We start from the raw sequence: 543,561 nt of genomic DNA on the forward strand, positions 1-543,561 counted from the left end.
CAATCAGGATCAGCTTTGTCACCAACGTGAACTCTAATTGATTTGAAGAGTACTATAATATTTATTTGATGTTCTGCTCTTTGGCTTTGGGGACCTATAGATATACATTTGACTACTTTGAAACTATGCACTAGTAGTGATTATAGAAATGGTCCACTGAGGGAAGAGGAACTAACCCTTCAGACTGAGCTGAAGAACAGTCTGACAAATGACCAGTGAAAACTATCTGAAGGACCACATATTCTTCTTCCCAGAGAGCTTTATTTCTTTTTGTAGAAGTATTTGTAGGATCAATCATCAGTCTTCCAAGTTAGACCTGGCCTAAGTGAAAATGAAGCTGAACCAATACTCAAAAATATTAGTCAAAAGAATACAATTTAATATTACTGAGACCAAAGATAATTTAAACGTTTCCTGAAGTTACAGAACACAAACAAAAGTAAAACAAAATTATCTGTGGATGTCCTTCTGTGTGGAAGTTTAAAGGACTTTGAGAACAATGTTAACAGACAAATACTCAGGTTGCGCAGAATAGTGACAACATATCAACTCAGCTGTCAATTAAAAAATAATTATCTTTTATAAAACTAATCCCTGTGTTCCATAAAGATGGATGAAAGTCAAATACTTGGAGCAAAATGTGAGTCAATGCTCAATGTTACTCAGGTATTATAAGAAAACATTACACCCATTTGAGTTATTTATACAGCCTATGGGAACAGAGATGGGAGAAGTTTGAGATAGGGTTCCAATAATCTTAAAATGAAACTAATATTGTCAAGGAATATCATCTGCTATAAAGGACTTAAGTTTCTCTGTTTCAACATTTGACTATTAATTATCATTTACTGTTGTTTAAATGGGCAGATTGCTTATGTGAATACCATGTTATTCTCTAAGTTTGTTGAAGGCTTTTGTGGCTGCAATATTATAACAATATGATTATTTCAAAACGATTTACTCAATGATGCAGTATATTATACTAGAGAACAAACAGTCTGATTTATGCACACAATTTGATCGTTCAATTGTGCTTTCTACTGCTGCATAGAAATGAATTAAGTCACAGTGTGATTTTAAACAGACTGTTTGATGCTGAATTCCACACTGGTTCTATTTGAAGTTTCTGTGAAATTGCTGATGAGACCCAAGCAATAAAAATTATATTATTTATAAATATTGAAGTTCTACTTAATTTTTCTTTTATTTCTGTGAGCTGCTGTGATGTAATTGGAGAAAAGAAGGGCAAGTGTGATGATCCATCTCCAAGCAGAACTTTCATGCAAACTTATTTTTTCCCAGCTATATCAAGACATTGATGACTATTTTGGACATTATGCATTTTGTGAAATGTCAAGAATACCTGCAATATCGTCAAATTCTTACATTGCTCCTGTAGAGAAAACAATTGACTTTTTGAGCTTACCACATTTATTAAACACAGAGGCATTGAAGCAATTCTTTGAACTAAGCATGCTACTATCTGTAAATCCTGAATCACTCATCCAGAGAGAGTAAGTGACCCCTGGTTGTGTCAAAGTTGCAAGCAGCACAGCAAGGTTAGGAATATCCTATGAAGAACGTACATGATTCTATCTCTAATAAAAAAAAATGGAAATAGTTATACTGACGCTTGGTATTCTGTGATAATAGGAAGGTCAGCATAAGTGTCACTTAGAGGGCAGCACAGAGAAAGAGACACGAGTGGACAGCGAGAAGTTCTGTGCAGTTCAAACAGTGCATTCTGTCAGTAGAGCTTCTACTCTTATTGTACAGTGGGAATGGCAGACAATAGAAGCTCTGTATATATAAGCAGTAGAGCAGTAGTACAGTTTTACTGAGAAGGAAACTGTAAGCTGTTCTTTCTGGTTCTTGCTGGAGAGTTTTATCCAGACGTCTTGATGTAGAGCTGATTTTGCAGGATGTAATCAATAACAGGCTGATTCAAATATTCCACCACGTGGCCATCACCATGCTGTAAAGCCAATCTGTCAAGATGCAAAGAGAAATATCGGATTTTGATACACCAGTGCAGCAAAACTGTTTTGTTGTTTAATCTGTTCACCTACTTGAAGTTGTTTTGCTGTCTTTCATGAATCTGAAAGTTGGAATAAGGGAGATTAAATCCCCCTCAGCCATTTATTTGCTTTCTGTTCCACTGTAAGGATGTTACCTCCAGATAGTAAACAGTGATTGAGCTATAAATCCATATTATCTTAAGGTTTACATCTAATACTTATCGTGATGTACTGAAGGATATTGTCTCTGCCTCCCCAAGCTGCTTTCCAATCCGAGGCAAAGGCTTTATGATCTCTCCCACATTTGGATACTAGAGCTGACAGATCAAACCTGAAGAGTGCTTTGTGTGACCCATTGTACTTTCAGGCTCTGTCACATTAGCAAGGATCTACTTCATCTATAAAACAGGTGGAATGGGGGAACCTACCCACTACTGTAGGCCCAGTAAGTATAGCCAAGACAATAGCCAATATCTGGGGAGAGGGACAGGGTGGGAGGGAGTTGAGGCTGTAGTGCAAAGCAGAATGTTGTTAGAAAAGCACTTAACTCTTTGTGGTCTATATTTTGTTTTGCCCCTTTTAGAGTGTCAAATTCAAAACAAGCTGCAACCAGAACCTGAGGCAGTGAACTTGCCTATGACACTCAGTCCCACTGATAAATAAATAAAGGCCAGATTATGCAACTTGGCCTCTTCTACACAGACATTAACTGATAATCAGACTTCAGTTCAGCGGTTATATTACAGTCTCAATAGAATATAACGTATCAAGCTCTCCTTAGAGTGTAGCATGAGCTGGTTCTGTGATTTTTTGCAACTGTAAAATAAGTGACAATGATTTGGTAATCCCTTTCATACCTTTCCATTAAGGCAAATAGAAAAGTCAAAATATGTCCTCATCACCTAAAAGATTCTATAAATGTTGGAATTAAATTTAAAACCCTTCAGTATAATGTCTTCACAGTAGTGCAATACTGTGAATCTCCTTTTTTTGAAATTCACTAAGAAACATATAACTAAACCAAGCTTGCTGTGCACTATGAAAATGATTATCCAGTTAAGTAGGGAGTTATTTATTACCCTACTTTACGAAACATACATTTTTGGATACTGGACTGCATCATTTGGCAGCAGTGAATAGTGTGTTGGAACGCTGATATAATGTGAATGAAGGGGTGCAATGCCAGCTAGTACCCACTGCCCTCCCACTCCAGCGTGCAGATTTCAGTTCTGTGTTCAGTGGCTGGTTGTTTCTTCACTGCCTAGTGGTTTGCATGGAGTACTGCACTTTATCTTCATCCATCGCTGTCGCAGGACTCATACATGCACAGCAGCAGTCATTGCATAACAATAAAGATTAGAAAGTATGGATTATTATCCCTTCCCTAACCCAGTTAGCGTTTCTGGAATAAACACAAGGTAACACTGTGAGTGGCACGGTGGCAAAGGGGTTAGCACTGCTGCCTCAGTGCCAGAGACCTGGGTTCAATTCCCGCCTCAGGCAACTGTCTGTGTGGAGTTTGCACATTCTCCGCGTGTCTGCGTGGGTTTCCTCCGGGTGCTCCAGTTTCCTCCCACAGTCCAAAGATGTGCAGGTCAGGTGAATTGGCCATGCTAAATTGCCCGTAGTGTTAGGTGAAGGGGTAAATGTGTGGGTGATGGGTCGGTGTGGACTTGTTGGGCCTGTTTCCACACTAAGTAATCTAATCAAACACTGAGAATTATTAGTTTGTACAGATCAGCAAGCCTTGTGTATTCTTTTCAAATAAAAATTAGTGGTCACTCTCTAGATGCAAGAAGGTTACATACCTACTCTTGGTAGAACTCACAACAGACATGGGATGATTAGTGTCATCCTTTACAGCTAGGATGTTATCCTGTTTAAGGAAAAAATATGAATTATGATAAATAGCTATATACTCAAATCAAGTACAAATCAAATTCTAACCTAAAGAACTGCCCAAGAATTTATGAGTCTGTTATTATTGCTACAGTTGTGACTGCAATAAGAGTTTGTTTCTTATGATGGCGTTAAAGCACCTACACTTGCAATTCTAGGCCCTCGATTTGAATCCATCCTGCAATCCCTATTCACGTCCCTAAAAATTTAAAATGAAGTTTAATTCTCAAGTCAATTCCAATAACAGACAACTCAACAGAACAAAGTTTTATATAAGTTGGCTGAAGACGCTACATATGTAGAAAGTGTGGAATAATGGCTGATCTGAGAGAGGAAATGTTCATGCTCTTCTGATGTTTTGGGCTATAGCACATGATTCAGACAAAGTAGAGTGAGTCCGACATATTGAATAATTTTAACCCTTAGATACAGGATCAACAGGAAGTGGAGCAAACCAAATCAGAACATCAAAGCCTTCCACACTATCTGCATCCTACTGTTAAAGGGTCTGCATTATTTTACAAAATTTATCTTGTATAATTAAATGCCAGATCCAAATTTAATATGATCTTTTCTTTTGGTATATGTCTTGAATAAAAATGTTCAAACTTCATATGGCTGGACCAACTTAGGTTTGCTTTCCTGTTGTAGCTACAAAGTGGTTTCAAACATTTTTCAAGTAACATTAATAATAAAGAAGCTGTTACATTTAGTGCTGTGGAGCAGAGTAGAGAAGGAAGGAGCCTCAAATATTCTGTTCTGAAAGGCCTATAATTTGCCCTCATACATTGTCAGCTGACAGCAGTTCCTGCATACGATTGGATTTTTTAAAATTCTATTAAACAATTACTTATTGTCTTTGGGTACGAAGGTGCAAATGTTGACCTTTTTCCAAAAGTACAAATTATTCATAAAATTTGTAAAATAAATACATCCCAAATACAGAATTTAACTTGTCTCCATACAGAATGTCTCACTCAAAACAATTGCTACAGTCTTAATATTTACAATACACACTCCAAACAACCCAAGGCCAAAACATTTCAATTTGGAAATTAATGAAAGTGAAATAGAAATAAACTTATTCTTATATTCCATGTTCCACACTTAGGTACCTCAGTACAATGTTGACAAGTCTGATTTGCACATGGTACATTCTTTGTAGGTACACTATCCAAAAGGTTTTACAGTTACCAGCCCCTTCGTGTAGTGTGCCTGAAAGACCTCAGACAGTAACATATCCCACTGTGTATCTGTGGCAGCTGCCCCAAGCTTTGATGTGTCCCTCTGAGCCACGTCCCCAGCATTTACTTGCAAGAGACAAATAATCCATTGTCCCAGCTCCCAAAGAAAATGGCCTTGCTCTTGCCTCAGTTTACTGGAAATCCCAAGGACTGCTCGAGTTGATTATAGATGTTTATCAGGCTCAGCAGATCCGAGCATAATGGCATCCATATGGAGGAAAGTTTTCAACTGAGTAGTTCCACACCTGGGATTGTTGCAATCTATTACCTGTATCCATCCTGACAGATTTGGCAAAGGATTTTATTTAACATATGTATAGGATAGGGGAGAAAAGACAGCCCTGCCTAACTCTGGATTTGATTGAAAAGCTTTCAGGTCCCAATCCTTCAAATGAAACTGTACTAATGATGTTTGCGTTGGACAATAGTTGGATAAAATTGTGATTCCCTGTCCAAGTCCCATTTTGGAGAGGGCATCGTGTCAAGTGTGGGATATTTTGCCAAATGCCTTCCACTGGTCCAAGCTGAGGAGGGCGGTGTCCACCCACTGTAGCACACAGGCAATCATATCCCTGCCAGAGACCTTCCTGCTGAGTACAGCATAGGTCTGCTCAGGGTGAATGAGCAAACTTGACCCAAATGGCAATGATCAGGGACACAATTTTGTAGTTCTCTTTCAGCCAATTTCTAATTTCCTTCTCTTTACCCCTTCTGTTTGTAGATAAGGGTTTTGACGGCTTTCCTCATGGATTCGAACATACTGCAGCCGGAAGTATACACCTCGGACATCTTTAGCAATCCTGGCCAATCAAATCCCATGGGGATGAAGACATCTCATCTCTCAGGTATAATGATCAAATTGCTGTGAAACTGACCCTGCACATTTCCAATATAACAAATGCTATGTTTCTCAAAAAAAAATTAGGACCTGCTCCACTTTGTTTCACTTATTGAGGGAGTTGGCCTTATTTATTGTCATTTCATTCAGTCAGATTAAAAACCAGTTTTTTCTGATCTCTGTTCATTCAGCATCTTTAAGGAAATGACATGTCACACTACACACTAGATAATTCATAATGAAATATTTTTATAAACCATTCAGAAAATCAAGCTAACAATAATTGGTGAAAATCTTCTCACAATGTAACATGGCAAGCACTGACCTTGTACTTGCGAAGCAATGACGACTGGTTCATGATCCTGTCTGTATCTACATTGTCACGAGGGACAACCACTATTCCGAAATCACCCACAATCATTTCCATCTAGAAAAATACATCACAATTACAGTAATAATGATCCACATCACTCCAGGGAGCATGAAAACTGCTTCTTGTGTAGCTATGGAGTAATTAGTTAACACTATCGGTTACATGACTAGATATTACCTTCGGGATTACCTTACACTGAAAGACTGGAGCGACTGGGCTGGTATACCCTAGAGTTGAGAAGACTGGGAGGGGATTTGATTGAGACATAAGATTATTAAAGGATTGGACACTCTGGCAGCAGGAAACATGTTTCCGCTGATGGGTGAGTGCCGAACCAGAGGACGCAGCTTAAAAATACGGAGTAGACCATTTAGGACAGAGATGAGGAGAAACTTCTTCATTCAGAGAGTGGCGGCTGTGTGGAATGCTCTGCCCCAGAGGGCAGTGGAGGCCCAATCTCTGGATTCATTTAAGAAGGAGTTGGATAGAGCTCTCCAGGATAGTGGAATCAAAGGTTATGGAGATAAGGCAGGAACAGGATACTGATTAAGGATGATCAGCCATGATCATATTGAATGGTGGTGCAGGCTCGAAGGGCAGAATGGCCTACTCCTGCACCTATTGTCTAGAGTTTGTCACTTGAGATATGAAGTAAACAGATCTGATTTCAAAATGATTTTAAGAAACTCACTCTCATTTTTCAGGATTAAACACCTACTTATACAATTGAATAAAATCAAGTTTAAAGAACTGCAAGACATCGAGCAGTTTTCAATAAACGCAGTGATTTTGGGAGAACGTTACCCAAGGAGAAACAATATACATCTGAATGGTACGATGAGGGCTCACACCCAAGGATTCCCATAGGGAAAGTTTCTGACACTAACCCAGATGGACTGACAGCAAAGTGCAGGACAGAGTTTCCTTCAGAAAGACAGAAGTTTTACTTGTTTCTTTTACATCAAGTGGAATTTTCCCACTTCCAATTCAAGTGTTTTGTCATGTGAGATTCACAATGCCCTGGCCTGCCATGGCTTACAGCAACTTTTTTCAGATGAACATTTGCTCTTTGCTTCAGTAATTGATACCACCATTCTTATCCAGCTACCCCACGTCCTCCAGTACTCTGTCAATGCACATTAATAAATAAATCGTTGGGTTTTGGGTCACTCCTCAATGGGGAGTTTTTGAAGTTGTCATTTAAGGCTTAAAGGGAAAGTAGGGAAAACTTTCCTTGACATCAAAAAAGTTCATTTTATTTTTCAGTTTTACTGTGTTTCCCACCTTTCTCATCACTACTCAAGCAACAACTAGGGAACAGAAAATTCCATCATTTGAGTATAATCATTCTAGCTTTATTTCTGTAACAGATTTTTCCAGCAAAAAAAATGCAAAAACTTATCTTGCATGTTGGCAACAATGTAACCATTTCCCCTTTATAAACAGACAAAGTGAAACTGACGTAACTGGTGAAGATACTTACATCCTCCTCATTCCACAGACCTGGGATACAGAAAGATTCCAGCAAGTCACTGCCACACAGTAATAAGATGCGGAGCTCTGCATGATTGGGAGATAAATATCAAGTTAATTGTTACTTGATGGAAAGGACTTGTCCAAATAGTGAGATGTGACAAATAAATAATAACAATCAGATAAAACAGTGATGACAACAATAGTGTATCTACAAAATCCTCCTGCCCAATGTACTACTCTGTCTTTACAGCATCATGACTGGTAAACGGTGCATTGGAGTGAGAGCTCGAATGCAAAGATAGGATTGCACTTATTTTAATTACTTTATGACTACCTTTGGTTTTTGTTTTGCCTACTTTATTTCCAAGAACTAGGTCCAACATTGCATCTTTTCTTCTTAGATAGCAGACATACTGGTATGGGAAATACTGCAAAACCCAATTTAGGAACCCTTGCTGCCCCTTACACTACCAGCATCCCAGTCTATATTTGGATAATTAAAGTCCTCCATTATTACTATAATGGTTTGTCCTGAGAGTCACTCTGTTCATGGCCAAAAGGGAAGGACCAGTTCCACTTACATAATCAAAACTGCTTATGCGCATGCTCATATTGAAATCTTGCCTGTTCTCAATATAGCAGCCAAAACCTCCATCATAGCATTACACACCATTTCAAATGGTAATGATGCTGCCTTATGTAATTGATAACTTACTGTCTATGGACGTACAATGCAAAGTGGTTTCAGGACAATGCAATATCGAGCTACTGTCTCCCTAAATATCATTCTCATGATGGTTAAAATCAAACCTATACAACATTTCACGGGCTAAATCTCAACAAACTCAAGTCTACAATAGACATGTCACAAGAAATTATTCCACTCACCAATCTCTTCATATCTCATAGCAGTACCCAAATTTGCATTCTCATCTGTAATAAAGACAAAATTAACAGCTGTTAAAAGTTTCTCTACAGTCTGCTGTTTGTGCAGAGCAATATCTGATTGAATAAAAATTGGGTTTATGCTTTGCTTTGCAGCAATGAACTCGTTCCACAGTAACTGGAAGAACAATCTCCATTCAGTTAAATGATCTCTTGCAAGTCTCCTGGGCTTACCTACCTACAGCTGGCTGCGAAACTAAGACTGTGCAGTTGTGTTGTACTATTCACAGATCTCAGAAAGATAATACACTTTGAAGACTGATAGATGGTAACACGGCATGTGATGGCCTAGCATGAAAGGTCAATAGAGTCAGACAGTTAGTAGCCAGCCAGTTGGATAGACAACCAAATAGCTAGTCGATTAGTCAGCCAGTCAACTAGATACATCATGTAACATTAATATGAATAAGCTTGTAACCAGAATATGAATATGTCTGAAATGTTATTTTAATGACACAGTTGTTACTAAGCATCCCAGATTATCTGTCTCAATAAGAACCTGCGCCTCTGTTTTCATGTAGTAACATATCGAAAATTACATTACATCATCGTGGCAGCAAGTGGACACTAAAAGCTAGTTACAGCAAGTTGATACCGAATGCTAAAAAGGAGATGACAACAGTAGGAATAGTGAGAAATTATTTTCTTAGCTGTCATCCTCATGTGTCTGAGTTCAGAGCTGAAGTTCACACCTAACAATCAGGATTGAAGCTGAGCTGAAGCACAGCAACCACAATGGGTGAACAGTTAGGAGCACATGCACTCTCTCTTAAGAAAGAAAGCTGCGTCCAATTTAGAAAATGGCAGTTTACAAGAGTCCCAGAACAGCATCAATGGGATTCTAGAATGAAGTACAGGCCAAAATGCTAGAAAACACAGTTCTATATTTACGTTCAGTGTAAGTGGCACTGGATGTCCCGGTACAAAACAACACATTTACAAAGTTGAGCATCATACAGATTGGTGCTTGTGTTCTAAAGAAAGTCAGCACTCTGTGTCTCTTTAGATGTAAAGTAACTAAATATTTCACTAAAGAAATGCCCACACAGGAGTCCTACTCTGGAAGAACTTAACAGCAAGTTCTCAATTGCCAAGCACTATTCCACATGCAAACAAACCAAGTTTGTCCAATTTCTCTTCACAGCTATTACCCTCCAAACCAGGCAACTTTGCTTTTCCAGCACCACTCTGATCTAAACTCTGGTTTCCAGCATCTGCAGTCCTCACTTTTGCCTATTCCAAGTACAATGCCAAAAATGGATATTGGTCCATAAATCTTTCACTGGTGTCATATGGACTGACCACTTTTAGAACTTAATAGAAACTTACAAAATAATACATGGCTTGGAAAGGGTAGACGCTAGGAAATTGTTTCCGTTAGGCGAGGAGACTAGGACCCATGGACACAGCCTTAGAATTAGAGGGGGTCAATTCAGAACAGAAATGCGGAGACATTTCTTCAGCCAGAGAGTGGTGGGCCTGTGGAATTCATTGCCGCAGAGTGCAGTGGAGGCTAAATGTCTTCAAGGCAGAGATTGATAAATTCTTGATGTCACGAGGAATTAAGGGCTACGGGGAGAATGCTGGTAAGTGGAGTTGAAATGCCCATCAGCCATGATTGAATGGCGGAGTGGACTTGCTGGGCCGAATGTCTTATGGTCTTATGACCACTTTAGAACTCGTTAATGTAGATACTGTTTTCTCAGATTACCATTGGCATTGTTTGTAAAATGAAATAGAAGTTTTGATGAAAGATCACTGGACCCAAAACACTAATTCTACTTTCTCTCCATGGATGCTGCCCAACATGCTGAGTTTCTCCAGAAAGTTGCGTTTTACTTTAGATTCTACAATATATTGATCGTATATAACATATCAGGTTGCCTCTGTATTGCAGTTGACAATGTAGTTCTAGGGAAAAGTAAACATTAGCACAACATAAACCTTCAATTAGCAGTGTGAACCACACATAAGATGCATAGTATCAACCCAGCAAACCTCTTTTGACAGCATCTTCCAAACCAACAATATCTAACGCAAATTGGCAGCAAATGCAAGGGATACTGCAAATTACCCCGAAGTCACATATCATCCTGCCTTGGAAATATATTGCCGTTCCTACACTGTTACTAGGTCAAAATCCTGGAATTGCCTTCTTAACAGCATTGCAGGTGTCCCTGTGCCAAAGCTGATCATGATAATTCAAAGCACAGCCTTATCTGTGATGGCCAAATCCTTTGAAAAGATGAAAAGAAATGGTGGTGCTGGTGAACTCACATAACCCACGCCATGCCCCCTTTAATGGCAGAATGTGCACCATCCCACCCATCTTTCCAAATTGGTCAGAGAACCCTGAGATGGAATGATAACTCCAGTGAACAGCCTTGGCAAATCAGACTCCTCGATCAAATGGATTCTCAATCTACTAACATGACCACACAGTCTTAGATCAGAGATTCTGTCCAAAAACTCCTTCTCTCTTCAGATGCAACCAGATTCAACGTTATAAAATAAGGCAATTGAGAGTATGGCAGATGCGAGTCAAAGGACTGGCATTGAATGCAGAGATATGCTGTTGGCCTTTCGACTGAGATTTCTATTAAAATGCAAGCTGAGTATTTCCAGCATTTTGCTTTGATTTCAGATCTCTAGCATTCATAGTGTTTTGAGTTTCAGTGTTTCGTATGACTGCCTGCAGCTCTCTGAACTTATGTATTCTTAGGACTACAAATTGGGAAAAAAAGAACTGGATAAGTTATAACCTTAATGATAAGACTACTAGAATTTGACCTTTAATGGTTTCACGTTCTATTTTACTCTATTTGTGAAAGTATAAGATTGGAATGTATCTCGACATTTTAGAGTCATTATTAATGATATCAAGATGTAATTTTATAATCCCCAGATGAAGGTGAGCTCCATAAATCCAGTAGCCAAAAGGTAATATGGATTAATTCCAATAACATGTAGTAATATTATATCCCACAGTGAGAACAGGATTGCCTTTGTTTTTGAAGGAACAGTATTGATATTCTTTCTGGGAATGCCAAACTGCAGCAAACAAATTTGGTGACCTGAGCACAACGAATCACTGCATCAATTGTAAATTGTCCAGCTGCTTGCATTTTAATAGAAATCTCAGTCGAAAGGCCAACAGCATATCTCTGCATTCAATGCCAGTCCTTTAACTCGCATCTGCCATACTCTCAATTGCCTTATTTTATAATGTTGAATCATCTCCATGGCAATCGTTCAGTGAATGAGCAGAATTCAACCTTTACTGATATGTGTAGCGTTGTCCATAGAGAAGTTCAAGATATTGCCAGGCTGTGTGTGGGACTTTCCACAGTGAGACATAGAATGTGCTTCTTCGTAGTTATGGAGGTGCAACATGTACAATCATGGCCACAATTTTTATATTTGCCTTTCATTTTCATGTTTCATTTACCTGGAATTCTGATTAGTTGCTACTTGCTTTGAGGTAATCACTCACACAGTGTAATCACTCAGATGGGATGGAGTTACGGGAAGTGATTGATTTTTATGGGAAACGTGCTGCATATACAACATTACCATCCAGAACAGGTTGGCAGAGCTGAAGGAGTAACATATCAGAAGTTATCAAACTTAAGGTGCGTTATCCGTGCCAGGATCTGAAGGCACGGAGTGTGGACAAACATCTGTGGCCTGCCAGGAATGAACTTATGTTGCGTTTAGCAAAATGTACTCCAAGCTCAGAATTTTACCACCTATGGAAACATTCTCCTACTAGTAAATCCTGATCCCTGTGGACTGAGAATCCTGTCTGTGTGCACAATCTTTTTGGAGGCCCAGTGGTAATATTGCTGGGCTGCTAATTCAGGTAATGTTCTGGGGACACGGGTTCGAAACCTGCCATGGTAAATGGTGGAATTTGAACTCAACTAAGTATTAAGAGTCTAATTATGCCTATGAGATTGTTGTTGATTCTTGGAAAAATCCCAACTGGTTCACTTGAGGAAAGGGACCTGCCATCCTCACCTGGCTATGTTTGACTTCATAAGAGAAAAAAACACTGCAGCTGTTGGAATCTAAGGTAGACAAGCAGGAGGCTGGAAGAATATAGCAAGCCAGGCAGCATCAAGAGGTGGAGAAGTCAATGTTTCAGGTCTAACCCTTCTTCAACCCTGAATGGTGCTGTCAAGCTCAGTGGAAAGCTGCTCAAGTTTCAGGAAGCAGATAACCCTAATCCCAACCCTAACCCAAATGGCTGAGAAATGGCCAACCATCACCACTGGGTAGTTAGGCACTGCAATAATGACCTGCCTCCAACAAAATCAATTAGGGTCAGGAGCACATCGGCCTCACAACCTGATTCTCTCGGTTCCACATTCCTCTGGTCCCAGCTGCAAACCCACCTCTGCGGAATCAGGAGGATTCCAGCCCACGACCACATTCTGTTTTCCCATTGGAAATAATAAACCCTGGACCACAACTCGCAGAAATCCCCATCGAAAATGTTAAGAAAATGTGAAAAAGAGGTGACATTCACAGTATCATAGGCACCTAGATCCACATCATGATACTGTTGCATACTACAGTTGGTAGTCTGTGCTCTGCCCCATCCGTACAGACTGGTAATATGGTCATTACATTTCTGACACTTATATACGTTCCTTGACAAAGCTCTGTGGCCACAAACATGAACCAATAAATTGTGGCCTTGCTTTTTAGTGTTGTAACTGCTCAATTTTTAGCATGTTGAGTGCTCCTGGTTTTCTAATGGTGCTGCAATAATGTTGATTCTTTAAGAGGGATTTTTAATAGTGTACACAAAATCATTTCATATTGTGGAAGTACAGCTTTTGGAAAGAGTAAATTCCACCACAACGAGGAAATGGTCTTACCCACAAAGGTGAAACGTTCAACGTGTGGACGAACACAGCAGATTTTTCCCAGACTTTCGCTGACCTTCCCCAAGATTCGAACTGCAAAATAAACCCAAATGGAAACAGGTGAGAAACTAACAAGTTCAAGGCAGGTCAGTCGCTGTAGATTAATAAAAGAGAGACCACACCCAGAAGAGAATAAGTATCTATTTATTAAACTCCTTGTGTATACTGAAGACTGCTAAAGTATTTTTAAGGCTCTTACATCCACCACATGAAATGTAGGGAGTTCTGTTGGATAGGTAACCAACAGATCCAAAGGCTGTCCCCAAAACAGGAAATAAACAAACAACGCAAGTTTCCAACAGGTTTACAGAGCTTGGTTTGACACATTAGTACCAAACTCTTCCTGTTTAATGGAGACCACTTCAAATAAATTCTTTCTACAAATATTAACCTAATTTGTTTTCAATAAAGAATACATTTTCTCACTAGAGTCATTTTTGTTTCTGTTATTCAGAAATAGCAGGTGTGGTCAACTTGGGAAGGATTTCTGTCCTGTCGAGCACCTAGATTGTAATCATTTCTGGAAGCATGTATCACCTCTAAACATACTGGAAATTATTTTCCCTTTACCATGATGGGAAATGTAGGTGTTTCTGCTATAATGAATGTTTCTTCAATGCAAACTGGCTTTAAAACGATTGAAGAATTTCGATCGTTTTTTGTAGAATACAAACTTTCCTAACCTGCATTGGCTATAACACGATTTTCTATAACACGAGATTGCACAAGAATGAAACTATCACGTTATGTCAGAATCGACTTTTATTTATAAAGGTAAAGCATAGAACATAGAATATTACAGTGCAGTCCAGGCCCTTTAGCCCTCAATGTTGCACCGATCTTTGGAACCAATCTGAAGCCCATCTAACCTACACTATTCCATTCTTGTCCATATGCCTATCCAATGACTATTTAAATGCCCTTAAAGTTGGCGAGTCTACTATTGTTGCAGGCAGTGCATTCCATGCCCTGACTACTCTGAGTAAAGAAACTACCTCTGACATCTATCCTATACCTATCACCCTTCAATTTAAAGCTATGTCCCCTCGTGCTAGCCATCACCATCCAAGGAAAAAGGCTCTCACTGTCCACCCTATCTAACCCTCTGATTATTTGATATATCTCAACTTTCTCCTCTCTTATGAAAACAGCCTCAAGTCCCTCAGCCTTTCCTTGTAAGGCCTTCCTTCCACACCAGCAACATCCTAGTCAAGCTCCTCTGAACCCTTTGCAAAGCTTCCTTTCTGTAATGCAGTGACCAGAATTGCATGCAATACTCCAAATGCAGCCGCACCAGAGTTTTGTACAACTGCAGCATGACCTCATGGTTCCGAAACCCAAACCCTCTACCAATAATAGCTAACACACTGAATGCCTTCTTAACAACCCTATCAACCTGGTGACAACTTTCAAGGATCTATGTACATGGACACAGAGATCTCTCTGCTCATCTACACTACCAAGAATCTTACCATTAGCCCAGTACTCTGCATTCCTATTACACCTTCCGAAGTGAATCATCTCTCACTCTTCTGCATTAAACTCCATTTGCAATCTCTCAGTCCAGCTCTGTAGCTAATCTATGTCCCTCGGTAACCTACAACATCCCTTATCACTACCCATAACTCTACCGATCTTAGCGTCATCTGCAAATTTACTAACCCATCTCCTATCTCCTCATCCAGATCATTTATAAAAATGAAAACAGCAGTGGACCGAAACAGATCCTTGTAGTACATCACTAGTAACTGAAATTCAGGATGAACATTTCCCATCAACCACCGCCCTCTGTCTTCTTTCAGCTAGCCAAATTCTGATCTAAACTGTTAAATCACCCTCAATCCCATGTCTCCATATTTTTTGCAATAGCCTACCGCAGGAAACCTTACCAAATGCCTTACTGAAATCCATATATACCACATCTTTACTCTCATCCAGCTGTTTGGTCATCTTCTCAAAGAACTCAATAAGGTTTGTGAGGCACAACCCACCCTTCACAAAATCGTGTTGATTATCCCTAATCAACTTATTCCTTTCTAGATGATTATAAGTCCTACCTCTTATAACCCTCTCCAACACTTTACCCAGAATCAAAGTAAGGGTCACTAGTCTATAATTACCAGGGTTGTCTCTACTCCCCTTCTTGAACAAGGAAACAATATTTGCTACCCTCCAGCCTTCTGGCACTATTTCTGTAGACAATGATGACATAAAGCCAAAGGCTTGGCTTTGGCTTCCCAGAAAATCCTAGGATAAATCCCATCCAGCCCAGGGGACTTCTATTTTCACACTTTCCAGAATTGCTAACATGCACCTCAATCCCATCTAGCCTAGTAGCCTATAACTCAGTATTCTCCTCAACACCATTGTCTTTTTCTAGAGTGAATACTGATGAAAAGCATTCATTTAGCGCTTCCCCTATCTCTTCTGACTCCACACACAACTTCCCACTACTTGGCTTGATTGGACCTAATCTTACTCTAGTCATTTTTTTATTCCTGATATACCTATAGAAAGCTTTAGCGTTTTCCTTGATCCTATATGCCAACAACTTCTCATGTCCCCTCCTGGTTCTTCTTAGCTCTCTCTATCAGTCTTTCCTGGCTAACTTGTAACTCTCAAGTGCCCTAACTGAGCCTTCACGTTTCATCCTCACATAAGCCTTCCTCTTCCACTTGACAAGAGCTTCAACTTCCTTCGTAATCCAGGGGTCCCACGCTCAACAACTTCCTCCCTGCCAGTCCAGTGCATACTTATTCAAGAAACAGCTACTGCTTGTCTTTGATAAGCTCCACATTTCAATTATGCCCCATCCCCTGCAGTTTTCTTTCCAAATGTATACATCCTAACTCTTGCCTAATCGCATCGTAATTGCCTTTCCCCCAGCTATAGCTCTTGCTCTGTGGGAAATGCCTATCCCTTTCCATCACTAAAGCAACCATAACCAGATTATGGTCACTATCACCAAAGTGCTCACCTACCTGCAAATCTAACACCTGGCTGGGTTCATTATCCAGTACCAAGTCTAAAGTGGCCTCGCCCCTTGTTGGCCTGTCTACATACTGTGTCAGGAAACTCTCCTGCACACCTTGAACAAAAACTGATCCATCTAAAGTACTTGAACTAAAGTATTCCCAGTCAATATTTGGAAAGTAAAGTCCCCCATAACAACTACCCTATCACTCTCACTCCTATCGAGGATCATCTTTGCTATCCTATCCGCTACATCTCTGGAACTATTCGGAGACCTACAGAAAACTCCCAACCGGGGTAACCTCTCCTTTGCTGTTTCTTAACTCAGCCCATACCAGCTCAGTAGATGAGTCCACAAATGTTTTCTCTGCCACCGTAATACTGTCCTTGACTAACAATACCAGACCTTCCCCAATCTCTGCCCTAACCCCCCCTCTCTCTCCCCTGCAACCCCCTCCCCCTTTTTCTTAACCATCTTCTCTGTTCTTCCTAAAACATCTAAATCCTGAAACCTGCAACAACCATTCCTGACCCGACTCTACCCACGACTACTACATGGCCACAATATCGAAATTCCAGGTACCAAATCACGTTGCAAGTTCACCCACCTTCTTCCGGATGCTCCTGGTGTTAAAGTAGACACACTTCAAACTAACTTCTTGCTTGCCGGTGCCTTCTTGCAATCGTGAAACCTTATTTCTGACCTCATTACTCTCAACCTCCTGTATATTCGAACTACAATTAAGGTTCCCATCCCTCTGCTGAATTAGTTTAAACCCACCCAAAGAGCATAAGCAAATCTCCCCCCTCCAGGATATTGGTACCCCTCTGGTTCAAGTGGAGACCATCCTGTTTGTAGAGGTCCCATCTACCCCAGAAACAGCCCCAATTATCGAGGAATCCAAAACCTTCCTTCCTGCATCATCCTTGTAGCCACGTGTTCAACTCCTCTCTCTCCTTATCCCTTGCCTCACTAGTACCTGGCACAGGCAACAAACCAGACATGTCAACTCTGTTTGTTCTAGTTCTAAGCTTCCTCCCTAGCTCCCTGAATTTCTGCCTTAATTCCCCATCTCATTTCCTACCTATGTCGTTGTTGCCTATGTGAATCACAACTTGGGTTACTGGAGGAAGCAGTCTTCTCCTTTGGTAGTATTGAAGTTGATGTGTGCTCAATATTGGGTCTCAGAACTTTGGACAAGGAACCAATTTTCATACACAAGCCTGCACATTGTTGGCAGGCTATTCAAACTATGCTAGGCCCAAACCCAGCAGCACAGAGGATGATTGTATACTTGTCTTTCCTTCCCTTGCCCTCAGATCAAACACACTTCAAATCTCAGGAATTCCTGGTATGCGTGATACAGAACAGTGTGGGGCATGTATAAAACTTGTGATAATAATATAACAAGCAATTGTGAATTGTATTCTGTACTCAGTGGAAAACAAGATTGAGTGGACGCATGTAAAATGGACTGATTCATTACTGCCTGCTTTAGATTACAGTTCAGACTAAATTTATGCCAACGTATTTCTGAACTGAACCATCTGAGCAGCTGTCATGATTGAGAAAAAAATAACCTAAGCCTAACAACATTAAAGTAGACAGGAAAATATGGGGCATGGAAAAAGAGTGGGCCATATACACAAGGTGATGATGATGTAGAATCTCAACCCATTGTACTTGTCACACATATTCCATCGTTTACTGGTTCGTTGTTTTCTCCTGTGGGAGGTGGACGAGGTTGGTTGAGACACGAGTTTTGTAGTTTAGATACTCTGCACCCTGATACAGGCAAAGGTATCATGTGCAGGCCAGTCTGCTGGAACATGACAGCTGTGTTCCGCTGCAACCTAATGCTATAGAAAATTGCACTACAGAAAACTGCTGTAGAAAATCGCTACTACAAAATCAGTATACCCAGTCAAAAGTTTGCTTTATCCAAACAATGTCCCCAATTCATTAATCGCATTATAGTCAATTCACACTGATGAAATGCGTGTTATAGCAGGACAACCTGGATATGGATAAATGGATAAGTGGATATTGTAGTGGTTGCAATGAGGTTGGCCAGGTGGACCTCATAGGATATGAATTCCCAGATTGGACCAGATTAACAGCCTCAATCAGGGAGCCCTGGCTGACAGACATAAACAGGAGTGTCAGACGTCCTGCTCACACAGAGAGCTGGATCAGTGTCAAGGACTCTCCACCTGTAAACATAGGTGACTTGGTGAAGGGATAACAGCCTCTGTGGAGTTATTTCAGATTCCTTCAGAGTTCAAAACACACTAAAACAGGTTATTTCCTACTCAAAGATAGCAATTAAAAGTATTACCTCTGGAAATACAGATATTTACTATTTTAGACCAGGGCAAGCTGTGTAACTCCATCCATCTGTTTAGACTAGTGAAAAGTTTCTTCTTTCCCCCCTCACTGACCCATCCCCACCAGTGACCTGTACTCCCTCACCACCTTCTTAGTCTTTATAGAAATTCCCATTTGGCTAACATCTAGAGTCCAGAAAATAAAGTTAGAAATGTATAGTGCTGTATACACCAAAATACGAACAAGGAGAATTCCACTTCACCCATACCCCTGCATTCTAAAACTGTGCCTGCTATATAAATGCAGCTTTGGATGACTGCTGTCCAGGACTCCACATAGAGGAAAGAAATTACAATCACTTCCATGCGCTGAATCTGACACGAATGGGTGGAAGTTCCAATCAGAGTTCACATGCAGGCTACATTCTTGCATATAATATTTTGACAGTGCTGTTAAACCTTTTAAAATTAATGCATTAACCTTGCACTAAAATAGCATGAATATAAATATAATGAGAGCACATTAAACCTCTATGTGAAGGTAGTGATTCCCATAGTTGAATTAACGTATACTTCGCCAGATCGATGATGCAGAAACCTGCACTTGCAAAGGTTTACTGCAAAAAAAATGCAGAAATAAAATTTGTAGGTGGAAAACAAGTAATAAAAAAAAGGCATTGACGTGATTTGTTTCTTTGCTCAACATGACAACATTGCCTCAAATATCGGGCCTAATTTGGGAAACAGAGATTTCTAAGGACTGGATAGACATGGTTAGAGTGCCACCTAGAGCACACATTGGCAACTTGCTCTTTTCCAGTAGATTACATTTCCTCACGAAGATGGTGCAAGCACCACAGTCACTGAGAAGGTATGTCCTTTTATGATGGCAATCAAAGCTCAGAATGGACTGCAGTAGCTGAGACCAGAATCCTGGATCAAGAAGTCAGGTGGTTGCTTTTCACAGGAGCATGGAATATTCCAGCTCAGATGTGGCCATTTGGTCCATCAGGTGTGTTTCCTCCTCAGCCCCAATCCAATCTCACTCTCCTGTTTCTTCCGTTCTCTTTTAATATTCTTCATTTCCAACCAATCTCTTTAAAGATTTTTATGGGCTATGCTTCAAAAGTGCTTTGTGGTTAATAATCTTCTAACCACCTCCTTTCTGAAGAGAAAGCTCACCCCTGATTCTTTTGGTGACCACCTAATATTTGTGCATCCATCAGCCATAGAAGCAAACTATCAGGTTCATGATCAATTTTAAAACTAGATCAGTTCTTCAAATAAAACCATTATTATAATCCCAGCTGATGTTAATACTGGACATATCAGATCCAATAGTGAAACTGTCTCAATTGGTCATGTTTTTTTAAAAAATGACACTTTCATTGAAACATGAGCACACCAGGCTGTAGACATTTGAGTACAGGAGTTGGGAAGTCATATTGAGGTTGGACAGGATGTTGGTAAGATCTCTTCTGGAGAACTGTGTCCAGTTCTTGTCACCCAGTTATAGCAATGATGTTATTAAACTGGAGAGGGTTCAGAAGAGATTTACTAGAATGTTGCCAAGTATGGAAGGTTTGAGTTATAAAGAAACACTGCATAGGCTGGGACTTATTCCACTGGAGCGCAGGAGGTTGAGAGGTGATTTTATAGAGGTTTATAAAATCATGAGGGCTATAAATAGGATTAATGGTATGGTCTCTTCCCTAGGAAGGAGGATTGCAAGACACGAGGTTCATAATTTTAAGGTGAGAGGAGAGAGATTTTAAAAAGGTACGAGGGGCAAATCTTTTGCACAGAGGGTGGTTCATGTGTGGAATGAGGTTCCTGAGGAAGTAGTGAATGGGGGCACAGTTACAACATTTAAAAGACTCTTAGAGAAGTACATAAATAGGAAAGATTGGGAAGGATATGGACCAGGAGCAGGCAAGTGGGATTACTTTAGTTTGGGATAATGGTCGACATGGACGAGTTGAACCCAAGGGTGTGTTTTGGTGCTGTATGCCTCTATGACTCTATAGAACAGAAGTTTATTACACAAAAGAAATGGAAATAAAATAGAATGAAGCAACTGATATATAACAGAATTTCAAAGATTTCAAAATGTAATCAAAAACTCCTATCGACTCCCCAACACCATCATTTCACAGTTACTCAAAAACCGGAGAAATTATTTTCTTATCAACTCTGTAGGTTTTGACTTTACGATTTCCTCTCAGTTTCGATTCTTTGAGCTGTGAGGTCTTTTCCCCTGGAATATTTACATAGCCATAATCTTAGATTTTCTCAGCAATACAGACTTTCCTGGTGTGGAAAGTTCACAAATGATACCCTTTCACAGAGGTAACTTAATTCTTTAATTGTTCTGAACAAACTATTTTTCTGAGAGAAGCTGAAGTTGCAGCAAACATTAGTCAGTTCTCTTTTAAATTGGATTCAAATCGCACTCCTCATCTCCTTCTCAGTCTCTATAGAAATTCCCATTCAGCTGATACCCCGAGTCCAGAGAGTTAAGTTAGGAATGTACAATAAAACTGCAAAAACTGCAGATGCTGTAAATCAGAAACAAAAACAGAAGTTGCTGGAAAAGCTTAGCAGGTCAGGCAGCATCTGGGAAGAGAAATCAAAGTTAACATTTCAGGTTGAGTGACACTTGCTCACATCTGATGGCAGCTAGGAAAATGTTGGTTTGTATAAGATCATAAAACATAGAAGTGGATGTAAGGCCATTCGTCCCATCAAGTCTACTCTGTCACTTAATTATGGCTGATGGGCATTTCAAGTCCAGAAGATGCAGAAGATAGAGTCTGGGAGTGGGGGTAAAGAGTAAACAATAGTTGGGGAGAGAGCCCAAACAGAGAAAAACAGTTGGACAGTCAAAAGCGTCGATAACGATCTGGCTGGGAGGGTGAATAATGGAAACTGTTAGTGACTAACAAAAGGTAGTGTGTAATGGCAGGCTGTATGATAACAGGGCCTGGTGCGTGGGGATTAGAAATGTAGAGATTTAGAGCTGTATCCATTCTAAGAGATAAACAAGGAGAATTCCACAGCACCAGTACCCTCGGGTTCTAAAAACCGTGTCTAAAAGGTGACACATTGGCTCAGTGGTTAGACAGGGACTTGGGTTTAATTCCAGCCTCGGGGGCTGTTGTGGAGTTTGTACATTCTTCCTATGTCTGTGCGGATTTCTGCCACGTGCTCCAGTTTCCTCCCACAATCCAAAAGTGTCGAAGCTAAATTGCCCATTGTGTCTAGGAATGTGCAGGCAGTGGGCACAGGCAACATACCAGCCTTGCCACATGGTCATGGCCAATCTCAAATTTACAATGCAGTTCAGCCCCTCAATACTGCACCAACAGCTTGTATTGCAATGCTTCTGCAAGGGTGTGTAAAGACAGCTATTCATCAGACAGGGCACATCTTAGGGCTCTTTACTTGCTATTTTAGCCCTCACTCACTTTATGCTGAAGTGGACATTCACAGCACCTCTGCCTTGCACAGACAATCCGGCAGCTTGTGTTGCTTGCCACAGAAGTTGAGGGGGCAGGCATGCTGGTGTACTGCACTGTATCATATCAGTGTCACACCTAAAGTGTTTACCCACAGCAGAGATGATGCTGCATGCAGTACTGCGAGTGGTAGACCATGAGCTTTGGTGGAAGTTGGGTACAAAGGTAGCAGAGGAAATCCTGCTTACCTTGCCAAGTGTAGAAGATGAATAACCATTTGTAATATCTGTGTTCCTCTTTACCATGGAAACCACAGAGGCCTGATTGGCTACCTCAGACCAGGTTGGTAGTGACTAGTAACACAGCCTCCTCTGGAGGTCTTGGGGAACGTGGAGAGCCCTCCTCTCCACCTCTCCATTCATGAAGACCGCCACATCTGTCTATGTGAAATGGGACGACCACTTGCTTCTCTTAGTGATGTTGTTTGGAATTGCAAATCTGCAAACTCAGGGCTGTTCCTGGCTTGCAGCATTTCAAGGAATGTGCAGTCAGCCATTAAGCGCATAAATGGTCAGCATTTAAGCCGTTGCTGAGCATAAGATTGTGAGAGAACAGTGCTGTGGAGTTGCGATGCATACTTAACGTTATAAGCAGCAGAGAATTGTGTGAGAAAGGTCAACAGGACTCTCAGTCAGAAACCTTGATGAAAATCTGCAAAATTGACTCTGAGCCAAAACATGGGAAAATAAAGTCCTATCAATTTGGTCAGGCAGTATTTGCTTTTTGGAAATCCATACCAACTGAACTTGATACAATCATATTTCTCCAAATACATACTAACTTTATCCCATACTAGACAGCTTAGGCATCAAAAATTTATTCTCTGGAAATAATTTTGCCCCAGTTTGGTGGAAGGACTAAGTACAGTACCAGGCTCTGGTGTCTGCTGGGGATTGTTCAAGGTATTACTTGGAACAAGGCAGGCAAAATAGAAAATGCCCAGTCCCTGACCTGAGTTAGGCAAGGTGACTATCGCACTAGGCTCAATGAGGTGTGAAGGAGAAAGTGAGGTCTGCAGATGCTGGAGATCAGAGTTGAGAGTGTGGTGTTGGAAAAGCACAGCAGGTCAGGCAGCATAAGCCCTAAGGAATGAAGGGCTTATGCCTGAAACGTCGATTCTCTTGCTCCTCGAATGCTGCCTGACCTACTCAGCTTTTCCAGCACCACACTCTCAACTCAATGAGGCATGGTAACTCTTGGCCAGGCCTGCCCATGTGGGCGGCACGATAGCTCAGTGGTTAGCACTGCTGCCTCACAACGCCAGAGACCAGGGTTCAATATCCCCCTCAGGCGACTGTCTGTGTGGAGTTTGCACATTCTCCCACTGTCTGTGTGGGTTCCCACTGGGTGCTCCGGTTTCCTCTCAGTCCAAAGATGTGCAGGTTAGGTGAATTGGCCATGCTAAATTGTTCGTAGTGTTAGATGAAGGGGTAAATGTAGGGGAATGGGTCTGGGTGGGTTGCTCTTCGGAGGGTCGGTGTGGACTTGTTGGGCCGAAGGGCCTGTTTCCACACTAAGTAATCTAATCTAAGATTTGCTGGTACCATGGTAGCCAGCGGATAGTCCTGGCCTGCATCCCTAATAGAAATCTTCCATTCAATATATCCTTAGGTTCAAAACAGTTTGTGGAAGAAGAAATAATTGTTGCCTGTGAAACATTACTTGACACCGCTCACTCTGGCCCCACTTCCATTCCTTGGACAATGAAGATGTACCAATAGTGTCATTCCAAAACATCTTTGGAATGTTTTGATTCTGAAATTGAGCACTGCAACAGAGATAGCTTGAAAAGAAAGGGACCAATTTTCTGCTTTTTTTGGGAGGGGTGGGGAGGGGGAAGATTTAAGTAACCAAAGCTTACTAAAGATTCTGCATGCAGTTTTTATCAGTGAATTAATGGGCTGCGTACATTTCACATCATGCATGTTACCTAAACTAGTACTTACACAAAATAAAGTTATAATTTCATCACAATAGTAATTAGCACTCATTTTAATTACACTGTGTCAAATAATAGCAATTACGGAAAGAGTCAGGAGTGAAGTAACATCCCAGGGATTGGAAATGCACAGCATTGATATTATCACTGTAGGTATCAAAAATGAATGCTCCGAACTCTGTACTATACAGGTATTCAGTTTAAATATTCATGCTAACTATTTTCTGAAATTCTCCGCAAAGTAATTCTGGGTTTTATGCAAATTATAGAATCAATTCTGTCGTATTTGCCCTAAAAGAACAGGAGGGATGTTGGAATAACTCCACAGATGCCATATCCCATCACCAAGTCACCCTTTGTTTGCACATGGAGAGTGACCTAGCTCCCTCAGAGTCAGCTCTCAGAGTGAATGCGATGTCTGACATTCCTCTCCTTATCTGTCATCCAGGGCTCCCTGAGTGGACCAGGTTAAACAGCCCCAATCAGGGAACTCATATCCTATGAGGTCCACCTGGCTTTACAATCAACACTGAAGTTGAATCATTTACTGTCACTTGTATTTTACAGTGAATAATTCAGTAAAATACAATGAGAAGCTTCAACTGCTCCCGTAATCCGGTTCTATTTTGAATAGTTTAAGAATGAAAAGAGTAAAAATATATAAATGAAAGAGTCTAACTTCATTCTGCTGCCTTCACCATGAGGTCTGAGCCCTGAGTCAGCTGACCAGCAGCATATGTGCCTCCTCCAACTGCCACTCCACACATGGCCTCCTTTTCCTGCTGCGCCTATACTGCTGACTGACCCGCCAAAGAAAAGAAAAATGAAATTTAAAAAGAAGAAAAAAAGCAGAAGAAAATAGAAGAATAAAAGAAGTAAAGCAGATGGGGACGGATGAGCCACGGGCAAGAGCCTGCATGTGACCCTGCTACTCTGCCGCCATCTTGGAATAGAAGTGTACAGTCATATAGTAAAGAAAAGCTCAGGCTGAACTGTACAATGGATAGGTGCACATTGTACTGGTGAGCCCTGCCCAGAAGTAAAGCCAGGTATAAACTGACCTACTTTAGAAAGCCAGCCCTGCTGCTGCCTTTATTAAAAGAGCAGCCATTCTGGTGTATGATCCAAGTGATATGAAGATGTATATGAGAACATCACGTAAAAATGGGACAGAGTTAGCTGTGCTGCTCTGACAAAACATATGTTCTTGGCGATGCACTGGAGGAGACTAATGTACTGGCACTCCCACTCTTCCAAAAACAATCTCCTCTGGGAGAAAAATTCTCAAATGAAGTAACATGTAGTGAATTAAACACCATACAGTACTCAAGCCTTGTTATTATGCTTGGTTAAGACCCAGGTATCCATCATTCTGTTGAAGTTTCACAACAGTTTCTACCCTACTGTTGATAGAATACTGAATGGGTTCACAAACTCTTAACATTCACCTATACTTGTCTTTTTGTTTTTGCTGCTATTTACCTATTATTTATTATTTATGCTACTTAGCTCTGATCTGCCTGTATTGCTCACAAGATAAAACTTTCCACTGTGCCTCGGTACACATGACAATAAATTCAATTCAATTCAAGCTCCTGAACTCCTGCTTGATTGAGGTTAGCTCAATTTACAACAAACTGGAGAACAAAGGTCAATCTGTCTTTGTGGCTCAATACATGCCAGGTGGAGAATATGTCCATCGAGCCATGAGTGAAGATGTAAGGGGTCTCCATCCAATATAATGGAATGATACTACAGAGGAACCTCAAATATCCGAATACCAATTATCTAACATGTCGCAGTAAAATGTTGTGTGTGTGCGGGCGTGCGTGAGCGCTCTTTGGAGACTTAACCCACAAAGGCAGCAGCAGCAATCTTGTTGTTGGTGTCCAGTCTGGCTGCACCGGAGAGGGGGCGGAGGCAGATGGGGTGGGGGAAGACGGGGTGGCAGTGTTGAGCAGGGTTGGGGGGCAGGGACAGGCAGGTGCTAGTATTGGACGGGTTTGGGGGGTCTCACCCACTGTGATGTTGCCTTCCCTCCTGAACAGGGAGCAGACTTTAAAAACTCTGAGCCCCAGAGGAAAGGCATTTAATCGATTAAGCAAATAATCAATTATCTGAACGAAATAGTGCCCGCCCATCTCGTTTGGATAATCGAGGTACCCCTGTATTCTGCTGCATTTACACAGCTTTTGCCGCACATTTCATTTGTGTATATAAACACCAAAAACAAGAATGAACATTGATAATTAACTCAATGCTAAATAAACTATTCTCAGTACCCACTACCCTGCCCAATTCTGCTACCCACTATATCATGGCTCAGACCTACCTGCAGTGGGTTTTTCATTTGTGATTGTGGAATTCTGGTAGATAGAGCGTCTTCCATTCTGCGGCTGTCCAATCACGGGTGTGGCTGGAGAGTTTACATTGGATAGAATACAACCCGTAACCCTCTAGGAGAAAGTTCAAAAAGAAATGATAAACGATTCAGGTTATTAGCATCTCCCACTATTTCAGAGTTTGTTCACAATGATACTAATTAGCTTCTACAGTTGCGAGCAGATGATAACAGCTTCCTTGAGTAAACAGAGTTTTTGATCTTATTATTTCCAATTAGCACATCAGTTAAATGTTAAAGTACTTTATTTCACAACCTCTTAACTGGTGGTGTATTTGAACTAATTTTGACTTTAAAAGCCCCAGAATTTCAATTATTATGCTTGCAATAAGCTGCAAAGTTTCAGCTCAATTGTCTCAATGCAGTATTTATATCAAGCATCATGGGTCTGGTCTCTCAGCTGAAGTGTAGGCCAGGCACCTGTACAGTCCCAGGAAAGGCCTCACAAACCATGGGCCAATCAAGCCTTGGCAAACCCACCCAGTTGGAGCTGCCAGCCAAGCTGAGGCTGCTAACTCTTTCTCCTCAAGAAGAGGATTCCTTCTCATTGTTGCTAAATGTCAGGAGTTAAAAATTCTGGTTAGACAAAGCTGAATTTATATGCTTTTCTCATTAGAGTTTTACTTCTAGTTCACCCACCACAAACTCAACTGCACTGCTTACTTGCTCCTTTTATTAATGCACCCAGTTCTCACTCAATTAACTCTTAATTAACATTTGAAGTCGTGTTCTCTAACTCCATTCAATCTCAGGCATCTTTGTCAGACCCTATTAGATGATAACAGCTGTGTTTTGTCAAATAATTGAAATTGGTTTCACATAAAGCACTAAGTAGTGACTCTGCAATAGCAACATTGCACAAATAGCAACTAATTATTGAAGAAATAAAGTGGTTCTGGACACTGGAAAGCACATTGCCAGAAAGGCAATTTCTGACTCAATTTCTGTCTCTTCCTTGCTCCTCCTGTAATCTTTCTTTTTATCTTGAGTTAAATCAATATTACTACAGTTACAGCTCCTCTGAACTTTCTTCTCCTGTTTCCTGGATCATCATAACCACTGTCCCATGTGCTTCTAGCTTGCCAACGTATCTTCACTTGAATGGAATCAAAATTGACTGCACTATCTTCCAGGCTTATGACATGTTTTATATTACTGTTTTCACCTTGTTGATACATTAATCTGTCTTAGGCCTTCATTGAGGTTTTGCAGTTTATTAAAAAGAAAACGCACTAAAAAAAATGAAGGCCTTCTTCATAGAATGGGAGAATTTGAAAACAAAAAGAATATATCGTTTTCTTGAACTTTAAAGATTAAATATTGGTAGCATGGTGGTAGATGACACTGTCCACTGAAGCAATCTCATGTTAAACTCTTTCCCTTTGATATTCATAACCAAGTGTAGAAGCAGTTAACGGTGCAGGTAGTTTCAGGTCAGTCCTCTACTTAGTCAATGGGGTATGAGTATGGTGCTTTCTGAATTATTTAAACTTCATCTGAAATGAGAGCTGAAGTTCAACTTAATAAACAGACACCCTTCACAGGCACCTCCTCAGACATAGAGTCATAGTCATACAGATGTACAGCATGGAAATAAACCCTTCGGTCCAACCCGTCCATGCTGACCAGATATCCCAACCCAATCTAGCCCCACCTGCCAGTCCCCGGCCCATATCCCTCCAAACCCCGCCTATTCATATACCCATCCAAATGCCTCTTAAATGTTGCAATTGTACCAGCCTCCACCGCTTCCTCTGGCAACTCATTCCATACATGTACCACCCTCTGCGTGAAAAAGTTGTCCCTTAGGTCTCTTTTATATCTTTCCCCTCTCACCCTAAACCTATGCCCTCTAGTTCTGGACTCCCCAACCCCAGGGAAAAGACTTTGTCTATTTATCCTATCCATGCCCCTCATAATTTTATAAACCTTATAAGGTCACCCCCTCAGCCTCCAACGCTCCAGGGAAAACAGCCTCAGTCTGTTCAGCCTCTCCCTATGCCTCAAATCCTCCAACCCTGGCAACATCCTTGTAAATCTTTTCTGAACCCTTTCAAGTCTCACAACATCTTTCTGATAGGAAGGAGACCAGACTTGCACACAATATTCCAACAGTGGGCTAACCAATGTCCTGTACATCTGCAACATGACCTCCCAACTCCTGTACTCAATACTCTGACCAATAGGAAAGCATACCAAATGCCTTCTTCACTCTCCTATCTACCTGCGACTCCACTTTCAAGGAGCTTTGAACCTGTACTCCAAGGTCTCTTTGTTCAGCAACACTCCCTAGGACCTTACCATTAAGTCCTGCTAAAACTTGCTTTCCCCAAATGCAGCACCTCGCATTTATCTGAATTAAACTCCATCTGCCACTTCTCAGCCCATTGGCCCGTCTGGTCCAGATCCCATTGTAACCTGAGGTAACCCTCTTCGCTGTCCACTACACCTTCAATTTTGGTGTCATCTGCACATACAGCTCTCGGTCCATACAAATAACAGTACAAAATGCAGCCAAGATAGCAGGTTAAATCCTATTGCTTTTATGTGGCACAAAAACAGTATCAAAATTATGTCTGTCCAAAACACAACAGAATTCGTAAAGACTATTGTCCTGCAGGTTTTGATTTGCTTCTATATCTGAGAAGTAAAACATAGATAGCAAACTCCTCGTCTTTGCTGAATGAAAGTTTCAATCACGATTACTTTCAGCTAAACCATCTTTCTCTGTGATGTTCTGACGATGTGTTAGCTGAAGTATTAATTTATAATATCATCAGCTATGCTGACAGACATATTGAACTTGTTGGAAATAACTTTTCAAAAATGCTGCATTTGCAAAGAGCTTAAGTTGGTTGGCAGGATTCACTGAGTGGTCAACATTTTGAGGGAGACGTCAAAAGGCCCAGTTTGTTAGTGTAATATACATTGGCCTGAAAGAGGGACAATCAGAGAAAATGTGACATGGTGCAGCACCCTTTGCCCTTTCTTTCACTGAAACCTCTGTCATCAACATTTGTGAGTTAAAACTGGAAGGCCTCACCACCGGACGTGAAGTGTTCGTAAAGGAGAAACCTGAGTCTACACCATTGTCTTAAAAAAGAGAATTAAATCAGCCATTAGGATTCAGGAAGAGACCCTATTGCTTACAACTAACATGGAATGTGATTATAACTGCGGATCAGTATTTGGAATAAGACTTTTTTTCAAACATTAGCTGTTACTTTAAAAGTACTTTTAAAATAACACTCTGCTAAAACTGTTTTCCAGGCTTGAAGGTTGCCTGTACAGGTATATATGTAATTCTTTTCATATGTGCAATTGGATATATTTGTACATTTAAAATTTGCCAATCTTCTCTGCATCTTTGTTTGAACAAGTTATATTCACAATAAATAAGTTTTTTGTTAGTTTGAAGAATCTGGCTGACTAGATTCTGATACTTAATTCTTTACAGTCAGTATGTATAATTGGAAATATCACCTCCCTGTTTAAATATAAACTTTCTCGAGGCTGCTGGAGGAGTGGGACAAGGATAGGAATCCGTATGTCTTCCTAATTAGGTCATGACAATGAAAAATCGCTAAGGGTAACCAGGTGATGGTAAATTTGTTGGAGCAGAGCTCACATTTTGATAATATTAGGAAGTATAGTAATTTTACTGTCCTATATGTTTATTGAGCTCCCACTGAGTGCAGTATTTTACAGGGGTAGGGTGTGCACACTGCTCAGCTCCCCCACTATGAAAGTCTGCTGGCAGCTCCAGCAGCCTTGGCACAGCCAAGAAATTAGTATCGGACAATGTCAGTTCTGCAGGAAGGAACAGGCGGGAGAAAGTGAGGATCATAGACGCTGGAGAGTCAGAGTTGAAAAGTGTGGCAGGTCAGGCAGCATCTAAGGAGCAGGAGAATCGACGTTTCGAACATAGGCCCTTCATCAGGAATGTGGGAGGAGAAGGGGGATGAGAAATAACTAGGGAGGTGGAGATAGGCTTGAAGGAGAGGGAGCTGGGAAGGCAACAGGTGGGGGGTGATCATCATAGGTCAGCGGGAAGGGTGGAGTGGAGAGGTGGGAAGTAAGATGGACAGGTAGGACAGGTCAAGAAGGCAGTCCTGAACTTGGATCTAGGATCTAGGATGACGTGAGGAGAGGGGATATTTGGAAACGGGTGAAGTCGATGTTGATGCCGTGTGGTTGAAAGGTCCTAAGGTGGAAGATGCGGTGTTCATCCTCCAGTTGTTGGGTGGCTTTGATTTCATGATGGAAGAGGCCCAGGACTTGCATGTCCTTGGCAGAGTGGGAGGGGGAGTTGAAGTGGTCAGCCACACAGCGATAGGGTTGTTTGGTGCATGTTTCCCACTGAAGTTCTCTCAACCACTTGGCAGGAGGGTCACCGGACCCGAAACATTTACTCTAATTTCTCTTCACAGATGCTGCCAGATCTGCTGAGCTTTTCTAGCAACTGTTGTTTTCATTTCTGATTTACAGCATTTGCAGTTCTTTTGGTTAATATTTCAGGTTGATTGCTTTCATTCTACTCTGGATATTCTGGGCTAGTTCCCTCGTTAAAGTGATAAGAATCCCTCCCTAAAGAACAGCAATGTAACTAAGATGTGACACCAGGCTGCGTAGTCTATGTTAAATTGTAGGTGAAATGTCTTGTTGTGTCTAATGGGAGAATCCCATGTACTGCATCTGCATTCGTACAATCTATCTTAAAGTGCTCCAAAGGAACAAGGAACTGGGTGAGCATTTTTAAAGTTTAGATTCACATTGTCCCCCATATGGTGTTAACACTAAGCTTTTTGAGATGGTTTCCCTTTGTGTACTACATAGATTTAATCCAGTGTTGTATCAGAGCCTGGCAATGGAGTTATTCTGCTTCTTTCACATTGCTATGCTACGTTCTATTGAAGTAAAGACAGCAATCTGATAGTATCATTGATTATCTATCAACTACCGTCTAATCCCATTTTCCTCAATGGTGTTTTTGTTAACCAAACTAAAAGCAACACAAATTCAACAACACGAGATACCTTTTGCTTGGTTTCAACGTCAATTAACAGGTTATTTGAATTAGACACTTCAAATTAGTGGGCGGCACGGTGGGCACAGTGGTTAGCACTGCTGCCTCACAGCGCCTGTAGACCCGGGTTCAATTCCCGACTCAGGCGACAGACTGTGTGGAGTTTGCACATTCTCCCCGTGTCTGCGTGGGTTTCCTCCGGGTGCTCCGGTTTCCTCCCACAGTCCAAAGATGTGCGGGTCAGGTGAATTGGACAAGCTAAATTGCCCGTAGTGTTAGGTAAGGGGTAAATGTATGGGTGGGTTGCGCTTCGGCGGGTCGGTGTGGACTTGTTGGGCCGAAGGGCCTGTTTCCACACTGTAAGTCTAATCTAATCTAATCATTAGGAGCAGACTATATACTTCTTGATGGTCACCCAGATCAGAAGTCCTCATGCTTGCTGTAAACTCAACTCCAGATATTTCATCTGACCGTACACCTATGAATATCACTTTCCAACAACTGCTGTGTTCATACCCTGAAGATTTGGTCCCTGCTGGTTTCATTATTCCAAAGATAATTCTTGAAATTGAATTGGGTCGTGAATTCCATGAGGTTAATACAAAACTAAAATAAATCCTAACTTGTACATTATACTAATTTTAAGGACAAGTTGCAAAAGACCACTTCACAGACCTGGATCTGAATTGAGTGAGGATTTAAACAACAAAGGTGCTCTCTCTCACCCTGTCATGAGGGTCCTAATTTTCTTTTTAAGTTTATAGAAAGAAGTTCAGTTAGTTTGCACAAATCTGTATACCTTTTCTGTTTTAACAGATCTGGTTTGTGTTTTGGTTTTTTAGATTAGATTACTTACAGTGTGGAAACAGGCCCTTCGGCCGAACAATTCCACACCGACCCGCCGAAGCGCAACCCATCCATATCCCTATATTTACCCCTTACCTAACACTACGGGCAATTTAGCATGGCCAATTCACCTGACCCGCACATCTTTGGACTGTGGGAGGAAACCGGAGCACCCGGAGGAAACCCACGCAGACACGGGGAGAATGTGCAAACTCCACACAGTCTGTCGCCTGAGTCGGGAATTGAACCCGGGTCTCAGGCGCTGTGAGGCAGCAGTGCTAACCACTGTGCCACCGTGCCGCCCACATTCCTAGATTGGGTGGATTTTCTCTTTGAAGTATTTGCTTTCAGTCCATGGTAAATATTGAATATATTTTTATTCACTGATGTATATCGGGTTATAAACATAGTAAAGAATTTGGAAATGAGCCTGTTTCTCACTGACTTCCAATGATCTTGCCAGTCCCTTTAAGAGGAAGGTAAGAAAATAAAACACATTTTCTTAATGTGAATGTTAATCCCAAGATTTAAAAGACAAAAAATAGTATTGCTGCAGACAAGATTATCTAGCTCTGCTTTGAATTTCCGGTTAATCTCCAGGGTTTTTAGAACCTTATTTTATTGAATTGGTAGGAAAGGGGTAAAGATGAAATCAGAAAATTTTAGATTAAATTCCCTACAGTATGGAAACAGGCCCTTTGGCCCAACAAATCCACAATGACCCTCTGAAGAGCAACCCACCCAGACCCATTCCCCTACACCTAACATGGACAATTCAGCATGGCCAGTTCACCTGAACTGCACATCTTTGGACTGTGGGAGGAAACTGGAGCACCCAGAGGAAACCCATGCAGAATGTGCAAACTCCACACAGACAGTTGCCCAAGGTGGGAGTTGAACCCGGGTCCCTGGAGCTGTGAGGCAGCAGTGCTAGCCACTGAGCCACCGTGCCGCCCTGAACACTGAAGAATATTAAGGTAAAACATTGAATAGGGAAAAAAGTATTAAACTTGGTAGAGAAAATAGAAAAAAAGGAATGGTTAATACTAGAGAGAAAAAAATGAGAGTATTCATGTAAAAGAAAGAAGTGTTAGGACAAAAAGAATGAAATAATGTGGAAAATATTTCGGCTTGTTCTTTTGGCTTGTGTACAGACATTGCACAGACAGTCAGACAAACTTGCAGATAGTATCTTTCAGCTGCTCATCAGAAAAGTGATTTCTAGATCAGGAATCCTTTGTTGCCAAATGGGAGATGTATGCTGACAAGCCAAAACTTAATTGGGCATGAATTGGATTCAAACAGCACTTATTTGTTTCTGAATTGTTTTCAATGTATCAAATAATCTTGTGGATAAAAAATGATCTAATTCTGAGGCAAGTCAATAAACATTCTCACAACCAGAAATATTCACTGAGAACTGCTACCTTACTTTCATGTAATTTCTTGTTACTGAGTAATTGAAACCAAATGAAGCCAGTGGCACGTCACTTTAGGGCAAAGAAGGACAACGTCAACCCTCCACCACTGAATGGCCTGAAGAACTAAAGGCAAGGTCTGGACCAGAGTAGAACATGGAAGAAAATAATGACTTAAATTTCATGGATCAAAAGGCAAAGGGGTAGTTATAGTTAGAGTAAAGAAACAAAACAATTTTCAAGAGTGAGTGTAAATGGCAGAATAATGAACTGAAAGCAAAACACATGGAAAATTAACATAAAACACAAAGAATTAAACAGGCATGTGGCAAAAAAAAGAATCAAAATGTGCCTGGGCTCAAGAGCTAAACTATTGAACTGAATGAGAAGTTCAGAACATTATAAATTACCTAATTGGAAGATGAGATATTGTTCCTTCAACAGAATAATGCAGCAACAAGTTTTGTGTTTTTTAACGACAATATGAATCCCTGTACCTGTTCTGTTTCTCTTTCTTAAATATAGGAACTACATTAGCTAGCTGCTAACATTCTCTGGTACTGCACCTCTCTATTAAATGTTTAATATGTGTTGTAGTGCTTTTGTCACCCTCCTAGATTATCTGAAAATAGAATACAATTCACCTGGACCAGGAGTTTTATCTTTTTTGAGTTTCACTGGTTTATTCAAACAAATTCAACTTTTTAAAAATTTTAAATGCAATTATCTCATTATTCATCACAACATTCACTGCCATGACGCCCTGTTCTATCTTGCTGGTAAATACTAGAGACAAATAAATTGTTAATATTTCTACTGTCCTTTAATCATTATCAGTGGGTTCCAATGCTAGTAAAATTACAAGCAGAATAAAATACTGAAGAAATAAACCCATTTGATAAATTTAATCTTTATACATCAAAGATTAGATACAATCTAGAGTCAAGAATCTTTTCCAATTTATTTCTGAGGGAGATTAATAACCAAAAGGAAAACTTTAAAGAAGAGGATGATGAAAGTTCTTGCCTGACCATTGACGAAATTAGGTAACCACTACAAAATATTGTCCAGAATCGGAAAGAGGTCCGAGTGACCATGGGCTATGTGGGATTTGTGGCACAATTGGTCCAGAGGTCCAGCAAGGCCTATCCTGATGTTGACAGCCTCTCGTTCCATCTATTATATATTTACTGAACGGTGAGGTGGGTTGCCAATTAAAGGGAATTATAGCATGTCCAACACCTTATTAATGGCACAATTTGCCTCTTTGATATTCAGCTATATATTTTATCCAACCAACCAAACAAGTTAGACATTAGGAATATCTTGACATGGCAAGTACCTGGTAGCTTCAATTCACTCCAAAGGACCTCCCTGTGGACACCAGGCACCAACATCTCGGGGCATGCTCATAGGCACTTCACATCTTGTCCATGGAACTACCAGCATCTAAGAACCCTCATGGCAAATATCCAATCCACTTAGAGTATAACACTCCTACACTTCATTACTGCACCAGCAGCCAGCACTGTAATGTTGCTGCAAGGATACTGTGTGCTCAGGAACACACATCAAGCTCGGACTTGACCAGGCTGCATCTCCAGCTCTTCACTCACTAACGTAGTCCACACTCAATCTGAGCATATGTAGGTGCTCACAGCATCTCACATTATTCCTGTCTTGTCTTGCCATTTACAGAAAGGAAGCTCATTGTGGTTGGCAGCAGGCCCCAATCAAGTCAAGGGGGATGGCCTTTACCCAGAGAATCCTGAGTAAGTCAAGTGCAGCCTTTGATACTAGTCTAGGGTTTGGAAACAGTCAGTCAGCCACCTGGGCTGGTCAGAGTCACTCTTCACATAATGGGGTGAGGAGCTGAATGTTGGGCAGCCTACTGCCCATCTGGAGTCTTGTTGACCCACTGCAGGCTGTTTCCTTTCTGGAGGCAGAGACAGTGGCAGGTTTTAAAGGATTGAAAGTGAGTAGCACAGCTCTTACTTTTGGAGTACGTGGGGGAGTATTACGAGTGAGTGAGTAGGCAGGGCGGAGGGCATGTTGGGGTGTGTGACAGTGAGGGATGAAAGATATTACAGGCATTAGTGAGAGTGGTAGAGCGGGAGCATTGGTGGGAGGTGAGTACAGTAGCAGAGATAGAGTGTGAGGAGAGAGAATGGTAGCACCGACACCGGTGAAGTGGAGAAGGACATTAATCTTCTTCCTACCCTGCTGGGTATTTCTGTAGATGGCTGAGACTGCTTTATGAGGGTGGTAGCCTGGGACTAGGCTGGCATGGCCTGGTGTCACAGCCTTCACTGCTAATCCTGGTGGAACAGGAAGTCCCCACATCTATATCATCCAGTACAGGAGGACCTCCAGATCCCTACCTGAAAAATGGGGTGAGCAGAATCCTGTAAGGCAGCTCCAGACTGACAGTGCTTGACTGAGTGCACCAGTCTTTTAAAGATGGCGCAGGTGCAAAGGATGCAGGTCTTTCAATGGCTCTCTGGTGAATAGAGAGTTCTTCCAGGAATTTCAGGAATGGGGATAGGATTAGACAGGAGAGACACCGTAGGGATGAGTTATACAGTTAAAACGTGTGTATTCTATAACATGTGGCATAATATGGTGAGAAATCTCACTGGGCCACACAGCATATATCCCTCAAAAAACTCAGTGCAACTTGCATTTAGCCAAATAAGGTAAGATTTAGCCTATCAAATATAACTATAGAATTCCCACATTGTAGAAGCAGGCCATTCAGTCCATCCAAGGCACACTGACCCTCAAAAGAGCATCCCCTGCAACCCTGCATTTCCCATGGCTAACCCCTCCTAGCCTGTACATCCTTGGATGCAACGGACAATTTAGAATGGCCGATGCACCTAAACTACACACCTTTGGACTGTGTGATGAAACTAGAGAAACCTACATTGATATAGGGAGAAAGTGCAAACTCCACACAGTTGCCTGAGGGTGGAATTGAACCCATGTCCCTGGCAATGTGAGGCAGCAGTGTTAACCAGGGAAAACTACCCCAGCCTATTCAGCCTCTCCCTATCACTCAAACTCTCCAAGCCTGGCAACATCCTTGTAAATCTTTTCTGAACCCTTTCAAGTTTCAGGAGAACCCTTCTTATAGCAGGGAGACCAGAATTGCACACAATATTTAAAAAATGGCCTAACCAATGTCCTGTACAACCACAAAATGACCTCCCAACTCAATGCTCTGACCAATAAAGGAAAGCATACCAAATACCTTCTTCACTTAGGAGCATTGGAGGCTGAGAGGCGACCTTATAGAAAATCATGAGGGGCCAGTACGAGGGGCAGACAGGTCTGCCAATCGAAAATTGGCGTGGAGGCAGAGCTGAGGAGTCAGACATCATGCAGAGCCGTGGTAATAGGGGTTTCTGTGGCAACAGGCGGGATTTGAGGATGCCATGAAGTCACTGATAGAATGCAGGGAATCTTCAAGGGTGAAGGTGAAGAGCCAGAGGTGGTGGTACATGTCGGCACAAATGACGTTGGGAATAAGAGGAGGGACATTCTACAGCGGGACTTCAGAGAACTCGGAGAAAGGCTGAAAAGTAGGACGTCCAGGGTGGTTATCTCCGGTTTGCTTCCAGTTGCTCGGGCTGGAGAGGGCAGGAACAGGGAGATAATGGACTTGAATGGGTGGCTGGGGAACTGGTGCAGGAAGCAAGGATTTGAATTCTTGGATCACTGGGGTATGTTTTGCGGTAAGGATAAATTATGTAAGATTCAGGAGATGTAGAGTCAGTATGTTAGAGCTGATAAGCCTCTGGGACCTGATGGTCTGCGTCCCAGAGTACTTAAGGAGGTGGCTTTAGAAATCATGGTAATCATTTTTCAATGTTCTATTGATTCAGGATCAGTTCCTGCAGATTGGAGGGTGGCTAATGATGTCCCACTTTTCAAGAAGGGACGAGAGAGAAAACAGTTGTGGGAAAGATGCTGAAGTCAATTACGACACATTTGGATAGTAGTAACAGGATAGGTCAGAGTCAGCATGGATTTATAAAGGGGAAATCATGCTGACTAATCCTCTGGAATTTTTTGAGGATGTAACTATGGAGATAGACAAGGGAGAACCAGGGGATGTAGTGTACCTGGACTTTCAGAAAGCCTTTGATAGAGTCCCACAAAGGAGATTAGTGAGCAAAATTACAGCACATGGTATTGGGGGAAAATATTGACTTGGATTGAAAATTGGCTGGCTGACAGGGAACAAAGAGTAGTGATAAACTAGCGATGACTAGTGGGGTACCACATGGTTCGGTACTGGGATTGTAGCTGTTTACAATATACATTAATGGTATAGATGAAGGCATTAAAAGTAATATTAGAAAATTTGCTGATGACACAAAGCTGGGTGACAGGGTGAAATGTGAGGAGGCTGTTATAGAATATAGGGTGAGTTTGACAGGCTAGGTGAGTGGACGGACACATGGCAGATGCAGTTTAATGTGGATAAATGTGTGGTTATCCACTTTGATGGCAAGAACAGAAGGCAGATTACTATCTAAATGGAGTCAAGTTAAGACAAGGGGAAGTACAACGAGCTCTAGGTGTTCTTGTGCATCAGTCAATGTAAGCAAGCATGCAGGTACATCAGGTAGTGAAGAAAGCTAATAGCATGCTGGCCTTCATAACAAGAGGAATTGAGTATAGAAGCAAAGAGATCCTTCTGCAGCTGTACAGGGCCCTGGTGAGACCACATCTGGAGTATTGTGTGCAGTTTTGGTCTCCAAATTTGAGGAATGACATTCTGGTTATTGAGGGAGTGTAACGTAGGTTCACGAAGTCAATTCCCGGAATGGTGGGACTATCATATGTTGAAAGATTGGAGTCACTTGGCTTGTGTACGCTTGAGTTTAGAAGGATGAGAGGGGATCTGATTGAGACATATAAGATTATTAAAGGATTGGACACTCTGGAGGCAGGAAGCATGTTTCTGCTGATGGGTAAGTCCAGAATCAGAGGACACAGTTTAAAAATAAGGAGTAGGCCATTTAGAACAGAGAAATGTCTTCACCCAGAGAGTAGTGAATATATGGAATGTTCTGCCCCAGAAGGCATGGGAGGCGAAGTCTCTGGATACTTTCAAGAAAGAGATGGATAGAGCTCTTAAAGATAGTGGAATCAAGGGTTATGGGGATAAGGCAGGAACAGGATATTGATTGTGGATGATCAGCTATGATCATAATGAATGATGGTGCTGGCTTGCTGGGCCGAATGGCCTACTCCTGCACCTATTGTCTATTGACTGGGACAACACACACATCCTAGAACAGGCGAAACAAAGAGACGCATGAGAACTTTTAGAGGCATGGCAATCTAACCAGAATTCCATCAATAAATGCATTGACTTAGATTCTATCTACCTTCCCTTGAAAAAAAGAACCGAAAATGACATCACCCACCTTAAGAAACCAAGACCTATAATAGAGAGGCGGGACATACCACCAGCGCTTCACTGGAGACTCTTACTGATGAGTAAGGGTATGGTGATGAAACCTCTGAAAACACACCTTCAAGCTCAGCAAGCTTATGTAAATGTTTCCACTTAAAAAAATCACTGTGGAAAGTATTGGTTGATCTTCATTTTTATGCAGCTAATTTGATACGAAATTCAGTAATTTTCTCATTCTAACATCTTGTGGGAGGGTCCAGTTCCTGTCAAAAATTACAACTCTCACTGTGGAAGAAAATTGTCTCAGTTGGAGTTAATCAAATCTATGTCCATGCCCTCAGACCCTAAAACCATCTGTCAATATTTTTAATACCTGAATCTAGTTCACTCTCAATCTTCCCCAGTAACAACACATCTAATTCTGTCAGCAGATCTTTGACACGTTAGTCATGGTTTGGCATCAGGCCAATATTCCCCCTCAAGTGCTTTATTTTGTGTCTCATTTCTTATAGCTTTCAGGGTAAGCAAATAACAACACAAGATTAATCTTTGTTAAGAATGCTGCTTCTCTCCCAGCCAGGATGAAACAAATTTCCGTGGGGAAAGTGCTGTGAGCCAACTTTGAGTTTTGAATCTTAGGATATTCCATCATTAAGGGCTCAGATGAAAACCAACAATTAATTCTTTATGAGTGGCTTGAAATGTCAGATGGCTAATTCTGGAGCTCAACACTGTCAGAATTAATAAAATCAATGTCTTATTCTATCTTACTGCCATTTTCACTTTTTAAGGCATTGTATTGAGGATACAAGATTGCTCCATCTCATGCTTGCTGCAGTGTTCCAGCGAAGCTCAGCACAAGCTGGAAGAACAACACCTCATTTTCCCTCAGGGATCCTCCGGACTCAGTATCGAGTTCAATAATTTAAGGACTCAATATTTTGAACTCTCCCATATCTTAGCCCCTACCCACATACCAGGCCTTGTATCACACAGTCTGCCATGATAAACTACCTATTGTTTGCCATTATCAGGTATTCATGCTCCTAGCCATTCCTTTGTCTGTCCAGCTGTTCTTCTCTCTCTTTGGGCTCTATCCCCAACTATCATCTACACCTTACCCCCTCCCTGACTCCACCTTCAGCATATAAATCGACATTTTCCTAGCTACCATCAGTTCTGAGGAATATTAAGTCAACCTGAAGCGTTAACTCTGATTTCTTTTTGCAGGGATTTGCTAGCGCTGTTCAGGAGGATTTAAACTAGCAAGGGTGCTGTGGGGGGAGAGTTGGGTGGGACCCAGGAAGATATTGAGGAAAGAGATCAGTCTGAGACTGGTACCATTGAGAAAAGAAGTGAGTCAAACAGTCACGCCAGGCAGGAACAAAGCAGAGAACAAGGTAGGACTGATAAATTAAACTGCATTTATTTCAATGAAAGAGGCCTAACAGGGAAGGCAGATGAACTCAGGGCATGCTTAGAACATGGGACTGGGATATCATAGCAATTACAGAAACATGGCTCAGGGATGGACAGGACTGGCAGCTTAATGTTTCAGGATACAAATGCTACAGGAAGGACAGAAAGGGAGTTTTTGATAAGGGTTAGCATTACTGCTGTACTGAGGGAAAATATTCCCGGAAATACATCCAGGAAAGTTATTTGGGTGGAACTGAGAAATAAGAAAGGGATGATCACCTTATTGGGATTGTATTATAGACCCCACAATAGTCAGCCGGAAATTGAAAAACAAATTTGTAAGGAGATCTCAGCTATCTGTAAAAATAATAGGGTAGTTATGGTAAGGGATTTTAACTTTCCAGACATAGACTGGGATTGCCATAGTGTTAAGGATTTAGACGGAGAGGAATTTATTAAGAGTGTACAAGAAAATTTTTTGATTCAGTATGTGGATGTACCTATTAGAGAAGGTGCAAAACTTGACCTACTCTTGGGAAATAAGGCAGGGCAGGTGACTGAGGTGTCAGTGGGGGAGCACTTTGGGGCCAGCGACCATAATTCTATTAGTTTTAAAATAGTGATGCAAAAGGATAGACCAGATCTAAAAGTTAAAGTTCTAAATTGGAGAAAGGCCAATTTTGACGGTAGAGGGGAATGCTGGATGACTGAAGAAATTGAGGGTTGGTTAAGAATAAGAAGGAAGCATATGGAAGGTATAGACAGGATAGATCGAGTGAATCCTTAGACGTGTATAAAGGAGTAGGAGTATACTTAAGAGGGAAATCAGGATGGCAAAAGGGAGACATGAGATAGCTTTGGCAAATAGGGTTAAGGAGAATCCATAGGATTTTACAAATACGTTCAGGACAAAAGGGTAACTAGGGAGCGAATAGGACCCCTCAAAGATCAGTAAGGCGGCCATTGTGGGGAGCTGCAGGAGATGGGGAAAATACTAAATGAGTATTTTGCATCAGCGTTTACTGTGGAAAAGGACATGGAAGACATAGAATGTAGGGAAAGAAATGGTGATATCTTGAAAAATGCCCATATTACAGAGGAGGAAGTGCTGGATGTCTTGAAATGCATGAAGGTGGATAAATCTTCAGGACCTGATCACATGGAGCCTAGAACGCTGTGGGAAGCTAGCGAAGTGACTGCTGGGCCCTTGCTGAGATATTTGTATCATCGATAGTCACAGATGAGGTGCCAGAAGACTGGAGGTTGGCAAACGTGGTGCCACTGTTTAAGAAGGGCGGTAAAGACAAGTCAGGAAACTATAGACCGGTGAGCCTGATATCGGTGGTGGGCAAGTTTTTGGAGGAAATCCTGAGGACAGGATTTCCACGTATTTGGAAGGTAAGGACTGATTAGGGATAGTCAATGTGGCTTTGTGCATGAGAAATCATGTCTCATAAGTTGATTGAGTTTTTTGAAAAAGTAACAAACAGGATTGACAAGGGCAGAGTGGTTGATATGATCTATATGGACTTCAGTAAGGCATTCGACAAGATTTCCCATGGACACTGGTTAGCAAGGTTAGATCACATGGAATACAGGGAAAACCTGCCATTTGGATACAGAACTGGCTCAAAGGCAGAAGACAGAGGGTGGTGGTGGAGGGTTGTTTTTCAGACTGGAGGCCTGTGACCAGTGGAGTGCCACTACTCTTCATCATTTATATAAATGAATTGGTTGTGAACATAGGAGATATAGTTAGTAAGTTTGCAGATGACACCAAATTTGGAGGTGTAGTGGACAGTGAAGAGGGTTACCTCAGATTACAACAGGATCTAGACCAGATGGGCCAATGGGCTGAGAAATGACAGATGGAGTTTAATTCAGATATATGCGAGGTTCTGCATTTTGGGAAAGCAAATCTTAGCAGGACTTATACACTTAATGGTAATGTCCTAGGGAGTGTTGCTGAACAAAGAGACCTTGGAGTGCAGGCTCATAGCTCCTTGAAAGTGGAGTCGCAGGTAGTTGGGATAGTGAAGAAGGCGTTTGGTATTCTTTCCTTTATTAGTCAAAGCATTGAGTATAAGTCATGTTGCGGCTGTACAGGACATTGGTTAGGCTACCCTTGGAATATTGTGTGCAATTCTGGTCTCCTTTCTGTTGGAAGGATGTTTGACACTTGTAAACGTTCAGAAAAGATTTACAAGGATGTTGCCATGGTTGGAGGATTTGAGCTATAGAGAGAGGCTGAATAGGCTGGGGTCTGGAGCGTCGAAGGCTGAGGGGCAACCTCATAGAGATTTATAAAATCATGAGGGGCATGGATAGGATAAATGGACAAAATCTTTTCTCTGAGGTGGGGGAGTCCAGAACTAGTGGGCATAGGTTTAGGGTGAAAGGGGAAAGATATAAAAGGAAGCTAAGGGGCAACTTTTTCACGCAGAGGTGGTGCATGCATGGAATGAGCTGCCAGAGGAAGTGGTGGAGGCTGGTACAATTGCATTATTTAAAAGGCATCTGGATGGGTATATGAATAGGAAGGGTTTAAAGTGAGATGGGACAAGTGCTGCCAAATGGGACTAGATTAGGTTGGGATATCTGGTCAGCATGGACAAGTTGGACAGTGTGGTTTGTTTTCATGCTGTACATCTCTATGACTCTATGAGATGCTGCTAGATCTGCTGAGCTTTTCCAGCAATTTCTGTTTTTGTTACAAGATTGCTTTTTTAAATTGTTCATGTAATATGGACTTTAAGTATCCTTATTTGCCCTGGGAATGTGAAAATCGGTCTTCTCTGGACTCTTATCAGCTCAGTTTTACTGGGGCTTCTTGTCCTATGAAAGTATGGTACTACAAATTGAGAAGAATATGTAATGATGTTTTTATTGCTGTAATAGATCAATGTTATGACACAGCAACTTCACAAAAACAATCCTCAGCATTGATCACCATGTTGTATGAAGTGTTGCTCACCATTGGCTAGATTTCCTGTCACCATCATCTTTTAAGGGGTGGATCTACAGACCCACTTGATCTGGTGTGGGAGATGAAAATCATTGGCTAGTTTTATGATCGTTTCTTGCATGATATTAATTAACTTCTGATATAATAGACACTGTTTCAGAGAATTCGAAGACTTGGACGGTACCTCTTATTTATTCAAGATTTGAAGCTCTTTCCCATCAGGTCCAACATAGTGGGGCATTTCAAATTCATCATAGTGGAGTGTGGGTGAAGACATGTCTCACTACTAACCTTTTTAGACCCTTGCAAACTTATACAGTATCTCACTTGTTTTTTTGTTCTTGTTATCTGATATTTATGTAGATAACTTGTTCACCAATTATCCTATCCTCCTCCAAATCTCTAATTTCAGAAGCACAGGCAATCTGACGGCTCCACTATTCTTACAAATTGCATTCTCATCTGAAAAGCTTGGAGAAATGTTGAGTTTGATTCCATTGCAGACAGTGTGCAAGCCCCTTTAAAATGGTGGACTTTTAATATCTTGGGCTTCCACTATAGAAGATACTCTCCCTGCTGCCACATGGAGATTAATACGATAGAACAGTCGATAACAAAAAAGAGATATTCCTCAGGAAATAGATACTGTTGCATAGCCTGTGGCTATTGAATATTTATATCAATGGTCATCTCACTAATTCCAGACCTGATAAAGGGGTGAATACATCAGCCAAATACATACCCAAAGTACATCACTACTTTCACCACACAATACTTGGACGACTTTAAATCTCACATATTTCCCATGCTAAAGGTGGATGTCCAACTGGAACAGGCAGTTTGTTTTTTCAGCGTCTTGATCACTGAACCAGGCAATTCCTTCCTGATCAGATCCTGGATCCCTACAAATTGTTCTTTCCAGCCCAGTGATGGCTTTTATGGGATTTCATGCATCAGATCTTCAATCTTTGTCAACAGATGTTTATTCTCAATCTGACACTAAATCTGTGTTGAAGCATTGTCGAATCTTAACTTTAACTTGTTGATTAGCTTCGACACTTTCATTCAGTTCAGTGATTATAGTATTTGTGAAACCATCACCTTCACTTCTGCAATTGTATTATTTAAGAGTTACTTCTTGTTTGGTATGATCTCTGTCACTGTACTGAGGATTCTTTTTCTTAGGAAGATAAAGAAATGAAATTCTCAGTATGAACTTGCATCTTCCACAGATGCCCTAATGAATTCAAGTGCAGATTACTGCTCATTTGATACATGGTTGTTAGTGTTAGCTCACTAACTTTGCTGTTCTCTGCAATCTGAACCCTCTTCAATGTTGATAACTATGGAAAAGAAATTCCTGTCCCCAATATAATTGTATGTTTCCATTTTGCCTACAGTATGAAATACATTTCCTGCACAAACATAGCTACTTACAATGCAATAAGTATTTTGTTTGGGTTACATCTGGAATCTACGGAGACCTATAACATCTTCTCCTGGTGGCCCTTTGTTCCAAATCTGGCCGTTCCTTCATTAAACATTCTGGATCTGCTTTTACATGACTACTTGTTCCTGGACAATTTTCTTTGCACTTTAACTAGTTTGACTTCACCGCTATTTGAAAAATGTTGAGGTCAAGATAAGTTGGGCCAAAGGGTCTATTTCCGTGCTGTACATCTCTATGACTGTATGTGCATTCAACCTTTGGAGTGAGAATTCTTAATTGTGTTGGAGGGTTGTTTGTCAGATACTTTTAATACTAAGTGCTATATCTCCTAGATGTTGTATTTGTACTATTGTTGGCTGATGTATTCACCCCTTTATCAAGTCTGGAATTAGTGAGATGACCATTGATATAAATATTCAATAGCCAAAGGCTATGCAACAGTATCTATTTCCTGAGGAATACCTCTTTTTTGTTATAGACTGTTCTATCGTATTAACCTCAATGTCTAGGTAGCTTTTTCATTTCATGTCACAGAAAAGCACTGTCACTTTCAGAGAATGTGCTGAAGCAAGACATTTTCTGAAAGTGACAGAATGTATTAATAAATGAACACTGCCTTTGTCTACAAGGTTTTGTTACTCTAGATCATTGGCAAAGACCTATAATCCCCTCTTTCTGATATGCTGCTACATCTTCCTGATGAGATTGTTTATCTTTGCTAACAGCACTTTTAAATTTGCAGCAATAGCATCCCAGAGGGAAAAGCCAGTAACAAGTTAAACTTGAGAAATATTTGGAACTGAATGTTTGGGTCATACTAGACCTCCACTTTATATATACAAGATGAGTTGGACATTATTTCTCATATGCTTGTATGATGTGTTTTCTCCTTTTACAAATGCTGCTCTCTGTGCTCTAACTGAAGGGTTTTTCTGCATTTTTTTTTCAAAATGGAGGATTCCTGTCTTTTTATGAGTACTCTCCATGAGTCTGACTATTTGCATCTTAAATAAATGATTGCTGTTACTTTAAGGCTTTACTGAATGAGTCCCACTGTCTGTAGCTTCAATAATGATGCTTGCTTTAATCCCAGTATCTTTTTCTGACTGCTTCCAAAGGTGATTGCTGTTCTAATTGAACCAACATACAATGCAGATACAATATAAATGCCACCTAAAAACTCCACACATACTTACAAGACCTTAAATGTTAGAATGTTGTGTCCAGTAGTCTTATAAAACCCCACCAAAATACATTAAAGATCTTAGTCTAAATTACTCCAACCTGTGTCAAATTCACATAATTTAAAAAACTGGTGGGATTCTTGGGAAGAAATGTAATTATTGAGTTTGTAACTAATAACATGATAACTTGTGACACTCAAGTAAATTGAAGTCAGTATCTGTCTGATTATTTGAAATGTATCAGCCTGGCTATAGTCATGCGACGTCTGCTCCTTAAATTATCTGTTTTTGAAGAGGGAGAAAAATGAAAAGAAACAAGCATTTTACAGCAAGCTTCTACTTACAGTAACCAATTTCCAGTGAGCTATACAAAGGGAAGAATGTTGGTGCATTTGCCAGAGCCTATCAGCAATATCACTCTTCATGGAGCATGTTGCCAACAGCTAGAACATCAGATACGCTGCAAGCCAACAAAAGCATTAATTCATAGAAAATTGTTTGTTCATCACAATGGGAACAACCCAAGGCAATGAGCAAGTGGGGAAAGTTAGCTGAGAGGATTTGTTAAAAGCACTATCCTCAACCCCTGTGGTCTTCCTGTGAACACAGTATATCCAGAGGGTTCATTCATATTGAAATAGCTAACGAGGCTCTGTCAGCAAGAACAGAAAAAATTCATCAAGATAATCTGATCAAGGTGACTCAATGCTATTTACTCAATAAATGTGTTATTGATGAAATATTTGTTATGATGAAAGAATATTAAACAAAGACTTAGTGGATGAAAATAGTGATAAATATAAAGGCGATTTTCTCAGTATGAGATCCAATGGCAGACTTATGCCAGCAATGACGGGTCACTATATCAGAAAATATTGCTTTTCCTTGTCTATTAATTATAACAAAGGTAATGGGTGGAATCTTATAGGTGCCTGAACAATGGCGGTGAAAGTGCGAAATTAAACAATATTACAGGAGAGGTTGAGCAAAGCACAAAATGATATCTGGAATAACTAGCTGCAGTTTTCAATCACATTCTGGACGTTGAGATGAGATTCTCATGAGACAGTGGTGAGATGGCGATGAACGGGGATTATTATTTGTTGTCAGCCTAATTAACTGCAGACCTCACCTCATTAACATGCAGTCTCCTATCCTACCATCTGCTGCAAACAAACTAGATGCTGAAAAATCTCGACATGGAATTCTTAGCTGCTTCCTGGCTCACTGCTCCTAATGGCCTCCATCTTGGGCACCAAGGAATGCAGGTTCATAGTTCCTTGAATGTGGAGTCTCAGGTAGATAGGATAGTGTAGATGACATTTGGTATGTTAAGGGCTCAAGCCCGAAACGTCTATTCTCCTGCTCCTTGGATGCTGCCTGACCTGCTGCGCTTTTCCAGCAACACATTTTCAGATTTGGTATGTTTGCCTTTATTGGTCATTGCACTGAATATAGGGATTGGGAGGTCATATTGCAGCTGTACAGGATGTTGGTTAGGCTGCTATTTAAATACTGCATGCAATTCTAGTCTCCCTGCCATAGAAAGGATGGTGTGAAACTTGAAAGGGTTCAGAAAAGATTTACAAGGATGTTGCCAGGGTTGAAGGCTTTGAGCTATCGGGAGAGGCTGAACAGGCTGGGGCAGTTTTTCCTGGAGTGTCGGAGGCTGAGAGGTGACCTTATATAGGTTCATAAAATCAGGAGGGGTATGGATAGGATAAATAGACAAGGTCTTCTTCCTGGTTTGGAGGAGTCCAGAACTAGAGGGCATAGGTTTAGGGTGAGAAGGGCAAGATATAAAAGAGACCTAAGGGGCAACTTTTACACACAGAGGGTGGTGCATGTATAGAATGAGCTGCTAGAGGAAGTGGTGGAGGCTGGTACAATTGCATTAATTAAAATGCATATGGATGGGAATTGGAATAGGAAGGGTTTAAGGGGATATGGGCCAAATACTGGCAAATGGGACAATATTTATTGAGGATATCTGGTCTGTTTCCATGCTGTATATCTCTATGACTCTATTCCAGGGTACACTCCACTGGTAGTAACTGCATGCAGCCCATGTCCATGGATCTTGGCATTGAACACTTGCCAGTCCTCCATAAAATTGTGGCACATCTCTGATCCAATTATAATACGTTTCTGCACTTTGAGGCTGCATCTCAGGCTGCCCCAGCAATTATCATTGTAAGGTTGCTGGAAGGTACTAACATGTAGGGGCAGACACTCAGTCCTCTGATTGGAATAGGCTGCATCTCAGGGTTTTGCTCTCTGAGCACTCACTCTCTTTGAGTACATAGAGATGCCCACAGCATCCAGGCCTACCTTACCTTGCCTTTTTATGCTTTGCCAATATCGTGATTGTCACAGGGTCAGCCAGCTGGACCTCATAGAATATGAGTTCCCTGATTGAGGCTGTTAATCTGGTCCAATCAAGGAATTCTGGCTGACAGATATAAGCAGGAGTGTCAGAAATCGCGTTCACTCGGGTGCTGTCTTTGAAGAGGCTCTGCCAGAGTCAAGGACTTCTCACGTATAAATCAAAGATGACTTGGTGACGGGATACCGGCCTCTGTGGAGTTATTTCAGGCAGGCTCATATTATTTATGTCTCACCCTTTTGCTTAGCACAGGGAGCTTATTATTATTGTCAGCATGCCCTGCTCAATTCATGGATGACAGTGTTCAGTCAGGGTATCCCAGCACTGTATATAAAGGACAGTCTGCCATACCAGTCTAGGGGCTTTGACACTGTCAATCAGCCACATGGGGCAGCAGTCAAGATCCTCTCCATGGAAGAGGTGAGCAGCTGAATGTCAGGCAGTGTCCCATCTGTCTTGGTTCTTTCTGCCCTTTGGGACAGTATTCTTCTGTAATGAAAGAAAAGTGAGATGCTAGAAGATGGCACAGCTGCTAATGGTGATGTAGTTCAGGAAAAAGTGGTGAGTTGTCCTGAGAACACGATTCGGGAGCACAGAGGGCATGGAGGTTTGGTGCTGTGTGGGCTTGGTGTGTGAGAGTGAATGAGAAAAGATATTGCGTGTAACAGTGGGTGTGGTAGAGCATGGGGCATGGTAGGAGGTGGGTGCAGAGATAGCTGACACGAGGCAGCAAAGGGGAGGTGGTGGCATTTAACCTGGCAAGTTGAGAAGGCCATTTATCTTCTTCCTACACTGCCTGGTATTCCTCCAGATGGTTAAGATCACACTGACCTGGGTGACAGCCTCAGGCTAGGCAGGCAGGGTGGCATGGTCTCCTCTGGTAGCTCTCTTCCACATCACCTCATGTACAAGGACCTCCAGGACAACTACCTGCAAAGCAGTCTGCCAAACTCCTCTTCTCTGCCAAGTCCAGAGCAACTGTCATGAACTGTACGGGGCAGCTCCAGACTGACAGTGCTTGTTCAGGTGTGCAACAGCCTTTTAAAGATGGTGCAGGCACCAGGGATGCTGGTCCATTCCAGAATATCTGACAGTGACGAGTTCTTCTGGTTTTGGCAAGTGAGAGAATCCAGCTGGCATCAGATGAGAGGAGCTCTATAGAGATGGGTAGATAGTTAGTGGGGCAAGATTAGGATGATAGAGCAAGAAAAATCACTAGGCCTCATGGAGAGACCATGGTGATGGCGACGTATTAACATGATGAAGGATTGGCTAACAAACAGGAAACAGGAGGTTGGGAAAGAAATACAATTTTCTGGTTGGCAAACTAACCAGTGGAGTGTCATAGGGATCAATGTTGGTGTTGATACTATTTATGAACTATATTAATGATATTGTTATAGGGGCCTGCATTGTAGCCAAATTTGCTGATGATAGATGAAAAATAGGAAAGCAAGTTGTGAGGATGATGCAAAGGGATACAAAGAGGTTAAGTGCAAAAATGGTGATGGAGTTCAATGTGTGAAAATGTGAGGTGAGTCACTTTAGCAGCATAATAGAAAAGGAAAAAGTTATTTTAATGAAGTGAAAGTGCAGAATACTGTAATACAAAAGGATCTAGGTGTCCTTTTGCATGAATCACAAAATGTTAGCATGCAACTACAGCAAGTAATTAGGAAGGCAAATGGAATGCTGGCTTTTATTGCAAAGGGATGGAGCAAAAATATAAACAAGTCTTGCTACAACTGTACAGATGAGACTGCACCTGGAGTACTGTGTAAAGGTTTTGTCTTGAGGAATATACTAGCTTTGGAAACAGTTGAGAAACTAACAGACCTGAGGATCTGTCAGATCCACCATGATCCTGTTGAATGGTGCAGCAGGCTAGAGTGGCTGAATGGCCTACTCCAGATCATAGTTTTTCTGATCTTCATGATGGATCTCATTTTGTTTTAGAAGAATGACAGGTGATCTTTTTGAAACATCTGATTCTGAGGGGGGATTAATGGAGTAGATGCTGGGAGGATGTTTCATCACATGGGACACAGTTAAAAAATAACCAGTGTCCCAGTTAAGGCATTTCTTCCATCTGATTGGTAATTATTGATTGGAATTTTCTTCTCCACAGAACTGCAGAGTCACTGAATATATTTAAGACTGAACTAGACAGATTTTTGATTGACAACAGAGTGATGTCCATATTACAGAGGAGGAAATACTGGATGTCTTGAAATGCATGAAGATGGATAAATCCCCAGGAACTGATGAGTTGTACCCTCAAACTCTGTGAGAAGTTAGGGAAGTGATTGCTGGGCCTCTTGCTGAGATATTTGTAGCATTGATAGTCACAGATGAGGTACTGGAAGGCTGGAGGTTGGCTAACGTTGTGCCACTGCTAAAGAAGGATGGTAAGGATAAGCCAGCGAACTGTAGACCAGTGAGCCTGACGTCGGTGGTGGGCAAGTTGTTGGAGGGAATCCTGAAGGACAGGATGTACCTGTATTTGGAAAGGCAAGGACTGATTAGGGATAGTCAACATGGCTTTGTATGTGGGAAATCATGTCTCACAAACTTGATTGAGCTTTTTGAAGAAGTAACAAAGAGGATTGATGAGGGCAGAGATGTGATCTATATGGACTTCAGTAAGGTGTTCAACAAGGTTCCTCATGGGAGACTGATTAGCAAGGTTAGATCTCATGGAATTAAGGGAGAACTAGCCATTTGGATTCAGAACTGGCTCAAAGGTAGAAGTCAGAGGGTGGTGCTGAAGGGTTGGTTTTCAGACTGGAGACCTGTGATCAATGGAGTGCCACAAAAATCGGTGCTGGGTCTTCCACTTTTTGTCATTTACATAAATGATTTGGATGCGAGCATAAGAGGTACAGTTAGTAAGTTTGCAGACGATACCAAAATTGGAAGTGTAGTGGACAGCGAAGAGGGTTACCTCAGATTACAACCGGATCTGGACCAGATGGGCCAATGGGCTGAGAAGTGGCAGATGGAGTTTAATTCAGATAAATTACGTCAGCTATTATGAGGGGGCCTAGCTTTAAATTAAGGGGTGGTAGGTATAGGACTGATGTTAGGGTTAACATCAGCGAGTCGTGAGTTCATGGAATGCCCTGCCAGTAACAGTGGTGGACTCTCCCTCTTTATGGGCATTTAAACGGGCATTGGATAGGCATATGGAGGAAAGTGGGCTAGTGTAGGTTAGGTGGGCTTGGATCGGCGCAACATCGAGGGCCGAAGGGACTGTACTGCACTGTATTTTTCTATGTTCTATGTTCTATGTTCTAAATGCGAGGTGCTGCATTTTGGGAAAGCAAATCTTAGCAAGACTTATACACTTAATGGTAAGGTCCTAGGGAGTGTTGCTGACCAAAGAAACCTTGGAGTGCAGGTCTATAGCTCCTTGAAAGTGGAATCGAAGGTCGATAGGATAGTGAAGAAGGTGTTTGGTATGCTTTCTTTTATTGGTCAGAGTACTGAGTGCAGGAGTTGGGAGGTCATGTTGCGGCTGTACAGGACATTGGTAAGGCCACTATTGGAATATTGCTTGCAATTCTGATCTCCTTCCTATCAGAAAAATGTTGTAAAATATGAAAGGTTTCAGAAAATATTTACAAGGATGTTTCCAGGGTCAGAGATTTGAGCTATAGGGAGAGGCTGAACAGGCTGGGGCTGTTTTCCCTGGAGCGTCAGAGGCTGAGGGGTGACCTTATAGAGGTTTACAAAATTATGAGGGGCATGGATAGAGTAAATAGATACAGTCTTTTCCCTGGGGTCGGGAAGTCCAGAACTAGCGATCATAGGTTTAGGGTGAGAGGGGAAAGATATAAAAGAGACCTAAGGGGCAACTTTTTCACACAGAGGGTGGTACGTGTTTGGAATGAGCTGCCAGAGGAAGTGGGGGAGGCTGGTACAATTGCAACATTTAAGAGGCATTTGGATGGGTATATGAATAGGCAGTTTTTGGAGGGATATGGGCCAGGTGTTGGCAGGTGGGACTAGAATGGGTTAGGATATCTGGTTGGCATGGACGGGTTGGACCGAATGATCTGTTTCCATGCTGTACATCTCTATGACTCTATGAAGGGTTATGGGAGATTGCCAAGAAAATGGACCAAAGGCCACAATCTGGTCAGCCATGAGCAGAGCTGATGTAATAAGTCAAAAATATCAAACACCGAGAGAGCTCCAACAGCATATTATTTGGCAGTTCTATCTATTTAGTCATGAAGCAAGGCACCAGAAGATTCCAAAAACTGAGAAAATATATAACAAGTTAAAACAACAAACATAGAACTGCAAAATTCTTTTTTATACTGTTGCAGTGCTTTGTCAATGAAGTCTAATTTTAACTTAAGAAACACCAGAAATTCTATTGCACTAGTATACAATATGGGAGAGTTACAACATTGGGTCAGACTGGATTCTGGGTATTCCAAGATGGAGGATGGAAAAAATTTCTGGCTATAACAGCTGCTCCTTTTTGAGGTATTTTAGGTGTTGGAGGTGATTTCCTTGAATTCGATGGAGCAGCAATTACTGTTTTATATACTGTTGCATTGTTTTGGAACTTCGGAGAAAAAAAAGTCAAAACGACAGCACTTTTAAAAGGAAGAAGAACAGCCAAAGGAAGCATATGGTAAGGTCAGTGCAGGAGAGAAAGAGAGAGAGAAAAAGAAATTCACATTGCTAACTGAGAGAGTTGGCCTTTGCTGTTGAATTCACATATCGCTGGACATTGGAGTGCGTCTGGGAAAATTTAAAACAACAGTGAAATTCACAACTGATCTTGGAGGAATCTGTCAGGGAGACGTCACAGCACGGAAGCAGATAAGTGGATTTTAAGCATGGCCTTTAAGTAAGTCCACAGTAGCGAGTAGAGTGGGTTCTTTCTTGATTATATGTTTTATTGAGTTATGTCTTTTGATTAAACATAAAATATAAGCCATAAGGATTAATTTAACCTGGAGCAGTGTTTTGTAGAGGATTAAGATAGTGCTATTTTAGATTAGATTACTTAGAGTGTAGAAACAGGCCCTTCGGCCCAACAAGTCCACACCGACCCACCGAAGCGCAACCCACCCATACCCCTACATTTACCCCTTACCTAACACTATGGGTAATTTAGCATGGCCAATTCACCTGACCCGCACAGCTTTGGACTGTGGGAGGAAACCGGAGCACCCGGAAGAAACCCACGCAGACACGGGAGAATGTGCAAACTCCACACAGTCAGTCGCCTGAGGCAGGAATTGAACCCTGGTCTCTGGCGCTGTGAGGCAACAGTGCTAACCACTGTGCCACCATGGGTATGTAAACTGAAAGAAGCAAAAATGACACTAAGTAGAGTGATATGCTCTTGTTGTTGAATGTGGGATTTTAGTGGGTGTTTCTGGGTTACTGAGGATAATACCTGCAATAAATGCTGCTGGTTGCGAATCCTATCAGATCAAATGGAGAGGCAGTTAGAGGCAATGAGGAATTTACAAGGAGATGTGATGGACGTCAGTTATAGGAAGGGGGAAAGTCTCAAATACAGTCACATAGATGGGTTAATTCCAGGAAAGGTAAGAGAGATAGGCAGGTAGTGCAGGAGTCTTCTGTGGCTATCCCCTTCTCAAACAAGTATGCTGTTTTGGAAAATGTAGGAGGTGATGGATTCTAGGCAGAACGTAGCAATGACAGCCAAGTTTCTGGTATTGAGACTGGTTCTAATGTACTGAGAGGTATGTCAGGTTCAAGCAATCGATTGTGTTAGGGGACTCTCTAGTCCAAGTTACAGACAGACATTTCTGTGGCCAGCAGCGAAAAATCAGAATGGTGTGTAGCTTCCCAGGTGCCAGGATAAAGGATGTCTCAGACAGGGTGCAGAATGTTCTCAAGGGAGAGAGGGGCCAGTAGGAATCATTGTCCACATTGGAACCAACGACAAAGGAAGGGAAAAGGTTGAGATTCTTAAGGGAGATTACAGAGAGTTAGGCAGAAATTTAAAAAGGAGGAACTCAAGAGTAGTGACATCTGGATTACTCCTGGTGTGACAAGCTGGTGAGGGCAGGAAGAAGAGAATAGAGCAGATGAATGCATGGCTGAGGAGCCAATATACGGGAGAAGGATTCACATTTTTAGATCTTTGGAAGCTGTGAATGACTTGTACAAGGGGGACAGATTACACCTAAATTGGAAGGGGACAAATATACTGGCAGGGAGATTTGCTAGAGCTGCTCGGGAGGATTGAAACTAGTAAGGTTGGTGGTGGGGGTGGGGGTGGGGGTTAGAGAAAGCCCAGAGAAATAGTGAGGAAAGATTTCAATCTGAGCTGGTACAGTTGAGAACAAAGACGAGTCAAACAGTCAGGGTAGGCTGGGGCAAAGAAGAGAACAAGGTAGGACTGATAAATTAATCTGCATTTATTTCAATGCAAGATGCCTAACAAGGAAGGCAGATGAACTGAAGGCATGCTTAGAAACATGGGACTGGGATATCATAAGAATTACAGAAACATGGCTCAGGGATGGGCAGGACTGGCAGCTTAATTGTCCAGGATACAAATGTTACAGTAAAGACAGAAAGGGAGGCAAGATAGGAGGGGGGAGTGGTGTTTTTGATAAGGGATAGCATTACTGCTGTACTGAGGGAGGATATTCCTGGAAATACATCCAGGGAAGTTATTTGGGTAGAACTGAGAAATAAGAAAGGGATGGTCACTTTATTGAGTTGTATCATAGACCCCCTAATAGTCAGAGAGAAATTGAGAAACAAATTTGTAAGGAGATCTGTTATCTGTAAGAATAATAAGGTGGTGATAGTAGGGGATTTTAACTTTCCAAACATAGACTGGGACCGCCATAGTGTTGACAGTTTAGATGGAGAGGAATTTGTTCAGTGTGTACAAGAAAATTTTCTGATTCAGTATGTGGATGTACCTACTAGAGAAGGTGCAAAATCTGACCTACTCTTGGGAAATAAGGCAGGGCAGGTGACTGAGGTGTCAGTGGGGGAGCATTTTGGGGCCAGCGACCATAATTCTATTAGTTTTAAAATAGTGATGCAAAAGGATAGACCAGATCTAAAAGTTGAAGTTCTAACTTGGAGAAAAGCCAATTTTGACAGTATTAGGCAAGAACTTTCAAAAGCTGATTGGGGACAGATGTTTGCAGGTAAAGGGGCGGCTGGAAAATGGGAAGCCTTCAGAAATGAGATAACGAGAGTCCAGAGAAAGTATATTTCTGTTAGGGCGAAAGGAAAGGTTGGTAGGCATAGGGAATGCTGGATGACTGAAGAAATTGAGGGTTTGGTTTAAAAAAAGAAAGAAGCATATCTCAGGTATAGACAGGATAGATCAAGTGAATCCTCAGAAGATTATAAAGACAGTAGGAGCATACTTAAGAGGGAAATCAGGAGGGCAAAATGGGGACATGAGATAGTTTTGGCAAATAGAATTATGGAGAATCCAAAGGATTTTTACAAATACATTAAGGACAAAAGGGTAACTAGGGAGAGAATAGGGCCCCTCAAAGATCAGCAAGGTGGCCTTTGTGTGGAGCTGCAGGAGATGGGGCAGATACTAAACAAGTATTTTAGCATTAGTATTTATTGTGGAAAAGGTCATGGAAGATATAGACTGTAGGGAAATAGATGGTGACATCTTGAAAAAATGTCCATTTAAAGAGGAGAAAGTGGAAGACTTGATGTACATGTATTTGGAAAGGCAAGGACTGATTAGGGATAGTCAACATGGCTTTATGCGTGGGAAATGAGTCATGAACTTGATTGAGTTTTTTGAAGAAGTAACAAAGAGGATTGATGAGGGCAGAGCGGTTCATGTGAGCTATATGGACTTCAGTAAGGCGTTCGACTAGGTTCCAAATGGGAGACTGTTTAACTTGGTTGGATACAGAACTGACTCAAAATATGAAGACAGAGGATGGTCATGGAGGGTTGTTTTTCAGACTGGAGGCCTGTGACCAGTGGAGTTCCATAAGGATTGGTACTGGTATTGGTACTTTTTATCATTTATATAAATGATTTGGTTGTGAGCATAAGAGGTACAGTTAGTAAGTTTACTGATGACACCAAAATTGGAGGTGTAGTGGACAGCAAAGAAGGTTATCTCAGATTACAGTGGGATCTTGACCAGATGGGTCAATGGGCTGAGAAGTGGCAGATGGAGTTTAATTCAGATAAATGCGAGGTGCTGCATTTTGGGAAAGCAAGTCTTCGCAGGATTTACATACTTAATGGTAAGGAGTGTTGTTGAACAAACAGACCTTGGAGTGCAGTTTCATAGTTCCTTGAAAGTGGAGTCGAAGGTTGATAGGATAGTGAAGAAGGCGTTTGGTATACGTTCCTTTATTGGTCAGAGTACTGAGTACAGGAGTTGGGAGGTCATGTTGCGGCTGTACAGGACATTGATTAGGCCACTTTTGGAATATTGCTAGCAATTCTAGTCTCCTTCCTATCGGAAAGATGTGAAACTTGAAAGTGTTCAAAAAAGATTTAAAAGGATGTTGCCAGGGTTAGAGAATATGAGCTATACGGAGAGAATCTGAACAGGCTGGGGCTGTTTACCTGGGAGCGTCAGAGACTGAGGGGTGACCTTATAGAGGTTAATAAAATCAAGAGGGGGCATGGATAGGATAAATAGACAAAGTCTTTTCCATGAGATGAGGGAGTCCAGAAACAGAGGGCATAGGTTTAGGGTGAGAGGGAAAAGATATAAAAGGGACCTAAGGGGCAAATTTTTCAGTGAGAGGGTGGTACATGTATGGAATGAGCTACCAGAGGATGTGATGGAAGCTGGTACAATTGCAACATTTAAAAGGCATCTGGATAGATATATGAATAGGAAGGGTTTGGAGGGATATGGGCCGGGTGCTGGCAGATGGGACTGGATTGAGTTGGGATATCTGGTCGGCATGGACGGGTTGGACCTAATGGTCTGTTTCCGTGCTGTACATTTCTATGACTCTATGACTGACATATACCAATTGAAGAGAACAGCTCTATCTTTTCAATGATGCCTGTCATACCAAGCTGAGCTGGATGAAAGATCAAATAGCTCTATTGTGGTCAGTAATGCCTGTGGTCACTGAGCCTTCAGATTCAGTGTAATGAGCACACTGCATCCTGTATACTCGTAAGTACAGGCAGTGAATACACAAAAGCCAGTCAATATGAAGGATACGTGACTGATATTTAGCTGAAAGATTGTCCGCATTTTTTTCTGATTTGTCACTTAAATCAGTCACAACAATCACTCTGTAAGCAATTTAAGTTTTCTGATGCCTGAAGGCAGAAGGTTTTTGATTTCTCATAAAGTTGAAAGTGAAAAGCATTTGAAGAGATGATTAATCTGTGCTCCAGATTACAACTTCCTGAAGAGTTTAAGAGATACACCTGGAATATTCAGAGGACAAACAGAGTTTATTTTCTGACTTGTGCAACAGTTGTCCACATTCAGAAGTTTTATTGTAAAATGTTATTACTGTTCAAGTTTACAAGATAGATAGTTGTGATCAACTGGAAGGTCTTTTGGTTTTTTTTGTTTGTGGCTTTCACTACAATTGTTACCTCCTCAGGGTAAGGCAAAGGATGGAGAAAATGCAGGAGCAAGACAAACAAAGACAAAAAATAGTCATTTCTTAGATCATTGGTTTCTGAGATCACCAGAGACCGAGTGTATGCCCCAAGAGATGTGTCTATGGAGCACTCACTCCTCGAAAGCTGTCTTTAAGGACTGACCTTCTGACAGGCACTTCCCCTGCTTGCTGAGACCTTCCACAGAAGTCTCCAACTCTGAGCTAGACTGGGAGGGTTTGAACAGTTCTGAGGTAGTTATGGATATCCAGGCAGTGATAAACAAATGAAATTTCTGTTATCTACAGAAATGACCCTCTCCCAAACCACATTCATCAATCCCTTGACTCCTCCCTCAAACTCCAAACTATTCTCTGATTCCTCAGTTACCCCTCGCCTAGCCCAACAATTATGTTGAGCCGCCCAAACTTCCTCCTCCACCCCTGAGAAATCTCCTGACCTGCCTACTAATCCTCTGCTACTACCTTGCCGATGAATACCCTTGTGCTAACCACTCTGACATTTTCCTTCCTGATGCTCAGTACCCTGACTTCCCAGACAACCTGTAATAGCCCAATTAGCCCCGAACCAAATCTCACAACCATCCTTGACTACTCCCTGACCACTTCCCCAATTACCCCCTGCCCTGACCTGACAATCACCCTGAATTTTTGCAAGGTTTGTGAAGGTTTATAGCTCAGGTTGAGGTTTAGGGTGTAGGTTCGCTCGCTGAGCTGTAGGTTTGATATCCAGACGTTTCATTACCTGGCTAGGCAACATCATCAGTGGTGACCTCCAAGTGAAGTGAAGCTGTTGTGTCCTGCTTTCTATTTACATGTTTGTCCTGGATGGAGTTCCTGGGGATTGGGGTGATGTCATTTCCTGTTCGTTTTCTGAGGGGTTGATAGATGGTATCTAGATCTGTGTGCTTGTTTATGGCGTTGTGGTTGGAGTGCCAGGCCTCTAGGAATTCTCTGGCATGTCTTTGCTTAACCTGTCCCAAGATAGATGTGTTGTCCCAGTCGAAATGGTGTTTTTTTCATCCGTGTGTAGGGCTACGAGGGAGAGGGGGTCGTGTCTTTGTGTGGCTAGCTGGTGTTCATGTATCCTGGTGGCTAACTTTCTTCCTGTTTCTCCTACGTAGTGTTTGTGGCAGTCCTTGCATAGAACTTTGTAAATGACATTGGTTTTGTCCATGGGTTGTACTGGGTCTTTTAGTTTGTTAGTTTTTGTTTGAGAGTGTTGGTGGGTTTCAAGGGGTCTTAGTAGTCTGGCTGTCATTTCTGAAACTTCTTTGATATATGGTAAGGTGGTTATGGTTTCTGGCTGTGTTTGGTCTGCTTGTCGTGGCTTGTTCTTGAGGAATCTGCGGACTGTATTTTTTGAGTATCCGTTCTTCTTGAATACGTTGTTTAGGTGGTTCTCCTCTGTTTTCCGAAGTTCATCTGTGCTGCAGTGTGTGGTGGCTCATTGGAATAGTGTTCTGATACAGCTTGGTTTGTGTGTGTTGGGATGGTTGCTGGTGTAGTTAAGTATTTGGTCAGTGTTTGTCAGTTTTCTGTATATGCAGGTTTGTAGTTCTCCATTGTCCTTTCTTTCGACAGTGACGTCCAGGAATGCAAGTTTGTTGTTGGTTTCTTCCTCCTTCCTGAACTTTATGCCAGTGGGGGTGTTGTTGATGATGTTAAATGCCTCTTCTATCTTTGTTTCGTTTTGTGATGATAAAGGTGTTGTCTACATAGCGGACCCAGATTTTTGGTTTGATGGTTGGTAGGGCTGTTTGTTCTAATCTTTGCATTACCACTTCTGATATGAATCTTGATAGCGGAGATCCCATGGGTGTGCCGTTGGTTTGTTTGTAGATTATGTTGTTGAAGGTAAAGTGGGTGGTGAGGCACAGGTCCACTAGCTTCATGATGTTTTCGTTAGTAATGTGATTGATGGTGGTTGGTGTGTGTGTAATGGTCTCTTCTAAAAGTGTGGTGTTTCCTTTGCCAGGTCAATGTTGATGGAGGTGAATAGTGCTGTTACGTCGAATGAGATCATTGTTTCGTCTTCCTCTGTTTTGGTGTTTTTGATGATTTTTAGGAATTCCTGGGTGGAGTGGATGGAGTGCTGTGACTCTTCTACTAGGTATGTCAGTCTTGCATGTAGTTCTTTGGCCAGTCTGTAAGTTGGTGTTCCGAGTCATGAGACTATGGGTCTGAGGGGGACTCCTGGTTTATGGATTTTTGGTCATCCGTAGAATCGTGGGGTGTTGGTCCCGTCTGGTGCATTTTCTGGAATTCCATCTTGTTTAATTGTCTGGAATTGTGTAATTTTCCACAACTAGGAAACAAAATTACATATCTCCTAAGAAAATTACACAATTCCGGAGTCTTCAACTGTTTGGCAAACCCTTCATCCTTGGCATTATTATTGTAAATCTCCTCAAGACCCCCTCCAATCTCTAACACATCTTCCCTACGATATAGGGCCCAAAATTGGTCACAATATTGCAAATGCAGTCTGACCACAGTCTTTTACACCCTCAGCTGTACATCCCTGCTCTTGAATTCTAGCCCTCTTGAAATGAATGGCAACATTACACTTACCTTCCTAACTGCTAACTGAATCTGCATGTTAGCCTGTAGAGAACTCTGAACTAGAACTGTTAAGTCCCTTTGTTCTTCAGATTTCTGAAGCCTTTCCCTCTTTGCCTTTATTGTTCCTACTGAAGTGCATACCTTCACACTTTCCCACACTGTGTTCCATCTGCCACTTCTTTACCCACTCTCATAGCCTGTCCAAGTTCTTCTGTTTCGTTTCCCTGTTTCCTCAACACTACCTGCCCCTCAATATATCTTTGTCTGCAAATGGACCTAGTTTAGCCTTTTGTGAACAGATTGGTTTGTATCTATTGCTGATGTACCACAATTTCAAACAAACCCAGAAATTGCTGGTGTAACAGATTACTGCTAGCAGATCTGGCAACCAACGTTTTAGGTCCAGTGACACATCATTTTGCATTTCAGTTTCCAGCATCCACAGTTCTTTGTTTCTGTTTACCACAATTTCAAACGACCTAATGCAAGTCACTGGTGATACAGATAGAGAGATGGCATTTTTAGCAAAACCAGAGGCAGGGCAGTATGACTCAAACAGTAACTTATGGATTTCTACTTATAACTGTGCATCTAACTGTCATTTAAATACTGAAGCTTCAATAGCAGGTCAGAGATAAGGAATACACGAGCATCTCTCAAAGCCTGTTCACCATCAATAAGGCACTAGTCAGGAGTATGATGGAATGCTCCCCACTTGTGTGGGGGGTGCAGCTCCAACAACACTCAAGAAGCTTGACAACATCCAGGACAAAGCGATCCCACTTGACTAGCATTAGATTCATAAACTCCACTCCCTCCATCATTGACGCTCAATACCAGCAGCAATGTGATTATCTACAAGATGCACTGCAGAAATTCGCCTAAGCTCCTTAGACAACACCTTCCAAGCACATGGACCCCACCTTCCATAAATATGAGGGCTCCAGATACGTGGGAAGACCATCACTTGCAAGTACCCCTCCAAGTCACTCACCATCAAGACTTGGAAATATATCACCATTCCGTCAGTGTCATTGGATCTACCTGCACCAAATGGACTCCAGTGGTTAAAGAAGACAGCATACCACCATTTCTTCAGGGCAAGTGGGGATGACTATTGACGCTTACATCCCATGGACAAATAAAATAAAAATCTGTCCCTTGTCTGAAATTGCCATAACACTTGCAACATAAATACATCGAGTAGTCTTTGCCTCCCCATAATTTCAATAGCAAACAATCTGATAATGAATTTGAAATAATGGTTTTTGCTATTATCATATCAATGTTTCCTTTACTCATGAGCTTAATATAATGATCAACCCACGTTACAATATAGGATTCAGGATATGAACACAGTATTATTCATTTAAATAAGTTAGTACAGTTTAGTTTCCACAATCCATCAGTATACTTTCTTTTATATGGCTGGGTGTTTAATTACCTCTTGGTGAGGGTTGATGATATTTTTTTCTGCATTTAATGTGAATTATATTTTCACATTTATGATAAAAATACGTCAGGAGAGAAGACAATCCATTATTGTCACTTTTATGGTACAAAGCTAAAGTCTTCAAATTAAGCCTTCCATTCCGAGAATTGTGTAAGCTTGTTTTTTTTTATTAGTAGGTACAAGCCATTATGGGCCTCCAGCAATCAGGCAGTTACAACTGCAAATTTAGATAATTAAAAAATAAACACTTTGAAGTGAAAATTAAAGCTGTTGAATGAGCCACAACAGCTGAATAAGGAGACTCTGTGTCTCCCAATACTGCACAAGTAAGGAACTGTCAGCAGGAGCAGCAGCCCACACTCCTACCAGCCACATCCACCAGCTAAATGCGGCAAGTCTATACCTGTAGGGAAATGGAATGGAGCACAGAAAGTGCATCATTCAGTTCATCAAACACCTTAAAGTACCCACAATAAATGAGCTGCAGCCTTAACGTTGCTGACAGTGCTTCACAGCACAGCATTTTGGAGAGCAATATTGAGTTTGGCAAAGAGAAAACTACTAGCATGCCTCAAAGATTAGTGGGTTAGGGTTTAAAATGAAAACACAACATTCTGGAAATACTCAGCAGGGGTGGCAATCTCTGTGAAGGGGGAAACAGAATTCATGGGCTAAATTTTACACTACTCCATCATAAAACCCAGCTTGTCTCCTTCCTGCTGCCTATGTGCTCGTTGCCGACCTGTGTGAGATAGTATGAGAGGGGCTGAAGGCATCAGGCTGCCCACCCTTGGGTCTTATGTCCTCAAGCTCTTGCTGCTACTACTTTAAAGCAGGGAAAGCCCACAGCGTATGGTAGCTTGAAAATCTTTGCAGGGCGGGCTGATGTTGAGCCCCCTGTGACTGTCAGAGGCAAGACTTCCCAAAGTGGCAGCTCCCACTTTACCAGTGCCCTGGCCTCTCAATACCAGCCCTTACCCACCCCTAGTGGAGCCTGTCAGCCTAATGCTGGAGAAACCCATCACAATGTTTGTATCCTTTGATCAGAACTGGAAGATTTTCTACTTCTGATGAAGGGTCATCAACCTGAAACATTGAGTTAGATTTTTTGTGGAGTTGGAAGACCTTTTAAAATGGTGGCCAGTGCCAGATTCCGGGATTCCCAGAACCATCAAATGTTGTCATCTAGGTTAAGGGGTCATGTTACAAGCATACACTCCTGGCCTCGCCAGCTCCATTAGCGACCTTCTAGCCCATCTGAGATTATTATCCAATCGAGCCAGCTTTTCAATCAGTCGTGGTTCATGGCCTCTGAGAGGTATCATCAACCATTGTCTGACTGAGGAGAATTTTTGAATGTTAAGCTCAAAATGTTTTATCCATGTCCTCGAGCTATATTTCTCCACCCATGCCCAATGGATTGTCATACCCCTTTGCCAATCTATGCACCTCCAACCATTCCATGACCTCTCATTGGCTCCATTATGCATTCTTGGCTGAGAGCCCAGATGCCCATTAGTCTGCTGAAACAGCTTCAGCAATGGAAAAATAATAGAAAACCACTGTATCATTTACAACTTAGATCTATTTCTGAATTGCACTCAGTGGCCCCTGTGGTTGTCTTTGGCAATGGGCCCTAATCCGAGCTTGTAATCACATCTCTGGAATGAAAATCCTGCCTTTTCTTCTGAGGGAGGTATGCCGGGGGGGGGAAATTTCCTGGTTCCTGATATCCACCTCTAGCATGGGCCTAACCAACATTTCCTGCTTTTGCTTCAGATTTTTAATGCCATTCCTTATTCCCAATTCCTCTGTCTCCGCCGCATCTGTTCCCATGATGACTAATTCCACCTTAGAAAGTCCCAGATGACCTCCTTCTTCCAAGATTGCAATTTCCCTTCCCACGTGGTTGACAATGACCTTCAGTGCTCCTCTACTTCACGGAAGACGCCCTTAAACCCCACCCTTCCCAACGCAACAAGGACAGAACCCCCAGGTCCTTACCTTCCACCCCATCAACCTCCGCATATACTGCCACTTCTGCCACCCCCAAACGGACCCCACCATCAGAGATATATTTCCCTCCCCACACCTATCAGTGTTCCGGAAAGATCATTCCCTCCACGGGTCCCTCATCAGGTCCATGCTCCCTATAGCCCAATCCTGGCACTTTTCCCTGCCACCGTAGGAAGTGCAAAACCTACTTCCATACCACCCCCCTCCCCTCTGTCCAAGGTCCCAAAGGATCCTTCACATCCAACAGAAATTTACCTGCACCTCTACCAATGTCATCTACTGTATCCGTTGCACCCGATGTGATCTCCTCAACATCGGAGAGACAGGACACCTTCTTGCAGATCATTTCAGAGAACATCTCTAGGACACCCACACCCACCAACCCCACCACCCCATGGCTTAACACTTCAACTCCCTCTCCCACTCCATCAAGGATATGCAGGTGCTGGGCCTCCTCCACCACCAAACCATTACCACCCAACGCCTGGAGGAAGAACGCCTCATATTCCACCTTGGGACACTGCAACCACATGGGATCAATTGAATTTCAACAGTTTCCTCATTTCTCCTCCCCCCACATTATTCCAGTCCCAAGCCTCCAACTCGGCACCACCCTCCTGACCTGTCCATCACCTTTCCCATTTATCCGCTCCAATCCCCCCCCCCCCACCTATCACCTTCTCCCTCACCTGCATCCACCTATCCCTTTCTCAGCTACCTTCCCCCCAACCCCACCCCCTTCCCATTATCTCTCAGCCCTGATCCACAAGCCTCATACCTGATGAAGGGCATTTATCCGAAACATCGATTCTCCGGATGCTGCCTAACCTATTGTACTTTTCCAGCAACATACTCTCGACTCTGGTCTCCAGCATCTGCAGTCCTCACTTTCTCCTACCAGATTTTTAGTGTCTGCCTTATTTTTCATTTGCATCACATTTTAAAAGCCTGCATTACAGGAGGAAGGGAAGGGAAGGAATTAAAGTTAAGGAACTTTTCAGTTGAGAGATTAGAAGGAAATGGGTGAGAGATATGCAGTGACAGTTTTGGCTAATTTAGCCAGCTTCAATTTGAACAAGAGTGGAGCCAATTCAATTAACAGGGAAAGGACAGAGATTCAGGCAGATTTCCTCCCCCGATCACTATGCATTTTGGCTTGGAACTTCTATACAGTAAAGTCCTGCCAGTGTTTACCATTCACAAATTTACTTATCCTTACAAAATATTCATAGTTTATACATGGTTTTCATTAAAAATCAGAGAAAATGTTAAAAAAAAATGAAAAAGAAATGTCTCAGTTAATGTAAAAGAGCTATGAAATTGCATAGTATTTCCTGGTCTAGAAAATGTGTACTATGTTGCTATGTTTCTTACAGCAGAGTTTACACATGTGCATTCATTGCTGTAGTGGTCATCACATTCTATTGAAGAGCCTTATAATCAGGATTAGTGTAACAAATTTATACACTGATTCTATTAAACAATCTTTTTAGTAGGAAGCATTGATCTTACTTTGTTTCATCTTCAACTATAAACTGTCCATTTCAAATTTTTAAATACTCAGTACCTATCCAATTGACTCCTGTTATAGAATATGTTCATCATTTGTAAATTTGCCCTTTGTAAGGTTGTTCCTGAATGGCTGGACATGACAATGTATATATTAGTGTCAAGAGGAGTGAACTTGGTTACAGCAAAACTTTTTGCAGACTAACCTGTTGATGTTACATAATCTCACATGGAAAGAATATTTAGGTGGGAAAATAGGCTTGTATAGTTGCCTCTTCAAATGACATCTACATTGTTTCTCAATCAGCAGGCAGTGGCTCACTGGTAACGTTAACGATCCACTGACTACCTGACCTCTAGGCCTCTTACATCATTTAAAAGTTTTTCTAATACATGGGACAAATGAGAGGATTTTGTGAGGACTGATGGCTCAATGAGTAAAATATATGGAATAATTTTCTCTTGAATGGTTCATTTCATAATCTCAGTATGTCCCACTGCAGTTCACAGTCAAATAAGTAGCTTTGATGTGGGGCAACTGCAGAATAGGAGAACATGCACAGCAAGATTGCACAAAGTGCATTGAGAAAAATGACCAGTCGGCCTGTTTTTGAAGATGTTGATTGTGGGAAAATATCAGGCAGGACAGCACGAAAGCTGGTACCATGGAATCTTTCAACACCCACCTGGAAAAATAGATGGGACCTGGACTCAAAGGAAAGCCATCTCCAATGATACAACACACAGTCAGAACTATCCTGAAGTATCTGTACTCAAGTCTCCAGGCTGCAGCTTCAACACACAAGGATTTGACTCAGTGGTGTGAGTGTGGGCATTAAGCAGGGAATGATACTATTGCATCTTATGGTGCAAAGGCAAAAATCTAGACAGGGAATTCTTTTAGGTGGGAATTTTATTCCACCATATTGACTGATTCTAGCTCAGTAGGAAATCTTATATGCTACATGATCTCAATAGTTGCATCTTTAATACTGTTATGGAAACACTGGGTGTCATTATCAAATATCAGCCGTAAATGTAACATAGATAAGAGAAAAGCAAATCTTTGATTTAGTGTATCATCAGCGGATGTTGAATCATAGAGCCATAGAGATGTACAGCACAGGAACAGACCCTTTGGTTCAACTTGTCCATTCCGACCAGATATCCTAAAATAATCTAGTCTCTTTTGCCAGCTTTGGCCCATATCCCTCTAAACCCTCTCTTCTCATATACCCACCCAGGTGCCTCTTTATTGTTGTAATTGTACCAACCTCCACCACTTCCACTGGCAGTTCATTCCAAATACACATCACACTCTATGTGAAAAAGCAGCCCCTCAGGTCATTTTTATATCTTCTCCCTTTTACCATAAACCTATTTTCTCTAGTTTTGGACTCCCCTATCCTAGGAAAAAGACCTTGGTTACCCACTTATTCCTAACCCTCATGATTTTATAAATTTGTTAAGGTCACCCCTCACCTCTGACTCTCCAAGAAAAATAGCCCTAGCCTATGCAGCCTCTCACTGTAGCTCAAACTTTCCAAAATCAGCAATATCTTTGTAAATCTTTTCTGTACCCTTTGAAGTTTAACAACATCTTTGCTATAGCAGGGAGACCAGAACTGAATACAGTATTCCAAAAGTGGCCTAACCAATACCCTGGAGAAAGTGAGGACTGCAGATACTGGAGATCAGAGCTGAAAAATGTGTTGCCGGAAAAGTGCAGTAGGTCAGGCAGCATCAAAGGAGCAGGAGAATCGACGTTTCAGGCATAAACCATTCCTGAAGAAGGGCTTATGCCCGAAATGTCGATTCTGCTGCTCCTTGGATGATGCCTGACCTGCTGTGCTTTTCCAGCAACACATCTAACCAATACCCTGTACAACTGCAACAGGACCTCCCAACTCTTATACTCAATGTATTGACCAATAAACTCAAGTGTACCAAAATGAACTGTGTTGGTTAATTTTATGAAAGTAAATAGTCAGCTTTCAGGTGGACAGCTTATTTATAGCCACCAGAAAAATCTGTGCTTAAATTCATAACAGCCAGTACAGAAGGTAGGGCAGATTCAAATCTGTGGGATAATTAACAGCATAGGAAATGAGCTTCTATTTTAAAGTCTGTATCCAGTGACAAAGTGAGACAAATTATGTTTTGTACAGCGGAGAATAATGAGCTTTATGAATCACTGTTTTTTATTATGTGTGTACATTTACTTGTTTTTAAGTAAGTGATCTGTTCATTGAAAGGCAGAATCTTGCTCTGATCAAATATTCAGTCAAAAAAGAGAATCCTGAATGCACTTAAAATTTTCTTGTACCTGACGACCGGAATAAGGGTTTCTTGTTGTGGTCCCTGGGTTCCCTTACCATTTACCCAAGAACCAGGCTGTAAGCAGAAAACTCCAGTTTATTGAAGATATGAGATCTGCTTTCAGAAGTGGTTGTCAATATTGCACCAAAGAATTTATCTGGCATAACAAAAATCTAAAAATATGATATCAAGCAAGATCTTTGAAGAAATGGTTTATTTTCCTAATCAACCTGTTCAGAGGTGTTATTACATACTTCTGAAACGGGTGAGTCTTGAATCTGGACCTCCTGGCTCTGAAGTAGGGACATTACCACTGCAGCACAAGAGGCCTTATTTTAAAAATGTGATAATCACTACACTAGAAGAAAACTGGGCTGAAGAAACAGTTTTCTTTTTATTAACCCATTTTTTGTAATCAACTTGTTCAGAGATGTTAATGCACATCTTTAGAGCAGGTTGGGACTTGAACCTGGGTCTCCTAATTAAGGGGTACGGACATTACCACTGCTCCACAAGAGGGCCAGCTCTGAAGAAACAGATATTTTCTAATCAACCTGTTCAGAGATATTATTACATAGTTGTGGAGCAGATGGGGCTTGAACCTGTGTCTCCTGGCTCAGAGGTATGAGCACTATCACTTCATCACAAGAAGGTCTCCCTGAAAAAAAAACTAAGTAACAAATCTTCAAACAAATCAGCTGCATCCAATATGAACTACCACTTCCTCTCTTTCAACAGACTGACTCATTCTGGACTGCTTTCACATAGACAACCTGTACACATTGCCAAAGGGATCAATCAAGTCAATTTAGTTCTGACAAGGCTGCTGTCAGTACTTTAAAAAAAATAAATCAAAGCAGGTCTTTGAGGGTAGCATGTATGGTTCAGCCTCGGTCTGTGCAATTGCCTCAGGCCTTACCCACCAAAAAACAACACAGGTTTCTCCCAGAAAGATGGCTGCATAAATCAGTGTAACTCATTCATTAACTCATATTTTATACCTCCAGACTAAAGTGTGCATTTACTTCTGTCTATTGTCTTTTGAAGTAAAACGACAGGATAAAAGTTAACAAAAAACATTAGTTTTGGCTTCAATCTTCAAACTCCAAGAGCGCTGGCCTCTTTACGGCTGAGAGGAAGGCCCATGAGGAAGAAATTATATGATGAGAAACAGTATGAATTCCCATTTTCATTTCGTTGTTGTTCCCTCTGCCAGAAACCCTTGCAATCTGGCATCTAGTGGAAAGCCCCCCACCAATGGAAACTCACAGCTGTCACCATGCTCTCTGAGGATCAGTGTGTACTGTTATCGCACTGTTGACACAACTGCGCTGATTTGAACTGCAAAGGCAAGAGAATGAATTGAGACCAGCAATGCCCTGCTATATTGTGTAACCACTTCCAGATGAAGGGTTGTGAGATTCAATTCGCTCCAGTCTGAGACATTTCAGCTATTTCCAATCTCTGAAATTACTATCGATTTACTTTGTCTGCCTTTAACTTAATCAGACCATCAATGGTTAAATTAGAAATTTATTCATTTCCCTAGTGTTTCTCCTTTTCTTTGAGTTCCTTTCCAGCCGTGGTAGCAGTAATCGAGACCACAGAGAGCTTTGTGAATCCAGCAGAGGGAGCACAATCACAACCCCTCTGCTTGTAATGAACAGTAGCTCGCTGAGTCATGTCATCCCCTTACCTTCATAAGGTCCCGATGGTGTTCCAGTACACTGCAGGTTGTTTGCCAAGTATCTTGGTAACACTCCCATGGATCCACCCTGTGGATACATTATATGTTACTTCAGTGGTTACATTAATCACTAGTTATAACAAATTCTAGCAACAGAAACTTAAATGGAAGGAGAAACAAGGAATGGTTATAAACCCTGAGGGGAAGACACCTTGTGAGGTGCAGGGTGGGGGAGCTAAACAGAAAAATGTAGAGGTTTCCATGCACATTTACCTGAAAATGAGAATACAGGTAGATAAAGGCCAATAATATTTTACAAATAGCGACAGAATACAAGAGGATAGTAATGATGACTTTATGTAAATCATTGGTGAGAGCACATATACCCTATTGGCTGACATTTTTCAAAGTGATGGCCCAACTCATCAGTTTGGATAAGCCCACCACGATCAGCCCAGGAAGCCATGCCCAGATTGGCATTCCCTGGGTATCCATCCCAATTTGCCAAAATGTCCTGGGGAGAAGGGGTGGTGCACGATTGGGAGGCCAGGGATGTGGGGAGAAGGCCGACAATTTCAATTGGTGGGGAGAGCCTTTGTTGGGTAGATCATGTCTTAATACATGGGTTACTCCATGGTCTCAACTTAACATGCTATAGGACAATGACACAAACACAGAGAATGTGAGAGAAACTCAACAAGTTTGGCAGCATCTAAGGAGACAAAAACACAAGTTTTGTTTCAAGTCTAGTATGACTGCTCTTCATAACTGAGTTCTGAGGAAGCGTCATTCCAAACTCAAAACGTTAACACTGTTTCATTCTCCACAGATGCTGCCAGATCTATTGAGTTTCTCCAGCATTCGCTGTGTTTGTTTTAGATTTCCAGCTTTTGCAGTACTTTGCCTTTCATTCATTCAATAAATGTTAGAACAGTCTTTAATTCTTAGTGCTGGGAAAGGGCAACTGATCTAACTGGAAGATTGTACTAACTTTGTGCCTTTCATATCCTCAGGACATTCCTGAACTTCACAACAATAGGCCTGTTTTTTTGAAAAATGTAGCCCTCATTGTTTTGAAGTCAAATTCTTCAGCTAATTTTAGCGTTCCCAAAGGCCCACAAACACAAATCTATTTTGGTATTGTTGGTTGGGGGATACATAAATTGTCCAGGACACCAACGGATTTCCTTGTTCTTGTGTGAAACATGCCATTGGATTATACATGGACCCTCCATTTAACATTCCAGCTAAAAGGTGACACCCCTTCCAGTGTTGTACTCCCTCAGTATTGCAGGAAAGAGTCAATCTAGGCCATAATCTGTATGGGCCTTGAAGCCATAACTTTAAATGACAGCCCAACTAAGGGACCAGCCACACCCTTAGAAACACTGTGATTATGTTGCTAAATTAGAAAACCTGATACTTACATTAATGATTAGGAGATATTAGTTCAAGTCCAACCACAGAAGCAGAGAACTTAATTTCAGTTGATTAACTAAAATAAATCTGGAATTTTAAAGTTGCTCAAGGTGATAGTTTCACAGTCATATTGTTGTAAAAACCTTTCATACAGGGAAGGTCATCTACCATCCCTAGACGGCAGTGGGTACTGCAGATGCTGGAGATTAGAGTCAAGATTAAAGTGGTGCTGGAAAGGCACAGCAGGTCAAGCAGCATCCGAGGAGCAGGAAAATCGACGTTTCAGGCAAAAGCCCTTCATCAGGAATCAAAATTCCTGATGAAGGGTTTCTACCTGAAACATCGATTATCCTGCTCCTCGGATGCTGCCTGACCTGTTGTGCTTTTCCAGCACCACTTTAATCTTGACATTTACCATCCCTACTCGGTCTAGCCTACACGTGAAACCAGACCCACAAAAATGGAGCTGACTCTTAACCATCCTTTGAAATTGTCTAGCCAGCCACTCAACAATATTGATGAAAGACTCTTGCCTCAACTTCAAAACGGGAAATTAAGAAAGAGGAATAAAGATTGACCTTGCTCAAGCCACATTGTTGTAAATGAATTTTTAAAAAATGTAAGTCATGGTATTTTCTTCAGATTTATTTGTGTTTCTGCCCTTAATTCTCAGTTTATGTTTATTCTGACACTGAATTCCCTGAACAACCATCTCTTGCTCTGTCTTATAGGATATGGCCTTCACCTGAAAGTCTTTACCGTGCCTGCCCAACTTTTATCACCACAACTGAAAACAGCAGATAAATATGAGTAATGTCAAAACAAGGTGAGATGTCTCATTTAGATTACTTACAGCGTGAAAACAGGCTCTTCGGCCCGACATGTCCACACCGATCCTCCGAAGAGCAACCCACCCAGACCCATTCCTCTACATTTACCCCTTCACCTAACACTATGGGCTATTTAGCACAGCCCATTCATCTAACCTGCACATCTTTGGGCTGTGGGAGCAAACTGGAGCACCCAGAGGAAACCCACGCAGACATGGGGAGAATGTGCAAACTCCACACAGACAGGTGCCCAAGGCAGGGATTGAACCCGGGTCTGACCACTGTGCCACCGTGCCACCATTTGAACAGCCAATGGTTCTACGAACATGAATACACAAAACACTGGAAGCAGAAGGAGTTTAAATCGCGAACATTTTTAGTTCCTCTCCATCCTTTGGTGTATATTGCATTAAAATGTAGACGGATGTGATAATTCTGCTCTGTATTCTGAAGCAAAGTGTAATTGGGACCAACCTGAAAATTGCAAAGCTATATTCTGTAATTATACAAATTCAGAACAGGAAAGAAGTTGTTTTCTTGGTCAGTTTGCTCTTCAAGTCTTTTCCTTCCATTCCTCTCATAAAGGTATTCTTTGGGGTGCTTTCCAGTAACTTCACATCATAACCACTGTGCAGGAAATCCATGTTTTATGTTGTTTTCCTTTAATGTCAGTAAATCACTGGAGCCTGAGACCTTGTTTAGCATCACGAGATTCATTATAATGTTGTTGATGACAGTGCATTACCTGACCTGAATGGTGTCATTTCGAAGTGACCTCCTATCTCTCATACCTGAGGCCTTTTGGCTTTTGTCCCCTCCCTATGCTGACTCATTGCCTGAGGTCTTTACCTGGAATGCCCACCTACCAGACCCTGGAGTGCCTTCTGGGAATGCTAATCTATCCCCAGCCAGACGTCCAACAGCATACTCACCCGAAAGGCCAGCATCACCCCCAGCATCACCCAGACACAATGGATTAACCTCTCCTGGCTGGCCACGAGGCTTGGCCCCAACCCTCAACATCTGGGAAGACCAGACCCTCTCAGTGACCCTCAGAGCACCAGCCACCACCACGCTTGGCATATCTGTGTGGCCTGGCAACAGACTGGGGTCAACAGCTGGTAGAAAAATGTATGGGGGTCACCAGGCTCCATTGGACCAGGGTGACTTTTATTCTACAACCACCCTCCAATGCACCATATTCCACCACCAGACTTGGATAAATGCCCCTACATTGCACATTTGGAGCAGCACGGTGGCTCAGTGGTTAGCACTGCTGCATCACAGCACCAGGGACCCGGGTTCAATTCCCCCCTCGGGCAACTGTCTGTGTGGAGTTTGCACAATCTCTTAGTGTCTGCGTGGGTTTCCTCCGGGTGCTCTGGTTTCCTCCCACAGTCCAAAGATGTGCAGATGAGGTGAATTGGCCATGCTAACTTGCCCATAGTGTTAGGTGGATTAGTCAGGGGTAAACATAAGGGGCAGGGTTTCTCTTTGGAGGACTTGTTGGGTCAAAGGGCCTGTTTCTACACTGGAAGCAAGCTAATCTAAAACTAGCCAGGAGTGACAATCCACCCGGGGGATACCCCAGAGAAAGAGGAAGTGAGAGTGAGGTGTGGATGGGGGGAGAGCTCAGACACAGTCTGGGGAGAGGCGAGGAAGGCTAAGGCCCCCTAGCTAGCTAAAAGGTGCAGCCTGAGGAGAAACTGGAGGTGGCAGTGACCAGCTAGAAGTGGCAGCGTGGACATCCAAAATATGGCAGTAACCACAGTGTGACCAGGAATATGCAATAACCTCAGCTGGCACCCCAGAGCCCAATGAGTGAAAGTGCCCTGGCACAGACTTTGGGCAGGGAAACCCCAGGTTCCCCTCTTAGAGGAACCACTGAAGAGGTCAGTCTGGATGTAGGATGTTATCATTCTTCTAACTTGATTGATCCATTGAAGGAATTTAACCATTTAAAGTATTGTGTTTCAACTTACAGGGCAGAGCACCTAACCACAGTTTTAATATTGATTCCTATGGGAATCAATGACTCACTTAAAGTTCTTTCACTTAAAGTTGTGATTTTTCAGGAATGTAACCACAGCTTTTAGTGAGGCTTTCCTGCAGTAAATGTCATCATTGACTGTGTGGGATAGCACAATGTAATCTGGTCTTTATTCACACCCTGCACTGGCACACAAGATTAGGAGCAGGAGCGCTGACTGACTTCATGCTTCTCTACCTTGGAGCCTTACAGACACTATAAATGAGATTGACTCATTCCTGAAAAATTAGCTAACTGAACCATGGACTTTCCTGACTTGAGTTTTTTTCTTAATAGCTACATGTCAGAGGTTATGCAGTCCCTGGGAAAAGTAACAAGAGTAGACCGTAGTTTAGTTTAGCTTCCACACAGAAAGCGATGCAACATCAAACAACTTGCACACAAACAGGCAATCTCCAAAGGCCAGATAATTCCCATTATCTGTCTCCATTCTATTATTTGTCTTATTTCCTTAAAGGTTGTTTTGGCTCTCTTCAGATGCATTACAAAACAAGCAAATAAACTATTACAGAACAGGTCAGCTTAAAAATCATTCAAAAGTGGCTGCATTTTTACCTAATAGAACTGATGGAGCAAGATAAATGATAAACATCAAATTGCCCTTAGGAGCTAGCTACACAGACAGCTCACTTTAATGTAAAAATCAGCATGCATTCATGAAGCAGAATGACTTATTTTCAAATAAAGGAAAGAGCAGGGTCTGTAGCTCATCATCTCTTTGAAAAGAATAAACCCCAGCAGAACTCTTCAGTAATATTAATATGACATTTCAGCTACAGGCATACCAGGCTCAGAATGTTGTTTTAAATTGAAAGGAAGCAGCCTCTAGTAATATTTAATGGATTGGTCTCCAGTCTGTACCAGCTGACTTGGCAGGATTTCACTGGATTTTATATGGTATTGTCCATAGGAAGGACATGCTGTATTGCATGATGCTCATGTGGGATTATGCTAACACACAAAATATTATTATCTAACAGGTAAGGAGTGCTCACGTCTTGGTTGTCTTTCCCAGATGAAGCCTGCCACATTGAGGTTAGCTTGTTTTTATTTGGCTTATCTGTTGAGGTCACAAAGTCTAAGTGGACCTTAGATAAATATGAGCAACTGCTCCTGAGGGAAAGCTTTGCAAATAAGCACATCCTAAAACTAATTAGAGCCAAATTGTGATCGCCCGGCTTTGTCCGGAAACTTCCTAATGCTGCTGCCAATCGGTTGACTGTTTATTTATTTCACTTTTTAAAAAAAATATCTTTGAGAGATACAAGCTTTAAAAAAACCTCTGCCATTTCCTTTCTCCCCTCTAGGTTCCTTGGCTCTCCCATATGGGCATTCAACCTTCACCTTGCTCCGGTTTCTATTCTACTCCTTCCAATTGTCCTTTCCAAGCTCAATGAGAACCACTTATTGCCCCTATTACCCTACTGCATCTAAAATACTGACCTCAAATTGGTATTTGGGCTTCCTGGTGCCTGTACAAGCCAATATTGCAAATTCTTTTCAGGTGTTGTCCCCTTCTGCATTACATCTACCATCACCACAGCTCTGCTGAAAACAAACAATTAAATACACCACTTTTACAAACTACTACCCTGTTCCTAGCTAGAATTCTTCAGCACGTTGTTGCCTTGCAAATTTGTGACCACCTTTCCCAGAACTCTATGTTTGAATCCTCCCTCACTATCCCTCTTCCCAGTCACTACCTCCCTCCTGACCCCCTCACCATCTCTCACTCAGTGCTTCTTCTGACTGTTGACATCTCCCACTTGGTGCCTCTCCTGGTGAGTGCAGCATTTGCAAGGTGGCAAGGGTGACAGTGATATGGCAAGGGAATGGGAGGAAAGAGATGAGTAAGGAGGCAAGAGTTTGGGAGAGGGATGGTGAGTGACAGGTGAAGGGTTGGCCAAGTGGGACTATCATTGAGGAGAATGGTGAATGGGTGGGAGCAGGAACAGTGTCATGTGCTCTTTTCTGCCTTTGTCGGATCTGCAGCAAATTTGATCCAGGCAGCTGATTGAGGTATCACTGTCAGTGACTGCACCCTCTTGAAAGCTAATCAATGAACTTTCAGGGAAGTGTTTGTTATAGCTCTTGGGGCTAAAAGGATCAAACGGTTTGGGGAAAACAAGGTACTGAGTTGGATGATCAGACATGATCATATTGAATGGTAGACCAGGCTTGAAGGGCTGAATGGCCTACTCCTGCTCCTATTTTCTATGGTTCTATATAAAGTGCATTTGGTTTCAGGTCAGCCTGTGTTCTGAGCCAAGTATTTTCTAGTTTCCCTTTCACAGGCAAAAGGCCATCTGGAGAATTCATCTCTGCACCTGGAAGAAGGAACCCACCTTGGGAAAAGATTAATTGTTTGTTTTCTGAATTTATATTTTGAGCATGATGAATAGCATATTTCCTGCATTTTTACACTGCACCAATAGCAAACATTCTCAGGCAGTAGATGTACAAATTATCTGGAGGGTAAGGCTATCTCTTGTTTCTATCATTTTCTCTGTCTTTCTATGTCTTAATTTCAACATTGGGCATCTTTGAAAATACATCTACTTTCAATAACTGGCACTGGTAGCCTCACTAACTTGGATTGCCAAACTAATGACTCATTAGTTAGTGAGCAAAATTAGGGTGCATGGTATTGGGGGCAAAGTACTAACTTGGATTGAAAGTTGGTTGGCTGATAGGAAACAAAGAGTAGTGATAAATGGCTCCATTTCAGAATGGCAGGCAGTGACCAGTGGGGTATCTCAGGGATCAGTGCTGGGATCGCAGCTTTTTACAATATATGTTAATGATATAGAAGATTGTATTAGTAGTAATACAATAATAATACAATATTATTAGTAATAATACAATAATAATTAGGAAATTTGCTGATGATACTAAGCTGGGTGGCAGGGTGAAATGTGAGGAGGATGTTAGGAGATTATAGGGTGACCTGGACAGGCTGGGTGAGTGGGCAGATGCATGGCAAATGCAGTTTAATGTAGACAAATGTATGGTTATCCACTTTGGTGGCAAGAACAGGAAGGCAGATTACTACCTAAATGGAATCAATTTAGGTAAAGGGCAGTACAAAGAGATGTGGGTGTTCTTGTACACCAGTCAATGAAGGTAAGCATGCAGGTACAGCAGGTAGTGAAGAAAGCTAATAGCATGCTGGCCTTCATAACAAAAGGGATTGAGTATAGAAGCAAAGAGGTTCTTCTGCAGCTGTACAGGGCCCTGATGAGGCCACACCTGGAGTACTGTGTGCAGTTCTGGTCTCCAAATTTGAGGAAAGACATTCTGGCTATTGAGGGAGTGCAGCGTAGGTTCAAGAGGTCAATTCCTGGAATGGCGGGATTACCTACTGGAGCCACTGGGCTTGTATACCCTTGAGTTTAGAAGACTGAGAGGGGATCTGATTGAGACATATAAGATTATTAAAGGATTGGACACTCTGGAGGCAGGAAATATGTTTCCGCTGATGGGTACGTGCCGAAACAGAGGACACAGCTTAAAAATATGGGGTATACCATTTAGGACAGAGATGAGGAGAAACTTCTTCACCCAGAGAGTGGTGGCTGTGTGGAATGCTCTGTCCCAGAGGGCAGTGGAGGTCCAGTCTCTGGATTCAGTTAAATAAGAGTTGGATAGAGCTCTCAAGGATAGTGGAATCAAGGGTTATGGAGATAAGGCAGGAACAGGATACTGATTAAGGATGATCAGCCATGATCATATTGAATGGTGGTGCAGGCTCGAAGGGCAGAATGGCCTACTTCTGCACCTATTGTCTATTGTCTGTGCTGTATATTTTTTACATATCTAGAAAGATCATAAATGGCCTAAAATTCTATGTGTGATCATTCTAATAAACAACTAGAAGAGTGAAAAGATTTCATGAGTTAATTTCAAACAAGTGAAAACGCTCTATAATTGTATCTATTTACCATCTATACCATAGTGAAAATTCTTATAACAGAGATTATGAAATAAAATTTGCTACCAAGTGACATAAGGAGATAGGAGGCCAATTCAGATTTTTAAGAGTGTCTTAAATGGGTTGAGAGTGATTAGAGAGGTTTAAGGAGGGAAGTCCAGAGTTTAGGGTGGTGATAGCTCAAGGCGCAGCTACCAATGGTGGAGTCACTCAAATTAGGGTTCACAACAGAGCAAAACTGGAGGAATGGAGTGGTCTCACAAGGTAAAGGGCCCAATCACTGAGAGGGGGACGATCATGGAAGATAGGTTTGAAAACAAGAATGATATTTTAAAAATTGAAACATTGTGGGACCAAGAGCAAACAGGACTGTTGCATAAACAGGGCAATATGAGTCAGAGAGCAGGCAGCACAGTTTTGGATGGACTCGTAGTTACAGTGAGTACAAGGAGAGTATTGAAGTAACAAATCCAGGGATAATAAAGCATGGATGAGAATTGCAGCAGTAGTAAAGGTGGGCCATGTAACCAAGATGGAAATAGACTGTCCCAGTGTTTGGGAGAATATGTGATCAGAAGCTCATTTTGGAGTCAAATATGACACTAACATTCCAGGTGGTCTGGTTCAGCATCAGACACCAACTATGGGGGAAAAACCAGTGGCTGGGGAATAGAGAGAAAAAAAAACAAAGAACTGTGGATGCTTCTGGTCTGGAGAAGGATCACTAAAGCCAAAATGTTAGCTTTGCTTACTCTCCACAGATGCTGCCAGACCTGCTGATTTTCTTTGTGTTGGGGAATAGAACTTGGGGAGGGAATTTAAATGAATGGGTTTGGTCATCTAAATATGAATTTGGAAGAAACTTCTCATCAACCAGCTAGATTAAAGGCAGTGGAGGGGTTGAGAGATGCAGTGGTGAGGTGGAGCTCCATGTTTTCAACAGAGGGGTTGAGAGAGGCTGTGGTGAGATGGAGCTTCATGTTATCAGTGGAGGGGTTGAGAGATGCAGTGGTGAGGTGGAGCTCCATGTTTTCAACAGAGGGGTTAAGAGAGGCAGTGGTGAGGTGGATAAAAGCAAATTATTGCAGATGCTGGAATCTGAAACCAAAAGAGAAAATGCTGGAAAATCTCAGCAGGTCTGGCAGCATCTGAAAGGAGAGAACAGAGCTGGTGTTTCGAGTCTAACTGACCCTTTGTCAAAGCTAAAAAAAAGGGGAGAAATAGGGAGGTATTTATATTAGGCTGAGAGAAGGTGAGTCATAGCTCCAGAAGCAAAGGTCGCAACAAAGAGGTGATAATGACAGTGCATAGAGAGATTATAGGGAGATTAGGAGCTGTGCATGACCAAGTGCTATGTGACAAAATATGTGGAGGATGGAAGGGAGGGATGAAGCAGAGGCAAAATGGAAAACAGGGGAAGGGAAGCAAAGGGGGAAGTGGAGAGGAAAAAGGTGATGAGAGAGTGGGGAGCGAGAGAGAGAGAGACAACCAAGAAATAAGAGGTACAGAACAGTGAAATATATATATATACAAAAATAAAATCAATGAAATAAAATTATCTAAGTTGCTGAGTTCAATGTTGAGACTGGCAGGCTGCAACATGCCTAGTCGGAAGATGAGATACTGTTCCTCCAGTTTGCGTTGAGCTTCACTGGAACATTGCAGCAGGCCAAGGACAGACATGTGGGCATGGGAGCAGGGTTGTGTGTTGAAGGTGTGGTGAGGTGGAGCTCCATGTTATCAGTGGAGGGATTGAGAGAGACAGTGGTGAGGTGGAGCTCCATGTTATCAGTGGAGGGGTTGAGAGAGACAGTGGTGAGGTGGAGCTCCATGTTATCAGTGGAGGGATTGAGAGAGACAGTGGTGAGGTGGAGCTCCATGTTATCAGTGGAGGGGTTGAGAGAGACGGTGGTGAGGTGGAGATCCATGTTATCAGTGGAGGGGTTGAGAGAGACAGTGGTGAGGTGGAGCTCCTTGTTGTCAGTGGAGGGGTTGAGAGAGACAGTGGTGAGGGGGAGCTCCATGTTATCAGTGGAGGGATTGAGAGAGACAGTGGTGAGGTGGAGCTCTATGTTATCAGTGGAGGGGTTGAGAGAGACGGTGGTGAGGTGGAGATCCATGTTATCAGTGGAGGGGTTGAGAGAGACAGTGGTGAGGTGGAGCTCCATGTTATCAGTGGAGGGGTTGAGAGAGACAGTGGTGAGGTGGAGCTCCTTGTTGTCAGTGGAGGGGTTGAGAGAGACAGTGGTGAGGGGGAGCTCCATGTTATCAGTGGAAGGATTGAGAGAGACAGTGGTGAGGTGGAGATCCATGTTGTCAGTGGAAGGATTGAGAGAGATGGTGGTGAGATGGAGCTCCATGTTATCAGTGGAGGGGTTGAGAGAGACAGTGGTGAAGTGGAGCTCCTTGTTGATAGTGGTGGGGTTGAGAGAGACAGTGGTGAGGTGGAGCTCCTTGTTATCAGTGGAGGGGTTGAGAGATATCAGTAAGGTGGAGATCCATGTTTTCAATGGAGGAGTTGAGAGAGGCAGTGGTGAGGTGGAGCTCTTTGTTATCAGTGTAACTGTGCATGAAGCTTTTGGATGATGCACTCAATGGGCAGCAGCATGTAGATGAGTCACAGGAGGAAGCCTGAGCTAATGATGTGGGAGTGGGAACAGAAGAAATTGCAGACGATTCCCTGGCTAAAGCTTGACAGTTGGAAATGAAACCAAACAAAGGCCAGTCCCACCCAGTTACATAACAGTAGAGAGATGCTAGGAGGAAGGTGGCATGGCTCATGGTATCAAAGGGTCTAGGAAGCTTGAGAAGGAGAGGTTAGAATAATCACTGTCACTCACATAAGATTTATTTATGACTTTAAACCAATGCACTAGTCAGTCCCTTCCAAGTCACAGGCTTTTCATATTTCCACCCAATATGTATTCTGTGCTACATGTACAGGACAGACAGTTCAGCTAGCCCAATGAAGACAAAACTATGTGAAATTATTCTGGTTCCAGTACCTAGTTTGAGTTAGATCTAAGTGAAAGTAAGGAATCTGTAATCAACTGCTTCTGTATGTTTTACCAGCGGAAGAGGGTGGGTGAATGACATTTCCAGATTCCCAGGATTCCAGCTTCATTACTTGTAATGTCGTCCAAAATGAAGGAGTACAAGCTGGATTCCTACTTCCATCTCAATCAAAAGAAGGTCAAAGTTTAATAGACTAGAATCCCGCAATCTCAAAGCTATCTTCAGCCAGGATACATTTTACATAGGAATGTGGAAATGACATTGCTTCTTGTATCAATCGTTGAATTGTTCTCTCAAGGGTTGTCATTATAGTGCACAGTGGAGAAATGGCTTTCTTTAATGCACAGCTAACAATCTGCAATTGAGAGACTGCAGCCAAGACAGAGAATGATTAATTCTATAACATCTCTACTGGCTGGAAATTACGCGCCAGCCTATTTTCAATTCCAAGTCATCAGTATTCAGCAGTCAGTGAGTTTAAGGTCAATCCACATCATCAGCAGCAGCATTTACAGCACAATGAATCACAGGGAGGAGCAAATTAACCTCAACTCAAGAAAACAACCTACCACCTCATTAGTTTTGCCGATATTTATTCCTCAGGCATTTTTGGAAAGATTTTATTTCAAATAAAAGTGAGAATGAAATGCCACCTCAGAGATAAGAAGAGTAATGCAAGAATAAATGACACTTACACAATTTCATTGTGACAGGCTGAGCAGTGGGAATGCATAGAGAAAGAATAGTGCAGCTGTTCCTTTATACCGCAGAGAAGGAGATTAACCTCCACCAAATCAATTGGGACGGGAGCAATTGCAAACTTAAACCATGAGGGGAACCGGGAGAAAATGTAGCAAGTGAGCGGTACTTGCTGGATGAAGGATTACAGGAAGTGATTGAACTCTGACAGTGCAGTGATAATGTCTTCTACCTCTGAGCCAGGCGGCCTGGATTCAGGTCTCACCTGCTGCAGAGGTGTACAATAATATCCCTTAACAGGTTGATTCAAAAGTTGCTACACGCAGCGATTTTTGGATGAGCCAAAGTTTAGAGAGATGGGTGGCTGGGACAATATCAAAACCATAGAGTCTAAAGGTGAAAGGCATGGAAGAGGTTTTCAGCAGCATACACATTAAGTTTGGGATCTTGGTGGACAATGTTAGAGGTGGAAGTAGATGGCTTTGTGATGGCAAAGGGTTGAAAGTCCAAATTGAGATAGGGCACAACAAAAAGCTTGTAGCAACTAGAATTGGGGAGAAAGTGAGGTCTGCAGATGCTGGAGATCAGAGCTGAAAATGTGTGCCTGGAAAAGCGCAGCAGGTCAGGCAGCATCCAAGGAACAGGAAATTCGACGTTTCGGGCATACTGAAGAAGGGCTTATGCGCTTTTCCAGCAACACACTTTCAGCAACTGGAATTGTCCAATTATTCTGTTCAATCTTTGTGGTCATGTTCTTTATTTCCAGATTTGTCAGCTCTTAAAGTATTTTTTCTCTTGCAGTACAGGGTTCTGTGCCTAAAGTCTGCTGTAAACTGGCTCGGTATTTCCTGGCCCTGTACGTTGGTTTTATATCTTGGAACTAGCTTGCCAATTTCATTAAATACCTGTAGGTCTCTGCACCACCTTGTCATGTAAGTTTCATGTCTCTGCATAACGAGCTCATTCCAGTTTAATTCTGACTTTTAACCAGTTTCTTCCAAGAAAGGCTTGCATTTCATCATTCGCTACAACGACGGCCAATTTTACTCATTGTTCCTTATAGGTAACAGAGACTGATACCCTTTGCATTTCCTAATTCTGATTTCTCCTTTGGTTGATTTAGTTTATACAGAATACAGTGATTCAGGAAATCACACTGACTGATGCCGTGAGCCAACCTTCATTTGCACTGGGGTACCATCAAACCCAGTGAATGTCCATCGGGTAGGTCTGTGCTTTTCATGGTATGGATCTCAACTGACCCTCCATTAACCTACCGCTGTTTAGATTGCCGGTTTAACTAGGGGAGCTTGGTGATCACACAGTCAACTGTATGCAGTGTTGACCATTTTCCTCTCCAGTGTTTCTCCATGTACCTGCATGACTTCTTCATTTGCCTTCTTCCAACATGCCTTCGTGAGATAACTTTTCTCCCTGTAACTGTAGCATTCTACATTCACAATTTATTTTATCCAGTCGTAGGATGTGGGCAACACTATTGGGTCAACTAATGGGGCAACATTTATTGGCCATCCTAGCTGCCCATGAGAAGGGGTGGTGAACTGCTACAGTCTGTGTGCTATAGGTAAACCCGCAATGTTGTTAGGAAGCGCATTTTGAGCCAGTCACAATAAAGGAACAGAAATATTCAAAGTTAGGATGGTGAATGGCTGGAGGGGAACCTGCAGGTGCTGGTGTTCCCATGTACCTTTTGTCCTTGTCCTTCTAGATGGAAGTGATCATAGGTTTATAAGGTGCTGTCAAAGGAGCCTGAGTGAGGTACAACCGGGCATCTTCTTGATGGTGAACACCAGTGCCACTGTGCGTCAGGGATGGAGACAGTGAATGTTTTTGTTCTGGTATCCACAAAGTGAGCTGCTTTGTCCTGGATAGTGATCAGCTTTTTCAGTGTTTCTGGAGCTGCAGTTATCCAGGTAAGCAGAGAGTATTCCTTCATACTTCTCAATCGTGCTTCATAGATGCTGGACAGGCTTTGGAGAGTCAGGAGGTGAGTTACTCACTGAACTATTCCTTTGACCTGCGCTGTCCCCTCTGTATTTATATGGCTAGCACAATTCTGTTTCTGGTCAATTGTAACCCCCAGGATAGTGGTGATAATGTAATTGAATGACAAGGGGTGAGGGTTTTCTTCTGGGAAATGATCATGGCCTGTCAGTTGTGTGGCAAGATTGTTACTTTCCTCTTAGAAAGTGAGAGTTGGATGCTTTCCAGGCCTTGTCGCATATGCACACAGAACTGCTTCCACCCCAAAAGGTGCTGAACATTGTGCAATTATCGGAGAACATCCCCATTTCTGATCTTATGATGGAGGGAAGGCCATTGATAAAGCAGCTGGAGATGGTTGGGGCTAGGACACTTCTGCGCCAAATCTTGACCAATAAAGCACTGGAAACAGAACTTGGAACTTGCAACTTTCGACTACTCTGGTGTGGGTTATGTGATTCTGTGGATGACTGATAGTTATTGATTCTGGCTTCTCCTGAGCTCACAGTACGATGCTGTTTGGCAGGCTAGGTTGTAAGTTAATTTGGCAATATTAGCAACTTCCTGTGAATGTATTCATTTGTAAACTGCACACTAATTTGTCCCTACGTGCTCTGTTTTTAAAATTTCCAAAACTGCAGCACGTGGAAGCTTTATAAAGCCTTGACAAACATTTCACAGGGAAACTCATTCCAAACCAATAGCTTTCTACCACCTCCATTTATTTATGGTGATGCTCCAGTGCACATAAAATGGCTGACAGTGACATGTCATTTGGTTCACAGGGCTGGGCAAATTCAAGTCTTCCATATTGGTCTGGACCCAGTTCAATTCAAAATATCACCCTTTTCCTTTCCAACACTGTCTGATTAACAATCTGATTATCAGGAACGTAAAGGATATCGTTTGCATTGAAAAACATCCTGAGTCAGTGCATACTGTACTGACAGATTCCCTTGGTCAGTTCAGGACTCACCCAGTTTCTGATTAATAGCTCATGATGTAGCCATCCCTGATGGTCAGTCCACCTACATCTACAAACTGCCCTTCCACAAAGATCAGATTTTAAAAACTATTTCTCAGCAAAACAACGTGCTTGCCACTGATTTTTCAACCCAAATTTATTTGGCTAAAGACATCCACAATCCCACTTCATTGCCAAATGTGATATCTTTGCAGGACTGATGAAAGACAGTGTGGAAACTCAAACACCAAGCCAACTGGTTTCTTCCAAATTGACTCCTTTAAACCCTCCTGCTTTATGTGGTCATGTACCACACAGGGCAGACTCCAGAAGGATTCCAGCTTATTGTCACATGGATACCATCTGCATGACCAGATGGACCTGGCCTGGAGGAGTGAATGATCAAAAGTACCCAAAAAGAAAGGATAGCAGCTGATGATGAACTCAATCATGCTGTGCAGCAACATAGTTTAAAAGTTTAGAATTTGAGATGTTTTTGTGTGAAACATCACCACCATCTAGTGACAAAAAAATGAAATTGCAGTAGATGTCCATGAGTGAAGGGTCAGAGTGACGTGGACTATGCAAGATTTATGGCATAATCAGACAAACAGATAATTCTCAATGTCAGGAGCAACTCTATCCCTCTCTTATACCTTTGCTGAGCGGTGAGGTGGGTTTCTCAAAAGCTAGTGGTGGGTGACCATTTCAGGGGGTTTATAGCTTGTTAAATGCCTTGATAATGTCAGAGTTCTCCTCACTAATATTCAGCTTTTTATCTTACTGAACAAACCAAACAAGCTGCACCAAGAGTGGTGATCCAGTGGAAATCACTGTGACAGAAAGCAATCAAGGCCAAAACATTGTATGATTTCAAGAGGAAGTTGAATATAGCTCTCAGGGTTCAAGAATATGGGGGAGAAGCAGGAACAGGCTATTGAGTTGGATGATCAGCCATGATCAAAATGAAAGGCAGAGCAGGCTCAATAGTCTGAATACCTACTTCAGGTCTTATTTTCTATATATCTATGTTGAGAAATCTCAGCATGCAAGTCTTCAGCTCATCGCTGGCTGCTAGGTACCTCCATAATTACTCAACATTAAACACCATCGCAGTGCACAGTCCATGGGCACCAGCAGCAAACTCTTGTCCACGGAGACTGGTATCTGATACTTACCAGCCCTTCACAATCCTCATGTGTCTCAACAGCCCCCAGACTTGGATTACAGACAGCATCAGCCATTAGTATTGAAATACTGCTGCAAGGACACTTTTCACACAGGGGTTGGCACCAGCCCTCAGGCTCGACCAGGCTGCCCCTCATACACTTGCTGTCTTAGCATTCACTCACTAAATGCCTAGCTCCATGCTCACAGCATCCAGGCCATGCCTTCCTGATGTATCATGCTGGTTTTGTAAGTCAGTACCTCAGCCAGAACCTAAAGCTGTCAGTGATGTCAAACTGACAAGCTATTTAACATGGAGCCAGAGTCAGGTTGCCTGTCATGTCCGTCTGAGGCACTTTGCTCTACAGTACACTATGTTGTTGATCTAACACCTCCAGCAAACATACTGCACATTCATTCAACAGATTGGCTGAGTGTGGGCTAGTATGTTGTCCAGTCTGTGGGCAGGGGGGATGACAGAGGGGGAGGCTGCTGTCTGCTGAATGTCCTGGTTCAATCTGTCACAGTCTGCACTCAGTCCAGATCTGTCATCCACTCGGGCTAGTCATCGTCAAGGAATCTGTCCACCTGCAGTCTGGTGCGTGCGCAATGTTTCAATCTTGTCGGGCCAGTTAGGGGAATGGCCTATCATCAGTCAGGGAGCTGCAAACCAAATGGGTCAGGGTTCAGACGATCAGGGCTTTGCTCAGTAATGTGGAGGAGCTGCCTGCTGAAGTCAATCACAGGCCTGCAATTGAATACAGTCCTCGGAGTCAGTCCACTGATTGTTTAGGAGGTGCAAAGGGGAAATATATGGGCAACAAGGGGTGAGATCACTGCAAAAAGGGAGGGAATTGAGGCTTTAGGGGAGAACAGAGGCATTTGTGGAGGTGGGGACAAGCATAGTGATGGGCTGATGTCAGGTTGTGCAGGGGTAGACTGTACCGCACTGGAGGGCATGGTGATGGGGTTGATATTGACTATCACCTTGGAGGACCCAGACTGGGCATCAGGAATGTATAATTCCGGCTCGGGGGTGGGGCAGGGAGGACAGTTAGAGGCAAGGTTCATTTGGTGAGTCTCTACATTGGAGTATGGGTGGAAATGGGCTGTTCGGGGCAGTATAAGGTAAAAGGAGACACAGAGGCTCTAGGAGGTACCTGTTAACCAGGGAGACGCTGGTGTTGGGCGATGTCCATTCTACGCTGATCTTCATGCCATCACTTGCCATTTTCTAGAAGGAGGGTATGACTATTCTGTGGGTTAAGAACCTGTTTCGCCCCTGAGGTTCCCAATGGAGGTCATTTCCACAGACCATCCTGTGCCCTGTTGCTTGTGGGATGTTGGTTGCTGCGGTAACTTTCTGAAGGAGGTAAAGGCAGATAGAGGAAAACAGGGCCAATGGCAAGCCTGAGAGCAGCAGCAGGTCACCTTTGAGGAAAAGGAACACCCAGCTCAGGGGCAGGTCGTAGCGGTACGGCACCTCGGGGGATGAGAGACCCAGAGTGTTTTGGCTCTGAATCCTGGAATAAGCAAGGTGCAGGCTCCATGTGTCCGAGGACACTGTGACGGAACTATGCTGGCCACTCGTGTAGGAGCCGAGGGCTGGGGGAGTAGGGAACTGTCCTCTCCTGGGAGCTGTGAAGGTGACAGTCACTCTGAACTTCTACAAGACTGGCTCCTCCCTGGGAGTACTGGGTGACTTGTGTGGAATCACTCAGTTGTGCACTCACAAACGTGTCAGGACAGAGGCTGATACCACGTCTGCCTGACAGAATGTGAAAATAAAACAACTGAAAAAAAAACTCATGGGGAGATAGGAATTTTTTTCAGGTCATCAATAATGCATCATTTGAAATGAGGAAGCACCAACAGTGGCAACTTTTTAAAGGAACTGAGTTATTAACTTAATAAGTGCAGGAAAACATGGGTGGAACAGGGGAGTGAGACTAACTGAAACAACAAAGGCATAATGCAGTATATAACCTTCTGATGTACTGAATGACAAAATTATTCAATGGGCAGCTCCTGAATGATATGGGCATTGGTGAAGATTCTCACTATAAAGAAAAGAATGTCTGAATCTGCAACTAGGCCTTAAACAGTGAGACAAGAATCTCTCTCATGTTCAATGATGTGAGGCCTATTTGTACGCATTTCACTGATATTTTTGTGACCTCCCCCTAGCTCACTAGAAACTAAATGATGACAGTTCCCAACATGAAACTTAGAGCAATTACATGGCCCAATCCAGCTTGCTGCTTGTTGCCTGGCCCTCCATATTGGATTGTAGCCCCCAACATTTCAGGCATGGTCCCTGGGCAGTGATCGCCCCCATCTCCATCCATTAGATATCCCCCAGGCTTACCACATCATCATAGGATAGCTCTGATTCACTAGCAGTACGGTTCTCCATTCAATGTTGTGTTCTGGAGTGCATTGTAATGCTGCTGTCAATTCTATCTCACAGACTGGGCCAAGGTGCATCCCAGGCGTCCTTGTGTGATTGTTTAGTGCTCACTTGTTTGCACTTGGATGCTCACAGCATTGCTGCGTCACCCTGCCTTTTTGCGCTTTGACATCTCAGTCAGGAGTTAAAAGCTTAAGTTAAAAGGTATTTTTGTCATTTGTTGCTGTTTAGCACAGATACTGAGCCGGGCAACTTGTCATGGTTGGCAGCAGTGATCAGTCAAGGGAGTGGACATGTTGTTGTATAGCACTGAACTCTGTCAATCTTACACCTACAGCATGTACCTGCTGCATATGTGGCACACTCACTGTATGTATTTCTGTCAAATGGCCATATCTTAGGGGAGTAATCCTCAGCAGATCAAGGAAGACAGCCTTCAGATAAGGGCAGTGTCTGATACCAGTCCAGGAGCTTGGACATGGTCAGTGGACCACTAGCAGTGGTCAGGGTCAGGAGTACCATATCATGACAACCCAATCCTGCTGAGACAGTGTAATCAGTTATTGACAACCCTTGAGGAAGAAAAGCAGGAAGAACAGGCTCAGCAACATTCATTAATGGTTAAAGACACCAGTAAAGATAATACTGAGAGCTTTAATATTTACCTCCATCGCACATCTTTTGAGACCTTAAGTCCAAATAATTTTGCTTTACCTTCCTTCATTTTCAAATGACATAGGAATAAAGCATGCACCCTATAACCTGCAGGCTACCTACACAAGGCACTTGGAAGGATCTGCAAGTTGGTCATAACAAGAAACATTTTGAAAGTAGATCAATTTCAAGATTTAGAATTAGGTTTATAGATATTTTAATAAAAATGAAAAAAATCTGTGCAGAAATTTAAAAGAAACCTCTTTATCCAGAAAGTGGCTGCAATGTGGTACCACATAGAATAATCAATGTGGGTAGCATAAGAACATTTCACAGGAAGCTAGATTAGTATATTACGGAGACAGGAATCAAGGAATATGTTTATCGATGAAGTGAACTGGGGTAGTGATCATGTGGAGCATGAAGTCCATTACACAAATCAGCCTTCCATCCATTGACTTCATCTATACTTCCCGCTGCCTCAGGGATGCAATTATCATAATGAAAGACCGCTCCCACCCCAGTTATACTCTCTTTCACCCTCTGCCATTGGCCAGAAGACACAAGAGTTTGAGTGCATGTAGAAACAGATTCAAGAACAGCTTCTTCCCTGTTCTTATTGGACTTATGAATGGACATCTTTAATATTAATGCTGATCTCTCTCTCTCTGCACCTTCTCAGCTGCTGTAGCACTGCATCCTACATTCTGTTCTGTTCCCATGATGTACTAGTGTAGTACAGTCTGCCTGTAAAGCAAGTAAAACAACACTTTTCACTGTACTTTACTACATGTGACAAAAATCAAATTTGAGCAGTGGTGTGACTAAATTCATGGGGACATAGTCACAGAGGGCACATATGGCAAATAAATGCACAACCCCATGCTAGTTAGTCTGTTTATATTACATGTGAAATAAAGTAATATAAACTAATTAAAATCAGCTGAATGTTAAATGTTCACATATTTGAACATAGGATCATTTGTTTAAAAATCGTTACAAGTATCTAACTTAGTCGCAATATTTTCTCTCACCCATTGCTTTCATTAGTTAATAGCATTGCTGTCAGAAACCACTGTGAGTTTGCACAAGGACTCTATTCTAGAATGAATGATGAGTGTTCTGGGCTGAGCTTTGTGAATGTTCACCAAGAACTGAATTAATTGAAATAGATATTGGTTTGCAGGCTTGCTGAAAGGTGGTTTCTAGTTATTTTTACAGCTCCTTATTAAAATCTCTGCACAGTCCAATTTCTCAGAGATTGATCTTCTCAAATAGCATTTAAAGCAAGTGAATTGACAAAGATGGACGAATGGGTGCTGCAAATCATTATGGTGAAATTCAATTTCTAATGTGCTAACGTTTCACTGGAAGATGAAAACATTTATTTTTCTTCCAAAGCTCTGTATTAAGTTATATCAGAAGCTTTGTAGACAAGAGTGGGCACAATACAAATTGATGACAGTGAGTACTTTGGACAGGACACGTTAGAGACTGATTTTAATGACCAACTCAGCAGAAATGGAGTGGCAGTGGGTTTAAAATTGGCCGTGGTGAACTAAAAGCTCAGATCTCAGTTTGCTGCAAAATGTACTGGAGGTTTCCATTAGCAGTTCATAAGCTTTCTGAATCAGAGCTGCCTTATTACTGTGAGGTATGGAGGACTACACTGTATTCTGTTAACTGGAACATGTACCATGCGTGCTGCATGCATGCAGCTGTACTGAGCGACAAAGAGAAATGGGCTCCAAGACTGGCAAGTGAAGAATTAGATTTGTGTAGCCGAGAGTAAGACGAATTAAACTTTATGAAAATAACAGAGGCTGCTCACATGTTGGTCTGTCCTGCGTCTCAGAGTGACCTTTGCCCCTCCCCTGCCTTCTTCCAGCTGGGTCACATCTAGACTTCCCAATATGACTCATGTTTTGGGCACGTGAGCTGCAATAGGATATCCGTTAGGGCATGAAGATTGTCTGTGGCCTAGGAAGGAAGGCTTGTCCAGAAAGTATACCAATTCTTGTACCAGTGCCATCAGGTGCCCAGAATTGTTTGCACAGCTAAATCAAGTTGCCGTCTCACTATGTAGTAGATTGCTGTTAACATCTCTAAGTGTAGGGATCTACAGGATCTGGTGTGCTAAAGGAACAATGCTCCAATTTGTATTTAACATGAAGCATGTTAGCAACTAGTTACATGTTTCATTGATATGGTAGGCATTGTTATAGAGACTATGAGGAGGACCTGGATGTTAGGTCTTACACTCCGAGATCTTAAGTTGATCTGCCCAAAGTCCATGTGACATCTTCCAGTTGGGTGGTACTTATGGGTATCCTCCCTCCCAGATCTTTTCTAACTCAAATACAATATTCAGCTACTGCCCAGGAGTTAGTAAATACCCTGAAGATCATGCAGAAATGCAGATACTTGTACTTCAGAAGCAACGTAACTTGATAAACTTGCAGTGTTCACTGTCTGCTCTGCTTAGTCCATAAGAAAAGGCTAGAAATTTATGGCCTGTCTGAACAGGATATCAATCAAGTTACTGCAGTATTTGATTGCTGATTGTATTTGGTGACATTTATTACCCAAGGTTGCCCAGAAACATCCACTTATAGCCTTGTATATCAATTTATAACCATAAGCGCCTTTCTAATAAAGCTGTGGCCCAGGTGATGCTTCTGCTCTGGTTCGATTAATTCTTGGATAAAGAGCAACACTTATTGCCTCAGTCCTTCACTACTTCTGGAGAAAATGGAAACCCTTTTATACAAGGCCTTTGGGACAAGTCCATAGATAATGGCCCTTGGTTTGTCAACGCCACTAAATTCTCAGCATTTTTCTCATTACTGAGTTCCATTCTATCACCATATACTCCTCCAAATCATTGAAGGAATGGGATTCCAGAAAGGAAATCCACAACATGCTTACAAGATTATTGTTTGTTTTTTTTAAAGCAAATTCAGCAATGTGCACTAAATCCCAATGGCTCATTATTGTGCTGTCATTAAATTTCCTTGAAATCTTCACAGTCAGTAAGAACATAAGAACCATTCAATACAATCCTGGCTGATCTCAGCTTGGCCTCAACTTGAATTTCCTACCCCCTTCCCAAAATCCTTGAGTCCATTACTAATTAACAATCTGTCGATCTCCTCCTTAAATTTACTCAAATTTGAGTACTCACTCACCTCTGAGTTTCACGATGTTTTCCCACCCATAGATCTTTTCTGTACAGGCAATGGATGACTTATCACAAAGCTTTCAGAAACAGCCATGTCTCAATACTTTCATTCCTTGCCAGCAGATTTAGGTTAGAACAGGACAAGGAGCTATTTTAGCGGGCTGGGTTGAGGAGAAGCTGGGAGGGTGTGTCGGCTTCCCACACCTTCCCTCATCCACTCACCGGACTCCCTCTTTATTTTGAAGTTGTCCAGGAAAAGCTAACCTCTCGGGATGGGGACAGGGAATCCAGCACTGCTGAGGTGTCATGGCAACCACCTTCTGTCTGTAACACATTGCTCAGTACATTGTCTGAGGACAGTTCTGTTTCAACACATCAAATTAAAAGACTCTTAGGTTGAGGTACTAATGTATGTAATTCAGCAAAAGGGAATTCATTCTTGTATCCCTAAAGTGAACAGGTCTGTGCTAAGTATGGACCAGGCTAAAAGATGTACATGACCTTGGATTAGGGAATCACTTATCTACATTAAAGAATATCATTCAAGGTCTGTGTTGCCATCCATACATGCTGACTACTTTCAATTTCTACTTCTTGAAATAAGCAATGGCTCACTGCCAATTAGAAAATATCCTCTCAATGGGTAAAGTTCCTGCTGCAAATCAATTAGGCACCACAGTATGTCTGGGCACTGTGAAAGGAAATTGAACTAAAAGGGAACATAGGGTTCAGAATCTAGGGCATGCACAGTGGTTTCAAACAGTAAATAAATTGGTTGCAAAAACATAAATTACTACAAAAGCTCAGCAGGTCTGGCAGCATCTGTGGAGAGAAATCAGAGTTAAAGTTTTGAGTTGAGTGGCCCTTCCTCAGAACGGCGTCCTGTCGACACAGAAACGTTAACTGTAATTTCTCTCCACGGATGCTGCCATACCTGCTGAACATTTCCTGCCATTTCTGCTTTTGCTTCTGATTTACAGCATCTGCATTTTTTTCCATTTTTTAAAAATAATTTGGTAGATTTGTTTACAGTGAGACATTCTTATGACTCACGTTAAGATGTGCAGAATGATTTAGGATGATACAACAGGGTGCAAGGATGAACAGAATTAAATCCAAACGAATCCTTGACAACTATGGAGGAAAGCTAGATGCCAGTAAATGATTTGAGTTTGCTCCCAGTTGGAGATTGTGATGACAGGAGTTAATAGTCAGCAAGGAACAGAAAGTGAGGACTGCAGGTGCTGGAGATCAGAGTCAAAAAGTGTGGTGCTGGAAACGCACAGGCAGCATCCGAGAAGCAGGAGAGTCACATTTCAAGCATAAGCAGTCTTGATGAAGAGCTTATGCTCAAAACATCAACTCTCCTGCTCCTCGGATGCTGCCTTAATAGTCAGCAAACTTAGCTCGCAGTCAGCTATGGGTCTCTCTAAGGAGCCTTGTCAACAGGATTTTAGTACAACTTGTGAGAGAAGCGCAACTTTCTAAAGTATTGCCGAGAGGCCATGATGAAATAACCGCAGCTGGATCTGCAGACAGAGAGTCAGGACTGCCTGTAATAAAGGCCAGGCACAGCCAGTGGTGCTTGTTCTGTCAGTCACAGAAACATATCATTCATCCTTTCTACTTCAAGGTGGAGAAACAGTGGGAGGCCTTGATGATACTCTACTAGCTGCCCAGGCTCAGCCCCCAAGTTAAATTCTGAAAACATACTTAGAAACTTACAAAAAACAAACATCTATAGATTTTTAAAAATTTTAACACACGCTGCTTAAAGCTTAAATTCAGCAGTAAAAATAAACAACCATGCTTATCAGCTGGACAAAAAGAGAGCCTAACAGCAAACTCTGTCCAAGCAGTGAGCAAAACCAGAGGCCATGGTGGTAAAGAAGGGAAATAAGATCCTGAACAAATCCTCAGTGATCCATTACCATTTCCTTATGACTTGGGAGGGAAGATGTAGTTGTTCGGGCAAATGTACGATTGTGTAGATGCAGTCTTTCATTACCCGAAAATCTGCTCCCCTTCCCCAGCCCCTTCCTACTCAAGCCAACTTGGCTTCAATTTAATGTACCCTGTGGGCCATTCATGATGCAGCTTCCACTCCATTGGAGAGACCAAATACAGACTCAGTGATCACTTTGCAGAAGTCTACATTCAGTCCAACAGTTTGACCATGAGAACCAGGTCACATCTTTTTAATTCTCCACTCAAATCCACTCACACCCCTTATTTTACATCTCCCACACTATTCCAAAGAAACTCAACTGAAAATTCAGAAATAGTGCCTGATTTTTATATTAGACACCTTACATTCTTCTGCACTCAACACTGAATTGAACACATTTTAAGCATAACCACTGTGACCATTTTTCTCCAACCACAGCTAGTAGGCATAAAGGGAAACTGCACCAGAGTCACTTTGAGTATAAGTGTGGTTACTGCTAAGGTAGGAATCCAAGTGTATCCAGTTGTAAGTTTGGTTGGGACCCTTCCTCTCAGTGCCATATTTCCTGTGCTTCCTTCCTCCTTTGTTATGCTGCTGTAAATATCAACATTCACTCAGAGGAAAGTTCTCATCCCTCAGAGGCCTGTAAGGTCATCCAGACACAACTGATCATTGACTTCAGAAAGAAAACAGAACACACTGCTACCTACAGAAACAGAGTGGAGGTTGAGAGGGTTGAATGTGTCAAGTTCCTAGGAGTGACGATAACCAACAACCTGTCCTGGACTTCCCACTTAGATGTGACGGTCAAGAAAGCACAACAACACCTCTTCTTCCTCAGGCAACTCAGGAAATTCTGCATGTCCATCAAGACCCTCACCAACATTTATAGATACACCACAGAAAGCATACTATCCTGGTGCATAATGGCCTGATACAGCAACTACTCTGCCCAGGACCATAACCAACTGGTGAAGGTGGTGTGCACAGCCCAGACTATCACGGAAGCCAACCTACCATCCATGGACTCCATTTACACTTCTCGTTGCCATGGAAAGGCTACCAACATCATCAAAGACCCTTCCCACCCTAGTAATGCTCTCCTACAACCTCTTCTGTCAGGCAGAAGATACAGAAGTTTGAACACACACACACACACACACACACACACACACACACACACACACACACACACACACACACACACACCCCCCAACAGGTTCAAGAACGTCTTCAATGCTGTTACTAGACTGATGAATGATCTCTAACTTAAATAATGTTGTCTTGTTAATGTTGATCTTGCTTCGCCCACCTCCTGTGCAGTGTAATCTGTATGCCTCACTCTGTCTAAGCACCCTATGAATGTCCTTATTTACTATGATCTGCCTGTACTGCTCACAAGCAAAACTCTTCACTGTACTTAGGTACAAACGACCATGATAAATCAAAGCAAATCAAATCACTAAAAAGGCCGGAGGCATGGCCAGCTCTCGTCATCAACACAAGGTCATCCAGTTTCGAAAATCTGGGTACAGTGTCATGAAAAGTTCAATGACCTCCAGTTTGTTATTCCCACGGAGCATGATTTACTTCAATGGTTTGTTAATTCAATAGCTGAGCTACATGAACAGACCATGTGCTTGGTCAGATAATTCTCAGAATGCAGAGTGAAGACACATTGACTCCTGATCACACTGCATACAGCTGCATATCAGACAAGGTCATGTTCACCTCACACATGCCCACCAACAAATAGCTAGCTGACATTCATTGCCAAGGCATGCACATAAATAGTGCCAGCTTAGATAAAAGAAAAAAAGGAAATCAGCAAATAACATCATTTGAAAGAACTGAGATTTAGACAGCCTCTGGACTGTAGTGTCTCCAGCAGTTAGCATGACTCAATTTTACAGCTAGGGATTCAAATAAAGGACTGGATGAAACTAATTAACTTGGATATATATGAAAATGTCATCAACATATATAACGTCAAAAAATATTCCTCTTTAATTAAGCTAATTCTCCTCTTGATTACACAGCCTTGAACAGCTGCCTCATTTCCATAAGACATAGGAGTGGAAGTAAGGCCATTCAGCCCATCGAGCCCACTCCGCCATTCAATCATGGCTGATGGGCATTTCAACTCCACTTACCCGCATTCTCCCCGTAGCCCTTAATTCCTTGTGACATCAAGATGATATGACATAAGGCTGATAATCAGGAAAGGTGGGATACATACCCAACCCAGCAGCTCAAAAAATGCATTTGAATTTCTTTTAAGTGAGTCGTGTCGGGTGGTAGGATACCTGTCCCAAAGTACATTGCCTACAATTAGGCAGTGAAAGCTGAGTGGAACTGAGTCCTGACTAATAATCCCATCTTTTCTGTTACATTTGTGGTAGAATTATGGTGGGAGTGCACAGCTGTGGGTGACAGCTTCTCAGTTCACACTTATCATTGATGCTTAAAGCAAGGCTGGCAGATTGCCACAGAACTCAAATTATTGTTTGAAGTGTGCACAATTTTCATGAAGAAGCTGATTGACAGACTTTTAATTGTGCTAACAACTAATCTGTTGGTTATGATCAATTTGATGTATTTCTGCATTGAGTCCATATGAGTGACAGGGACGTTTGGCCAGTGCTGCTGTGTGAGATGAGTTCATCTGGAGGACTTGCAGGCCTGACCATCTTCTTGTACAACATACCACAAACTGACAGTATTCTAGAGCTGCTAATTGAGCTGGTTCTTACTGAGCTCCCTGCACCAGTCGTCATGGTTATTGCTAGAAATATGTTTGCACTAGGTAAAAAAGGCTGTAGTTTGAAAGATATTAGGATATTGAGGCAGCAGTGCTAACCACTGAGTCACCATGACGCCTCCTAAGGTGCAGATTTTCTCCACTAGAAAAGTTGGCAGCTTTACCAGGCCAAATGATGGACACCAAGAAACACGCAATGGATCCTAATCATAAATGTCAAAACGTACTGTGAATTCAAACATACTTCAATTTTGGCTCCAAGTTTAACTGTTCACAAAGGAAATCAATAAAATCTCATAAAATAATCTGAAGTGCTACATAGATTGGAAGAGACACGGAGTTAATGCTTAGTGTTAGTGATTTTTCATCAATAGCTAGAGATGGAACAGTTTTTTTAAGTAAATGCAGAAGCAGGAAAGGGAGGTACTGGGGGAAATGGGGTGTGAGTGGGAGGTTTAGCTGTAAAAAGGGCTTTGGGGGAAGCAGAAAGGGATAGATCTGTGATAGGGTGGAAGGCAGGAATGATTAAAGGAATAAGGCAATCATGGTCCAAGGCAAAAATGTGAACTATAACAAAGCTAACAAAAAAAAAGCACTTTTCACAACACTGGGAATTACAAAGTGCTGTGCAGTAAATGAAATATTTTTAAAATGTTGTCACTAACGTAATGTAGGAAACACAGTAATTCCTCCACATACAACAATGTTATAATTACCCGATATTCTGCTTTTGCAATGTTGATTGAGAGATAACTATTCATCAGCAACTGGGAATAACTGGAATCTCTTTCAGATAATATCTCATCTGAAAGCCAGCACCTCCAAAGGTGCAACATTCCCTAAGTAAGGCACTGGAGTGTCAGCCTAGAATTTTGTGCTGAAAAACAAGGTAGGATTTGTAGCCATCCATTGTGAGTCACAAGCGAAAGTGCTACTAACTGAGTCACAGCTGGCACTCAATAGAAAAAGTAAAAGCAAATGTTGGATTTAGAGAAGGAAGCAATAGCAATATACAGTCATTGAACCATTCAGCACAGAAACAGACCCTTCAATCCAACTTGTCCATGCCAACCAAATTTCCCAATCTAAACTAGCCCCACCTACACATTTGCTCAATACCTGTTATTAAAAAAAAGAGAGAGTTTAGTAGTTTGTGGTTTGATTCCATTTGAATTACTCTTCAGGCAATTTGCGGATTACTGTGGATTGGCAACGTTTCCCTCCACTACTTAGTGACTTTGGCTAACTTTAGTAGTTCAAAGTTTGTGAGAAGATTTGTAGCTCGGGTGCTCGTTGTTGTTGTTCTGTTCGCCGAGCTGGGAATTTGTGTTGCAGACGTTTCGTCTCCTGTCTAGGTGACATCCTCAGTGCTTGGGAGCCTCCTGTGATGTTACCTCCGGCATTTCCTCCAGCACTATAAATGCCAGAGGAAACATCACAGAAGCGCTTCACAGGAGGCTCCCAAACACTGAGGATGTCACCTAGACAGGGGACGAAATGTCTGCAACACAAATTCCTAGCTCAGCGAATAGAACCACAATAACTTTAGTAGTTTTCTTCAAAACCCCCTCCCCCCCACCCAAACCTCTATATACACCATGGTACATTCTACACTCTGAGTCAAGTAGATGTCTCTCTTGGACAGAATACTTCTCTCTGTTCAGATGCTTACACATAGCTGTTGATGTCTGTGTTATATCATCATACACAACACAACCACATTATTTTACAGTTCGGATTTGAAATTATTGATCTCAATGTTGAGTCTGGGAAGTTGGACAGGGCCTAAGTGAAAGAGGAGATGCTGTTTCTTTCAAGATTCACTGGAGCAGTGTGCCAGAGACTAAGGGCAGAGAGGTCAGAATAGGAGATGGGTAAAATTTTAAAATGTCAAGACACCAGAAGATTGGACATACTTGCAAACTGAATATTGGAATTCATCAATTACCCGTGGCTGAGCACCATCATTCCTATTTTATTCCATTATTCCAGGCATCCATCTTTTTATTGTTTCTTTTTCTCCTTTTGCATCGTGACCTACCTACGTATTTGCTAAAAACTGTTACAGCCCTAACCTTAAACATCATCACCCTGAAGTACAAACTCTGGCTATGATTCACAGGCTAAGTACAGGAGTAGACATGTTCAATAGCAATGGGCTCTCTGTCCTTACCCCTAAGAAACCCTGCTGGAACGTGAGCTAATCACTTTGCTAAGAACTGATTAGTGAGCCTCTCAGCCTATTGCAATCTTCAGCGGTGAAGTCCTGTCTTAACAGAAGCTGCCAGCCAATCAGAAGCTGGCAGAACCAAGTTTCAAAGACCTTTAGTCTTCAGTGGATCCAACAGTGAGAAGGTGAGTGTTTTTTCTTTACTTCTCACAGAGAATATGAAGTCAGTGGGAGGTAAGACAACAGAATGGGCAATGGAATGAGTGTCCACATCCTTGTACTTGACAGGAGTAAATAAAGCAATTTCCCCAACCCTGCATGCAGTCGCCCTAGTTTCCAGCCTGTATTCCTGTCTGCTGGGAAAGCAGATAATAAGAGTTTCAGTGAGCTGAGGCCCATAATTGTCATTAATTGACTACTTAAGAGACTTAATTGGTGGAAGATCAAGAAAATCATCAATGGACCTTCCTGGCCGACCTTTAATTGGTGGGATGATGGTAAGTAGGGAGTGAGAATATCTACAGTGTCAACTCACACAATTACCTCCCCTTCTCACCACTTCGTTCATACCCCAAGAGAAGGGAAAATATTGCCGTGCCCTGTGCTTATTTATTCATGGATGCTGCTTAACCTGCTGAATATTTCCAGCGTTTTCTGTTTTTAATCTCAGATTTCCAGCACCAATCTTACATTGTTTTGTGTGGTTTGGTTTTAAATGCTTATACATTCCTAGTGATTTTAGAATTAAGAAAAAGCTAGTCATTCAATATTAGGCAGAAAAATAATGACACTGACTTGCAAAGATTCTATATTTGTTAAATTTTCTGTCAACCTAACAGTGTATTTTACAACTGGCTCCTTTTCACAGAGTGTTCTGATCTGGCAATTCTCCATAAAATGCTTCAGTAGTCTTTTATCATTTCTAAACACTAACATTGAACATTTTTTTCTTTTAATTAAAAGGAAGCCTTCTGCATGATCAAAGTGTCAATCTTCCATCTTTGCATCAGAGAGTTTGTTGGTTCAACTTCATTTCAACACTTGGGATAGAATTTTATAGGCCTCTGAGCAATATGGGCTCTGGCAAGATTGGTGACAGAATGCAATGAGAAGTCAAGCATGGCTCACCTCAACGTCAGGAACATCCCACTCCATCTTCCATGTTTTTTTTACAAGTGGCAAGGCAAGGTTTATGCTAGGCAACAGTGAGTTGCCAATTAAGGGAGTTGGTGTGTGTTAAAGGCCTTGCTGATCACAAAATCCACCTCATTAATATTCAACCTACCTAAACAAACTTATCAAACAAGTCAAGGAAGCCTGACATTCGAAACCAGAGCAAGTATCTGGTGGATTCAACTTTCCACTTGCTCCAAATGACCTCTACGTTGGACATAAGGCACTCCACACTAGCATCTGATATGTGGCTACCTCTAAAACCCCTCATGGTATATACTGTAAATCCATTTACGGGGTGTTTTTGCACTTCCATGTTGTAAGTTCGAACTGCACTGGCATTGTTCACTGTAACACTGCAGCAAGGACACTGGCTGCTCAGGGACACGCACACAGCTCATGATCGGAAAAAGGCCAGATCCCCAGCCTCTTCCACCACTGTCACAGAGCTCACTCACTGGGAGCTGACCTGGTTACTCACAGCGTTTCTACGTTGTCTTCCCTTTTTGCTCATTTCCCCTTTGAGACAGGCTCGTATTACTGTTGATGGAGTTCTCCATCAATAAACACATCGATTTAGATCCTGTCTACCTTCCCTTTCAAAAAAAAGAACCAGAAATGATATTACCCACATTAAGAAACCAAGTCCTACAAGTAGAGAGGTGAGACAGACCACCAGCACTTTACCAGATACTTTCACTGATGATGTTACCTAGTATGATGATGAAACATCTAAAAACAAACCTTCAAGCTCAGCAAGCTAACTTACGTACTTAGTAATTAATTATCATTAGATAAAAGCAGATATATTTTATTAATTATTACTGATAAGATTTAACAATTGCCTTTACTAAGAGAGAAATAAACAGATTGAGATTGGAGGAGACAGGTCTCCTCCAGCTAAGTCTTATCAGCCAGTACTGTCCTTGTACAGAAAACACAGACATAATAAGGAATGGAATACTGCTCATATTGAGATAAGGTGAACATTATGAGGCATTCCATTGTGTTAGAAAGGCACATTGTGTACACAACAAAGCTCCAGTTGATTTAACCATTACCATATTACTGGTTTATTAGATTTTAACAATGGATTCATCCCAAATGAACTAATAAAGGCTTTGAGCTGCCTGTTTTGTGTATGTGTAGAGATTTTCCTGATGCAGCATTAAAAAAATCTTTCATTCATGGCTGGAAGCATAGTAAAATTAACATTTGCTGCCCATTGCTAATTGTTCTTCTAAAGGTGGTGATGAGCTGCCTTCTCAAACCCTTGTAGTCTCAAACATAGGGTAAAACCATAGTGCTGTTATGTAGAGAGTTGCATGGCTTTGACCAAGCATGATGGAAAAACAAAGGTATTGGTTCAAGACAGAACGATGTGTGACTTGGAGGCAGATTGCAAGTGATAGTATTTCTGTGCACTTTTAGTTCTTATTCTTCGAGATGATAGAAGTTTGTTGGTTTGAAACATAAAAAAAGCCTTTGTGATCAAGATAATGGACAAGCTTTGTGGAGTCAGTAAGTCCATTACCTACTGCAGAAGATCCAGTTTCTGATTTCACAGAGAGTCATTGAGCTGTACAGCACAGAAACAGATCCTTTGGTCCAAATAATCCATGCCAACCAGGTATCCAGTATAAATCTAGTCCTATTTGCCAACATTTTGAAGAAGTAACAAAGAAGATTGATGAGGGCAGAGCAGTAGATGTGATCTATATGGACTTCAGTAAGGCGTTCAAGAAGGTTCCCATGGGAGACTGATTAGCAAGGTTAGATCTCATGGTATACAGGGAGAACTAGCCATTTGGATACTGAACTGGCTCAAAGGTAGAAGACAGAGGGTGGTGGTGGAGGGTTGTTTTTCAGACTGGAGGTCTGTGACCGGTGGAGTGCCACAAGGATCAGTGCTGGGTTCTCTACTTTTTGTCATTTACATAAATAATTTGGATGCAAGCAAAAGAGGTACAGTTAGTAAGTTTGTAGATGACACCAAAATTGGAGGTGTAGTGGACAGGGAAGAGGGTTACCTCAGATTACAACAGGATTTGGACCAGATAGGCAAGTGGGCTGAGAAGTGGCAGATGGAGATTAATTGAGATAAATGTGAGGTTCTGCATTTTGGGAAACCAAATCTTAGCAGGACTTATACACTTAATGGTAAGGTCCCAGGGAGTGTTACTGAACAAAGAAATCTTGGAGTGCAGGTTCATAGGTCCTTGAAAGTGGAGTCGCAGGTAGATAGGACAGTGAAGCATGCGTTTGGTATGCTTTCCTTTATTGGTCAGAGTATTGAGTACAGGAGTTGGGAGGTCATGTTGCGGCTGTACAGGACATTGGTTAGGCCATTGTTGGGATATTGCATGCAATTCTGGTCTCCTTCCTATCTGAAAGATGTTGTGAAACTTGAAAGGGTTCAGAAAAGCTTTACGAAGATGTTGCCAGGGTTGAGGATCTGAGCTACAGGGAGACGCTAAACAGGCTGGGGCTGTTTTCCCTGGAGCGTCGGAGGCTGAGGGGTGACCTTATAGAGGTTTACAAAATTATGAGGGGCATGGATAGGATAAATAAACAAAGTCTTTTCTCTGGGGTCGGGGAGTCCAGAACTAGAGGGCATAGGTTTAGGGTGAGAGGGGACAAATATAAAAGAGACCTAAGGGGCAACATTTTCACGCAGAGGGTGGTACATGTATGGAATGAGTTGCCAGAGGATGTGGTGGAGGCTGGTACAATTGCAACACTTAAGAGGCATTTGGATGGGTATATGAACAGGAAGGGTTTAGAGGGATATGGACCAAATAGAGTCATAGAGATGTACAGCATGGAAACAGACCCTTCAGTCCAACCTGTTCATGCCGATCAGATATCCAAACCCAAACTAGTCCCAGGTGTCTTTTAAACATTCTAATCATACCAGCTTCCATCACGTCCTTTGGTAACTCATTCCATACATGCACCACCCTCTGTGTGAAAAAGTTGCCTCTTAGGTCCCTTTGATATCTTTCCCCTCTCACTTTAAACCTATGTTCTCTACTTCTGGACTCCCCTGCCCCAGGAAAAAGACCTTGCCTACTTATCCTACCCTGGCATCTCATGATTTTATAAACCTCAGCCTCCGACGCTCCAGGGAAAACAGCCCCAGCCTATTAGCTCAAACCCTCCAACCCTGGCAACATCCTTTTAAATCTTTTCAGAGCCCTTTCAAGTTTCACAACATCCTTTCTATAGAAGGGAGACCAGAATTGCACACAGTATTCCAAAAGTGGCCGAACCAATGTCCTGTACAGCCACAACATGACCTCTCAACTCTTATACTCAATACACTGACCAATAAAGGCAAGCACACCAAAATGCTTTCTTCACTATCCTAATACAATAGTCTAAGTGGTTATCTGGTTGGTCCAGTTAAATTTCTGTTTAATGATGATCCAAGTATGTTGATTTAATGGTGGAGGATTCAGTAATGGTAACATTATTGAATGTCATGGTGAGCTGGTTCGTGTCACTCTTGTTGGAGATGGCCATTGCTTGGCAATCACATGGCATGAATGTAGCTTGCTGCTACATCAGTCCAAACCTGAACATTGTCCATGTCTTGCTTCATATGGCCACCTGAAGAGTTATGAATCATACCAACTGAACATTGTGCAATTGTCAGCAAGCATGCTCACTTTAACTTTATAAAGGAGGGAAATGTTTTGATGAAACAGCTGAATGTGAGTGAGCCTAGACCCTGAGGAACTTCTGCAGTGATATCTGGGGCTAAAATAATTGACTTAAAACAGCCATCTTCTTTCCTCCACTTTGCAAGGAGTCCAGTCAGTGGAGCATTTTCCATCAATTCCCATTGACTTCATTATTACTAGGGTTCCTTTCTACCACATTTGGTCAAATTCTGCCTTAATATCAAACTCAGTCACTCTGAAACTCACCTCACCTCTGGATTGCAGCTCTTTTCCCCAACTTTAGACCAAGGCTAGAAATTAGGTTTGGAGTTGAGTGGGTCTGATGGAACCCAAAGTGAGCATCACACTTCAATAAGAAATACCATAATATAAATCACTTATCACTTCAGAGTTAACTTAATTGTCTCCCAATTCTCCGCTGATATTCCTCAAATGAATAGGCTTAACAGTTTTAAATGAGCTTTTGCTACCATGTCACAGCTGAAATGAAAATTTCTAAGGAACCTTAATTTAACTAAACAAGTTCCTTAGAATCCTGAATAATCGCATCCATTTTGTCCACTTGATGTTACTTTTGATAAAAATAAAGATTACTGTAGCAAATGTGTATTCATGTATGCTTCTAAAACGGCTATCCTTAGCATTTTAGCAAACTATCAACAATATTGGGTTATTACAATTCTTTTAACTAACTACAGAAGTTAACAAAATAATTAAAAATAAACTTTTCATTCAGGCATACAGAGAGTTGGAATATTAAAAGTGATTTTATTGATTCTTAAAAATAATTTAAATTAGCTAAACAAAGTTTGCAGGCAGTAATGAATTTATCATTGCTAGCAAGGCCACTTCCAAACTTACAATATTTGCATTTAACATTAATTTCCAGTCTTCTTTAAATTAATTGGAAACATAATTTTTCTTTTATGTAAAAACCAGGCATTTGCAGCTTAAGCTCCATTCATGAAGAGTACAATTTTACCTGATAAAAATTTGCTTCTTACTGTTGAGAAAGTGCTGCAGGTAGCAATCATAATCTCCGCCGACGACCGAAAAAGGCTTACTCTGATCTGAAAACGCTTTCCTGTTGTCATAGTTACCTGCTATTAAGCTACGCAAAAGCCAATTTTGTGTTATGAATGGAGGATTACTGCCAGAGCTAGATTTAAAGAAACCTAATCCTCTTGTATTTTGTCATTAAGAATCTTGTCCAGCAAGAATCAATTGCCAATGATTATGAGAAGGAAATCTTGCAAATTGTTCTTTCCTGTCCCCAAGTGGAACACTGAGAATAGAGGGAAAGAACTCCACTTTTTTTTTCTCATTTCCCCTTTGTCTCCTCAGGCCAGACACTGCCTCCCCCCGTCCTACATAAATGTATGAGATATAATACCCCCAGGATCAGGTAATAAATCAGACTCCAATTCCTTCCCTCATGGCTACGCAATTGTGAACAGCAGTTCAATTAGCAAAGCTGAAATAGAATTACATCTAACTGCTATGGCACAACATGCTTGATGCTCCAGTGTGCTCCATAATTATATCCTATCCTTTATAATGACATTGATATATCAGTTAAATATCTGCACAGGCCACATAAATACCATTCACAAACTTTGCTTCCAATTGTTTGGTGACACTTCTACTTGCGCAAACTGCAATCTAAGTCTTTCCTTTTTCAATTTTGCTTCATCAGCTAGCATTGCAGACTGCAAACTCCAGCTTGTGTATACAGGTCGTTCTGCTGTAATGCGCGTTTTGTTAACGCAAATTCGCTGTATTGCAATTGACAAATTGGGAACAATGTTTCCAAAAGTGAACTTTTACAAGATGTGTTGGCAGTGACATAATCACCAATACTTCAAGCTGTTCTAAAGCATAATTCTTCTATAACATGGGTTAGCACAAGAACACAACCATCGCATTATAGAAGAGCTACCTATAAAAGATTATTAACAGATTAGTATATAATATAGTTCCTCTAGCATTGCTTACGAAAATAATACTTTCTTGTTAAGAAGAATAGAAAATTAGCACAGCATATGTCTTTTACTTGTTCTTCAAGGCTTCTGAGTACTCTTCACACACTCCAAGAACAGTAGGAAGCTGAACTGCTCTTTAAGCTGTGCCATTTAGTTAGATCGTGATTGATTTGTCCACAGCTCCAAATCCTGCCTTGCATCATATCTCATACCAAACTAAACAATCAAACTCAGTCTTGACAATTTCAGTAGAGCCTGGGTCCACAATTTTTGAATGTTGGGGAAAATAATGCTTTATGGTGCTTTAAGGCAATACTGCTTTCTGAACATTGAGATATTGATCTGAAGTATCTCAGGTTTTGGGTATCTGCACATACACTGTCCCTGAAGCTGTTTGCTCCTTATCTCCAAATATGGTTCTTCAATACCAAACATAGTGTAATATTCTCTTATTTACATCTAGACAGAATCAGTCATCAGATACAGCTGCCTGGTGGCCTCTAAAACCTCTCTATTCTCGTATTCATTCAAGGCTAGTGTTTTCTTTATTTCTGATGTGAAAGTCATGTGATACATTACATGCATGCATCTTATTATACCACTGAACATTCCAGATTTCCAGCCCATGTGAAAGAAAAGTTACTCTATTTCACTCTTAAATGCCTATGTTTTAATTTTAACACGCCAATGTATTCTATCTAGTTTATTCTAGACTCCTGTACCCGAGGAAATGGTTTCTCTGAATCTATTCTATTGGATTGTTTTTATCATGATAAAGACTTCAATGTTGCAAGTGTTTCCAAACATAAGGCTGTGCAACTTTCTAATTTATGAATGTAATGTTTGCACATTTCACACATATTCAATAAGTACCTGAATCCAGACAAGTTTGGTAGAGCTTGGGGAAGATATCTCTGGTGGTGGGGTCCATTATTTTTCTCCTGTTATATATTCCCCTCCCAACCCTTATCAGCATTTCAGAGAAACCATTCCATCCGCGACTCCCTCATCAGATCCACACTACCCCATCAGCACACACCACACTCCTGGCATCTTCCATTGCCACTGCAGGAAATGCAAAACCTGTGCCCACACCTTCTTCCTCAACTCTGTCCGAGGCCCCAAAGGATCCTTCCAGATCTGCCAGAAATTTACCTGTACCTCCACCAATGTTATCTACTGTATCCATTGCACCCGATGTGGTCTCTTCTATATCAGGGAGACAGGACACCAACTTAGGATTGTTTCAGAGAACATCTCTGGGACACCCTCACCAACCAACCCCACCTTTCCATCACTGAACACTTCAACTGCCTCTCCCACTCCGTCAAGGACATGCACATCCTGGGCATCCTCTGTCACCAAATCCTGGCCACCCAATACCTGAAGGAAGAACGTCTCCTATTCTGCCTTGGTACCCTGCAGCTACACGGGATCAGTGCGGTTTTCACCAGTTTCCTTTTTCCCCTCCCCCACATCCCAGTCCCAAGCCTTCAACTGGGCACCACTCTCTCTACCTGTCGATCATCCTTCCCATCTCTCCGCTCCAACCTCCTCTCCAACCTATCACCTTCTCCCTCATCTTCATCTACCTTCCCCCTTACCCCACCCCCTCCCATTTCTCTCTCAGCCCCGCGGCCCACAAGCATCATTCCTGATGAAGGACTTATGCCCGAAATGTCGATTCTCCTGCTTCTTGGATGTTGCCTGATCTGCTGTGATTTTCCAGCACCACACTCTTGACTCTGATATCCAGCATCTGCAGTCCTCATTTTCTCCCAGAGCTTGAGCAAGGCAGCAGTACTACTTTGTACAAAAACAACACAAGTTACAAAAATTATTGATTGATAGTTGGCTGCGTTTTGTACTTCCCTCCTAACCTCCCCCTCCATTGCTCAGTGTTAGATCTCTTATTCATCTATATATGTAATCTGAGGTTGGAGAGTTCATTTTCTATGAAAAGTACTACATAAACATTTGTATTGGACTCACTGGCTAATGTGTATCTTGCCCAAAAGTGAATGTACAATGTCTAGAAAGCAGAGTTTTGGTTTGTTGTTTATGATCACAAATATTGGTAATTATAATACATCCTTTCTGATTAAATGTTTATACATTTTATGCACATTTCTTATTCATTATATGTATCCTTGTTTTTTATTAGTTTTGTGTGTTTTAAGTATTTTAATGTGAAATATGTTGAATATCCTCCTACCTTCATGTTTCCAGTATGCTGTTGGTTAAAACTTAGAAGTAATTTACCTGTGATCTTGTTGTTCATTTGCATTATGAGGTACAGGAGAGGTCTGTATAAATTATGCATCAATATTTTTTATGTTATTCCACACAAAGCCATTTTTCAATTTAGACTGGTCATTTATTTAACATTGGAGTTTGTAGGGGGAACATAGCACTTCAATAAAAATAAATTGCCTCAATATAAAACCAAGAACTATGGATTCTGGAAATCTGAACAATTGTGATGAAGATTTGCTGAACCCAAAAGGTTAACTCTGCTTTTCCTCAACAGATTCTGCTAGATCTGTAGAGTATTTTCCAGCAACTTCTGTTTTTGCCTCAAAATAGATTCATTCTACAATTCCTTTATGTAATACCAATTCATATAGATTTTGTTGAGATTTCAATTAGAATAAGTTACAAACTGAAAATTGATCTATTAACCATTTTTAAAAAAATGCTGAGTTCCAGATTTCAACAGATAGAGAAACGGCTGATGCAGATTGTAAAAGCTTGCTATCCTGCAAAAGCATAAATTGTCCACTCTGAAGAAAGTACAAAAAGTCCTAGTCCACAGACATTGCAAGAACATTCTAATTAAACCAATATACTACAAGAAGGACAAGCACAGTTTTTCGACATGAAACCAATTGGGAATGTAATCACAACAAAAAATAATCTTTGAATTATCATGACATGAGTTTTCTTTATTGTTTCAACTTTACAATGTTCACTATCCTGAAATATTTTTGTTGCATGAAATCTTGATGAATTGATATCTGAATAAAGTTGTTTGTTTAAAATGTCGTCTTGGATTTTCAGCATCAGAGGTGTATTGACTTTATTAGTAACATGTTAGTGGGTTCACCTGCCTTGGCACTTATTTTCTGAAATGCCTTTTTTAAACTTTCCACCTCCCTCCACCTGAAAAATCCTCTCTAACCTACTCCGCTGGCCATACTATCTACTACCCCTTCTAATAGCTCCCTCTATGGCTCAGTATTAGCTCCCTTATTCATTGTTACCCATAATGTGAATTTGGAAAGTTTTCTTTGCTAAGGGTGTTACATGAATGCAAGTCATTGGTGTACCTTATATCTTATAATGTACAGTATATATTGTGTTTCGACTTATTAGAAGAAAATACTTCAATTCAAAAAATGGATTTCACATTTCAAATGCTCCCAAAATAATCCAGAGCCAATTAATTCGAACATAGAACATTACAATGCAGTACAGGCCCTTCAGCCCTCGATGTTGCGCTGACCTGTAATACCAATCTGAAGCCCACCTAACTTACACTGCTCTATTTTCATCCATACGTCTATCCAATGACTATTTAAATATCCTTAATGTTGGCGAGGCTATTACTGTTGCAGGCAGGCTGTTCCACGACCCTACTAATCTCTGAGTAAAGAAACTACCGCTGACATCTGTCCTATACTGATTACTCCTCAATTTAAAGCTATGTCCCCTTGTATTAGCCATCACCATCCGAGGAAGAAGGCTCTCACAGTCTACCCTATCTAACCCTCTGATTATCTTACATGTCTCAATTAAGTCACCTCTCAACCTTCTTCTCTCTAACAAAAACTGACTCAGGTCCCTCAACCTTTCCTCATAAGACCTTATGAGGCATACCAGGCAACATCCTAGTCAATCTCCTCTGAACCCTTTCCAAAACTTTCATATCCTTCTTATTATGCGGCGACCAGAACTATATGTATTACTCCAAATGCTCCCAGTATTCTGCATTCTTGTTACTCCTTCTAAAGTGAATCACCTCGCAATTTTCCACATTAAACTCCATTTTCCACCTCTCAGCCCAGCTCTGCAGCCTATCTATGTCCCTATGTAACATATAACATTCTTCGGCACTATCCATTTACCTTAGTGTCATCTGCAAAGTTCTGGCCCATCCTTCTTGGCCCTCATCCAGGTCATTTATAAAAATGATAAACAGATCGTTCAGGTACCCCACTAGCAACTGAACTCCAGGATGACTATTTCCCATCAATCACCACCCTCTAACTTCTTTCAGCTAGCCAATTTCTGATCCAAACCGCTAAATCACCCACAATCCCATGCCTCCATATTTTGTGCAATAGCCTACTGTGGGGAACCTAATCAACCACTTACTGAAACCCACATACACCACATCAACTACTTTACCCTCATCCATCTGTTTGGTCACCTTCTCAAAAAACTCAATATGGTTTATGAACCTACCCTTCACAAAACTGTGTTGACTATCTGTCATCAATTTATTCTTTTCTGGATGACTATAAATCCTATCTCTTATAACTTTTCCAGCACTTTACCCACAACCAAAGTAAGGCTCATTGGTCTATAATTATCAGGGTTGTCTCTACTCCCCTTCTTGAACAAGTGAACAACATTTGCTATCCTCCAGTCTTCTGGCACTACTCCTGTTGACAATGAAGACATAAAGATCAAAGCCAAAGGCTCAGCAATCTCTTTCCTGGCTTCCCAGAGCATCCTAGGATAAATACTATCCGGCCCGGGGGACTTACCTATTTTCACACTTTCCAAAATTGCTAATATCTCCTCCTTATGAACCTCAATCCCATCTCGTCTAGTAGGCTATAACTCAGTACTCTCCTCCACAATATTGTCTTTTTCCAGTGTGAATACTGACAAAACATATTCATTTTGCGCTTCCCCTATCTCCTCTGACTCCAACATTCCACTACTATCCTTGATTGGCCCTAATCTTATTTTAGTCATTCTTTTTTCCCTGAAAGCTTTAGGATTTTCTTTGATCTTATCTGCCAACGACTTCTCATATCCCCTCCTGGCTCTTCTTAGCTCTCTCTTTAGGTCTTTCCTGACTAATTTGTAATTCTCAAGTGCCCTAACTGAACTTTCCTGGCTCATCCTAACATAAGCTTTCTTCTTCCTCTTGAAAAGAGATTCAACTTCTTTAGTATACCATGACTCCCTTGCTCAACAGCTTCCTCCCTGCCTGATATACTTATCAAAGACAAACAGTAGCTGTTCCATGAAAAAGCTCCACATTTCAATTGTGCCCAACCCCTACAGTTTCCTTCCCCATCCTATGGACCCTAAATCTTGCCTAATAACATCATAATTGCCTTTCCCTCAGCTATAACTCTTGCCGTGTTGTTTATACCTATCCCTTTCCATCACGAAATTAAACATAACTGATTTGTGGTTCTATCACCAAAGTGCTCACCTATCTCCAAATCTAACACCTGGTCGGGTTCGTTACCCAGTACCAAATCCAATATGGCCTTGCTCTTGTTGGCCAGTCTACATACTGTGTCAGGAAACCTTGAACAAAAACTGACCTATCTAAAGTATTTGTCTCCAGTATTCCCAGTCAATATTTGGAAAGCTAAAGTCCCCATAACAATTACCCTCGCTTCTATCAAGAATCATCTTTGCTATCCTTTCCTCTACATTTTTGGAAGTATTTGGAGGCCAATAGAAAACTCCCATTAGGGTGACCTCTCCTTTCCTGTTTCTAACCTCAGCCCATACTACCTTAGTAGATGAGTCCTCAAATGTCTTTTCTGCCACCGTATACTGTCCTTGATTAACAATCCCACACTCCCCCCCCACACCCCCTCTCTTTCACCATCTTTTCTGTTCTTACTTAAACATCTAAATACTGGGACAGGCAACAACCATTCCTGTCCCTGCTCTACTCATGTCTACCAATGGCCACAACATTGAAATTCCAGCTACCAACCCACGCTGCAAGTTCACCCACCTTAATCCGAATGCTCCTGGCATTGAAGTAAACACACTTCAAACCAACTTCATGCTTGCCGGTACCTTCTTGCGACCTTGAAACCTTACTCTGACCTCACTACTGTCAATCTCCTGTATACTAGAAGTACAATTCAGGTTCCCATGCCCCTACTGAATTTGTTTAAACTCTCCCAAAGAGCATTAGCAGATTTCGCGCCCACCCCACCCCCACCCCAGGATATTGGTACCCCTCTGATTCAAGTATAGACCATTCTATTTGTAGAGGTCCCACCTACCCAAGAAGGAGTCTCAATTACCCTCCCTCCTGCACCATCCCTGTAGCCATATGTTCAACTCCCCTCTCTCCCTATTCCTCTCCTCACTAGCAGGTGACATGGGCAACAAATCAGCGATAACAACTCTGTTGGTTCTTGCTCTAAGCTTTCACCCTATATCCCTGAATTTCTGTCTTAGATTCCCATCCCTTTTCTGACTTATGTTGTTAGTGCCTATGTGGACCATGACTTGGGGCTGCTCCCCCTCCGCCTTAAGGATCCTAAAAACACAATTCGAAACATCATAGACCCTGGTACCTGTGAGGCAATACACCAACCGTGAGTCTCTCTTGTTCCCACAGAACCTCCTATCTGTTCCCCTAACTATGGAGTTCCCAATGAATAATGCTCTGCTCCTCTTCCCCTTTCCCTTCTGAGCAACAGGGACCGACTCTGTGCCTGAGATCTGTGCCCCATAGCTTACTCTGGTACATCGCTCACCACCCACCAACAGTATCCAAAATGGTATACTTGTTGTTGAGGGGAACAGCCACAGGGGATCCCTGCACTACCTACCAGTTCCTTTTCCATCCCCTGATGGTAACCCATCTATGTTCTTCTTGTACCTGAGGTGAGACTACCTCCCTGTCACGCCTCTCAATAACCACCTCTGCCTCCCGAATGATCTGAAGTCCATCCAGCTCCAGTTCCAGTTCCCTGATGCGGTTTTTGAGAAGCTGGAGTTAGGTGCACTTCCCACAGATGCAGTCAGCAGGGTCACTGTTGGTGACCCAAAGAGACTAATGAAAACTAATAAACACTAGTCACTTTACCAATCCAGCACAGAGAACCTTTTTTTTGGTTAGAGGAGGAAGATGGCTGGGGGACACTACCCAGGCAGTGTTTTGGGTAATGCAACAGCCCAATTATTCTTGAACTCTATTGACTATTATATAAACAATTACAGTGGCATGATTCACACAGAAGAGCCAACAAAGTAAGGGCATGGAATGCTTTGCCTGCAACAGTAGTAGATTTGCCAACTTTAAGTACATTTAAGTCATCATTGGACAAGCATATGGACGTACATGGAATAGTGTAGGTGGGATGGGCTTCAGATTGGTGTGACAGGTTGGCGCAACATTGAGGGCCAAAGGACCTGTACTGCGATGTAATGTTCTATGTTCAAACCATGAGAATCGTTAATCTGCTCCATTAGCTATAGATTGAGGGATAATGTTAGCCATGGACTTCACAAAACATGACTTGAGATCTTTACATTCACTTGGACAAAAAGCGTGATCCTGGATTTTGCTCTCCTTCAAAACTCACCATATATAAAGGTGCAGTACACTTGCAGTGCTACATGGAGATGTCGCCTAAATTCCTACAGTATTACAACTGTTACAACTGTTCTTAAATAATAGATGCAATGACCATTATTTCATCATGTTTCATTTTACTGGAATAATCGCCTATTTTGTAATTAGTTGCAAGGTAATTCATTCCATAATGAGGTTGGCATTCTGGTAGTAAAAGCCAATTTTACAATTTGGCACTCATGATCCAAAGTTAGAGGCAGAAGGACATCAAATTTGGAATGTGAACATAAAAATCAGCAAACCTAATGGGCGCCACGCATCATTTTAAATTTCTTTTAAATTGCTCACACTACAAAGCACGTTGTATGATTTATTTTTAATTTTCAGGAAATAAAGAAAATCTTTCAATTCATCAAATTTATCCAAGGCAAATAGTTCTTGTAACTCAATTTGGTCTTAGTTGCAAATAAATAGAAACACCCTTCCCAAAGAAACAAATCACTACATCAGCAAAGCAATGAGATTAGGCAGACAGGGAAAGAAGCAACAATTGGGGACGCAGATGGTATGGAGACTGTACATTTATTACAGGCTGGAACACTAATACATTATCCCGGTCACTGCCATCACTCTGGCATTGATGGGCTGCCCAGTTGTCACTCACTCCGTGCTTTACGAGTGTATTTAGTAACAAAGACAACGTCCTGAAGCTGACAGATTACAACAGCCAAGTCAGGTGGGGTTATTCTGGCTAAGAATGGTCTCATATCAGACCGCAATGTTTTTGGTTGGATTATGACCAACTTACCATACATCACAAAAGCAAATACCTGCAACTATACCTTTGCTTCAAAGAAATAGTACACAGTGCATTTTTACAAATTAGCGTAATGAGAATGTGTCATAGAATTCAGTGTCCCCATGTGGTTTAAGAAATGTCACAGCTGCACAGACTATGTTTATTATGTTGGCAGTAATGCAATATGAGCTCTGTTCCCCACTGTGTGTCATATCACTGTTCTTCTAAGAGAGTAAACCTACCAGAGGAAAGTATAATGCAGACTGAGACCCTTTGGCACAGCAAGTTTATGTTGGCTCTCTTCCCTGTCCTTACTCCATAATACCTTCAAGTTTCTCTCCTTCAAGTAATTATCTCAATTCCTTTATAAAGTTACGCTAAATTATCTACCACCTAATCAGGTCATGCTTTCCAGATCCTAATCGTCTATGCAAAAGTATATTTTGCTTTCAGATTTTGCTCATCACCTTAAATCTATATCCTTTGGCTATTAACCTGAAAGTAATTAGAAATAATATTTTTATGTACCCTATCTAAACCTTTAATGAATTTAAGTATCTCACAGAATCTCACTTTTACTCTAGTGAGGACAATGACTTTGTAGTCTATCCACATGGCCTGTAAACCCTCATTCCTGAAACCATTGCAGCAAATCTGTTCTGTATCTTACCTCAAAACCCTAATAACTTTTCTAAAGTGTCATGCTCAGAATTGGACCCAATACCCCAGCTGGGCCCAGAATTTTATCTATTTTTCTAATCAACCTGTTCAGAGATGTTATTACACCCCTCTGGAACCCAGGCCTCCCAGTGCAGGGGTAGGGACACTAATACCGTGCCCCAAGAGGACCCCATTGCCATGTCATTGCTTATCCAAAATAATGTGGCTTGGATATATAGCTTCTGTGAAACTTCTTTTTGTGCTCTATGTTTTTTAGAAACCTTAGGGATCCAGTATACTTTAATTAGATTCCCTACAGTGTGGAAACAGGCCGTTCGGCCCAACACGTCCACACCGACCCTCTGAGCAGCAACCCACCCAGATCCATTCCCCTACATTTAAGCCTGACTAATGCACCTAACACTATGGGCAATTTAGCATGGCCAATTCAGCTAACCTGCATCTTTGGATGGTGGGAGGAAACCGGAGAACCCAGAGGAGACCCGCGCAGACACGGGGAGAATGTGCAAACTTCAGACAGTCTGCCCGAGGCAGGAATTGAACCCAGGTCCCTGGCGCTGTGATGCAGCAGTGCTAACCACTGTGCCACTGTTACTAACTACTTTGGTGGCCTATTCTGCTACATTCAAAACATTTATGGACAAACAAAGCAAGGCTCCCTCATCTTACATGTCTCTTAACATTGTACCACTGAAATATACTGTGTGTCCTTGTGCTCTGTACCAAAACATAAAAAGGCAAAGTACACCTTAGAATGGCTGAGACTAATATGGAGGAAGAATGTTATATTAGATTCACTCATTAAATTGTCATTGATTACAAGGCATCAAAAGTTTCTGTTTCTTTCAATGCAAATTCACAATTCTCTAGGTCACTCAGATTGCAACTTCTCATTATCTTCTTCTGATCTTTCTTTCATGTAGTTTTGTCTGTAACAGCTGTGGGACCTGCGGCATCGAATGTCTTTCTCTGTTTCTATGTGATAATCCCAGTGATAGTTAGAAGCGCATTTACAACAGATTGTTGCCACAAGGCAGCTCACTGGTGTCACATGGCACAAGAAAAGAAATGGATCTAGCACTAATCAAGGCAATCCATCTGCAGGCTTAGCAAATTCTGCTTTTCACTGGTGTCTCAGTTTTCTGTGATTTCTGAGGATGTTTGCTAACTGCAAACTGGGTAGCATTGCATTTTATAGTTCCCTAGTATGACCCTAATGCTCCCGGGGCTGTGAAATTGTTCTCATTTATCCTTCAGGCTAGCACAAAAACAAGCATGTGGATCTTTTCAAAGTAGAAACTCATGACTTTTTTTTTCCTGGCTGTCAGATTGATATCAACAATTCATACAAAGCAGAGGGGAAAGGCATTCAACCTGTGCAGGCTCCCTGAAAGAAGCTATTCAAATAACCCCACTCCCTACACTTTCTCCACAGCCCTGCTAATTTTGATTTTTTTAAAAAATGTGTTTAATTCTCTTTTGAAAGGTACTGAAAGAACCTGCTTCCATCACCTCCATAAGGTAGTGTGTTCCTGATCATACCCAACACCATTGGAATACTACAGTTAGATCCAGTGGATCAAGGGTGAAGGAGAAAAGTGAAGGGGAGAAGGTGGAGGAGATTCAATGGGCTGAATGGCTTTATTCTGCTCCTATATATTATGGTCTTTCCTCTGGTAAATGACTAATTTGCATGGATTCAGTGGTAACCCTCAGTTTAAACTGAGGCCTTAAATTAGGGTGGCATGGTGGCTCAGTGGTTAGCACTACTCCCTCACACCGACAGGAGCCTGGGTTCAATTCCAGCCTCAGGTGACTGTGTGGAGTTTGCATGTTCTCCCCATGTCTCTGTGGGTTTCCTCCAGGTGCTCTGCTTTCCTCCCACAGTCCAAAGATGTGCAGGTTAGGTGAATTGGCCCTGCTAAATTATGCATGGTATTCAGTGATATGTAGGTTAGGTGCATTAGTCATGGCAAGTGCAGAATAATAGGGTTGGGGAATGGGTCTGGGTGGGCTACTGTTTGAAGGGTTGGTGTGGACTTCTTGGGCTGAATGGCCTGTTTCCACACTCTAGGGATTCTATGATTTAAACTCAGCACAAGTCATCTCCCTCTAATAAGTGAGTAGCTTGATGGTCCTCTGGAACTATGGCCTCCTGACATTTTTATGAAACATTCAGGGGTACAGTCTATTATTCAATATGTTGGTTACAGCCTCAAAAGCTCAGGTTCTTTTTTCATAAACCACACTGACTTTGTCTAATTCTAAAATGTTTTCCTAAGTACCCAGCCTCCGAGTTCATCCAGGCTGTATCTCAGATTGTTTGAGAGTCACTGAATCACAGCTGATGCTGCAAGTTTATTATAGGAAGGTGAGGAGGCAAACCCTAAAGTCTCCCTCAGCCCCCAAGAGGATTGAACCCTGCAATGTTGGCATGGTCATGAGCCGCACACTAGCTGCGTCACCAACTGAGCTGACCGGTTCCCCCAAAACTGGCACAGGCCCTGCTGAGGCAGGCAGAAGACCACACATATCATAAAACTGAGGTGCTCTCTGCAGCTTTGGGAAACAATACACACCCTCAGGTCATGGTGTTGACCATCACTTTGCACTGAATAGCCCTCGGGCCTGCCTCTAGCTGGTCACCTCCAATTGGTTTCTGAGCTCCAGACACCGCTGGGAAGATTCCAGTGGTCTCCTTATCATTTCTTCATGAACAAGTCCAACTGACTTCCTGCCATTGCTGAGTGGGGAGCTGCTGCCTTATTGATTCAGTCTTGGCCAAGAGCAGAAACAGAACTATGTTGCACTGAGACAGAACCATGTTGCACTGACATGAGAAATGTAAAAACAGATAGCAAGAGTCTCTCTGCAGCTGCTTACAAAGGAAAAGTGAGTGATGGTGCTCTAGACAGTGAGAAGCGGGACACGTAGCAGGTAAAAAGGAAATGGCAAATGGAGTGAACAAGTACTTTGTTTCTGATTTCATTTGAGGACATAAAAACTATAGTTTTTAAGCTGTAAATCAGGAGGTGGACGGGAAGGAGGAACTCAATTAAATTACAATCACTGCAGAAGTGGTCCTGAGCAAAATGATGGAGCTGCAGGCTAATAAATCCCTGGGTCCCAATGGATTTCTTAAATGTGGTTGCTAATGAGATACTAGATGTGTTGGTGTTAATTTTCCAAATTTCCAAGATTCTGCAACGCTTCCCTCAGATTTGAAATTAGCAACTACAACCTCTGGCAGATGGAGTTTCATTGGGATAAATGCAAGGTATTGCACTTTGATAAAATATACAAGGGGTAGGATTTATACCATTAATGGTAGGGCCTTGGGTAGTGTTGTAGAACAGAGAGACCTAAGGGTTCAGGTACATGGTTCTTTGAAAGTTGCATCACAGGCAGACGGGAAGGCTAAGAAAGTGTTAAACATGCTTGCTTTCATTTCTCAGACCAGTGAATATAGGAATTGGGACATCATGCTGTTGTTGTACAGGACACTAGTTAGGCCACTTTTGGAGTACTATGTACAGCTCTGGTCACCCTGCTATAAGAAGGATATTATTAAATTGGAGAGAATTCAGAGAAAATTTACCAATATGTTGCTGAGATTTGAGGGTTGGAGTTATAAGGAAAGGCTGGATAAGCTAGGAAGTTTTTCACTGGAGTGTAGAAGGTTGAAGGGTGACCTTATAGAGGTTTATAAAATCATGAGGAGCTTAGATATGGTGAATACCAAAGAGCTTTTCCTTAGAGTAGGGGTGTTCTAAACTAGGGGGCAAAATTTTAAGGTGAGAGGAGAAAAATTTAAAAGAGACATTTTCACACAGAGGATGGTTCATATGTGGAATGAACTGCCAGAGGAAGTGGTAGATGCAGGTACAGTTACAACATTTAAAAAACATTTTGATAGGTACATGGATAGGAAAGGTTTGGAGGGATATGGAGCAAATGCAGGCAAGTGGGACTTGTTTAGTTCAAGAAACTTAGTTGGCATGGTTGAGTTGGACTGAAGGGTCTGTTTCCGTGCCATATGACTCAATGACTCTCTTCAAGAATGGAGGGAGACGGAAACATGAAACTTAATGCCATCCAGCTGAAATTCTGTCGGGGTGGGGGGAGTTGGGAGTTGGTGGAAGGTGGTGGTATTGATCATTAAAGAGGTTATAACTGGGTACTTTGAAAAACTCAAGCTGATTGGGAAGAGTCAGCATGATTAGGATTCAGGATCAGTGATGCTGGAAGAGCACAGCAGTTCAGGCAGCATCCAAAGTACAGCAAAATCGATGTAGGATTCAGTCATACATGTCACTGGTGAGACCACTGCATATTGTTTTCTCCAGAGTTTAAAAGGATGAGGGGTGACCTGATTGAATATATAAGGTGTTGAATGGTCTTGACAAGGTCAATGTAGAAAGGATGTTTCCTCCTGTGGGCGAATGCTGAACTATTTTAATTGTTTTACACTGTTTTAATAATTAGGGGGTTGTCCTTTCAGGACAGACATGAAGAGTTTTTGTAATCTCAGTGGGTTATGTGACTTGGAAACTCTTGGCTTCAAAAGGTAGTGGAGGAGGGAGTCATTGAGTACTGTTGAGACAGTGGTGGACAGATTCTTGTTGCACAAGAGAATCAAAGGTTATCAGGAAATAGATGGGAATGTGAAATTTGGAACACAAACTGACCAGCCATGATCATATCAAATGGTAAAGCATGCTTGAGGGACTGAATGGCCTACTTTGTTCCTAAATCGAATGCTGGCATGTATGGACTTGGATGACACAATGGCACATTTTCCAACTCTTAGCTCTGCAGTACCAGGGTCATTCAATCTGACTCAGGCCCAACCAAAAGCCCTCAAAATTCCCCAAATTTGCTTCTGAGGTGTTTGAGAGCTTTATAAAATGAGAGTTAGTTTAGGCTTCCCAACAGTAATCCATTCCTTTTATCATTAGAATGATATATCCATTTGGTCCCAGCATAAGAATCCTGCTGAAAAGCCACAACTGGAAGGGAAAGCAGTGTATCCACTCTCTCTGGTCAGAAGAGACAAAAAGAAGATAAAAACGTTAACAGCTTTAATTCTACCTGTTGTTCTATGCATTCATTTACTGTTTGTAAAATGAAACCTATTTAATGATTCAGGCCTGGGTACCCACTAGAAGACTGGAAAGGCTCCAATTTCCAGTTCCAGAAAATGGAATACTATCAGTATCTACTGAATTACAAGATTATATAGTTAAACAATGGGCTGGACAGGCAGTTCCTGTGTGCAAGCCTTGGGGATTGCTTACAGGAGTCCCCAGCACTGCTGAAACTGAAAGAATATGTAAGGCAACCTGGAGGTGCCATTTCTGGCATGCAGGCATACTCTCTCCTGAAGAAGCAGTGAAGCAGGGCTGTCAGATGGTAGTGCCAAATATAAATTCAAGCTGCACTCCCCAGAGGACACTAAAGCAAATAAGAATTAAGTTTCCAAGTTAGAAAACAGTTGATTCTGCCTCTAGCTACATTGCAACGGGATGGAACCAGGAAATGGTTAGGCTACCCAACACTTACTTTTCCTAAGTGGATAAACAAGATAATGATTAGATTAGGTTACTTACAGTGTGGAAGCAGGCCCTTCGGCCCAACAAGTCCACACCAACCTACCGAAGCGCAATCCACCCAGACCCATTCCCCTACATTTATCCCTTCATCTAAACACTACAGGCAATTTTAGCATGGCCAACTCACCTAACCTGCACATTTTTGGACTGTGGGAGGAAACCAGAGCACCCGGAGGAAACCCATGCAGACACGGGAAGAATGTGCAAACTCCACACAGAGCCGCCCATGTAAGAAATAAATCTCCTAACATTAAAAGAAAGGGTGCAAATGTGGGGAGCAGTTTGCAGCCAGGAATTCTGGGAGAACAAGGTTCCTTCAGGTCCTGTGGATGTTTCATATCTATCCTGATATGAAACCAGCCTGAGGATCATATTTGGACAGCCAGCTAGTCCGAGGGGCAAACAGGCCTCTGAGCGCCAGCTACAGCTGGAGCCCAGAGAGAAGGGAAGGATAGATCAGACTCCAGGGAGTGGGTAGGGTTGGTGACAGGGGACGTTTGATGCTCAAAGATGGGTAAGGTCGAGGTGGATGGGTTCAATTTTTGGAATATTTTTGTTTTTCCAAATGCCCGACAAAATCCCCTCAAAATTCCCCAAATTCGTTTGTGCTCAACCAATTACATATTGGCTGCATGTAGACATTTCAGACAATGTTATAACTCCAACTACGAAGTCTTTAGCAGAACCACATTGAACAGCCCCTGAAGGTCACCCACTGCTTAGTAAATGTGAAAGGATGTCTAATGTAGTCCTGCTCGAGATGCTCAAGAGCAGGATTGGCTGCCTGTTGAATGCAGAAGATTCTCTTACAAGCACCAATGAAAAGGTTTAGTGTCAAAAGAGAGGGGCTAACTCGCCACAGAAAGAGACTCTTAAAAATTGAGAAGTGTTTACATTCTAGCTCATCTAGGGTTTCAGTTGCTCTTGCTGCTGTGATAAAAATATTTTATCACCATGTCTGTGGCGTAGTGGCTCAGTGGTTTTGTTGGCATCGTGGCTCAGTGGTTAGCACTGCTGCCTCACATCGCCAGGTACCCGGGTTCAATTTCAGTCTTAAGTGTCTGTGTGGAGTTTGCACATTCTCCCCATGTCTGCATGAGTTTCCCCTGGGTGCTCCGGTTTCCTCCTACAGTCCAAAGATGTGCAGGTTAGGTGAATTGGTCATGCTAAATTGCACATATTGTCCTTAGGGATGTGTAGGTTAGGTGCATTAGTCAGGGTTAAATGTAGGGGAATGGGTCTGGGTGGGTTACTCTTCGGAGGGTTGGTGTGGACTTGTTGGGCTGAAGGGCCTGTTTCCAGACTGTAGGGATTCTATTCTATGAAAAATGGATTAATATCCACACACAGAACCCAAAATGTCCTTCGTTAATCAGTGTGGGAATTGGCATTAGGTTGCATTGATGGGAGAGTTTCATCAAATCTTTTTCAAACTGTAACTGGTGATCTGGATCAGCTGATAATAATTTAACAAAACAGCTTAAACAGAGAGCCCAAATTGACCATAAATTTAAGAGCTATGTTTTCAAAGGAGGCTTTAGTAATGTAACCAAAGAATAAGAATCCTGATGTGGGAGTGTGCTCCATCTGGCGTTCATGTTGGAGTGGGGAATTTGTTTTAAATGAAGTTTTCAATCTGTTCCCACTCCAGATGTACAATGTGCAATTCTCCATCTGACCTTTCACGCCAATTTATAGTATTTTTGGACAGAGGACTTACTGCATGTAATTCCTTTCTACTCATTCAGGCCATACAAAGTAGTTGTGAAAACTGCTTTGAATTCAGTCTACTAAATTAATAGATCGAGTAGTGAGGGTAATGATTACGATTTAGAATTTGATAAGATCCATGAATAGGCAGGGAAGAGAAGGATACGGACCACAAAGGCCTATGCTTGATGGGATGAAGGACCTGTTCCTATACTGTACTGTTCTTTGCTTTTGAGACAGATTAAAGAATCTTGGTATGCCATTAACTCATGCGTATTGCTTCAGTTAAATGGTCAGTATTAAGAGCCTGCTCACTTTCTGTGGTTGCCATCTAAGTAGCAGGGCAACACACACACCACCAAAGAGAGGAACTAAATAGTCCAAATTGTGATCCAAATTTCACATCCTATATAACAAGATGAAAGTTTCTAGTGCAGTGGCAAAGTATATAACAAATCAATTTTGCCACCAGTCTTTTTGGATAAATGCTATCTTCATCTTGGATGTGAAGAACTAGGGGTAGGATTCTGGAAAACTAAAGGAAATAGTAATACCCAAGGGCCCAACTATCATCGTAGGAGAAAGTGAGGACTGCAGATGCTGGAGATCAGAGCTGAAAATGTGTTGCTGGAAAAGCGCAGCAGGTCAGGCAGCATCCAAGTAGAAGGGCTCATGCCTGAAATGTCGACTCTCCTGCTCCATGGATGCTGCCTGACCTACTGCGCTTTTCCAGCAACACATTTTCAGTCCCCAACTTACATCGTGGCTTGTATGTTAAAATATGTGATTCTGCTGTGTTGAAAGATGTTTTTTCATGGAGAGCATCTTTTAAGATATCGAAGAAACAGGAGTGTCAATTATAAAGATGTAGCAAAAAGATGTGCCCTCTTGCAGTATGGCCCGACATAATGTGCAGTTGGAGTTATAACATTGTCTGAACTGTATGCATGAAGCAGCAGCCAATATGTAATTGGTTGAACACAACAAATTAGGGGAATTTTGAGGGGATTTTGTCGGGCATTTGGAAAAACAAAAGTATTCCAAAGTTGAACCTAATCCACCTCGACCTCACCCATCTTTGAGCATCAAACGTCCCCTGTTACCAACCCAATCCACTCACTGGAGTCTGATCTATCCTTCTCTTCTTTCTGGGCTCCAGCTATAGCTGGCACTCAGAGGCCTGTTTGACCCTCTGACTAGCTGGCTGTCCAAATATGATCCTCAGGCTGGTTTCATAACAGGATAAATATGAAACTTCCACAGGACCTGAGGGAACCTTGTTCTTCCAGAATTCCTGGCTGCAAACTGCTCCCCACATTTGCATCCTTTCTGTTATTGAAAGGAGATTTGTTTTTTACATTATCTAATTTGTCCACTTAGGAAAACTAAGTGTTGGGTAGCCTAACCATTTCCTGGTTCCATCCCGTTGCAATGTAGCTAGAGGCAGAATCAACTGTTTTCTAACATGGAAACTTAATTCTTATTTGCTTTATTGTCCTCTGGGGAGTGCAGCTTGAATTTATATTTGGCACTACCATCTGACAGCCCTGCTTCACTGCTTCTTCAGGAGAGAGTATGCCTGCATGCCAGAAATGGCACCTTCAGGTTGCCTTAGATATTCTTTCAGGTACAGCAGTGCTGGTGATTCCTGTAAGCAATCCCTAATGCTTGCACACAGGAATTGCCTGTCCATCCCATTGTTTAATTATATGATCTTGTAATCCAGGGTAATACCAATTGTAATCCATTTACCTGAACTGGAAATTGATGCATATGATGCATCCACATGATGGCGTGCCTTCTGCCTGTCATATTGGTGCTGTTTCTTGGCCCTCCACGAGCACGTTTCTGGGTCTTTGGAGCAGCTACTGACTCCTGTAGTGTTCTGTTCAATGCTTTCCTCCTCCCTTTGCTGCTGGGATAACATGTCTCATGAGGCCTATCACATTTATTTCTCTTTGCTGCTTTTCAGTTAGATTTGTTTCAACAATACAAACGTGATGGAGTGAAGTAGTTCTGAGAAACATTAAGAGCTGGAAGTGCCATATTGGGTCTGGATGTTCGTAGTGGGGAGTGGATTGGAACGGAAGTGGGTGAACAAACATGGCGTACGATAGTCTACCATCTCTGCCCTGATGATGTTTGTGAGCATAGACAGCTTTCCTCTATCAAATTACCAAACAGTTTCTACTTCACATCATGGGCAGCTTCACAGAATGAAAAAAACTGACTCTTGATTGCCATCACATCCACAATAACTCAGACCTGAGTGCTCACAGCTGAACTAGGCTTTTACACTTTGCAAATTCAAATTAGAAACTAGAAGTCTGTTTGATGACCCTCCTTCAATATCATGTCAATGTGAGTAAAGCTGATATGTCAGGAACACAAAGACTACATCATGTAGCTGAACAGACAGGCCCTAAAGAAACCACTGCAGGCTCCAACCAACCTGGGTACTATGGAGTGCTCCTCCAGACACAGTGTTACATCTAAATTGTGCTACATCTGGGTTACATTCGCCCATCCCCCTCTAAATTGTTACTCAATTGTCTTTTGATTACAAACATCTACTCACACTCATCCTACACTTTGATGCCAAACCACAAACATCCTCCTCACAGTCATCATTATCCTCCCTGCTGAATTTCTCGTTCTAGTCCCCTTTAGTGACTCACTTGAGAGTTGGTGCTGGTATCACAGTTCCCAGTCTTAAACCGCATTCTTCCTCAGTGACCTGTCATGAGCCTATTCATTCAGGTATGGGAATTGGTATTTTGGACCAATGTAATGATTGTCAATGACAGCATGCAAAGCCTTGTCTGTGTGATTGCACATTCTTGTCCTGAAAAGTTCTACACTCCAAGTGTCCAACAGCAACAAAGTTTTCTTATACCTCGTAATTCTTGGCAGAATTTTTAAACTGATTTTATTACTGATTGTATTTTCCAGAAGCACTGTGTGATGTGTATTGGCCATTTTTGCTCTGGTGCTCACAATGCATTTTGGGCAAAGATTTTAGCTTTTGGAGTAAACTTGGGAAAGACCTGCTGCTTTGCAAATATTAACTGTAACTTTTAGGAAGATACGCTAGCTCTTTATTAACCTAAATTAATATTCCAATGCAAACTGAGGCAATCTTGTATACCTGAGGTATCATTCTTCAGATGTCACACTGTGGGCCTGACTACCAGCTCAGGTGGTTCCTGTGCACTCTGAAAATCAACAGGATGTTCACTCTGTGTCTTAATCAGCAGCAATCAAGTTACGTGACCCCTGAGCCTCTGCCAAGGGTGTGTTCATGGTCATGTTCATGCCCGGATGTCCTTGGACAGGGAGAATGCATCCTTCAATGTTCTCAGGGTCTTTAGAGAGATGTGAACACCACAGGGGATACAGTGTTTTATCTCCCTCTCCAAATCCAATTTTTACTTAGTCCCTTCCCACTCTCCCTTTAACCCCCCTACTCATCACCACCATGACTATGAGACCCATCTTTGATGGTTTGTGTTGCCCATAATGGGCTTTGCTTGTAAATATTCAATTGGCTACACAGGTGTTTTTACTAGTGGCAGCTATTAGTTTAAAAAAAACAAAGGAAAAAATCATGATGATTTTGCTGGTGGGAAAGCCATTCAGGGTCGTGTGTGATAACATTTATGAGCAGAGAGAAAGGGAGAAAAACAGCATCAATCTCTCAAATCACGCTATCAGAAAATGGTTTAAATGTTCATTCACCTCAATGCACGTATAATATATCTTTTGTATTTACATCCAAAACAACAGATACCACACCCCAAAGTTATACACTTACAAAGTATAAATTATACAATATGGTAAAGTACTATATAACGCATTTATTTATTATAGCTTATTTGCAGACATTGAGACAAAATAGACCACAATAATCTCTCTTGCTAAATTAAAACTGAACAATATGTTTTAGAAGGAAAAGCTGAATAGTTAATCTGCATCCCGCTGTAATCCCATGAACGCACCTTTAGAACTCACAGTGAGTCATTAATCTACTGTGTGTAAACTCTTGTCTCATGGTTCACTGTAATTTCCAGTGAATTATCACTTAATTTCTAAACAAAGTCACCTCATGTGACAGATTTTCAGGTTGTCAAAACAATGAGTCAATTATGCAGCCATTGACACTGTACAAGTAATTCAAATGTTCTGGCACTTGACTGGATTAGATGTGAATTAAATACAACAGACAAGAGGAGAAACAAGGTCCTTCCCATTGTCATATGGGCAGAGGGCCTGGTGAAATTGCTGGACAAATATTGGCAGGGCAAAGGCTGAAGGCAGTTTTGTGGTGAACACCACTCACAACATCAAAGAAAGGTGGGCTTCACCTCATGTTAATCCATTCAAACGTGAATTCAGTCTGACAACAGATCTAAACTCAAACCCTTGTTACTAAGGGGAAAAGGACAGCCGACTCAATAAATCACCCAACCTTAGCCAGTTGACAGGCTTCCTGGTTTACACTAACATAAATCATTCAGTTATTTAGGCAATTTTAAATCAATTATGTCCTCAGTAAAAGAAGAATTATGTTTGCTGCAAACACAAGAGTATGATCATTCAATAATTTAATACACATAAAAATATATTTTGGGATAATTGAGTTGTTCCATTTATAATGAAAAATGTTCAACAGTAATTTTATCCAATAAAACTTTAATGTTATGTTCAATACTATTTCTATCGGAATGTGTCTTGCTTGAAAATCAAGTGAAATAAAATGCCTGATTTCAGTTCAATTACTCAAAGGAACCTTGTCACCTTCTGGAGGAGATTTCAATCAGAGGCCACCATGTCATACAAACTGTTGTAAAACATTGTGAGAAAATGTATTTTCACAAGTTATGCAAGTACATTGACTCACAGGATGCATTGACAGCATTGTAATTCATCAACTCCCTTGTAGATGTGTTTATACCATTCAGTTAACAACACCAAGAGAGCCTTCCACTTGTATCAATGTTCATCAAACACAACCAACAATGTAAAGGTTACCCTCTGAAATCCTTCCTTATGGGTTGATAGGATGTGGGGCTTCTTTGTATAGGGACCTCATGTCTTTTTTTTGCAAAGTTATACTTTATTCTAAAATATTTCACATTTTACATTATGGAAAACGCATTATGGAAAGGCTTTCTCCATTGAACATGTTTCCTCTAAAGGTGTCTCATTCCAACTGCAATACAAATGACATTCACTACACACTTTCAGCTCAAGCTTCAATACAGTACAGCCTTTCACCACCGCTCCTTTATGGCAGCTACCCCAAGCTTTAGCGCACTCTTGAATACAATGTATCAGTCAACAACACTCAGTCACGGACAGCCCTCCGCTCTAGAACCAGCAGGTTTTGGGCTTTCACTGAGTTGCAGCTTCTCCAGGCATTAGCAGAATATGCCTTGGCACACATCTTTGTGAACAGCTCTTCGAGTGCAGAGTCCTGCATCACAGAGCTTCTTGTGATGAAGCTCAACAAAAACACTGCATCTCTCTCTCTGGGCCATCGATGAAACCGGTTGCTTCCTCAGAAAATGAAATGATCCAGTGCTCGGTTTCCATCACCTTTTCATTTCCCGTACTGAAGATAGCAGCATTCTCTCGCATTGATGTAGTGGGAGATTAGCATAGAAGACAGGCCAGAAACCCAGTGCCAAAGTTGTCAAGAGGAAACATTTATTATGCAGCAAGCATTAGGACTCAGAACACATTGGCTGGGAAGGCAGAGTTAATCACTGCTGTTGGAGGGCCTTGATAATCATCTGAAGATAACATACTTGTAGGGTTAAGAATAATGAAATGGGAGAAAACCAGCCCAAACATGACTGGCTGAATGATATCCTTCTACAAAATATCCCTTATTTTGTTTGCTATGACTTCCTAAATTGGTATATCCAACAGAATCAATAGATGGAAGTACAGTGGCACTTGCAGTAACAAATCTACGAGGACCATAGAAAATCACTGGGTTATCAACTACAACAGCACAGAAGGGACCTAATCAGTCCATCAGGTTTGCATCATACGCATAGCAAACAGTGCAGGAGTGGACCATTCAGTCCTTACAGCCCACTCTGCAATTCAATATGATCGCTGTTGATCATCTAATTCAGTACCCTGTCCCACCTTGTCTCCATTTGATCCCTTTAGCCCTCAGAACTATATCTAACTCTGTTTTAAAAACAGTGTTTAGGCCTTAGCTGATTTTTGTGGCAGAGACTTCTACAGGAACATCACTATCAAAGTAATGTCTCCTCTTAGTCCTAAATAGCCTACCTGTATCTTTAGAGGGTGAACAATGGTTCTGGGCTTTCCATTCTCAGGAACATCAGTCCTCAAGCATTTCTGCTTCCTCCTCACAGTTCATCCTCTCAACCAGCTTTGTGTCATCTGCAAACTTGACATTGCATTTAGTTCCCTCATCTAAATCATTAATATCTTTTGTGAATAGCTGGGGTCCTTGTACTAATCCTTGTGGTACTCCACTAGTTACTGCCTGCCACTTAGAAAAACACTTGTACATCTCTATGACTATGACTCTATTTCTTGTCTGTGACCAGTTCTCTGTCCATGTCAGTTCACTATCCCCAATTCCATACATTAGTTTTACATGCTAATCTCTTTTCTGGGATCTTATCAAAAGCATTCTAAAAGGCAGAGTAATCCACATCCATTAGCTCTCCCTTATTGCCCCCACTAGTTACATTCTCAACGGATTCCAGTAGATTTGTCAAGCATAATTTCCCTTTCATACATCCAAGCTGACTCAGTCTAGTTATATCAGTTTTCCAAATTCTCTGTTATTAAATCTTTTATAACGGACATTTGCATTTCCTCCACTACCAATGTCAGGCTGATTAATAATTCCTTGTTTTCTGTCTACCTCCTTGCTAAATAGCAGGGTTACATTAGCTACCCTCCAATCCATAGGAACTGTTCCAGAGTAAAGAATCTTGAAATCCTTTTGAATGTCACAGAACATTACAGCTTAGTACAGGTTCTTTGGCCCTTGATGTTGCGCCGACCTGTGGAACCAGTCTGAAGCCATCTAACCTACACTAGTCCATTTTCATCCATATGTCTATCCAATGACCATTTAAATGCCCTTAACGTTGGTGAGTCTACTACTGTTGCAGACAGGACATTCCATGCCCCTACTCCTCTCTGAGTAACAAAACGACCTCTGACATCTGTCCTTTATCTATCACCCCTCAATTTAAAGCTATGTTCCCTCATGCTAGCCATCGCCACTTGAGGAAAAAGGCTCTCACTATCCACCCTATCTAACCCACTGATTATTTTATATGTCTCAATTAAGTCACCTCTCAACCTTCTTCTCTCTAATGAAAACAGCCTCAAGTCCCTCATCCTTTCCTAGTAAGACGTTTCCTCCATACCAGGCAACATCCTAGTAAATCTCCTTTGAACTCTTTTCAAAGCTTCCACATCCTTCCTATAATGCGGTGACCAGAACTGTACGCAATATTCCAAGTGCAGCAGCACCAGAGTTTTGCATAGCTGCAGCATAACCTTGTGACTCCAAAACCCAATCCCTCAACTAATAAAAGCTAACATACCATATGCCTTCTTAATAACCCTATCAGCCTGGGTGGCAACTTTCAGGGATCTATGTACATGGACACTAAATCTCTGTACTCATCTACACTCCAAGAATCTTACCATTAGCCCAGTATTCTTTATTCCTATTGCTCCTTCCAAAGTGAACCACCTCACACTTTTCTGCATTAAACTCCACTTGCCACCTCTCAGCCAACTCTGCAGTTTACCTGTATCCCTCTGTAACCTGCAACATCCTTCAGGACTATCCACAACTCCACCGACCTTAGTGTCATTGCAAATTTACTAACCCATCCTTCTACTCTCTCATCTAAGTCATTCATAAAAATGACAAACAGCAGTGTCCCCAAAACAGATCCTTGCAGTACATCACTGGAAACTGAACTCTAGGATGAACATTTTCCATCAACCACCACCCTCTGCCTTCTTTCAGCTAGCCAATTTCTGATCCAAGCCACTAAATCACCCTCAATCCCATGCCTCTGTATTTTGTACAATAGCCTACTGTGGGAAACCTTACCAAACGCTATACTGAAATCTACATACACCACATCAACTGCTTTACCCTCATCCACCTGTTTGGTCACCTTCTCACCACGTCAACTGAGTTTTGCCTTTCACTGACTATTTCCTGTGATTCTGCAATCACATGTTCTTTAGGAATTATCCAATTTACCTCTGAATCTGTAACCATCACCCGAAGAGGGAGTTTATCCCAAATTGTTACCTCACTAATGTGTCAAAAACCTTTTTTCTCATGTTGACGCTGGTTCTTGAGTCTGTGCCCTTTAGTTATCAATCTTTCAAACAAGGAAAGTGTTTTTCTTTCATTTATTCCAACGTTTTTTGTGATTTTGAACAATGCTTTCAAATTCCCCTCTTAGACTTCTCTGGTGTAAGATTTGTTAGTCTATCCCTGTTTCTACTTGCTAATCTCCAGTGAATCACTTCTGTAGCCTCTCCAAAATTTTTATGTCCTTCCTAATATGTGGTGTCCAGAATTGAACACAATACTGAAATAAACAATTTAAAAAGCCTTTCTAATCAATCAGCCATATAAAAAGTACCATTGATGTGTTTTCTTGAACCAAATAAAGAAAGGTATTCATCAACCCTGCACATTTGTGTTTTAATAACATTCACCATTTGGTCCCTATTGCATTATGTAGATAATTTTCCACCTAGCTAAACAATCCATTTAAAGTAGTGTTAAGATTATTTTCTCCTGATAGAACTCAGCATGAAATTTAGCAATCTAGAAATATGAACCCAGCTACAGGATGGCTAATCTGCCATCTTGAACTGTCTTTGAAGATATAACAAAGAAAATCCAATCACACTGGGTTTACACATGCAGGAGCAATCACTATAAAGCCAACACACTTTCACATTTCAGAACCAACTGCAAAGGACTGCTTCAGGCAACTGGTATTTTGCCTGTCTCAAGCAACCCTCTCAGTTCAATGACTACATACGTAAATAGAACTGAATGAGCAGTCTCTCCATTACAGCATTACACATAGATTCTTCGCTTAACATTGAGTAGTCTTTGAAAAAATTTGTTTGGCAAGTTGACTATTTCTAGATTCACTTTTATTTTGTTTGCCTCCACATTTTATATTTACAGTTGGTTTATTTTTCGGCTTCTTCTTGTACCATGTATTGTTTTCTTAAACAAAAGGATGGGCAGCATGTATTTAATTTCTAGAGGATGCTCCGTATTTATTCCCCTTAGTTATTTCCTCATGGATCAGAAGGAGAAAATTCTTCACTGGTCAGAGTCATATCTGACACAAAGGAAGATGATTGTGGTTATTGGACATTAGTCATCTCAGATGCTGGAATCTTGACAGGAGTTCCTCAGGGTAAATATTTCTTAATCAACCTTTTCATAAACTGTATTATGAAGCTCTAAAGCAGGTGGGACTTGAATTTGGAACTTCTGACTCAGAGGCAGGCACATTACCACTGTGCATCAAGAGCCCTGAGTTCCTCAGGGTAGTGTTCTAGACCCAACCATATTCAGCTACTTCATCAACAACGTTCCCTTCATCATAAGGTCACATCTGGGGATGTACATCGATGATCACACAATGTTTAGCACTATTCATGATCTCACGGATAGTGAAGCAATCCATGTCCAAACACAGCAAGACCCGGACAATTTCCTGACTTGGACTGAAAAGTGACAATTAATATTTGTGCCACACAAACACCAGGCAATGACCATCACTCCCTGATATTCAATGGCATTCCCATCACTGAGTCCTCCATTATCAATATTCTGGGGGTTACAGTTGACCAGAAACTATACTGGACTCACGATATTAATACAGTGGTTATAACAGTAGGTCAGAGGCTAGGAATACTGCAACACGAGACTCACCACTTGACTTCCCAAAGCATGTCAAATATCTTCAGGAGTGTGATGGAATACAGTTGAATCCTCGTATCCGCGGATTCGGTTTACACAGTTTCAGCCATCCGCAGTTTACCGCGGCCTGAAAATATTACATAGAATATTCCAGAAATAATTCCAGGGACTGACGGGAAGGTAAATTTCCCACTTAAATGATAGGGTTCACTACTATCCATGATTTTGGGCATCTGTGGTAGGTCTTGAAACGTATCACCTGCAGATACGGGGGGACACTTGTATTTCCTACTTGCCTGGATGGGTGCAACACTCCAACAATACTGAAGAGGCTTGACACAAACCAGGACAAAGCAATGTGCTTGACTGGCACCTCATCCACAAACATCCACTCCCATTACCACCGATGCTCAGTAGCAACAGTGTGTACTATTCATGAGGTGCACTTCTGAAATTAATCAAAGATCCTTAGGGAGCACCTTCCAAACCCATGATCACTTCCATCTAGAAGGACAAGAGCAGCAGATAAGTGGGAACACCACCACCTTCAAGTTCCCCTCCAAGCCACTCACCATCCTCGCTGGGTCAAAACCCTGGAATTCCCTCAAGGGTATTGCGATTTAACCTACAACACAAGGACTATTGTGTTTAAAGAAGGCAACTCACCACCACCCTCTCAATGGCAACTAGGGATGGGAATAAATGCTGGCCTGCCAATGACGTCCACTTCCCACAAAGGAATAGAAAAGGTTGCTCTCATCATGAATAATTTGAGTGATCAGGAAATTATGTGTATGGAAGTCACTGTTTAACTTTCTTAATTGCTAGGGACACTAAACTCAACACAGACAAATAATAGCAATTCAGATAATTGATCATGTGTCATAGTTACTTTGCTGGTCTTGTAAAATAATTAACTACTCAGGCCTTTACACACATTTCTCTAGTCTAGACTGCTGAGAGCCAGACAATGTGTGACTAATCCAAATCTATATACCTGTTCCTCAAAAACAATGATTGTGCAAGTTATATACAAAACATGAACTGGAGTGTTTCTTGCATGTTTCTAGCTTAATCCCCATTACTGCTGGCAGCTATAAAGTTGAACTGATAAATTAGATTTTAAAAACATCTGTCCAGCAATAAATTATCTCATTTAAATTAAGCAAAATGCAGGTTTTTTTTAACACAATTTATCGCGGTGTTAATTTTCAACTTATTTGCTGCCAAACAACCCTTGGTTTCATTTGGAAATATGAAAATAATCAGACATTTCTGAATCCATTTTGGTGGTCAGTGTAAGATATTACTCGGAGAAAGAACAAAAAGGATGTCACGCAGCAGAGTGTCAGTGCTTCATATTGTGAGAACATTGATCTTTGTAAATGGGTTTGCAAAACCCGAACAGGATGCCACCTGCAATGATGTTGACCTTTCCACTGCTTTGTAACAGTAATTCCATTGTATTGATTTGAAAGGAGCACTAACTGCACTGCTTGGCACACTTTGTGTCTGGCTACTGTTGCTGCAGATGGTGCAAAGGCGATACCCGAAACAGGAGGATCATCATTTTTGTTTGAATTTGTGGAAACGTTGTGCAAAGGTTTGTTTTGTGCATTAGTTCTTGTGAAATCATAAATAGCAAGTTTATGCCTTTGTTGCATCTGGCAAACAGAGTAATCTTTCCTAATGGCCTTGTACACACATTTTCATGTGCAGAAGTATTAACAACAGGTTTCAACACATGCCAGAAATATAAGAAAGGATTCACTCATGTGGTGTCTGATCACATCCACAAGATGTGCCAAAGTTCTGTTCAATCAATGAATGTCTATAGTCACTTGTCAAACAGGCAAACATGGCAGTCAATTATTCAACATCATACAAAATGAATGGCAGAATGTTTGTTTGGTGGTGATGGCTGAAGGATGGATATGAATCAGGACACTGGAAAAATTCTATAATTGTCATAGCAGTGTCACAATAGCTTTCCCATCAACTAGAATAGGCATTCAGGGCATTTCTGATTATTTCAGACTCCAATCAAGGCTCCATCCTCAGGCTTCTATCAATTAACTTTTGTTTAAAGTTTTAAAACTTTAATCAGTAATCAACAATTTACCTTTACAGGAACACTGACTTGGAGAAGCTAGAAAACGTTAAGTGTGAAAGCTGAAATGACATTAGTCGATAGCTTTGCCCCACAGTTAAATCAGTCATACATCAAAAACATATCCACACTAAACATGTCCTTCCCCTTTAAGCTTTGTAACGACTGTAACCACTCTGATTCGATAACAAAAAGCAATATTAATTGAAGTAGACACTGCATGGAAAACCTGTGAAAACTGGTTATAAATTACACTATTTAAATGATGTTGTATACACAGTCTGGCAGTGTGAACACTATAAAGAGGTGAGACATAAATTCCTAGATTAATTGGAATAATCCTTAAATGTCTCCAGTAACTCTGTCTCTCAGTGTGATTAGCATCAGTTATTTCCTGAGTAACTGGATGATGCAATGGATGAGTGGCCTTTCTTTTTGTCTCTGAAGCCTGAATCTAAATCCTTAATGTTGGATTTAAAGTCATCTCATTCTCCTGGCTAAAGTGAATCTGGCATTATCCCAGATGGGATTAAGGAGTTCTAAGTACTTTCAAGAGTGTATGGACTGCAGTAAGGAACACAATCACTGGATTTAAAGATTCTGTTGCACTTTAAGAGGAGTTCTCACAATTTCCAGGCCATCATTTATTCCAACGTCAACATCCGTAAAACACTCTTTGATCATTTACAACTTTCTGAAGAAGTGTCACTGTACGTGAAACATTAACTTTGATTTCTCTCCAAAGGTGCTGCCAGATCTGCTGAGTTTTTCCAGTAAATTTTTATTTTTGTTTTGATTTCCAACTTGCACAGTTTTTTTTAAAAAAATGATCATTTATCTCAGCTTTGATTCTGAAACCTGGCTATCTGATAATTGGCTGCTGAGCTTTCCTACATTTCAAAAGGTATTTTAACAGACCCCAACTGGTTTTTGGATGGAAGGTGAGTGTAAAATGTGTTATATAAATATAACCTCTTCCCTTCATTAGGAATTTTTAAAATTTAATTTAGTGATTAGTAGACAGATTAAAAAAAGGTCTCATCTGCTCCTAAACATGTACTTTATTTAGAGGAATGGAAACCCATCATTCATAACGTGCTGCATCTGCTGTTACAGTGTAACGTCTCCTCTACTATATTCACCTGAACATGTGTTCAACAGCAGGAAGTATCTCCTATCAGCTATTATTTACAAGAACCATGAACTACTTACAGGTTAGGTACTGGCCGTGGCTTTGATTCTACTAGCATCACAGAAGGAAGAAGCAGTAAATCTTTTCATATACTGAAATTTCATTTATACCTCAAACTAGACCCCCAGTAGAAGCAGTGTGTTCATTTTCTGTTATTGCTGTATTACCTCTGGGATACAGAAGTTACAGAACTGTGTAAAGAGTGGTTTGGAAGACACTGAAGAAATTGTTGCTGACTTCAAAGCTTCTGCATAAATTTGCTGACACATGAAAAACCACAAGGCATTGCTGATGGAACACAGCATGATGTGGAGAATAAACAGAGGCAATGCAGAACTTGACCAGTGATGCCAGAGAGACCTCATTTTTGCATTAACTGTAGTCCCCAGTATGCAATTCACCAGCAGTACCACACCTTTTCTTGCTTCTGTCCCTGACCATCTTAATAAAAAAAAAGTAAAAGCTGCCATAGTTCTGCAGGACCATAGACTGTTCTCTCATTACAATGAGAGACAGATGACCAGTGCTGAGTTTAACCTGAGGGTCACCACTTCCAATTGTCTACAATAGAAGGATAAAATAAACATTTCAAACTAAATTTATAAATAATTCCATATTGCATACAAACATCAACTAATTACTTATGTCTTCCTTGTGCCTTTGCTTGCCCTGGTCTATCTAGATACCGTGACCACAATGGCTGCAACTTGGCTAGTTAAAGGCTGCTGACTTGCAATGGAAGAGACTGTAGATAGCCATGAACAATGACCTTGAGTGGCTCCGGGCCTAAATCACCAAGATGCAAAACCCATGCCTGGTTATGGGAGATGGCAGTATGGGCTGCTGATGGACAAGCACTGATGGGATGGCACGGGTGGGAGAACAAACGCTGTAATCCTGGGAAAGAATAGAAGGTTCTTGCTTCAACAAGTCACTGTCAATCCGAAATGCTAATTAACTTTGGAAGGACAGATTGTTGGGATAGCAGTGATATCCTGTTTTTCCACACCATGCTCCACTGCCATTGTGTAAGCACTCAGAGCCACCACTATAACACAGAGATGTTGGATGGTTGCTGCTTGCATTGCTGCATGAAAGCTGCAACATTTGACCATTGGAAGCTGGCCTACAAATATGTGAACAGTTGGTCACCATTACCATATTGGAAATGACACACTCCAAGCTATCTCTCAGAGTCCTGTGGTAAATTGGTGCTGAACTCCTTTGTTGTATTCCACATTGACTGCAGGCTTCCTGACAGGTTCCCAATGCACTAAGTATTTTCTTGGGCATCTCATCAACTTTTTCTGTAGGCTGTGCATCAAAATACTCCTCTGAGTCTTCGAAGGCAGAATGCTTGTGTGATCGGGCTGTGCAGTGAGCTGGCACTTGCACTATCCTTGTTCCTGCCCTGGCTGCTGGCCCTTCACACTCAGTGCAGATCGCATCTCAGACAGGAGAGTTCCTAGAGGGTTTCAACATCATGAACAGGCTGGATAGCTAGGGAGGAACAGTTCAAGGGTGATGTGAGAAAATAACCTGTTCGTACTGCGAGGCGGTAGAGTTTGGAATGCACTGTCTGCAAGTGTGGTGGGGGCAGGTTTAATTGAAGCATTCAAGAGGGCATAGATGATTATTTGTACAAAAACAGTGTACAAGGGAATGGGGATGAAGCATGAGACTGGCACTGGGGAATGATGCTCATGGGATGAGCTAGTATAGCCACAATGACATGAATGACCTCCTTCTGCTCCGGAACAATTCTGTGACTCTATGAGAAGGAGAATTAGCTCCTGTCATCTGCAGTGATTTCAGATCCATAGCTGGCTACAGCCTCAGCCATCGCTTTCCAAAAATAGAAAGCAATATCTCTGTAGGAGTTAGAACATTCAGGCCCTCCCTGTTTCCCAGCATTTAGCTCCTGCTACCTTAGATTGTGCACCACCTCCTTCTGAATCAGAGTGGATCAGTGGAACTTATACAATGTGTGTGGCCACTTTGGTTGCCACTGTTGAATAATTGATTGTGAGTATAAACTGGGAGATGCAATTATTAGGTTCAAGTGCTGGGTGTGTGAGGTAAAGTGAGAACATATGAAACATATGAGTCCAGATTTTTAGAGATTTTTACTTAGTGTGTGTCATGGGTCTGATGCATTAAGCTGTGTCTGAGAATGGCTATGCAGTTGACAACATATGGCATTTCAAGATGCAACTCATGTGAGCTCAACAAAACACATGCAACTCGGCATTCTCAAAGTTTGCTGGGATCTACAAGGCATCTACTCCCATTGTCTTCTGCCTTTGTATCGGAAGCGTCTCCGACTCCCCCCTTCAGATATAGGCCACATCACCTCCTTTCCAACTCCTCCCCCAAGGCCTCCAGTACAGCATTAGGAAAGCTTGTAGCCTCATGTCTTCCATGTTGTTCCATTCTTCAATACTCCACAGATCATATTTTCTTCCTATATGACTTCCACCAATTGGTCCAACCATAATGTACCTCAATTTAAGAGTGCAAGCTAAACATCAGTGTAACTTTACAATGTTGACTCCCAACACTTGGTTTCAGTGGTTGTTCAGGCTAGACATACAAAGTTGCAATACTAAAGATTCACTCGCAAAGAGAAAGTGACCACTGATGGGCTTCCATTGGCACTGGGTCTAGAAGGCTGACCATGTCCTATCCACCCACAACTTCATTTCTGAAATGACAGGAAGGTAGCCCCCTGATGCCAACCCACCCAATGATTTGCCCTCACCAACACCATCCCTGTTACTTCATGGAAGGGGGGATCATGAACTGTGTTATATTCTCATATTGCTGTCAGTGTAAAGTAAATTAAAATGGTAGTCGTATAAAATAGCATTGAATATGTGGGACTGAGGCAGATCATTCTATCCAACCATTTCAGTCGGTGTGTTCCTACCATCCTCCTTAATCCAAGTTCGATCAGCATAATCCCTCATTTTCATGCTAGGGAATGTTATCACATTCTTCCCACACTCTGTGGAGAAATGTTTCTTCTGAATGCGCTCTATGAATCACCACAATCACTACTGTTCTCTATTGCTACATTTTCATCAGAATTCCATAGATTATTATGGACTACATACCAATCAATTTAGTCCCAACTATTACACTTTGGAAACAAAATATCATCATTCTACAAGCAACTCTTAATATTTCAAGCTACATAGAAGCATAAGCTCTATTTGCATGAAGTAATCTATGGGAGTGAGGGTGAGGAGAATGGAGAGAAAGAAACAGTCAGGCAGAGGTTAATCCGATCATTTACCTGATCCAGTCAGATGACTGAACAGCCAGCTGGCACATTGTGAGGCGGTGTCGACTGGAGACAAGACCCTGAAAAGAATGACAGGAGAGAATGAATTATTAATAAAGATACATAAACTGAGGAATTACTTTTGAAAGAAAAAAAATCCTTAAGACTTCATTGCAAATAGCTGTTATGTGAAATGCATAACATATTCAAACAGCAACCATTCTTAATATTAATTTTATTTCAGCTCAGCCATATTGTTATTAAATTCAGATTTTCTTTTAGTTTGGCATAGATAATGATGTGTGATTATATTACTGTACAGATTACAGTGGTTATAGTACACAGCATAACAAGATTATCATATGCCATTAGTTATCCTACAGTGCAGATTGTTATGAAGGTATTTCCAGTATTAGTAATTATAGAGAACATACATCTAAAGGATTATGATACCTTGTTCATTAGAAGTACTGATAAGATACTTTGACTTTTCTTTAACAAGGCATCTGAAGGGATACTACGGTACACTTATTAAAACAAACTCTTACTGGAAGTCATGTGACTTAAGCTAATTATAGGAATTTGTTCCCTGGAAGTCTCATGTCTGGACTAACTGTTTGGACTGATTGGAATTCACATGTCTGAGTTTATGGCTAGTTGTGGTTATTTTGATTTTGTATGGACTTCAGTTGAACTGTAGCCTGGGAAAGAGGTCAGAATGCTCAGCTCAAGCCTTTGCCATTTTTCCAAGAAACCTTTTAGAGATCTCATGAGAGAGCCGTAAAGCCAAAGCAGTTATTCCTTCTGGAAGGCTTCTAGAAGATTTTGTCTCAATAATGAACTGAAGAGATTCCAGGGTCAAACTGCATTGTCAAGATCAACCTAACTGTGTTCAGTGACAACTATTTAATGTGCAGGAGTGCCAGACTGAAAGCTATCTGGAATATTTCAGATCTAATCACTTTATTCTGTGAGAATTAACAACAATTTGGCCTGTGTTTGTTCTTTCCAAACATGAGGTCATTAGGGCTGTCTGTGTGGAGTTTGCACATTCTCCCGTATCTGCACGGGCTTCCTCTGGGTGCTCTGGTTTCCTCCCACAGTCCAAAGATGTGCAGGTTAGATGGATTGGCAGCACATTGTGTCCCAGGGATGTGTAGGTTAGGTGGATTAGCCATGGGAAATGCAGAGTTGCAGGGTTAGTGTAGGGGGATGGATCAGGGTGGGATGCTGTTCGGAGGGTTGGTGTGGACTCAAGGGGCCAAATTGCTGCTTTCAGGGATTGTATGATTCTATGATTATCACAAATTGGATGTCGAGTATATCACTGTTTCTTCACTGCCACTGGATCAAAATCCTGAAACTCTCCAACAGCACTGTGCCTACACCAGCAATGGCTGCTGTAATTCAAGAAAGGCAGCTTCCCATCAGCTTCCCCAAGGCAGTGAAGGGAATGGGCAATAAATGCTGACCTAGTCAGTAATTCCCACATACCATGAACAAGTTTTCTTTGAAGTTCAGAATTTAGTGTCAGCGTTTTCACAGTCAAGGACTGTAGAATACAAACTCTGCACCTGCTGACTAAGAGGTGCTTTTCACAGTAATTGTAATAGAGAATGGGCCACGTGAAGTCTTGGAAAAACGAAGTGAATGAAGTAAATAATTGACAGTAGCTATAAAACCAATAACTTTCCACCCACACTGACAGGGAAATTATTCGCCCACTTTCAATCGACACAGCACCTTAATCCCACCTCTTCATAACGTTCAACATCTCTGGTGAGTAATTTCTTAATGTTCTTCATCTAAATGAAAACAACCCCTTTTTTTTTGCACAATTCATTTCACTTTTCTATTCCCACAACAGGTGGTATCTGAGTGAATTTGCTTTGTGCTCTCTCTATTTTCTCACCATCCTTGCTATAGCATGGAGTCAAAAATGCAGACAATATCCAGCTGTACTGTTACAAAGGTTTGATATCGATTCATCAATATGTGGAAACTTTACATGCACATCAGAAATAAGAGCAAAAGGAGGTCATACAGCCACTTTATTCTGAGCTACTTCAACTCCACCTTCCCACACTATCCCTATATCCCACAATTCACTCAGTGTCTAAAAATCTGGTGATACCAGACTTGAATGGACTCAAGGCGTCAGCAGCCACAGCCCTCTCAGGGAGAGAATTCCAAAGATTCATAGCACTGAAGTCCTTCACTGCTTAGAAAAACAAGGAAGCATGTGAAAACTCCAAGTATAAATTCCCTTCTAACACTAAACATTCTGACTTGAAGTGTATCATCGTAGTAGGAGCAAATTCCTGGAACTCCATGCCTAAAAGCTTTGGAGGAGTTTCATCAATTTGTCTACAGCAATCCAGGAAGGCAGCTCATTATCATTTTCGCCATAGCTAAGGGGGGTAAGGAATCAACAAATGGCTAATTAACTACACCTGTACCTCACGAACAAATAAAACCACGAACAGTGTAACGTAGTACAATGTAGAATGTAATGATTATAGTGAAGTTCAAGCCAGAATTTAGGTGCAGTCCAAAGTGTTATACTGTATGCAGCAGTCATTATTAGCAATTTTTATCTGCTTTCTTTTCACAGTTTCAGTAAATGAATGAAATTGCCAGTACCCTATCTGCTTGGCACCAGTTCATTGCAGCTTGCAAAAGGTCTATTAGACAAACAGCACAAGCTGTGACAATGTTCACACCTCTGGTGTTTATTTGTTTGCATTACAGGAATGATTCGTATGGAAAAGATCTTAACAATAATTAAGGCTCACAGCTCGAAAACTTCTTTCACATCAACCAGTACAGTCGATGTGAACAGTTTGTTTCCACTCATTAATTTGACTCATGAGTAGAGAATGTCCACTTGATTCAGAGGATGGAGAGTGTGCAGAGGTCACAGTGCATTTTTATACCTCAAAAGATCAGCCGTTTAACCAAAGCAAATCAATATGAATATGGAAAAGAACATACCATGCAGTGAGTCAAGGTTAGAGTGGTGCTAGAAAAGCACAGCAGGTCAGGCAGCATCCGAGGAGCAGGAAAATCAACATTTCGGGCAAAAGCTCTTCATCAGGAATGAGGTTGTAAGCCTCGGGGGTGGAGAGATAAATGGGAGGGACTGGGGCTGGGGAGAAGGTAGCTGAGAGTGCAATAGGTGGATGGAGGTGGGGGTAAAGGTGATAGGTCAGAGAGGAGGGTGGAGCGCATTGGTGGGAAGGAAGATTGACAGGTGGAACAGGTCATGAGGATGATGCTAAGCTGGAAGTTTGGAATTGGGGTAAGGTGGGGGAAGGGGAAATAAGGAAACTGGTGAAATCCCTGGGGTTGAAGGGTCCCAAGGTGGAAGGTAAGGCGTTCTTCCTCCAGGCGTCGGGTGGTGAGGGAGTGGCGATGGAGGAGGCCCAGGACCTGCATGTCATCAGCAGAGTGGGAGGGGGAGTTGAATTGTTTGGCCACAGGGCGCTGGGGTTGATTGGTGCGGGTGTCCCAGAGATGTACCCTGAAGTGCTCTGTGAGAAGACGTCCAGTGTCCCCAATGTAGAGGAGACTGTATCGGGAGCAACAGATACAATAAATGACATTGGTGGATGTGCAGGTGAAACTTTGATGGATGTGGAAGGATCTGTTGGGGCCTTGGATGGAGGTGAGGGAGGACGTGTGGGAGAAGGTTTTGCAATTCCTGTGGTGGCAAGGAAAGGTGCCAGGATGGGAGGGTGGGTTGTTGGGAGGGGGCATGGACCTGACCAGGTAGTCACGGAGGAACAGTCTTTGCGGGAAGCGGATAGGGATGGGGTGGGAAATATATCCCTGGTGGTGGGGTCCATTTGGAGGTGGCAGAAATGTTGACAGATGATGTGGTTTATGCGGAGGTTGGTAGGGTGGAAGGTGAGGACTGGAGGGTCTGCCCTTGTTGCAGTTGGAGGAGTGCCTTTTGATGGCAGAGGTGCGGGATGTGAATGAGATGTGTTGGAGGGCATCTTCAACCATGAGGGAGGGGAAATTACGGTCTTTAAAGAAGGAACATTAATTTTCCTGCTCCTTGGATGCTTCCTGACCTGCTGTGCTTTTCCAGTACCACTCTAATCTTGACTCTAATCTCCAGCTTCTGCAGTCCTCACTTTTGCCTATATCATGCAGTGAGTCCCATTTCTTTTGCAGGTGATCTCAAAGTTTATGGATGGTTTTATAGTGCACAGCTTGGATAATTGGAATGGATTTTTGAAAAGAGTTCCAGTCCTTTGCAGATACATTTAAAAATTAAGGCTCTTTCAGGGATGGAGAAACATAGGTAGCTAGTTTATGGATGTGAAGTAATGAAATTGAAACTGTTAACTCTATACCCCACAGAATAGTGAATCATTAAAGTTAGCATCCTCTGCCTTCCTCCAATCAGATGGGAATCCAGTTGCACCAGAACCTGCTTGGTCACCTACCCAAATTATCTGTCCAACCAAACGCTCAAATTGAGTTAGAGTCATGGCCAAGGAGCTGGAGGAGAATCCATTCTGATACATTGCCCGGTATCCCTGTGTCCCTGCAGGACATTCTGATCCTGTCAACCTGTTAAAAATAAATCATTTCTACCCAGCAGGCTTTCTGTGCAGGTTGCCCGTTAGCACTCTCCCACATTTCTCACCAATAAGACGCAGTGAGCTTTGAGTAGCATGTAGCCCAAGTGTCAAATGCAACCCTGCTCTTACAAGCAACAAAGCACTATTCAATAGAAAAACTACCTGCCAGCCAAACATCCACCAGGACGTGGATGGAATTAAAAACTGGTAGTGATACACAGCAGATTCCTAACCTGATATTGAGTATTTATGCTATGGTCAGTTATGTCGACTTATCCTTTATAGGTCAGTTCACACAGGAAACTTGACAGCTACCCAGGATAATCTTATTTTTGTGGACATTTAGTTAATGATGTACCCAAAAGTTAAAATCTTTTCTGATGTTCTTGCCATGCACATAGACCAAGATACAGGCAAGTCATCCTCATTCGGGACTGTCTGAATAGTTTGTACTAATTTATATATATTTACGTTGCAATATATATGTATTCATTAAAAAGCCAAAATCACTTATTTCAGATTAGTGTTCATCACCGAAATGACTTTAATTTTCTATCTCAGTCAGTACTTCAGAAAAAGACCCATGACCCCTTCATTTTCGCTAAATGTCAAGGTACAGTCTAAATATATAATAATGTTATAAGTAAACACTTGGTAGTGCAGAACTTGCTAAAAGTAGACTAGAAATTGAAGCTTTTCATCTGCACTCATGAAAACTAGGATGTGAGAAACAGATTTTAGAAAAGAGACACTATTTTATACAGAATGAGAAGAAGGTGCTGATTGGTTGGGCCCTCATCTTTTTCTCATGCTGACATAAACGTAGAAAACCTAAGTAATGTAGACGAGGTGTCAGTAACTGAACCTTCGAAGAATACATGCTAACACTTTCTTACATTTGGTATCAACACACAATTTGTTCTTTAAATGCATCTGCTAGTTATCTGGCGTTGCTCTATTTTGTTTTGTTATTTTAGCCTGTAAAATGTGAGTTCAGTCTTCAAGTATGTCTTCCAAATATCCATTCAGAGACATGTCCTCTATCACTTCCAAAAGAGGCAAGTAATACTTTGGAACAGAAATTAGAAGTGCTACAAAATGCTGTCACAGGTGGGACGACAGCAGACATATCTAGTTCACTAAGGCTTCCACTCATGACTGTGTGCTCCACAATGGTAAGGTGAAGACTAGTGACCAACGTGCCCGACTGCAAGCCTGAATGATTTGAATGTTACAGATCAAAAAAAAATTGTGAATTGAAAAGAAGATGCAAGATACTTATGCTTGGAGACGGTGATAGCAGTCTGTGAGTCTGCAATGAGTAGACTCTGAGTCTCCCAAAGTCACAGACAGGTATTGTGGTTATCATTTTGTCAATTGTTGTTCTGTAACCTATACATTTAATTCTAAATGAAAGCAAATTGAGGTCAAGAACAGTTAATTAGCAGTTCTGACTGGTTACAAGACTGATGCATTTGATTGGAAGCTTAAAAAGTAATCTGTCCCTATGGAGATCGTAGCATTGAAACAGAATATTAGCACATAGTGTACCTGCTGCTCATTTTTGAACCGATCCACACCTAGGGTCATAACAAAAAGATATTTATGACGGCAGATTCTATGTTTAAACTTGGCTTCAGCACCACAGGCACGTTCACAGGCAAGGAACGTGTTAGCCCTGACACACAATGCCTGAGAAGAAGAATGAGGATTTTGCTGGCAGGTTGGGTATATCCATGCCATTCTATTGAAGATGGGCTTGATTGATCAGGTTTCCATTTACTATGGTAAATCATATTCCCAGATTAATATTCAATGCTCAGCAAATGGCTACATTCTCCAATGGCCACAGTGACAGGCTAACTCATTTAGGAAAACTCTTTTGTTAGCACTACCCTTTTTGTGGAACAGCACAATAATTTTTATCTTAAGTGTGCATTGTGCTAGTTTTTCACAGTGACCTCCAACAATAACATTGTTAGAATGTCCTCAGATAGAACGTCTCTAAGGGAGACCCCCAGCTGAAAGTTGCTCACAAGAAAATTCCCATGGTAACCATGCTTAGCAGATTTCTGATTATCTGTTGTTGCTATGGCTGAGAGTTAGTACTCAGCACATTAAATATGGGGCAGGTAACTTCAGAGGCAACTAACTCCCTGAAATAACTCCACAGGGGCCAGTACCCCATTTCCAAGTCACCCTATAGTAACACATCGAGAGTCCTTGACACTGATCCAACTCCTATTCTTAACTGTCAGCCCAGGCTCCCTGATTGGACCAGATTAACAGCCTCAATCAGGGAACTCATATTCTATGAGGTCCATCTGGCTGATTGCCTTACATTTACTACACTCCCTATCTCTACTATCGAGAAAGCATAACTGGTTAAGCTCCAATGGAGCATTTATTGTGCTAACCTGCAAGCCTTTCATACCCAATTAGGAGCTTTAAGCCTGAGGTCCTGCCCTGCTGGAGGGAGCTGGTCAGTTTCTTGAGCCTAGCAATTTTTGCTGCAGGCCCAGGCTGTAAAGCTGAGACATGCTGAAATGGCAAGAGCTAACTGGCTTTCTTGGTGGTCACAGGGAGATGTTGCGGGGTTGGTTCGGTGCGGGAGATAGTTAATGTGGTTCTGAGGCAGGGACAGTGGGTGGCTTTCACTGGCCATTCCCTTGCCCCCACATCTCTGCCCCAGTTTGGGGTAAAGGGAGACACACCTGCCAACCAGCCGGCAGCTCATCATGTCAAAAATACCAGAGACTTCTCCTGCCCGCCATCAAGGCATGAAATTGGACTAATGGTGAATTGAGGCCCTGGTGGCCATTAATTGACTGCTTAAAGACCTTAATTAGTGGTGACCCAGGAAGGATGTGCATGGACCTTCTTGCCTGGCATTTAGTTGCTAATGTGGCAAGAAGGAGGCAGGTATCTCTTTGGGGCGAACCTATTCAATTCTTTGCCCTTTTTGCTACCATTCTCACCTCCTCCAAGGAGGGGAAAATCATATCCTATTTTTATTTCTATCTGTTGACTTACTGGCTTATCAGTTATATTATATTCAAAGGACTATCTTGCTGCACATCAAGGAGCCTGATGAACTACCTCTGCAACAAAGAATTCATAAAACACTTTCACTGGGAACATAAATGCTAGTAAATTGATTTAAGAAAGCAGTTCATGAACATCTTCTATTAAATAAAGGTACTTTGACATCTTCATAGAATCCCTACAGTATGGAAACAGGCCAACAAGTCCACACCAAACCTCCAAAGAGTAATCCCATTCCCCTACTCTACATTTACCCCTGACTAATGCACCTAACCTACACATCCCTGAACACTATGGGCAATTTAGCGTGGCCAATTCATCCATGAGGCAGCAGTGCTAACCACTGAGCCACCGTGTCAGCCATTTTACTAGAAAGAAATTTCAGTGCTTTATTTTAATTTGCTTCTTTCTATATCCATTTTACAAAGCAATAAATCAATAATGTTTTCAATAAACTTGGTAATGCACTTTTTATCATAATTCCATACAATTAATTTAGAGATTTACTATTCCCTTTCTTTGCTTCATTAACATGTGGTGGATTTACCCAAACTATTCAGCCACTAAGCTCCAAAGGCTCATTTCCACCTAGCTTAAATTCTGCAATTACTGATTCTTCCTTCCAGTTTAAAGAGGTTCTCTCAGCACTGAACCCTCATGAGTGGATTGCAAGATCATAATATTCTTAGTCTCATGCACTTAATGCAGAATATTCACAAAATGAGAAACCTTATAGGGGTCTGCTGGTGGGTTTTACAATGGCTGTGCTGAGGTTAGTTGCTGAAGAGGATAAGAGGTCTAGCAGGACCTATCTCAAGGAAGCCATTCACTGCATTTTTACTTTAGCAGACCAGAAAGGCAAGTTTCTCATGACACAATGCTCACGTAATATTGACAGAAGATTTTAAAAATTAATTCGTAGAATGTGGTATGTGGGTGACCCTGGCCAGTATTGTTGCCTGTTTCCAGTTGACCTTGAGATGGTGGTGGAGAGCTGCCTTCTTGAACCGCTGCAGTCTATGTGCTGTAGGTAGACCCACGGTGTCCTAGGGAGGAAATTCTACGATTTTGACCCAGCGACAGTGAAGGAACAGTGATGTCTTTTCAAGTCAGATTGGTGAGTGGCCTGGTAAGGAAATTTGCAGATATGATCTGCTGTCCTTCTAGATGAAGGTAGTGGTGGGTGTGGAAGGTGCTGTCTAACACTCTTCGGTGAATTTCTGCAGTGCATGGGTGCTTGTAGTGGTACTAATCATGTGGCTGCTTTGTCCTGGATGGTATCAAGGTCCCTGAGTGTTGTTGGATCTGCATTCATCCAGGCAAGTGCGGAGTATTCCATCACATTCCCGACGTGTGCCTTGTAGATGGTGGTCAGCTTTGGAGAGTCAGGAGATGAGTTACTCCCCACAGTATTCCTAGCCTCTAAACTGCTCTTGAACCAATGTTTTTATGTGGCAGTCCAGTTAAGTTTCTGGTCAATGGGAACCCCAAGGACGTTGACTGTGGAGGATTTAGTGACGATAACACCATTAAATGTCAAAGGGCAATGACTAGATTATCTCTTATCAGAGATAGTCAATGCTTGGCATTTGTGTGGCTTGTATGTAGCTTACCAATTGGCAACCCAAGCCTGGATATTGTCCAGATCTTGTTGCATTTGAACATGGACTGCTTCAGTATCTGAGGAGTTTTGAATGGTACTGATCATTGTTCAATCATTGGTAAACATTCCCACTTTTGACCTTATGATGAAGGGAAGGTCATTGATGAAGCAACAGAAGATGTTTGGGCCTAGGATATTACCTTGAGGAACTCCTGCAGAGATGTCCTGGGCTGAGATGACCTCCAACAATCATTTTCATCTTCCTATATGACAGGTATGACTCCAACCAGTGGAGAGCTCACCTCCTGATACCCATTGAATCTAATTTTTCTAGAGTTCCTTGATGCAACACGGTCAAATACAGCCTGATGTCAAGGGCTATCATTCTCAGCTCTTTTGGCCATGTTTGAACCAAGGCTGTAATGAGGTCAGGAGTTGAATGGCCCTGACACAACCTAAACTGGGCGTCACTGAGCAGGTTATTGCTGAGCAGGAACTGCTTGATCGCACTGTTGGTGACACCTTCCATCACTTTACTGATGAAGGTGAACAAACATATAGGGTGTTAATGGATTGAATTTGTCCTGTTTTTTATGTGCAAGACATACCTGGTCAATTTTCCATAATGTTGTGTTGGTGCCATTGTTATAGCTATACTGGAAAACAGCTTGGATATGGGAACAGGCATGTTCTGGAGCACAAGGCTTCAATACTATTGCTGGAATGTTGTCAGGGCTCATAGGCTTTGCATTATCCAGTGCCTCCCACAGTTTCTTGATATCATGTGGAATGAATCGAATTGGTTGAAGACTGGCATCTGTGATAGTGGGGACCACTGGAGGAGTCTAAGATGAACCACCCACTTGGCATTTCTGGCTCAATATTATTGCAAATGCTTCAGCCTTATCTTTTGCATTGATTTGTTCAGCTCTTCCATCATTGAGAAGGATGTTTCCATGCCTATGTTTAACTAAAGCCATGGGATCTAGAGTCAATGCTGAGGACATCCAGGGCAAGTCCGTCCCAACTGTAAACCACAGTGCCACCACCTCTGCTGGGTTTGTCTTGCCAGTGGGAGAGGACATATCCAAGGATGGTGATGGTGGTATCTGGCACATTGTCTGTTAGGTATGATTCCTTAAGAATGACTATATCAGTCTGTGAGACAGCTTTCCCAATTCAGGCACTAGCCACCTGATGTTAGTAAGGAGCACCTTGCAGGGTTGGCAGAGCTGTTTCTGCCATTGTCATTTCCAGTGCCTGAGTCGATGCCTGGTGATCTGTCTGGTTTCATTTCTTTGAGACTTTGTAGCGATTAGAACAACTGAGTGGCTTGCTAGGCCTTTTCAGAGGGCAACTGAGAGTCAACCACAGTGCTAATGATCTGGAGTCACACAGGTAGGCCAGACCACATTAGTGAACCAGATAGATTTTTCCAACAATTGACAGCGGTTTCATTGTCATCAGGAGAATCTTAATTCTAGATATTGTTTATTGAAATCAAACTGCACCATCTGCTGTGATGGGTTTCGGGTCATGGTCCTCAGAACATGAGCTGAGTTTATGGATTAATATCTAATGATAATACCACTCGGCCATATTATTGTCATCTCCCCATAAACTTTTTAAGTGCCCTACTAACCCTGGAAGTTGTCTCATTAATTTTCAGCTTCTTAACAAATTCGTGGAACAAATTAGATGGCGGGAAATCTTGATGTGGAAGTCAGAGCGAGTACCTGGCACCTACAGTCTGCCAGTAGCTGCGGGAAGCCTCCATGTTATTCAGTATCAAACAGTACCTCAGGGCAGAGTCCACACACAGTCCGACACACACACACACACACACACACACACACACACACACACACACACACACACACACACACACACACACACACACTGCTGCAAAGATTGTTTATATACAGGGACAGGTACCCAGCTCATGGATTGAACCAGGCTGTATCTCAGGACTGTTCACTTGCTCTTTTAGTGTGTGTACACTTAGTGATGACCTACTATCTTGCAGCATCCAAGCCTTACTTTGCCATGTCAGTGAGTACAGACAAATACCAGGCAAATTGTTTTTCTAGGCAGCAGTGCTCGGTCTGGATAGCAATGTGTGACATCAACCTCACCCTGAAGCATGTACCTGCAGCTCCCTCAGCAAGCAGGGAGACAGGGCTCAGCAGATGGGGGGTGTAGTGCTCACCAATATGCACACATTAGTCAGAAGGGCCCAGCATAGGATGGTGAGGGCAGCCTGCCACAGCAGCCCAGGAGCTTGTTAAAACAACCAATCACCCACTTGGGGTGGGGTTCTCAGTTAGGTCTGAGTGCCCCTGCAGTCCTGGGGGCCAGTCACAGTCAGTCTGGTGGCTCCATAGCAGACATTGCAGGGCAGAGCTAAAACAGTCAGAGGGATATGCAGCCAATACTCAGGGAGATATATGGCCATTAGTCATGGAGATATGCAGCCATTAATGCGGTCAATAGACAGTGAGATAGGTAGCCAAAAGTCAAGTAGATATGTAGCCATCAGTCAGGGGGCTATGCAGCCATTAGTCAGGAGGATATGCAGCCTATAGTCAGTGAGATATACAGCCATCAGTCAGGGATATATGCAGTCAATAATCAGGGAGATATACAGCCAATAGTCAGAGAGATATGCAGCTAACATTCGGGGAGATATGCAGCCAATAGTCAGAGAGATATGCAGCCAATAGTCAGAGAGATATGCAGCCAACAGTCAGAGAGATACACAGCCAACAGTCAGAGAGATACACAGCCAACAGTCAGGGAGATATGCAGCCAATAGTCAGAGAGATATGCAGCCAACATTCGGGGAGATATGCAGCCAATAGTCAGAGAGATATGCAGCCAATAGTCAGAGAGATATGCAGCCAACAGTCAGAGAGATACACAGCCAACAGTCAGGGAGATATGCAGCCAACAGTCAGGGAGATATGCAGCCATTAGCCAGGGGGATATGCAGCCAATTATTAGGGAGATATATGGCCATTAGTCAGGGAGATATGCAGCCATCAGTCAGGGAGATATACTGCCATTTGTCGGGGGGATATGCAGCCATGACTCAGGGATAGGTGCACTCATCAGTCAATGAGATATGCAGCTAATACTCAGGGAGATAAGCAGACAATACTCAGAGAGATATACAGTCAATACTCAGGGGGATATGCAGACAATAGTCAGGGGGATATGCAGCCAACTGTCAGGGGGGTATGCAGCCAATTGTCGGGGGATATGCAGCCGTCTGTCAGGGAGATATACGGCCATTAGTTGGGGAGATATATGGGTATTAGTCAGGGGGATATGTAGCCAAGGGTCAGGAGAATATGCAGTCTATAGTCAGGGAGCTATGCAGCCATCAGTCAGGGAGCTATGCAGCCAAAAGTCAGAGAGATATGCAGCCATCACTCAGGAATAGGTGCAGTCAACAGTCAGTGAGATATACAGCTAATATTCAGGGAGATATGCAGACAATACTCAGGGAGATGTATGTGTACAGCCACTACTCAGAGAGATATACAGCCAATACTCAGGGGAAATGCAGCCAATACTTAGAGAGACATACAGCCAATACTCAGGGGAAATGCAGCCAATACTCAGAGAGGTATACAGCCAATACTCAGGGGAAATGCAGCTAATACTCAGAGAGATATACAGCCAATACTCAGGGGAAATGCAGCCAATACTCAGAGAGATATACAGCCAATACTCAGGGGAAATGCAGCCAATACTCAGAGAGATATACAGCCAATACTCAGGGTGATGTGAGCCAATACTCAGAGAGATATGCAGCCAATACTCAGAGAAATATGCAGCCATTAGTCGGGGGATATACAGCCAAAAGTCAGGGGGATATACAGTCATTCATCAGGTAGATATGCAGCTATCAGTTAGGGAGATATGCAGCCAATTATCAGGGGTATATGCAGCTAATTGTTAATGAAACATGCAACCATTTTTTGGGGGATATGCAGCCAATATTCAGGGAGTTATGCATCCATCTATCAAGGAGATATACAGCCAATAGGCCGCGAGAAATGCAGCCATTAGGCAGGGAGATATGCAGCCATCAATCATGGAGAGATGCAGCCAACAGTCAAAGAAATATGCAGCTATAATTCAGGGAGATATGCAGCCACAGTGGGCGGCACGGTGGCTCAATGGTTAGCACTCACAGCACCAGGGACCTGGGTTCAATCCCAACCTCGGGTGACTCTCTGTGTGGATTTGTACATTCTCCCTCGTGTCTGCATGGGTTTCCTCCAGGTGCTCCGGTTTTCTCCCAGAATCCAAATGTGCGCAGCTAAATTGCCCATAGTGTTCTGGGATGTGTAGGTTGAGAGCATTAGTCAGGGGTAAATATAGGATAATAGGGTAGGGGAAATGGGTCTGGGTGGGTTACTCTTCGGAGGGTCGGTGTGGAGTCATTGATCCGAATGGCCTGTAGGGATTCTAATTCTAAACTTCTAATTCAGTCAGAGAGATATGCGGCCATCAATCAGGGAGATATGCAGCCAATTGTCAGGGTGATTTGCAGTGAATGGTCAATGTGATATACTGCCATTAGTCAGGACTCTGCAGCTGTCCAGCTAGGTAACCCAAGGATATAGGCCACGCTCAGTCTCTCCACAGAAACTAGTGGGAAAGGTGGCTGTGAAAGAAAAGAGGAACCACCACACGGGAACTGGTTCTTCAGGATTAGCGATGAGGGAGGTCAGGGGACAGGGTTGACAACTGTGAATGGGGCAACAGTATCTGCAAGTGGGGGTCGATATGAGAAAGAGTTAATGAGAATGGGGTCACGCTAAAAGGTTAGGAGCTCTCTGGTGTCAAGGGACAGATAATGTATAACCATCTCTGGCATGGTCACCTGTATGCCAAGGGCTGGGGTAGAAAGCTAGGCATGTGATGGTCCGTTTTGACAGGTGAGAAGTGGATATGCAAAGTCGACAGGGTTCATGGGAAGGGCAACCAGAAAAGGGGACAGGTTGTTCAGGATCTCACCGACATGTCAAGGCAGAGACTGGAAGCCATTGGACAAGAAATGCTCACTGTTACCCTGCATCATGCCGGAAATTAAAAGTACACAATGAGAAGGAAAATGGCTGCCACCACAGTTGAACTGGGTGTAGTATGGTATCTTGGGTTGTAAGGAAGCAGGATGTAGGACCCACTGTTAGCAGTTCTGAAGAAGGGTCACCGGACCTGAAATGTTAATCTGGTTTCATTCCACAAATATTGCCGACCTGCTATGCTTTTCCAGCAAATTCTGTTTTTTTCCCCCTGATTTCCAACATCCACGGTTCTTTTGGATTTTCCACAGATATGAGTTCCTTACACATGGAACAACATTACACACAGGACACAGCCAGGCAGGATCCCTGAGGCTTGACCATAGTAATACATGGCTCCCTGTTTGCTGTGCACCTCCCTACCCACCTCATTCATACCAGCAAGCTTTGTCACAGAGGCCAGGGAAAGAACAGGGAAATTTTGACAAGGGACTCATGATTCATTATGCTTATCAGCAAAAATATTTGAAACATAAATTAGTTTTATTTGAAAAATATGGAAGTCAAATCAAAATGTAATTTCCATCACCATCTTATTTTTATAATTAATGTCTGTGACTCCTTTTAGAGCCCTCAGTCTAATGCAAAACATAGACAATGCCTTTTTTTTTGTTGTTTTGCAACTTTCTTCTTTGGCCAAAGTTATGTGAATAGTGGTCCAAGCTTTTCTCTTTGCAACTTCCCTTCTCATCCATTGGCCAAAGCTTTGAACTGGAAATGGTGATTTGGTATTATGCCTTGCCCTATTTGATATATCCTGCATCAGAACTCAAGAAAATCCTGAAAATGAATCTGCACCTGAAGCTTTAAATGGTCTCTTTTTCTCTTTTCTTATGTTTACAGATTTATTGTGAATTTTGTGTTGTTGGTTATGAATCCTAGTTGACCAATAATGGTGGTCCATTCTTCTCTCTGTGTTGATCGAGGGATATTTGGGTACTCATTTGGCTAAGCTGAAAATGTGTTGCTGGAAAAGCGCAGCAGGTCAGGCAGCATCCAAGGAGCAGGAGATTCGATGGTTTGGGCGTAAGCCCTTCTTCAGGAATGCTCATTGGGCTACACCACCTACATTTTGGCCAAATGTAAAAGTATCTGGAGCTAGACTTTGAAACAGAGAAGTAGAGATTCATTGAGGGCTGTGGTCTAAAGGACATAATTTGCTTGTCACTTTGAAGTCTGTCCATTGGATTGGATATGAAAGCATATGTATATGTATAACATATGTACACCTGCGTATATATACTTGAAATGGTATTTAAAGCTGCTCCTTGGTTGACAGTCAAAGAGCTCCCTGCCAGTTAAACATTGGCATCAGAAGCCACTGAGGAACCCAAGCCTCACAGTTTGTGTGACATTTTCAATTCTGCTGCTTTTACTGAAATCTCAACAGCACTTAAATGTAAATAAATGCAGTGTTCAGAGGAAAACAACTGATTTGGCAAAAGGGGGATTCTTGTTTTTAGATGAGAACAAAGCCATTTCTAGTGTGTGTTGTTGATTCCAGCATTAGTATTTTGGGATTTCATTCCACAGAAGGAACTTGCTGAGCAGTGGGATAAATATTGACATTTGCTGAAAGAATGCTGCTCTGGGATATTCTTGGACTACAACCTTTAATAATCTGTAAATTAGTTTAAAAGGACGCGAGATCAGGACTTTGGGCCTGTGGTTTCTGATGTGTTCTTCACCTTGTGCCAAAACCACGGAAACATGATAATGGCACAGAAGTTATGGCCAAGAAACAGGCCAGTTGGCTCAATTAATATTCTTAATCCTCCTGAAACTCCTCAGATTCTCATGATTAATGTCCTCACGCTTCTCTATCCCCTACATCCTTATGTCTCCATCAAACACCTCCTTAAAGGCATCATGCTATCTTCTTCCATCACTCCGTATCACTACAAGTTTCACATACTCATCCCCCTCCACCTCCCCCCACCATGTAAAGAAACTCCATTTAAATGTTTTATTTTATCTATTTATCTTTCTTTTTTTCAAATGATGTGTATGTCACTGGCACGATTAACATTTGTTGCCCATCACTAACATTGCCCCTGAATGGCTTGCTCGGTTACTTCAGAGGCTAGTTAAGTGTCAATCACATTACTACGTGCTGCGAGTCAAATGTACGTTGTACTGGATAAGGTACATTTATGGAAATGCAATGAGCTTTATTTTCCAGATTCATGAATTGAATTCAAATGTTACCAGCTGCGGTGGTGTATTTCAGACCCATGGCCCCAGTGCATTACTTTGAGCCCCTGTATTGCCAACCCAGCGACATCATTACTGTGTCACTGCTCCTAAGCTTTTCATTTACAAAAGCTAGAGAAAACTGGAAAATCTGAGGAACTAAGCAACAGAAAGGAAAATTACATTAATCAAAATGCTATCGTTCTTTTTTATGTGCAGAAAGTGAAGTACCCTCACTACATTCGTTCTGAATATGAAGTGAGATGAAGAACAATGAGAGATCAGGGTCATCTAAATATTTTCATTATAAGAATTCAAAAGCCTGCTGAGCTGCCAGTTACTAATGAATACTGGAAGAAGCCTAGAGAGCCATGTTCTACTGCAGGGGTCAGAAATACTTTGTTTCTTCATACATTCTTCTTGAAATATTCCTGAGGACTAGTTTCTTTTTTGGCAACTATTCTTTAGTTTTCAGGGGTTTCTCTTTATCATTCTCACCAGCTCATCTATTTGGAGACGCAGTCACACAGTAACATTATTGTCTCTGTTTTGTTGACAGCTGGGCTAATTGGACTCACAGGGCAGCACGATTAGAGGATAATGGATGAAGAAATCATTAATTTTCTCAATAAAGTCACCCTCTCCATTCAACTTTGAGCCACAAAGCACAAGCAAATCAATAATTTTCTTTCTACCATAAGGTCTAAATTGTCACAAGAATACAATGAGCATGAGCTAGAAACAAAAGATTTTATTTTCCAAATAAATTGACACATGTTTCTGGACATAAATGAGCATCACTTGAAACATGCCCTTCCAAAGACTGAAGGCACAGCTAACACTGTTGTACTGCATATACACAAATCGACAAAATTTGAACCAAGTAATAATTGCCTTTCTAGCTGTACCACTGATCTCAATCTCAGATTTAAATTTAACAATTGATGAAACATTGATATGGATCGAGCATCAAATGCTGTTCGTGAGTGTTCCTGTTCCCCAGCAACTCTCAGTCTCCCCCATGTCCTCACCTGATGAGGGTGCTGTCACATCTTCCTCTTCATGGTTTAGGAATTGACCACCTCCACACCCGCTGCAGGGCAGGATTGTATGACATGCAGCATCTTGCAGTGAGGTGTGAGACCTTCTCAGCATTGTATTAAACAGCACCCTCTGATCTATCCAGGCAATTCAAACAAATTTGCGATAGCCCTACAATCTGCTGAGTTAAGGACATTGGGACTGGCATTAACTCACTACTTTGCATCCATTTGAGAATTCCTTGTCTCTGCAATGGTCACGGACTCTCTGGACATTGAAGGAGTAGAGTCCATACATTTGCTGAGTACAATGGGCTGGGGAGAGGATACCTCAATAGTTCTGTCTGTGCAATCTAATGCACTTGGGAGCTCTGCCATAGCAATGAAGCCCTTGGCATCCCTCGCATGTCCTACATTTTATAGAGTTTGAGAGGAGTATTGGTGACCTCTTTGATACAACAGTGAGAGATTGCCATACAAGTCCCAGAAGGAACATCTGGCATAAACACTTAGTGTGGGTGCAACTTCCAGCACCACTGGTACATTCACCTCTTGGTTAAAGAGTGACTTGTATTACAGCACACAGATCAATGGCAGTCTCAGAGGAGAGGCAGAGTTGTCTCTGGCCAGCTGCCCACTATACAGACATTTATACATTGTTTTGTGTTTTGCAGAAGACTCTGGGTTGGCAGCATTGTCTTGCTTTCTCTGATGGTCTGTTCAGTTGATGGGATGTAGCCACCTCCATCTGCTGCTGGGGATCCTGTCTCCATATCCTTGCTCATTGCCCTCAGCCTTATCGTGGTCAAAAGCCAGTGGCTATAGCATTACATAGGCCATCCTGATTTCCTTTGACCCCTTACCAAAATTGTGCCTGTTAATTTAAGAGTTGACCTTTTTCTATCTGAAAAGCATGGTCTCTTTAAGAAAGTGGACCTCTGGCCAATCTGAGGACAGCTCCCTTTGAAGGCTTTTCTCCCAGGATATAGCATGCCTTTCCATGAATACACTTTTATCCGCCACAAGTTCACCTGTACCTCCACACACATCATCTATTGCATCCACTGCACCCGATGTGGCCTCCTCTATATTGGGGAGACAGGCCGCTTACTTGCGGAACGCTTCAGAGAACACCTCTGGGCCGCCCGGACCAACCAACCCAACCACCCCGTGGCTCAACACTTTAACTCTCCCTCCCACTCCACCGAGGACATGCAGGTCCTTGGACTCCTCCACCGGCAGAACATAACAACACGACGGCTGGAGGAGGAGCGCCTCATCTTCCGCCTGGGAACCCTCCAACCACAAGGTATGAATTCAGATTTCTCCAGTTTCCTCATTTCCCCTCCCCCCACCTTGTCTCAGTTGGTTCCCTCAACTCAGCACCGCCCTCCTAACCTGCAATCTCCTTCCTGACCTCTCCACCCCCACCCCACTCTGGCCTATCACCCTCACCTTGACCTCCTTCCACCTATCCCACCTCCATCGCCCCTCCCCCAAGTCCCTCCTCCCTACCTTTTATCTTAGCCTGCTTGGCTACTCTCTCTCATTCCTGATGAAGGGCTTATGCTCGAAACGTCGAATTCCCTATTCCTGAGATGCTGCCTAACCTGCTGTGCTTTGACCAGCAACACATTTTCAGCCATGAATACACTTTCCTCACAGATCTGCATTCCAATGGATGCCACCTGCAGAATTCAGCACAGGTAAGGAGAGCCACTTTTAAACCACTGGGTTTTACTGGTTTTGTACTCACAGAAGACTTGTGCAATTTGATTAAATTAAACTAGATTAGATTAAATTAATTAAAGACTTAATTGCTGTCAGAAAGGTCTACAATTAATTTAACAAGTTTCTTCCTGAGCCTTATGACCTTTCTGATGTCAGTGGACAGGACACTTTGGAATTTCTGCCACCAACTGCATCGCAAGATAATTTCCCACTGACAGCAAACTCCTGCACGCCCTTCTATGTGAGCAGTGTCCCTGTTCACCAACTTCACCAACAAAATGGTTACCCAGAATTCAGTCCAACAAAGAGAATATTCCAGTGGAACTTCACTTCTTTGTAAATCAAATTAGGTTACAGTGAGCTGAACAGATAACAACTCTCAAATGCAGCTAATCGTTGTCAATTTGGAATGAGTTAGGAATGTGTTTTTACTGGTGTGCTGCCAGGAATGAAACAAAAACGCTGCAGCCCTGAATTCAGACTCTGGTTATCTACAGAAACATTGATTTGCTTATTTAACTTTCATCTTCACTGGGGTTTCGAAGAATGAGAGGGGCTCTCACAGAACAATTAGGATGAATAGACAAGGTCTTTTCCCCAGGGTAGGAGAGTCCAAAGCTAGAAGGCATAGGTTTAAGGTGAGAAGGGAAAGATTTAAAAGGGACCTGGGGGCAAATTTTTCATGCAGAGAATGGTGTGTATATGGAATGAGCTGCCAGAGGAGGTTTTAACATTTAAAAGGCATCTGGATGGTATATGAATAGGAAGAGTTTAGAAGGATACGGGCCAAATACTGGCAAATGGGATTAGATTAATTTAAAATAGCTGTTTGGCATAGACGAGTTGGACTGAAGGGTCTGTTTCCGTGCTGTACATTTCTATGACTATGACTAGATAGGTTAGATGCAGGAAGGATGTTCCCAATGGTGGGGTGGTCCAGAATCAGAGACCATCATTTAATGCTAAGGGTTAAACATTTTAGACTGTGATGGGAGTTTCTTCACCCAGAAAGTGGTGAGCCTGTGGAATTCACTTTCATAGAAAGTGGTTGAGGCCAAAACATTTTGTGTTTTGAAGAAGGAGGTAGATATAGCTCTTGTGGCGAAAGGGATCAAGGGATATAGGAGGTGTGTGGGATCAGGCTATTGAGCTAGGTGGTCAGCCCTGATGACGTTGAATAGCGGAGCAGGCTCAATGGGTCGAATGGCCTATTCCTGCTCCTAATTCTATGTTACTATATTTAAAGTGGTAGTTTTCAATGACCACAGAAAAATGGCAGCTCAATATCTCACGGGTTTTTCAGCATAAATTACCTGTAAAATAAATACGTGTTTGAGCACACAGCACAAACATTTTAACCAAGTGCTTTTTCCAGTGTACCTTATGCTACTGCATATTCAAACAACAGACTGCAAGCCCTAGTGAAAAGCCACTAATTATTAATTGCCATAGCTTAGTAATCAGTGTATAAAATATCAAACATCTTTCCTGACCCCAATTTGTGTTTTTACCTCAGTTTATAAGCATTGGCATTTACCAGTCACTGCATCTTCAGTGGCTCTATCATCTTGGAATTAGCACATGGTGGAGGTGTCTACATTATATCAATAATGTTGTCAAGTAGAAAGAGGATGTAGTCTTTCTCAAATCAGACAGGCATGTAGAGCTATGATAAGAAAGTACAGGACATTCTGGACATTCGAGTGTTATCCACCAAATGGGCATTCTAGCACAGTTGTTGGTTTCAGACAGTCACCTTTTACACCAAGATGGCTGACATACAGGGTTTCTTGGTGGCAATCTTCCCACTAAAAAACAGGCTGGCATCGAGACTCTGTGTGGCTGTATCAAAATCCTTTGATTGAAAAATAAAATCCAATATCTTTTCCATCTAAGCTGCCTCCAGGAACCTATTTTAAAAATGGCTCTGAGCATTGACACTGTAGAACAATCATTGACAGTGCAGGCCTTATGCACTCAATGTCAATGACCTGCATTAAAGGTGTCACTGAGCAAACAATCACAGAGGAGAGGACAGCTCTCCCCCACTTCCTCTGCTCCCCTTGCTACTGATCAGCCATGATCACATTGAAAGGCAACAGACTTGAAGGACTGAATGGCCTACTTAGAGTCATAGAGATGTGCAGCACAGAAACAGGCCCTTTGGTCCAACTCGTCCACGTCCAACAGATATCCTAAATAAATCAAATCCCATACTTCTGCTCTTACCTCTAAAAGTCTGATAACAAGCTACATAATGATGTCTCTGCAAAGCATGTATACTTCCAAACAAACAAGCAGCTACATTCCAATCTCCTGGAATAGCTTGTTTGGCTACCTGGAGATGAATACTGATGCCGAGCCTGCTCACTGCCTCAGTGGCAGGAGGAGAAGTCCATCCTGCCTGGGGCCTGAATGGGAAGGGATGGGGTTTCTTCGTTTATGGTCCTCTTTTAACATCAGTCACAATCCTCAATGTTTGCCCCTCTGAGGGCACTGCTTTCCCTCCAGCCTCTTCATCATGACCTCCACCCCTCTACCACCACCACTCCCTACCCCATCTCCCCTCCCCACTGACAGGCACGCACTGATCTGGTCCTGGACTTTGAATTTGAGGACTGATTATGGTCCCAATCCTGGACACTGACGCTACTAGAGTGACAGATGATTCTGCTCCTGCATTAGCTAAACACAAACTCGTCAGTCTCTGGGACTGATGAACTAATTGTAGGTTCTGTTCACTTGAAGATATATTACAGGACTTCTCAGGAGCTGGGAAAAGTGGTAATATCACTGGAATCATAATCCAAGGACCACTGTAGAAAAGTGGTTATATCATTGGAATCATAATCCAAGGGCCACTGTGGAAAAGTGGTTATATCACTGGAATCATAATCCAAGAGCCAAGGTTTTCCAGGAAAGAAAAGGAATAATAACTTTTAACGTTACAGCTAAGCCATCCAGGAATAACGTTAGGAAGCAATTTCTCCACAGTAAATAGAGAGGGAAAATTAAACACAGTGAATATACAGAATCAACAGAATCTGTTCGCTGAGGGTGCTAAGGGAGAAGCAGTGAAAACAAGCTGTGGCTCAGATCAACCATGAACCGAGAGAATGATGGGACGGGCTCAAAAGGGCTAAATAGCTCATTCTTATTTCACCAAGCAGGGCAGAATAATCATATTTAATAATTTGTGCAGACAGCAAAGCAGTAAGTAGAATGCACTGATTAATTTTCACTGCTTAATCGGTTTGCAGAGAGCAACATAAAGGCCTGGATATAAGTGGCTTAAGGTAGAAATTGTATTATCATAAAGCTACTACAGACAAAAAGTAAAACGTCTATGGACTTTCAAAAATCAAAAATCAAAATGAAGAAATTTTGCATTCCACATGCATATTCCTCATCACGTAGTTACAAACTTGGCACACTGTTTGAAAAGCCAGTAATACCGCAGACAACAAGGCTTCATGTTTTTACTGTGCAATTGAGGAAATTTACATCTATCCAAGTGATTTTAAGGTATTTATCTTCAGCATCCTCAACAGCACACACTGCGGCGAAACACAGAACTAGTGGCTGCAACATCTGGCTTTACACAGTTCACTGTGCTTATCGGAAATTACAATCTGTTTCATGACTGCAATGACGGCAAACATGACAATTTCACCAGTAACGCAACTGCAAAGCCTGTGCCAGTGTTATGAATCACCAAGCATCTGAATTAACAGATATGTCAGCCTGGAGATGGGTCACCTGGCTATCTGATAGAATGGCATCGTGAAACTTAAATAAATGTTATTTCAGGGCAAGGAGAAATACTGATTCATAACCCACATTGATTTCTACTTCATTTAACACAGAAAGAAATCTTTCACTTCTTTTGTGAGACACATAGCAGTTTGTAGGTAATGGAAATGTTAGTGGCTTTATAGTTTGAACCAATTTTGCAATTCTTTATACAGGATATACAGAACAAAAATAGATTATTCAGCCAAACATGTACATTCTGGTATTTTTCCTTCACACGAGCATTTTCTCATCTCCTGCAATTTAAATCTACCATCATAGCCAACTATTCCATTCCCACTTAAACAATTATCTAGCTGTCCCTTAAATGCATTTTTAGTATTCACTTCGACTGTTCCCATGACAGTGAGTTCTATATTCTTACCATTCTTTGAGTAAAGGTGTCTCTTCTGAATTCCCTAGTGTTTAGTTTGCTTCTCTATGGCCTTACTAAGCTGTGCCACAATGTTTAGTGACTGATGTATTTATATTCCAAGATGCCTTTATGCATCTATTCCCCTAAACCTACACTATCCAAGTATTCATTCTAGCAAAATGTACCATAGCATCCCACATTTATTTGTGATATTCATTGCTTCATCTACTTTGAAAGGGAAAACTGATCTTTGATGTTTCAAAGATTCAAAATACAACAATTATTAAGTTCAATTTTACCGGTTTCCCATAGGAGTCATGAACTGGTGAGATAATTCCGCCAATCACGATGTACCGTCCTGTCTTGTGCAGATAATCACGGGCTCTTTCTGAAAGCAGAAACAGGGAAAGTTGAATTTACAAGATACAGAGCTATATGTCTGACCCAATCTTCACATTTCAATTCATTAGTCAACTGCATCTAGATACAATGACAAGCTTTAAAGGTTTCATCTAAACATATTTGGGCAAATCTTAGGAGTTTGGAAAGAAATTCAGATTTTTTAGAGCCCATTATAGAAAGCCCAAAGAAACTTTTTAAAACTGGCTTCTGCTGCATGGAGATTTTGCATTTTAACAAATATTTCCTTCAATAACTCCAGGCACTTATGTATTTTCTTCAACATCTCAAAATGCTTCGCAGGAGTGTTATCAACTAAAGTTTTTCATTGGGCTGCTAAAGGTCTGGGCAAACAGGTAAGCTTGAAGGAACCTCGCTCTGAAGTGTAGTGTGGTTCTAGCAGATTGTAGATTTCAGCAAAGACCTCCTCAGTGTAATGCAGATGTCTTACACACTGTTCTTCACTCAGCTTCAGGTATAAGATTGGCTCCCTTAACTGTCTGGGTGAATATGGCCTCCACTTATTGAGACCCATTCATCTCTTCCTCCTTCTTGCTGCAGCAGGTTGCACTGTGTGTCACCTCTGTTCACTCTCTGTATCATAGAATAGTCCAAGGGGAAGTACATGCCACTGCACCCACTTCCAAGCAAGTGGTATTTGCAGAAGTCCTAATGACAGCAGATTCACCATCATCACCTGCTGCACCACTCCTTGTAAACATGTGCGACTGTGCAGGAGGGTGTGGCCATGCAAGCTGCTCTCAGGTTGGACTACATCAGCTTGTGGTTCAGGAGGGCTTTGCTCTTTCAACACTGAATGGGACAGCATCAAATAGGGTCCTTCCATGATGGTGCAGGCAGTAGCTGTGATATCTACAACTTGCCCTTTACTGTTGCATAACTTGGGTCACTGAGGATCTGTATTCCAAGAGAACTGAAAACATTTCATTTTCTCTTGTTAGAGAGCAATCTGCAGAGTAAGAACATGACTTCACGAGGAGTACAGGTGCCTCCATGGACCAAGGGCCCAATAATTGCACGTTCACACTTTGTGGATAGGAAAAGGCTTTGTGGATGACCGTTGCCAGGTTACAGGCTCAGACAGTGCAACCAGTGGGTAGGGCTTGTAATGTGGATGCAGCTGAGCAACATTGGCAGGACTGGCAGTGGTGCCATATTGGCATTGTCAGTAGGAGGGCACTGCCTGTCATTACAACAAGAATTAGACATCAGGGACAACAGCTTCCACAAAGGAACTGCACTGCAAACCTTCTGCTTGCAGAGACCCAACCACTGCGGCTTAATGTTGCCAACTTCATAAAACTGCTCACACAGTTTGTGTGTCAGACTTCCTATTGTGCAGTAAATTTCCTTCCAATCCTCAGCTCTTAACACAGCAAGGGCCCGTACACCTCTGAAAAACTTCTACTGGCGTGAGGTCATTGAATTCATTGTCGTACTGCATTCAGTTCCTCAGGGTAAGACTGATGGTATCCACCTCCTCAGCTATCTGCTCCCATTGGCTTTGACAAATTTGATTGCAGGGCCTTCTGCAACCCCCTCCCCCCATATGGATAGATCACATCTGTTATCCTCTCCACTTCTTTGTCGCGGTGTCCAGTACAGCCTCAACAAACATTGGAGCATGCTCTCCTCCCTGATGCACCATAATTCACTCTGCTCCCTGCGCAATGTTACAAAAACTATTCTCGGCAGAGTGCTTCTCCCATTGTGTGGAATGGGCTTGAAACAGGCTTACTTGCAGAAACTGGTGTCCCCAGCTGAGGGGTGCAACCACTGACAAGTGCATAGTGCTGGCTGGCATATAGCAACCACACAGTTGAACAGGGAACACAATGCTGACACCTTGTCTGCATCAAATGCAAAGGCAGTAGATTAATCACACTTCAGTATCCCTATGCCTGTTTTGGGATCTATAAAATCTCTCTTCCAGACCCAGAATGAAAATTGAGCATCTGGTTCATTGCATCGTACAAATACCAAAGCTTTTTAATTACTAAACTTACTTAACTTGATTACTTTCCTCCTGATATCTTGAGGCAAAGTCTTTGTATTCACTAACAACTACCCTCATAATTCAAAAATCTTAGTTATGTTTCTTTTTCAATCTTTTCTCTTTCAACAAACAATTCATTAACACGCTTCAGAGTTCACCCAAAATCCAAAATCATCCATTAACACTATCCTTTCGCTCCTTGCAAATTGATCTTTTTTTAAAATATAATGGGCAAACATCAATTTACAGAGCAATTCTCTGACAATGGTATGTTGTGAATTTCTGATCCAAATGAAATATAAAGTAATTTTGACTATCAATACATTCAACATTTTTAAAAATGACAAAATTTAGCTCGCTCTTTAAAGTCATATGTTCAAATAGTTATTTACAAATAAATATCCTAATTGTGGGCAGCATGGTGGCACAGTGGTTAGCACTGCTGCCTCACAGCACCAGAGACTCGGGTTCAATTCCCGACTCAGGCGACTGACTGTGTGGAGTTTGCACATTGTCTGCATGGGTACCCTCCGGGTGCTCCGATTTCCTCCCACAGTCCAAAAATGTGCAGGTTAGGTGAATTGGCCATGCTAAATTGCCCGTAGTGTTAAATGTAGGGGGGTGGGTCGGTGTGGACTTGTTGGGCCAAAGGACCTGTTTCCACATTGTAAGTAATCTAACTTGGTTTTGATGAAGTACTTGTATTACATGGATGATTTATGGTTCTGCAGTCCCACAGTGGGCTTTGTTCTCGAGGAGTGCAGGTGGTCTTTTTAACAATTAGTGAATAAGGATATAAAATGGACTTTTTTTTCTGAGGAACCGAGACGGCTTCCTATAAAAAAAACATATAAAGCTATAAATCTCCCTTTAAATCCCTGTCCTTTATGAATATACAGCCATAAAGAAGCAAGAATATTTTTATATTTCCTGCTGTGTCTTCATACTTCATAAAAACAGAACTGAATGGAAAAAAAAAATCTGTTTTTATTTTGAACCAAAGTTACATAGTTTGTGGTTAACATTAAATCAAAGAGAGTTGGTTTAGCTCAGTGGTTTGACAGTTGGCTTACAAAGCAAGGTGATGGCAACAGTTTGGGTTCAATTCCCATCATTAGCTGAGGTTACCATGAAGAACTCTCCTTCACAACCTCTCCCTTCCCTGAGACATGGTGACTCCAGGTTAAACCACCACCACTCATCTCCCTCTAAAGAGAGAGCAGCCCATTGGTCTATGGCAACTGGACTTGATCAGACTAAAATCTGCAGCTTTTTTTTTGAAGGAAATGGAATATAAAAATAGGCAAGTTTGCTAAATTGTATACATCTGAAAAGTTCAGAAATGTTCCGAAGTTCAGTTCAGTTCAGTTCTGAAGAAAGGTCACTGGCTTGAAACATTAACTCTGCTTTCTCTCCACAGTTGCAGTCAAACCTGCTGACTTTCATCAGCAATTTCTGAATTTGTTTGCTTCTGATCTCCTGCATCTACAATTCTTGGTTTTATTTTTGGCATGGAGAGAGGATTGGCTGATTAACAGGAGCAAGGACTCGGCATAAATTGGTCTTGACCAGTAAAACGTAATGAGTAGCGTGTCACAGGGATTAGTGCAAGGACTTCAACTGTTTACAACTTATGTAAATGGATTAGAAGATTGTAAGATTTGCTGATGACACTAAGGTACGTAGGAAAATAAGTTGTCAAGAGGACATAAGGAGGCACCATAAAGATATAGATACACTAAGAGACCGGGCGAAGATGTAGCAAATGGAGAAAATATGGAATTGTCCACTTTGGTGGAAGAATAGAAGTAAGCATATTTTCTAATCAATGAGAGATTGCCACGCTCTGAGGTGTAGAGTGATCTGGGTGTCCGCAGGAATGAATTACAAATGTTGTGAATGCAGGTACAGCAAGTAATTAGGAAAGCTAATACAATGTCACCATTTATTGTGAGAGGAATTCCATATAAAAATAAGGAGTTTGTGCTTCAGTTATAGAAAGCACAACTGATCATTTTATTTAAGCAAGGATGTAAATATATTGAAAGCAGTTCAGAGAAGGTGACCAGAATAATACTTGGATTGAGAGGGTTATCTAACGAATAAAAATTAGACAGTCTAGACATGAATCTACTGAAGATTAGAAGATTAAGAAATAATTTTGCTTGAAACATATAAGAAAATGGGTGGCATGGTGGCTCAGTGGTTAGCACTGCTGCCTCACAGCACCAGGGATCTCGGTTCAATTTCAACCTCGGGCGACTGTCTGTGTGGAGTTTGCACATTCTCCCCATGTCGGTGTGGATTTCCTCCCACAATTCAAAAGATGTGCAGGTCAAGTGGATTGGCCATGCTAAATTGCCCATAGTGTTAGGTGCATCAGTCAGAGGGAAATGGGTCTGGATGGGTTACTCTTTGGATGGTTGGTATGCATTTGTTGGGCCGAAGGGCCTGTTTCCATGCTGTAGGGAATCTAATCTAATCCTGATGGAGTTTGACAGTGCAGACATGGAGAGGATGTTTCCTCCTTTGGGAAAATCCAGAACTAAGAAACACTATTAAATGGTCGTCCAATCAAAACAGAGATGAAACAAGTTTTTTTTCTCTTACAGGGTCATGAATTCTTGGAAGTCTGTTGGTAATAGGTGGTGGAAGCAGAGTATTGAATATTTTTAAGGGAGAAGTGGATAGATTCTTAAGCAAGTTGACAGAAGAGTATCAAGTATAGGTGAGCATGCAGATTTGAGATTCCTATAGGATCAGCCATAATCTTCCTGAATGATGGACAGGCTTGAGCAACAAATGGTCTACTGTTCCGAATTCATCTGCTGGAGATTTTATTAAAACAAATTAGGAGAGCTTCCTATACTTATGTCTCACTTATTTCTACTCTAAGTCTCAAGCTAATCATAGATGTACATGTAACTTACAATGAACCACAGAACGCACTATATGCAATAGACTTTACTTGCAAGTACACGGGTTAAATATGTAAAGATTGTTTACATGCATTGACAAGTCAAAGTCTGTCTGTGTCATTCTATAATTTGACCATTGACAAAGAAAGCGATTTGTAATTTGTTTAGCTGAGTTAGCTTTGGAGATTGTATTTGCGACCAGACCCAATCAGATTTTTATATTTTGAATGGAGAATCGCTGCACTATGATAATCAACTGGCATAGGGTCAAACCAATAATCGGGTCATACAACGGAAGTATGCAGCATCCTTCAAATGAATATCAGGAAATACCTTGAACTGACTCCAATGTAAACATTAAAACCAATTACATAAGAATGTACTAGAGTCCTGCAACCATAAACAAAAATGTTAAACTGCAACTAAATGAGTTGAATCTTTTGGAAGGAGGTAGCAGAAATAAGTTATAAATACTATTGATCTAGTAAATGTACAAAGTTTTGCAATACGTCCAGGATAAACATCTATCAGGAAGGTATCTAAATTTGGCTATTCTAATACACTCCTGTCTAGCCTCCACTGCATAAAATTGAGTACTTCAGAAGTATTCGATGTCCAAACTCACAATAAGTCCTGTTCACCATCTCTAATCTAAGCTGGTGTTTATCAGGCAACACTTTGAATTTGAAATTCCCATCCTTGTTTCCAAATCCCATCATGGCCTCACCCATTACTATCTTTGTACTCTTCTCCTACTCCACACCCCATTGAGAAATCTGCGAGTACTGGTTTCTTTAGCAGCCATACAGTAATCATTTCACTATTAGAACTGAGCCTTCAGTTTTAAAGGCCCTAAACTCCGGAATACCCTCCATCAACCCATCCAGCTCTCCGCTTGACTATCACTCTTTATATGTAGCCTCCACAAATACCATTTACAAATATACCGACAGCACACTGTATATACCTCCTGTGACTATCCATTCCATGCTCATCTGTACACGTCCCCAGTGATATTCTCATCTGAGCTCCCTGCAGCTCTACTCAGATACCATCTCATTGTGTGGTGACGCTGGTACACAATCTGTCCTGACTGCAGTCCATTCGTGGCTGCTGGATAACCACAGCTGATCCAAGCTCTCATCTAGCCTTGAAAGTATGCACAGGGACAGTAAGGCAAGTAGGCATCAGATCAAATGACGCTGCTCCTGTATCAGCACTTGCTGGAGCTCTCACTCCTCTTTCTCAGTGGATTGTGACTGTAGCAAAAGGGGGAGAGTGGGGTGAAGGGCAGGATGGGTTTATACAAGAGGTCTATGGTGACATCATCAGCAGCTTGCTCATCGTACCAGATGTCAAGATGATGGTGAGCTGGGAAGAAGGGGCATAACAGAAGAACATATCATCACCCTCCTTGTGCTCAGTGGTAACAGATGTGGCAGGGTCCTGCAACTGGCCTCACAATGTGGAGACACAGCTTCTCTGCACCCTGGAGATGTTGGTGCCCTTGCCACCCACCAGCTCTGCTTTGCTCCTTCCTATTGAGTTCTACATTCTCTGCCAAGGAAACAGATCACTTACGGTGTAGCACTGAATTGGGGGTGGGGGGGGGGGGGGGATACACACATTGTAGCTGAATTGATAGAGGTTTATAAAGGAAGCCAGTAGTGGGTTTGGGCTGGCAGAGTTGGTAGATGCATGAGGTTGATATCTGGAATTATGGGGTTGGGAAAGGAGGTGGGAATGTATGTGTTGGGGATGGAGGAGGCATTGACCTGGGTGAGAGACTGGTGGAGATATACATAAATGCATTTGCTGGCCTTCATCACTCAGATGTCTTGTGCCATTGCTGCCAGAGCCTTGGGTACAGCCTCCTTGCACTGACATCTCTGATTGGATGATCCCAGTCTCTTTTGGGATCTTCCCCTAGGGTCACCAAGGCCTCTATAGAATCATGCCATCTCTCTGCCTGCCCTTCTAACTCTGCTAAAAGAGACTGTCCAACCAGTCATCAGAAAACAACCCATCAATTCAACTCTCTGAAAGAATCATTCTCATTAGGAGTGCACATTACCTGTATTCTTTAAAGATTTAAAATGTTATCAAACAAGTGTGATACAGCTTTGCACTCAGCTAAAGATATAACACAGCTAGACAACATTAAAGGGACTAACTTTGCATCAGTATAAGGTTATCAGTAAAGTATATTGTCATGAAGTTGAAGGCATGTACTGTACCTTTAAGAGAGAGAATGATGTTCTGAACTGAGTGATTACAATCACCTATGCATATGACTAGATGGTACACCCAGGATGTGCTGGAAAATTGAGAATATGTAACATTTGGCTGTGAAATGGATACCTGAGTTTGGTTGCTGTCTTGACAACAATTCAAATTTAACCAGTCAGTTTAAATTATGCCCCAGGATACTAAAACCTAATTGAGTTTGAATTTATTGTTTTGCCAACATCAAACTAACAAGACAATTCAATTTTGGGGTATATAAGAATGTGGACATTTAGAAAACTGGTCAGAGAGCAACTGCCATGGAGCAAGTTCTGGAGAGCTAATTGTCCATCTAACATCTTGCACTCAAAGAAACTAGAAAACATTTTCTACCAAAGGTACATTTTTTGTGAAACATACTCACAGTAAAGAGAAAGATGACCCAGGATGAGTGAAGACATAGAAGAAGACAGAGACTGTGGAGTTTTGAAATTAAGTTGATGTAATTTTAATAAGTGTCTTATTAGAACAACATATTGTTATAGAGTGAGTATTGTATCTGTTGCTCCCAATGCGGTCTCCTCTACACTGGGGACACTGGATGCCTCCTAGCAGAGCGCTTTAGGGAATATCTCCGGGACACCCGCACCAATCAACCACACGGCCCTGTGGCCCAACCTTTCAACTCCCCCTCCCACTCAGATGAGGACATGCAGGTCCTGGGCCTCCTTCACCGCCGCTCCCTCACCACCTGACGCCTGGAGGAAGAATGCCTCATCTTCCGCCTCAGAACACTTCAATCCAAGGGCATCAATGTGGACTTCAGCAGTTTCCTCATTTCCCCTTCCCCCACCTCACCCCAGTTCCTAACTTCCAGCTCAGCACTGTCCCCATGACTTGTCCTACCTGCCTGTCTTCTTTTCCACCTATCCACTCTACCCTGCTCCCTGACCTATCACCTTCATCCCCTCCCCCACTCACCTACTGTGCTGTCGTGGTTCTGTTCGCCGAGCTGGGAATTTGTGTTGCAGACGTTTCGTCCCCTGTCTAGGTGGCATCCTCAGTGCTTGGGAGCTTCCTGTGAAGCGCTTCTGTGATCTTTCCTCTGGCATTTGTAGTGGTTTGAATCTGCCGCTTCCGGTTGTCAGTTCCAGCTGTCCGTTGCAGTGGTCCGTATATTGGGTCCAGATCGATGTGCTTATTGACTGAATCTGTGGATGAGTGCCATGGCTCTACAGAGAACAGCCAGGCAATTCCTGGAGGCATGGCACTCATCCACAGATTCAATCAATAAGCACATCGACCTGGACCCAATATACCGACCACTGCGACGGACAGCTGGAACTGACAACCGGAAGTGGCAGATTCAAACCACTACAAATGCCGAAGGAAAGATCACAGAAGTGCTTCACAGGAGGCTCCCAAGCACTGAGGATGTCACCTAGACAGAGGACGAAACGTTTGCAACACAAATTCCCAGCTCGGCGAACAGAACCACAACAACGAGCACCCGAGCTACAAATCCTCTCACAAACTTTGAACACCTACTGTACTTTCTCTCCACCCCCACCCTCCTCTCATTTCTGTCTCTACCCTTCAGACACTCTGCTGTATTCCTGATTAAGGGCTTTTGCCTGAAACATCGATTTTACTGCTCCTCGGATGCTGCCTGAACTGCTGTGCTCTTCCAGCACCACTAATCCAGAATCTGGTTTCCAGCATCTGCAGAGGTAGATAGTAAGCAGTTAAGAGACGGGGGCTTAGATTTGTGAATAGTTTTTGTTTAATGTTCATTTTTAGACTTAGAAAATAAGTTGATGTTATTTTCTTTAAATGGTGGAATTTGGGAGTTCCCTGTCACTCACATTTTAACACATTATGAGGCGAGGCGAGCTGTTCTGAGTGTTTGGTTTAATTAGCAGAAAATGTTCACTTCTGCATTGTGATAGTATTCTGAGAATTTTAATCAAAATCTACTTTAATTGTTTCCCTACGTTGTCAGGTTTTTGAACTTGATACATCAGACTTTACACACAGTTCCCTTTCTATGTCCTTCTATATTAAGTCAATAGTTAGCATATATCAAAGATAAATTTTATTTTCCATTTGTCTGTTCCATAATCAATTAACATTTTTTCATCTGTAACCCCTACCTTTTAAGCCATGTTTAAATGATAGAAAAGTAGGGAAAGTGATGAATGTGGGACAATAATGTGGATTTGAGACAGAAACGCAAGACTGACCCCTTGCAGAATTCCAATCAACAAGTCCCATGGTCCGGCAAATATGGAGAGTTTTGCATAGAAGGAAAAAATCTTGGAGGAGAAAGTGAGGACTGCAGATGCTGGAGATCAGAGCTGAAAATGTATTGCTGGAAAAGCGCAGCAGGTAAGCAGCATCCAAGGAACAGGAGATTCGACGTTTAGGGTATAAGCCCTTCTTCAGAAATCAATCCTGAAGAAGGGCTTATGCCCGAAACGTCGAATCTCCTGTTCCTTGGATGCTGCCTGACCTGCTGCGCTTTTCCAACAACACATTTTCAGCACAGAAGGAAAAAACACTGCTTAAACCGCATCCAAAATAATTAGGAGTAAATACATTCATTTATTAAGTGGAGCCCAAGACAGGGAATCAGAAAAAAACCAAATGACCGAACAAGAAAATAAAAAGGTGTCATTTACACAAAGGACAGAACTTGTACAAGGAAAGGGAGGTGGATTTGCATGCATGCAGAGAATTAAAAGGGTTAGGATCTTATCATCACCCTGTTCTCCTCTAAATTTCACCTGGATGGATATGTAGGCAGCTGATGGGTTAGGCTTCTAAATATTATCATAGGTAATTCAATTGCATTTTAATCATGGATTCTCAACATAATTGAGAGTGAACCAAAGTCCTCAGCTCACTGAAATGATTGCACAGCGTGAAGTGTTTCTTTATTAAACTGACAGGCAAGAAAGGTTTTGAAGAGCTTCAGTCATGGGCAGGGTAGAGGTGGCTTGCTCATAACATTCCTTCTCACCACTTGATAAATCATTGTATACTTCCTGACAGTATCTTCAATCCCCCTGTCCTAAACTTTCCTTAGCTTCAACTGTATTTCCCTGTTGGCATCCTTTCTCATGGAAAAAGAACAGCTTATACAGCATTCTCTTCTATTTCTGCTGGGATCAGGCCAAGTATCAACATTAGCACCAGCACTAGCTCCTTTCAGTTCTGATTACATGCCAAATCACAGGCCAGAGGAAACAAACATTCAGATCCAGATCTCCCTAACACCCATCCTGCCTGATCACCCTCTGAGTTACTCACAGGATGCCTAGGCTAATGTTCTGTGGACAGAGGTTCAAATCCCACCACGGTAGCTGGTGCAAGTTAAATTCAATTGATCAATAATTCTGGAAAGGAAAGCTAGTCTCAGTAATAGTGACCATGACACTTTTATCAATCCTCAGAAAAATCATAATTGGTTCATCAATGTCCTTTAGGAAAGGAAATCTGCTATCCCTACCTAACCTGGCATTATTGTGACTCCAGCCCAACAACAATGTGGTTAATGGAAGTTGACCTAGTCAGTGACACCCACATCCCACAGTGTTTGTATTACTGGTAGGTGTCACCGCTCTAAGTTGTGCCGAGAGGCAATGTAGAATCTGTGGTCTCTGATAATCTGGCAATTCTTGGGGATTGATTTCTACCTCTGGGGTCTAAGGTCAGATAGGAAATGAAATCCACTTTCACAAACACAGTGCTCCTGCCTGTTTTCTCATGAGACCCTAATTGCCAGTGTTAAATTTCACTCCCAACTGACCACTGAATTGAACACAGCTTATTTTTTTGTTACCAATCCAAGTCGTTAAAAACTATATTAATTAACACAACGATCTTCTCCAAGTGCTAATTATTATTGCAACACATCAAAAACTGTAACACTAATAATTAAATTATCCATTAACATACAATAATTACCGTTCTGTACACCTTCAAATACATCCTTGGGTATGTAATGTCTCAGTGACAAGACAAGCCTGCTGGAGGTGGTGGCACAATGTCATGCAGTGAGGAAGGCATTAAGAAACAGCACTCCAAATACACTGAGGTTGAAGGCAAATCTTTCCCTGAAAGTCACCCAAATCAGCGACGTCTTACTGCAGATGTACCAGCCCTGTCTGATCAGAAATGGGTACCAACTATGTTCCCTCAATTTATTAACTAGTCATTCCTCTGTATTGAATGACACTTTAAAGTAGCACTGAGGGTGGCCAGGCACAGGAGTCAAACTTGATGGGGGATTTCAATGTCCATGACAAAGAGAGGCTCAAGCACATCACTAATAACTGAGCTGGCCAAGTCATGAAGAACATTAATGTCAACCTGAGCCTGCAGCATGTGATGAAAGAAACAACAGGAGAGGGGTACCCGTTTTATCTTTACTAACCTATGCACTGAAGATGCATGTGCCTTGAATAATATTTGTAGAAGTGACCACCACACATTCTTTGGAGAGACAAAGTCCCGTCTTCATACATTCCATTGTGTCATGTGGCACTATTATTGTGCTAAATAAGGTAGATTCAGAACTCATCTAGCAACTCAAAACTGGATATACAAGCATGCCAGAGACAACATTGTGAAATCAAACAAGGAGGTACTAACATGGCAAAGTTACAATATACGACTACATTCATGCTAAAGAGCATGCTACATTCAGAGATAGGTGATCCTATAATAAATACATCAGGCTATGAAGTTCTATCACATCTAGTTGTGAATGGCTGTGTGCATTTAAAATATTTCCATCTTCAGTGATGATAAAGCCCAGCAAGACTGCGCAAATGACAAGGCCAGCTTTGGCCAAACATGCCAAGTGTATGATCCTACTTGAAGGAGAGCACAGCTGTCAGCTTGAATTGGCAGCAATTCAATTAATTCCATTTGAAATCATGACCCAGCTGACTGCACTGGATATAGCAAAAGCTCTGGACTCATACAATATTCTACCTGCAATGCTGAAGACTTATTCTGCAGAACTAGCTGCATCTCTAACCAAGCCATTGCAATGTAATTACAATACTGGCATCTACTTGACATGGTGACAAATTCGCCAGATCCACAAAAGGCAAAACAAATTCAATCCAGTCAAATATTAGATATCAATTAACATCTGCCTGCTCTCAATCATCAGCAAAGTGACAGGAGTCCTTGACAGAGATAGCCTGTTCATCAATGTTCGGTTTGGGTTTAGTCAGGATCGTTTGGCTTCAGATCGCAATATTGCCTTGGTCCAGATATGAGCAAAAGTGTTCAATTCCAGGGATGGGATGAGAGTGATTGCCCTGATAGTGAGGCAATATTTGACCATGTGATACCCAGGAGTGCTAGTACAAGTGAACTTAATGGGAATGGGGGAAGTCTTCACTGGCTGAAATCATACCCAATACAAAGAAAGATGGTTGTTCTGGCCAACATTTATACCCTTAAATAAATAGTCATGAACTCACTGATGTTGCAATATCTCATGTACAAATTGGCTACTGTGTTTCTTACATTACAACAGAGACTATGGTTCAGATTACTTAACGGGTTGTGATGTGCTTTGAAATGTTCTGAAGTCATTGAAAGATGCTTTATATAAATGTCAGTTCATTCCACTTTTATAAATCACACTCTTTCTTTACCTTTTGCTCCCAAGTCTCAGCATAACATAATTTTCAGCTTTTGTCAGCACAATTTCACTCTCACCTCTCTGTCAAAGTCTTGGATTTCAGCACATCCTAAGATCATCACAGTTCCAGCGAAATAAAGACAGGAAATCTGGAGTAACTCCATGGAATAACTTAGAAATTATTTACAGAGCAATTAAGAACTCCAGCAATTTTTCTGCGAAGGTAAATGCAAACACTATTTCTTTACAAGTAAATTCTTCAGTGTCATTTGGGCAAGTGGGCAAATGTGTGGCAGATGCAGCATAAAGTGGATAAATGTGAGGCAAAAACAGGAAGGCAGATTATTATCAGAATGGTTATAAATTGAGAGAGGGGAATGTGCAACAAGACTTGGGTGTCTGTACACATCAGTCACTGACAATAATATGCAGGTGCAGCAAGTGTTAAAGAAGGGAAACAATATGTTGGCCTTCACAGTGAGAGGATTTGAGTTCAGGAACAAGAATGTCTAGCTGAAATTAGACATAGCCTTGGTGACACATGGAATATTGTGACCAGTCTTGATCTCCTGATCTGAGGAAGGATGTTCTTACCCCTGGTTCTGGACTTCTCAGCTATTAGGACCATATTCTCATATCCACCCTGTCAGGTCCTTTTAGATTTTTGTGGGTTTCTATGAGATGCACCTCTTTCTTCTGAATTCCTGCTGGGAGTGCAGCGAAGGTTTCAAACAATGATTCCTGAGATGGCAATACTGCTAAATGAGGAGAGGTTGAATCAATTAGGATTATATTTACAGGAATTCAGAAGAATGAGGTGCATCTCGTAGAAACCCACAAAAATCTAAAAGGACCTGACAGGGTGGATATGAGAATATGGGTCCTAATAGCTGAGAAGTCCAGAACCAGGGGTCACAGTCTAAGGATAAGGAGTAGGCCAATTAGGAGTGAGATGGTGGTGAGCCTGTGAAATTTTCTGCCACAGAAAGCAGTTGAGGCCAAAATATTGTATGATTTCAAGAAGGAGTTGGATATAGCACTTGGGGCTAAAGAGACTAAAGGATATGTGAGAAAAGCCAAGAACAGGTTATTGAGTTAGATGATCAGTCATGGCTACACTGAATGATGCAACAAGCTCAAAGGGCTTAATGGCCTTCTCCTACTCCTGTCTGCTATGCTTCTATGTTTCTGTGTTTTTATCTAATTTCCCAATTTACACCTTAATTATCTTTAAAATACATTTATGTGTAGCCTTGTCAAAAATCTCTGTCAACAAAAGTAAATTAAATTTCCTGCATTGGGTTCCTCTAGTCATTTATTTACCTTCCTGAATAACTCTACTGAGTGCATGGATCAATAGCTTCTTGCAACAGACTATTGCTTACATATGGTCTTTAGATGAGTAGGCAACATCTTATACAATGTTCTCAAGCATTTTTCCTCTGTCGCTGTTACAATGGGAAAAATGGTTACTCAAAAGATAAATGACAGAATCTTGTGAAGGCACTCTGGACTTGCCCATCAGCTACAGAGTCAATGAATTCCACCACCACCATCACCACCCCCCCCACCCCCCCCACCGCCCAAGCGCCCAAGAACCTTCTTTCAGGAAGACCTTCACACGCAATGTCATTGAGACATTTGGCAGTATAGTGATAAGCCTAGCTCCGGGAACAAGAATCTCAGGTCTGGCCTTTACTAACACAAAGCCAAGCCCTAACTTCCAATGGAGAGGTGATAACCAGGAGAAAGTGAGGACTGCAGATGCTGGAAATCAGAGTCAAAGAGTGTACTGCTGGAAAAGCACAGCTGGGCAGGCAGCATCTGAGGAGCAGGAGAATGGATGTTTCAGGCTTCAGTTCTTCATCAGCCCTTCACCAGGCAGAGGTTGGCAGCTTCTTTGTACTCAACAGCACTATTCTGGAGATCGTGGCTGCTATCAGTACTACACCCCGCTGAGGGAGTCCAGATTGAGGAGAAATCCATCCCACAGGTGATTATTGTGGGATAGCGTCGCAGGCTGAAGTTTGCAGGGGATGGAGGTAGGGAGGCATTTGGCGGATGGGTTTTCAATGGGCATAAACAGCCCAATTTAGGAGCCCACCACTATTTGAGTGGAAGGCTATCTAAGGAACCCGCCATCCTGGATTTAATCACATATGGCCAGTAGGGTATCCTTCATCATCCAGTACTTCCCAAGGTGGAGAGACAATGCCATGTTCTTTGCAGCCAACTACACATTATCATTGACCATCAACACCTCACTACACCTACACCTTCACCTTCAAACAACCACCAAACCTTAAACTGACCATTATTTGCAGCAAACTGCCTAACCTTCAAAACAACATCGACCACAACAACATATAACCCTGTCATGGCAACCTCTGTAAGACATGTCAGAGTGTCGACACGGATACAACCATTGCATGTGGGGACATGTACACGGCAGATATTCATGCGACTCAGCCAGCTCATGTGCTGCAGGCAAGGGTGCCCTGAGGCATGGTATACTGGCGAGACCAAGCAGATGCTACAACAATGGATGAATGGATATCGCACAACAATTGCCAGACACAGATATTTCCTTCCAGTTGGGGAGCACTTCAGTTGTCAAGGGCATTCAGCCTTGGATCTTCGGGCAACCGTCCTCCAAGGCAGACTTCCGAATACACAACAACGCAGAGTCGCCAAGCAGATGCTGATAGCCAATTTCGGTACCCATGAGGATGGCCTCAACTGGGAGTTTGGGTTCATGTCACACTATAGGTGACCCCACCACACTATACACTCTCACACACACACACTCACCCACTCTCCACCATAAACATACTCACAGAGACCCTCTCTCATACACACACTCACACACACATATACACACTCTCTGACACACACACACTCTCTCATACACACACACCCTCTCTCACGCACACTCTCTCTCTCCCTCTCTTCACATTTACTCTCTCTCACTCACACACACACACTCTCCCCCCCCCACAGACACACACACACACACACACACACACACACTCCCCCCCACCCCCACCCATGCACACACACACACACACACACACACACTCTCTCCCCCCCAAACACACACATACACATATAAATCTACGGGGTGAATTTGCATTTGCAGATTTGTATTTGCAGATACGTTCTATTTTGGTCAAAAAGCACACTATTTGTAGACAGTCAGTCAATGTGGCATTTTATAAATTCCTACTTTTGAAATAGCACTAGATGAATTCCTACTTTTGAAATAGAACTTGTCTGACTTCAGATTAAGACACAGACAGGTGCTAAACAAGGCCTCACTGCTAAACTGCATTGTCTGATCTGAGATGTCACCTCTTTTATACTGATAAAACCTTAAGTCATCTCAGGGCAGTGACTTGAAAGAAATTATTGCATTTGCATATTAATCAATCAAAATCTGCATCCCCATTCTAACTGATTAAACATTCACCTTAGGTTTGTTCAATACATTCAAATCAGTTGTATGACCCTTTCATCTTTTACTAATTAATTCTGTGTTGGATGTCTGCTCTCTCACTAGCCCCTGAAGAAGTAGCAAGGCTCTGAAAGCTTCTGTTTTCAAATAAACCTGTTGGACTATAACTGGTGTCATGTAATTTTTCACCTTGTCCAACTAGTCCAACACCAGTACCTCTACATCACACTTGATCAGAGTGGAGTGAGGAATGTGATCAGGTCTTCTCCTGCCTGTTTATATATCTCCTGCCTTATATGAGAGAGGGCACAGGATTTCGCCCTAGAAGTACAGCAGACAAACAGAACATTACAAATTAAAGTTGTGCTTCAGCTTACTGAAAACCTCAATATAGAAATCCATACAGGTAATAAGGTATTATGACATATTTGTATTCTTTACATTCCTCAAGTTGGTACTGGGTTCTTTCAAATGTATAACAAAATTATATGCTTGCAGAACTCCAAATCAAATTGTTCCATAAGCTTTCCAGCATTTAACAAAGACAACTTTTATAAAATGTGGACTCGTAGCGTTCAAGAAGACTGAATTCATTACATTATTTATTTGGAATTTATTTCTTACAGACCTTTTGCAGTAATTCTGACAGTTTTGTAATAATGGCTGTCCTTCAATGCAGCATTTTTGAAACAACTTTGGCAAGAACCTTGCCAATGCAAAGCTGCATAATAAGCTGTGAAACATGCTATATTAAATTAATGCCACTGTTAACTGCTGCCGAGCTAATAATATCATCATGGCCTGTCTTTTAGATTCCATGACTGTTACATCTGTCACTACAGACATTAAAGAAACCAAAAATTAAACATTTAGTTACATCATATAGTATAAATTAGCATTTCAGCAAACTACATTCCAAATACTGCTTCTTTTAATTTCTAAGCAGAAGAAATGCTGACTATTTGCCAACCAGAATTGTCTGAAATCCGAGCTGATTTTCTGTTTCTGGGGGTTACTCTGACTGTTTCCATTATGTACCAAGTCCCCCCTGGCAGATCAAAAATCAGAGCTGACCACGACCCTCCTCCTCCCCTCCTCCCCCCCCATCACCTTCCCACCCCCAGTGGACAGTGAAACACAGATCGCATTTTACCAGCTGCCCTCTATTGTGGGCAAAATACTGGTGGCAGTTGGTTCTGGCCCAGAACTGGACAATTACTCACCTCAATGTCGCTCCCAGGAAGCAACCACAACAATGAGGTTCTGATCATTGACAATAAGCCATTGTAGTTGGATAATGTCAGGGTCCCCTCCCATACCTTTCTCCCCCATAGTGCCTCCCAGCTCATCTCCAAAGGCCTGGGAATATTCAGTTCTTCACTTCATACACCACAAGCCTTCCATCTGTGAGAAGGACAGATGCAGTATTTTGTCAGCAAGACCCACAGATCTCACTCAGAGTTGGAGCTGCTGACTGAAACGTCTTTCACAAACTGTTCTTCCCTGTAAGGTCTTCACCTCAATATTTCTGCACCATCCTAACCAGCTAAACATCGATTTTTAAAAACTAATTGTATCGCCATACAGGGAATTATATTACATTAACTGCATTAATCTGAATCTCTTTGAAATGTAGACTTCCATGCTGCAGTTTCACTTCACTCTGAACTGTTTTTAATGTGGCTGTGTTCATCTAAAGGTCAGGTCTCTGACTTGTACAATTTTTCCAACCATGCATCAAGAACCGAAAGAAGATCTAAATGGCAAGCTTCCACTGATTTCCCATAATCACTATTTACCAAAATTGTCTTGGTACTGCATTCTTCGCTTTTACTGTTCAATTAAGTGACCTAATTGCCAGGTTTGGCAGGGTCTAATCGGGATTGGATTGTTTAGTAGCAAGTAATTATATGACCTACCTCCCTCCCACTTGTTTTATTAAACCAGCTCCCTTAACCTGATCACACATTTTGTAAGTTTCTATCTTCCAAGCTACTTTGATTCCTCACAGATGATTCTTCACTATGAAATGTCTTACAGATAAAGGAGATCCTGCAATCATTAGATACTGAACTATAATGTAACTGTCCTGAATGTCAAATGTCCCACAGCTGCGTTCAGTGCTTTATTATGTTATTGATAACATTGTCACAACGATTGGACACTTTAAGCCAATAGTCAATAATGGCATTGCATCTTTTAGTATCCTTCTAAAATACAATAGTTACTTTTAACTGAGCTAAAGACTATCATAACAATCCACCTTATAGTATTATGGATCTTTATGCAAACAAGAGAGTCTAAATTATTTATGTAGTTCAAAATGCCAAGGGATGGTTATAATGAGAAATACCATCAGCCGATGAGAAAATATAGGATTACGATATAATTATGATACCAAAGTTAAGTATTTTATTCAGTATAAAGCTGTCCATTAATCATAATTCAAAACCTCTAACTAATCAGTCACAGAGATGTACAACATGGAAACAGACCCTTCAGTCCAACTCATCCATGTGAATGAGACTTCCTAACCTAGTCCAATTTGCCAGCATTTGATCCATATTCCTCCAAACCCTTCCTATTCATATACCCATCCAGATGCCTTTTAAATGTAATTGTACCAGCCTCCACCACTTCCTCTGGCAGCTCATTCCATAAATGCATCACCCCCTGCGTGAAAAGTTGCCCATTAGGTTCTTTTTAAATCTTTCCCCTCTCACCTTAAACCTATGTCCTCTAGTTTTGGACTTTCCTACCCTGGGAGAAGACCTTGGCTGTTCACCCTACCCATGCTCCTCATGATTTTATAAACCTCTATAAGGTCACCCCTCAGCCTCCGACACTCCAGGGAAAACAACCCCAGCCTGTTCAGCCTCTCCCTGTAGCTCAAACCCTCCAATCCTGACAACATCCTTGTAAACCTTTCCGAACCCTTTGAAGTTTAACAACATCTTTTCTATAGCAGGGAGACCAGAAGTGAATGCAGTATTCTAAAAGTGGTCTTTACCAATGTCCTGTACAACCACAACATGGCATCCCAACTCCTTTACTCAATGCACTGACCAATAAAGGCAAGCACAATCATTCACCATTAACTTATGTACATTAAGATGAATTGTCCCGACCCAGTAGTTAAAATTCCCTTAATATTTTTTAACTTAATATCTTGAAAATATTCATTGCTTTTAACATTAAACTTGAGCAATGAGCAAAAGAACCAGCATCAGAGAGGTTGAGCCTGGAGATGATTGAAACAAAGATGTAGATCTAAATGGAAGATTAGGGTTGGGTAAATGTGGACGTAGGTCATACTGTGCAAAAGCAAATGGGTAGCTTTGCAAAACGCAGTGTCATGTTCAGCATCAGAACAAGTTTATTCATCATTTGGGTCAGCTTCTATGAACAGCTGAGATGGGATGGTGTTTAGTCAGGGTACCGCAGGTTTGGCATGAGTTGAACACAATAAGTTTGATGTTGTAATTATTAAGTTGGAGAAAGCTTGTTTTTATCTAGGTCAAGGATAAGTCTAGAACTAGAGGGCATAGTTTTAGGATGAGAGGGGAAAGATATGAAAGAGACCCAAGGGGCAACCTTTTCACGCAGAGGGTGGTATGTGTTTGGAATGAGCTGCCAGAGGAAGTGGTGCAAGCTGGTACAATTGCAACATTTAAAAGGCATCTGGATGGGTATATGAATAAGAAGGGTTTGAAGGGATATGGGTCGGATGCTGGTCGGTGAGACTAGATTGGGTTGGGATATCTGGTCAGAATGGATGTATTGGTAAGAAGGATCTGTTTCCATACTGTACATCTCTATTACTCCATGACAATTTGGAAATAGCAAGTTTGCATTTCTTTTTCATTTAGTGTTTTACTACTAATTTTATTTAAGTACAGCTACTTTGGTCCACCACACTATCTTAAAGGAAACAACCTGTTGCCTTCTGGGCAGTCTACAGGAACGATGATTGGTCAAGATTGTGGGATGTAATCTTTCTTAATCTCAACCTCTTGAAATGTTCAAAAGTCATATTCTATGGTCAAGGGTCAGCCTTCCCAATATAACTTGGACATCTGCAAGTCCTTCTTCTCCCACTCTTTGCAGTCACCTGGAGAGTGCTTCAAATTTCCAGCTTCAGTCCACTCCTCCTCCTCAAATACACACAGAATTCTGCAATGTCTGCTCACTTGCTAATATACAGGCTTTATGAAATCAGGCTTTACCTTTCCACTCTTACCCTTAACTCCATGTTAACTTTCAAGTACCAAGACCTCCAGCTCTCCCTGCCCAGTCTCTCACCATTTCAAAAATAACCAGCTTTCCTTCTTTTCCCTCCAAAGTGGATATCTTCGCATTTCCCTGCTATGGATTATGGGCTACATTTTAATAGGAGACAAACAGTGACAGCATGTCAGAAAGAAGTCTGCCCTGTAACCATAATACACCAGGGGTGAGCAAGATTAGCCCAAACTGGGATTTCTATTCTTTTGTCTAACGGTCTCGATAGTGCCAGAGCTCAGTAGTGGGCACTGCCGGGACTGCAAGCCGAAGCATGAAGGAGAGAAAAGGCTATTATTGACCGGAAAATCCCAGGGTTTTAGAGCAGAGTGGGTCTGAGAGACCAGAGAGGGGGAGAAAAGGTAAGAGGACCATATCTGGAGGGTAGGTAGTAATGGAACGAAGAGGTTATCCCAAATATACACTGGGAACTTTCTGAATGAGATGTCACAAACTTTCCTTCCCAATGTTTCGCATCTAGGTCACAAAGAGCAGCCTGCCCACTTTTGCCTAGCTCCTCACATCAGTCATATTATGTCTGTGCAACATAGTATCTTGATCAATGGGCTTCCTTAGAACCCTAATAGACCTTCGTGCTCAGGGAGGGTGGGAAGAGGGTTGCTTTCTTGAAATGTTGACTCTCTGCTCCTTGGATGCTACCTGACTGACTGTGCTTTTCCAGCATCACACTCTTCGATTCTGATCTCAAGCATTTGCAGTGTTGATTTCATCCTGTTTGCTAATGATGCCAAGGAGATGGGACCCTGAGCAGGAGGGAGAGACAAGGGTAGAGACAAAAGGCAGAAAGCTAAGAAGCAAAAATGTAAGGCAGAAAATAAAGGGTAATAAACATATGAGGCCAGAGTTCAAAATAAAACTGAGATGACTGAAAAGGTTTAAATGATAAATCTAAAGGTTTGTGTCTTAATGGGTGAAGCATTCGCAATAAGTGTTGATGACTTAGTAGCACAGATGGTCACAATATAGTTACAATTACAGAGACATGGCTGCAGGGTTACCAAGGTTGGGAAGTAAACAACCCAGGGGTATTAATTATTTAGGAAGGACAGATAGAAAGAGAAGGGACATGAGTAGCAGCATTAGTAAAGGAGTAAATTAAATGCAATAGCAAAAAAGGATATTGGCTCGGAAAACTATAACTCAGAGTCTATGAACTCTGATAAGAAACACCAAGACAGCAAACATTGTCCAGGATTGTCTATGTACTTCCACACAGTGGTGCAGCTATAAGGGAGGGCATTGAAGAACAGATCAGAGATACATGCAATAAGGGTTTGACTGTGATCATGGGTAACTTTAATTTACATATAGACTAGACATCCCAAACTAGTGTTCTAGACTAGATACTGTGCAAAGAGAAAGCATTAATTAATAATTTAGTCATATGAGGTCGCTGAGTAAGAGTGAAAATAATTTGCTCCTTATATATCAATAAAAGGCTTTGGGATTTTCCTTAACCTTGCTTGCTAAAGATAGCTGTTGACCACTTCTAGCCCTCTTAATTCCTATTTTCAGATTGGTCCTACATTCCCAATAATCTTCCAAAGCTTTATCTGTCTTCAGTCACCCAGACCTTATGTATGCTTCCTTTTTCCTCTTAGCTAGTTTCACAATTTCACCTATCAGTCATGGCTACCTAATCTTGCCATTTCTATCCCTCATTTTCACAGGAACATGTCTCTTCCGCACTCTAATCAACCACTCTTTAAAAGCCTCCCCCATATCAAATGTGGATATACCTTCAAACAGCAGATTCCAATCTGCATTCCCCAGCTCCTGCTGAATTTTGGTATAGTTGGTCTTCCCCCAATTTAGCACTCTTCCTTTAGGACCACTCTCATCTTTGTCCATGAGTATTCTAAGACTTATGTAATTGAGACTACTATTCCCAAAGTAAATCCCTGTTGAAACTTCTATCACCTGGCCGGGCTCATTCCCCAACACCAGGTCCAATATGGCCCCTTCCCGAGTTGTACAGTTTACATACTGCTCTAGAAAACCCTCCTGGATGCTTCTTACAAATTCTGCTTCATCTAGACCTCTAACAATAAATGAATCCCAGTCAATGTTGGAAAAATTAAAATCTCCCATCACCATCACCCTGTTGCTCCTACATCTATCTATAACCTGTTTATATATTTGTAGCTCTATCTCACATTCGCTGGTGGGAGGCCTGGAGTACAGCCCCAACATTGTTACCACAACCTTCCTATTTCTGAGCTCTGCCCATATTACCTCACTGCTCGAGTCCTCCATAGTGCCCTCCTTTAGCACAGCTGTGATATCCTCCCTGACCAGTAATGCAACTCCTCCATCTGTTTTACCTCCCTCTCTATCCCGTCTGAAGCATCGATCTCCTGGGATATTTAGTTGCCAGTATGCCCTTTCCTCAACCAAGTCTCAGTCATAGTAATAACACCATACTCCCAAATACTAATCCAAGCCCTAAGCTCATCTGCTTCTATAAAGCTTCTTGAAATAAGTGATGATGTAGAGGTGCCAGTGTTGAATGAGGTGCACAAGGTCAGAAGTCACACTACAACAGATTTATTTGAAATCACAAGGACTCCATCTGATGGAGGAGTAGTGCTTCGAAAGCTTGTCATTTCAAATAAACCTGGTTAAATTAGGGAGTGCAGATGCTGGAAGTCAGAATCGATAAAATGTAGAGCTGGAAAGGCACAGCAGGTCAGGCAGCATCAGAGGTGCCGCAATTTCAACGTTTCAGATCAGGACACTTCAGCAGGACCATAACCTGATGTTGTATGACTTCTGACCATAAATAAGTGAAGAGGACAAAATTAATAAAATACAAATGTAGGTTCCTTCAAGGATGTGGCAGAAGAGTTGAACACATGCTTTAGTTCTGCCTTCACAAAAAAGGAAACAAATAATCTCCCACAATTCTGGTCTCCTTCCTATCGGAAAGAATTTGTGAAACTTGAAAGGTTTCAGAAAAGATTTACAAGGATGTTGCCAGGGTTGGAGGATCTGAGCTACAGGGAGAGGCTGAACAGGCTGGGGCTGTTTTCCCTGGAGCGTCGAAGGGTGAGGGGTGACCTTATATAGTTTTACAAAATTATGAGGGGCATGGATAGGATAAATAGGCAAAGTCTTTTCCCTGAGGTCAGGGAGTCCAGAACTAGAGGGCATAGGTTTAGGGTGAGAGAGGAAAGATATAAAAGAGATCTAAGGGACAACTTTTTCACACAGAGGGTGGTACGTGTATGGGATGAGCTGCTAGAGGATGTGGTGGAGGCTGGTACAATTGCAACATTTAAGAGGCATTTGGATGGGTATATGAATAGGAAGGGTTTGAAGGGATATGGGCTGGATGCTGGCAGGTGGGACTAGATTGGGTTGGGATATCTGGTCAGCATGGACGAGTTGGACCGAAGGGTTTGTTTCCATGCTGTACATCTCTATGACTCTATGACTCTATAAATGTAAGGGAACTAAAGGGCCTGCTAAAGGGAGCAACTGAAGGAAATCAGTATTAGTAAGAAAATAGTGCCGAGGAAAATAATGGAGTTAAAGGCTGAGAAATCTACATAATAATCTACATCCAGAGACCTAATAATCTACAGGCCTAAAGTAAGTGGCCTAGGAAACATTGGATGTATTGGTAAACTCTATCAAAATTATATCGACCCTGCAGATGTTCCCACTTGTTGATTGGTGAAAAATGCAGCCCTTAAAAAGGAAAGGAGAGAAAAACACAGACAGGTACAGACCACCTGGCCTATCAGTAGTGGGGAAAATGCTAGAGTCAATTATAAATGATGTAATAACAGAACATTTGGAAAGAAATCATCTGATTTAACAGCAAGGTTTTATGAAAGGTAAATCTTGTTTAAGAAATCTGCTAGAGTTTTTTGATGATGTAACTGGTAGAATAAGTAATGGAGTAGCAGTGAATATGGTGTATTTGAATTTTAAGGTCTTTAATAATTCCCACATAAGAGATGAGTAGGGAAAGTTAAATGACAGGGGAAGGATGTTGACATGGATTGAGAATTTGTTGACAGACAGAAAACAGATAGTGGGAATAAGGAGGTCGTTTGTTAAGTGGCAGGCAATTACAAGTGATCAGCGCTTGGGCTCCAGCTATTCACAACATGAAGAAATGGCCTGGGTAAAGGAGTCAAGAGTGACTTCTAAGTTTGTTGATGATGCTACTATGAGGAGGATGCAAGGAGGCTTCAAGATGATCTAGGCAAGATGAGTGAGTGGGCAAACACCTGGCAGATGTAGAATAATGTAGCTAAATGTGAGGTTATATACCTTGGTGTGACAGACATTAAGGAAGAGTATTGTTTAAATGGTGCTATATTGGGAAGTGTAAATGTACAAAGGTTTCTGGATGCCCTTGTACACCAGTCAATGAAAGTAGGCATGCAGGTGCAGCAAGCAATTAGGAAGGCAAATGATGCATTAGTCTTCATTGCTACAGGGTTTCATTCAGAAGGAGGGATGTCTTACTTCATTATACAAGGCCTTGTTGAGACTGCATCTGGAGTATCGAGTGTAATTTTGTTAATCCTGTCTAGGAAAGGATACACTTGCCCTCGAGGGAGTGCAGCAGAGATTGGCTAGATTGATTCTGGGGATGGCAGGGCTACCATGTGAGGAGGGAATGGTTGGAGTGGAAATGTATTCGGATGAGTTTGGAAGGATAAGAGAGGATCTGATTGAAAGATATAAAATTCTAACAGGACTGGACAAACCAGATATAGGGGACATGTTTTCTCTGGTTAAGGAAACTGGAACCAAGGAACACAATCTCAGGACATGAAGTAGACTGAACCATAAAGTAGATTATTTAGGACTGAGATGAGGAATTTTTCCTTCCCTCAAAGGATAGTTAACCCGGAATTATCTACTGCAGAAGGCTGTGGAGGCTAAGTCACTGAATATACACAAGGAAGAGACAGATTTTACAGGCATAAAGTGGAATGGGGAGAAAGTGAGAATATGAAGCTGAGATACAGGATTGGTTATGATCATACAGAATGGAGCGCAGGCTCAAAGGACCTTCTCCAGTTTCTAGTTTCTCTGTGTCAATGTTGAATTGGTTGTTTCAATAGGATGAGCAGATTGCCAATTTTGACGCCCAGCATCCGTGTCTTATGGGGGGGTCACTTCAGAAAGGATAGCATAGTTGTGAGTCAGCCACCTGACTTTTCTAATGTTCTCTCCAACTGAAAACATGTCTCCATATCAGGGGGAAGTGCATGAAATCCAGCCCCATAATTCCATCTGCCATGTTCTTGCCCACTAACTTAACCTATCTACATACTTTTGGAATCTTTTGGTAATCTCCCCATAGCTTACATTTTCAACTAAATTTGTATGTCCGCGAACAGTGGATGAGGATGAAATACATTTGGACATGTCATCAACGTCATTGATATAGATTGTGAATAGGTGAGGGTTACGCATTGGCCAATGTTGCACCTCATTGGTTACAGTCTGCCAAATCAAAACTGGAACATTTATTCTTACTATTTTCTGTCCATTAGCCAACCCTCAGTACAGACCAATATATTACCTTCAGTTCTTGATAGGTCAAAAATAATTTCCTTCCATAAATATGTATTAATTCAGTTTACTAATTTTCTAAGTTCCTGTTACCATGTTCCTAATAGTAGAATCCATCATTTCCCATATAACTGCCATCAGGCTAACTTGTTCTCTGTGTTCCTCCTTGCTCCTTTCTTGAATAGTGGAGTTAGATTCAGTATCTTCTGACATATGAAGACTGTTCCAGCATTTACAGAAATTCAGCAAGATTGAAAACTATTGTGTCCACTATCACTGTAGCCACCTTTTAAAATCCTGGGATGAAAGCCATCAGGCCCAGGGAATTAATCAACTTTGAACAGGGTAAGCTTAATAGTTTTTTTATGCTGTAACTTCTGTTTTGCCATGTTTTAACAAGGAACATTCTGTACAGTATATCCCATAGGGCTGTTGCAAAACACCTTTGGGAAATCATGGCATCAAACTGGTAGAACACTTAGAAAAATGTGCCAAACAAGGACAACAAGCAAGGATTAATTCAGGAAAGACATCACTCGATTATTTTATTCCCTTTTGGGTAAATCAGAAGTGATTCTTCTGTGTATGGGAAGAAGCAAGAGACCTTGATTGGTATCCCATCCACCACCTCAAAGATTCACTCCCTCCATCACTTGTTCACAGTGGGAGCAGCATGTATCATCTACAAGAGGCACTGCAGAAATTCACCAAGTATCCATCAACAGTACTTTCTAGAGGCAAGACCTCCATCGCCAAAGGTGTCACCAAACTAAGGATGGTAGGAATATTGGGCAGAATCTTTTCACCTAGCCTAAACGTAGGAGGTACTACTGCTTGAGTGGATAGACACATGCATTCACAAGATCAAATCAAGTGAACAGGAGGCTCAGTCCCCTGCTGGGATCTTCCTCGCTCCACTTCCCGGCACTATAGTGCAAAGGCACCTAGACAGCAAGTCACCTTTTGTGGCCAGGAGCGTCACTCAACCTCTGTTCATCACAGCTTTCCACCCAGCCCTGGAGATGTGGACACCAGACAGAAAGTGGTTCCACACTTCACTAACACTCTCCATACATTCTCCTGCAGGAAAGAAGGAAGGTTCTGTATCCACAGTATGGCCATCCTGACTGACAAAGGCAGTCTGGACTGAGGCTTCCACATGGTCAGTGCCTGCAGGCAGCTCAGGAGAACCTGGCTCCAATACTAAAAGAGGATAAATTATCTGCTGTGCACTTCCAGGCTAAGTGCCACTGTGCTTCTAGCCTCTATAAGTATGAGCTAGCATTGCACATTTGCCGCTGCAAAGATTGGGTGCCAGGCATTTCAATCAGTTTCCTCATTGGGTTGGGATATCTGGTCGGCATGGACGGGTTGGACCGAAGGGTCTGTTTCCATGCTGTACATCTCTATGATTCTATGTGTACAATTAACAAGAATGGTTCTCTATAAGTACCATAGCAGTACTGCTTCTCACATATCTGCCAAGATTCACAGTTTTAATGCAAACGGAGCTGCAATATTCAACAGCTCAGGCACTGTCAGGTCACTGACCTTTCATTTTAACTAGGAGAATTAACATATCTAGTACTTTTCACCAATGGGGTGCATGGCACAAGGACATAATGACAGAAGACGGCTTCAGCCAGAATAACTCAGAGGTACCTCAGTCACAAACATTAGATAATGCTTAATTACCTTTCACTAACTCTATCTCTTTGTCCCAACAGAAACACCGTTCATTTAAAACCATTAACTCCTCTGATGTCTTAAAACACATTCTTCTTATGTTCAACACTAAAACAGTCATCCTTGATCTAGGGACTGAAGTCTCGGTCGATATTGATGAATGCAGAGGAAGTGCTGATGTCCCCTTGTTAATGTCTCTTCACATTTCTCATCTTCTACAGGAAAGGAATATGCACAATAATTGCAACAGGAGAGGGTGGCACAGGATTATAAGGCTGACATGAGACTCACCCCTCAAGAAACAGGCAGCAGCAGGAGAGACAGGGACCTATGTTTGTGCAGATGGAGAGATTGGATATAAACCTCTATCCAGTGGGAAAGCCTGCATTCAGTTACTCCCAGCTGCACAGGAAGCTGCAACATCCTTTGATGTTCCTGAGCTTCCCCATGAGTCATTGCCTATCCAGGTCCCATGGCCAGCTTGAGTTTTACATATTCCCTTACTCAATTCAACTGTCCCTTCACACTGACCAGCACACCTCATGATACCTGTATGTTCCCCATTCTCAAAACACAGCTCCTACACCTCCTCGCCCCCTTTCCTTATCACTGGGACTGGGCCCACTGCTTCCCAGTTCCTACTTCCATTTCCCACGATCTTTCTGGCATCTCAGCAGCCATGCCTTCCTATTTCAATTACAACTTTTCCTTGTCTGGGTTTGTTTTCAATATACACACATTTTATAAAAATTAAATTCCAATAAGGAGAGAAACTACGAAGATTTCCTTCTTTGCCCCCAGCATTTTTTCTCAAGAGTCTGTTGCTGGGAAAGTACAGCAGGTCAGGCAGCATCTGAGCAGCAGGAGTATAGATGTTTCAGGCATAAGCCCTTCATCAGGAATGAGGCTTGTGGGCCAGGACTGAGAGATAAATGGGAGGTGATTTGGATTGGAGGGAAAGGTAGCTGAGAAAGGGATAGGTGGATGAAAGGTGAAGGTAATAGGTCAGAAGGGGGAGTGGTGGACAGGTCCAGAGAGCGGTGCCGAGTTGGAGGCTTTGGACTGAGATAAGATGGGGGGAGGGGAAATGAGGAAGCCATTGAAATCCATATTTATCCCATGTGTTTGCAGGGTCCCAGGGTGGAATATGAGACATTCTTCCTCCAGGCGTTGGGTGGTGATAGTTTGGTGGTGGAGGAGGCCCAGCACCTGCTTGTCCTTGACAGAGTGGTAGGGGGAGTTGAAGTGTTCAGCGATGGGGCAGAGGAGTTGGTGGGTGCGGGTGTCCCAGAAATATTCTCTGAAACTACCCACAAGAAGGCATCCTGTCTCCCCGACGTAGAGGAGACCACACTGGGTGCAACGACTGCAGTAGGTGACATTGGTAGAGGTAGAGGTAGAGGTAAATTTCTGACGGATGTGGAAGGATACCTTGGGGCCTTGGACAGAGGTGAGGGGAGTGGTATGGGTGCAGGTTTTGCACTTCCTGCGGTGGCAGGCAAAGGTATTGGGAGTGGGGTGTGGGCTGGTGGGATCATGGACCTAACGCGGGAGTCGCAGAGGGAATGGTCTTTCCGGAACTCTGATAGGGATGGGGAGGGAAATATATCTTCAGTGGTGGGATCCATTTGGAGGTGGTAGAAGTGGAGGAGGATAATGCGATGTATGCGGAGGTTGGTGGGGTGGAAGGTGAGGACCGGGAGTTTCTGTCCTTATTGCATTAGGCGGGGTGGTGTTCAGGGGCAGTGGGGCATGAAGTGGAGGAGATGAGCTGGAGGACATCGTCAACCACATGGCAATGGAAGTTGCAATCGTGGAAGAAGGAGGCCATCTGGGAATTAGTCATTCAGGGAACAGATGTGGTGGAGGCGGAGGGATGGCGTTTTTACAGGAGATAGGGTGGGAGGGAGTGTAGTCTCGGTAGCTGTGGGAGTTGATGGGCTTGTAGTAGATGTCTGTGGTTAGACAGTCGCCAGAGAGAGAGTGATGGAGAGGTGCAGGAATGGGAAGGAGGTGGCCGAGATGGTCCAGGTGAATTTGAGGTCAGAGTGGAAGGTGTTGGTAAAGTTGTTGAACTGTTCAACCTCCTCAATGGGAGCATGAGATGGCACTGATACAGTTATCAATGTAGCAGAGGAACAGGTGGTGGGGTGGTGCTACTTTTACTGCGCCTGGCTGAACTGGTCCTCACCCTCAAAAACTTCTCTTCCAATCCTCCCACTTCCTCCAAAACAAAGGGGTAGCCATGGGCACCCGCATGGGCCTCAGCTATGTCTGTCTGTTTGTCGGATATGTGGAACAGTCTATCTTCCGCAGTTACACTGGCACCTGCCCCCACCTGTTTTGGATTTTGGTATTAACAGAAAGTCTATAATTATCTCACTTATATTGGGTTGATGGTGAACAATCTGTCCAATTCTGTTTGTGAGATAGAGGCAAGTGTGAGAGTGAGGCAGAGTGAGAAAGAGTAAGCACATAAGAGAGAGAAACAGAGTGACTATTTCCATTCTAATTTGATTTTTGTAATGAAACAAAGCATCCCATGAATGATCATCTGGATCAGAAAATCATATTTGTTATGGACAGTAACAAAAAGAAGAGTTATTATTGAATATTGGATTCTTCAGAACTATAGCCATGACTTTACAGGTAGATTTCCTACAAATTTCACTTGGAGATCGTGAGAACTGATGAAACATCATCTGCCCTCTTCCTCTGATGCTGCTTGACCTGCTGTGCTTTCTTCAGCTCCACTTTTAATCCACTATAAATTTCATTTTCCAGTCAAAAGCTAAATTCTGACATGACATTAGTTTCACTTATCAATTAAAGGGCGTTTTCCCAAACAGTTAGTTTTCCTTTAGACACAGAAAAAACATATATTAGTTAACAATAGAATAAATGTGGGAAAATATACACTTTTTTAAATTCACTCAAATGATAGGGGCATGGCCGGCTAGGTCAACATTTATTGCCCCTAACCAGATGTGTTTGTCCTGACAATAGATTCATGGTCATCATTAGGCTCTTAATTCTAAATGGCTTTGTACATTGAAGTGAAATTCCACCATCTGCCATGGCAGGATTCAAACCCATCTTCCCAGGACTTTCTCTGGGTGTCTGGAATAACAGTCCAGTCATTATACCACTAGGCTATTGCCTTGCCCCACTGTGGCAGAAGGAATGAAAAATCAATGTATTACTTACATGGAGAATTATTGCAGAATTCCAAATTGCAGAGGGATCTTGGTGTATGAGTTACAAAAAAAGTACACAGGCACAGCAAATAATTAAGAAGTTTAATAAAATGCTATCCTGTATTATGATAGGAATTGAACGCAAAGTAAAGATGTTATGTTTCAGTTCTACAGGCATTGTTGTAATCACATCTCAAATATTGTGTGCTGTTTTGGTCTCCTTCTTTAAGGAAAGGTGTAAGTGCCTCAGAGGTGGTTCAGAGAAGGTTTATTTGATTGATACCTGGAATGGTTGGGTTGTCTTATGAGGGTAGTGTGAACAGGCTGGGCTTGTTTGCAGTGAAGCTTAGAAAAGTGAGGAGTGACTTGATTGAAATGTAGAAGATCTTGAATGGTTTTGACAAGGTGGTTGTGGAAAAATATTTCCTCTAGCGGCTAAGTTCAGAACTAAGAGGCACTGTTTAAAATTAGGGGTTGCCATTTTGGGACAAAGACAATGAGATTTATTTTTCTAAAGGCTTGAATGGCAGATGGCAGTCAAGACAGTATCATTAAATACTTTTAAGACAGATGTAGATAGATAGGCAAGGGAATCAAAGGTTATCAGAAACAGATCAGCCATGGTCTTGGTAAATGAAGGCACAGACTTGAGGAGCCAAATAGTCTACTTCTGTTCCTATTTTGTACGTTTCTAGATTATACATGCACATGGTAATATCATTCCTGTAATTATGAAACAGAAGATAATCTGCGAGATTATAACTAAGGTGAGAGGGAAAAGATTTAAAAGGGAACTTAGAGGCAATTTTTTCACGCAGAGGGTGGTATGTGTATGGAACGATCTGCCAGAGGAAGTGGTGGAGACTGTTACAATTACAACATTTTAAAGGTATCTGTTTGGGTGTATGAGTAGGAAGGGTTTAGAGGGTTATGGGCTAAGCTCTGACTAATGGGACTAGATTAATTTAGGATATCTGGTCAGCATGGATGAGTTGGACTGAAGCATTTATTTTCTTTGCTGTACAATTCTATGACTTGAATAAAAGACAGGGATTAACAGATATCTCTCAACTGTAGTATTCAGAAAATTAAGTTTACTTACACCAATACTGCACAGCTAGGGACTTAAAATAAGAGTAAAAACTGTGCAAATAATTAGTCCCCAAAAAAAATCACATAAAATGTTCTCACAGAACAGGTCTAATCGTTAGAAGGAATAGATTGTCAATAGATTGAATCCCAACCTTGATGGAAATTCCTAATTATTTATCAGATGGATGGAGATGGGGATTGTGGTAATGAAGTGCTCGAGGTGCATAATGACTCAATCAATATTGTCATGGTGATGTCTCATTAACAGCTGCTGCACCCACCAGGAAACATTTTAAATATATTCAAACCTTTAAAATAATTTCCAGACTTATTGTTACACACCTACACTGAGCTCAATTTGCAACCCATTTCATAATTTAGTGTGCATGTTTATTTGGCAGTTTTGCAACCAAATAACATTTTTATGTCGATTTTTTTCAAACCTTGCCTGACAGAAATCAATCTTCAGCTTCATGCCATGATGTGTCATTTCGGCAGATGTAGCAAGGAACACAATAAAAGATTAAACAGCAGCCAATAAGAACAGAAAATGCTGGAAAAGGCAATGGTTAAGTCTGAAAAGACCTTGACAAAGAATATGAAGTCAGGACAAGCTCAGGAAACCAAAAAGGTGGAGATAACACGATGTTATGGAAGACATGTTCATGTATGCCTAGTGGTAGGTGATGGGTTAAACAGAATATTGGCGGGTAGGAGAGGAAGACGTAAATTGGTGAACATTACATATACATTATCCCTTTCTGAGCTGATCTATGCAAACATCAGAAAGACTAAGTATTGAGAAGATGAAAGGGCCACTTTGATTAGAATGTACGATGGAAAAGAAAACAGCAAGAGAAAGAGAAGGTACTTGCAGAATATATCAGAGAAGTTAAGATGTTGTCTTAATCAGTTTCAGACTAGTCTAGGAGGAAAATCAAGGAATGAGGAAGGCATCTCTGAAGATTTGTCCAAAGCTCCAGCACAATATTGTTCTAGCTAATAGATCAGAATTGGTTCTAAAGGAAATTCACTTGGATGGCTGTCATTATCTGCTGAAAGTTAGTTAAGTAGGAAAAGCTATTTGTAGAATAGCAGATACCAGCACCCCCAGAGGAGTGTAAGATGTCTGACTCATGTATAGATCATCTTATGATTTCTCTGTCCAACAGTGTTTCAGCTGCTTTGAATAACTCTAAGAGCTTGAGGTAGAATATTGATTAGAAGGTATCCAGAAATAGATTGATTGCTGGAAAGCAATAACCAACCTTTTAGAAACAAGAATGAAATTAAAATCTCTGGAACAGATGCTACGGATCCATGTTTAGTTCCAGCGGTTGTTTAGACGTGTAATTTTGAAATTCAGAGAGTAGATCCGCTGTTAGATATGGATGTTAGTCATGGCAGACATGCAAACATCATCTCTTTGTCACTCTCAGGATGTGGGCATTGCTGACAATGTCAGTAATTACTGTCCATTTCTAGTTGCCTTGAGAACGTGGAGTGGTCCGACATAGTCTGTATGATTTATTTTGTGGTTTGATACAACTGAGTGACTTCTTGGGCTAGAGTACTTAATATCAACTACATTAATGTGGGATGGGATTCCCAAAGAGGCCAGACCTGGGTGGGTGGCAGGTTCCCGAACTTAAAGGACACTGGGGAACCAGTCGGGTCTTTATCATCTCCTTCATCTTCTTCTGAAGATTGCATGGGCAAATTCTCACAGTCCCCTGCCAATTGGTTTGTAGATGGTGGGAACGGCCAGTAAAATTGCCCAGGTGGCACTTCTGTTGGCCCCCATCCCTGACCTGACGGCCAGCTCATCTTTGCCCCAAACTGCCTTAAATGGCGAATTAATGAGCACTTGCTTCCCAGCATCAAATGAAAGACCTCCCTCGAAGACCTCCTTTCCACATCAGACACACTCTTTCCCCATTGGGTGCTCCCTCTCCATCCTGAAGCCCCACCCCACCCCAATTTCAATTATTAATCCTGTACAGTAAAGCCTACAATATCATAGACATATATTAATCCTTGAGGGACACCTTCTTTCCCTTTTCTATTGCAGAAATACTTCCTGCGTGAATGAGCACATCACCAGTGTTGCCACCATGCTCGTGTGCACCTCGATACTATCAGCAGCACAATTCAACCAGAGGCAAGGTTATAACTGAGAATGATTTGTCCTCAACTGATACCTGCAGACAGATCTATACTTTGTGGTTTACATGACTGGTCAGTGATAAAGGACAAGGACTCTTCTAGATTTCTCCAAACTACAATTCAGATACTATGCCTCATTTTAGTAATTCTATAGGTAAAATCAATGAACCACACACACGTTCTGGATCGAACTTGGAATCCTCCTCATTTGTATATTTATCAATTTGCCACTAAGGTGAGGCCTGAGGAAATTGTACTGCCGCCCCCAGGAAAGAAACTGGTCAATCCTTTTGCAATCTATATTTCAATGCAGTCTAAAGTGCCTTTAGGCACTGCAGCACAAAATGCTATTTCTCATCCAGTCAGAGTGAAATGCACTTAATGTGTTAAACATAAGATCATAATTCTCTCCAAAACATCCAGTTTTCCCAAATGATGTTTGCATTAGATCTTTGAATAATTCTTCTAGACTTTAGGAATAAATGCCATCAGATTTTGCAAGATAACATCCAACTGTATTTTGCAGGTCTCAGAAAAAGATGATTGAAATAAATACTTATGTTGTTAGGACAGAGTTAATTCATTTTCACCAATCGAGATACAGAACATGTGTACTATCACTGAATGCCAAAAGTGCACAGTGATTAATTTAATTAAACAAATGATAAGCTTCTTCTTGTTGTTTGAATATGTTAATAGACCCCATGAATCTAAACATATCGGCTGTCAAAAAGATCCCCACTGTGTTATGATCCATTACACTAAGTGCATTTCTCAGTCTTTTCACTTCTGTAAAACAAATGGGATATGCTGATCAATGATATTATTATTTCCCCTCAACCCTTCATTAACATTCATCTTTGGCAATATTTTTAGGTTTTTTTAAAAGGCTGGAACAATATTCCCTCCTACGCATCCATTTTTAAGTCAGCACATCCTCTTTTGTTTATGATTACTGGCAATTTACATCAATCTGAGTTGGCAGAGTTTTTAGAAGTCTCGTCTGGAACACACAACCTTTATAAGCACAACACTCCCAAAAAAAATTACACTTAACAATTAGTCCAAGTTATGCTTTTAGCCTTAAAATAGGATGGCTCTCTACTCACTTGTGAACATTAGAGTTAGTAAACCGAACAAAACAAATATTCATGTAAGTAAATAGAACATAAAACATTACAGTGCAGTACATGCCCTTCGGCCCTCGATGTTGCACCTACCTTTGGAACCAATCTGAAGCCCATCTAACCTGCACTATTCCATTCTCGTCCATATGCCTATCCAATGACCATTTAAATGCCTTTAAAGTTGGCAAGTCTACTATTGTTGCAGGCAGTGCATTCCATGCCCCTACTAACCTCTGAGTAGAGAAACCACCTCTGCCCTATATCTCTCACCCCTCAATTTAAAACTCTGTCCCCTCATGATAGCCATCACCATCCGAGGAAAAGGGCTCTCACTGTCCAACCTATCTAATCCTCTGATTATCTTGTAAGTCTCAATTAAGTCACCTCTCAACCTTCTTCTCTCTAATCAAAATAGCCTCAAGTCCCTCTTCCTAAGACCTTCCCTCCACACCAACAACATCCTGGTAAATCTCCTCTGATTCCTTTCAAAAGCTTCCACATCCTTCCTATAATGGGGTTACCAGTACTGCATGCAATACGCCAAATGCGGCCGCACCAGAGTTTTCTACAGCTGCAGTATGATCTCACGGTTCCGAAACTCAATCCCTCTACCAATAAAAGCTAATACACTGTATGCCTTCTTAACAACCCTATCAATCTGCGTGGCAACTTTCAAGGATCTATGTACATGCACCAAGATTCTCTGCTCAATAACACTACTAAGAATCTTACCATTAGCCCAGGACTCTTTATTTCTGTTACTCCTTCCAAAGTGAATCACCTCGCACTCTTCCGCATTAAACTCCATTTGCCACCTCTCAGCTCAGCTCTGTAGTTTATCTATGTATTCTGTAACCTACAACATCTTTCAGCACTATCCACCATTCTACTGACCTGAGAGTCATCCGCAAATTTACTAACCGATCCTTCTAGATCCATTTATATAAATGGCAAACAGCAGTCAACCTAAAACAGATCCTTGCGGTACCCCACTAGTTACTGAATTCCAGGATGAATATTTCCCATCAACCACCACCCTCTGGCTTCTTTCAGCTAGCCAATTTCTGATCCAAACACCTAAATCACCCTCAATCCCATGCCTCCATATTTTGTGCAATAGCCTACCATGGGGAACCTTATCAAATGCCTTCCTGAAATCCATATACATTACATCAACCGCTTTATTCTCATCCACGTGTTCGGTCACCTTCTCAAAGAACTCAATAAGGTTTGTGAGCCATGACCTACCCTTCACAAACTGTGACTATCCCTCATCAACTTATTCCTCTCTAGATGATTATAAATCCTATCTCTTTTAATCCTTTCCAACACTTTATCTACAACCGAAGTAAGGCTCACAGGTCTATAATTTCCAGCACTGTCTCTACTCCCCTTCTTGAACAAGGGAACAGTTGCATCTGAATGCATCTGAATGCTTTGCTCCTAAAAGGTAGAGCAGTGTACTTTCAGCATGGGGCTACTGTGCTGTTTTCTGAGTAAATTTTAATTGTCACACTGAGAACATAGTAGGACTCATTGGAAACCTGCAGGGAAATCGAAAAATATTCCAACATTTTTGGAAGCTAATGGAGAAGCATTAAGGGAAAGCCTCTTCCCAACATGCATGTGTAAATATATTCTTCTTTTCCTCCTCTCAATACAATAGCTCTCCTGCCCTATACACTTTACCAAACATTGTAGGATTGAAACACAACCAACGCCAATTCAGTCACCTCTCAGATGCCAGTTTCACTGTGCCTTGGTACACGTGACAATACATTCAATTCAATTCAATTCAATTCAATTGTTGGATCCATTTTGACATGCAGCAAACCTTTGTCATCTTCCCTCCATTTGTCAGTGCTTACCACCTCCTTCTAACTTCTGTCCTTTATTAGACATGGCCACTCAGCAATTGTGGTGTATGTCTCACTGTCATTTTGCAACATATTTTTAAGGGACAATCTCATGATATCATCAGGATTTCACAGCATGTGACCTCACGGTATAAAGGTCTCAGGTTCCATCTTACTAAGTCCTTCCTGGAGCGTACCTGGACTTTCAATGTAGTGTACCTGGACTTTCAGAAAGCCTTTGATAAAATCCCACATATGAGGTTAGTGAGCAAAATTAGGACGCATGGTATTGGGGGCAAAGTACTGACTCGGATTTAAAATTGGTTGGCTGACAGGAAACAAAGTGTAGTGATAAACGGCTCCCTTTCGGAATGGCAGGCGGTGACCAGTGGGGTACCACAGGGATCAGTGCTGGGACCACAGCTTTTTACAATATATATTAATGATATAGAAGATGATATTAATAGTAACATTAGCAAATTTGCTGATGATACTAAGCTGGGTGGCAGGGTGAAATGTGAGGAGGATGTTAGGAGATTACAGGGTGACCTGGACAGGTTAGGTGAGTGGTCAGATGCATGGCTGATACAGTTTAATGTGGATAAACGTATGGTTATCCACTTTGGTGGCAAGAACAGGAAGGCAGATTACTACCTAAATGGTGTCAAGTTAGATAAAGGGGCAGTACAAAGAGATCTGGGTGTTCTTATATATCAGTCAATGAAGGCAAGCATGCAGGTACAGCAGGTAGTGAAGAAAGCTAATAGCATACTGGCCTTCATAACAAGAGGGATTGAGTATAGAAGCAAAGAGGTTCTTCTGCAGCTGTACAGGGTCCTGGTGAGACCGCATCTGGAATATTGTGTGCAGTTCTGGTCTCCAAATTTGAGGAAAGACATTCTGGCTATTGAGAGAGTGCAGCATAGGTTCATGAGGTCAATTCCTGGAATGACGGGACAATCTTATGTTGAAAGATTGGAGCGACTGGGTTTGTATACCCTGGAGTTTAGAAGACTGAGAGGGGATCTGATTGAGATGTATAAGATTATTAAGGGATTGGACACTCTGGAGGTAGGAAACATGTTTCCGCTGATGGGTGAGTGCCGAACCAGAGGACACAGCTTAAAAATACGGGGTAGGACATTTAGGACAGAGATGAGGAGAAACTTCTTCACCCAGAGAGTGGTGGGTGTGTGGAATGCTCTGCCCCAGAGGGCAGTGGAGGCCCAGTCTCTGGATTCGTTTAAGAAAAAGTTGGATAGAGCTCTCAAGGATAGTGGAATCAAGGGTTATGGAGATAAGGCAGGAACATGATACTAATTAAGGATGATCAGCCATGATCATATTGAATGGTGGTGCAGGCTCGAAGGGTAGAGTGGCCTACTCCTGCACCTATTGTCTATTGTCCTCTTGAAACATCTCACACAGAAGGAAGCATGTTACAGTTTCCATCCAAACTGCTTTGTTTGAACTGAGTGTTTGTGATGCTAAAGTATGTAAGCAGGTACCAGAAACTGTAATAAAAGCTAATTCAATGTTTCAATACCACATAACTCACAGCTAATTCTTATGCTACAAGAGGTAACAAAAGCATCACCTCATCAGATACAAATACTTGTTGAAGGTAAAAGCCCATCACTGAATTGCTGATAGAATATAGCTACAAAGTAGACTATTTGTATAGAACTGTTCCTCAGATTCCAGATATCGCATCATATACACCTTGCCATTTTGTAGCTGTGTGGATGAACCAGCTTGGTAGAGTTTTGGTAGAGAATGGCAATAAACTATTTTATTTTTTAAAATGAAATATCTCTTCCAAAGCCAATGCATTCACAATACTCAAGTACAATTTAAAATGTGCAAAACGTCCTCTCTCCAGGTCAGCATTTCTGATTTACACAGGGAATTGGGGAAAAATAAAACCAGCATTTTGTAAAAGGAAAATCTATGTCCACCTCAGAATACAGAAACTTTTCACGTCCGTTTTGTCATCCGGGTCCCAACCTGGTTCGTGTTAATGATCAGGTATTGAAAGCTGACATCTCCAACCGCAGCAAGCTGCATGCCTGGCAATCAGCCAGGGAGCGTGAATGTTTCCTCATGGAACATATCTACTTCAAGGACACCGAAAATGCCACATGCACACCTCTCACTGGTGTTTCTTCATTTCCTAACAATCCTCACTCAGGCATCATCTAATGTGCAATAGAGCACATTTTGCTCAAGAAAGACAAGCTGTTAATCTCAGGTCAGGAATACATCGCCCAGACAAAAGCAAGTCAAAGACATTGTTCCGTGGAAGCATTTACTTCTGCTCTGGAGGAGACAGTTCATTTTTAAAAATACCACCCATACCTAGAACTTAAAACATGCAACCAACTGCAGGATTATGAATTTTAGTCAATGTGACCTTTTGATGCCACATTTTTACTTCGTCTCCTGCAGTGAATATCCACGGTCAGATTTTTATTATGTTATGTCGAAAACAGATGCCACAGTCTGGCTGTTGGCCAAACTTTTCAATGGATCTGAATTTATAGAGGCCTTGATCCGAACCTCTCTCCATGGCAACTGCAATTGTTTTACGTGTCATGGTGTTTCAAGAATAATACTACCCAAAGACACAGTTCATTTTCTGTGCATCAGAGGTCAGCACTGCAGAGTGGTCACACTGCCTCCCATTCCAATTCTCTCCACATCCTCATTGACAACGCTATGTCATGAGCAATGCCTTTGAATATTTTTCTGTTTTCTTACAAGGATCACAGTTAAATTTTATAAGGAGTGAACATCAGTTGCAGTAATAGCTGAAAACAGTCAGTGCCTGACAAGAATAAAAATATGGTCTATATTACAAGAGCTATGCCTTTTGAAAAGTGCTATTAAAGCTGGAACTGTGTTTGAGAGAACCACATCCTAATGTCTAATTAATGTAAGCAAACACAGCCTAAGGTCACTTAGACTGCAATTACTGCTTGGTGAGACAACTTTGTAAATTGTTTTGATTTCTGGCAGAGAACTCAGCATGTTAAGTTTGTCTTGTATTTAGTTCACTAATGCCCTTTAGGAAAGGATATCTGCTGTCCTTACCTGGCCTGGCCTACTTGTGAAGCAGAGTCCACAGCAATGTTAACTGTTCTTTGGGTAGTTAGGAATGAGCAATAAATGCTGGCCTAGCCGGCAACACCCACATCCCATAAAAGAATAAAGGAAACAAAAAAAATGAAGGGGCAGAGATTAAGCCAACAGGTTCCAAGACAAGAAGTCAAAAGCAGCTTCTGATACTAGTGTAGGGCTTGGAAATAGTCAGTCAGCTACTTGGGCTGGTCAGACCCAGGATACACATCACGTAAAGGAATGAGGAGCTGAATGTTGGAGAGTCCACCACCCGTCTGAAATCTTGCCAACCCACTGCAAGCTGTTTCCTTCCTGGGATGAGTGACAGAGGCAGGTATTAAAGGAGATGGAAATGGGTTGCACAGCTGTTAGTTTTGGAGTAGGTGTGGCAGTGAGTAGGCAGGACCGAAGGCATGTAGGGTTAGTGGTGGCAAGGGTCGGGGTCGTGACAGCAAGGGAGGGAAGATAATGCAGGGATTAATGACAGTGGTAGAGCATGAGCCATGGTGACAGTAACAGAGATAGAAAGAATGTGAGGTATCAGAGAGAAGTGGTGACTGTTGCACTGGCGGAGTGGAGAAGGTTGTTAACCTTCTTCCTGCCATGCTGGACCTTCCTCCAGATGGCTGAGACCGCACCGACCTGTACAGCAACCTTGGACCATGAATGCATGCTCTGGTGTAGGGAACTCCTTGTTCGTCCTCAGGATGAGGATGTCCCACCTCTGTGCTACCCCATCATCCAGCACTTCCATCTCCTGGCAAGGTGCCAATTGTCCAGTACCTGTCATGCCCAGGGCAATTCCCATCAGACACTGCTTGTCTTTTTAAAGATGGTAGTGGTCATAGGGATGCTGGTCTATTCCTGGATAGCTCAGTAGAGCGAGTTTTTCCAGATACAGTGAGTGGTAAAATAGAGCTAAAATCAGATGAGACCACAAATAGTTAACAAGGCATGGTTGGTACATGAAACCCTCTACAAAACTCAATTAAAAAAGTCAGATTCAGCTCCCAATGGGCACAGCAAGCTCTCAAAATGGCAATGACATAAAGGATAAAATAATCAATTATAGTGGTTTTAGCTGAGGGACAAGTACTGGTTAGGCTTTCAGAGAATCTCCCACGTTTTTCTTTAACAAGTGCCATGGAAAATTTAACGCCCAAGTCTTGACTTATCCTGAAATGTTTTATATTTCCTTTTGAAAACAATCACAAGAAATCATTTATCTCAGCAAAGAGATCTACAAATATTTTTACCATTTGGTGATCGATTAAATCAGTTTTTAAAAATTCTGAGCTGACAATAGAATGAGTTGTTGAGTTGTTGAGTAGTATAAGATGACAAGGGGATAATCTTGTTAGGCGTTGGTCAGTGTTACAAGATGAATCTTTACCACTGATCAGCAGGTTGTATCAGCTATCTGACAGACTTGCTACTACGGTACCATCCTGTTCCCTCAGAGTGATCTGTAGGGTCTGCTTGGTCAGTCTGAGATAGAGAAAAGCCATTTGGTAGTCTAACAAGAAGAAGCTCGTGCCTTAAACATCGTGTAGTTTATTGCATGATGACAACTAGGTATGAGTTCCTTTAATATGATAAAGATTGTGAATGAGACAACGAGGAAAACCCAGATGGTAGGTCTTATGCCTTTGAGATTCTAAACTGTTCTTCCATCAAGTGCATATGGCATCATCATAATGGCTAGTGCTAAAGGCAGTGCTCAGCATTAACCCTTTCAGACTCTTACACCCTTATGGAACAGATTAAAGTGGTGCTGGAAAAGCACAGCAGGTCAGGCAGCATCCGAGGAGCAGGAAAATTGAATTTTCGGGCAAAAGCCCTTCATCAGGAATAGAGGCAGGGTGTCTGCAGAGTGGAGGCTCTCTCATTTATCTCTCCACTCTGCAGGCACCCTGCCTCTATCCCTGATGAAGGGCCTTTGCCCGAAACGTCGATTTTCCTGCTCCTTGGATTCTGCCAGACCTGCTGTGCTTTTCTAGCACTGCACTAATCTAGACTCTGGTTTCCAGCATCTGCAGTCCTTGTTTTTACACTTACAGTCAGCAGGAGAGAGCCCTGCACCATTTCTTCCTAGGTTTGGGGGGGGGGTTCTGTCACATTTACAGGCCATTGTTGAACTTTCCTGGAATGCAAACCTTGTCCAGCAGAAGCTGTCAGCCTAAGCTATACCACAGAGAAGGCCAGGGCAGCTGGTAGAGGAGCGCCTCCAAAGCCCCAGCACTGAGGAAGATCCAAGATAAAGGTAAGTGATTGCTCAATGCAGGAGGTGGGAGATCATGTGAGATAGAGAGTCAGAACCGAGGGCAGACAGCTGCCTCCCAGCAAGCAAAATCCTAGCTAATGTCCAGCCCTTACAGTTTAGCTTTAATCCTGGGAGGACTCCTCCTAAGGTGACAAGCTGCCTGTGAAGTGGCAACCATTGGAAAGCCAACATGTGACCAAGGCCAACCAAAAGCTGGTGGTGGGGTCAGGCGCTTACATGATCATGAATTCCCACTTGTGGATATCAGGAAAGGTAACCCAGAAATGAATTCTGATGGAGGCGGAAAGGTGGGGAAGTTCACATACCCCACTGACAGATCTAGTTAAATACCCTTCCTGCTTCTATGTTACAGGTCTTTGCTGAGCTCTCACTCCTGCTTGTCAAGAAGAAAATCATCTTAAAAAAGGAATGAGAAAAGGTGAAGCAACCTTTCCTGTCAGTATCCATATTAATAGTTCCCAAATATAAAATAAATGTGATATGGGGAAAAGAAGCTTAAGCTGGTCAAGTGGGGAACCTCATTGCATTTGCAGTGCTTGTTGTTATTAAACAGCATAGTTAAGATAAACTTCAGCGTTAATAAAGCAAAACAGGTTTACTCAACATAAATGAAACTCACTTCTCCCAAAGAGCATTTGAGTGAGGAAATGGAAAGAAGCTCATTATTTAAGTACATATCAACATGGTGAATCTGTCAACCGTAAGGGCTGTAAATTTGACAATTTGAAGGCGTACGAGATAGCTGTGAATTGTAAGTCATGTCAAAATCACACCATGAGCAGCCCAACTGAGATATATGGAGTGGATCCCAACGAGATTGCCTGTCCAATGTCAATTTGTTCAACCTGTCTACTCCAGATAAATGCAATTTAAACATCACTGATTGGGAAATGTGTGGGTGAAGTCTGCATACTTACAAATCATTTGCAATCAGCACAACTGAATTTGTGATGGCATTGAAATACAGGTCTAAGTGACAAACAACTCGAATAAAGACATCACAAAATGTTCATTCTTGCAGGATAAATCCCCAGTCAGTGAAAAATCTCCATGTTGATGCTCAAAAGGCAGTTTGTTTCTGCTCTGAGAGGAGAATGCAACTTCTGTTTGTTTGCTTTTGCTGTTGCTGAACAAAAGTGAATAGTTTGAAGTGTTTGAAGGATGTCCTGCACATGATGGTCCCATGTTGAACAATTATAAGATGCTGGACTGCATTGGCAATGGGGGACAGGTATCACTGACTTTAGACAGGGTTGTAAGATTGGATGTGGTTAAAAATAGGTAAGCTCTGTGGCTTGGTGGTTTTAAAAAGTAAAAGATATATGAATATGTCTTTGCACGTACATTGAAGTACCACCTATGTGCACTGAGCAACACTGGTTTTTGGTTGCTGTCCCACTGCATGCATAGTGAAAGGCTACTCCAGACTGCCACTGCTTGACTGGAAACATAGCTGGGAATCAAAGATAGCACCAGCACCGGAGATTCCTAGGAATCTTGTCAATGGTGAGTACTTCCGCTGATGCCAAGAATGAGAATATTGGTGGGATGCATTGTCATTGAGGAGAGTTTGAGACAATTCTGCAAAAAAAAAACTCACTAGGCCTCACGGGGATAAGCTTTCTGAGAAACTCACCAAAATGGTATTTAACTGATTTCCAGGTAGGTTAAGCCCATTACTACTGCAGAGAGAAAGAGAACACAAACTGTAATCTGTCAGCAGCCCAAAATATATTCAGTACAGGTCTTTTCAAATTAAACTTCAATTGTACAAATTACATGAGGTGAAATTATAATTCAAGTTTGGTCAACAATTCGGTCATTTTTGCAAATTTGGGTGTGTCAAAATAGAGAGAGTTTCTGAACTCAGTTCCTGAGAGAGCGGCACTGATGAATTCACCAGTTTTAAATTAAAATAGATTTCTTTAAATTGTGTCAGAAAGGCTATGGTCATATCTATTAATCTGACAGGGCACAGTGCAAATGAAAATCAGAATTGTCTGTTGAATCACAAAAAATTGTAGACTGATTCGATCATTTTTAAATTGCCATGTCTCAAATTGTCAGTTTTAAGAGATGCATACTCATTTCCACTGAATTGAGATATTTAATTTTGGACTTACAATGTTTCAGATGCAACAAAAAAAAACATGCAATTAAAGGAAAAAGACAAAATATGGCAGGCATAGCTCAGAACATCATAAAAATCGCAGGAATAGGTCATGAGACCTGAAAAAATATTGACTTTTCCACCTCCTGATGCTGCCTGGTTTGCTGTGTTCTTCCAGCCTCCTGCCTGTCCACCTTGGATTGCAGCACCTGCAGATCTTTTTTGTCTCTAATTCAGCCCTTCAAGCCTGCTTGGCCATGTAACAATGACTGATCTGATTATGGTCTCAGCTCTACTTTCTGGCCTACCCCTGACTCTCAGGTAGATAAAAAAAACTCTATAACTCAGCCCTGAGTGTATTCAATGGTTGAGTCTGTACTGCTTGGCAAATAAAAAATAACTGTTTGTTTCTATTTGGAACTTAAACTGAACGAACTCAATTTGTAAGGAATTGTATCTGCATTAAATGAGCTTGAAGGCTAATGCAGGGGAAAGGGGTCAATGGAAAATGCCCTGCTAGCCCACTGCTAGCCAAGGGAGCCATGTTCTCACCTCTCATTCATCAGAACAGGAGCGCATTAGAATTTCAAGGGTTTAAAGCTTTGGCTTTCACGACCAATGGTTTTAATTAAATATGTGTATAGGTCTTAAATTTTTCTCAAAACTATATTCATAGATCACAAGATACTTACAAATGAGAAAGCTAATTTGATTCCTCTCAATCCACATATCCAGGGAGATTACCTCAGCCTCCCAATAATGCCACATATAATTGCTTCTTAAATTATTTCAGCTTTATTGCTGCCACAACTTTATCAGAAAATGTTGGTCAGTCAGCGTATAGGTCTGGCAGTCTTAGAACTATCTATTACCAGTATTAAACTGTGTTCTCATCCGCAGTTTAACTTAAAACAATATCTGAGATTAATTTTTTCAGTACCATTTTATTATTTCAGTTGAATTTTCACATTTTTTGACATTGAGTGAGATTCCTGTGAACTGGACTCCACGTCTCATGTCAACTTTTCTCATTGAGTCATCCATTCTTAATTTCGCTAAATATGCAACTGACCTCTTCAGTACCTGGACCTGTGGATTTGTATGACAATGCTCACTGCCGCTGGGTTTGGCAGATTTAAACACCAGCCAAGCACCATATCATATACTATCATCAGGGAGCTGCCCTTCTCGCAGTGTTCCTATACTATTCTCCTGTAGGAACGTGCCCAGAGAGGTGAGTTTGCTCCTCACAGACCACACATGGACCTAAGTCTGCTGGGGGACAGCATGTTGGAAAGTAGGGTAGGCCTTCCTTCTGTTAGCCTGCAAAACAGGCATAGCATCAGACTCAGCCAAACTGGACTTGTATCAAGGCAGTGAGCAGGATGAAAAGTAATGCACAGCAGTGAAAGGCCAATGATCTTCTACACTTTGTTCTACACTATCATCTTTATCACTTTTTCACTCGTTGCTCAGACCTTTGACACTAGAGAACTTCCTCATTCCTTTCTTACTCACCATCTCCAATAGTGGAATATTCCCCCGTATTCTCCACCAGTAAACTCTGCTCTCCATCATCTCCAACACTACAACATTCCCCTGTCTTCTCCACCAGCACGCACTGCACCTCATCATCTCCAATACGGGAATATTCCCCCGTCTTCTCCACCAGCGAGCTCTGCTTCCCATCATCTAAAACACTGGAATATTTCCCTGTCATATACACCAGCACGCTCTGCTCCCCATCATCTCCAATACTGGAATATTCCCCTGTCTTCTCCACCAGCACGCTCTCCTCCCCATCATCTCCAATACTGGAATATTCCTCTGGCACCTCAACCAGCAAGCACAGCTCCCCAGGATCACGAATACTGGAATATTCCCGTCTTCGCCACTTGCAAGCTCTGCTCCCCATCATCTTCAATTCGGAATATTCCCCGGCACCTCCACCAGCACGCTCTGCTTCCCATCATCTCCAATCCTGGAATATTCCCCTGTCCTCTACACCAGCACATTTACTCCTCATCATTTCCAATACTGAAATATTCCCCTGGTTTCTCCACCAACATGCTCCGCTTCCCATCATCTCCAATACTGGAATATTCCTCTGGCTCCTCAACCAGCAAGCACAGCTCCCCATGATCACGAATACTGGAATATTCCCGTCTTCACCACCAGCAAGCTCTGTCCCTATCATCTTCAATTCGGAATATTCCCCGGCTCCTCCACCAGAACGCTCTGCTCCCCATCATCTCCAATCCTGGAATATTCCTCTGTCCTCTACACCAGCACGTTCTGCTCCTCATCATCTCTAATACTGGAATATTCCCCAGTCTTCGCCACCAGCAAGCTCCGCTCCCCATCATTTCCAATACTGGAATATTCCCCTGTATTTTCCACCATCAAGCTCTGCTCCCAATCATCTCCAATACTGGAATATTCCCCTGTCTTCTCCACCAGCATGCTCTGCTCCGCATTATCTCCAATACTGGAATATTCCCCTGTCTTCTCCACCAATGAGCTCCGCTCCCCATCATCTCCAACACTGGAATATTCCCCTGTCTTCTCCACCAGCACGCTCTGCTCCCTATAATCTCCAATTCTGGAATATTCCTCTGGCTCCTGCACCAGCAGGCTCTGCTTCCCATCATCTCCAATACTGGAATATCCCCCTGTCTTCTCCACCAGCACACTCTGCTCCCCATAATCTCCAATACTGGAATATTCCTCTGGCTCCTGCACCAGCAGGCTCTGCTTCCCATCATCTCCAATACTGGAATACTCCCCTGTCTTCTCCACCAGCACGCTCTGCTCCCCATCATCTCCAATCTTGGAATACTCCCCTGGCTTCTCCACCAGCAGGCTCTGCTCCAGATCATCTCCAATACTGGAATATTCTCCTGTCTTCTCCGCCAGCACGCTCTGCTCCAGATCATCTCCAATATTGGAATATTCCCCTGGCTTCTCCACCAGCACGCTCTGATCCCCATCATCTCCAATACTGGAATATTCCCCTGTCTTCTCCACTAGCACACTCTACTCCCTATCATCTCCAATACTGGAATATTCCCCTGTCTTCTCCACCAGCATTTTCATTTCACACTGAAGCATGTTAGTGTTGGTTTTAATACTTATTCTGAGTCAATGCCCACAGCCATAAGCAAAGAACTTATCTCAAATGTATCTCTATCTGCCCAGTGCATATATCTATTCAGTAAATACCTTTTCAGATCCTTCCTTGTGTATTTTAATATACTGAAATAAAAAATGTACAACAATCTTAACTCCTCGGCAGATAGATAATGAACCATCAAACCAAAGCTTAGGGTATAAACCAATAAATTATCTATCATTAAAAGCAGTAAGTTAACAGCACTCAGTATAAAAATCATTACAACAAATTTTAAAATGTTGCTGTCCACTTCAAAATGTCAAACAACAAAGTCTCGTCTCCTGTAATACCTCTCATTTTATAACTGATCCTTAAAATACAATCATTTGTTTTTTTTGCATGCTAAAACATTGCCAGACCTACACTGATGTGACTCACTGTCTGCTGGATGACTTAACCACTCATGTCAAGATCATCATTGCAACATTGTTCAAAACCCAGTAACGATACACTGAAATTAGCAAATGTTGAAAAACTCAGTGATACATAATGAAACCTGTGCATCAATGTCTACTGCACCAAAGGCTAGACTGTGAGTAAACAGTTAAAATAGATCATTTCTATTCACTTGATTGTCACTCCGGAGAATTTCAAAGTAGCTGGCAATATCACCGTAAATGCAGCAGAGACAGACAGTTTCCATCAGTCTTTTGATGAATACCAAATTATTTTTGGTATCTCCAGACCTCTAGTTCCAATTCTCAATTAAATTTTATTTCAGTGAACGTTTACTTCAATTGAATTATGTGTTTGGTACAGCAGTTCAGAATACAAATGTCCTTTTTCTGAATAATAACTAACCCTTTTGAGGTACTGAACATGCATAGTAAATGTCATACAATTTCCTTTTCTGGAATACCAGGGTTGTATTTACTGAACAACTTTCAGTCATTTTGTCTCTTTAAGAATTGAGAAGAAGGGAAAGAGTCAACAATCAATACACCGGCCACCAACAAGTTAATGAGTTAGTGAGGGGACAAAACAAACGAGATAGTGAAGGTCAGACAGCATCAACCTTACATTTTTGAAACTTCAAGAATATATGAGAAAGGAATAGCAGAGGAGGACGTGGAGTTTAACAGGTTTAAAATGCCAGAGGAAGAAGTCCCATATAATGAATAAGCCAGAGAAGTAGACCAATTAAAAACTGAAGATTTCTACAATGGAAAATGCTCAGAATTCAACATTTTTGTTTTTGGGACATTAATTTTAAATGTATTGCTGATAGCTCCATCCAATGCCTCAAAGGCTTGATTTTTCAAAGATGATAGACCCTTCTCTGCACTCCTACCTATGACTGTACAGTGCCTTCATGTACAGATATACTCTTTTTCATTACAGCTGCCTACAGTTATATCAGTAGCTTCACTGAGCAGCTCCTTTGCTTGTACAGTATCCTTTGCTTGTAATTTATTTTATACTACACTTCTCCCATCAGCCTCTCACCAACCTCTAACACTGAAACAAAAAGATTTAATGACAGTCAGATCCCAATTTGTGTGTCACCCAGATTAACGTAGGATGGAATTTTCCCATTTGAAGTTGAAGTGTTCGATGAGTGAGTTTTACGGTGCCGAGTCCATCATGGCTCAGAGCGACTTTTCACTCACAATCTTACACTCTCCTCCTCATTAATTATACAATGGACTCCTTGGCACCTTTCCCAGGAGATTGCATGACTCTGGAGAGTCAAAAATGCTGGCCCCTGGTACCATATCTAAAACCCAGCTGCACACCACTTCATATGCTGCAAGCAAGGAACAACTCATCACGCTACCAGGTTCAACCATTAGCACACAACACATGTCCCAGAAGAAAGGCAAGCCTTCTCCCCACTTCATGGACAGGGAGCTGGGTGTGTTAGTAGTTGGAGTAGCAGATAGGAGGGCAGCGTCCTTTTCTCTGTAGACTGGCAAAGGAAGCCACCAGACATAGCCAGGCTAGAAACATACTGCAGCCAGGTCACTGCTGTGTCCTGGGTGAAAGATGGTTTGAGATCCTCTGTGCTCTACAAGAGTATGTGCTACCATCTGCTGATTTAATTTGATTTATTATTATTGTCATATGTACCAAGCTACAGTGAAAAGTATTATATTGCATGCTAACCAGACAAATCATACCTTACATAAGTACATTTTAGAGTTGAGGCGAGGTGAGGTGAGAGTGACAGCCCTTGACAGCAAAGCTGCATTCAACCAAGTATGGCATCAAGAAGCCCAATCAATAGGTATCAGATATCTTCCTGACAAACTCTTCCCTTGTTGGAGTTATCCCTGGCGCATAGGAAGGTGGTTGTGGTTGTTGGAGATCAGTCATCTCATGTAAACACAGTGGCTATAAGAGCAGGTCAGAGACTCAGAATACGGTGATGAATAACTCACCTCCTGACTCTCCAAAGCTTGTCCATCATCTTCAAGACACAAGTTACAAGACTCCCCACTTACCTGGAGGAGTGCAGCCTCAACAACACTCAAGAAGCTTGATACCATCCAGGAGAAAGCAGCCGCTTAATTAGTACTGCATTCACAAACATCCACTCCCTCCACCACCAACATTCAGTAGCAGCAGTGTGCACTATCTTCAAGATGCACTGCAGAAATTTACCAAAGATCTTCAGACAGCACCTTCGAAACCACAACCACTTCCATCTAGAAGGACAAGGGCAGCAGATGCGTAGGAACAGCACCGCCTTCAAGTTCCCCTCCAAGCCACTCATCATCCTGACTTGGAAATGTGTTCTGACAGTGTTGCTGAGTCAAAATTCTGGTATTCCCTTCCTAATGGCATTGTGGGTCAATCACTTCAAGTGGACTGCAGTGGATTGAGAAGGCAGTTTACCACTACCTTCTCAACGGCAATAAGGACAGGCAATAAATGCTGGCCAGCTAGTGACACCCACATCCCACAAATGAGTGTAAAAGACACATCAAGATAATAGAATAGAATGCAGAATATAGTATTACAGCTACAGAGAAGGTAAAGAGGAAGATCAACTCTAATATATGAGAGGTCTATTCATAGGTATGATAACAATGGGGAAGAAGCTGTTCATAAATGTGTTGGTACATCTTGTCAAATTTTTGCATCTTCTGCCTGATGGAAGAGGATGGAAGACAGTATAACCGGGGTGGGAGGGCTCTTTGATTATGCTGGCAGCAGGAAGTACAAATGCAGTCAATGGATGGAAGGCTGGTTTTTGTGACAGATTCGGCTGCGTTCACAATGCTCTGTAATTTCTTGTTGGTCTTGGGCAGAGCAGTTGCCATTTCAAGCTGTGATGGATCGGGATAGGATGCTTACTCTGGTGAATCTATAAGAATTGGTGTGAGTCATTGTTGACATACCGACTTTCTTTAGCTTCCTAAAAAAGTAAAGACATTGGTGTACTCCCTTGTCTGTAGCATTAATGTGGATGAACCAGGATAGATCGTTAGTGATACTTCCTCCTAGGAACTTGAAGCTCTTGACAACCTTGAAAAACCACTCCACTTCCTGAAGTTAATGACCAGCTCCTTTGTTTTGCTGGCATTTGAGGAAGAGAATGTTGTCTTTACACCATGTCACTAACAGTCTATCTCCTTCCTGTACTCTGTCGCATCATTTTTAGATTGAACCTACTGATGTCATCAGCAAATCTCTAGATAAAGTTAGAGCTGAATTTGGTCACACCGTTGTGAGTGTATGGGGAGCATAATAAGGGGCTGGGTACACAGTCGTGTGGGGCACCAGTGTTGAGGATTATGGTGGAGGAGATGTTACTGATTGTGGTCTATGGGCCAGGAAGTCGAGGATCCAGTTACAGAGGGTGGGGAGGAGAGTCCTAGGTCTCGTACTTTAGAGATGGGTTTGTTGGAATTATGGTGTTGAAGGTGGAACTAAAGTCAATTAATAGGAGTCTGACGTTGGTGCGCTTGTTATCCAGATGTTCCAGGGATGAGTGTAGAGCCAGGCAGAAAGAATCTGCCATGGACCTACTGTGACAGTAGGTGAATTGGAGTGAATCAAGGCAAACTGGTAGGCTCCCATTACTAACCTCTTGAAGCACTTCATAATGAGGAATGTCAGAGTCCCAGGCAGCAGTCATTGAGGTATGTTGCCTGCTTTCCCTTTGGCACTGGGATGATAGAGATATTCTTGAAGCAGATGGGAATATCACATTGTAGTAAGTAGAGGTTAAAGCTATCTGCAAATATTCCTGCCAACTGGTCCGCACAAGATCTGAGTACATGGCCAGGGTCTCTAGCTGGGCCCAGTCGTTTTCCGTGGATTCACCCTAAAGAAGGCCAATCTGATGTCTGTAGTGGTGATTGTGGCTACAGGCGCTAGGTGTACCTGAGGCTATCAGGGAAGATGACATCATTTCACTGACCTTCTGTTCAAAACAAGCTTAGAATGCATTGAGCTCATCATGGAGAGATACATTGCTGCCAGTGATTCTACTCAACTTTGCTTTTTAGCCTGTTATATTGTGTAAGCCTTGCCCTAATCAACATCTTTCATGAGGTTAGTCTGGGATTCTAGTTAGTCTGGTGTTGTCTCTTGGTATCTCTGGTGGTCGTATGAGGATCTCCATTCTGCTATCTCACTCTCACAGTGCCAGCATTTATTCATTCAAACTCCGCCACTGCACATACATCTCACCAAGATTCACGCACTGCAACTCTCACTATTGCATGCATCATATCCACTTGATGCCTCTCAATCACCTCATCCTCCCAAATTTTAAATCTTTCCTGATCTCTGTGTTTCCTACTCACTCACCTCACCACCTCTCCCACCTAGGTATCACCACTGCTGGTTCCTCCGTCCACTTCCTTCAGACCCAATCTTTTCTTCTCTCATTGCAGGAAGAATTGGTCCAAAGACCCAAGTTCACCGGAATGGGGGAGATCTGATGCATCAGGCTCCTCACTCCTTGTGAGGAGAGAATAGTGAAATTGCTCAATGTGGCTCAGTGGTTAGCACTGCTACCTCACAGCACCAGGGTCCCAGGTTCAATTCCAGCCTCGGGTGACTGTCTGTGTAGAGTTTGCACATTCTCCCCGTGTCTGCGTGGGTTTCCTCCCACAATCCAAAGATGTGCAGGTAGGTGAATTGGTCATGCCAAATTGCCTACAGTGTTAGGTGCATTAGTCAGAGGGAAATTGGTCTGGGTGGGTTACTGTTTAAAAGGTGGGCGGCACGGTGGCGCAGTGGTTAGCACTGCTGCCTCACAGCGCCAGAGACCCGGGTTTAATTCCCACCTCAGGCGACAGTTTGTGTGGAGTTTGTACATTCTCCCCGTGTCTGCGTGAGTTTCCTCCGGGTGCTCTGGTTTCCTCCCACAGTCCAAAAATGTGCAGGTTAGGTGAATTGGCCATGCTAAATTGCCCGTAGTGTTAGGTGAAGGGGAAATGTAGGGGAATGGGTAAGGGTGGGTGGCTCTTCGGAGGGTCAGTGTGGACTTGTTGGGCCAAAGGGCCTGTTTCCACACTGTAAGTAATCTAATCTAAAAGCATGAATACTTACATGGGACTGAAAGACCTCAATGGACAACACCATAAGCTTCAATGCGGTATGCAGTGCTCTACTCCCATTCCCACTAACAATAGATCATTCCTAACCTGCACAAGCTTTCATACATCTTCAGCAACTAATTTCCTCAGTTCTCTTACGCAAACAGCAGTGGTACCCAGTAAATCCTCATGACAAAGGGGTCACCGTTCCACAGCCACTTCTGAGGAAGACCCCACTGAATCCTCAGAGGATACACCAGAAGACATTCCCCTGAAACCATTCATAGACATTAACCACAATGGGAACTTCAGCTAGATTAGACTTAGGAGCAGAGTCTGGTGAACACTTCACTGACAGGTCTCTGCAGCTGGGTAAGGAGAAGCAGTCCAAGGCCTCCAACAAAGAAAACGGCCATTGACCAGGCCCCTCCTCAGCCTTAGGAAGGAGGCTATTTCCTGTTCTCAGCCCTTCATGATTTTGTCAGAGTGCAGAGACAAGCACAGGAGCAGCAAACAGGTTTGCCGGAGGGAATCGGTAAACTGGATCGAAGGATGAAGGAGTCCAACAACAGTATCAGTACTAGGCTGGCTACAGGATGTGTGCATCTGGCTGTCTCCTTGGAAAGGCTAGAGACCGCTGTGGGGATCTAGATTCAGAACACTCAGTGTCTGCTAGATATACACAAAAGCTGCACTCCATCACTCTACACACGGATACTCTGCATCATTAGTGGGCACTGAGGGACTTTGACTTCACTCCAGCTGCCACCTCAGGTTTGAGTTCCCCGATTACGTCTGGACTCCATGGACTGTCCACTGGGTATGCCCCCTGACCATTAAAGACTAAATCCCCATGGGGATTAACTATGGCCCACCCACCCAGACTGATTTGGCAGGACTGCCCCAAATGAGCACAGGCCACTGCCCCAGCTGAAATCATCTTGAGGTCAGATTGAAGAACTTGGGACTGTTCTCCTCAGAGAGCTGAATGTTGAGAGGAAATGTGATAGAGGTTTCCAAAGCATGAGCAGATTGGACAAAGTAGGTGTAGAGGAAATGTTCCTGGTCGTAAAAGAAAAAAACAAGTCAGCATAGACTTAAAATGAAGCAACAGTAATGTGAGAAAAACCGTTTCCACACAGTGAATAGTCAGGGTATAGAGTGCATTGCCTGGAAATGTGACTGAGGAATTCAAGAGGGTATTGCATGGTTATTTGGGTAGAAATGGGTTGCAGGGATTTCAGGGAAAGGCAGGACAATGGCACTTGGTCATAAAACTAGAACAAGCACTATGGGCCAAACAACCTCCTTCTGATTTATAACAGTTTGTGATATCTCCACTGCACCCTTGCTGACCTATCTATAATTCAAACTTCCTGAAACTTGACCTACAGAATTGCCCATGGCCATCCTAAACTGCATGGGAATGGATCCCTTATCTGGTAGGACCAAGTATCCAACAGATAATGGCCAATTCCCTTAACTGTAATAGCTGAGTCTCTTTGATTAACTGGAGTGGTAGGCCCGACTGACTGGAGTCCCATTCACTCCATCAAGGACTGCTTCCTTTTGACTTTTGCACACAGCTTGAAGCACGCACAGCGCTTCTTTTGAAATGTATTCTTCAGGTGTGGGTGTCACAGGCTGGGCCAGTATTTATTGCCCAACCCTAGTTGCCCTTGATATGGTGGCAATAAGCTGCAAAAGTTCAAATGAGCACAAAAGCATCGCTATAGATGTATAACATGCATGTCTTTCCCATGATGACCTGGCAAATACTTGTAAGTGAGATCTCCTAAGGTCTATAGCACAAAAACATGTGAAATGGAATAGAATAGAATCCCTACAGTGTGGGAGCAGGCCCTTTGTCCAACAAGTCCACACCAACCCTCCGAAGAGCAACCCACCCAGACCCATTCCCCCACCCTGTATTTACCCCTGACTAATGCACCTAGCCTACACATCCCTGAATACTACGGACAATTTAGCCATGTCCATTTCACCTAACCTGCATGTCTTTGGATTATGGGAGGAAACCCATGCAGACACGGGGAGAGTGTGCAAACTCCACACACAAAGTCGCCCGAGGCTGGAATTGAACCCTGGTCCTTGGCACTGTGAGGCAGCAGTACTAACTACTGAGTCACCGCGCCATCCCAGGTATATATTTTGGGATTTGAGATGTAATGTTGAACATTGTAGAAAAGCAACAGAACCATCATTTCACATCACCCCTGGATATTTTCCAACATGCTTATGCCAAAACAAGCTGATGCCTTTAAGATCATGCACTGCTGTTGTGGAAGATGATTAAAGTTCTTTAAAGCACAGGAATCTGACAGGGGAATTCAGCGAGCAGGCGGTAGCTACCATAACACCGAGGTCAGATAAAATACACACTTTGTCTCATGCCTTGAAAAGTTGTACTTGAACAAATGGCAGCAACACAGCAATCACCAACCATAGTAAATATGAAGGTCACACCAATCATCTACTGCAGCGGGCCACACGCTATATACACATCATTTGTCTTAGCACTTACTCCTTGTAATGCTAATGTTCAATTAAAGTCTCAATGTGTGAACAGCCAGAAGAACGTGGCTAAATTTACTGCATAGCAACCCCCATCAATTCTGCTCATTTCTCATTTCATTTCATATTAAAAGCGCCAGTAATTTATTGCAGGCTTGGATCACAAAAGATTAGCTGAAACAATGCATGGAAAGGTTTTAATTTTCAACACAGGTACCAACTAGTTTCCAGGAAGAAATGTGCACGCTCTTTTAATAGACCTAAGGACAGAATATCTGTAGCATGAAGTGGGACCAGGAAAGTTAGCTATAACTCATGAAGTGACACCCCTTCCCACTTGGGACTGTTGACTTTGTTAGTAAGGCAGATTTTGTCTGTCTTAAAATTTCAAAAAAGGTATCATCAAAGTGTAATGAAATAGAATCATAGCTTGAGTTTTATGAATCAGACAAAATAATATTCATAAATTTACTGGTAATAAAAATTGCCACAAGTTGACTGGCTTCATACTTATTGCTTTTTGAGCTATATAGTATTAGTAGATTTCTCTAGTGTTGCTTATTGACATTCCTGTTCCAAGGACATGGTAAAGATATTTGTCTGCTAACTTGGTCCACCCTTGAAGTGCTAGCTCTTAGGAACAGACTACCTTTAGTACAAAGCACCCAGCCCAGATTATTCAGACCCTCTCATTAACATAGGTTTCTTCCTTGAAGCTGTCAGGAAGAGCAAAATCCTGAAAGAGTGTAGCCAGCATGGCAACACACAGCAAACCTACTGATGTGTAGAATCTTTTTTATATGTATTCACACACTATCTAGATGTTAAGAATGAGGAAGCCCTGTCTGTTGAAGAACTTGTCTGCTGGAACTTGCAAAGCAACATGGGTGCCATCTATGGCATCCCAGGCTTCAAGATAGTCAGCAACTCCATAACACCCCAGAGATCTGAACGGCTGTGATATTTTTCAGACCTCCTGGATAATGCCTCAGTTACACGTGGATAGATGGCATGCAGACTCATACTACAAAGAGCCTTTGTGGCTGTCTAAAGATAAACAGTGCCGCAGAGGTTTACTGGGGTAGTAGCGATCCTCCATTGCCACGAAGTAGATCATCATGCAGTAACAAGTGCAACTCCCTTTTGCTATCTATTAGATAAACCATTTTTACTAATAGAGAGCACAGTAAAGTTTTGTTGAACCTATGTTCCATGTACATCTCTTTAGGAAGTAATATCCTTGAAGGATCATCTTCTTAAAACATTGAATCAAGTCTTTCCTAAATATTTTTCCTCTGGTTAATCCTTCTTCTCCGTCATGAGAATGCATGAGGAATAGCAAATCTGCTGTCAGTGATCATTACTCCTTTTAACTATAGAAATCTTAAGTATCATGGAAGCTCAACTCTTCACCAAGGTTTCTAAATAAAGTCAAAGCTTAAAATCAAACAATCATTAGTTTAGTAATGTATTAATTTTAAGCTGTGGAACCTTCTATTACACTGAGCTAATTTTGTTATAATACAATGTGGATGCCCAAAGTTGAACTCAAAATCGTGCTAAGGTGTGTATCTGCAAGATGAATTAGACATCAGAAATAGATGAACTGCAAATGGCAGCTGGCTTTAAAAATCTTTCTTTATTCAAAAAGGTTTTCTCAGAAACAGTGTTTTGTTTTGATATTTGAATGCTTTCCTTTGTTTTAAATGTTCCTTTAAGAACTCAGTTAATAATTTGATCTTTCAGCTTCATAAAGAAGCATAGCCTTGGACACATCTGAGAGATCAACAATGATGAGGAATATTTGGCGGAGGCGTTTAAAAGTGTTTAATGTTATTCACAAATTAAAATCAGATTTGAAACATTTATACTGCTCAAGTTCCTTCTTATATATCTCATCTCTAGCTATGGAGGTTATAACTTCTATAAAAGTTTGAGGAGTATCAATCATTTTTTATTTTTCCTTCTATTGTATGGATTTTATTTTGCAGTAAATTGTTTAATTTTATATCCAGGAAAAATCTGAACATTTTTAAAATACCTGACATTTTAAACTTGTAGCTGTGTTACAAACCAGTCACTATTGCCCCCTGCTATCAAGGGTCACTTTGCAATATAGTGCTTTCTAGTTTTTTCCATTAGGTTGGATTATATACACAGGATGAAATATGACAGGACATTGAATGGTATTCTCAACTCTTCAAGTCATCAGCAGGAATGAAAAATGTGGAGAATTTTATAGCTGAGAAAACATGGAACAAAACTTTCAAATTTACATTTTACTCATTCCATAGATCATATCGTTATGGACTAGGCCTGACCCCCTCAAACTTTTCAAGAAGATAGGCCAGACACTACCTTTTCTAGTTGTTTTAAGCAGGTGTAAGTGGATATTCCAGGAGTGATGCTGCTCGTCAAACCACTCTGTTTTAAACAAAACAATTTATTTACATATGAACAAAAGAAACCGAATTTAGAATAACATAATTATTTGAAAACCCAGCTGACGTGAAAACGTAACTTAACAAAGAGCTGTTGCGATTTCCTGCAACATCCCATAAACATACCCCTTGGCAAAAAGATAAATTCAAACATAGCTTCTTACAAGACTGAGATGTCACAGAGAGAGGATCAGGATGGAGCTGTTTCCGAGGGTACCCAGCTAAAACCTGACCAACAGCTTCAAATAGACTGTTTGCTAAAACTAAACCAGAAGAAACCCTGAACTGGGAGAACTGGCTGCTCCCCTTTCATCGTTCAAGTGTTTTTTTAAAAAAACTTAAAATCCTTTTCAAGTAGATATTTCCAGACATATCGGAACCTCTCCCTTTATGACCCCTCTTGAAAAAAAAGGGCAAAATAACCTCGTTAAAAAAGCAGCATTGTCACAAAATCCAAATTGCTTATTCTAAGCTATTTGATCCCATGAATGATGTTAATAGAGATAGAAGACTTGAAAATGTTTATGAAAATATTGGAAGGTTGAATTACATAACTTACTAACATTCCAGCTGATAGAGCTCCGTTCTGATGATGTGCATTCAAGACAGAATTGCAATGGTGACCAAACAGGAATGTAGTATCCCATTGTATTAATACACCAATACTTATCATTTGTAATTTTATTTTCCATCATACGCTCATCCAGTTAATTTTATTTATAATGTAAAGAGGAAGTAAATATATAATCCTGGAATCTTGCTCCCGGTATGTGTCACAGAAATCAGGAAATTGCTCTATTTCCTACACTCACCTTGGAAAATACTCAGCTGAACAGTGGGATCATGGCTGTAGGTTGAGAGTGAGTGAGGTGAAGAGGGTGGGGTGGGTATGGGTGGGTGGATGAGGATGGGGCCAGGGACAGTGAGTTGGGAGAGGGTGGGGTTCGAAAGGGTGAGAGGGTGGGGTTGGAGAGGCTGAAGTAGCAATGAGTGAGGTGGGAGAGAGATGATAAAGTGGAAGAGGGCGGAGTTGGAGACTGTGGGGAGGGTGAGGGAAGGTCTGTAGATGAAGGAAGTAGTCAGGCACATCACCCCTAGAGACAGATTGAGAACAGTTATATGTGGTTCCAAAGAGTGACAACCTTGGTTCTCTGGGATATTGTCCCAATTGTTTTGTGTGCTATTAAGAGTTTATCCTCCACACCCTCACCTCCTCACTTCCCATGCTCCATCTTGCAAATTCATCCCATTCCTCCCCATCCAGCCCCTATAGCTCCTATGTCTCCATATCAAGCCATGCTTTACTTCCTAAAATGGCCCCTCATTCCCTCTAAGCCAGTGTGTCTTCCAACCTCACTCAATGATGCATCCTACTCCCCACACTGGCCTATGCTGTGCAGGTATCATAAGAACACTATCTCAACTTGGTGCCATGAGACCATAAGACATTGGAGTGGAAGTACGGCCATTCAGCCCATCAAGTCCACTCCGCTGTTCAATCATGGCACCCTCCCTGTAACCCTTAATCCCCTGTGAGATCAAGAATTGATCAATCTCTGCTTTGAAAACATTTAACGTCCTGGCCTCCACTGCACTCCATGGCTGAAGAAATGTCTCCTCATTTCTATTTTAAATTGACCCCCTCTAATTCTAAGGCTGTGCCCATGGATCTTAGTCTCCCACCTAATGGAAACAACTACCCAGCATCCAACCTTTCTAGGCCATGCATTAAGTTTCTATTCGATCTCCCCATAACCTTCTAAATTCTAATGAATACAAGCCCAGGATCCTCAGTTGTTCATCATATGTTCGGCCTATTATTCCAGGGATCATCCGTCTGAAATTCTGCTGGACACACTCTAGTGCAAGTATATCCTTCCTGAAGTGTCGGGCCCAAAAATTGGACACAGTACTCTAAATGGGGCCTAATTAGAGCTTTCATAAGTCTCAATAGAACATCGCTGCTTTTATATTCCAACTCTCTTGACATAAATGACAACATTACATTTGCTTTCTTAACCACGGACTCAATCTGCAAGTCAACCTTTAGAAAATCCTGGACTAGTGCTCCCAGATCCCTTTGTACTTTGGCTTTATGAATTTTCTCACCATAGTCCATACCTGTACTCTTTTTTCCAAAGTGCAAGACCTTGCATTTGCTCACATTGAATTTCATCAGTCATTTCCTGACCACTCTCCTAAACTGTCTAAATCTTTCTGTAGCCTCCCCACTTTCTCAGAACTACCTGCCTGTCCACCTAACTTGTATCATTGGCAAACTTCATCAGAATGCCCCCAGCCCCTTCATCCAGATTATTAATAGGTAAAGTGAACAGCTGTGGCCCCAACACTGAACCCTGTGGGACACCACTTGTCACTAGCTGCCATTCTGAAAAAGAACCTTTTATCCCAACTCTCTGCTTTCTGTCAGACAGCCAATCCTCAATTCATGCCAATAGCTCACATCGAATACCATGGACTCTCACCTTACTCAGCAGCCTCCTGTGAGGCACCTTATCAAAGGCCTAGTGGAAGTCTGGATAGATAACATCCACTGGGTTTCCCTGGTCTAACCTACTTGCTACATCTTCAGAGAATTCTAACAGGTGTGTCAGCATGGCCTCCCCTTAATAAAACCATACTGATTTATTCTAATCTGACCTGCACTTCCAAGAATTTAGAAATCTCATCCTTAACGATGGATTCTAGAATTTTACCTACAACCAAGGTTAGACTAATCGACCTATAATTTTCCATCTTTTGTCTTGATCCTTTCTTGAACACGGGGGTTACAATAGTGATTTTCCAATCATCTGGGACTTTTCCTGACTCCAGTGATTTTTGAAAGATCACAACCAACGCCTCCACTATTTCCTCAGCTACCTCTCTCAGAACTCTAGGATGTAGCCCATCGGGGTCAGGAGATTTATCAATTTTTAGACCTTTTAGCTTTTCTAGCACTTTCTCTTTTGTAATGGCTACCATACTCAACTCTACCCCCGACTCTCCTTAATTGTTGGGATATTACTCATATCTGCCACTGTGAAGACTGACACAAAGTAATTATTTAGTTGTTCAGCTATTTCCTTATCTCCTATCACTAGCCTTCCTACATCAATTTGGAGCGGCCCAAATTCTACTTATGCCTCTTGTTTGTTTCTTATGTATTGAAAGAAACTTTGACTATAATTTCTAATATTACTAGCTAGCCTACCTTCATATTTGATCCTCTCCTCCCTTATTTCTCTCTTTGTTATCGTCTGTTTGTTTTTGTAGTTTTCCCACACTTCTGCTTTCTGAGTGTTCTTGGCCACTTTATAGGCTCTGTCTTTTTATTTCATACATTTCCTGACTTCCTTTGTCAGCCGTGGCAGCTGTCTAATTCCATTTTTCTTTTCTTTAGGTTGAAACTCTGTACTGTGTCCTCAATTACACCCAGAAACTCCTGCCATTGTTGCTCCACTGTCTTCCCCACTAGGCTCTGCTTCCAGTCAATTTTAATCAGTTCCTCTCTCATGCCCCTGTAATTACCTTTATTTAACCATAACACCATTATATCCAATTTTGCCTTCTCTCTTTCAGACTGCAGACTGAACTCTGCCATATTATGATCGCTGCCTCCTAAGTGTTCCCTTACTTTAAGATTTTTTATAAAATCTGGCTCATTACATTGTATTAAGTCCAGAGTAGCCTGCTCCATTGTGGGCTCCATCACAAGTTGTTCCAAAAAGCCATCCTGTAAGCATTCCATGAATTCCCTTTATTTGGATCCACCGGCAACATTATTCACCCAGTTCATTTGCATATTGCAGTCCCCCATGATCGCCATGACCTTACCTTTCTGATATGCCCTATCTATGTCCTGGTACATCTTGCGTCCCTGGTCCTGACCACTGCTGGGGAGGTCTGTACATTACTCCCATTATGGTTTTTTTTTGACTTTGTGGTTCCTCAACTTCACCCACACAGACTCCACATCATCTGACCCTATGTCATTCAGTGCCATAGATTTAATTTAATTCTTAACGAACAAGACAACCCCGCCCCCTCTCTGCCCACTTCCTTGTCATTTTTGATAAGTTGGAAATCCTTGAATGTTTAACTGCCAGTCCTGAACCTCCTGCAACTACATCTCTGTGATGCCGACCACATCATAATCATTCACGATGATTTGTGCCATACTTTGTTACGAATACTACGAGCATTCAGGTAAAGCGCCTCATGATTTCCAACATCTCTAGTAACATGTCCTAAGTTATCTTTCCTTTTTGCTTCATTTCTAGTCTGCCTTGAACTTAAACCATGCATGGATGCTAACCAGCTGCTTATCTTTCTACTTGACTCATTTCAACATACCTTTTGTCCTTACACTCTCCAATGTTAACTTACCCAGTATCATCATGGGCATAACTCAAGAGCCTTGAACTTCTAAATATCTGTTATAGTCTTCACTTTATAACAAAACTCCCATCCAAGTCCTCAGCCTCCCACAAGGTAAATCGCTTTGGCCTGCCAATCTCACTGAATTTAGGATTACCAAATGAGATAATAATAGATCGGTAGGTGAGCATTAATAATATATAATGACAGCCCTTGAGATAATATTAACAAACAGCTGTTGTAACCTATCAACCAGATTTATTTTTTACGTTTCCTCTCAGAGTCCATGCCTCTGAGTCAGGAGGTCTGGGTTCAGATCCTACCTACTCCAGCAGTGTGTAATAAAGTCTCCAAGCAGGTTGATTAGAAAACACCCTTTACTTCTCCTCTCACAGACAGAGGCAAATAAAAATCTCTGCTTTTTTAAAGTGCTGGGGATTTCAAAAAATTCATAGCTTAATGTTAATTTATCAGTCACTGACACAGTAGGCTTTTCTAATATTTAAAGGGCTTGCGATTTAAATAATTTAACACTTGACAGTTCTCACTCCTTTGCCTAGATGCGAGTGCATTTACAACAATTCTAAAATTGGGCCCTTCTACAGTGGGCCTTTCTACAGTGAAAACGCTGTCAGTCTGGACTCAGCAGTTTGGAAGCAGCTCTAGGTCTGATCCGTCATTTCTAAATGTCTGTGAAGTCTCTACGACTTTACCCATCAGGCCTTGGAAGGCTTTCACAAGACATTTCAACTTTGTCTGCATTTAGATTTGAGCAAATGGCCTATTAACTAAGTTGAACAGTGTTGCTATAGACCTGAATGGAAATAGGGAAATGTAATTTCTGGCCAGGGTGCCACATTAGTGAGCCATTGGGTAAGGAAGGAGAGGATAAAATACAATGGTGTGATCTATGTCACTAGAAGCCTAAAGGAAGTGTGCATATATGAACATTGCATACATAGGCAAAAAATATACCATCTACATTGGACTCAATGCATTACTTTTCTCTCAATAACTTCTTAAAATAGTCATGAAAACTATTCAATTTAAAAGTTGTTATGATTTGACTTCTCAAATCAAATTATTCAAGAATTTGGAATTTTGCAATGTATCATCATGTTGCAATGCAATGGAAGTTTTATTTTGTATGAGTTGCTGTTAAAATTTTAAGATTCCAAACAGCCCTGCCATATAAAGTCAAAGATTTACACATTGATGTCATTCTCAAGGACAATTGGGGATGGGCAATGAATGCTGACATGGCCAGCCATACCCATATCCCATGATTGAATAAAGATAAATCCTCAATGGAGGTTTATTTGTGGTGCTATAAAACCAATTGCTTGAAGTCACTGACTTGAATTCAGTCAGTACAGAGAAATGTTTTGTTTCCATTACACCTCTTCAAATATGCACCTTGTAGATTATTAGCAATGTTAAATGTGGAGAAAGTGGAAGTGAAGGTTCCTAATTGCATCTGAAAAATGCCCCAGAGTGAGGATGATTCTGGAGGATGATATGTTTCTCTTCTATGTTCCTCTACTTCAAAGAACATTGGATTGTTATTTACTTGGTATCTTGCTGGGTAATTTTCACTAACAATCTATTACGATGTCAGAAATTAAATTTTCTGTGCATATAAACTACTACACAATCCAAGCTCTGACCTGACACAAGGTAAGATGGTGAGATGCAGATATTGCCATTTGAGTGCCTTACGTTTTCTAGCTCACAGTTTTCCTTTTACCCATACCTGACTGTTCAGCTGAATGATCCCACAGCAAGAAATCCTTCCAGTGTTCTGGTCAACATTTCTCCCTCTACCACTAGGACCAATATACCCAAACAATTTTTAACTGATCACTCGGTTCAGACTGACTGTGGGATCTTGTGTACTGCTGCATTTGTCAATAATATCTGCACTTCAAAATAATAAATGTTGTGTAAAGTACTTTGCAATACTCTGAGGCATGTAACGAGGAGACACCATGGGTAGAGATTTCAATGGAGCCACCAGCACTCCTAACCAGCTGCAAGATTGATGCAAAGTCACCTCTGCTCGATCAGGAAGCCAAGACCTGATGTGGCACGGGGAGGATTTTCCTAAGTGAGAGGAATTGCACACTCATAGCCTCAATTAACTGAATGGCATGCAGCCACTTAACACATATCGTGTTCCAGTAAGATGTCAGCAGAGATACCCACTGCCAGAGCACCCAATTTAATGTGTCTCCTATCTGCCTGTCCACTAGCATGGATCGAGTAAAATTCTAGCCAGTTACTTCAGTCATAGTTAAAAAAAACTTGGATATGCACTTGAGATGATACAAAAACTACAGGACTATGGACCAGAGATGGGATTAGACTAGATAGTAGGTACAAACTTGATGGGTCAAATGGCCTTCCTTACTGCCATATTTCTCTGTTCCTGATAATAGAAAGCTTTCTTCCTCTAGTGAGACAGTGGATTCATTCTACAATCCACTGATAAAAATTCACAAATGTGAAACGTTAATCTTATTTGTCACTCCACAGATGCTGTTTGACCCAGTGACTTTTTCCAGCATTTCCTGGTTTTATGTGTAGATTACTCACTTGACTGCATTTATTACAAACCAGCATCAAGTTTAACAGTGTCAAGCACTTTGCATTCTTTGTAATGTTTTATTAATGTTTTGCAAACTATTAGAGAAGAACAAATTATTGCATTTCAGTGGAAATCACTGAGAGTGAAAAATGAAAAACAGTTAATTCATCAAAAAATGTTTCAATGACAAAACATGGTCAAATATTTAAAAATGGGTTTTGGTGCTCCATGTTGCACACAGTTCCTCCAAGATAGTTTAACCCCCACTGATCTTCCATGGCTTCTGATGTTTTTAATTTCTGCAAAATCTGTGACACTCTGAACACCTATATAAAATAGCTCCTACACTACCTTTCCTGGTCAATAAGATTTAAATTAATAAACCACACTTTTCTCAATTTTCATGTAGAGAATGGAAGTGCTGAACTGAAACCCATCGTTTTACTGAAGCCCAATGAGAAATAGATGAAATAGATGAGGTATGCTGAAATATCACATTTTTTTTTTCATTTTTCACTCAAATGAGGAGTAAAACCAAAATTGCATTGAGCAAGCAAAATCTGGACTGCACCATGCTGACTCCATCAGTTCCCACAGATGTTGCAGCATATTCTCATTTACAAGGTTAATGTAAGCTCTTTAATAAAGTGACCTACATTACTACCTGTTAAAGCAATGTCTCAACTTTAACATTTCCACCCTTACTTATAAATTTCTCCATGGCCTTACCCCTCCCCATTTCTGTAATCACCTTAAGTTTCCAGTCCTTCAATGCTAGCCTACGAGTATCCCCGATTTTAATCATTCCACTCTGTCGTTGTGTTTCCAACTGCCTGCACTCAAACCTTTGGAATTTTCTTCCCAGACATTGCAGCTCCTTCATCGTACTTTGCTCCTTCAAAACACAGTTTAAAACAAACTTCTTCAACCAAGTTTCAGATCATCCATCCTAATATCTCCTTGTGTGACACAATATCGCATTATGTTTTATAATACTCCTGTAAAGTGTCTTAGGACATATTATTATGTTAACGGTGCTGTGGAAACAGAAGATGATGCAGCTAGTAACAATTCAGTTAAATTTCCTTTGACTCTACTCGAAGAAGCAACATATCCTGTATATTTATTTTGATCAGGACGAATAGATTTAGCTGAAAGCGTTCACAGGCTTTTCCCCAGTGAAGGAGGATTTCATTTGAATGCACTAATAATTTGTTATCATATCTGATCAAAATTAAAATGTCATTGCGTTATATTTTTCTCCAAGGAAAGAAAATTTCTTTTTAAATTAAACTCAAGTTACAAACATATTTTGCTGAACAGATTTTCCATTTAAGTTTATTATACATTCTGGAGCAATTAAATAAATGGGTTCCAGAGATTTGCCTTTCAAATCGCACATGTCCATCAAGAATGAACACATTATCATGCCAGGATGTGTGTTGAAAACTATAAACTGGCCTTTTACTAAAAGTTCTGGTAATATATAAAACACAACAAACAAAAAAGGAGGGCCACTAAACATCATCTTTGTTGACAACAGACTTCAGTGATTATATAATAAAGCAGAATATAATCGTTCCTGGAAACAGACATGGGGCTGGCAATGCCATTGACTGCAATATAGGCATACCACTGGACACCCGAGTAGTGGGACAGCCCAATGTGAAGCCAGCCCTGGTCCCTGTTTAAAGGAAAAATGCACTGCAGCTGGAGCAGTTTTTGCCAACTAGGCAGTTAGTCTCTGCTGGGAAACCATGCAGAAATATAGTTAAAAAGTAGACCTCAGTGCTGCACTGGAGGCCTTGATGGAAGGAGGTGAAACGTAAAAGAGATGTCCACATAGGACGTGGAAAACTGCCAGCTTCACAAGGCACTAGCTGCAGATAGACATTGATGTCAGCACCAGGAGAATAGCTTCAAGAAGCCAGCTACACAAAATGTTCAGTGACCTCAGAAGAATGCCAAGGTCAGCAAGTGGATATTAAAATGCCATGTGAAACCAAGTGCACCACTAGCTTCAGAGGCTGCTCTATTCATCCCTCTGTCCCCTAACGATGCTCTCCGTCAATCACATTCACATACTCCATCTCATACACTTCATTCTGCTACAAGCCTCACAACTCACAGCTTACACACTGCCAGCTATTGGACTATGATAGCCACATCACCCCAACAAATTTCTCAGAATAAGAACACAATACCTTATATTTCTTGGTCACATTTAACATTTTGAGACATCCCAAGGTTATTCACAGGAGCATTACAAAACAAAGTATGACACTAAGCCACATTTTTAAAAAATAATTCACAGGATGAGGGCATTGCTGGACTCAGCCAACATTTATTGTCCATCTCTAATTGCCCAGAGGACAGATAAGAGTCAACCACATTGCTGTGGGTCTGGAGTCACAGGGAGGTCAGACCAGGTAAGGATGGCCATTTCCTTCCCTAAAGGACATTAGTGAATCAGATGGATTATTCCAATAATCAGCATTGAATTCATGATTACCATTAAACTCTTTATTCCACATTTTTAAAATTTCCACCATCTGGCTGTGATGAGATTTGAACCCAAATCTCCAGAATATTATTTGGGTTAATACTACTAAGCCATTGCCACCCCCAGGAGACATTAAGTCAAATGACAAAAAGTTTGGTTAAAGGAAATGGCTTTCAGAAGTGTCTTAAAGGAGAGAGGTGACGTGGGAAGCAGGGTGTGAGGATGTATTGTCAAGGTAACTGTGGGAGTCAGTGGGATTGTAGTGGATATTGGGAACCAGCCTATCCCAGAAATGGAAACAGAGAAGTCGAGGAAGGGACAGGAGAAATCAGAAATGAACCAGGTGAAGGTGAGAGAGGGGTGGAAATTGGAAGCAAAACTGATTCTGGGCTAGAGAGGGAAGCAGCACCAATAATGTTAGAAGTGGGCTGTTCAGTGTTGGAGGACTATGAGTTGGGAGGCAGTGGCGGTGAAATCAGGAGATGAAATTAGATTAATGACGGTTGTGGACATAATGGCCTGATGTTTAATGGGAGTCATGGACCAGGGGGAGATAGGAGGTGATGTCCAAGAGCTGACACTCAGCCTATGCAATGTAGAGGTCAGTCCACCAGATAACAACAGCACCAGCCTTGTCAGCAGGCTTAATTACAAAGTCAAGGTTGGATCTGAGAGCATGGAGTGTAGTCAGTTCACAGGGAGATACTTTGGAATGGTATCAGTAAAATTGAGACAACCAATGTCACATTGACAGTTCTCAATGAACAAGGGGCAGGTCAAGTGCAGGTAAAAGGCCAGAGGGAGAGTGTTGGAGGTGGATGAAGGAGTCTGCAGGATGGAGAGAGGACTCTTCTTCAAAGAAATGGCTGTGGAGGTGAAGGTGACAGAAGAAGAGTTCAACATCATGCTGTGCCCGAATTTCATCGAGTTGGGGACTCATAGGGATAAAACTGAGACCTTTGGTGAGTATAGAACATTCAGCATCAGAAAGCAGAAGGGATGGGCTGCCACCACAACCTGCTGTCAGGCACTCACGGTCCCTGTTAGCAGTTACTCATTCGCCCAGGCTGACCTTTCCCCATTCCTTTGTCTGCCCAATTGTTATTCTCTCTCTCTCTCTCTCTCTCTCTCTCTCTGGGCTCCATCTCCATTTATTGCTTACTCCTCCCAAACCATCTTTAGCATATATACCAACATTTTCTGAGTTACAATCAGTTCTGAGGCAAGGTCACTGGACCCAAAATGTTAAGTCTGCTTTCTCTCGACAGATGCTGCCAGATGTGCTGAGTTTCTCTAGCAATCTCTATTTTTGATCCTCTCAGCCTTCTCTATTGTCAGGAGAATAACTCCACTACCTCCAAACTATCCACAACAATGTATAAACCCACTCCTCCACAATTCTCCAACTGAGCAGAGGGACGTTGTTTGGTATGAGACAACATAACCAGGAAGCCACGATGGTTACAAATACTCAACCAGTTCACTGAGGTCTTTAAAGAAGGGAACCTTCCTAGTCTGACTTACACCAGACTCCACTCCCATGTAAGATCATTGATTCAAAGTGTTCTCAGGGCTTCCTGAGGTGGATAATAAGTCTAGACTTTTCTAAGCATTTCCCACATTCCAAGAACATATACATAAGAACGAGAGAAACCAAATGCTTCTGTTCTCCACTTATTCCTAGAGCAGTTTGCCTGTAAATGCAAAGTTTGGATGCCAATAGTTTAACTCCAGGTGCTCCAGTTTTCTCCCACAAGATGTGCAGGTTACCTGGATTGTGGATTCACCATGTTAAATTGCCCACAGCGTCCAGGAATGTGCATGGAGGTGGATTAGCCATGGGATATGCAGGGTTACAGGGATGGGGTAGAGGGTTAAGTCTGAGTGGGATGCTATTCCGGGGAGCATTGTGCACTCAATGGGCCAAATGGTCTGCTTCTACGCTATGGGGATTCTGTGATCCTGTGAACTACTTTTTCACTGCCTTTATTGAAATTGTTCACCTATATTAAACACTTGTATTCATTTAGTGCCATAAAAATATTACCTTCAAATTGCTTAGCTCAACTACATTAATCTTGGAGATCACTGACTACCATATAGGCCAATTTACATATAAAACACAACATACTGCAAAGTCATGAATATTACAAGAACAATGGAAATGATTTATAATCTGCAGAAAAATTCTAAAAACAACATACTAAAAAAAATTCTTACTCTATACCCTCCCTGTTTAAAGGACTGTGTGAGGTCTTGTTTCATGTAATAGTACACTTCTTGCAAACATTGTTCAAACTTTCAATAGCCAAGAGCTGCAGATTAAAATGAGATGAGGTTGTAACAGTGCAGCTGTTGTATTTAATTAATACATAGAACATATAGAACATTATAGTAGAGTGCAGGCCCTTCAGCCCTCGATGTTGCGCCGACCTGTGAAATTAATCTGATGCCCATCTAACTTACACCGTTCCATTATTATCCATATGTATGTCTAATGTCCATTTAAATGCCCTTAATGTCAGCTTTGCAGGCAGGCCAATTCCAATCCCCTACTATTCTCTGAGTAAAGAAACTACCCCGATATCTCTCCTAAATCTATCCCTCAGTTTAAAGCTACGTCCCCTCATGTTAGCTTTCACCATCTCTCACTCTCCACCCTATCTAACCCTCTGATTATCTTATACCTCTCGATTAAGTCAATTCTCAACCTTTTTCTCCCTAATGAAAACAGCCTCAGTCTCCTCAGCCTTTCCTCATAAGACCTTCCTTCCATATCATCCTAGTAAATCCCCTCTGAGCCCTTTCTAAAGCTTTCACATCCTTCCTATAATGTAGTGACTAGGGGTTCACGCAATACTCCAGGTGCAGCCTTACCAGTGTCTTGTACAGCTGAAATATGAGTTTATGGCTCCAAAACTCAATCTCTCTGTTAATACACGCCAACATACCATATGCCTTCTTAACAACCCTATCAACCTGGGTGGCAACTTTCAGGGATTCATGCATCTGTCCATCCAGATCTCTCTGTTCATCTACACTGCCAAGAATTTTACCATTAGCCCAGTACTCTGCATTCCTGATACTTCTTCTGAAGTGAACTACCTCACACTTTTCTGAATTAAACTCCATTTGCCACTTCTCAGCCCAGCTCTGCATCTTATCCATGTCCCTCTGTAACCCACAACATCCTTTGGCACTATCCACAACTCTGCCTAACTCGTGTCATCGGCAAATTTACTAACCCACCCTTTTATGCCCACCTAAAGATCATTTATAAAAATGACAAGCAGCACTGGCCCCAAAACAGATCCTTGCGCCGCACTCATGGTAACCCCAGATAAACATTTCCCACCCTCTGTCTTCTTTCAGCAAGCCAATTTCTAAACCAAACTGCTAAATCACCTTCAATCCTGAAACTACTTATTTTCTGCAATAGCCTACTGTGTGGAACCTTATCAAACGCTTTACTGAAGTCCATATATACCATATCAACTGCCTTACCTTCATCTACCTGTTTGGCACCTTCTTGAAGAACCCAATAAGATTTGTGAGGCATGACCTACCCTTCACAAAACTGTGTTGACTATCCCTGATCAAATTAATCCTTTTCAGATGATTAGAAATCCTATCACTTATAACATTTTCCAACACCTTACCCACAACCGAAGTAAGACTTACTAGCCTATAATAACCAGGGTTGTCCCAACTCCCCTTCTTAAACAAAGGAACAACATTTGCTATCCTCCAGTCTTCTGGCACTTCTCCTGTTGATAATGATGATGACAGTGACAAAGTAATGACAAAGCAACCGCTCATTCTACCATTCATTCCATGAGCTCTCTTTCAATCATTCATTCACTCGTCATTTATTCCTTAGCATTAAGATGAATGGAAAGTGCGTGGTCTGTTTATTTTCAGTACCAACACATGAGGGAATTATTTAGCTGATCCTGCCTGTAATAGTTCCATATTGGAATATCAACTCGAATTCTGTTTATTTGTGCCTTCCCTACAGCTTTTATTTTGTTTTTTTCAAGCCTTGTGTTATAACTAAAATAATTTCATTTGTAATAAATTCAATGAGGAATGTATTTGTTTTTGATTTGGACATTCCTTGAGAGAAACTGATAATAGATTTTTTAGAGCCATATAATCCCAGTGCCCTTGTTTAAATGGATGCCTGATTTATTAAAGAAGGAAAATGTCTATTTTATTCAGCAACAGTAGTTTTCAAATACTTTATCAGATTTGATGTCAGGAATTTATTCATGTAAACAAATGCCTGGAACCTAATTTGGTTTTAATAATAGGACTGGTTAATGCTCAGTCTTCTGTTCCTCGAATAGGCAGTAGGATTTCAAAAAAATGAAGCACATTCTGTTTTTTAAAATCAAACACTTGCAGACTTACTGGCGATTCTTCTTTTGTGAATCCAGTTGCTGAATGTGAGCAAGCTATTTAATTGTGAGATATAACACAATCAAATCCTGTCCTTTCCTCATCCCACATCTCTCTATGCTGACTTTCCAACAGGGTCACTGCATTAGAGTAAACAGCCACAAACATTGGCTAATGTTTTCTTCCCTTCCTCTGTCTTCAGGGATTTGAGGTGAGCTGTACATCCACCCACTGCAACCATGAGGCACTACTTAGCCAGAACACACCTGACTGAGCACAGCACAGAAATTACACCTGGGTACTTCCAGTTGAAGCACATTTTAATTCCTCCCCAATATCCTCTCCTCCCAAGCAGTGAGCTGTGCTTCTGGCCTGGAGATCACAAGCTAAAAAGTGATTCAATTTATGGGGTGTGAGCCCAATTCTATCCTCATTTAATGTGCACATAAAGTAGAGAGATACTGCAGCAGGGGTCAGTAAGAATCTGTGCTGAGTTTTGTCATTTGTCATTTCCATCGCCTAAGTCTATCATTGGTGGTCCAATCAATTTTTGATTCAACTGAGTTGCTAGCTAGGCGATTGCAGAGGGTTCTTAAGAGTCAACCAGTTGCTGTAGGTCTGGAGTCACGTGAAGTCAGATCAGGGAAGAACGGCAGATTTTATTCCTTTACAGACGTTTGCAGACATTAGTGAGCCAAATGGGTTTTTAACACCAACTGAAAGCAGTTTCATGGATACTATTACTAATATCAGCTTTTAATTCCATATTTATTAATTGAATTCAAATTCCAACTGCTTTCATAGTCAGATTTTCAGCTGAATTTAATACCTGTTAAATGAGTGACAGGTTGATCATAGAGAAAGGTGTTAAGCAGTGTCCTAAAGGAAAAAGGAGTATTCAAGAGATGGAAAATTTATCCAAAGGAATTCTGCAATTTAGACCTTGGCACTAAGGCATGTTTAATTAGTGTAACAATCTTTCTGGCATTAAAAAAATAGCAACAAGAAAATTTAGTTCCTTCCAAAATGCAAATATTTGCTGTTAAATAAGTAGAGGCTTAACAAAATTGCTTAGCTCATTTCCATGGTTTTGATGGCATTTCCTTGCCAGGGAGGTTAGTTTGCGTTTGAGAGGGGAGAAGGGAAAATCAACGGTGCTTGAAGGACTGAAATTGAGTTTCAGTTTATCTTTTCCTATAAGCGCCTTGAATTGAACTTTCTGTTCTGCAGAATAAACAATCATTGGCTCTTCATTTCAGTTTGATTGCAATTTTCTGCACAGCTTTCTAAATTTGAATATCCCTACAAATAATGTATTCAAACTGTCAGTACTCCAGGTATGTTCACATCAGTGTCATGTAGACTTGTGATACCTCCTGATATTTGTGCTCCTCTCCTCCAGCTATGTATCCCAAGATTTGATTCTTAGTCACCCTCTGAGGGAACCTAACTTTGTGCCATGATATTTTGGCTGAATGCCTAGATTGCTTAGTTGTGTCCCTAGAAAAGAACCATTGATTTATATTCTTCCGACTTTTCTCCCTGCCCACATCTCAGCCATATCTCTTCTTTTGCACATGGTTTAGTCAGTTGCTAGTATTTGTGATTTCAACTTGGTGTCAAATAGCAAATTCAGATATTATTGCTTCTGTCTCAAGAAAACTGATTATGTGCACACTAAAGAACAATAGAGTTAGCATATTTCAAATGGCACCAACCAATCGCCTCCTGCAATATCAATTCAGTTCCATCTGTAACCACATTTTGCTTTTTCTGGTTCAGCCAATTTTCAGTCTCTCTTAGAACCTTGCCTCTTCAAGCACGACTTTCAATCTGTATATTTATGGGTGACATGGTAACAAAAGTCCTTGTAATAAGAGCGAATGCAACTCAACAGCATTTCTGCTGTTAACAAGCTACACCATTTCCCTAGGTATTCCAGAAAAATGTATTCACAAAAATCTCTATCCTATGTATCCATGTCAACTTCCCCTCAGCATAACAGATTTTTCCAGTTATGTTCCTGATGACATTAACCTTGCTAGTAAGTTGTTCTTTAGGTGATTACTAGTTTTTGTCAAAAATACTGCTGTCAAGTTGCCTACTTTCCAGACACCAAGCCTAATCCCAGTATTTCTATTATGCCAAAGTTAGTGGGAAAGACGTGAATAATTCGTGAGTCTCAGGGTTGGGGAAAATGAGGATCACAAAAAGTACAGGAGGAATAGAACTGGTTACAAAGTCTTCGCATGAATTAATATTCAGGCATACCTTTTGCAGACTATTTTTCAAAATAGATGTCTATACTGATCAAACCATGTAATGCTGCAGTCAAGGGGAGGCAATGGCCATAGTGCTTTTACAGCTGGACTATTAATCCAGAAACTCAGCTCATATTCTGGGACCCAGGTTCAAATCCAGCCATGGCAATAAAAACATCTGGAGTTAAAAATCTATTGAAGACCATGACTTCCTAATGTCCTCAGGGAAGGAAGTCTGCCATCCTCGCCTAGTCTGGCCTCCATGTGACTCTAGACTCCAGACCCACAGTAATGTGGTTGACTCTATGGATGAGCAATGAAAGCTGCCCTAGCCAGTGACACCCACATTCTGTGAATGAATTTTTTTTTACAAAATCCCAGAAGTAAAAAGACCAAAAGAGTGAAATCTGAATTGTTGCATCTGTGAGCTGGAGTGCACAGTACAGTATGATCCCATGCTGAACAAGTCAGATCCTGTCAGGAGCCTGGATGGAAAGACCATATTTTGATTTATTTTGGCTCTAACAAAACTGAAACTTCAGCATGCAATGCTGTAGATATTGCTTTAACAATAAACCAGAGGTTTGTTACAAATGAAAAGATAAAATAGAATGATCCAAATAATCTACTTATAATACAAGATCAAAGTTTTTAAACACAGAGTAAAAGTATAATCCCATTAAACTCAAACATTCCTTTACAAATTGAAAAGAAGCAAAATAGCTTTTGTATAACATCTAAAACAAACTCTGGCACAGTATTTATAAAACCACATAAAAGTTGCTCACACCAGCAGCCCTGTTATCTAACACAACAGTAAGTTTAAGTCACTTGTGATTTCAACAATTAGACTGGAACGGCAGATAACTGCTTCCTGGAGCTATTGTTTACAACTGCTTACTCAGCTTCAAGATTTAATCACAGAACCTCTGGCCTATGACTAATACTGACTTTTCACTCTATGATATGGAGGTGCCGCTGTTGGCCTGCGATGGACAAAGTTAAATATTACACAACACTAGGTTATAGTCCAACGCGTTCATTGGGAAGTACAAGCTTTCGGAATGCTGCTCCTTCATCAGGTAGCTAGTGGAGCAGGATCATGGGGCACAGAATTTATAGCAAAAGGTCATAGGGTCATACACTGATGTGATATATTGAACAAACCTAGATTGCTGTTAAGTCTTTCATCTTTTAGAATGAGTTGTAGTTTTCAATTGATTAATATACAAATCCCAGAATTTCTTCCATGTCAGATTCCCAAGATAACCTAAGGTTTTATAAAAAGGTGACATAAATTCTGTATCCCGTGATCCTACCCCACTAGCTACCTAACGAAGGAGTTGGCAGGGCATGATGGGCTGAACGACCACCTATGGTCCCACAGAATTCTGTAAATTGCCAGCTGAGATTCACAAATTAGGCCTCATAGCCTGTGGAACTATGGCAAGGGGAAGGTGATCACTCTCATATGAAAGGATGGGTGGAAACTGACTTATTAATTCTGTACAGCAAGGTCAAAGAGTCAGTGAAATGAGGAAAGAAAAGCTGGGTTGTTTTTCCTGACAAGTTTCTTGCGCTGCTATTTTGAATGATGTGGAGGTGCTGGTATTGGGCTGGGGTGAACAAGGTTGGAAGTCACACTACACCAGGTTATGGTCCAATAGGTTTGTCTGGAGTTGTGAGTTTTTGTAGGTAGCTAGTATTAATGAGTCGAAACCAGCAACCCATTCTAAAAGATGAAAGACATAACAGCAATCTAGGTTTATCCATCAGTGTATGTCCCTATGAACTTTTGCCATAAATTCTGTGCCCTATGATCCTGTCCCACTGGCTACCTGATGAAGGAGCAGCGCTCCGAAAGCTTGTACTTCCAAATAAACCTGTTCGACTATAACCTGGTGTTGTGCGATTTTTAACTTTCTTCGCTCTAAGATAGTTTAGTTAAGTATATGTATCTTTATTACATCACAATATATCCCTTGCTCCTCAGCAGCGTGTTTCTACTCTGCCTTCCTATTCCAAAGACTTCACAGAACTGCCCCATTCAAAGTCAAAAGTGAGACTAAAGCTCGCTCTCAGTTACAGGCATTTGCTTTAATCTTAAAGAACGTCCAAATCTCTCTAATTTACCTTGAGGTCCCATTATTTACCATGCTAGGTTGTAAAACAACCTGTAACAAATAAAAGTCCATTACTGGTGCACATTGCTTAGTAATTCTAAAGCTAGCTCTCCGCAAATGTTTTTAAACAAAATCATATTGACGACAGAAATATTTACAAGTTAAATATTAACTTCAGACACATGGAAAATCCCTCAGCTAATAACTCAAAAATGGAAAGCCATAATTAAAATTGAAAATTAGAAATAACTCCCTTAGTTTACATCATTGGTAAAATTCACAGCTTGGGAGAAAATGTTTATTAGATTCTGACCCCTTGTCACTGGAAACAGTGTACTGGTAGCCACAGCAGCTAGCAGTGGGCTGTGGGTAGGGCTGGGTCTGCATCTTCCAGGACTTTGTTGTAGTTATCAAAATGCTATCATGCAAAGAATATTCCTACAGTTCTGATCCCCTTCAATCCCTAACACGTTCCCCATGGCCTATCCATGCTACATCATGCTGCTTCATGCTCCCCACTCACCCCAAAGCATTTCACACACTCAAAGCTAACTTTCCTCCCTATCCACCCCATGCCTTTCATACTCTACATGCAAACTTATGCCCCCGCCCCCCCAACCCCAACCCCAACCAACCTTCATTGCCTTTTAAAGCCTCTACTTCAACTTAGCACTGACTTGCCCATGCTCCTCCACCCTGTACACTTAAACCCTCCATGATAATTCACCCAGTATCCACCATGGACAGGCCTTAGTACCAATGCTGAGGTGAAATGAAATAAAGTATCTTATGAACTCAGCATTTTAAAACATTCTCATTGATTTAAAAAAAAACATTATTTTTAACTCCCTTCAATTACTTAAACCCACGTAAAACCAAACATTTATATTTGTAGCTTCATATCAGAGACTTTATAAGTTATTCAAGCTGTTAACTTGTGATGTGACAGGTATCCCACAGTGATAATGCGAGAATGTGAACTCAGTCCTGTAGCATAAGTTCTGTAGGGATAGCACAAAGTGTTCTATCATTGGAGTGAAATAGCAAGGATTGACTTTTTAAAATGCTTTGATAGCTTGACTGTTCCGTCCCCAATTTATAGACTTGTAATGCACATTCATTACTACTTTTTAAAAATCTCCAAGGGCACTGAACTGATTCAAAAAGGTATCCTACTTCTCCAAATACATTTGGTAGTTTTGGATCTTCTCCTGATAAGTTTAAAGTGCACAAGTTATATTTCCCATTCCTTGCTTTCAAAAATGAGATCTGCCTTGAAGGCAGCTGGAAAACAAAAACAGAAATTGCTGGAGAAAGTCAGCATGTCTGGCAGTATCTGTGGGGAGAAAACAGAATTAACAGTTCGAATCTGGTGACCCTTCATCACAACTGGTTCTGCTACAACCTGCTGAGTTTTGCCAGCTATTTCTGTTTTTGTTTCAGACTTTAGTGTCCACAGTTCTTTGTTTTCTTGCAGTTTTATGTATGCAGTTGTCCCTCGAGACTGTGCCTATCCAAAGTGCAACTCATCCCCATTCCCACATCATGAAACTGTAGGAGCCCTGGTTGGAGATGGTATATCTGGATTTCGACTCCAGTCCCATTTTGTTTAAGTTAGAGACTGCATTTGACCTGGTTAAAGTTCAGACCTAAGTTTTAAGTGTTAACAACAAATGCTATTTTAAGGACAACGTAGTAAAGTTGTGTTATTTTACCAAGTCATTTTAACACAGCTGAGGAATGAGATACTGTCCCCAGATCACATTATGGATCCACAGCAGCTTGATCTAAGTTTGGGAAATGAACAGATGAATGAACAGTTGTTTTAACATACTTTATGTTAGTAATGGGTGACACATTCTAAGATTTTCTATCTTATTACTGTTAATCTCCAATAATTACCATGACTTTGAAAGGTAACTGAAGAAGGTGTAACATGATAAACAGAATATTTCAAAATTTAATTTCTGATCAGAAATTGGAGAATTCTTGGCTTTCAGTATGCTTACTGAAAATATGTACAGAATTCTACCTGACCTCCATTGCAGATTATTTTCATTAATAAATCAGATGTGGTATATATTGTAATGAAAAGGTTTGTAATCTAATTTAGTGCTAATATAGCACTTAGCAGTTTGATTTCTTGGTGGCCTGTCTCAAAGTAGGCTTCTCCTCTAGGCTTTAACTCTAATAATGTGAGCAAGTTTCCAAAGCGCCCTTTCTTGTGTCATAGCTATCTAATAAGTAGCAAGTAATTGAGTGTTTGTTCCTGTATTGAGCAGTGGAAATGAGATGCAAATAAGGCTAAGCAGCAATCACAGAGAGAAGGCCTTGGTGCGTTAGAATGGACCTGATTTCAGATATAAAAAGCAACATTCTAATTTCATTTTCTACCCAATATCATCTCCTCAAAATGTTATCATTGACTAACCACTTTGAAAACAACTTCTTACAAACCTTCAGGGCTAACATAAACAAGTAGCACAACACGTAAATATAAACAGAAATTGCTGCAGTTCTTCCATGATGTTGGTTCAATGAAAAACACCAAAGTTACATCCAAGAATGAAATTTAACTTAGATATATGATGGTAAAAGGCATGACATGCGACTGCAAGGCCAAAAGCATTAATATGAAGCTGAAAAAACCGCCAAGTACAATCACAACAGTGGAGTATTCCACTCTAATAATGTGAACGTCAGACTCAAAAAGGAGGAGGATGTGAAGAGGATAACAATTTTATAAATAGGAGTAATGTGGAGGATGCTCACAATGAATGAATGAATGGAAAGACAAATAAGTGGATGAAATCAAGGTTCAGGAATAAGACTGCTGAGGTATAGTTAGAGAAAAAAACAGGTAGTCATGTATGAATTCTGGAAACAGAAACTTAACAGACTTATCCTGGTGACAACTGGAGGAGAAATTGAAGGTAAAAGTAGAAGAGGAGAAAGAAATATGAGGATGGTGAATAATGTTGAGATGTGTACTGAGGAAGACTTAAAAAATTGAATAATCCAACAGCTCCATGCAGGCTAAAGTAAAGAATTACAATTGTAGCTAATAGCAATAATAAATTTCATTATATGTACATTGAAGGAATACCTTGCATTTTTATATCATTTTATAATATGCTTGGGATGTCACAAAGCACTTAACCGTTAAATCAAATGTCTTTTAATTAGTCATCATTACTATATTAGCAAACACAGCTGACCATTTGTGCACATCAAAGTCTCACAAGCAGAACATGAAATTATAATTTGGTCATCTTGCTTTTTTTTTGAGAGAAATTTGGCCAAGACCCTGGGAGAATTCTCAACACAATGGTCCCACAGAGTCTTTTACGTTCATCAGCCAGTGAATCAACCATAAATTAATGCCTCATCAAAAACAATGCAACTCCAACAACATAGCACTATCTCAGTATTGCAATGAGGTCTCATAAAAGATTGAAAGTCTGGAAAATAAACAGAGAAAGCATGTCACTTTAGCTGTTCTCAGGATACATGATGAAAACTTTGCACTGGATTTCAAATGCACTCAAGATCACATATCTTTTTTTTTAAAGATATTTTTATTGAAAAAAGAAGATTTTTGAAATTTTTTACAAAATTACAAAAATAGTACAAACTAGTGTATTCTGCTTTACAATATAATAATAACACCAATATAGAATAAAAGAAAACTACTAATCTATTCTACAAACTACCTAAACATAAAATAGGATAGCCTGCATTACTAACAATAACCATAAGGAGAAAAGAAAATAAATAAGTAAATAAATAATTAGATACATATTTAAAATAAATTTATATCAAGTCATAACAAAACCCATATTTATACGGGATTCCTCCTCCCGGGGGCCCCCGAACCAGCCAGAACTATTACCACGGCTAAGCAAAGGCCCTGAATAATATGGCCAATGTATCTACATCAATGTAGTCCAAAAAGGGCTGCCATGTTCTATCAAATAATTCCATTTTTTGGTGCACCATATTCATAAGGACGTCAAGGGGGATATATCCCATGACTATTCTATGCCAATTTGAAAGTCCTGGGGGACCTTCAGACGCTCAATTCACTAAAATGTTTTTCCTCGCACAAAAGGAAAGGATGGTGATAATTTCCTCCCGTATACATCCAAAGAGAGGAAATTTGGAGAGGCCAAAAGTAGAGGCACTGGGTCCAACCCAATGTCCGTACCCAAAATCTTTGCCGGAACATTTGCTACTCTGTCCCAGTACTTGCGGACCTTATGGCATGTCCACAGACAATGCATGAGGGTACCAACTTCTATTTTGCATTTAGGACAAGTTGGAGATGCTCCTGCCTTGAACTTTGCAAGTTGCTCAGGTACCATGTGAACCCTATGAAATATCTTCAATTGGATAGCCTGAGTTCTCATACAGATAGAGATCTTCCTCGCATTTTCCCAGATGTTCTCCCAAATCCCTAAGGAGATTTCCATCTCCAATTCTTGACTCCAGGTTTCATATATCCGTTCCATGTCCTTCGTAGTGTGTGGTAGAGGGTACTAACAGAGGGCGGACCCATCGACCGAAGCACTCTCCTTTCCTTATCCAATTTATAAGGATTAATTATCAATGTGGTCTTCTTTTGTATGAAGTCTCATATTTGAAAATATCAAAAAAGGTTCTTGCTAGGCAGCCCAAACTTCTGATGCAGCTGTTCAAAGGACATCATGACCTCCCCATCGAACAGATCTCCCAAACAAGAGATACCTCTGGACTCCCAGATTTTGAATCCAGCATCAGTCAGCCCTGGCTGGAATCCCAATGTTCCCACTATAGGGGTGTAAGGAGAGGTCTTTTTGTAGGTTGCCCTCATCCTGTCACATTATCCTTCAGACTTTGATTGTATTTAATACAATAGGATTTTTACAGTGATCTGTAATAATTCTCATCTTGTCTATAAATAGCAGATTGATAAGGGGACATTTTGTGTGGGAGGTCTATGTATCTAACTAGATTGATTGTGGGTCACAAGAGACCCAATCAGCCACGTAAGATAACAGAGAGCTCAATTGGTACCTCCTGAAATCCAGAAAATCCAGCCTTCTCCTTACTTGTGGAAGCTGCAGCTTTACTAAGGGGCTGTCTATGATTCCAAATAAAGCAGCCAAGCCAACCATCAAGCTTACACAACACCTGCTTCGGCAGCATCAAGGGGAGCATTCTCATGGGGTATAAAAGACGAGGTAGGATATTCATCTTGACCAAAGCTTCTACTTAGCCAGGATATCAGGAGATCTTCCCAACGTCAAAGGTCCTGTCTTATTTTCTTTAATACGTGTGTATAATTGGCTTTATATAGCTGACCAAATACCAGAGTAATAAAGATACCTAAGTAAAGAAAACCTCCCAATGACCATTGAAAGGGAAAACAGGATCCATTCGTAAAATTGGATATACTGGCAAGACCTCCCAGCAGCATGGCCTCCAATCTCATAGAATTGATTATGTAACCTGAGAACATACCAAATAAGTTAACCACATGAATTAAGCAGGGCACAGATGTCAATGGATCGTTTAAGAAAAGGAGGACATCATCCGTATAGAGAGTAGTTTTGTGCTTACCGATCCAACCTCCGGAGCCATTACATTAGGGTCAGCTCATATAGCTTCCACCAGTGGTTCAATCACTAGCATAAATAATAATGGTGAGAGAGGACATCCCCGATGACAACCTCTACCAACGCTAAAGCTATCTGAACTTAAACCGTTGGTGATCACTGCTGCTTTGGGATCATTATATAATACTGAAACCCATTTAGTAAAGACCTCTCCAACACCAAACCGTTCCAGCGTATAAAAGAGATATGGCCATTCTACCCGATCGAATGCCTTCTCTGCATCTAGGGAGACAACTAGACCCGGTATCACTCCCTACTGGCTCTTCTCATGTTATTAGTTGATCCGTGACCCTTTGTAAACTCCATCTGGTCCTCTTTTATAATAAATGTTAAATCCTCTCTAGTCTTAATGCCAACTTCTTTGAGAGAATGTTAAAATCCACATTCAACAAGGATATAGGTCTATACGAAGAGCAGTCATTTGGGGCCTTTCCCGTCTTAAGAATGAGAGAAATATTTGCTTCTCTCAGAAGAGGCGGGAGGCAGCCCTGACTTATGTGAATAATTATACATTTTTATAATTGGTCCGACCAATTCCCCTATAAATTCTTTATAGAACTCAGCCTAGAATCCGTCTGGTCCAGGCGCTTTGCCACTCTGGAGCTGCCTCACCGCCTCCTGTATTTCCTGGGTTGTCAGGGGGGCATTCAAGAGCGACATCTGCTCTGAAGTTAGGCCTGGGAGGGCCAGGTTTTTAAAAAAAGACTCTATTTTCCTCATTCTATCCTCACAGTCCTGCGACTTATACAATTCAAAATAAAACTTTCTAAAGGCTGCATTGATCTTTTTACGATCACAAGTCAGATTACCAGTACTCTCTCTTACAGACGTAATGGCTTGGGGAGCCTTTTTCTTTCTGGCAAGTTTTGCTAGATACCTGCCAGGTTTGTTGCTGTACTCAAATCACCTCTGCTTCGCAAATAATATTGCCCTCTTTGCTGTTTGAGTAAGTGCGGTATTCAAAGTTGCCCTAAGGGCTGCGATTCGCTGTAGTTTAGTAATGGAGGGCCTATCAACATAAGCTGTCTCAGCTGCCTTCAGGCAAGCCTTGAGCAGATGCTGTCGCTCTCCCTTTTGTCTTTTCTGGGTCGCGGAATATGAGATAACTAAGCCTTGTGCGTACGCCTTAGCAGTCGCCCACATCACCGAAGGGTGACTGGCCGTGCCTGAGTTGATATCCCAGAAGGTTTTAAATTCCTGCGAGATATATTTTATGAACTTACTATCCTTCAACAGGAAAGGGTCCATACGCGAATGTCAGGAACCTAACTCATCATTACTGGTCTTAACTTCCATATATACTGTGGCATGGTCAGAAATAGTTATATTACCTATTTTACAAGACAATAATGAGTCCAAAAGAGTTGAGGGGACAAAAAACATATCGATTCTGGTATTACACTTGTGTGGGGTAGAATAAAAAGTAAAGTCTGTACACTCAGGGTGAAGACACCTCCATACATCTACAAACCCCAATTCCCTACTCAGATCCGTCAACTGCTGAGATCTCATAGATATGCCCGCAGAGCACTTAGGTATCCTGTCCATCTCTGGGTCAATGATACAATTAAAATCTCCCCCTATAATTGTGTGGCGCACCACGAGAGCCATTAACTTGGAGAACACTTCCGTCACAAATTTAAAAGGGTGTGCCGGCGGGGCAATAGAGATTCAAAATCTCATATTCCTCTCCATATATTAGGGCTTTAATTAATATATACCATCCAGACTCATCTTTTATCTGGCTTAGCATTTGGAAGGGAAAATTCTTTTGAATAAGAATTGCTACTCCCCTTTGTTTTGAGAGGAAAGATGAAAAGAACACCTGGCCAAATCCACCCTGTTGCAGCTTCGAATGCTCCTTATCAAGTAGATGTGTCTCCTGTAGAAGGGCTGCATCAACCCTCTCTTTTTTAAGACTGGATACTTTTTTCCTTTTGATTGGTGAGTGGCTCCCCTTGACATTCCAGGTGCACCACCTAAAAGAATGACTAGCCATGATCGTTCAAGCAAACCTGAGACCCCCCAGAAGGAAGAACAAAGACATTGAATAAAAACCAAAAATGATTTACACATAAAAACACTCTTTAAAATAGCTAAATCAAAACAACTAAGACCTACTCCTAAAAATAAATAACATAAAACATACTTAAAAGGAGACTTTCCCCCTTGTTCACAGTAGGCGCTACTACCTTCCAATAATCCCACCATAACACCTCCCAGCTAGAGCCCTTGGCCCACGTATGATAAAGTAGAGTAAATAAATTCCAATATCTTATAAGACAGAAGTTAAAAGTGGGCAACCCCCTCCCCCCATCCCCCCCCACCCCCCCACCATCACCTAGACACACTTAGCAAAACAACACAAGATGAAATTATATAAAATTACAAAATTACAATCCCAGCAAGTATTAGGCAATCAAATAAAAAAAACCCACTCAGAAACATCCTCCAATAATCAATTAAAATGAGCGAGCTATAAATAAGAGTCCAAAGAAAGGATAACGAACGAGCCCCTCACCCCCAAGGAAAGATGGAGAAGATAAAGAGGAAGAATGGAGGAGGAAAAATCAAAAGTAAAGTCATTATCCACACAGTTCAAGTCCTGCTGTCTATTTGAGGGCATCCAGGAATTCTTTTACTTTTTCCAGTGATCTGAAGTTATATACAGATCCTCCATGACTAAAGTGCAGTATTGCTGGATATTGCATAGAATATTGAATATTGAATATTTAAATCCCTCAGATGCTTCTTTGCTTCATCAAATGCCTTCCTCTTATGGACCACAACCGCAGAGAAGTCCTGGATCAACATTATCCTGGAGCCCTTGTACATCATGGCATGGGGATCCATCCTCAAGATTCTGGAGGCCTCCAGCAGAATTTGTTTTTCCCTGTAATGTTAAAGTCGAACTTGGACCGGCGGGGGCGCTTGTCCAACTGGGGCCTGTGCACAGCAAACCAGTGGGCACCGTTTAACCCGCATCCGGCCCAGCTCTGACTCCAATTTCAGCAGCTGTGGGAGCCATTGCTCCAGGAAATCCACAAGCTGGCCTTCCTCCTCCTTTTGGGGAAGGCGCAGAAACTGAATATTTTTCTGATGACCTCAATTTTCGAGGTCATTGATATGTTCCTCTAAGTTCCGGACACGACGTTCCAGAGCCCGGACCTGTCTCATGGATGACTCAGCAGTGGTCTCCGAGGCTGCGGCCCGTTTCTCTACCCTTCCGACACACTGCCCAAGTTTCTCGATCTCTTAGTCATGCTTCTGCAGCATGACCGAGATCGACTCCCACCTGGACCGGGTCTCTTCAATGGACGCATCAATCTTCTCTCGGAGTTTAATGAACTCTGAAATTAGGCTCGCCTTTGCAGATAAGTCCCCTGGGGCAGCCGTGGTCGTCTCTATTGCTTTAGGGGTAGGTGGGGGAATGTGTGGGGAGGTCCCTGCCTGCTGCAAACTGCGAAAGCCTTTGCCTTTTAAAAATGCATTAAACTGCCAAAGTTTGATGCAGAATGGCCAAGGCTGCTGGGCAAAAACTATTTTAAACAATTTAGCAGGTGAGGTTAGGGTGGGTACCCCACTTTGCCTGAGTCTTGGGCAGAGCTCTGCAGACTCAGACTTACTGGGTCACTGCTATCTTAAAGTTCTGATGCTGCTCATGCTCTTAGTGGTGTATATCAACATTTGGGCAATCATTGCTGGATTGCCATAGATTGACATTGTCAAGGCTGAAAACACAAAGAGTAAAGAAACATTTCGATATATTGAAATTTTTACTAATTCAGGGGATTCCAATACATTTAGACAGCACTCTCTATGAGCCCAGATATACAAACTACAAATACAGAGGATTTAAGCACAGAAATGACTTGCATTTATATCACACATTTCACTACCTCAGGGCACTGCACACTATAGTATACTTTCTGTATAATCAATGTTATATAATAGGGAATCTGGCAGTCAATTTGCACATAATTGTAAGCAGCAATGAGAAATTTCTAGGTATGATTATTAACTTCAGGAATAAATATTGGCCAGGACAGGAAGGTTAATTCCTTGCTATCTGACCAAAAGAGCAGACGAATATCAGCCTCAAACACATGCTGATGTTTCAGGAGTGGGATATGTTCTTTCAATTCTCTGAAATAGAAACTACAGTTACCATTGAATAATCTATTGTAAGCTATATGTAGACTTAGTGATAACCCAAGTAAGCAATCTGAGTGCAGGTTGTGCACAATAAACTCTTCAACAACATTGAAAATAAACAACAGGTCATATATCTCATGCTAAAATTGTGGACCAGATTTACCACTAGAATTTCACATGGAAGCAAAGTTAGTGTGGTTAATTTGCACAATACTGTTTAGATGATAATTGTTCACTAATTATTGCCAAATATAAAGTAACAAATATGTTCCACAGATCTTACGGAATGGTAAGCTGAGCACTATAAATACACTTGAACATGGACCTCTGCATGGTTACATGGACCTCTGCATCATCTTAAGGATGTAGAAATACAATTACAATGAGTGAACCAGCCATCCTAATGCCCAGCCATACTCCTTAATTCTCTTAAATCTGGACTTGCTTCTTTGTAGAAATGGAGTCATTTTTCAAGGGGCCAATAATTGTAGCATTCGCTGTAGTCAATGGAGCATGTGCAGTTTCCTGAACTATAATTTTCCTTGTTTAAGCCAGAAACAAAGTCTAATAGTCTATGGAAAAGGCTTAAATTTCTTCATAGCAAACATCCCCATTATCGTTTCACTGACCAAATATGGTAGGGGAACTTGAATAGGTCTTGATTACAGGCAATAATTAGACAGAGGCATTGTCACTTTAGCTGGTAGTTATTTCTCAGGCAGCGTTTTGTATTGCATAAAATTTGGACCCCTAACTAACAACAGATAAAAGCAATGACAATACTTTATTTCAAAATCACTGCATATTGGCCTGGGTATAATTTCACATAAACAAAGTATCATGCAAAAATATTTTTGGAACAAGATACAAGGCAAGATTCTTTGTTTAATGCTTTAGTGCCAGTTAAATATGGATGTGCTAAAAGTCAGATTCTCAAACAATATGCACCAGTCATAGCCCATAGGATAACCAGACAGCAGAGTCTTAAACTATTTGATCACAACTACTGACTCCAAATGAAGAAGCGAAACTCCAGATGTCCTCTAATGCAACGCATTGGAAATGGAGAAAGAGGGCAGAATAGTAGGAAGGTCAACATCAAAAATGAGAAATTATTAAAGCGTAGTACTTAAAGTCCCAGCTTTCTTGGCGTCCAAGTTCTCTGCATTTTCACTTAATCCAGAAAATAAATTCCACAGAAGTTCAGGGATTTTGATTTTTAATGGATTGGTTCGTGTTAACTGGACTATTTGCATGATGGACAACCACATCAAAACAATTAAGTTGATAAATGCACTAAAAACAATAAAAAGTAACAAAGCCTGTGACATATCAATTATTCCTCCTCCCTTTCCTGAAATTCATAAGTTGACATTATTTTTAATTGTTACTCCAAAGCTATTTCGCCTGTTTTGTATATGCATTGTGCAAGTTCATCAAATGCACAGTTGTAAAGTTAACCATTTTCTAGAATAAAATGCTCCGACTCTGATGGGAGGAATGTATGGACAGTCAAGGCTCACTACACCATGAGTTGCACCATTTGTATAAATGATTTGATTCAATCAAAACTGACCATCTGCTTCCCTTTTGTATTGCTATCCAACATATAAAAAAAGAATTTCATCTGGCTTCCTTCATGAAATCAAAATAATCTGTTTCTTATAAAGTAAATCACACTCTTAAAAACAGAAGTGATAACTGAAATTAGAACTACATCAACTTTTAATCCAAAACCAGACACATACATATAACACAAAGGACAACAAAGATTCTGAAGAGATGATATTTTGAAAGAAAAATACCTTTATTGGCCAATGATCTGAAAAACAGAGGATAGCAAAAACACACAATGGATTGTAAAGGTTTCTATAGTACACTAAGCCAAATATGGGTCCATTAAAAACAAAAGCTTGACACTATCTAGGACAAAGCAGCACACTTGATTGACATCACATCCACAAGCATCCACTTCTTCCATGACTGATGCCCTGTCACAGCAGTGTGTAATATCTACAAGGTGAATTGCAGTACCTCACTAAGGCTCCTTTGAGAATATATTCTGCAATCTTTACCACCTGGAAACACAAGGGCAGCCAATATATGGGAACACCACTACCTGAAAGTTGCCTTGCAAGCCACTCATCACCCTGACTTGGAAATATATCACCGTTCCTTCACTGGATCAAAATACTGGATTTCCCTCCCCTCCCTAATACGGTTTATCTATACCACATGGACTGCAGCAGTTCAAGGAGGAAGCTCATCACCATCTTGTCAACAGCGACTAGGGTAAGCAATAAATGCAACACATCAACATCCCATATGTGAATAAAAAACTTCAGGAATATTTGCAATAGGAAATAGCGAACTGGCAGGAGAACTAAATGATTACTTTGTGTCTATTTTCACTAAGGAAGGTACAAGGAATCTCCAAGAAGTGGAGATCCAAGTAAGGTAGGATAAGCAGGAGCTAAAGGAAAATACTATCAGTAAGAATGCTGTACTAGAGAAATTAATGATGCTGAAAGTTGATAAGTCCTTGGAATTTGATCGTCTACATTCCAGAGTATTGGGAGAGGTTGCTGCAGCGATAGTTGATGTATTGGTAGTCATCTTCTAATATTCCATCGATTCTGGAATGATTCCTGCAGTTTTGAAGCCTCTAAATGTCACCCATATTTAAGAAAGGAGTAAGGGAAAAAACATAGGAAAGGTCAGACCTGTCAGCCTTACATCAGTGGCAGGGAAAATGCTTTCATCTATCAGCAAGAACTTGATAAATTGGATAAAAATTATTTGACTAATCTTGTTGTGGTTCTGTTCGCCAAGCTGGGAGTTTTTGTTGCAAACGTTTCGTCCCCTTTCTAGGTGACATATTCAGTGCTTGGGAGCCTCCTGTGAAGCGCTTCTGTGCTGATTCCTCCGGCATTTATACTGGTTTGAATCTGCCGCTTCTGGTTGTCAGTTGCTGTCCGCTGCAGTGGTCGGTATATAGGGTCTAGTTCGATGTGTCTGTTGATAGAATTTGTGGATGAGTGCCATGTCTCTAGGAATTCCCTGGCTGTTCTCTGTTTGGCCTGCCGTATAATAGTGATGTTGTCCCAATCGAATTCGTGTTGTTTGTCATCTGAGTGTATGGCTACTAGGGATAGCTGGTCGTGTCGTTTCGTGGCTAGTTGTTGTTCACGGATGTGGGTTGTTAGCTGTCTTCCTGTTTGTCCTATGTAGTGTTTTGTGCAGTCCTTGCATGGGATTTTGTACACTACGTTGGTTTTGCTCCTGCTGGGTTTTGGGTCCTTTGTCCTGGTGAGTCTCACCAAGACAAAGGACCCGATACCCAGCAGGAGCAAAACCAACGTAGTGTACAAAATCCCATGCAAGGACTGCACAAAACACTACATAGGACAAACAGGAAGACAGCTAACAACCCGCATCCATGAACAACAACTAGCCACGAAACGACACGACCAGCTATCCCTAGTAGCCATACACTCAGATGACAAACAACACGAATTCGATTGGGACAACATCACTTTTATAGGGCAGGCTAAACAGAGAACAGCCAGGGAATTCCTAGAGGCATGGCACTCACCCACAAATTCTATCAACAGACACATCGAACTAGACCCTATATACCGACCACTGCAGCGGACAGCAACTGACAACCAGAAGCGGCAGATTCAAACCAGTATAAATGCCGGAGGAATCAGCACAGAAGCGCTTCACAGGAGGCTCCCAAGCACTGAATATGTCACCTAGAAAGGGGACGAAACGTTTGCAACAAAAACTCCCAGCTCGGCGAACAGAACCACAACAATGAGCACCCGAGCTACAAATCTTCTCACAAACTTTGACTAACCTTTGCCAGCAGGGATTTTTGAATGGAAATTCGTGTTTGGTAAACTTGTTGGGTGTTTTTGAGGAAATTCTGAACATAATTGTTACATGAGTGTGGATAAGTATATCTGGATTTTCAGAAGGCTTTTGATGAGATCCACCACAGAAAGTTAGTTACCAAACCAAAAGCGCATAGGAAAGGAGGTAATGTGGTAACGGAGTAATAAACATGGATTAAGGACTGGCTAAAAGACAGAAAGCAAAAAGTATGAATAAATCAGTCAATCTCACATTGGCAGACTTTATCTAGCGGGATTCTGCAAGGATCAGTACTTGGGGCACCAACTGTTCACAATGTAACTCAATGATTTGGGGCGGCACGGTGGCACAGTGGTTAGCACTGCTGCCTCACAGCGCCTGAGACCCGGGTTCAATTCCCGACTCAGGCGACTGACTGTGTGGAGTTTGCACGTTCTCCCCGTGTCTGCGTGGGTTTCCTCCGGGTGCTCCGGTTTCCTCCCACAGTCCAAAGATGTGCGGGTCAGGTGAATTAGCCATGCTAAATTGCCCGTAGTGTTAGGTAAGGGGTAAATGTAGGGGTATGGGTGGGTTGTGCTTCGGTGTGGACTTGTTGGGCTGAAGGGCCTGTTTCCACACTGTAAGTCTAATCTAATCTAAATGTAATATTTCCAAATTGGCAGATTACACAAAGCTAAACAGGAATGTGTGTTGTGAAGAAGATGTAAAATGTTTTCAAGAGAATTTGGACAGGCTTAGTGTTTTGAACAAAAAGATGGAAATGGAATATAATGTGTAAAAATGTGATGTTATCCCTTTTAGGGAGAACAGATGTGTAGAGTATTCCAAGTGATAGCTTGGATAGTGTGGATGTGCAAAGAGATTTGTCAATAAGTCACTGATGGCTAACATGCACGTGTAATAAGCAATTAAGAAGGCAAATGGAATGCTAGCCTTTATTGCAAGAGGAGTTGAGTACAGGAGCAATGAAACCTTGCTTCAATTGTGTAGAAGCTTAGTTAGATCACATCTGAACTGCTGCATGCAGTTTTGGTCTTCTTACCTCATCAAAGATATTATTGCAACAGGAGGAATGCAATGAAGTCTCACCAGACAATGGCAGGACTGTCCTAGTAAGAGAAATTGGGCAACTTGGGCCTGTAGTCTCTAGAGTTTCAAAGAGTGAGAGGGGATTGCAATGAAACTTACAAAATACTGAATGGGGTAATTAGGTAAAATGTTTCTTCTGGCTGGTGGTCCAGAACCAAAGGGAACAATTTAAAAGTAAGGGGGATGTTACTTCGGACTGAAATAAGGACAACAAATTTTTTAGTTAGAGGGTGTTGAATCTTTGGATTCTGTAACCCAGAGGGTTGTGGAAGCTTGGCCCTTGAGTTTACTTAAAGTAGAGGTTGATTTTTTTTAAAATTATCAACGTGTAAAAGGCTATGGGGATAGTGTGGATAAAAGACATTGAAATGTTCAGCTAGCCATGATCATATTAAATAGTGAAGCAGGCATGATGGACTGAATGGCTTATTCCTATTTCTGTGTTTCTCTGTGCCTATGGATTCTCACAGACCACTGGGTTTCTGCTTGGTGAAAATGAATTGCTGACAGCTGTGTATCAATGATACAGCTCCCATATAAAGATTCAGTTTGGATGGAACTCAAGCTGGATCCAGGTGGCTACAGGTCAGCTTTTCAGGTTTTACAAAACAATCATCACATGAAATGTGGAAATGTTACCAGGTTCCCATGGACTTCAACTAACGTGAAGGAACGAGATTAGATGTGCAACCAGAGTGTTGCTTTGAAGGACATTTCCTTCTTCTTAGACCTTCTAGATTTGTGAAATAACAAATCAAGCTCATTACGAATTGCTCGGAAAAAATTAGCACAGGGCCCCAGAGTCTCTTCCAAAGGCAGGTATTCCAGCAAATCCAGCAATCCCATGTCTTATCTTCCTATCTTCCTTATGGGCGGCACGGTGGCACAGTGGCTAGCACTGCTGTCTCACAGCACCAGAGACCCAGGTTCAATTCCTGTCTCAGGCGACTGACTGTGTGGAGTTTGCACATTCTCCCCGTGTCTGCATGAGTTTCCTCCGGGTGCTCTGGTTTCCTCCCACAGTCCAAAGATGTGCAGGTCACGTGAATTGGCCATGCTAAATTAGCCGTAGTGTTAGGTAAAGGGGTAAATGTAGGGGAATGGGTGGGTTGTGCTTTGGCGGGTCGGTATGGACTTGTTGGGCTGAAGGGCCTGTTTCCATACTGTAAGTAATCTAAGCTATTTGCTTAGCTGTTTTCCAAAGTCATTTGGCTATCTGTAATCATGACCCACATTGAACTAGTGATCTCATTTACTATCCAGGAACATTCAAACCCTTGGTAAAAAACCTTTCTACTGATACAATTCTGACACAAGGAGACAGTCAAACTTATGGATGCTGCACCAATATTCAACTTGCATTGATTTTTAGTCAATGTATTGAACTCTGAATCACAATTTTGTGATTGTGTTCAGTTCAGTTTTCACAATTCAGTTTGATTACCACAATTTATTAATTCTGAGCAACTTTCTGTTCAAAGTAAATGCTGTTAAATAACCTGTTTTTGTAATTTAATTTCTTTCCTAATCATTGACGGAAGGTGCCCAGTGTACAGTACCCAAGGATACTGCAGTTTCAACCTAATTCTTCTCAATTGTTCATTATCTGAAATTCTAACTATCTCCCCTTAATCATATTTAGTAAATTGAAACTATCCATCTGCACCATCTCCTTCACTGTCAATTTCACATACTCTCTACAGTGAATTAAAGTTGAATTGTATTTATCATCCTTCTTTTGAGCTCTGTGAATTCAATGAAATTACCAAGCTAGTAAACATTCATTGGACCTCTGTCAAATTGTTACTTCCTTTATGTGGTGAAATTTGCCTTGTTTGTTGGACTTTGCCAAAACTGTTTCATACTTTGATCTCAAACTGCTGATCAGTGTGATTTACAGCAAGATCACAGAAAAAGGAATAAGGGTGCTGTTGAGTTCATTAAAAAGACTGCTCTTTTAACTTTCAAATGAATATGAAAGACATTCTATCATGCCAAACTAAAGAAAAAACATTTGGCACATGTCTGCTGAGACAATAATTGTTTTTCACTGTACTCTAATCTGATTATTTGATCAAGACCTCACATAAGGCAATATTGAAATTACCACTAGCATTATAGACAGCTGGAATTCAACATTTTAAGGTCACTGATGCAGAAATTAAGGCATTTTTAAAATAGGTATCTGTGTTTAAAGACATGGCTAACAAATGGAATTCACACATTTAGCAGTAAATCATCAATCAGAATGCCTTTAAAATTAGAAAACTGTAGCTACTGGTGGCTGCTTAATTACTTTTTCCAGTGTCACATTTATTTCCTGTCTTAGAGAGTATTGTTAACAATTCGGGGTCTTTTGCTGGCTTCCACAAAGCTCAATATCATCATCACCATCATCTATCACTCTAATGTTACAAAAGCCAGAGCACACAGAACTGATTTAATCTATGTCAATAATTAGAATGACTGAAACTAAGCTTACTACATCACTAAAGACAAGGAGATCAATCTACTGCTAGTAACAGTGGACAAGTGGACAGCCAAGTATTAATATTTTATTACCATTTTCATGTAGATCCTATATCAGACATGAAAGTGTAGAGGAAAAAAAAATCAGGGAGCTTTGATCAACAATGCATTTTGACTATGATCTTTATCTGAACCAAGTCTACCGTGGCTATATATTCCAGGTTACAGAACATATCCATTATGTTCACTGGAGACCTTCGTATAAATCTGGCAACACATAACCACCTTGTGGATAATCTGTATTAATTAGTGAGAAATCTGTTTCAAATTCTAAATTACCATCACAGTCATAAAACATTCAGTCAAGAAAGATCAGAACAGTAAAAACAATCAATCATCAAAATAATATTTCTTAAATTAAGATTGGCAATGTTGATATCTGTTATTCTCCCACTCTCATTTTGTTTCATCCTTTTCCATATTATTTTGAAAATGAGCTGTTATTTTCATCCCCAAATTTGTAGACATCTGCATCTCTTACCAACCAAAAGCAATCATTTGGCAGTTAATTTCAATGAACAAATTGTACTTCATTTTAACTGTCAAATGTAGATTTTAGAATAAATCCTGGATTATAAACTGTTGCATAATATCAACCTTGAAAATTCCTTGGGAACAATGATAATAAAACACAAATATATTCAGGGGCTGCTGACTAAGAATGATAAGAAACATGGCTAGCTACCAAAATGCCTTGCTGGGTACAATCCAGAAGCTGCATCCTAAACTGCACCTAAACTGAATTGTGAAGCTGTATCCTTTGCTGATGGCAAATTGTATTAATCATCCACCCAACCCATTGAAATACAGCCAAGCATAAAATCCATGCACAGGCAAAAATCTGTGGGGTTTTATGGAAGCAGTTGGGAGTGAAGAAAATGCCACATTCAGGTAAGTATAACTCTTCTTTGAAATCAAATTGAAGTTTGAACTCATTTAGCCATCAATGAAGCACATCATGTTAAAGATCTAGTAATCAAAGAAGATTTTCAATTTTCACGTGACACTCTTATCCTATAAAAGTCCATTCAAAACATAAAATGAAAGAGCTGTTCTTAATGAGGAAAGATTTTAAAATGTCAACCTAACAGAGCTGAGAAACTATTTTGCTGGGCCTGGCTGTTTGAGCACATTTTCAAGACCCCAAGACACATCTGGCTGATTCTCAAATTTGGGAGTCAGGTCATAGTCAGTTTTGTGGATAGAGACTTACTCAAATGAAGGATTTGATGGACAAAACATAAAAGATCAAAGAGAATTGAGCATTTTCAGTTGCATGAATAATTCAGAATGCCAAGAACCCTATGCCCAGTGGTATGTAACTAACCTCATTGCTTTTTTCTTTTGATTCACACAAAAAATATTTTACATCTGACTTTCTTCTCTTCCTTCACTATATTTGATTCAAAAAGTGGAAAAAATGTTTTCATGTCCATTTTGCAGTGTCGAAAATGTCACTGCAGCAATTATTTCAGTTGCAAAATAATTGAGAATTATTTTTAAGCACAAGCCAGCTCAGATCACTACTTTATCTATTATAATTTAAATTACTTTACCTTCACACTGTTCTCTTTCAGTGTCCAAAGAATGAAGTGTTGGTTTTCTTCTAAACTCAACTGCTTTAAATTTGCTCGAAACTCTCAAATTTTCATCATAAACATTTGTGTCATTTTAATTAATTTATTGACTCTTATATTTCCATATGAAATAAATTAGATAAAATGAGCAGTTGTATTCTCATTTCAAAGGTGTTTTATTTTTGTCTTTTTCAATTTAAATTCTACAATACAAGTGATTAATTGCATTGTATCCAGACAAAAGCCTGTGAACCAAGGCTCTACCACCAAATGTACTTCTAATATATGGAATTGCAATAAAGGCATTTTATCCTGTTACTAAACTGTGTGTATCAGTCACAACATTCTTTTCAACTATAATACAAGAATTCTTCAAACCTATTCGCTCCAGTTTTGAAAAACATTACAATCATCTAAACATACCAATTAGTAACAAAGACGTTTTCATCCTGGAAGGTTTGCATCAGCACATTTTTATTGAAAAGGCTATGACTTTAAGCTACAGGGAAATGTTAATATACAGCAAAACAGATGAGCCAGCTAAAATTTATGGATAAAAATAATCTAAATCATACTGTTCCAATATTAGGCCCTTTTATCCAGACCTTCTTTAATAATGCTCTATCATCTGTATCCTCATCACAGATCATTGCAAAACTTAAACCAAATGCTTAAACTGGGTCTGAACAATTTCACACAAGCCTGTCTGGTCTGTAAACAACCTGCCTGGAATGTAATAACAAATCCATTCCGCCTCAGTGCATGCACACAAAATGCATCAGTACGTATGTACACACAAACATTAAGTGTGCACCTCTCTGCACTCCAGGTGTTCTTCCATGTTTCCATGCTATACATCTCTATGACTCTATGTCTCTTCCTTTCCTTAATCTTTTTGCTTACATTTTTTTCAGCACTCTTGCACAGTGGTAGGATTATCTATCTGGGGTATTACAGTTTCAAACATGCTCTCAAAATTCAAATAAAGCTTTCACAGAGCAAAGAAAAACTTTTACTCTAAATCTACTAAATTTGCACACAGATCATCTTCGCCGATAGGAGTGCCAGCTACTTAATTATCTTGTTGATGCGTTATTAATTACTGTCCATTGCTTTTGCTCTGACTCTTTAGATAATATCAAGCAGCCATTTTATCATGGGCTCTCCTGAAGGCTGTCTTTTTATGCATTTCCTGTTAAACATTAAAGGTCATCCTGGACAGAGCCACTCTGCTTCTGATCATTGATGCTGCGTTGAAAGTGTATTAATAGGCATGGAATGACACAGACAACTGTGGCCTCCAGATGATTCATTGTGGAAGCCAATTATTTCATTCCCCTCGGCATTGGGGACATGTCTTGCTCAAAGAAGGAGGCAGATGCAAATGGATAGAATTCTTGCAGCGGCGATTGATGCCTGCGTATGTCTAAGGTTTCCATATTCAATACTTGAACAAAAAGGAAGCAGCCAGTATTGCAGCCCAGCACTATCAGGGCGATTGAGTTCCCCTGTGCGTACAATCAAACCACCGTGAGGTTGCAGCCTGCCAATTAGGCAGTTCACTGGAAATTTCCACTTCTCCCAAAGTGCCTCCGTGCCACTGCGATTGTCTGTGCTATCCTCGGCTCCCCCACCCCGACTTCATCCATCAATATTTCCGAGAATCTGCCATCAGCAGCTTCCCTGTTCCTGCCCATCCACTGACTATCCATCACTCAGCGCCTTCTTCATGTTGAGTAACAGCTAACACAGCTCGTCACCCAACTGCAACAATCTAGCACCTTTAAAAACAAATGGCCACAAGCTTCCATCATGACTTAAACCCAACAAAACTCGCACCGGCTCCTGGTTATTACAAACTGAGAACGCTGCAAGACCTTCTTGGTTCCATTTGTGCTGAAACGTTCACTGTCTATTTCTAATAAATGATCACATCAAAATCAAATCACAGATCGGCCTGTATTTGGGCAAAAAAAACCCCCACAAGTTTCTAGGTCGCACACCTCCTCCAAGTCCCAGGCACCAACAGTTTCTAAAGGACTCCTCTCAACAACTTCCCCATCTAATGGTGCTTTTCCCCCTCCCCCTTAAATCCATTTCACAACACTTGGGCCATCAGCCCCTCCGATTCCTCACCAAATCATCCAATTAAACTCAAAGTGCATTTGGACATAGGAGGATTGAACTTTTTGTACAATCAATCGACACAAAAAGTGGGGCACAGAAATCCAGCCTTCCTCTGCTTCTAGACAATCCGGTACATCTACACAAATAAATTGTTGTAGGTGGCAAGTGTGGTGGTAAGCGTTACAAAAAAACACAGCTATCCTGCAGAAAGCTGACATGTGCATGGTACTGCTGTTTACCGCCTAAACCGAGACTGTTCTCCACCAGGGCGTGAGCAGTCTCAGAGTCACTGGGAAACAAGATATACCAGGGGTGTTTCAGGGTCCTTTGGAAATGTTGTGATGTTGCAGTTAGCTCGCTGGACTGGGCTCTGAGTGCAGCCAGGGATTCCCGGCCGTGTCTTTCAGCACCACAAGCCTTGGACAGCGAACAAAGGGCAAGCAGCCGGGGCTCCAGCAGGCAAACTCTTCATACATTCACTAAGCCTTGTCCTCCTCAGTTTAAAGAGGATTTTGGTCAGACACGGGCATTTATTTTCAATGAATGAATTAAGTGATTCATTGGGAGCGACGTGCAAAGACAGTCTCCTGTCTTTAAAACTAAACAGCAGCACCGGTTAGCTTTAGATGGGGAGGGGGAATCCTTACCAAACATCTGAATGTGTCCTTTAGTGATGGGATTGAAGCTCCCACAGGCCAGCAGGATAACGTGGGTTTTAGTAGGCTCGGCCATGCTCGCTGGCTGTCTGGTTGTCGGCTGCTGTCTGCAGTGTCTGGAGGCGCCGCTCCCACTGTTTGCCAGCTCTAGCTGCCTCGCTGCTCACACTCACTGCGTCACCCATTGATTTGGAGGCAGCTCTTCCCTCTTTTATTTCTTTGTTTGCTGTCACCATTCGCCTGCTGAGTTTCACCACCCTCTATTTGTCTCGGGAGGGTCGTATACCAGCTTCAGTTTACACCAGCGCAGCCGCTCATTGTAGTCATTATTTTCTTGCTGGTGGGATCTGAGGGATTATTTTCGCTATTTAAATAACGTTATATATTCCCCCCCAAACCCATCGCCATCACCAGAAGCCCGCACCTCCTCCTCCTCCTCGGGTTTAGAATTCCGCATGTTTTATGACATATATTTTGTCTGAATCCGATTTTCTTTCGATCTGGTTTGCAGCGTTACAAATCCCAGATTTCACACTGCTGCTGTTCCGGCTCTAACTGAAAATGAGCAAGATGCAATTTCAGGGTCAACTTTGTCACAACTCTGTTCCATTCATGATCATATCGACGTCTTGATCATGGCAACCTGCAAACGTAAAGACATAGGGTCATTGAGATGTTTTCAGCCTAGAAACAGGCTCTTCGGTCTATGCAGACCAGATATCCTAACCTAGTCTAGTCCTTGATGTAGGTTTGCCAGCTGAGTTGGAAGATTCATCACAACTCAGCGAGCAAACCTACATCCAGAACCTCAAGCTGAGCTACAAATCTTCTCAAAGTTCACTAATCTAGTCCCATTTGCCAGCACTTGGCCCATATCCCTCTAAACCCTCCCTATTTATATACCCATCAAGATGCCTTTTAAATGTCGCAATTGTCCCAGCCTCCACCACTTCCTCTGGCAGGTCATTCCATACATGCACCACCCTCTGTGTGGAAAAAGTTGCCTCTTAGGTCTCTTTCATATCTTTCCCCTCTCACCCTAAACCTATGCCCTCTAGTTCTGGGCTCCCTCACCCCAGAGCAAAAAAAACCTTGACTATTTACCTTAATCACGACCCTAACAATTTTATAAACCTCAAAATGGTAACTCCTCTGCCTCCAACTCTTCAGAGAAAACAGCCTCAGCCTATTCAGCCTCTCTCTACAGTTCAAATCCTCCAATCCTGGCAACATTCTTGTAAATCCGATGACAGTTGGATTTGTTACACCAAGAGGGTGGAGATGTCTGTAACTCACTGCCCCAAACGGGTGGTAAGGTCAGAGTATGTCTTCACACTTAAACAAATTGGATGCTCAGCAGTGATGCCTTAACCAGGAGAAAATGAGGCCTACAGATGGTTGAGGTTAGAGTAAAGAGTGTGGTCCTGGAAAAGCACAGCAGGTCGGGCAGCATCCGAGGAGCAGGAAAATTTACATTTCAGGCAAAAGCCCTTCATCAGGAAGTGCTTAAACTTGCCTTAACCCACAGGGCCATGGACCAAGAACTGAAAAGTGGAATAAGGTCAGAAAACTCTTCCGTGACTTCCACAGAGACAACGGGCCAAATTGCCTCATTCAGTGCCATAAATGTTCTATTTTGCATGCATGACTAGACTCAATAATGTTTTCATGTCCCAAAATTTATTAGGATAGTACCAAGTATCAAAGACTTCTGAGAAACTAGACAAGCTGGTATTTGGGTAATTTTGAATCACTTGAGAAAATAAAGGACCTTTCTGACTATCTACTGTAATAGTGCTCTTAGCAAAACAATCTAGTCAGTTTTACTCCTGGACTTGATCCCCTGTACAGAACCTCCCATGCAACATAAGGTTAAATCCTGGAATGCACTTTTTGAAAATATAGTGCAAGTAGATTCAATCAAAAAGTTAGAGGAAATTGGATTACAATATGAACAAATGTGTCAGGTTATATGTGGAGATAACAAGGGAATGGCATTACAGTAGCAACTCTCATTCAGAGAGTCAGTACAGATATGACAACGAATGGCCTCGCTTCAAAGAGTCATACTCACAGAGATGTACAGCACGGAAACAGACCTTTCAGTCCAACTCGTCCATGCCCACCAGTTACCCTAAACCAATCTCATCTCACTTGCCAGCACTTGGCCCATATCCCTCGAAACCTTTCCTATTCGTATATCCATCTAGATGCCTCCTCAATGTTGCAATTGTACCAGCTTCCTCTGGCAGCTCATTCCATGCACGCACCATCCTCTGCATGAAAACGTTGCCTCTTAGGTCCTTTTAAAATTTTTCTCCACTCACCCTAAACCTATGCCCTCTAGTTCTGGACTCTTCCACCCATGTCTCTTATGATATTATGAACCCTCTATCAGGTCACCCCTCAGTCTCCGAAGCTCCAGGGAAAACAGCCCTAGCCAATTCAGCCTCTCCCTATAACTCAAATCCTCTAATCCTGGCAACATTCTTGGAAATCATGCAGTATCAATTCTGTGATTCTATAATTTCATCTCTTAATTTATTTTCAGATCTAAATGGAGGAAATTGTATACGTGAGTCTAAATTGTGGAGACTCATTTGGGTCTCACCTACGCTTTAACAGCCACTAAAATACTAGTCAGTCTCAGGGAGTTTACTGCAATCGTTTCGGGAACGTCTGCATGTTTTTATTATATAAAATACTGCAACATATTATTGGCAGCAACCAGTTATTTATCTTGCAACTAACCAACTGCTTCAAAATTTCGCAGGCAAAAAAACCTGAAGACTACGGTCAACTGCGCAAGTGCGGAATGTAATTTCAACAATACCCCACAAGGCAATGCAGCCACGGTCTGTTTCATATTAATCATATGTTTGACGTTCAGGAATTATTCTAAATTTCTAACAAAGAGAGCACTTAAAATAATTTACAATTCATAGTAAACAACTGCTTTGCAATAGTGTTGTTTCTACTATTATAATGCCAATAATCTGCCCAGAAACAATTTACGCTTTTAACAGTAAGCATACTAAACATGAATAAATATAGCTGCAAATGTGTTGCTGGTCAAAGCACAGCAGGCCAGGCAGCATAACAATACCTCTAAAATGCATTTCATTTTAAAGGTGTTTATGGGGCTAATCTCTAGTCATCTTTAAATAAATCAATCTTTTCAACCTGGACAGGAGTCGTGTTGGAGACACTGCAGATTCCAATATGACAGAATACTACTTGCTTTCAATCCTTTGCATCATTCTTCAATATTTAAATTTAAACATGCAATGAGACATTTTAGAGGATGAGAATTCAGTGTACATGAAGAAGGAAATGTTAATAGCTTAACCCAAAGTTAACACTACTACTTCACAGCGTTCAGGCCTAGTTCAATCCTAGCCTTGCAGCTGTCTGTGTGCAGTTTGCACATTTGCCATGTCTCTGGGTTTCCCCCCACAGTCCAAATATGTGCAGGTTAGATAGTGAGTTGTTTACAGGATGGGTCTGTGTGGGATACCCTTTTTGAGGGGTGGGATGGTCTGAACTTGATGGACTGAATGGCCTGCTTCCACACTGATCCTAAAATGATTTATCAAAGTAAAATGATGGGATAACTAAATTCCATTGCCTACTGTTCCATTTGGACACTCCAGGAAGTGATGGGTCCTGGATAATCATATATGAAGGAAATGCCTCGACTTATTTGAATTTGGCTTCAGGATTTCCAAGCTTGAGGTGCAGCTGGAGTGTACTTGCTCCAATCAAAGACTCTCCCATCCTCACTGCTTCTCCAATCAGATCTCCTCTCTCCTGTTCTTACTTTGCCTCCAATCATAGATGCTCCTGCAGTCGTAGGTGTCTTGCACCTCAGGCTTGCCTATCCTCCAGTTATAGCTGATGTTTCTTCCATTCTTTCTCCAGATGGCTTGCATTTTTGCCATTAAAAAGCCCCATTCTTGCTCCAGCTTCCTTTTGTGAACAGTCTGTTTTTACAATGTGTGGTACATTCCAAATTGTTGTGTGCCCATGTATATGCACAGGTTGATGAAGCTTTGCTTGGGATTCTGATATTTAAAAAAACCTAATAACCAGGCTGCATGAACTTCAGCAAAGATGGGACAGGGAGAAAAGGAGAGTGGTAGCAATGTTGAAGAAATGAATGATTAAAGCACTGGAGGGGGATGTTGTCATTGAAGCCAAAGACAGAGACTTTTGGTTAGGCTGAAGAACAATATAAAAACAATTGCACTTTCTGACGTATACTATAAGCCATCAAATGATGAGAAAAAAGTTAGGGAAGTAAGTTTATTGGCAAGTTACAAAGAGATGCAAATTATAAAGTAGATATGTGGATTTCAATTCTCCTAATTTACACTTCAATAGTAACAGTGAAAACAGTCAAACCCAACGAGGAAGGAAGAATCCACATGGATCTAGGGCAAATATAAAATGGAGCAAGTGGAGTGTGTTTTAGTGGGAGAATATTTTGGGAATTGTGACTGTAATAACAAGTTTTGAATAGGGATGGAAATGCATCATGGTTGCAGCAATATCAGTTTATGTAAAGTTGAGAAATAATGAAGGCAAGAAGTTTACGTGGGAGTGATTTATAGGCTCTCTGACAATAAGTACACTGGAGGCTGAGGGGCTCAGGAATAAATAATGGAAGCTTGTGAGAAATGTGTGGCAATATTAGGGGTGATTTTAATCTAAACATAAATTGGATGAATCAGATTGGCAAAGGCAGCCTATAAAATGAGTTCATGGAGTGTTTTCAGGACAATTTCTTAGAGCAGCATGTTCTAGTGCTACATCAAGGTAGAAAGAACTGAATCAGCTCCCTTCTTTTATATTCTCCTTGTTTGCATACAAAGCAAGCTTTTAATTCTTTTTAGCGGCAGCGATGTCACACATCAATTAATTGTAATAAGAGTTCACAATTAATGAGCTAATTACAAGGTTTTCTTGAGCGAAAGAAAAAGGAATTTCATTTCTTAATATTCCTGAGAAAATAAAAAAAAGGCAAAAACATACATAGAAACAGACATATGAAGTTATAAATGGGGATACCATTCAGAACAAAAATGAAGAATCAAGGAAGACAGTTTGAAAATTCATTAGCATCCTTGGTTGTTGGGTGACTTGTAATCTAAGCTGTAGTGACCTTTTTTGGTATTATGGAGTTCTCAAAAAACACTTCCCTGATTTGTTTTTCTCCAAACACTGTTTTTGAGAGGTTGGGGGAAACAACGAGAGAAGGTGTCTTCCAGTTTTATTAAAATCTATTTTCCTTTTCTCTGTTCTACTCCAAAAGTTGTTGCATGAAATATGATTCCTTTGTGTATCTCCATGTTGATTTTCATTGATTGGCTAAAGCTAAATAATATGCAAGTGATTATCATTTCAATACTTCCAGACAGGTGTAATCAAACAAGGAGAGACAAATCTAAGCCCTGGTTCCAGTCATTTGATTACATATTAGTTTCATTTCAGACTAGGTCTTGTTTATGAAGAGCTGAAAATGTGTTGCTGGTTAAAGCACAGCAGGTCAGGCAGCATCCAAGGAACAGGAAATTCAACGTTTCAGGCCAGAGCCCTTCATCAGGATGAAGGGCTCTGGCCTGAAACGTCGAATTTCCTGTTCCTTGGATGCTGCCTGACCTGCTGTGCTTTAACCAGCAACACATTTTCAGCTCTGATCTCCAGCATCTGCAGACCTCACTTTTTACTTGTTTATGAAGAATTTTGTGAGCTTCGTTGAACTCAGTTAGATGACCCTTGCAGCCATCTGTGATTTTCCTTTTTAAAACCTTTAGTTCATGAAAGATCCCATTAAAAATTTGATGATGCTAAGCACCTAGCCTCCACATCCCTGAACACTATGGGTAATTTAGCATGATCAATCCACCTAACCTGCATATCTTTGGATTATGGGAGCAAACATGCAGACACAGGGAGAACATACAAACTCCACATAGGCAGTCATCCAAAGGTAGTACTGAACTCAAATACCTGGTGTTGTGAGGCAGCAGTACTGACCACGGAGCCACCGTGCCATCCTAATACATGAGTCAACCAGTGAACAGACTATACTAAATCTGGTAATATGCAATGAGATAGCATGAATTAATGATCTCATAGTGAGCATATTCCTGTTAGCAGTAATGATACTATGATTGGATTTCACATTCAGTTTAAGAGTGAAAATATGGGATCTAAGACTAGTGTTTCAAACATAAATAAGGTAAATTGCAAGGTCAAAAACAGTTGGATTAAGCAAACTGGGAGCTTAGGGTAAGGAATAAGTCATTAAATATATTGTGGTAAATATTTAAGGAGATATTTTAGAACATTCAATAAAAAACATTCCAGTGAGAAAAAGAGAATCCAGGGGAAAGGTCCAGTATTCCTGTACAACAAAGGAAAACAAAGATAGTATCAAATTGAAAGAACAAGCATATAATTCTGTAAAACTGACAAGCAAATCTCAAGATTGGACAGAATGTATAGAACACCAAAGAATCGCTAAAAGATTGGTAACGAGAGAGAAAGAGTATAAGTGAAAACTAGCCAGAAATACAAAAATACATAGAGAAAAGAAGAAGTGAAGTGAGCATTGACATATCAGAGTGTTAGGCGAAAGTGAGGACTGCAGATGCTGGAGATTAGAGTCGAGAGTGTCGTGCTATGAAGGTTAGAGTCGAGAGTGTGGTGCTGTGGAGATAAGTTGAGAATGTGGTGCAGAGTGTTAATCAGGGGAATTAATAATGGCAAATAAGGAAATAGTAAATGAATTGATGGATTGCATATGCTTTTGCTACAGAGGAAGTAGAAAGTATTCCAGAAATCATTGTGAACTAAGAAGGGAGGAAGAAAGTTACAACTATTACAGTCACATGGGAAAGGATGATGACAAAATAATTGGAACTGAAATCTAGCAAGTTCTCAAGTTCTGATAGACTTCATTCTGGGGTCTGAAAGGAAATAAAAGCATTCCTAACTTCCCAAAACTCCCTAGATTCTGGAATGGTTTAATCAGATTGGAAAACAGTGTGAGTACCTCCTGTATGCAAGAAGGGAAGGAGATAAAAAGCAGGAAACTGCAGGCAGTTAGCTTAACAACTATCACAGTGAAAATATTTTAATCCACAACTAAGGAGGTAATTGTGGGGCACTCAATACAATCAAGCAGAGTCAACATATTTTTGGGAAAGGGAAAGAGGTTTAATTAATTGAAGTGTTTGAGGAAGTAACAAACAACCTGGTTAAAGGGGAACCTGTGAATGTGTGGCACTTAGACTTCTGGAAGGCATTTTGACAATGTGCAATATCAAAGATTGTGATGAAAAATAAGAACCCTTAGCATTGTGAGTAACACAGTAGAATGGAGAGAGAATTTTGGTTTGCGAACAGGAAACAGAGAGTAGGCATAAATGGATAAATTTTAGTTGAGAAGATGAGCTGTTTGGAGTGCCATAGAGATCACTATTGGGGTTTCTGTTATTTACAAGTTACCAAGACTTGATGAGATTCTGAGTATATTGAGGTCAAACTTGTAGATGACATAAAGTTAGGCATGAAAATAAGATGTGAGAAATCTACAAAAGGATAGAGAAAGATTACATGAGTGGGCAAAAAAATGACAGATGGTGTATTGTTATGTAACATATTTGTTTTATATATTTTTAATATCATTTATTTTAGCTTTTGATATTGAACTACTGCCATATTGGCTTCTGTCAATATGTATGAAGGGGCTAAACATTCACTTGTGAGGTTGTCTGGGACTTTTTAGAAAATAAAACAATGGTATGAGTCAGACAGTTCCTGGAGTGCGAATGGAAATTTATTTTCATTGGAAAATCTTTTACTAGCTGATAAAAGAAACAGCAAAGTGCATTAAGCTATCAGTTAAAAGGATCTTTATTGTTTATGCTTCGGGAAAACATCCAGAGCTTGGAAAGTCTTTTGGTTTCAGTTTGTGGGGGAGGTTAAATGTATAAAATACTTTTTCCTAAAGAAAATAAGTATTTTAGAAAGGTTAAGAAATAGATTACTTCAGCAAAAGCAGTTTAGTTTGAAAGTTCCAGATCAGTTTGAAAGTGCTAGAACCTGAAGGAGTTATTTGAAGCTGAGAAAGTCTAAGCTCTGTTGATTGAATATTCAAGGAACTGATTTAAAAACTCTCAAGACTGGGAATTGAAAGTAACAATTGATCAAACCTATAGATATGATAGCAAAGGGATTTTCTCTGATATGTGAGTATGGTCAAAGGGTACTTTTGGGCTAGATAAAATGTAATTTAAGGTGTGTTAAGAAATGTTTAAAAGTACATTATATGTAAATAGCTTGTTTTATTTTATCTTTATTTATTTTGCAGTAAATTTCTTTTTATTGTCAAAACCAAATCTTCAGCGTTTTGTGCTTGCATTTCATGAAATACCACCTCATTTTTAAAAAAAATCAATGAATCCAGATTTCAAGCTGGGATCTGAATTGCCAACAAATAATGAACTTATCTACTTTGATAGGAGGAATAGAAACACAATAAATTATTTAAATGGGCAGAGTTTTGGAACTCTGAGGTATGGAGAGAGAAATCTGATATCTTGGTAGATGAATGAGAAAATGTATAGCATGCAGCTACCACAAGTGATTAAGGCAGCAAATAAAATGTAATTATTTTCTCTAAGTGGTATGGAATAGAAGAGGAGGGATATTTTGCTGCAACTGTGCTGGGCCTTGGATCCATCTGATCTACTGTGTACAGTTTTGGTCTCCTTATGAAAGGATGTGATCGCATTAGAATCAGTTCAGAGAAGGTTTTCTGGACATATTCTCATTGTCTTCCTGCAAGAGTACAACAACAACACCAGCACCACTTGCATCGATAGCCACTTTGAATGGTTTTGTATAATTAGATGTGGCTAACACAAGGGCAGTGGTTAATACAGCTTTCAGGCTGTGGAATGCTTTCTGAAATTTTCTGCACTTCTTCAACAAGTTAGCCAGTGGAGCAACCGCACTGCTAAAATTCAGTATGAACTTGCAACAAAAACTGCTCAGTCCCAGGAATCAAAGTACTTCTGCTTTATCGACGGTATGGTGAATTCCCCAATAACCTTTGTTTTCACATCCCATTTGTCCATGCCCAAAAGCAGAGTATTTCTCCTGACAGCTTGTGGATTCACAGCTTTTTTGGTTATTAAAAGATTAACTTTCCCTGAGGCACCAGATAGTAAAACCTTTCAAGAGTTGATGGATTTGGTTGAGAAATATTGTGAATCCAACCTCCTCTAATTCTGAGGTGCTATCGGTTATACTCAGCAATTCGAGAACCGAGGAATCAATATCGGGATTTTTGAGGAGTTTAAGAGGACAGTCAGAGGCATGTGACTTTGGTTTAACACTTAATGAGATGCTGAGAGACCATTTGATATGTGGGATTAATTATGTAACCGTGCAAAGGTTCCTACAAGCTGAAGCCCAACTGGATTTCAAACAGGCACAACAATTGGCTTTATCATTGGAAAATATGGCAAGTGGAGTCTATGAGTTGCAGAGTATTCTGACCGAAGTGGACACTTTCACCAATCCAACTGAGCTTGGGGAACATAATGAGGGTGAAAACAATTGCAATACTCACTCAGGTCATATCCTGAACAGAGGAACTTGAGGTCAGCCCATAGCAAAATCCCAAAACTAAGCCATGCCTTGGTCAAACGGTTAAAATTTTCTTTGGGATCTGGGCTGGCAAGCCATTGTAGTTGCTACTGGTATGTGGACTCAAGACAGCAAAAGAGTCGTATTAGACCTATATGGAGTGAAAGAACTCATAGGCCAGTATCCAGGAGAATGCACACCCTGGAAAGTCCGCCTACATCTAGTTTGAAACGGTTAAATTGCTTAACAATATCCAAATCAGAACTAGTCAAAATAAACGGCTGGTTAAAAGGCCATTGGTTCTAATTGAGATCGATATGATACCAGCATTGATATTTCAGTGATCACAGAACCAGTCTTTAAAAAAATCTGCTCTTGACTCCAACCCTTAAGTTTACTGAGGACCTCAGCAACTTTGGTTCCAGTCTCTCATGAGAAGCAACTGTTTCAGTTCCCACTGATTGTAGTAAAAGGCTCGGGCCCAAGCTTTATGGAGAGAAATTGGTTGAGAAAGATTCACCTTGATTGGCTCAATATTTTTCAATTAGAAAATGTCTGCCTGAGTGAAGTCCTAATTAAACACCCAGATGTTTTTCAGGAAAGTCTAGGGACAATTAAAGAAGCCAAGGCCACCTTGCACGTTGACCAGGAAGCAATTCCACAATTCTGCAAGGCCCATCCGGTGCCATTTGCCTGATTGGCAAACGTAGCGTCAGAAATCAGAAGGCTGGATAGTGAAGGAATCATCAAACCAGCCCAATTTGCAGATTAAGAAGCACCAGTTGTACCGGCCGTGAAGCCTTTGTGAGGATTTTAAATAAATGATAAACTGCTTCTCACAGATGTATAAATACCTGAAGCCTCTCATAGAGGATTTATTATAAAAGCTGTTGGGAGGGGGGTGCTATCCTTCACAAAGCTGGACATAAGCCACGCGTCCTTGCAATTATGGTTAGATGAGGATTCCCAGACATATGTTACAATTAATACCTGTAAGAGTTCGTACCAATATTCGAGACTGCCATTTTGGGTTTTCATCAGCCTGTGCAATTTTTCTGCGGATGATGAAGAACATTTTACAAGGTCTTCCCCATTTATCTAAATGATGTGCTAATAATAGGAAAAACCAATAAGGAGCACTTAGTGGCCTTGGATATAGTCCTTACATGGTACTTCCAGGCGGGCGTATGCCTTAGAAGGCAAAAACATACGTTCCAGGCACACAAGTGTCCTACTTAGGTTAGAAAGTCAACAACATTGAGTTACACCTGTGCGAAGATAATGTAAGGGTGGTCAAGTGTGCCCCTGCTCTCATGTCAGTACTGGAGCTTAGGTCTTTCCTTGAACTAGTAACTATTACAGTAAGTTAAGAAAAAACCTGGCCTCCATCCTGGCTCCTTTACATCAACTCTTAAAAAGTGGTCAGCATTGGAAATTGTCATATTGCCGGGCAGTAGCTTACAGGGAAGTGGATTTGTAGCTATCACCTTTTAAGGTACTTGCACACTATGATCCCACACAAGATCTGGCATTGACATGCGATGCCTCCCCGTATAGCATCATGGTAGGGTTAGCTCATAGGTAGCCCAATGGAGAGGAATGTGCAATAGTGCATACATTCAGGACTTTGGCTAATGCAAAGCATAAATACGCCCAGATAGAGAAGGAAGGTTTGGTGGTCATATTTGGAGTCAGGAACTTTACAGATGTAAACTTGTAATAATTACAGACCACAAACCCTTGCTATGACAACTAAGAAAGAGGAGAAGGCTTGTCACCCATAGCTTCAGGCCGAATTCAGCAGTGGGCTGAAATCAAAAGTTAGAACACCAACCAGGAGGCGGAGTAGCAAATGCAGATGCAGTGAGCCACCTCTCACTGACAGATACACCACCAGAAGTACTGCCACTGGAAGAGTCTGTTCTGGTTTAAAATTTCCTGGACAGACTTCCAGTCACAGCTGACAATATCAGATTCTGGACACAGAAAGATCCAATCCTGGCAAAACTGAAATAGCTGCTGGTGATGGGAGAAACCAAAGGGCCATCACAACTAGAAATAAAACATTTTTGGACCCGATTGACCAGATCACAGAAGAGGACAGCATATTAATATGGGGAGCAAGAGTGATTGTCTGGGGTAAAGGTCACCACCAGATGCTGGCTGAACTGCACCAGGTCATCCAGGAATTTCCAAACTGACAAAGTGACCAAACAGGTCGATGAGAGGAAACTGGTTGGTGTTGTTTATATGGATTTCAGCAAGGTGTTCGATAAAGTTCCCCACAATAGGCTATTATACAAAATGCAGAGGAATGGGATTGTGGGAGACAGCATTTTGGATCAGTAATTGGCTTGCTGAAAGAAAATAAAGGGTTGTAGTTGATGGAACATGTTCACCTTGGTGTCCCGTTACTAGTGACGTACCGCAAGGGTCGGTGTTGGGTCCACTGCTGTTCGTCATTTTTATAAATGACCTGGATGAGGGCTTAGAAGGGCGGGTTAGTAAAGTTGCGGACGACGCTAAGGTCGGTGGACTTGTGGATAGTGATGAAGGATGAAGTAGGTTGCAGAGAGACATAGATAAGATGCAGAGCTGGGCTGAGAGGTGGGAGTTTAATCTGAACAAGTGTGAGGTGATACACTTTGGCCAGAGTAACTGGAATGCAAAGTACTGGGCTAATGGTAGGATTCTTGGGAGTGCAGATGAGCAGAGAGATCTCGGTGTCCATGTACACAGATCCCTGAAAGTTGCCTTCCAGATTGACAGGGTTGTTAAGAAGGCATACAGTGTTTTGGCTTTTATTAATAGAGGGATTGAGTTCTGGAACCAGGAGGTTATGCTGCAGCTGTATAAAGCTCTAGTATGGCCACACTAGGAGTATTGTGTACAGTTCTGGTCACCGCATTATAAGATAGATGTGGAAGCTTTGGAAAGGGTGCAGAGGAGATTTACTAGCATGTTGCCTGGTATGGAGGGAAGGTCTTACGAGGAAAGGCTGAGGGCCTTGAGGCTGTTTTCGTTGGAGAGAAGAAGGTTGAGAGGTGACTTAATAGAGACATACAAGATAATCAGAGGGTTAGAGAGGGTGGACAGGGAGAGCCTTTTTCCAAGTATGGGGATGGCAAACACGAGGGGACACAACTTTAAAGTGAGGGAAGATAGGTATAAGACAGATGTCAGAGGAAGTTTCTTTATTCAGAGAGTAGTAAGGGTATGGAATGCTTTGCCTGCATTGGTAGTAGATTTGCCAAGATTAAGTGCATTTAAGTCGTCATTGGACAGGCAAATGGATGTATATGGAATAGCGTAGGTAGGATGGGCTTCAGATTAGTATGACAGGGCGGCACAACAATTGGGGCCGAAGGGCCTGTACTGCGCTGTAATGTTCTATGTTCTATGTTGGTGAGAAGTTATGTCTGGTGGCTAGGATTGGATGCAGACAAAGCTGTGTTGGTGGGGCAGTGCCCAGAGCGCCAACAAGGACAGTCATAACCGCCAGCAGCTCGTGGGAATGGTCAGGTGAATCCTGGACTCAGTTACATATCAACTATGCAGGTTCTCTCAATGGGCCTCAATGTTCTTAGTCATTTTGGACACCCACTCCAAGTAGCTGGATGTGCAGAGAGTATATTCATCAAACATGGGGACAATGATAGAAAAACTGCATCTTTTTTTTGCAAAACACAGATGCCCAGAGGTGTTGGTCATAGATAATGGGCCAGTGTTTGTCAGCTGAGAATTTGATTATTTTCGAAAGTCGAATGGTATTCAGCGTATAAGGACAGCTCCATGCCATCCATCATCTATTGGTCTGGCAGAAAGAGCAGTCCAAATTTTGAAGGCAGGCTTAAAGAAACAACCTACATTTTCACCAGATACCAAACTGTCCCCATTCCCATTTGCTTATAGGTCCACCCCTCATGCAATTGCAGGAGGTAGCTCCAGCAGCATTGCTTGTGGGGAGAAGACTCGACACCCAGGTTATATCTGATCGTCCCAGACTTGGCAGTGGGCAACAGGCCTCTGTGGAGTTATTTCAGAAACTATGTAACCATCTTGTTATTTCTGAGATTGCTCAAAGCACTCAGTGTCTGACTGAGGGACTGGACATCAGAAAGGGCAGCAGTCCCTGAGAACCTTTATTACTGATGCCACTGCTAATTGCTCCCTCAATTATGTGAAACCTTTACAGAACACTAGCCAGGTCTCAGTTGGATTATTTTGTTCAATTTGACATTCCTTACCTGTGACCTGGGTAACTCCATAAACCTGGCACTCTGTGACGTGATCTTTCTGAAGCAGCCGTGGCCTCTTCTGTGGCAATCCTGAGTTCAACAGCAGCACTGCCTCTGCCTGCTTTTGGGAGATAAGACCCCTACCTCTGAGGTCTTGATTCTAGGAGAAGGCCTACTGGTGTCCTTGTCACTGCCTGATGGATCAGTAGTTTGGTAGAGTCAAGAGAGTGGTGCTGGAAAAGCACAGCAGGTCAGCTAACATCCGAGGAGTAGGAGAATCGATGATTTGGGCATAAGCCCTTCATTAAGAATGCTCGAAACGTCGATTCTTGATCTCCAGCATCTGTAGTCCTCACTTCTCCCAGTAGTTTGGTAGGCCTTGCTGAAAAAAGAAAGCACAGGTCTCTCACCCGTTCTCCAATTGTAGGCAAAACCTCTGATGTTTCAACAAGATCCTGCCCTGAGTTACTGAGGGATACAAGACAGGAAATTACAGAAGTGATGGACACCATTTTCCAATTCTCCTTGGATATAGGAATGGTGCCAAAGGACTGAAAGATTGTAAATTAAATATTACACCTTGTGTCAAGAAGGGGAGAGTGGCAAACACGGCATCAAGAAGTTAGTCAGCCTAATTCTTGATAATGGGGAAAAGTGCAGAGACATTCAATTTCCACTGAGGAAGGTATGAGCTAATGAGTAAGTTCAGCAGGGATTATTAATGACAATTCACTTTGGACTTGATCATAGTTTTTGATGAGTTAACAGGAAGGGTTAATGAGGGGATTGATGTTGACATTGTGACATGAACGACATGAGTTTTGAAAAATTGTTTTACAAAAAGAACCACATACTAAACCTGTTAGTACTGATAACCAGAAGATTAATGGAGCAATAGGAGCATGCTAGTAACATTGGCTAAGGGACAGAAAGCAGAGACTGGTGGTGAACAGTTGTTTTTCAGACTGGCAGGATATAAACAATGCCGCTGCTCAGAACTTGATATCAAAACCACTGCTGTTTCTCATATGTATGAATGACCTGCATTGAGCATTGAGAGAATAGTTTCCTATTGCATTTTGCAAAAGAATTGAAAAAAGAAATACATAGTAAACAATGAGATGAATAGTAACAGACTTCAGGAGGGTATGAACAAACTGGTGAAAGATGAATTTTACCAAAATGTGACCTGATCTATTTTAATAAAAATAAATGAGGACAGGCAACATAAACTAAACGGCACACATGTGAATGAAGTGCAGGTGCAGGAAAACCTGGAGGATCTTAAACACACAAATCTGTGCCAGGGCAAGACCAGCTGAGGGGCTGTTAAAACAGCAAATGAGTTCTTCAGCTTTATCAATAAGAGATTCGAGTAAAACGGCAAGTAAGTTATGTGAAACCTTTACAGAACGCTAGCCAGGCCTCGGTTGGATTATTTTGTTCAATTCAAGTAAAGTTAAAAAGAGATTTAATAGAGATGTTGAAAACCATGAACATTTTGATAAAGTAATTAACAGAAAACTGCTGCCTATTGCAGAAGATTCAGTATTTAAAGAACATCTATTCAAGGTGAAAGGCAAAAGAACAAGAGACAAAATGAGGAATATTATGATTTAGAGGGCACGGCCAGAAAGGGTGCTTCAAGTAGATTCAGTTATTGTATTCAAAAGAACTTAGATAAATGCTTGAAACAAAAGTAGCTACAGAATGACATGGTGGCACAGTGGTTAGCACTGCTGCCTTGCAGCATGGACCTGGGTTCAATTCCCACCTTGGGCAACTGTCTGTGTGGAGTTTGTACATTCTCCCTGTGTCTGCGTGGGCTTGCTTCAGGTGCTCTGGTTTCCTCCCACAGTCCAAAGATGTGTAGGTTAATTGGCCTTGCTATAGTGTTAGGTGCTGGGGGGAGGGTCGGTGTGGACTTGTTGGGCTGAAGGGCCTGTTTCCACACTGTATTTTATTTAATTCAGCTAGGAGGAAGGAGGAGGGAAGTGAGACAAGCAAAAGGGCAGCTCCCCTCGATGGGCTGTGTGACCTGCTTCTACATTCTGTTTTTTTTACAATTTTATAACTCTACTCATCAAGTATGAAACTACTTATTAACCATGTCTATTTTTCACTGATTGAATTTTAGTGATTAAAACAAAACTTCTGGCTGTAGGAGGCTGAGCTGATGTAGATAATATCTCTTCATCAGTGGTGGCCTTTTGAGAGAGGTGTTTGCCAACATACTCCACAGCCTCTCTAACTTATATTGGATGTAAAATGTTTGACTGACCAGATCATGGGTTTTGTTGGTGGCCACATCTCCCATCTGGCCCACGTAGGGCACTGAGAATTAGTCACCCACATACAGCAGAGTCAGTTTAGTTTTGGCACAAGAGCACTGAAGTGAAAGATCTTGACATCTGGGCAGTATTGAATCCTTACACAGACAGAAGGTGAATAACCACTTTCACATAAATTGTAAATCGTGTGGGGACTGTACTGCAGCCTTTTTTGACTCTGGTTTGCATATTAAAGTTGCCTGATTCTGATTCCCCACTGAAGATGTCCATCACAATCATGTTGGGTATTTCCAGGATTGTCATGAAATTTTTTGGATTGCTAAATCCCTGGAGAACCATCTACAGAGCCTTACAACTTACTGAAGTTTGGATCAATGGATTCAATGGAAGGTTCCTGGTGTTGTTTCCACCATTCCTCTTGTATTTGTCTGGAAACTAAAGACCATGTTAATGGTTACTTTGGAAAATATAAAGCCATGCTGTGATTGTGATAGGATTCAGGAGAGTGCATGTCCTATGATGAACAACAGCAAAATACTTGACAGTTTCCCACTTGATTGACCCCTTTCTTAAAGTAAGTCATAACAATCAGAGAATCGGCAGAGAAAGTGACATCACTGAGGACAGAGGCCGGAGCAGGACACTTGGCAAGGTGGCACTTAGCCTGGCAGCATAGCCAGGGACTCCCGGTTGTGGTGCTCTTGGAACCAGGGTCTCCTGGTTATCAGTGAGGCAGCGGTGGAAATGGAGCTGGGGTCTCCTGGTTATCAGTGAGGGGGCGGTGGGAAGGGAGCTGGGGTCTCCTGGTTATCAGTGAGGCAACAGTGGGAATGGAACCAGTGGCTCCTGGGTATCAGTGAGGCATTTGTGGGAATGAAGCTGGGGTCTCCTGGTTATCGTCAAGGTTAGAGTGGTGCTGGAAAAACACAGCAGCTCAGACAGCATCTGATGAGCAGGAAAATCAAAGTTTCAGCCTAAAGGCCTTCATCAGGATACTCTAATCTTGACACTAATCTCCAGCATCTGCAGTACCCACTTTCACCTACTCTCCTGGTTATCGATGAGGGGGCGATGGGAGTAGAGCTGGGGTCTCGTGGTTATTAGTGAGGGGGTGGTGGGAATGGAGCTGGGGTCTCTTTGTTATCAGTGAGGGGGTGGTGGGAATGGAGCTGGGGTCTCGTGGTTATCAGTGAGGGGGCGATGGGAATGGAGCTGGGGGTCTCCTTGTTATCAGTGAGGGAACAGTGAAAATGGAGCCAGTGTCTCCTGGTTATCAGTGAGGGGGCGGTGGGAATGGAGCTGGGATCTCCTGGTTATCAGTGAGGGGGTGGTAGGAATGGATCCGGGGTCTCCTGGTTATCAATGAAGGGGCGGTTGGAATGGAGCTGGTATGTCCTGGTTATCAGTGAGGGAGCAGTGGGAATGGTGCCAGGGACTACTGGTTATCAGTGAGCGAGCGGTCGGAATGGTGCCAGGGTCTCCTGGTAATCGATGAAGGGGCGGTGGCATTGGAGCCGGGGTCTCCTGGTTATCGGTGAGAGGGCTATGGGAATGGAGCTGCGGTCTCCTGGTTATCGTGAAGGTTAGAGTGGTGCTGGGAAACATAGCAGCTCAGACAGCATCTGAGGAGCAGGAAAATCAAAGTTTAAGCCTAAATCCCTTCATCAGGATACTCTAATCTTGACACTAATCTCCAGCAGCTTCAGTACCCAGTTACCGGTGAGGGGGCAGTGGGAATGGAGTTGGAGTCTCCTGTTTATCAGTGAGGGGGTGGTGGGAATGGAGCTGGGGTCTCCTGGTTATCAGTGAGGGGGCGGTGGGAATGGAGCTGGGGTCTCCTGGTTATCAGTGAGGGGGCGGTGGGAATGGAGCCGGGGTCTCCTGGTCATCATTGAGGGGGCGGTGGGAATGGAGCCGGAGTCTCCTGGATATCAGTGAGGGGGTGGTGGGAATGGAGCTGGGGTCTCCTGGTTATCAGTGAGGGGGCGGTGGGAATGGAGCCGGAGTCTCCTGGATATCAGTGAGGGGGCGGTGGGAATGGAGCCGGGGTCTCCTGGTTATCATTGAGGGGGCGGTGGGAATGGAGCCGGAGTCTCCTGGATATCAGTGAGGGGGCGGTGGGAATGGAGCCGGAGTCTCCTGGATATCAGTGAGGGGGTGGTGGGAATGGAGCTGGGGTCTCCTGGTTATCAGTGAGGGGGCGGTGGGAATGGAGCCGGAGTCTCCTGGATATCAGTGAGGGGGCGGTGGGAATGGAGCCGAGGTCTCCTGGTCATCATTGAGGGGGCGGTGGGAATGGAGCCGGAGTCTCCTGGATATCAGTGAGGGGGCGGTGGGAATGGAGCCGGAGTCTCCTGGATATCAGTGAGGGGGCGGTAGAAATGGAACCGGGGTCTCCTGGTTATTGATGAGGATGCGATGGGAATAGAGCAGGGGTCTCCTGGTTATCAGTGAGGGGGCGGTGGGAATGGAGCCGGGGTCTCCGGGTTATTGTTGAGGGGACAGTGAGAATGGAGCCGGGGTCTCCTGGTTATCAGTGAGGGGGTGGTGGGAATGGAGCTGTAGTCTCCAGGTTATCGGTGAGGATGGAGTGAGAATAGAGCAGGGGTCCCCTGGCTATCATTGAGGGGACAGTGGGAATGGAGCCGGTATCTCCTGATTATCAGTGAGGGGGTGGTGCAAATGGAGCCGGGGTCTCCTGGTTATCAGTGAGGGGGCAGTGGGAATGGAGCTGGGATCTCTTGGTTGTCAGTGAGGGGACAGTGGCAATGGAGCCGGGGTCTCCTGGTTATCAGTGAGGAGGCAGTGGGAATGGAGCTGGGGTGTCATGGTTGTGGGGTTAGTCTGGGTCCAGCACAGGACCTGGTGAAGTCAACCCATCAGCAAGGTTTGCCCAGCGATGAAGAGTTGGCATCTGTGAGGTGGTGACCCAACATTGGTGGGTCCAGTGCAGGCGGTGCCAGAGATATCATAGGTCACTGGTTCAGGACTCCAGAATCATGTGGAACGAAGATGGATTCTTTCAGCTTTTTCTTTTTATTCTTAAAATATTCAAATGGCACTGGATTATGGTGACATTGAATCTTGTCTCTGCATTTTACTGTGTCACTCAGTGTAGAGTATAAATGACAATCAATTATCACTCATATCCATAAATTGTCATACTCCTGGTGGGGAGGGTGAGAGGGAGAAGGGGGTGGTTGGGCAGAGGACTCCTTCCTCCCAAACCCACAGGATAGGTGCAGATCCTCTTGTGACTGCAAACCCACCAGCTTTGGCTACCTCGGCTTTAATAACATCAGGGTTGAAACATTTGCAGTTTTACACCTGTCTGACTGTCTATTGCTGGCTTCTGATCTGTCATCATCTACCTATGGAATCTACACAACATAGAACTCAGTAAATCAACAAAGGTCCCAGTGTACACTGTGGCTGTCCTCACCACAGTAAGGTACTGCAGTGAGATCTGAAGTGTGTATCAGAGCAGTAGAACAACTCCAACAACAAGGTGATAGAGGTGTTGCCATGGAGAATGCACACATTACTACTGTTTGGCAGTTAAACACCATGCTTTGTTTAAGTTTTCAACTAAGCAGATTGACTTTGATTTGTCAAGGCATTGCCACCTGAAATGAACTAGTGAATGGCTATCACCTGTTCTGTTGAGTAGTAAGAGATGCAGTGCATATACATGTTATTTCTGTCTGTCAGAATCCTAGTTGTCTGTCTAATACCTTACACGTTCAGGTTTACCCAGCAAGTGCTGTCCAGTTACAAAAATGTTGGACACTGTGTTATTTGATTTTCAAATATGAACTGGTAAGTTACAGTCAGTATCTCGCTTGGTTCCAAACAACTGAAGGAGGTGCTGTTTGATACAAACTGCTAGTATTTGGGTCCTATGGCCTGCAATTTGCAATTGTCCTGATGAATACAAGATGTATGACAAAATGTGTCAATTTTCAGCAAATCTCAAGTTTACTGCTAAATAACTATTTACAAGAAAGAGAGGTAAATACTGCATTTTAGTATCCATTATCCCAAAGGATATCCTGCCCATGTGCCCAAAAACCTACAGGTCTGTTTAATGACATAAAGACCCCACAGCAGAAACCTGTGACCCGGAATAGACTTCACCCTCAAATCGAGGGACTACCGACAACAATGACAATAATGAATTAAAGAAAGTTTTACATGTAAATCTATATTTGATTTAATAAAGAAGCTTGATAAAATTGAATTGAAAAACAGTTTTGAAATTATGTATATTTTATAAAGTATGGGATGATAAAGTTAGATAAGTCATCACTGGGAACATACAATTAAAAGTATGTGATATTTCATTTAGCACTCTTGTCTCTGATACAACTATTGCCAGGGTCATACTTTGTTATTTAATAGCTTTCAATGGTTTGTGCCAAACACCAAAGTACTAGGCCCAGAAATTATTAGAGTTACATGTTATCTTTTTAATTTAGCACATCATTTTGTTTATGACCATTAAAAGTTGAAGAAAAACCTTCAGGTTCAGGTTCAATCTTTATTCATTCAGTCCAAGGATATTTGTACTTTGGTTTTAGAGCAAAGCTAATTACTGTTCCTTTCAGAAAAAAACATATTCAATTGTATCCTCAGTATTCCCACTGTTAGGGGTGGTCCTCCACTATCATCTTGATTTTTTTATGGTTAAACTTTGCTTAGAATAGAATAATTCTCTTCAGAAAAGCATTGGGATTCCTCAACTCCCATTCATTTATGAATGGACAAGTTAACAGTTTATCCCAATGAGTTTCCTCTGATGGTGTAATGGGTAAATGCAGTACAAAATCTCTGACTGAATGACATGGAGGAAAAAGATCCAAATTTGTTTTAATCTTGACTGAGGAAATTAACAGGACATTATAGTTGGCTTTTAGAGTAAAGAAAATTGAGAACATTAACTGTGATCCCCCCTTCCTTAGTTCACTTCACTGACTGCTGCTGGAAAGTGTATGTTTGAGGGAAGAAATAAATGCAGCAATTTTTCTCTAATCAAACAATATTCAATATTCAGGCTCAAACATGAACTGCAATCACTTGGGAGGACTGTGGAGTTATATCTCAGTACAGGATAGTTTATGTAATCAAAATTCTCCCACTACTGACAAAAGGCTACCATCCTGAAATTCTGCTTATCTTTTCATACAGGCTGTTGACCACCTGAGTATTCTTCCTGTTTACAATGCATGTGTTAACATTCAATGTCCTTCCCAATGAATCTTTGTGATCGATAGCATCCCTGGATCCCATTTGGTAATTGAAGAACACCCTAATTTAAGGTGTTGTTATCTTGGTTTTTTTTTAATCCTGAGTCTTAATATATTGCTGAGGAAACAAAAACAAGCTTTGTCCAAAATACAAGACAAAATTAGTTTTGTGAAAAGAGCCAAGTTTATTGAAACAATTAAGCTTTTGCATCGCAATAAAATTTTACAAGTAGAGGATCAATAAATTATATTTGAAACCAATGACACTGTAGGTATTACAGAAACTCTGCTTTAGTAATTGGGTGTATCTTTGAACAGGATTTATTACATTGCATGAAGAGCAGGAACATATAGTGACAAGGTTGGTGCTGAGGGTGGAGAGGAATATTAGCACCAGGCAGTGTACAACTTCTCTGAGCCAGTTCCCAACATTGGCTATTTTTGCCTGCCTGAGGGATGGAGTTGAAAATCTTAGTTGTGTAAAATTAGGATTGAGCATTTGTAATACCACTCTTAGAATACTGAGTACAATGATGAATACCCATATTATAAAAAGTATGCAGAGTCTTTGATGATCAAATAAATTAAGATTCACAAAATATAGTCCAAGATGGAGATGATATACTTATCAACAAAGGCAGAACAGACTGAGCTCCTTTCTCTAACAAAGAGAAGGCTGAGGTGTGATCTGATAAACACCCACAAGAAGATAAAGGGTTTGATAGGGAAAAACAGGAAAACCTTTTACTCTTTCATGTGAGTCCAAAACTCAATATCATAAATATAAAATACTCACAATAAATTTAAATCGAGATTTCAAGACAAACCTCTTTGCCTTAGAAGTTATAAGAATGAGAAATTTAGTTTGTCAATGAGTTGTTGAGGAAAATAGTGCATATACCCTTAAGTACAGGGAGAGAAGAGAATAGATGGATATTCTATTTTTCAAGAAGGGTTGTAGAGATGGACCAAGGAATTACAAACTGGTGAGCTTCATATCAGAGGTATGGAAATGTTGGAGAAAATTCTGAAGGAGAGAATTACTCTTCACTTGGAGATGCAAGGTTTGATGAGAGAGAGTCAGCATGGCTTTGTCAGAGGGAGGTGGTAGATTGAATTTTTCCAGGAGGTGACCAGGTGCATAGTTGAGTGTAGTGTAGTTGATGTAATTTATATGGATTTCAGCAAGGACTCTGGCAAGATCCCACATGGGAACCAGATAAAGAAGGTAAAAATTGGAAAAAGCTTTTCCTTAAACACAGTAAATTTTTAAACTTGGAAAGCTTTGCTGCAAGTAGCCAGGTATACATGATAGAATTACTTAAAGAGGAACCGAATAAATATTTCAAAATATCACAAAATCTTTATGGCTGAGTAAGACCTTTCAGTCTATCTCAACTCATTAACCAAGGACAAGCTGTCGTTCGTTTCTTTGCTGCATTTACTTCATTCATTAACAGCTCCTGAATTTCCAGCCTCATTTCTTTGCTACATCTATTTCATTCATTAACAGCTCCTGAATTTCCATCTTCATTACTCTGCCTGGAAATCCATTCCAAGTATTGATCAGTCTGTGCTGAAGAAGTATCTCCTGATATTCTTTAAGTTATCATTCACAATGACGCTGTCTCCTATATTCCCAATTTAGTTTAAAGTGCATTGCATTTAATATTTTATGTACTACTGATCATCTTATTTTTATCTATAAAATTACCTCTGGACACAGCTTTATAGGCTAAAATGTGTAACAGTCTTCAGCTATTTCCTTATAACTTAGGTCGCTGATACTATGGGTTAGTCTCATAGCTACTACCTGCACTAAATGTGCTTAAATGTTTTTCATGTTTCTGAGCAAGTACAATTGGACACAACACTCAGTGTACAATTTAGCCTTTGCACTGCACAAATTGATCCCAGCCCCCTCCGCTGATTTGTAACTTGCCTTTTACTTTCTGAAGGTTACACATTCCATTTTCTTTATTGATTGTTACTGTGCATTGGTTGGACACATAGAGTCTGTGTTGATTCACTGCTCAAAGATAATTTTCATCCCCATTGTTAATTATTTATACCATTCGCAAAATACACATGATGCTCACTGTTCCTTCTGTTGAAGAGTTGTCAGGGATCAGGAAAATCATTTATTTTCATAAATATACAAGAAGGGCTCATCTTATAACTGCGAAGTGTAAAATCAGTTCGGGTGGGTTATAGACAATTCCCAGCTTTTTGCTAAATATTACAACTTAGGTTGTGAAATGCTCATAAATCAGCAGCATTTGCTGTATTTTACACCCAAGGAACATGCTTTCTTGCTGACACTGTGCTGCTACACTTCTAGCCTATATTTGTACGTCCGTGGTTCCCATTTGTTTTTACAATGTCACTGGAAGTTTAAAACCTTAACTAACCCTGATGCCAGCCCTTCATTTCCTATGTGCAATATTTCCCACAGAACACATTAGAGACTTATCTGCTTCAACTCACACATATTTTTGTTATTCCATTTGTATGACACCAAATAAAATCAGGTTTGATAGATCATAATTTCTTTTGAGGATTGGTTACCATGGTGGTCAGTGATTGACCATATTCTCACGAGGCTGCCAATATTCTTTTTAACAAAGATGTGGAGGTTCCGGGATTGGACTGGGGTGGACAAAGTTAGAAGTCACACAACACCAGGTTATAAATTCTGTGTTTTATGATCCTGCCCCACTCATTACCTGATGAAGGAGCAGCACTCTGAAAGCTAGTACTTCCAAATAAACCTGTTGGACTATAACCTGGTGTTGTGTGATTTTTAACTTTTTAACAAAGAACACAAGTTTAGTGCATAAAAGAGAAAAAAAACAAATCTATGTATAAATGACAATTCAGAGAAAAAAGAAAAATGAACCCTTTCCCTAGCAATGCCCCTTATAGACATTCAACCCCATTGATGTATCACTCATATCTTAACTTTTTAATTACTTACCTAACTGATGGATTGCAAGCTTTTATTTCAATGACTTTCAATACATTCACCAGAAGTGATTCTCTTTCTCCCTTGCTGTCTGTCACCAAGATATACAGCCATCGGCTGCTTCTCTGATTTTTTTCTAACTGAACTTTAAGAAAAACCACTCCACTTAAATTGCCAAAATAGTTTTAAGACTTCTTTCTGGCTGTGAAAACCTGGATTGCTACAAACTAAACTTCCATAGGAATGAAATAGTTTTGCTCACGTGAAACCTGAAAACTGAAAAATGGCAGTCCCTGGCTTGTCTTTCTGTATGCCATAAAAGTTCAACTTGGTAGACATTTCATCAATTGACCTGGCATATAGTTAATCTAGTCATTTAAAAAAAGTCATATGCTTTCTTGGAAATGATGTTGGAAGTCACTGTTAAAAAATAAATTTCTGACTCTCACAAACAATTACTTTAACAAAACTAAAGCCAAATACCCATTTATCTCTACTTTAAAATCTAAGTTACCAAATTATAATAATACATCATAAACCTTCATCATACATTTTATGATCTCCTTCAATTCCATTACCCTGCAGGGTTTGGTAAAACCTGCAAGTTTGACAAATCTGCATTTAAGTTTGCTATCCAAGTTACTGACGGAGAGTTGAAATAGCAATAGTGTCAATTCAATGTTCCTTCTGGAATCCATTTAGTATTTCCCCCATTGATATTAATACACTAAACATTACTTGTTTGTTTTCTACTTACCTGCCAATTTCTTATCCGTACCTAAGTTTTGCAATGTACTTGCACAGCTCTACATTTAACTAGTAACATTTAATGTAGATTTTTATCTCAAACCATTGGGAATATAAATACACATAACATCTGCTTTTGCCACTTTGGGCCACCCCATCCTCAAAAACGTCAGAGGTTGAAGGTAGGATTTTCTCCTTTCCAAACCATATTCACAGATATTAATTAGATGACTATTATACAGATGATCTTCAAGTCTGGTCCTGAACATTCATTATGTCATTTTATATGGAACTGAAGTAAGACTACAGGTCATTGTGACTCTGTGTCTTTTTGGCATTCCTTTTGAATAGATGATCAGCCTGTTTCCAATTCACTGATCCCTTTTGGGATTCCAGTGACTTACTCATAATGATTTTAAGTGCCTAATCAAACCCAGACTCATCTCTCTCGACACTGTGTCGTACATACAGTATAGTTCTGGAGGTTTTTTTGTTTTAAGATTTTTTAGCTTGTCTAGGATTTATAGTCTAAAAGTAGACATAAGATAGATGTATATTGAAGTCGTAGTTTTTATCAGTGGTATTTTTAAGCAGTAATCATTAGGACTATCCATTATTGTGTTTATCACAGTTTCAAGCCTACTTGCAACTTTCAATTATATCTTTTAATATTCTCACTTCTCCTCTGAAAATGTGAAATATATGTCAACATTTGAAAAAGAAAGAAAAAGGTTCACATTTCAGGGTATTCAGTATCATAATAAAGATGTTGTTGTAGTCTATACTGTTAATTAGCACTGCTGTCTCACAGCGCAAGGGACGCAGGTTCGATTCCAGCCATGGGCAACTGTCTGTGTGGAGTTTGCACATTGTCCCCGTGTCTGCATGTATGCTCTGGTTTCCTCCCACAGTCTAAAGATGTGCAGGTTGGGGGGTATTGGCAATGTAAATTACCCCCACCCCCCCATAGTATCTAGGGATGTGCAGGCTAGGTGGATTAGCCATTGGGAGTGCAGAGTTGCAGGGATAGAGTAGGGAGGGTGGGATGCTCTTTAGAGGGTCAGTGTGAATTTGATGGGCTTGCTTCCATACTGTAGAGATTCTATGATTCTATAATTTCAGGCCATTCAGACCAAACTCACCCAAGCTGTTTTTTCTGTTTCATACTTTATAGGAGAGGTGGTGGATTCTGGTAATGAGTTTGCACTTGTAATCCAGGCCTGAGCTAATGTTCTGGGAATATGGGAATGTGTGTTCAAATCCTACAATTGTTAAATTTGAATTCACTAAAAATCTGGATTTTTTTTAAAGAAGCTAATGGTGACTGTATTACCACTATTAATTGTTGCAGATATTTATCTGGTTCACTCTTGTTCTTTGGAGAATGAAATGTGTCACCTTTACCGGGTGCAGATTCCATGCACTCTCAACCCACAGCAATGCGGTTGACTTTTAACACTTTATTAGTGATAGGACAATAAATACCAGTGAGGCCCCCATCCCAAGAATAGAAAAAAACTATTTGGCTGCAAATCTACTGTCTTTTTCCCTTTGTTAAGTGTTATTATGCAGATGTAGAAATTGTTGGAATAGCTTGTAATTTAATGCGTAATTTGAACATGCTCAGTTATGTCAGTAATCCAACATTTTTCCCTGGCATTTTTTGGAATTTTATTTGTGGTCATTTTAGATTTTATGTTGTTGTCCTGGTAGCACATAGCAATTCGGGGAGATCATTGGACCACAGACTGTTTGTACATCAGAATAAAGTGGAGGTACATGTTAAAAAGAGAGCAAGAAATTTGCAAATGTATTCTCAATAACTGCTTATTACTCTCACATGCTACAAAGCTGCTGGCTTTTATTCTGTGTAGAACTCTCATTCTTAAATACTCTTTTGTAGTTTGTACTGAGCCAGAGCTGAAATATTTATTATATTTAAAGCACTCCAGTTAGTCAACAGAAAGTAATATTTCTGTCATAATGTGTTTCAGGCTGTTAAACCCAACTTTGAAATAAATTGTTAATAACAATAGGATGTTGATATATAAATTTATAACTGTGCCAATCTGTGCATTTCAAATTTAATCATGAGCTGAATTAATTAAACTAATCATGCATAAGGCTCCACAGTTGCATATTACAAAATCTGAATGTTTTGTTATTTCTGTCCTGTCTGCTGCCCTCTATGTTGGGGAGGTGTAAACAAAGTTAATTGAATAATGGCTGCTATAATTGAGCATGTGATTATGTTGTATCTTGCACAAAGACGATGAAGAGGCTCTGACCAAGGAGGCCTGGGTTCAAGACCTGCCTGCTTCAGAGCTGTGTCATAATATCTCTGAACAGATTGATCAGGAACAGTGCAGGAAGTTGATGGCTGGGATGGAAGTCCTTTTTATATTTGATTTGATTTGCTTAATTGAGGATTGAAGAAAACTGCGACACATGTTTGAAGGTTCTAAAGCTAATTTTAAGAAAGTTTAAGTAATTTAAAAGAGTGTTGTGTGCACATTGTATTCAGGCACACTGTGACTCAGCATGGTGCATAATTAACAAAAGACGCTGACGATACAGTTGAAGAAAATGGGAAATTCAACACAGAGACAGAACTGGTGCAAATTATGAATGAAGGTTACGCATTTGGTTATAAATGAATAAAATAGGAAATGAGGATTTTGTTTTCCTCACCATGATAGGATCAAGGCTTCAGTGGGCTCAAAGGTCTACAGTGTGGAAACAGGCCATTTGGTCCAACTTGCTCATGCCTCCCAGTTTTCACAATTTAAACTAGTCCCATTTGCCCGTATTTAGTCCATATCCCTCAATACCTATCCCATCCATGTACCTGTACAACTGTTTCTTAAATGACAAAATTGTTCTCACTTCCAGTGCCCATTCCAAACACTTACCACCCTCTATGTGAAAAAACTGCTCCTCTGGACCCTTTTGTATCTCTCTGCTGTCAGCTTAAACATATGCAGTTAGTTTTAAATTCCCCTACCATTGGGAAAAGCTATTGGCTATCTACCTTATCTATGCCTCCTATGATTTTATAGACCTCCTTCAGCTCCCCCCCTCAGTCTTCTATGGCCCCGGGAAGAAAAGTCCCAGCCTATCCAACCTCTCCTTATAACTCAAACCTTCCAGTCCAGGTAGCATCCACGCAGTACTGCAAATGTTGCCTCACCAACATCTTGTACAGCTGCAACAAGACATCCCAACTCCTATACTCAGTGCTCTGACCAATGAAAGGAAGAATGCCAAGAGCCTTCATCACCTTTTACCTGTGACTCCATTTTCAAGGAACTATGAACCTGTAACCCTAGATCTCTGTTCTATAACACTCCCCAGGCCCTACCATTGACTGTGTAAGTCCTGCCTTGGATTGCCTTAACCAAATTCAACACCTTGCATTTAACTAACTTTAACTCTGTCTGCCATTCCTCAGCTCAGTTGCTCAAGATCTTGCTGCATTCCCAGAAAACCTTCTTAATTATCCACTATGCCACAAATCTCGGTGTCACCTCCAAACTTACTAATTGCATATCCTAGATTCTGGACTCACTGTGGCATGGCTATAATGAGTTGCACTGAGACATTTGAGCAAAGAAAACAGTTGTCAAATGATTCTGTTGTAGATTACATTTTAAAATTAAAGAGATACTCTTGCCACTATAGAAGTATGATAGAAATCAGCCTTTGAGACCCTTTTGAGAGCTGGCCATTGGAACAAAAATATTCAGGCGAAGCCACTGAGCAAAGGCAATAACTAATGTGGAAGGAGGTCTGTGATGAGGATGCAACCAGAGATATGGCAGAAAGAGATGGTTGAAAATTGCAAAGAAGTTTTTTTTTCAGCTGGTAAGAGAAGTCCATTGGATTTCAGTCAGATCTAAGTCCCAGTAGCTAAGCTCCCAATCTCAGACTCGGAAATTGAGATGTTACCATTGCCATGGTGGCCATCAACCATCTAAGACTGACTCATTTCCAGTCAAAGTGCTATGTCTCTGGGTAACTCAGTCATATCCAGATGCATGCAGGAGACAGTGATGTTCCAGGTTACAGTGAAGCACCAAGCAGCAGCCATGCACCAGTTTAAATCATAGTAAATCTAAAGCTAGTTCAGAAATCATTGAATATGCAAAGCACTGATATGGAAACAGAAGATGATGTTCACAAGCAGGAAAATGGAGTTTGTACTCAGTCAGAGGGTGAAGTAAACAGTTCAGGAAAGATCAAAGTAATCAGGCTGAAGGTAAGATTCCAGTACCCACAGGTTAAATAAAAGTTTGAGGTTCACAAATTACTTTCATCATGGCTAAAGCTGCAACAATATATTCTAGGAGTCCTTGAGTCACATTCCCTTCTACAAAACTGATGTGAAAGAGATTTGTTATTCCAAACAGACTATATTCCAGTATTGCATGAAGCTATTACTGTGGAATACAATAGTACTTTCCATTGTTTACCATTGTTATTAGTAGTTGGGAATAAAATTTTGTTGATGAGAATGAATGGAAGAAGATATAAATAAACTGGGGTGATTTATTGACTGTAGGGGTCAATATGAGTACATCTGACATTGAGGAAGAGCTAAGACAGGACAAAATGGTCTTTGAGCAAGGAGGATCAAATGATAAGATTAGCCCTTTGAACAATATTAAATGTTGTTTAATCAGCAGATCATGCAAATATGGACTTTAAAGATTTCAGGGAAAGGTTGATTAACTTTAAGCCACTGAGTTACCTGCTAATTTACAAGCACAAGTGTCATGCATGTGAAACTAGTGAATAAGCCTGCAAGGATGTAGTTTTTAATAAAGTGCTCAGTTAGGTAGTGAATGACTGTCCTAAAGAGAGTGATGATGAGAAATTGTGAGACAAATGAACACAAACAAATGAACTGAGTGCTTCTAATGCTGTTTAGAAATCATCACTCTGCCAGGGTTTGGAGAGAAATCATTAAAGGGGCTTCACCAAGGGCACAGAGAGATGGTCTGAATGAAAGCAGTTGCAACTGTTTGTTAGGCAAGGGCATGGTTTGTGAAAATCTGTGAAGTGTACCTCAAATGATCCAACTGATGTTCTTTCATTCCATGGTCAAACAAAAGAAAATCATGGGAACAAGTACATATCGATTTCTTTGAGATGGAAGGGAAAGAGTATTTTGTTTCGGTCAACAGATATAGAAAGTGGATAAGTGTCGCATTCACACTCAATCTACAAGTGCCAAAACAACGGAGTTTTGAGAAGTTATTTTGCAACTTATGAATTTCCAGTAGCGTTGGTGTCAGGTAATGATTTACAGTTTTGTCAGTAGATTTTGAAATATTCTGAATAAGAATTGAATCTAACATATTCTTAACCCATCGTAACACCCAGCATCAAATAGTGCTGAAAACTGAAGTGTAGAGATTGTGTAATGTTCTATGCAGGTAACAAAATGTGTAATGATTTCCACGCTTCTCTTCATTGCAGGGGAGATCATTTACTGTTCTCCGACAGAGTGACCCACAGTGGCCAACAGTTTGCTAAATTTATGTGTTAGTGTTTAAACATGCTGCAAGGACATGGTTTAATTTGCATAAGTCTGACATCAAGATGAATCAACAAACATGAGACATGAAACTTCAAAAGTTCTATGTTGATGAAAAGGTCATGGTACAAAATCACAATGGTGATAAGGAAACATTTGTGAAAGGAGTTATTGTAAAGAGACATACCTTATGAAGATTGGAGAGAGAGAGAGCAAGAGAGAGCGAGAGCGAGAAAGAGAGTGAGCGAGAGACTCTATCAGTGTCATGTGGATCATTTGCTTGTAAGAAAAAGCCTGACAAATGGAGAATAGGACAAACCTTCTGTAATCCAAGTTCCCCCTTCATGCTAAAGGGAAATTCAAAAAGGAAGTGAAAATTTCAGATAAACTGAAAGTTTGCTGATTCAGACTCTGACAAAGACAAACCAATCAATGTCACAGTCCCAATCATTAAGTGGAATTGGTAGTCAAAGGAAAGTTTAGGTTTAACGGAGTCAGAGGTATTGACAGAGTAAAGTCAAACTAATGGAAATAGAAGGAAATACCCAGACAGAAAAAGAAAGAAGTCAAAGAGACTAATTGAAAGCATGTAGGAAGTAAAAAAATGTTTTTTTTATTACTTCTTATCAACTGACACTGTTGTTTAACACATACTTGTATTAATTATGTGTTTAATTAATGATGTCAATTATCTGGTGATTATATTTTGATTGTGACTCTAATAGCAATGAATAGGTAATCTAACCTGTAAAATTTCAGCATTGTTCCTTTTGGTTTAGATACACTTTATCCTGTGAAATTAGGTACTGGAATGTTTTTACATTCTAATGAACAATTTTGTTTTTGTTTAAATGGGGAGGAACTGCGGCAAATTGAAGATCTGAACATTGAGTTATTGCCATCTCTCTTGTCCTCTGTTTGGGGGCATAAATAAAGTTAGTTCAATAATGGCTACATACAGTTCAGCAAGTGTTCATCTTACTCAGCACAATGTACAATGATAGTTAAATATAAACTTCTAGGTTTAAGGTACAGGTTAGACACAAAGTTAACGTATCTTTGTGTTAATGATTTGCCAGAATCAATTATTTTTTACACCTTATAAATAAACTGCTGTGACAGTGGTATTTGGAGTGATGAATGTAATTATATTCTCTCACGCGTTGTGCTATTTCACATTAAGCAGAAATAGTTCCTTTTATCACATAAAATTATTTAATCACCAGAGTCCTAGAGGAGAGCTGCCTTTCAGCAGAGGGGACAGTGAAAAACACAATGCTCAATGTGTTTAGTTGCTTTCCGAGGTAACTCATAAGCACTGCTCAGGGATTGCCTTAGAATTTGTAGTCAGTGGCAAAGGAATGGGCTTGCTACTAACATCAGAAAAAAAGCCATGCACAGGGCACCTGAGGTGTCCAGTATCAGTGCAGCCATCAGAGGAACAGTAATATTGTGATATTCTCACAGAGGATTATGGAATCCCCAGTTTGGAAGCAGGCCACAGGTCACACCGACCCTCTGAACAGAATCCCACCCAGGTCCACCCCTACCCTATCCCTGTAAACCTGCATTTCCCATCACTGATCCACCGAGCCAGCACACCCCTGGACACAATGGGGCAATTTAGCATGGCCACTCCACCGAGCCTGCCCATCTTTGGACTGTGGGAGAAAACCAGAGCACCTGAAGGAGACCCACACAGATACAGATACAGATACAAATTCCTCACAATCACCTGAGGACAGAATCAAACCCAGATACCTGGAGCTGTGGGGCAGCAGTGCTAACCACTGAACTGCCTGCCACCCTAAATGACTAATAATCTGAAAGTTTGGTCTAATGTCTAGAGACGGGAGTTCAAATTCCACCATGATAATCAATAGCTCATATTTCTTTACCTGTGACTAGAAATTCTTTATCTGTAATAAATAGGAGTTCTTGGTAAGTATAGAAACCCGGCCCGTGTTTCCTGTCAACCTGGGTCTATCTGGCAGGTATATTAGGAACTATGAGTACTTTCATAAAATCTGGGATTAGCAGAACTTGATTTCCAACATGCTACATTGGTGAAACGTGACAATTCCATTTTTTACTGAGATGGCTAAGATCCTGATTCCTTTTACACTCTTTACAGAAACCACTTTTAATTTCAAATGTGAAATTATAATTGGAAGTCAAAAAACTTTCTAAATCTATTTTTTTTTAAAAGTCATCATTGTGAACAAATGAAGTCTTCAAGTTATGTCATTTGTTTGTGTTGCAAGTTAGTCGTGCCCCCTAAAACATTGTTGGTTGAAAATGTGCAATTTTGGGAAATTTTGGTCAGAAATTGATCTATTTCTAATGTGGAAATATTGTATTTTCAGTATTTCATATTTCCTTGCAAAATGCAGCAAGCAATTAATCATTATCGAGATTAATTGTTAAGCACTGAGAATGTGAAGGCAATCTGGCAAATTGTTGACAGTGCAGCTTTACATAAGTGGCTAGTCTGTTCATAAAAAAGTCTCATTGGGTCATTTATGATACTTGTGAAAAAAAAATCAATGGAAACATCCAAGATAGAAAAGAATTCAATACAGAGTTTGAAGATATGCATCTATTTGGCCTCATGCGGATGATTTGTTTCTTGGTGGAAGTCCCACCAGTGGGGCTGAACATGGAAGAGAGCCCCATTTTGACAGTTGATGAGATCAGGAAAGGTGTTCTCTTGGCACTGGCCAATTAAGTGCTGTCTACTGTCCAATTAAGGATGACCAAGAAGCACTGGCCCAATCAGAGTGTCTGCACCTCAGTCACCAACACTGGACAGACAGACAGACAGACAACAGACCCTGTGGTCTGGGCATTAAGTACAGGTGGCACCATTGCTATGGGTGTGGCTATTGGTCACCTGTAGGCCCCAATGTGGATCCTGGAGCACCCAAAATGGAGGGACAATCCATCTGCTAAGAGTGGCAACATATGCTTAAATTTGATTCTGGACTGAGCCCAAATATATAAACGATTTTCTTATAGGCCAAAGTGGAGGATGGGGAAAGCATAGTACTTCAGTGGAATTGGGGACCCTAAGTATTCCGTTGACTGGATTAGAATTTTAGCTTCATGAAAATCTGAAGTTGCTGGCTGAAAACAAGAAAGCCTGTAAGAAATGCAGAACCCATTTCCTCCAATGTTGCCTTTAAACAGCAGTTATGTATGGGGACTGGCAGCTGCAGAATTGGTGCAGAGCTGGTTGGAACTGCTATTCTGCTGTCAGGGCAGAGTTCTACAAAGGATTTTTTGAATCCCTGTGAGGGCACTTCTCCCAGTTGTTAAAATATCAAAAGACTGCAATGTCATTGTCAACTGTCAATATTTACATGAAATGCAGATTTAAAGAATGTCTTGAAGGTCAAAATGACCCCTTTAGAATGTTGCAAAACAAAAATAATACTGTGCTGGAGTGATACTAAAATCTATGTAGTGTAAGTCTGCCCCCTCCAGGAAATCCATCACTCCTTATCCCAAAGTATACAAAACAGTAAGTTCAAATTTCTACATTAATTGCCCCATGTCTACTGTACAGCTGGGCACTCTGATTCTACTGGAGAATGCCCAGGTATTGGCCCTTGTTCTTTAAATTGCCTATTCTGGGATTTCTGACAGGGTCATGGTTGTCAACAATGGCTCAATGGAAGTTCTGGACCAACCCAGATCTGGTTTGGCCTTGATTGTACGCGAATTTTAGCTTCCAAAACTGACAGCAAATTTTCATTTTTGTTTAGTTACATAACAAAGAAGGATCAGTATATCTTGTCTCATTTGTGCACATGTATATTTACTTTTTGCTAGTTTGCCACTGCGAGTAAAGTCCACACAATACCTTATGTGTTGCAGCTAGTGAAATGGCCTGTATTATTTAATGGATTTTCTTACTACAAGTGAAAAAATTATATACGTGAGATATGACAAACTGAACTGAAGTTAAGAATACTGGATAAATTTAAGTTTAGTTTTTTGCAATGAGTTCCCAATCTTGGCCAGACTGTCCAGAGACACTACAACAATTAGAAGCCTTCTCCTTTCCTCTTTTGCCCCATCCTCAAACAGAGATTAAATGAAACCAATAAACTCAACCCGCTCTCATATTTTCTGCACTGATCAAATATGACATGCATTTCAGAAATAAAGAAGAAACACCATACTCAATTTTAAAGATAACATCTTTTGGTGAATAAGAAAATCTAAAGCTTTTTTTTCAACATAATTTAACCTAATACAGCTTGTTGTTACACTTAACCTGAAATCTACAGTTTAAATTCTACAAATGCCAGCTTTTAAGGAGGATGTTTTAATAAGGGTTTTAGTGAAAGAGCCATTAATTAAGAACTAGCTGAACGGAATTCTCCATAAGTGACTCAGCTAGGACATTTGTGCCGGAATCCTATATAAGTAGCCAACTTAGTGCAAGTTACAACAAACTACTGAATTTGAGCTGAAAGAAAAGAGCTTTTGCATAAGCACATAGGTTGATTGGTCAGTATTTCTGATCGTTAAAGTAAAAGTAATGTCTTTCATTTGTGTTTAGATCTCTAATTTTTTTTCTCCCTTTACTGAAAATAGCTTGTTAAGTATAAGATTGATTCTGGTGTAAAACAAATTTACAATTAAATGTGCAGAGTGGGCAAATTAATAAATTAAAGAAAATGCATCATAAGCTTAGATAAACATAAAGGATTCTGTTTTAGGGCAGTTCACAAATGTGAACATTGATTTAAAAAGGTGCCCAGACAGAAACCTCTACATGGTAAAAACAATGACTGCAGATGCTGGAAATCAGATTCTGGATCAGTGGTGCTGGAAGAGCACAGCAGTTCAGGCAGCATCCAAAGTGCAGCGAAATCAACATTTCAGGCAAAAGCCCTTCATCCTGATGAAGGGCTTTTGCCCGAAACGTCGATTTTGCTGCATTTTGGATGCTAACTGAACTGCTGTTCTCTTCCAGCACCACTGATCCAGAAACCTCTACATGGCCATTTTTCATAACCTGTACCTGCTGCTCCCAGTGCCAGTATTCAGTTGTAAAATTGATTGCTAAGCAAGGAGTTGAGAAGATGGATTTGAATTCTCTACAATATTAGAGAATTTGAAAAGCAGTGCAATTTCCATTCTCTTTCATATACTATGGCAGGTATTGTAATGCAATAGGCAAAAGTGAGGACTGCAGATGCTGGAAAACAGAGTTTAGATCAGAGTGGCGCAGGAAAATCCGAAGAACAGGAAAATCGACATTTCGGGCAAAAGCCCACAAACTTCCTGATGAAGGGCTTTTGCCCAAAACGTCGACTTTCCTGCTCCTTGGATACTGCCTAACCTGCTGTGCTTTTCTAGCACCACTTTGATCTAAACACTGTAATAAAAAAAGTCAAGCGCTGGTGCAGATAGTCTGTTTCATTACATGTTGTTAATGCTCCCACTTAGTTCCAGCAGTTACAGCCACTACAGAAATATGCCTAAGCAATGGCAGTCTCAATGACAAAGGCAAGGTTATAGAGTAGCAATCTGCCCAGCAATTCTAACAAGTGCAAAACAAAGACATTGAACAGTAGTTGAGATGTCAACAGCATTCTTTTCTCTCTATAGGAGGGCAATTATTTTAACTTTGCTTCGAACAGATGGAAATGGACAGAATCTTCAGTTGGTCTGAGCAACATGGAGTGTAGCGAGATTTGTGCAGATTTTGATGAGAAGTCGCCAACCATCCACCCTGCCTGATGGCACCTGTCAGATCCAATGCAAGTCCCTATTTACTACATGCCACCCTCAGAACATTTCACCACTCAGCAGATATCCTGGAACTCACAGACATCGCTTGCACCCACATCATCTTTAAAAGCAAACTGGGTAACTGGATAAACACTATCAGTTTGGGGTTTCTCTGCACAGTTCCTGACAATTGCCCCAGTCATGGCAGGCAGGGCAAATCAGTGGCCTGCTTTGTGGGAAGAGACCTAGCAGTCCTGTTGGATATGCTGGGGCTGAGAAACAAATTTCTCTTTCCTCAGACCCAGCAATAGAGACATCACCAGGCCATGTCAACTTAGTCCAAGATTGCTACTTGGGTTAAAGCAGCCTCACCCATTTGGAATAATGCCTAGCACAACAGAAAGAAGGTCATTGACCTTCTTCACTGTCAGCATAAGTGCCAACATATTCTCTCCATTACATCACACTCTTTCTATCTGTGCTGCTGCACCCACCTCTCACCAAGGCTCATACTCTATCACTAATGCCTGTAATATCTTCCCGTCCTCACTGTCAGCATGCCAACCCCTGACACCACTAACCTTACATGCCCTCTGTTCTGTCTACTCACTCACTTGGGATACTGCCCCACTTATGCCAAAAGGAACAGCTGTGCTCCCCACTTTCATGTCTTTTAATACCTGCCTCTGACTCTCATTCCAGGAGGAAAGCAACTCCCAATTGGGCACAAAGACTCCAGGTGGGTGAAGTCATGTCTATAATTCAGCTCCTCACCACATACATATGAAGAAAATGGTGACTCTGACAGCTCCAAGCAAGGCTTGGTCAGGTATTGAAGATTGCCTTTGGTTTACTGTGCCAAGAACCCTTCAATGAAGGCTGTCCCCTTTGGTTTGACTGATGACTGCTGTCACCCATGACAAGCTTCCTGTTTCTTTGTCTGTGCTATACAGTAGGGTAAGACAGAATAAATAAATCTGGCTGGGTGACAAAGATTGAAAAGGAAAGGCATGACAGAGCAAGGCATGGATGCGTGAGTGATTATGCTCCATGGCAAGGAAAGAAGATACTGGAGGTGCAGCCTGCTCCAGTATGTGAGCTGAGTGTGTTGTGTCCAATATGCAGGTCCTTCAGAGCAAGTGGTGAGCTGAATCCATTAGGTAGCCTTGGAAAGACAGAAAGCTGTATATCAATGGGGCAAACTTGGCCATCAATGAGGCACTTAACATGCATTATTCTCCCTAAATTGGCAACTTGCCATTGCCTAGTGAGAAACTCACAACACTTATGAAAAGCATAAATGTTGGAGCAGCAACTCCTGATGTTGAGTTCAGTCTCACCAGACTTCTCGTCTGATTCTGCCACAAATCTTGCCATAGCTCACGTAATTCAAAGTCCTACAAGATTCTACCCCCTTCTTAAAGTACATTGTAGACCATCAGCATTTTCAGATTTGGTTGCTGGCAGAACTGTGATTAGTGTATTGGGTGAAAGGATCAGAATTTATTGAGACGTTGGAGCCCATCCTCACATTTCACAATAGCTACAGCATCACTTTGTATTGAAACTTTTTGTCTTCTGGAGCTTGTCAAGTTTGGATCAAGTAGGATGTGTTGGCTTTAGCTCTGATAATTACAAGTGTTTGTAAGTGGGGAACAAACACAGAATTGGCAAAACTCAGCAGATCTGGCACATCTATGGAGAGAAATAGAATTAACATTTCACATTTGGTTTGGCTCTTCTTCAGATCTGCGTTTCTCCAGCATTGTCTGTGTTTGTTTTAGATTTTCAGCTTCCTTGTAATTTGCATTTATAAGTAGGATTTGCTTGGACAGAATCATGGTGAAGGGTTCACAAGGCTCTTCCATTTTTCACATTTGCTAAGTGCAAGGACTGCAGTATCACTGTGGGGGGTGGTCTGGTTTTTGTTCAGCAATTATTCCTGGTAGAAAGCCTTGCTTTCCTCTGTCCAGTGAAGAATAAGTGGCTTTCTAAACTCCAAGGTGCATTGTGTTTTGTGCCAGCTTTAATAGTTCCTATAAATCTGTTGAAGGCATAGGCAGTTGGCACAATTCACCTGATGTTGGTGGCAATTAACTTTTGGAAGGTTTCCCGGTCTACTTTTCTGAAATCCATTATGGTACTAGTGTTGTAATTTTAATGCCTGGGACTATTAGAAAAATCATCAAGAACATTTCTGAAGGTGATGACCTTTTTTGCTATTCTTGAAAAAGAAACAGAGATCTGGGTTACAGTCCTTCTGTCACCTTGAGGAATTGAATAGACTTCAATATTTGGCAGCAATAAAGAAGTTATTCTCTAGAGAAGCCCTTAATACAATTGCTTCTCTATTATAATTGATGTCTTCAGGACAAAACATTGTTTGATGGTTATTAAAGTCTACAAGATGGATGGGTGTTGACTTAGAGAAAGCAGTGGGTCAGGCCATTGTAACAGAGGTCCTTTAGATTATAGATCATTAATATACAAGAAATAAGCACCAATAATTGCAATTTTGTCTCAAACTTGCACGAGATTAAAAGATCGGGTATACGCACAGCCTATGCTCTAGTGGACTTTCATTCTTGATGCTGAATCTGTGACTTTCAGTTTCTCTTCTGTTGGCCAACATTTGCAGACAATAGGCATAGGAATGGAATTGGCTTGCTCAATAAATTTATATTTTATTATCTTAAACAAAATTTTACAATTAAAGTAATGTAATTCCTTAAGTGCAAATCACTTGCTACAGCACACAGTCACATCAATGGCTGCAACAACTTTACTATTTGGAATCTTCCCACAATTAGTTTGAGTCTGAAAGGACAAGCCACGTGAGTTAAACGGTAATGCGTTCAGTTCAATAAACTGTGCTCTTCACTGATATGAAGATGTTCAGAATTTGCTTGTGATCAAAAGCAATGTGAAAGCTCATGTTACGAGCATAATAAGAGATTAGTCTGCACAGAGGAAAGAATGTCAGGTGAAACAAAAAAAGCATCATTGCTGCTGAAACAATTCCTCCCATTCCTTTGGCTTACTTTTTCACTTCACTTTACTTGATTCGCTCACATATATTATGGTTCAGGAAATGTGTGAGGTAAATGAGGAATTGCACCCTGGAATCCCATTAGCAAATTAAAGCAAGTGAAATGTTGCAGGGAGTATGAAAAGCAAACAGGCTATGTACTTCCTCTCAGAACTATAAATAGACACATTCAAACTAGCACCCATTGGAACCATTGTAGAAGTGACACTTGTGAGTTAATAATCTGATTTCACTCCAGTGCATCTGTTTCCCTTTACTATTTTGCAAATTTGAACTCATTAAATTGCCTCTACTCCACTATAGGTTTTTATCCTCTTCTGACATAATGAAAATACACAGATAAATAGGTGTTGTTCTCAAGGCCAGTGAAACAGAGTTCTGGAAATGTTATTTTAGACTAGCAGAATTTAGTGCCCTCTGTCATGGCGAGTTTGGAAATGGGTGAATTATTTAATCAGGCAAGAGGGAGGTGGGTGCAAACTGTGTGGTTTTCCTGGCACTATCCTATTAAGTCTGTCGCAGGAAGGCCCATAGATGGTCTCCCCACCTTCCTGCATATCCACCTACCCACCTCATCTACTGAGGCCACTGCTCTCGATGTGGTCTCTTCTACAATTCGCGGAGTATTGCAGGGAACATCTCTGGGACACATGCACCAAACAACCCCATCACCCTGTGGCCGACTACTTCAACTCCCCCTTCAACTCGCCCAAGGATATGCAAGACCTGGGCCTCCTCCACCGCCAAATCCAAGCTACCAGATAACTGGAGGAAGATGCTTTATCTTTCACCTTGGGGCCCTACAACCACATGGCATCAATATCGACTTCACTAGTTTCCAAACCTCCCCTCCCCCCACCTCAACCCAGATCCAACCCTTCAACTTGGCATTCCCCTCTTGACTTGTCCTACCTATCCATCTTCATTCCTATCTGTTTCCCCCGCCCCGCTGACCTATCACAATTACCCCCACCTGCATCCACCTATTCCTTTCCCAGCTACCTTCCCCACAGCCCCACTCCCACTGTCCTATTTATCTCTCAGTCCCTTCCCCCTCCACATAACTGAAGAAGTACTTATGCCCGAAACGTCAACTCTCCTGCTGCTCGGGTACTGTCTGATCTACTATGCTTTTCCAGTGCCACACTTTCTGGCTCTTCCCACCTTGCTATCAATTGAGGTCTTTGAGCGGGTAATTAATGCCAACCAAAGGCCTCAACCCACAGCCAGTCATATTAACAGAGGGTCATCATTCGGGAACATGAGAAGCAAACCTGTTGCTTGTAAGCTCCTGGGTTTTGGAGATTAGCGGGGTTGGGAGATGAAGTGGGGAGATGATCGACACTCAGCGCCCAATTGAAGGATCCAGCATCATAAAGTTGGGGTTGGGGAGGGGAGAGTTCACTGAAATGCAGGCCCTAATTTTGCTGCTGACTCCCCTCCTTTTTGAACCGCAATCCCCTGAAGGCTCTCGTGATCTCTTACCTGTTTCCTGGGTTCCAGCTATGATAGTAGACATCAGGTACACCTTCCTAGTGGCACTGCCAGCTCTGGTTGGTTGGCAGCTCTCCCTCATCCATGCCTCTGTCACCCTCGCAAATGTGCTCCTTCCCTCCTCTCCACACAAGCAATTCTGACTGTGCATAATCCTTGAAGTGGAACTGTTGCTGGTGATGTAATCTCTGCTCAGAAGAAGTGATAAATGGAAGTCTGTAAACTGCTCCCAAACCGTGATGAAGACTCACAGTAGGACAGTGTAGCTGAAGGTGAATGAAGTTCTAGACAATGGAAGTGCCTTCCAAGCAGTTTGATAATTAAAAAAACAGTGAAAGCACCCTCTGAGAGAAAAGCTGCAGTTTCTCAATGACTGTAGCTGGAACTCTTCAGTGTAAATGATCACAAACTTTCCAGATTGTTGGCTTTACTGGAGAACTTCTTCCCTCTGCGCAGTTGCCTTGTGACTCCATCAAGTTTCTGCCTGGTTGGGAACCATGTTCCCTGGTTAGGAAATCCAGGAGATTAAAGCCCCTCTTAATTAGCTTCTCAACAACTTGACTTACTTAATTGCTTAACTGATAGATCCAAGGAAGTTCTCATTCAGCTTCAATGCCACCACGGGGAATGCTCGAGAACAGCAGAATCAAGTTGGACTCCTGACTCTGCATTCATTTTTGGGGCTCACCCAACTCATTTACCTCCTTAACTTTTCTCCTGTGAGGAAAATTCTGCCTATATTTAGCTGCAATGAGACCGTATAGTGATCATTGGTGTTTGTTTAAACCTCTTAGGGATTAGAGGGTATAATTTCAGTACATCAAGTTTATGTAGATAGTTGACATCAAAATGTGGACACAATAATTGTTAATGGAAGAACTCGATGGGAACTACTTGTTGATAGAAATTATTTAATCTGCATGGATTTGTAGGTTTACAAAAAAATACACTATACTAAACTAAGCTTTATTCTTTAAAACTAACTTATTTGCCCAAAGAAAATAAATTGTTGATTTCATAATTTAGTGATTTTTCTGCTGTGCGTTTTTTTTAAGAAGAGAGAGCAGATCTTTAGTAATCATGTTCAAATTTGTAAAATGAATAATTCTGATTTTTTAAAAAACACTTCTTTCTTAAATTAAAGGTATATTGTTTCACCATTATAACCTGAAATTTGCAAGTGAAATAAAGCTAATCTCTTATTATATCAGCACACTGTTTACAGGGTCAGTGTGTCAGGGTCAACTGTGTCACTGGGCTATATTACGTGACATATATCACAGAATTTCCTGGTTCTGTCTTTGCATGATATTAAACATGTGCATTTTCAGTTCAGGATCATTGGATAACCAACAAGAGCAGGGCCCGTAATGCATTTATATGCAACGAGATCCGTTACAGCACCCCACTCCCACCCCAGATCAGTAACTTAGTAGGACATTCTTGGGTTGTAAAGTTCAGCATCTCATTAAACAAATTCACTGAGCCATGGTGAGAGCTGCAGTTTAGTAAACTAGTTAAATAAATTACCAGAAACACCAGAATATAGTTGGCTGTACAAATATATTTAAGAGACAATAATGTGGCTTTCTAGCATGCACAGCTGTGGCTCTCTGAGGCAAAATGTTCTGAATTCAAAACTACAGATTGAGCACATAATACAAGTTCCCACTCCAGTGCAGTATTGAGGGAATGCTATGCTGTTGGAGGCAATCTAGCTTTTTTTTGTTGTACTGAGCCAATTCAGCTAAATGCACTGGACTTGGTTATACTTGATCATGCATGCAAAATAACTTAAAGAATCTAACTTCTGCACTGCCTGTGGGAACTTTGGGGTGGTTATTCAGTCACCTAAATTAGACAGCACATTGGCTGGAGGCTATCTCTATCAAAATAAGACATTAAACTGAGTTTCTATCTACCTTCTCAAGGAGATGTAAAAGATCTCTTGGCATTATTTTGCAAGTGTTCTTGTCAATACTTATCTCTTACCCGACATCACCAGACAGATTATTTGATTATCCCATTGCTGTTTGTGAGATCTTGCTCTGTAAAAATTGCCTGCTATGTTTCCAGTATAACATTGTGTACATTTCAAATGTATTTAGCAGGTCGTAAAGTGCTTTGGAAAACCTCGAGGTCAAGTCAGGCACAATGGAAATGCCAGTTTTTATTATCAGAAACTTAAGCCTCCAAAGCACTTGCATTTTCAGTTCTAGACATGCCATTTTGGGTCCAAAATATACACACTTCCAGTGTAGTATGTGTCTTACACTATTTTAAGCAGATTGTTAGTAAGGGGGTAAAGGCTTTTGGGGAGAAGGCAGGAGAATGAAGTTGATTGAATGGTGGAACAGGCGCAAGGGGTCAATGGCCTCAATCTGCTCTCATATTTACGAAGTTATGGCCTATGGTTAGCCTGGAAATTAGACCGTTGGCCAGAAGTAAGCAGGGACATAATTCAGCAAAACCATCTGACTGCATCAATCCATTCTTAATCTCAATCCAATAGCTAAAGTCCTCTCAAGCTTATCATGGGCTCAGCAGCAGAAAGGCAATCAGGACTATTTAATTGATAAATCCATCACATTTATATTCATCGCTGATTGGTTCCTGCTGACTACTGCTTAATTGTTGTGTGTTTTTTGTTCAGCTGTGTAAAATTGATGAAGTTGTCAGTGGGTGATGTGGCATGCAGTGGAGGCCTTGATTCTCAGTTCAATAATTCTGCTCAAACCACTTGCTCCATTATCGTTGCTGAAGTCGCCTGCAGTCTAACAGGGAGAAGAGACAATGCAAAGGAGTAATTTTCATACTTTAACCTTAGCGAAGAACAAGTGTGTGTGAGACATATCTCTAAGGAGTTGTTCTTTGAAATCTACAAGACAAAAATGGCATTTTGATTGGCTGTAAAGATAACTTCAACCTTGAACGCTTTCACATCCAGCTGTTTTCAGGGTTGAGCAGGCGACATATCCAACATCTCACACCTCCAATGTTTTTTAAGGGATGTCACAGATGCTTTGTGTGTAAAGAGAGAGGAATGCATTATATTCTCTCAAAAGGGAATCAGGCAGTGAGAACTTGCAGCTTCACCACATCATAGGTTTCTCCGTGATGAGGATACCATTGAAGATGTCATCTTGCATATATGTAATGCTTTGTGTGTCCAAAATACTTTTTAGTCAATTATGTGCTTTTTGAAGAATATACATTGTTGTAATATAGACAAAATGTCAGTCAATTTCCATGTAGTTAGTTCCAAAACATAATAATATGATATCACCAGATAATCTGCTTGGTATTTAGTAATGCTGACTGAGGGAAAAGTTTGGACAGACACTGCATAGAATTCCACTGTTGTTCGAAAAGTGTCACTGGACTTGAAACATTGGCTCTGGGTTCTCCCCACAGATACTGACAAACCTGCTATGTTTCACCACAAATTTCTGTTTTTTTAAGGAACAAGGGAGCACTATGGAAGCATGCCAAAATTTTTAATACATTGTACCATGCACAGCCCTAACTAGATCATAAGAGGAGTATTGTCGAATGTACATCGTTTCAATAATGATGGAAATAAAGTTACTTTTATTTTGCAAGGATTCGCTTATTCTTCTCTCTACCTCAAATGATGGTTGTATTGTACACAAGTATCATCAAGATCTCACTGGAGTTAGTGAAACTGCAGCCAGTAGTCCATCTGCCTGTGACCAAAAGATTATGATGATTAAATGCATGGTTGTCTTCCTAATGAAACAAGCTCAAGTTTAGTGCATTTCCAGTATATGTTCTGTTATTCATTCATCAGGTCCCTCAGCCAAAGCTATGCCAAAACAGTAAATCCTTCACTCTGATGGTGCCCTGAGGGGAGCCTGCTCTGAGCTAACAAGGGTTATCAGGTTAGATGGGAACGTAGAATTGAGACCACAATCATATACAGTAATTCATGATTGTACTGAATGTTGGGACAGACGTGAGGGGCTAAAAGGTCTATTCTTGTTTATAGTTTGTATCAATCCTTGTATTGGCCACCCTTTTTATGCCCCTCTGAGACCCCTAGTCCTTCGTTTCCCTTGTCATGCTCTTCTTCATCATCAGGTGATATGAGGTCCGCATTGAGAGAACTTTGCCACAACTTTGCCTTATACTGCTGCAGCTACGTCAATGGATTGTTCTTCTGCCATAGACTGAGGCCTGCTTGATTGATTATTCATGGATTCTATACATTTTGTGTTCTCTTGTGCATTGTGTGTCTGAATTGTATTCTTAAGATGCTGCACTGTTTGGCTAAACTGCTACTGCTCTCAGTTCCCTGCACCCTTAGCTTGTCCTAAGGAATAATTTTGTAAACTCTCAATAATTCTGCAAATTCTTTACTTACACTATGATATTCATTATAAAAATACAGCTTTCTAGTTCAATGTTTTCTTCTGTTCTCTTTTGAGTATTGGTCACATGTTGCTCACTGTTCTGCTCTGCTGATGTCAGAGTTGCATCATCATCTCCAAGCATCATTACTCATATACTGTACTATATTTAGTAGCACCTCACCTACCATATAGGTCATGCAGCATGGTGAGTATTGTATTGTTCCATCAGAGCAGTCCGGTTAGTAAAAGTACATGTCTCATGCGTGTAAAGAGGTACATGCTTCTAGTTCTCAATGTAATGCTGTGAAAGCTCCATTTGAGACAATTGTAGTGGTGTGAGAAACCATCTTCTCAGAGGGTAGGTCTGTTGCCCAGACCCCAGCAACATACTTGGGGGTTTGGATAGAACAGCAGTGAAAGGTGCAGCACCAAGGGGTTACAGTATCTGCCAGGAGAAGGTGCATATATACCGAAGATTTTTTTTAGTTGTCACATACAAACTAGATATGGAGTATGCCTTCCTGTTTACAACACTCTCAGGTCTAGCAGAGGCTGTCCTAATGAGTTCATAAATACAATTGATAACGCCCTACAATTGGGGTAATCTGCAGGTGGCATTTAAATCTATTATTCTCTGCATTTGGAAGGCCATATCAATGTTAAACTTGATGTAGTTGCCCATCCTTGCAAAGATGGCATCAGTAACCCTGTAATCATTATAGAGTGCCCTGAGATTATTTAATTATTCAATGTGGAGGAGGAAAAAACGTAGACAACGGATGACCCCTTTCTGAGTTTCTTGGTGGAGACAACACGTCTACATTAATAAGGGGTTTAAATTATTTGTGTAAGGGATGGGTTATTTTGAAGGGATGTTTTGAAGTTAATTAGTTGAAATCTATATCTGGACCCACCAGGAATGACTTGCTTCTGTGAAGAATTCATTTATTTTAGGATTAACTGTGTTAACCCTGGGAGGAAACAAGTGGTTTACATTTGAACCTGAAACAGCTTAAAACAGTCGAAAAGAGAAAACTGCCAGCAGTTGTTTGGAGACTAGGAGTGATTTTGAAAAGGAAAGAAAAAACTTGTTAGAAGCTGCAAACCAGTAATGGAGGACCAACAGAGATTAAAATGTTTTTCCATTTTAGAGTTTCTGAAAAAGAATGAAACCTAGCCTTCCACCATGTTGTCCACAATTGTGAGGTGCTTAAAGAGAGTTGGAGAGTTGGTCTAACCAGTTGTTAGTAGAAATACTGCATGAAATCTCATGTCTCAGAGAATAACAAGAACACTGAGGAGCATCAGAGTGAATTCCTGAAAGCTATGGCAATATCTTATTGGTCCCAGGAGAAAATGAAGCACCGTCAATATTCTGTAAAGTATAGGGCGACTCTGAGATGGAAATAAATATCATCTTTTGAGACTTCAGAGCTTAATGAGTAAATATTTACAAAATATAGTTTAGGTTAGTAGTATATGGTTTATTTCTTCTTTAGTAGAAGTTTTTTGGTTGCAACATGAAACTCTTGCGGTATATTTCCTTCAGTTAATAACGAGAGGTGTAAATTTTGTTTTAAAAGTTACTGGTCTCCGAATGTAGGTTTGCTCGCTGAGCTGAAAGTTCATTTTCAGACATTTCATCACCATACTAGGTAACAAAATCAGTGAGTCTCCGGAGAGAGCTTCCTCCGGAGGCCCAATGAAGATGTTACCTAGAATGGTGATGAAATGTCTGAAAATGAACCTTACTGGTCTCCATTGAGATCATAACAGTGATTACCAGATACTAAAGGCTGTCCTTAGATACCCCAGTTCATGACTTCAGGGTGCAATCCATTGTATAAAGCATCTGTATATCAAGTGCTATGAGGCCATATTACGTACCATCTAGAAAAATATTGGGATGATTAATGCTTCCACAGCCTGGATTGCTCTGCAAGTGTGCTACATTACTCATCATAACAAGTTTCATGATTCATCATGGTCAGCTATATCCTGCACACCTGCCGTTATGTGAGCACAGTTCTTGCCACCAGATATATGATAGGCAATGAAGAAGGAGGATGAGGAAGGGAAGGAGGGTCGTAACTAACATAAGTCAGTTTGTCCAAGATTGACTCATCTGACTGTGAAAGACAAGAGATGAATGCTTTGACCACTTGTAGCTTGTACATTCAGAAGAGACTGTAGTATAAGAGGGAGGTGGGACATAAGAAAAGGGGTTAGGTTAAGGATTACCATCATCTTCGATGCTTTGGGATTCAGTTCTGGTCATGCCAGAGTTTGTGATCAGAGGGTAATGTGACTTAAGCAGAATGTACATTGATGTCAGCATCATACAATTAGGGAGAGTGAACTGGCATGGAGTAGAGACACCATCTGATTTGGAAGAATGCATCACGTAATAAAGAACTCTTACAGAAACTCAAGAATCCATACTTCAAACTATTTAGAGCTAGGTCCCCATTATGTAATAAAGCAATTGATTTTCCCCTATAGCCTTGTGTCATGTTTGATTTCACTTTCAGATAATAATCCTCTTCCCTTTTCAATATCATTATTAAATCTACATCTACTTCAATATCAGACATTATGTTCCAGATCCAAACCATTCAAATGGTGAAAGAAATTTGTGTTCTTATCATTTGCTTCTTTGTTAGTTACCTTAAATCTGAGCCTCTAGTTCTCGACCTTTCCACCAATGGGAACATTTTCTCTTTATCCACTCAGTCCAATCCCCTGACGATCTTGAATCCCCAAATCTCTCATTCTTTTTTTCTTCAATAAGAACAGTCCCAGCTGTTCCAACAAGCGTTTGTCACTGAATTGCCTTGAAACGTTTTCATGAATTTTATTTGCACCCCACTATTGCCTTTATGTCCTTTGTAAAGTGAGGCATCCAGAATTGGACATAGTATTTTCAACATGTTTCCAGTACTCTCTACTTGAGGCCAAACTAATACTTTACAAAGGTGTTACATAACTTCATTCCTTTTGTACTCCATGCCTTGACTTATAAGGCTCCGGGTATCTTGACTTTATTAATTGTTCCCACAACCTTTTCTACTAACTCTAATGATTTTATGTGCATATGTCATGACCCATCGACATGTTTTAGAATTGTACTCTTTATTTTGATTTCTTGTTACAAATTGAACTGTTACACATTTTTTCTGCATTTGATTTAATCTGTCACTTGTCCATCCATTCTATTATCTATCTATATCCTTTTGAAGTTTAACACTATCTTCTTCATGGTTCACATTATGTTTCAAGTCTTCTACAAATGTTATGATTTGGAGGTACCAGTGTTGGACTGGGGTGGACAAAGTTAAAAATCACACAACACCAGGTTATAGTCCAACAGGCTTATTTGGAGGCACTAGCCATTGAAGCACTGCTTCTTTATCAGATGGTTGTGCAGCAGAATCATAAAACACAGGGTGACAAAGGATGAGAAACAGAGTGCCTGAAATAGAGGGTGAGAAACACTGGGTGAGATACAGGGGGGTGGGTGAGAAGCAGAGGTTGAGAAACAAAGGATGATAAACAGAGTGTCTGAAATAGAGATGGAGAAACTCAGGGAGTGAGAAACAGAGTGCTGGAAACAGAGGGTGAGAAACAGAGTGTCACAACCAGGGAGTGAGAAACGGAGGCTGAGAAAGAGACGGTGAGAAAGAGACGGTGAGAAAGAGACGGTGAGAAAGAGTCATTAAGAAACAGAGGTCGAGAAACAGAGGTCGAGAAACAGAATGAGAAGCAGAGCATTTGAAACAGAGGGTGAGAAATAGAGGATGAGAAACAGACAGTGGGTAACAGAGGGTGAGAAACAGAGGGTGAGAAACAGAGGGTGAGAAACAGAGGGTGAGAAACAGAGGGTGAGAATTGGTCACTTGAAACAGAGGGTGAGAAACAGAGACTGAGAAGCAGAGGGTGAGAAGCAGAGTGCCTGAAACTGAGGGGGAGAAACATGGGGTGCGAAACAGAGGGCAAGAAACAGAGGGTTCGAAGCAGAGCTCCTGTAAAACAGCATGAGAAACAGAGGATGGGAAACAGAGGGTGAGAAACATACTGTGAGTTTCTCACCCTCTGTTTCTCATTCTCCATTTCAGGCACTCTGATTCTCATACTCCACTTCACACCCCCTGTATCTCACCCTGTCTTTTTTCCCCGTCAGTTTTAGGCACTCTGTTTCTCAACCTCTGTTTCCCACCCTCTGTTACGCAAACTCTATTTCTCAGACTTTGTTTCTCACTCTCTGTTTCAGGCACTCTATTTCTCAGCCTCTGTTACTCCCAATGTGTTTCTCACACTTTTTCTCACCACTCTGTTTCAGGCACTCCGACTCTTACCCTCTGCTTCTCACCCTCTGTTTCAGGCACTCTATTTCTCACTCTCTTCTCAACCTTGGTTTTAGGCACTCTGTTTCTCATCCGCTGTTTCTCTCCCCCCCCCCCCCCCCCCCCCCCAGTTTCTCGCTCTCTGTATCTCACCCTCTGTTTCTCACACTCTTTTATCACTTTCTGTTTCCGGCACACTGATTCAGGCCCTCTACTTCTCACCCCATGTTCCTCACCTCTATATCTCACACTCTGTTTTAGCCACTCAGTTTTTCATCCTCTGTTTCAGGCACACTGTTTCCGGCATTCTAATTCTCACCCTCTTCTTCTCACCCTCTGTACCTCACCCTCTGACTCTCATCCTCTGTTTCAGGCACTCTGTTCCTCAGTTGTGGTTTTACAGCCTCTGTCTCTCATCACTGTTTTTCACCCTCTGGTTCAGGCACTCTGTTTCTCACCCCCTATTTCTCAGCCTCTGTTACTCCCAATCTGTTTCTCACACTCTTTTTCTCACCCCCTGTTTCCACCACTCTGTTTCAGATGTTCTGATTCAGGCACACTGTTTCAGGCACTCTGACTCTTACCCTCTGTTATTCTCCCACTGTTCCAGGCGTTCTGTTTCTCACCTTTTATTTCTCAAACTCAGTTTTAGACACTCTGTTTCTCACCATCTGTTTCCGGTACTCTGTTTCTCACCCTTTGTTTCTCCCAATTTGTTTCTCACATTCTTTTTCTCACCCTCTGTTTCTCACTTCGGTTTCTCACACTTTGTTTCCGGTACTCTGTTTCTAACCCCATATTTCTCACCCTTTGTTTCAGGCACTCTGTTACTCTCCCTCTGTTTTAGGCATCCTATTGCTCACCCCCTGTTTTTCACTCTCTGTCTCTCAGCCTCCGTTTCTCATACTCTTTTTCTCACCCCATGTTTCTCACCCACTGTTTCAGGAACTCTGTTTCTCACCTTCTGTAACTGACCCTCTGTTTCTCATTTCGGTTTCTCACCCTCTGTTTCCGGTATCTGTTTCTAACCCCATATTTCTCACCCTTTGTTTCTCAACCTTTGTTTCAGGCACTCTGTTACTCTCTGTTTCAGGCACTCTGTTTCTCACCCTCTGTATCTCAGCCTCTGTTTCTCAGCCTCTGTTTCTCAGCCTCTGTTTCTCAGCCTCTGTATCTCGCCCCCTGTTTCTCAGCCTCTGTATCTCGCCCCCTGTTTCTCAGCCTCTGTTTCTCATGCTCTTTTTCTCCTCACCTGTTTCTTGCCCTCTGTTTCAGACACTCTGTATCTCACACTCTGTTTCTCCCAATCTGTTTCTCACATTCTTTTATCACCCCCTGTTTCAGGCACTCTGATTCTCACCCTCTGCTTCTCACCCTGTACTCCTTACCCTCTGTTTCAGGCACTCTGATACTCACCTTCTATTTCTCACACTCAGTTTTAGACACTCTGTTTCTCACCCTCCGTAACTGACCTCTGTTTCCGAAACCTTCTGTTTCTCACCAACTGTTTGAGGCAATCTGTTTTTAACTCTCTGTTTCTCACCCTTTGTTTCTCAACCCAAGTTCAGGCAATCTGTTTCTCACCCTCTTTTTCTCTCAATTTGTTTCTCACCCCCTGTTCCTCACCCACTGTAATTGAACCTCCATTTCTCACTTTGATTTCTCACACTTTGTTTCCGGTACTCTGTTTCTAACCCCCTGTTACTCATCGTTTTTTTTCTCAACCTTTGTTTCAGGCACTCTGTTACTCTCCCTCTATATCTCACCCCCCTGTTTCTCACTCTCTGTTTTTCAGCCTCTGTTTCCCACGCTCTTTTTCTCACTACCTGTTTCTTGCCCTCTGTTCTAGGCACTCTGTATCTCACCCTCTGTTTCCCAGTCTCTGTTTCTCCCAATCGGTTTCTCACACTCTTTTTCTCACCCACTCTTTCAGGAACTCTGTTTCTCACCCTCTGTAACTGACCCTCTGTTTCTCACTTCAGTTTCTCACACTCTGTTTCCGGTACCTGTTTCTAACCCCTATTTCTCTCACCCTTTGTTTCTCAACCTTTGTTTCAGGCGCTCTGTTTCTCACACTTTGATTCTCACCCTCTGCTTCCCATCCTTTGTATCTCATCCTCTGTCTCTTACCATTTATTTCAGGCACTCTGTTTCTCACCCTCCGTTCCTCTTCCTCTGTTTCTCACACTCTCTTTTTCACCCTCTGTTTCAGGCACTCTGTTTCTCACACTTGGTTTTACCCTTTTGGCTCTCACTATCTGTTTTTCACCCTCTGGTTCAGACACTGTGTTTCTCACTCCTGGTTTTACGCCCTCTGTTTCTCACCATCTGGTTCAGGCACTCTGTTCCTCACTCTTGGTTTTAAACCCTCTGTTTCTCCCCATCTGTTTATCAACCTCTGTTTCAAGCACACTGTTTCTCACTCTCTTTTTCTCCGCCTCTGTTTTTCCCAATCTGTTTCTCACACTCTTCTCACCATCTGTTTTTCCCCCTCAGTCTCTTTTCCAGGCACTCTGCATCTCACCCTGTTTCACATTCTCTGTAACTATCCTGTGCTTCTCACACACTGTTTCAGGTACTCTGTTTCTAACCCTTGTTTCAGGCACTCTGTTACTCTCCCACTGTTTTAGACACTCTGTCTCTCACACTCTATTTCTCACCTATTGTTTCTCAGCCTCTGTTTCAGGCACTCTGTTTCTTATCCTTTGTTTCTCACCCTCTGTTTCCAACAATGAGAAACAGACACTCTGTTTCTCACCGCTGTTTCAGGAGCCTGTTTCACATTGTTTCAGGCACTTTGTTTCTCACCTGCTTTTTCAGGCACTCTGTTGCTCCCCCTCTGTATCTCAGACTCTGTTTCTGTCCTTCTGATTCTCACCCATTGTTTCACACCCACTCTTACACACCCTCTGTTTCTCAACCCCTGTTTCAGGCACTTTGATTCTCACTCATTGTTACTCATCCTCTGTTTGTCACCCTCTGTTCCAGACACTGATTCTCAGTCTTTGTTTCTCAACCTATTTCTCACCCTCTATAATAAATCCTGTGTCTTATGATTTTGCTCCATAACCACTTGATGAGATGCAGCACATTGAAAGCTATTACTTCCAAATAAACCTGTCGGACTTTAGCCTGGTGTTGTGTGACTTTTAACTTTGTCTACAAATATTGAGATTGTTCCTGTATATTAAAGTCTAGATCTTTAATATTTATCAGAAAGAGCAGGAGTCATAATAGCAACCGGCAGGGAACTCCGCTATAAACCTTACTCCAGATGAGTGACAGCTGCATCACCCAAACACGTTGCATCACATTCATTGGGAAACTTCCTTCCCTCTTGCAGGACAAAGTGGCTTAGACAGTAGCAGTAATCGAAGTTTGTTCAGCAAAGATGCATGACTTTGTGAAACGGAAGAGATGGCAACAACACAAATCTTTTTCACCATGTGAATGGTTTGGATCTGGAACGTGGTGTTTGATAGTAAAGTGGAGACAGATTTAATCATGGTATTGAAAAAGGTGTTGGATTATTACTTGAAAATGAAAATCAAACATGATGCAAGGCTATCGGGAAAATCAATTGAGGCATTAGGTGAATTGCACTTGTGGATTACCAGCATGGACGCGACGGGCCGAATGGCCTGGCACTGCGTTGTAACCAGTATTTGATTCTCATTCAACACCACTGATGTGCAACAGCCAAGTTTTGCAACCATTTACGTTCCAGTTTTTAGAGTGAAACGTGAACCCCAGAACTTTTGAATTCAGAAATGAGACAATCTCTAAGCCTGAATATCTTTCTCATTTTAGGATTGGAAGTGGAGCAAGACCAGTACTATACTAACACAGAACTGTTTCAAAAAGAAAATGTACATGATTCTGCTGGCCGAACGTTCTGCCTTGCTCACTTTTAAGGGCTGATGGTAGCACATTTTGCTTTTAATTCCCAATACAGTAAGCCAGTCCTCAGAAGAATCCCTTCCACACAGTACGTAATGCCTTAGCGAGATGGGAATATTGAGTTGATGGCGTATTTCCGCCGGAGGGCGAAACTGGTTGCACTGGCCGTCAAGCCGGAAGTGTGTGTTTGTGTGTCGGGAGTGAAGGAGAAGAAGGCCGGGGGGGAGGAGGAGGACGGTTTTGGCGGTGACACAGATGAGGCCGCCGTCGCCGAGCAGTGAGCGGAGCGCGAGCGGCAGACGGTGGCCTGGGAAGCAGCGCGCGATCAGGCGCGCTCTCTGAGGGAGGCAGCGACGGCCCAACAGAAACAAGTCAGGCCCGTGGCCCCGGCCTCACGCCCTCACTCCCCTTTAAGGTTTTCCCTCCTCGTCCTCTATCCAAGCGCCGAGCTATGAGTTTAACCTCGTCCTCGCCGACGCCATCCGGATCGTTCAGCACTCGGGAGATTACATGGCGGCTGTTGCTGGGCTTTAGCGAGGAAGAATGAACCCGCTCTGCGCGCAGTATTTACGGTGAGAGCCTGAGCACTGGGCCTGCTGTTTAATGGCGGCCTGGAGCGTTGCGAGGTGTATGTATGGGGCACGGTTGTTAGTTACCTTCCCGAGGTCAGCAACAGGCCCTGGGCCTGGGTCTCGGTTTCCGCAGTAGACGTAGCGTCTCGGAGCCGCTTGGTTGCTTAGTGTCCCTGTCTCCTCTTCTTCCCCCATTGCTGCCAAATAATGAGCACTGCTATATCCGGTAGTAGGGCAGGACATGCGCGCAGCACCTTGCCAGATATTGTACCTTCTGTGACCCCCATCCGTAGTTTGGCGTTGTTTTTGGGGACACACGTTTCGTTACTTCAAGCTTTCTGCACACGGACACGCATCAAATAGCACCAACCTCATGTACACACCTTGCAAACACGCAGGTTTCAATACCAAGTACCTTCCGTAAGTATTACTACATGCTGTACTACAGGAAACTCGAATCTAATATTTAAAGTGTTCTAATGTTCTTCACAGGGGTGACTTAAAAATGCCATTTTTTCACTGGTCGGTCTGACAGTTCCGAATTAGCATCATGTACATTTCGTTATAATAGATTTTTAAGTTTCACTTTCAGAAGGAATTTTTGCAGGAAATCAGTCAATGCTTTGATAAATAGGGGGTGGAGCAGTGTGGACTATTTCACGAGCTGCTATGATGGCGGCGACATTATCAAATTTCCCTAAATTTTGTGCTGTTAGGAATAGACAAGGGCTAAAGAGTCATTGGAGGCTTCAGATAAGATTGCTGAGATTGAAAATGCGTTGTATGGAACTGGAAAATGCGTATAAATGTAAACCTTCGTTACAATTAACAGCGTAACTATGCTTCAGTAATAATTTATGTATGTTCTATGCACCTCACTTTCAGAATTAGTTTTCTGCCTGCAAGACTTGTTTTACTGACTAAAACAGTGTACTGGATCCAATTACATTTGCCTGAGTGTATAGTTATCAATTTAAAAAGTGCAGTGCAATTTCCAATGGGTAAAAATATTTTCTTTCAATAGGAGGGTAGCAACATTTCATTTTTAGGATTTAAGTAATGCTCACTAGAAAGAGTGCATATGTTGTAACTGAAATGAAGAAACTGTACATACTGTAGTGAGTTGGATTTTGGAGCAAATTACTGAAGCTTCAAACACTGAAAACATCTTGCTTGTACACATTCAGCGGCTGCAGCATAAATGTAATGTGGATATAGATTACAATTTCTATGTAAATATGAAGCACTAGGCAGAATGAAACCAAGTGTTATACAGCTTAGACAGATTGTCATACTACTTGACTCACTGACAAACATCTTGTAGAAGAAAGTGAGGTCTGCAGGTGTTGGAGATCAGAGTCAAGAGTGTGTTGCTGGAAAACACAGCAGGTCAGGCAGCATCAGAGGAGCAGGATGAAGGGCTCTGGCCCCATCGATTCTCCTGCTTCTCGGATGCTGCCTGACCTGTGTTTTTCTAGCAACAAACATCTTGTAGAAGCCCAGATACACTTTGTGCAAAGTACAATAAATAAAGCTTTTAATTCCTTGCTTAAAAATTGTTGCTGCTGAAGCTCTTGCTTCGCGGTTCTGTGACCTTGATCCTGAAGGCACCTAGTATCTATGTATATATTTTAAATGACTGCAGTTGGTGAATACTTGGGCTTCGTCATTTTACTTTGATTGGAATTCATTTGCATTATATTGTATTTATTTATCTGATTCAGGTTAGGGATGTAACAATAGAGAAAAATTACATCCCCTTGCAATGTGGATCTAATATCATTTGCATGTACAACATATTTTTTCAACTCCAGAATGGTTAACACTCAGGTAAAATAAGGTTTAAGTTGTCAATGTTTTGTTCTACTATAAGATGAAATATAAGGAACAATGGGTAGGATTAGAATCCATTGATTCAATTGATGTAACATCTGTGCTTTGTGACAAAATAAAGATGTGATGTTACCACACGTACGTTGATCTTCTGACTTAAACACAACAAATCTGTCCAGCAGCATGTGGCAAGCAACTGTCATTAAAGCCCTATCTCTTGTGTTTCTCTGCCTGCTAGACTAGTATCTTGTTGAAAAGCCTGATTCACTACTTTGTGTATGTTTTGTATTTAACATCTGCTTTGAGAAAAAGCTTGACCCTCTCATCAATAGCAGTCAAAGTTTTCTGACAATAAGGAGAAGTGTATTTCCAACTATCCAGGCAAACTAACAAATTCCTCATTGTGTAGCTTTACAATGAAACAATTTCTGATTAACATATTGACCACATTTCTTTTGACAATTTAAGCAAAAACAACCTTGAATGGGATCGCCTTTTAAAATCCAGTTTGAGGGGTAACCTTCCTTCCAGCACCACTTTCTAGGGGAAATGCAGGCCCCATCTAGGGAATCATGCTTAAAATTCCAAGATTTCAAAAACATGTATAGAATGACTACACTTGAATCTTAGTGAAATCTTTGTTACTGTCTTAATTTATTAACTTCTGAAATGCAATTAAATTAAGCAAGTTGATTTATAATTAGTTTTAATCTGTTGATTATTGGATAATTCTAGGCTTAGTTCCTAAATTGAGAGTTATATGAGGGAAGATTAGTTGAACTTATTTGCCTTGTCTTGATTAAAGGGTTAATCCGGTGTGGTTCAATTTTGAGAATAAATGTGATTGATGTAGATTTGATGGAAATTTAACCTGGCTATGATCAAGTACATAGAGCTAAATTAACTATTTTTGAACAAGACCAAAGATTAGAGTAATTTTGTGTGGTGAGACAGGTGCAATTTGGTCCTAACAGAAAATATTAATCCTGCACTAATTCCATGTTAAAATGAACTGAATAAACATCTGAGTGGAATTGTAGGTCTTTGTGTGAATTTTCCAGATTAAGGATAAATGATACACCTTATTGAATATAATATTTTTGCCACAGAAGAGGAGGAAATAACATCAGTGGGAACCATACCATCAGATTTAAATAGCAGGGAAGAAAATATCTAGGAGTCTTTCTTGACTGCAGTTAGAATTAGTGTATTTTTCTAGAGTTTCTCTTGAACAGGGGTATGTCCATAAGATGTCATAGAGTAAAAAGTGAGGTGTGCAGATGCTGGAGATCAGAGCTGAAAATGTGTTGCTGGTTAAAGCACAGCAGGTCAGGCAGCATCCAAGGAATAGGAAATTCGACGTTTCGGGCCAGAGCCCTTCATCAGGAATGAGGAGAGGGTGCCAGGCAGGCTAAGATAAAAGGTAGGGAGGAGGGACTTGGGGGAGGGGCGATGGAGATGTGACAGGTGGAAGGAGGTCAAGGTGAGGGTGATAGGCCGGAGTGGGGTGGGGGCGGAGAGGTCAGGAAGAGGATTGCAGGTTAGGAGGGCGGTGCTGAGTTCAAGGGAATCGACTGAGACAAGGTGGGGGGAGGGGAAATGAGGAAACTGGAGAAATCCGAGTTCATCCCTTGTGGCTGGAGGGTTCCCAGGCGGAAGATGTGGCGCTCTTCCTCCAACCGTCGTGTTGTTATGTTCTGGCGATGGAGGAGTCCAAGGACCTGCATGTCTTCGGTGGAGTGGGAGGGAGAGTTAAAGTGTTGAGCCACGGGGTGTTGGGTTGGTTGGTTCGGGCGTCCCAGAGGTGTTCCCTGAAGCGTTCTGCAAGTAGGCGGCCTGTCTCCCCAATATAGAGGAGGCCACATCGGGTGCAGCGGATGCAATAGATGATGTGTGTGGAGGTGCAGGTGAATTTGTGGCGGATATAGAAGGATCCCTTGGGGCCTTGGAGAGAAGCAAGGGAGGAGGTGTGGGCGCAAGTTTTGCATTTCCTGCGGTTGCAGGGGAAGGTGCCGGGAGTGGAGGTTGGGTTGGGGGGGGGGGGGGGGTGTGGACCTGACGAGGGAGTCACGAAGGGATCGGTCTTTGCGGAACGCTGATAGGGGAGGGGAGGGAAATATATCCCTGGTGGTGGGGTCCGTTTGGAGTTGGTGGAAATGACGGCGGATGATACGCTGTATACGGAGGTTGGTGGGGTGGTAGGTGAGAACCAGTGGGGTTCTGTCTTGGTGGCGGTTGGAGAGGCGGGGCTCAAGGGCGGAGGAGCGGGAAGTGGAGGAGATGCGGTGGAGGGCATCGTCGATCACGTCTGTGGGGAATCTGCGGTCCTCAAAGAAGGAGGCCATCTGCGCTGTACGGTATTGGAACTGGTCCTCCTGGGAGCAGATGCGGCGGAGACAAAGGAATTGGCAATATGGGATGGAGTTTTTACAGGGGACAGGGTGGGAGGAGGTGGAGTCCAGGTAGCTGTGGGAGTCAGTCGGTTTATAGTAGATGTCTGTGTTGAGTCGGTCGCCCGAGATAGAAATGGAAAGGTCTAGGAAGGGGAGGGAGGAGTCTGAGACAGTCCAGGTGAATTTGAGGTCGGGATGGAAGGTGTTGGTAAAGTTGATGAACTGTTCAACCTCCTCGTGGGAGCACGAGGCAGCGCCGATACAGTTATCGATGTAGCGGAGGAAAAGGTGGGGCGTGGTGCCAGTGTAGTTGCGGAAGATGGACTGTTCCACATATCCTACAAAGAGACAGGCATAGCTGGGGCCCATGCGGGTGCCCATGGCAACTCCTTTAGTTTGGAGGAAGTGGGAGGATTGGAAAGAGAACTCCTTTAGTTTGGAGGAAGTGGGAGGATTGGAAAGAGCTACCTGGACTCCACCTCCTCCCACCCTGCCCCCTGTAAAAACTCCATCCCATATTCCCAATTCCTTTGTCTACGCCGCATCTGCTCCCAGGAGGACCAGTTCCAATACCATACAGCCCAGATGGCCTCCTTCTTCAAGGACCGCAGATTCCCCACAGACGTGATCGACAATGCCCTCCACCGCATCTCCTCCACTTCCCGCTCCTCTGCCCTTGAGCCCCGCCCCTCCAACCGCCACCAAGACAGAACCCCACTGGTTCTCACCTACCACCCCACCAACCTCCGTATACAGCGTATCATCCGCCGTCATTTCCGCCAACTCCAAACGGACCCCACCACCAGGGATATATTTCCCTCCCCTCCCCTATCAGCGTTCTGCAAAGACCACTCCCTTCGTGACTCCCTCGTCAGGTCCACACCCCCCACCAACCCAACCTCCACTCCCGGCACCTTCCCCTGCAACCGCAGGAAATGCAAAACTTGCGCCCACACCTCCTCCCTTACTTCTCTCCAAGGCCCCAAGGGATCCTTCCATATCCGCCACAAATTCACCTGCACCTCCACACACATCATCTATTGCATCCGCTGCACCCGATGTGGCCTCCTCTATATTGGGGAGACAGGCCGCCTACTTGCAGAACGCTTCAGGGAACACCTCTGGGACGCCCGAACCAACCAACCCAACCACGCCCGAACCAACCAACACTTTAACTCTCCCTCCCACTCTACCGAAAACATGCAGGTCCTTGGACTCCTCCATCGCCAGAACATAACAAGACGACAGTTGGAGGAAGAGCGCCTTATCTTCCGCCTGGGAACCCTCCAGCCACAAGGGATGAACTCGGATTTCTCCAGTTTCCTCATTTCCCCTCCCCCCACCTTGTCTCAGTCAATTCCCTTGAACTCAGCACCGCCCTCCTAACCTGCAATCCTCTTCCTGACCTCTCCGCCCCCACCCCACTCCGGCCTATCACCCTCACCTTGACCTCCTTCCACCTGTCACATCTCCATCGCCCCTCCCCCAAGTCCCTCCTCCCTACCTTTTATCTTAGCCTGCCTGGCACCCTCTCCTCATTCCTGATGAAGGGCTCTGGCCCGAAACGTCGAATTTCCAATTCCTTGGATGCTGCCTGACCTGCTGTGCTTTAACCAGCAACACATTTTCAGCATAAGATGTCATAGACTTAAGTAAGGGTTTAGCTTGATGGGTTCAGTAGCTGCTTTCATCCTGTGCTTTGTCATGTTTGTATGATTGCATTGATGAGAGCCAAAAAAGTATCAGATTGTGATCAGTGTTTTATAATGCTTATACTAATGATAGTTATAACAGAGAAAAAAAATCTTTGGTAGGATCCAGAAAATATCCCCAGGAAATTACCAGTATGTTTCAAAACCAATGTGAAATTTTGGGATCCCCCCAGGAACTTAGAAAAACACTAACTTAATAAGAGAGATATAAAAGACACTTGTTTTTCAAACAAAACGTTTTATCAAAGATTAGTCATAGTAATTGTGATGGTATGTTTGTTAACTTTTCAATATTGTGAAGAATTAAGGTTTTCTCCGACTGTTCCATTTTACTACGTTGTTCTTCAATAAATTGCTGTTAAAAATCTAACTTGGTTACTTCACCCAGCACCCATCTTTTGATTGATATTCATTTTCCTCAAGCTCTGAAAGATTTTCCTATGTTGAGGGGTGACCTTATAGAAGTTTATAAAATGGATAGAGTGAATAGCCAAGATTTTTTTTCCTAGGTTAGGGGAGTACAAACTTAGAGGTTTGGGTTTAAGGTGAGGGGGGAAAGATTTAAAAAGAACCTGAGGGTTAACTTTTTCATGCAGAATGTGGTACACGCGTGTAACGAGCTGCCAGAAGAAATGGTGGAGATGGGTATAATTACAGCATTTAAAAGGCATTTGGATTGGTGTATAAATAGAAGGGGTTTAGAGGGCTATAGGTCAAATGCTGGCAAATGGGATTGGATCAAATTGGGATGTCTGGTCAGCATGGACAAGTTGGACTGAAGCGTTCCGTGCTGTATGACTGTTAAAGTTTTATTGAAAAAAAAACTTCTCATACTAGTCAGTTTCTTTAGAGTGAGAATTACTTATAGTAGACAATAGGGAAAAAACAATTTTGTCCACCTGACCATCCTAGCATTTGTGCTCCATTGAGCCTTCATCCCATCCTTCCTCATTTATCCCCTTCCATGTCTCATCTTGCTTCCCCTACTATTCACCTCAGTTGCTTCCTTTGGTAGTGAATGTCACATTCTTACCACAGTAAAGGAGTTTGGTTTGAATTCCCTAATGACTTTCTTGGCAACTATCTTACATTGGTGGTCTTTAATATTGCTGCTCCACACAAAATGAAACACACGATGTCCACTCATCAAAACCTTTCACAAATTTAAACACTAAGCTGTCAAACTTTGCATTTTTTAAGTGTAATGAACCAGTCTGTTTATCCTTTGCTAATACGTATAAACTTTCCGTCCTGATGTGTTTTTTTTAATAATGTGAAGAGCCACTGGAATTTTGCGCACTTTGCCACTTTGCCAATCAATGCTTGGTACAAATTTAGTCTAACATTTCTACCCCTCGTATACAAGTTTAGTTTATGGTAGCTGCCTTACTAAATTAGCATAATCATTTCTGAGCTTAGTAATGATTTCGTCCAATTTTGTTGTGAAAGGCATCATATGTAAACCTAATTATGTTTTATGCTTTCCATCTTAGTCCCAAGATATTGTGAGAATTGTAATCTGAGATGCTCTAAGAATAGGATTGAAAGACAAAGTATGTCAATGTATGAAAATTTATTTTTTCATGGAATCATATAGCATTGAATGAGGCTACTCAGACCATTCTGTGTATGCCTATTCTTTGAAGAAATATCTAAATAGACCACTTTCCCATTCCTGTGTGTTTTCCCTTCAAGTTTTTATCCTGTTTCCTTATGGAAGTTACTGGTGAATCTGCTTTCACCATTTTCAGATGGTGCATTCTAGGTTTCCAAAAAACGATTTGTCTTTTGACAGTTCAGCTTAAATCTGATTATTGGTCTTTCTGCAATTGGAAGCAGTTTTTTCTTGTTTGCTCCATTAGAAACTGTAAGGAGAACAACCTTAATTTCTCACATAATTGAAGTTCCTCATCTCTGATACCATTTCAGCAATTTTGCTCTCCATCATGTCAAAGGGTCTGATATACTTACTAAAACATGCATTACAATGATCAATCTGATGCCTACTCTTTATAAAGGCTAAGCCTAATGTCCACACTTATAGATTATAAACTTCTTGATAAAGTGGTGATCTTGCCCATTTATAAATGGTTTTCGCAACTCGTTCCACTACCTCACTTCATTTGCCCCATTCACTCTACCAAATGTTACCACTTACGCTTCTATATTAAATTTTTATCTATATGTCTGCTTCTTTGACCAAGTGCAAGCATCATTTTGAAGTCTGAATTTCACTGCCAGTGCAATGCCAGGTGTGTTGTTCATACCTCTCAACAGCTGACAGACTATATAAAACAGCAAGTCCTTTTGACAATTTTAATAGAGTACTAAAAGTATTCAACCAGTCCATGCTTACAGAACAATGTCTCTGATTCCGTGATTAGTCATCAATTGCTGAACCATCCGAAGTGTGCTAAGAGTTACTTTAACAATTAAGATTATTATTTGTCCTTGCAATGTAGTTTACTTCCATGTCCTGAAAGCTTAAATATATTCACAGACAGGGACTTGACCTTGGCAGGAGAAGGAAACTGGTCCGGGCTTTGCGTGTTTTTTGAATTAACTAAAAACACAGAACGGCATTAGTTCCATGGTATACTCTTGATAGCTATTTCTCAACTCATCTGTGTACCCTCCCTGCCAAAAGTGTGATGCCAAGAAGTGCTGTCAGTACTGTAGTTAATGTCTAAGCAGGCCATTTTATGACTGAAGCATTACCGTTTAAATTAATTTCTGTAGCAGTTCATGGTATTTTCATGGTCAATATACCTGGACCATCAAATTTCTTTGGACCTCCACTTTTTCTAGCCTTTTGCCGTTTGAAAACTACTGTTCTGTATTTAAGTTCATAGTGGATGACTTCACAAATGCCTGCATTGTTGATTCGTACTGCTTATGATACTACCATCAGCAAAACTGGATGTGTAGGTTTATATTTCAATATCTAAATTGTTCACAAATTTGAATATTTGAGATCCCATCTTTGTGGCACACCAGCAGTAACATCCTTTTAATTGGAGTACCCGCCTATTATTCTTGGTCTGTTTCTTATTGCTCAGCCAATACCATCACTAGATCAATAATTTGCCTTTAGTATCATGAACTTTATTTGTAGCTAACCGTGTCTCATGATGGAATTTCAGGATCAAATGCCTTTTAGAAGTTCATATAAGTAACTTGAATCAACGTTGTTCTGTCCAATATGTTAAGCCACCTTTTCAAAAATTTCAAACCGATCCTTCAGGTGTGACCTACCCATTATAGATCCATTCCAGAGCATACTTAGCAGCTGAACATTTTCAAGGTGCTCAGTAATCCTATCCTTAATTATTGACCTTAGCAATTTCCCAACAACAGATGTTAGGCTGGCTGTCTATAATTCCTTGTTCATTCCTCCCCACACTCCTTTCTAAGTAATGGAGCAACTTGCAAAGTTTTCCAATTGAAAGAAATGGTTCCCAAATATAGCAAACATTGGGACATGGGGTTCTCACTCACTACTTTGTAAAACTACAATAGAAATTATTTCTGGGGAATTACCATACTTTCACATGAATATTTCATCCATTGCTGTTATTTTGAATATATTTTGGTGCGTTTTTACCTCTGAATGAATACTGGTTGCAGGGCATATTACACTTAATGGTAAGGTCCTAGGGAGTGTTGCTGAACAAAGAGATCTTGGAGTGCAGGTTCATAGCTCCTTGAAAGTGGAGTCGCAAGTAGATAGGATAGTGAAGAAGGCATTTGGAATGCTTTCTTTTATTGGTCGGAGTATTGAGTACAGGAGTTGGGATGTCATGTTGCAGCTGTACAGGACATTGGTTAGGCCACTGTTGGAATATTGCGTGCCACTCTGGTCTCCTTCCTATCGAAGGATGTTGTGAAACTTGAAAGGGTTCAGAAAAGGTTTACAAGAATGTTGCCAGGATTGGAAGATCTGAGCTACAGGGAGAGGCTGAACAGGCTGGGACTATTTTCCCTGGAGCGTCGGAGGCTGAGGGGTGAACTTATAATGATTTACAGAATTATGAGGGACATGGATAGCGTAAATAGGCAAAGTCTTTTCCCTGGGGTCAGGGAGTCCAGAACTAGAGGGCATAAGTTTAGGGTGAGAGGGGGAATATATGGAAGAGAGCTAAGTGGCGACCTTTTCACAGAGGATGGTGCGTGTATGGAATGAGCTGCCAGGGAAAGTGGTGAAGGCTGGTACAATTGCAATATTTGAATGGGTATATGAATAGGAAGGATATGGCCAGGTACTGATAGGTAGGACTAGATTGGGTTGGGATATCTGGTCGGTATGGATGGGTTGGGCCGAAGGGTCTGTTTCCATGCTGTACATCTCTATGACTCTATGGTTCCCTTGGTATGATTTGCATTTCTCCTCATTTCTACTGCTAATATTGATGTAAAATAATTATTCAGCATGCCTGCTCTTTCCTAATTTTCATTGGAGCTATTACTGTTATCAGTTCAAGTAACCCATATTACTCCTGGCCACACTTTGAAATTTTCTCTGCGTATCTCCAAATTGCCTATTTTGTAATCCTTCATTGCTTTTTGTGATCTTTTCCCTTATGTGCCAAGATGTACACTTTGTATTTTTATTTAATTGTAGTTTTAGCTGCTTTTCCTTTTAGTTTCATGTTGTCTCTTGCATCTTTAATCTTTTATGGTTGTCTTTACTGGCATGTAGTCCTCTTGTTCCTTGAAGGTATAAAATGGTTCTCTATGACAGTAAGCTCTTTTCTCAGCATCTTTCATTGATCTTGTATCCTTTTGCCATAAACAGATTTGCTTATTTTTCTGTGAATAGTTTGTTTCCCGTATTTAGCTTTGCTTAAATGTAGAGTCTTATCACTTTTATATCTAGCTTTTGAATACCAAATTAGAATCTATGATAGTTCTGGTTGTTATTGCAGTCAAGAGTTTGTTTAATCTCTCCTCTTTGCTTCATCCTTGGACTCCTGGAATCATTTTGGTCAATATATGCTACACTCCTTCCAAGGCCAGTATATCTGTCTCAAGATGTGGAATTACTTGCACTACTCTAGATATGGTCCAGTCAGAGATTTGTATCACTAAGTCATGACTCCTGCCTCCTAGACTTCTAATCTTATTAATTTCAAGGGCAGTATTTTACTAAACCTTTTAATTATTTTCTATACTTGTTGGCAATTTAACGATCTGTGTATGTGGACCTGCAAGACTTATACGCTTAATGGTAAGGTCATGGGGAGTGTTGCTGAACAAAGAGACCTTGGAGTGCAGGTTCATAGTTCCTTCAAAGTGCAGTCTAAGATGGATAGAATAGGAAAGAAGGCATTTCGTATGCTTTCTTTTACTGGTCAGAGCATTGAGTATAGGAGTTGGGAGGTCATATTGTGGCTGTACAGGGTGTTAGTTGGGCCACTTTTGGAATACTGCATGCAATTCTCGTCTCCTTCCTATCAGAAAGATGTTGTGAAACTTGAAAGGATTCAAAAAAGATCTACAAGGATGTTGCCAGGGTTGGAGGATTTGAACTATAGAAAGAGGCTGAATAGGCTGGGACTGTTTTCCATGGAGCATTGGAGGCTTATGGAGTGACCTTATAGACATTTATAAAATCGTGAGGGGCATGGATTGGGGAAATAAGGTCTTTTTCTGGGGTGGGGGAATGCAGAACTAGCGAACATAGGTTTAGGGTGAGGGGAAAGATTTAAAAGGGACCTAAGGAGCAAAATTTTCATGGAGGGTGGTGCATGTATGGAATGGGCTGCCAGAGGAAGTGTTGGAAGTTGATATAATTACAACATTTAAAGGGCATCTGAATGGGTATATGAATAGGAAGGGTTTAGAGGGATTTGGGCCAAGTGCTGGAAAATGGGACTAGATTAATTTAGGATATCTGTATGGTGTGAATGATTTTGAACGGAGACATGAGTTACCCTTATGTGGAAAAATACCTGTTTCACTGCAATAATTGGACAATGCAGTAGTTTGTTTGAGATGTTTCCTTCTCAAACTAAACAACCTCCATCCTTCAGCTTCAGACTAAAGTAAATATATTTAGTATGTGAAGTATTTGTTTATTGTTGAGTATATTAATAGATTTAGATTGTAGAATCCCTGCCGTGGGGAAGTAGGCTATTGAGTCCGCACTGACATCTGAAAAGCATCCCACCTGGTCCCAACCCAGTCCCTATATCCTGCATTTCCCATGCCTAATCCATCCAGCCTGATCATCCCTGGACACTATATGGGCAATTTAGCATGGTCAATCCACCTAACATGCATATCTTTAGAAAGAAAACTGGAGAACCTGGAGGAAACCCATGCAAACACGGTAGGATGAATATGTGGGGTTTGCACAGTCACCTGGGGTTGGAATCAAACCCAGGTCCCCCGTGCTGTGAGGCAGCAGTACTAACCACTGAGCTACCATGAAATAGTTGTTACCATATTGTGACTCTAATGTGGTTCAGTATATTGTGAAATCTCAATATTTAAGCAAATGCAGAGTGTTTGTGTGTATTCATCCTCGAGCAGAGCTAGGAAGAAGTAAAGAAGATTGAAATTTCTTGGTTGCATTCAGTGTTATTCTGCTTGCAAATTTGATTTAAAACTTTGATCAAAGATTAAAATAATTTATTGATAACTACCTTGGTGCTTGATGACTCTAACATTAATCAGGTGAACGCTGGTGCTTTTTGGAGAGAAAAGCTTTCTGTATGGTTTGTACCAGAAGATTGTCACACCCCTTACGATAGGGTATTTGAGGTCAGTAGTCATGGACAGGGGAATGTGGCTTTAATAAAGGCTGGTAAGGGGACCCAGAGGGCAAAAGTGTAGGAGCCTGAACCTTTGTAACTGTCTGACATGTTTGAAGTTCTTTCAGTTGTTTGTGCAAGGGTGTAGGCTGTAGACTAGATGAGTTAACTGACGATGACACAGTGATATGGGAAGTGATTCAAGTGAGGGGAGCAAGAAGTAATGTCGTAGTGGTAGACGATAGTATAATGGGAGGTACTGACACTTCGGTACATTAAAGAGCGAGAGTTCAGAAGGCTGAATTGTCTGTCTGATGCTGGAGTACAAAGTGCATTTTCAGGGCTGAAGAGGAAATTGCATTGGGAGAGGGAGATCCAGTTGTCCATGGAAGTACAAGGAAGGAGATCTGCGTATTTAGTGTGAGGAGCAGCTCAATAAGCAAGGTGTTGAAAGGATTAGGGGTAGGAGTGGAGTAATCAGATTAGCCACGATTTTATTTAATGATGGAGGTGCTCGAGAGGCCAGTTGCTACTCTTAATTTGTCTGAATATAAGTTGAGCAGAGTTCTGAGGCAGTGTTCCCTTTTTTTTGTTGCAAGTATGCATAGCAACGACTGCTGCATTTGGAAGTCAGTGTGTTAATATCAATAGATAATTTCAAGATTATGGCAAACTTGCATGTACTTGGTAGAGGGCAGCAAAAGTTAGAAAAATGTTTGTGCGGCTCAAAGACAGGTGCAGTGGAAGTGAATTCTACTTTGTGGGGCACTGGCACCACTGGCGTTTGTACTGTTGGGGTAGTTTCAATCTGAACTGTATTGAGACCAGTGTTCCAGTAAGTCTCATAACCAGACAAGTAAGCAAGTGTTTTAAACTAAACAATAGGACCCAGGGATCACATTTGGACAGTTTTCTTAGATTAAAGAATAGAGGCAAAGCAAATAGAAATGTATCCCAAAGGGAAATTATTACAGACTGAGTAAATGGATACACTATCCATAGAACAGAGTAAATCAATAGATAAGAATAGAGATTCTAAAATAATAAAGAACTAAAGGCTCTGCATCCAAACGTGCACAGCATTTAAAACAGAACAGATGAACTTAAAGTGCATTTATAAAGAAGTATGATATAACAACCATTACAGAGACACAACCACAAATTGTCACCTGAATATTGAAGAAATGTATACTTAGAGGATGGAAAACTCGAAACAGATGGAGAGGTGACTCTGCTGGTTAATATTTGTAGCAGAATAGAGAAGATTGCCGTAATTTTAGGGAACCAGCATGTAGAAATGGTTTAGGTAGTAATGAAAAATGGTAAATGTGATAAATTACTTGTGCAAGATTACTTGTGCCGGATCAATAGATCTGGGTGGAAGGAAGAAATAATGGAGCTTATCAGAAAGATACAGCAATAATCATGTGAAATTTTAAGCTGAACAGAGCAAGAAAAATCAGGTGGTGGAACTTAGCTAGATGAGGAATTCATAGAATACTTTGAGAGTTTCTGAAAACAACCCATTCTAGAGGTAGGCGGAGAGCAGAATTTGTGGGTCCTTGCATTGTGCAACAAAGATTTAATGAATGACCATTGTTAAAGCTCCCCTGGGTAGCTGTGATCGTGATATGATGGAATTTTAAATTTGAGGGAGAGGATAACATTTTGAACTTCAATAAGAGCAATCGAGGGCTTAAAAGCAAAGCTAGGTAAAGAAGTAGGCGGGTAGGACAGGAGTCTTCTGTGGCTATTCCCATTTCAAGCAAATATGGTGTTTTGGAAAATATAGGGGGTGATGGACTTGCATGGGAATGTAGCACAAACAGCCAAGTTTCTGGTATCCAGATTGGCTCTAATGTAATGATGGGTGCATCGTGTTCTAAGCGGTTTATTGTGTTATGGAACACTCTAGTCAGGGGCACAGACAGACGTTTCTGCCGCCAGCAGTGAAAAATCAGAATCGTGTGTTGCTCCCTGGTACAAGGATCAAGGGTGTCTCAGAGCGTTCAGAATGTTCTCAGGGGACAGGGCCAAGCAGAAGGTCATTGTACACATTGGTACCAATGACGTAGGAAGGGAAAAGGATGAGATTCTGAAGAGAGAATGTAGAAAGTTAGGCAGGAATTTAAAAAGGAGGTCCTCGAGGGTAGTAATATAATTACTCCAGGTGCTACAAGCTAATGAGGGTAGGAATAGGAGGATCGACCAGATGAATGTGTGGCTGAAGAGCTGGTGTATGGGAGAAGAATTCATATTGTTGGATTATTGGAATCTCTTCTGTGGTAGAAGTGACCTGTACAAGAAGAGTGGATTGCACCTGAATTCTAAGGGGATGAATATACTGGCAGGGAGATTTGCGAGAGCTGGGGAGGATTTAAGCTCGTGAGGGTGGGGTGGAACCCAGGTAGAAAATGAAGAAAGAGATCAATCTGAGACTTGAGAAAAGAAGTGAGTCAGACAGTCTGGGCAGACAGGAACCAAGCAGAGACAAAATAGAACTGATGAATTAAACTGTGTTTATTTCGATGCAAGAGGCCTAACAGGAAAGGCAGATGAATGCAGAGCATAGTTGGGAATGTGGGACCAGGATATCATTGCAATTACAGAAACATAGCTCAGGGATGGACAGGACTGGCAGCTTAATGTTCCAGGATACAAATGCAACAGGAATCACCGAAAGGAAGGCAAGAGAGGAGGGTGAGTGGCGTCTTTGATAAGGGATAGCATTACAGCTGTACTGAGGGAGGATATTCTCGGAAATACATCCAATGAAGTTTTTGGATGGAACTGAGAAATAAGAAAGGGATGGTCACCTTATTGGGATTGTATTATAGACCTCTAATAGTCAGTTGCAATTGTACCAGTCTCTACCACTTCCTCCGGCAGCTCATTCCATACACGTACCACCCGCTGTGTGTAAAAGTTGCCACTTGGGTCTCTTTTATATTTTTTCCTTCTCACCCTAAACCTATGCCCTCTAGTTCTGGACTCCCCAACACCAGGGAAAAGATTTTGCCTATTTATCCTGTCCATACCCCTCATAATTTTGTAAACCTTTATAAGGTCATCCCTCAGCCTCCGATGCTCCTGGGAAAATAGCCCCAGCCTGTTCAGCCTCTCCCTATAGCTCAAATCCTCCAATCCTAGCAACATCCTTGTAAATCTTTTCTGAATCCTTTCAAGTTCCACAACACCTTTCCGATAGGAAGGAGACCAGAATTGCATTGCAATATTCCAACAGTGGCCTAACCAATATCCTGTACAGCCGCAACATGACCTCCCAACTTCTGTACTCGATACTCTGACCAATAAAGGAAAGTATACTATCCTATCTACCTCCACTTTCGAGGAGCTATGAACCTGCATTCCAAGGTCTCTTTATTCAGCAACACTCCCTAGGACCTTACCATTAAGTGTATAAGTCCTGCTAAGATTTGCTTTCTCAAAATGCAGCACCTCACATTTATCTGAATTAAACTCCATCTGCCACTTCTCAGCCTATTGGCCCATCTGGTCCAGATCCTGTTGTAATCTGAAGTAACCCTCTTCGCTGTCCACTAGACTTCCAATTTTGGTGTCATCTGCAAACTTACTAACTGTACCTCTTATGCTCGCATCCAAATCATTTATGTAAATGACAAAAAATAGAGGACTCAGCAGCGTTCCTTGTGGCACTCCACTAGTCACAGGCCTCCAGTCTGAAAAACAACCCTCCACCACGACCCTCTGACTTCTATCTTTGAGCCAGTTCTGTATTTAAATGACTAGTTCTCCCAGTATTCCATGAGATCTAACCTTGTTAATCAGTCTCCCATGGGGAACCTTGTCGAACGCCTTACTAAAGTCCATATAAATCACATCTACTGCTCTGCCTTCATCAATCCTCTTTGTTACTTCTTCAAAAAACTCATTCAAGTTTGTGAGACATGATTTCCCATTAACAAAGTCATGTTGACTATCCCTAATCAGTCCTTGCCTTTCCAAATAGATGTATATCAGGATTCCCTCCAACAACTTGCCCACCATCGACATCAGGCTCATTGGCCTATAGTTGCCTGACTTGTCCTTACCACCCTTCTTAAACAGTGGCACCACGTTTGCCAACCTCCAGTCTTTCGGCACCTCACCTGTGACTATCGATGATACAATCACTTCCCTAGTTTCCCACAGAATTCTCTGGTACACCTTATCAGGTCTTGGAGATTTATCCACCTTTTATGGACAAAAGCGTAACTGGGGAGCAAATAGTGCCCCTCAAAGATGAGCAAGGCAGTCTTTGTATGGAGCCGCAAGAGATGGGAGAGACACTGAGTATTTTGCATCAGTGTTTACTGTGGAGAAGGGGATGGAAAATATAGAATGTAGGGAAATAGATGGTGACATCTTGAAAAATGTCCATATTACAGAGGAGGAAGTGCTGGATGTCTTGAAATGCATAAAGGTGGATAAATCTCCAATGAGGTGTAACCTTGAACTCTGTGCAAAACTAGGGAAGTGATTGCTGGGCCCTTTGCTGAGATATTTGTATCATCGATAATCACAGGTGAGGTGCCAGAAGACTGGAGGTTGGCTAACATTATTTAACAAGGGTGGTAAGGACAAGTCAGGCAACTATAGACCAATAAGCCTGACCTTTGTGGTGGGCACGTTATTGGGGGAAATCCTGAGGGATAGGATTTATTTATTTGGAAAGGCAAGGACTGATTAGGGACAGTCAACATGGCTTTGTATGTGGAACATGATTTAGTTTTTTTGAAATAGTAATAAAGAGGATTGGCAGAGCAGTGGATGTTACCTACATGGACTTCAGTAAGGCGTTTGACAAATTTCCCCATAGAAGATTGGTTAGCAAGGTTAGATCTCACGGAATAAAGGGAGAACTAGCCATTTGGATACAGAACTGGCTCAAAGTTAGAAGACAGTGGGGTCATGGAGGGTTGTTTTTCAGACTAGAGGTCTGTGACCAGTGGAGTGCCACAAGGATCAGTGCTGGGTCAACTACTTTTCGTCATTTATATAAATGATTTGGATATGAATATAGGTATAGTTAGTAAGTTTGCAGATGACACCAAAATTGGAAGTGTAGTGGATAACAAAAAAAGGTTATCTCAGAGTACAACGGGATCTTGGTCAGATGCACCAATGGGCTGAGAAGTGGTGGATGGGGTTTAATTGTGATAAATGCAAGGTGTTGCATTTTGGGAAAGCAAATGTTAAGGTCCACAGGAGTATTGATGAACAGAGACCTTGGAGTGCAGGTTCATAGCTCCTTGAAAATGGAGTCGCAGGTAGATAGGATAGTGAAGGAGACGTTTGGTACGCTGACCTTTATTGGTCACAGCATTAGTCAGAGTATAGGAGTTGGGAGGTCATGTTGCTCGTGTGCAAGACTTTGGTTCGGCCATTTTTGGAATATTGTGTGCAATTTTAGTCTCCTGCCTTTTGGAAAGATGTGAAACTTGAAAGGGTTCAGAAAAGATTTATAAGGATGTTGCCTGGGTTGGAGGATTTGAGCTTTCGGAACCGGTTGAATAGGCTGGGGCTGTTTTTGCTGCAGCGTTGAAGGCCGAGGGGTGACATGGAGTTTTTATAAAATCCTGAAGGGCATGGATATGATAAATAGACTAAGTCTTTTCCCTGTTGTGTGGGAGTCAAGAACTAGAGGGCATAGGTTTAGGGTGAGAGGGAAAAATATAAAAGGGACCTAAGGGGCAACGTTTTCACACAGGGTGGTGTATGTATAGAATAAGCTGCCAGAGGAAGTGGTGGAGGCTGGTATGATTGCAACATGTAAAACGCATCTGGATAGGTATATGAATAGGAAGAGATTAGAGGGATATGGGCCAAGTGCTGGCAAATGAGACTAGATTTGGTTGGAATATTTGGTCAGTATGGGTGAGTTGGACTGAAGGGTCTGTTTCTGTGCTGTACATTTCTATGTCTCTCTAAATTAGATTAAAAGAAAGGTTAATAGGGATGCAGTGGCAGATATTTTAGGGGATATTTCAAAATAGACCAAAGTAGTACATTGGAATAAGGGAATCTTCCATGGGTAGCACCCACTATATTATTTTCTCGACACTCATTTCACCTCTTTCTACTGCTCCATCTCCTTCAAGTCACAGTTATTATCCCCACTGCCAGCCTCGCTCCTTTCTGCTTCTCCTTTGTTGTGTTTTTGCTGCTGTTATTCCCACTCCTGGTCTCCCTCCTTTCCACTGATACCCAGTTGTGTTCTCACTACTTTATTTCTGCTACTTGTCTCCCTTTATGCTGCTCTGTTGTATTTGAGGAGCTTAGTGTTCTGTTTCTGTTGATACCACAGAAATATATCTAAATTAGGAAGCAAATTCAATTATTAATCTCGGTTATTTTCTGAGCCTTGTACATATTGGCATTGGGCAACAAAAATTAGGCTGAAAAACCTATATCTACTCCTGGTTTGTATGTTCTGTTGACTGTGTGCAGTTCAGGGTTTAGTTTCAGTGGCTATGTGATTCTGAGTCCAAGCTGGAGTCTTACTGCACCTGAATATATGTTCCTGATGTACCAAAATAGTTCCTTCATAATTACTTTGAAGTCAGGAGTATGGCAACAAATTTGAGGAATGGACAGACCTTACTTTTGTATTTTGATTGTACAATGGATGTTGACAGGTCACTGGAAGAACTCTAATAATGGTGTAGATCTTTAATGTCCACTCGATGTGCAGGATCATGCAGTCAGGGCTTTGAATGTTTCATCTAAAAGGTATGGAGATTAATTTCATGATCTCGCTGAGGAGGCAAATATTCGCAATTGAATGAAACCAATTTGTATTTTAAAGTTTACTTTTGTAAATTATTCCTAACTTTAATTATTGTTTGTCTTGGGGGTCTCTGTTGTCAGTTGGGACCCTACTAGTTTGGATGGAAAATCCCACTATCCTCCCACCAGGAGGAATTAAAGTTCACCGATGTGACTTGGGTGAACTTTTCAAAAGTGGTACTATATGCAGGAGTCCCACATGAAATGCTGAGGTCAGGAGTTGAGGTGACTATTGTTGTAACACTGAGCATCTCAATTTCTATCTGTATAAATCCTTGTGATTCATCAACAAAGTGTTTACTCCAATTTCTAACCAAATCTTAATGAACATTTGCCAGTTTTAGTCTGTTTTGCCTGTTTTTGTGTGAAAATGTCTTCTAGTTTTTCTAGTATTTGAGCTTAAAACAGAATGTGCTGGGATAAAGCAACATCCATGGTGATATGATTTGGAGTTGCCGATGTTAGACTGGGGTGGACAAAGTTAAAAATCGCACAACAGGTTTATTTGAAAGCACTAGCTTTTGAAGCACTGCTTCTTCAGCAGGTGATTAGAAACAGTTAATGTTTCAGATCTTTTGTCAGAACCAACTTGAAATGTCAACTGCACAAATGCTACTTGACCTGAAGAGTTTTTCAGGCACTTACACTTATATTTCACATTATCCACGAAGTGTCATATTTTGGCATCTCATTTGAGGTGTTCTAACTTTTAATTAGATTCTTAACTAATGTGCAGAATTAAATCTCCTATTTGAATAGAAATGGTGTGCAACAATATGGGGAAAAAGCAGGAGATTGGTATTGGGTAATAGAGCCATTGCGGACGTAATGGGCTGACTGACCTCCCTTTGTCATAACAGTTGTGTTTTAGCAACTTAGCCTTGGTCAGGTTTATTTAGACCGGAGTGGATCACAGCAGCTGCTGACTGATCTCAATTACCAATATTGTAATTTTATTAACAAAAAAATGGACTGTTTACAAACTCAATCCCAGATGGTTTCATATTTTTGGATTGCCCTCTGTCTACTTTGTTGATATAAAATTTCAGAATTTGAGATTTTAGATATTGCCAGCTTAACTTTGCAAACTTCATAATCATTAATGTTCTTGACTGATTTTTCACTCCTCTTGGTATTGGTTAGATGTGGCTTTCTTCCGTTTGATATTGTTACAACTGATAGCAGTTCGGTAAAGGACAAATTTCAAAATTCTTGAATCTAATAGCTAGGTAGTAGTGTCCCTACCTCTGGGCCAGAAGGTCAAATCCCATCTGCCATGTCTGAATAGATTGACTAAAATTAAATATGGAAGCTCCATGTGAAGAACGATTTACTGTTGGGCGGTACTTGTGGAAATAGCATTCTTGGTGATTGAAGAGGCTGAAATGGGGGTGTAAGTAATGAGCGAAAGTGGGTATATTATTCTTCCCAAATAATTCTGATCTTATGAAACAGTAGAACATATAAATTTCAGGTGAAATAGTTTGAACCATAATCAACTACTAGGAACACTTCAAGCAATGTCCATTCTTTAAGACTCCATCTCAAATCTTGCTTATGTGCTGTAATCATGTATCAACCGACAGCAATTGTGTATGTTGTTTATTTCTTAAGAAAACCTGTGCGAATAGATTGCTAAACTACTGAATTTTATCACTCTTATTTTCTCAACATCTTCATTTATATTTGTATCCCATACCACCTCTTATAAGATGGAAGACAAATGTCAATTTTCTTTAGAAGTTGATATTTTACAGAAGTTTGGTTCCATACCAGTGACTTTTAAATGTAAAAGTAAAGCAAAACTTTACAGGGGCCCCTTGATTATCTGGCATTTGATCATCTGAACAAGATCGCAAGGTGCTTGGCTAAACTGTGTTATCCGGTATTTGATTATTTGAACATTATAGTTTATCCAAACAAAATACTCTCCACCCGTGTCGTTCGGATAATCGAGGTTCCTCTGTATTTCCTAATCAGGTTTGGAAAGTAAATTGATGGAGTTTTTCTACTTTTTAAAATTGCAGTGCTCTCAGTACTTCCTATTAATTTTTGATTTTTCTGTTCTCTGTGGACACCACTGACCAAGCAAAATTTGTTGCACATTGTTAGGGCCACGAACAAGCTTCTGCTCTTGAATTTATCCGGTGAACTAGATGGATTTCTATTGTAATCCTGTGGTCATTTTCTGGTTGCTTGCTTGTAAATTACCAGATTTTTAAAGCTCTATTTATAAATTTCCGTTGGTGGAATTTAAACTCATCACTCCCTGGGAATTACTAAGTTACAGTGCACACTAGGTTACTGGTCCTGTAATATACAGTAACTGTGTGCAACAAATTGTCAAGATTGAATGTACAAAATAGGTAAATACACTTTTTATATCTGTGTATTCCTTTTAATTATCTGGCAGTGGACCTCCACCTATATTGCCTTTTTAGTTGTTTTATCCCAGCATAAGTTTGCATTGATCCAAATCCTATGTCTAATAACTACTATGAACTAATAATATTGCTACTGTGTTCATAAGAACATAAATAAGAATAAAACACTGGGAACAGAAGTAAATTAAATGGTCCCACATGCTTGTTGTTTCTTTCACTTTAATCATGGCTGATCATCAGCCTTAAATCCACTTTCCAACCTGCTAATTGCATCTCTTGATTCCATGGATTGCTCAAAATCTGTTGCAGACTTAAACATAATAATTGATGGAGCAGTCACAATTTTCCAGGTGGACAGATTCAAAGATTCAAAACTTTTTGCATGAAGGTATTTCTTTTCGTTTTGGTCTAGATTAAGCCCTTATCATGAGATTGTGCTCCCAGATTGTAGGTTCCCCAGCCAGGGCAAACAACTTGTTAGCAGTCTATCCTATAAAGTTTATATGGCAACTGCTATGCTATAGAGTTTTGCCCTATTCCAAATGCTGTTTCAGCAACTTTGAGGAGCAAAAAGGGGAATTGAAAATTATACGATCCGCTTTGCATTAAATTTTAATTAAATTATGCAATACCGTTTTCTGTTGAGTTAGAACAAATCCTGTTCTATCTCGCTGAAAGGCCACTAGATGGGGATGGTTATAGGTGATTATTTTTATTTTGTTGCACACATCATCTTAATTAATTGAAGCTGATCTTGCCTGTGTATATAAAATACCTTCAATTGCCTACATAAAATGCTGCATAAATGTGCAATTATGGGTTTGATATTGATCAGATATCATGAAGGCATGTATGTGTAGTCAATGGATTTAGTAGAGCTTTCAAGGTTGTTAGACCTCCTCCTGGAAGAAGGTTTGCACAGATATGCTTGAACCATTAACCCTGGGGTGACTTTTTTAAATGTCTGGGCTCCTCAAGTGGAGTAAAAGACTGGACTGTCTACCAGTATCTTTGTAGAGGCTGGTCTGCTGTGAATGGATTAGGGGAGGAGGGGTTTGGGGAAAAAGGAACAGTTCTGTGTAGGGAGAGGGATCTCAATGGTTGTCACTTTCAGCCAAGCTCTGTTTGTCCAAACTTATGTGATTATATTAAATAATTATGCAGTATGCTTTATTATATTTTCATGTGCTGTATTATATGTTGATCCATAGTACATGAACTTAAGTTGTGCTGAAATTTGCTCTACTTTGCCTTTTTAGTGGTGTTTTATTTGCTGTTGTCTGGGGTCATGGTAATGTTCAAGAGTTTTCAATGTGAGTATCTGTTGTGAGGTCATCATTTGACCATTCTTCCTTATTTGCAAGTTTTGAGAAGATTTATAGCTCCGGTTGAGGTTTTGGATGTAAGTTTGCTCGCTGAGCTGGAAGGTTTGTTTTCTGTCGTTTCGTCACCATACTAGGTGACATCCTCAGCGAGCTTCTCGTGAAGCACTGGTGGTATGGCCTGCTTGTTATGTTTAGGTTTCCAAGGGCTGGTGATGACATGTCCTGTGGTGATGTTGTTTCCTGTTCTTTTTCTTGGGAATGGTAAATGGGATCCAAGTCACTGTTTGCTGAGAGAGTTCTGGTTGGAATCCCGTGCTTTGAGGAATTCCTGAGGTTGGGATGTTTGCTTCTGTAATTCAGTATTTGGTCTGAATGTGTTGTTTTCCTATAGACGCTGGTTTGAAGTTCCCCACTGGCTGCTCACTCTACTGCCACATCTAGCAATGGCAGTTTTGTCGTTGTCCTCATCTTTAGTGAATCTTATGCCAATAAGGTTATTGTTGATGGTCTTGAAGGTTTCCTTTAATTTGTTTCGGTTAGTGATGACAAAGGTGTCATCCATGGAGCAGACCCAAAATTTGGGTTGGATTGTTGGCAGAGCAATAAACTGCCATTCCTAGATGTCGCAGGAGAGCAAACAGCCAATGGGGAACTTCAAACCAGCATCTACGGGAAAACAACACATGCAAACCAAATACCAATCTACAGAAGCAATCATCCCAAAATCCACAAACAAAGCTGCATTAGACCATTATTTCAACGAGCTACCATACATCGCAGCACAGAAGAACTGCAAAGAGCCTATACAATGTACTCAAAAAGAATGGATTCCCAATGAACACAGTCTGCTGATTTTCTCAGCAACAAACCCAAACAAGCATCAAGGACATCTCGGAAATGACTGCCAGGCTAATCACACCTCCTTGGCATCATGATAGCCCACAAACCCACCAACACACTAAAACAGCAGCTAGTGAACTTGAAAGACCCTATGTAGACAACAACGAATGTCATTTACAAAATACCTTGCAAGAACTGGAACAAATTGTAGCTGTATTGGCCATACAGGCGGAAAACTAGCCACCAGGTTAACATGAACAGCAACTAGCCACAAAAAGACATGACCCACTCTCACTAGTATCTTTACATACATATGTGGAAGGACACCACTTCAACTGGGACAACGCATCTATCCTCGGACAAGCCAAACAGCGATATGCACAAGAATTCCTTGAAGCAAGACCGGAACAAACACATTGACCTGGATCCCGTTTACCATCCCCTGAGAAAAAGAATAGAATAGGAAATGACATTGCCATAAAAAATGATGTCACCACAGGAAATGACATCACCAAACCTTAGAAACGTAAACACAAATTTAAAATGGGCCATACCACCAATGCCTCATCGGAGGCTCACTGATGATGTTACCTAGTATGGTGACAAAATGTCTGAAAACAAACCTTCCAGCTCAATAAACTTACATCCAGATTAAAGTTTGGTAGACGATTTGTCCAGATTCTTAGCTATCCTTAAAGTCATTTTGGAAAACTGTTTGCAAAGCACTGCTCCAAGCTTTTGCTTTGTTTTGCATATATAAGTCTTGTGTCTACTAATTGCATTGAATATTGAAATGTCAGAGTCACTTTCATGATTTGATACACAGGCATTGAAACCAGTGGATCAATCACGCTAAACAGAGGGAAATCTCATCTTTCTGCTCACTTGAAGTCATATAATTCACTGACTTGATGTGATCCAGAAGTCTTTAAATTCACCACATATCGTTAAAAAGTGCTTATAATTAAAGGATCCTTGTCACCAAAGAAATTTAGACATTTTGCATTTGAGCTACCAACTTTTTTTGGCTTCAACCAGTTTTGCCACGTAAGTAAATTATTTGCTCACACTAGAGTCTCAAATTTAGACCATTTCCATATTGTAAACATTAATACTACAAGATGATATGCTTGCTTACTTGAAGCTTTGTGAAGTCTTTTAAAATAATCACAAGTTTTGAGTACCTAATTTTTTGTCTTTCATCTAAATTAATCAATCAAAATTGTAATATAAAACTTCTAAAATTACATTTACTTCTGCTAATAATCGTGTATGACCAATCAACCATTTTTTTTTTGCAACCTGATCCGTCACCTTCAGTAATTTGTGAACATAAACTAACCAACCCTCCTGGTCTCTCTTTTTCTGTATGCTTTATTTTGTGTCCCCTCATTCATAGAGTGATACATGTACAGCACAGAAACAGACACTTCGGTCCAGCTCGTCCATGCCAACCAGATATCCCAACCCAATCTAGTCCCACCTGCCAACACCCTGTCCATATTCCTCCAAGCCACTCCTATTCATATACCTATTTACTATATCTATGGTCCTCATGATTTTAACCCTCTATAAGGTCACCACTCAGCCTCTAACGCTCCAGCGAAAACAGCCCTAGCCTATTCAACCTGTCCCTTGGCTCAAATCCTCCAACCGTGGCAACATCTTTGTAAATCTTTTCTGAACCCTTTCAAATTTCTTTCTGCTCCTCCAAGCAAACTCTATCACCTTGCTCTTTTCTACATTAAAGTTCATCTGCCAACTGTCTGCATGTTTTTCCAACCTATGTTTTTTTTTGACTGCTATCTTTATCTTTCGATTCATAATATTTGCCAAGTTTGCTTTTGACATTTTCAAGTTTTGAAGTTTTCTAATCATTCTTTTCAACAATATTATCACGCACCTTTGGAACAGGTCAGAGTTAGAATTTTGAAGTTATACCCTACTCACCAAAGTCTAGATCACTATTTTAGATGATGAAAATCAGTGGGTCTCATCCAGAGTCTTGGGGAACTCCACTACTCATTTTTCTTCAATCTGAAAAACAACTGTACAACATCCTGATGTTCAACCAGCCACGATCATACCCAGTTTCTCTTCCATTTATGACAAGTCTGTAATATGGCACTTCTGGAAATCTGTGTATGCCATTTCAACTGCACTGCTGTCATCAGTCCCCTCTGCTATCTCATCAAATATATTCAAATCAGCTTGGTTAAATGTGATTTGCCCTTGACAGTTCCACTGGCTTTCCTTAATGAATCCACATTTGACCAAATGTGTGCTATTTTTTCCTGCATTATTGTTTGTTTCAATAGGATCTTCTACTGTTGAGCTTAAACTGGTTGGCTTGCTGCTCTTGGTCTATCTCTACCTTTTTAAACAGGGATGTATCATTTTCAATTCTTCAGTTCTCTGGTCTCACTCTGAATCCTATTGTTACTTCTGAAAATCCAAATACATCATGCCCATTCAAAACTTCAGTAGATGTATCAAATGTTATTTTTCTTTCATGTCAACTTTGTCTAAAAATCACAAACTATTGGACAAACGTAGGTTTGGAGCAGCTGTGAAGATAGAAGCAGAGTTAATGCTTCAAGCTCAGTATGACTTCTTAGAACTGAAATGCGCTGGAAAATGATAACAATAGAAGCTCTTACAGTCCACTTATATATACCTTTCAACATTACACTCCTACTTCCCTTTTAATCAATCTCTTGTTCTGCTTTTGTTACATTTTAAACTGGTCACGGTCCTCAGGTTTGCTATCTTCTCTATCAACTTTATATAACTCCTCTTTGGATCAAATACTACTCTTAATTTCTTTTGTTAGCTGCAATTAAGCCACTTTTTCCAGTTGTGATTTGCAGTGATTTGATTTCGTTATTGTCACATGTAACTTGTTACAAAACAGTGTATTGTATTAGTGTCACCACTTTCTGCCATCTTAAAACAGCCGGGAAAATAAATCTAAACACAAGATATATAGGCAGGAAGGGCCTGGTGGCCAGGCATGAGTCCCCTTCACCATGCCACCGCTACTAGAGTGAAAGTGGCTATGCTTCGTTATCATCCTGCCTCCACCAGCATAATTGGTGCCATCTTGATTACAAAACCATAATTAAAAAACCCAACAGAAATAAAGGAACAAAGCCAAAGGGAATGAGAGGTCCAGATACTTAAGTCTTATCTCCATGCAGGCACCTAAGTCAACACACACCCTGGAGTCTCGGGTTGGACAGAGTGCTTACTGACACTACCACCTCCTATCTCCTGCTGCACCTACCACCTTCGATTCTATAACCACCAGTGCCATAATGCAGAACCCATTAGCAGCCTCTGATTGCTGGATCCTGGAACATGCGCCGGCAGGGCCTGCTCACAGACTTCAATCACTGGATCACAAAACATGCTCAGGCAGAGTCTCCTTGCAAGCTGTAGTCGCTGGATCCCAGAGCATGTTCGGGCAGGGCCCATCATCAATGTCTTGCCAAAACATAGACTTTAAATAAAAGAAAGAGGGGAAGAAAAGAAAAGGCAAAAAGAAAGAAAAACAGAAGTGATCGAGGTCAGGAGCTTAAATGCAGTGCTGCTACTCTGCTGCCGTCTTGGGACCGAAAAGAAATTTGTACTGCATGCATTCCTTACCGATTAGTCGTTACCATCACTCCTTTTAATAAAGTTATCCAATCTTGTATGGCCATCACTCCTCATGTTTTTTGAGGTTTCCTTTGTTTAGACTTAGAACCATCATTTCAAGATTGGACCACTTCACTTTTCATCCCAGTGAAGAATCCTGTCATGTTATCGGCACTCACTCCTAGTGAAGCCTACGCAATATTATTAATTACGCTTTCTCATTGAACAATACCAAATCCAGGATAGTCTGTTCCATGCTTCTTCAACCTTGGTGTAAAATAACAAGCTTTTACACTGCAGGAATTGAATGATTCAGTATTGCAAATGTTTGCCCAGTCTATATGCATATTAATTGACCCATGATTGCAGTAGTACCTTTGTTACTTGGTTTTTTTTGTTTAGTGCCATAGTCATACAATATAGAAGTGGCACACTATCTTGAATGTTATGCAGTTTCAAGTGTTCATCCACGTACTTGTTAAAGATTGAGGTTTCATGCCTCTACTACCTTCCCAGGCATTGCATTCCAGATTTCCAACATCCTCTGCATGAAATCATTTTTCCTCCAATCCCCTGTGAACCATCTGTCCTTCACCTTTTAAATTATGTTCCCTCATTATTGATACTTCAACTAAGGGGAACAGCTGCTCTTTTCCACCTTGTCCATGCCATCATAATCTTATCCACCTCAATCGGGTGCCCCTTTTGGCCTTCTCTGCTGTAAAGAAAACAACCTGAGCCTATCTAGTCTCGCTTTAAAGTGCTCCAACCCAGAAAACATTATGGAGAATCTCCTAAAGCAGCCACTCCGGTACAGTTACATCATTCCTATAATGTGGAGGTGCAGTTGTTGGTCTGGACTGGACAAAGATCACACAATGCCAGATTATAGTTGAACAGATTTACTTGGAAGTACTAGCTTTTGGAGCACTGCTCCTTCATAGGTAGCTGATAAAGGAGCAGTGCTGTGAAAGCTAGTACTTCCAAAAAATCCTGTTGGACTAAAATCTGGTGTTGTGTGGTTCTTAACATCGTTTTATCGTGCAGTGACCAGAACGATACGCAGTACTTCAGCTGTGGCCTAGCCGAAGTTTTTTGTACAGTTTCACCTTCCTGCCCATGTACCACAGCTGATAAAGGCAATTGTTCCATATGCTGCCTTAACTACCCCTTTAACCTGTCCTGCCATCTTCAGGGATCTGTGGACTGGCAAGGGGCTATTAGTCTTACACATTTTTTTTGGCTTTGCAAAAGAGAGAAACACCTGTTGGCTCACCTTTTGGACATTTCAATATATTGAGAGCACTATATCAACACAAATTGTAATTTGCATAATATGTAAGGTTAGACAATATTTCACTTCACTGGTACTATAGTTGTCTGTTTCATAAAGGAAGCTTTGGATGTTAGTGCGATATTCTAAACCACGTGTATTAACCACCTGTTTGAATTTATTCCTCTAGGGGAACTGAGATTAGAAAGATCAATTGAAGTGCAGATGTAGCTTTTATTTTTACTCAGTCTTAGAATATGAGCGTCACTGACCGTTAGCATCTATTGCCCATCCTTAATTGCCCAGGGAACAATTAAGGGTCAATCATAGTACTGTGGGTCTGGAACCACAGTCCAGACGAGATTCTAAAGGATATTAATGTATGGGATGGGTTTTTACAATAATGGTCAGAAGTTACACAATTGCCATTAGGCTAGTTTTTAAATTGCAGACTTTCTAAATTGAATTCACATTTTACCATCTGCCACGGTTGCATTTGAATCAGTGTTCTAGAACATTAACTGGGGTTCTGTATTGCAAGTCCTGTGATATTATCATTCACCATGACGTCACTTGACTGTTAGTGAACAAATGAAGAGGTGTTGATTTTTTTTTCCCCCTCCCAAAGCAAACAAAGGTACAAACCACTATAAGTACAGACCCAAGTCTTTCTCTCCACTCTCTACCTCCACTTTACAATTCTCCAGACTAATATGGTGACAGTTGTAATTTGATTTATCATCAAACAAGACTAAAGTGATTAGTGCGCAGTTAGAAAACTACACTAATTTTATTACTTGAAATAGATATTGTCCCTGTAATTTGTTTTAGTTAGCTTTCCTATGTTATTTCAGCAGCAATTTCAAAGTAATGTTCTAGAGTTGGTTAGGGACCATTCCTTGTCTGTATAATAATGTAACACTTGCATTTATGTATATTTAAGTATCACAAAATATTTTTGTACCTTTTTCGAAGTGCAGTGACAACTGTTGGGATTCGTGGCTGATTCAGAAAATTCTAGTCCTGAAGTCTAAAAGTTAATGTGTATGGGTGGGTGAATGCCATGTCTTGGAGACTGCCTTCACAGAGTTGTTACAATGCAGAAAGGCCAGGCAGCATCTCAGGAATAGAGAATTCGACGTTTCGAGCATAAGCCCCTATTCCTGATGAAGGGCTTATGCTCGAAACGTCGAATTCTCTATTCCTGAGATGCTGCCTGGCCTGCTGTGCTTTGACCAGCAACACATTTGCAGCTGTGATCTCCAGCATCTGCAGACCTCATTTTTTACACAATGCAGAAAAGGCCTACATCATGCCTGCACTAGGGTCTATTGTCGAGTGCCTTTTTTTCTGCACGCCATTTATGTCCAAATAGTGGATTTAGTTCTCCACATGATGAATTACTATAAATATTGACAAAACATGAATAAGAAGCTAAAAATACCTCACATGTTGGAAATCTGAAAGTGCTGAAATTGCTGTTCAGGTCCTGTGCCATTTGTGCAGAATAAAAGCGTTGACATTTCAAGTATTTGTGCAATATTAGTTGTTTCTCTCACTTTAGATGCTCATCACATATCTGGTCTGAAATATTTTCAGCATGTTCTGTTTCAACTCAAACAAGACACAAATAGAGGACATTTTTGTGCACAAAAACAGGTGGAACAGAAGAAAAGCAGTCACTCTTTATCGAGGTTTGGTTAGAAATTGGACTAAATGCTTTATTGGTGAGTCACATGGACTTGTACAGTCAAACTTGACATAGTTAGTGTTAGAATGCTAATACTTATAGTCCTGCAATCATCGACTGTAATTACCTCAGTTCTGAACCTGAGTACTTCATGTAGGAATCCTGTATATATTACCATCTTGTAAAAGGGGGGGAACCTCCCTCTCTCTCCACTGCTTGTCTGCTTGCTTTTCTTTTGGAAATAGGTGCCTAATGATAAAGGATATGTGGGAAGACCACCATTCACTGAGAATGATAAAGATATCGACAGGTTACATTAGTGATGAGGATACAAATCAACCACTGAACAAATATATTCTTAGTTTAGGACTTTCATACCTCAAGAACTGTTAAGAACTTTTTCTAACTGTATAACCTTCATTATCCCTGTCTGTACCATACATGCACTTTTAAACTAAGTACCCATGTTTGATGTGTTTTATTATTATCTCCTTTGGGTTAGTAGGTGGTAAAATTTCTCTTATTCACTTGAAAACTTGGTAATTGGCACCATTATTATTGAGCAAACTGTTTTAATTGGACTGTGATAACTGTGCGCTAAAAAGATATTTAAAATATTTAGGACTGCAGATGCTGGAGATCAGAGCTGAAAAATGTGTTACTGGAAAAGCACAGCAGGTCAGGCAGCATCCAAGGAACAGGAGAATCGCGTTTCGGGCATAAGCCCTTCTTATGCCCAAAACGTCGATTCTCTGCTCCTAGGATGCTGCCTGACTTGCTGCACTTTTTCAGCAACACATTTTTCAGCTCTCATCTCCAGAATCTGCAGTCCTCACTTTCTCCTAGTTGAGTTTAACCTACTGCGAATCCTCTTGCAAGGATGCCTTCCTTGAAGAAGCGCTCTTCCTCCCTCTACAATTCCTGAAGAAGGGCTTATACCCGAAACGTCGATTCTTCTGCTCCTTGGATGCTGCCTGACTTGCTGCGCTTTTCCAGCAACACATTTTTCAGCTTTAAAATATTTAGGTCTGGCAGCATTGTGGAGAGAAAGTAGAGTTAATGTGGGAAGAAGGGTTACTGAACCTGAAACATTAACTCTCTTTTCTCTCTGCCAGGTACTGACAGACCTGAGTTTTTCCAGCAATTTCTGGTTTTGTTTCTGATTTCCAGCATCGTTTTTTTTGTAATTGAACATATTTGTTGCGACCAACCCACGTTAGCATTGCCTTGTAATGACACATTAGTATTGCAGTAGGTAATAGAGTTCAGTAGATCTTGTAAGCTTTATTGATTGAATCCATTTTTTTTGTCATTTCAAGTTCTCTATTCAAACTAAAGAAGATGTATATGCATGATATGGTGCACTAAAACCTAATTACCTGAAAGTAATAGTGTGCTATTCCCTATAATCTTCTCAACCACCTGATGAAGGAGCGGCACTCCGAGAGCTAGTGTTTCCAAATAAACCTGTTGGACCCCTATAACTTGGTGTGGTGTGATTTTTAACTTTGTACACACCAGTCCAACACGAGCATCTCCAAATCAGGGGAGGAATTAAACACTGTTACTAGAGAGGTAGTATTAAACTAATGAGGTTAAAGCTAGATAAGAGCACCCTGACCCTGATAGCATGTATCCTAGGATCCTAACAGAAGTAAATACAGAGATAGTGGATACATTGGTTTTAATTTTCCAAAAATAGTTGGATTCTGAAGAAGTACTGAGACCTGGGGAACTACCAATCTGACACCTACTCAAAAAGGGAGTGAGGTTTAAAACGGGTAACTATAGGCTGATTAGCCTAACATCTATTCTTAGAAATAAACTGAGGGAGTTAAAGTGTGTTTGTAAAAAAGAACATAAGCAAAGTCAGCATGAATTCACAAAAGGGAAATAGTGTTTGACTAACTTAGAGTTTTTAGAAGACCTTTCAACCAGTATGGATAGAGGGGAACCAGTAGATGTGTTGTACTTGGACTTCCAAAAGCTGTTTTACAAGTTACCTCAAAAGATTGTCATAAGATAGGAGATCATGGTGTTGGTGATATAAAATAGCATGGATAGAGAATTGGCTAATGGCAGGAAACAGCATGTGAGGATGAGGGGCTCCATGGGGAACAGAGTTGGATATATTATATATTAGTGACTTGGAGGAAGGAAGTGAATGTGTTGTAGCCAAATTTGCAAATGACACACAAATAAGCGGAAAAGCAAGTTCTGAGGAATATGCAAACATCTTAGTGATATTGATCGTTCAGGTATGTGAGTAAAATGTTGGCAAATGGACTAAAGTATGGGAAAATGTGAAATTGTTCATTTTGGAAGGGAGAACAAAAGAACAGTTATTTAAATGGAGGAAAAAATACTGTTGAAAGCTGCAACACAAAGGAACTTGAGGTATTTGGGCACAAAACATAGAAAGAAGTTAGTGTACAGGTGCAGCAGGTAATCAGGCATGCTAATGGAATGTTAACCTTTCAAGGAAAAATTAAAAGAAGAACTGTGGATGCTGTGAATCAGAAACAAAAAGAAAAGTTGCAGGAAAAGCTCAGTGGGCCAGTTCAGAAGAAGGCTCACCGAACCAAAAGCATTAACTTTGATTTCTCTTCACAGATGCGGCCAGACCTGAGCTTTTCCAGCAAGTTTTGTTTCTTATTTCAAGGAAGTTGGAACAGAAGAGTAGGAAATCTGTACTGCAACTGAATGAGGCCCCCTATTTAAGGAAAGATACATTTTATTAGAGACAGTTCAGAGAAGGCTCATGAGGGTAATCACTGGCATGGATGGATTGTCTTACAAGCAAAGTCTAAAAAAGCTGGACTCAACTTAATGAAGCTGACCAGAATGAGAAGTGATCTCATTGAAGTGTATAGGATTCCTAAGGGGCTTGACAGGGCAAATGCTCAGAGGATTATTTCCTATCATTGGAGAATCTAGGACCAGAGGGCACAGTCTCGGAATAAAGGGGTGCCAATTTAAGACAGAGGAATTTCTTCAGAGGTTTGAAAGTCTTTAGAACCTCTAGTCAAAGGAAACTGTGGGGGCAGAGTCCTTAAGGCTTAAAATAGGTAGATTCTTGATCATTGGGGGAATGGAGGCTTATTGGTAAAACAAGGAAAGTGGACTTAAAGAATGTCAGATTGATCACGATCCTACGGCCCTTCAGCATTGGTGAGACCACATCTTGAATACTGTGTGCAGTTTTGGCCTCCTTATTTAATGAAATGTGTTGAAAGTGAGTCAGAGATTTACCAGATTAATATCTGGAATGAATGAGCTGTTTTATGAGAATAGTTTGGATAAGTTGGGCTTGGATCCAGTGGAGTTTAGAAGAGTGAGTGTTTGATTGAAGTATACAAGAACTTGAATGCTCTTTAGAAGTAGGACATGGAAATTGTTTCCTGTAGTTGGTCAGTCCAGAACTAGGGAGCACTGTTTTACAATTAAGTGTCAGCCATTTAGAACAGAGACAAGACATTTTTTTGAGATTTGTGTGACTTTAAAGCTCTCCTCCAGTATCATGAAATTTTTTTTAGGTAGTTATGAAGGATCACTGGACTTGAAGTATTAACTCTGGGCATCATCTATGGAAAGAAATCAATCTGCTGAATTTCTTCAGCAATTTCTGTTTATTGTTTCAGGTTTCCAGCATCTGCATTTCTTTATTTTAATTATTTATTATAGAAAGATGTTTGTTAGACAGGTAAGTCAAAGATTGTTGAGGTAAATAAAAATGTGGCATTTAAAACACAGATCAACCATGGCTTTACTGAATGACTGAGCAGGCTTGAGGTGCTAGTTTACCTACTTCTGCTAATTCACAAGTTCAGTAATGCAGTGACGGATTAAAAGTGTGGATTGAGTAGTTACCAGATGAAGATCAGATCAGACTTGCAGTTAACTAACCAGCTGGCATTTTTTGTCATATGTTAAGCATAAATAACAGCTTGTGCTCAAAATATTAGAAAATACTGACAATACTTGGAAATGAACTTTGAAACATTCAACTTCTATGCAGGAATGGGGACAGTGTGTGGGAAAAGTTTTTTTTAAAAAAGACAGAATTTAATACTCAGCTAGAAATTTTGATTATGAATGAATAAACTGTATTCCATAGAATCATATGTTCCAAAATAAAGTATAAATTGAATCATATGATGTTTTTATGTTGTGAGCTACGTCTAGATGTACTGGTGTGAGCCAGTTTGTGTAGAAATATATACTATGTGGAATGGTTTCCATTGAAATGCATGAAAGAATGCTTGTACTCTGAAGCCTCCCTAATTGGCTGTATTGAGTAATATTAAAGGAACTAGAGATCTTCCTAGCTATTGTGGCTGAGACTCAAAGTAACTTGACATGTAAAGTAGTGCATTTGTGTGCACTTAGGCATTTTTCCTATCTAGATTATTCTAATGAAGTCGTGATTGGGATGTTAGGGGTTCTGTAGTACACTTGTATTAAGGTTAGGTGTGAGCTGAAGGTAAAGCAAATGCAAATTTGTTTTTTGTCAGGTGTTGTGTTGTGTCACAAAGCTAAGTGCGATGGAAAAAATTCAGCTTGTATAACTCATTCTTTCCTAAAAATGCATAGATCTGTCCATTGGAGGACCAAATGATTGTGTGCTTTTTGTCTACACAAAATTCAATTTGAAGAATCAATCATTCTGCATCAAGAAGTGTTTCATGAGCTGAGCCCAGAACTTCGTATACATAGATTTCCTCCTTGGTTCCAAAACGTGGCCTAGTTTGAATTAGCCTTTGCTGTATTTCTATCAATAACTTGCAAATGTTTAATTTGGACAATATCCTGAATTATTTCATAGGCACATTTAAGACATAAGTTAATGCCAATTTGAAGGAGCTATTCAGGGAAATTGCAAAAAGATATGTTAAAGATGAGTTGAAGTAGGTGAAAAGGTCAGGATCTGCTGTATTTGGAGAACCACCAGGCCTAGGAAGCCAAAGGGCCCAAGTGCAAGTATTGGGGAAAGAACACAATGTAAACAGAAGTAGCTGGAGGCTATTTGCTCTGCCCCACTATTCAGTGAGATCTTGGCTGATCTGCCCCAGAACTCCACTCCACTCTTTTGTGGCAGCTCATTATAACAATCAACTACTTGATATTTCAAAAATCTGTTTACGCCTTCTTTTAACTACTGTCAGTGATCTAGCCTCCACAATTTTGGCTAGAGAATTTCTGACATTCATTACCCTCTGGAAAAGAAATTCCTTCCTGTTCCAGTTCATCCCTTTTCCTTCTACAGTCTCGTGAATAAAGGCCTAATCTCTGTTGCCATTCTTGATAAATCAGCTACTTCGCCCCAGGAATCAGCCTGTTGTGCCAGTAAATTCTTTCTTCAATATTTCGGCCAGAACTGTATACGATACTCCATTTGTGGCCTCACCAACTGCTGGTACCATTGTAATAAGACTTCCCTATTTTTTAAAATACATCCTCCAAGCAATAAATACCAAAATTTCTTTTGCCTTTTTAATTACTGCATGCTAGCTTTTTGTGTTTCATAGTTAAGAACATTCAAATCACTCTACCTTGCACTTATTTGGAGAGCTTCTCTCCATTTTAAAAATAGTTAGCATTCTGATTCTTCTTACCAAAGTACATGACCTTACACCTTCCAATATTAAGTTCCATCTACAGTCTACCTTTCGCAATTACACCGGCACCACTCCCCACCTTTTTCCTCCACTAAAAAAATCAGAACATCTCCCGGACACCCGCACCAATCAACCCCACTGCCCCATGGCTGAACATTTCAACTCTCCCTCCCACTCTGCCGAGGACATGCAGGTACTGAGTCTCCTCCATCGTCACTCTCTCTTAGCACCCGACACCTGGAGGAAGAATGCCTCATCTTCCGCTTCGGAACCCTCCAACCCCATGGCATCAATGTGGATTTCACCAGTTTCCTCATTTCCCCTCCTCCACCTTACCCCAATTCCAACCTTTCAGCTCAGTAAGGTCCTCATGATCCGTCCCATCTTTCTTCCCACCAATCTGCTCCACCCTCCCCTCCGACCTATCACCTTTACCCCCACCTCCATCCACTGATTGCACACTCAGCTACCTTCCTCTCCAACCCCTCTCCCAATTATCTCTCCACTCCCAAGGCTCCCAGCCTCATTCCTGATGAAGGGCTTTTGCCCGAAACGACAATTTTCCTGCTCCTTGGATGCTGCCTGACCTACTGTGCTTTTCCAGCACCTCACTCTTGACTCTAATCTCCAGCACCTGGAGTACTCTCTTTCGCCTACCCTCCAGTATGACTCCAGCAGAGAGTTTACCCCTTATTCCCATTGATTCCTGTTCCTTGATAGCACTGTTATTGATGCCTTCCGGCAGTTTATTGATGATTGAGAGTAAACTGATGGGGTTGGACAGGATGGAGTTATCCTGCTTTTTGTGTAGAAGACATACATGGACAATTTTCCACATTATCAGGTATTGATGCCAGTATTGTAGCTGTACAGGAACAAATTGGCTTGGCTAGTGAAGTGGCAGATTCTGGACCATGGCCGTCTTCAGTACTATTGTGAGAATGTTGTCAGGGCCCATAGCCTTTGCAGTATCCAGAGTCTCTGACTATTTCTTGATATCATGTGGAGTAAATTAAATTGTCTACAGACTGGCATTTGTGATGCAGGAGATCAGAGGAAGAGGCTGAGATGGATCATCCACCCAACACTTCTGGTTGAAGGTTGTTGCAAATGCTTCAGCCTTATCTATTTCACTGATGTGCTGGACATTTCCATCGTTGAGGATGGAGATATTTATGGAGTCTCCTCGTCTAGTAAGTTGTTTAATTGTCCACCCCTACTCAATTGGATGTGGCAGGACTTCAGAGCTTAAATCTGATCTGTTGGTTATGGGATCACTTAGCTCTAAATATCACTTGTTGCTTATTCTGTTTGGCATGACAATATTCCTTTTTGGTAGATTCACCAGATTTGGACCCCCCCCAATTTTCAGGTATGTTGGTGCTGTCGCTGGCATGCCCTCCTGCACTCTCCATTGAACCAGGTTTTGAACCTCTAGCTTGATGGTTGAATGGGGGATATGCCAGGCAGATTGTGTTGGAATAACTTTCTGCTGTTGATGGCCTACGGCACCTCATGGATGCCCAGTCTTGAATTGATCATCTTTTTGAACCAGTCCCATTTGACATGGTGATGGTGCCACACAGCACAGTGGAAGGTATTCTCAGTGTGAAAGTAGGACTTTGTCTCCACAAGGACTCTGTAGTGGTCATGCACAGATGCATCTGCAGCCAGCCGATTGGTAAATGAGGTCAAGTATGTTTATTTACCATATATATTGTAAAGAATTGAGGTCCTAGAACTGATGCTTGTGGCCTCCACTAGTTACATCTTTCCAATCTGAAAAAAGACTCCTCTGTCCTGACTTTCTGTATTTTTACAAATCCTCTGTCTATGGTTATACATTATTTCCAATATGGTGAGCTCTTACCTTATGCATTAATCTTTTTATGCAGCACCTAATCCAATGCCTTTGGAAAGGCAAATGCATTACACCTACAGGTTCCCCTTCAACTCTGCTAGTTACATCTTCAAAGAACTCTCAAATTTGTTAACTGTGGTCTCCCTTTCATAAAATCATGTTGACTGTTTGCATTATTTCTAAATTTCTTGCTATTTTTTCCTTAATAATGGACTCTGGCATTTTCCCAATGGCACATTAGGCTAAGTGGCCTAAATTTCTCTATATTCAGTCTCCTTCCAGCCCCTCTAGGGTAGAAGCATCACCTTAGTGGCAATCTGCTGGAACCATTGTGAAATCCGTTGAGTTCTGGAATATTTGGACCAATGCCTTTGTTCACTCTGCAGTCACTTCCTTTAAAATCGGCTGCAGGCCATCAAACTGCTGACCATCTGCTCTGCCTTTAGTTTCTTTAAAAAAAGTAAAAGGAGATGAGATGCACAAGGTCAGATTGAGAGAACTGGAGAGTTTGGGGTAGAATTATGTTGGAGGAGTTAACGGAAATAGGAACGAGTCCATGATCGTACTTAAACAAAAGATCTATTTTTTAATTTGGAGGTATTGAATGTAGGACTGCAAAGAGAGACGGAATGGGTGAGCACTGACTAGCTGTTGATTTGGGATAAGATACCGGTGGCAGAATGTTACATTAACTGGAGTACACCCAGGACAACATTGGGTTATTGATTTTGAACATAAAAGGTGTTTAATGAGTATTTTGGTTAGCAGATAACATGAGAGAGGTGAGGAAATAGACCATTTTTTTGGAAGAGGATGTTACTGTGAAGCAAAATACTGCAGATACCAATAATCAGAAATTAAAACAGAAATTTCTGGAGAAAGTGTGCAGTTGCAGCAGCACCTGTAGAGGGTGAAACAAAGCCAAGACTTAAGAGTCTGGTGATCTTTCTGAAGAACCGGTTGAATGGGGGATATGCCAGGCAGATTGTGTTAGAATAACTTTCTGCTGTTGATTGCCCACGGCACCTCATGAATGCCCAGTCTTGAATTGCTAATCTTTTTGAACCAGTCCCATTTAACATGGTGATGGTTCTGAAATGTTAACTCTGCTTCTCTCCCCACAGAAACCTCCAGTTCTGCCGAGCACCTCCAGAATTCATTTTATTTTTTTTCTTATTTAAGAACAAATTATTTTTCGTTTGATTGTTTCTCATAAAGTCTTTTTCCCTCTGGGAGTGAGACTCAAATTACTTTATTCCAATTCAGGTGCATTGAGAAAATTATGTTTGAATTTTATATATTTCTTTCAATTTAACTTAAGTTTTCTGATCAGCCTATTCAGAGATGTTATTACATACCTCTGAACCCTGTCCTCCTGATCCAGGGGTAGGGTCACTACCACTGTTTCAAAGTGGGCCTTCTAAACAGCACTTTTGTGAGAGAGACATTGAGTCAATTATGACAGTAGGAAATTGTGGCAGAACCAAATACACTGACTTGATTTCCCTCTGTGACTGGAGGTTTTGTGGTTCATTCAAGACTGGGTAATGGTCAGCTGTTAGACACCACAGAGGGAGTGCAAGTGTTGGGGAAGAAGTGTTGGAGAGGGAGAGCACAAGGTTGCTGGAATAATCATGGAAGTTTTGTACAGTATTTGGATTATTTCACGAGGTTACAGTGTGTCCGTGCTGACGAATGGAGTTCTCATCTTTTTCTTTCCCTCTGTGCTCCTCTATAAATGCTGCTTTTCTTGTGTGTTCATAGTTTTATTTCTCTAGTGTACTATGATTATTCTGGATGCTTTTTCCAAAGGTCTGGTTCTGTATTCTCGTAGTTTAAATTGATATTCTGTGGGGCAAGGGGCTCGGTGAGTAACATGTTATTTCATGTCTTTCATTGTATTATCAATGACTTAAGGGAGTATGGAGAAAAATCTTGCTTTGGATACCTTGCAGCACGAGACATGACTATAAGTTCAAGGTTTTTAAAAAAAATCTTTGGTAACTAAGTCAATAAATGAAAAATAAATACGTTGTTTAAATTAAAACTTTTTTCAACAAGAAAGTTGGAGAAACTTAGGTGACTGGTATAGGAATAATATTGTAATATGTGGCAAACATCATTGGATATGCTTTTGCATAAGTTACTAAACAGGAACAGATAATATAGTCAAACTGGTTTTTGTCTATGTTTACTTTCCAATTGAACAAAAAGGTACAATTATGTTTATCTACCTCATTTTCGCCTACCTTGTCGACCCTTCTTTTGTTCATTCAGGTGTAGGTGCTTACAGGTTCTGGTGTTCACATTTTTCTGTTCCCTTGCCCTTCTAGATGGTACTGATCAAGGGTTTGGGAGGTGCTGTTTAAGGAGCCTTAAATTTCTGCAGTGTATCTTACAGATGGTGCACACTGCTGTTAATGTGTAATAATTGTGGAGGGAGTGAATGGTTTTTTGATGTGACATCAATCAAACAGGCTTTTTTTTAAACTGGATTGTGTCTAGCTTCTTGGTGCTGAAACTGCACTCATCCAAGCAATTGTGAGGCATTCCATCAAATTAGAAACTGAAAGAACTGTGGATGCTGTAAAACAGAAGTTGCTGGAAAAGCCCAGCAGATCGAGCAGCATGTTCTGAGGAAGGGTCACTGGTCCAGAAACGCTAACTTTAATTTCTCTGCACAGATGCTGCCAGACCTACTGAGCTTTTCCAGCAACTTTTGTATTTGATTCCATCAAACTTCTAACTTGTGAAATGTACATCTGGACAGACTTTGGGAAATCGAGAGTCAGGAGAGAGTTGCTCGTTACAGGGCTCCTCGTGCCTCTGATCTGATTTTGTAGCCACAATATTTGGTAAGTGGTGGATTCAGTGATGGTAATGTCATTGGTGAATTTCTGTCTTGCTTGAGATGGTAATTGCCTGGCATTTGAGTGATATGAATGTTACTCGCCACCTGTCAGCCTAAATCTGAATATTATATAGGTCTTGTTTCATTTGAGCACAGAATGCCTCAGCATCTGTTTAGTTGTGGATCATAGAATCCTTATAGTGTGGACAGTGGCCATTGAATCTGCACCAACTCTCTGAAAACCACCCTGTCCACACCTAGCTCAACCTATCCTTATCACCCCATATTTACCATGTCTAATCCATTCCAAGCACTACGGGGCAATTTAACATGGCCAGTCCACCTAACTTACATATCTTTTGCTCTGTGGGAGGCAGCTGGAGCATCCAGAGGAAACCCACATAGACAGGGAGAATGTGCAAACTCCACACAGTCACCGAAGGCTGGAATCGAATGTGGTCCCTGGCGCTGCGGTAACAATACTGAATGGAAATGAACATTGTGTGACCTTGTGGGCGAAAGGTTTTGACGAGGAGTCATACTGAACTCAAAACATTGCCTCTATTTCTCTCTCCAAATGTGCTGCCTGACTTAGAGTTTCTCCATTTTTCCTGTTTGTTTCCTTTTGCTAAGTATGACTATAACCAGTGGAGAATTCTCCCCTTAGTTTTGCTAAGGCTCGTTGATATCACTGTTGGTGGTTGAACAGTACATTGCGTTCTTGCCATTCTCTGTGCTTCTTCCAAATGCTGTTCCGCATGAAGGAATATTAATTCATTAGTTAATCGGTTATGGTATATGATAATGAGAGGGTATTCCTTACTGTTTTTCGATATAATGCCATGAGACTTCATGAGGGCTCTTGGGGTGGCTTCTCCTTGGCTGTACACACAGTGCCACCACACCACCTCTGCTGCATCTGTTGTGTTGATACTCTGGGCTGGCATCTGGTTGCCTTTTGTTTGGTCTTTTAAGTAAAATCATGTGAATTTTACAGCTTCGTAACCTTTGTGTGAAGACATTTCTTGGGGTCTCTTCTAAATCATCTTCAAAAATCACACAATACTGGGTTATGGTCCAAATAGTTGGCACTGCTTTCTCACAGTGCCAGGAACCCAGATTTGAATCCAGCCTCGGGAAACTGTGCAAGTTCTACACAGCCAGTCTCCCTGTGTCTGCGTGGGTTTCCTCTGGGTGCTTCGGCTTCCTCCCATATTCCAGAAGATATGCAGGTGAAGTGAATTGGCTATGCTAAATTGCCCATAGTGTTTGATGCATTAGTCACTGGTAAATGTAGTGAAATGAGTCTTGGTGGGTTACTCTTCAGAGAGTTGCTGTGGACTTGTTGGGTCGAAGGACCTGTTTTTACACTGTAGAGAATCTAATCTAAATCAGGTTATAGTGCTTCGAAATAAATCTGTTGGTGTATAACATAGTGTTGTAGAAAAATGGAGATGATGCATATTATGAAAGAGACTTTTTTTTAAGTCTTGCCTTAAGTCCTCCTAACAGGCAGTACCCAAGAGGATTCCATATGGATATTATAGTACAATGCTTAAGACTGAAAATGTTATTCTCAGCTGAATTTTTAAGACCTGAGCCTATTTTGTGGTCCCTTGACTTTTATATTCAAGTCTGTGATGTGAAACTAAAATTCTATTTTGATTTATGACTTCTCTAGTGTCCTGGGAACCTGTTAATATTACCTAACTACCCTCTTGGAAATTGTTGAGGTTCATAGTGCTGAAGGCAAATTATTATTTTGTTTAGGACGTTGAGCAGGAGACAGCATTAGGATAATGTGTAGGTAATTTCATTGGTAAAATCTGACTTGCGTTGTGCCACAATGATCTAGTCTGAGGCATGACAGCTTCAACCAGTTTAGGTCCAAGGAACTTTTAGGAGTCCAGGTAAAAAGATAAGTAAAATGTTCTCACCTGTTAATGGCATCAACAAGGCTTTTAGGTTGCTGGCTTTGAAATCTAGAGGATTAGAATTATTGAGGTAATAATCATGCTACAGCTAAGCAAAGTTGTGGTTAGATTAGACCTAGTGCAATGTGAACTGTTTTGGGGAACAAACCAAATACTGGATATATTGACCTGAAAGGAAATGTAAACAAAATTTACCAGAGGTCTACCAGAACTTTTGAGGTTGACATTTTGAGGAGGATTTGTATAAAACAGGGTTATTAGTCTTGGAATTTATACAGTTAAGGGGTGGTTTGATTGAACATTTCAAAATGTTGTAAGCAAAATGTAGGATAGGTATAAACTATTTCTGCTAATTGGATAGTCTACATCTGAGGAACACAATTTAAAAATTAGTGCCAGTCCTTTTAGGTATGAAATGAAGAAAAGTTAGTTCAGTAGATATTAGAAGTTCAGGCTTGATATTAGAAGTATGGAACGCTTATCTGCAGGTGACAGTTGATGCTGAATTAATTGCTCTTTAATCTGAGATTTATAGACTTTTGTTAATCAAAGCTGTAAAGAGATATAGGATAAAGGCAAAGGAATGGAGTTAGGTTTGTAGATCAGCCATGATTGTATTGAATGGCAGAACAGGCTTGATGGACTAAATGATCTACTGTTGCCTTGTAATCTTTTTATTATCAAATACACAGCTAAAGCAGTCGCAAAAGATTTTATTATTGAGAGGTCCAGCTAACTGCTAAATTTAGTGTTGATTGAACTATACCCCTCCATTAACATATTTAGTTTACATTGTGTTACACGTAATATTATATCTTAAGACTTGACACCCAAATATGCAGAGGTCAATGAGATACAGAAAAGAACAAACAAATTTGGAAACATCATTGTTTTGAGCATAAGACAGGGACATTGTAGCAGCAATTCTGTTGAACATGTGTGAAAAAGGAAGATATTTGTAACTTAACTATTTTAAATGACTTAGATACATACTTGTATGCTGCTTCGTACATTTGGTTGGAGTTGGGGTAGTGGTATTGAATTGTGCGGTCTGATTATGCTAAAAACTAGTAGACATTTATTTTCCAAACTAGATAAATTTTTTACAGTGGTGTTAAACTTCTCTTTAGTTCTCCTGACAAGGTAGAATATTTCCTTTCAGGTGCCTTCCAGATAGTTGCAAAATTAAAAGGTAATCAGTTTGAGTCAAAAAGATCCTTGTGTTGCATGTTGGTTTTGAGTTATAAGGTGGTTATGGTTAGAGTTTCATTTTATACATTTCTTGCTGAACTGAGATTTTGTTGACTTTCATCTTTTACGTGAAATACTCTTTGTATTTTAGAAATACAGTGACAGGCAAAAGATTATTGGGGAAGAGACCAACTTGTGCCATTGTTATGAGGTACAATCTGTTTGATACAAGTGAATTGACAAAATGACCAATAATAGCTGTTATAATCTAGGGTTCAAAATTCCAGAGTTAGTACAGGCAGGCCATTGCTGAAGAATTAAATGAATAATTTGCACAATGACAGAAGAGAGAGTTCAGTCACCTGAAGGGTGTAAAGTTGAATGAGGAGGCAATATTGAATAGGTTGTCTGTATTTAAAATTGATAAAGTGCCATGACTGCATAAGAGATGCCTAAGATTAATGAAGGAAATGAATGTCGAAATTGCAGAAGCATTGTTAGTTTGGGAGCTTGGTCAGCGTGGGGTAGTTGCAATGAAGGAACTGGTTCCGTGCTGTATGACTCTGACTATTGATTAAAAACAGATGCAAAAATAAAACTAGCAACTACAATCCAGTCAACTTAATCTCAGTGGTTGGGAAGCATCTAAATATGATATAAAACTAAGTTAATAGTTATTAGATTAGATTACTTAGTGTGGAAACAGGCCCTTCGGCCCAACAAGTCCACACCGACCCGCCAAAGCGCAACCCACCCATTCCCCTTACTTAACACTACGGGCAGTTTAGCATGACCAATTCACCTGACCTGCACATCTTTGGACTGTGGGAGGAAACTGGAGCACCCGGAGGAAACCCACGCAGACACGGAGAGAATGTGCAAACTCCACACAGTCAGTCGCCTGAGTTGGGAATTGAACCCGGGTCTCTGGCGCTGTGAGGCAGCAGTGCTAACCACTGTGCCACCGTGTCGCCCCAGTTATTTCAATAAAAAAAAGGTTTAATTAAGGAAAGCCAGCATAAGTTTGTAAAGGGAAACTCAGTTAATTTGGAGCTTCTTGAAGGCGTCAAACAGGGTTGGTATTGGAATGTTGTTGTGTATGTACTATGAAATGTTTGTTACAATGGTGTATAACACCAGAGCAAAGTGAGAGCTCATGGAGTAAAAGAAACAGTAGTAACATAAATACAAAATTGTCTGAGTAACAGGCAACAGAAAGTAATGGTTAATAGGTGTTTCTCAGATTGGAGGAACGTTTATCGTATAATTCCCCAGCATTCCATTTATTATTTCCTATTTTTCCTCATATATTCATGAGTTAGATCTTGGTGCATAGGACATAATTTCAAAATTTGAAATGTGCAAATATTGCAAACCATGAGGTGAGTAGTGCAGAACTTCAAAGGGCAAAGATGAATTGGTGGAATTGTCAGACAAATGGTAGATGAAATTAATTAAAAAGAAGTGTGAAGTGATTTATTTTGGAATGTGGAAACCTAGTATAATATTAAAGATACAATTCTGTACAGGATGCAGGAGCAAAGGGGCTATTGTTCTGTTATGAACTTGGTTTAAGACAATTTTTTTTTAAAAAGAGAAATCCAAAATCCCAGTATTTGCTGAAAGGGTAAAACCACAAGATTCTATCATTTAAGACATAATACATTTTTACTAATCACGGTTAAAACAAGCAAACACCAGATTTTTTTTTAGTAACCATCTATGCAGCAAAACTTAATCAACATAAATTAATTATGAATTTGTGTTGATTATAACTACAAATTGTACATTAGATGGACAATTCTAACAGATGTAGTACATTTAATATACATGTTACCTTTATCAATCACACATTTCTTCAACATCTTTCTTCCTCGTGAAGAGTTTTAGCTCCTGTTCTCAGATTTAACCTGTGACCCAGTTGTCAGTAGCACCCAACCAACCTGAGTTTTCCAGACATGGTCTTCACCAAAAATGGCACAAGTCTGCGGGATCTTCCCAATTCTGCCATAACAGCCTGGATGGCACAGATCCATCATATATTCGTAAAGTAAAAAGCAGCTGAAGTCATTGTCCATTTGCCGTTTCTGAGCTTCTGGCCTATGTCCTTCAACATGCCCTACTCCAGCATTGAATCTGGCCCTGTGTCCTTTTATATGATTTCACTCTGCCTAGTGAAGTTTTGGTTTCCAATCTCAGTTTAAATCTTTGTTTCCTTAGAAACTAGAAGCATCAATTTACCTTTACAGTTTGCCATTTCATTTAGGGTCTGTCTCAAAATACAAGCTTTGAAACCAGAAATTCCATCAGTGTATAAATCATTGAAGGTGACAGGGCAGGTTGAAAGATTGGTTCATAAATATTAAAAAAATACTTTATTCAAGAGTCATGGCTAACACTTTGACCCTCCCTTATTGCCTTTGAAAAGCTTATGTTGAGTTATCATCTTGAACATCTGCAGTCCTTAGGATGTGGATAACCAACTATGCTGTTAGGAAGGTGTTTGACTCATTGACGGTGAAAGATAGCAATCTAGTTTCAAGTCAGATTTTATGTGCCTCTTGGAGAAGAACTGGCAGGTGGTGGTATTGAGTACACCTGCTGCTCTTGTCCTTCTCTGTAGTAGAAGGTTCTGTTGAAGGGACCCAGGTGAGTTGCTGCAGTGCATCTTGTGGATGGTACAGCTTTACTTTGGTGAAGAGAATGAACACTGACGGTGACAGATGGGATGCCAAATAATATTTCCTCCATTTTTGTTTGGGAAAAACTAGAAATCATTGCATAGGTATACCAATTGCATGCAAGAGACCCTGGAGTGGCTGCAACACCAATCAAATAGGCTGCTTTGTTGTGGATGCTTTGTATTGTTAGTGCAGTGCAGATCACTCCATTACTTGTGCCTTACAGATGGTGAAGAGGCATTGTGTACATTATGAAGTGACTTGTCAGTAAATGCTGGGAGTTGAGAGCGTGGTGCTGGAAAAGCATAGCAGGCAACATCCGAGGAGCAGGAGAATCTACATTTTAGGCATAAGCAGACTTGACAGATCAAATGGTTTCCTCTGTTTTTTAATTCAATAGTGACTCACTTTAAAAGTGCTGTATTGGCTATTGACAATATTAGTGTTTAATATTAAAATTTGAAATGGAGTATAAATGCAATCGCTATCACTGTCGTGGTGATAGTGCTTTTATTTAGTTTGAGGCCATTTATTGCTGTAAGCCAATTGGCATCTTGCTTTGAAAATACAATTAGAAAATTGGCTATTGAATTTAGCTTTTTGAATTAAAATTGCACATCAAAATGGGATACATTTTGTTGGCAGTAGATTTATCCTGATTTTCTTTTTGCTGTTAAAGTTACTTTCATCAGATGCACTGTTAAAGTTTCCTGAGATTACTCTTTGTACTGTCTTCCACTGTTTAACAATAATAAACTCTATCTTGTCCATTCAAGTGTTATATCCACCTTCAAAAGTGTCTGCAGTTTCTACTGCCTTAAAGGTGACATTAGTTATAGAGCTGTTGTAAGTGATTTGGCAGAAATGACATCTCACCACCTTAAATTCAGTTTGAATTACATATTGAAAAAAGGTGTTTTGCATTTGCAGTACAGTATTCAAATACTCAAGTTGGTAATAAAGCAAAGCTACCCTTAATTTATACTAAATTAATAATCTTGTTCAGAAAAGCAACTAAGTTTGGACTAAGGGGTATGAGAGATTGTTGATTGAATTTTGGTTAATGTAGATCCAGGTTAACATGAATTTAGTTCTTTTAGACTCGGAGGGAAGGTAAACTTTTTATAAATTTGGTGATGTCAAGGAATTCAGAGCCTGAGATTTATGTTAAGAATGGCGCCTCTGATTGGAATTGGAGAATGAGCAGTCGAGCTCTAGCTTAATATCCACTGGATGGCCTTGGCAAACATACAGCATTATCTCAAGTTCTACTGGACTTCATGGTTGAAGATAAAGATATTTAAGAAGCCTCTCCACAAATTATTTGCCTGATTATTGTTTACCATTTATGATTGGATATTTTCACCAGAGAGATTTGATTCTGTTTTTGAGATCTTGCAGCTCTCTTATCTGCTACTTCTGATGTTAAACTCACATGTAGCTCTTGTTTCTACAGAAAACTTTACAAAATTCATGTCCATATTTGCTTCAAGGCTATATTTAAATCCCTGTAGCTAGGTTTAGATTAGATTACTTACAGTGTGGAAACAGGCCCTTCGGCCCAACAAGTCCACACCGACCCGCCAAAGCGCAACCCACCCATACCCCTACATATACCCCTTACCTAACACTACGGGCAATTTAGCATGGCCAATTCACCTGACCCGCACATCTTTGGACTGTGGGAGGAAACCGGAGCACCCAGAGGAAACCCACGCAGACACGGGGAGAACGTGCAAACTCCACACAGTCAGTCGCCTGAGGCGGGAATTGAACCCAGGTCCCTGGCGCTGTGAGGCAGCAGTGCTAACCACTGTGCCACCGTGCCGCCCTCTCTTATCTGCTACTTCTGATGTTAAACTCACATGTAGCTCTTGTTTCTACAGAAAACTTTACAAAATTCATGTCCATATTTGCTTCAAGGCTATATTTAAATCCCTGTAGCTAGGTTTCTGTCCTGTCACAGTACCAAAGCAGCTCTGCTTGACTGTGACAAAAGTAAGCTATCCCTTTCTGTTGTACTTGATGTGACTGCAGGCTTTGACATATTGGTCACACCATCCTCCTTCACTTCCTCTCCATTGTTGGCCTGCTGAGTGAAACTGCATAACGTGGTTCACTTGCAACAATTTCTCTTCCCACTCCTGCACAAATGTTTGTCCTCTAAGAAGCTAACCTCTTTATTCTCCATTTCTAATATCATCCAAAAACAAAATGTAATTTTCACTTGTTCACGTTTCAGTTCTTCTATTCTTTTGACCCCTCCAATGTGTCTAAATTACTCATCTGACATACAGCACTGAGTGAGTAGAGATTTACAAATATTAAAAAAAAATCTTTTGTTCCCTGTAACTCTTTCTACTGCCCAGCCATTGACATCATCCACTACTTGGATGACTATCTGAAGTTGGACTAGGCAGTGCAACCTTGCTCCTATCCTGGTCAAATTGAGGCGACCATAGTACAAACAGTGTGAATGGAGCCGAACAAATCAGTCAATTTAGAGAATAAGGATAACTGACAGTGATACAGATCCTCGTGCTTCCCTGCTGTGCCTTTGGGGCAATTCTTACACTTGGTGATTTGTCACATGCAATGTCCTTAATTTGGTTTTAGTCCAAAGTATTTTCAATGCCAGATTAAATTGGGAAGGCATGACTTTAATATAAGCAGAAACTGGAATATTACCATTTGTTTCTTAGATTTGAATTTTATGATTCATTGGAAAAGTGACACCTTTGTAAATGCATCATTTTTTTAGATTCATAGAGCTGTACATGGAAACAGACCCTTCGGTCCAACTACTTTCTTATTATGATATCAGTGTGGTCCAATATTAAATGATGATTTGCATGGGAGCCCTTTTAAGAAGCAAGAGTGTGCGTAATAGCGAAAGCATGCTGACACTAGATCTGAGGAAATTAGCAAATGGTTTAATATCTGTAATGGGCTCTATTATTATGGGAGTGAGAGACCATCTTTGGACCGCAGGAAATCTGATGGTAGTTGTAAATGTTATTTGGGCTTCTTTTATGAATGTAATGAATGTCTGCTGGTGTAATAATCTCTGTGCTATGTAAGGACCCAAAATTAAAATCTGTAATATGAGATCGTGACACACTTGTTCATTATTCATTTTAATAAGTTGCATTCTTTATGTACTTGGGCTTTTTAAAATTTTCACTTTTCCTTTCCGTTATTTCCTTATTTGCACAATATTATTAGTGACATATATGGAGATAAGGAGTGAAAATTCAGTAAGAAGTTTTGACCTTGGCCCCTCTGATTAGTCTGAGCATTCTAGAGACTAATTAATGTGCAACAATGGCTGAACTCTGAGAGCCAGTTAACTATGGGTTGTTGGAGTATAACTGGCAATGGAAATTCGAATGTCAAAGGCGAGGAAATTTTAAGCTTTTGGTTTGGGATGATGGCTTCACATACCATTTATAGAGCCATTTTTACATTCATAGTGGAAATCGTTGGTTGAACGTTATAAAACATCCACAATTCTACTTTTGTAAGCTATGGAAATCTTGAATGGAGAAAATATTGTACTATATCCATTGAATATAAATCAAGGAATCAAATGTTTTAGTTGCTTCCCTTTATCAAATTTCTATTTTGCCCAAATCACTGAAACCTGGTTGAAGATTATTACTGTAGTAGTGGATGTTCTTAAATATTGCCATTATTCTCATTGAATTTGAAAGTTGGTGTAGACTGTAACTTTTACTATTTTTTAAAAAAAAACCATCTGTTGAAAATTTGACTAGTGGAAATGCACCAAAAGCTGTACAGGAACTATTTAGAGCAACCCTTAGATGGATGCTTCACGATGCTGATTTGTACACCAGTAGACAGTGGTGATGGTAGGTATAGATGTAATTTGGGCTGCTTTTATGAATGTAATTAATGTCTGCTGGTGTAATAATTTCTGTGCTATGTTAAGACCCAAATTTAAATGCTATAAACAAGTATAAAACCACCTTTTCCTGGGGACAACTGAGCCAGCTTATTTCTCAATTTTGATGTTACATAATTTTGCAGAATATAATAGCTGATTATACACAGTATAAACATGATGCCCAATGCTTTTGTGGCCTATGAATCTGGCTCTTGGCATAGACATCTGATTGGGCACTTACGTTTGAGTTCAATTTTTTTAAAATCATCGTTTATATCTTAATGACTTGATCTTGACAGCTTGTTGCATTTTCCATTGAAGCAACCCTCTTGAGTGAGTGTAAACTGCATCATACCAATTAATGTTTGTTAGATTATCCAGTGTACCACATAGGTATTTCCTGGATGTAAATAAACTTAATGTTGAATAATAATTGTAATGAAAGAATTTCGGTTGATTTACACAAGATGTAAGGTGTTCAATTAAGTTTGATTATTTTTGTATTTATATTGTTCTTGTCTTTCCTATTTCTAGGCAAGCAGAGGCCCTAAAGGCTGACATGACTGGTAAGATTAACTTTGTATATTTTAATTCTGTTCTATTTCTACAAGCATGATTTTGAATGGAGCTTAATGCCTATAGTTTTACGATTGAGTAACTGCTTCAAGTTGCAGTGGCTGTTAACTGTCATAATGTCATAGTGAAAACTGTATATCAGGTTACTATTGATAAATTGTGTTGCAACATAAAATGTAGTGCTACATGATGGTGATCCTTGGGGTACTTTAAGAGCTTCTTTCACCACTGAGGCTTTATATTCTCCTTTCTTTCCCTCTGTGTAGCAATCGCTAAAGAATTTTCTGCTGTTGTTGCTGAATTTCCATGTGTAATGTAAACCTTTAGTTCCAAGGATGAGGCTTCATCCATTGTCACCAGTATTTAAATATTTTCCATTGTGTCATACTGGGTGTTAAGTTGAAAGTCAGAGTTGGCTCATCTGCACTATTTTGCTTTTATTTAGTAATTGCTGGAAATCTGAAGAAGTAGCAGAAAATGCTAGAGAAACTCACCATTAGGTGAGAGACAATTGAAGTTTTGAGTCCAGTTTGATGATTCTTTGGAACCCGATGAAGAGTCTTATTGGACTTAATTAACTGTTTTTCTCTCTTGTACAAAACTTAACCAGTTGAGGTGGGCCAGCATCCAGAGCTTGTAACTGGACGGTACAGAGATGGAGCTATGCTGAAGGAGAAAACCCCAACTAAACATGTTTTTACCTAAAAAGGTTTAACCAGTGCATTGATTCAGATGTGCCATGAAAAGGTGGCTGACATAAACAGATACCTTGTCTAATTGAACTGACGGCACAATGCCACCCAAGAAATGTGAATGGTTCATTCTGCCCAAGGAGACAGTGCATCGCATCTATTTTGGCATGCATCTAGAGGCAATCTCTTGCTGAGCACAGGGTATGAGCACAATGGAGTAGGTTCAGTAATCCGATCTGATGACTTGTTTTGAAGCATTGCCCATAGGTCTGAGTCAAGTTGGTGTATGATAATGTAACTTTTGAGGATATCCGAACTGCAGCAGAAAACTTGAGATCTGGTTGATGACCTGAAGATGTACAGTTGGTAGAGTGACCATCCAGTAACTGAATCTGGTACATGAAACCCACTGAGAAGCTGGTGCCATGAGTAGAGGAGAGCTAGACGTCAGAATGACAAACTGATGGAATCCCAGCTTTTGTCTATAAATAAAATAATTGAAGTGCAGCATGTGAAAGAAGTTGGTCAAGATCAGTAGTACGGTGGTTAGCACTGTTGCCTCTCAGTGACAAGGCCTTAGGTTGATTTTACCCTCTGGTGACTGTACATGTGAAGTTTGTACATTCTTCATAGAGAAAGTGAGGACTGCAGATGGTGGAGATCAGAGTCGAGAGTGTGGTGCTGGAAAAGCAGAGCAGGTCAGGCAGCATCTGAGGAGCAAGAGAATCGACTTTTCGGGCATAAGCTGTTCAGGTATGTGATTCTCCTCCTCTGATGCTGCCTGACCTGCTCTGCTTTTCCAGCACCACATTCTCAACACATTCTCCGTAGTGTCCAGGGTTTTGTAGGTTAACTGGATTAGCCATGGGAAATGCAAAGATACACTGATAGGGTAGGGGATGGGATGCACTTTGGTGGGTAGGTGTGGACTCAGGCCAAATGGTCTGCATCCAGACTAGAGATTCTATTAGTCTAAGATTATTGCAATGAGAAATTTGAGGCAATAGTGCAGAAACAAAGGAATCCATTGATGAAGTTTAATGTGTCTGAATAAGTGAATCTCATAGTTGGATAACAGGAGAATGTTGAAAAGAGTGTGTGTGATCCAGTAAATCTAGCACCATAGTTGAAGAGAACAGGGATGAATAACGTACTGAATTGTCATATTTGTAACAATGAGCAAGTTGAAGTTGGAAATCAGGGACATTTTTAAGTGCAGTTAAGCTAAAATAAAACAAGTGTCAAAATATGTAGAGGCTAGTACATTTGTACACTTACCAAACTTTAATACTGCCTTTTTAAAGAATTGTTTTCTTGTGACTCAAAAAAGTAGCTACCCATCTGTTTGTTTATGGCATTGTTAGGTTGTTCTGAAAACATAATTGCTCAATTTTAATTCAATAGGGGGGAATAAAAGGTCTGGAATTAAGAGTCTAATGACCATGAACCCATTGTTAGTTGTTGGAAAAACGCATCTGGTTCACTAATATTCTTTAGGGAAGGAACCTGCCATCCTTACCTGGTCTGGCCTACATGTGACTCCAAACCTACAGCAGTGCAGTTGACCCTTAACTGCCTTTGGGCAATTGGGAATGAGCAATAAATGTTGTCCTAGACAGTGACGCCCATGTTCCATGAATTAATAAAAACAATTTCTTTAATAATGAAACTTTCAGCTCTTGTCAATCTTGCAGAAAACACATGACAACGACTGGCATCTGCACGTTTGTAGTTAAATGTAAAACTCTTGAGGTAGCTGTCGGAGATACCTTGCTTCTCCAAATGGTGTGCTGTTATCACCCATCACGGATGGATTCATGACTCAGATGATGGCAATTTCCTGAGCTAGAGATATTTTTCGAGTCTCCTCTTAAATTGTGCAAGACCATGCAGCAATCATGATGATATTGCTTAGGCTGGCTTCAAGGTATCCACCTTCGGAAAACATAGAAAGCAAGATGAGTAAACCATTTAGTCCTTTGAGCCTGCTCTGCAATTCAATATGATTGTGGTTGATCAAGCAACTCACTACCTTGTTCCTGTTTCCTCCCCAGATTTTTTGATCCCTTTAGCCATAAGAATTATATCTAATTCCTTTTTGAAACATTGGATATTTTGCTCTCGACCTCTTACTGTGGCAGAAAATTCAAGTCGCACCATTCTCAGTGAAAAGAATTTTTCATTTCAGTCTTTAATTGTCAACCCTGTGTTCCTAGACTGTGACCCTGATTCTGGAGTCTGCGGTCATCAGGAACATCCTTGCTGCACTTACCCTGTTAGAATTTTATAAGTAAGAGAGCTCCTCCCCCCCCCCCCCCCCCTCCGCGCCACCTTTTCCTCCGATAAGGAGAGCAGAACTGCAAAGTATCATATTTTCAAACCAACAAGATATACTTCATTCGGAAAATCTAATGAGAATACTGGTGGTTGCCCATTAGTTCTGCATTAAAAAGAACTAAAAAGTCAGTACTTTTGTATTCAGAAATCTATTTTTCACAATGGAGTAAGTGATGATTATTGGTAGGCAACATCCCTGGCTCTGAGAAAAGTTTAATGTGAAGACTCATTATCTATGAAAGCTTTCATTGGAGATTTTTGTTTCCTATTTGCTTTTTATCTCTCATTAATTTCAAATGCATTGTTCAGTCTTCATTTTGCTTTCTGTACATGATTTAAATCCAGTTTATGTTTCCTTCTTTATACTTCCTGGTTTGCAGTCTTCAAGGCAAGGAATCGCACTGTGAATGGTGAGACACTTGGAACTACCAAAGATCAGAGGCACTGTGGTGTTCATTTTCACAGGTCTCTGAAGGCAGCAAGGCAGATAGATGAGATGTTGAAGCATTTGGGACACTTTTCTTTATTAGTCAATTATTAGACACTAGGCATAGAATACAAGAACAGGGAGTTTGTGCTAGAACTGTGTAAAATACTGGTTAGGCCACAGCTGAACTATAGTGTGATTCTGGTCACCACATTATAAGAAAGATGAGATTGTCTCTGCACCTCTCAAATTCAATTTGCTGAGATGTTGCCTGGGCTGCAGTGTCTGAGTTCTGAAGGAATTTTGGATAGGCTGGCTTTGTTTTCCTTGAAACAACGAAGGTTGAGAGGGGACTTGATTGCAGAGCTTAGTGTAGATAAGGTGTTTTTTCCTGTATGGTTAAAGATTTAAAATAAGAAATAAAAGTCTGAGGAGAATTGAGAAGTTTTTTTTCCCCGCTGTGTGGTGGGAGTCTGAAACTTACTGCTTGAAAGTGTGTTTGAAACAGAAGCATTCATAACGTTTAAGCAATATTGAGATATTAATTTGCATTGAGATAGCCTAAAGGTTATGGCCCTAAAGCTGGAAGATGGGATTGCTGTTGTCAGATCTTTGGTGCAGACTCAGTGGGCCAATTAGCCTACATCTACTCTGTGAAAGGTTCCTCATAATAGATTAGTTGTCAAGGTTAGATCACACAGAATACAGGGAATACTAGCCATTTGTATAAATAACTGGCTTGAAGGTAGAAAACATAGGGTGGTGTTGGAGGGTTGCATTTTAGACTAGAAACCTGTGATCAGTGATGTGGCACAAGGATTGGTGCTGGGTCCACTGCTTTTCACATTTTTATGTAATGATTTGTATGAACTTAGGAGGTATGGTTAGTAAGTTTTGCAGATGACTGGAGGAGTAGTGGACAGCGAGGAAGGTTATTTCAGAGTACAATGGGGATCTTAATCAGATGGGCCAATGGGCCAAGGAGTGACAGATAAAGTTTAATTTAGATAGGTGTGAGGTGCTGTATTTTGGAAAGGCAAATCAGGGCAGGACTTGTACACTTAATGGTAAAGTCCTGGGGAGTGTTGCTGAACAAAGAGACCTTGGAATGCGGGTTCATAGTTCCTTGAAAGTGGATTCGCAGGTAGGTAAGAAAGTAAAAAAGTTGTTTGATATGCTTGCCTTTTTTGATCAGTTCATTGAGTATAGGAGTTGGGTGATCATGTTGTAGCTGTGTAGGATATTGGTTAGACCACTTCTAGAATACTGCATTCAATACTAGTCTCCCCGCTATAGAGCGGATGTTGTGAAACTTGAAAGGGTTCAGAAAAGAGTTGCAAGGATATTGCAAGGTTTAAGGATTTGGGCCACAGGGAGAGGCATAATAGGCTTGGCCTGTTTACACAGGGAGGCTGAGGGGTGACCTTCTAGAGGTTTATAAAATCGTAAGGGGCATGGATAGGATGAATAGCCAGGTCGTTTCTCTGGGGTGGGGGAGTCCAAAGGTTAGAGTGCATGGGTTTAGGATGAGAGGGGAAAGATTTAAAAGGGCCCTAAGGGGCAACTTTTTCATGTAGAGAGTGATGCGTGTATGAAATGTGCTGCCAGAGAAAATGGTAGAGGCTAGTATAATAACTTTTAAAAGGCATCTGGATGGGTATATGGTTGGGAACAGTTTAGAGGGATATGGGCCAAATGCTGGCAAATAGGATTAGATTAATTTAGGATATTTGGTTGGCATGCACGTGTTGGAATGAAGGGTCTGTTTCTGTACTGTACAATTCTAACTGTGCATGCCTGAGGATAAGAGTGTAAATATCTCACCATAACAAACCTGGCTCTTTCTCTTCAGTTCATGTCTGAAAGCAAGCCTTTTTTTATGTATTTAAGGTTACACAGTTTTATCAAATGTGGAAGTGGTTCAATTTTCCCGACTTTCATTCAGAGTAGGAATGTTGGGAGGCATCAATGCAAGTTACATTGGTAAATACCATGTTTAATCATTCATAAAATTAATTGAACTTTTCAGCTAAATTTATTGAGAAATGTTTGCCTGGAGGCTTGTCAAAGATGAAAGATTTCACATGCAGATTTATAAATTGATTTTTAAAAATCTTATAAACATTTTATAACATTCACACGGAGGATTTCACTTTTTACCACTTGTCTAAAATGAGCAAAACCTATAACATTTAACTCTGGTTCAGATTAGATACTCAGTGGAACGGTCTATTTAATTTTTGATTGCTGAAACAGAATGAACTGTGAATGCTTCACTGATTAATGATACTGTCAGGAAAAATCCAAATGATATTCCATGAAAAGTTAGTGGTTTTCATCTTTAGTATTTTGAAGAGTTTTATTCCCCTGTGTATCAAATTATTGTTTATGTATATATTGCGCTACAAAATACATTTGCTTAATGACTGGTACAATCTATATATCTGATTTTACATTTGTGCAACTTCTAATGAGCAGTTTATTCTAATTTTTTTCAGGGCCTCACTACATTTAAAAGTACTTGTGTTGAAAATGATTATGGCTTGCTGATTCTTTCCTCACCAAAACATTCACTATAAGCAGGAAATAGAGTTTAACATTTAAAGTTTGAACTTTTCCATTGTGTTTTAACAATCCTAAGTATTTGGCAATTATAGTTCTGCACTTTTCCATCTTTACATGTTTACAGCTAACATTGTGTGAATCTGTTTTCACACCAATATCAATCTTTGTGCAAAACTACCAACGTTGCTATTGAATTAGATCTATGGCCATGACAGTTCTCCACTTTCCCATTTATTCATCCCTTGCCCCTGCTTGCTCTCAACCCTCCTGCTGTTTCTCAGTATTAAGTGTTAATTGTGTCTGTCTGGTCTTATCATCAATACTTATTTGTGAGCGACTTGACTTCGAGTAAATTTAGCCCATGAGGAAAGGATTCTAAATAATTGAGTCCAGAATACCAAGTTCTTATTTTGTGAAGTGGTGAAGTTTAAACATTGTCATCTCATGAGACATTCATGGACATACTATTGAACTTGCATTGTGAATTGATTGAAATCTATGTGCATGCTGTTTGGTCACATTAAAAACATAGATACTGCTTTCATTTTCCTTCTCAGTGAATATATGGTTTAGCCATTTGCTTTAATTTGTTTGTGTGACCTTTGTAACAGTGCTGTGGCTTAGAGGTTATTTTGTCCTAGTTTCTTTTGAGAGAGAAATTGAGCAAGAGATGGATAGCTGGCCAGTTAAGATCACATGAGTAAACTATTTGGGACCCCTTGGATTGTTTTTTAAACAATGGATGTGGCCAGATCTCAAGATCAGAATTTCTGGGTTTTAGAATTTCAGTAGCATCAGCAGCTACTGGGGTCTCAATAAAGTTGGAAGCTTTAGTAAATGTCTCCTGGCTGCTACTGGCCTGTATTTTCAGATCATTTTAGTTGATAAAACATATTTTAATGTACTGACTTTTTAAAAGGAAAACCATTGCATACAATTTTTTAAAAATAATTTGATTCCAAGAAGGAAAAACATAGCTGGAAAGATGCATTTTTTTTTTACAGATTGACATAAAACATTTTTTTTGTGACAGATTCAAAGCTGGGTCCGGCTGAAGTCTGGACTTCCAGGCAAGCTCTACAGGACCTCTACCAAAAGATGCTGGTCACAGATTTGGAGTATGCACTGGATAAGAAGGTGGAGCAGGATCTGTAAGTATGCAATGAGTTCTGGTGATGTCACAAATATCACTTCTGTCACTGCTTCAATTTTCCATTTGGTTGATGCACTTGTTTGATCGTAGTTGTTTAAAGATGCAAGTTAAATTGCTCACCTGCAGTAGGAAGAAACAGAAGAAAACAGGACCTAAGATTTGTAATTTATTTTGCTTAGACTCTATTCCACTGTATTTGATCCATATACTGCTGATCTATTACTAACATCTGGTTACATTATACTGATTTGTGTGGTAATGTTAGCCATTTTGGAAAGCAACTGCAGTAAGCAGAGTTGGCAGACAAACATGTTGAATAAACCCCTTGTAGGTGGTAAACTAAAAAGTTAAAAGCAGTGTTTATTCATTTACCTTCATATATTGAAACAACTTACAACTGGTCTAAAATAAAACTAATACTGTAAGTTAGGTTATTTTAATTATAATGGAAAATGTAATTCTCATGAATATAACATTAGCTTTTGTGGACCATAGAAGATGTCTTGTAATCATTATGAGCTCATACACTGTTAAAAGTCCAGTTACAACTCCTTGAACAAGTTCTAACTTTTTTTTGAAGATTTTTATAGCGAGATCGGAAAAATGCAAGTTTTTATCTATTCTCTAGCTACCTAGGGATTACACACTGTGGCCTCCTAACAGCACATAACTTGGAGGAGTGTAGACTCACTGACAGCAAATTTTCACTTTGTGCCCACTTGCAAATGTCTTGGCATTTACTATCATTACCTAAATAAGAGTTTTGTCCCCATCACCACTACAAAATGCATATGAAAATTCAAAAGAAGTATTCTATCTTTGTCTTTGCACTTCAGTCTTTCCTCCTTGTGCTTTCGTTTACATCGATGCACTTCCATCATCTATATCGATATTCCTAAATTTTGTTCATGCCCTTCCCTATGTTCTCATGGAGGTATAAACCTATAAAATGGAGCTCTTCTAACTTTGTCAGATGGAAAATAATTAAGTCCTAGAATGTGGTCAATTTCAAAATTCAACATTTTAAAATTATCAATCAGATGAATAGGAATGGGTGATTTCATTTGCAAGCGGAGTTGTTGATTAAAGCAGAAAACAACCTAAACAAATGAAAAAGATGTATAATTTTTTTTTAAAAAATGGAAGCAACATTTATGCTTGTTTATTGCAAAGAATTGCAGTTTTGAGTCCTTAGCCGTTTCATCTTGAAACACTTACCTGAGAAGTAATAATCATCCCAAAAACAGAAAGCATTGGCAACCATAATTTTGTTAGCACTTTAAAACTATACAAATAAATCTTTGGAATGTTTTATTTTTGTTTTCTCTGCATTACAATTCAGAGCTTTTATAATAGCTCCAAAAAATATCATTGATTAATTTGCCTTTGTTCAGCTATCTATATGAAAGTTGTGAGGGCAGATGTCACTTTTGGGGGAGGGGGTGAGATTTTGTCTTGTTCTTTCTGACCTGGATCTGTAAATTTAAAATGAACTCCTAACCTGAAAGCTTTCTGACCAACCAAGTTACACTGATGTTTCAAAAAGGACAGGGGTGAGATTTAAACAAAATTCCAGCTCAGCAGATGAATAACATTTTAACATTTTTAAAAAACTCACTACAGTCATACGTAGAGAGACAGAATATTAATAACCAATAGAGTCATAGAATTGTACAGCACGGAAACAGACCCTTCAGTCCAACCCTTCTATGCCGACCAGATGTCCCAACCCAATCCAGTCCCATTTGCCAGCACTTGGCCTATATCCCTGTAAACCCTTCCCATTCATATACCCATCCAGATGCATTTAAATGTTTTACTTGTACTAGCTTCCACCACTTCCCTACGCACCACCCTCTGTGAAAAAGTTATCCCTTTTTAAATCTTTTCCCCTCTCACCCTAAACCTTTGCCCTCTAGTTCTGGACACCCCCACTCCAGGGAAGAGAGTTTGTCTATTTATCCTATTCATATCCCTCATGATTTTATAAACCCCTATGAGGTCACCCCTTGGCCTCCGACGCTCCAGGGAGAACTGCCCCAGCCTATTCAGCCTCTCCTTATAGCTCAAACCCTCCAACCCTGACAACATCCTTGTAAATCTTTTCTGAACTCTTTCAAATTGCACAATATCCTTCCTATTGGAAGGAGACCAGAATTGCACGCAATATTCCAAAAGTGGCCTAACCAACGTCCTGTATAGCCGCAACATGGTCTCCCAATTCCTATACTCAGTGCTTTGACCAATAAAGTAAAGCATACCAAACAGCTTCACTATCCTATCGACCTGAGAATCTACTTGTCAAGGAGCTATGAACCTGCACTCCAAGGTCTCTTTGTTCAGCAACACTCCCTTGGACCTTAACCATAAGTCGTGCTAAGCTTTCCCAAAATGCAGCACCTCGCATTTATCTAAATTAACCCCCATCTGCCGCTCTTCAGCCCATTTGCCCTTCTGACCAAGATCCCATTGTAATCTAAGGTAACCTCATTCTCTGTCTACTACACTTCCAATTTTGGTGTCATCTGTAAACTTACTAACTATACCTCCTATGTTCATTTCCAAATCATTTATGTAAATGACGAATAGTAAAGGATCCAGCACCAATCTTTGTGGCACTCCACTGGTTACAGGCCTCCAATCTGAAAAACAACCTACCACCATCACTATCGGACTTCTGCCTTTGAACCAGTTCTGTATGCAAATGACTAGTTAGATTAGATTACTTAGTGTGGAAACAGGCCCTTCGGCCCAACAAGTCCACACCGACCCGCCGAAGCGCAACCCACCCATACCCCTACATTTACCTCTTACCTAACACTATGGGCAATTTAGCATGGCCAATTCACCTGACCCGCACATCTTTGGATTGTGGGAGGAAACCAGAGCACCCGGAGGAAACCCACACAGACACGGGGAGAACATGAATTCGACTGGGACAACACTACTATTATAAGGCAAGCCAAACAGAGAACAGCCAGGGAATTCCTAGAGGCATGGCACTCATCCACAGATTCTATCAACAAACACATCGACCTGGACCCAATATGCCTGCCACTGCAGCGGACAGCAACTGACAACCGGAAGCGGCAGAGACAAGCCGCTGTAAGTGCCTGAGGAAACATCACGGAAGCGCTTCACAGGAGGCTCCCAAGCACTGAGGATGTCACCTAGAAAGGGGACGAAATGTTTGCAACAAAAACTCCCAGCTTGGCGATCAGAACCACAACAATGAACACCCGAGCTACAAATCTTCTCCCAAACTTAGAGAGGTGGGACATACCACATAGCTTCACCGGAGACTCACTCTGATGATATTATCGAGTATGGTGATAAAACGTCTAAAAACAAATCTTCCAGCTCAGCAAGCTAACTTAGATGCAAATGTCAGTTATGTTTAATTTGACCTGATTTAAGTCACACTGTGTAGACAATTATTGATTTATAATACTGAATCAAACCTACTGGAAGTATAACCTTCATCCAGCTTCATTATGGTTTTATGGTATTATAATGCTTTTAAGATCACTGATTGAAAACATAATTTTTGGTTTCAATATTTTTCTCTTCAATATTAAGTATTGATTTCTCATTATCGTCAAACGCACTAACCTCACTGCTTTCTCCATCCTGTAGTGGAGGCAGTGTTTGCCTGTACCATTCTAACAAAACTTCACTTTGTGCTAAGGGAAAAATAGTTCTTGTAAGGTGAGGGAAAGCTGGTTGGACAGCATTTAATTTGTTAATTAGAGACTTTAAATTGGCTGTCTTTCTAAAAATGTTGATAGATATACTTTTTGTAATGTGCTTGGTGTTGTATTTTAACTTGAATTAAAGTGAAAGCCAATTATTTAAAAGCCATGTAACTTGTTAAATTTTTGTACAAGCTGTTGAAGAAAATTAAATTGTTTTCTTAAAATTTAAGAAAAGTTGCTGAAATGCTGTGAGCACATGTAATAGTCTCGAAGTTTTTAATTTTAATGGTTAATTTATTATTTATTGTAGCTGGAATCATGCCTTCAAAAATCAAATTACAACACTACAGGGGCAGGCCAAAAACCGAGCCAATCCTAACCGCAGTGAGGTACAGGCCAATCTTTCGCTCTTCTTAGAGGCAGCTAGTGGCTTCTACACACAGGTGAGTCCTGAAGACAATTTTGGGATTTCACTGGGAAAAGTAAATAATTGGTCTAATCTTTAGTGGATCAGTCAGCTTAGTTGGGTGGTAACCTAAATTTGTCTGGCTTATCTCAGAGTAAAATTCAATGGAATTGTGAAAACTACAGTAGCAACTGGGTAATTTATATTCTGCGCTGAAAAATGTGGTGCTGGAAAAACACAGCATCTGAGGAGTAGGAGAATCGACGTTTCGGGCATAAGCCCTTCATTTCTGCTCCTCGGATGCTGCCTGACCTGCTGTGTTTTTCCAGCACCATATTTTTCAACTCTGGTACTCCAGCTTCTGCAGTCCTCACTTTCTCCTAGTTAATCTGTGTTCTGCGCTTCAGGCAATCGGAAGTTTGGATTCCTCCCTGATGTTATGTTGTTAATTAGTGATGTGGGGAGATGCTGTCTGACACTACAAGGAGTAGTGTGGTAGGTGAAGTAGAGAGATTTTCATAGTAGCAGTTACTGATTTTGATATTTGTAGAAATAAACAAAGTTTTTAATTGTCCACTGGGGAGAAAGCGCTGAGCCAACTATTGGTTTTGAAACTGACGACAAGGCCCCAGGACTGATCGCCTACATCCTCGTGTCTGAAAGGAAGTGGCATCAGAGATAGTGGATCCATTCATTATAACATTTCCAACATTTAGGGAATTTTGGAAAATTTTGTTAGATTAGAAAGGTGCCAATTTGATGATTTTTTTAAAAAGGGAGGGAGACAGACAGGAAACTATAGATCAGTTAGTTTAATGTCTTTCTTTTGTGAAATTGTTAGAATGCATTATTATGGAAGTAATAATAAGAATTTTGAAAGACAAAGCATAATCCATCAGAGTCACCATGGTTTTATGAAGGGCAAATCATGTTTGACTAACTTGCTGGAATTCTTTGAAATCATGTTTGACTAACTTGCTATTATTTGTGATATAGGGAGAGGCTGAGTAGGCTGGCAAATGGGACTAGATTAGGTAGGATATCTGGTCAGCATGGACAAGTTGGACCGAAGGGTCTGTTTCTGTGCTGTACACCTCTGACTCTATGTAAATAGCAACGTGGATAGTGGGTATTCTGTCGATGTATATCTGGACTTCCAAAAGGCATTTGATAAAGTGTTGCACAAAAAGTTAATATAAGACAAGATCACATGGGATTTGGTGTAATATATTAGCTTGGATAGAAGTTTGATTAACCAACAGAAAGCAGAGAGTCCAGATAAATATCTTTTCCTGGTTGGCAAGATGCAACCAGTAGAGTGCCACAGGGTTTGGTTTTCAGGCCCCGACTATTTACAATCTGTATTAATAAACTTACACGCAGGGATGGAAGGCACTGCAGCCAAATTTGTAGATGACACTAAAATAAGTGGGAAAATAATTCGTAGTGAAGAAGTTTTAAATTGCAAGTAGGTATGGATAGATTAGATGATTGGGCTAAAATTTGGCTGATAGATAACCTCACACTTATTCATGTTACATTCTATTTTGGTGTGAAGAATAGACAGGCAATTATAATTTAAATAGAGAAAACATTGAGTGCTTTGGTGCAGAGTCATCTGGGTGTCCTTGTGTCTGAATTGCAGCAAACTAGTATGCAGGTAATAAGGGAACCAAATTGAGTTTTGGCATTTATCACTGGAGGAATAAAGTATAAAAGTAGGAAAGTGTTGCTGCAACTGTGCAAGGCATTAATGAGTTCACATCTGGAGTATTGCATTGAACTTTGGTCCTCTTAATTGAGAAGGAATATAGCTGCATTACAGACATTTCAGAGGAGAGTTACTAGATTGATGCTAGGGATGCAAGGGATTTGTCTTATGAAGAGAGAGCAGTTTAGGTCTATACCCTCCTCGAATTAGAAGAATGAGAGGAGATCTAGTTGAGGTATCTAAGATATATTCAAGAGAATTGACAAAGTAGATGTAGAGCAAATGTTTCCCCCTTCTGGGCAACTTAGAATGAGATACCTTAGTTTAGGATAAGGGAACAGATGAGGAATAACTTCTGTCTAAGGGTCAGAAAAGGGCTGAGATGAGATCAGCCACGACCGTATTGAATGATGGAGTAAGCTCAAGGGGCTGAATTACCTAGAATCATACAGCATAGAAACAGACTGTTCGGTCCAGCTAAAACATGCTGACCACGTTTCCCTCACTAAACTAGTCCAACTTGCCTGCGTTTGGCCCTTATCCTCTAAACCTTTCTTGTTTATGTAAATGTCTTTTAATTGTTGCAACTGTATCTGCATCTACCACTCCTCTGGCGATTCATTCTATGTGCAAACCACGTGGAAAAAGTTGCCTCGTGGGTTGCTTTTAAACCCTCTCTTAAAAAAATGCTCCCTTGTTTTGAAATTCCTCATCCTAGGGAAGAGACCTTCTGGTATTCCCCTTATCTGTGCCCCTCATGATTTTATAAATCTCCATTAGGTCACCCCTCAACCACCTCCTCTCCAATTTAATAATATCCTTCCTACAGCAGGACAGCCAGAACTGTACATGGTACTTCAGAAGAACTTCTCTCCTTGTTGTAATGTTGTATAATTAGATTTTGCATCTTGGGGAATACTTTGAATAAAATTATCCTTTTGTGTGTGTTTTGGAATTTCTTTTGTTTCAGTTGCTGCAGGAGTTGTGCACAGTCTTCAATGTGGACCTTCCTTGCCGTGTAAAATCATCACAGCTTGGAATCATCAGCAATAAGCAATGCAGCACCAGTGGAATTGTGAAGCCCCAACCCAGCTCTTGCTCTTATATCTGCCAGCATTGCCTTGTACATCTTGGAGACATAGGTATGTCACCTGGAGTTTACAGTGACAGTTGAAGCCCAATTCAGTTAAATTACATTAATTCTTTGTATAAATTACTTTACTTTAAATTTCAAACCGGTGTAGTTTATCCATGAAAAAAAGCAAAGAACTGTGTATGCCGGAAATCAAAAACAAAAGTGGAAATTTGCTGTAAAAAAAATTCAGCAGGTCTGGCAGCATCTGTGGAGAGAAAACGGAATTAACGTTCAGGTCTAGTAACTCCTCTTCAAAACCGATTGTAGCTAGGAAAAGGTTGGTATATATGCAAGAGAAAAGTTGGAGGAAGGGGAAAGGAGTAATCGATAGTTGTCAGTGGAGCCCAGTGAGAATGAAAAACAATTGGACAGACAAAGGAATGGCTAAAGGTCTGCCTGGGAGAATGAGGAGCTGCTGAAGTTGACTGATAGTGGCTGAAATGGTAGCAGTCCATGTGACGAGAAGACCTGGTTTCAGGGGTTGGGGTATAGACATGGGAGAAGGTGCTCACGCTCTACAGTTATTGAACTCAACATTGAGTTCTGAAGGGTGTCGGTTTCCCAAGTGGAAAATGAGTTGCTGTTCTTCTAGGTCTGCTGCAGTGCTCCAGTGAAGCTGAGCGTAAGCTGGAAGAATAACCTCGCAATTTCTGCATTTTTTATTTCAGCTTGAGAACCCTGCAGCCTTCAGGACTCTATATTGAGTTCAACAATTGTAGAGCTTGAGCACATTCTTCCATGTCCTTACCCAACCTCCACACGCCAGGCATTCTACCACAGCCATCCCATTATTAGCCACTAATGGTTTAGCTGTGATTCATTCTCCCAGAGTGACATTTATCCATTCCGACTGCTGCCCACCTGTTTCTATGTCTGCCTCTCTCTCCCCCGTCTGTCTGCCTTTCTCTCCCCTCCCCGCCTCTGTCACCCCACCTCTGTCTGTCTGCCCAACTTAAGAGGTATAGTTAGTAAGTTTGCAGATGACACCAAAATTGGAGGTGTAGTGGACAGCAAAGTAATTGGTTACCTCCGATTACAACAGGATCTTGACCAGATGGACCAATGGACTGAGAAGTGGCAGATGGAGTTTAATTCCGATAAATGCATTTTGGGAAAGCAAATCTTAGCAGGACTTATACACTGAATGGTAAGGTCCTAGTGAGTGTTGCTGAACAAAGAGACCTTGGAGTGCAGGTTCATAGCTCCTTGAAAGTGAAGTCGCAGGTAGATAGGATAGTGAAGAAGGCATTTGGTATGCGTTCCTTTATTGGTCAGAGTATGGAGTATACAGGAGTTGGGAGGTCATGTTGCGGCTATATAGGACATTGGTCAGGCCACATTTGGAATATTGCGTGCAATTCTGGTCTCCTTCCTATCGGACGGATGTTTTGAAATTCAAAAGGGTTAAGAAAAGATTTACAAGGATGTTGCCAGGGTTGGAGGATTTGAGCTACAGGGAGAGGGTAAATAGGCTGGGGCTGTTTTCCCTGGAGCGTTGGAGGCTGAGGGGTGACCTCCGAGGTTTATAAAATCATGAGGGACATGGATAGGGTAGATAGACAAAGTTTTTTCCTTAGGGTGAGTCCAGAACTAGAGAGCATAGGTTTGGGATGAGAGAGGAAAAATATAAAAAAGACCTAAGGGGCAACGTTTTCACACAGTGGTGTATGTGAGGAATGGGCTACCAGAAGTGGCGGAGGCTAATACAATTGCAACATTTAAAAGGCATTTGGATGGGTATATGAACAGGAAGGATTTGGAGGGATATGGGCCAGGTGCTGACATGTGGGACTAGATTTGGTTGGAATAGCTGGTCGGCAGGGAAGAGTTGGACTGAAGGTCCTGTTTCTGTGCTGTACATCTCTATGACTCTATGACCTGTCTGGCACTCTGAAATATTTCTAGCAATTACTGTTTTTGTTGCAGTTTATCCATGATTCTGATATGCTTTCTAGAGCATTCACCTCTTATAGGCTTCAGACCACCTTTTAATGTGTAATGTGGTTTGAACATTGTTTTTCATATTTAAAGCAGTGCTCATCTAAAAGCTGCAACTTCACAAAGGTTATATATAACTGTTATAGGCCTTCTCGACATTGTGTACAAAAAGAAAGTGCTGGAGAAACTCAGCAGGTCTGGCAGCATCTATACAGAGAAAAACAGTCAATGTTTTGAGTCTAGAGAATTGAAAGGGTGATATTTATGCTGATGACTAGTTGGGGTAAGATGAATAGTGAGTGGAGATAGTACTTACTGAGAGAGAAAATGGAAAGAAAACAGATTGCTAATGGTAAACCAAGAGATAAATGCTGGTTGGAGTGCTAACGAGCAGTAAAAATGTTTGAAAATAGGTTAGCTGTGCTGGGAACAACCATGCAAAACAGATCCTGGGGTGTGGGTGTAGCTAACAAAAGTGGAGAAAGGTATTTATGTCCTGAAATGGTTAAACCCAGTACCCAGGCAGAAGATGAAGTGACGTTTCTTCAGCTTACATTGAGCCTCACTGGAGCACTGCAGCAGGCCTGAGAGAAAAGTGTTGGCATGGGAACACGATGTGTTGAAGTGGAAGATGACTGGAAGCTCAGGATCATTTTTACAAATAGCGGCTAGATGTTTGGCAAATGAGTTGTGTAGTCTGTGTTTTGTCTCCACAATGTAGAGACCATTGTGAGCAGTGAATATTGCAGACTACGTTGAATGAGGTGCAGCTAGATTGCTGCTTCACCTCATGAGTGTGTCAGCAGCCTTGGGTGGGTGGGAAGGGAGGAGTTTAGTAAAAAAAAGTATTGGACCTTAAATAACTGCATGGGAAGATGCCATTACAGTGTAATGGAGGAGGAGTGGACCATGTTCTGGAAAGAATGGATCCTGTGAAATGTTGACCAAGGAGGGGAGAAGAATAGGGTCTGGTGATTGGCATCCCATTGGAGGTGGCAGTTTATAACTGAATATCGGTGCACTATTAAGTGAGGACCAGAGCAGGGATATCTCTATTGCTGTTGTAGGAGAGAAGGCAAGGAGTTAGGGCAGAAGGGCAAGAAGTGGGACAAGGCTAAGTCTTGCTAAGTGGTAAGGAAACAAAGGTTGATGACAATGGTGGACATTTCTGAGGCCCCTGTGCACAAGATGACATCATAAGAACATGCAACAGAAACTGAGAATCTTGGAGAATAGAATGGAGACAGGGTTTGTTCAGTATATGAACAGGCTCTTCGGCCCACCATGTTAGGTCAACCAACAAATGCCAAACTAAACTAATCTCATTTGCCTGCACTTCGTTCATAGCCTAATATTATCTGGCATTTTAAATGCTTCATAAATGTTGCCTCTACCACCCTCTGGCAGTATGATCAATGTACCACCCTCAAGATGAAAAAAAAGTTTCTCACATCTAAATCATTTGCTCCTTGCCTTAAACATTATCCATAGATGAGATGAGGTTAGTGACAGTTGTGGAAACAGTGTGTTCAGTGTTGAGAGTCATGCTCTGGGTGAAATAAAAGTGTCCAAATGCTGACACTCAGCTATAAAATAGAGGTCAGTATGCCAAGCAGCATCGCCACCCTTGTTGGCAGGTTTGAATACAAAGTCTGAGAGCAGTAAATTCAGAGAGAAGTAGGTTAGAATAAGTGAAGGGAGCAGAGAAATTAAGTCAGCAGTTCTCAATGAAAAAGTTGAGTTCAGGTAAGAGGCCAGAGTGAGAGGTCCAGGTGGAGGGGCAGTGTTGGAGGTGGACAATGGGATCTGCAGTCTGGGGAGAGAACTGCCCAAAGAAATGGGCATAGAGCAAAAGCTATGGAAAAAGAGTTTGACATCAAGTTGTACCTGAAATTCATTGAGGTGTGGGCTTAAAGGGATTAAAATTAACACCTTGACTGAGTACAGATCATTCAGCATCAGAGAGCAGAATCTCAGAAATATTGTAAATGCCTGACAAGAGGTGGGGTTGGAGGAAGGAGTGCATTCAGACAAAAGACAAATAAAAGAGGGTTTCAGAGGCCTTTGGGTACCATTCTGTTGCAGCCTGCATTCCTTAATACCTGAAAGGAAGAGAAAAGGTTTCTTGATAAATTGTCAAATGAGCCAAAGCATGAAATGGCACTGGGGAACAGAACAGCTTTAAGATAAAGCCATTATATGTTGATCATAAACATTTACACATTTGTTTCCATAAATTTCGGTTTCTGCTTTAACTTCTTTTTTGTTGTAATTAAAATTCTTTGAAACTTGCACAAGGCTGAGATTTATTAGAGCTCTTAACCTTCCTAATTCTATAGCCAGAGGTCCCAAATACCATTTTTAGGACAGAATTTTCTCGCACAGTTCTAAAGTATGTTGAGAAGTCAATGCGATAAATACAAGTACATGTTAATGCTTCTTCCCTTCCTTTTATTTTCCATTGCTGTTTTCTTATGAGTGTTTAAATGAGCAGAGAGGGCAAGCAATACGGGGCATAAACTTCTTTTGGAGCTAATTTTAGTGCTTATCTGTGTGCTGAAACTGCTAATATCAGTTTTTTCATGACATGGTTGGAGGGATATGGACCAGAAGTAGACAGGTGGGACTAGTTTAGTTTGGGATTATGTTTGCCATGCACTGGTTAGACCAAAAAGTGTCTTTCTATGCTGTATGACATTCTGAAATAATAGGTGACATCCATTCACTGATTCATTTTTCTAGGTAATGCCCTGACCAGAATCTGCCCAGTTTAAAATTTAAACAAAGTCTGACAGTTAACTGTCAATCAGCATTAATGGGTGCATTCTCCATGGCTTTCCCTTTACCAGAGTCCACTTGGCAACCAGTTAGCTCTTTTATACACGATAGATTTTGGTTTTTCCCTTGACAATTCACAAAGATATTGATTCCTGAAGAATGCAAACAAAAAGCTTTGACAAAATGTCTGTCTTTAGCAAACACTCAAGTTCTGTACTACCAAATGACTATTTAACTTACCCTTCCTTCTCTGTTAATTTCGTAATTCTTAAATCCAGTTAAGAAAGTATACATTTCCATACCCTCTTCACTCCGGTTCCTACCATTCAGTTTCACTTGCTGCAGTGTTACACTATATGCTTTTAGCCACATGCAAAATATGTAAAAATCCTAATCTGAGTGGGACCAGTCAAGCTAACAACTCATTCTGTTGAATGCTTTGTCACAGCAAATTATGACCCATTAAATTGAGAAAACCTGGTAGATCAAGTCAGTTAGAGTTATAGACCTGTACAGCATGGAAACAGACCCTTTGGTCCAACTCGTCCATGCCAGCCAGATATTCTAAATTAATCTAGTCCCATTTTCCAGCGTTTGGCCATATCCCTCTAAACCCTTCCTATTCACATAGCCATTCAGATGTCATTTAAATGTTGTAATTGTATTAGCTTCCACCACTTCACAGCTTATTCCACAGACACACCACCTGAAAAGTTGAAAAGTGAAAAGTTGATCCTTAGGTCCCATTTAAATATTTTCTCCCTCACCTTAAACCTATGCCCTCTAGTTTGGGACTCCGTGACCCTAAGAAAAAGAACTTGGCTATTCACCCTATCTGTGCCTATCATGATTTTATAAACTTGTATAAGGACACCCCTCAGCTTCTCTCATTCTAGGGAAAAGAGCCTCAGCCTATTCAGCCTCTCCCAACAGCTCAAACTCTCCAACCCTGACAGTATCCTTGTGACTCTTTTCTGAACCCTTTCAAGTTTCGCAATATCCTTCCGATAGAAGAGAGACCAGAATTGTGTGCAGTATTCCAACAGACCTAGTTCGCTAATGTATCTATGGTTTGACTTACAGCACGATACAGAAATCAGACTAGCCAGGCTGAATCCTACTACAGACATGCAGCTCAACTTGTCCCTTCAAATGGTAAGATCTGTCTTTTATTTCTTATGAATGTTTTTAATCTGTGTCTCATTTATATTCTGTAACAACTTTTGAGATTGTTAGTCTCACACAATCCTATAAAAGGAACAATATATCATTTATTCTGAAGAAGGATCACTGGACCTGAAGCGTTAACACTAATTTTTCTCCACAGATGTTGCTCGACCTGATCTTTTCCAACAGTTTCTGTTCTTGTTTCTGATTTCCAGCATCTGCAGTTCTTTTGGTTTTTATTTAGCACCTAGCTCACTGCCACATCTCTTCCAGGCATGCCCATCTTGAAGGTCTGCTCTTCTCTCCGACAGAATTTCTGTTTCAATCTTCTTTCTTATCCACTATCATTAATTTTACTGTCACTCCTCATGCTTGACGAAGTGTTTGCTAAAACCCGCTTCCTCAGCCGCATCATATTCCTTGTTGACTGACTGCCTCCAGCTCAGACTCATCCTACATGGATTTCAACTTGAGTTTCATCCTTCATGTTTTGAATCTGCCCAGGGTCATAACGATCTCCGTGATGTTCAGTGTTCCACAGACAGCTGTTCTCCCTGCATCCTGAGATCTGCATTCAGTGCCATGCATTGTCATGTGCACACACTCGACTTCTTGCTCTCTTTCTCGCTCTCTCTCTCAGAAAAACCCATGGTCCTTTGGAACCTTCTTCCCCCTCCCCTTCCCTCTTGCTGCATCCCCTCTCCCAACTGCGCCTCATGTCGTGTACTTACTATCCCTTTTGGCATTCCACACACTGATACTGAACATTCTGTACTCAGCAAAGGTCTCCGTTTTATCTCTCTGCATCCCCGCCGGAATGAATTTCAAGCATGATATAACGTTGAGCTTTTCTTCTGTCACCTTCGCCTCCATGCCCATTTCTTTGGACAAGAGTCCTCTCCCTATCCCACAGACTCCTTTGCCAACCTTGCAGCACTCTCTTTCCACCTAGACCTCTCCCATCTGGCCCTTTACCTGCATTCTACCTGTTCACCGACAAGTGTTGACATGACGTTGGTCGCTTTAATTTCTCTCCCCACCTCTTCCCCCATTTCAAAGTATATCCCTGTAAACTGGCTGCAATTCATTCTCTCAGACCTAACCTTGACTTTGTGATTAAGCCTACTGACAAGGCTGGTGCTACTGTGTCTGGTAGACTGACCTCTACATTGCAGAGGCTGAGCACCAGCTGTCAAATACCTTCCCCTATCTACCCATCTGCCTTGATCCCACCATGGAACATCAGGCCATCATGTCCACAGCCGTAGCTAATCTCATTTCATCTGGTGATTTCCCCTTCACCCCTGCCTCCAAGGTTATAGTCTCCCAATACAACCTAGCTTGCCTCTACCTCTTTTCTGTCTGCTCCTGCTTCACAGAACTCATCTTTTTCTAACTTAACCAGGTTTTTGCTCCAGCTGCATCCTCTTTACTGTGGACATGCAATCCCTTTATACATCCATCCCCCATCAGGATGGTCTCCACTTCTTCCTGGAAATAAGGCCTAAACTGTCCACATTCACCACCAGTCTCCTCTGCCATAACTCTTCTGACTTCCTTCAAGTCAAAAGTATGGTCATGCCTACAAGCATAGGCTCCAGTTATGCCTGTCTCTTTGTGGGGTACATGGAACATTCCTTGTTCCAGCCTATTTCAGCCTCAGCTCATAGCTGTTTTTCTGGTATATTCATGATGTCATTGGTGCTGCTTCCCTCTCACCTCCGGAATTGGAAGAGTTCATAAATTTTACTTCCACTTTTCACCCCGCACTCTCCTTTACCTGGTTCATCTCTGACTGCTCCCTATTTCCATTTCTGAGGATACGTTGGCTGTCAATGTCCACACCAAACCAAGTGACTCTTACAATTACCTTGACAATATGTCCTCACACCCTGCTTTCTGTACAAACTCTATTCCATCTTCCCAGTTTCTGTCTCTCTCACATCTGTTCTGATGATGGCAGCTTTGACAAGGGGGCCTCTGCAATGTCCATCTTCCTCCTCAACTGAGGAGTCCCCAGCATTGCAGTTGACTGGGTCCTCCGTCAAGACCATGTCATCTGCACTTCAGTCTTCACCCTCCACCTACCGTCCACAGCAGCAATAGTGTCTTTCTTTGTCCTCACTTTCCATCCTATCAGTATCCACATCATTAGCCTCCATTTCTGCCACTTCCAGAAGGATGACACCACTACGCGTATTCCCCTCTCCTCCTTTGCCAGCCTTCTGCAAGGACTGTTCCCTCCGGGACATCCTAGTTCACTTCTTCACTGTAGCATTTTACCTTTTCTCCCTCTCCCTCTCCTCCTCAACCACACCCCACGGCAGCATGCTGTGCTTTTCCAACAATTTGTTTCTGTTTCAATATATCCTATGCAGCAATGCTATGTATTTTAGATTTTAATTTGTGCTCATCAATCCTAGTAAATCTTAAAGATATAGTACCCCTACATCTTCTTAAGAGAATTGAAAAGCTAACAAGGTCTTAGAGAAGCACAGAGAGTCCAAAACAAGGTAACAATGTAACATTTGTTTGAAACAACTAGCTAAGAGGTGTGTTGCCTCGATACAAAAAACAAATTCAAATTCGACCAATCAGTTTAAATTATGCTCCAAGATGCCAAACTCCAATCAAGTTTGGAGTTAATATTAAAACCAATGAAATAATCTGATGTTTTAGGGTATAACTATCAGACATTTTGAACAGTTACCCAGAGCAGCAAAGAGAACTGCCTAAAGACCAACCAATGTAGGATGCTAATAAGAGCTCTCTGAAAGGAGGAGTTTGCACAGAAGAAATACTAAAACTGACCTGGAGAGAGAATCTACACAGGAAAATCTACAGAGGAAACTCAGCAAAACTGACTGGTTTTGAAACATGATTATTTTTCTGGAAATCATAATTCTGATTTTTTAATCAGACTAATATTGTAGAGGGGGATGCAAAAGATAGGTTAAAGAGAAAGGAGTTGTAAATAGCCAGTTAATATTCTCTGTTAGACTTAAAAAAAAAATATGAAGTTGTCAATTTTTACTTTAAAATTGTAACTTTTGGGATAGTTCTTTGCCCCTCTAATTTTAACAGATTACAGCCCAGTGTGAATCTTATCTGTGTTGTTGGTTTAAATTAGTAGAGGGGTTTACCCCATGTCATAACACGGATGAAAAACATTGTAGTCGTTTTTGAACCAGCTTAAATGTCATGGAAGTGACATTGAAACTTAAATGTTTGCTGCTATAAGTGTTTGCTCATAAGGAAATTTCACTTGTAAACAATTTAAGGTTTCTGTAGAGACAGATCCAACAAGACAAACATTTTGCTTAGATGTAAAGTTGTCATTCGGTAGTTGAATACATTACTTCCTGGCAAGGAAGGAGATTCTTGAAGGGTCATCTTGTTTGACAATGGAGAACCATGCATATGTAAAAAATTCTAGTGATATGTCTGCAAAGTAGAATCCTATAGTGAGGGACCTTCTTGGGCTCAATAAAAATGGTGATATAAGCATTTTAATTAGCTTAATTAAAAATTCATAACTAAGATTCATAAATTCAGTCGAATTATTTTCCATCTAGTGGTTAAACATTTAATGCAGAACTTCCAGGTCATTGCATGAGATCATTAGATGATATGTATTGCATTGTGTGTGTGTGGTGACTTAATGGTGTTATCTGCAGTTTGAGGACACACTTACTTTCTAAAAGTGGGCATTGTTACCCCATTCATTACCTTTGTCTTTTATTGTGGAATCATTCACAACCTGTTCCACCAGGTCATCGTCTTCCCATCATGATCCCCCCTGTATCCCAAGTTAACAACATTAAAAACAGAAGAAACCTCATGCTGGACTCAACACAGACGCTGCCAGACATGCTGAGTTTCCCCAGCACTTTGTTTTTATTTCAGATTTGCTTTTCATTGGGCATTATCAATATCTGCTATAATTAGGGTTGTATAAAGAAATCAAGTTAGAATCAGCTTAATCAAACCTTCTCGTGACTTTGCATTATTTTCTTTATCGTGAAGTAATGTTTGGAGAAACTGTGTTAGTCAACAAACAAAGCTGTTTGTTACTTAATCAAATATAGTGAGCAAGGCAGTATAATACCTCTAGGATAGGTAACAATTGAATGCATTCCTGCATACTCCACTGTGCTGTAGCACATCCAAGTCTGCGATAGTACTATTTTGAAATATATTTAGTTCAAGCTGAATCCATAAAAGCAATTCTTTTTCACTTAAACATATAAAAATCTTGAGTCATTCACAGAGATAAACAAGTGCTTATGAATGTATCTCAGTCTTGAGAACCCTTTATAATATTTTCCATTTTGATTTTGGGATCCTGCTCTTTAGGATATATTTTGGTTACAAGGTTCACAACTAAATTCCCCTCTGTACTCAGGTTTGTAAATATAGCCTGTGCCATCAACTTTGTGTTGATAGAATGTAGTAACTATGTGCTATTAGGTTTTTTGAAAATCAGATGCAAAGTCAGGAAATACTAGAAATGCAGTGGTTTAGTTACTACCTCTTGAAGACAATAAATGGATGTTTCAGGAATAGCTTTTGTCACTGATAGTTGTCCAAAATAGCTTCAATTGACAATAAAGAGACCCAATGACAAATGGTTAAAGGCATGAATAACCACTAAGCTTAAGTGGAATGATTCTAAGAAATAGTGATGCAAGTAATAGTATTACTGAAATTTCATGGCTGATATTGTAACTAAACTTCTTGAAAGAACTCCTAGCTGGAGAATTACAGTATTAGAAATATTTTTGATCGACAGTAACAATATTGGGGTACAGCCCAAGTGCAAATCTTTGCATCAAACTACTATATTTTTAATTATTACATGTCACTTTTTCCATTTCAGGACAACCATACAATCAGCTGGCCATTCTGGCTTCCTCTAAAGGTGATCATCTTACAACCATTTTCTACTATTGCAGAAGTATAGCTGTCAAATTTCCTTTCCCAGCTGCTTCCACTAATCTGCAGAAGGCGCTTTCTAAAGCACTGGAGAGGTGAGCAAAGAAATGCATGAAGATATGATTGACTGGAACTTATTGTAACCGGCAAGTAAATACAGCCTGCCATTTGCTGGACCTGACCTTTTCCCACTTAATTTCTATAATATTTTAGATTGGAAGTGGCTGACTGTTTGAGATGTAAGATCTTATATCAGCAGGGCATGCAACTGTGTATTTCTGAATGAGGAGGCCTAAATTTAAGCTTCAGAAGCTAAGTTTAAATCTACCCAGATTTTTTTCAACATCCAAATGTCGACCCTGACGCACATATAATCCGGCATCCGATCCATTCTGCAGATGGGAACAGTTTCCTTGTTACAGGTAACTCTATGATGCCCATTCATGACAGCAGGTTCAGTGACAATCGCAGATGCCTGATTGACAGACTGCCCCTCATGAAGTTCCACTCCCCTCCGATCCAAGTAACTATACTATTTAAACCTTTACTACATGTGTACGTAACTGTGGATGTCTATATCCAACATTAGGTTGGATAAAGATGGAACAGGAATGGGATTAAGCCTTGAATATTCAAATGTAAAATCGAGCAAAAACAAATTAGAGGGAAAGATAAGAAAGGTTAAGTGAAGAAAAAGCCACTCGGAATTGCATAACATTCAAAAAGCATCTACAGCAATTAAAATCTGGAAGAATGCAATTCCTTACTTGTAAAAGTTTCAGTGTGACAGAGGTTGTTTGGCTGTAATTAAGGTTTCTCAGGAGTGGTGTTTGGGTTCAACTGATCAAATTCTAAGTTCCTATGGGGAGTTTAGCCCATACCTACAGGATAAGTTCAAGAATCTGAACACCATTCAAGTTGGCATTGGACAGTGACACCATTTTGTGTTTAACTATATATACGTGTTTGGTGGAAATTGACATCTGTTTAGAATGTACATAACAGTGAGCACTGCATGTCTCAAATGGTTTAATATTAATTTCTGGCTGATGATATAGGCTAATAAGATATTTGCATATTATAAATCTCCAGTAAAACATCAAAAGTAATATGATATAGCTACTTTTCATTTTATAAAATTACCTTGTGCACATTTTTGGCATTTCTGCATTTTGATATCAATTAGGTATTCATATTTTAGTTTGATTTTTTTTAAAAACCTATTTGAAGTGGATGTGCTTTTTTCTCATTTCTTTATTTTGTTCAAAATAACCTGCATTTAATATGCTAATGTTCCCAAAGTGCTGTGTTACACAGTGTTGAACAGCTTACATGTTCGTCCCCATGTTGTGATTTCTAGTTTCATCCTGGCCATTATGAAGCTGTGTTCCCTCAAGAAAGTCCCTGTCACAAGTCATTTGAAACTAACTGATTAGTTGCAGATATGAAACAAGATTCAGCCTCTCATTCTAGACTGCGAATTAGAATATGCTTTCATAGTGTAGGTTAGCTTTTGAATTTCGGATTGTGCTTTATTTTGTTTATTATTTATCATAAACCATGTACTGTAAAATCATCTTCTCAGCTTTTAAATTCTAGCAGAAATAATTAGTTTGATATGGAAACATCTCTACATATATTTTTGTAATTCTAATTTATTACTCCTTTGTTCCTGTGCTCTTTTATATTAAGTGTTTATCAGGTTGCCACTTTAACAGTAACCAATTGATTATTTACCACAAGTTCTGAAGTATTCCATGATTCTGCAACCTCTGCTTTTTTCCCTTCAGTGGTTCAGGAAACTAAAAATGTTCCAAACTCTCAAAATATTTCCAACTGTGGTGCCACTGTTTTTCTGGTTCCATTTTCTTGCCAGTTTATCCTGCTAAATCCATTATGAATGCATTACATAAATCTCAATATGAACTTCTCTCGATCTCCCCTTTTGTCCCTGGATAGTTTTCACAGCTTTCCTGGAATATCTGATTATTTCATATCTCAATTTTAATTAAATGATTATTAAATACTTTTTGAGGATTAAGAATATTGAATAAATAGAATTACGTTGCCCTTATCCTTCATTGTGCTTAAGATGAAAGTTAACATAGCCCTTAAGTACTTAGTTTTAATTTGCAAAAATAAAACTTTGGTTATATTTTAATATTTGTTTCTCATGGTTCGCTATTTTTGTAGCCGTGATGATATGAAGACAAAGTGGAATGTTTCGGACTTCATAAAGACTTTTATTAAGTTTCATGGTCATGTATATTTGGCCAAAAGTTTAGAGAAATTGTGTACTCTGAGAGAGAAGTTGGAAGACCAGTTCAAGGTAAGAGTGCAATGTGTTTTATAACTAGAAGCTGTTTTCATGTTCAGGTTCCTACTGCTATAGAAGATATTCAAGAATTTCACTAGTTCATTGTTGCAGGAGTTTACTGAACTGTATTAGCATTTAAAGGGCATAAAGTGAGGTTGAATTACATGTGAATAATTCTTTCATTTGAAAAATACTATTAATTTAAATCGAGTAATGGAATCATGGGGGTGAGTTCGGAGGCTATGACTGTTGGCTGCCTACCAGTACATTTTACACTGAAAAACTGCACGATTGCCAGATATTGTTGAAAATTCTCTTTTCCAATTCACTTGTGCATTTTTTTTAAAAAAAACGTTCTTGATGGCCCCTGCCTGAAACAGGTGTGTGCCTTGTGGCTGCTTCTCCTGACCCAGCAGCAATTTTATGTGCTCTTGAAAACCCATCTTTTTGTGTTCACGATGTGGCTACAAACGATGGAAGAGCTGTGTACACTTATGGTCTTCTTTGCCTGACTTCACTAACTCTCGGAATTTGCAAGTTGTTGTTAATATTCCCATCACCACATCCTAAAACAGCACATTGCATATTTCTGTAATGCTTATAGCTCTACAGCGTTATGGAAGTGAGGTTTGCACCTGAAAGTTGATCTCCAGTTTTTTAATAGGGGAAAGTGAGGACTGAAGATGCTGGAGATCAGAGTTGATAGTGTGTTGCTCGAAAAGCACAGCATGTGCTGCCTGACCTGCTGTGCTTTTCCAGCACCACACTCTCGACTCAAGGTTTTTAAGTTGAGCCACCAGTGGAGATAGAAGCACTATAATTTTTAAATGTAGATTGCACTACAGCTTAATCTTTATACACTAAAATTCAACATTTTGTTTTGTTTCATTCAGTTTTGCTCATTGAAGGGAATATGGTGGACTGCTAATGCATTTAAAAAGGTGCATTATTGGTTAATTTTATTTTATAACTTCAGGTTGCTGCACTCCTAGTTTAAAATTTCTTAATTTAAACTTCTGAATAAGCTTTTGTGTAATCTGCATTATGTCCATCTTGAGATAATGGACCCCTGCAAATATCAGTTTTATCATGTTGAATACCTTTACACCAATTTTCTGGAATTGTCTCGAGTAACTACAGTTTTGATTTAGATTTGATTTATTTTCAGAGACTTCTTCCTCAGAAGGCATTCAGTTCTCAGCAACTTGTGCATCTTACAGTCATTAATCTGTTTGAGTTGCATCATCTGCGTGATTTCAGTACTGATTCTGATGACCATAGATATAGTCAAGAAGAATTGTTGTGTTGGACGCAGCTCCTTGGTCTCTTCAGTAAGTGATACTTCCTTCAAAAGTATTGTTTGTTTTAGTGAAGTAATCATATTTGACTACCATTACACATTGAGATAGTCATAAGTAAGGAGTATTTTTACCATGCCAATAAGTGCCTCAAAGTCTGAAATTGGTCATGAAATATTTTATAGATCATAATTGGTGTCAAAATGGAACATAATTGAAATAAGTTGTTATGGTCTGCAATTTTGGAAGTGTTTTAGTGGTCAGGTAAGTTAGTGCTCAAAATTGCTGCTAACTTGTATAAACTTCCGACAAAAGTCCAATGAATGCAAAAACAGTTATCAAAGTTGACATCTAATGTTTATTGACTTGTCATAACTCTAAATTTGTGTAGGTCGCATTGCAAAGTCTCTTTTGTGTGTAAATCTGCACCAATTCACCACCTAACACTGCTAAATAACTTGTAAATAATGTGGATCAACAGGAAAGAAGATAGTTAGGCAATACCTAATAAACCATTTAACCAGAACTTCAGTGTTTGGTGTAATTTATCATGCTATTAGATTCTGCTTAACTCTAGATATTAGTTTTTTTCTTCCCCCATATGAAAACTTCCAGAAATGACCTTGAAAGCCATCTTGCTCACAGAAGGGTAGCTTTGTATGATTAAAGGTGTTGAGTGATATATTTAGTCATTCCACCACAGCAGTCCTAAAAGAGAGAAATTGTGCACTAAATAATATTTATTTTATATCCTGACTCTTTCAACCATGGGATGCATTTCTTTTGGCGAAGTAAAATAATAAAAATTCTTGAATCAGTGCTTGTCAGACAGTCATGTTGTATTTCGGTCCAAATGTGGTATAGATCTTTTGTCTTAGATCTTGCTATACTCAAAATAATTTAAGTAATTACGGTTGTACCTTAAAAAAAGGAAAGAACCTGCGGTTTTATAGCTTGTTACTGGAGATGAATGTCAGAAGCACTTTATAGTCCACATACGTATGATGTAAAGTTGCTGAACAAAGTATTTAAATGCAGTAGGTAAAAACAACCATTAATCCAGAATTTAAATACAGTGGCCAATTTACATACAGTAAATTTCTCCAACAGCCATGAGGTAAAAGTAGACGATACGTTGAGATTTTCTCATTGAAGGATGCATATGAGCCAGGAAGTCGGGAGAATTGCCCTCATTTATACATGTTGTGCTATAGGACCTTTTACATCTCTGAAGGGGGGGGACAGATGGGATTTCACTTTAACGTGTTACTTGAAAGGTAACTCGAATAGTAACAATCTCTCAACTACATTGAATGTAAGCCTGGATTATATGCTTAAATATTGTAGTAGAGATTTAACCCAGGACCTCAAATGAGAGTATTGCAACTGAAATAGCTGAAATGAATTTGCCATGCAGGCCAAAATTGTAAAACCAACCTTCTCCAGAGTCTTAAACCATTTATATTTGTTTATTCCTTATTGTCAAGACTCTGCCAATGAAACCAGACTTTCTGAAAAACTGTTTTACTGAAATATGCAACTAATTTCCTCAACATAACTATAAATAGTTTGGGAAATGGAGAAAGTATATTCATTCTTTGCGTTGTGCTTGAGGTTTGTGGTTAGGGAACATCTGTTTTGGTGTACCCACTCAGCACTTTGCCTTATCATTTTATAAGGAGCAACTTGTGCTTAATATTTGGTTAATTTAAAGTATTAGAAGAAGTCATAAATGATAGTTATGAATTATTTAAAAATTAAAGTGTTAAATTAAAATCTTGTTTTTCCACAATTTTTCAGTGTCCTTTCTTGGAGTCATGTGCAAGTGTGCATTACAGGATGAGAATTTGAAAGAAACCTTAGGTGAATGCCCACTACCTGCTGTTAAAGTTTCGTTAGATTGGCTGAAGCTCAGACCCAATGTCTTTCAGGAGAGTCCATTAGAAGAAAGGCAGTAGTAAGTATTTAATTTTTAGAGTAAGTCAAGCTTAATCTATTCAATTATAAATGAGAGTTGGGTAGCTCAGTTGACGGGACAGCTGGTTTGTGATGCACAGTGACACAGATGGAGTGGATTCAGTTCCCATACTGGCTGAGGTAATCTTGCTTAAGATGTGATGGTTAAACTCACCATCAGTTCTTAGAATCATGGAATCCTTCCAGTATGGAAGCAGGCCATTTGGCCAGTCGAGTCCTCTTCGACCCTTCGAACCTGCAAACACAGGGAGAATGTGCAAATTCCATACACCTAGTTGCCTGAGGCTGGAATTGAACTCAAGTCCCAAGCGCTGTGAGGCAGCAGTGCGAACCGCTGAGCCACCATGCCACCGTGTTAGGTTCTTTTCCTGAGGTTTCACACACGAGATGCAGTTTGCACACACCAACTTCTGCAAACAGTTAAAACTTATTAAAGCTTATACAAGCTAGGTGACTCATTTGATCCTCTTCGCAGGCATGCGAATTCAAGTCAGAGGTCCCGAACAAAAAAATACATTCTCCTTATAGCATTTACAAGTAAAGCAAAGGTAATTGATACTGAGTTACCCTTCAGTTATTTCACTTCTCGAACTTGAGTAGCAACTTAAGCTACTCTGTTTAGGCTGAAGTGAGTTTGAAGCCCTATTCTCAGTAGGCACAGCACAAAGCTTTTCATGGTTCTGTGTAAACTAGTACAATGCACATTTTTTGAATGTTGTTAAGTTGTAAGCTCTGAACATTTGTCATAAAATAAAAGCTTGCACAAGTACAATCTGGAAGTAGACTTTTAAAGATGCGTATACTTTTTGAGGTACCTGTACTTTTAATTTTTTCTTTGTTCTTGGAATATGAATGACATTGAGAGGACTAAATTAATGGTCATTCATATTGATCTGACAGTTGGGTAGTGTGTTATGTTTTCACTATTGGTGCTGTAGTTATGTAATCTAGTCGAAGTTCTCATTTCTAAAAGACATTTTTGATCCAGTTTATCTTCCACACAACAGCTTTTGTGGTATGTAAATATGCAAGTTCATGAGTCACAGTTTGCCATTGTGTGATTTGAGAAGGATAAGGATCCAGTACCATAACAGTTATATTATTGTGTCCTTATTTGGTCTGTGGCACATTTACTTTGGCAATGAAAAGATAAGGAATAACGGGACTCAAAATGTTGGAGAAAGGAGATAACAGGACCCAATAGTTACTATACCATTGGACTAAATATTGATCTGAAAGTGAGTCATAGAGTTATAGAGATGTACAGCATGGAAACAGACCCTTCAGTCCAACCCGTCCATGCCGACCAGATATCCCAACCCAATCTAGTCCCACCTGCCAGCACCCGGCCCATATCCCTCCAAACCCTTCCTATTCATATACCCATCCAAATGCCTCTTAAATATTGCAATTGTACCAGCCTCCACCATATCCTCTGGCAACTCATTCCATACACGTACCATCCTCTGTGTGAAAATGTTGCCCCTTAGGTCTCTCTTGTATCTTTCCCCTCTCACCCTAAACCTATGCCTTCTAGTTCTGTACTCCCTGACCCCAGGGAAAAGACTTTGCCTATTTATCCTATCCATGCCCCTCATAATTTTGTAAACCTTTATAAAGTCACCCCTCAGCCTCCGACGCCCCAGGGAAAATAGCCCCCAGCCCGTTCAGCCTCTCCCTGTAGTTCAGATTCTCCAACCCTGGCAACATCCTTGTAAATCTTTTCTGAACTCTTTCAAGTTTCACACCTTGTAAGAATTCTAGTGCAGTAACAGTGAGGTACTTCTGTCTTCATGTAGACTTGGCAAACTGCATTGAGAAAGGTCATCTGAAGGATGAGTTCTGAGAAAGTTGTCATTGTATTTTCTTGGAACAATTGACCAGAAATTCCTGTGGCCAGATAGTTGATGCAAAAGCATAGACTGGAGTTGCATATTGGGCATACAGAAATTCCAACTTAGCGCTCAGCAGAGGAATTGCCCAGGAAATTTTAAAATTCCAATTAGCAATTTTCCTGTGACTGGAATGATCCATAAAAGCACAGCAAAGTCAGTTTGAAGGATTCTGATTCACTTAAGTCTCTAACCTTTCCCTGAGTAACCACTAAGTTCAAAAACATGCTCTGCTTCCTGGGTAACTATTAAATTAAACCATCCACTGAACCAACCATTTATATACACATAGCCTGGACCTAACATTTCCTTCCCTTCATACTAAATTGCTGGATTGAGCTCAACATGCTACCTTACGCAATATATCCTTGCCACCCTGGTGTCCTACCCCTTGCTGGCTCCATGTCCTACCTCCTTGCCCCTGAATAAGATTTTTAAACCTTGATTGGAATTTCTGGACAATTATTTCACAAAACCAGCCAATGATTTTTCGATGATGTGGAGATGCTGGTGTTGGACTGGAGTGGGCAAAGTCAGAAGTCACATGATACCAGTTTATAGTCCAACAGGTTTATTTGAAATCTCAAGGTTTTGGAGTGCTGCTCCTTTATCAGGTAAAGTGTGACTTCTGACAAGGTTTTCTTCAGTCTCGTTTTGTGTTGCCACATCTCACTATGTAACATGCTGGAAATCAGTCTTCACTATTTGAGTTGTCATAAAAGTTACTCATTTTAGCAAAGTATGCAAGTCCCTTCTTTACCTATCTGATAGACCCAGGCCAACAGAAAACATGGACCAGGTTTCTCTACTAACAAGAACCGCTATTTATTATAAGTAAATAGGCTCCAAGTACAGGGCAACAGCTATGAACTGTTGACCCACAAACTAGTAGGTATAGCTCTAACCACCTGCTAAAATCTCTTCTGTCTCTCCTCTCTCTTTCTCTCCCCCTCTCTCTCTCTCTGTCTCTCTCTCTCTCTCTCTCTCTCTCGCACTCACACACACAAAGCAAAATTGGTATTATGGGTGGAGTGGAAAAAAAGAATTGGGGAAGAATCAATCACACTAGTTTGTGGGGTTCACCGAGATGAATTTTTTTGCTTGCCCGGATTTTCTGATCTTCCGGATCATAGATTACCCATATAGTCTCTTAGTTATTGGTTAAAGTCCAGAATGTACAGCAGCTGGTCAGAGAAAATAAACTTGCTTTCTTTAGGCTTTAGGTATTTTACTGGAGAAGAAGACATTTCATCTGCCCTTGAGGTGACCTGCAGCAGTCCGAATGCTTCTGCCAGTATCGCTTATATCCAGAAGCTGTTCAGCAATCAGATAGTTGACAGACAGATAGATAACCATTGGCATTCACAACTGGTTACAACTCCATAAGCCAATCAGCAACCAGTTGTTGAGTAAATCTCACCTTTTTACACGTCTTCTCATGCCAACCCATTGTCAGCTCCCTGCTTTAAAGCAACAGTGTAAACACAATTTATGATTAGTTCGGTAATTTGCTTTTAAAAAGTGCATCAATTCCTTCTACAATCCTTGGTTTTAAAACAGCCCTTTTCCCATTTGAGTCTGCAATCAAAAATGTAGAAAAATGAAAAGATGTGTTTTTTTTTCTAAGTAATGAAACAGGACTTATAGTAATGCTAGTAAATGATCTTATAGGGTGGTGTAATCATTATATATCAAAATCTCAAGTTAATTTTGAGAGTGACATTGTTTCAACAATGCCTTGAATTTAAAACCAATTATGCATGTGCAAGCATAGATTAGCTAAGGTTGATTGGGGAAAAAACATTAAAAGATGTGGAGTTAGGATAATATCCAATATTCCTGATGATCATTGGAATGTTAAACCAGGAGTAAAGCATATACAGATGCTGCAAATGGATATGGGCAGACTGAGTACACAAGGAATGGGGAAGGAGTAATGTTGCATGTCAAGCCTGCCCCACCATTTAGCAAGATCGTGGCCAATCTGCCCTAGGCCATGACTCATTTTTCATATCAGCTCAGCATAGCTGTCAATTCCCTCAAAGTCTAGCTGTTTAAATACAGTCGAGCCAGTGCAGCTCTGTTAGAGAATTTCAAACATTCGCCACCCTTGGCGAAGAAATTCCTTTGCATCCTAATATTAAATGAGCATCTCCTTATTCTGTAGTTGGTTCCCTTAGTTTCAGATTTCTGTACGTGGAAATACTGTCTCAACATCTGCCCTTTCAAGCCCCCTTAGATTCTTGTGTGTTTCAATAAAAGCATCCGTTATTCTTGTAAACTCCCTTGAATAAGGGTGTAATCTGTTTAGCCGTTGTTAAGTCAACTCCTTCATCCAGGTATCAGACTAATGAAGCGCTTTTGAACAGCCTCAAACTAGTGGATTGATTTTCTTTTTTAAAATATGGCAAAAGAACTGAACACCGTGTTATAGGTGTGCTCTTGCCATCACTGTATCATTATAACGAGCCTTCCTCGTTCGTAAACTCCAACCCCCTGATAATAAAGACCAAATTTTGTTTGCCGCCTTAATTACATGCAGTACTTTGCATGATGGATTTTTGTGTTTCATGCACTATACTGCACTTTTTTGGAGTGTGTCTCTATTTAAATAATCTGCCCTTTGGTTCTTCCTACCTCTCCTACATGAAATTCCATCTGCCATGCAATAAGCATTCCCTTGCGGGTTCTTTGCCCTCATTACGACATCCCCTCCCACCAATTTTTAATATTGTCAGCAAATTTGTATTCCATTACACTATGTTCCCTCCTCTAAATCCTTCATAGATAGTAAATAATTAAGACCCTAGGACTGATCCTTGAGACACTATCACATCTTCCTAAGTGAGTGGGCAATAAAATGACAGATTGAGAATAACGTGGAAAATATAAGGTCATTTCACTTTATTAGGATAATTAGAAAGATATACTATTTTGAAATGCAGTGGACTGGAGAATAAAGTGGCATAAAGGAATGTGGGATCCTTGTACACACATCACAAAATGAACATGCAAATACAACAAACAGTTAGGGGAAAAAATATATGTTGGTCTTTATTGCAAAGATCTGAAGTATGAAAGTAAGAAAGATTTGCTGCAATTACACAGAATTTGCTGAATCTGCAGCTGGAGTGCTTTATCAGATTTGGTCCTCTTATCTAAAGAAGAATGCACTTGCTTTGAAAGTATTGCAGCAAAAGTTCAGTAGTTTGATTCCTGGCTTGTGTGTGTATTGTCCTGTGCTGAGAGGTTGAATAGATTTGGCATGTACTTCCTCATGCTTAGGGGAGTGATTAGAATATAATGAAAGCTTTTAGGATTCTGAGTGGTGGATTCAGAAATAGAAAGTGAAGTTGTTTCCCTATAAATAATTCTGTGTTTTATAAGAAGAGATTAATCATTTAAAATTGAGACAGGGAATTCCTTCACTTGGAGAGTTCTAAATGTTTGGAATTTTATGTACAAGGGAGCTACACAGTTCACTCATTATGTATGTTCAAAGTCTAACTACCTCCTCTTCAGTAAGTTGAGATGAGCCAATTATTGAATTTCAGAAGAACTGAGGAATAAATCATAAAATTGAGGTAACATATCAGCGATTAGTGGAAAGCATGGCAGGATTAAGATGGCACATGGCATGTTCTTGCTCCTAGCTGTGTACATTCTTAAACTGGGTGGTAAAAACATCCAGCATTGGTATGGTGCCAGTTAATGTCATGACTATTTCTTGCCTTACTCCATTCATAAGACTTTTACCATGGTCAAACACACACTTGCCAATCTGGACCACAGTTGGATGTGCAGCACTGATAATTCCATTATTTTGTATCATTAAAGATTTGTTTCTTTTTTTCCTTTCAGCATTTGGCCCTGGATTGTATCATTGCTGAACAGCTTTCATCCACAGGAAGACGATCTTTCTGGCTTTAATGGTATGGGTGTTTGATGCTTAATTAATCAATTAATTCTAAACATGAGTGGAAAAAGAGTGTACTATATAGAGCATGAGGAACTTTTATTGAAGGATCAGGTATTTTTAATTTGGTAAGTCTTCCATAGTCATGAAAGCAGGTATCGAATGTGTTTTAGTGATTCAGGGTTGGGCTGAGCACACTGAGGAATCCTTATGACAACATTATTCTTCTTCATTCTTACAAACATAAGTGGTGTGATTACCTTTTAAAGTATTACCCTTTATTCCATTGTAGGTTATTTTTTTCTTTGGCAAAGTTTTGAGCGAGATGATTGCTCAACAATGTTGCTCATGATTTCACTGGTCAGAGATGCTGTGGAGCTCCTGAACAGGTTTCTTTCCAGATTTGCAGATTATTGTCCCTGCAACTTCATGACTCTGGACCTATTTTTAAAATATAATTAGTTTGAAGTAATGCAGAGAGGCACACTCTATCTTCATCCTCTCACCAAAATATAGGGAGAGGTTCTGAAGAAATAAAGATCCCAACTGAAATAACTTTTGGAGGGAATTTGCTTACGTTTTCCCTTGAGTGCATACAAAACTAAAGAGGTTTATCCATAAGCATGCTGGAGCAATTTTTGATATTCTAAGCATGTGAATGTTCTAGAACTGATAAATCCAAACAGAATGGTCTTTACCAAGATCTGTTGTAGGAGCACACTTGTGCGGTTGATTTTGGCAGCATTCTTTTGTGCGTTTCTGAGAAGAATAGCACAGCAAGAGATTAAGTAGAATTTTGGCATTGTTATCTATTCTATCTTTAAACATAATTCCGTGAATGAACTACATCAAGCTACTTTTATGAAATTCTCAATGATTTACAGTTAATTTTTAAAATCAGAATGAAGAAAATATGTGTTCAAATGCCGAAAACAAAAATCGAATAATCAATTTGTGTAAATGTTTGCTTAATTATTTCTCATTTCTTTCTCCCACTCTGGTCCCTTTCCAGCTACTCCTCTTCCTGAAGAATTTGAATTACAAGGATTCCTTGCACTCAGACCTTCTCTAAGGTAAAAAAATCACTTTTTTTTAATGCATATAGTTGCATTGGTCATTTGAAAAGAAGCCTACTTTGTCGTGACTAGCTTCATAAGAATGTATTGGAAAGGATAAGAAAAACATCTTTGGGTCTATCAAGGCTGTCCCCCCTCATATGCCAACTTGGACAGCCTAAAATCAAAAGCATTTTCATACCATAAATGTAATTCCTCTGATTCTGAGCTAACCCTAATCATTTAACTTTTACAGTGCAGAAAGAGGCCATTCTGGCCAATACATCTGTGCTGGCTTTCTCCAAGTGAGATCACAATTATATTTCCGTGCCTTTTCTCTCTATCATTTTAAGTTTATCAAGTATTTATCCACTTTTCCTTTTAGTGGCTATGCCAATAAAGGCAGAAAATGTTTGAAATGCTCAACAATCGTGGCAGCATCTGAGAAAAAGAAACAGAGTTAATACTTAACACCAATTCAAACAAGTTCTGATGAAAGACTGCATCTCTGAAATGTTAACTTTTTCTTAACAAATACTGCCAGATCTGATGAGTATTTCCAAGATTTTCTGTTATTTCAGCTTTCCAGCATCCACCATAATTTGCTTCTGTAAAGATTCTGCTCCCAATGCATTTTCTGACAAATTCTAACATTTTTTGCATTGGTAAAAGAAAGTTATTCTGACCTCTATGCAATGGATTCACTGGCCATTGGAAGTACTTTTTCAGTGTACCTTGGAAATCTGAATTCCCCTAACTAAATTTACAGCTTTATCCATTAGTAAAAATTTTAATTTTTAAGGAATCAATGATAGAAGTTGGTCACAAAGTTATCAACTTTGTCATATGCATATAAAATTGCTTAATAAAACATAGTTCAAATTGTGAGTTCAAAGTGTTTGATTGGTGGAACAGTATTTGATGCAGGAAGTTGAATTAATAAATGAATTACACAGAAAATATTTTACACCTGAGATCTTCTGGTTTAACCACTAAATCCAGAAAAAGCCATACTGACTTATTTCTGACTGTATGACCTCTATCTTAAGTGCCCACCTCTACCTCTGTAGCATTATTCACCTTTGTCTGTATACTTATCCACCTGCCATAGACATTGCTTTCATGGTTCATATCCATTCTGCACCCCCAATAAATTTAAGAATTCCTAACAACATGGTTAAATCTGTTGAAGCTCCTCCAGTGATACATTCTCACTTCACTGGCTCTGATCCTCAAATTCTCGTTATTTGTCATCCTGTGTTTACGCTGTTGATAGCTAGCTAATATATTGTCTATCAAGTTGATAGATGTTTTAGATACTTAAATGTTAGTCCTAATTCCCTGCTTAAACTTTGTATCTGTTTCTGTTTTAAGAACTTCTTTAAAACCAATTTCTTGACCATGTTTTTAATAGCCAGTTTTTGATGCTTGGCTTCTTTATTTACCCGCTGGTTCACTCAAGACTTGTATATCTTTCTACGTAAAAGGAATTGTATAAATGCAAGTTGTTGTCATGTCCTGTTTTCATAGGTTTTGAAACCATAATGGCTGGCTCTTTGTAATCACGAGTTGCCCCCACTTGAAAGAATGCTTTAACAAAGTCTAAATCTTATCTGTGAAATCACTTTCTTCAATCATTTCTCTTCTAAAAATGTTATTGATAATTGTAAACACCTACAGCAGCTTGTTTGGTTTAAAGAATCCACTATTGAAAGGGTCCTCTGACTTAATAGTGGCAAGAGAGATTTGGAATGTTAGCAGATTTGGTTATGAACCTTGACAAGTGGACAAGAAAACAGAAGCATCTTTATATTAATTGGTATTATGGAGTCTACCCGGTTACATTAAAAATTTCATCTCTTGGCACAATTAGTCTATGGAAGGTAATAGTCCAGCCAGGAAAGGATTCACTTTGATTTTGATATCTGACTAACAGCTTGAAAGTAACTAGTCGTCCTTAACAAACGAGAATACTACAGCAGTGTTTTCATGCAACTTTTTTTTTTGACCGTGCTAAACCAGTTGTTTTCACTCCTTAATTACTAAATTACTGGGAAGAAAACTCAACGTTGGCAATTTTGAAACTAGTTCATACACTACATAGAGCGAAGCAGTGTGTTTGCTTTCCATCTTGTTCCTGTCGGTTTTAGGATTCGTTTAAACGACGAAACTAGTGTTTAAATAAAAAGAGCAACTTGCTGCACTACACTTTTGTAGTTTGTAGTTGAGCTGTTTTTACATGATCATTAATTTCAGAAAAGTACTTTTGATAATTTATTGCCAATAAATGAGGGTTCAGAAGAAGCAAAGCTACACTCATAAACTTGTGTGCAATACTAGAAATGCCAAGAGATACGTTGCCATCTGATTCAACTTTCTGACAGCATCCTCAACTTAACTCTGTGTACAGGAAAATAGTTGTCATTTTGACAACTTCAAGCAAATTTTGTTTGACAGACTATTGAAAGTAATAGGTAAATTGAATTTTATGATCATGAATAGCTTGATTTCATTTGCTTGCTCTTACTTCCTATCCCCTGTTACTCTACCAAAAATTTATTTCTCATTCTCAAATATTGATTGACTCTGTAACCAGTTCTTTTGACATTATTTACATGACATTTCCACATTCCACTATTCTTTTGTGCAGTAAAGTGTTTCCTCATTTCACTCCAGTGTAACCATGTTCTAATTGCTCATTCATTTGATCTGTTTATGTCCTTGCATATGGGAGCAGCAGGTTACACAACTTAGTTTATTCTAACCTGTATGTAGAATTCTAATTCTCAGACAAGTCATTGATGTAAATGCTACAGATCCTTAAGAAATATCACTGATCACATCCTACTGATTTAAAAATGCATTCACGTCTCTACTAGATCACTGACCTCAACTAATTCTCATTCTCTTTCCTCAGGTCACCTTTGTTTCCATGGTGTCTCATTATTTTGATGATATGAATTAGATTTTATGAAATGCCTTCCCCTCTCTCTCCTGTCTTAAACAATGGAGTAGCATTTAGAATTTTTATGCCTGAATCTAGAGACCCTCAAGAATTATTCCAAAACCAGTCCTGACTCCAAAGTGCTTTGGAAAATTATTGCAAACTCAGCTTTTGTTTCTCCATATTTTTCAAATATTTGGAGCTCAAGCCTAGCCAATCTCTAAAAATTTTCAACTTACTTGTGTTAATTTCTCCATTAAATTTTAAGCATATTAAATGCAGTAGATTCCTCCTCGCCGCTTATTTTGCAGTATCTTGTGTCTGTGGTATTTTGACTTCCCCTACTGTGAAGACCGATACAAAATCCTTCTAACAAATCTGCAATTTCTTTGTTGTCCATTATAGTCCATTTACATTTTCTTTTCATGCACCCCTAACTACTGTTACTTAATATGCCGATAAAACCTTTTACTGTTAACTTTTAAATCACTTACAAGTTTAAATTTGTATCTCAATTCTTTTAATAATGGTCCCATTTGTTGGATTTCACTTTTTATATTCGCATGAACACTTGCTTCCAGCTTGTTTATTATGGTTGATTAAATACACAAGAGAGACCTTTGCTGCTAAGACCTCTTTTGGATAGTGTTGCACTACATTGTTGAACACCTCTCATTGTTTGTAGGTTTACCTATTAACAGCTGAGCCCAATTTATTTTGGTAATTTCATTTCCTTTAGTTCTGTGATTGACTTTAATTTTAAGCCTTCGTTCATGGCTTGTCTTTGTTTCTCAAACCCTAATATCAAATTCAACCATCTTATCACTATTTGTAAGACATTCGCTTACAGATTATTAACTAGTTCTGTCAATTAAGTATAATTTAATCTAGTATACCTTTCTCAATTGTTGGTTTGAAACACTTTGGTGTTACAATTTGAGCTATTTTGCTTTACCCGGTCATGGGGAAAATTGAAACTTCCCATTATAACAATGTAATTTGCCTGTCTGATCTTTTACTGTTCCCCCACTCCACTGTTGGTGTCTGCAGGTGTGGGTACACAACTCTCATGAGTTCTGCATCCTTTATTGTTTATTCCTCTGATCTCCCCTACTAATCATGCATGTTGATATTTCTTTCCACTTGTTATGATAGTTTGGTTTTTATCAGTATTTCTATTGCACTACTTCCACCAATTTTCTTGCCCTTTGAGAAGATGCCATATTTGGTTGCTAGTTATGTCCAACCTACTCCTGTGCTTTTAATGCAGGGTTGCCCTGCCTTTTCATGTAATGAGTCCCATTTAAATTTTCTCACTCAAGGGTTAAAGAAGGCATTTGGTATGCTTTCCTTTATTGATCAGAGAATTGAGTACAGGAGTTGGGAGGTCGTGTTGCAGCTATACAGGACATTGGTTTGGCCACTTTAGGAATATTGTGTGCACTTCTGGTTTCCTTCCTATCGTAAAGATGTTGTGAAACTTGAAAGGGTTCAGAAAAGATTTACAAAGATGTTGCCAAGGTTGGAGGATTTCAGCTGTAGGGAGAGGCTGTGAATAGGCTGGGGCTGTTTTCCCTGGAGCATCAAAGGCTATGGGGTGACCTCACAATCATGAGGGACATGGATAGACATGGCCTTTTCTCTGTTGGGGGAGTCCTGAACTAGAGGGCATAGGTTTAGGGTGAGAGGGGAAAAATATAAAAGAGACCTAAGGGGCAACTTTTTCATGCAGAGGGTGGTAAATGTATGGAATGAGCTGCCAAAGGAAGTGGTGCTAGTACAGTTGCAACATTTAAAAGGCATCTGGTTGGGAATATGAATAGGAGGGATATCGGCTGGGTGCTGGCGGGTGGGACTAGATTGGGTTGGGATATCTGAACAGTATGGACGAGTTGGACCGAAAGGTCTGTTTTCGTGCTGTTACATCTCTATGACTGTATGACCCTAAATGAGTTTTGACACAGCACTAAATGTGAATTTCAAAATAAAAGCTTTTTTTCATCTCTTTCGAAGCAATCAATTGATAATGTATAAAATAGAAATTCGTTAAGATGATCGTTAAAATTTGCTAAGTAACTAACAAAACCCTTTTTTTTGCTTAAGAAACAAAGCTAGAGAGAGAGAGGCGGATTAGATCCCATGTTCTGATCATCAGAAGAGAAATTCGGAGCCACGTTAATAATGAATTGAGCGAATGCTGGCCTAGCTTTAGCCTCTACTTTCTTACGTTGTGAACTGGCATCAGCAGAATTCATGCAAGAGTGTAGAACAGGCCTTTCTGCCTGTATTCCCTCTTCAGTCTGGTTTTCATGGGAGGAAGAATATGCGTGGATATCTGGCTCACTCTCAGATTCAGGATTAACACTCATTCTGCTATCAAAAACAATTTCTCTTTTCTCTTACGAGCACTCACGTATAACTCTAACTCTTAGCTCCTGTTCTTTCAGGCTCCCCTCTGTCTGTCTTTCTCTTGCTTGCTTGCCTGGTCTCTTGGCTTGCCTCCTATTAGTCCAGTTTACTTGCCCGTTACCCATCAGATTGCATGCGTGATCTGGATTTGAGCTTCTAATTTCTTTCTCTTATACTATCAGCTTTTGTGTCCAGAGCTTTTATTTGAGGTACTTCCTATGTTACCAGGATTGTATTTTGTATGTTTTGATGTGTAATAGATTTTAGTCTGTTGCCAATTAGCATGCGGGTTGGGTTTTAATCTAGAGATTACCACCCTAAAAGTCTTGCTATTCATTTCAATGTTAAGCTATTACATCAGAGATATACTCTGCAGAGCTTCCCCTTTGTTCTAATGTATTTGATTCCTACATGGGCTGTAGTAACTGATTCACTTCCCTCCCTTTCTGTGTATTTGAACAGTCAGCTTTGGACATCTCTTGCCCTCCTAAGCTCTGTTACGACTGCTCAGGACTACATGGTGTTACTTCTGTCCTCTTATAAATTCACAATAACTGGAATCTTATTTTCCCATAACAACGAAGTACTTGGATTGCTAGAATTCTAAAATATAAGCAGAAGCTACCAGAAATATTCATCAGGTCTGGCACAATCTGTTAGGAGAAAGTGAGGACTGCAGATGCTGGAGATCAGAGCTGAAAAATGTGTTGCTGGAAAATCTGTGGTGAGGAAGAAAAACATTCGAATTTTTGGTCAATGAGACTTCACTCTCCACAGATGCTATGAGACCCACTGAGTATTTACATCAATATTTGTTCTGCCTCTGTTCTGCTTTGTTTCTGCCACCCTTGCCTCTTTTGAACTACCTGTAGTCCTTTATTGCTTAATGTCTTCATTACTGTTCAGCCTGTCCTTGTTCCACTGCCCTTCATTATCCTTACAGGTAACATTTACATCATGCACATTAGGCAAGACCATTTTCTGTGGTTACTCCTTTCATTTGTCTTGTTACACTCAGTTACACATGCCTCTCCCTATCTCCTTGTACTTAATCTTTTTGGCTGCTTAACTCAACTACATTTTTCTGACATCAGTGGATGAGTGGCAAAGAGTTCTTTAAAACACACTATTTAAGAAAGAAAAGGGGGAGAGAAATAGAATCCCAAAGCAATTGACATGCATCTTTAGTATTTTATATGACTTCTGAGATTTTGCCAAATTTCTCCATTTGCTGTGGTTATTTCATTATTTGTATTCTGGAAGGTTTTTTAACTTCTATGGTATTTGCTCTATGTCATCAGTCTTTTCAAGATGTTCTAAATATTAATATATTTCATTCTTCTAAAGAAATCTGGATTTTTCAAGTGGGCACCAAGGAATAGTGGTAGACAAGGAAGGGCAGCAACTAAGGACACGTCATCAGCGATTGCTTGCTTTGGGAAAGTGGATAGCAGAAAATCATTCCAGGTATACTTAAACTGAATCAAAAGTTTAAATTCTACTGTATAAACAGAATCCTCTGCTTAGATTGGCTGACAGTGGCTGTAACCATGAAAGAAGATTTGAAATTATTGTATTTCAACTTTGTTTTGCTTCAGAATTACTCAAAATAAAGTAGTGACTGCTGCTGTGCCTCAGCGAGTTTATCCAATCTCTGAAACTTATAGATCAGCAAGGTTCTTAGCATTGCATTATCTGATCTCCCTGAATTCTCTCCAATTGCCTCTGGTTTGCTGAATCTAATCATTACCTGGCCTCCCCTAAAATTGCATGTCTCTGGACAGTGCCAAAGATAGCATTGGGTTTATCCCAGTTAGAAGTTCACAGGACCTGTATTCTGACATCAAACTGGTCCCACGTATTAAAGGTTGATGGAATCATACACCTGCAGTAGGGTAGAGGAGAAAGATTAGAAAGTCACACGAGCCAGGCCAAATATTAAAAGCGTGTACCGAAATTACAATTTCAGATTTGTGAAAGTGAGAGATTCTTGGACATGACATTTTAAACAAATTAAAACTAGATGCCTTAACTTGTTGATTAATGTTTTGTAACTGGGGAACCGATTTTTATTTTCCCCATCATTGTTGTAATAAACGACCTGAAGTCAAACTGCACCATACAAGTTTGAAATTGAGAATCTAATTAATTTGCTTAAATTTTGCATTCAGTGCAGTATTGCTTGTCATTCCTTTAGGAAGAGTGCATATATTTATTTGTGGGACGATAGTGAAGTTGTAAGGTCATTGAACTAGTAATCCAAAGGCTTAGGCTAATGCATTGTGGACTCAAATCCTTTGATGGCAACTGGTGGGATTTAAATTTCATTTAGTAAATTTGGAATTGAAAGCTAGTCTTAATTAAATCCAGGACCAGAAAAATAGTGAAATTATTGTCAAGGTAACTGTACTTTTTAGGGAAGGAAATATACCATCCTTATATTTTTTGGCCTATACATGACTTCAGACTAAAGCTAAAATGAATCTTAACTGTCCTCTGAAATTATTTAGCAAGCCACTTGACTGCAGGGCAGTTAAGAATGGGCAAAAAATGCTGGTCTTGCCAATGATTTCCATGATCCATGAAAAGTAAGGAAAAATATTACCATATGGGCTCTTTTTTTCCATCAGTGGTTAGCACTGCTGCCTCACAGCGCCAGGGACCTGGGTTCAATTCCCGCCTCAGGCAACTGACTGTGTGGAGTTTGCACGTTCTCCCCGTGTCTGCGTGGGTTTCCTCCGGGTGCTCCGGTTTCCTCCCACAGTCCAAAGATGTGCGGGTTAGGTGAATTGGCCATGCTAAATTGCCCGTAGTGTTAGGTAAGGGGTATATGTAGGGGTATGGGTGGGTTGCGCTTCGGCGGGTCGGTGTGGACTTGTTGGGCCGAAGGGCCTGTTTCCACACTGTAAGTAATCTAATCTAATCTAAAAGATTTTCTGTCTTTTAAATGAGTGAAATGACCTCCCTTCTTGATCATCCAAGCCAGACTTCTTAGGTGAAGAGAATACAGGAACAAGTTGGCATTAAATCTGCATCTAATCCTCAGCAAAGAAGTCCAATGTAGGAGGCACATAATTAGAAGAAACTAAGCTACCAGAAATATTTGATTAGTTTTCACAAATTGTTTAAATCTCGTTGTCCTTTGACATCGAGGCACTCTTGCTTTTACTTAAAGCAGTCTGTGGGGTGCTGTTGCATTGTTGCAATATAACTATATCTCTGGTTGAACATGTCTTTCATCAAATCTCCAGTAGTTTGAAGGGAATTTTACAGACGACATAAAAGAAAATTATAGGCTGTTGTTCAACATGGAAATAGAGGTAGACCATTCAGCCCTCAGGCATGTTTGTCCATATAGTCAGAAAATGGCTAACCTCTTTCTTAACTGTCTAGAAATTAAATGTTGTTGTCCAAGAAATCACTTTGAATTTGAAATTGACCTATCCTCATGGAAAGAAGATTCCAGATTTTCACTACACTTATTGTGGTCCTTGATATCCCATCTGATTGGTTCTAGCTCCAATTTTAATATTGGTTCAGATTTTCCAATGGCTACAGTTGTTTCTGCAACATGGATGAGAGTTGTGTACAGGGACCGTCTCAAATTGCAAAGTAACAAACTCCGAGGAATTGCCTGGGAAATTGAAGATTCTGCTCGGCAATTCCACTGCACCTGAAACCCTTCTCAATATAATTTTAAATCAGAATTTAGACGGTTCAGTAAAACATTATTCAGGAAGAGTTAGACGATTAAAAGCTAATAGAATTCCTTAGTAACTATGAAACTAACACTCCAGCTTACCGCACACACCCCCATGAATTACATCTCACTGACACCACTCTGCCCTGCCTTTCTGTAAGGAGAAAGTGAGGACTGCAGATGCTGCAGAAACACAGCAGATCAGGCAGCATCCAAGGAGCGGGAGAATCGATGTTTTGGGCATAAGTCCTTCTTCAGGAATGAGGAAGGTGTGCCAAGCAGGCTAAGATAAAAGGTAGGAAGGAGGGACTTGGGGGAGGAACGTTGGGAATGCAATAGGTAGAAGGAGGTTAAGGGGAGGGTGATAGGCCAGAGAGGGGGTGGTCCTCACCTACTACCCCATCAACCTCCAGATACATCGTATCATCCTTAGTCATTTCCGCCACCTCCAAACAGACCCCACCACCAAGAATATATTTTCCTCCCCTCCCCTATCAGCATTCCGGAAAGATCACTCCCTCCGCGACTCCCTCGTCAGGTCCACACACAACCCCCCCCCCCCCCCCCCCCACTAACCCAGCCTCCACTCCCAGCACCTTCCCCTGCAACCGCAAGAAATGCAAAACTTGCGCCCACACCTCTCCCCTCACTTCCCTCCAAGGCCTCAAGGGATCCTTCCATATCTGTCACAAATTCACCTGCACCTCCACACACGTCATTTACTGCATCCGATGTGGCCTCCTCCGCATTTGGGAGAAAGAGCGCCTACTTCCGGAACTTTTCAAAGAACACCTCTGGGACACCCGCACCAACCAACCCAACCGCCCCATGGCTGAACCCTTTAACTCCCCCTCCCACTCAGCCAAGGACATGCTGGTCCTTGGCCTCCTCCATCACGACGCCTGGAGGAAGAGGGCCTCATCTTCCGCCTAGGAACACTCCAACCACAAGGGATGAATGCAGATTTCTCCAGCTTCCTCATTTCCCCTCCCCCCACCTTATCTCAGTCCCAACCCTCAGACTCAGCACCGCCTTCTTGACCTGCAATCATCTTCCCGACCTCTCCGCCCCCACCCCCTCTCCGGCCTATCACCCTCACCTTAACCTCATTCCACCTATCGCATTCCCAACGCCTCTCCCCCAAGTCCCTCCTCCCTACCTTTTATCTTAGCCTGCTTAGCACACCTTCCTCATTCCTGAAGAAGGGCTTATGCCCGAAAAGTCGATTCTCCTGCTCCTTGGATGCTGCCTGACCTGTGCTTTTCTAGCAACACATTTTTCAGCTCTGCCTCTCCGTAACACTAGCATCCAAATCCTGCTGCTGTGGACCCATCATCCCTGCTCTATGTCCTCTTCCTCATCCCAACCTCTCAAGAACATTCATTTACCTGGCTGTATTGCCACCCTACCCACCTAGTTTCCTACCCTCTCATTGAGCTTACCTATTGCCTCTTTCACAGGAGTTTTTATTATGGCTGTCTGTGAAATAAGAAGAATGGTTTGTCTGCCTTTACTATTTTGCACTGCAAGAGGTCTGTCAGGTTTGATGTGCAGGTCTATGATTCTGAAGGAATTGTGATCAAACTTTTCTGTCAGAAATGTCAAACTCTCTCTTAATTCAATAAAAGAGCAGAGTGGCAATCTCTCTGTAATTGCCACTGCTTGGAAAATCCTGCCCAGAATGTACATTTGTTTTAGACTCTCGATCACAGGAAATAATTTCTCTTTATTTGTCGTATCAAAACGGAGCAGTAGAGATATACAGCATGGAAATAGATACTTCGGTCCAACCCGTCCATGCCAATCTTAAACACAATTAACTCGGTCTTTATTCTTCTACACTTGGGGGTGGAGGGAACCGGTGTATGGCATGTTGGTGAGAAAAAACTACTATGAACAAATTATCTTAACAATGTGTAACCCTTTTTGCATTCCTATAATATGTTCTGTGCAAGTATTTCTTCACAATGTATGTTACTTTCTCAGACTTATCCAGAGCAAAATTGAAGAAGGAAAACTACTGTTTGTAACTGACATCCCAGAACTGGTTAATGAGGATTCTTCTGAATTAAAAGATAGTCTGATCTTGCTGGAACCACCCTTTTCAGAACCTAGCAGCATTGAGATTGGTCAGGGTCTAAAATCCGTCTTGTCTTCAGGCAAGACTCAGAGTAACAGTTCAGAAAGTGGTGAAAAACTGGTTACCTTCAAGGAAAATATTAAACCACGAGAACAGAATCGGAATCACCATCCAAAAGAAGGCATGAAGGAAAGATGGGACTATAACAAAGGAAATGATATTGCAAACAAAATGGATGTAAAACGAGACAGCAATAAGAGAAAGACTGAACCAAAGAAAAACAACCAGGACAAGAATCTGGAACATGCACGGAAACAGAATGTGGCAGTGCAGGTAGGTAGTTACTTCTTGATTTTGGAATCTCTTGACTTTGTGATGAAAGCTGAATCTTCAGTTCACAAAGATTATTGTTAAATGTGCTTTGAAAATGTAAAAGCAGGACATGAGGTGTGAGATGAAAACCAAAACCAATCGGACATTAATCCACGAGAGCAATCTTTCTTACCGTGGCTGTTTTGAAAGAGAAACATCTAAGCATACTAGAAAGAGAAATATGCATTTTTGCAATGTAAATTACAAAGAATTATTTCTGAGGTATATGCATTGTTGTGTAGGAAAAATAGCTGCCAGTTGTGCACCGTGTAGATTCTGGAATGAGGAATGACTGGCCCAGAATATTGAAACTGGGATGTTTTGGGTTTACTTGAGCAGCTAAAACTTGATCTGTTGTTCAAAGGGTGGCATCTTGAGTTGTGAGATCTGCTTTAGTTCAACATGAAAGTGTTAAACTAGATTATATGCAAGTTTTGCAATAAAACTTGTGAGATACATGTGCTGACGCTCATATTTCTTAAATTGTTCTTTAATTTTGATTACTTTTTAGGATGCTAAGATACATGTTGAAAATTTATTTAAAATTTAAAGAAGTGATGCCTGTTGCTGGTCTCATTAAAATGCAATAAATCTTGAGACCATTATGTATTGGTAATTAATATGGTTGTCTCCTCAGCTTTTTGTTAAAATTTACTTTCATGATTTTTAAAAGAATGCATTAATGAAGCCTACTGAAGTAGAACTGAAAGATGAAATTTAAAAGTAGAAGTAGAGAGACACCAAGGAAATGTATTCTGAAGTGTGTTCTGGAGCTGAATTTAGTAATATTAGCAGAGGCCAACTCTTATATACAAACTTCCAACTCTCATTCAAAGTCTGAAGTGTTATGGATTAGAAACATCATAAACATTTCAGGAATATGCTTTCTTTCTAAAAGATTGTGAACTCCCCTTCTCTGTTAATACCCCAGTTATTCACCACAACTGAACAAATCTCGCCCTGTAAAAGGTCTCATTAGAATAGTAGTTTGTAAGTTCTTGATTTTCGTTTTGTATGCTTCCAATGCGATTATTTGCTACAGCATTTAAACGGGTGGTGAATTGTTCCAGTGTCAAGGAAGATTTGTTGCAGCATGCAAACATTCAAGCAGGGGGAAGTGATCAGTAACTTGATGATTCCATTTTATTTATCTTTGATTAGGTTATAAAAATAGATCTACAAGTAAAATAAGTTTTAATTTTTGTACTGCAAGTAGCGTAAGTTGTACTGCAAATGTGACCTGAAAGGTTTATGAAACATTTTTCGGAAACTACCCAGAATCTGTGAATTTAAAATTTGACTACCTGTTCTATTCTAGTCTCACCCCGAGGGGCAAAGATAACCATGTTAATTTTTTTCTCCTACCAACTCAACTGTCTTCTGAAAACTTTTCCTTACCACCATTAGGTGTGAGAAACTGATGAATTCTACTTTTTATTTTAACCTGCTTACTTCCTCTGAATTGTCAGGCTTCTAATGATTTTGCATTTTGGGTGTGCCAGTGTTTACTCCGGTTAAGCATTGTTAAGACTCTGGGCTGGTGCATATAATCTAAGGGGTACATCAACATTTACAGTATGGTGAAAAACTGGTCTAATTTTGAAACTCATGAGAAATTTTTGTTAAGTGCTGGGTTTCAGAAAATCCAGTGTCTGAAATCTGCATCTTTCTTTCTGACCTGAAAGACCAGTTTTGATAAAAATGGGATCTGCCTTGCTTGTGATTAGAATGCTGTTTCTGACCTTCAGGCAGCCTCATGATTTTTAGTGGGCTTTTAAATTTGTTAAAAAAAAAGCCCATTATGTCTTGCCCACTCAGCTGTCAGTTATTTTGTTTAAACTCTAACTATTGAGAGCAGGAATGTCAGAGTGATAATTGGAGAAGCAATAGATATGGGAAAGACATAGTTACTCTAGCAATCACATATTCTGCCATTCACACACTGGTTGCTCCAGTTGTTCCAACCACTAATTTTTGGGGAGACGTACAAATCTCTCCTGAACTGAGGTGGAACTCAGGCCAGTTATTGTTCTGGATATACAAAATTCCTGGTTCCAGAGTCTGAACTTGACTTGGTATTGTAATGACAGCACCTCATAGAGATGTACAGCATGGAAACAGATCCTTCGGTCCAACCTGTCCATGCCGACCAGATATCCCAACCCAACCTAGTCCTACCTGCCAGCACCCGGCCCATAACCCTCCAACCCCTTCCTATTCATATACCCATCCAGATGTCTCTTAAATGTTGCAATTGTACCAGCCTCCACCACTTCCTCTGGCAGCTCATTCCATACACATACCACCCTCTGTGTGAACAAGTTGCCCTTTAGGTCTCTTTTATATCTTTCCCCTCTCACCCTAAACCTATGCTGTCTAGTTCTGGACTCCTGACCCCAGGGAAAACTTTGCCTATTTACCCTATCTATGCCCCTCATAATTTTATAAACCTCTATAAGATCACCCCTCAGCCTCCGACTCTCCAGGGAAAACAGCCCCAGCCTGGCAACGTGTACATCTTTTCTGGACCTGTTCAAGTTTCACAACATCTTTTCGATAGGAAGGAGACCAGACTTGCACGCAATATTCCAACAGTGGCCTAATCAATGTCCTGTACAGCCGCAACGTGACCTCCCAACTCCTGTACTCAATACTCTGACCAATAAAGGAAAGCATACCAACACCACCTTCGCTATCTTATCTACCTGCAGCTCCACTTTCGAGGAGCTATGAACCTGCACTCCGAGGTCTCTTTGTTTGGGACCTTTCGTTTAGATTTAAGATGATTCCATGCAGCCTTTTGAACTGAACGAGTATAATGCTAGTTAAAGTTGAGAGAGAGATGATGTACTATTGGGGAATTTGATGTATCTCATTTGGTAAGTGTAGAATCAAACTGAAACTTGGGTGTGCTGATTGTTGGCTGTAATGTAGACCCACTGAATTGGTTAAGATTTGTCAGTTCAACAGAAGTTGAACCTGGAAACTTGCTGACTTTGAAAAAATTGCTGGGTTGTGGGGATCATGACTGCTACCTTTTATGTAAACAAACCTGTCATGCTAGGTGGTGAAGCAGTATTAAATAAGAAGAAAATCATCCACGTGCAGAAATTAATTTGATTTGTTACAAGCTAACATAAAAACTAATGTTTGTTTAATTTCTATTTCATTGAATCAGATGTCTGGATCTTGAGATGAATCTGATTTTGATTTATTTTTGTAACTTGGAAGTTGACTTCAGAATACAAGTTTGGGATAAAATAAGCAAGAACTAAGGAAGTATCGTGAACAGAATATCTCATGTTAATGCTTTGACTCACTGGGATTGACTCCCCTTGTAAGAAGTGATCAGAGACTTTTCGGATGGCAATTTCAGTTCAAGTGGTGACACCTTACCTCTTTTTCTTCTGAAGCTTTCCTGTCTGATGTACATAATGCAGCAAAGTCATGTTGTTATTAGTATAGACATCATCCTGTACCAACTGCATGGAAAACTGGCATGTTAAAATGCTGAGGACACTTTGACTTGGAAAGTAGCAAATATAAAACGTCTGTGCAAAAACATGGCAGATAATCTAAAATTTGGGACAATATGAAGTTCACTTTAGAAGGAAGAATAAAAAAGTGTTAATTAAATGGAGAATGACTGCAGGATTCAGATGAATAGGAATCTAGAGTTCTAGTATATTAGTTATTACACTTACTGAATTGATAGTATTTTGAGTCAGATGTGACTCTTTGGAACTAAAAGGGCTAGAAATTGATGGGTATTTTAATGCTGTTGACAGAAGGGAAAGAGGTGAGGGTGTTCACAGCAGTAGACAAAAGAGAGTGCTAGCAACGTTAAAGCAATGATTGAGATGTAACATAGCACCCTTTCACTACTCTTTCTTACACCTAAGATTGTCTTTTGCTGTCTATCCACTTTGACTTCATTTCTTTCATGGTCCATCATGGTGGATTGCTTGTGTTCTTAATCTGATTGTAGCTATAGGGAGAGGCTGAACAGACTGGGGCTGTTCCAGAAACTGTGTTCTTTCTATCTGTGCACCATTTGGAGGCCGCCAGGGTTTTATTCTTGATCCCCTTTCCCTTTTCATCCACATGCTGCCTTCAGCAGTGTCGGCTATTAACGTCATTTGTACCAGTTCCTCACTGCAGGGTTAAAACTCTTCCAAGCAGCACTATCCATATACCTACATTGCAAGGCTTGTAGTGGTTCATGAAGTTAGCTTACCACCATCTTGTCAAGCCATTTAGAGATGGGCAATAAATGCTGACCGTATCCACACACCTATATCCCACAAAATGAAAAGAGTAGTTTTCCTAAAAAAAACTATTATAACTATGCAGCTGTAGCACAATAAATGTAGAATGATAATGTTCAAAGTATTTGTGTTATTAAAATACTATCATCTTGGAATTACAGATTATGTATTTGATGTCATGGGAGAATAAATAGTCTTTACTTGCTATTCAGTAGCCTGATAAATTAGGAAGCCTGTCTTTGACTACTCTTCTGTTGAGTGTCAAGTATTGATATGGTTTGGCAAGCAAAGAAGAGGTTCTGTACTTTTTATTCTGATTATACGGAATAATTAACTGTGACCACAATATAGAACCCCGAATTTCATTGTGCTTTAGTGGGATACTTGTGATTGTATGAGGATGTGATGTCAATTGAACTTTTATTTCGTGTTAGTACTTCTATACAACAAAGTGTTACATTGTATACGTATTTGACATTGCTGTCAGTAAAAGAGAACTTTTTTTATATAAAACATAAACTCCAAGATGATCAATTTTGTCATTGTCATGGGCTGTTTCTGTAGATTGTTACTGGAATTTATATTCAGATATTTATGACATTTTGTACTTTGCAAACATAATCTTGATCTTGTTGGCCGGGCAATAATGAAAGATCCTTTTTGGAATTGAAGGAAATGCCTTCAGACATTTGAAGTTAGACATCGATTGAAGTTCCAGACTAAGATGCATAAAACTGAATTGTGGCAAGAACTGTTGAACAAGTGATTTAAGGTTTGATGATCTTTTATACTAGCTGTGGTAGTGCTTTGTGGCAGTAGCAGCTGAATGTATTTTTTGAGATTTGCACTACGTCTGTTCTGTTCAGTAAATCTAGGCAAAATTAGAACTTTGCGACACCTTGTCAGAAATAATTCAGGATTTATTTGAATATGAGAGAGTGTATTTAAGATTATGGATTACAATTTATAACTTGCATTCATCAGGTAAAAACTCAGACAGATATGAGAAAAACACCTGTGTCAGAGGCGAGGAAAACACCAGTGACCCAGTCACAAAACCAAACCAGCAACTCTCAGTTCATCCCCATCCATCATCCAGGTGCATTTCCTCCTCTTCCTAGCAGGCCAGGTGAGTGTATTTATATATTTGGAAATCACTCTGCAAATGCAAGGCCTGAAAAGCCAGCTATGTAGTTATCTATGGGTTCTGTATTTTATATCTGATCTTTTGTTTTCAATGGATTCCAATGTTGACCTTATAAAAACTGATCCGAGGATGGAGTTTTACATGGTTAATGTACTGTGCTGTTCAGTTAGCTCTCACCTAACAATTGTTATGCAGTGTTCTGGCCCACTTGATTTTTCAGAATTTGCTCAATTTACAAAGTATGAGCAAGTTCCCATTGTAGCTGTGCGACCTCTACAGAGGCAGGGCATAGTAAGTCACATAAACATCCCTGTATTTTGCTTGGATAGATGTGTCTCTTTAAATGCAAGTGGCCTCTTTTGACAATGAAATTATTAATAAAATGGCTGCTTTTATTTAGATTTTGCAGAAGTTGTTTGGGTAACACAATGTCCAGCCAAATCCATGCCTATCATAACTGTGAAGGCAGGAATAATCAAGAATGGAGTGACAGAAAAGTCCAATTCTGACTAAATTTGAAATATACTAATGACTAAAGAGGGTGCTCCATGTCCACAACATCACATTAAAACATGGAGAAAGTGAGGACTGGAGATGCTGGCAATCAGAGTCAAAGAGTTTGGTGCTGGAAAATCCCAGCCGGTCAGTAGGAAGAGGGGCTTATACTCAAAACATCGATTCTCCTACTGCTCAGATACTGCCTGATCGGCTATGCTTTTCCAGCGCCACACTCTTCGACAACATTGCAACATGCTTCATAGAAGGGAGTTTTGCTAATTATTTTTAATGAGTTATGTGCCTCTGATTAGCTGTAGGTGCAGAAGTCTGGCTGTCTTCTACCCTCTAACTTGGATTGCTGGTTTTGCATTGTCATAGAAAATGTGAAAGGTGGCATAGTCTTTTGGTGTAATCTGACCCTGCTTCTCTTGATTCTTTGCTCTTCCTCTCCATCCTCAAAACATTATAACAAATACATTATTTCAATATTTTTAAAATGTTGTGAACATTGAATTTATATGATTGGGTAAATGGCAAAGCAACTCTTTGGTATCAGTGAGAAGAAATGTTTGATCATATAAATGCAGTTTGCTAGTCTGCTTCCCTGTCACCATTCCAGGATGAAATAAATCTGCAGTGACCTACTCTGTCCTTTGAAGCATCCACTGCTGTCACATTAGAAGCAATGCTAATTGTCTCATCCCCTTTCACCAGATCACCCACCAGCACAGATAACTAGGGTCTAATCTTAAGCTTGCTCTCATTCTTGCTCACCCCAATTATCATTGCCCATTTAGACTTTGTCAGCAAATCAATGTCACTGCTACTCCTCTGCATTTCTCTAAAGATGACTATTCATTTATTGTAGATTCTTGTATTGATATTCAGATTTTTACTGAGACTTGCATTGTGATACCTTGTTTCTTACTGAAACCCCAGTATGAATGTAATTCATCTGTGCTACTGAACCACTGTAGTCAAAGTACGGGCCATATATTATTTGGTGAAATGTAAGAAAAAGATGAAATCTGCTTTATGCTTTGTTACAAATGTCATCCACAAACACTTCGGATTTTCATGGTGCAAAAGGAGACCATTCAATTTGTTGTGTATGAGCAAGTTTTCCATATAAACGTTGACTTTGTGCCTTTTTTCCTGTAACTCTAGACATGGTTTATACTCGCAAATGAGGGTGATGTTGAAGTCAACTCCAGTGTCCTGAGAGTACAAAATCCTCCTCTCTCTACCTCTTGCCACGCATTCATCTGTCCAATTGACCTATTTGCATGTAGACTTGAGGCTGGAGCTAGGAGTAATATGAAGATTACTGTTTTTGATGTCTGGCTTGTTAATTTTCTAGCCCTGAGTTCTGAATGCAGGACCATATTCCCTTTTCTATCTCTTTTTACATAAGAAAGGGAGTACTTCTTCACCTAACTCCCTCAATTTGCCAAATACCTAGCACTCTGCTCAAGTAGTATTCAGTGCTAAGTCACACTGAAATGCTATATTCATATATTTTAAAACTAAAGAGTTAGCTGAACCCTAGTTACAGAAAAAACAGTTCAAAGTAACTTCCTTAATTAACCAATGATAGCTGTTCCCTACTGGGTAGTTTGTATGCCCCTGCTTAGACCCATAGCCTCCTGAATTTAAATACACCTTTGTCAAATCTTAACTGTTAGATGTTAAATTCAAACAACTTTGTATTTTTGGTTTGAAAGTTCAAAACCTCAAATTCCATTTCTGTAGACTAGATTAAATTTGATGGAGGTGTACAAGATTGTGACAGGCTTACATAAGGTATACCATTTTACTGCTCCTCGGATGCAGCCTGAACTGCTGTGCTCTTCCAGCACCACTAATCCAGAATCTGGTTTCCAGCATCTGCAGTCATTGTTTTTAGCAAGTAAATAACCTGTTTACATTCATCTATGCTTGAAAAACTTGGGGCACAGATTTACTGCTTGAATGCTGCCTGAATTGCTGTGCTTTTCCAGCACCACTCTAATCTTGACTTTTAATATTTTGAACAAGCAATGCAGGGGGAAAATGGGAAAGAGCTGAAAATGTGTTGCTGGAAAAGCGCTGCAGGTCAGGCAGCATCCAAGGAACAGGCCTGTTCCTTGGATGCTGCCTGACCTGCTGTGCTTTTCCAGCAACACATTTTCAGCTCTGATCTCCAGCATCTGCAGACCTCACTTTCTCCTCGAAAATGGGAAAGAGCCTTTTTCACATCAGAAGAGGAATTGACCTGGAACTTCTTGCTCATAATACTATTGGAGGCAGAAACAATTAATGATTTGCAATAAAAAGTTAATGGCACTCATAAAATAAGCTTACAAACTTACAGAGATCAGGTGTGGGAGTGAACTTAATTGCATTGCTCCACAGAGCGCCTTAAGACTCCCTGTGCCAAATAGCCTCCTTCTCTGTCATCAGTGGTTCACTAACTCTATTAAGCAGCATGCTGTTATTTCTTTAAATGCTGATTGGGATTCATATGCATGCTGAATCATTGGATTGCTATGCCTGGTAACAATCTTTAATAATGTCTTGTTATTACAGGGTTCCCTCCACCTCCCTATCTTGTGTCACCACCAGTTACTTTCCAGATGACACCTGGCTATACCTTTCCACCTGGAGTTTCCATACCAGGACCCTTCCTCCAAGCCACTAGTCACCCACAGTCAGGGAACCAGGTACCTGGTGGAAAGCAGTCTCATGTCCCTTATAGCCAGCAGAGACCATCAGGGCAAGGGCCAATTAACCAAGGGTCCCAACAACAACAACCTCAGCAACATCAGGTTGCCCAGTCCCAGTCACAGCTTCAGGTTCAGGTTGTGAACCAACAGTCCCCCACGAAGGCAGCACAGCAACTGGGAAAGAATCAACATCATCTGGGACCTCAGCAGGTAAGGCAAATGTGGCAAATTCTGAAAATTTGTTAAACTTTTATTTTGAAAGATAATATCCAGTTTTTACTTTTGAAAGCTGTTTGTCTTCTGTCTGAGCATTTGTGATTGAACGTATACACAATGTCATCATTTTAATGACCCAAATAGTTTGTTTTAATTAGAGTTTCTCTGTCTCCTTGTTTGTTATCTCTGCCATTTATTTTAAGAAGACTTCTGTGTGTATACTAACAAGATTGTGTAATATAAAGTAGTATTAGAAATGCTACTGAATCAATAGAGATTGTTCAAATATGTCATGTGGTTTTTTTTGTTGCATTTTTCATGTGAGGTCTATAACTACCATGTTAATAATTGTATTATCTACCACTGTTGCAAAATATTAAGAAGCTATTTTTCAGTGCTGTTTTGATTTGCTGACCTGCTTTGAACATTGTCTCCATGTTTAAGTATGTTTCTGTTGCAAGCCTATTTTTGTGGAAACATGGTGGATCTGATAATTGGCTAGTGTCCTCAATTTTTAAATTTGAACCTTAGTGTGATGATGTTTTGTCTTTTGTAGCCAAAACAATATACCAAGCTTTAAATTACTTTGATAGGAAAACTTGTCATCAAGCGTGTGGTATTTTATGTTGAGCACCATAAGATTGAAACTTTGTGTGCAATCATTGTATCATGTATAAATTAGCTTGTGTTTTGTGGCCTATGTCAGTAGTGTATAGATAGATAGTTTCTAATTCACTGACAACCTTCTGCAAACTAGGTAATTAATTTTTGATTACTTGTAGTTAAAATATTATATTTTCTCTTATTGAGTATTTGCAGGCTGATCAGACCAATCAGCTGTGGAATCAACATCACGCAGTCCCCTCTCAGCATCAGAAGACATCAATCCAGATGTCTTTGAAACAGCAACCATACTACATGCATCAGGACCCATTAAAGCTGTTTGAAAAGTCACTTCACCAACAATCACAGCAAGTCCAGATGGAAAAGAATCTGAAGCCTTTCACTATGGAACCATTTACCCCCAATCCTTCAGATGTGCAGAAATTGCAGGACTTTGCATGGGACTATGGTATGTTGAGAAGAGTTGATTATTTCTTGAGGTAAATACTCTGTTGTTTGAAATTGTTGTTCTCACCAAGAAGGTCTTGGATTCAATCCCACAGTCTTCGAGTTACTTGATCCCTGTGGGAGTGGTAGGCACTACAATCACAGTGTACATTTGTGGTAGAGTGAAAAATTGATCTGGGTTCCTGCTGTGATTTCTACCTAATAACTCATCCATAAAATCTCTCATATGTAGAAGCTGGATGAGAATATGATCTGACTGTTCTGTAACTCCTACTTTGACCTCTTTGTTATTCTCAGACAACCTGCTAAGACTTAATGTTACAGTTTACCCTTAATAAAAAGTTGATACAGTACAAAGGGTTCTGCATGAGTTTTCAACCTTCAGAAGAGGAGAAACAAGATGTATTGTAGAATGGGACAGCTGTATTGTTGAGATTGTCTCCAGCATGTGGTGTATTGTACTGCCCACTGGCTAGAAAACATAAAGTTAATATGAGATACCTTCTATTTGTTATGATAGTTGGAACATTTGATATAGTATACTGAAAATATAAATTTTGATTATTTCTGATTCTGGTTTTTTATTTTAAGTGGTCTTTTCCTCTCTTACACTTGTACTTGCAAGTCTGTTCTTGTTTAAAAGAAAATGTTCCTTAGGTTGGTTGCCACTGTCTTAAATGCTTTATTATTTAATGAATGAAATTCATTTTCTGTAGAATAAAATCTTTACTTATTCCTTAAACTGCCATTTCCCTTGAAAGTTCCAAATGTTCATGCATAGCATTGCAGTTTGCATCCCTACATTTGTCCTTTATCATCTTTTTATTCTAGCTTGATATCGTCAATTTGTTTTATTGCAGCCCTAATTAATATTGCTTTGAATATTTCTCTCACTCAATCCTCTGTTAATTATGTTCATTTTCTGTTTTATGAAAGTGTATTCATAACTCTAATAGGACAACAGAACCTTTAAAGCTTTCTGACTTGTACCTTGCTTACCATTGTACCAAAAATACCAATAGATAGTACTAAACATTCAAATAAATAAAGAGAGCAAAATTTGACTAACTGACATATGCATTACTTTTTCATTTTGTTTTTAATACTTTCTTAGTTGGGTGATTGCAATTCCCTTAAAATTAATGCTTCTGGGTTTGTAAAGGAAAGCAACATTGATTTACCATTATAAGATCCTCAAATTAAAGTTAAAAATCACAGAACACCAGGTTATAGTCCAACAGGTTTAATTGGAAACACTAGCTTTTGGGGTGTCACTCCTTCAGGTGGTTGTGAAGGACCTGATGAAGGAGCGGCGCTCCAAATGCTAGTGCTTCCAATTAAACCTGTTGGAGTATAACCTGGTGTTGTGAGATTTTTAATTTTTGTACACCCCAGTCCAACACCGGCATCTCCAAATCATTCAAATTAAAGGCGGGATATGTGGTTGAAAACTTGAGAGGTTGAAATGGTTAGGATTGTATTAACTGAAGTTTAGAAGAATCAGGGGGAATCTCATCTAACCCTATAAAATGCTAACAGGGCTAGACAAATTAAATGCAGGAAGGATGTTACCAATGGGGGAAACTGGAATCAGGGTCATTGTTTATGGGTAAGGGATAAACCTTTCTGGATGAGATGAGCAGAATTTTATTTTACCCAAAGTGTGGTGAGCCTTTGGAATTCACTACACAAAGTAGTTAAGGCCAAAAGGTTGTGTTTTTCAAGAAGCAGGTAGATGTAGATCTTGTGTCTAAAGGAATCAAGCGACATGAGGGAGGGTTGGCTTAAGGTTTTGAGCATGATCATATTGAATGACAGTGCAGACTTGAGGGATGAAATAGCCTACCCCACGCCTCCTATCTTCTCTGTCTCTGTCTATGCCTGTACGAATATTGGATGGAGAGGAAACAGATAAAATCTTTTGATCTTGAAAATAGAATTTAGTAAGCAAGGGTAAGGTGACAAGTAAAGAATAAATTACATGAATCTTGAAAATTTGAGTGTGGATGAGATGATTGATGATATGTGTAATAAATGAAACAAGATGGGCGTATTGGACCTATCTGGATTTTTTTGTCTCAAAATGCTTATATTCTTCTGCCAGAAATGCGGCATATTATGGGACCTCAATTGAGTAATGATCGTATGGTGAAACGACAACCAGGGGTATTTCGAGCAGATCAAGATAGCATGTCTAGAATGCAGTCGTATGAGGTAAGTTGTAAATAAATACAATTGAGCATAGTTTAGTACATTATGAAACTCTGAAAATATGCACATATGTTAGCTGCTTTGATTTCATTTCACCAAAGCTAATTCTCATAAATTTATCCTGTAGGATTTTTTTACAATTATTGTGCTGCAGAGATATTTAGATTCAACTCAATGTTTTATATTGAGATTTTTATTCTTCATTGCTGACTTGCTGTTTTACACAGGATTTAACCTACCGAGTTAAACAATGAAATTTAAGATAACTTTATTTGTGAAAATAAACTATTTGAGAAAGGAATGAGTGGAATTGGAAGTCCCTTAATTCTTAGCACAGTGGGGCATATGAATTAAAATGATGCCTCTAAAGTATTTCTTGACATGTATTTCTTTGGTGATTTGATATGTTTTGATTTGTTGTGTTTTGCTGTTAATCATGTTAAGTTTTTAGAAATAACTGAGTTTGTTTTCTCTAAATATTATTCCAGTTAGACTGTAATGATATTATAAGCCAGAATCACCAGTCTTCAAGTTATGCTGGCTAATAAGTGATATTTGTGACCACTTTGTAATATAGCATAATCTTCAAGCAGCATCTTTATTTGCTATCTCCATAGTGTTCTGTCCCTGTCCTATTCTACCTGCTGCATTTTGTACACTTGCACATAATTTGACATCCACAGTCTTTACATTATTTTGTAAATTGCAGACCTTTACATTAGCTATTCACTAATATAGTTAAGTACATTAATTAGTCCTGTTCAGTGATTTGAATGACTCATCTGCAAATATCTTGTTAGAAGTATTTATTGCTTTTTTAAATATTGATCCTTTTAAAAGTAGAACTATTTAAATATGGAATGAAATAAGTTCGTTTTGTAGCTATGTGCTTGTAAATATAAGGATTAGTAAGCTCAAACTATAGTGAGGGTTCTTCATAAATACCGTTTAAATTGGGTGGATGATTGATTAAAAATATTTTAAGATTATGTTTTCCATTATTTGCTATACAATAAGAATTATTTTGCCCCAGAAGACTATGTTAGTACTGTACTTTAATTCATTTAAAATCTTATCTGGACTCTGTGTTAATTTCAGCTTCAGTGCTTCTCAGCAGTTTCATCCTCTCCAGTAAATTCACAGCCATAGATAAATTATATTGTGCCAGGAATCTTTTATTGATGAGTATATTTTCAGTATTTTTAATTCTGAAGCCAGCCCTAAGACTTTGTTTACTTTTGTTTGCTCTCTCTGAGTATTCTTTCTTCCTCTGTTCCTCTTCTGTCTGTAGGATGCCAAGAGCTCACCTCTGTTGCCTCCAGATCTGTTAAAAAGTATTGCTGACTTTGAGGAGGAGGAAGAGCTGGCTTTTTCCAAACCCCATGATTTCTACCAGGCCTTGACTAGCCCTCTTTGCAGTACTTCAGGGCGAGGTTTCTTTGTATGTACTTTGATCTTCTGTTTTCTGACTTTTTCCATAACTCATGTATGGCAGTTATTTAAGCAGCAGTATCAGTAAATTACTTCATGCTGCTTACTCAATTGTTTGATGTTTCAGGCAAATGACTTAATGGAGCATATACTTGGCTGTTTTGTATTTTCTTTTTGAGACACAGTTATATTTCAAAGCATGTTGTTTAATTTTGGTACAGGTCACCATTGCAGACTGGTGAAGTTTATTGCAACTTCACATTTTTAGTATTGTCATTTTGAAAAGGTGTATTTTTGTAGTAAATCCATTACAAGCCTTGATTGAAATAAGTCTAATGATTAAGGAATTGAAGTTAGTCATTTTAATAGACATGTAACGTCCAATTCATGACAGCACATTCATGTTGATGCTACCAACAAAGCAGAATTACCTAGGAGAGGGATTTTTGGAGTTCCATATCTATAGTAATTTTGAAAAAAATTGAATAATAAGAGAAGGGGGAGGTGAAAGACAAAGGATAAAATCAAATGCCATCCAAGTCAGTATTGGAAGAAACGGGATTGGAGGCTGCCTGGAACAAGGTAGCAGTGTTCAAAGAAAACAGCTATGCTGAAAATCCCGTTAGTATTTTGAGAGTGTTGGGTTGGAAATGTACAATTCCAAAAAGGCAGACAAAGGATAGTGGAGAAAGTAGAACTCTAAGGTTTCCATAGTTGCGGGTTAATTGATGTGAATTGTTGTTTTACAAACATTACGTACAGGAAGTGTCAGCACAAAAATAATAGAAATTGTCTACAAACCTTAAGCACAGTGAAGATATGTGAATCCATTGGAAACAGTTCAGGGAAGCAGCAGGTTGTCTTAGGAAATCGGTGGGAAGGCTCAGCTTTAGTTGCTGAAGTTTAAAAGAATAAGAGACAAGTTGACTTGAATATATAAAATCAAATCAAATTTGATTCTTTTCTAATTGCACTTTTTTTTGTGATTCATGCAGTAGGATACTCTGATTCCTCTGCATCTTTCAACATTTGCATTTTATCAACACATTGGATTTTGTTTAACATCCAGTGACCAAGAAACCGGTGTGTTTCTTTTCCACCTTTCCTCCCAGTGCTTCATTGAGATATTTTAGTTAAGTTTCAAGTTTTCACGGCAAGTGTTTTGTTTGAAATCTTTTCCCTCTGAACTTAATTTTTACTTTCAATGCTGTGATTATTAATATCTTTGGATGTTCCTGTTCATAGATTGCACCTGCATCTGTCCATTTAAATCTGTCCAAGTTACTGATTGGATGCTATTCAATTCTGCTAATTAATGTTTTAACCCACCCATCCTGTATTCATTATGTCTCGCAGGTCTGCTCTATTGCATATATGTTGAAAAAAAGGGGGGTGCTCACAAAGCTTTTTCCAATCTTATTGGACAGAATTGCAAGAATACTAAATCTCAAATGGAAATGCAATTCATTATGCAGGACAGGAGACAGTAATATTTGGGTAGCAAATGAACTCTTTACCAATCAGTAACCCTTCTCCTGCACCCTAAATTATTCCATTTGAGATTTGGTTTTCTTACGATTCTATCCAGATGAGTTTAAGACATGAACACGCTAGGTGAGTGGGCAAAGAAATGGCAGATAGAGTACAGTGTGGGAAAATGTGAGGTTATGCACTTTGGTAAGAAGAATAGAGATTATTTTCTAAACTGAGAAAGGCTTCAGAAATCTGAAGTATAAGGGTCTTTGATCCTAGTTCAGGATTCTCTTAAGATTAAATGCAGCTTCAGTTAGTAGTTAGCAAGGCAAATGCAATATTAGCATTAATTTTAAGAGGCTTGGAATATGAGAGCATAGATGTCCTGCTGAGGCTGTTTAAGACTTTGGGTCTGACCGTATTTGGAATATCGTGAGCAGTTTTAGTTTCTGTATCTAAGGAAGGATGTGCTGGCATTGGATGGTGTCCAGAAGAAATTTACAAGAATGATCCCAGGATGAAGAGTTTGTCATATGAGTGCATGAGGACTCTGAGTCTGTACTTGATTGAGTTTAGAAGGATGGGGATGGTGGTGGGATATGATTAAAACTCTCAGTACACTGCGAGGCCTTGATAGATGTTTCCACTTAGAGGATAGATTGGGATTTGAGGTTCCAGCTTGAGAATGACTGATTATAAGACATGGACATGCTAGGTGAGTGGACAAGGAAGTGACAGATGGAGCACAGTGTGAGAAACCATTTAGAACTGAGATGAGAACAAATTCCTTCAGTCAGTGTCTTTAATCTGTGAAACTCATTGCCACAGAGGGCTGTGTTGACCATGTCATTGAATGTAATTAAGACTTGATTAATAAGGGATCAAGGGTTACAGGGGAATGCAGGAGAATGGGGTTGAGAAACATAGCCCTGATCAAATGGTGGAACAGACTATTTTGGCCGAATGGGCTAATTCTGTTCCTATATCTTATTTTACCCCAGTGGTATTCAAGTTTTGTACTACCAAGTAATTATTTATAAATTGCTCCTCCAGAATTGCACATTAAATGAAAGAAAATACATGATGCTGATGGTCAGGCTGACGAGAAATAGGTGGCAGTAATTCACTAGCAAGTTCTTACATATTGTTATTGTCTTCAATGTCACTGACCATTATCCTCCCTATTGAGTTCTGCCTCCACTTCTTTCTTTCTTGCCATCCTTCAATCTTTTTCCTCTTTGATCCTTTTTCTCCTCTTCCCTTGTCCTTCTCCAATTTCTCTCTCTTTCTCTCTGTTTGAATGAACACATTGTGCGTCACTTTTCTCGAATGCATCAATAGACCATTTATATCTGTCTCCAGCAGATTGTTTGTTTTTTCATAATTACTTGAAGAGAAACTACAAGGTAATATTTCAAATAGTTTTCTCAACTAAATTTGCTTTCTCTTAGAGAAAGAAGAAAATGTATTAAATATGCACATGTTGTAAATTGTTCAATTATAGATGCTGTGCAAATCTCAATATCTTTGCATGTTTTAATTAAAATTATATAAACCTTGAGTTCTAAAAGTGAACAACCTCCAATAACCTGTCACTGTGACTCAGTTGCTCCGGTATTGTCTCCATAATGCTTATGCCTTTTTCATAAAATAATCTGTTGAATTGGTAAGTATGCTAAGAGGAATCTACTAGATATCCACATTAGTGTTGTACATCTGATATGAAATAATCAATGATGTAGAGTGCACAATTAAAATTGACATTTCTAGAATTGAGATAGTTTTATATAAAATTACTGGATTAAAGAAGTTATATTGGATAGGATTTTGGGTTTTGTTGTTCTTTTCTGATGCAAAAATATTCTTAAGTCCTGTTATCTTAACAATTGAGGCATAACTGACACGGATCTTTGATTCCAAAAACTGAAAGTTGTGTTTATGTTGCTGTATGTGCTAATATAGCATAACATAGTAAATGCTCCTTTTGGAAGAGAGCTGAACTATGTGGATTTCAGTCAGTATTTTGCAGGCATTTGACATTGGACTGCTTTCAGTTTTGAAATACTTCACTCTTCTCTACTTTTTTTTTAGACAACATTTTTTTAGATTAGATTACTTTAGTGTGGAAACAGGCCCTTCGGCTCAACAACCGACCCGCCGAAACGCAACCCACCCATACCCCTACATTTACCCCTTACCTAACACTACGGGCAATTTAGCATAGCCAATTCACCTGGCCCGCACATCTTTGGACTGTGGGAGGAAACCGGAGCACCCAGAGGAAACCCACGCAGACACGGGGAGAACGTGCAAACTCCACACAGCCAGTCGCCTGAGTCGGGAATTGAACCCGGGTCTCAGGTGCTGTGAGACAGCAGTGCTAACCACTGTGCCACCATGCCGCCCCAGTTATTTCAATAAAAAAATAGTTTAATTAAGGAAAGCCAGCATAAGTGCCCTCGACATCGGGAATGCATTGCATTTATCTAACTGAGCATAAAACTAAATGTGAAAATTTCCAGATCCCTTTGCCACATGCCATTTAAATATAAAATTGATACTTTGAATTCTTAAGTTTTTAAGCTTCCTTTATAATTTTAAAGCATGAAACTCGTTGCTTTCTCCAATTAATCTTCTCTAAAGTTCAAATCAGTAATATGATTTTTAGCCAGTCTTGTCAGACCATAAGATCTGATTTCCAGGTAACAAGAAACATGATGTTGACTATGCAACACACTCAGGGGTTTGTATTGTCATCTTGAAGGCACTCTACTTCAAAAAGGGAGGCAGGCAAAAAGCAGGTAACAATAGACCAATTAGCCTAACATCTATTGTTGGAATCAATTAAAGAAGTAATACGAGAACAGTTGGAAAATCATAATCTAACTAACTAGAGTCCGTATGGCTTCATGAAAGAAAAATAATGTCTGAAAATTAGTTTTTTGAGGAAGTCTCCTATCAGAGTAGACAGACAGGAGAATCAGTAGATGTAATGTATTTGGACTTCAAGAAAGCATATTACATTATACCTCGCAAAACATTAAGTCATAACATAAAGTCCCACAGTGTTGGTATAGCTAGAGAATTGGCTAATGAGAAAGAAGCAGCAAATTGGTTCTTTTTCAGATTCAGTTGGCAACCGGTGGGCTTCCACTGGGATCAGTGCTGGGAGTGCAGCTATTTACAGTATATGCTAGTGGGCTGAAGTAAGGAAACCAATATATTGTACCCAGATTTGCAGATAACACAAAAATAGGTGAAACGGCAGGCTACGTGAGGGATGCAAACAGTTTCCAGAGAGTTATTGATAGATTAAGTGGACAAAATGTTGAAAAATGAAGTATAATATAAGAAAATATGAAGTTCATTTTGGAAGGGAGAACAAAAGAAATTTAAATATAAAAATCTGCAGGAAATTGCATCACAAAGGGACTTAAGGGTACTTGTGCAAGAAACACAAAGTTAGCACACAGATGCAGCAGGAAATTAGGAATGCTAATGGAATGTTGCTCCTTATCCCACTGGGATTGGAATATAAGCATAGGGAAATCTTAGTGCCAAAGTACAGGCCAATTTGGAGTATGGAGACAGAAACAGAAGTTGCTGGTAAAGCTCAGCAGGTCTGGCAGCATCTGTGAAGAGAAATCAAAGTTAATATTTGGGCCCAATGACCCTTCTTCAGAACTTTAATAAATGATTGCGTGCAGGTAAAAGGCCTGTAGGACCTACTGAGCTTTTCCAGCAACTTGTGTTTCTGATTTACAGCATCCACTGTTCTCTTGGTTTGTATTCTGGAGTATGGAGGGTAATTTTGGTCCCCTAATTTATGAAGATCCATCATTTTATTGAAGGCACTTGGGAGCAAAGGTTCAACAGGATGGGATTCTACTCATTGGATTTGATTCCCTACAGATTAGATAACATTCCCGACAGTGTGGCAATAGGCCATTTGGCCCAACAGGCTCACACCACCACCCTCTGAAGAGTAACTCACCCAGACCCATTCCATTACCCTATTACTCTACATTTACCCTAACTAATACTCCCAACACTATGGACAATTTGGCAGAAATGGGTACTGCAGATGCTGGAGTGTAGAGTCAAGATTAGAGTGGTGCTGGAAAAGCAAAGCAGGTCAGGCAGAATGCGAGCAGCAGGAAAATCAACGTTTCGGGCAAAAGCCCTTCATCAAGAATGGCTTTTGCCCGAAACATAGATTTTCTTGCTCCTCAGATGCTTTTCCAGCACCATTCTAATCTTGACTTTGGACAATGCACCTGACCTGCGTGGCTTTGGTCTGTGTGAGAGGGAACACATGCACTCACAGGGAGAATGTGTAAACTTCACCCAGACGGTCGCCTGAGGTGGGCTGGAGTTCAGAAGAATGAGAGATGATCTCAATGCTACATATGGGATTCTTAAGGGGCTTGATAGGGTAAATGCTGAGAGGATATTTCTCCTCATTGAACTGTCTAAGACCAGAGGGTATAGCCTCAGAATTAAAGGATGCCAATTTAAGACTGAGATGAGGAATTTCTTCTAAGATTTGAGAGTCTTTGCAATTTATGGTCACAGAGAGCTGTGGGGGCTGAGCCCTTGTGTAAACTTAAGACTGAGATAGATTTTTAATCAGTAAGGGAAAAACGGGAAAGTGAATGTGAAATGTGTTGGATCAGCCATGATCCTATTGAATGGTGGACCATGTTTGAGGGATGAGTGGCCTACTCCTCTTCCTGTTTCTTATGGGCTTATACTATTGTTATTTGACTGGGGTTTGGCTGGCTGGGCAGCTGGTTAGTGATGTAGTGTGATGCCAACAGTCATTCAATTCCACATCGATTAAGGTTACTATGAAGGTGCCATCTACTCAGCATCTTCCCTGTTCTGACGTGTGACCCTCTGGTTAAACCAGGCATCTCTCCTTAATGAGAGAGTTAGCCTTTGGGACTTTGGCATCTTTTTACTATTTTTGATCTTTCATTAAATTATTGTTTTTTTGCTGATTTTTGGTGGTAGATTGTAAGGTTGAATTCTAAACAAAAAGTAAAACTACTGAATTTAACAGTACAGGCTTGAACTTTCAACTTCCACATTTGACTGAAGTGGGTTAAGCTGCCTAGTTAAAGAAATATTGACTTTAACATCAGGTTCGTGGGTTTTCCAATCTTCTTGAAACTTATCTGTGAAACTAAGACAAGTATGTAACAACAATCAAGGATTCTGAACCAATCTTGGACAAAAGCAGCAAACATTTGAATGCTCAGAAATGCTTTAATACCAGCTAGTGGGAAAAGATTTTGTGTGAAGTACTTTCACCACAATGTTAACTGTACAACATGCAGCTAATTTTTACACTTTAGAGACTTGCTCTAATGTTTAAAGATAGTTGATGCTGCTTCTTTGTGTTAGACCACAGAGGTTGATTACTGACAGCACCTACTGGAGCCTGCTGCTGACAGACTTGCAACTGCACAGCAGAGGGCTATAGCACAGGCAGTGTTGTCAGCGCAAAAACATAAGATCAGTCTCCTCAATGAGGCTGAACACCGGTGCCTTAAGATGTTAGGTCTGGTAATGATGGATAAATGCAGCCTCGTTGACAGCCCACCACTTGATGGACCTGGCAATTAGTATCACCACAGCCCTCGTTTTTTTTTTAAATCACTGGATCCTTCCCGAGTTCTTCTACAGACAGCTTCAGGATCTCCTAGATGATACAGGTGACTGGGTGTTTGCAAGTGCTGGCAGTTATGTCAGTGTTGCTGATTCAGATCTAAATTATCCGAATGTTGGCTTTCCAGACATGACTGGCTTCCCACAAGTGCAAGACACTATCATCTGTACAAAGGTGACACTGTGGGTGCACATATGACCTTGCTCTTTTCATTCATTAATTATTCATGATTTTAAAGGTACGCAACAGCATTTCATGGTACCTATCGCACTTTCCATGGGAGCACATATTATCACATTGACTTCTTTCATGCATGGAGTGCTTTCCTCCAACTACTTCCTCTGTGAATTCCACTCTGAAGGCCAATAATTGACTGCTACTGCTCAATCATTTCTTTCTTCGGAGACCCTGAGTTACAGGATCTGTATTATGGACTCTTTCCATGTCCCCACTCATTTCCATCATCTGTCTTGCCCACTGGTGAAATGAGTGTTACTATGTGAACATACAACCGGTTTGGTCCTATGAAAGTGTGAGAAACTGAGTTCATGCATGTTCTGCACAATCTTTGTGAACAATCCGGTGTAGCAGGCTGTGTTGTCAAGTGCTGCTGGTTAAAGCTTTTATTAAAGTTGATTGCATGATGTGAAAATTCAGTATGGTGGTGTCATCAGCAACCTGTAAAGGGAGGAAAGAAAACTTGTTCAGCAGCATTACTATTGTGAAAACAGCAATATCTGCATCCTGGAGTTACTACTGACTAGAAACTGGACTAGCCAAATAAATACTGTGACTACTGGAGCACGTCAGCGGATGAAAATTTTGCAGAAGTAACTTACCCCATTGTCAGGAGCATGATGGAATACCCTCCATTTGCCTAGATGAATGCAGCACTTACAAGAATCAAGAAGCTTGACATCAACTAGGAAAAAGTAACCCACCTTGAACATTCAGTCCTTCCATTACTGATACACAGTAGCAGCATGTTTACCATCTACAAGATGCATTGCAGAACACACACAGGTTCTTTTCACAATACTTTTCAAGCCCACAAACTCTGCCACCTAAAAGAACAAATACAATGGACAGAAAGGCAGAACGTAAATCTTATAATTCTTCTCTACTTCTTTCACTATTTAGATTTGTAATTAGAATGTGATTCCTTTACTATTGCTGGATCAAAAACCTGGAGCTACCTGGCTAAAAACAATATGTACCTACATGTGCAGATGGTCTGCAGTACTTCAAGAAAGTAGCTCACCACCACCTTCTCAAGGGAAGTTGGGAATGGCCAATAGACTACAGCTTTTCTGATCTGTTAGTTGTTTTATGGATCCCAAGTTACACAGAAGAGTTAATAAACGTATCAGCAAATGTTAGAAAAGCCAAATGTGGCTATGTTAATTCAGTCATTCATTATATAAATGTACTTTAATAAGTTAATAAGGCATAGTACATGTGACATACTTTCTGAAGCATTCACTTTTGATGTAATTTAATTATCTTTTTGTTTCATGTAGATGCCGAACAGATCTCGAATTGAGAGACCTTCTGAGCTAATCACGTCTTCTTCCTTGTTATCTTTGCCACCCTTTTCACTCAACCAGGTAGATTTAGCAAAATCAAAAACTGTTTCTAAAAATTAACGAATATTTGTAATGCTTTTTAACTTCTCAGCAACAGGAGGTTATTTAAATTGTTTAAATTATAATTATTAAAGATATATTAAGGAAATAATCTTTCAGATATTGTCGTATAATGACTTTTAGCAAGGCATTTGATAAGGTTCCCCATGGTAGGCTCATTCAGAAGGTCAGGAGGAATGGGATACAGGGGAACTTTGCTGTCTGGATACAGAATTGACTGGCCAACAGAAGACAGCGAGTGGTAGTAGAAGGAAAATATTCTGCCTGGAAGTCAGTGGTGAGTGGTGTTCCACAGGGCTCTGTCCTTGGGCCTCTACTGTTTGTAATTTTTATTCATGACTTGGGTGAGGGGATTGAAGGATGGGTCAGCAAGTTTGCAGACAGCACAAAGGTTGGTCGTCGTTGATCATATAGATCAACGTTGATCGGGCTGTTGTAGGCTGCAGCGGGACATTGACAGGATGCAGAGATGGGCTGAGAGGTAACAGATGGAGTTCAACCTGGATAACTGCGAGGTGATGCATTTTGGAAGGTCGAATTTGAAAGCTGAGTACAGGATTAAGGATAGGATTCTTGGTAGTGTGGAGGAACAGAGGGATCTTGGTGTGCAGGTACATAGATCCCTTAAAATGTACCAAGTGGACAGGGTTGTTAAGAAAGCAGCATATGGTGTTTTGGCTTTCATTAACAGGGGGATTGAGTTTGAGTTGTGAGATCTTGTTAAGACCATAAGACATAGGAGTGCAAGTAAGGCCATTCGGCCCATCGAGTCCACTCCACCATTTAATCATGGCTGATGGGCATTTCAACTCCACTTACCAGCATTCTCCCCATAGCCCTGAATTCCTTGTGACATCAAGAATTTATCAATCTCTGCCTTGAAGCCATTTAGCATCCAAGCCTCCACTGCACTCCGCAGCAATGAATTCCACAGGCCCATCACTCTCTGGCTGAAGAAATGTCTCTGCATTTCTGTTCTGAATTTATCCCCTCTAATTCTAAGGCTGTGCCCACGGGTTCTAGTCTCCTCGCCTAATGGAAACAATTTCATAGCGTCCACCCTTTCCAAGCCATGTATTATCTTGTAAGTTTCTATTAGATCCCCCCTTAACTTTCTAAACTCCAGTGAATACAATCCCAGGATCCTCAGCTGTTCCTCTTATGTTAGACTTGCCATTCCAGGGATCATCCGTGTGAATCTCCGCTGGACTCGCTCCAGTGCCAGTATGTCCCTCCTGAGGTGTGGAGCCCAAAACTGGACACAGTACTCCAAATGGGGCCTAACCAGAGCTTTATAAAGGCTCAGTAGCACATCGTTGCTTTTATATTCCAACCCTCTTGAGATAAATGACAACATTTCATTCGCTTTCTTAATCGCGGATTCAACCTGCAAGAATCCTCGACTAGCACTCCCAGATCCCTTTGTACTTTGGCTTTATGAATTTCCTCACCATTTAGAAAGTAGTCCATGCTTGTATTCTTTTTTCCAAAGTGTAAGACCTCACGTTTGCTCTCGTTGAATTCCATCAGCCGTTTCCTGGACCACTCTCCCAAACTGTCTAGATTCTTCTGCAGCCTCCCCACTTCCTCAGTACTACCTGCCTGTCCCCCTAACTTCGTAATATCGGCAAACTTCGCTAGAATGCCCCCAGTCCCTTCATCCAGATCATTGATATATAACGTGAACAGCTGCGGCCCTAACACTGAACCCTGTGGGACACCGCTTGTCACCAGCTGCCGTTCCGAAAAAGAACCTTTTATCCCAACTCTCTGCCTTCTGTCAGACAGCCAATCCTCAATCCATGCCAGTAGCTCACCTCAAACACCATCGACCCTCACCTTACTCAGCAGCCTCCCGTGTAGCATCTTATCAAAGGCCTTTTGGAAGTCTAGATAGACCACATCCACCGAGTTTCCCTGGTCTAACCTACTTGTCACCTCTTTAAAGAATTCTAACAGGTTTGTCAGGCACAACCTCCCCTTACTAAATCCATGTTGACTTGTTCTAATCCGACCCTTCTCTTCCAAGAATTTAGAAACCTCATCCTTAACGATGGATTCTAGAATTTTACCAACAATCGAGGTTAGGCTAATTGGCCTATAATTTTCCATCTTTTGTCTTGATCCTTTCTTGAACAAGGGAGTTAGAACAGTGATCTTCCAATCATCCGGGATTTTCCCTGACTCCAGTGACTTCTGAAAGATCTCAACCAACGCCTCCGCTATTTCCTCAGCCACCTCCCTCAGAACTCTAGGATGTAGCCCATCGGGGCCAGGAGATTTGTCAATTTTAAGACCTTTTAGCTTTTCTAGCACTGTCTCTTTTGTAATGGCAGCCATACACAACTCAGCCCCCTGACTCCCTTTACTTGTTGGGATATTACTCATGTCTTCCACTGTGAAGACTGATGCAAAGTACTTAAGTTCTCCAGTTATTTCCTTATCTCCCATCACTATGCTTCCAGCATCAGTTTGAAGTGGCCCATTGTCTACTTTTGCCTGTCGTTTGTTTCTTATGTATTGAAAGAAACTTTTACTATCATTTCTAATATTACTGGCTAGCCTACCTTCATATTTGATCCTCTCCTTCCTTATTTCTCTCTTTGTTATCCTTTGTTTGTTTTTGTAGCCTTCCCAATCTTCTGATTTCCCAGTGTTCTTGGCCACTTTATAGGATCTCTCTTTTTCTTTCCCTTTCCTGACTTCCTTTGTCAGCCATGGCTGTCTAATCCCTCCCCCGATAATCTATCTTTTCTTGGGGATGAACCTCTGTACAGTGTCCTTAATTATACCTACAAACTCCTGCCATTTTTGCTCTACTGTCTTCTCCGCTAGGCTCTGCTTCCATTTGATTTTCGTCAGTTCCTCTCTCATGCCCTCGTAATCACCTTTATTTAACTGTAACACCATTACATCTGATTTTGCCTTCTCTCTTTCAAACTGCAGACTGAACTCTACCATATTATGATCGCTGCTTCCTAAGTGTTCCCTTACTCTAAGATCTTTTATAAAGTCTGGAGTTGGTTCCGGCTTTATAAAACTTTGGTTAGACCACACTTGGAATACTGCGTCCAGTTCTGGTCACCCTATTATAGGAAAGATGTGGATGATTTGGAGAGGATTCAGAGGAGGTTTACTAGGATGCTGCCTGGACTGGAGGGCTTATCTTATGAAGAGAGGTTGACTGAGCTCAGACTTTTTTCATGGGAGAAGAGGAGGAGGAGAGGGGACCTTATTGAGGTATTCAAGATAATGAGAGGCATTAATAGAGTCGATAGCCAGAGACTATTTCTCAGGGCAGAAATGGCTAACACGAGGAGTCATAGTTTTAAGCTGGTTGGAGGAAAGTATAGAGGGGATATCAGAGGCGGGTTCTTTACACAAGAGAGTTGAGAGCATGGAATGCATTGCCAGCAGCAGTTGTGGAAGCAATGTCATTGGTGACATTTAAGAGACTGCTGGACATGCATATGGTCACAGAAATTTGAGGGTGCATACATGAGGATCAATGGTCGGCACAACATCGTTGGCTGAAGGGCCTGTTCTGTGCTGTACTGTTCTACGTTCTATTTAGTCATTAAGTTCCTCTGAGTAAACTAGGGCAAACTGTGTGCCTTTTCTCCTCCTGTTTCCTAAATGCCAGGATTGATTCTGTGAAATAAAAGACACTTATTTAATTGACAACTCTTCATGGAGGTAATTTTTGTGTTGAGATGTATATTGCAAACTTTACTCTGCATCTTTAGTTCAGTACTCTACTGGTATTTCTGGTTTCATTTATGCTATTGCAACTTGACTCTGGTAGCCACACAGGAATAGAATCATCTAAGAACAACATTATATTATAAAGTTTGCATAGAGAAGTAATATTTTTCTATAAAAAGTTGTACGAAGATATTTATTTACTTTTAGCTTGATTTTATTTTGATTTCTTTGCGAGTGTCAGCTTAGCTCAGATGTTAGTTACTTGCATCAGGTGAGGAAATTCAAGCTGAAATGTAGACAGAGGTGATGATAGTTATGAAACGTACCATTGGAATGATGTCTTAACTTTAATATTCTAATAGCATGCCATTTCTCATGATCCTATTACATTATTCCTGTTGCTTTCAGGAGAACTCTCAGAATAACAGCATCTTCAGTGAGGTTTACGGCAAGAATTTAGCACCAAGTGGGAAATCAGAGAATGCACTACCCCAAGCATTCCATGAGGCCTCCTGCTACTCACTATTTGATGGAAACCCTTGGTCCCCTTCTCTTCCTGCCAGCTCAGGTTAGTGTTTAAGATGCAGTCTTTGTTTACTGCAAAGATAAAGAACTGTGAAACACTTCACAACTGAAAATGTTCCTTTCATGATTTTGAGTAGCTGCAAGTGAGATCCTGTTTCCAAACGCACTATTTAAAAATTGATCAAGGATATAGACACCTAGTTCCATTTTTTAATCCCTGCAATAATTATCTAATTGATCATGTAATCAATTAATTCCTGAAGAAGGGCTAATGCCCGAAACGTCAATTCTCCTCCTTGGATGCTGCCTGACCTGCTGCGCTTTTCCAGCAACACATTTTTCACCTCTGACCTCCAGCATCTGCAGTCCTCACTTTCTCCATGTTATCAATTAATTAAGGACACTGATTTCCATTTTGTTCATGGAGAAATAATAAGATCACATTTTTAAAAACTCAAAACACCAATAAACATCTTAGTAATTAACTAAGTTTCAATTCCTAAAATCTAGGTTTAAATTCAATCCATAGGTCCATGCTAATAAAATGATAACCCTTTTCTTTCATCCTTAGTGGAATTATTACAGGTTTGGGTGCAAGAATTTTCACTTGCTATTTTTGTGTTCTTTCTACACATGTTTCTTCAAATAATAGATCATTCAACACCAGCAAGCCAGTCTCCACACTCCTCTAATCCCAGCAGTCTACCAAGTTCTCCTCCAACTCACAACCAGAACTCATTCTCTGGCTTTGGACCTATTGGAACACCTGATAACAGTGAGAGGAGGCTGCCTGATCGCTGGAACATGAAACGTATTGATAAGCCAGGTAAAGTACATAACATCCTCAAATATTGCTGTCGTCTTGCCTCTTTAATGAATGGCTTAGCTATGTTTAGAAAAGGCCACTTAAGGTTTTTGGAACTGAGTTCAGTTCAGTTTGTAAAAGTCTAAAGTTAATAAATAATTTCTGTTGCCTGTAACCTGTGCATGTTTCTTTTTAAATGGTTCACTATACAGTCCACAGACTGAACCATATAAGTTATTGAGCCTGATAATGAGTGGATGTTGAAAATGGTGAAATAATTCAGGTAAGGTGAATGTTAATTTGGGTTTCCTGACAGGCGCAATATTTTCGTAAGAAAAGGTGGCCTGAGATTAAACAATAATTTTAGATCAATGGATGGTCAGGAAAATAAAAGAATTTAAAACTTTAACAAGCCGTCAAGAAACTGTCTTTAAAGGCACAAGTTATCATTTTGTCTTGACTGCAGCGATAATAAACAAATTAAATTATATCCCTTAATGTCCTGAATCACTATCTGCCTACTGATCTGAATGTTAAATGTCATATAGTGCTATTCAAAGAACAGAGACTTCTTGTGTGCTGAATACCATTGCTGCAAACACCAAAAAGGCCCAAATTATTTAATCATTCATCTCACAATTGTTTGTGGAATGTAATTGGTGCAGAATGGCTGTTATGCTAACTTAAACATCAGTGGTCATGTGCTTCCAAAATCCGTTCTTTGCATGAAGCACTTTCAGTCATCTTAATGTGATAATTTATTTTTATACAGCACTTTATTATTACAGATATATCACTTAATATAATGAATATTTTAACTACGCAATAGATCAAAGGGAGTGAAATCTAAACTGCAGCGTTTTTTGTGATCTTAATATTTCACCTTCATTTTAGTAGCAATGTAAGCTAAATATAATATTGACTATCAAGTCAACCCATCGCTAGTATTTTCAACCTTTTAGAATGTATGTTAAAATAATCTTTAACATACAGTATATTTAATCTTGCCCTTTTTCTGTTTCTTTTTAAAAAAAAGTCACAGTAATGAGTGGATTTGGCCTGGACTATCTACCTGCTGCATCTTCCTCTTCAGACAATACCTGGCATCAGGGTGGTACACCTAGCAATACGTGGGCTGCCCCAGACACCACACTGGATGACTCGTCCACATTGCTCATGGACAGTTTCAAGGTATGATACTTGACGCATTCCTTCCATAGTCCTACCTGATTCCTATTTTGCTTTCCTGATCTGAGGATGATGACTGACACTGGGGTTTAGAACATAGAGCATTGCAGCGCCATAAAGGCCCTTCGGCCCTCGATTTTTTTGTGTCAACCTGTGGAACCAATCCGAAGCTCATCTAACCTATGCTATTCCATTTTCATCCATATGTTTATCCACTGACCATTTAAATGCCCTCAAAGTTGGCGAGTCTACTACTGTTGCAGGTAGGGCATTCCACGTCCATACTACTGAGTAAAGAAACTACCTCTGATATCTGTCCTATATCTTTCACCCCTCAATTTAAAGCTACATTCCCTCGTGCTAGCCATCACCATCTGAGGAAAAAGGCTGTCACTGTCCACCCTATCTAACCCTGTGATTATCTTATACGTCTCAAATAAATCACCTCTCAACCTTCTCTCCAACGAAAAGCCTCAAGTCCCTCAATCTTTCCCCATAAGACCTTCCCTCCATAACAGGCAACATCCTAGTAGATCTCTATGAACCCTTTCCAAAGTTTCCATACCCTTCCAATATTGTGGTGACCAGAACTGTACGCAATACTCTAAATGTGGCCACACCAGAGTTTTGTAGAGTTGCAACATAACCTCATGGCTCTGAAACCCAATCCCTGTACCAATAAAAGCTAACACACTGTATGTCTTCTTAATAACTCTATCAAACTGGGTGGCAACTTGCAGGGATCTGTGTACATGGGCACCGAGATCTATTTGCTCATCTACACGACCAAGAATCTTACCATTAGCCCAGTACACTCCTATTCCTGTTGCTCCTTCCAAAGTGAATCACCTCACACTATTTTGCATTAAACTCCATTTGCCACCCCTCAGCCCATCTCTGCAGCTTATCTATGTCTGTCTAACCTGCAACATCCTCCAGCACTATCCACACCTCCACTGACCTTGGTATCATTCGCAATTTTTACTAACCCATCCTGCTACGCCCTCATCCAGGTCATTTATAAAAACAACAAACAACAGTAGCTCCAAAACAGATCCTTGCAGTACATCATTAGTAACTGAACTCCAGGGTGAAGCACCTCCCTCTGTCGTCTTTCAGCTAACCGATTTCTGATCCTAAACACTAAATCACCCTCCATATTTTGTGCAATAGCCTATTGTGGGTAATTTTATCAAACACCTTACTGAAATCCATATATAGCACATCAACTGCTTTACCTTCATCCACCTATTTGATCGCCTTCTCAAAGAACTCCACAAGATTTCTGAGGCACAACCTACCCTTCACAAAACTGTGTCGACTATTCCTAATCAACGTATTCCTTTCTAGATGATTATAAATCCTATCTCTTATAACCTTTTCCAACACTTTACCCACAACCGAAGTAAGGCTTACTGGTCTATAATTACCAGGGTTGTCTCTACTCCCCTTGAACAAAGGCACAACATTTGCTATCCTCCAGTCTTCTGGCACTATTCCTGTGGACTTTGATGACATAAAGATCAAAGCCAAAAGCTCTGCACTCTCCTCCCTGGCTTCCCAGAGAATCCTAGGATAAATCCCATCTGACCCAGGGGACTTACCTATTTTCACACTTGCCAGAATTGTTAACATCTTCTCCTTGTGAACCTCAATCCTATCTAGTCTAGTAGCCTGTATCTCAGTATTGTGGTTCTGTTCGCCGAGCTGGGAGTTTTTGTTGCAAACGTTTCGTCCCCTTTCTAGGTGACATCCTCGGTGCTTGGGAGCCTCCTGTGAAGCGCTTCTGTGCTGATTCCTCCGGCATTCATAGTGGTTTGAATCTGCTGCCTCCGGTTGTCCGTTGCTATCCGTTGCAGTGGCCGGTATATAGGGTCTAGGTCGATGTGTCTGTTGATAGAATTTGTGGATGAGTGCCATGCCTCTAGGAATTCCTTGGCTGTTCTGTTTGGCTTGCTCTATAATAGTGGTGTTGTCCCAATCGAATTCATGTTGTTTGTCATCTGAGTGTATGGCTACTAAGGATAGCTGGTCGTGTCGTTTCGTGACAAACAACATAAGTTCGATTGGGACAACACCACTATTATAGGTTCATTATCCAGTACCAAATCCAGTGTGGCTTCCCTCTTGTTGACCTGTCTACATACTGTGTCAGGAAACCCTTCTGCACATATTGAACAAAAACTAACCTATCTAAAGTACTCAAACTCTTGTATTCCCAGTCAATATTTGGAAAGTTAAAGGCCCCCATAACAACTATCCTGTTACTCTCGCTCTTATCCTTTCCTCTATATCTCTGCAACTATTCAGGGGCCTATAAAAAAAACTCCCAATAGGGTTACCTTTCCTTTCCTGTTTCTAGCCACAGCTCATGCTATCTCAGTAAACGGGTCCTCAAGCACCCTTTCTACCACCATAATACTGTCCTTGGCTAATAATGCCACACCTCCCCCTCTTTTACTATCTTCTCTGTTCTTACTGAAACATCTAAATCCCGAACCTGCAACAGCCATTCCTGAGTGTACTTTACCCATGTCTCTGAATGGCCGTAACTTTGAAATGCCAGGTACCAGCCCATGCTACGAGTTCACCCACCTTATGCCAGATACTCCTGGCATTGAACTACCTTCCTACTTGCTGGTGCCTTTTTGCAACCTTATTTCTAACCTCACTAATGTCAACCTCCTGGACCCTGGAACTACCATTTAGGTTCTCATCCCCCTGCAAAGAGCATTAGGAAATATCCCTGCCAGGATTTGGTACTGCTGTGGTTCAGGTGTAGACCATCCTGTTTGTAGAGGTCTCACCTATCCCAGAATAAGCCCCAATCTAAAACCCTCCTCCCCAGCTACCTGAATTTCTGACTGAAATCCACACCCCTTTTCTTACCTATGTCGTTAATGCCTATGTGGACCACGACTTGAGGCTGCTCCCCCTCTCCCTCCAGGATCCCAAAAACCCGATGTGAGACATTACGAACCCTGGCACCTGGGAGAAAGTATACCAAGCGTGAGTCTCTTTGTTCCCACAGAACCTTCTGTCTGTCCCCTTAACTATGGAGTACCCAGTGAGTAATGCTCTGCTCCTCTTTCCCCCTTTCCCTTATGAGCAACAGGGAAAGACTGTGCCAGAGACCTGTACCCCAGGGCTTAACCCTGATAAGTTGTTCACTGCAACAGTATCCAAAACGGTATACTTGTTATTGAGGGGAACGGCCACAGGTGATCTCTGCACTGTCTGCCGGTTCCTTTTCTGTCCCATGACTGTGACACATCTGCCTTTGTCTTGTACCTGAGGTGTGACAACCTCCCTGTAACTCCTCTCAATAACCCCCTCTGTCTCCTGAATGATCTGAAGTCCATCTAGCTCCAGTTCCCTAGTGCAGTTTTCGAGGAGCTGGAGTTGGGTGCACTTCCCGCAGATGAAGTCAGCAGGGACACAAGTGGCGATATAGGTTGCTGTGACTGAAATGTTGAGGCTAGCTATATCAGCCCAATCTGACATCCGTGAATTCCCCACACAAACAGGCATTGAAACGCAATGGACTGACAATGGTATCGTAGATAATAAAACAGACTGTAATACAGGCTGCAGGCTCACTATCACATGGGATAGTTTCACAGTAGTGCCCAACACATATAAAGTCTGGAAGTGGCAAAGACATTAATGAGGGTCTCAGCAGGGAATGGCTGAGACAGAAGTAGATGATTTCAAAGTGGTGAAAGTAGCTGTTTGGTTTAAAGGAGAGTATGTGGATTCAAAACTAAACTTGATTGAATAGGATGCCAAGATTGTAATTGATGTTGACTCATCCTAAGACAGGGTGGGAAATGGAATTGGTGGCAAAGGTATAGTCTGTGGTGGCTTCATTCTTGATATTTAACTAAAGGAAATTGTAGCTCATCCGAGAATGGATGTCAGCCAAGGTTTTGACTGACCACAATGAAGAAATAGAGCTGAATGTCATCAGCATATGTTTGGTAGCTAATCCATACAGATCGTTCTCCTGTAACACACATTTTGTTAATGTGAATTTGTTGTTGTGATTGACGAATTAGGGACACTGTTTCTAAAGCTCGAACTTTTAAAAGGTGCATTGGCTATTATGCACTTACATTGCCAACACTTTAAGCACTGTTTCTAAAGTGCGATTTTTCTGTAAAGTGGATTTGCACAAGGCTGCAACCATCGTGTTACAGAAGAACTACTTGTATCAGTGGATGATGCTGCCAAATGGGCAGCATTATGGTTAACGTACAGAAGATGGCACAAAAATGTCCTAGAGACTTGTATAAAGATTGGAGAAGAAGCTGTTACTAGAGATAATCTGGCTATGATTAGACAGTAAATTAGACAGCTGAATAAACCAATTGGGCATATTAGAAATGGTGTTATAGTAACCTGTGTCAAAGGTTGCAGAACAGATAAGGTAAATGTTTCATGATCAGTCATGGGAGAAGGACTGATGGGTGACCTTAGAGGTTTATAACCTGAGGAGCATGGATAGGGAAACTAGCCAAGTGGCAGAGTCCAAAATTTAAAAAGAACCTGAGGGTATCTTTTTCACACTGAGAGTGGTGTATATATGGAATGAGCTGCCAGAGGAAGTGATGGAACCGGGTACAGCTATAACATTTAAAAGGCATCTGGAGAGATGTATAAGAATCTTCAGGAAAGATGATACAAATTTGAGTTGAAAATATTAGTTTAATTGTTTTGGAAATGGTGAAATTTGAGGCGAGGACATAGCTTACAAGGTCAAAGGTCATGGGTATTAGGTCAAGTATAAGGAATGAGGCAGGAAGCTCCAGAAGTAGAGTTGAAAATTAAAGGTATCGCAAGAGGATGAATGAGTAGTTCGGATTGGTTAAAAATGCTAAGGTATTTGAGCAGCAGAAACAGCTGAACCGATGGTCTCAGAAGTTCACAATCTCCACATATTAGGTATTTGAGCTGTGAGTGCAGAGAACTGTGGTTTAAGAAGACTGCTGATAATGGAGAGGCCCGAGGTTCTTTTTACAGACAGTTCTGAAATATCAGGTAGATTTAAGAGAGGAGAATTGGTCTGCTGGTACCTTCATATTCATCTCGATCTGATAATGAATTGCAAAATCCATTATGCCAACTACATTTGTGTCTTGAGACTTGAGGGAACAGTGGTGGACCATATTGGGAGAATGCAGGAATAGGAAAGAATATGGATTTGGGATCAAGGCATCAAAGCAGAGCGGGTGGAGTAGCTGGTCAAATTGCCAGCTATAGATCATGGGTCAAAATAGTTTTTTTGACGGCTCCACCTTTAAGGAACCTTTAGGAGGTGCAGGTTCATACTTCAGGAGTCACAGACAGGGTAGTGAAAAAGGCATTTGATACACTTGCATTTATTAATCGGTGCATTGAATATAGAAGTTGGCATGTCATGTTGTAGCTATACAGGACATTGGTTAGATCACTTCTAGAATACTGTGTTCAGTTCTCATCTCCCTGCTCTCGGAAAGATGTTGAAAGCGTGCAGAAAAGAAAACAAGCTGGGGTTGGAGAGTTAGAGCAAAAGGGAAAGGTCGAATAGGCTGGAACTATTTTCCCTAAAGTGTCGGAGGCTGAGGGGTGACCTAACAGAAGTCATTAGGGGCATGGATAGGGTAAGTAGCCATGGTCTTTATCCCAAGGTAGGGGGATCTAGAACTAGAGAGCATAGGTTTAAGGTCAGAGAGAACAGATTTAAGATACCTAAAGGCAACTTTTTCACGCAGAGGGTCATGTGTGTACGAAATGAGATGGCAAGAGATGTGGTGGAGGTTGATGCAGTAACAACATTTAAAACCCATCTGGATGGGTACATGGATAGGAAAGGTTTAGAGGGATATAGGCCAAATGCTGGCAAATGGGACTGGATTAATTTAGGATATCTGGTCGGCATGGACAAGTTTGATCAAAGGGTCTGTTACCATGCTGAACATGTTCTGTCTATGACTTTATGGTTCTTGAGATTTCCTGAGGTCTACGTTTTGATTTTCTGGGGCTGTTTTTTTAGTTTCAGGAGCTACTTTTAATTTTCGTGAGCTCCTTCATTAGGTGAGACATAGTCATGTAGTTATTGTGGTGTGGTATTTGGACACTCAGCCAAATTAGAATTATTCTTCATAACTTCAATAATCAACCCTCTAATAATCTTAAATATAAAAGTACAAGGAAAGCTTGTATTTCCTGGACACCACCAGTTTTAAATTGGAACAAGACAACAGACATAAATTAGCACCAAAGGTTTTTTCAATATCTGGCACACTTCATAAAGAGTACATTAAATTGCAAGGAATTCATGACTTATGACTTCAAGTTTCACTGGCTGCCAGTTAGCCAAATATTCTTTCATGACAGGTAACCCATGACAATCTTCTGCCCTCCATCTCCCTCCCTCCCCCCTTTGCAGTCACCTGCTTCTGCCCTCTTTCCCCTTGCCTTTCCCCCATGTCACTTTGTAGCCATTCACTTCTTGCTTTACCTGGCAGACTTTGCCCAACCTTCTACTGCCAGCTGACTCTTCTTTCTCCAGTTTCACCAACTTTGTTCAAAAACACCACTCATTATCTCACTGCTACTCTCCTCATAGGCTGCTTCCCTCCTGAACTTGCTGCTGATTAAACTCCTTGAGAAGTCTTAACAGCCACAAATGTTGAAAAGGAGCAACTGCTTTCAAAATCTCAGTTTCACTTATGAGGGCAACTATTTTTTTCTGATTGCCCCAAAATTAATTTTTCTCAGTGTATTTAGCCATTTTTAGGTGCAAGTTCCCCCACCATCCCTGCTTGTGTATTTTGATCATTATATATAGATCTTTTGGAGTAGAAGGCCAAACATAAGGTGCTGCTTTCAAGAAACTTAGATAAGTTTTTTCAAGGATGAATGCAGAAGTAAATATAATTAGGTGGATAACACTTCTCAGTCACCAGAACCAGAGCAGCTCATCTAATCAATTGTTTTCATTGTTTGTGGCATCTTGGTATGTGCAAATTGGCTTCTTTTTTTCCCCTACATTAGAGATCTTTTAAAAAAAAATCAATAGTTATAGCACATAAGCCATTCAGCCGAGCATCACTCTGGTAGTACAACCCAACTCGTCTTAGTGCATACCTTTTTCCTTACCACTCTGAAAATTTTTCCTCCTCCATAATTATGCAGCTTCCTTTTGAAAATCACAATTGAATCAGCTGCCACAATCACATTTGAACCCAGAGTTGACTTTCTAAACAATCGGCACCCTTTTCTGCTGTGAAATATGCCCCTCAGATGTAAAAGATGCCATAACAATACAAATTTATTTGTTCCTTCTGGAATAAAATTACTCTTGTGGGATTTTTTTAATAGTAATTAAATACTAAGACTACAATTCCAGTAAACTATTATTTTGGGCTAAATTAGACGTGAGATTGTTAGTCAAACACTGTATTTACCTAGTCTGAAATTGGACTTGGGAAGGCATCTTAAAAAGGAAAGATTTTAAAATGGACCTGAGGGGTGACTTTTTCACACAAAGGGTGGTGTGTACATGGAATGAGCTGCCAGAGGATGTGGTGGAGGCTGGTACAAATACAGCACTTAAAATGCACCTGTATGGGTATATGAATAGGAAGGGGTGATAGGGCTATGGGTCACATGCTGGCAAGTCAGATTAGGTCAGATTGGAATGTGTGGCCGGTGCAGATGAGTTGGACCAAAAGGGTCTGTTTCTGTGCTTTATGACTTTATGATGCTATGACAGTTGTTCTATTAATTGGGATGTGTACTCTCTGTCTATACTCATTCCTTTACTCAAAAATATTTTTTTATGGGCTGTCAAATTTCCATAATAACAGGTTTGTTCATTTCCCCTCTCCCCTTTCAGTCAATCTGGTCAAGTTCAATGATGCATCCTGGACCCTCTGCACTGGAGCAGCTGCTAATGCAGCAGAAACAGAAGCAACAGCGAGGACTCGGCACACTGAACCCACCACACTGAGAGGCACAATGGCATGACCGGTGAATCCAGGTTACACAACTCAAGGCATGTTGGGTTTGCATTACAACCCACGGTCCCCTGCAGGTGGCAGCCCTCTCTTCTCTGTGTTTTCTTGCTGTTGAGAGGGCGTAAGCACTCCACCAGTGCTGCGTGTGCACAAAGCTGCTGCTGAGGAAAAAATAAAAAAGAACATTACATGCTTCCTGTCACTTCCAGAGGAAGGTCCATCACCTGCCTCACTCAGTTATCTCCTAAACACTTGATTCTGGTCAAAGATCTCCTGCGTTCTTCTCCATTTTATACATCTCTAAAACGGTTGGGTAATAAAGAGAGATGAGATGGGGAATGAAAAGTCAAGTGGGCTGAAGTGGTGTTGCATTGTAAAAAAAAAAGAGGAGAATCAGCTAATGAATGCTCTGCTGGTGAGGACGTGGTTACGTTTTTTAAATCCTCTTATCATCTTGGTTTTTGAGAGTGATCATTTTCTGCTCTGTTAAGGAACAGGTGTGCTTGTAATCTCTAAATGTAGTGACACTGGCCCATTTGTTAGCTTTCCTCAAACCTATTACATAAGGATGTGTGGAGGCATTCATGTTAGTGAATTTATATGAAGGCAACTTTTCAGACAGGCAAGGGTTTTGTGTGTTTGAAAACAGCTTCACATCACTGCACCTTTAGCTAATAGATTTTTTTAAAAGGAAAAACTAGTGGTTAATGTCAATAGCTGCAGTAGTAATTACAATATTAAATACTTGTGATACTGTTCTGTAGCAATCCTAGCTAAAATGGTGATAAGACGTGCAGCAGAGAGCTCTGCTTAAAACAAAAGAAGCAGTAATTGCTAAGAATTTTAAATTAGTGGTTTTTGATTATAACAGTAGCTATAAATTTTACTATAGCATACCAACCTTGAAAGGGTTAATTTATCTATTTAGTTCTAGTTCAGGCTTCTTTTAATTACTAGATAAGAACAGCTTTTGTCGGCTTCTGTCTGATGGTAATTTTTATTCCCAATTTGGCAGTGTCTTTCAAAGTGGAAAAAGGGTCCAGCAATGCTGCTGGTTCAGCAAAACGGGGCACAAAGCAGGTGTGTGTGACTGAGTAAGTGGGCCACTTGTACTTGTGGCTGTTTGTTGCTGCTTGTGGCCACCTGCTACTCCCATTTACAATTTAAAACTGAAAACGAAAAGCATGGGTCATACACTGTGGTCATCATACCAGTAAAAGTTTCAGGCTCTTGAATGTAACGAAACATTTCTGTCCTTTTTGAGCTTTGTGAAAAGATCTGAATGTATCGTTTGCAGAGTCACATGGAACATGCCTGTTAAAGCCATTCTTTAAATCACAGTAGTGAATACACTTTCAGTTGAGGCTGCAGTTGAATTTCTGATGGCAATAGCTGATGTAGGAATGCATTTGTTTATTTGGGATGGAAGAGTTACATGTCTGAGTTGCTGAGAACTGTTCAAAACCAATATCTCAAACAATGCTTGTGGGGTAAAGTATGAAGCTTGGGTGATGCTAGAACATTCAGGCCAGGTTGGTAAGCAGTGCAACACTAGGACGAAGTGGAGAAAAGGAATTCATTTTTTGGTTTTGAGGGAAATGGTGTATAACAACCTCTTCACAGTAATAAAGACTGAGAGATTGAAAACAACAAAGAGAAGCCCCCGCTCCAGAGTCTTTGTTTAAAATCAGTGCTCTGCACCACAGTTAGAAGCGCAGCTCCACAGCCAACCCACTGAAACATTCCACTGTTCTGCTCTGGTCACCTAACTCTAAAACTACTCTGGTACTTAATCACCTCGCTGCACCCAAGTCTGTTCACTGAGCTGACAAGTCCCAGAAGGTTAGCAGAAGTACCAGGGCATGAGTTGACAACCTGCATGCATGTATGCTGTTTGGAATAATTATATTTCTGGGGAACAGGAGCACTGCAAGAAAGATTATAGGGCCCTTGAAAAAATGGTTTCTGTTCTAAGCTTTTGTGTTCATGTCTTTTTTGTGTAAGAACTTGTGCAGCAATTGCTGGAATCAGCTTTGCCTTCAATAAATGAAACCATGTTCTAAACAAAATTGTTTATGTTTAATCACTTGTTCTTTTGTGCACAGTAAGTTCCTTTAAGGATGATACTTGAAGGAAAAGTCTACAAACATTGGTGTGGTGCTAAACTTACATTAAATACTGTTAAACATGCAAGATACGTTGTGTCGTGTGCTACTTAAATTTTCATAATTTTCTTTATTCTAAGTCCTGCGGAATGAAAGTTGGAGAACTCAACCAAGCTGAATTCCTGGCTGGAATGGCATTCGGTCCTGCGTAGAAATGCTTGAAGATTGGGCTTGATTACTTAATATTGGGAATATTATAATGTAGCAATAGCTTTTATAGTCACATGGTTGAAGTACCAAAACACACTCTGCCCCTGAAACATCAGTTGGTAATGCTATCCCTTAATCCAAAAGGGTATGGTTTCAAATCCCACTCTATGAATTTAATATTAATATCTAAGCTGAACCCTAGTACAGTACTGAGGGAGTGCTGGACTGCTGGAAACTCTTTCACATGAGCTGTTAAGACAGGTTCAGCCTGCTCTCTCAGATGGCTGCAATTATTCCTACAGTACTGGTATAAACAGGAGTTGGGTAACATTCCAGTATCCAGTGTTCATCCTTAACATTTGACAAAAATTCTGGTCCTTATCACATTGCTGTCTCAAGTACCTTGCTGTCTGCAACTTGGCTGCCATTTTTCCTACATTACAATGGTGACTACGCTTCAAGAGTATTTAACTGTAAAGCACCTTTGAACTGTTCTCATGTTATGAATAGCAATTTTTTCTTTCATGCAAAAGGAGCTTAGTCAAAGAAAGTAGCGTTCCAAAAATGTTTTTATAATCAAATATGTTGAAACAGTGTGTTTTACAGTGAAATGAAATATGACTTCTTAAGTGAGGCTGCTTGTGTATCCAGCTTTTATAAGTTTGCAACAGCATCTTAGACATTCCAATTTACTCCACACAGCTGCTGTGCCATAAGAGGATTTAAATAATGTACAAATGTCTTTTTGTTTTGTTTGAAGCTGGAGTTTTAAATACAGGCAAGTATAAGAGGAAGATTTTGCCAGGAGTTGTGCCTCCAGTCAGAGGCATTTTGTAAGCCTACTAGCAGCAAATTTGGGAGTGAGCTGGTATGTGACTGGAGGAGCAGCGAGCAGCACAAGGGCAGTGACTCTTACCACAGAGAGAAGGCAGTGAGAGTCAGATAATTGAGGGAAATTGCAAGTCAGGCTGTTACGCTGAGGTGGGAAAATGAGAGTTGCTCCTGTCAATTATTCTTAAGTAGCCTTTTTCCAATTTGCATTTAAATCTCTCTAGGGAGGGAAAAGAAATCACTTGGCCACTTTCATTTCAAACTGAAATGCTTGATGGCATGGTGATAGTACAAGTGGAAGCTTTTGGATTGCAAAAGCCCATGGGTTATTTCCCTGAAGCTAAAGGGAGCAGAGTAAGTCGACTTTAGAGGGCAAGAGAGACTGGGTCGGAATATAGAGAGAGGAAGGTGTGCGTGAGAGAGACATATGAGAAAGAAAGGTAAGGAATGAAAGTTAGTGAGGGAAAGCAGAGCAGAAGAAACCCCAAGCTGTGTCAACTCACCTCAGACCCCTACTTCCATGAAAATTCTGCTGTCATCTGTTTAAAGAGTACTAAGTCAGAAGGGCTCTAAGATCAGTATTAGTTGAACCAAACTCCTTATCTTAGTCTGGGTTGCTACCCATTCCCTGGTGATCATGAATTGGGGCTGATTCTATTTTCCCACTTTTTTCTGTAGCTGCTTAATCAGGAAGGTAAAGTTGACTTTATTAAATTTTGCTGTATGGCACTTTTTAATGGTCATTTCTGTTAATTATTCATTTAACTAATCAGTTTATTGCTTCTTAAATTTTAAAAATGCATTCATGTTTCCTGCTATAGCAACCCTTTCTAAAATTTGCTCACTAACTTCCTGAGAGAGAAAAATTGAAATACGACCTGTCGATGAGAAAAGGTTAGCCACTCCTGTCCAAATAGTTAAAGACATGTTCTGCTCATCTATTTACAAGTTTGTTTATGTGTCTGTCATAGTTTTAGTAGGTGTCTAATAGATTCTCAATGGCAAACAGTAACAAGGAAATTATTTCACCCTCATTATTAAGACCTTCCTGACTAAGCTTGAATCATGGTCTTTAAAATTTGATGCTATCTGTCTGATGCCCTTTGAGATGACGAATATCATATTATTTCAAAACTCTGTCCTGTTATTTTTAATGTTTGTGATCTACAATCAAATCGTGGATAAATTTATTTCTTCTGATAATCCATATCTTGTTAAAAATTGAACTAACTTCTCTACAAACATTTTTCCCAAAAGTATGGTTTCAGAAAATGTTATCAACACATCTGTGATTGTCAAATGATATTTATTGCAATTCCTTCTTTTCGATAAGAGTCATAAGTAATGTGCTAAGGCACTGCAAACAATTATTTGAAAATTTATCGCAATTAAAGGCACAGGCTTAACTGGTTAGGATTTCCCCAGTATCTGATGTATATTATGTGTCTAGCAAAATGTGACCACATCCTAGTGTAATCCTGGCCAATAAAAATGTTTGAGCATTTTAGCCTGTTTACCTAATAGCGAATGACCAGCTATTGGAAATTTATGAGCTGCTCATGATTTTTATTACGATATTCAGCGCCATCAGCTAATAGACTGTTGCCCATTCCTCATAAGTTGGGAGTTGAGGTGGTCTCCAACTAATTTGTCACTAGTTCTTTGTCTTGTAAATAATAATATTCTGCTAATAATAATTTTATGGGCCGGAGATCTAGTCACATCACAGGAAACACTGTCGAATGTTCTGACTACTATATCTGTTATTTTTTTAACTTTTTGTTTGTTCCACTACCTTCACTGAGGCTAATATGAATTTTGAATTAACCAAGTTATTCCCCAAGTTAAAATCAATTATTTTTATAGAGATTTGTTTCACTGTAACCAGAACATCTCTATTTACTAAATCACTTTTAAATCCAGGTCTGTATAATGGAATTGTTTAAAATCTCCAGTGTATGCCTCCAGTTAATGATTTCACCTTCATAAACCCCTCCCTTACACTACAACTACTGATTTTAGTCTTTGAACAATTGGCTTACTCTGTCCAAATTGAAATCAAAGCATGTTATTTTCTTTGTATTGTTTTTATATCACTTTTAGGTTATAGCTTTACTCTTTTATTACTTTAGCATTGTTCTGTTTGCTACTTATAACTCAACTATTCTCCATCTCCAGATATTCTATTCCCCCAATTTTATTCCATTTTGTCACATGTAACTCTGAGGTATCGTAGATGTCTACTAGAATAGTGCCTCACAGACATTTGATACTAGAAGCTAACTTAAATAAGTCTACTGAGGTTTATTGGAAATCTATTCTTGAATTTCTTTTGACCATCAGGATTTCCCCCAGCTTAAATTTTCTACTTAGTGATCAAAACCACTGAGACCATGCCTTTTTTCCTGTTTAACATAGAACCTTACAGCGCAGTACAGGCCCTTTGGTCTTCAATGTTGTGCCGACCTGTGAACATAATCTGATGCCCATCTAACCTACACTGTTCCATTATTATCCATATATATGCCCAATGTCCATTTATGTGTCCAGTGTCCATTTAAATGCCCTTAACATCGGGTGAGTCTATTACTTTTGCAGGCAGGTATTTCCACGCTCCTACTAAGTGAAGAAATTAATATCTGTCCTATATTTATCACCCCTCGATACGAAGCTATGTCCTTTTGTGTTAGCCTTCATCCAAGGAAAAAGGCTGTCTTGTCCACCCTACTTAACCCTCTGATTGTCTTATACATCTCGATTAAGTCACCTCTCAACCTCCTTCTCTCCAATGAAAACAGCCTCAGTTCTCTCAGCCTTTCCTCGTAAGACCTTCCTTCCATATCAGGCAACATCCTATTCAATCTCCTCTGAACGCTTTCCAAAGCTTCTACATCCTTCCTATAATGCAGTGACCAGAACTGCATGTGGTACTCCAGGTGCGACGTTACCAGCTGAAGTATGACCTTGTAGCACCAAAATTCAAACCTCCGCCAATAAACGCTGACACACTGTATACCTTCTTAACCCTATCAAGCTGGGTGGCAACTTTCAGGGATTTATGTACCTGGACATAGAAATCTCTCTGTTCATCTACACTGCCAAGAACTCTACCATTAGCCCAGTATTCTGCATTCCTGTTACTTCTTCCAAAGTGAACTACCTCACACTTCTCCTCATTAAACTCCATTTGCCACTTCTCAGCCCAACTTTGCATTTTATCCATGTCCCTCTATAACCCACAACATTCTTCGGCACTATTCACAACTCTCTACCTTAATGTCATCCACAAATTTACTAACACATCCTTCTATGCCCACCTCCAGATCATTTATAAAAATGACAAAGAGCAGTGGCCCCAAAACAGATCCTTACACCACTGGTAACTGAGCTTCAGGATGAACATTTTCCATCAACCACCACCCTGTCTTCTTTCAGCGAGCCAATTTCTGATCCAAACTGCTAAATCACCTTCAATCCTGAAACTCCATATTTTGTGCAATAGCCTACTACACCTTACTGAAGTCCATATGTACCACATCAACTGCTTTACCTTCATCCACCTGTTTTGTCACCTTCTTGAAGAACTCAATAACGTTAGTGAGGCACAACCTACCCTTCACAAAACTGTGTTGACTATCTCTAATCAAATTATTCCTTACCAGATTATTATAAATCCTAACTCTCATAACTTTTTCCAACACCTTACCCATAATCAAAGTAAGGCTCACTGTCCTCTTTTACCAGAGTTGCCCTGTTTCCCCTTCTTAAACAAGGGAACAATATTAGCTACCTTCCAGTCTTCTAACACTACTCCTGTTGGCAAAGGTGACATAAAGATCGACGCCAAAGGCTCTGCAATCTCCTCCCTGGCTTCCCAGAGAACCCGAGGATAAATCCCATCTGGCCCAGGGGTCTTATCTGTTTTCAGATCTTCCAAAATTGTTAAAATCACCTCTTTGTCAACCTCCATCCCATCTAATCTTGTAGTCTGTATCTCCATATTTCCAGTGTGAATATTGATGAAAAGTATTCATTAAGCACTTCCCCTATGTCCTCATGTTCCACACACAACTTTCCACTGCTATCTTTGGCCCAAATCTTACTCGTCATTCTTTTATTCCTGATATATCTATAGAAGGCCTTAAGGTTTTCCTTGATCCTATCTCCCAAAAACTTCTCATGTCTCCTCCTGGATCCTCTTGCCCTCTCTTTAGATATTTTCTGGTTAATTTATAACTCTCAATCCCCCTAACTGAGCCTTTGCATCTCATCTTCACAAACTGCCTTCTTCCTCTTGACAAAGCTTCAACCTCTTTAGTAAACCATGGCTCCCCCTCTCGACAATTACCTTCCCTGTCTTATAAGTATATACTTATCAAGGACCCGCAGTAGCTGTTACTTGAATAAGGTCCACATTTCAAGTGAGTCCAGTCCTGCAGTTTCCTTCCCCGTCCAATGCATCCTAAATCTTGCCTAATTGCATCATAATTGCTTTCTCCCAGTTATACGCCTTGCGGTATATACCTATCCGTGCTCATTGCTATTGTAAAGATAACCGAATTCTGGTCACTATCGCTAAAGTGTTCATCTACCTCCAAATCTAACACCTGGCTGGGTCCATTCCCCAGTACCAAATCCAATATGGCATTGCCCCTTGTTGGCCTGTCTACGTACTGTCAGAAAACCCTCCACACATTGAACAAAAACTGACCCATCTAAACTACTTGAACTCTAGTATTCCCAATCAATATTGGGGAAGTTAAAGTCCACTATAACAATTGCCCTGTTACACTTGCTTCTATTGAGAATCATCTTTGATATCCTAATCAAGTTGAAACAATAGAGGTAGTCTGAATGGGTGGGGTCAAGCTCCCACAGAATCAGTTTTCTTTTGGTTTTAGCTTTCTATAGTTGCTGGGGTCTTAAAGCTGAATTTGAAAGCTCTTAATCCTCTTTCTCTGACAGTTAAAAGCTGGGGTTTCTCTTCCTGCTAGAGTTGCATGTGGTATAATCTGTTTTACTGAACTTGCCTTTGCCACGTGATGTTAATATATTGGAACAGTTAATTACTAGTTAATATATTGGTAAGCATTTCAATAGTTAAGCCAATTCTCTTAATTTTGTCTGTATTTTAACTTATTTAGAAATAGTAAGTTTTGCTTAAAGTCAAGTAGTTTGAGTAATCAAATTTGCATCTGGACCGTACTTACTTTTTAAACTGTGAAGAATTTAGGGTCTAGACTATCTTATGTTTTGAGGGGGTTTGGTCTGGTCCATAACATATTGCAAATTCTCAAAATATCTAATTCCTTTGTTAGGGTCCTGAATTTTAATTGATAAGCCTTAGGTCCAAGCTCATAAACATTTGAGTGTTGTCTTTTTTGTCCCAAACATGTTCCTAGCCTGCAGGTTGCCCTCCTAACAACAGACATATTACTTGCATAGTTGTACCTGTCAAAAAAATACTTTAAAGTTAAGATGCAAACATGACTTTGCCATTTTGTCTGCCAGTTAGCTTTTGAAATAAAATTAAATATCTTTAAACTCCATCCTCTGCATATTCAGGCACCAAGTGTATGCTTTGAGTTAAATCACTAGGTCACCCTCCAGGCCCTCCGATGGGGATTCGTACTCATTGGCTTCTGGTCTTCTGTTGGCATGGTCTGTCTTGGAGTAAGTGTCAGCTGCACAGATGATTATGTTTTCAGTTACCACCATTTTCTGCAAAAGCGATTTAGCCATTTAAAAACGCTAACTTTATTTCTGTCTTCAGTCTCTCCCAGTTATTGAGGTGCTAAAGGGCTGCTATACAGCCATACAGCATGGGAACAGACCCTTTAGTCCAACTAGTTCACACTGACCATGTTCCAAACTAGACTAGTCCAAACTGCCTGTGCTTTCCCCATATCTCTCCACATCTCTCCTATTGAAGAACTTATTCAAATGTCTTTTCAAAGTTGTACTGTACCTGCATCCACTTCTTCGTCTGGCAGTTCATTCCACACGTGATCCATACTTCCTCCTGTCATTTTAAAAAATTTTTTTCTTTTTTTTTCTCTCACCTTAAATCTATGCCCCCTAGTTGTGAACTTCCTCATCCTAGGGAAAAGACTCTGATCATTATTTCTGTCACTCATGATTTTATAAACTTCAATAAGGTCACCCCTCAACCTCTACGCCCAGTGAAAAAGTCCCAATCTTTCCGGTCTATTTTTTATAACTCTGACCCTCTCTTCCAGCAACATCCCACACTATTATTTCAAAGAACAGTGGTGAGATTGCTTTGTCTCCTGGCTGATACTTCTCACCAACTATTATCACTAATACAGATGATGTGATCATTGTCAGATTGTTGCTTGTAGAAGCTTGCTGTGCACAAATTAAGTGATCTGGTTCCTAAATTGGAGTAGACATGACAGTTTACTCTTTCACAGATTGCGAGCAGTTTGGAACATTATGGCATGCGGGAACTGGTCAGATATCAGAGGATGTTAAATAACTGCATCTAGTCAAAGCAAGTGAAAGACTTACATTTATAATGTAGTAAATGATCATCTGACACATTGAAGTGTTTTGCAAATAATGAAGCACCATGCAAATGTGATCCCATTTTGGTAGATTTTAATGTATTTTCAATGCCCTGACATGTTGACAGTGACCCGTGCACTGTCCTGGTGGAGACAAAGTCCCACCTTCACATTGAGGACACCCTCCATTGTGTGTGACACTATTACTGTGTAAATGGGACAGATTTCAAACTGGTCTAGCTCACATCTAGGCACCCAAGAGATGCTGTAGGCCATCGACAGCAGTAGCTGTATATTCTGATTCAATTGATAATTTAATGGCTCAACATATACCCTACTCAACCATTACAATCAAGCCAGAGGATCAACTCTGGTTGAATAGTGAGTGCAGGAGGGCATGCCAGGAGCAGCACCAGTTACATCTAAAAATGACGTGTCAACCTGGTGAAGCCACTAAACAGGACTACTTGCATGTCAAACAGCTTAAGCATCAAGTGAGAAATGGAGCTTAGTGATCCCACCGCCAATGGATCAGAGGCTGTTGAGAAAATCAGAGTTTAATTCTATCTTTACCTCATGCGTGCACCCAGCACAGATTGCTACATGGCGGTCAAGAGCAGGAGGACACTTGCTGAGTTGTGCTGAGGTTTACGAGATGTCATAAGATCTTGCAGCACAGGAGGAAGGCATCCAGAGGGCTCTTTGAAAAGACCATAAGATGTAGGAACAGAATTAGGCCCATCCAGTCTGTTCCATTGACCATGGCTGATATGTTTCTCAACCTCTGCCTCCTTTCCGTAGTTATTGATCCCCTTAGAAATCAAGAATCTGTCTGTCTCTGTTATCCAAGTTATCCAATTAATCCCACTGTCCTGCTATATCCCACAGTCTTGCACACTTTCTTCAAGTATTCATCCCACTCCCCTGTGAAGTTATTACTGATCCTGTCTCTGTTAGTTTCTAGGGGAGTGCGTTTGGCAATCGACCAAGCTCTGAAAACAGCACCTTTGACAAATGACCTCTACTGACAAGAAGAACTAGGGCAGCAGAAATGTGGGGACACCACCACTTGCATGTTACCTTCAAGGCACACTATCCTGACACAACTATATTGCCATTTCTTCATTGTTGGGTCAATATCCTGAAACTCCCTCCCTTACAGCACTGTTGGTGTACTTTACACCCCAGAGATTGCGGTGGTTCAAGAAACAAAAACTAGGAGCAGGAGGAGGCCTTGTTTCATTCAACATGATTATGGCTGAACCTGTTTCTAAGTGCCATTTTCCTACTTTCTCTCCAGACCCTTTCATTCCTTTAAGAAGGCAGCTCACTCACCACCAAGGGCAACAGGAAGTTGGTAAGTAAACCAGTACTGAAATCCCTTGAACTTAGTGTATTAGGGGATAACTTCATTGAATGTTTTCAAAAGAAATGTAGCAGGTAGGTTGCATTGAGAGCAACATTTGCCACTGATATTGTGAAATTTGAAAGGGTTCAGAAAAGATTTACAAGGATGTTGCCAGGGTTGGAGGATTTGAGCTAAAGGGAGAGGTTGAATATACTGGGGCCATTTTCCCTGGAGCGTCAGAGTTAAGGGGTGACCTTATAGAGATTTATAAAATCTTGGGGGTGTGACAGGATAAAGAGACAAAGTCTCTTCCCTGGGGTGGGGGAGTCCAGAACTAGAAGGCATAGGTTTAGGGTGAGAGGGGAAACATGTAAAAGACACCTAAGAGGCAACTTTTTCACGCAGAGGATGGTACTTGTATGGAATGAGCTGCCAGAGGAAGTGGTGGAGGCTGGTACAATTGCAACATTTAAAAGGCATCTGGATGGGTATATGAATAGGAAGGGTTTGGAGGGATATGGGCCAGGTGCTAGCAGGTGGGACTAGATTGGGTTGGGATATGTTGTCAGCATGGACGAGTTGGACCAAAGGGTGTTTTCCATACTGTAAATCTCTCTGACTCAGTGACTCATGTATTAAAATTAAAATCGGCTTCTGAGATGCTACTAGTCTCTTCCTTTATTCTAAGTGCTATCCAAGTGATTTTTCTCACTTTGAAGTTAAAGCGTTTTAAATTGCTTTACATTGATCTTTTCATTTTTTTCACTTTCCATTGCTTGTTCTCTCTCTCCCCTTCAACTCTTGTTTTTTATTTCCAAATGAATTTTAGTTAATTATAGCTGTGACATTGCTTTAAGCATTCCATTCTTAATGAGATCCTGATTTTATTTACACCTCCAATTTATCTGTTAACTCTGTTTAGTCAAAGATTTCAAATAATCCATGGTCTTCTACTCGGTAGAAAAGGTGAAAACTCACATAACACCAGGTTATAGTCCATTAGGTTTATTTGAAAACACAAGCATTCAGAGCCTTCCTCCTCTTCCAGGTGATTTTTGACCTTGTCTAATCCAGTCCAACACTGGCACCTTCACATCATGACTCCGTGGGAAGTTATTAGCAACATACAAAGCCATTTTGAAAGTCCAATCTGTAAAATAAACATCACCATAACACTCATGTTTTGTTGTCCAGAATCTCCACATTTCCATTTATTTAAAAGAGACGCTTAGATGCAATAAATTCAAATACCAGACAAATCCTCCACTTCTTTATAATCCCAGTTGATGGTAATCCTAGTTCCTGAAACAAAACCTTGCTGTAAATTTTTGAAGTTGGCTAACATGGTGTTTTTTCTTGAACAAAATATTCACAAAAGATGGTTTAGCAATAGAACCTAAGTTTGTGATGGAAAAGAAAAATTTAAGGCTTATTTATATTTATGTAGAAGACAATTAAGTCTTGACATGAACATCAAAACTTAAAATGTGTTTCTCAGTGCTACCCTTTAGAGACTCAATCCCCTCGAAGTGCAACTTTTGTCTCCGATACTTATACCTTTACTCCACTGACTTCTGCCTGCTTCTAATTCTTGGACTGTGGAGACAGCTTTACAATTACTTTGAGAGTGCAGACACAAATTTTTCAAATTTGATGGCCTAAACATTGAAGATTTCTATACAATGTAGGTTTGCTTGCTGAGCTGGAAGGTTCACTTCCAGACATTTTGTCACCCTACTAGGTAACATCTTCAATGGGCCTTTGGGCAAAGCACTACTGATCATTCCTGCTTTCTATTCATATATTTGGGTTTCTTTGGGTTGGTGATGTCATCTCCTGTGGTGATGTCATTTCCTGTTCTTTTTCTCAGCTTCATCAGAACATTATTTCAACGAGCCAACACACACTGCAGCACAGATGAACTATGCAGCGCAGAAGAAAATCACCTATACAGTGTAGTCAAGAAGAATGGGTACCTAATGAATACAACCCACCGATTCCTCAGCAACAAACCCAAATAAGCAGACAAAACACGTCCAGAAACCCTAGCCACTCTTCCCACATCAAAAACATCTCGCAAATGACTGCCTGACTACTCAGACCCCTTGGCAACATGGTAGCCCACAAACCCACCAACACACTAAAACAGCAGCTAATGAATTTGTAAGACCCTATACAGACAACAAGCAAAACTAATGTCATTTACAAAATACAGTGCAAGAACTGTAACAAACACTACATTGGACAAACAGACAGAAAACTAGCCACCAAGATACATGAACACAAAATGAGATGACCCCCTCACTAGTATCCTCATGTACAGATAGGGAAGGACACCACTTCGACTAGGACAACACATCCATCCTCGGACAAGCCAAACAGCGAGACACATGAGAATTCCTAGAAGCATGGCATTCCAACTGGAACTCTATCAACAAACCCACCGAGTTAGACCCCATCTACCACCCCCTGAGAAAAAGAACAGGAAATGACATCGCCAACCCAAACATATAAATAGAAAGCAGGAATCATGTACAGTGCTTTCCCTGAGGCCCACTGAAGAAGTTACGTAGTAGGGTGACGAAATGTCTGGAAATGAACCTTCCAGCTCAGTGAGCAAACCTACATACAGAACCTCAACCTGAGCTATAAATCTTCTCAAAACTTGAATTTCTATACAAGTTCTTTCAGCTTGTAAGTTCCACAAACCCAAAACCCTTTTAGCTAGCATTGTTGATTCTGAATTAGACTGAAAATTTTGGTTCTCCTTCTGAGGAATAAACTGACTCCTCAGTATAGAATTCTGGGGTACTTTTGGAACTGAGACCTTGAACTTTTACTAAGATGAGAAGTTTCTTCACCTAGAGAGAGGTAAGCCTGTGGAATTCTCTGCCACAGAAAGCAACTGAATCCAAATTGTTGAATGTTTTCAAGGAGATAGAGATAACTTTTAGGAGTAAAGAGATCAGCTGTTTTGGGGAGAAAGTGGTAACTGGGTACTGAGCTAAATGATTAGCCATGATCATATTGAATGGGAGCAGACTCAAATGGCCTATTCCTGCTTCCCGTTTCTGAACCATCTGTTCTGAAGTCAAAGCAGCTAAGCTAATTACCTTGATATCTTTCTCTTTGTCATAAACTCAATACCGAATATTTTATCCATTAAAACTGTAGTGTTTTTCCAAGATCTTGACTACAGCCTTGGAAATAATGTACTCAAGTCTCTGTCCAAAGAAAAGGTCTTGATAGAACTGATCCAAATCTCAAAATAATGTGAAATGTGTGTGTGTACATATATCTTTCATCACAATTACATTAACTATATAAGAATGAATAGGACAAATCTATCAAATTGAAACAACATTAATAATATGTTTCAAGGTACTTCAGGATATTTTCAAATAAGTAAGGGAATATAAAGTTGACAATAAAAATTTAAGAGTAAAAAGTGAGGTCTGCAGATGCTGGAGATCAGAGCTGAAAATGTGTTGCTGGTTAAAGCACAGCAGGTCAGGCAGCATCCAAGGAACAGGAAATTCGATGTTTCGGGCCGGAGCCCTTCATCAGGAATCAAAAATTTAAAACAAGTGCAGAGTAGAAAGACCTGTAAGTAAATCAATGAAGTGACAGGGCAGGTCCAGAAAGCAGATTTTAAGGCATCCTCACCTTTATAATTCATATATTTTCCAGCTCAGGAACTTGGAATTTCATGGAAAATTGTCTTAGTATGTCTGATAAATACAGGTTAGATTACATGGTATCCAGGGAGCTAGGCAATTGACTTGAAGGTAGCAGACAGAGGGTGGTGACAGAGAGTTGCTTTTCAGACTGGAGGCCTGTGACCATTAGTGTGACACAAGGATCAATATTGAGTTCACTACTTTTCATCATTTATATCAATGGTTTGGGTGTGAACATAGGAGATATGGCTAGTAACTTTGCAGATAACACCAAAATTGGAGATGTTGTGCACAGCGAAAAAGGTTATCTCAGAGTACAACAGGATCTTTAATGAACAAATGGGCCAAGAAGTGGCAGATAGAGTTACATTTAGATAAATGTTGTTGCATTTTGTAAGGCAAACCAGGGCAAACTGATACAATTAATGGTGATGCTCTGGGGAGTGCTACTGAACAAAGACACCAAGGGTGCAGGTTCATAATTCATTGAAAGTGGAGGGGCAGACAAGTTGGTGAAAAAGGCATTTGGTATGCTTGCCTTTATTAGTCAGTGCAGGAGTAAGGACATCATGTTGTGGCAGTCCAGGACATTGGCTAGGGCACTTTTGGAATAATGTTGCTGGGGCTGGAGAGTTTTGAGTTATAGGGAGAGGCTGGGGCTTTTTTTTACCTGGAGTGTTGGAGGCTGCGGGTATGAGCTTGAAGAGGTTTATAAAATCATGAGGGGCATGGGTAGGGTTAATAGCCAAAGTCTTTTTCCCAGGGTAGGAGAATACAAAGCTTGAGGGCATAGGTTTAAGTGAGGAGAAAGTTTAAAAAGGACCGGAGGGGTAACATTTTCATGCAGATGTTGCATATATAGAATGAGCTGCCAGAGGAAGTAGAGAAGACTGATACAATTACAATATTTAAAAGGCATCTGGATGGATATATGAATAGGCAGTTTAGAGAAATATAGTACAAATGCTGGCAAATGAGACTAGGTCAGATTGGGATGTCTGGTCAGTGCAGAGACATTGGACTGTAGGGTCTGTTTCTGTGCTGTATGACTTTTTGTTCAGTCCCCAGCTCAGCATTCCACTTGCTGCTACATTGATTATCTGCCTGTCATTTCAGCCTCCAAGTCCTTCACTGCCTCAATCCAACCCCCACCTCACTCCTTTGCTCACAAGGGAGGCACTGTCAGGGCTCATAGATTAGCCAAGTGTTGGGAGTGGACCGGCAAGCGGATCATGATCCTAGAATTTAAATGTTAATTTAATTTAATTTAATTGAGTTGAAAGTAAAAATTTTAAAATATATTTTATTGGTGCTGAAATAGTTAGAAATGTTTGCACTGTGAAAATATTACAGTTGGCCCCATTCTTTGATATAGGAAGCTGTCTGCAAGTTCTTTAGCAGTGATGTGGCCAGTGAGTATATTGTTGCAGTGGCAGCAAACACAACCATTAAAGCAAGGAGTGCACCTCTATGAAAAGCTAAAACCAACCATAGTTAGTGAAGGAAGGGGCTTTCCCACTTTGGAGTTAAGATCAGATGGCTGAGGTCAGAATCTGGATGAATTTGTTGAGTTCCTTTGAAGTAAAATATTATTCAGCAAGTCAGAAGGCAGGTGCTAATAGTTCTGTAACCAGTTCACTAGTTAGTTAAATTAGTTCACTAATTTAAATCTTTAAAGGCTTACCTCAAACACCCAAGCCTTCCATAGCTGTTTTCAGCAGCAAAAAGATTGGGAGCTTGGACCAGGGGCCTGTTGCGAAAAGTGAGTCACTCCTTTAAATCTTTAAAAGCTTACCACGGACAGCAGAGATTTCTGGGAAAGGAGGGTTTTTTTCCCCCCTCAGCTATATGTGAGCATTTTCCTCAGATCATTCAGGAGGCAGATTCTGTGATAGACAAGTGTTACAGGGAAGTAGTTTCTCCTAGGCACGAAGAAAGCTGGGTAACTGTTAGAAGGGGGAAAAACAGTCAGTGCAGGGATCCCCTGTGGTCGTTCCCCTGAGAAACAAGTATATCATTTTGGATACTGTTGGGAGTGGACACTTACCAGGGACATGCACTGGGGTGCAGGTCTCTGGCACAGAGTCTGTCCCTGTTGCACAAAAGGGAATGGGGGAAAGGAGGAGAGTGTTAGTAATTGGAGATTCAATAGTTAGAAGGTCAGATAGAAGGTTTGTTGGGAATGGAAGATGCAGTTGGTGTGTTGCCTCCCAGGTGCCAGGGTCTGTGATGTCTCTGATTGTGTCTTTGGGGTCCTGAAAGGAGACTCTGACCCACCCCAAGTCATAGTCCACAAAGGTACCAAAGACATAAGTAGAAAGAGGGATAGGGATGGAAGGCAGGATTTCAGGGAGCTAGGGTGGAAACTGAGAGTGAGAACAAACAGTTGTTATCTCTGGTTTGTTATCTCTGCCATGTGATAGCGAGGTGAAGAACAGGGAGAGATATCAGCTGAACACATGGCTGCAGGGCTGGTGGAGGAGGGAGGGTTTTGAGTATGTGGATAATTGTGACTCATTCTGGGGAATGCGGGATGGTGTTCATTTGAACCAGAGGGGTGCGAATATCCTGGGTGGGAAATTTGCTGGTGCTATTTGGGTGGGTTTAGATTAGATTCCCTACAGTGCGGAAACAGGCCCTTTGGCCCAACAAGTCCATACCGACCCTCCGAAGAGTAACCCACCCAGATTAATGCACCTGACACTATGGGCAATTTAGCATGACCAATTCACCTGACCTGCACATCTTTGGCCTGCGGAAGGAAACATTCAGAGGAAACCCACACACAGTCGCTTGAGGCTGGAATTGAACCCGGGTCAGTGGAGCTGTGAAGCAACAGTGCTAACCACTAAGCCACTGTGCCGGTCTAAACTAGCTCAGCAGGGGGATGGGAGTAGGAAGGGAAGGACAGGATTTCACGGTCACAGGAGTGTGGTGGCATACAGCAAGCAGGTTTGAAATGTGTCTGCTTCAACACCAGGAGTATCCAGAATAAGATAGGTGAGCTTGCAGCATGGATAGTTACCTGGGACTTCAATGTTGTGGCCATTTTTGAGAGACAGAGCAGGGTCAGGAATGGATGTTGCAGGTTCCAGGGTTTAGATCTTTCATTAGGAATAGGGAAGGCGATTAAAAAAGGGGGAGGGTTTGTTATCTGCCAAGTTTCAGGAATGTGGAGGAGAAGATTGGCAAATCGATTCTGGGCAGGAGTGAAAGGAACAGGGTGGCCATTATGGGGGATTTCAACTTCCCCAACATTGACTGGAAATACTATAACTCTAGTACGTTGGATGGATCAGTTTATACCCAATATGTGCAGGAGGGTTTCCTGACACAGTATGTCGAAGGGCTGACAAACCTAGATTCTGGTTACTAGTGGTGTACCACAAGGATCTGTTCTGAGACCACTGCTGTTTGTCATTTTTATAAATGACTTGGACGCAGGCATAGGTGGATGGGTTAGTACTTTTGCAGATGACACTAAAGTCAGTGGAGTAGTGGACAGTGTGGAAGAATGTTGCTGTAGTTTTGGATAAACTGCAGAATTGGGCTGAAAGGTGGCAAATGGAGTTCAATGCAGATAAATGTGAGGTGATTCACTTTGGGAAGATTAACAGGAAGGCAGAATACTGGGTCAATAGAAAGATTCTTGATGGTGTGGATGTGCAGAGGGATCTTGGAGGCCATGCACATAGATACCTGAAAGTTGCCACCCAGGTTGATAGTGCTGTTAAGAAGGCATACAGTGTGTTAGGTTTTATTGGTAGAGGGATTGAGTTCTGGAGTGATGTCATGCTGCAACTGTACAAAATGCTAGTGCAGCCTCACTTGGAGTATTGTGTCCAGTTCTGATCGCCCCATTATAGGAAGAATGCGGAAGCATTGGAAAAGGTGCAGGGGAGACTTACCTGAATGTTGCGTGGTCTAGAACGTAGGTCTTATGAGGAAAGGCTGAGGGACTTGGGTCTGTTCTCATTGAAGAGAAGGCTAAGAGGGGATTTAATAGAGACATACAAGATGATTAGAAAGCGTGGACAGTGAGAGTCTTTTTCCGAGGATGATGACGTCGGCTTGTACGAGGGGGCATAGCTGCAAATTGAGGAGTAATAGATTTAAGACAGATGTCAGAGGCAGTTTCTTCACTCAGAGTGGTAAGGGCATGGAATGCCCTGTCTGCCAATGTAATTAACTCTGCCACATTAGGGACATTTAAACAATCATTGGATAAGCATATGGATGATGCTGGGATAGTGTAGGGGGATGAGCTTAGATTAGCTCACAGGTGAGCACACCATCAAGGGCCAAAGGGCCTGTTCTGTGCTGTATTGTTCTATGTTAGAAGTTCTGTTTCTTTGTCGGTGAACTCAGAGTTTTTGGAACAGGTTCAAAGACGCTATGAAATGGCTTTGAGCTTTAGTTTTGGAAGAAATCAGGATGACGCAGCCTCTTTTCTGCAGGTTGTGTTCTTGTTGGCGTTAGTTTGCAGACTGCCTCAAAGCAGGTACGGTTTCATAATTACAAAGGGTGTCACAATCGAAGTAGCTTCAATCGCATGAGTAATACCAGAGTGCCCAATGGGAGATATATCTTTCAAGGAAGCAATGTAGTTTCAATCACAGGGTCAAAGAGTCATTGATATAAAATAGAAGGTAAATAAAAGCAGTTCACCGAGAGAAAAGGTGACAGGCCAGTTTTTTTGATACCCAGGCAGGGAGGGTTTATTGTCTTTATGTTTTGGAGTAAACCTTGACAATTACAAGGGTGGACTTCCATAGAAAACTGCTGTTGAGGTGAATCTGTTAATTTCTAGAAACTTGAATTTATCTGGATTAGATTACCTACAGTACAGAAACAGGCCCTTCCGCCCAACAAGTCCATGTCGACCCTCCGACCGATAACCCACCCAGACCCATTCTCCTACCCTATATTTACCCCAACTTGGCAATTTAGAATGCCAATTCACCTGGCCGGCACATCTTTTGATTGTTGGAGGAAACACGAGTACCCCCACCCAGACATGGGAAGAATATGCGAACTCCACACAGGCAGTCACCCGCGGTGGGAATTGAACTCTGGTCCATGGTACTTTAGGGCAGCACGGTGGCTCAGTGGTTATCACTGCTGCCTCAGTGATTACAAAAGTCAGGTGACTTTTCAGCAGCCAACTTAGTCCCTCAACATCCATTTCAAGAAGAAGGAATGCAGCTGTTTAAAATGTGTAATATCATGTCTACATGGACCTGGCAATAAATAGAATGCATAAGAATCTACAGTTCCAGCCTGCAAAGTTGTTAATCTCCTAGCTACCAGAAAAGATATGTAATTGTAGCATATCTACAATAAAAATTCAGTCACACAGTAATTTGATCATACAAATGAAGTCAGTCATTTAAAGATCAGGGAAGGTGCTGCTGTAAAACTGTTACTTATTTTACAGAGACACCCATAGCACTCAAAGACCGGTGAGTGAGAAGTAAAACAATTAATCTGATTCACTGGATTTTTCAACTTAATTTATTTCAGGTACTGAAAAAATAGTTAGTCCAATATTTTGGAATTTGCTTTGATTCATCCAAAGTGAAAATTGTTAATAGGTAATCTTAGAACACTTGAGAAAATGATCAGTGGAGCACTCAAACAATTGGGCCAGGGTTCCTTGGACATTGACTTAGGGCATTCAAAACAAATATGGGAAAGTAGGTGGTTTCCAGCAGTTAAAATATCATCATCAGGAAGGTCTAGAGTGTGTACATCAATGTAATTGTGAGTGACACAAACTAGTCATATTGCCTTGAAACACAGCCTGAAGAAAATAGCACTTTCTTAATCCATTTTTGACAGCAGTCATGAATCTAAATGCAAACCAGTGTTTGGATAAAACTATTTTTAAAATTCAAAGCAGTGAAGCATCTCATCTGTAGATGGTCATTCTAGTATCACCAGAGGAGAAAAGGACCTCTTCAGAAATCAGCATACAACATTTGCATTTCTTTTACATTCCCGAATTCTTCACATCAGCCATGCTTAATTCTTTAACAAAATTTGCTGGGAAGATGCCAGTCTTTCCATTGCATTGTCCTTCCAGCCAGTTGTTGTTTACTATGGAAAGAAAGCATGTTTAAATAATTCTGAAATGAGATTGGGGAGAGATTTTTTTTTGACATTGTGACTAGCAACATATGAATTTTAGAATTTCACAGGTTCATAATTTTTAGAATAAACCTTCAATTTTATTTTTGCTAAATCTTTACTGCATAGATGTGTACACTAATAATTGTGCAAGTTTGTTTTTCAAAATATGGAAACACTTTTAGGCTCCCATTGGTAAACCGAAGTTAAAATCAGATTTAAAAGAAGTATATTGATGAAACATTTTTTTGAAAAGAAACATTAAAGACAACAATAGAATGCGTCAATATATAAAACATTAAGTGGGGAGTCTTTAGAGGAGAAAATTATTCACCGAAATGTGCAATAAATGACCGATATTTAAATAACACTTTAGCTAGTCTTTACTAAGAGTATAACCAAGAGGTGAATTCTGAAATGGCAGACTATCCCACCTGCCTGTGTTTGGCCCACATTTGGCAGCATGGTGGCAGTGGTTAGCACCGCTGCTTCGCAGTGCCAGAGAACTGTTTCGCAGCAGGTTCAATTCCCACCTCAGGCAACTGTGTGTGGAGTTTGCACATTCTCCCCATGTCTGCATGGGTTTCCTCCAGTTTCTTCCACAGTCCAAAAATGTGCAGGTTAGGTGAATTGGCCATGCTAAATTGCCCGTAGTGTTAGGGAATGGGTCTGGGTGGGTTGCTCTTCAGAGGGTCGGTGTGCACTTGTTGGGCCGAAGGGCCTGTTTCCACACTAAGTTATCTAATTTAATTTGAAAACCAATAATCTAAATCTAATTCTCTCAACCTTTCTATTTGTGTATCTATTGTTGTAACTGTCCCTGCACCACCAAGTCCTCTGACAATTCATTCCATTTATGAACCACCCTGTGTGTGAAAAAGTTGCCCCACAAGTCTGTCTCAAATCTTTCTCCTCTCACTTTAAAATTAAGCCCTTTAGTTTTGAACTCCCCAACCCTAGGGAGAAGACCTTTATTAGTTACCTTACCTATGCACCTCATGATTTTATAAACCTCTAAGGTCACCTCTCAACCTCCTACAGTTGAATGGAAAAACTCCCCACCTTTCTTTATAACTCAAACCCTTCATTCCCTTTAACATCCTGGTAAATCTTTTCTGCACCCTTTCCAATTCAATAATATCCTTCCTACGGCAGGATGATAAAGGCCAATAAAATAGGTCAGGCATTATCTTTCCTTCTGCAATCTGCACTGACTGATCTATTTTCACTCCCTGAGTTAGTGGTTGAGGCAACATCGAAAGTTACATTGGACAAGTGGGTAATGGAAAAGGAATTGAAGAGATAATGGTAACAGATTGGGCAAATATGATGAGAACCATTTTCTGAAAAGGGTGAAGGGGGAGTGGGGGAGAGGTGGTGGGCTGGTAAGTGGTAAATGCCACTTCTTCTTGTATCTGTATTGGTGTGAATGTCTCTTTTCCTGAGGTCAATGGTTGAGTGGGGATATTTAAATTTTCCTTTTTTAAAAAAAAGATATAGACAATGAAGTGTAGTATGGTTTGGTGAAGTTGATTGATCAATGCAAATATATAAAAATGGCATTTCAGTTAAAAATATTTTGTCAGTTGTTGCATTCACAAACTATTAACAAAACTGCTAATCCAGAAAAAAGCGCATTGGAGGGATCACCAACAAAAAAGTCATGAAAAACATGTGATTCAGAACATTAAGCAATTAGCATTGAAATCCTATGATTCTCACCATGTGCTAAGACTTGGATGATGTCTCCTTTGTGAAAGCCCAAATCAGCTGGTACAGATCCTTCATAATCATACAGTGCCATTACCTGTCATGTAAAAATCTCCTTATTTAAAATATTCACAAGAAAAATAGCATCAGCCAATGTAATAGCCAATAACATTTAGGATATTAATAAACATCTTTACCTCCAGAAACTTGCACCAAACAGTCAAACGGTGATTTTTTACCTCGGTCCACGCACTCTTCATTTTTGCTTCACTAGTAATGGAAATGAGCTCCCCACTCTCTTGTGACTTGTAACTGAAAAGGGAAACAGTCAGTCAGTCATTCACGATAGACAGCACACTTCTTTACTCGTGAAAGCAGGTCACAGATTTATGGTCATTTCTGTCCTACACAACCCCAATTTCACCTAAGGCATCTACAAAAATGGTAAATACATATCTTTATATCTCAAATGGAGGATACACTTAAATATCTACCAATATTGGCATTAAGTTATCTAATCAACCCTGTTCAGAAATGTTATTACATAAGCAGGTGGGACTTGGATCTGGGTCTCCTGGTACAGAGGAAGTGACATTACCACTGCATTACAAGACCCCGTTTGTCCTAATATTGCTATACTGATGTTCCTAAACTTCTCCAGATGTTGGAAATTTTGTGTCAAACATGAAAGATAATAAAAGTAAGCAATTCCATTAGAAAAAAAAGGAGGTGGAAGAGGGAAGATCAAGTAAGAACCAATATCAGTGGTATGTGCATATAATAAAAGTGATTGATGTGCTTACAAAATTATGAACAACATTTCAAAATCCCACGTAATTTGCTTTAATACCTGAATGGAATTTTCAATCTAAATCATTAAACTATTACAAACCAGTGCTAATGGACAACAGAGACAGCAGCAGATAGTGATTATTGACCAAGCCATACAGGAGATGTCTTTTAGTGGGTTTGGAAGTCTTCTTGTGGAACCAATGAGAACTCTGATGGATACAGTTGTAAACTAAATTACACACATATCTGATAAAAAGCACTGAAAGTGCCCTTCAAAAGATGATTCAACTTCAGGGAAATGTAAGTGAATAACCCAAGCAGAAAGTACAGTAGATCACCTGAATCCGCTTTTATGTTGATGTTTTTGAATTATACACATTTATAAAATTAATCTGGAATAAGAATGGGCCATTCCATTTGTGAAGCCAGCATAATGGAAACCATTTAAATAACCACTGCTGTTTGACATAAAGTCCCATGTGGTTTACTAGTGTCTTTTCTGAAAGGGGATTAGCCATCCTTACCTTGTCTGACCGAATGCGACTCCAGACCCAAAGTAATATGGTTGACACTTCACTGCTTTCTGGACAATTAGAGCTGGGCAATAAATGCTGGCCTAGCCAGAAATGCCCACATCCCATGACCAAATCAAAAAGGCTCGTTCTTCATAATTGATTAGCATTTTACACTATTTTTGTTACACAGCTACTAACAATTGGCATTAAATTGTCTTAAGTCTTTAATCTTCATGCAATAGAAGTGTGATGGACTGATTTGAAGAAAGATTCTTGACTTAACATGAACTGTGTAAGGGAGCAACATATTTTCACAATACACATTCTCCATGTACAGTACAATACTTAGCAACACTGTCTTAATACTTAACTAATATTTCAGACTTACTTCATGGTCAGTACTTGTTGAGAGTTAGCCCAACATCTTGACATTCTTTACGTTAAAATTCTATTTATTTTCTTAGTCCTCTTAAAGTACAGAATCACTTGTGAAATGACACTGCCAAATTTCTTTTCCTTGCTAAACTCCAAAATTAATAACTGCAGCCAGAAGAAAGGTTTTGAATTTTCATAAACTTATTGCAACTTTTCATAAAAACTCTTTTCAGTGTTCTTTACTGCCTCCACAGCCAGAAAAAGGTCTGTATCTCTTTAGTAAGCTTTGAACAATACGGTCATTAGCAATAGCTGAGAATTTGCTTGAAGTGGTTTCCAATTTGCTATTGTAATTTCACCAGTAACACTATTTTGATAAGTGCATACGGTTTCTGCTGCACTTTAGATGAAGTAATATTGGGACCTTTTGTAGGGTGTCCCAGGTTGCAGTCCCACCTGCTCCAGAGGTATGTAATAATATCTCTGAACAAATTGATCAGAAAAATAAGTTACTTTTTAAAAAATTAATGGTGGATCAGGAGTAGTCCACAGAACATTACCCATGAATGATTTAAGTTCAAATTGCTTGTGGGAAAAAAAACATGGCAACTGATGGTAATTCATCTTGGGATACAAACAACTCTAGAACTACTCTAAGAAAGTATTAAATGGATGGATGTGTCCTTATAGTGAATAATATTTAACACATTAAAAGTAAATTGGATAAATGCACTTAATTTTGGTGCTTTGTTGATGCAGTGAGTGAGTGCATTGCCCTTTCACCTCTAGGTTTGAAACCAAACTATTTCTTTCTTTCCTTAACTGTAATTATTCAGTTGAAGTGGTTTGGACGCGCTCAACTGAATTTCAGGTTGGTGTAGACATCCACAGTGCAAAAAGGCCCCAGTCTGGAAATCAATTGACAGTGAGTTACCAAGTTGGTTTAGACTGTGAATGTAGTGTTGGTGCCAGAGAAGATCAGAGCTGAGACAAAGTAGTATAGAAATATTTTACTTTCCCCTTCAGTTGTGTCAAACTTGATCTTAAATAACTGAAAATATATTTCAACTAATAAGCGCAAAATCAAATACAAAATGAAAATTAAATGGGAAGAATAAAGCATTGTTATGACTGTGTTAAAAATGTTATAAAATATCACCTCATACCTCAATCCGAGTCTTTCCTCAGGTATTTGGAACTTCTTACTGATGACAACCAGAAGCTCATTGTGCGACAAGCCTGGTTTTACACGGATAGCTACTGTGTACTTGAAATGCACTTTCACAATGGAAGGGACAGGAACCGAGTGATCTTTGGTCTGTTTCACAAGGAAGAAAGTTGCAAATTGGTGACATTTTAAATTATATACAGTCAGAAAAGAAACCAGAAGGATTATCACACGCAGTCCTGCCCTCACTGATTTTGAAAGAATAATTGCATTTCTTATCTCATATTATTCCACAGTTGAGATGAGATATATTTAACAAGGGGCAGTCTTACCCAATCTGGCCTACATGTGACTCCAGGCTCATGTTAATGTGATTGACTCTTAGCTCTCCTCTCTAATAGCAAGCACTTCACTCAGATGTCTCAAACCACTGCAGAACAGTTGAAGAATAAAATAGCCTTGTATTTGCCTAGGCACCAAAAAAAAAAATCAACAAAGGCCTCACCAGACCTACAAAATTCTCCTCACCAGTGATGGGGGAAGTTATACCAAAATTGGGACAATTGAATCCTAGACTTGTCAAGAAAATTATTGTTGTTGAAATGCGGTTAAGTTCATTGAAAAGAAAGTCATGAGATGTTTGTCAAAATTTTGATAAAATATTACAGAACTGAAACAGTTAACTCAGTTTCTCTCCATGGACATTGCTTGGCCAACTGAGTATTTCTAACAATTTCCTGTTTTTATTACTGATTTCCAGTATCTGCAGAATTTTGCTTCTCTGTTGCTTGATCATCACCGGGTCACAACCCTGGGAGTCCTAACCTAACTGCACCATGGGAAGATCTTCACTACCAGGTCTTCCATGCTTCAAGTAGGTGTCACACCACCACTTTTGGTGGAAAATGAGAAAGCATCCTGTTAACCACACCCACACCATGAGCACATTGAACTTTTAAGGAAAGATCAAAACAAAGCCATTTTTCCTTCTAATAGAAAATCCTTTTCAGCATGTAATATCTTCCCTTACATAACACATTTTCCAGAGTGTAAGGATCTGTGAAATTATTCAAAGACCCCGTCCTTTGCTTCTCAAAAGCATAAGAAACTTTACCTGCAATTTTCAAAGAAACTACCACAGTTTCACACTAGTAGAACTAAGATTCAACTTTTGTGTGTTTGTCATGGTGCAGATGGTAGCAATTTTATGGTAGTAGATTTAAGTTGAAGTCCCATTCTGGAACTTCGGTGCATAATCTGAGCTACTCTTTGATAACAAATTAGAGAATGTTACGTTGGAGATGTTTGCCTTCAGTTGTAACATTGAAACAAGGCTCTGATTGTCTACTACTTTAGTTCCTATGTATTAATGTTCCACTGCTCTACAGAAAGAAAAACAAGGGTTCCTCTTTGTTTCATAGCCTGCATTCCTTCACAGAACAAAACCACAGTACAAAAGTAAGGATGCTATACTTCATTTTTACAAGACACTGATAAGGTCACATCCGGAACACTGTGCAAGTTAATGATCTCCTTATTTTAGGAAGGATGTAAATGCATTGGATGGACTTTAAGGGTTTACTTGATTCACACTTGGAACTGTCAGTTTGTCTTATAAGGAAACGTTGGAAAGGTTAGGCTTGTATCTGTTGGTGTTCAGAAGAGAAAGAGCTGGATTGAAACATACAAGATCCCCGATAGACCCGACAGGGTAGATGTGGAAGAGATGCTTCTCCTTATGGGAAAATCTCGAACTAGAGGCCAACACTAAAAATAAAAGTTCACCCAATGAAGATAAAAATGAGGGAAAAAAAAGTACTCACGGCGGATTATGAGCGTTCATCCTCAAAGAATGCAAAGTCTTTAATATTTTTACAGTGGAGGTAGTTATTGTAAGCATAGGATTATCGGGATTGCAGGAAATATGGTTTTGAGGTTACAATCAGATCTTATTAAATGGTGGAGCAGGCTTGAGGAGTTGGATGGCCTACTCCTGTTCCTAACTTGTATCTTCATAATGACACCAAGTACCATTTCTCTCTGAACTATTAGTTACTTTTTCTAGTCCAGACAATGATTGTTGCCTTTGCTACATAACACCTGACTTGTGTTATGCCTGAAGTACGTTAAGTACTATAATAAGGTTCAAGATAGATGAGTGACTTGTTCTTGGTTTCCCATAATCCCTAAAATCAAGTCCTTTACCTGAATCTTTTTTGAATGTTCTGTCACCTGCTGGCTTGTTTTGGTATGTACATTCCCTTCTGAAAGATAAACAAATATTTCAGTGAATTTAACTCCCAACAGTGCATTCGATTTTTTAAAAATTAAATACATAATTTTCTCAATTGTGATTATTCATTCATTGCCAGGCCATTCAAAGTTTAAAGTACTCTCAGCCTTACTCATCAATGGCCGTAATCAATTCTGCTTCATCATCCGTCTACAGGACAAGCAGTTCGCTATTTCCTTGAATCAGTGATAAAATGCAAATAGTTTTGCATCAAGTATTTATCCAATTTCACTTTGAAAGTTGCAAGGTATTTTTCAGCTCCAGTGATAAGAGCATATATTCAGTGCATTTCCACAACAGTGAGACCGAAAGTTGTACCCACACACTGCTGCAAGTCATTGATAGAATGCACTGAACCTCATGGATGCGATTCCTTAAAGGCTTTTGGCCAATTTTTGTTCTTCACACTCTTTGATTTGTCAAGTCTAACTTATTACTGCTAAATGTGAGCTATTCTTCGATAACAAATTAGAGAATGTTACGTTGGAGATGTTTGCCTTCGGTTGTAACATTGAATCAAGGCTCTGATTGTCTACTACTTTAGTTCCTATGTATTAATGTTCCACTGCTCTACAGAAAGGAAAACAAGGGTTCCACTTTGTTTCATAGCCTGCATTCCTTCACAGAACAAAATCACAGACTACAAAAGTAAGGATGCTATACTTCATTTTTACAAGACACTGGTAAGGTCACATCCGGAACACTGTGCAAGTTAATGATCTCCTTATTTTAGGAAGGATGTAAGTGCATTGGAAGGTTGTTGAAGCTTTTTATTTTGTATTCATCAGGACGTTTTGCAAGAATATAAATTTCAAGGAGTAAACCAACATTTATGCTGTATGAGAGGAACCTATTGATTGGTAGATGTGTTGCCTGACTGACAATTGGGCCTGCAGTATGATGCGAGTACTGGAAACTACATTATATTACTAGACAGGCAGCCAGGAAGAAAACATACACACACTGTACCAGTTTCAACTCAACAAAATAGGTGATAGCTATTTGCTGATTCAATTCAGGGCAATGGCCTGACAATTTTACAAAATCTGGTTGTTAACTGTCAAGCAGCATGAATGGCTGTATTTTCTAAGGCAACAATCTGAGTCCTATCTTGAATTTGTATTCTTACAAAATGTCCTGATGAGTGCAAGATTAAAAGTTTCAATAAGTGTCTTTTTTCAGCAATATGGAGGTTCGGTTCTACCCAATGAATTATAACATGGAGTTGATGCAGTTATAGCACCGCTATTTGCGGATGTGTTGAAACTGCTCACCTTTAACGCTGGCTGGTCTTTCTGGAGCGGATGAGGTCGGTGGTGCTGGAATATCAGGAGGGGGGGATTTTTCACCCTAGTCAAGAATGACACAAGAAATGTTATCTCCTTTGGGGTCAGTGTTTTTTGCATATTACCTAAAACAGGACCGTTTTCTAAATTAAATTAACAAAACAAATCACACAAAGCTCAAAAAAGTTAAATTCTATACAGGTAGTTCCCCTATAACGTGGTAGCTGTGATCCAGTGTTACAGAAAATCATGTAATGTAAATAAAAGTGCCTATGGGAAAAACAGGCAAATCACCAAAAATATCAGACAAAATCGAAACAAAAAAAAGTAGTTAGCCTAACACAATAGATAGCACAGTCTAAATAAATCTTTAAATCATATACTTTAATGAAATAATACAGTAAATTTAACAACACTAAAATGACTGACTGCAGCACTATAGCTTTCACAAAGCTCTTCAAAGAAAGCACGTGAACCAGCTGACTAGGTGATGTGAATGCGGAAGCCCAGTCCTCCTCAAGATCCTCCCCAGTTTGAAATAAAGTTCCTTCTAACTATAAACTACAATTCCCAGTTCCAACCTAAGTTTCAAGGCTTGCAGAGCTGATTGCACTCCTGTTTTAGCTGAACGCACTGAACTTGCATTTTTTCAGACAGAGGATCCGGAGGCTGTGTTTTGTTGTGCCGGGGATGGAATCGCACAACAGCAAACTCCCGTTCACTTCATAAATAAAAAGGTCCCCAATTCACAAATCACATTACAACCAAATCACATTTAATAAATGCATATTATAGGAGAACTGCTTGTACAAGTAAAAAATTGAAACTCCTGCATTTAATCCTGAAAATCTCTTGCCTTTTCCTTGAAGGGTCCCATTGTTTCCATTTAAATTTTTGTCCAATGCCCTCTTGAATTCCTCAATTGAACCTGTCTTTACCATACCATCAGTCAGTGTGCTGGATTCCATATCTTAACTGCTCACTGTGTGAAAAAGATTTCTCACCTCACACTTAGTTCTTGTGCAAACCATTTTAACCAATGACCATTGATTCTTGATCCATTTACTAGTTTTTCCCCCATTGCCTCATCCAGATACATCAGGATTTTGAAAACATATCAGATTTTCTCCTAGCCTCCTCTTCTCCAAGAAGAGTCCCAACTTTTCATCCATATCTACCTAATCCCTGGACTCACTGATTTTGCACTCTCTCCAATCCTTCCTATAGCATAGTGCCCAGAACTGAAAACAATTCTGCACCTGAGATCTAACTAGTGTCTTTGATATCATAACCACCCTGCTCAATGCCCCTATGTATGAAGCCTAGGATACTGTATGTTTTATTAACAACTCTCTCCATCTGTCCTGCCACTTTTTCTGATTTATTTACGTATACACATGCGTTTCTCTGCTCTTACATATCCATTAAGACAGAGAGATGTAGGAACAGAGGGAGACCATTTGGCTATTGAGACTCCTTCACTATTCAATGAGATCATGGCAGATCTGATACTTCTCAGCTCCATTTTCTTGCTTTTTCTCCATATCCCTTGATGACCAAACCGTTTAAAAATTGGTCTCGGCCTTGAATATACTTAATGACCCAGCCTTGACAGCTCTCTGTGGTGAAGGATTCCACAGATTGACTCCCTCAAAGAGAAGAGATTCCCCCCAAACTCCGTCGTAAATGGACCAATGGAGAACGACCACAAGGGCAGTGCAGTCACACACATGCACTGCTAATGAAAGAGCAGTCAGGGTTGTGACCCTATATAGACCCCAGATACACTGAATCTGTTTATATAGCCCAAGGCAAGCCACAACTTGAAATATAACCAGCAAGCAATGAGGATTGATTATCTCACTTTTCCTTCTGAGAAGCTCAGCTGTTGACCATTGAGTTATGAATGGTCAATATCAATAATTTGGATGCATAATATTTCCAACTTTGCTGATGAAGCAAAACTAGTTAGAAATGGGAGATATGATAAAGAAGGTTTCCACAGGATTTAGAAAGGTTCAGGTGAGTGGGCAAGAATGGTTGCATGGTGGGTCAGCGGTTGGCACTGCTGCCTCCTTTCGGGGACCCGGGTTCAGTTCTGGCCTCGGGACTGTCAGTGTGTGGTTTGCATTTTTTTCCCCCATGTCTGCATGGATTTCCTCCAGGCGCTTCGGTTTCCTCCCACAGTCTAAAGAAGTGCAGTCCAGGTGGATTGGCTGGGGTGTTGGGTGCGTTGGTTGGGGAGAGGTGGGTCTGGGTGGGTTGCTCTATCGGGGGGTCGGTGTGGACTTCTTGGGCCGAAGGGCCTGTTTCCACACAGTAGGGAATCTAATCTAATCAAACAAAACTGGAACGTTTTATTTTTCTGCACCAAACAAAACGTCATTTCCTGTATAAACACCCTACACGCTGCTTTACCTTTTCAGCTTCCAATGGCTCCAAATAGTTGTAGGGAACCAAACCGACCTAACAATCAAAAGAAAACACATTTAGGAAGTGTGTATAAACAAGGTACAGGCACCAAACTAAATAAAAATAGATTATCTCACCTTAACAACCAGAAATAAGTTTTGACATTACATTTCTGTCAAAAGTGACAAAAAGACAAAAAAACTACCATAACAAATCTAAGCACATGATCATTATAAAATCATGTCCAATGTAACCCTACCATTTAAAGAGTAAGAATCAGTTGCACAGTGAAGAGAAAAGACAAGGATTATTTTCCCATTGTTCAACAGACACTGCTGTATTTGCAAACATACTTTATTGAAATGGTGTTTTTGCAGCAAGACTGGGTCAACATTCAGGTTTGAGCTAATAAGTAGTAACATCTGTGCCAGGTATTGACCATCTATACCAGAGAATTTACCCAACCTTCCCAGTTGATGTTCAATGGAATTCCCATCACTGAATCTCCCACTACCAACAACCTGGGAATTTCCACCATCCAGAACCTAAGTTGGACCAGCTATATAAATACTGGATAGGGCTCTTGTGACACAGTGGTGATGTTTTAGAAGGCTCACCTATTCCAGAGGTGTTTCCTAACAGGTTGATTAAACATATTTATCAATGTTGGACTTATCGAGATGAGAGGATGGAATTCTGCAGTGAGTAACTCACCCAAGGCTCCCTAGAGCCTGTCCATCATCTCAAAGGCACAAGCATCATGAAGTTGACTGCATTTTCTTGCATAGGTGCAACTCCAACAACACTCAAAGCCCTACACAATCCTGACAAAGCTTTCTTCTTGATTGGCATCCCCTTCAGCACTTGCAACATTTATTCCTTTCAATCACACACGATGGCAGCAGTGTGCGCATTATCTGTAAGATGCCTTACAACAACTTGTCAATGCTCCTTTGACCTTCCAGATCCATGACCTCTATCCCCTAGATGGACAGATACATGGGAGCATCACCGCTTGCATCATGCACATACCATCATGACTTGGAACCAGATCACCTATCCTTCAGTGTTGCTGGATCAAAATTCTGGAATTCCCTGCCCAAAGAGACTACAGGTGACCCTACATTTCATGAACTCTAGTTGCTCAGGAAGGCAGCTCCCCACCACTTTCTCAAGGGTATTTAGGGGTGGGCAATAAATGCTAACCCAGCTAGAGACACCCACATCCCATCGAATAAGAGAAAAAAGTAACAGCAGCTTTCCTGGGCCCCGCATCATGATCAGACCTGTACAGTGTAGGCTGAGAATAAATATTCAATAGTTCTGGAACTCCAAGTTCAGAATACCAAAACCCAAAATAGGGGTGCCACCCAAACCCAAAATGAAATGGAGAGCAAAGGAATTGCAGGAGAAGCAGCCTCACAGTTTTGATAGTTCTCAGTACAGCCACTAGATGGAGAAGAGAACAGGAAGAGGAACAAAAAAATATAGTAACTCAACGCTTGTATCAAATACACCAGAGAAAATAGTTCACCTTTCCATAAAGATCCACAGGGGAGGCCCAGTACAACAAGTCTATCACCTATCCCTTACACAGGACCCATTTCAGTGACCGTTCAGATACAGATGTTCCCACAGCATGGAGGTGTCGATATTCCATCACACATTTCAGATTATTTAACATACACTATGTCACTATCAAATTCTTCTATTTCTCTTATAAAAGTCGGGTGTAATTGATTACTTTTGTGCATGATTTCTCATGACATGTTTCAAAAACCAGGAGGCCATACAAAGGAAACAAGGTCCTGGTCAGAGGCCGAGCTCCCAAAAGCTGACATTGCCGAATGTTTACACCAACCCTCCTCCAGATGGCCACCAGGCTGTGGGTGGGGATATTGTGCTGAATGGGAGGCACTTCGATTGGAAATTGAAATTCCTGAACTTCTGGTGACTCACTTCTCTACAATATTTAGGATGAACTAGGTTACAATGCTTTGTTCTTTTTTGATAACTTTCATACTTTTTTTTCCTTTCACCCGAGTCCTCAGGACTGGCTGGACAATCTCTGGTGTTTTCTATCTTATCAGTGCCAAGCAATGAAGTGACAGCGTTGCCAATTGTGCTTTGATCCCGTCTTACTATGTTGCAGATTGTGGACAGTATCCCCAATAGTGACCCATAGTGCTTGGTGAGGGAGCCTAAGGTATGACACTGCCTCTCATCAGAATAAAAACAAAGGATTACTTTAAATGTTTTCAGATTGCAGACCATGATTCCATCACACATATGTACAGCATGGAAACAGACCCTTTGGTCCAACCTGTCCATGCCGACCAGATATCCCAAACCAATCTAGTCCCACCTGCCAGCACCTGGCCCATATCCATCCAAACCCTTTCTATTCATATACACACCCAGATGCCTTTTAAATGTTGCAATTGTACTAGCCTCCACCACTTCCTCTGGCAGCTCATTCCATACATGTACCACCCTCTGCATGAAAAAAGTTGCCCCTCCGGTCTCTTATATATCTTTTCCCTCAGCCTAAACCTCTAGTTCTGGACTTTCCCACAGCAAGGAAGAGATTTTGTCTCTTTATCCTATCCACGCCCCTCATGATTTTATAAACCTCTAAAAAGGTCACCCCTCAGCCTCCAACACTCCAAAGAAAAACAGCCCCAGCCTATTCAACCTCTCCCTATAGCACAAATCCTCCAACCCTGGCAACATCCTTGTAAATCTTTTCTGAACCCTTTCAAGTTTCACAACGTCTTTTTAATAGGAAGGAGACCAGATTTGCACGCAATATTTCAACAGTGGCCTAAATGTCCTGTACAGCCGCAACATGACCTCCCAACTCCTGTACTCAAAACTCTGACCAATAAAGGAAAGGATACCAAACACCTTCTTCACTATCCTATCTACCTGCGACTCCACTTTCAACGAGCTATGACCCTGCACTCCAAGGTCTCTTTGTTCAGCAGCACTTCCTAGGACCTTACCAATAAAATGTTTATGTCCTGCTAAGATTTGCTTTCCTAATATGCAGCACCTCACATTTATCTAAATTAAATTCTATCTGCCACTTCTTGGTCCATTGACCCATCTGATCAAGATCCCATTGTAATCTAAGGTAACCTTCGCTGTCCACTACACCTCCAATTTTGCTGTCATCTGCAAACTTACTAACTATACCTCTTATGCTCACATCCATATCATTTATATAATGAAAAGTAGTGGACCCAGCATCAATCCTTGTGGCCCTCCATTGGTCACAGGCCTCCAATCTGAAAAGCAACCCTTCACCATCATGTTCTGTCTTCTACCTTCAAGGCAGTTCTGTATCCAAATGGCTAGTTCTCCCTTAAACCGTGAGATCTAACCTTGCTAACCAGTCTCCCATGGAGAACCTTGTCGAATGCCTTACTGTGGTCCATATAGATCACATCCACTGCTCTGCCCTCATCAATCCTTTTTGTTACTTCTTCAAAAGTCAATCAAGTTTGTGAGACACAATTTCCCATGCACAAAGCCATGTTGACTATCCCTAATCCCTTTCCAAATACATGTACATCCTGTTCCTCAGGACTCCCTCCAACAACTTGCCCACCATCGACATCAGGTTCACTGGTCTATAGTTCCCTGGCTTGTCCTTACCACCCTTCTTAAAAAGTGACACCACCTTAGCCAACCTCCAGTCTTCCAGCACCTCACCTGTGACTATCAATGATACAAATATCTCAGCAAGAATCCCAACAATCACTTCTCTAGCTTCCCAGAGAGTTCTAGGGTACACGTGATCAGATCCTGGGGATTTATCCACTTTTATGCATTTCAAGACATTCAGCACTTCCTCCTCTGTAATATGGACATTTTTCAAGATATCACCATCTATTTCCCTACATTCTATATCTTCCATATCCTTTTCCACAGTAAATAGTGATGCAAAATACTCATTTAATATCTCCCTCATCCCCTGCGGTTCCACACTAAGACCACCTTACTGATCTTTGAGGGGCCCTATTCTCTCCCTAGTTACCCTTTTGTCCTTAATGTATTTGTAAAACCCTTTGAATTTTTCTTAACCCTATTTGCCAAAGCTATCCCATTTCCCCTTTTTGCCGTCCTGACTTCCCTCTTAAGTATGCTCCTACTGTCTTTATACTCTTCGAAGGATTCACTTGATCTATCCTGTCTGTACCCGACATATGCTTCCTTCTTTTTCTTAATGAAACCCTCAATTTCTTTAGTCATCCAGCATTCCCTATACTTACCTGCCTTTCCTTTTCAACCTGACAGGAATATACTATCTCTGGACTCTCGCTATCTCATTTCTGAGGGCTTCCCATTTTTCAGCCGTTCCTTTGCCTGCAAACATCTGCCCCCAATCAACTTTTGAAAGTTCTTGCCTATGAAAATGTTATTGCAAGGAGAGAATCTGGAATGTGATTCTGGAGCTGCTGGTCAGTCATCTGCAACTCTGTGGTTTTATTCAGTCACTCAATCTGCTTGAGAGGTACTCTGATGGATCAGCATTACTTAGTTCAAACTTGCCTCATTGTTGAATGTAACTCTGGCCCAGTTGTCCTCTCCTTTCTCCAGCAAGAAGACAATATTTCCATTTTTTACTTCCAGCTCTAGTTTATTATTTGGGAGGAAGTTAAACAACACCCGGTGAGGAACACCTTCCAGAGTCCTGTGAGGAAGAAGATTATTTATGAAGTTTGAAGTTAAATCCCTTTGTGTTGTCTTCATGTCTGTTGTTGAGGATTAGACATCATTCCTGTAATTAATTTCATCATGTTTTAGACTGTTCACCCAGATAAATTATCGAGATACTATTGGACTAGATTCATATGGCACTGCTGCCTCACAACACCACGGTCCTGGGTTCAATTCCACTCCCAGGCGACTGTCTGTGTGGAGTTTGCACATTCTCCCTGTGTCTATGTGGGTTTCCTTCCACAGTCCAAAAATGTGTATGTTAGGTGGATTGACTGTAATAAATTGCCCAGAGTGTCCAGGGATGTGCCGGCTGGGTGGGATGTTAGCAATGGGATATATAGGGCTACAAGGATAAAATATGGGAATGGGTCTGGATGGGATACACTTTGGAGGGTTGGTGTGGACTCGATGGGCTGAAGGGCCTGCTTCCACACTATCAGGATTCTATGAACTTCTATGCTGTGCTATGCACAATGTCAAAATCCCAAAGTATTGGCCTTATTGCATTTACTAAAAAATAAGCTATAAGGGGAGAGGCAGAAATCTGTCTCAAGAAGGCAGCAAAAGGCTAAAATTAGTCATTAGTAATGTCCAGATAATCAGCTTCTTTGTAATGTTGGCACCCATTTATGATTAGATTACTCACAGTATGGAAACAGGCCCTTCAGCCCAACAAGTCCACATTGACCCGCCAAAGTGCACCCACCCAGACCTATTCCCCTACACCTAACACTATGGGCAATTTAGCATAGCCAATTCACCTAACCTGCACATTTTTGGAGGAAACCAGAGCACCCAGAGGAAACTCACGCAGACATGGGGAGAATGTGCAAACTCCACACAGTCAGTCACCGGAGACAGGAATTGAACCCAGGTCTCTGGCGCTGTGAGGCAGCAGTGCTGACCACTGTGCCACCGTGCTGCCATCATGCAGGCCTTGTATCATCCTTAAAGACAGAATCTACAACAAGGGCCACTCCCTCAAGCCTGGAATTGGTCTTGAAACTGGAATCTTATGACTCAGGCAAAAATGCTTCCAGAACTGAATCCATACAATTACTGAACTGCAATGCTCACATTTCTCCACAGCATACAGTGGTCATTAGCAAAATACCAATATTCTAAATCAGACCTGATCATCTTTCACTGCTAGTGGAGATCAGGATTTAAGTAGGACCCAACAGGCAGTGGTACAATTCAGAATGAGTGACTCCTCTTGAGTATGATTATGAATGGAAGAAGTCAAGAGTGTGGTGTTGGTAAAGCACAGCAGATCAGGCAGCATCTGACGAGCAGGAGAATCATCAGGAAGGGCTTATGCCCAAAACATCGATTCTCCTGCTCCTCGAATGTTGCCTGACCTGCTGTGCTTTTCCAGCACCACACTCTCGACTCTGATCTCCAGCATCTGCAGTCCTCACTTTCTCCCTCCTGAATGAAAGAAGTGCAAATCACAAAGGGGCAGATAGTACAGATTGTGGAAGGTGCAAGTATGTGAATGGTCTTTTCTGGGTCATAGGGAATACAATGACAGCAAAGGCACCTCTAATTATACAACAACTGCATTTAGGTGGTGGGCATGAATCAATTGGTGTTCAATTTACACTTCTGCTCCAAGAAGCTGTTGGGTTTGGAATAATTTGTCTGCAATGTGCATCTCTGTAAATGAAAGCTTAGGAATGTGTAACGATTAAGCTCCGATTCTATCCTGTAAAGTTTGACTGTCTAGAATAGAATAAATAGAGTTCAAATTCAATAAAAATAACAGTGACATGAAGCCAGTCATTAAGCATGTGCTCAGCAGTGGCAGGAGGTCCTGGCTGATCTGTGGATCTTCACTCTGTAACGTGCATTACAACCAGGACAGTGAGTGTTTTTCTTAACTCCCAGCAGTCACATTTCATATAGATAAATACACATGACTATTGTTCCTGCTGAGGACCAAAGAACACATCTAAACGCTGGCTGGAACTCAAAAGTAGCGCAACTCAATGAGTAGGATCTACTTACTTCAATTTTTCTGGAGCTTTCTTTTGAGGAGTATGGTCCGGCATCTGTTAATTCAATTGGAATAAAATATCCCATTAAAGTGTTGGAAACACCAATTAATTCACTGAATAAAATGAACAGGCCCTCTTGTGGTCATGTCTCTACCACTGGACTGTGAGGCCTGAGTTCAAGCACCACTGGGTCCAGAGGTTTGTAACCTCTGAATAGGTTGGTAAAGGAATTATTAAGGTGTATTATAGAAAGATCTAAAGGGTGTGCATTAATTAAACAAAAGAGGGAATGATATGCTTCAGTTACATAGGGCACTGGTGAGACCATACGTTGACTATTGTATGGAGTTATGGTCTCCTCATTTAAGAAAAGATATAAATGCACTGAGGTGGATCAGAAGAGGCTTACTAGATTGGTACCTCAAACGAGCAAGTTCTTATAAGGAAAGATTTGACCAAGTGGCTTTATTTTACTAGAGTTCAGAATTGCATGGGGCAATTTGATTGAAATGTGTAAGATCCTGATGTTTCTTAGAGATGCACTTTTAAAGACAGAGATAAGGGGAAAACAGGAAGTCACAGAGGGTTGTGAAACTTTGAAATTCTCTTCTTCAGGAGCTGGTCAAGCATAGGGTCATTGAATATTTGAAAGTAGAGATGGGTAGATTCTTGTTAAGCAAGGAAGTGAAAGATGATCAGGTCTGATTTGGAATATTGGTATTGTGCTAATTATTGAAGATAATCCAGATTAATTGACCAGCAACACTCATAAGCCAGACTCACAAAGGAGGTAAGATATCCCACTGCTTCATGTTGGATTGCATTTGCTCCAGAGGTTTGTAATAACACCTCAAAACAAGTTGGTGTGGGTCAGGAGCAGAAAAGGAAAGAGAAAACAAAGTTTGTAAGTTGTTTCAAACTCCTACATTTCATCATATCTAAAACATAACAACATGGGAAATCGGAGCATGAGTAAGCCATTCGGCCATCGAGGCCTCTTCCCCATTCAACTAGATCATGGCTGCTTCTGTTCTTTTGAAGTTCAGGCAATACGTGGCTGGTAAAATGTTTTGGAGCAGTGAGTCTCTGAGTATGCCATGAAACCAAAAGGAAAGAAATGAGCTGTGAATGACAAACGCAAGTGAGTAGATATCAGAGAGCAGCAGCCCTATGCTGGCTCAGAGAGTTGGCTGTTTCACAGAGGCCATCAATTTGAGAAAGAGTGAGAGTGATTATGAAAGTGAATGTAAAATAAACACAGGAGGAGAAAGGAAGACCTAGAAATCTAAAGAGCTATCAAAGTTCTAGTTCATATATCAATGTATAAATAGCTGTAGAAACTTATAATTTTACCTTGACCAATAAAAGTAGCACAATCTTTACAATTTTAAGTATTATCTTAGTTCCATTAGGAAACATAGATAAATGACAGAGCTCCCCGAATTTTCCTGTCAATATTATGATGGGGCTAATGGGCACTCAGCTGTATACACAGACAACTTCAGATAAGAGTCACCATTCAGGACTATGTTGCTCTCCCATCAGCTTTGCTGAAACAATATCTCAATGTTTACCTCATCACTGATTTGTATGAAGTCATTGTAGTTGCTTAGTGTACTATTAACCTCACTGCAGAAGGTTGAATCTTGCCCATTCCAGATTAAGGGTGCATTGAATGACATTATATATGTCACTGACTGTCAAATTATCCTGTGGCACCATAAACTAACTAGTATAAGAACAGATTCTCATTCTTCTGTATTTGAATTTTCGGAGAGTTTAAAATGTAGTTTTTTCTTATTTATTATTTCTGGCTCTTTATATCTTCTCTCTCTTAATTTAATCCTTTTCTCCCCCTCTGTTTATTTCTCTTTCTGCACCTGTTCTGCCAATGAATTTACCCAAACTACCTTGCACTTTTTTCTCAATTACACTGTTCTCTTCCCCATCCTTCACTCTGAAGATATATTGCTTTCCTTGTTCACTTGGGTTTCCAATGTCAGCTTTGACTCCACATTTTCCAGGTCTATATTTTATCAACTCCAGCTTTCACTCTCACTTTAACCTCATCCAAATACACTTTCAGCAACGTATAAAACGTTTTTTCAAAACCTAACAAATTTAGCAGCCATTAAATTCAATACCAAAGCAAATTGTGGAGCATTATTCCATTCTGGGATCTCAGAATTGATTAGTTGTAAATCAGTTTTGCTAATATACTTAAGGCCTCAAAACTAATAGAATTTCTGACAGGTGGAATGGGAGGATTCACAGTGGTTCAGTGAATCAATGGAACTAGCTAATCCAAAATTCATTCCTTATGTACAGAGACTGTACCATTCATTTAGTATCAAAGACATTTTAAGGCTTATATTTCCAACAAAAATAACTGTTGCATTAAGTCCACAGTCTGGGGGTTGGTTAGTTTAGTTGGCTGGATATCTGGTTTGCAATGCAGACTGATGCCAACAGTGTGGGTTCAATTTCTGCACCAACTGAGGTTATGGTGAAAGGCTCTCCTCTAACCTCTCCCTTCTCCTGAGGCATGATGACCCTCACGTTAAACCACCATCAGTCATCTCCCCCTAGTGTGGGAGCAACCTCATAGTCTGGTAAGACTACGTCTACTTTATAATCTGAAAACAAGAGATTAATTTATGTAATTAATACCTCTGTCTAAACCATGTGTTCATTGCATTTTCTTTTATTTTATAAAGTGAAATGTACCTGAGGCTGCAGGGGAGCGAAACCAGAGAATGCATCTTTGTCGATGATTGATGCAACCACCTGGAATGCAAGAAAAAACACAGCAACTGCAATCAGTCTGTAATCTCTGCATGCTGGAGGAATGTCCTGTCAGATCAATCGTCTAAACAATGCTGACTTAGTTAACAACCACACACTTATTCAGCAGTGGTAATACCATAGAGAGTGTCAAGCAGTGACTGTTAGATTCTCTCTTGTTGGAAACAGTTATTTCCTGATTCTTACACATTATTAACCTAAGATTGATATTGTCTACTAAATAAAAGCTAAAGTGCTGTGACCTCTTGAAATCTAAAATAAAAATATAAGGTTCTGGAGAAACTCAGTCTGGCAGCATCAATGGAGAGACAAACAGAGATAACATTCGCAGTGGTCAGAAGTCATATTTGTCTTGAAACATTGACTTGATATTTCTCTCTAGATGCTGTCAGATTGCGGAGTTTCTCCTGGATACTGTCAGGGTCATGCTGCATGTGGACTTGGGTGGCTTCTATATCAAAGGAGCCGTGGATGGTGGACTTTGTCACTATAATAATGGAATGTGCATGCTCGACACAACATAGGTAGGCTTAACTGAGAGTGACTCAGCAACATTCTTTACATCTGTCCTGATGTTTTACTGCAATTGAATCAACAGAAATTAAAATTGTAAGAAATGTAAAACACTAAATTTGTTTTGTTACACAGAGTTAGAATTATCAGCAGTTACTTATCAGACCTTAGTCACCATGGGAACAATGCCAGTGTGAGCCAGTACACTCCTACAGAACCACTCCAGCACAGAGTGAGTCTATCAGTCCACTTGACGTGACTGCATCCACTCCAATGGAACAATCCACACAAATTGCTTTTCCCTGGCTCTTTCTCAACGGCAGTGTACTTTCCTCAGCTTCTAATATTGATCCACTTTCACCTTAAAGACGTGGAAGGACCTTTCTCAGAGAAAGGGGGAAGTCGGTACTGCAGATACTGGAGATTAGAGTCAAGGTTAGAGTGGTGCTGGAAAGGCACAGATCACACAGCACCCAAGGAGCAGGGAAAATCGGCATCTCGGACAAAAACCCATTCCTGATGAAGGGCTTTTGTTCAAAACATTGATTTTCCTGCTCCTCAGATGCTGTCTGACCTGCTGTGCTTTTCCAGCACCACTCTTAAACCTTTCTCAGAGAAAGTCATTCTTAATCACCCATTTGATCCTTGGTGACCTGGACAAGAAGATCTTTGCAAGGGGACTAACGACATTAAACCATCTTGCTCACTGCAGGCCAAATGAGGCATACCCTGCAAATGCTGGTGACGCGGTGCTGTCAGTGTCCAACTCTCTCAGATTATACCATCTGCCAACTTGGTGTTGCCATACCTCCGGGCAATCAGCAATCATCCAGAAATACTTAAAACACAGTTCTGTACTTCCAAATAAATATTTTGCAGTAATTTTGTATCTTGTTGTAAGGGTATGTTCATTATTCAGGTTAAGAATTTAATTGCTGCGGAATAAAGCTTACTCTAAGAATAGCAACTGAGCATGTATGAAAGGAACAGTGTGGTTGTAGATTAGATTACTTACAGTGTGGAAACATCCGAAGAGCAACCCACCCAGACCACTTCACCTAACAGTATGGGCAATTTAGCATGGCCAATTCACCTGACCTGCACATCTTTTGTGATGTGGAAGGAAACCGGAGCACCCTGAGGGAAACCCACGCAGACACAGGGAGAATATGCAAACTCCACACAGACAGTTGCCTGAGGTGGGAATTGTACCCGCGTCTCTGGCATTGTGAGGCAGCATGCTAACTGCTGTACCACCATGCTGCCCCTGTACCACGTGCTGTCAGGTTAGATGGTGCTGGAGCCTGAGCCAGAAGATGCCCTCTCTTCAATCCCCTTGTCTGGTAGTTATATTTCATAAAGGCTGTTAATGTTCACTCACAGCAGTGCATTCTGCAGCTTGCCACAATCACCAGCAGGATATGCCTCAGAGTTGAAGCAATAATCCTACTCTCTTATTCTCTCTTTCCCCAAACTCTGGTTTTGAACTTTGTATACCCTTAGTTATCAGCTTTGGAAAGGGTTCTCAAGGCTACAAACCTCCAATTTATTTGTTTTCTTTTAAATGAGCAAGTTTATGATCAGCTGCAGTGTATCTGATTTTCACCACAGGGGACTGAAGCTCTGCTGAGCTAATGAAGTTCCCACAGGTCTGGAAGTCATTCCATGCCATTTGTTTAGGAAAAAAAAGTCATTACCTTGGCCTCTCCCAGGAAGTCCTGCTTTTCCAGTTGGGCCACAACTTTCCTCTTTGGTCTGAAGAGTTCTCCTGCTGGCAGCTCGAGGAGTTGAAACAGCTCCCGCTTCTGTGGATTGGAATCAGGGTTCAGATCCAGACAACATGTAACAAAAAACACAGCATACCTCCCAACTATGCTGGAGGCAGTTTTGAAAAGGCACACTGTCCTGTGAGAGGAATTGCTTTTAGCTCTTCCAAAGTTTATTTTCACCTAACTTTCCATCATCAAATTTTGTCATTTTATCATTCAATGCAAGATATGGAACCTCTCAGTAATGTTTAACAGACATTGCCTACAAACCCAGCAAGTGTATAACTCCACTGAAGGAAAGAATTTTCATTCTTGTCATTCCTGCATGTTAATGAAGCCTGTGATTATGTCTTAACTAATAAAAAATTATCCAGCTGGGACTGCACCCATCATTTCTTTGTGGATGGGTTTAAATCTGCTCTCTCCACTCCCCACAGCCCATTTCCTGCCTCTAACAGCCCTATTTCCAACTCTATTTCCAACCCCCAACCCCCAAATACACCAGGCTACTCAACCTCATTACTTCCCCTCTCTAGGTCTCACTTCCTCCAGCCCAGTAACTTTACTAACTGCTGCCACTTAACATCTCACTGCTCTTCCAATCCCAGGCTGCTTCTCTGCTGTATTTACTGCTGATTGGTTTCTCATGAGCCACTCAGCAGTAAATATGAGAGAGAGTGAGTCTGTGATTGGAGGAGCATCTCCTCAGAGTGTCTATCTATTCTACATACATGGATAACTATTCTCTCATTGGCTGATCCTGCAATTGCTTTTCCTAGAGCATTTTGGAGCCTTTTAGGTGAACTTTCCCCCTGCCCTATTGTGGATTTTGAGGGTGGATGCTGCACTGAGATTACTTGCTATCCTAGTACTGGTTGATTCTTTTCATTCACATTAACAAGATCAGGGAGTCACTGATACTTAAACAATGACATCTTCCCACAAGCAAAACTACACATTCTAAATTGTTTTTTTGGAAATTCAGCCACATTGGTAGGCTGGTAACCCAGGTGGCACAATACATAAGAAAAGTACAGTGGGCATATGAGAGAAGGAGAAGATGTAGATCATTTGAATCAAGTCAATACCAAAACAGCTTCCAGAGCTTGATCCACATAATTAGGTTTGGCCTCAGTTTTAAAAGTGATAGCTTTCTTTAGGACCTCTTCAGCTTTGTCCCAGTTCTGCATCACAGCGTGTGCCAGCGCCACATTGTGAAGTACCTAGAAGAAACAGTCAAAGTTGAAGTACAGAGTACTGCCATTTCTCCTTTGTGTACATGTAAGAATTTAGCTGTTAGCAGCAATTATTGAAGCACAACATGGAGTAAGTGTATTAATCTTCATTAGCCTTGAGTATGGTGTGTTTTCAGGAATCAGATGTGAGAATTTCTACGATACCTGGTTCAGCTTCTGGCCAAACCTTCCATCCACTGACTTCTTGTGGCCTCAGGAAAGCTGCCAACATAATCAAAGACCCCTTCCACCCTGGTTATACTCTCTTCTAACCTCTTCCTTTAGGAAGAATATATAAAGTCTTAAATATGCAAACCAACAGATTCAAGAACAGCTTCTTGAGTTATGGCAAGAGTTACAGCTGGGGGAAAGGCAATTACAATGCGATTAGGCAAGATTTGGGAAGCATAGGATGGAGAAGGAAACTGCAGGGGATGGGCTCATTAGAAATGTGGAGCTTATTCAAGGAAAACCTTCTGTGTCCTAGATAAGTATGTACCTGTCAGGCAAGGAGGAAGCTGTACAGCGCAGGAGCTGTGTTTTATGAACAAAGTGGAATCTATGGTCGAGAGGAAGAATAAGGCTTATGTTAAGATGAGATGTGAGGGCTTAGTTAGGGCACTTGAGAGTTACAAGGTAGCCAGGAAAGACCTATGGAGAGAGCTCAGAAGAGCCAGGAGGAGACATGAGAAGTTGTTGGCAGATAGGATCAGGGCCAATCAAGGATAGTCGTGGGAGGTTGTGTGTGGAGTCAGAGGAAATGGGGAAGCACTTAATGAATATTTTTCGACAGTATTCAGTCTAGAAAACTACAATGTTGTCAAAGAGAATACTGAGATACAGGCTACTAGACTAGGTGTGATCGAGGTTCACAAGGAAGAGGTAGTAGAAATCCTGCAGAGTGTGAAAATAGATAAGTCCCCTGGGCTGGATGGGATTTATCCTAGGATCCTCTGAGAAGCCAGGGAGGAGATTGCCGAGCCTTTGGCATTGATCTTTAAATCGCCATTGTCTACAGGAATAGTGCCAGAAGACTGGAGGATAGCAAATGTGGTTCCCCTGTTCAAGAAGGGGAGTAGAGACAATACTGGTAATTATAGACCAGTGAGCTTTACTTCAGTTGTTGGTAAAGTGTTGGAAAAGGTTATAAGAGATAGGATTTATAATCATCTAGAAAAGAATAGGGATAGTCAGCATGGTTTTGTGAAAGGTAGGTCATGCCTCACAAACCTCATTGAGTTCTTTGAGAAGGTGACCAAACAGGTAGATGAGAGTAAACCGGTTGAAGTGATGTGTATGGATTTCAACAAGGCGTTCGATAAGGTACCCCACAGTAGGCTATTGCACAAAACACGGAAGAATGGGATTGTGGGAGATATAGCAGTTTGGATCAGTAATTGGCTTGCTGAAAGGAAACAGGGGGTAGTGGTTGATGGGAAATGTTCATCCTAGAGTCCAGTTACCAGTGGTGTACCACAAGGGTGGGTGTTGGGTGCACTGCTGTTTGTCATTTTTATAAATGACCTGGATGAAGGCGTAGAAGGGTGGGTTAGTAAATTTACAGATGACACTAAGGTCAGTAGAGTTGTGGATAGTGATGAAGGATGTTATAGGTTACAGAGAGACTTGGATAAGCTGCAGAGCTGGGCTGAGAGGTGGCAAATGGAGTTTAATGTGGACAAGTGTGAGGGGATTCACTTTGGTCGGAGTAGCCGGAATGCAAAGTACTGGGCTAATGGTAAGATTCTTAGTAGTGTAGATGAGCAGAGAGATCTCGGTGTCCAGGTACACAGATCCTTAAAAGTTGCCACCCAGGTTGACAGGGTTGTTAAGAAGGTATACAGTGTTTTAGCTTTTATTAATAGCAGGATCGAGTTCCGGAACCACGAGGTTATGCTGCAGCTGTACAAAACTCTAGTGTGGCTGCACTTGGAGTATTATGTACAATTCTGGTCACCGCATTATAAGAAGGACGTGGAAGCTTTGGAAAGGGTGCAGAGGAGATTGACTAGAATGTTGCCTGGTATGGAGGGAAGATCTTTCAAGGAAAGGCTGAGGGACTTGAGGCTGTTTTCGTTAGAGAGAAGAAGGTTGAGAGGTGACTTAATAGAGACATATAAGATAATCAGAGGATTAGATAAGGTGAACAGGGAGAGCCTTTTCCAAGTATGGTGACGGCGAGCATGAGGGGGCTTAGCTTTAAATTGAGGGGTGATAGATATAGGACAGATGTCAGGGGTAGTTTCTTTACTCAGAGAGTAGTAAGGGTATGGAATGCTTTGCCTGCAACGGTAGTAGATTCACCAACTTTAAGTACATTTAAGTCGTCATTGGACAAGCATATGGACGTACATGGAATAGTGTAGGTTAGATGGACTTCAGATTGGTATGACAGGTTGGCGCAACGTCAAGGGCCGAAGGGCCCGTACTGTGCTGTAATGTTCTATGTTCTTCCCTGCTCTTATTAGACTTCTGAATGGGCCTCTCAAATTTTAAAATTTAAATATTAATTTTGCTCTTTGTGCACCTTCTGTGCAGCTGTAACATTGTATTGCTTGTTCTGTTCTATTTCCCTAATGCACATTGTATGGTATGATCTGCCTGTACTGCATGCAAAACAAAACTTTTCACTGTATCTAGGTACACATGATAGTAACAAATCAAATTTTTAAAAAATGAGTAGCTCAGATATCATGTTCCATTTTTGGCTCGACTGAAATGTCAGTCCAAGAAAACTAAGTATAGCAGAGTGTTTGGCAGTTTAGCTGCTCAGATTAACTCTTCACGTGGGAAGATAAATTCTTCACATTACTTTTCACAAGTTGAGTATTTGCACTCTCATGTGCCCCAGCTGAATTGTGCTCCTCATATTTGGTTTTTTTTGCTGACCATCAGGGGTGGCATGGTGGTTCAGAGGTTAGCACTGCTGCTGAACAGCACCAGGGACCCAGGTTCGATTCCGGCCTTGGACAACCGTCTGTGTGCAGTTTGCACATTCTCCCCATGTCTGCGTGGGTTTCCTCCCACAGTCCAAAGATGTGCAGGTCAGATGAATTGGCCATGCTAAATTGCCCATAGTATTAGGTACATTAGTCAGAGGGAAATGTTTCTGGGTGGGTTACTCTTCGGAAGGTTGGTGTGGACTTGTTGAGCCAAAGGGCCTGTTTCCACACTGTAGGGAATCTAATCTAATCAATTGTTGAACTTTGACATTACTCCCACATTGCTTCACTATTCTTGCACACTGCTGGTTTAACCTGACACTTTATAATAGATGAGACAGAATATTCCTTCGAGCTTTCTGAATACAACTCTTCATTCAGATGAGCTAACAAATACATTGTGGCTGTGATTATAACAATGGCAGGTGTATCTCATAGACAGATCAGAGAAAACCTCCCTGCCACCTTCACTGTTTGGAACAGGCTCCTAGAGTCCTGGCATCCTTTCAGGGAACATCTACCACACTAGGACAAACAGTCTGCAGTGCACAGCTCCATAAGCATGTGACGGAGTAGGAACTTGGAAACAGTAACAAGTTCGTCATTGTCCTGTAGACAGGGTCATCAGTTGGACAGGACATATATCTTTTACTATACAAAACATCCCATATGTACTCACCTAAAATGCTTCAATAACTAACCTTCAAGAAAAGACAGACTTTTTATCAATTGATATTTTGCCAGTACAGGTCATTCTGCTATAACATGCATTTCATTAATGCGCATTCACTGTAACACGATTGACAAATTAGGGACACGGTTTCTAATGCATGAACATTGAAGGGTGTGTTGGTTACAACATGATTCTGGCCCCATTAGTTTAAATGGTGCTGCTATTATGCGATTGTCATATAACACGGGATTGTACAAGAATAGAATAACTGCTTTATAGCAGAGCTGACTGTATCCACTACAGAAAATCATCATGTACATTATGCAGAAACATTTAGGTGAACAATACCATCCTCAAGCAAACAGCTGTTGGTCAGACTTGGAAACTTCCTAAAATTAGGAAGAATTTAGGTGGAGACATCTCACCATCTGTTAGCTGACTTTTCACTGTTAGCTCTGCCATTGGGGGAAGCTTACGGAGCAGCTTTAACAATGAAAGGACATGCACAACAATCTGGGCACAACTCAGAAGGAGCAGCTGTTCACAGCTTCGATTTGTATCACAATTGATGGTCCCTCCAAAGTTCAGCAGTACACTTACCTTCAGATCCCTTTTAACACGAGTAGTTTATGTCAATGACAGCCATGCTTTTACAGAAGGGTGGGGTTTATTTTCAGAGAGGGTCACTTTTAATTGTTCACACCTTGCGTATTACAAATAAAAACAGATTTTGTCAAAGCTGTTCATCTTGGACTCAGAGCAATTCACAAGAAATACCAAACAAAAGGGAAAGCAACATTTATACTATATGACAGACTTACAGCGTAAATGTTATCCATCCTATAGTTTGGGATTTCTTCTAGATTCTCCTGATGAGCGTAAGACGAGAAGGTTTGACAAAAAGGGTGTTTATTCAGCAGTATTCAGTGCCAGCTTTCTTCAGGCCACTTCTTGCAGTAAGATCTCCATTGTTTCCTACTTGACTCTAACTATGTTGTTTATTGCCTCTTTAAATGGACTTACTTGACAAGAGCACAGCTTGTACCGGAGGCCCAACTGGTTGTAGTCAATCAACTGATTCCCTCTCAGACGGTTAAAGGCTTCAACAAAGTCCCTCAAAGCCTCTTCATACCTGAACACAGAACGTGAAGCAACATCAAGGAGAGAAAGCTAAATTCCAAAAATGCATTACACAAACAACCTTTCCCCTAAATAAATATTTCCATTAAGAAACTCGGAGTTGCAAGTTCTAGCATGCATATAGAATTGAGATCAAGAACTATTGAAGTACAAGCAGTGTGGCGAGTTGTTACAATTCTCACATTGATAGTGTTTTTGAATAGTTTCGAAATACAATTTTGAATCATTATTGAAACTGTACAGAAATGATTCAACCTTTTCCAAATTGGCTGCTCTGCAGTACCATTGGAATCTACAGACAGTCTTTGATTTAAAATGGAAGAATTACAGGTTGACTCTAAAACAGAGTAGCAAAGCACTTACTTTTCATTTTTGTACAAAGTTATCCCACGTTGAAGGAAAGCAACCGCCAAGTGCTCATCCCTGCAGATGCTTTTATCAAATGCCTAGAGAATGAGGAGTACACATTATTTTTATTAAAATAAAGATGTTCCTAGAATAACTCAGCTCTACTTGGAGGTGCTTTGGTGTTTTGCAATGATTCACTGCCAGTTTTGTTATAGCCCTCATGCAATAATAAATGTTCCATTGAGATAAAAAAAATCATTTTTTTGCCTCAAAACAAGAGAAATATGCCATTAGCAAATCTCCACCACATGGATACACTACAATGGATCCAGCCCAGAGCTGCTGTGCTTAACAAGAAGGACTGTAAAATGGAACATTATTTCTTATTCTTCTGTCAATTGAACTGAAGATGAAGCTCTATTTAAGTAATTTATTTTCATTCATTCTGTAATCCAAAATTCAAATTGTAGCAAAACACTTTTCGATGTATTTTCCCAAATACATATGACAATAAAATCATTCATTCATTCATTCCAGCGCTGGCACTGACCACACTCATGCACATGAGGAACCCCCCAGAGATCCCCCTGCTATAGGTGCCCTTTATTCAGTAAACAATTATTGACTTAACTTCATCCACTGAATCTGATCAATTAATTGAACCCAGATAGTAATTAAATAACAAACTAAAAGTTTGGCTTTAGTTTTTTATACTACTTAGCTGATCTATTCTAACTTTATACTTAATTAAATGAAAGTAAGAATTACCAGAATACTTGCTACATGTGTTTCTTTGATCTGTAAAATCACTTTGTGATGTGATATTTTCCCCTCCTGCCGGGTTCAGACTCTCAGTCAGACTGAAGTGCTGCACAGCTCCCAGGCTCTTCTTTAATCTGATTTTCATTCATTACTTGTTGAAATAGAACATAAAAAGTACAGCACAGTACAGGCCCTTGATGTTGTACTGACTTATAATCTACTGTAAGATCAAACTAATGTACATAGCCTCCATTGTACAGGTGTCATCACCGCATTCCCCACCGCTCCCCCGCCCCCCCATCACTGCCATCCCAAAACCTACCACAGATGGCCGAAACCATGGATAGTGATGAATCCTATCATTTAAATGGGAACTTTACCTCCCTGACGGCTCCAGGAATTATTTCCGAATGTTCCATGTAATATTTTCAGGCGGCGGTAAACTGCAGATAACTGAAACAGTGGAGACCAAATCCACAGATATGCAGGTTCTACTGTACTATCATCCATCTGCCTATCCGACAGTTGCTTAAGTGTCTCTAATATATCTGACTCTACTACCACTGCTGGCAGTGCATTCCACATACCTACCAATCTCTATGTAAAGAAGTGACCTCTTACATCTCCTCTAAACCTTGTTCCAATCACCTTAAAATTATGCCCACTTGTCTGCCCTGGGAAGAAGTCTCCCACTCTATGCCACTCATCATCTTGTACATCTTTATCAAGCCACCTCTCACCCTTCTTTGCTCCAATGAGAAAAGCCTTAGCCCCCTCAACCTTACTTCAAAAGACACACCCTCCAATCCTGGTAAATCTCCTCTGCACCCCCTCTAAAGCATCTACATCCTTCCTATAATGAGGTGACCAGGACGGAACACAATATCCTAGGGTGGTCTAACCAGGGCTTTATTGAATTGCAGCATAACCTCACGGCTCAAACTCAATCCCCCTGCTAATGAGAGCCAACACACCATACACCCTCTTAACAACCCCTTCAACTTGGGTGGCAATTTTGAGGGATTAATGGACATGGACCCCAAGATCCCTCTGTTCCTCCACACTACCAAGAATCCTGCCTTTAGCCCTGTATTAGCCCAAATTTGATCTTCCAAAATGAATCACTTCACACTTTTCCAAGTTGAACTCCACCTGCCACTTATCAGTCCAGTTCTGCATTCTGTCGAAATCTCCAACCGCCCTCCACACCATCTACCATTTCACCAACCTTTGTGTCATTGGCAAACTTATGAACCCACCATTCCACTTCCTCATCCAAACCATTTATAAAAATTACAAAGGGGGGGATCCGAGATGGTGGTGTTCTGCTAGGATCGTATTTGCTAGGCTCCGTGCTGCAACACCGATCCGGCAGAGCCAGAATCCATTTCAAACATTTTACGGTGAGAGAAAAAGCACAGTAAAGGAGCCAGAAATCTGAAAAAAAATCTACTTACCTTTGTCCTTGCAGCTGGAGAATACCAAACAAAGGCCACAGCCCAACCCTCTGAAGCAGCAGACTTGCTCACTCACCAGACCCTGGTTGAGGAGCTGGCCAAATCCTGTGGTGGTTTTGGGGCAGCAGATCCAGGGAAAAAAAAAAATCGAAGAGAAGCTAGCTCCTGTGTCTGCAATGCTGCAAGACTTGGGTAAAAGAACCGAAGAGCTCGAGCGCCGGGCTGCAGGGGTAGAGGCAGACTCTGACTCCTCTAAGAGCCAGATTGAAGCCCTGGAAAGACAGGTCTATGATCTGTTGGATCTGCTCGACAATCTTGAAAACGGGCAGAAGAAAGAACCTGCGCGTTGTTGGCATATCGGAGAGGACAGAAGGTAAGCGGCCAGTGGAGTTCTTCAAGAAGTAGTTCCCAGAATTCCTTAGTTTGGAGGTTGAAAAGGGAAGGATAACAATTGAAAGAGCCCACCGGATTGTGGCACGAAAGCCAGGTGCAGATCAACGTCCACACCCTGTCCTGGTGAGGTTCCATCATCACCAGCAGTACTCAGTGCCAACTGTCTGCAGGCCACTTCTTGCAGTAAGATCTCCATTGTTTCCTACTTGGCTTCCATGACCCTCTGTTTGTCTTTATAATGATGGAACATAGTTAGAGCCTCGAGAGCCCAGGGGAGGGATTCAAGGGCTTTGGTGTGTGGCGGCTCCAGGGTCATGTTTTTTCTAGACTTCTCGATGTCAATGGTCTGGAAAAGGATGTCCTACAATGGCGTCAAGAGGAGATTGAGAGAGCTTGGGATCCAGTATTCTTTAAGATACTCCGCAGTGCTTCGGATCAATCATAATGGATCCAGACATTTGTTTGACTCACCAGAGAAAGCGACGAACGTCGTGGACATGTTGACTTAAGACGAATGGCTGAATAGGCGTAGAGGACAGAGCTGTTTCGGGTTTGCTTTTCTTTAAAAAGGACTTGGTGCAGTCTCCTTTCTGGTAATAAGTTGCATGAAATGATATCGCGGATAGATAGAGTATTTATCTTTAATTTCTAAGTTATGTTAAAGGAGTGGGCGACATATTTAGTTTTGGTTTACTTATCTATAGTACTAACCCTGCTCTTGGACATTTTTTTGTCTCGACCAGATGGTCAGTGTATGTGATGCAATCCTAACTAGTAGGAGTTGAGAGGGTGGTTGGGATGATTGGGATAATTGTAGGTTGTGTAGGTACCCCATTTGAATTGGGGGTAAATTCCTTTAATGAGTGTCTTTGGCAATTTTCTGTTTTTGCTCTATATAGTTTTTTGTAAGTCTTGTAGATTTGTTGGCTGTAGTTACTTTAACCGGTGTAGTTTTTGTGTTTTGTGGATTCTTTTGCAATCAAGCTCAACAATCCGTAGTTCAGCTTCTTCCTCTCTGGAGTCTAAATGGTGCTATAGAAGGCTATGGCTAAGAATGTGTTTAAGTGGTGAACCTGGAATATTAAAGGGTGTCATTCACCTGTCAAGGTGAAGGTACTTTTCAACCTCAAAAAGGGAGAGGGTGAATGTTGCATTATTACAAGAAGCACACTTGGATGATGCAGAGCTTTTGAAGCTGCAATAGAATGGGTATGACTGGGTTCATTTTTCATCTTTCAATATGAGAGTAGAGGGGGGGCTATTTTAGTTAGAAAGAATCTCCCATTTAACTTAGAGTGCATTAAAGATACGCACAGGAGATTTGTAATCCTTAAAGCTTTGATACATGGGGAAGAATACAGGATATTAAATGTTTCCTGTCCCCCAGCCCACCCCCTTAAATTCTTGACAGATGCACTTTCTAGACTGGTTAACCTTGCATCTCAACTTATGTATAAGACATTGGTTCAGCCAAATTTGGAATACTGTGAACAGTTCTGGTCACCACATTACCAAAAGGATGTGAATGCTTTGGAGAAGGTGCAGAGGAGGTTCACCAGCCTGGTATAGAGGGTGCCAGCTATGAGGAGAGGTTGAGTAGATTAGGATTATTTTCATTGGAAAGGAGGAGGTTGAGGGGGGACCTGATTGAGTCCTACAAAATCATGAGAGGTGTTGACAGGGTAGATAGCAAGCAACTTCTTCCCAGAGTGGAGGACTCAATTACTAGGGGTCACAAGTTCAAAGTCTGAGGGGAAAAGTTTAAGGGAGATATTTGTGGAAAGTTCTACATGCAGAAGGTGCCTGGAATGCATTGCTAGCGGAGATGGTAGGGGTGGGAACAACAGCATAATTTAAGATATATCTAGACAGATACATGAATGGGCAGGGAGCAAAGGGATATGATCCTTAGAAAATAGGCAACAGGTTGATTGAGGATCTGGATCAGCGCAGGCTTGGGGGGCTGAAGGGCTTGTTCCTGTGCTGTAATTTTCTTTGTTCTTATGTCATCGTAGAAGGGGATTTCAATTGTCTATAGTCCCTATGGTAGGGACTGCCCAAAGAGCCGCTGATATCTTCTTTGCGATCTAAACAATTAAGGGATTTGTGTGCTGAGTTGGGGTTGGTAGATGTTTGGAGGCACCTTCATCCTTGTTGGCAGGGACTTCACGTTCTTTTCGAACCCATATAAATGCCATACCAGCTTTGATCTTTTTCTGACCCCCTCAGCACATCTGGGCTGGGTGGCGTCATGTACAATTGGCAATGTCGCTATTTCTGATCACGACCCAGTGTATTTAATGGTTTAGAGTCAGGATACCGTGGTAGGCTCGAGGCACTGGCGACTGGACCCCTTCATCCTCAAGGATAGCAAGTTTATTGAATTCTTTTTGACTGAGTTCAGGGCTTTTTTAGACATTAATTCAGGCTCAGCCAGTAGCCCATCCATTCTTTGGGAAACAGCTAAAGTCTATGCTAGAGGATTGGTTATTTCCTATTCAGCCAGTAAGAAGCGACAGATGAGTGAGCAGCAACGCTTGCTCGCGACGTATCTGAAAGTAGCTAAAAAGGCATATTTTGACAGGCCCTCGCTGGTTAAAACTGCAGAGGATCACAGCACTTTGGTCAACATGAACTCCATGCTCACACAGACTGCCAAGAGGGCGCTTACATTTGCAAGTAAGAGGCTGTTCGAGCATGTGAATAAGCCCAGAAGGTACCTAGTGTACCTTGCTATGAAAAGGAGTATCCCCCACCCCAGCCATTACCTCGATCAGAGAAGACACTGGAAATTTGAGCTACGATTTTAAAAGAATTAATGAAGCATTCTGAAAATCTCACTGAATTATACCAATCTGAAAGCTGAGAGAGTGGGAGGGTTAGGATGGAGGTTTTCTTTTAAGAATTTGGATTTTCCGGGAGTGACCCCTGTTAAAAGTCTCTCCTCAATGCTCCATTGTCAGAGCAGGAGATACAGGAGACTGTTTGGCAGATCCAGAATGGGAAGGCACCAGGTCCTGATGGGCTCCCCAGTGTGTTCTGTAAGGAATTTATAAGTATAATGTCAGGGCCAATGCTTAGTATGTTTAATGACTCACATAGAGATGGTGGGAGGAGGCCATGACTAAGAGAGGCAAGCATTTCTCTCATTCTTTAAAAAGGGAAGGCCCCAGAGGACTGTGCTTCCTATAGACCCATTTCACTCCTAATGTTGTCTTCAAAATCCTATCCAAGATTCTGGCATTAAGACTAGAAACAGGATTGCCCTCCATCATTAAGGAGGACAAGACAGGCTTCATAAAAGGTCATAGATCGATGGATAATGTCGGGAGATAATTCAACATGATCCAAGTATGTCAACAACGATCAGTACAGGGATTGGTCATCTCCTTAGATGCGGTAAAGGCATTTGACAGGGTTGAGGGGCTGTATCTTTTTCATACTTTGAAGCAGTTTGGCCTGGAAGAGATCTTAATCAGGTGGGTGGTGGTTTTGTATAGTGATCTTCTTGCTGTGTTCCTCACCAATGTGTACAGTCAAGCAATTTTAATATTTGTAGTGGTAGTCATTTGTCACCATTGCTTTTCACATTGGTGACTGAACCGCTGACGGAGGCAATACGCTGGGCTCCTGATATAACCGCTCCAGAAGTGGGGACAAAGTCACATAAGATCGCACTGTATGTGGATGACGTTCTTGACTTCTTATCAAACCCAACAGTCTCAGTGCCACAGCTGATACAATGCATCAATCTATTTGGTGGCTTCTCAGGTTATAAGATCAATTTTGCAAAGTCAGAGGCCATGCCCATGGGTGGTCTCTCGAGAGTGCCTGATCCTGAGGGCGGATCTCACTTCTCCTTTAGATGGTCATAGGAGGGCTTTCTTTCCATAGGTATATTAATTACTTCCATTTTTGTTCAGCTATTTAAAGCCAATTTTGCCCATTTATTAACAGAATTGAGCAGGACCTTCATAGCTGGGAGGCGCTTCCGATCTCTTAGTTAGGTCAGATAGCCCTCATTAAAATGAACATCCTGCCCTGGCTGCTGTATCCTACGCGAATGTTTCCTCTGCTTTTTACTAAGCAAATATTTAGAAGACTGAACTGTTGGTTCAGTTTTTTAGATTAGATTACCAACAGTGAGGAAACAGACCCTTCAGCCCAACCAGTCCATACTGACCCTCTGAAGAGTAATCCACCCAGACCCATTTCCCTCTGAATAATGCACATAATACTATGAGCAATTTAGCATGGCCAATTCACCTGGCCTGCACATCTTTGGACTGTGGGAGGAAACTGGAGCACCCGGAGGAAACCCACACAGACACTGGGAGAATGTGCAGACTTCACACAGACAGTTGCCAGAGGCTGAAAACGAACCACTGAGCCGCCACAAATGTGCACCCAACATGGGGCACTAACTCACGACCCTGGGATTAAGAGTCCCATGGTCTACCGGCCCCAAATCAAGTCGGCTGGGAGGAGTGGGCATTCCCAGGTATCAAAAGCTTTCAGTTAAACTCATTGCTATCTTACGTGAATGATTGGGCCCAGGGAAACCCTGACTCACTTTGGTTGGACATCGAAGCAGTTTGGGCAAAATGTCCCTTGTTAGCCTGCTGTTCTGAGGAAAAAAATGAGAACAATTAAGGAATATTGCCAAAGCCCAATAGTCATCAGTACTGTAAAGGCGTGGAGGGCAATGCATCAGGGTGAGGGCAATATTGCCAAAATATCATTTTTGACACCCATGGTTGGTGTGCCGGGCTTTCAGCGAGGGATGATGGACTCTGGGTTTAAACTATGAGCAGCTAAGGGTGTGTCTTGCTTGGGTAACTTACTCAAAGGGGACCTATTGATGTCCTTTGACCAGTGGCACTGGGAAGTATGAATTGCCCTCTTTCGTTTCTTTCAAATTAGAAACTTCAAACAAAAACAGACCACACGTCAAACTGATCCTCATAGGTCCAACATGAAGAGGGTGTTGAGTGCTGAGGGCACATTATCTGCTAGCAACTCTTATCATCGATTGGGAAAGCGTCCCTCAGACAAGACCGAATGGCTCTTTAAGGTATGGGAGAGGGAGTTGGACATTGAGAGCTCTTCTGAAATATGGGAGGATATCTGGGAAAATGCAAGAAGGATTGCGATTTGCAACAGGACCCACACCTTATAATTGAAGATTCTCCACAGAGTCCATCTGGCCTAGACTGCCTTGTTAAATTTAAAATGGGAGAATCTCCAATGTGTCCTAAATGTAAAGTGAGTATGGGCACACTTACTCATTGTCTTTGGTCCTGCCACAGATTGCGGGCATACTGGAATGCTGTGGTAGGTGAAACAGAGAAGGCCTTGGGGACGGAGGTGGAGATGGACCTGATATCTCTTCTTCTTGGTTTTGTTAATTCACTTTCATTAGATGCACACAAAAAAGGCTTGTCAGTATCCTCACTTTTTGGGCAAGAAAGAACATTCTATTACGGTGGGTGTCAGAAAATCCCCCGAGGCTGGGGCCTGGCGTAAACTAGTCATGGAGCACATCCCCTTCAGACTTTCTTACGAGTATGGTGCACCGTAAAACTGAGAATTTTGATAAAACATGGCAGCCCTTTTTGGACTACCTCGGTACAGATGTGTCTGCCATACTAATAAGAGCTTTTATCTAGCCATGGCAATTCTATATAATGAATCTGGTATCCAGAGGGGAGGAACTTTGAACATATGAATGTGTATGCGTTCGATGATCGAGGGCTATTGCTTTGTTTTGCTGAGCTGTGTTATGATTTGTTAAGTGTGTACAAGAAAATTTTCTGATTCAGTATGTGGATGTACCTACTACAGAAGGTGCAAAACTTGACCTACTCTTGGGAAATAAGGCAGGGCAGGTGTCTGAGATGTCAGTGGGGGAGCACTTTGGGGCCAGGGATCATAATTCTATTCGTTTTAAAAATAGTGACGGAAAAGGATAGACCAGATCTAAAATTTGAAGTCCTAAATTGGACAAAAGCCAATTTTGATGGTATTAGGCAAGAACTTTCAAAAGCTGATTGGGGGCAGATGTTCGCAGGTAAAGGGACGGCTGGAAAATGGGAAGCCTTCAGGAATGAGATAACGAGAATCCAGAGAAAGTATATTCCTGTCAGGGTGAGAGGAAATGCTAGTAGGTATAGGGAATGCTGGATGACTAAAGAAATTGAGGGTTTGGTTAAGAAAAAGAAGGAAGCATATGTCAGGTACAGACAAGATAGAAGGAGTGAATCCTTAGAAGAGTATAAAGGAAGTTGGAATATACTTAAGAGGGAAATCAGGAGGCAAAAAGGGGACATGAGGTAGCTTTGCCACATAGAATTAAGGAGAATCCAAAGAGAATACAAATACACTAAGGACAAAAGGGTAACCACGGAGAGAATAGGGCCCCTCAAAGCTCAGCAAGGCAGCCATTGTGTGGAGCTGCAGAAAATGAGTATTTTGCATCAGTATTGACTGTGGAAAAGGATATGGAAAATATAGAATGTAATGAAATAGATGGTGACACCTTGCAAAATGTCCAAGGAAGTGCTGGATGTCTTGAAATGCATAAAGATGGATAAATCCCCAGAACCTGAGCAAGTGTACCCTAGAACTCTGTGGAAAGCTAGGGAAGTGATGGCTGGGCCTCTTGCTGAGATATTTCTATCATCAATAGTCACAGGTGAGGTGCCTGAAGGCTGGAAGTTGGCTAACGAGGTGCCACTCTTTAAGAAGGGCGGTAAGGACAAGCCAGGGAACTATAGAGCAGTGAGCCTGATGTCGATGGTGGGCAAGTTGTTGGAGGGAATCCTGAGGGACAGGATGGACATGTATTTGGAAAGGCAAGGACTGATTAGGGATAGTCAACATGGCTTTGTGTATGGGAAATCATGTCTCACAAACTTGACTGAGTTTTTTGAAGAAGTAACAAAAAGGATTGATGAGGGCAGAGAGGTAGATGTGATCTAAATGGACTTCAGCAAGGCTCCCCATGGGAGACTGGTTAGCAAGGTTAGATCTCATGGAATAAAGGGAGAACTAGCCATTTGGATATTGAACTGGCTCAAAGGTAGAAGACCAGAGGGTGATGGTGGAGGGTTGTTTTTCAGACTGGAGGCCTGTGACCAGTGGAGTGCCACAAGGATCGGTACTGGGTCCTCTACTTTTTGTCATGTACATAAATGATTTGGATGCGAGCATAAGAGGTACAGTTAGTAAGCTTGCAGATGACACCAAAATTGGAGGTGTAGTGGACAGCGAAGAAGGTTACCTTAGATTACAATGGGATCTTGATCAGATGGCAGATGGAGTTTAATTCAGATAAATGCGAGGTGCTGAATTTTGGGAAAGCAAATCTTAGCAGGATTTATACATTTAATGGTAAGGTCCTAGAGAGTGTTGCTGAACAAGAGACCTTGGAGTGCAGGTTCATAGCTCCTTGAAAGTGGAGTCGCAGGTAGATAGGATAGTGAAGAAGGTGTTTGGTATGCTTTCCTTTATTGGTCAGAGTATTGAGTACAGGAGTTGGGAGGTCATGTTCCGGCTGTACAGGACATTGGTTAGGCAACTGTTGGAATATTGCGTGCAATTTTGGTCTCCTTCCTATTGGAAAGATGTTGTGAAACTTGAAAGGGTTCAGAAAAGATTTACAAGGATGTTGCCAAGGTTGGTGGATTTGAGCTATAGGGAGAGGCTGAACAGGCTGGGCTGTTTTCCCTGGAGCGTCGGAGGCTAAGGGGTGACCTTATAGAGGTTTACAAAATTATCAGGGGCATAGATAGGTTAAATAGATAAAGTCTTTTCCCTGGGGTGGGGTGAGTCCCAAACTAGGGGGCATAGGTTTAGGGTGAGAGGGGAAAGATATAAAAAGGGACCTAAGGGGCAACTTTTGCATGCAGAGGATGGAATGAGCTGCCAGAGGAAGTGGTGGAGGCTGGTACAATTGTGACATTTAAAAGGCATCTAGATGGGTATATGAATAGGAAGGGTTTGGAGGGATATGGGCCAGGTGCTGGCAGGTGGGACTAGATTGGGTTGGGATATCTGGTCGGCATGGACGGGCTGGACTGAAGGGTCTATTTCCATGCTGTACATCTCTATGACTTTAACTTAAAGTCACCCAGGACAACAACTTTACTTCCGTACATTTCCAAAATCTGCTTCCCAATCTGCTCCTCGGTGTCTCTGTTGCTATTGAGGGTCTGTAGAAAACTCCCAATAAAGTGACTGTCCTTTCATGTTTTGGACTTCCATCCGTACTGATTCTGTAGACAAACCCTCCTCAACAACTTCCCTTTCTACAGCTGTGATACTATCCCTGATTAGCAATGCCACTCACCACCTCTCCCTCCCCCCCACCCCTCACCCCGTTCCTTTTGAAATATCTAAACCCTGGAACATCCAACAACCATCCACAAGTCTACATAATGGCCACAACATCACAGTTACAAGTACTGATCGATGCTCTAAGTTCATCACTCTTATTCCTGACACCTCTTGCATTAAAATAGACATACTTCAATCCATTATACTGACTGCAACTTTGCCCTATCAACTGCCTATCCCTCCTCACAGACTCTCTGCACACTGTATCTGCCTATTTACCAGCTACCCCAACCTCAGATCTGTAGTTCCGGTTCCCACTCCCCTGTTTAAACCCTTTTGAAGAGCTCTAGTAAACCTCCTGTCCAAGATATTGGTACCCCTCCAGTTCCGGTGCAACACGTCCTCCTTGTACAGGTCCCACCTTCCCCATAAAATACCCCAATGATCTACATATCTGAAGCCCTCCCTCCTACAGCAGCCCTGCAACCACGTGTTTATCTGTACTCACTCTCTATTCCTAGCCCCACTAGCATGTGGCACCAGTAGCAGTCTTGAGATTACTACTCTGCTCGTCCTGCCTTCTAGCTTCCAACCTAACTCACTATATTCTCTTTTCAGGTCCTCCTCCCTTTTCCAAACTATATCATTGGTACTGTTGTGTACCACGACTTCTGACTGCCCTCCCTCCCCCTTGACAATCCTGTTGCCTTGATCTGAAATACCCTGACCCTGGCACCTGGGAGGCAACATACCATCTGGGAGTCTCACTCGTTACCACAGAATCTCCTGTCTGTTCCTCTCATAATTGAATCTCCTATCACTATCATTCTCCAATTCTTCCCCCTTCCCTTCTGAGCTACAGAGCCAGGCTCAGTGCCAGAAACTTGGCCACTGAGGCATTCCCCTGGTAGGTTGTTCCCCTCACAACAGTGTCCAAAGTGGTATACTTACTATGAGGGGAACATTCACAGGGGGCTCCTGCACTGTCTGCCTATTCCCTTTCCCTCTCCTGATGGTCACCCAGCTACCTTTATCCAGTAACTTAGGTGTGACTACTGCTCTATAACTCCTCTCTATCACCCCCTCAGCCTCCCGAACGATCCGAAGTTCATCCAGCTCCAGCTCCCAAATAGTTGCAGACTAAATACATACCATGGCTGAATGAAGAAGATGAGAACAAATTAAAATTGAAGAAGAAGAAGGGTTGATGGCGCTTACAATTTTTGACAAAATTATAAAACGCTAGAAGAAAACAGAAAAGAACTATAAGGTCGATAAGGAGCTTGACACCATTTGTGGACAAAGCAGTCCACTTGATTGGCACCACATCCACAAACATCAGTCCCTTGACCACTGACACTCAGAGGCAGCAGTCTATACTGTTTACAAGGTGCACTGCAGAAAGTCTCCAATGATCCTGAGGCGGTTTCCAAACGCATGACCTCTACCCTCTAAAATGACAATGGCGGCAGGTACAGGAGAACACTACCATCTGCAAATTCCCCTCCAAGCCACTCGTCATCCTGACTTGGAAATATATCACGATTCCTTCACTGTTGCTGGGTCAAAATCCTGGAATTCATTCTGAAAGGGCCTTGTGGGTCAGCCTATAGCACATGGACTGCAGTGATTCAAGGAGGCAGCTCACCACCATCACCTTCTGAAGGGTAATAAATACTGGCCAGTTAGCAATACCCACATCCCATAAGGGAATGAATAAAAGGAAAGTAAAGAGCAAGTATAATGAGTGTATCTCAAAACATATTTTTTAAAAACTTGCATCCAAATCTCAAGAGGTGAGTAAATTCTTCTTGTTTCGCTCTTGCTTTAGCAGTATTTTAAATTTAAGACAAATTTATCTTTTCCCAATTCAGCGTGTGCTCGGACATGCAATAAAGCTGTGAAAAAACAAGCCAGGATATCCTTATAAGGTCATTAAAATGAATTTTTTTTTATTGTAAACTCACTCAGTAAAAAGTACTCAGTAAAAGTAAAATCTAATTTGAATTCCATGTCAGAAACACACAATAACATACACACAGGTCAGAGTACTGAGTACTGGAGTTGGGAGGTCGTGTTGCGGCTGCACAGGGCATTGGTTAGGCCACTGTTGGAATATTACGTGCAATTCTGGTTTCCTTCCTATCGGAGGGATGCTGTGAAACTTGAAAGAGTTCAGAAAAGATTTACAAAGATGTTGCCAGAGTTGGAGGATTTGAGCTACAGGGAAAGGCTGAACAGGCTGGGCCAGTTTTCCCTGGAGCGTCAGAGGCTAAGGGGTGATCTTCTAGAGGTTTATAAAATCATGAGGGACATGGATAGGGTAAATAGACAAGGTCTTTTCACTGGGGTGGGGGAATCCAGAATGAGTGGGCGTAGGTTTAGGGTGAGAAGGATAAGATATAAAAGGAACCAAAGGAGCAACTTTTTCATGCAGAGTGTGGAACATGTATGGAATGAGCTGCCAGAGGAAGTGGTGGAGGCCAGTACAATTACAGCATTTAAAAGGCATTTGGATAGGTATATAAATAGGAAGAGTTTAGAGGGATATGGGCCAAGTGCTGGCAAATGGGACTAGAATAGGTTGGGATATCTGGTCGGCATGGAAGAGTTGGACCGAAAGGTGTGTTTCCATGCTGTACATCTCTATGACTCACACGCGCGCACACACACACTAACCACAAATGCACACACAAACATACACGCACACAGACACAAACACATAAACACAGACACTCTCACACACACACACAAAAATGTACAAGCATTCAGAACAAAGGCAGGATGAGGTAAGGTGGGATTAAAAAATGATTACAGTTCTCAGGTGAAGGATTATATTTTCTGATGTTGGTCTTAAAGTTCTAGTGGTTACAACTGAACTGGTTGTGTTGTTGTTCTGGATTTGAGCAGACCGGTATCCACAGTCAGTTTTCCCTCCGGCCTGATCATTCTTAGAGAATTGGGCATACCACATCCAATGAAAGGGAGGCCTTTCATCTTGATGTGACTGGATGTTACCATCTTCTGTAGCAACAAGCATAAATTAATCATCATGGCGTCTCACAGAAGTGATGTTTCAATGTGTGAATATTGGGCCACAATAGCAATGAATCAGTTATCAAAGGGCTTTGATGTTTCATTGTCAGAGATTCCCTATTTTCTTCAATGTAGATTTGGGTGATAGGAGTGGGCTGACAGCAGTTTAATCCTCTTCTTTGCACAGCAAATTTTGGTATAATTCTTTGTTCCAAAATTACCTGCAGTTGAGATCGTTGCCAAGGACATTTGAAGATCTTATTGTGAGCTATATATTTGAGAGTTTGAATTTTGGTGTTCAGGTAATCATCCTTGGATAGCGTGTTGAGGAGATGGTCAGCCCATGTCACTTAAACAAACGTTTGTAAATATCTGCCCAGCTTGACTACTCTCAGGTCAGGTAACATTGGCAGCTATTTAAGGTCTCCCAAACACTTTACTAACCGTTTTCTCAAAAACAAAAGTCCACACCTTTTCAGTTCATGGATAAGATTTAAAGATTAATAGTTTATATTCTATATCATCATTACAAATGCTGTGTGAATGTCGATAATAAACAGTAAATTGTTAAACGTCAGGTTGATTCTGAGGGGAGAGGATAGGGAGTTAGTGGAGAGTAAACAGAAATTAGTGGGATAGTTAACAAGTGTCTAATTTCAGTGTTTAATAACAAGGAGAGCAGATAATTCCTGGACAGGTTTAAATGAGCTGAGTAATAGCATAAATAAAAGGGAAATATTCAGAAGTTTGGTTATCTAAAGATTCTGAAACCTGATGGAATATACCAAATGATTCTGAAGGAAATAGGGAACAAATAGCTGGGCTCATGATGCTCCTATGATGGAACTGGGTAGGAAATGATAGGAGATTGATGCAGTAACCATGTCTGAGTGAGGTTAAGAGAGTGTGAATTCCTAATAATAGTTTTCTGTAGTCTCAAAGTTTTTGATTTATAGAATTAGATGAAGGTTCTAAAGATTTTTCTTGTTGATCATTGCTTTGCACGTGTAGCAAGAATAATACATGCCTCTGGCACCTTTGATTTTTATAATTTCTACTAGTGTTTGTTATAATGTTTTTCTTTAATTGATATTAAAACTGAACTCACAACTGCACCAATGGAACAGCCAACAGTAACAGTAATATCCAGTAGATTGTGAAATTGATTTATATGTCATGAGTAGTTTCATTTCCACATTGAGTAAAATTTTGCTTCCATTAAGCAATAAACCAACTGCTTCACTTCCCTATAAAACACAGCCTAATTACATTTCCTACACTTCCTATCGATTGAATCTTCTGAAATAAAACGTTTACTTGTTCAATTTTGCTCGGAGTTGACCATGTTAATCAGTGAATTGTAATCCTCGTGTCATTTTGGTATGTCTTGGAATAAAAACGCAAGCATCTCGAGTAATTGTGAATACACCTTCAAAACGTGGAACTTTGACAGCCACTTACCTTTTCAGCCTGGCCCCATTCCCCCCGGAGGAGGTGCAGACAGCCGATGTTGAAGCAGATTTTAGAGCTGGGCTCAAGAATAGTGGTGAACAGGTTCAGTGCGGTGACCCACTCCTGACGGTCTGCTGCAGTGATCCCTTCATCCCACAGTTTGATGGTGTCGGTCAAAGACATGCTGAGCCTGGTCGTTTGAAGTACACAAGCTGTGAGACGTGAAACAGAGTGAGTCCTGTGCACTGGTTAAACTAGTACCTAATTTCAAGGTCCTGCCTCTTTTACCATCTGCTTCTTCCACTTGACCGAATACACGACCAAAGTGCTACAGGAAATGTGACCATGAGACTAACTTCAGCTGTGACTACACCAGTTTCATAGGAAGTTAATGCACTGATGCAGGAGCTGCAAGTCATATGGACATGTGAACACATCCAAACCTTACCATAACCTTAAAACAAATTATAAAGGCAAAGTAATTTACATACCAATCCTTCCCCATCATCCCCGCCCCCAAAATATTTTAGCTTTCTGTTGCAAACTTCTAAGTTACTTATTTCCAAAGCTGGAAAGGACTGGCTAAAAGGTCTAACTCCGGACATTTTGTGCTCCTGTTGCTTTCACGCCAAAGCTGCTCCGCCTCCCTGTTTCCATGACAACAATAACATGATCAACAAATAGGCAGGTCTTCTGCAGAGGGACCAAACGCCCAACTGAAGACACATCTTTTCCAATTAGAATAGAAAAGAAAAGGCAAAGAGAGCGCTAAGGTTTGGTGAGCAGCATTGTCAGAGCTTTCCTGTGTGCACTCTCGATGTAGATTTGGGGGATGATGGGAGGGATAGGGGACTTCAATTTTCCTGTTTGCACTGCAAGTTTCGCTCTAAATCTTTGTTCCAATAATACGTGAAGTTGAGGTCATTACCAACGACACCTGACTGTCTCATAGTGAGCTGTATATTCTGGATGTTGAATTTTGATGTTCAGGTAATTTACCTGCATTGCATTTTCAGGAGACAGTCATACATATCACTGAAATGTTCCTTTGAAATTTCCTGCACAGCATGGCTAGTTTCACCTCAAGTGATATGGACAGCCATTTTAGAGTGCACAGACTCTCCTGTCCGTCACACGGTACACAGTGTGCCTCATCTCTCCACTCTGTCACACTGTGGGTTGTGTTCCTGATCTATCCGCTGTGTCTCACTGTATACTGTGTTTCTGACCTCTCATCTTTGTCTCACTGTACACTGTGTTCCCGATTGCTCCTGTCTATCTCACTGTGGACTGTAATTGATCACTTCTCTCTGTCACACTGCACACTGTTTTTCTCATCTCTGTCACACTGCATACCGTCTTCCTGATCTTACCTCTCGGTCACGCTGTACACTGTGTTCCTCACCTCTCCTTGCTGTCACCCTGCAGACTGTGTTCCCAATCTCTCCTCTCTGTCACATTGTCATCTGTGTTCCTGATCTCTCCTCTCTGTCACACTGTTGGCAATATTCCTGATCTCTCCTCTCTTTCACACTGTACACCTTGTTCCTGATCTCTCCTCTCTGTCACACTGTCAGCAGTGTTCCTGATCTCTTTTCTTTGTCATAGTGTACACTGTGTATCTGATCTCTACTCTTTGTCACATTGTGGGCTGTTCCCTGATCTCACCTCTCAGTCGTACTGTACACTGTGTTCCTGATCTCTCTATTCTGTCATACTATGGGCTGTGTTCCTGATCTTTCCTCTCTGTCGGACTGTAGGCTGTGCTCCTGATGTCTCATCAGTGTCACACTGCACACTCTGTACCTGATCTCTCCTCTCTGTCACAGTGCAGACTGTTCCTGTCCTCTTCTATACTACAGGCTGTATATCTGATCTCTCCTCTCTGTCACACTGTACATTGTGTGTCTGATCTCTCCTCTCTGTCACACTATAGGCAGTGTTCCTGATCTCTCCTCTCTGTCACAGTGTACACTGTGTTCCTCACCTCTCCACTCTGTGACTTTGTGGGCTGTTTCCCTGATCTCACCTCTTGGTTGTACTGCACATTGCGTTCCTGATCTCTCCACTCTGTCACACTGGACACTGTGGTCCAGATCTCTCCTCTCTGTCACACTGTAGTCTGTGCTCCCCATCTCTGCTAGCTGTCACACAGGAGGCTGTGTTTCTGATCTCTCCGTTCTGCATTACTCTACAAGGTTTTCCTGATCTCTCCTCTCTATCAGACTGTAGGCTATGATCTGATCTCTCATCACTGTCACGCTGTACTATGGCGCTGATCTCTCCTCTCTGTCCCAGTGCAGACTGTTCCTGTCCTCTTCTATCTGTCATATTACAGGCTGTGTACCTGATCTCTCCTCTCTGTCACACTGTGCACTGTGTACCCAATCTCTCCTCTGTGTCTCAGTGTACACTGTGTTCCTGATCTCTTCTCTCTGTCACACTGCACGGTATTCCTCATCTCTGCTCTCTGACACACTGTACACTGTGTCCCTGATCTCTCCTCTGTGACACAGTGTAGCCTGGGTTCCCGATCTCTCCTCGCTTCACACTGTACATTGTGTACCTGATCTCTCCTCTCTGTCACATTATACATTTTGTACCTGATCTCTCATATCTGTCACTTTATACACTGCATTCCTGGTCTCTCCTCTCAGTCCCACTGTAGACTGTGTTCCTAATCTGTTCTATCTGTCTTACTGTAGACTGTGGTCCTGATCTCTCCTCTCTGTCACATTGTCAACTGTGTCTGATCTCTCCTCTCTGTCACACTGTACACTGTATTCCTCACCTCTCCTCTCTGTCACACTGTAAACTGTGGTCCTGATCTCTCCCCTCTGTCACATTGTCAACTGTGTGTCTGATCTCTTCTCTCTGTCAGACTATAGGCTGTGTTCCTGTCCTCTTCTATCTGTCATACAACAGACTGTGTACCTGATCTCTCCTCTCTGTTACACTGTACACTGTATGTCTGATCTCTCCTTTCTGTCACACTGCTGGTTGTGTTCCTGATCTCTCCTCTCTGTCTCCCTGCTGACTGTGTTCCCAATCACTCTTCTCTGTCACATTGTCAACTGTGTTCCTGATCTCTCCTCTCTGTCAGACTGTACGCTGTGTTCCTGATCTCTCTGTCACATTGTAGGCTGAATTCCTGATCTCTCCTCTCTGTCACACTGTACACTGTGTTCCTCACCTCTCCTCTCTGTCACACTGTGGGCTGTTTCCTGATCTCACCTCTCAATCGTACTTTACACTGTGTTCCTGACCTCTCCACTCTGTCATGCTCTGGGCTGTTCCTGATCTTTCCACTCTGTCACACTGGACACTGCGGTCCAGATCTCTCCTCTCTGTCACACTGTAGTCTGTGCTCCCCATCTCTGCTAGCTGTCACACAGGAGGCTGTGTTTCTGATCTCTCCGTTCTGCATTACTCTACAAGGTTTTCCTGATTTCTCCTCTCTATCAGACTGTAGACTCTGATCTGATCTCTCCTCTCTGTCACACTGTACACTGTGTACCTGATCGCTCCTGTCCGTCATACTACAGGCTGTGTTCCTGAACTCTTCTCTCAGTCACACTGTGCACTCTGTACCTGATCTCTCTTCTCTGTCACAGTGCAGACTGTTCCTGTCCTCTTCTATCTGTCATACTACAGGCTGTGTACCTGATCTCTCCTCTGTGTCACACCGTACACTGTGTTCCTGACCTCTCCTCTCTGTCACACTGTACATTGTGTTTCTGATCGCTCCTCTCTGTCACAGTGTGCACTGTGGGCCTGATCTCTCCTCTCTGTCATAGTGTGCACTGTGTTCCTGATCTCTTCTCTGTCACTTTATACACTGTGTTCCTGATCTTTCCTCTCTGTCCCACTGTAGACTGTGGTCCTAATCTGTCCTCTCTTCACACTGTACGCTGTGTATTTGCTCTCTTCACTTTGTCACACTGTACACTGTGTACCTGATCTCTCCTCTCTGTCACTTTTTATACTGTGTTCCTGGTCTCTCCTCTCTGTCACATTACAGGCTGTGTTCCTGATCTCTCCTCTCTTTCACACTGTACACAGTGTTCCTGACCTCTCCTCTCTGTTCACACTGTACACTGTGTTCCTGATGGTCTCTTCTCTGTCACACTGTAGCCTGTTTTCCTGATCTCTTTTCTCTGTCACACTGTCGGCTGTTGTTCCTGACCTCTCTTCTGTGTCACATTGTGCACTGTGGTCCTTATCTTTCCTGTCTGTCACACTGTCAACCCCAGTCCTTATCTTCCTGCTCTGTTGGCTTTGAACCTCAGAACGAGTATAAGACTGTGGTGCTGGTAAAGCACAGCAGGTGGTGCAGTAACCGAGGAGCTGGAAAATCGACGTTTCAGGCATAAGCCCTTCATCTGGAATTCCTCTGATTCTGAGGGAGCTTAAGCATCAAACTGGTGCAAGTGGTTGTGATCCTTGATGAACATTTTGCATCAGTATTCACAAAGGAGAAGGACATGGTGTTTGGCAAGTCTCGGGAAGGATTTGTTGATATTTTGGAGCATGTAATTGTCAAAAAAGGAGGATGTTTTGTGTGTTTTAAGAAGCATGATGGGATCTTTCCCAGAATGCTAGTAGAGGCCGGTGAGGAAATTGCTCCATCCTTTTCCAAAATGTTTCCGTTCTTCCCTTAGTCACAGGAGAGATCGCTGAGGACTGAAGAATAGCCAGCATTGTTTCTTTGTTTAAGAAGGGCAACAGAGATAATCCAGGTATTTACAGGCTGGTGAGCCTTATGTTCCAGGTGGGGAAATTATTGAAGAAGACTCTTAGCGATCAAATTTACTCCCATTTAGAAAAATATGGACTTAGAGTCATAGAGATGTACAGCATGGAAACAGACCCTTCGGTCCAACCTGTCCATGCCGACCAGATATCCCAACCCAATCTAGTCCCACCTCCAGCACCTGGCCCATATCCCTCCAAACCCTTCCTATTCATATACCCATCTAAATGCCTCTTAAATGTTGCAACTGTACCAGCCTCCACCACATCCTCTGGCAGCTCATTCCATACACATACCATCCTCTGCGTGAAAAAGTTGCCCCTTCGGTCTCTTTTCCCTCTCACCTATTTATTAGTGATAGACAAATGTCTTTGTGTAGGAAAGGTCATGTCTCACAAATTTGATTGAGATTTTTGAGGAAGTGACAAAGATGATTGATGAGGGTGAGGTGGTAGATGTTGTCGACATGGGATTGATCAAGGCTTCTGAGAAGTTCTCTCATTGCAGGCTGATAGAAAAGGTGACATAACATGGGATCCCCTGGTAAGCTCGATCCAAAACTGGCTTAGTCATAGAAGACAGAGAGCAGTGGTGGAAGCACAGTTTTCAGATTGGAGATCTGTGCCCAGTGGTGTTTCACAGGGATTCAGTGCTCGGACACTTGTTGTTTGTAATAAAAATACATAATGGTTTGGAGGAGAAAAATACGGTTTCAGATGACACAAAGATTGAGGAGAACTGCCAGAGGATCCAGCAGGGTTTCGACAGGCAGAGAAATGGCCAGTGGAGTTTATCCTGGGCAAATGTGAATTGATGCATCTTGGAAGATCTCATGCAAAATAGTTGTATAAAGTATGAGGCAGAACCCTTAGTAGCATCAACATACAGGGGGATTTCAGTGTGCAGGTCCACAGTTCCCAGAAAGTGGCAACACAAGTGGATAAGGTGGGCAAGAAGGCATATGACATGCTTGCCTTCATTGGTCACAGCATAGAGTGTAAAAATTGGCAAGTCAAGTTCCAGCTGTCCTGAACTTTGGTTAGGCCACATTTGGAATATTATATACAATTCTGGTCACCACACTAACAGAAGGATGTGGAGGCTTTGGAGTGGGTAAGGTACAGTTTCCCGGGATGTTGCCTGGATTGGAGGGTATTAGCTACAAAAAGGGATTGGACAAACTTGATTTGTTTTCACTTTAACTTGAAAGATGAGGACTGACCTGATAAGAAATTTACAAAATTTATGAGAAGCGTGGACAGAATTGATAGTCTGAGTCATTTTCTCAGGGTAGAAATGTCAATTACTAGGGGAACTAGGTTTAAGGAAAAAGGGAATAAGTTTAAAGGAAATTTAAAGTTTTAAAGGAGGCAAGTATTTTATACAGAGGGTGGTAGGCACCTGAAGTGCACTGCCAGAGGAGGTGGAGCTGGGTACTGTAGCAATGTTTCACTGCCATCTTGACAGATATATGACTTGCCAGAGACTGGAGGGATACGGACCACTTACAGGCAAAAAATTTCCAGTTTAGAAAGGCCTCATGTGTCAGTGCAGTCTTGGTGTGCCGTAGAGTCTGTTCCTATGCTATACTGTCCCTGTATCTTTGATCTTCATCCTTATTTTCCCATCTCTACTGATAATTGCTGAGCTACACTCCCCGAACACACATCACTGTGTTCTCTTTATCGTCTTGAATATTAAAGACTTATTCAGCTTCTAAAGAGATTGAACATCTGCAATTTAACTGGAGTGTGTCATTCAACATCTCCATCGCTCTGAAGGAAAACATCTTTCTTCTGACCTTCAGTCTTGGATCAGATTTAGGCATTTTCCTCCCATTTTCTTCAGTTCTGTAATTAACAGTCTAAGTTTAAAAAAAAACCTAAAGCAGCCAAAAGTCAACAACTAACTTTCTTGCTAATTACAAACTGGCATTCAGTCAATTTACTACCACGTCATTATCTGAATAGTGTGGAAATTTTCCAGTTGATAATTTCAGTGAAAAGAAAATGATACAATTGCAAAATAAGATTTTTGTCATTTATTTAATTAACAGGAACCATCCCATTCTCAGCAGACCCTGTTAATCTCCATTATCCTTTCGTTCCAGAGGATGTCCGAGATTGTGACTGTTTTTGGGGCTGACAAGTGCCAAGGGAAAGCTATAGCCACCGCCTTGCTCCAAGATGGTCATTTCACAGTGCGGGCTGTAGTTCAAGAGTTAACCTCTCCCACTGCTCAGGAACTGCAGACAGCAGGGGCACACCCATTACTGGTAGACTTCAACAATCCCGACAGCATCAGCGCCACTTTGTGTGGTGCACACAAGTGCTTTGTCATCACCCACACAGATTTCAACAACAAGGATTCTCTGAGGGTTAGTCATATCATTACATTCCTTCCAAACAAGAGGTGAAGGCCCTGTGGTATAATCTCTGGACTAGTAATCCAGAGACCCACGTAGTCTCTGTCTGGGTAATCTAGGTTCGAATCCCACCATAGCTGATGGTCAGATTTGAATTTGTGCTAATTGCAATTCAATGTAAATCTGGAATTAAGAGTCCAATTCCTGGATATCAGGAAAAACCGCTCTGAGTCACTCATGTCCTTTATGTTGACTTGTATGCGTCTCTAGACTGGGCAGTTAGGGATGGCCAAAATAATAACAAACATTTAAACATAATTAAAATAAGCTATTTCAGATTCTGGAGATCAGAATTAAAAACAGAAAGGATTGGACCTGCTAAGTTTTACTGGCAATTTCTGTGTTTTTTTATAGATATTTTTATTAGAAATTTAACATTTTTGCAAGTTTATAAAAATAAACAAAACTCTCAAATACAAACATTGATGTACAATTAAATCAAATATACAATAGTCAAAATTTAACAAAGGAAAGAAAAAAAACAAAAACCAAAATAAAATTAAAAAAAAACCAAAACTCAACTTTCTACTAATCTAACCTATAACTAACCAGAGTGTATACTTAAGTCTCTTACATGCTCGGAATGTATTAACATCAAATGTAATAAAACCCGTATTCGTGTGGGATTCCTCTCCCAAGGGGCCCCGGAGCAGCCAGGTTTGTAATCTTCACTAAATAAAGGCCCTTGTTAGGATGGCCGAAATATCTGCATTTATGTAATTCAAAAAGGGCTGCCATATTTTATAAAATAATTCAGTCTTTCGGTGCAAGGAAGTCAAGGGGAATATATTCCATAATTAATCTGTGCCAATTTGAAAGTCCAGGGGGGCCCTCAGCCACCCAGTTCATCAAAATATTTTTCCTTGCACAGAAAGAGAGAATAGAAAATAGTCTCTTCCCGTGCGTATCCAGGGAGGAAAAGTTCGAAAAGCCCAAAAGGAGAGATACAGGGTCCACTCTAATTTCCGTTCCTAAAATATCTGTCAGGGTACTTGCTACTTTAGTCCAATATCTACGGATCTTATGACAAGTCCATAGGCAATGTACCAGAGTGCCCACCTCTATTTTGCATTTGGGACACATTGGAGATGCTCCTGCCTTAAATTTTGCCAATCGAGCCGGTGCTATATGGGCCCTATGAAGTATCTTCAGCTGGATAGCCTGGGTTCTGTTACAGATAGTAATTCTTCAAGCATTTTCCCAAATATCATTCCACATTTCTATAGAGATTTCTAGTCCCAAATCCTGATCCCATGTTTTAAGCAGATTGTCCATATCTCCCGACACTTCATCATGTAGTAAATGATAAATAGTACTAACGGAGGATACCCCTACTGGTCGTAGGACATTACATTCTCTATCTGATTTATGAAGACTATCTAGTAACGTAGTCTTCTTCTGTATATAATCTCGAATTTGGAAGTATCAAAAGAGGTCTCCATTGGGTAATCCGAATTTCTGACGCAGCTGTTCAAAGGACATCAGGACCCCATCTTTAAATAGGTCCCCTAAACATGAGATACCCCTGGATCTCCAGAGTTTAAAAGTGGCATCTGTAAACCCCGGTTGGAATCCCCATGCCCCTACTATCGGTGCGTGGGGGGATGTTTTATGTAAATTACCCTCATTTTGCCGCATTATATTCCAGGCCTTAATTGTGTTTAGTATTATGGGGTTTTTACAGTGATCTGTAATGATTTTCCTCTTGTCTGAAAATAAGAGGTTAGTAAGTGGGTATTTTACTTGGGAGGCCTCGATGTCCAGCCAGATTGATTGTGGATCAAACAAGACCCAATCAGCTATGTAACTTAGTAGGGAACTTAACTGATATTTCCTAAAGTCTGAGAAATCCAGTCCTCCCCTTGCCTGTGGAAGCTGTAGCTTCTTCAGCTTAATAAGGGGCCGCCTATGATTCCAAATAAAGGAACCCAGCCAGCCATATAATTTACGTAGGGCTATCCTTGGCAGCATCACCGGAGCATTCTCATAGGGTATAAGAGACGGGGCAGAACATTCATTTTAATTAGTGCTATTCTACCCAACCAGGAAATTGGAAGGTCTCCCCATCGCTGGAGGTCCTGCCTTATCCTTTCCAGTAATTGCACAAAATTAGCCCTATACAACTGACCAAATACTGGAGTAATAAAAATACCTAAATATAAGAAGCCCTCCAGGGACCAACGAAAGGGAAAAAGGGATCCGTCCACTAAGTGGGGTGTCATAACCAGGCCACCCATTGGCATAGTCTCCGATTTTGAAAAATTAATTTTATAGCCTGAGAATGCACTAAATGTATTAATAACTTGAATTAGACGAGGTACTGACATCAGAGGATTATTGAGGAATAAAAGAACATCATCTGCATAAAGGGTAATTTTGTGTTTACCTGTACCAATCCTCAGGGCCGTTATATTAGGATCAGTCCGTATAGCTTCTGCTAGTGGTTCAATTATTAGCGTAAATAACAATGGCGAGAGAGGACATCCCTGACGGCAGCCCCTACCCACACTGAAGCTATCCGATCTTAATCCATTGGTAATAACAACTGCTTTGGGATCACTATACAATGCTGAGACCCATTTGGTAAACACCTGTCCAACGCCAAACCTTTCCAATGTGTAAAACAAATATGACCATTCAACCCTATCGAATGCCTTTTCCACGTCTAATGAAATTACTACTCCTGGTATCTTTCCCTGATGACAGGCTTGGATCATATTCAAGACCCTTCTAATATTATTGGATGATCTACGGCCTTTAATAAATCCCGTCTGATCCTCCTTTATAATATATGGCAGTACCCTTTCTAGTCTCAGTGCTAACATTTTAGAGAGGATTTTAAAATCTACATTTAGCAAGGATATTGGTCTATAAGATGTACAGTCTTCTGGATCTTTTCCTTTTTTGAGGATAAGAGAGATATTTGCCTCTTTCAGCGTGGGCGGGAGACAGACCTGACTATGTGCAAAGTTATACATGTCCATAAGTGGATCAGCCAATATTTCTGTAAATTCTTTATAGAATTCAGCTTGAAAACCATCTGGACCCGGTGCCTTTCCGCTCTGGAGTTGCCTAATTGCATCAAGTATTTCTTGGACTGTTAGAGGAGCATTTAGGGCCGATACCTGTTCCGGAGTCAAGCCCGGAAAGGTCAAATTTTTTAAAAATGACTGCATCCTCCTAGTCCTATCTTCACAATCCTGCGATTTATATAACTCAGAATAAAATTCTCTAAAGATCGCATTAATCTTTTTATGATCATGAGTCAAGGTACCTGTACTTTCCTTGATAGTCGTAATAGTCTGAGGGGCCTTCTTTTTCTTTGCAAGAAATGCTAAGTATCTACCCGGTTTGTCGCCATATTCATATAACCTTTGTTTTGCAAATAATATTTCCCTCTTAGCCGTTTGAGTAAGCGTAGTGTTTAGTGCTGTCCTAAGAGCCGTAATCCTTTGCAATTTTATAATAGAAGGTCTATCAGCGTATGCTGTTTCAGCTGCTGTTAAGCGAGCTTTGAGCAGACGCTGTTGCTCTCCCTTCAGTTTCTTCTGAGTAGGAGATGGTCAAACCTCGTGCATAAGCTTTGATGGTCTCCCACATCATTGATGGGTTGCTAGCCGTACCTGAATTAATTTCTAAAAAAGTTTTAAATTCTTGGGAGAAGTACTTTACAAATTTACTATCTTTTATCAGGAAGGGGTCCATACGCCAATGCCGAGCGGATGTCCCATTGTTCCTTGCCTTAGTTTCCATATATACAGCGGCGTGGTCGGAAATCGCTATAGTACCTATTTTACAGGATAACATAGAATTTTAAAAAATCGATGGGACAAAAGACATATCAATTCTTGTATGACATTTATGTGGATTAGAGTAGAAAGAAAAATCTCTACCCTGTGGATGAAGACATCTCCATACATCTACCAATCCTAATTCTTTATTCAGATCCGCCAATTGTCTAGATCTGGGAGATACTCCAGCAGCACTCTTGGGAATCCTATCTATTTCCGGATCCATAATACATTAAAGTCTTCCCCTATAATTGTATGACGGGCACCAAAGGCCATCAATTTTGAAAAAGCTTCCGTTATAAATTTAGAGGGGTGTGCCGGGGGGCAGTACAAATTTAGAATCCCATATTCCTCTCCATTTACGAGGGCTTTAATCAAAATATATCGTCCAAATTTGTCTTTTATCTGATTTAGAATTTTGAAAGGGAAATTCTTCCGAACAAGAATAACAACTCCCCTGCTTTTTGAGCTAAAAGAAGAGAAAAAGGCCTGATCAAATCCGCCCTGCCGTAATTTTAAATGTTCTTTATCCGACAGGTGTATCTCTTGTAGGAGAGCTATATCAACTCTTTCTTTCTTAAGATTTGATAATATTTTCTTCCTTTTGACTGGCGAATTACTCCCCTTGACATTCCAGGTGCACCACTTAACCGACTGATCAACCATAATCATCTGGGCAGATCCGAGACCCCTTGGGAGGGGAAACCCTATCTGGAACATCCCGAGCATGGAGCATATAAAATTTACAAAAATAAAGGCTCTCTATTACACTCACAACAATATAATAAAAAACTATTTCTAAATAAGAAAAATATAAAACGTACCTAAATGGAGATTTTCCCCCTTATTCCCAGGAAGCGTCACTTCCTCTCCAAAAGTCCATCTTATCCTCTCTCAACCAATGCCCCACCCTTGACCCAGGTGCTCCTCAATAAAATGAGGAGAATTCAAATATAATACAAAGCTAGAGTTAACAGTGAGCACCCTACCCCCGCCCACACCAACACCTGGATATATTTGGGAATGTTAATACTATATATAAATATATAACTATAAAATTACAATCTCAACAAGTAATAATTAGATATAATAATACAAAATAACAGGGGAAAAACAACCCCGCTCCTAAAGACAGAGGTAAAATAGAATAATGTAACCACCTCCCCCCACTAACATTAACCAATCTCTCCAACATATATATACATACATACCCACATATATACATAAAGTAATAAAAGAAAACAAACCAAGCGGGGGGGGGAGAAAATCAAATCCCTCTCCCCGCCCCCCATGATAATATTAAACAATGAGGTAAAAAAAAAGAGAAGAAAAAAAAAGGGGGAATATAGACCAAAGTGGGGGGAAAGGCAAACCAACATCCACAATCTCTTGCAGTTTATTTAAGAGAGTCCAAGAATTCCTTAGCCTTCTCTGGTGAACCAAAGTTTTATATAGATCCTTCGTGGTTAAAGCGTAGCGTCGCTGGATAGCGTAAGGAGTACTGAGTATTTAAGTCCCTTAAACGCTTCTTCACCTCATCGAATGCCTGCCTCTCCCTATAGCTCTGCAGCTGGAACAGGACCGGGCGTGGGCGCTGGTTTGAGCCGGGCCCACGTATTGCGACCCGGTAGGCCCATTCCACCCTTACCTGGCCTGATCCAGCATGCAGATTTAAAAGCTGTGGCAGGCACTGCTCCAGGAATGCTGTAAGCTGGCCTTCCTCTTCCCGTTCGGGAAGGCCCAGCAACTGAATATTTTTTCGACGACCTCGATTATTGAGGTCGTCAATATGATTTTCTAAGGTCCGGACTCGCTGCTCGAGAGTCCGGACCTGATCGGCGGTCGATTGAGCTGCAGTCTCCGAGGTCGCGGCCTTTAACTCCGCCCCTCCGACTCGGCGCTCCAGTTCCTGGATGTCTCGGCCGTGCTTCTGCAGCGCGGCCGAGAGTGATTCCCAGCGATGTCGGGACTCCTCAATGAAGGCATCGATCTTCGCGTCCAGCTTGGTGATCATCTCCACAAGGCTTGTTACCATCGGTAAGTCCCCCGGGGCGGCTGTGGACGCCTCTGCTGCAGCTGAAGAGGGAGAGGGTGGGGGAGGGGGTCCTGCTTTTTGAGAGCTGCGGACTCCCTTCCCTTTGGTCATTTTTCACTAAATATTAGACTACTTAAATATAATACTAAGCAACTATTTAAATTTAACAGCTATTATGAATGATTTGGTGAGTGTGGTGGGAGTGGGTGACCCACTTTACCCAAGTCTTGGGAAGAGCACTATAGACTCAGACTCGCTGGGTCGCCGCCATCTTGGATCCCCCCGCACTTTCTGTTTTAGTCAGGGTTGAAATGTAATTGCTTGCCCAGCCTGGATCGATGATATTAACTACATATGCAGAAAGGGATCAGTACTTACACTGGTGAGGGGGTGGCTGTTCAGCAAAAAACACACAGACGGACATGGAGAAGTAAACCAGGAGAGACATTCAAACCATGGAGGAAGTGCAGAGGCTGTACTGTGACTGATCCCTGGGATAGGAGTTTGTGTTCTGAGTTAAGTAAAAGGTACAGTCGCCATTGTTTTACCCAACTGGAGGGCTGTTTTTTCATTCAATAGAAATGACCGATGGTGGTTTAGCCTGAGGATTACCATGCTTACGCAAGGGGAGAGGTTGAGAAGGAGAGTCCTTCATAAGCTGATGATGGGAATTGAACCTGTACCTTCCTGTGTTAGGAACCTGACCATTCAACCAGCGTGGATTTTCAATGCATTGGCCATTTGGTGGCCAGAGGGTGCACTCACTGCCCAAATCAGGATGCTATTTGGTTTTGTGAAGCTGGGTGGTTAGTCAGACACCCTTGAGTATGGAAGGAGCTGCAGCCAGCTGTTGCAGGTAGAGGAGAGAGAGGGTGCTTTATCTCTCAGCAACACTTAAATTGTTTAAATTAAAAATGGCCACCACTGCTGGGCTACCATCTCCCTGTACAGAGTGCCCTGCAGGCAGAGCTGTGGATAGCTGTGCAGTGAAGATCCCAAAGCCTGTCAAGAGTGCTGAGTCACCCCAGCCCCTACCCAGGCTGCTGTGAAAAATGAGATTTAGGCGTGAGACATCGTCAACTGGCAATGCAATATTTAATGCCATCTGCCTTTATTCTAAATGATGCCCCTAGTGTCAATGAATGGAATTGTGAGAAGAAATGAGGGAAAAATGGACATTTCCATCTTGAGAAAATGAGACTGCAAAGTGCATATATAGAGGTATAATGAATATTAACAAACTGCATTTAAAATAAAAATCATAGGAAAGTAAACCAAACAAGACTCCAAGTTAAACTGCACTTTTTGGGTGTAGATCGTAAATTCAAACTGAGGACTACAAGGCCTAGAGACAGGAATGGATTTCTGATTGGGTGATGAAGGTAAACATCCTGGAATTAGGAAACAATAAGCTGATTCCACTATATGTCAGCCATGGAAAGTTGTGAAAGAGATTACTGCTCCAGATATTGTTCCAAATATATACTGACTAATTTGATGTTTTTGAATTAACTGGGAGCTTGGGGAGCCAATTGTTTTCCATTGCTTTCTTAATGGAAATAATTCAGCTAATCAGAGTTGACTTGTCAACTAATCAGTACCCCTTTCATCCTACTGAATAGATTACTGTAATTAGACTAAATTCATGCATTTGTCCTGATCAGTACAAGACAAAAGCTCTGGTAATATGACTCTCTTATCAGCAATATCTAAATTCTGTACTACCATGCAGTACCAAGTGACTCTTTCACAAGATGATTGCATAATAGGCAAATATAATCCTTACACCACCAGCTTGTCTTACAGAGGAAGTAGGAAAATAGCCCAATGGTTTACCATTTTAAAAACAATTTCCTTCCCATTATGTTTCTTTCTTCTGCAGGCTGAAGTTCAGCAGGGCCACAGGATAGCTGACATATGTAAACAGCACAACATCAGGCAGATTGTGCTTAGTGGAGCTCATCATGTTCACAGGAAATATGGTCTCCCAGCAAGACACATGGATGCAAAAGCATGCATCAATGATTACATGAATGAAATTGGTTTGCCCAAGACGGAGATTATAGTTCCATTTTACTTTGAAAGTTTTCTGACAACATTCAAACCAAACCCAGTTGGAAATAACACTTACAAAATTGGTAAGGATTGAATTTCAGTTTTCGTGAATTGCAAAAATACCTTCTATTTACTATAAATTTAAGGGTAAAAGATCCAAAGAATCCATAAAGAATTCCTCGAAGATGGTGAGAATCTAGAAGTAGGATTCATAGTTTAAAAGTAAAGAGGCACTCAGTTTAAACAAAAATGAAGAAACCTTTTTTTCTCTGAGAGTTGAGAGTCTTTGGAAATCCCCTCCACAAAAAGCCAGGCGGCCTGTGCTTGTTCCACTGGTGGTGCATATGTTCTTTCAAAACAATGGCTGAGTGAGGTTATCTGAATGGGTCGAGAGTGTGGTGCTGGAAAAGCACAGCAGGTCAAGCAGCATCTGAGGAACAGGAGAAACATGATGAAGGGCTTATATCCGAAACATCAATTCTCCTGCTCCTCGGATGCTGCCTGACCTGCTGTGCTTTTCCAGCACCACACTCTCGACTCTGATCTCCAACATCTGCAGTCCTAACTTTTTCCTAATCTGAATGGGTATAGACCAGAAAATATGCTTACTCAGCAGCAATGCTGAGAACCCTCACATTTCTCATCAATAAAGATTGGCATCAGAAGGGGGTCACAAGTCTCACATTTACATTCTGTGTACCCGGTTTGAGTGAACGAGGTATGTGCAATGATCACCAGAGAAGCTACTTAGAATAATGAGGTTCTAGAAAACCTCTCTAACATTTATATAAAAGAGATGAAGTTAGAATCAGAAGATGGCACATTTCATTCACAATCACTAAGATGCATTATCAGCTTTGCAATCTTCTCCCTCGCATCAGTGTGTGAATGGGGACAACATGGGATCAGAGTGTTTTACCCATGTGGTAATGACATGTGTTGCAGAACCAGTCACAGGCTGGTTGTGGTTGGGTACAGCGTTGTCACCAATACTCCTTTCTACTCTTTTATAAAGCAATCCCAGCCTCATGAGTCTAAAATTTATAGTCATTTTAATCAGCCTGCTCAGACATGTTATGACACACACCCAGGGAAGATGGTACTTGAACCAGAATGTACTGACCCAGAACACTATCACTACATCACCAAACCCAGATCGATAGAGTTGAAGGGCCTATCTGAGTAGCTGTGTTATACTCTTAATGAGAAGAAGCATTTATCTTCTAACAAATATGCCGTTTGATTGAATGATCACACCTGATCCAAGTTACACTGACTAATTATCCATCATATTATCAGGAGCCAGAAAAGACATTCACTTAGGGTCTCGTGATAGATTGATTTGTCTATCTCCAAAGACTGTTTAACATCAGATTGGTTGAAGTTTGTTGCAGCTTCAACATGAATTCTTTCAGAACGATGACCTTGGACAACAGTAACTACTGTATACTCTGGACACCTACTGTTTTTATGTTTGCAGAAAATGTAGAACCAGAAATTGAATATTGTTGGTTACTTATTGCACAAATAAAACAGCAGATGTAGCGACTTGGTGAAAAAGGAAACATTGTAATGATTGTGTCGAAAGGAAATCAGTGAATCACTGAAAACTTGCCATTGAGAGACTGTAGACTGACTTGTGGGATGACAAATTTTTCCCATCAGGAGAGATTATGTTGGCTGGGTCTGTAATCTGTAGAATTTAGAGGGGATCTCAATGAAACATATACATTTATAACAGGGCTGGGCAGAGTGGATGGAGGTCCCAAATCCTGAACAAGGAGTCACGGTCTCAGGATGTGCAGTAGACTACTTCAGAATGAAATAAAAGTCTCTTCACTCAGAGAGCGACGAACTCCAGAATTCTGTACCGCTGAAGGCTGTGGAGATCATGTCACTGGACTGAATGACTTGCCACTGCCACTATTTGCTGCGTTTCTGTGAATTTAGTTGGATGTTGATTAGTTTGCAAAGGAGGAAATGGCCATCTGTTTGTTTCTCTAGTGTGCATCAGCTTCACCAGTGACATGCTGACATATTCTGCTGCGCATGATGACAAAAGTGTCACTCCATAACTTCAGTATATAATCTGAAGCTGACTATTCAGTGGAGCATCTAGTGTCCCTGGTCAACATTTACCTCGTCTGTTAGTGGGCTGTTTTCAGGAACAAACTGAACAATGACTATGCTTCAAAAATAATAGCAAAGAGTTTTGTGATGTTCTAGGAAGTGAAACATGCTGAATAAATGCACATTGTTCCTTCTTAGGTATGTGGTTGAAGAAAAGATAGTCGTTAAAATCTAAGTAACATGTTTGCTCTGTATAAAGAGTATATAAACTTTATAAACAGCATAAGTGTTCACTTTTTTTTACTAGGTGAAAATCCTCCAGATGCTGCGCTTGTTTTACTTTTTAGAATTGTTCTTTGTTGTTTACAGTCATTCCTATGGGAGAAACAGCCATGGATGGAATAAGTATCAACCAGATTGGTCCAGTTGTGACAGCCTTGTTTAAAAGCCCACAGCGCTGGATTGGAAAGAGCTGTTTTCTGTCAGCAGGCAGGCTGAAGATCCAGGAATATGCACGAATTCTCACACACCACCTATATCCCAAACAGTTTAAAGATTCCCGGGTATGACCCATCTTAAAAACATATTGTCACTGGATTAGTTGATTCTCAGAAGCAGCTTGTGGATGAAAACGATTGTTGAGCAGCATTGTGTATGGGTCAACATGTTATCATTTTATTTCAGGGACTTAGATTAGAAATACAAAACACGAAAAGTGAAATGAATTTAGACAAAGCCGTTTGTCTTGGATGTTAACCTTTGGCATAGAACTTTGTTAATCAGATATCAGATCAGATGGAGGGTCGGTGTGAAAATGAAAATCATATTGGTACACCAGGAGGTTTATTTGATTGTTTAACTCAGCATTGTTTTACTTGTTATAATGGTGATGATGACGGGGTTTGATCAAATCTGAAAAATGTTCCTTTTCTCAAGAGGTAATGAATGAGCAGAAAGAATTCTTTTAAAATGCAGTTTTACATTATTACCCATTAGATGCAGAAATAGAAGTAGGCCATTTAACCCATCATTTGGCTACCTATTGACTTTCCAAAACATATTGCTTCTGTGTGCAGATAGGCAGAGAGGTGTTGGCACAGCGCTGGCTGGAATTGTGTTTCTGCAAAATCCCCACTGCACAAGGCTTCATGGGAATTTCCTAGGAAATTGAACCTGCTCCTGGGCAATTCACTTGCATCTGGAACTTTCCAAAACAGCCCCTTCAAGTAAGGAACTTTAGAAGATTCCAAATCATTTAAGCCTAATAGTTACGCAGGAAAAGATAAAGGTTACAAAACCTATTCTAAACCCTGGGGAACTATCAAACTGCCTCTCCAACTCCTAATGACCCGACAGCCTTCCCCGCCACAATGATCAGAAAACGACATTACCAAACCCAGCAACTTCTCTCCCTTCCCAGACCTGCCCTGTTCTCCCCTCTCAGACCAGGCCATCCTTCTCCCCACTCAGGTCCTGCCTCCTCCCCCTGCCACCTCTTACCCCTTTCAGACCCTGCTACCTCTCCCCTTTCCAAACCTGACAGTTTTTGCCCTGACCAGAGTCAAAATCAACCTCATCCAGCATTTCCAATTTCTTCCCCATTGTTGGACATGACAAGCCCTTCACCAGCCTGACCCTCTTGGACCCAATATCCCCTTGGCTGGACCCAGAAGATACACAGTACTCTGTACCCCTGAAGCCGACAATTCACAATCCCTCACCTCCCTAAGCTCTCATCAACTTAACCTGTCCCATGGAATCTTCTCTATCCCACCACACACCATCCAGCTGGCATGCTACAAACCTGGCATCCTTCCTGGCCTCACCCACCTGACACCCTAAACCCATAACTAATTCCATCTAAACCCCACAATTAATTATTCTTTTGTAGGAGTTGTCTAAGTGGCAGGTTTGCTGTTAGACAACTACATCATAGCACAGAGCACATGGACTATTCCAAATGTGGGTGTGGTTTCTACAATGACCCTACATGGTGCTGGATTTGTGGATTCTTGGACAGCTTCATAACAGTGGGCTCAGGTTCAGGAATCTCCAGCAATAAAATTGTCTAAAGGTAGCTGGGTAACTTTTAATTCGATCATGATCAGAGTTAGGATTTCTTATCCTACTCAGAATAGTTGAGACATAACTGCTTTTGCAGCTTTCAGTAGAAAGTTGAGAGTGCAGTTGTAAAGTATAAAGCAGATATGACTATTCTGTCCAAGACTTGAACACGATTCCTATATCAAAAGTTTTTTTTAGAATTTGTTTTGCGCTCCTAAACTGAATAAGTAACATTTATTGTCTGAGGTGTGATCTTTCCTTTAACATTCATTTGCCCCTCTGTTTTTCTATTAATGATATAGTGGTCATTGTACTTTTAAAATATCTTCTTTCATCTTTCTTAATTCCAGTTATTACTCTGCACCTTCACTTTGTTTAAAGCAAGACTTAACACAACAGTCCCTACTGGGGCTTTTGTCAAACCTCTCATTTCCTTCCAGATTATCTTCCTCCTTTTGCAATCTAAATTTGACAGCTTTAGTATAATGTCAATACTTAGTTCCTCTTATACTCCTCTTCAATTCTTGGCTTTTAACCTAATGCCACATGCACCTGAAATGAAAGAGCATGGACAACTAAGGTACGGTCTTCCTGCTCATAACCCTGTTTGCAGCTGTTACATATTCCAAACAAAATCCTTGTGCAGTAACTGGAATAGACCCATCCACTCTGTCAATCAGGATATTTTATCCAGTTTCCATAATAATCTGAATTATACTTGCCCATTTCTTTCTCTTGATGGCAGATTTCAGTCCGAGAGTTTGTGGAATTCTTTGGAGGACCAGGAGCTCAGGACCTTGGGAATATGTTTGAATTTTGGAAGCGAGGTGGACAGAAAATGAACTATGCTTTGACTCTGGAGCTGTATCCAGAGTTACAACAATTCCAACAGTGGGTTTCAGCTAACAGTACCTTACTCAGGACTGCTCTGGATAATGAACAGTCAGAATCGACAGACAGATGAATGCATGCGAGTAGAGTTAACTGCTGTTCCTAAATCTTTTACAAAAAATTTACCAAATTAGTACCACTAGGAAATTAGTAATATCTTACTGGAGGATGTATCATTGACCACATTTATCAAGTGTTGGTTCTCAGAAATAAAATGCATTCTTTTGTGTTTATGTGCATATTTATTTTCTCTTTCTTTTCTCCCCAGCACATTAAGTCAAACTGTCCTTCAGATTGTAATTTGCTTTGGACTTCTGCCAATGTCACTCTGAGCAGCCCAGAAGTGGTCTGGCTCCAAAGTCTCCTCATCCCATTTATACATTGCAGAATTAGTATCAGAGAGCCTTGAACCAGGACAGACCAAACTGTGGCTGATGCAGCCATATTACAGGACATTTGGTTCTCCTACATCAGTTAGGTTCTGCCTTGACTGAATCAGTGGGAAAAATGTAAGACTTGCAAATTAGGGCTACAACTGACTAATCTCCACATTCATGTCTGTGGTTCTGCTGCTGATTTTAACATATTTTTGCACTATCTTCCATATATAGATGTGAAGATAAAACCTCAGCCACAAAGGGCTAATGTCAGCATGTGATGTAAGAAGTAGTAATTTGTAAAAGCAAGAAGTACTGTATATAACAAATATAAAACAATTTTAATTTTCAGCCATCAAGAAAACTTAGTATTTTAAATTAATTTTCACCATTAACCAGTTAATAAGAGTTAATTTTATAGTTTTCCAGTAATTCTTCAGCATTGTGGTTATGAGCTGTTGAAATGTAACTTCCTGTTTTGAAACTGAAGTTTTTTTTATAAAATGCTGTAAGTTCAGTGTTGCAGATCTCTCCTAGACTCGAGCAGTTCTGCACTCTTTGTGATAGGGAACAGCACTGGTGCAAGCTGATTCAGATTAAATTCTTGTTCACAGCTTTTTTGTGCACTGACTTGCCTGATTTATGTCACACTCTACAGGTCAGGGATAGTTCCTTCATTGTCTCGAACTGGGAATGCTTGACATGCCAAAACCTATCCAAATTGTGTAAAATAAGGTGTGCACGTAGTGCAACTTCCTGGAATCTCAAAACTTTCCTGAACCAAATATGAAATATTAATCTTTTCAATTTTGCATTGTATTTTAACCTGGAGTAAAAGAATTCAAAAATTGGAAATACACAGGCCAGTCAGTATTCTGAAGACAATAGGGTAATATTTCAGGTGAAGTCCTTTCATCTCCTGTGCATTGTTAACATTGCCCAATTTTAGTACAGATAGAACCATCTGAAATGTCTATGTCATGATATCATGCATTTTCAAACACTTGGCTTGTCCTTTAATTTTGTTCCTAAATTTAAAAAAATGAAAATCTCTGCTTACTATTTCCTGTGAATTTAATTTGGTGTAATGAATATGTGGACAGGGAAGTTGAGCCAGAGACTGTGTTGTGACCAATATTAGGATTTATTTAGAACAAGCCAAAGTGATTTTTTTTCCCCCTGCAAATTTAAACCATTGTCCTTCCTGCCCATGACATACAGCCTCGGAGCTCCAGTGAACATTGTCAGTATTTTGCACTTCAAAGAACATCAGCTTTTTATCAATGCTTTAAAACACAAATTCTTCATCATGATTCTACAGGATCAAGCTTTCTCTTCTGGTATTAAAACGTACTTCACGTGATTCCACTAATATTCTTAGTATTCTGCGCTTAAAAGTAATAAGAGCATTGGTTGACCCTTCAGATGTTTGAGCCTGCTCCTCCAGTTAGATCATGGCTAACCTGTGTGTGGTGTTAAATTCATTAAGCTGGGTGCCTTCTATAACCTTTAACTCCCTCCTCACTCAGAAATACAAAACTTTTGAAAAATTCACTGGGTTGCTATGTTTGGAATTTATATGACAAGCTCCATTTAAGATGATCTAGAATTAGGGGGTAGTTCTCCCATTTACGACAGCGACGAAGAGGACCAGAGTCTTGATGACCTATACATTAGAACGTAATGGAGGCCGAGTCACTGAATATATTAAAGACATAATTAGATTTTTAATCTAAAAGGAAGTCAAGGTTTGGGGTGTATGCTGGAATCTGGAGTTGAGACCACTATCAGATCATCTTCTTGAATTATGTAAGAGGTTCAAGGGGCTGAATAGCCTACTCCACTTATATTTCTTATGTTCTTAAGATGTGCTTGCTATCTGTAATTGTGGGATGTTAGCACAAACACTGTTGTTTGTGGAATCTTAGATCAGTATTATGCTCTTGTATTTTTATTGAATACCCTCCATTTCTAGCAGGGTCATTGGAAAGAAAATGGGAGTAGGTTCCCTGAATTCCTCTCCTTTACATAGTAACATTGAAGCTAATCTTCACCACAACACTTCTATTGTTGGAGAACTAGCCATGAAAGCACATGAATTTTGAATATACTGTTGCTTAATGAAGAGAAAGACTCCAGTATTATTTTATACTACTCAATTACAAATTATATACATTTGAGAAGATGCAGTGGCCTAAGTTCAGTGGACCTATTTCTTATTGTTCTAAATCAAGGTTTAAATGTGATATTGCACATAAAGCATTTCAAAGCAACTCTTTTACAGAACTCCAGTGAAGGCAGACCTTAACATGAACAGTAGATTTTGAAAAGGATTGCAAGAGTCATTCAGTTTCTGCTGCGTTGCTTTGACCACATCCTGCTCTCAATCAGCTCTGCACAAATTCAGCCTGCTATTAATAAATGTTCACAATGATGATTCCAGTTTACATCCACCATCTCGTTAGTTCAATCTAATCATGAGTATGTAATCAGTGGGGTAATAGGACTACAAGATGTTACTACCAAATATCTAGAACACTTTCAGCAGAGGATTTTAACAAAGTAGATGAGATTCACTTTAGAAAAGAAACAGGCCCTTTGGCCCAACAAGTCCACAGCAACCCTCCAAAAAGTAACCCATCCAGACCCATTCTCCTATCCTATATTTATCCCTCACGAATGCATCTAATACTATGGGCAATTTAGCATGGCCAATTCAGCTGACCTGCACATCTTTGGATTGTGGGAGGAAACCCACACACAGATACCTGAAGCAAGAATCAAACCCGGTCCCTGGCGCTGTGAGGCAGCAGTACTAACCACGAGCGACTGTGCCATCTGACAAATAAATATTGTCCATTTTTTAATTTGATGCTCCCTGTGTGTACAGATAATTCAAAGATAATGAAAGTAGTTTTTCTTTAAATAAAAACAAAGATTATAAATCAAAATTTTCTTGTATGAGGAAGATGGTGTAGACCATCAGTGGACACCATGTACGGTCATCAGAAAACCAATTTGGAAATAAAAGCTTTGCAAGTTATCTCCCTGTGGTACTTTTAAAGCAAGCAGATGAGTAAGCAAATAATGATGAAGGTTCTTTATTGTCCATTGAATGCTGACTCCACCCCAAAAAGAATCATGTTTGCTATAACCTTATTTACAGGTTTATTGTGTAAGAGGACTGTCAGTGTTATCCCATTCAGCAGCCTCTTGTGGAAATTGAAACATATCTTTGGGCACTAACTTGAAGGAAAGTTAGGGGAGCATCATAGATGCAGAGTCGATAAATCCAGTGGGTGTGCCCAACTCAGTTCATCCATTTAAAACAAAGGTAATGTTTGAGTCTATAAAACCTTGTGTGTGTGACTGTTATGGTACAAAGATACAGTCTCAAGGTTTTTCATGGAGTGCACATGATGTGGTTCTGTAACAAGTGTTAAAAAAATTAAATTCCATATCGCTAGCTCAAACTTATTTGCAAACTTGTCCTTGGGATGTGGGCGCATAATTCATTACAGGTTATGTCACAAAACATATTTTAAGATATTGTCATACAGAGCACAAAAGATAACCCCAATAAATCAGCTTGTCTTTTATTGATTATTCAAAACTACTGGGCAAGATCAGGCATATTTTAACTCTTCCATGTGGAAAGCAGTTTGTTTGTTTTTATTATTCTATCAATCAATGACTGAGTTGTAATTCATAAAGAACTGAGTGGTTTTCTGAACTGTTTTGTAAAATAACTTAATACACCAGTGATTGCCTGGTTATTATCCACACGATCAAGGTGTGGATCTTTACACAAGAACATTCTATAATCAGTAAAAATTGGTAAGGCTGGATGCTATTAATGAAAGAGATAACATCCAGCTGTTGTCGACTTCCTCCTTAAACAATTTAGACAACTCTGATCTGGATGTTATGAATGAATTTGCCCAAGTGTGCCACAATACCAAAGCGGTCAAATCACTACAAACACAAGCCAATATTAATGCAAAACAGTCCCAATTTCAGTAGCAAACAAGTTACAATAGCTTTTCCTATAAAATATTATCTTTAATCCTATTCAACCCCCAGGCTTATAATACTTCCCAAGTCTCTTGTAGATTTGCACAGCCACGTTTTCTCTATGGGACTGTGAGCTTTCCCTCATCCTCTCTCGATAGTCAGTAGGCCGTTTGCCATGCTGGTCTCCTCAGAGGTCCAAGAGATCTGCAGGTGGACCCTGTTTTTATACCTTTTTAGATGGTTTTCTGAAACTTTCTATATTTCTGGCTAGTCAGCGAGACTGACTTAATAGTTTAAAAGAATGTAATCACTTGGATGGTATGCTGTTTGTTTTATTTCCCTGTGTAGCAGGACCTGGTGGTTTATCTTTATTTAGTGGATAAGTTAGTGGGAGTATATCTGCTCAGCATAGCTGTTACCTTTTACAATAAGTTAGTGCCACTAGGACCCAGCTGCTGTGTTTACACTGTGGTGTGTGGATTTTGTGACTTCTGAGTTTTACTTGGCCAATGTACCTAGCAATCTGTGTTTAGCAATCAGGAGGCCACTATACCACAGCAAATCTGCTCTGGGACACAACCACTCAGCCAACATATCCTACAGATGATAATATTATATAACAGTACTAATATTTAACTAGTCAATTGGAGTTGAGGTTACACATGCAATGGATAAAACAGAACATTTGGATGCACTGTGCTTAGAATTTCAGAAGGCACTTGACAAGGTACCTTAGCAAAGGTTATTGCAGAAAATATGCTGAAGCTATGCTGGGAGTGTAGCACAGTGGCAAAGATGATCAGCTGCCTAACAGAAAGCAGACAGTTCGCACAAATAGGTCCTGAAATAATTACAAGATGTAGCAAGGGATATCAGAGATTTATGTTGGGACCTCATCTTTTACAATTTAAATGACTTCGATGAAGGGACAGGTGACTGTCAAATTTGTTATTGACACAAAGGTAAGCAGCAAAGTAAGTTGTGAAGCAGACACGAAGAATACAAAGTTAGATAGGTTGAGAGAGAAAAGATGTGGCAAATGGAGTATAATGTGGGAAATGTAAAATGGTCTACTTTTGCAGGAAGAATAAAAAAAATTAAATTGTGAAAGATTAAAAACCTTACATCCTGGAAATCTGAGTATTATCATGCTTGGATTGCTTGTGCAGCAAGCAATTCAGAAAGCTAAGAGAACACTATCATTTAGAAGTAACTTAGAATTCCTACAGCGTGGAAACAGGCCCTTCGGCCCAACAAGTCCATACCGACCCTCAGGGTATACCATCCAACCCTGTTGCCCATTACTCTACATTTACCCCTGACTAATGCACCTAACCTACACATTCCTGAACACAATGGGCAATTTAGCATGGCCATTCACCTAACCTGCATATCTTTGGATTGGGGAGAAAACCAGAGCACCCAGAGGAAACTCACACAGACACGGGGAGAATGTGCAAACTCCACACAGACAGTCAACCAAGACTAGAATGAAACCTGGGTTCCTAGTGCTGTGAGGCAGCAGTACTGACCACTGTGCCAACATGCCACCCATGAGAGAAACTGAATACAAAGACAGGGAGGTTGTGCTTCATTTATACATTGCATTGGTGAATCCACATCTAAAGTACAATGTAGAGTATTCAGTACCTTATTACAAGAAGCATGCAAATGCATTTTGTTATGGACCAGACCAGACCCCCTCAAAACATTTCAAATAGCCCAGACCCCAACTTTGCTAGTTGTTTTGAGCAGGTGTAACATGGATTTTTCAGGAGGGATGCAGTTGGTCAAACCATGTTGTTTAAACAAAACAGAATTTACATAAGAGAACAGAATATTGAACAACTTAAC

At 40.9% G+C, this 543,561-nt stretch overlaps 4 protein-coding genes across 7 annotated transcripts; 2 read left to right on the plus strand and 2 right to left on the minus strand.

The window, feature by feature from the left end:
* Positions 1 to 404: 404 nt before the first annotated feature.
* Positions 405 to 261,608, minus strand: nmnat2 (nicotinamide nucleotide adenylyltransferase 2). Its single transcript, XM_060829751.1, has 11 exons — positions 261,347 to 261,608; positions 162,931 to 163,019; positions 139,170 to 139,237; positions 70,175 to 70,253; positions 26,818 to 26,941; positions 13,680 to 13,760; positions 8,737 to 8,781; positions 7,856 to 7,932; positions 6,325 to 6,426; positions 3,827 to 3,894; positions 405 to 1,988 (listed from the first exon to the last, which is right to left on the minus strand). Exons 1-11 carry the CDS (start codon positions 261,429 to 261,431, stop codon positions 1,886 to 1,888), a joined length of 921 nt encoding a protein of 306 aa, XP_060685734.1. The 5' UTR covers positions 261,432 to 261,608; the 3' UTR covers positions 405 to 1,885.
* A 53,519-nt stretch (positions 261,609 to 315,127) lies between these two features.
* Positions 315,128 to 454,454, plus strand: smg7 (SMG7 nonsense mediated mRNA decay factor). 3 transcript variants are annotated; one of them, XM_060830316.1, is made up of 24 exons: positions 315,128 to 315,523; positions 366,755 to 366,786; positions 373,851 to 373,968; positions 377,976 to 378,108; positions 380,753 to 380,924; positions 386,717 to 386,788; positions 391,680 to 391,830; positions 393,929 to 394,064; positions 395,221 to 395,383; positions 397,151 to 397,307; positions 403,081 to 403,151; positions 404,148 to 404,208; positions 410,891 to 411,010; positions 415,230 to 415,656; positions 420,948 to 421,092; positions 424,177 to 424,523; positions 425,340 to 425,601; positions 427,705 to 427,814; positions 429,103 to 429,252; positions 437,910 to 437,996; positions 442,149 to 442,308; positions 442,918 to 443,091; positions 444,107 to 444,261; positions 452,141 to 454,454. In XM_060830316.1, exons 1-24 carry the CDS (start codon positions 315,495 to 315,497, stop codon positions 452,252 to 452,254), a joined length of 3,546 nt encoding a protein of 1,181 aa, XP_060686299.1. In that variant the 5' UTR covers positions 315,128 to 315,494; the 3' UTR covers positions 452,255 to 454,454. The 3 variants fall into 3 exon arrangements, with proteins under 3 accessions (XP_060686299.1, XP_060686297.1, XP_060686298.1); XM_060830314.1 differs by lacking the exon at positions 429,103 to 429,252 and having other exon boundaries at positions 315,129 to 315,523; XM_060830315.1 differs by lacking the exon at positions 429,103 to 429,252 and having other exon boundaries at positions 315,129 to 315,523; positions 425,349 to 425,601.
* An 18,006-nt stretch (positions 454,455 to 472,460) lies between these two features.
* ncf2 (neutrophil cytosolic factor 2) lies at positions 472,461 to 517,812 on the minus strand. The gene is made up of 16 exons (XM_060829752.1): positions 517,724 to 517,812; positions 517,242 to 517,444; positions 501,811 to 501,893; positions 501,331 to 501,439; positions 496,546 to 496,680; positions 495,386 to 495,493; positions 493,098 to 493,157; positions 490,381 to 490,424; positions 488,200 to 488,341; positions 483,649 to 483,696; positions 481,219 to 481,294; positions 479,857 to 479,915; positions 477,650 to 477,801; positions 474,999 to 475,113; positions 474,814 to 474,898; positions 472,461 to 473,061 (listed from the first exon to the last, which is right to left on the minus strand). Exons 2-16 carry the CDS (start codon positions 517,413 to 517,415, stop codon positions 472,955 to 472,957), a joined length of 1,497 nt encoding a protein of 498 aa, XP_060685735.1. The 5' UTR covers positions 517,416 to 517,444; positions 517,724 to 517,812; the 3' UTR covers positions 472,461 to 472,954.
* Positions 517,813 to 517,895: 83 nt separating this feature from the next.
* LOC132818713 (nmrA-like family domain-containing protein 1) lies at positions 517,896 to 537,461 on the plus strand. Of its 2 annotated transcripts, none has more exons than XM_060829754.1 (5): positions 517,896 to 518,010; positions 524,096 to 524,362; positions 532,119 to 532,374; positions 534,731 to 534,924; positions 537,171 to 537,461. In XM_060829754.1, the coding sequence occupies exons 2-5, from the start codon at positions 524,099 to 524,101 to the stop codon at positions 537,387 to 537,389; spliced, it is 933 nt and encodes a 310-aa protein (XP_060685737.1). In that variant the 5' UTR covers positions 517,896 to 518,010; positions 524,096 to 524,098; the 3' UTR covers positions 537,390 to 537,461. The 2 variants fall into 2 exon arrangements, with proteins under 2 accessions (XP_060685737.1, XP_060685736.1); XM_060829753.1 differs by having other exon boundaries at positions 517,896 to 518,005.
* The last annotated feature ends 6,100 nt before the right edge of the window (positions 537,462 to 543,561 follow it).

The sequence above is a fragment of the Hemiscyllium ocellatum genome, chromosome 9 (assembly GCF_020745735.1).
Source record: "Hemiscyllium ocellatum isolate sHemOce1 chromosome 9, sHemOce1.pat.X.cur, whole genome shotgun sequence".
Classification (NCBI taxonomy): domain Eukaryota; kingdom Metazoa; phylum Chordata; class Chondrichthyes; order Orectolobiformes; family Hemiscylliidae; genus Hemiscyllium; species Hemiscyllium ocellatum.

What these genes read in the sequence shown, in the direction of transcription:
- smg7 (XM_060830316.1), top strand. Translation starts at nt 315,495, where the DNA reads ATGAACCCGCTCTGCGCGCAGTATTTACG. An exon ending in AACAGAATGTGGCAGTGCAG is followed by an intron (nt 415,657 to 420,947) that starts GTAGGTAGTTAC and finishes TGCATTCATCAG; the next exon opens with GTAAAAACTCAGACAGATAT. An exon ending in TTCTCTTCCTGCCAGCTCAG is followed by an intron (nt 442,309 to 442,917) that starts GTTAGTGTTTAA and finishes TTCAAATAATAG; the next exon opens with ATCATTCAACACCAGCAAGC.
- ncf2 (XM_060829752.1), bottom strand. Translation starts at nt 517,415, where the DNA reads ATGTCTTTGACCGACACCATCAAACTGTGGGATGAAGGGATCACTGCA. An exon ending in AAGCTCTGGAAGCTGTTTTG is followed by an intron (nt 495,494 to 496,545) that starts GTATTGACTTGA and finishes TCCAATCCACAG; the next exon opens with AAGCGGGAGCTGTTTCAACT. An exon ending in GAGTTACATTCAACAATGAG is followed by an intron (nt 483,697 to 488,199) that starts GCAAGTTTGAAC and finishes TTTGATTGTTAG; the next exon opens with GTCGGTTTGGTTCCCTACAA.
- LOC132818713 (XM_060829754.1), top strand. Translation starts at nt 524,099, where the DNA reads ATGTCCGAGATTGTGACTGTTTTTGGGGCTGACAAGTGCCAAGGGAAA. An exon ending in ACAACAAGGATTCTCTGAGG is followed by an intron (nt 524,363 to 532,118) that starts GTTAGTCATATC and finishes TTTCTTCTGCAG; the next exon opens with GCTGAAGTTCAGCAGGGCCA. An exon ending in AAATAACACTTACAAAATTG is followed by an intron (nt 532,375 to 534,730) that starts GTAAGGATTGAA and finishes TGTTGTTTACAG; the next exon opens with TCATTCCTATGGGAGAAACA.
- nmnat2 (XM_060829751.1), bottom strand. Translation starts at nt 261,431, where the DNA reads ATGGCCGAGCCTACTAAAACCCACGTTATCCTGCTGGCCTGTGGGAGC. An exon ending in ACCATCGGGACCTTATGAAG is followed by an intron (nt 26,942 to 70,174) that starts GTAAGGGGATGA and finishes ACTTTCTCCTAG; the next exon opens with AGGGTTACGGGTTGTATTCT. An exon ending in GTCTGTGGAATGAGGAGGAT is followed by an intron (nt 6,427 to 7,855) that starts GTAAGTATCTTC and finishes GTATTTTTCTAG; the next exon opens with ATGGAAATGATTGTGGGTGA.